The sequence below is a fragment of the Hyla sarda genome, chromosome 2 (assembly GCF_029499605.1).
Source record: "Hyla sarda isolate aHylSar1 chromosome 2, aHylSar1.hap1, whole genome shotgun sequence".
NCBI lineage: Eukaryota > Metazoa > Chordata > Amphibia > Anura > Hylidae > Hyla > Hyla sarda.
Window position 1 is genome coordinate 72,892,137 of NC_079190.1, and position 576,716 is coordinate 73,468,852.

At 43.4% G+C, this 576,716-nt stretch overlaps 4 protein-coding genes and 1 long non-coding RNA gene across 14 annotated transcripts; 1 reads left to right on the top strand and 4 right to left on the bottom strand.

Annotated features, from left to right (window-relative positions):
• Positions 1-501: 501 nt before the first annotated feature.
• Positions 502-33,431, bottom strand: CDADC1 (cytidine and dCMP deaminase domain containing 1). 2 transcript variants are annotated; one of them, XM_056562077.1, is made up of 9 exons: positions 33,142-33,431; positions 28,032-28,126; positions 25,408-25,585; positions 23,023-23,592; positions 19,235-19,284; positions 13,838-14,013; positions 9,660-9,849; positions 2,497-2,557; positions 502-1,747 (listed from the first exon to the last, which is right to left on the bottom strand). In XM_056562077.1, the coding sequence occupies exons 1-9, from the start codon at positions 33,206-33,208 to the stop codon at positions 1,671-1,673; spliced, it is 1,464 nt and encodes a 487-aa protein (XP_056418052.1). In that variant the 5' UTR covers positions 33,209-33,431; the 3' UTR covers positions 502-1,670. The 2 variants fall into 2 exon arrangements, with proteins under 2 accessions (XP_056418052.1, XP_056418051.1); XM_056562076.1 differs by having other exon boundaries at positions 25,408-25,588; positions 33,142-33,430.
• A 21,276-nt stretch (positions 33,432-54,707) lies between these two features.
• Positions 54,708-55,794, bottom strand: LOC130357379 (motilin receptor-like). Its single transcript, XM_056560070.1, has 2 exons — positions 55,008-55,794; positions 54,708-54,772 (listed from the first exon to the last, which is right to left on the bottom strand). Exons 1-2 carry the CDS (start codon positions 55,792-55,794, stop codon positions 54,708-54,710), a joined length of 852 nt encoding a protein of 283 aa, XP_056416045.1.
• Positions 55,795-68,613: 12,819 nt separating this feature from the next.
• On the bottom strand, positions 68,614-84,057 carry MLNR (motilin receptor). Its single transcript, XM_056562078.1, has 2 exons — positions 82,830-84,057; positions 68,614-69,957 (listed from the first exon to the last, which is right to left on the bottom strand). The coding sequence occupies exons 1-2, from the start codon at positions 83,614-83,616 to the stop codon at positions 69,644-69,646; spliced, it is 1,101 nt and encodes a 366-aa protein (XP_056418053.1). The 5' UTR covers positions 83,617-84,057; the 3' UTR covers positions 68,614-69,643.
• A 7,442-nt stretch (positions 84,058-91,499) lies between these two features.
• FNDC3A (fibronectin type III domain containing 3A) lies at positions 91,500-407,587 on the bottom strand. Of its 7 annotated transcripts, none has more exons than XM_056562070.1 (27): positions 407,510-407,587; positions 407,224-407,420; positions 348,811-348,951; positions 233,142-233,217; positions 203,461-203,537; positions 193,836-194,070; positions 187,303-187,569; positions 174,479-174,537; positions 169,884-170,041; positions 165,859-165,918; positions 152,579-152,717; positions 149,635-149,688; positions 148,767-148,891; positions 148,498-148,672; positions 145,206-145,292; positions 126,413-126,551; positions 124,900-124,968; positions 115,274-115,392; positions 113,582-113,687; positions 113,119-113,291; positions 112,134-112,247; positions 109,624-109,773; positions 109,229-109,512; positions 107,656-107,868; positions 106,924-107,090; positions 106,672-106,799; positions 91,500-96,106 (listed from the first exon to the last, which is right to left on the bottom strand). In XM_056562070.1, exons 3-27 carry the CDS (start codon positions 348,931-348,933, stop codon positions 95,792-95,794), a joined length of 3,612 nt encoding a protein of 1,203 aa, XP_056418045.1. In that variant the 5' UTR covers positions 348,934-348,951; positions 407,224-407,420; positions 407,510-407,587; the 3' UTR covers positions 91,500-95,791. The 7 variants fall into 7 exon arrangements, with proteins under 7 accessions (XP_056418045.1, XP_056418046.1, XP_056418047.1 ...); XM_056562071.1 differs by adding an exon at positions 375,159-375,292 and having other exon boundaries at positions 407,224-407,519; XM_056562072.1 differs by lacking the exons at positions 407,224-407,420; positions 407,510-407,587 and adding exons at positions 375,159-375,292; positions 376,102-376,207.
• LOC130358606 (uncharacterized) lies at positions 407,495-429,897 on the top strand. Of its 3 annotated transcripts, none has more exons than XR_008889585.1 (4): positions 407,495-407,625; positions 410,968-411,033; positions 416,133-416,248; positions 429,066-429,893. It is a non-coding gene; the product is annotated as an uncharacterized LOC130358606 (long non-coding RNA). The 3 variants fall into 3 exon arrangements; XR_008889587.1 differs by having other exon boundaries at positions 407,618-407,740; positions 429,066-429,897; XR_008889586.1 differs by lacking the exon at positions 407,495-407,625 and adding an exon at positions 407,627-407,700 and having other exon boundaries at positions 429,066-429,896.
• The last annotated feature ends 146,819 nt before the right edge of the window (positions 429,898-576,716 follow it).

Below are 576,716 nucleotides of genomic sequence, written 5' to 3' on the forward strand. Positions count from 1 at the left end.
CAACCTATGGGGGCAAATGTGCCACAGGATGCCATATGGAACCTGCATGTCTCCATGCTCAACTGTATCCAGACTAGAGGCTCCCAACAGTCTATTAGAGCCTCCTTTAAATTGTACAATTTTCCACAATACATTGTTCCCTCAAGTTACAATATTAACCAGGATGACCATTGTAAGTTGAAACCATTGTATGTTGAGACCAGAACTCTATGGAAACCTGGTAATCGGTTCTAAAGGCACCAACATGTCATCCAAAAAATAGGAAAAAATGAGAATTAAAGAAAAATAAGTAGATAACTAATATAGACAAAGCAAATCCTTACATATAAAAGTAATAAAGATCTGCTGGGAGCTGTAATCACTGTCTAAGTCAGTGTTTCCCAAGCAGGGAGCCTCCAGCTGTTGCAAAACTACAACTCCCAGCATGCCCGGACAGCCAAAGGCTTTCCGGGCATGCTGGGAGTTGTAGTTTTGCAACAGCTGGGAGCACCCTGCCTGGGAAGCACTGGTCTATGTAGAGGACAGGAGCTTCTTCGGGGTCCTGTACAGTACATGTAATGTCCTAAAAAAGTAACATGGTGCCACGCCCACCTGGTGTCCAAAGGAGCAGGTAACCCCGGTACAGGTAACCCAAGTGTACAGAACATGTATACCTCCCTGTACTGTAGGGGGCGCTACCAGACACCAGTCAGTGCATACACTTCAGTAATACAGGTAAAGAGTACAGAACATGTAATACCTCACTGTACTGTAGGGGGCGCTACCAGACACCAGTCAGTGCATACACTTCAGTAAAACAGGTAAAGAGTAGTACAGAACATGTAATACCCCCCCTGTACTGTAGGGGGCGCTACCAGACACCAGTCAGTGCATACACTTCAGTAATACAGGTAAAGAGTACAGAACATGTAATACCTCCCTGTACTGTAGGGGGCGCTACCAGACACCAGTCAGTGCATACACTTCAGTAATACAGGTAAAGAGTAGTACAGAACATGTAATACCTCCCTGTACTGTAGGGGGCACTACCAGACACCAGTCAGGGCATACACTTCAGTAATACAGGTGTTTTACCAGTAAATTGCCCATTCTGATTGGTCAGATCTTCCAGCCATTGACACGTTTCACAGATCTGGACTGTCTGTACATTGTATGTTGAGTCTGGTTTCAGGTTACAATGGTCCTGAAAAGACCATTGTATGTTGAAACTATTGTATGTTGAGGCCATTGTAAGTTGAGGGATCACTGTAAACTTATCCTTTTAGTTGTAATATTGTAATAACTTACATATACCATCATTACATTCATACATATACATTTTCATTAGATTTCAACAACTCCTTGTTAAAATTTTTTTTTTTTTTTTTTTTTGTCAATGAGTGTACATGTATGTGTGATGTGAAGCCAAATTAAAAAGGAATCTGACTGCAATTAAAAATACTATACATTTAACTGACTTGCGCACTGCTGCCATGTCTTATTTCTGGACAGTCACATCCGAGTCCTCCTATACTGTCTATCGATGAGCAGCCATGCACAGAGCACTTTGACTTGGTTAGCAAAAAAATAAATATATATTTGTTTTCCATCTTAAAATAGAATTGTTTCTGCAAATAAATAACATCTCTTCTAAAATAAAACTTAAAAGTGCAAGTAATAAGAGGTCAGGTTCACAAGCTCTCTCCATAGCACATCCTCTTGTTCTGGGAGCCAAAATCACCATGTTCCTTGTTCTCCAAATCCCCATCTATAAAATGAATGAATAAAGAGACATAATTCAGTAATGAGGTACGTTCACACGTATGCAGTTTCCCGCTGCAGATTTTCAACAATGGAATCTTTGCAATCAAAAATCTGCAGCAGATTACATTAATTATTTTCACTGGCGTACCTCTTTAATTATTATTTTTTGATCAACTGGTGTTAGAATATTAAACAGATCTGTAAATTACTTCTATTTAAAAATCTTAATCCTTCCAGTACTTATCAGCTGCTGTATACTACAGAGGAAGTTCTTTTCTTTTTGAATTTATTTTCTGTCTGACCACAGTGCTCTCTGCTGACACCTCTGTCAATGTCAGGAACTGTCAAGAGCAGGAGAGGTTTGCTATGGGGATTTGCTCCTGCTCTGGACAGTTCCTGACATGGACAGAGGTGTCAGCAGAGAGCACTGTGATCAGACAGAATAAAAAAAAAAAAAAAAAAAAAAAAAAAGAAAGAAAAAGAAAAGAACTTCCTGTGGAGAAAACAGCAGCTGATAAGTAGTGGAAATGTTAAGATTTTTAAAAATAAGTAATTTACAAATCTGTATAACTCTCTGGAACTAGTTGATTTAAAAAAATATATATTTTTCACCGGAGTACCCCTTTAACTTCATTGGGGTCTGCTGCATATTTTTTTGATGTGGAAATTCCGCCACAGGGAATCTTCCACCTGTGTGAACGTGCTCATACATATAACAGGGCACATTGAGGAGCCATAGGCTAACATACTCACTTTCTGCAGCCGTGGAAACCGTTGCGTTTTTAGGACTTGTCCAGTGAGGATTTTGTTGCCACTAATGATAAAATATGAAAGATATGGTTTAATATGGAGTCACATCCCCCGACAGTCAGCTAGTGACATCATTACAGATTTATCATTGTTGTCTTTGGAAAGTGAGTTTTGAAGTCATTCTTGTTTTGCTTATGTGCGACACATTTATCAGACCCCCCCCCCCCCCACGGGGGGGGATTGATAAATGTGACGCACATAAGCAAAAGATAATAAATCACTTCAGAACACCACTTTGTAGGATTCCTCCTCTGCACATTTTTCTGCACAGCTGTGACTTTTTGTGCGACTCTATAACAGTGCTCTCTGAAGGCAGTCTTGTAAGTCAGGTCTGACCGGGCTCTGACTTGCGACATTTTGGAAGGTTTGACAGCTTTTTTTTTTTTTAAAGCCTATGTGTGACATTCACACTTCATAAATTCGCGACCACTGCATAGTGAAACTGAAAGTTGCTTAGGTAAGGCTGTTTGCTACTTTATGCAAACACATGTGCGACATTTTGTGCGACCCGTGTAAGCAACTGGTACAGAGAAAGTTAAACAGATTTGTAAATTCTATTTAAAAATCTTAATCCTTCCTGTACTTATAAGTTGCTGTATGCTCCATAGGACGTTCTTTTCTTTTTGAATTTCCTTTCAGTCTGACCACAGTGCTCTCTGCTGACACCTCTGTCCATTTTAGGAACTGTCCAGAGTAGGAGCAAATCCCCATAGCAAACCTCTCCAGCTCTGGACAGTTCCTGACATGGACAGAGGTGTCAGCAGAGAGCACTGTGGTCAGACAGAAAACACTGGAACTTCTGGAAGGATTAACATTTTTAAATAGAAGTCATTTACAAATCTTAAAATTTCTGGCACCAGTTGATTTAAAAAAAACATTTTTTCCACCAAAGTACCCCTTTAAATGCAATGATAAATCTGCTTCGAGTATAGTAAAATGTTATAGGGGGAGATTTATCAAAAACTGTGCGGAGGAAGAGTGGTGCAGTTGCCCATGGCAACCAGATTGGGTCTTTCTTTTTAAAGAGACCTGTGAAAAATGAAAGAAGCGACCTGATTGGTTGCCATGGGCAACTGCTCCCTTCTTCCTCCGCACAGTTTTTGATAAATCTCCCCATAGTCCCACAGACAACCCATACTACTGGAACCCATGTATTGTAAGGAGGGCCTCCCCACCCATAATCATGGGGGATAGATGAATGTGATGAGTGGGATCGACTCCATTCTACTAAATAATAGAAAATGAGAGGCTGAAAATAATTGATCATCCGGAGCACAAAGTGTGGGTGGACAATATATACACTAGGAGGTGTTACATGCAGCATGTATGCAATATGGCCATAAACTAATGTAACAATTATTAAAGATTACCTGTCATCAAACCATATTTTCTAAACTAACTCAGATTATATTCCCTAACTACTCCTAACACCCCTCCTGTCCTAAAAAAAAAATTTCCAAGCTTTAAAGGGTACCTTTCATCAAAAAAACTTTTGATATATTATAGATTAATGTATGCAGAATAACTTTCCAATAGCATGTTATAAAAAAAATATGCTTCTTTCTATTTAATTTTTCACTTTGAAAAATGACCACTAGGGGTCTCCCTACCAGTCCTTTTTTATAGATTTCAGACTCATGCAGGAGTCCTAAATCTCAGACTGCAGCTGGGACACAGACAAACTCAGCACTGCTCACTGCCAGGGAGTTTGTCTGTGTCCCGTCTGCAGTCTGAGATTTAGGACTCCTTCATGAGTCTGAAATCTATAAAAAAAAAAGGACTGGTAGGGAGACCCCTAGTGGTCATTTTTTCCAAGTGGAAAATTAAATAGAAAGAAGCATATTTTTTAATAACATGCTATTGGAAAGTTATTCTGCATACATTAAACTATAATATATCAAAAGATTTTTTGATGAAAGGTACCCTTTAAAAAGCTCTGTTCTCCCAGCAGGAGAAAGTGGGTGTTCCCAGCCGGGACGATGTCACTGAAGCCTGTGAGAGCTGTGCCTCGCCATGCCTCGCAGTTTGGACTTCTACAAGTCCAGGTGGAGACCAAATTAACTGTTCGGGAACATAACAGAGCCACCTAGAGGCAGTTTTGTCGATCACATTAAAAACATATAAACTTTGAGAATTTTAACAGCAAGTTAATAGCAAAGTGTTTTCTAATAACATAAGAAATATTATATTAAAAGTTTAATTTGGTACTTTTTAAATAAGATCTAGGTCATTTATACTATTTTGCAGACGTTAGTGATAAATAATATGAACATGCCATTTATATTACTAGGGTTTTAGCAAGGAAAATTCTAAAATAATTCTAAAATATATTATGGTGAACAGTTTATGCCATATAAGATAGGAGGTAAATAGCATTACAGGACCCTTGTATACGCTATAATGTATGATAGTCAGAAATGGCCTCTTAGACCAGTGGTCTTCAAACTGTGGCCCTCCAGATGTTGCAAAACTACAACTCCCAGCATGCCCGGACAGCCGTTGGCTGTCCGGGCATGCTGGGAGTTGTAGTTTTGCAACATCTGGAGGGCCACAGTTTGAAGACCGCTGTCTTAGACATTCAGACATGGAAACCCTGATTCTGGTGTCCAGAGCAAGGATAGACTTTTTTTTCTGCGGATTTCGCTCTGCTGTGCACTGCACTGAAATGCACTGCTGTGTATGAGACGGTGTATTTCTGAGCGGTCCTAGCGCCGCCGGATTATTAAAATGTGCAGAATGTCCACCCATGTTTTCAGGGCGGACTTTTCACCCATTTTTCGCCGTGTGAACATGGCCTATAAGTGACTTTTTCTGCCATTTGTATTCATGTCCCTCACTGATCCGGTGCACACTGCCATATGTTCGACTACCCAACACCACCCACAGACTATCAAGGCAGGGTAGGGAAGCACAAGGATGACCACAGCAAGGCCAGTCACGTACACTTTACTTTTAAAAGGCCTCTAAGACCGTGTTTTTAAACAGTGTGTCCCCAGCTGTCGCAAAACTACAACTTATGCTGGGAGTTGTAGTTTTCCAACAGCTGGAGACACAGTGCTTGAAAAACATTGCTTTAAGAAATGAAAGCTGGGATTTGATTGGTTGCTTTCGGCAACCACCCTCCTTTTTAAGAAATATATGCTCCAATGTTAAGAAATATACTTAATTTCCTAATTTTGATTTCCGTGGGGTCTTGGAAAGAACATAACTCAATCTACTTAAAAAAAATAATAATTCTGACACATAAAGACTTGTAAAACGTTTTGGGGTCTGGGTGTTCAAGCCTCCACCAATCGCTGGAACGAGAGGGAAGAAGCGCGCAGCTGAGTGCTTCTTCTCCCTGCTCTGTGTGCGTAGCAGTCCCGTAGACTTACTATGAAAGTCCATCTCCGTCATGTGCACAGAGCTGAAAGAGAATGTGCTTAGCGTGCGCTTCTCCTGGCACCTTTTAGCCATTGGGTGTTGGATGCTGAGACCCCCACCAACCGAAATTTTTGACAAGTCTCTAAAATTTGTCAATTTTTTTTTTGAAGTGACAGTGCCCATTTTAAAAAAGAAAAAAAAGGAATCTGGTTGGTTGCTATTGGCAACTCCCCCACTTTTTCTTTTCACCGGTTTTGTGACCCATGCAGGATACTGAATCATTTCCATGCAGTACAACTCATGTCTAATACTATGGATGCTATGTAAAAGCATTCTCACTGTTGTGTTTTCTGCACAGCAGATGTATCATTGATCAGAATGTATTGACAAACGGAATCAATGAACATTCGCTAAATAATTATAAGTCTCAAAAATAGCCGCAGCCGCTGTCACCTTCACTAATGTAGGACAAACACATGACCCCCTGTCTGCACTGAGGATGTCATGCACCCAGCCTCATTACACATGGCCGCCCTACAGCAATATGGCAGCTTTAAATAGAGCAACATGCATTGATCATGTGCTTGTTACTGCGTCGCTGATCATGTTAACATTATTAGGTATTTCTTTGTAAAGTGTGTGTGTATGTATATATATATATATATATATATATATATATATATATATATATATATATATATAAAAAGCAAATACGATGCAGCACTCCACAAGTAGCAAAGAAGGTGGTTTTATTCCATCATGTGCATAGACAACGTTTCACCAGTCTCACACTGGCTTTTTCAAGTGTGAGACTGGTGAAACGTTGTCTATGCACATGATGGAATAAAACCACCTTCTTTGCTACTTGTGGAGTGCTGCATCGTATTTGCTTTATCTGGATTAAGGAACCGGAGGACCCAGGTTCCAGATATGCGGGGCACCCCGAATCTCTTTTTTACTCTGGATTTTGGTTGTGCCGTTTTTATTTGCATTGTGTATATATATATATATATATATATATATATATATATATACATACAGTGATCCCTCAACTTACAATGGCCTCAACATACAACAGTTTCAACATACAATTGTCTTTTCTGGACCATCGTAAGTTGAAACCAGACTCAACATACAATGCTACCTACAGTCCAGATCTGTGAAATGTGTCAATGGCTGGAGGAACCGACCAATCAAAATGGGCATTCACTGGTAAAACCCCTGTATTACTGAAGTGCATGCACTGACTGGAATCTGGTATTACATGTTCTGTACACTTTACCTGTCCCAGGGTTAGATGCACCTTTGGACACCAGTAGAGGGCGACTCCGTTACTTTTTTGGGACACTGTGGCCCAGATTTATCAAACTGTGTGAGAGAAAAAAATGGAGAGATTTTCCCATAACAACCAATCACAACTCAGCTAACGAGCTCTGGTAAAGTGAAAGCTGAGCTGTGATTGGTTGCTGTGGGAAAATCTCTCCATTTTTTCTCTCACACAGTTTGATAAATCTGGGCCAATGTGTTCTGTACAGGACCCCGAAGAAGCTCCTGTCCTCTACATAGACCAGTGTTTCCCAAGCAGGGTGGCCCCAGCTGTTGCAAAACTACAACTCCCAGCATGCCCGGACAGCCTTTGGCTGTCCGGGCATGCTGGGAGTTGTAGTTTTGCAACAGCTGGAAGCTCCCTGCTTGGGAAACACTGACACAGACAGTGATTATAGCTCCCAGCAGATCTTTATTACTTTTATATGTAAGGATTTGCTTTATCTATATTAGTTATCTACTTATTTTTATTTAATTTTAACTTTTTCCTATTTTTGGATGACATTTTGGTGCCTTTAGAACCGATTACCAGGTTTCCATTGAGTTCTGGTCTCAACATACAATGGTTTCAACTTACAATGGTCGTCCCAGAACCAATTAATATTGTAACTTGAGGAACCACTGTATATATATATATATATATATATATATATATATATATATATATATATAATCATGGTAGTTTGAGGGGTTTGAGGGTTATTGCCCCTCATGTATATCAATAGGTTTCTGTGTTTGACTGCTCCTAGTTATGAAAACAAGTCAGAGCTAAATAGATTCTGAATCATTTTATAATCATAAATATGCATGCACAAGAATTCACAAATTCTCTGGAAGCGCAGCCTCGGGGGAGATACAGGTTTTCTTTGCAGAGATCCAGGTGTTGTAAAGAGTCTTATAGGCAGTTCTCTCTAGGGCAGTGTTTCCCAACCAGGGTGCCTCCAGCTGCTGCAAAAATACAACTCCCAGCATACCCGGACAGCCTCCGGCATGCTGGGAGTTGTAGTTTTGCAACAGCTGGAGGCACCCTGGTTGGGAAACACTGCTCTAGGAAATAAAACATCTCACGCAACCCGCCAGTATCCTGCTCTGTACTGACGAGGTGCATGGTATTCTGCAGATGGGTGTCATGTTTAGCTTTAACATTTTAAAACTAGACTGCTTTGAGTTTTTAGCCCCCCTCCGACTGTGCCTGAATGTATTTTATAAGTTATAAAAGAAGGAGGAAAAGGAAAAGGTATGGTTACACTCACATTATGGACATTTGTAACAACATTGTAGTAGTCTGGGGGGCTAAAAACTCATGACAGTTGTGCTTTAATGGGAATCTGTAAAGTCCATAACATGATCAGAGCTCAAGTGTCAAGGAGGCTGTGTAAGCCCCAGCATGTAGGCCTCCTACCTCCCTTTCTTTATTAATTGACCTGCACAGCTCTGTGCTGCAAGACGAGCCCTTCTATCAGTCAAGGTAGGGAGGGGGTGGTGGACAGAGAAGGCATGCATCCTGCGGCTTAGCACAGCCTCCTTGACACTTAAGCTATGAGCATGACCTAGAACTGACAGATTCCCTTTACTGTGTCAGACAATAGCTTACAGGGTAGGTACCTATAGGTGGCACTACAGAGATCGCTTTCTTCCTTCTGGAGGAGTGCAAACCCATAAAAGTGTCCATCATATACAAAGAGACAGGGAAGTTACATGACACTGAACTGGGTAAGGTGATCACCACAGAGGAGGATAACATAATATTACAGAGGGATCTGGGGAAGCTGGAGGCTTGGGCACAGACAAGGCAAATGAAATTTAATGTGGAGAAATGTACGGTTATGCACTTGTCACATCACTTATGTCTACACCATTTACAAAGAGACAGGGAGGGTACATCACCTGTGTCACACTATATATGGAGAGACGTGTAGGTAACAAACAAATGTGGACAGAGTCTTAGGCATTTAAAGGGGTTATCCAGGAAAAAACTTATATATATATATATATATATCAACTGGCTCCAGAAAGTTAAACAGATTTGTAAATTACTTCTATTAAAAAATCTTAATCCTTTCAGTACTTATGAGCTTCTGAAGTTAAGGTTGTTCTGACACGTGTCTCGGGAACCACCCAGTTTAGAAGCAAATCCCCATAGAAAACCTCTTCTAAACTGGACAGTTCCCGAGACACGTGTCATCAGAGAGCACTTGGACAGAAAAGAACAACAATAATAGAAGTAATTTACAAATTTGTTTAACTTTCTGGAGCCAGTTCATATATAAGAAAAAGTTTTTTCCTGGAATACCCCTTTAAGGTACTGCAAAATCGAACACTAGAGGTGGACTGATAGGGCCCAGACGGAAGAGACAGGTTTAGTTTACCACTTTAAAAGCATATTCAAAAAAATGTACATATTCAAGATGACTTACAACATATTTTTCAACTCCCCTGAGCTCAGAGAATTTCATGTAGGATATATCGGCCTTCTTTTTACCACTGTCCATGTCTCCAGTATAGATCTGCTTGATGCCAGCACCTTTAATAAGGGGCACACACTCATCACATGGGCATTTGGTCACAAAGATCATACTTTGTTCATCAGGATTAATTTCCTGGCACCTGCAACAACAAATATATATAAAATGACAACAAATACCAGCCGGACCCCTTCACGTCCGATTTGTTTCCATAACTAGGAATAAAAAAGTCTCATGTTTGACATACATATACCCCTATATTCTGCACCAAAAAGAGCACACCTTTAGAGGGACACTTACAGATGGATCAACCTCACTAACATGAATATACAGGAGGTTAGTGTGGGTGATCCTGAGTAAAGTGATGTATTCCTTACCTCAATCTGTTCAGCCATTATAGAGATACAGTGGTCCCTCAGGTTACAATACAGTAACCCCCGACATGCGATGGCCCCGACATATGATCAAATCGACATACGATGCTTTTATATGTCGGGGCCATCGCATTAACTGCTATCCGACAGCGCAAAATGCTTAAGCTGCTGTCGGATAGCAGTTTAAGCATCCCGGACAGGTTCACTTACCTATCCCCGCTGCTCCAGGTCCACTTCGCGATCCTCCAGTGTCTTCTGCATCTTCTCTGGGGTCCGGGCCTTGCTTCTCCGACCCGGCGCCGCAACGTAATAACATCACCAGAAAGCGAGGCCCGGACACCGGAGAAGATACGGAAAAAGCCGGAGGATCCTGAAGACGACGCCGGAGCAGCGGGACACCATCGGGAGCCCCTGGGACAGCATCGGGAGCGGTGAGGATGCGGTCCGGAGCGGCGGGGACAGGTGAGTACAGCTTCCTATACTTTACATTGCACGGATCCCTCAACATACGATGGATCCGACAAACGATGGGTCGTTTGGAACGAATTACCATCGTATGTTGAGGAACCACTGTATTAATTTGTTCCAGGATGACCATTGTATGTTGAGACCAGAACTCTATGGAAACCTGGTAATTGGTTCTGAAGCCCCGAAATTGTCATCCAAAAATAGGAAAAGGTGAGGATTAAAGATAAATAAGTAGATAACTAATATAGATAAAGCAATTCCTTACATATAAAAGTAAGATCTGCTGGGAGCTGTAATCACTGTCTGTTTCAGTGTTTCCCAACCAGGGTGCCTCCAGCTGTTGCAAAACTACAACTCCCAGCATGCCCGGACAGCCTTCGGCTGTCCGGGCATGCTGGGAGTTGTAGTTTTGCAACAGCTGGGGGCACCCTCTTTGGGAAACAATGGTTTATGTAGAGGACAGAAGCTTCTTCGGGGTCCTGTACAGAACATGCAATGTCCTAAAAAAAAAAAAAATAACATGGAGCCGCCCTCACCTGGTGTCTAAAAGGAGCAGGTAACCCTGGCACAGGTAAAGAGTACAGAACATGTAATACCTCCCTGTACTGTAGGGGGTGCTGCCAGACACCAGTCAGTGCATGCACTTTAGGAATACACAGGTTTTACGATTGGTCGGTTCTTCCAGCCATTGACACGTTTTTCACAGATCTGGACTGTCTGTAGCATTGTATGTTGAGTCTGGTTTCAAGTTACAATGGTCCAGAAAAGACAATTATATGTTGAAACTATTGTATTTTGAGGCCATTGTAAGTTGGGGGATCACTGTATAACGCAATCTTGTAATATGCAAATTAATTCTGAACTGCACTGGAGGTGGGTGTGAGGACTATCTGCACCTCTCATGTTGTCTCCTGGGTCACTTGACCCAGCTCATCAATATTCATATTCTTCTCCCTGATAAGTGAGACAGTGTGAACAGGACCCAGGGACAGACAGTCTTTAAACCCGCCTCCTGTGCAGTTAAGAGTTCATTTGCATATTACAAGTGTGTGCTATATTTTGGGAACGGCTGAACGGATTTGGGTAAAGAATACTACAGCGGAAAATTCTTTTCTTTTTGAAACACAGTGCTCTCTGCTGACATCACAAGCACAGTGCTCTCTGCTGACATAACGAGCACAGTGCTCTCTGCTGACATCACGAGCACAGTGCTCTCTGCTGACATCTCTGTCCTTTTTATGAACTGTCCAGAACAGCATATGTTTGCTATGGGGATTTCCTTTTACCCTGGACAGTTCCTAAAAAGGGACAGAGATGTCAGCAGAGAGCACTGTGCTCGTGATTCAGCAGAGAGCTCTGTGTTTCAAATGGAAAAGAATTTCCACTGTAGTATTCAGCAGCTAATAAGTACAGGAAGGATTAAGATTTTTTAATAGAAGTAATTTACAAATCTGTTTAACTTTCTGGCACCAGTTTATAAAAAAAAAAAAAAATAAATAAAGTTTTTCACCGGAGTACCCTTTTAACCTCCTGTATATTCAGGTTAGTGGGGTTGATCCATCTGTCACTTTCCCTTTAACAAAGTTGGAGGATTTTCAGCCACAGTCTAAACACTGAATTTTGTCACATATATATGGATTTTGATAGAGATTTCCCCTACTCTACTGTGAGACGTGATACGGTAAACAACAGAAGTGGTTAAGTCCATGACAGTTTTTTGTTACGAACCTTGCACCTACTGTAATCTACAGCACAACATTTTATAAAGTATATTGCACAGTTATGTTAGGGTTAGATGGGCCATTATGGTTACATAACCGAGATTTACAGCCTTTAGTTCCTTGATTCTTATGGGTTGTTTTTTTTTTGTTTGTTTGTTTTTTTGTAGCTATTTTCCTCAATTCCAAAGATATGAGAATTTTATTTCTTGGTTGACTATCTGCCAAATTTCCCTGAATAGTCAGGTAGATGTGAATGCAAGTCCCAAAGGGGTGTGAATATGAGTCTGAATAGGGCGTGGATATCAAGACTGGGTGAGGGGTGTTTTACGAGGCTAAAGGGACATTAAAGGGGTACTCCGCTGCTCAGCGTTTGGAACAAACTGTTCCGAACGCTGGAGTCGGGAGCTAGTTACATAATAGCCTCGCCCCCTCATGAGGTCACGCCCTGCCCCCTCAATGCAAGTCTATGGGAGGGGGCGTGATGGCTGTCACGCCCCCTCCCATAGACTTGCATTGAGGGGGAGGGGCATGGCATCATGAGGGGGCGGGGCTATGACATTACGCTCCAACGTTTGGAACAGTGGAGTACCCCTTTAAAGGGGTTATCCAGGAAAAAACTTTTTTTTATATATCAACTGGCTCCAGAAAGTTAAACAGATTTGTAAATTACTTCTATTAAAAAATATTAATCCTTTCGAGACTAATGAGCTTCTGAAGTTAAGGTTGTTCTTTTCTGTCTAAGTGCTCTCTGATGACACCTGTCTCGGGAAACGCCCAGTTTAGAAGAGGTTTGCTATGGGGATTTCCTTCTAAACTGGGCGTTTCCCGAGACAGGTGTCATCAGAGAGGACTTAGGCTGGGTTCACACTACGGTTTGTATTTACGATTCCCGTATACGGCTGGGAGGAGGGGGGCGAGGCTTAATTGCGGCGCCCGCACTCAGCCGTATTCGGGAACCATATTTAATGCATGTCTATGAGCCGACCGGAGTGAACCGCAGCCTCCGGTCGGCTGCGTATCGGCCGTATGCACTTTCCCGACCGTAGGCAAAAACGCGGTCGACAACGTTTTTTGCCTACGGTCGGGAATCCGCATACGGCCGAAAACGTAGCCGACCGGAGGCTGCGGTTCACCCCAGTCGGCTCATAGACATGCATTAAATACGGTTCCCCAATACGGCTGAGTGCGGGTGCCGCAATTAAGCCCCGCCCCCCCTCCTCCCAGCCGTATACGGGAACCGTAGTTACAGTGTGAACCCAGCCTTAGACAGAAAAGAACAACCTTAACTTCAGAAGCTCATAAGTACTTAAAGGATTAAGATTTTTTAATAGAAGTAATTTACAAATCTGTTTAACTTTCTGGAGCCAGTTGATATATAAAAAAAAAGTTTTTCCCTGGATAACCCCTTTAATGTGACTCTTGAGGCTAATGGTGTGCAAATCAGGGTTTTCTCTGGTTGTCCCTAGTAGCCAAACCCTACAATACTTTGGTGTGCCGTTTTGATTAAAGAGCAGACCTGTCCCCATACTGCTGCCCTTAGGTGTCATATGAAGGAAAGAAAAATAACCTGAAAGTTATTGCGTTCTGTTCTGCATGAATAATGTATCGAAATTTCCTTATTTCTCTATCTTTGTGGTTGTCATCCATATGTGGAAAATCAGCATACTCTGAACCCACCGGAAAAGCATTATATCCACAGCCAACGAAGTACATGGCCCCTGTGCCATCACAATCTAATGCGCTCTGAGGACAAGGAGATCAAGAGAGATGCCACATTATATACACATTATCTAATCTTATCTACCCCTATAAACAGTGGGGCAGATTTACTATTGCAAAAGCACCAGAATTCTGGCATAATTTGCATCATAACATTGATTGTCATGGCTTGAGCTACATTTGCTATGAGTTTTAAACACTTTTTAAGGGGACATTGACATCACATATTTTTCTAAGGATTTCTGCTGCAGATTTTATACTACATATTTTCTGCTGCAGATTTTATACTACATATTTTCTGCTGCAGATTTTATACTACATATTTTCTGCTGCAGATTTTGTCATTGACTTACCAGCAGAAAATCCTCAGCACAATAAGCACGTGCGAACGTGTGTTTCTGTAAAAAGGGCGATGGCCTCAACAAATAGTGGAGTGGCCTAAAATGCAACATCATGCGCCAGAAAATGCATCAGATTCTGGCTCAGTTTAAGCCAACTATTAATTGGTCTAACCTTAGATGACTGACCACTATTTACTAACATTGGGGGAAGATTTATCAAAACCTTTGTAGAGGAAAAGTGGTGGTTGCCATAGCAACCAATCAGATCGCTTCTATTATTTTTATCAAGGCCTCTGCAAAATGAAAGAAGCGATCTAATTGGTTGCTATGAGCAACTTTTCCTTTGCACAGATTTTGATAAATCTCCTCCCCCCCAGTCTTCAAATATGTCAGGTTTATCAAAGTGTCTAAGGATGATTGATAAATCAGGTGAATCTGGAGATGGTCTGGTTTAAGCTAACAGCAGCTTTTAGTTGGAAGATTTCAAACCAGAATAATGTGTCAAGATTTTGGCACAATTTAAGTGCATAAAACCACACCCCCTTTTGCCAAGGCCATGCACTCTATGTAAGAACAAGCGTAAAAGGCCTCATCATAATTATATATATATATATTGCCATGTACAACAGTTTTTGGTGCAAATTGCACCAAAATTCTCATGTATTTTCAGCCGTTAAAAAAAAATAATATAAAAATAAAAATCTTTTGGCTGAAAATATCAATTAAAAAAATCTGCTGTTTTTCAAGTGGTAACCGGCCATAAAAAGAAGATGTCAAGTAACACCTGTAAAATTAGTGTGTGTGCACAGGCAGCTATTTCACTACTGAGTTTGGAGGAAAAAACAGGCAAAAATAAATTGTGTGAACATGGCCTATATGTGACTTTGTGTCCTTTGTGGTGTTTTTGTCACGTTCTTTAAAGGAGTACTCCCGCTTAGAACTTTTTTGTGCTATTATCCCTGGGCTGCCAGCCTATGAGACAATAAACTGGACTTACCTGCTGCTGCTCCATTGGTCCCCCGGTATCTTCTTCCTGCTTGCCAGTGGTCAACGAGTGACACTGCTGATCAGCTAATCGCCAACCACAGCAACGTCCCACCTTGGCCGGCGACAGACTGAGTGGGAGTGTGATGAAAAAAAAAGGAGAACTCCAGTGAAAATGAACTTTAACCCATTCCACAGAACAGGGGATAAGTAGCTGATCACGGGGATAAATAGTTGACCCAACCCCCACCACCCACGATGAGCTACTTATCCCCCATCCTGTGGAAAGGGGCCGGGACTGGGTCTCTCAGTGACGACTACCGGTAGACGGCACACGCTCTATTCATTTCTATGGGAGCGCCAATAATGCTCAAGTGCTGTACTCTGTTCTTTTCGGTGCTCCCATAGAAATTAATGGATCCTGTGCCTGCAGCATGCACTCCTGACTAAGCGTCAGGGCCTGTTCAGAAGATCAAGGGTGGGTCCCAGCGGTCGGAAACCCCCTGCGATCAGTTACTTATCCCTTATCCTGCGGATTGGGGATATACGTTTATTTATGCTTGATATCTCCTTTAAGTGCCGGCACTGGTCGGCCTATCACCAGCCGAGGCAGGACATTGCCTCACCAGTGAGGTGTCAACCACTAGCAACCAGGAAGATGGCGGCACCTAAGGATTGGAGCAGCAATAACGCGGCACCAAAAGAGTTCAGCTTGTTGCTTTATATGCTGGCAGCCGAGGTGATGGCACAAAAATGTTCTAAGCTGGAGTACCCCTTTAATAATAATTCTTAAAACACATGATCAAAAAAATGCCATATTGATATAAACTGCAATATGAAATAAAATGCAACTGAAAAAAAACCGCAAAAAAGAAGTGCAGTGTCTTGTGGCATTTTTTCAGGGCAAAAAAACAGTATGCAAAAGCCTGGGTGCCAATATATACAATATAAGAATATACAATAAGTACGGTGTAAAATAGGTATGAAAAAGTAGCAAGTTGTTATTTTAATCTAATAGGTTTAAAAAAAAAGTCTGTAAATAAATCAGGCTTCGGTGCACACATTGCATAAAAAAAACTGCATCAGTCCTAATGTTACCTATTTTACTGCAGTTTTTTTGTTTTTATTTGATACCGTGTGAACCCAGCCTAAACGTTGTTAGATAATACATCACAACGTGAGCTAAATACATTCTACATATCTCCGTACAACCTGTGTATTGTGTTTGTTGTAATAGTTACTGCAGGGAGGGGACCTCATAATAAGGTAATTAATCTCTATGGGAATGGACTTTGTAATCAGTAGTCATTAACCCCTTACGGCAGTGTTTGCCAAACCATTGTGCCTCCAGCGGTTGCAAAACCAACTTTCAGCATGCTCAGACATACGGTGTCCATTTTAGGACATCGTCAGTCATCAGCCGTAACTCCATCCTCCGTCAGGTGAAACGGCATCCCGCCTCCTCCCTCAGGCCAATCTCAGTCAGGCGTCAGCCGCAACTCCCTACTTTGTCATCCTAAAGTCTCTGTTCCGAAACTCCGTCATCCCTCAGATGAAAAACTTTCCTGCCGTGTAGCTATACAGACTCTGTAGCACATGTAGTGTCTGTAGTACACGTTCAAGTTTCACAGTTTCGACTCCTATACATGCTGTGCAGCGTCGGCTCTGCTATGCGGCAGGAAGTTGCGTCTGAGGGAGAATCGTCTGAGGCATGATGGCGTTTTGGACGAGGGAGTTTCGGATGAGAAAGGATGGAGTTGTGGCTGAATGATAATGGCGATTGGTGTGAGGGAGGAGGCCATTTCACCTGACGGAGGACAGAGTTGCGGCTGACGAGGTCTTAAAATGGATGCTGGATGGGCATGCTGGGAGTTGTAGTTTTGCAACAGCTGGAGGCACCATGGTTGGAAAACACTGCCTTAAAGGAGTACTTCTGTCTGACCACAGTGCTCTCTGCTGACACCTCTGTCCATGTCAGGAACTGTGCAGAGAAGGAGAAAATCCCCATAGCAAACATCTCCTGGTCTGGACTGTTTGATACGGACAGAGGTGTCAGCAGAGAGCACTGTGGTCAGACAGAAAAGAAATTCAAAAAGAAAAGAAACTTCCTGTGGAGCATACAGCATCTGATAAGTACTGGAAGGATTAAGATTATTAAATAGAAGTAATTTATAAATCTGTTTAACATTCTGGCACCAATTGTTTTCCACCGAAGTACTCCTTTAAGGACACAGAACAGTTTTAGTCTTTAGTTGAAGTAGTTTTCCCTCTTTGATTCTTGACATTCCAGCACTCAATGTTTTGTATGTTGATGATGCTGTGTGATGCCTTGTTTTTTGAAGGATAAATAGGGAACCTTTCACCTGTTCCATGCTGGCCAAACCACAGGCAGTGTGAAGAGAAAATATTGGCAGCGGGATCATGTGACACTATCATTTACTCTGAAAGCTCGGGCGTTTCAGAGAAATCATAGTTAAAAAGCTGTCAAGCCGGTAAGTAGTCATGGGGGACAGTCCCTGCAGCTGTTCCCCGCTACGGCAGCCTTAAAGGTGACAAGTTTACATGTTACAGCTGCTTTTCTCTGCCTCTTGCTTACTGCTCATTGTCTAGGCTACAGACCACCTTTCCTTACTCTGAAGTATTGGACAGGCTGCTGCTGACATCACACATTATCTCTGCACAGAATAAGGCCGGGTTCACACCACATTTTTGCAGTACAGTTCCCGTATATGTTTTCAATTTGAAAACTGTATGGAACGTATTGAAAACCGTATGCATTGACTCTCCATTGAAAACCTATGCCGAACGATACATGCGGCTGCATCCGTTTTGGGTCTTGTACGTTTTTTCCTGTACCTAAAACCGTAGCCTACCACGATTTTTGGTCGAGGTAAAAAAAACAGTATTGAAACCGTATACTTTTTTTTTTGTTTAACATGGGAGTCAATGGGAACTGTAGAGAACCGTATGTGCGTACGGTTCCATCTGGTTTGCACTATACGGTTTTTGACTTTACAGTTTTTTTTCTTGGAATTTCAATCAAACAAGTGAAACTGTATTCATAATGGAGTGAAAAGTTAAAAAGTATATGTTTTTTTTCTTAAAAAAACGGATGCAATCAGACATAATTTTTCAAACCATATACAGTTTCTAACTGTATACGGGTTAAAATTTGTACACACGTTTAGTTTGGTTTTGAGGAATCCGTTATCTCATCAAAAACCTGATACGGAACTATATTGCAAAAACATGGTGTGAATGCAGCCTAAAAGAGGGACTTAATCTGCCAGGAATCTTAAATTTATATAAACGTAATCCCTGACAAGCTCTGCTGCTTGTGTGCATGCTGTACTGTGTCAGTGAGTCATGCAAAGTGCTAGCAGCTAGCAAAAAAACAAAAAAAAAAAACACAGCAAATCCTCTGTGTCTGAAGTGTCAAATACAGGGCAAGAGCCTTCCCTGCTATGGGCTGAAAAAGCAGATGAAAACATACCATACCTTTCTCACCTGGCATATTTTTGCTGCTGCACATTTTTCCTACCCTTTGACTTCAATGGGAAATAAAATACGCAGCAGCAAATACGCAGCAAAATACACCAGGTGGGAACGTACCCTTAATGTTATTACTGACAAGACATTGTGGTACTTTGTCGTTTTAGTTTATTACACGGAAAGTCTAAAGCACATACTGCACATACTAGACACTGCTCGCACTCACAATGCTAATAGCTGGGGCCAGTGCAAGCGATCTCTATAATGTGCAGGTAGCGCCTGGGCTTGCCATTGTTTCAAGCAGAAAGTCCAGGTGCCATCCGGCAATGATCATTAGACAGTCTAAGTGCTAGACATGACTGGTAGCACTGCACGTAAGAGCACCCCAACAATGGTAATAAGCAATCAGCAGATAGTCAATTACTCACAGATTTCTTCTCTGACCAAATAACGGCACCAACTCCGATTTTGTGATCTTCTAAAAAAGCAAACACAATAAAATTAATTAGTTTACATTCATATCAATTAACATTCAGATGCCAGATGTCTGCCACAGACAACATATTAAAAGCCAACCTACAGGCTTACAATCAGGAATGATAAAGTCATTATCAGTTATAAATGAGGGTGAACTGGATATATTTTTTTTTTATATGCGCCATAGAAGAGCTGTGGTAAATATGATCTCGCCTCTTGGGTTTTTATATTTCCATCAATAGAGTCATATCACTTATTTTTGGCTGTTCAAGTTGTACTTTTTACATGATAAACATTTTTTATATAAAAACTGGCTCCAGAAAGTGAAACCGATTTGTAAATTATTTCTATAAAAAAATCTTAATCCTTTCAATACTTTTTAGCTGCTGAAGTTGAGTTTGTCTGTACCTGTGTGTGACGGTTTTCTCACAATTCTTCTCTGATTTTCACCCCAATATTTATTTTTACCAGCATACAAAATGACTGTTGTTTTAGATTTTTCCCAGGTTGCAATGCGGCCGAGACCTGACTCACTAGTCAGCTGATGACAGGGAGCATGTCTGCTTTAATGGGTAGAGCGATCGCTTGGTGGGAGAGGGATCAATCTGCAACTAATGCAACAGCTGTAGGCACCCTGATTGAAAACCACAGGTCTGCAGCTCATTTATGTTTCAATGGGTGGGGTAGCTGATGTATGGGAGGGAGGAAAATGGAATTGTGGGATTTGTAGTCAAAAAAAGAAAAGTCAAACAGGAAATACAGGTTCATAAAAAGCTAGCCACTGTGTTATGGTAATCTTACAGCATAGCCATTTAGCCCCAAGACAAGTGCAGATCCTTCCCAAGCATGTCCATTACTGTCTGCCAGGTATGTACTAAAATCACCTTATGGTGGATAACCCCTTTAAGATTTTTTAATAGAAGTAATTTACAAATCTTCTTAACTTTCTGGAGCCAGTTGAGATATATATATATATATATATATATATATATTTAAAAAATACCCCTTTAATGTTACCCTATAATTAATTGCGGGATGAAACTGAAAAAAGGCAAAATTTTGTGGAGTGTATTTTACTGTGCAGTTTTTGTTTTGCTACTTAAAAAAAAAAGAAAAAAAAATTATATATGTGTGCGTGTGTGTATAAATATATGTATACACACACACATATAATTTAAAAAAAAAAATTTATGCAGGATTATGAACATTTTTTAAATGTTCCAACATTTCTGCATGTGACAACAACAATATATATATATATATATATATATATATATATACCGTATATACTCGAGTGTAAGCCGACCCGAGTATAAGCCGAGACCCCTAATTTCAACCCAAAATCCCAGGAAAAGTTATTGACTCGAGTATAAGCCTAGGGTGGGAAATACATCATCCCCCCCTGTCATCATCCAGACCCGTCATTAACATCTTCATCATCATCACCGCCTGTCATCATCCAGACCCTCATCATCATCACCTGTCATCATCCCCTTGTCATCATCCCACACATCCCCCCTTCATCATCCCCTTGTCATCATCCCCACCCCCCTTCATCATCCCCTTGTAATCATCCCCACCCCCTTCATCATCCCCTTGTAATCATCCCACACACCCCCCTTCATCATCCTCTTTTCATCATCCCCACCCCCTTCATCATCCCCTTGTCATCATCCCCACCCCCCTTCATCATCCCCACCCCCCTTCATCATCCCACCCCCCCCCTTCATCATCCTCTTATCATCCCACACCCCCCCTTCATCATCCTCTTCTCATCATCCGCCCTCAGTGGTCTTCAACCTGCGGACCTCCAGAGGTTTCAAAACTACAACTCCCAGCAAGCCCGGGCAGCCATCGGCTGTCCGGGCTTGCTGGGAGTTGTAGTTTTGAAACCTCCGGAGGTCCGCAGGTTGAAGACCACTGCGGCCTTCAACATCATCCAGCCCCCTCTCACCCCCCTTTAGTTCTGTACAGTACTCACCTCCGCTCGACGCTGGTCCGGTCCTGCAGGACTGTCCGGTGAGGAGGTGGTCCGGTGGGATAGTGGTTCCGGGCTGCTATCTTCACCGGGGGCGCCTCTTCTCCGCGCTTCCGGCCCGGAATAGAGGCGTTGCCTTGACAATGACGCAGAAGTACGTTGGCAATGAACGTACCTCTGCGTCGTTGTCAAGGCAACGTGACTATTCTGGGGCCGGACCCGAAGCGCTTAGAAGAGGCCTCCCCGGTGAAGATAGCAGCCCGGAACCACTATCCCACCGGACCACCTCCTCTCCGGACAGCCCTGCAGGACCGGACCAGCGCCGAGCGGAGGGGAGTACGGTACAGAACTAAAGGGGGGTGAGAGGGGGCTGGATGATGTCGAAGGCCGCAGTGGTCTTCAACCTGCGGACCTCCGGAGGTTTCAAAACTACAACTCCCAGCAAGCCCGGACAGCCGATGGCTGCCCGGGCTTGCTGGGAGTTGTAGTTTTGAAACCTCTGGAGGTCCGCAGGTTGAAGACCACTGCGGGTGGGGGAGTTCACTCGAGTATAAGCCGAGGGGGGTGTTTTCAGCACGAAAAATCGTGCTGAAAAACTCGGCTTATACTCGAGTATATACGGTATATATATATATATATATATATATATATATATATATATATATATATATATATATATATATATATATTTATATTATATATATATATATATACATATATATATATAACATTCCTAGTTTCAATTATTTTTATTTAAAAATGGGAAAAAAAATCAAATTTTTAGTAGGAAGGTTTTTTTTTTTTTAGATTTCTAAAAACAGTTTAGACTTTAAACACTATTTAAAGCCCTCTTCGGTGTCTTGTAAAAGCAATCCTTTGATCACTTGTACAGTACACTGCAATACTATTGTATCGCAGTGTTATTTTGTATTGCCAATGTGTCTCTATGTACTCCATTAGGATTACGCTGCGGATCCGCCGCTAAAGGACCGCTTTATGCTGCCTTTATAGGTGCCTGCTCGGAGCGGCAATACGAAGCTACAAGCAGACACACTGAACTGGTGTGCGAGTCGCTGCGCATGCACATTGCATTCGGAGACATCGTGGCCACTCCCCCCACCCTATGAGCTAGGCCGAGAGCTGCCACGATGTGCGAGTATATCGTACATGACAGTGTGTTTGCTCGTAGCTACGTATTGCCGCTCCGGGCATGCATCTGTAAAGGCAGCATACAGCGGTCCTTCAGCGGCGGATCCCCAGCTCGTATGAATGTACCCTTAGCATTGGGTCTGCTGTAAGTGGTTCCTATCGGTTTATATGTTTTGTTTTTCACGTAAGCAGAGCGGTATTGTCCAGATACTGTGGATAGGGATACATAGAGGTAGTATTAAAGAGGTACTCCACCGCCCCAGCATCTGAAAATTTAGTTCCGAACACTGGGTGCGGGCTGCGGGGGTCGTGCCGTCACGGCCATGCCCCCTCATGCCGTCACAGCCACGCCCCCTCAATCCAGGTATATGGGAGGGGGCGTGACACCCGCCACGCCCCCTCCCATATACTTGCATTGAGTGGCGTGGCCGTGATGTCACAACCCCCGCAGCCTGCACCCAGCGTTCGGAAATAAAATGTTCCGGACACTTGGGCAGTGGAGTACCCCTTTAAGTTTATGCCCCCTTCCCATATATAGCTTCTATTCATATTATCATTGGTGTGTGTTCAAACAGCAACTATTACAATCACGGAATTGTATGAGCCTCTAACCAGTTCGATACGCCAGCAGTCGTGCTTGTATTATACAGTGCCGGGCAATTTCTTGGGTAAGTCCCTTTTGGTTCTCATCACTTGTCTCACTGAGGTAGAAACCAAAATGAGAGTAGCTAGGAATACTGGCTGCAACAGTAGCAAGAATAAGGACATGATCCTTCATGTTCTGCCTCAGGCAACCGAAATATGGGTCCTCACACAGATTCTCCAGTCCCATCAATCTCAGAATCTCTTTGTGCGTGTCTTTGCTGGAGATTAAAAAAAGAGCTTCATACTCCTTAACCCGTTCCTGGCGATACTCATAAAAAGTGCTTCTCGTAAAATCAGGCTTTATCTTGGTAATCTTCTGTACAAAGTCACATTTCAATGATGTCTCTTCTACAAACTGCACCATGTAGCATGCCAATGGCTGCAAGAGCACACAAACATGGGCACGACTGTTCGATTTCAACCTCTCTACTGCCTTGGCATCCAGCCTTGCATCCTCAATGCTAGTTTGGGAAGAGTTTTCTTGCTGTAGACTCATCTCAGGATCTGAAGGCCAGTATGAGATACGGTTCACACCAGCTGGAAATAGAAAGAAAACATATACATTCAAGGGAATATATCAAATACAACCTATTGCTTAAAGGGGTACTCCGGTGAAAAATAATTTATTTTTAAATCAACTGGTGTCAGAAAGTTAAACATCTGTATATGACTTCTATTTAAAATTCGTAATCCTTCCAGTACTTATCAGATGCTGTATACTACAGAGGAATTTATATTCTTTTTGAATTTTGTTTCTGTCTGACCACAGTGCTCTCTGCTGACACCTCTGTCCATGTCAGAAAATTTCCAGATTAGGAGAAAATCCCTATAGCAAACCTATCCTGCTCTGGACAGTTCCTGACATGGACAGGGGTGTCAGCAGAGAGCACTGTGGTCAGACAGAAAAGAAATTGAAAAAGAAAGGAACTTCCTTTGTAGAATACAGCTGCTGATAAGTACTGGAAGGATTAAGATTTCTAAATAGAAATAATTTACAGATGTTTAACTTTCTGACACCAGTTGATTTAAAGAAAAAAAAATAGATAAAAAAATAAAGCTTAGGCTAGGTTCACACGGTCGTTGTACCCAATCCCAAGTTTTTTCCTGTCAATGTTTCCATACTACTAACAGATGCAAACTGATGCAAAGGGATGCCATTTAGTGGCATCTTTTGGCATCAGTTTTTCCATCTGTTAGTATGAAAAGTCAGCCGCCTACAGACTCCTGCAGCTGGGACTACTACTACTACTCCTATCATGGAACAGACTCGTTTCCATGATGGGTGTAGTAGTTCCCCCGGCCGGCCAGCCAGATGCTCTGTTGTTCAGCAGGGATGCACTGCGGGGGACAGATATATACCTCTGCAGGGACAGATATGTAGATTTGCTGTGGGGGGCCAGACATATAGCTCTATATGTCTGTCCCCCAGCATCGCTTCTATATATCTGTTCCCCCAGCGATATATATCTGTCCCCCCGCAGTGCATCTATATATCTGTCCCTGCTGAACAGCAGAGCATCTACCTGGCCGGCCGGGGAACGCAGCGCAACTCCACCGACAGGCGTAATTGGCCACTCGGAGCCTGCTATTCAAGGCTCCCGGTGAGGGATTAGAAAAAAGTAAAAAAGACACTATATACTGAATGCAACCTCTTTTCTCTGCTAAAAATAACAGAATAGGAACCAAACGAGTGCAAACAGGTGATAAATGGATTGTAAAAAAAAAAATCCTACTGACATCAATGGGATCCATTAACAGCTGTTTGCAAAAGGCTTGAATGGATTTGACAACAGGCATGAATTAACAGGGTCTGACATTAATGTGAACGAGCCCTTATCCATATTGTTTAAGACTAATATTATAATAATCTTAATTATTAATCTCGCAGTTTCCATTTTGGCCTAAAACTGAGCTGAGACTTCCTGCCCTGTATAGATGCCCTTCTACTACGTACAGACAGGAGTATAGTGAAAGCTGACACCAGTAAGATAGACAACACTAGCTCTGCCACCATTCACAGCAACCCCCTCCTTGTAGAATGACTTCTGAAAAGGTCACAAAGCGTGCCCAATAGTGTCTCCATATCATGTGTATGGGACAGGTCTTGTCTATTGTGGTCTATGGTCCATGGGTTCTGCTGTAAAGAATATAGCTAAATGCAAGATGACTACCTTCATAATATGTGCAAAATGTTATATAAATATTGCAATCAGAAAATAGAAAGATTAGAAAAAAAAACATGTTTAAGTTTAAGTATGCCTGTAATCAGGAAAACAAATGAAGATGACACAATCCCTTTATTATACTATACATTTCTGGTATAAAAAATAATGAAAGGATGTGTCCACTCACCGTTAACAATCATTTTCAGGCATGTAGAGCAAGGTTTTCTGGAGAAATAGAGATCACAATCCTTGAGACACGAGCCATGCTTTATCACTGCAATCTGACCGGCATGAAGCTCACTGCTGGAGCAATGGAGTCCGATGATCTTCATGTTTCTTACAACTACAAGCCCCGTCTTCTTTATCTGCTGAAAAAAATATAAAAAAATAATCGTGTAAAGTGAAACCAGAGGGAGACACAGAAAACACCAATAAAATGTTCTGTCCTAATAAAAGTAGTAATAGAACTCAATCAAGAATACATTTCACTGCATATTTATTGTTTTCTATTTATATTTAATGCACAATTCCAGATTCCCGCCAAATCCCCTTGACTTAAAGGGGTACTCCACCCCTAGACATCTTATCCCCTATCCTTTGGATAGGGATAAAATGTCTGATCGTGGGGGTCACGCCGCTGGGGACCCCCACGATCAGACATCTTATCACCTATCATTTGGATAGGGGATAAGTTGTCTAGGGGTGGAGTACCCCTTTAAATAAGGTCCGTCAGTGTCTGGTATTTTACAGGGGTTGAGTAGAGGAAAAATAAATTAAAAAAATAGGACATGCATTCATTTTTTTCTCCGCTCAACTACCATCTTTCCCACGGACTGACTCCCTTTAATGGAGCGCGCCGGCAGTGTGAACAAGCCCTCAGCAGCTCCGTCAACCAGTTGGTGTCTACAACTTCTATGCAGATCTACAGTATGTTTACGAACAGCTATGGGGGTAGATTTATTAAAACCTGTCCAGATGAAAAGTTGTCCATACATTTAGGTGCACTACTGTGGTAGATGTAAACAGTAACATATGACTAACCCTCAAAATGGTGTTAAAATTGAGACATAAGCCAGAATATTCTTATATGAAGGACATACCTGAGCCCGCACACCACGCCAAGGTTTCTCAAGTGGCACGGGACCTAACACTAAACCTACCTGTGCCATATGGGCAATACCAGGGGCCAGTGGGCAATTACAGTGGCAATAGGTCCGAAGTCACAGCCTGTTCCCAGATACCCTCCAGTGTGGCTAAGCACACATACAGTGGGAGGAAGGTTATGAGCCCCACCCAAGAAGGCTGATATGTTGCCGGACCCACAGGTGCACCGAAATGCTGCCTATAATAGTGATTAAGGCGCATTAGATTGGGAGTTTATACAACTCCAAGTACAAGATTTTTTACTAACAAGTAGAGATGAGCGAACTTACAGTAAATTCGATTCGTCACAAACTTCTCGGCTCGGCAGTTGATGACTTATCCTGAATAAATGAGTTCAGCTTTCAGGTGCTCCCGTGGACTGGAAACGGTGGATACAGTCCTAGGAGACTCTCTCCTAGGACTGTATCCACCATTCCAGCCCACCGGAGCACCTGAAAGCTGAACTCATTTATGCAGGATAAGTCATCAACTGCCGAGCCGAGAAGTTCGTGACAAATCGAATTTACTGTAAGTTCGCTCATCTCTACTAACAAGGTTAGTCATATGTTACTGTCTACATCTACCACAGTAGTGCACCAACATTCCTGTATTATTCTAATTGTTACACATCCCCACCGTCTATCTCAGTGGTCTTCAACCTGCAGACCTCCAGATGTTGCAAAACTACAACTTCCAGCATGCCCGGACAGCCAACGGCTGCCCGGGCATGCTGGGAGTTGTAGTTTCGCAACATCTGGAGGTCCGCAGGTTGAAGACCACTGGTCTATCTGGTGTAGGATTCTATTGTGGCACTTGTAGTCCGCTGCAGGCATCCCCCATTGTATGCATTTTTATGCTGGGGATCGCCCCTAGCAACGGACTACAAGGGCAGGATCTGCTCCCCCAGTATAAATGCACAACTGCATATGGGGTTGAGCACCTCCAGCCATTTGAGACCTTGCTGTTCAGAGGAAAAGTTGCCCAGTTGCCCATAGCAACCAATCACCTCGCTTCTTTCATTTTTAACTTAACCTCTGCAAAATGAAAGAAGCAATCTGGTTGCTATGGGCAACTGGGCAACTTTTCCTTTAGCACAGGTTTTGATCTCTCCCTATGGCCCAGATTTATCAAACTGTTTGAGGGTAAAAATGTAGTGATTTTTTCAACAGCAACCAATCACAGCTCAGCTTCCACTTTACCAGAGCTTGTTAGCTGAGCTGTGATTGGTTGCTGTGAGAAAATCCCTCCACTTTTTCTCTCACACAGTTTGATAAATCTGGGCCTAGGGGGGAGATTTATCAAAACCTGTCCAGAGGAAAAGTTGCTGAGTTGCCCATAGCAACCAATCAGATTGCTTCTTTCACTTTTAACAAGGCCTCTGCAAAATGAAAGAAGCGATCTGATTGGTTGCTATGGGCAACTGGGCAACTTTTCCTTTGCGCACATTTTGATAAATCTACCCCTATGTGTTTACAAACCAACCTTGTGAAGAGATACTTACTTTATATGTCCTTTATCTCTTGACAACCTACCGAATGCCCGCTGGCAATGGGTAGGGGCAGGGGGACAGCTATTATTTCAGATTCAATCTACACTGGGTTTTTCTATCAAAATACCTTGACTACTTGTTACATTGCTTTGTAGATGGAAAAAATACTCTTAATTTACCTTTTTGTCCTGAGTATCTTTGGAGGAGGGAAAAACCTCCATCCATAGGCTTAGTAGTGTGAATAAATGGACTTTAGAAAACCGTGGGGCTTGACCTAAAACACCAAAGAGAAAGAAATATAAAGATATGCACTGTACCTGATATTAACTAATATTATTGCTTAAAGGGTACCTCTCATCAAAAAAACTTTTGATATATTATAGATTAATGTATGCAGAATAACTTCACAATTGCATGTTATTAAAAAATATGCTTCTTTCTATTTAATTTTCCACTTTGAAGAAATGACCACTAGGTGTCTCCCTACCAGTCCTGGCAGCAAGCATTTCAGACTCATGCTGGAGTCCTAAACACTACGAGCTGCCAGTTTGCTTTGTTCACAAAGGAGAACACTCGGAGCTGCCAGCCTGCTTTGTTCACAGCCTGTTTGGCTGTGAACAAAGCAGGCTGGCAGCTCTGAGTGTTTAGGACTCCAGCATGAGTCAGAAATGCTTGCTGACAGGACTGATCGGGAAAAATACAATAGAAAGAAGCATATTTTTCATTAACATGCTATTGGAAAGTTATTCAACATTCATTAATCTAAAATATATCAAAAGTTTATTTGATGAGAGGTACCCTTTAAAGAGGTTGTCCGGGTAAATATTTTTTTTATATGGAAAAGAGCTCAGGATGGGGGAACATAAAAGAAAACCACATACTCTCCTGCCACCGATCCTCCCCACTGACGCCATTCGGACAGTAATTTAACAAGAGCCGTTCACACAAGCAGATTTAATTGCAAGTTAGCAGCGTGGTTCTCCACGGCGGATTTTCTTTTTGGGTACATTTTGGTGCAGATTTTCTGCTGCTGATTTTCCTACCCATTGAAGACAATGGGTAGGAAAATCTGCAGCAGAAAATCTGCAGCAAAATATGCTCGTGTGAACGTACCCTTCATATGCGTTCATATGGGTGGATTAGCCAGTGAACTTGCAGCGTGGTTCCCATTGCGAGTTTAAATATATGGGTGAGCTCTCCATGGCAAATTTTTCGGCAGCGGAATTAAACTTCAATGGGGTCTGCAGTGAATTTTTGCCAACAGAAATTCCACTGCTGAAAATCTGCTGCGGACTGCGGAGAGCCCACCCACATTTCTACTCATAGTGGAAAACACGTTGCGAGTTTGTTGGCGAATCTTCCCATGTAAACGAGCCCTAAGGGTCCACATTTACAGGAGCAGATTTTGTGCATATTTTCCGCAGTGTACTTGCTGTGGAAAATCTGAGGCAGATTTTTCTACCATTCACTTCAATAGGTGTGCATAAAATCTGCAATAGTGGCAGATTTATGGATTTTTTTGCAGACCCATTGAAGTCAATGGTAGCAAAATCTGCTGTGGATTTTCCACAGCAAATACGCTGCAGGAAATCTGCATGAAAACTGCTGTGTGAATGGACTCCTAAGGAACATTCGCACGTGTGTATTTTCTGCTGCAGCTTTTCTGCTGTAGATTTTCTGCTATTAAGGGTACCGTGACACTACGGAGACTTTGTCTGCTGCGATTTCTGGACAGCTAGGCTCCATAGACAGGGCAGACTCCATAGAAAGCAGTGAATATCTAAGCGGATTCCTCCAAAAGAATGAAAACAATGGGAGGCTGTGGAATTTCTGCTCGGAAACTACCTAGTGTGAAGGTAGCCTAAAGCATTGATAAAATCTGCAGAAGAGAATCCCCAGCAAAATACCCTTACCAGCAGTGAACTGTCCCTTATTTTGTAGCACAATGATCCACAGTGATTCTCTCCATCTGTTACAAAATTACAACTCCCAGCATGTTAGGGCAGGCTGGGAGCTGTAGTTTTGCACAGCTGGTGAGTGACAGGGCAGGCTGGTGAGTGACAGGGAAGGCTGGTGAGTGACAGGGCAGGCTGGTGAGTGACAGGGCAGGCTGGTGAGTGACAGGGCAGGCTGGTGAGTGACAGGGAAGGCTGGTGAGTGACAGGGAAGGCTGGTGAGTGACAGGGCAGGCTGGTGAGTGACAGGGCAGGCTGGTGAATGACAGGGCAGGCTGGTGAGTGACAGGGCAGGCTGGTGAGTGACAGGGAAGGCTGGTGAGTGACAGGGCAGGCTGGTGAGTGACAGGGCAGGCTGGTGAATGACAGGGCAGGCTGTGAGTGACAGGGCAGGCTGGTGAGTGACAGGGAAGGCTGGTGAGTGACAGGGAAGGCTGGTGAGTGACAGGGAAGGCTGGTGAGTGACAGGGAAGGCTGGTGAGTGACAGGTTGGGGATCAGCACAGTAGCTGAATCAATGTACATGACACTTGGGCTGCTGAAAGCTTAGTTGTCACCAGTCCTTGCTAGAATGAGACATAACAAGATATTATTAAAGGGCTTCCACTAAAAAGCAGTGTCATTCATCCTGTAACAAAGGGCACTGATCACACTCACCCTGCAGACTGTATAGGGCACTGATCACACTCACCCTGCAGATTGTATAGGGCACTGATCACACTCACCCTGCAGACTGTATAGGGCACTGATCACACTCACCCTGCAGATTGTATAGGGCACTGATCACACTCACCCTGCATAGGGCACTGATCACACTCACCTGCAGATTGTATAGGGCACTGATCACACTCACCCTGCAGACTGTATAGGGCACTGATCACACTCACCCTGCAGACTGTATAGGGCACTGATCACACTCACCCTGCAGATTGTAAAGGGCACTGATCACACTCACCCTGCAGACTGTATAGGGTACTGATCACACTCACCCTGTATGCTGTATAGGGCACTGATCACACTCACCCTGCAGATTGTATAGGGCACTGATCACACTCACCCTGCAGATTGTATAGGGCACTGATCACACTCACCCTGCAGATTGTATAGGGCACTGATCACACTCACCCTGCAGATTGTATAGGGCACTGATCACACTCACCCTGCAGATTGTATAGGGCACTGATCACACTCACCCTGCAGATTGTATAGGGCACTGATCACACTCACCCTGCAGATTGTATAGGGCACTGATCACACTCACCCTGCAGATTGTATAGGGCACTGATCACACTCACCCTGCAGATTGTATAGGGCACTGATCACACTCACCCTGCAGATTGTATAGGGCACTGATCACACTCACCCTGCAGATTGTATAGGGCACTGATCACACTCACCCTGCAGATTGTATAGGGCACTGATCACACTCACCCTGCAGATTGTATAGGGCACTGATCACACTCACCCTGCAGACTGTATAGGGCACTGATCACACTCACCCTGCAGATTGTATAGGGCACTGATCACACTCACCCTGCAGATTGTATAGGGCACTGATCACACTCACCCTGCAGATTGTATAGGGCACTGATCACACTCACCCTGCAGATTGTATAGGGCACTGATCACACTCACCCTGCAGATTGTATAGGGCACTGATCACACTCACCCTGCAGATTGTATAGGGCACTGATCACACTCACCCTGCAGACTGTATAGGGCACTGATCACACTCACCCTGCAGACTGTATAGGGCACTGATCACACTCACCCTGCAGATTGTATAGGGCACTGATCACACTCACCCTGCAGACTGTATAGGGCACTGATCACACTCACCCTGCAGATTGTATAGGGCACTGATCACACTCACCCTGCAGACTGTATATGGCACTGATCACACTCACTCTGCAGATTGTATAGGGCACTGATCACACTCACCCTGCAGATTGTATAGGGCACTGATCACACTCACCCTGCAGATTGTATAGGGCACTGATCACACTCACCCTGCAGACTGTATAGGGCACTGATCACACTCACTCTGCAGATTGTATAGGGCACTGATCACACTCACCCTGCAGACTGTATAGGGCACTGATCACACTCACCCTGCAGATTGTATAGGGCACTGATCACACTCACCCTGCAGACTGTATAGGGCACTGATCACACTCACCCTGCAGATTGTATAGGGCACTGATCACACTCACCCTGCAGATTGTATAGGGCACTGATCACACTCACCCTGCAGATTGTATAGGGCACTGATCACACTCACCCTGCAGATTGTATAGGGCACTGATCACACTCACCCTGCAGACTGTATAGGGCACTGATCACACTCACCCTGCAGATTGTATAGGGCACTGATCACACTCACCCTGCAGATTGTATAGGGCACTGATCACACTCACCCTGCAGATTGTATAGGGCACTGATCACACTCACCCTGCAGACTGTATAGGGCACTGATCACACTCACTCTGCAGATTGTATAGGGCACTGATCACACTCACCCTGCAGACTGTATAGGGCACTGATCACACTCACCCTGCAGATTGTATAGGGCACTGATCACACTCACCCTGCAGACTCTATAGGGCACTGATCACACTCACCCTGCAGACTGTATAGGCCACTGATCACACTCACCCTGCAGATTGTATAGGGCACTGATCACACTCACCCTGCAGATTGTATAGGGCACTGATCACACTCACCCTGCAGATTGTATAGGGCACTGATCACACTCACCCTGCAGATTGTATAGGGCACTGATCACACTCACCCTGCAGATTGTATAGGGCACTGATCACACTCACCCTGCAGACTGTATAGGGCACTGATCACACTCACCCTGCAGACTGTATAGGGCACTGATCACACTCACCCTGCAGACTGTATAGGGCACTGATCACACTCACCCTGCAGATTGTATAGGGCACTGATCACACTCACTCTGCAGATTGTATAGGGCACTGATCACACTCACCCTGCAGATTGTATAGGGCACTGATCACACTCACCCTGCAGATTGTATAGGGCACTGATCACACTCACCCTGCAGATTGTATAGGGCACTGATCACACTCACCCTGCAGACTGTATAGGGCACTGATCACACTCACCCTGCAGACTGTATAGGGCACTGATCACACTCACCCTGCAGATTGTATAGGGCACTGATCACACTCACCCTGCAGACTGTATAGGGCACTGATCACACTCACCCTGCAGATTGTATAGGGCACTGATCACACTCACTCTGCAGATTGTATAGGGCACTGATCACACTCACCCTGCAGACTGTATAGGGCACTGATCACACTCACCCTGCATGCTGTCTGTCTGTGTCCCGGTGGAGCAGCAGGTAATAGCGGGCTGCGGGCTGCTGTACATGGGGTGAGCCGGGTGTCCTTCTCCCAGCTATACTTCTGCATTACCAGCAGCCTACAGGAGGATGACAGCCAAGGTATAAGCCATCAGCAGCCTATAGAGTTGACAGGTAAACAGACAACCGTGTAAAGACCTTACAAATGTCACTTGTACTCTCAGGCAATCGGAGGCAGAAGCAGCTAAACGTAGGTCAATGAGAGCCGCCATGTACTCGGAGACCACGTACACTACCAACGCGAGCTCTGTCACTGACAAAATGGCCGCCATGCCTCCCTTTTGTGGCGTCCGTTTCTCTGTGTACAGACGTGCCTCTGCCGATTGGGATGGGGAACATGTTTGTCTTTCGCTTTATAATGTGTTTGTTTGTTGCTTTGCTATTCATGTGTTTCTTTCTGTGGTAAAAGTATGTGAGGTGTGTGGTGGAAAAACTGGAGGAACAGGGACAAGATATACAGATGCAACAATACCAAGGTGACTGAATTATCTGCACGTAAACATAAGGCCAGGATCCTGCAGGCGTACATCCTCAGGCGGGTCCCATTCGTTTTATTGGCAAGAACAGAGTCACCTAGTTTGCAGTTAAGTCTGGTAAAATTAGCACATACCAGTGGACCTAAATAAGTCACTTGGTGATTGAGTTTAGGCCATCGCAATGAATGGCGCTGATGTATGCCACAGTATATGTCAGCATCTGGGGTCGTGACAGTATGTAGCTCGTACATTATTAATGTTAATTAATATTGGGACACCTACACATTATACCTGTGGTTTATTGTTGGTGGGGATTGTGGCATGTAGATAGGTAGGTAATTACATATAGATAGGCAGGTAAATCAGCAGGTAACTAGGTAAATAAAGAGGTAGGTAGCTAGGTAAGTAACTATGAAGGTAGGTAGCTAGGTTATGAGGTAGGAAGCCAAGTAGCTATGTAGGTAGGTAAATAAGTAGGTAGCTATTTAGGTAGGTTGGTAGCCACCTAGCTAGCTATGTAGGTAGGTAGCTATGTAGTTAGATTGGTAACCAGGTAAGTAGCTATGTATCTGTGTATGTAGGCATCTAGTTATGTAGGTAGGTTGGTAGATGGGTAGGCAGCTATGTAGGCAGGTAGCCATGTGGATACGTAGCTAGCCAGGTAGGTTAACATAAGGCCAGGCCAAGGTACCAGAAGGAAAAAAAATAATGAAATTATGCTTACCTCATGTTTCCCGCAGTACAGCCTGGCCTCATCCACAGTGCAGGCGCCGATAAGTGACATCATTGGCACCTACGGGCTTTGGTCGGTTTTTGCCAAAGTGTAGGTATGGCACTGGTTACTGGGTAGGTTTTTTTTTTTTCTGAATTTTTCCTTCATATTGTCCACACTCTAAGGACCTTACCATGAGGACAATACAGAGGGAGGGGATTGGTGACCTGCATAATACAGACCCCAGAATCAGTCCTCAGGATCATCCCCCTGCACAATACAGACCCCAATAACCCACCCTAATGCATAATACAGACCCCAGAATCAGTCCTCAGGATCATCCCCCTGCACAATACAGACCCCAATAACCCACCCTAATGCATATAATACAGTCCCCAGAATCAGTCCTCAGGATCATCCCCCTGCACAATACAGACCCCAATAACCCACCCTAATGCATAATACAGACCCCAGAATCAGTCCCCAGTATCCACCCCAATGCATAATACAGTCCTCAGTAACCCACCCCAATGCATAATACAGACCCCAGAATTACACTCCCCTACATAATACAGACCCCAGAATCAGACCCGAGTATCACCCCCACATCCCAGCATAACGCAGACATAATAGAGTTACATCCAGTCACTCACAGGTGACATCTTCTCTGAGTAAAGCACAGGTGATGTATTTTCCGATCTGACTTGTTCACTTTGCTTTTTCTTCTCCATCTGGTCCAGACCTCCATGAAGAGTTCTTCTGGCCATGACCTGTCTCTACTGAATCTGACAGACAAACATTTTACGCTCCTTTCTCCAGCACCATCCCCTCCTCTATAAAAACTCCCCATCAATATTGCCTCAACAGTAATAGTAGTGACAACGTTGTGCCGCTGTATAGATACAGCCCCATACAACCCCCATATAGATACAGCCACTATATAGCCCCCATATAGATACAGCCACTATATAGCCCCCGTATAGATACAGCCACTATATAGCCCCCGTGTAGATACAGCCACTATATAGCCCCCGTGTAGATACAGCCACTATATAGCCCCCGTATAGATACAGCCACTATATAGCCCGCATATAGATACACCCACTATATAGCCCCCATATAGATACAGCCACTATATAGCCCCCATGTAGATACACCCACTATATAGCCCCATATAGATACAGCCACTATATAGCCCCCATATAGATACAGCCACTATATAGCCCCCATGTAGATACACCCACTATATAGCCCCATATAGATACAGCCACTATATAGCCCCCATGTAGATACAGCCACTATATAGCCCCCATGTAGATACAGCCACTATAAAGCCCCCATGTAGATACAGCCACTATATAACCCCCATATAGATACAGCCACTATATAGCCCCCATGTAGATACAGCCACTATATAGCCCCCATGTAGATACAGCCACTATAAAGCCCCCATATAGATACAGCCACTATATAGCCCCCATGTAGATACAGCCACTATATAACCCCCATGTAGATACAGCCACTATATAGCCCCCATGTAGATACAGCCACTATAAAGCCCCCATGTAGATACAGCCACTATATAACCCCCATATAGATACAGCCACTATATAGCCCCCATGTAGATACAGCCACTATATAGCCCCCATGTAGATACAGCCACTATAAAGCCCCCATATAGATACAGCCACTATATAGCCCCCATGTAGATACAGCCACTATATAGCCCCCATGTAGATACAGCCACTATATAGCCCCCATGTAGATACAGCCACTATATAGCCCCCATGTAGATACAGCCACTATATAGCCCCCATGTAGATACAGCCACTATATAGCCCCCATGTAGATACAGCCACTATATAGCCCCCATGTAGATACAGCCACTATATAGCCCCCATGTAGATACAGCCACTATATAAGTGAATTATTACCACAGGCAGTGTTCTTTTCCGGTCCTGCCAGCTGCTCTGCTCCTCTTTGGTTGACAATGGAGGGACACATCAACAGACGTCACTGGCCGACGTTTTCTAGCAGTGGCTGCTGGTAATTGATGTGCCGTACGCAGCCACATCTGCCTGTAGCTATCCAAATGCAATCCAGGACGAGGAGCAGCAAGGGGTGCTACCAGTGACATCGACAGTGACATCGATGTTAGATGTCTAATAACAGAAAAATATTTTTTTAATCATTTGCTATGGATTAAATATTCATTTTTATACCTTTTTTTTACACTTGTGTGTGTCACTAAAAATTTTTCCTAAGGACTTTGGCACAGTGTGGTTTATCGTGGTATAACCTTGTATGGACAGATATTGGCAGAGTACACATTTACTCAGATTTTTAGCAGTTTAAAATTTTTTACCCTACATTTTTTTTTTACACCTGCTCTGATCTGTAGGGTTTTCCACCACATTTTCTGTGGAAACCTTAGTAATTATGTTGTGTTTTTGTAAAAATTCCAGGACACACCCCTTTTCTGTGACCACGCCCCCTTGGGCATGCCCCTTTTGTGGGTTTTCTCAGTAAAATGGAGAGTTGGTCATTTTTTTTTTTTTTCATTTCTGGCGCAACCAGGGCAGGCGTTAGGGGGGGGGGGACCATTCAAAAGGGGGGCCCTAAAAAGCTTTAGGGCTATACTAAAAATACAGCATTTTGCACAAAATTGCAGTTAAATCGCTGCGTTTTTGTTGCAATTTGCTCAAAATCGTGGCAAAAACGCAGCAATTTTACCGCGATTTTTCGCAAAATGCAGTATTCTTAGTATAGCCCTAAAGCTGTCCGGGCTGCAGGGAGTCCATAGACAGCACTAATAGACTTGCTATGGACCTTCTAGGACTCCTGATGACATCATCGCAGGTCTTGGAAGATCCATAGTAAGTCTGCCCTGTGTATATGCTCTGTGCAATGGATAAAAAAGAAGGTAATAAGGGAAAGTATAGGGGGGAGGTATTAAATATTAATTTACAGCTCATATATTGCGGTAACCAGCGTGGAACCACTGACAGATATTGTGGGGGCTGAATTAACCCCTTAAGGACCGGAGGTTTTTTCCGTTTTTGCATTTTCGTTTTTTGCTCCTTGCCTTTAAAAAATCATAACTCTTTCAAATTTACACCTAAAAATCCATATGATGGCTTATTTTTTGCGCCACCAATTCTACTTTGTAATGACGTCAGTCATTTTGCCCAAAAATCTATGGTGAAGCGGGAAAAAAAATCATTGTGCGACAAAATTGAAAAAAAAACGCTGTTTTGTAACTTTTGGGGGCTTCCGTTTCTACGTAGTACATTTTTCGGTAAAAATGACACCTGATATGTATTCTGTAGGTCCATACGATTAAAATGATACCCTACTTATATAGGTTTGATTTTGTCGGACTTCTGGAAAAAATCATAACTACATGCAGGAAAATTAATACGTTTAAAATTGTCATCTTCTGACCCCTATAACTTTTTTATTTTTCCGTGTATGGGGCGGTATGAGGGCTCATTTTTTGCGCCGTGATCTGAAGTTTTTAACGGTACCATTTTTGCATTGATAGGACTTATTGATCACTTTTTATTCATTTTTAAATGATATAAAAAGTGACCAAAAATGCACTATTTTGGACTTTGGAATTTTTTTGCGCGCACGCCATTGACCGAGCGGTTTAATTAATGATATATTTTTATAATTCGGACATTTCCGCACGCGGTGATACCACATATGTTTATTTTTATTTTTATTTACACTGTGTTTTTTTTTTTATTGGAAAAGGGGGGTGATTCAAACTTTTAATAGGGGAGGAGTTAAATGATCTTTATTCACTTTTTTTTTTCACTTTTTTTTTGCAGTGTTATAGGTCCCATAGGGACCTATAACACTGCACACACTGATCTTCTATGTTGATCACTGGTTTCTCATAAGAAACCAGTGATCAACGATTCTGCCGGATGACTGCTCATGCCTGGATCTCAGGCACTGAGCAGTCATTCGGCGATCGGACAGCGAGGAGGCAGGAAGGGGCCCTCCCGCTGTCCTGTCAGCTGTTCGGGATGCCGCGATTAGCCGCGGCTATCCCGAACAGCTCGACTGAGCTAGCCGGGAACTTTCACTTTTAGCCGCGCGGCTCAGCTTTGAGCGCGCGGCTAAAGGGTTAATAGCGCGCGGCGCCGCGATCGGCGCTGCGCGCTATTAGAGGCGGGTCCCGGCTTCACTATGACGCCGGGCCCGCCATGATATGACGCGGGGTTACTGTGTAACCCCGCGTTATATCGGAAGAGCAGGACCAAGGACGTACCGGTACGTCCTTGGTCCTTAAGGGGTTAAGATTTTAACCCCTTGAGGACACAGCTAAATTGGATTTTTGCCATAACTTTTATATTTTTCCATCCACAACCCCATATGATACTTGTTTTTTTTTTTTGCATCTATTGTTCTTTGTAATAACACCTTTCATTTAACCATAAAATGTACTGTGCAACCCAAAAAAATACAATTTTGTGGGGAAACTGAAAAGAAAACACAATTTAGCAAATTTTGGAGGATTATTTTTCATGCAGTGCACTTTATGGTAAAACTGACAGGTTCCCTTTATTCTGTAGGTCAATATGATTTAAATGATCCCCATATTATATGCTTTTCTATTACTGTGCTGCTTTTAAAAAAAAAATCAAACTTTTTAACAAAATAAGTTTAAAATCACCCTATTCTGACCCTATAATGTTCGCATTTTTCCATATACAGGGCCGTGATCTGTAGTACAGTAAGGAACATGAAGGTGGGCATTATTACACAGTAAGGGGCACAAAAGGGGCATTTGTACAGTGTGGGGCATTAAGAGGAAAACTATTCATGTGTAAAAAATAAAATGAGCGCTTTTACTGGCACAAAATGGGTCTGGTCACCAATGGATCCGCAGCGTGAAATACATTCAACAGGATTCTGCTGCTCTGTGTACACAGCGGAATTTCCGTGCCAGATGTTTCCGGCACAGAAATGTGAACACGTTTATTCTTTGTATGGAGTCCACACAGAATGCATAGCCATCTATGAGACGGCGCATTTATGTGCAGTCCTAGCGCCAGTGACCCCTAGTTTGCGGAATATGGAGATTCTCCGCGTGGACACTCCGTCGTGTGAACATAGCCTTATAGTATATGTGGACGTTATTACTGATAGGCAGCATTGAGAAGATCACTGTTTATCTGACAATAATAGGTTAGGGCTACATGGCAAAAATGGGTCACACAGTCAAAGATCGCCATGTTGTTCTTGAATCGTGCTGAATCTCAGCTAATGTAAGTAAATGTGGTCACATGTAGAGAATTCAGTTCTTGCTCTTTAGGTGGTTTATTAAACCCTTAAAACAGCATCATAAAATGTATGGCTTTCTGTGACCCTGTGCTTTCCTGTGACCATACATTTTATGATGATGTTTTGCGCTGGATTTCTCTACATGCGTCCTTGCTGTTGCTCCACAGCTGTTTGTGTACTTCGTTCTTGCAGAGGGGGGAGCTGAGCTGATCTGCACTAAATGGGGTCACATTGCGACCCCCAAATTACCACAGCCACAAATTCGTCCTGGATGGAATTATTATGTTTGTCATGTTGTAGTCACAGCCATTTGTGGTTTGCAGAGCAATCTCATTTACTCACATTAACCAAGATGCAGCACAATTCAGGGAGCGCAACATAGTGATCTTTGGTCACACAATCTGAGGGCCCCATTTTAAATTTTTGCCCAGGGCCACACTTAGTCTAAAACCGAGAAGCAACGAGACAGAATTCTGGTGCAAAGAGACAGAATCTGGCACACAACCTGCCAGGTTTACAATAGAAAATCAGGGCCAATGTGTGCACCGATGGTGACTTTTCCATAGACTTTAATAGAACACATTATTAGAGTAAAAAAAAAAAGATGCTTTTTATACTTATTTTAGTTTGTGTGATTTAGGCTGATTTGTGTGATTTAGATGTTATTTTAGCTGTGTGAACACAGCCTGAAGGTCATAGTGACCATTACAGGATATCAACAGATGTACTCTAATGACAATGGAAATGCCTTAAAAATCGGTATTGTAGCTGTATCATACTAGTACCATATTTGCAGATTTCTGAGCAAACACATGGACAATACAGAGATACAAATGTATAACACAAGTGCGGTTGCTGGGATCTCTGTCCATGGTGTATGCCAAACTTGATGTGCATATTTCTTTGATAGTATCCAAGAGGTGCCTGGCTTCCAGCGTCACTTTTCAGGACAGTACAATTCCTGTGAATGTAATTTCCGTGTGTTTGGTTACACTATCGCAGAGCCAATTCTGCAAATATTTGTATGGGGACAAACACAAATGAGAAGGCAAACATTTTTAAAAACTAATGGGCTGTTCTTATTATATTACTGATGGTAGACTGATCATTTTCTCAAGGCATGTACAAATATGAAAGGAAAAGTGTATATTTTTATGCATATGTCCCCATACAAATAGTCATCTTATGCTGTGTAGTACGTAGGTGGCATTCTGGTTGTTATGCTGATGCACTTGCATGCAAAACAATAGGCAAACCCTATATAATGTCTAGCATGCTTGGAAATGGCTAGAAAAAGGTTAAATTGTAACTCTCATTAAAACTAATTTTTGCTATTGCACGCCTTATGGTAAGAAGACGTTTTCTATGTTTTATTTGTGTTTAAAAAAGCTGCTACTAGGCAGCTTTTTTACTACCTGTCCAGAGCACATTTCCCCCCATCTCTTGCACAGACTTTGGACTCCTGCTGGCCTGGCAAAAGTCCAAAATCAGGAAATGCTGAGGGGGGGGGGGGGGGTGTATCTGTGCAGCCTTTTCCAATCATAGCTCATCTCACACTGAAAATTTTTTATTCTAAAATAAAAAAAATTACAAAAAAAGTTAAATTGACTGTAGCAAAACTATATAAAACTGAACATAAATACAGACATTCCGTCTCAAAATAAAAAGTGAAACTTTCTTAACCGGCCAGCCCAGGTTATAATAAATAACAAGTAATGACCTACCTATAATATCCTATTACCAAACAGTTCAACACAAACACACACACATTCCTTAACAACATAAATAACTTTCCTCGCTTTTTTTTTCCTTTTTATTTATTTTTTTTTTAAATAACAGCACAAGAATAATCTGGCCAACAGCCGTAACAAAAAAAAATCCAACTTGGAAAATATTTTCTTTTTTACACACATATATATATATATATATATATATATATATATAACAAAAGAGAAAAAAAATATGGCTAACTGCCGTAACTAAAAATGACTCCAACTTGGTAAACTTGGTAAAAAAAAACACAACAACTTATACATAACAACTTACCGTATATACTCGAGTATAAGCCGACCCGAGTATAAGCCGAGACCCCTAATTTCAACCCAAAATCCCAGGAAAAGTTATTGACTCGAGTATAAGCCTAGGGTGGGAAATACCTCATCCCCCCCTGTCATCATCCAGACCCGTCATTAACATCCTCATCATCCCCTTGTCATCATCCCACACATCCCCCCTTCATCATCCCCTTATCATCCCACACATCCCCCCTTCATCATCCCCTTGTCATCATCCCACACATCCCCTTATCCCACACATCCCCCCTTCATCATCCCCTTGTCATCATCCCACACATCCCCTTATCATCCCACACATCCCCCCTTCATCATCCCCTTGTCATCATCCCACACATCCCCTTATCCCACACATCCCCCCTTCATCATCCCCTTGTCATCATCCCACACATCCCCTTATCATCCCACACATCCCCCCTTCATCATCCCCTTGTAATCATCCCACACCCCCCCCCCTTCATCATCCCCACCCCCCTTCATCATCCTCTTCTCATCATTCGCCCTCAGTGGTCTTCAACCTGCGGACCTCCAGAGGTTTCAAAACTACAACTCCCAGCAAGCCCGGGCAGCCATCGGCTGTCCGGGCTTGCTGGGAGTTGTAGTTTTGAAACCTCCGGAGGTCCGCAGGTTGAAGACCACTGCGGCCTTCAACATGCGGACCTCCAGAGGTTTCAAAACTACAACTCCCAGCAAGCCCGGGCAGCCATCGGCTGTCCGGGCTTGCTGGGAGTTGTAGTTTTGAAACCTCCGGAGGTCCGCAGGTTGAAGACCACTGCGGCCTTCAACATGCGGACCTCCAGAGGTTTCAAAACTACAACTCCCAGCAAGCCCGGGCAGCCATCGGCTGTCCGGGCTTGCTGGGAGTTGTAGTTTTGAAACCTCCGGAGGTCCGCAGGTTGAAGACCACTGCGGCCTTCAACATCATCCAGCCCCCTCTCACCCCCTTTAGTTCTGAGTACTCACCTCCGCTCGGCGCTGGTCCGGTCCTGCAGGGCTGTCCGGTGAGGAGGTGGTCCGGTGAGGAGGTGGTCCGGGCTGCTATCTTCACCGGGGGCGCCTCTTCTCCGCGCTTCCGGCCCGGAATAGAGCCGTTGCCTAGACAACGACGCATCTGCGTCATTGTCAAGGCAACGTGACTATTCTGAGGCCGGGCCGGAAGCGCTTAGAAGAGGCCTCCCCGGTGAAGATAGCAGCCCGGACCACCTCCTCACCGGACCACCTCCTTACCGGACAGCCCTGCAGGACCGGACCAGCGCCGAGCGGAGGTGAGTACTCAGAACTAAAGGGGGTGAGAGGGGGCTGGATGATGTTGAAGGCCGCAGTGGTCTTCAACCTGCGGACCTCCGGAGGTTTCAAAACTACAACTCCCAGCAAGCCCGGACAGCCGATGGCTGCCCTGGCTTGCTGGGAGTTGTAGTTTTGAAACCTCTGGAAGTCCGCAGGTTGAAGACCACTGCGGGTGGGGGGAGTTCACTCGAGTATAAGCCGAGGGGGTGTTTTCAGCACGAAAAATCGTGCTGAAAAACTCGGCTTATACTCGAGTATATACGGTATATAGCAGTTTAACTATATAACAAAAATAACAACCTAACAACCTACACTAAACTATACCATCACCCATCACCCCCTCTGGACATGGGTCAAAGTCCATAGATCAGTTTTTCCACTTTTTGTCCATAACTGACCCAGCCCACTCCGGATAGGTAAGGCCTGCAAGTTGACTCCAGCCGATGGAAGCAACCACCCTGTTGTAAACCCCTATATTAAAGGGACAATGAAGCAGGAAGTGGTCCACACTCTTCTCGGGGACATCCCGGGTCATCAGAGTTCCTGTACTTCAGGATGTCCCTTACATATAGCTTCCCCTGAAAGCAGCGCCAGGTCAAGTCTCAAAACTTCTGGGGGATCCTTTTCATGTTTAAAAGGTACAACCCCACCCTCAGATCCCGACCTGGGCAGTCCCTGAGTGCCAGAGACTTCTGGAAGTGGGTCAACAGAACCAGTTTGTCAAGGAATTGCCTTGACTGGGTCCTGATCTCCCACACTCCCAGACCCCACCGACGTAACGCCTTCAGAGTCGGGGTAGCGTAAGCCGGAAGATATCCATGGGCTCTACGGAGGTCCTTCACTCACCCTCCTCTCTCTCATTCCTGGAAGAAAGGCCGAAACCATTCCCTGCAGGAGAGTACCCACGGAGGAGCCCTCTCTTTCCAGAGGTTTGCGATCTTAGCTTTCAAGAAGGTGTTCGTAAAGAACACCACCGGGTTTACCATAGATAGATCCCCTAGTCTCCTCGTGTGGTACGTAACCTCCCTCTTGACTAGGTTCATCCTGTTCCCCCATAACAGTTGGAAAAACAGGCTGTAGATCCTAGTGTAGTAAGCCTCTGGCAAGATACATACACTGCCCAAATAGATAAACAAGGGGAGCAGGTACGATTTGATCAGATGTACCCTTTCCCTGAGGGTCAAAGACACACCCTTCCACTGGTCCACCCTCTGCGTGGCCTCCTGGAGCTTACCATCCCAGTTTTTGGTGGGATAATCATCCTGGCCAAATGTGATGCCTAAGACTTTTGCTGATTCCTTGGGCCCTGGAAGGGTGTCTGGGAGATCAAACGTGGGATCCCCCCCTCCCAGCCAGAGACTCTCATACTTATCTTGGTTAATCTTAGACCTCGATGCCTCCGAGTAGCGGTCCACCTCAGACATTACCACATAGACGAAAATAGTGACATCTTCAGCGTACACTACCACTCTCTGGGTGACAGCCGGCTCCGCCAGACTCATCCCAATTCCCGCCAATAGTCCGCGACTCACCCTCCTAAGGAAGGGATCGATTGCTAACACATATAAGAGCGGGCTCAAAAGATAACCTTGACAGACTCCGGACCCCACCTCAAAAGAGCGGCCAGACCAACCGTTCACCAGAGGGAAACTCTCTGCCCCTGCATACAAGATCTTAAGCCAATTAACAAAAGTACTCGGTAAGCCATATCTCAGGAGGACAGACCAGAGGTACTTGTGGTTCACCCGATCAAATGCTTTGGCCTGATCCAAGAACAGCAAGTACCCCTTCCAGAGACCTGCACTACTCCGCCCCACTGCCTTCCTGACAGCACTTAAGGTGCTTCGGCCTGGAACAGTGCAGTGCTGGGCCCCTGAAAGGAGCCGGGTGCAAACATCACCAACCGATTAAACAGTATCTTAGCCAGAAGCTTCCTATCCATATCGAGAAGAGCTATGGGCCTCCAATTCTCAATACGGCTGGGATCTTTACCCATTGAGAGAAGAATCAGGGCTGACCTCCTCATTGACCTTGGCAGAGTGCCCGAGGAGAGACACTCATTGAATACCTCAGTCAAGAGAGGAGCTAAAGACTCCTTAAAGGTCCTGTACCACTCGGATGTTAACCCATCCGGACCTGGCGACTTCTTAGAGGCAAGCCCCTCAATTGCCAGTCTCCCTTCCTCTTCCCTGATCTCTTCTGCCAAAACACTAAGAGAGAGGTCTACGCCTGGCTCAGGAATGGCTTCAGCCAGGAAACCCGACATCACATCCCGATCCTTCCTTCCCAAGAGGTGTGAGTAGAAGGATCTGACTACCTCCAAGATCCCTGATCTGGACCGATTCAGAGATCCCGTACTATCAATCAGTCCTGAAATTACTACTCACTGACATTTTGCAGTTTCTGTAAGGGTCGGGCAAGCGGTACCTCCCGTAATCCCTCTCAAAAACCAAAGATGCGTGCCTATCATACTGACACCTCATCAGCAAGCCTGTCCAGGGGTCCGCCTGAGTCCAACCACCGCCGCTGCCCCATTGCCTCCCCCATCCCCGGTTTTATAATTACCTTGGCCCGGGGTCCGCAGCGTCCTGCACTGTCACTGTGCGCACTGATGGTGACGTCGCGTTAAGGACGTCACTCGTCATTGCACTGCACAGCGCGCAGGATGCCGCAGGATCCAGGAGTAGCGCGGACCCTGGGCACCGGGAACAGGTAATTATAAAACCTGGGGATGGGGGAGGCAATGGGGCAGCAGCAGGGGTCTCTGGGCGGGGGGGGGGGTGCATCATTGGCATATCGGCAAGGTAATTGCCGATACCGATAATGTGCAAAATCGGTCGATCCCTAGTATCGAGGACAAGGTACCGGTTTGTCAGGTCAATCAGAGGGGGGGCAGTCAGGCTTCCGTTTTGGACCTGGCCCATAGTACAGGGAACAGAGGGCTCAGACCTCTTCTTTCTCCCTTTTCTTTTGCCCTTGTCATTCTTTTTGGGCCTCCCCCACTCTCCTCATCCACACTTTCATAGTGGGAGGAATCGGAAGGGTCGGCCATATTGCCTTCCTATCTGTGAAGCCTCCTGATCTCCTCCTCATCCAGCACGTTCTCCTCCAGGGCTTCAGCTGTTACAGGGCCAGCTTCAGGAGCAGGGGCTGAAGCTACCCCCGCCACCTGTGCACTCTCCAGCTCCCTACTCCTTCTACAATTTTCCTCCCGCCTTAGTTTGGCGGGGCCCTTTTTCCTCCTCACTAGCACTGTTGCGCCCCCATCCCTGCCCGTACCCTCCCCAGCCGAGGCAACTTCACAGCTCTCCTCAGCCGGAGCGGCCACTGCACGGTCGAAGGCACTAGGACAACGGCTGAAAGGGTGTCCGAGGACACCACAAAGGTGGCACCGGATCTGCCTACAGGATGCGGCCAATTGACCCACCCCACCACACAAAGCGCAGACCTGCACAGTACAGGCTGCGTTAAAGTGGGTGGGGCTGCCACACCTGTGACAGACCTTAGGCTGCCCCTGGTAGAAGAAGGAAGGCGGCTGACAGAATGTGGGCAACCGTACTCCCTGAATGCTTCAGTTTGACAGAAAACGTCCAGGCCCCGGACCAGATCTTGTGCTCATCCAAGTTTTTCTTGGGCATGTCTGTCACATCCCCATACCGTCCGAACCAGGTCATGATGTCATAACAAGAAAGAGACTCGTTACGGGTCAAAACGGTCACCCTCTTGACCGAGTTCTGACGGGAAATCGCCCTTACGGCGAAATCCCGCCAGCCGGGCTCGTTTTTTGCCACTTCGTAGTTCGACCAGAAGAGTTCGAGACCCTCTGGCCGAACAAAACTGACATCAAACTCGGACGAACCGTAGGGGTGAATCAGGGCAAAGATGTCACTCGCCCTGAATTCCATCTGAAGGAGGAGCTCAACCACTTTTGCGCGAGGTGGGCACGCATTCTCGTCCCAAATTCTGGGCTGGCTGGGACTTTCTGTGCCGGCTTAGCTGCTGGGGTCAACATTGATGGCTTCTCCTCCAGGGATGATGTAACTTCTGGAGTCTGGGGCTGCCCCTCCGAGCGCACCCCAGCTCCTCCCACACTCTCTTTTCCTGTGCACGGACTCTGTGGCTGATCCAGGCGCCCGGACACTCCCCCCCCCTCACAAAGGAGTCCCCCGCAGCGCCCGCAAAACATACAGTACTCTAAGGACCACCCCCCGAGCACCTGGACCCAATGCTCTCCGCTGGCACCCGGACACCCCCCCCCCCCCCACCATGAACCCATCCTGCCCTTCCTTACCAACAGGATGGGTGGGCTTCACATTTCTAGCGTCCGCAGCCATATTTGACTCCATGCTGTACCCCCATGCTGGCCCCGTTCCACTATAGAAACGGGGTCTGGCAGTCTGGGGGGCCCAGCGATCTGAACCAGCTGTGCAGCTGGCCCTGACTGCTGGAAAGGAACAAACATGTACTGCACTGTCTCCTTGGTCTTCTGCTTCTTAGATTTTCGTTTCACTGTCACGTCATTGCATTGGTCATCTCCAAAGGTGAAATTCTGGAGGTGGGCTGGGGACTCCTGCACAACAATCGCTCTCAGCAATCCCCCAGCCTCACTCTCCACATCATCCTCCTCACTTTCAGTTGAAGGAATTGCCACCTGGCTCTATGTAGCTGTCCTGGGTGGTCTTGGTGGTCTGCATATTACATGGAGTAGCTACAGACTCTTCCTCCACAACCTGTACATTTCCCTTTCCCTCCTCCTCCTGCTTTACACATTCACCGCCATCCTCACTATCTTCACTGCCACTACTCTCCCCATCATCCACCTTCAACTTACCTGGGGATTTCATTGTGGCAAAACCGGTTGTCGTTCTCAAGCTTCTCCTTAAAGTGACCGCTCCCCTCCAAGATCTCTGCTCTCCTCTCCTCCAGCTTCATAATCTCTGCTTTCAATGCAGAGATCCTTTTCTTTAGCTCTGGCCTGTTCTTTTTGGATCCTGTGTTCGCCAGATTTTGTGCCCCACGAAGATCCTCTCTGGCCAACTTCAGCTCCTTGCCGCACTGATCATACTCAGCAAACCGCACGGCAATGCGGGAGCAGTAGGTGGCGCTGGACTCCTTGGGCCCTCTCAGGCCACAACTTCACACTTCTCCTCTTCGCCTTTCTTCCATCACTGGATCTCTGGCTTGCCCCCGTCGCCTGGGAAGCAGAGCCTGCATTGCTGCAGACTCTGCTTGATCTTCTCCCAACCACTACTGTTCACACTAAAACTGCTCTGGGCTGTGTGTAGCAGAGTGAGGGTATAAAATTCTCCCCTGTATGGCTTCAGATGATGTCACGCCTGCTGGGGAACGCCCCTTCCCAGTCTGTGAATCTGACTGAGACTGAGCATAAAATACAGAACAATATCAAGGTACAAAACTAAAAAATAATAAAAAATAAAGGCAGGGGGTGGTTTATCATGATGGTGGCAGTGAACTGGGAGGATTATAACATTTAACAAGATCATGAGAGGTACTCTATAAAACACTAGTGATTGCAAAAAAAAAACAAAAAAAAAAAAAACAGGAGATACCCAACCCAGGCTCTAATCTTTCTACCATGTAAATGGACAGCAGTGGTCTTCAACCTGTGGCTCCAGCTGTTGCAAAATGTTGCACTAAGTCTGGTGGGCAATTATTCTTATATTGGTTATGCAGTTTCCAACAACCCCCACCATTTTCATAGGGTCTCCTCCATTTTTATAGACTACCCAAGTTTTATTGGTCTGGTCTGGTGTCTAAATGTATTGCTGTAGGGCAGTGTTTCCCAACCAGGGTGCCTCCAGCTGTTGCAAAAGGCTGTCTGGGCATGCTGGGAGTTGTAGTTTTGCAACAGCTGGAGGCACCCTAGTTGGGAAACACTGCTGTAGGGGCTGGATATGGTTGTAGAAGAGATGGGACAAAGTTTTCTTAGGAGAAAAGCTTAGAAGCTATCAAGAGAAACCATAATAAATGGTTTGAAGAAAAAGGTAAGAGACCGTCTACAATCAGAAGACATGACCTATGCACATACTGGAGAAAGAGTTTGGTTCAAACTCGAAACACGTTGTGGAGTGCAGATACTTGTAATCCTTATTATCTTACATTTTTATGAATAAAAACTGACTTCGAGCAGATGAAGAGACAGATTTGGATCTTTATTTTATTACACCTCTATTTCCATTTCATTAAATGGATTTTCCGGTGAAATTTTTTTTCCATATTAACTGGCTCCAGAAAGTTAAACAGATTTCAATTAAAAAATCTTAATCCTACCAGTACTTATAAGCTGCTGAAGTTGAGTTGTTCTTTTCTGTCTGACGTCTCAGTAACTGTTCAGAGTAGGAGCAAATCCCAATGGCAAACCTCTCCTGCTCTGGACAGTTCCTGAGACAGACAGAGATGTCAGCAGAGAGCACTGTTGTCAGACAGAAAAGAACAACTCTGCTTCAGCAGCTTATAAGTACTGGTAGGATAAAGAGTTTTAAATTGAAGTAATTTACAAATTTGTTTAACTTTCTGGAGCCAGTTGATATGAAAAAAAAATTTCACCGGAATATTCCTTTAATAATTGACAACTGGGTGCTACCAGTCCCTTTGTCAACAGGATGTATCCCTGTGTGTTCTGATACTGGCGTAAATGTCTGGACAGCCCTTTGGCAATTAGGATAGTAACACCCAGTTGTGAGTTAAAATAATTTCCAGGAGGGATAACAGAGGAATGTAGAGATGCGGAATCTGTAGGCGCTATATAAATAAAATTATTATTATTATTATTATTAATAATTGTTATGTATTCTGTCTGTGACTGTGTCTGATTAGTGCTGTAGTCTCTTGTATGGTTTGGCGAGTGTATGGCGGTATTAGCGGTTATATTGGTGTTTGTTTAATGTTTCCTTGTTCCTTGATAGTGTGGTTTTACATATATTTAAAAGATTGCTAGAAAAAAAAAAATAAAGGAGTGTTAAGGGATGTGACCAAGTAAAACAAGTCACCTATTTTTCTATGGTCTGGGAGGTGTGTTATCGAATGTTGGCTATTGGGGTTGTGCTTGGGGTTTGCTTTTTAGCCCCTTTGGCCCGAAAGTCATCATATATAGCAGGGGTGGACTGACAACTCATGGGGTCCCTGGGCAATTGAGGATCATAGGGCTCCCATGCACGTCGGCGTCAGGCAGCTCAGCATTATCAACCAATGAGATGGCTGATGCTGGGCGATGTCCAGTATGAACCCTTTAGATGCCGCAAGTCACATCTAAAATGGGAAAACCTCATCTAAAATGGATAGCTCAGTGGGTTGATTGGGACCATCGCCACAAAACCGCTGTGTCCCGATCAAGAGAAAGGCAGGAGGACCCTTACCTGCCTCGTCGCAGTCCGATCCGTGCTCCAATAGTGCAGGCAGCAAAAATGCCAGAAGTCTAGAATTGCAGATTTTTTGGTCACTTTATATAGCAGAAATGTAAAAAAACTGATCAAAAAGTTCCATCAAAACGAAAATGGCACTGATAAAAACATAAAATGAGCCCTCATACATCCTCATAAATGGAAAAATGTTTTGTACAAAAAGTTTTATTTAAAAGTAGTAAAACAAAATAAAACCTATATAAATTGGGCACCACTGTAATTGTATGAACCTATAGAATAAAGATAATGCGTCATTTATATTGCAAAGTGCACTGCATAGAAACAGAAGCCTCCAAAATTAGCAAAATGGCATCATATACATATACTTATAACCCCCCCTGCCGTGCGGAGTTAAAGGGGTTAGCCAACGTTTAATGTCCTTATTTAACCCTTGCCCTTATCCACTCCTAAGGCTCCCAATAGGATACTAAAGTAGTGTTTTCCAAACAGTGTGTCTCCAGCTGTTGCAAAACTACAACTCCCAGCATGCTGTCCAGGCATGATAGGAGTTATAGTTTTGCAACAGCTGGAGGCACACTGTTTGGAAAAAACACTGTACTATAGCCTTCCTCTATCCCTCACATGTGTGGTGTATAAATCAGTGTTTTCCAACCAGGGTGCCTCCAACGGTTGCAAAACTACAACTCCCAGTATGCCTGAACAATCTTTGGCTGGGAGTTGTAGTTTTGACTCTATACAAGGCTGTGGGTGTATGTTCGCACACGGGTGTTGAGCAGTGCAGCTGAGTGTCCACACCTCAGTATAACTGCTTTCAGTAGAAATTGCACTCAAACAACCGAATTTGTGTTCCAATTCAAATACTTTTACTTCACATGTTAGTAGAACAACTTTCTTGTACATGGATACAGTATACATGAACACAATTAATATTCACCCAGTGCTTTTAGTCGCTGATTCAGATATGCAGCTGCTGGTTCAGCCCTTCATGCTTGAGAAAGGGAGAGATCCTGAAACGTCGCCAATCAAGCTCACCTGCCGGTGAGCTACCAGACGCTGTTTCGGAGTCAAGCAAGGCTGCAGCTATAATGGACACTCAAAGATAAAGCTCCGGCAGGGGCATGGAAGGCTGAACCAGCAGCTGCATATCTGAATCAGCGACTAAAAGCACTGGGTGAATATTAATTGTGTTCATGTATACTGTATCCATGTACAAGAAAGTTGTTCTTATGAAGACTAACATGTGAAGTAAAAGTATTTGAATTGGAACACAAATTCGGTTGTTTGAGTGCAATTTCTACTGAAAGCAGTTGTAGTTTTGAAACAGCTGGAGACACCCTGGTTGAAAAAACCCTGGTGTGTGTGTATAGACAGGGCTGTGATTAACCACTTACAGGGAGATGGATGTTTTCAGTGCCGGCTGCCTCACTCGCCCTCCAAGGTGGGCCATGCAGACAGACAGGCACAGCAGACTTCCCCAGTGCACAGCGGCATCTGATCAAGAACACTTTTTTTCTTCTTAAAGGGCCAGGAGCAGGAGAGCTTATCTCTATCCATGTCCGAAAGAAACAGTTAAACTCTGCAGCTCCTTCTAGTTTTTGTCTGAGCACATGACTGCAGGCCCGACCTTAAAACTAAACAATAAAATAAATAAATAAATGGTGCCGGCAGTGGCGGGCCCCCCCTCAGACACGGGTCCTCGGGAAGTGCTGAATGCAGATGTGTCAGTCTGCCCCTGATATATAGTTATGTCTGCCATATTCATTGCAATTTAAGCAATTTCTTAGTACAGTGGTCCCTCAAGTTACAATGTTAATTGGTTCCAGGACGACCATTGTATGTTGAGACCATTGTATGTTGAGACCATAACTCTATGGAAACCTGGTAATTGGTTCTGAAGCCACCAAAATGTCATCCAAAAATAGGAAAAAGTGAGAATTAAAGAAAAATAAGTAGATAACTAATATAGATAAACCAAGTCCTTACATATAAAAGTAAGAAAGATCTGCTGGGAGCTGTAAATCACTGTCTATGTAGAGGACAGGAGCTTCATCAGGGTCTTGTACAGTACACGCAGAGTCCCAAAAAAGTAAAATAGAGCTGCCCTCACCTGGTGTCCAAAGGAGCATATAACTGTGGCATAGGTTAAAGGGGTACTCCGGCCCTAAGACATCCAAAGGATAGGGGATAAGATGTCTGACCACAGGGGTCCCGCCGCTGGGGACCCCTGCAATCTTGCATTCGGCACCCACCTCTTTGAGCTGCATGCCGCGCTGCCAGTTCACAAACTGCCGGGTGCTGACCACGGGGCCGGAGTATTGTGATGTCACGACTCCGCTCCCGTATGACGGCTGTCATGCCCCCTCCCATAGACTTGCATAGCGGGGGCGGGGCGTGGTGGCACACAGGGGCGGAGTCGTGACGTCACGATACTCCGGCCCCGTGGTCGGCACTCGGCAGTTTGTGAGCTGGCAGTGCGGCGTGCAGCTCAAAGAGGTTGGTGCCGAATGCAAGATTGCGGGGGTCCCCAGAGGCGGGACCCCCGTGGTCAGACATCTTATCCCCTATGCATTGGATAGGGGATAAGATGTCTTAGGGCCGGAATACCCCTTTAAGAGTAGTACAGAACATGTAATACCTCCCTGTACTGTAGGGGGCGCTATCAGACAGGAATTCAGTGCATAGTCTTCAGTAATACAGGTGTTTTACCAGTGAATGCCCTTTCGATTGACATGTTTCGCAGATCTGGACTGTCTGTACCTTTGTAGGTTGAGTCTGGATTCAAGTTACAATGGTCTTTTCTGGACCATTGTAACTTGAATCCAGAAAAGACCATTGTATGTTGAAGCCATTCAAGTTGAGGGAGCACTGTATTCCTTTTTGGACAAGCCTGACGAATATTAGTATAACTAAAATTATACAAACAATAATACATTATTCAATAAGTACATATGGCCTCTCTATACATAAAGAAAGAAAAAATGACAAGGAGGCACCTGACAAAACAAAAACCCTAAATGTACCTCACATGTAAGAACGTCCCAGAGAATCACAGTCCAAATTATATATATTGGGAATGCAACGGTGATAGGAAAAGAATAGAAAAGCAATCCTGAAATATACTGTAAGAAAGGAAAAATCCTGCAACTCACCGCATGTTCAAGCCACATTACATGGAGACAGACATGGGAAATTGGGAGTAAGACGGGAAGCTCAGAGGCTACCACCGGTAGTTTTGTGCAGGTGCACTTCTTCCAGCCTTTTAAGGCAGGAAGAAGTGCACCTGCACGAAACTAGTCTAGATTTTACAGCATACTGGATACCGACCATAAAGCATACCGGTATCCAGTATAGGAGATTTCTATTGTATATGCAAAACTACAGATAAAGGATGTGTGGACATGCTGGGAGCTGTAGTTTTAAAACAGCTGGAGGCAACACTGCTCTAACACAGTTATTTACAAACATTGCAGCTTCAGTTGTTACTAAACTACAACTCCCAGCATGCTGAAATACTCAAAGCTTTCTCGGACTCCTGAATGACAAAGAAGTTGATCAGACATTTTGGAGTCTGTGAAAGATTAATGACACACATAGTGACAGCTATGCTGATTAGCATCCAGCTTTACTAGGAGAAGATAAAACAGATACAACATGTATTCATAAAAATGCTGTACTTTTATCTAAAATATCCTTGCACTAATTTTATAAAGATCTATTCTTATATTTATACATTTTATCCTGTTATGAATTCACCATAATGTCTTCTGATTACTGCAGGCAAGCTCCAAGTATCTTCCTCTGACACATGACACAGCATAAAGCCAGAGAGGAAAGGGTTACAGAGTAGAGAGTACTGATTGGCTGACTGCACAGGCTTGCTCCTGTGAGGGAGACAGACTGACACGCCCCCTCCAGCCTGCACAATGAAAAAGTAACTCACCAGCAGATAAATGCTTATAACTCTGGATATATAGGTCCGAGACACATAAAAATTATATGCACATGATCAGGATTGGGTCCTGAGTAACATATCACCTTTTTTTATTTTTTTTGCACTATGACAGTACCTGCTTTAAGTATTTGGGAGGTGTACTAAGATGGTATACCTTTTCCCTTTAGCCAGTAGTGTTCAGACATACTGTTCCGTTATGTTAAAAGTTCATATGGTGTATTCTTTTCATCATTTGGTGGTATTATTTAGGTAGTGTATAACTTATTATAACTAGGTTTTTTATGTACTGTATATTGGTATTATACCAATACTCCATGGTAGTATTTTATCACTTTTTATCTGTTATTAAGGTGCTTTTTGTCCAGGACTTTGCAAACTTTGGGCACCATGTTTCTGTACCAAACATATAAAACAAAAACATATGTTGATAAAAATGGTGGAAGACTTTTGACACACTTGTCATTCATGCAGAACACATTGTTTCATTATAAATACTTCAAGGAAGAGGTATTATTTCATTCCCACATGTCCTTAGTTGACTATTCTTGGGTGTTAAGCTGTAAATATAGCTGTAAGGACTTATTACAGATATATTTTAAAATGATAAAATATAATGTTGGGCACTTACCCAGAATTTTCACTGTTTGTCTGTGGCATCTTTCTCGATTTGCTGCATTAGGACCTCGCAGAGTGTTTTTGCTTTTCCACAACTTTTTACCAATAAAGCCATAGAGAACAGTGAGACATAACATAGGAAAGAAAAAATAGACAGTTGTCACCCACATCATGACCTTAAGAAGTCCAGATTCTATGGCATACTGGGTATATTTACACTCCCAGCTGATTTTGGAGAAATCTGTGTAGTTGACAAATTGCACATTGTCAATAAGGTTATAAAGAGGAGCAGCAGACAACAAAGCAATAACCCATAGAAGAACGATGACCATCTTCACCCTTCTCTTGGTAATACAGACTTTGGCTTTGAGAGGGAAACATATGGCAAGATATCTCTCAATGCTCAAAGCGGTGATGTGTAGAATGGTGGCGTATGTACAAGCTTCACTAATGAAACATAAAAATTTACAAAGAAATCCTCCAAAGATCCAAGGTATAGACCTCCATAGACGGTACAAGTCAAAAGGCAAGCAGAGGAGAATGACCATGTCGGACACTGCCATGCTGGATAAGTAGAAGTTTGTGGTTGTGTTCATTTCTTTATATCTTGTGATTATAAGGATAGTAATGGTGTTTCCAATGAGCCCAGCCACCATTATGACAAGACAGATTATGGTCAGTGGGATGAGTATTCGTATGGGGAAAAAGGAGCACACATTTTCTGTGCATGGTGGAAAGTCCAAATCATAGCTGCCATTGACCCCATTGTATACATAGTTGGTTGTAGAATTGTTTTGCATTATCAAAACTAAGAGGAAACTACTCAGTATGAAACAGATCCCCACTTTACAGTGAGCTCCAACTGATAATGACTATGAAGGATAGACCTAAATGAAATCTAAATGGAAACACTTCAAAAAGTTACAAAGCAAGTTCTAAATATTCAAATATGGAGGCCTCATCACTGGACATCCGTGAGTCAGGAGCTTCTTGTTTTATCTGTGAAGAAAGCTTCTCTGCTAGGTTTGGTTCCTGCTTCACTTTCACAGATTCTTCTGCATTGACATTTAACTCTATAATAACTTGGTGATCTAAGGTGTGGTATGAAGGAAATCCTTGTACTTCTGAGAGAAAAGACAAAAAAATAAACACTGATCAAATCAAAGGAAAGGTGCTTTGTTTTTACACTCCCATCATCTAGGTGGCAGAATGCATCAGCTGGTATTCAGCTTTCTGTGGGAAAAAAAAAATCAAAAATTCTTCCAAAGGCAGCCAGCAGGAGAAAGAAGGGTGAAATTTGTTGTGTAAAGTCCTCTGCACATAAACTTCAAACAAAGTTGACTGGTACTTATAAAAGCAAACACAGTCTCCACCCTAAAGCGTTATCACTTTTTGTAGAATACACCTCCCACTTTTTATTCATTGCTACAAAATCTGCAGTCCAGTGTTACATCCTGCTGATCCCTGTGTTTACAGATTAGGAATGCCACAACCCTGAGCATACTCTAACGTGCGGTCTTATTGCAACTGTATTAGGGCAAAATTCGGTGCACAGCGGGAAATATGCTGAGTATGCTACTATGAGCAACTCACTTTCCTGCAGCAGTGGTGTGTGTGTGCAGTGAGAGGCGGGGCCAGTGTGCCCATGTGACTGTGACGCACAGGCCCGCCTCTAATTGCTCATAGAATACACAGCATATTTCCTGCTGCATAGTGGATTTTGCACAGTGTGAAATACGCTGCATATACTCAATGATTGACCCTGCCCTTAAAGGGGTACTCCGGTGGAATTTTTTTTTTTTTTTTAAATCAACGGGTGCCAGGAAAGTTAAACAGATTTGTAAATGACTTCCATTAAAAAAATCTTTTCCCTTCTCTTTTTGAATTTCTTTTTTTTTGCCTTCTCCACAGTGCTCTCTGCTGAAACCTCTGTCTGTGTCCTGAGACGGACAGAGGTGTCAGCAGAGAGCACTGTGGACAAGACAAAAAGAAATTCAAAAAGAAAAGAATTTCCTCTGTAGTGTACAGCTGTGAAAAAGGACTGGAAGGGTAAAGATGTATTAATAGAAGTCATTTACAAATCTGTTTAACTTACTGGCACCAGTTGATAAAAAAAATAAAAATTTCCACCAGAGTACCCCTTTAAAGAGCATCTGTCAGTTGAATCAACCTATACAAACTCTTCCCATATTGTCCCCTTGTTGTGTCTCCTGTCTTTACATAACTTTTTTTATATAGTTTGATGGCCTAAAATGAGATAAAAAGGGTCCTAGAGCTGGGCCTCTCCATGTTGTTGACATGATTTGGCGCAATTTGCGCAATCACTGTTAAAATTTTTTAGAAAAAGATGAAAGACTGCAATATGTAAACACAGCCATAGGCTCAGTCATTTATTGGGGAAATTATGCAAAATTACATAGTTGTGAATTGCAAAAGTATGTGAATCTTTAGGCCATGTTCACACAGTGTATTTTCAGGCATATTTTGTGTTGACTCTTAAGATTAACCTGTTCCCGCAAATAGACATACATTCACGCCCACTGCGGGCTCCCGAGGTATGACGCGCGATTAGCAGGTGAGCACGCATCATACCTGGTGGGTCCTGGTTGCTATCAGTGATCGGGCTGATGATGATGCATTAACCCTTTAGACGCCACGATCAAAGTTGATTGCGGTGTCTAAAAGCGTTTTAATTCTATTGACAATTAGCTCAGTGGGCTGATCGGGACTGCCGCAGCAAAACCGCTGCATCCCGATAAGCTGAGAAGACGGGGGAAGGTCTCTTACCTTCTTCCTTGCCGTCCGATTGTCGCTCTATTGCTCCATGCCTGATATCCAGGCAGCAGCAGTGGAGCTCCGATAACTGATCAATGGTATGCTATGGCATAGCATTGATCAGTGTCTGCAATCAGCAGATTGCATGGTATAGTCCCCTATGGGGGCTATACAAGTGTAAGTGTAAAAAAAAAGTTAATAAATGATATTTAACCCCTTCCCTAATGAAAGCTTGAATCACCCCCCTTTTCCCATAAAAAAAATATGTAAACAAAAATAAACATTCCAAACTCCAAAATTGCGTATTTTTGGTAATTTTGTATACCCTAAAATTTTATATAAAAAGCGATCAATTGTCCCATCAAAACAAAAATGGTACCAATGAAAAGTTCATATCACGGCTCAAAAAATGAGCCCCCAGAATACCCCGTATGCGGAAAAATAAAAAAAGTTATTAGGGGTCAGAATATGACAATTTTAAACACACTAATTTTGGTGCATGTAGTTATATATATTTTTTTGTAGTAAAATAAAATCAAACCTATATAAATTGGGTATCCTTGCGACCATATGGACCTACAGAATAAAAATAAGGTTTCAATCTTACCGAAAAGTGCTCTGCGTAGAAACGGAAGCCACTAAAAATTACAAAATGGCATTTTTTTTCCTCCAATTTTGCCCCACAAATATTTTCCTTTCTTTGTGGTAGATTTTATGGTGAAATGATAAATGGTATTACAAAGTTAAATTATTGGCACAAAGAACAAGCCCTTATATGAGTCTGTCAGTGGAAAATCGGTCAGTGGAAAATCAGCCCCTCCCATAGACTTGCATTGAGGTGGCGGAGTCGTGATGTCACACGGGGGTGGAGTCGTGAAGTCACGATACTCCGGCCCCGTGGTCTTCATGCTACACACTCTGAGCCTCCAGCGCTGCGGAGAGCTCACAAAGGTGGGTGAGCAATGACCGAATGCGGAGGTCCCCAGTGGCGGGACCCCCGCAATCAGATATCCTATCCCCTATCCTTTGGATAGGGGATAAGATGTATTAGGGCCGGAGTACCCCTTTAAGGCATATCAGGAAAGTGGGAGGGTGCCCAAAGGTCTTGAGACCTTTAAAACCCCGTCCCAGTTCCAAGAGAGTCAAACCTTTTATGGAAGCATGGAAAAAAGCGCATCAGTTACATGCAGAAAATGTATTAGGAGCAGAATCAGGAGGAATATTCTAAAGTCACAGTAGAGTTATGTAAGTCTAAAAAAGAACTCCGGACCAGAATGTCTGACCAGCAGGCTAATTCATTTTTTTTCTAACCTCGACAAGAAAATGAAAGGACTACAGGCAGAAGTGAAAGAACGAAAAAGGGATAAAGTCCTTCCTGATAAAAAAAAAGATTACGATACAGACACTGGGCCTCATTTACTAAGAGTGTCGGGTTTTTACTAGTGGGAAAAGTTGTTTCAGACTTGCAGGATTTATCTCTATTTACTATTGGGAAAAGTCGGGAACATTTTCTGACTAGCTTTTTCTAGGTGGATATTTCCAGCCATTTACCCACAGGAGTTTCTGTGAATTCAATAGTAAATCGGTCGGGTTGTGAAACCACGCCCCCTTTGCAACAGACCATGCCCCCTTTCGGCTTTTCACAGTGCAATGTTGGATTTGTTGGATTTTTCAGGTGCACACTGTCGCAAACTGTCGCAGACTGGCGCAGACATGTCTCAGACACTCTGCACCAAAATAGCCAGACAAAAACTGGTCGGTTTCAGCTTAGTAAATGAGGCCCACTGTCTTTACATGGCAAAAAACAAAAATCAAGAGGTAGTGGCCAAAGAGGAAGAAGGAGACGAGTCCAGAGAAAAAAAAGGAGTCCGAATTATTGGACCACCGATTCGGACATTAGTGCATCTGATGAAGCCACAAGGGAAGATGCCAGTGATCAGTCTTTTAGAGCAAAAGAAGAGGATGATCCTTTAGGAGAAAGGTTAGGAGGGGGAAACGTAATGGGAGGAGCGACCAGATTCCCCAAAAAATTAAAAACAGTATTGCGGCGGGAATGATAAATAATGATGATGTTATTAACATCTCGGGAGAGGAATTACCGCCAGAGGTGACGGCTGTTCTCTCCAAAGGATTCAATTTTGGTAAACATGAAGGGTTCGACTTCGCTCAGTTTGAAGTCGACCTCTTCAAAGTGGTGAGAAAAATTAATCTGTATAAAATCTATAAAGATAGAAATGATCCTATTCACACTTGTTACGCCGAGCGTTCCGCATCCCTGCTCCTCCCCGAAGCGCTCGCGGCGTTCTTCTGTGTGCAGCGCCCCGGTTAGACCCGCTGACCGGGAGCGCTGCACTGTTATCGCCGGCAGGGATGCGATCCGCGTAGCGGGACGCGCCCACCCGCGGGTCGCATCCCAATCATCTCACCTTTCCCGTTCCCCTGCTGTCATGTCCCGGTGCGCGCGGCCCCGCTCTCTAGGGCGCGCGCGTGCCGGCTCTCTGAAATTTAAATGGCCAGTGCACTACTAATTGGTGCCTGGCCCAATCAGTGGTAATCACTCCCAAACATATATAAACCCACTTCCCCTTCCTGTCCTTGCCGGATCTTGTTGCCTTGTGCCCTGTGAAAGCGTTATAGTGTGTTCCCAAGCCTGTGTACCCAGACCGTCTGCTGTTGCCCCTGACTACGAACCTCGCTGCCTGCCCTGACCTTCTGCTACGCCTGACCTCGCCTCCATCTAGTCCTTGTGTACCGCGCCTGTCTCAGCTGTCAGTGAGGTTGAGTCGCTATCGGGTGGAACGACCTGGGGGTTACCTGCCGCTGCAAGTCCATCCCGCTTTGCGGCGGGCTCTGGTGAAAACCAGTAACCTCTTAGACTCCGTTCCCCTGGTACGGCCCATGCCATCACCTCACTGACACAGAGGATCCACCACCAGTGTCTTCTCCGCATACCAGTCCGGATCCTGACAGTAGATCCGGCCATGGATCCCGCTGAGGTTCCGCTGCCCAGTGTCGCTGACCTAACCTCCGTGGTCGCCCAGCAATCACAGCTGATTGTGCTACAAGGACAGCAGTTGACTCAGTTGATCGCTATGCTGCAACAGCTTCTGCCGCAACAACAGCAACCATCTCCCCACGCCAGCTCCTGCATCTCCTCCACAGCGAGTGGCGGCTCCCAGCTTCTGCCTGTCTTTACCGGACAAGTTTGATGGGGACTCTAAACAGTGCCGTGGATTCCTGTCCCAGTGTTCCCTACACCTGGAGGTGATGTCAGATCAATTCCCTACAGAACGGTCTAAGGTGGCGTTCATGGTCAGCCTCCTGTCTTGAAATGCCTTGTCATGGGCCACACCGCTTTGGGACCGCAATGATCCTGCCACTGCTACAATCCAGTCCTTCATCTCTGAAGTACGTAGTGTATTTGAGGAGCCAGCCCGGGCTTCCTCAGCCGAGACTGCTTTGCTGAACCTTGTCCAAGGGAGTTCTTCTGTGGGCGAATACGCCATCCAGTTCCGCACCCTCGCCTCAGAGCTATCCTGGAATAATGAGGCCCTCTGCGCGACCTTCAAGAAAGGCTTATCCAGTAACATCAAAGATGTCCTGGCCGCACGAGAAATTCCTGCTAATCTGTCTGAACTCATCCATTTGGCCACCCGCATCGACATGCGTTTCTCGGAAAGACGCCAGGAACTTCGTCAGGAAAAGGATCTTGTTCGCACCAGGCAGTTTTTCTCCCAGGCTCCTCTCTTCCAACGTCCTTTGCAACCTGTTCCTGTGCCTTCCGCCGAGGAGGCTATGCAAGTGGATCGGTCTCGCCTGACCCTACAAGAGAGGACTCGCCGCTGAAACGAGAATTTGTGCCTGTACTGTGCTAGTACCGAACATTTCCTAAAAGACTGTCCTATCTGCCCTCCGCATCAGGAGAAACGCACGCACCTAGTTCACGAGGGTGAAATGAAACTTTGTGTGAACTCTGCCTTTCCACGTCTGACTGTACCTGTGCGGATTTCTCATTCCGCCAACTCCTCCTTCTCAGCAGTGGCCTTCTTGGACTCTGGTTCTGCAGGAAACTTTATCTTGGCCTCTTTCGTTAATAGGTTCAGTATTCCAGTAACCCGTCTCGTCAAGCCGCTCTTCATCTCTTCAGTAAACAGAGAGAAATTGGACTGCACTGTGCGCTACCGCACTGAACCCCTGCCCATGAGCATTGGACTTCACCATGAAAAAATAGAATTTTTCGTTCTGCCTAACTGCACCTCTGAAGTTCTTCTCGGTTTGCTGTGGCTCCAGTGTCATGCTCCTACCCTCGACTGCACCACCGGGGAGATCAAAAGTTGGGGTCCTTCTTGTCACAAGCGATGTCTCACATCTGCTTCCACTAGTCAAACCCCTGAGGCTTCTTCTTTACCGGGCCTTCCCAAGGCTTACCAGGACTATTCAGATGTATTCTGCAAAAAGCAAGCAGAGGTCTTACCTCCACATAGACCTTATGATTGTCCCATTGACCTTCTTCCTGGTACCACTCCGCCCCGTGGCAGGATTTACCCTCTGTCAGCCCCAGAGACTCAAGCCATGACGTGGATGAAGTAACCCGGTACTTCTCCGCTATCTGGAAGGAGACTCAAAAGTCGCTCCTAGTGGCCTCGTCTCGAATGAAGAGACATGCAGATAAAAAGAGAAGAACTCCTCCTGTCTTTCTCCCTGGGAACAAAGTGTGGCTCTCTGCCAAATACATACGCTTTTGTGTCCCTAGCTACAAGTTGGGTCCTCGCTACCTCGGTCCTTTTAAAATCAAGAATCAAATTAATTCTGTCTCTAACAAACTTCATCTTCCTTCTTCTCTTCCCATTCCTAACTCTTTCCATGTGTCTCTTCTCAAACCTCTTGTGCTTAACCGCTTTTCTCCCAAGGTTACTGTTCCCGCTCCTGTTTCTGGCTCCTCTGATGTCTTCGCTGTCAAAGAGATCCTTGCCTCCAAGATCGTCCGAGGTAAAAGATTTTTTGTTAATTGATTGGGAAAATTGTGGCCCTGAAGAGAGGTCCTGGGAACCTGAGGCCAACATTTTTGACAAGGAGCTTGTCCGCAGATTCCTGGGCTCCAAAAAGAGGGGGAGACCTAAGGGGGGGTACTGTAAGGCCAGCGCTCCGGGTCCCTGCTCCTTCCCTGCTCTTCTGTGTGCAGCGCCCCGGTCAGACCCGCTGACCGGGAGCGCTGCACTGTTATCGCCGGCGGGGATGCGATCCGCGTAGTGGGACGCGCCGCGGGTCGCATCCCAATCATCTCACCCGTCCCGATCCCCTGCTGTCATGTCCCGGGGCGCGCGGCCCCGCTTTCTAGGGCGCGCGCGCGCCGGCTCTCTGATATTTAAAGGGCCAGTGCACCACTAATTGGTGCCTGGCCCAATCAGTGGTAATCACTCCCAAACATATAGAAACCCACTTCCCCCTTCCTGTCCTTGCCGGATCTTGTTGCCTTGTGCCCTGTGAAAGCGTTATAGTGTGTTCCCAAGCCTGTGTACCCAGACCGTCTGCTGTTGCCCCTGACTACGAACCTTGCTGCCTGCCCTGACCTTCTGCTACGTCTGACCTCACCTCCGTCTAGTCCTTGTGTACCGCGCCTGTCTCAGCTGTCAGTGAGGTTGAGTCGCTATCGGGTAGAACGGCCTGGGGGTTACCTGCCGCTGCAAGTCCATCCCGCTTTGCGGCAGGATCTGGTGAAAACCAGTAACCTCTTAGACTCCATTCCCCTGGTACGGCCCACGCCATCACCTCACTGACACAGAGGATCCACCACCAGTGTCCTCTCCGCATACCAGTCCGGATCCTGACAACACTGAACGCTGTGAAAGTGAATCCCCTGTACATATAGGCCCTTTAGCATAGTCTCAGGCTTTAATAAAGATGAATCTGATTGTGACCAACATGCTACAAAATTTACAGGTAAAAACAGTCTACATTTAATCCTCCAATATGTCCAGGCACAGCCTCAGACCTCTTTACCACAGCAGTTCTTAATGACAAGCAATGCCTTATGTATCCTGAAAAGAACAGAAATTTGCACGAAAGTGAGAAAAAGGCTCTAGATTGGTAGGGTAACCAATTGCATTTAACTGTGACGAGAGCAGATAAAGGCGGTGGAATAGTTGTCATGCATAGTGAACAATATAATACCAAAGCCAAAAAACAACTCTCAGACATCGAGGAATATGAAAGTCTCCCTGGTGAATGAAGATTCTGAACAAATTGCGCACGTTCCTCCGGAGAAATACCGAAAAAGAAATTCTGGATCGGCAAACTGCCGAACAAATACTCTCTACATGTCCAAGAAGACCTACTTGGTATATACTTCCTAAAGTACATTATCTAAATACCTGGATTGGGCATTGTGCCCTCTCCTAAAGGAGATTCCATCATACCTGAAGGACTCCAAGGATGTGCTAGTCTTCTTCACCGAGTTTCATTGGTATGACACCTACCAACTAACGTCAGTAGATGTAGAGAGCCTGTACACCCGCATCCCTCACGATGCCGGTGTACAGGCAATACGTCTATTCCTTGACCATACAGAGAAATATGCCGAATTTTCAGAGTTTATCTGTGAAGCAACAGAGTTCATATTGTCCCACAATACCTTCCAATATGATCAGGAATGGTTTAGACAAAAGACAGGGACTGCAACGGGTACGCCCATCTCTTGCACATAGGTCAATCTCTTTCTTGCAGTATTCGAGCTTAAATACGTTTTTTCAGTGAGAAATCCCTTTGTCAAATATATTAAAAGGTATAAGAGAGATGTGAACAACATACTAATCGTCTGGGAAGGCACCGAAGATATCTTTGGTCCGTTTGTAAAATACTTGAATGAGGCTAACAATATGAACAGGAGGTTTACTAGTGTCTATGGGGGTATGGAGCTAGAGTTTCTTGACATGCGGATTATAGCCACCCCTGAAGAGATAAAAACTGAAGGCTACAGGAAACCAATTGCAAAGAACTCAATAGTTCCCATCCTGTTCACATCAAGTGTAATATTCCTCTTAGTCAGCTCACCAGACTGAAAAGGATTAACAGCGATCCCCTGGAGTATGAAAAACAAGCTAGTGACCTAAAGCAATGGCTAATAGAGAGGGGCTACCCTTGTTCGGCGATTGATGCAACATATAACACGGTTGAGACCATGGAGAGACAAAGAATGCTACTTACTTCCAAAAGGAACATCTCTAACACTAAGAAGTTCGCCTTCTCTTTCAACAACACACAGTTAAATACACAAATTAACAATACAACTAAACGATACTGGCACATTCTAGAAAGCAATATCGATCTTGGAGACCAGTGCCAGTGATTACACAGAGAAAGAATCATACCATATCAGATCACATAAAAAGAAAGAAGAAAAGAAATGGAAGAACAACTGAAAATTGGCTAAAAAGTATCCCGAATGCGGTGACTGTAACTACTGTTCTTTCAATACATGTTCTAGCTGGTGCAAACTGGGAGGCATTAGCCATAACATAGCACAGCTAATTACCTGCAAAAGTACCTATGTCATTTATTATATCACATGTCCATGTAACAGATTTTATATAGGGAAGACTTACAAAGCATATATATAATTTGAAAGCTGGGCACGGAATTCCCAGACTAGCAGAAAATCTCTCTATGTGTCATGCCAATAATGAATGTGTTAAACTTCAGAGGCATGGAATCTTATAACCTGAACAAGGAGGCAATAGACATACATAGGTGTAGTCCCCTTTTCTGTGCTCCATATAATCTATATGTATTTTCCGTATTTTTTTTTTTTTACAGCATATCTATTATGAAATATTAATATATGTAGAAATATTTATTTATATACTTCTTATTCACTATATGTAGACACTATTTAGCATCTATTTAGTATTTATTCACTTCAATACTCACGCTTATGTTATGGCCGAGCGTCTTGTTTATGCGTTGCCATAGTTACTTCCTAGAGTCACATGATTTAAGCACGTAGCACGATGATGTGAACTTGAGGCCGGAAGAAACACTGAGTACCGTGCGAAACGGCTGCCGTTGCCTCCGAGCGGTTCGGTGAGGTCTATGGATAGCTCCTGGTGATTTCAGCCTCCAGGATCAGAAGACACTTTATATGCGGTGAGTGCACGTAGTCCTTTGTTACTTGCTGAGTTATGTTCATTAATATCTTTGTTCCTATCGCACAGCTCTGCACAATGGAGGTGGGACTAGGCATGTGCACACATATGGATCTAAGGTGGTTGGAGCCCCGGCCCCTGCTGTATCTGTCACTAGGCCAACAAGGCCCAGGCACTTATCACATCGGTGGCCAAACTGCACCCCCATTCACTCTAGGGCTGCTGTGATGGAATTCCATGCACCCGGACAATTTTGTGTCTGCTCCTCCCCTCAGCTCTCCGAACATTTCCAAACCGGCGCTTCGATATGCATTTCTTACCTGTGCCTCCCTGCTACTGGCTACTGCACATGTTTCACACATATATATATAGTGTGAGATTTACTCTGGGATTAGCTCAGGGATCATCCTTCACCGCAGCCAAAAGGACACGTTTTGACCTCAATAAACCAGGTCCACATCAACTTCTCTTCACGTAACTGACTGTCACTCCGGTTTATTTACACAGGTTACAGGACAAAATAAAACATAACACAAAATAAAACTTAGGGTCTGTATTGTGTAGCTAGTGGCTAGACAGCCTGTCTGCCAATTGGTGGGCTAATCTCTGCCAGTTAAAACTTGTAACCTGAAACCTAAGATAAGACTTAGCTTATCTTGTGTTCCTCGCCAGCTCATCTGACAGTCCCTCTCCTGGGGAACGAACACTCCTCTTGTTTTCCACGACAATGTCACCGTTCACACTGGTGCCACTTTGTGTGTCCACCACAGCCACCAGCTGTGTTACTAGGGATGCCACCCAGCCGGTATTTTGATTGTTTTTTGTGGGTGGTGGGGGGAGACACCTTTTTGTATTTGTATGTTGTTTGTTTTACACAAAACTTCAATAAACATTTCTGACTGAAAAAAAAAATACTTTACTCAGGAAGTTGTCAGTCTATTTGCATTATAGTATATTTACAGCAATAACATTCTTCAAAACATTTAGGTAAGTGTATAACAATGTATGATGATATAACTTGGATATACAAGATAATATTAGCCCTCTTAAATGACACATTACATAGAGACACCTCAAAACATTCAACAAATACTATCAAAAGAATTGAAGTATTTAAATTCCTATAAAAGAATAAACACTAATAGCTAGCATACAAACATGTCCTTTACATACATATGAGAATATAATATACACCTTAAAGGGGTACTCCGGCCCTAAGACATCTTATCCCCTATCCAAAGGATAGGGGATAAGATGTCTGATCGTGGGAGTCTCGCCGCTGGGGACCCCCGCAATCTTGCATGCAGCACCCACCCAGCACCCCCTTGCATGTGCTGTATACTCTTGCCCCGTAGTAGTGACCCGTGGTGGGTGCTGTATGTGAGATTGCGGGGGTCCCCAGCGACAGGACCCCCGTGATCAGACATCTTATCCCCTATCCTTTGTATAGGGGATAGGATGTGTTCAGGTCAGAGTACCCCTTTAAAGGGGCATTCCGCACCCCTAGACATCTTATCCCCTATCCAAAGGATAGGGGATAAGATGTCAGATCGCCGGGGTCCCGCTGCTAGGGGCCCCCAGTATCTCGGCTGCTGCACCCACCTATACGGCTTCCACCTCACACCGGCAACGCTGGAGGCTTCGGAGTCCGACCACAATAGCGGACGAGCGTGACACCCCGCCCCCTCAATGCAAGTCAATGGGAGGGGGCGTGACAGACCTCCCATAGACTTGCATTGAGGGGGCGGGGTGTGACCTCACACGGGGCGGAGTTGTGATGTCACGCTCGTCCGCCATTGTGGTCGGGCTCCAAAGCCTCCAGCGTTGCCGGTGTGAGGTGGAAGCCGTACAGGTGGGTGCAGCAGCAGAGATCCCGGGGGCCCCCAGTAGCGGGACCCCGGCGAACTGACATCTTATCCCCCATCATTTGGATAGGGGATAAGATGTCTAGGGGTGCGGAGTACCCCTTTAATAAGTAGGAAAGGAGAGTGGTACAGAAGTTTCACCTTAGGGTTTTCTATGGATACTGCACAGAGTATTACAGAATCATAAAGGAGTACTACAGCCTTAGACAACTTATCCCCTATCCGGGGGGGTCGGACTGCTGGGACCCCCCGCGATCTTCCTACAGGGACCCAGAACTGCTGCGGCTCTGCACGACTAATGCATGTGTTGTTGACCTCCATAAGAGGTCGACAGACATGCCCCCTCCATTCAGCTCTATGGGACAGGCCGGGATGAATGCTGCATCTTTGCCTCTCCTATAGAGATACATGGGCGTGTCGTCCGGGGCCCCGTACAGGAGATCCCTGGGGGTTGGCAATCAGACATTTATCTCCTTTCCTGCAGATAGGGGATACGTTGTCTAAGACTGCAGTACTCCATTAATAAAAGTGAAAAACGATACAATAGTATATAGTTAATATTAGAATAATATTACTGAATATATCAGCATTAGTTTTGACTGCAAATTTCCTTTTAGTTTTAGTCATAGTCATGCAAATAAAACTACTAAGTTTAAGTCATATTTAAGTAATCTGAATTGTTTTGGTCTATGTCATAAGATTTTAGTCAACTAAATAGACTACAATAGAATTAGTCAAATAAAATCTAACAGGTTTAAAGTGTAATGCAAATTCTAGAAAACTGCACAAGGTGTGTGTGTGGGGGGGGGGGGGGGGGGGGGGGTTGAAACCGATTAGTTCTGATGGGATCTCTTTCCTAATCTTCTCTACCTAACATTTTAGTCTAGTTTTAGTTAGTTGACAAAAATTTTGATACATTTTACATATGGTTTTAGTCATAATAACCAATAGTTTTCGTCACCGATAAAGTCTTGTTGACTAAAATGACTAGTCAGCGAAATTAACACTGGATGAAATCATTCAGACAACCTTCTGGTTGATGTAGAGGGATGGCGCACACAAAGCAAGTTCAAGGGCACAGTAATAATTCTTGTAGGTTTTTGTTCCACTTGAGTATCTTATGTGACTATAGGTTCATGCACAGCCATGTGATCATCTATTTGTTGTGGGTTTTTGCTGACCATACCTATGGGACAATTGTTGGCCTAATGCTTGTTTTGGCCAACAACTCTCTTCCAGTTCCCTATACATATAAGTATATGTATTCTCAAAGGTGAGTGGTGAGAAAGCTGCAGCCATTGTGATGGCTTATCTCACCAAGAACTAATGGGTCAAGCATGTTGAAATCCAACAAACTGGACTCATCTTTTCCTGACATATGGTTTTAGTGAGTTGGGAAGCCACCAAATACATAAGGATAAGTAGGGTTGAACCGTCTCTGTAGCACTGAACTATAGACCTGTGATCTTCCTGCCGCTCGTCTGTGATCTGATAGATTTCAGTTAGGTAGGTAGCTGACCTGGACTATAGATGATAAACAAATAGAATATTCACATGAGATATGGTCCTAGGGACAAGTTCTCTCTTATCCACTAGTTACCTATATTGGTGTCATTGTAAGCCCTTATGGTCTTCATATAGAATTATATCTGCAAGTTAAGGAATTCCTTTTATATTCCCTAATGGCCAGGCCTGCGGATTATGTAAAGAAAATACTGCTATTATTGATTCTGTGAATTCTTCAATAAGGACAACATTTTAATTCCTACCTAGCATAGCATTCTTCAGCATTTATTTTTTTCTAAGCTTTATATCGATCTATGAATTAGAAATTTGCCACTAGGGATTGCATGCTTGACTATATGGCATCATATGTGTGTGATATATTCATTCTGGATACATGTAGTCTCCGTGTGACCTCCGGTTTCATCCTTGATGACATTGTAGGCCCTTTCATCTGAAGTGCTAAGTCGGAGGAGCTTGTAGGCTGCAGTCCTATATTTCTTCGATATAAAGTTGTAAAGTATTGGGTTGATGGAAGCGCTCAGGTAAAAGAGTTGCATGGCCACTAGGTTAAAATACTGTGAGAATTTCATTGTCTGAAAATCCATACTGTCCATAAAGATGATTCTTCCCATGTGAAACGGCAGCCAGCAGATTATGAAAGCCGAGACGACCACAGCTACAAAACAAAAAGGGGAGAATATAACTAGGTGTTTATTTACGAATGACAATTCTCCAGCTCCATTAAGACAAATCTTTATTGTATTTTTCTGAATGTAGAACCGACATGTTTTGAAAGTATTGTACATGCTTATTCATGGCCGTATATCAATCTTGGGTTGTGCGCATATGATATACATATGATATCTCACATAAGTGAGCCCACCTCTCAATATTTGTTTAATGTTGTGTCCCCTGAATGGAAAAGTCCAAATTAGGCCCAAATAGACATTTTCCATCCCTGGTGTTATGTTACAAGATCTCAAGTGTGAATGGGGAAAAGGTGTCCTAAATTTGGTTTTATCTCATTTACACTCTCTAATACTGGTCACTGGAAGTTAAACATGGCTCCTCATGGCAAAGGACTCTCTAAAGGTTCTTAAGAAAATAGTTATTTCTCTACATAAAGATGGCTTAGGCTAGTGGTTCCCAACCTTTTCCGGCTCAGGGCACCCCTCTGAATTTTTTTTTCTGTGGAGCATCCCAACCAAATAATTGTCACCAAAAGATAAAAAATAGCTAAAAAGAATCAATGCACAATACCTATATATCTGTTGGCTGTGTAGATCACAGAGCTGCTATATGCAGCAACTCACAGATGATGTCTTCTCTGATCATTCACTTTCCCTTTTCTTCTCCATCTGGCCCAGACCATTATGAAGATTACATCCAGCCACAAGTCTTTAGCGCAGAACCTGAAACACAGACCTATCCACTTTTCTAGCATCCTCCTTCCAGTTTACCCACCTATAGGGTCCCAAACACTAATAATTATGCTGTTATGCACAGTAAAGTGGGTAGGTAAGTGGGTTGGTGGGAAAGGGTAAGTTGGTTGGGGAGGAGTACGTAGGTCCCCCCCATTGGGTAGATAGGTTGCCCCTGTAGGTAGGACCCTCCTGTAGGTAGTTTTCCCCTGTAGCTAGCTTGTCCTCTGTAAGTAGGGCCCTCCTGTAGGTAGTTTTCCCCTGTAGCTAGCTGGTCCCCTGTAAGTAGGGCCCTCCTGTAGGTAGTTTGCCCCCTGTATGTAGGACTCTTTGTAGATAGCTTGCACCCTGTATATGTAGGACCCTCCTGTTGGTAGCTTTCCCCTGTAGGTTGTTTGCCCATGAAGCTAGCTTTCCCCCTGGAAGTAGGGCCCCTCTGTAGGTAAGTTGCCCTCTTTATGTAGGACCCTCCTGTAGGTAGTTTGGCACCTGTAAGTAGCTTACCTGCTGTAAGTAGGACCCTCCTGTAGGTAGCTTGCACTCTGTAGGACCCACCTGTAGATAACTTTCCCCTCTGTATGTAGGACCCTCTGTTGGTAGCTTGCCCGCTAAATGCAGGACCCTACTGTAGGTAGCTTGCTCCATGTATGTAGGACCATCCTGTAGGTAGCTTTCCCCCTGTATGTAGGACCATCCTGTAGGTAGCTTTCCCCCTGTATGTAGGACTCTATGTAGGTAGCTTGCTCCCTCTATGTAGGACCCTCCTGTGGGTAGTTTGGCCCATGTAAGTAGGGTCCTCCTGTGTGTAGTTTGCCCCTGTGTGTAGGACCCTCCTGTAGGTAGCTTGGACCCTGTTGGTAGCTTGCACCCTGTATATGGGACCCTCCTGTAGGTAGCTTTTCCCCTGTAATTAGCTCACCCCATGTATGTAGGACCCTCCTGTAGGTAGTTTTCCCCCTGTAGGACCCTCCTGTAGGTTGTTTGCCCCTGTAGCTAGCTTTCCCCCAGTATGTAGAATGCTCCTGTAGGTAGTTTGCCTCCTGTATGTAGGACCCTCCTGTTGGTAGCTTGACCCCTGTAAGTAGGACCTTCCTGTATGTAATTTGCCCCTTGCATGCAAGACTCTCCTGTAGTGTTGAGCGCGAATATTCGAAATGCAAATTATTTGCAATTTCGCAAATATTTTGAATATAGTTATATATATCTGTAATGACGAATATTTGTTTTTTATGCTAATTTATGCAAATATCGGCACTTCCAGACTGGACACTGATCCCTCCCTTATTTTAGGTGAAAGATATAATTGCGCATGCGCATTATGCGAATTTTCGCATGGAAAAAAAAGAGAACGAACATAGCAAATATGCGAATTTCGCAAACATAGGACAAATATTCGTCCATATATTTGCGAAATATCGCAAATTCTAATATCGCCACTGATGCTCATCACTACTCTCCTGTAGGTAAGCTTGTCCCCTGTATGTAGGACCTTCCTATGGGTAGCTTGCCCCCAAGTGTACAATTGGCCGTAAGAAGCGTCCATGTAGGACATGAAACTAGTTGCCTCTTGTGGTATGCCCCCGCACCTGTGAGCCGAAAGCTGCGCCTCTCACTCCCCGCTCGGGAAAGCATTCCCTGTACTGCTTTTTTATGCTGGAATAAAGAAGTTCATCCACCAAGACTACATACTGGTTGAGTGCAACTTTTTCTTCAGTATTATCTTATAAGTAGTTTGCCCCCCTGTATGTAGAACTCTCCTGTAGGTAGCTTGGTCCCTTTAAGTAGCTTGCCCCTGTATGTAGGACCCTCCTATAGGTAGTTTGCCTTCTGTATGTAGGATCCTTCTTTAGGTAGCTTGCCCCATGTAAGTAGCTTGCCCCTGTAGGTATGACCTTCCTGTAGGTAGCTTGGCCTTTGTAGGTAGGACCCTTCTGTAGGTAGTTTTCCCCTGTAGCTAGCTTGTCCCCTGTAAGTATGGCCCTCCTGTAGGTAGTTTTCCCCTGTAGCTAGCTGGTCCCCTGTAAGTAGGGCCCTCCTGTAGGTAGTTTGCCCCCTGTATGTAGGACTCTTTGTAGATAGCTTGCACCCTGTATATGTAGGACCCTCCTGTTGGTAGCTTTCCCCTGTAGGTTGTTTGCCCATGTAGCTAGCTTTCCCCCTGGAAGTAGGGCCCCTCTGTAGGTAAGTTGCCCTCTTTATGTAGGACCCTCCCGTAGGTAGTTTGGCACCTGTAAGTAGCTTACCTGCTGTAAGTAGGACCCTCCTGTAGGTAGCTTGCACTCTGTAGGACCCACCTGTAGATAACTTTCCCCTCTGTATGTAGGACCCTCTGTTGGTAGCTTGCCCCCTAAATGCAGGACCCTACTGTAGGTAGCTTGCTCCATGTATGTAGGACCATCCTGTAGGTAGCTTTCCCCCTGTATGTAGGACCATCCTGTAGGTAGCTTTCCCCCTGTATGTAGGACTCTATGTAGGTAGCTTGCTCCCTCTATGTAGGACCCTCCTGTGGGTAGTTTGGCCCATGTAAGTAGGGTCCTCCTGTGTGTAGTTTGCCCCTGTGTGTAGGACCCTCCTGTAGGTAGCTTGGACCCTGTTGGTAGCTTGCACCCTGTATATGGGACCCTCCTGTAGGTAGCTTTTCCCCTGTAATTAGCTCACCCCATGTATGTAGGACCCTCCTGTAGGTAGTTTTCCCCCTGTAGGACCCTCCTGTAGGTTGTTTGCCCCTGTAGCTAGCTTTCCCCCAGTATGTAGAATGCTCCTGTAGGTAGTTTGCCTCCTGTATGTAGGACCCTCCTGTTGGTAGCTTGACCCCTGTAAGTAGAACCTTCCTGTATGTAATTTGCCCCTTGCATGGAAGACTCTCCTGTAGTGTTGAGCGCGAATATTCGAAATGCAAATTCTTTGCAATTTCGCTAATATTTTGAATATAGTTATATATATCTGTAATGACGAATATTTGTTTTTTATGCTAATTTATGCAAATAGCGGCACTTCCAGACTGGACACTGATCCCTCCCTTCTTTTAGGTGAAAGATATAATTGCGCATGCGCATTATGCGAATTTTCGCATGGAAAAAAAAGAGAACGAACATAGCAAATATGCGAATTTCGCAAACATAGGACAAATATTCGTCCATATATTTGCGAAATATCGCAAATTCTAATATCGCCCCTGATGCTCATCACTACTCTCCTGTAGGTAAGCTTGTCCCCTGTATGTAGGACCTTCCTATGGGTAGCTTGCCCCCAAGTGTACAATTGGCCGTAAGAAGCGTCCATGTAGGACATGAAACTAGTTGCCTCTTGTGGTATGCCCCCGCACCTGTGAGCCGAAAGCTGCGCCTCTCACTCCCCGCTCGGGAAAGCATTCCCTGTACTGCTTTTTTATGCTGGAATAAAGAAGTTCATCCACCAAGACTACATACTGGTTGAGTGCAACTTTTTCTTCAGTATTATCTTATAAGTAGTTTGCCCCCCTGTATGTAGAACTCTCCTGTAGGTAGCTTGGTCCCTTTAAGTAGCTTGCCCCTGTATGTAGGACCCTCCTATAGGTAGTTTGCCTTCTGTATGTAGGATCCTTCTTTAGGTAGCTTGCCCCTGTAGGTATGACCTTCCTGTAGGTAGCTTGGCCTTTGTAGGTAGGACCCTTCTGTAGGTAGCATCCCCTTGTATGAAGTGTGTTCCAAGTATGTACGTAGGTAGGAGACTCTTGTAGGATTATTTTCCAAGGTAGGTAGGTAGGACCCCCTTGGAAGAAGCTTGTCGTAGGTAGGTATTAAGCTTGGTACATAGCCAGGTAGTAAGTTTGGTAGGTAGGCAGGTAGTACGTTTACTAGGGATGTAGGCAGCTAGGTAGGTAGTACAGGAAGCCGCCACCCCCGGCCATCTGACCTGAACAGTCAGCTGAAAGGAGCTCCTCTCCGATGGGATGCATCCAACGTGGGCGGCACCTGCTCCAGTGATGAAAATGCTCCCAGCTTGATGTCCTATATACACTTGATTCAGAGGTAGGCTTCAGCGTCATGATGCATCAGTCAGCACCATATCGCTTACCGCCGTGAGCTGGCTGGGAAACTTAAAGAAAAATAAATGAAAAAAAACATTTCTGCTGCCATTTTCCCTCTGGATTATCGTGACACCCCTGGCGGAGCTTGAAGGCACCCCAGGAAGATGCTTTACAGCGTTTGGGAATCATTGGCCTAGGCTATAAAAAGACTGCCAAGACCCTGAAACTGAGCTGCAGCATGGTGGGCAGGACCATACAGCGGTTTCACAGGACATGTTCCACTCAGAACAGGCTATGGTCACCCAAAGAAGCGCACACTGCATCAAATTGGTCTGAATGGCTGTCGTCCCAGAAGGAAGCTTCTACTAAAGAAAAAACACAAGAAAGCCTGCATACAGTTTGCTGAAGACAAGCAGACTAAGGACATGGATTACTGAAACCATGTCCGGTGGTTCGATGAGACCAAGATACATTTATTTGGTTCAGATGGTGTCAAGCGTCTGTGCCGACAACTAGGTGAGGAGAACAAGGACAAGTGTGTCTTGTCTACAGTCAAGCATGGCGGTGGGAGTGTCATGGTCTGGGACTCCATGAGAGCTGCTGGCACTGGGAAGCTAGCGTTCTCTATAGGAACCATGCATGCCAAAATGTACTGTGACAAACTGAAGCAGAGCATGACCCCCTCCCTTCAGAGACTGGGCCGTAGGGTAGTATTCACACAAGATAACCATCCATACACCCCTCCAAGACAACCACTGCCTCACTAAAGAAGCTGAGGGTAAAGGTGATGGACTGGTCAAGCATGTCACCAGACCTAAACCCTATTGAGCATCTGTGGGGCATCCTCAAACAGAAGGTGGGGGAGTGTAATGTCTTGTCGTTGTGGAAAAGGACTCCAGTGCTAACCTGTTAAGCTCTGGTGAACTCCATGCCCTAGTGGCTTAAAGGAAAACGGTCACCCATCCACCTGTTCTATAACCCGATACACTGGTTTATAGTGCGGGTGAACAGGAGACCGATGGGGGGTCTCTGACTGCTATACCTACCTGCAGTTCAATACCCCGATCCTCTGAAGGTTCCCCTCATTCAGCGCTGACTTGCGCTCTGGAGGCACGCCCGCTAGATTTAAATATTCATAAGCACCGGTCACGTGAGCGCTCAGTAGTAGTGTTGAGCGGCATAGGCCATATTCGAATTTGCGAATATTCGCGAATATATGGACGAATATTCGTCATATATTCGCGAATATTCGCATATTCGTTATATCCTCGTTTTATTTTCGCGTATGCGAAAATACGCACATGCGAAAATTAGCATATGTGGGAATTCGCATATGCGAAAAATAGCATATGCTACTTTTCGCATATGCGAATTTTCGCACGCCAGTCTCACACAGTAGTATTACAGCCTTCTTTACACCACACAAGCTGGAAGCAGAGAGGGATGATCACTGTGATGTGTACTGTGAAGAAAAAAAATTAATAAATAAAAAAAAAAAAAGAATATTCGTAATTACGAATATATAGCGCTATATTCGCGAAATTCGCGAATTCGCGAATATGCGATATTCGCGAATAATATTCGAATTGCGAATATTCGCGAGCAACACTACTCAGTAGGCACGAGCGCTTATGAATATTTAAATCTAGCCAGCGGGCCCGCCTCAAAGCGCAAGTCAGCGCTGGAAGAGCGGGACCTTTGGGGGATCGGGACTCCGGACTGCAGGTAGGTATAGCAGTCGGAGACCCCGCATCGGTTTCCTGTTCACCCACACTATAACCCGATGTATCAGGTTATAATGCGGGTGAACGGGTGACTGTTTTCCTTTAACCTCTTAAGGACGCAGCCTTTTTTCACCTTAACCCCTTAAGGACCGGGGTTTTTTCCGTTTTTGCATTTTCGTTTTTTTGCTCCTTGCCTTTAAAAAATCATAACTCTTTCAATTTTGCACCTAAAAATCCATATGATGGCTTAGTTTTTGCGCCACCAATTCTACTTTGTAATGACGTCAGTCATTTTGCCCAAAAATCTATGGTGAAATGGAAAAGAAAAATCATTGTGCGACAAAATTGAAAAAAAAAATGCCGTTTTGTAACTTTTGGGGGCTTCCGTTTCTACGTAGTACATTATTTGGTAAAAATGACAACTTATCTTTATTCTGTAGGTCCATACGATTAAAATGATACCCTACTTATACAGGTTTGATTTTGTCGTACTTCTGGAAAAAATCATAACTACATGCAGGAAAATTAATACGTTTAAAATTGTCATCTTCTGACCCCTATAACTTTTTTATTTTTCCGTGTATGGGGCGGTATGAGGGCTCATTTTTTGCGCCGTGATCTGAAGTTTTTAACGGTACCATTTTTGCATTGATAGGACTTATTGATCTTTTTATTCATTTTTAAATGATATAAAAAGTGACCAAAAATGCACTATTTTGGACTATTTTTTTGAATTTTTTTGCGCGCACGCCATTGACCAAGCGGTTTAATTAATGATATATTTTTATAATTCGGACATTTCCGCACGCGGTGATACCATATATGTTTATTTTTATTTACACTGTGTTTTTTTTTTATTGGAAAAGGGGGGTGATTCAAACTTTTAATAGGGGAGGAGTTAATGATCTTTATTCACTTTTTTTTTCACTTTTTTTTTGCAGTGTTATAGCTCCCATAGGGACCTATAACACTGCAAACACTGATCTTCATCATTGATCACTGGTTTCTCATAGGAAACCAGTGATCGACGATTCTGCCGCTTGACTGCTCATGCCTGGATCTCAGGCACTGAGCAGTCATTCGGCGATCGGACAGCGAGGAGGCAGGTAGGGGCCCTCCCGCTGTCCTGTCAGCTGTTCGGGATGCCGCGATTTCCCCGCGGCTATCCTGAACAGCCCGACTGAGCTAGCCGGCAACTTTCGCTTTTAGGGTAAGGGTAGGCTAAAGGGTTAATAGCGCGCGGCGCCGCGATCGGCGCTGCGTGCTATTAGAGGCGGGTCCGGTACGTCCTTGGTCCTTAAGGGGTTAAGGACTGAGCCCTTTTTTGCAATTCTGACCACCGTCGCTTTATGAATTAATAACTCTGGGATGCTTTTACCGAATATTCTGATTCTGAGATAGTTTTTTCGTCACATATTCTAATTTATTTTGGTGGTAAATTTTCGGCGTTACTTGCATCCTTTTTTTTAATGAAAAATCCCAAAATTTCATGTAAATTTAGAAAATTTTGCATTTTTCTAACTTTGAAGCTCTCTACTTGTAAGAAAAATGGATATTCCCCCAAAATTTATTTTTATTCACAAATACAATATGTCCACTTTATGTTGGCATCATAAAATGGACATATTTTTGCTTTTTGAAAAAATTTGAGGGCTTCAAAGTAGAGCAGCAATTTTCAAAAATGTCATGAAAATTGCTAAATCTGAAGGGACAGATGTTACAGAACTACAACTCCCAGCATGCCTGGGCAGTCTAGGAATGCTGAGAGTTGTAGTTTGGCAACATCTGGAGGGCTACCGTTTGGGCACCACTGTAACAGTGGTCACCAAACTGTGACCCTCCAGATGTTGCAAAACTACAACTCCCAGCATGCCCAGACAGCCTTTGGCTGTCTGGGCATGCTGGTAGTTGCAGTTTCCCCTTCCTAATGGTTGCCACAGTAAAGATCACTTTACTTTCACTTTCATTCTCCTTCTTCCCCCCCCCCCCCCCCCCACCGTAGTTTCCCTACCTGAGCCAGTATCTCTGCAGTCTCCAGCGACGATCGGGGGTCCCCAGGCATCTTCTCCTCCAGGTACCGGCCTACATCTTCTCCCCACGTTCCCCTCGACATCCAGGGGTGGGCAGAACAGCAACCCAATGTCCTGCCCTGCCATTGGTCAGAATCAGTTCTGACCAATGGCAGGGGATAGGAGGAGATCGCAGCACTGCAACCTCGCTCCTATCCCTCAGAATGATCAGGGCTGTCACTGACAGCTCCGATCATCCCTATTTTCCGGGTGACCGGGTCACCAGAGACCCGATCAGCATGGAATAGCAGAAAATTGCATGTCTGAATTGACATGCGATTTTCTGCGATCGCCGACATGGGGGGGGTCTCAGGACCCCCCTTGGCAATGTGCCGGGATGCCTGCTGAATGATTTCAGCAGGCATCCCGGTCCGGTCCCCAACCGGCTAGCGGCGGGGACCGGAATTCACACGGGCGTATGCATACGCCCCACGTCCTTAAGGACTCGGGATGCCGAGCATACGCCCGGCATCCTTAAAAGGTTAATGGCCAGGGAACTCCCTTCCCCCCAGATCTCAATCCCATTAAAAACCTGTGTTTAACCCCCAAATGGAGGGTGGATGCTTATAATTATACTTCACTATACTGTAGAAACACTGAAGCAGCAAACTTTGTGAAAACCAAAACTTATGCCAGTCTTGAAACTTGTGGCCAATAGATGGATCTGGCTGCAGCTTATTTCCTTAAAGCAAAAAAAAAAAAAAATTGGAATTGTAGTTTTCCAACAGCTGGAGGCACCCTGGTTGGGAAACACTACACTAAGGCATTGCTAGGCGATGGCATTTTGATCTGGATCCTGTAGTGGTAATGCAGGTATCTGGACTTCTCCTTCTGCACATTACTAAGAAGAACAGTGTTACCTGCACTATCCAAAATGTAGCACAGTAAATAATGCTTAAAAGTACATAAAGAATTGGGAATACACGATCTACAGCCCTCTCTTATTTTTGGTTTCTTGATTTGGTGAAATATCACAGAGTTCATTCCCAAGCTTCATTATCAATAATAAAAGGATACAATTATTTATAATACATCAGAGTTATCTTACTCCAGGACGTATGCATAGAATGGGTTGATATTCGACTACAGAATGCCTTTTGGGAGGTAGTTGTTTCCTTTCTTGCTGGTCTGTTGGGGGAACCTCTTATATGATTCTATGATTTCTTTGGAATATTGGAGATGGAGGAGATGCGGCCCCATTATCAACAGGTATTCTTTCGTGTGCTACTTTTTATGCCTCAGGTGCAGCTTCAGCCTCTGTAAAGGGGGCGCAGATGTGCCTGCCACCATAACGGTAACCCAACCTGTCTACCTCCCCCCACCTACCTACCCCAATAACACCTGCCAGTGCCTGCCACCATATTGGTACCCCCCCCCGGCCTGCCCCCCACCTGCCTACCCCAACACCTGCCAGTACCTGCCACCATATAGGAAACCCCCCCACCGGCCTGCCCCCCACCTGCCTACCCCAATAACACCTGCCAGTGTCAGCCATCATATAGGTAACCCCCCCTCCTGCCTACCCCAATAACACCTGCCAGTGCCTGCCACCATATAGGTATAATAGAAAATCTTCATAGCCCACTATATAAAATCTGAGGAATATATAGCCACAGTACGGACTCTGTTCAGACCATATTACTGGTAAGATTGGTAATCGGACTGTTAGACCTTGTCAATGGACTCCTTGGGGGAGATTTATCAAAACATGTGCAAAGGAAAAGTTGACCATTTGTTCATGGCAACCAATCGGATCGCTTCTTTCATTTTTCAGAGGCATCTTTTATAATTTAAGGCCACAATCCCATTGGTTGCTACGAGCAACTGGTTAACTTTTCCTCGGCACTGGTTTTGATAATTCTCCCCCTTTGACTTTGGAGAACAAGTGCTGTACACTTTGATTCATAGCATGTCTTCATGGTAACCAAACATTGTGTTGAGAACCATGAAAGTAGTTTTTCCTCGCAATCTTTGCAGGGTATTGAGTGGGTTAACCTCCCTTATTAGAGGTGGCAAATGGCAATCATAGACAAAAGCTTTTAGATCGCGAGGAGCTTTGGATTCTAAAACTCTACACTAGATACCCTAGAGCAGTGTTTCCCAAACTTTTTGGGAAAAACCCTCGGAAATTTTTTTTTTGCCGGGAACCCCTACCGAACTTGAGGAGAAAAAAAAAAGGGAAACAAACGCAATGCACAATATCTATTTATCTGTGGGTGTGTAGATTACAGAGCTGCTTTATAGAGCAACTCACAGGTGACGTCTTCTAAAATCAGCATCGTTCCCTTCTCTTCTCCATCTGGTTCTCGCCATCATGATGATTAAACTTGCAAAACAAACCTATTAGGCTCCGCACTTTTCTAGCATCAGCCTCCAGATTCCCCTTTTACAAGTGATGAGGAAAACAGGGGCGTATAGGTGTAAAAGGGAAACAGAGGGGTGCAGAAAGGTGTACATGGGTGACAGGTGTGTAAATGAGTATACATGGGTGACAGGTGTGTAAATGAGTGTACATGGGTAAAAGAGGGGTGCGTAGGGGGGGTGTACATGGGTAACAGAGGGGTGTTGGTGGGTGTAGAGAGGTGTAAATGGGTGACAGGGGTGACAGATGGTTGTAGAAGAGTGTACATAGGTGACAGGGTGAAAGATGGGTGGACAGAAGTAACAAGGTGTTAACAGAGAGGTGGACAGGAGTGACAAGGTGGTAACAGAGTGGACAGGGGTGACAAAGGGACAGAGGGGTGAATAGTGGGGGTTGGACATTGGGGGGTGGTCAGGGGGGTGGTGAACATAGATGACAGGGGTGGATAAGGTGGACATAAATGACAGGAAAGTGGACATAGGGGAGAGGGTGCAGTACCTTAATTAGGTTGAGTCGTTTTTCCTTCTGAGGGGGCCGGGAAGGTGATCCAGGGGGCCGGGAAGCTGATCCAGGGGTCCAGGAAGCTGATCTAGGGGACAGCGCACCATCCCCATTTATCCCCTTCCCAGCCTGCGCACCTGTGAATCACTCAAGGCGCCGCAGGGGGACGCTGAGTGTACAGGTACACGCAATGCTCACGCAGGCTTCCCTTCCCCCCATGTGCCGCCGTGATTCACAGGCGTGCGGGCCCGGAGATTAAAAAAATAAAAATTGCCGGAGCGTTGCGGTACTCCGGGGTTCAAGGGAACCCCGGTTGGGAATCACTGCACTAGAGGTATGAACAAGAGACAAGATGTTAGTTTAAGGATTAAAGGATTTTCTCTTTTATAATATATTAATTCTGGTCATGTCTCTTTTTATACTAGTGCCTCATTTGTTTCTATTCTGTGTTATATTGGCACTGAGCAATCTACCATTGTTGCATCAGTCTCATTATTTATTTCTATTTTATATTATTTTTTCAAATCATATATTATTATGGGTTGTTTATTGATATAGGCATGTTTTTATGTGTATGTTTCCATCTTTTTCTGATATATATATTGAGAACATTTATAAGATTTCTTCCTTTTTTTGTATTTATTGGTTTAGTATATGTCAGAGATATTATGTAGGGGGATGTGCTCTTACACATGTCAGGTGTTCCAGGTTGCGGTTGTGATCCCTCTCCTACATGATGGATCCATTATTAGAGAATGTTCACACATATATTTTGCTTATGATTTTGCTACCCATTGAAATCAGTGAGAAGGAAAATCAGCAGCAGAAAATCTGCATCAAAATACACAAGTGTAAACATACCTTTTGTGTGAAACATGTTATATAACTAAGGTTCATAACTCAGACCGAAACAGGTCACTTCTTTTGTATCTGAATGTCCTGTTGTATCTTTGGAAAACAAACTTTAAGCATATACTCTCAGAAACTCAGCAGGACAATTTTCCTGCTTTCTAAAAAAAAAACAAAAAAAAACTATTTGATTTTTCTGTTGGTTGGGATCTACATGGTCAGACCCCGACCAATCACTAGAGCTCGGAGACGTGAACACTAAGGGGATTCTCCCTCCGGGTTTGTATCATGTGATCAAGACATTCACATAATGCAAGGGAGAAGGGAGAGAACCGCTCAGCACCGTGCTTCTCTCACTTGTTTTAGTGATCAGTCTGGGTTTGAACATTCAGAACCGGACTGATAAAAACTTCAGGCATTTCAAAGTTTTTTTTATGACAGGTACACATTTAACACTGTTACATGACAAAAAGGGGAAAGGCTGTCATCATTTATATATTCTAAATATCTTATAGATTATTGGTTGCATCATAGACATTATGGTGTTTCCTCTTAGTATAACAATCCATTACAGATATCTGTTAAAACAATGAAGTTAAATGTTGCCACTTACCCAGAATTTTCACTGTTTGTCTGTGGCATCTTTCTCGATTTGCTGCATTAGGACCTCGCAGAGTGTTTTTGCTTTTCCACAACTTTTTACCAATGAAGCCATAGAGAACAGTGAGACATAACATAGGAAAGAAAAAATAGACAGTTGTCACCCACATCATGACCTTAAGAAGTCCAGATTCTATGGCATACTGGGTATATTTACACTCCCAGCTGATTTTGGAGAAATCTGTGTAGTTGACAATTTGCACATTGTCAATAAGGTTATAAAGAGGAGCAGCAGACAACAAAGCAATAACCCATAGAAGAACGATGACCATCTTCACCCTTCTCTTGGTAATACAGACTTTGGCTTTTAGAGGGAAACATATGGCAAGATATCTCTCAATGCTCAAAGCGGTGATGTGTAGAATGGTGGCGTATGTACAAGCTTCACTAATGAAACATAAAAATTTACAAAGAAATCCTCCAAAGATCCAAGGTATAGACCTCCATAGACGGTACAAGTCAAAAGGCAAGCAGAGGAGAATGACCATGTCGGACACTGCCATGCTGGATAAGTAGAAGTTTGTGGTTGTGTTCATTTCTTTATATCTTTTGATTATAAGGATAGTAATGGTGTTTCCAATGAGCCCAGCCACCATTATGACAAGACAGATTATAGTCAGTGGGATGAGTATTCGTATGGGGAAAAAGGAGCACACATTTTCTGTGCATGGTGGAAAGTCCAAATCATAGCTGCCATTGACCCCATTGTATACATAGTTGGTTGTAGAATTGTTTTGCATTATCAAAACTAAGAGGAAACTACTCAGTATGAAACAGATCCCCACTTTACAGTGAGCTCCAACTGATAATGACTATGAAGGATAGACCTCATCGAGCTCTACAGTAAATAGAAAATCTCAAGTTCCAAGACGAGTTGTAAATATTCAGATACGGAGACCTCATCACTGGACATCAGCAAGGCAGGAGCTTCTTGTGTTATCTGTGATGATAGGCACTCTGCTAGGTTTGGTCCCTCTTCAGTGTCACAAGGTCTTCTTTATTGATGTTTTATTCCACAAATCTTTGATGATGTAACATGTGGTCTGCATAAAATCCACTATACGTCAGAGAGGAAGGACTTCATAGACATAAAATATACACAAACTAGTTTCTTCTTCTAGCAAATAAGTATTCAACTATGAAAAGAAAATCATCCAAATTGCATGAAGCCGGCAGGAGATGGGTTTAGGATGAAATCTGTTGTATGAAGTCCTCTGCACATCAGCTGCAAGCAACTTAAGGCTGGTGCTTAGAGAAGCAGCAATGTCTCCACCCCAAAGCTTTATCACTTCTTTGTAGAATACGCCTCCTGTCTTAATTCAATGCTACAAAATTTGGAGTCCAGTGTTACTTGCTGTTATTCCCGGCAATAAAAATGTACACTGGCAATACCATAAAACAGTTAGGACTATAACCCTAAGAATACATACATAATATACAGTCCTATTGAAGCTGTCAAAGCCAAGCACTGAGATCTCTGCTGCCCCATGATCGCGAGAACTACATATTACAACAAATGGATATATGATTAATAACTAAGTGCCAGATAGCAGAAGGCTATGGTAGAGCTGTGACAATTTCTGTTTTCTTCTATCCAGGGAATTTTTCCAACAGGATGAACATTAAAAAAGTGTCCCCCTACCAGAAACAATGAAATAATACTAGCTACATTAATAGTTACTTACATAAATGCAAATAAGTGTTCTTTTTACTCCATGAGGGTATTGACTTTAAAGGGGTACTCCACTGGCCGACGTTCTGAACACTGTTTTCGTGATGCAAGGGTCGGCCACACCCCTCGTGACGGCACACACCCTCAGGGAAAGTCTATGGGAGGGGGCGTGATGGCAGATCATGTACGTGTGAACGTATCCTTATGTTGAATCTCAAAATGCAAACAATGCCCACTTTTTCCACTAAGCTGCTGTAGACTCCCGACTGGACCACTACTCATTTAGACCTCCAACTTATAAATTAAAATTAAACAGAAAAAAAAATTAGGCCCAAGACAAGACAGAAAAAAAATATGCACGACCCCACACCATTAATATACCTACTTCTTCACTTGTGGGTGCTGTGAAGACATGCCAGTGGCACAGCATCTTGACCTTGCGTGTGCCAGGCTCAGTATAGCATTACCGCTAGTCAATGTCAAAATGAGGCAGATTCACTATTGCAAATGCAGCAGAAATCTGTCTTACAGGAGTGTAAGCCACTTTTTCACCTTATCAGATAAGGGGTTTGATCTATGGGAAAGGTTGTGTCATATATGAACTGGGAACTTGGACTAAATGTGCCAAAACTTTGGTGCACTTGTCTGGTGGAAAGTAAGGCAACCAATAAATGCCACCAATGTTCTGATGCTGCCTAGCATTGGGAGCTTTAGGATTGTGTGTGTTGGACTGTTCTTTATCTTTGGTTGTGGTTATGTTGGCAAACCAGTGGCCGTTTTTCCTATACGATAGGTCAACTATAGATAAAGAAAATTAGGTATATCTAATCTGTAATAATGAAATGGGGCTCAGGCCCCTTTCACACTACTGACAAGTTCCTGCAAAATCTCCAGTCATGATCTTCTGTTTCAAAGTCCATTAAATGTTGTCAAAGAATCCTATTCACTTCAATGGGATTTTTTGACCATCCTTCATCATCAGCTATAGCCTGTTATGACTAATGTCTGTTATTTTTGACAAGGCAAATAACGGTGCATGCGCTAATTTTTGTTCCTTCAAAAATAATGGTGGAATAACGGACATTAAAATTTTAACATAAAAGTCTATGGGTGACGGATGTTCACAAATGACATCCGTTATTGTCTGTTATTTTTATATTCCGTTATGATGCGTTATTGCTACTGAGCATGCTCAGTACAGCATCACAAAGGAAATAAAATAAAAGACTATAACTGTGCATGATGGATAAAAAAACGGGTGATAACAGATGGCACCTGTCTGTTATTTTGACAGAACATCCGTCAAAATAACGGAAATTGTTCATCCGTTATGTTCTATTATTTCCTCCATGTTTTCATGGCCCGTTATTGCTGAATAATGGATGTCAGAATGCAGGAACATGACGGTAGTGTGAATGAAGCCTCACTTGGACTATAACTTTTAATGGCCTAGCGGTAGTATAGGACATAAGTGTTTAGTGGGAGCCTGACAAGTGTATCCCTTGTCGGTCAGGACATTAAAGGACCGTGGTCCCTTACATTGTTTACAGCAGCTTATCCATACCAGCTATAGTATAAAGGGGATTCAGTGCTTTATCTTTATAATATACATTTTAGGCTCCAGTGTATATAACTTGTGCAATTTTTACAGGATTGTATCATATGCCAAGCATGCACCACACTATGGTGTGTACATAACTCTAAAAAAGTATGTTCCTAAATTAATAATTCTGTCCATATTAGTGAATTTACAGTCTTGCTGACATGATTTTGATCAACAATTTTTATGTAAGAGCAAAGTTTATTTGACTTAGAAAGTAGATGTAAACAAAAGAAGAAACAGCTAGAGTTAAAACTAAAAGGGCTTCCTCGCTATTGCTACTTCCATATGTCCATAAAAACATTGAGGATTGGAATAGAGCAGCCTTGTTTTTTTCTTTTTTACTTCCCAGCCACCTTCTTGAGGTATAGTCCCCTGCAGTGCAGTGCAGGTCGCAAGGCATAGTAATTCTAGAGACTTAAAGGGGTGCTCCAACCCTAGACATCTTATCCCCTATCCAAAGGATAGGGGATAAGATGTCTGATCGCAGGGGTCCCGCCGCTGCGGACCCCTGCATTATTGCATGCGGCACCCACCTGTTTTTTTCACCGGAACTGCTGGAGGGTCTGAGTCACGACTCCGGGAACGGAAGTCAGTGACGTCAGAACTCCGCCCCCGTGTGACGTCACATCCGTCCCCTCAATGCAAGTCTATGGGAGGGGGCATCACGCCCGTCCCCTCAATGCAAGTCTATGGGAGGGGGCGTCACGCCCGTCCCCTCAATGCAAGTCTATGGGAGGGGGCGTCACGCCCGTCCCCTCAATGCAAGTCTATGGGAGGGGGCGTCACGCCCGTCCCCTCAATGCAAGTCTATGGGAGGGGGCGTCACGCCCCCTCCCATAGACTTGCATTGAGGGGATGGGCGTGACGTCACACGGGGGCGGAGTCCTGACGTCACTGACTTCCGTTCCCGGAGTCGCGACTCAGACCCTCCAGCAGTTTCGGTGAAAAAACAGGTTGGTGCCGCATGCAATAATGCGGGGGTCCCCAGCTGTGGGACCCCCCGCGATCAGACATCTTATCCCCTATCCTTTGGATAGGGGATAAGATGTCTAGGGCGGGAGTACCCCTTTAACATTGAGCTTTACTTCTAAAACAACCAACCTATAATATTATGAAATCATAATAAATGAAGCATAACTGACATCTGCTTCTATTTAAATTGATAGATATACACAATTAAATTTAGCCATGGCATCGAGTTCCTGGGAGTCCCAGGGGTGAGTTGATTGTTTAGGAGATGGGAACTTCTTTTATTTCATCATATTTCCTCAGAAATGTTATAGTTAAACTTTGTTTATCACCATTAGAAAGTTTGAGAAATAGTGGTGCATTTATTCAATGTAGTAAACACAAAGCTGTACTAATGGACGGAACTGACTATCTCCACCTTCACAACCAATGTTTGCATTTCTCCAATGTATCTAAAGTGAATCAATAAATGAAAATAAAGAAACACAGAATAAAAACAGCTCTTGTGTATGTATAATGGGATCCTGCAGGTGTAACCCCCCTTCCATTTGTCCCCACCTGCTATGATATAGGTTTAGCAGGTTGTCTGACTGGCTTTTCACTGTTTGGATAAATGTCAGAATGCTGTAGATTTACGGTGCATATCCCAGCATGGGGAGTCTACAGCAGATTACAATACCAGTCATATACAGTAGATGAGATTTATTGAAATGTTATCCCTACAGAGCAGAACTTTTACACCTGGAAATTTTTGTTTCAGATTTTCAGCAAAATCCACTTTTTCATCACATACATGTGCCCCTACCCTAAGGATTTTAATTGAACAAAAGTTTGACTGCTTTTCAGGTTTTCATTTTCTGCCACTATCTGCATTGGGATGATTGTTAGTAACTGATACAACAAAAAATAAATAATAATCATAATAATAATAATAATAATAATAATCAACCATACAGTATTATTAAGCCTCAAGCCCTAATCAGCATCTATCCCAAATATGATTCCCATATAATTACTGTAATTCTGTGTGCCATTAATTTGCTCATGTGTATGTTATAAGGGTAAGGTCACATTTGTCATATTTTGCTGCTGCGTATTTTCCTACTCATTGAAGTCAATGGGTAGTAAAATCAGCTGCGTATTTTGCTACCCATTGACTAGGACTATACGCAGCAGCAAAATACAGCACGAGTGACCTTACCCTAATAGTGAGGTATTGTCCCCTGAAATAAGGTGCCTCTTAAAGGAAAACTGTCAGCTTTCTCCCCCCCGCACTAACCAGCGGTATCGGCTGGTAGTACGGGGGACGCTGATCAGTTTGATCCTTACCGTGCCTGAATCCGCCACGCCGTTCGGCCTTAATCTTCTATTTTCTGTATATTCAAAAAAGGTGCTAACTGGCACTCTGACGTCAGTGCCGGACCGCAGCGCCGCCCAGCTCATCAATATTCCTCCCCACTCTCTTCTTTACAGAGCAGGGAGAAGAGGGAGAGGCATAGGGAGGGTAGAAATATTGATGAGCTGGGCGGCGCTGTGGCCCAGCACTGACGTCAGAGTGCCAGTTAGCACCTCATTTGAATATACAGAAAATAGAAGATTAACCCCTTGGGGAAAGAGCCCATTATAACCCAAAGGACGGGAGCACTTTTTGCAAATCTGACCTCTATCACTTTATGTATTAATAACTCTGGGATGCTTTTACTTATAAATTTGATTCCGAGAATGTTTTTTCGTGACATATTCTACTTTATGTTAGTGGTAAATTTACATCGATACTTGCATCATTTGGTGAAAAATTCTAAAATTTCAGAAAAAAATTGAAAATTTTGCATTTTTCTAACTTTGAAGCGCTCTGCTTGTTAGGAAAATAGACATGCCAAATACATTATATATTGATTCACATATACAATATGTCTACTTTATGTTTGCATCATAAAGTTGACATGTTTTTACTTTTTGAAGACATCAGAGGGCTTCAAAGTATAGCAGCAATTTTCACATTTTTCCCGAAAAGTTCAAAATCTGAATTTTTCAGGGACCAGTTAAGTTTAGAGGTGAATTTGAGGGTCTTTATGTTGGAAATCCCCTATAATGTTATGAAAACTGCACCCCTCAAAGTATTCAAAATGACATTCAATAAGTTTGTTAACCCTTTAGGTGTTTCACAGGAATAGCAGCAAAATGGAGGAGAAAAATCTAAATCTTAATTTTTACACTAAAATGTTATTGTAGCCCCATTTTTTTCATCTTTACAAGGGGTAAAAGGTAAAAAGGCCCCCCAAAACTTGTTATTCATTTTCTCTTGAGTAAGGAAATATCTCATATGTGGATGTAAAGTGCTCTGTGGGTGCACTAGAGGGCTCCGAAGGGAAGGAGCGACATTGGGCTTTTGGAGAGCGAATTTTGCTGAAATAGTTTTTGGGGAGCATGTCGCATTTAGAAAGCCCCCATGATGCCAGAACAGTAAAAAAAAGCAAAAAAAAAAACACATGGCATACTTTTTTGGAAACTACACCTCTCAAGGAATGTAACAAGGGGTACACTGAGCCTTAAAACCCCACAGGTGATTGACGAACTTTAGTTAAATTGGGACATTAAAAAATAAATAAAATGCTGGTGTTACCTAATTTTTTTTTTCACAAGGGGTAATAGGTGAAAGCCCCCAAAAATTTGTAACCCCATTTCTTCTGAGTATGGAAATACCCCATATGTGGATGTAAAGTGCTCTGCGGGCGAACTACAATGCTCAGAAGGGAAGGAGCGACATTGAGCTTTTGGAGAGAGAATTTGGTTGCAATGGAAGTTGGGGGCCATGTGCGTTTACTAAGCCCCCCGTGGTGCCAGAACAGTGGACACATGTGACCTCCTTTTGGAAACTACACCCCTCACAGAATTTAATAAGGGGTGCAGTGAGTATTTTCACCCCACTGGCATTTGACAGATCTTTGGAACAGTGGGCTGTGCAAATGAAAAATAAAATTTTTCATTTTTACGGACGACTGTTCAAAAAAATCTGTTAGACACCTGTGGGGCATAAATGCTCACTGCACCCCTTATTACATTCCAAGAGGGGTGTAGTTTCCAAAATGGGGGTCACATGTGTGTTTGTGTGTGTGTGGGGGGGGGGGACGGTCCACTGTTCTGGCACCATGGGGGCTTTGTAAACGCACATGGCCTTCAATTCCAGCCTAATTCTCTCTTCAAAAGCCCAATGGCGCTCCTTCTCTTCTGAGCATTGTAGTTCACCCGCAGAGCACTTTACATCCACAAATGGGGTATTTCCATACTGAAATTTTTTCACATTTTGGGAGGCTTTTGTCCTATTACCCCTTTTGAAAATGAAAAACTTTGGGGTAACACCAGCATTTCAGGGAAAAAACAAAACATTTTTAATTTTCATGTCCAACTTTAACGAAAATTTGTCAAAGACCTGTGAGTTGTTAAGGCTCACTATACCCCTTGTTACGTTCCGTGAGGGGTGTAGTTTCCAAAATGGGGTCACATGTGGGTGTTTTTTTTTTTTTGTATTTATGTCAGAACTGCTGTAACTATCAGCCACCCCTGTGCAAATCACCAATTTAGGCCTCAAATGTACATGGCACGATCTCACTCCTGAGCCACGTACTTCATCCGCAGAGCATTTTACGTCCACATATGGGGTATTTCCGTACTCTAAGTATAGGGCAACACCAGCATATTAGTGTAAATTTTATTAATTTTTTTTACACTAACATGCTGGTGTCGCCCCCAACTTTACCTTTTCATAAGGGGTAAAAGCCCCCAAAATTTGTAACACAGTTTCTCCTGAGTACAGAAATACCCCATATGTGGCCCTAAACTGTTGACTTGAAATATGACAGGGCTCCAAACAGAGAGAGCATCATGCGCATGTGAGGCCTAAATGAGGAATTTGCTATAGGGGCGAACCTGGATAAAAGGATGCGGCTTGTCTCCACCAAAACCCTACAGCAGTGTTTCCCAAACAGGGTGCCTTCAGCTGTTGCAAGACTCCCAGCCTGCCAGGACAGTCAATGGCTGTCCGGCAATACTGGTAGTTGTTGTTTTGCCAGTACCACTGGTTAGTGCAGGGGGGGGAACTGACAGTTTTCCTTTAAAGGTAACACGTCACAGTCCATTTAATGCCTATGGGTTATAAGCATTTAGACTGAGATTTTTATCTTTGGAATATGATGGATTATGTAAATCTTAATGGACTGGTTGTCTAGTTTCAAACACATATAAATAAACAAAAAAAAAACTTAAACCCACAAACATAATGGTGACTTTTTTTCTTGTATAACACAAAAACCATAGTGAGCAGGAGCAGAATTTTTTTTTAAAGTATCACAAGTAATAAGAACCGATACACAAGAGAAAGAATTATACAACTTTTATTTTCCACAGATTTTATAGAATTTTGCTACATTGTTTATGTATTTCTATGCGATTATACATGTTTTCCTTTTTATGAAGTCCAACATTTTGCAATTTATGGTGATATGTTTGGTAGTGTACCTATAAGATTTTAAAAAGTTTAGCGTTTTTTCTTCTTTTTTTGGAATGTACAGTGTATGAGGTAAAATTAAGTTTAGATTAAAAATTGTTTTCTTTTTTTCTTTTTTTTATATCTGCAGAAATCTGCACTGAGACTCAGTGGCAGATACACTATTAAATGACATTTACTATCAAAAATAGGAATTCATCTTGAATTTTTCTATGAAAAACAAGTCACTATAGATCATCTCTGAGTGACCCTAATTTTAAACATTCAACCATGTGGAAATGTCTGGGCAAATACACACAATCTCATTTATACTGGCCGAACATGGCACATACAGAAGGCTCTAGAAAAAAATATATTCATATATAATTTTCTGTGAGAACATATTAACTGATACATAAAAAGGTGACAAAGGAAGCAAAAATAACAAAAAAAAGGTAAACACGCATCACGAATCATAGGACAAAGCATTGTTACCACTAGAGGACTTAAATTTGTAACAAAAAAATAATAATCTAGAAACACATTATTTGACACAAACAATTACGATACATGCCCATTACTACTGTAGAAACAGCTCTGGAAAAGATCTTAATAGCACGAATTAGCCGCTTATTTATCTGAGAGAAGTGCTTATTGTCATTAAAATGCTAATCAATCCCAAAAAACTAAAACAATAGTGATTCACTACCTCCTGACATAGCGGATAATAAATAAAAAGGTCCAGGATGGGTGAAGGAACAGACGAAGTGTGAGCAGTAAGGTTTAGAATATGGTTTATCATATAAGCTGGCAGTTCATTGTTACCCGCACAAGGGTACCCAACATCATACTTCATTCTGGTCATAGATCATAGAACTTACATACGCAAGCTCACAGAACAGGAGAAAACAGCAAAGTGCTTCTATGCAACACTGACTACATGCAAATAACCATTTGGTACAAATTCAGGACAGACAAAACATTAAACATTAGTTTGTTTATCTCCAAGAAATAAAGCAGCTTAAAAAGGTTTCCGGTGCAAATTACAACATTTTGCCTTTAGATTTTGGTGAGAGAGGTAACAAAAAGGGATAAGAAAACTAAACATGGCTACTCTAGAGATGAAGCACGATGAAAAGGGGCAGCCACGATGGTAGGACAGCGGTAAGACTAGTGGTAGCCCATCAACCTATAAACTGGTTAGCTAAAAGTGCTAAGACATACCTGAATTTTCGAAGAGTAATCTGAATTGTTAACCCTCAAGCCCTCCATGGAGTCCAGAAAACTATGTGCCACAGGTTTCCCAGGCAAAGAGGTCAAAAGAGACAGAAGCAAATGTAGTTGGATATTTCTGCTGATTAGAACAAGGCTGATCTCCCCCATGGTAGGAGGACATTATTTGGGCTCTCTATCTATGGATATGAGAATAGGACACATAATTTGTTACCAGTTCTCACTCTCCATAGAAAATATCAACCATATCAAATAGACAACTAGTCAGGAACTGTATATGATAGGAATGTGGCACCATTTATACCTTCTTTGGGTTTGATAAAGGGTACTTCAATGTATGAAGAATGAAAGACCCTTCCAACTAAAGTTCAGCAGTGGGAAAAACTGCAGGCAAGTTGGGATTGGCAGTTTGCTAAGGCAATCGTAGGACGCTGAAGCATATTTAGACTTTTTTTTGGAACTTCAGTCATTGTAGCAGCTAAATAAAATGAAACATCATAACTATACACATATTAATGGGCAAGGACTCCTTTTACACACCTAGACCGCTACCAGATACGAGCATCAATAGTCGGTTGGCACTCGATAAATGGGCAATTATTGTAAGTGAAAGTCTTCACAAAGAAACCAGCTAAATTTGACTTACATTATGGTGATCAGCACATTCCCTGTTTACATGGGTAAAAGTGCTGCCAACAATTTTTAGGACCGCACAAAAGCTCTGTGATCAGCTGATGTATAAGCACTTTATCAGCTGATCGCAGAGTCATTTACAGTGGCCACTGTGTGATTCAGCATCCTGACAACCTAGCATGCATTGTGGTTTTTCACTCCCAAACTGAAGTAAGGGTGGAAAATCAAGCATAAATACCAATAAAAATACTAAGTCAAAGAAATGCCTAAAACCTGTACCAAACAAAGAATAAAACCTTTAGGCTGGGTTCACACATCGGAATTTCCAAGCAAATTGCTCTCAATAGGATTCTGATGCACAGTGCACACTAAGGAATTTCCGCTGAAATTCTGCCTTCAAAAGAATGATCTTGCTCATTCTTTTAACAGAATACATTGCTGTGTATGTGGATTCAGTTGGCACTGGCCGCCCTCTGAATCTCCAGACGCCATATTTACTTCTGGGGATTCCATAGTATAAACCTAGCCTTAAATACTTACTGGTATGAACTTAAAGATTGAAAAAATGATAGCACTATTATTTTGACTGCTTTCAATTTTGTTTTCTTTGACCTTGTATTTTTTTTTGTACATTTGTATCTATTGCGTGTCAATACCTAAACCCAGATAATTCATCAATGTATTATATGTCATTTGACATACAATGTCCATGATGTACTATTTCATTTTCTTAATCCAAATAACTGATGAAGGTCCAAAAAAAAATACTAAGTCAAAGAAATGCCTAAAACCTGTACCAAACAAAGAATAAAACCTTTAGGCTGGGTTCACACATCGGAATTTCCAAGCAAATTGCTCTCAATAGGATTCTGATGCACAGTGCACACTAAGGAATTTCCGCTGAAATTCTGCCTTCAAAAGAATGATCTTGCTCATTCTTTTAACAGAATACATTGCTGTGTATGTGGATTCAGTTGGCACTGGCCGCCCTCTGAATCTCCAGACGCCATATTTACTTCTGGGGATTCCATAGTATAAACACCTTGGTGAGCCATGTTCCTTTCCTATATAGACTGGACTCTATTCAGTGTGCTGACTAATACATTTCCATTTGAAAAAAAAATGATTGACAATGAAATGGTTCTTTTCATGAATCTTATAAACCGTATTACTAATACTATAATCAGGATGGCTGCATGGGTTGAAGCATTGTATATCCTGCAATGCTTAGATGCTGAGTTAGACTTAGTATTACTAGTGACATCACTCACCAGATCTACTCTGTACATAGTGTGGTTGAGGTTTTAGTTTGGCAGCAGTTAACCATCTTAATGAAGATGACTTCCAAGTTATGAGATGCAGAAAGTGAGCAGGCTGGGGATGTCACAGTGCTGAGCAGATCAGCAAGTTGTAAACTGGATACCTTAGTTTTCAGACAAAAACTGGATCTCCCCCTTTCATCTTTAGCCCTACTACCTAATACAATATATAGCGTACTGTACAACATCTCATTAAGGCATCGGCCTGCCATAAGAGGGCAGTCTTACTCTGATCAGCAGAAATAGTCCTTTCTACACGTTTTGTCTATCCATTTAGATAAAGGGTTAGTGCCTCACACTAAAAGCAAGCAAATGTAAACCTGCTTAGCCTCAAAAAGGACTATTACATCTCTACAAGGCATAAGTCTTCTGATCGAGAAGCATTAGGTACATTAAACCAGTTGTGCCATTTGTAATATCTTCAATAAATACTTTCTTTTTCTTTTGTTTATGGATTACATACTATTCTAGAAATTCCAGTTATATTTCCTGCCTGAGTTGAGATAAATTACTGTATATAGATTAATTAATACCCTGCTACTGCCAGAGAGGGCACCGCAACAGGCAGCAAAAAAGGGTAGATTTAAGACACAGAGGAGGTAGAAGTACAACGAGAAGAACACCCCCACTTTTTCTTTTACAATGTATTTTTTTTGCAGCACTTAAGGTGACCCTTAAATAAATCTCTGTCATCCTTGCACAAGGTCAATCTTTAACCATGAAAGAACTGAGGAGCATTGGAGGTGTGTAAACTTCACACCGGGTGGCATAGGAGTCATGGTCTGTCTGGCTTGTGCCTTCAGTACAGTCAGGACTGTACAAGCTTTGTATCTGACAGAAGTGACAACATGACATGCTACAGTAGTCCTGATGCTGTACTACATGCCACCATGTATTCAATAAAAGGAAAATAATTTGGAAAATAAAATGTATGTTTTTCTTTAGAAGATGTAAAGTAAAAAAATAAAGTATAGGGATCAGGATAAAGCTAAATGGGTTTCCTTCACTTTATGACAAAGTACTGGATGATGAAGGCAATCAGGATGGAGAATGTAGCAAATAGCACAAGGATGACGGCAGCGCACTGCTCGTCACTCAGCGTCCTTGTTGTCCTTATGGGTTCAGTAATGTCTTTGCTGGTGTTGCTTTGTGACTCGTTCCTGTGTGACATAAAGAGGACTGTGGCACTGTAAGGACCAGTCAAATCCTGAGGTCCGGCAGCGTCTTGGCACTGGCGAATGGCACATACGCGGAATCGGTATTCACAGTTCAAGTGGAGGGCAGAGTATCTGTATGATGTATTGGGTCCCTTATATACCTGGAAAAGGAAATATGATTTTTCATTAACCAGTCAAAGATTTGGAGTTTGCATTTGAACAGCAGAATAATGGTGAGGATATCAAGAGCTGTAGCTAAAGCTTTCCCAAAGGCATTTAATATGCATTGGCAGATCCTGATTTATTTCAAAATGGTCTACAAGTCCCACCATAAAACAATGGGATCTGCAAACAAAAACTTTTAAAGGCATCAAACAATATTTAAATAATGTTCTCAAAGATGAACTGGGGTTCATTTAAAACATGCATGTCAATATTTTAGTTATTCAAGCCAATGAATGAAAAATGTATCAAATATTTATCAATTATTGTTTTGTATCAGCAGGCCAAATGCAGACATGTCTCCCTGGTCATAGACTGCAAACAAACCCTGTGTAGTCTGGTCCTGAAATTATTCTTTTATGTCCCTTACCTATTACTAACTTCAATTTGGAAAGTTATAAGTAGGGGACAGTAGGATCGGAAAACACAGGGTATTGTAATTCTTTATAATGGAAACACATATCTCCATAAGAGCTACAGACACAAAATGATATGAAATAGTTAACTGAGATAGTTAATTAGAAAAAAAAACAAAATTAATAGGCAGGTATGTCATTAAGGACATCATTAATTAACAGGTTATTCCGGTATTAGAAAATTGTATTAATATAAATAAAACTACCCCAAGATATATACGGTACCTAATATATAATATAGTTATATCTAATTATATTCGCTTCAGAATCATTTGCATGAAATACCCCTGACAGGAAGTTGTGTAGTTCTTTCCTTTTTAGTTTTGTTTTGCCTCAGTAACTCCTCACCTCCTATTCCTCTCCCAAGATGATGCATCATCCCCTGCTTTCTAAGGAGGCTTGGCTGGATCTTTACTTTAAGCTCAAGCCCCGACCCTGAGTGATGTCACCACCACCACTGACCAACCCCTTGCAGCCTACAACACCATCTCCCTGTCATATACACCTAAACATATATATTTTTATTGGAACCTTAAGAAAATAATTAGGTTTGTTTATTGCATGATACCTGGTGCGGAACAATGCCACAGGCAGCGGAGCAGAAAATAGTGTACAGCCGATGCTGCAGATTCAATAGTCTACAACAGCTCTGTGCAGAGAACTGGCAGGAGTACTGTGAGAGGGGAGTAGGCAGAATGGGAGGGTTTTAAATTGAATAGCTAAGATAGAGCAATGCATTCTGGAAATTGTAGTACTGAGCAGCTGCCCAGCCTGGAAGTAAATGAGAGGACATGATTACATATGCATGAAACAAATGGTAAAAAAAAAACACCTCTCCCTCTACATGACACTTCAAATTTAATTTATGCCTAAATGTAGTTCACATCACAGATGGAGAAAACGTAATATCTAAAACTTAACTTTTAACATATTCCAGATAAAAAAATTACATCAATCTGACCATGGGGATATGAGACAAAGAACCACAAATCCTCTTTCACAAAAAATCAGTGAAAGCAAGATACTATCATACATAGATACATAATGAGTGCCACTAGCACAGCCAAACTGTGAATATGTGTATCTCTTCCTATACCAAAGATCAATGCTGAATAGATACTGTTAATAACTGCACGGGCACTCCTCCCTTGCTTTACAAAAAAACTGAAGCGTTTTCCCCCCCATAAAGTAATTGGGGTTCATCAGGAATGTAAAAAGAAGGGGTACACAATAGAGATAATAAAGAATCTTGCATAAGATATGATAAACACAAAGCATTAGATAATGTTACAATCAGTCCACCCAGGACCACCCACTCAGGTACCAGGTGACACTCCATTCCCTTCTTAGTCATTAAGCTGTAATCGTGCAGTGTCATGTACCCCGAAGCCCAGCACCAGCTGGTACGGATTCCAGTTGTAATAGATCCCTCCTTGCCAACTTATAGTAGCCGGCGTCCTACTGGCCATACATGTCATGGCCCTAAATGTTGGCACCCCTGAAATTTTTCAAGAAAATAAAGTATTTCTCACAGAAAAGGACTGCAGTAACACAGGTTTTGCTATACACATGTTTATTCCCTTTGTGTGTATTGGAACTAAACAAAAAAAGGGAGGAAAAAAAGCTAATTGGACATAATGTCTCACCAAACTCCAAAAATGGACTTGAGAGCCAAGTTTGTGGAAAAATATCAACAATCTCAAGATTACAAGTCCATCTCCAGAGATCTAGATTTGCCTTTGTCCACAATGCGCAACATTATCAAGTTTGCAACCCATGGCACTGTAGCTAATCACCCTGGGTGTGGACGGGAGAGGAAAATTGATGAAAGGTGTCAACGCAGGATAGTCTGGATGGTGGATAAGCAGCCCCAAACAAGTTCCAAAGATATTCAAGCAGTCCTGCAGGCTCAGGGAGCATCAGTGTCAGCGCAAACTATCCGACATTTAATTGAAATGAAACACTATAGCAGGAGACCCAGGAGGACCCCACTGCGGACACAGAGACATAAAAAAGCAAGACTACATTTTGCCAAAATGAACTTGAGAAAGCCAAAATACATCTGGGAAAACATCTTGTGGACAGATGAGACCAAGATAGAGCTTTTTGGTAAAGCACATCATTCTACTATGTACCGAAAACGGAATGAGGCCTACAAACAAAAGAACACAGTACCTATAGTGAAATATGGTGGAGGTTCAATTATGCTTTGTGGTTGCTTTGCTGCCTCTGGCACTGGTGCCTTGAATGTGTGCAAGGCATCATGAAATCTGAGGGTTACCAACGGATTTTGGGTCACACTGTACAGCCCAGTGTCAGAAAGCTGGGTTTGCGTCCGATATCTTGGGTCTTCCAACAGGACAATGACCCCAAACATACGTCAAAAAGCACCAAGAATGTATTGATACAGACCTGAGAGTGATGGGCCCCCTACCAGTTGCTGAGTGCATTTTTGTGTGAGCTGTGTCCCTATCGAATTTGACCTTGATGCATAAGCCTCCATGTTCTTGCAAAATGTTTCTGTTTTCTTAATAAAAAGTTAATGTTTAAAAAAAATAATAAAGCACCCAGGAATGGATGGCAACAAAGCCCTGGAGAGTTCTGAAGTGGCCAGAAATGAGTCCAGATCTAAATCCCATTGAACACCTGTGGGGAGATTTTAAAATTGCTGTTGGGAAAAGGCGCCCTTCCAATAAGAGAGACCTGGAGCAGTTTGCAAAGGAAGAGTGGTCCAACATTCCGGCTGAGAGGTGTAAGAAGCTTATTGATAGTTATAGGAAGCGACTGATTTCAGTTATTTTTTCCAAAGGGTGTGCAACCAAATTTAATATTTGGGTGCCAATATAAGGGTGCCAATAATTTTGTCCAGCCCATTTTTGGAGTTTGGTGTGACATTACGTCCAATTTGCTTTTTTTCCTCCCTTTTTTTGGTTTAGTTCCAATACACACAAAGAGAATAAACATGTGTATAACGAAACATGTGTTACTGCAATCCCTTTCTGTGAGAAATATTTAATTTTCTTGAAAATTTTCAGGGGTGCCATCATTTACAGCCATGACTGTATAAGCTAAGGTTTTTGCCAGCAGAGCAGGCCGACGGGAACTGCTGACATGATCTCAGGCCGGATGCAGCGCTGGCTCATTGATGATTAGTTCCAGTCTTCGCAGGTGCTGCGCATGATCACAGAGCCGGCATCATTCAGACTGGCCACTAACATTGGCCATCCCCTGGGTCTGCGCAGGTACTGAGTCAGTGTTCAATACTATGATAATAGGCAAGTATTCAGATAAGGACTAGCCCACGCTTTGATAATAAATAAAAAGATAAATATACACTAGGCATCTATAATCCTAGGTTACCAGATAAAGGCTCAAAAATACATGTGATACAATATAATACATCCTCATATGTAGATGAAAGATAACATTGGATAATGCAATAATAAAAATATACTAAATATGGACCAAAATGATCGTTAATACTGTCATTTTAATAGATAAAGCTAAATAGGTGGAGAGTCCTACATATAAGGAGTGGACATCATGATCAGAAATGTACAAGACACGCTAAACAAAAGGGAGGAGGGGACAAGGACAACATCGGCAAAAATGGAGAAGACCATACTAGCTAATATGATGAACCAAAATCTGAGGTGATAATATAAACAAATACTGTCCAAATGGACTCCTAAGTAGACAACGGTATACCTTACTAAGCATACAACATCAATATAAGCACTATTAGTGGTGGATAGGTGAGATAAATTATCTCAGTTGATAGTTCCAGAGTAGGGACAAGTGGCAATCGTTTATGTATCTATGTATAATGGTATCTTGCTCTCACTGAATTTTCATGAAAGAGGATTTGAGGTTCTTTGTCTCATATCACCATGGTCTGTTTGATAAAGATTTTTTATCCAGAATATATTAAAAGTTAAGTTTTAGGTAGTACAATTTCTCCATCTGTGATATCATTTTAGCAGTAATACCTATAGCCTCAATACATTATTCCGGAGATAGGTTCTCTTAAATGTAGTTCCTATTATTCTTAGTTGGCACTATGAAATGCTTTAGTTGCCCTATGGTTGCACTGCATGACAACAGAACACTTACTAAGAGGTTCCTCAGCAGATGACCACCCTGCAGCTAATTTTAAATGGGCACTCTCATTAAAACTAATTTTTGCTATTGTACTCCTTATAGTAAATAAAAAATAATTCTAATGTACTTTGTTTAAAGAATGACGTTTTCTAGGTTTTATCTGTGTTTAAAAAATCTGCCACTAGGTTTCTCCCTACTTGTCCAGAGCACATTCCCCCCCCCCCCCCATCTATTGCACAGACTTTGGACTGCTGCTGGCCTGGCAGAAGTCCAAAATCAGGAAATGCAGTCTGGAATGCTGAGGGGGGGGGGGGGGGTGTAGCCTTATACAATCATAGCTCATCTCACACTGAACTGCTCTGGGCTGAGTGTAGCAGAGTGAGGAAGGAAGTTATATCCTGTATGACTTCAGATGATGTCACGCCTGCTGGGGAATGCCCCTTTCCAGTTTGTGAATATGACTGACAAAATACAGAACAATATCAAGGTAGAAAACAAAAAATAAAAATAAAAATAAAGGTAGATCAAGAGAGGTACTTTTTAAGGGACACAGTGGTCAACATCTTTAAAGAGGAGTTGTAGCTGTCCATGTTTAAACAAGAGTGCATTACGTGCACCCATTATATTGACCTATTATACTTGTTTTCATGCTGAGCTAAAGACAGCGTTACCTTTGCCAGTGAGTAGACATAGCAGATACCAGTGTAACACTGGATAGATATTTTGTAGTTTCCTGTTTAGGCCTCTTGACCAACACATTGTATACATGTATTATAACTTAAGAACAAAAGAGAATGTCTTCAAATCCCTTTAAGTTATCTGTATCTGTAGTCTCCATGTCCTCAGTAAACTAGTTAGCCAAGCACGTATTAATAGGATTAGTTGTGCAGGAAGTCTTAATAGTTAATTTAATATAGTTCCGTTTGCTTTGCTAAATTAATATACTTTGCAGTGTTATATTTTTATAAATGTAATTCAATAACTTGAAAAATCTATATTAGCCTTTGACAGCTTTCGTTCTTGCAGTATACATAAATGTTTGGTAATGTATTAAACCTAATTAAAACAGCAAATATATGCACAGTCCACAAAAGGATGAGCCAATTGTAGGTAAAGTAATATGATGTACCATAAAACAAAACCTTGTATTAAGAGCCAAATAAATACATCAGCATTGACCTTCCAAGAGGAAGCCAATACTTGTTTGTATCTTAGTTTAGACATTTATGAGATTTTCAGTACAGCTGTTTCTCTCATGTTAGGTCATGTATAAGCTAATGGCACTGGGCTCGTCCGCGCGAACTGTCTTGAAAATAATCTTGATAAGTGAAGCTTGGAAATCTGTATCTTTATTGATTAGCCAGTAAAGTTAAAAGGCTTACACACACATAATAAAACAGCACACTATTTAAATACAAAAGGGCGCTAAAAAACAGTGATTGGCAGGTAGCAATGAACAATCGTCATCAAAGCGCAAAGAGATGACATGCAGTGTAAACAAACACTAATCCATTCATGCAGTTGTGCGTAAAAGTTTTGGATAAAAAGAGAGAATTGTTATATGTAATAATGAACTTTACTATTGCTGATTAGCCTGTATGTCCCAAGTGGTACCAGAGGGTTATGGATAAAATAAAAACTCTATAGGGCCGGGAATGTTATAGTATCACATGTGCAAGCTAGCGCTGGACAGGAACTTCAAAAGAGAGGAACGTAAGTATTCGCACATGCACGAGTTGTGATTAAATATGGATAGCAGAACTGCTGTGGGGTACCTTATAGGAGAAGTATCGACACTACAATACAATAAAAGTTGAATCTTGCCACTTCGATTCTAATGCAATGTGGGAGAGATGTGGTAGATCCCCCTTTCTCGCACCCTTCTATCCTTTGAACAATTGACCTCTCGCAAGAATCTCCCCCCCATCTGAGGAACTTCACTACCAGCAGCTTTGACATTATCTATCTTCTAGAAGGGATAATTTAGCTGTATGTATCATCTCCCATTTTGAGCGGCTGTGTCGGAATGGGCCTCAGGTGAAGGGACTTCTTAATGATATTTATTCTATTTCACTTTTACCCCCAGGTGGTGAGACTCTGTCCCACCGCTATATGCAGCGCTGGGAGGAAGCCCTTCACACTTCTATTTCTCTACTTCAGTGGCAGGTGATATGGGAATGGGCCTCCAAAGCTTCTATTTGTACAGCCTATAAGGCGACCGTATTCAAAATGCTAATGAGATGGTACCACACTCCGGAACTCTTGAACAAGCTGAACCCAACTATTCCTCCCCAATGCTGGCGTTGTGGGGTGGGACTGAGTACTGTTTTTCATATCTTTTGGTCCTGTCCTGTTGTAGTGGGTTTCTGGGGAGTAGTTCAGAGGCTCTTCTCTGCTGTCTTGGGTGTCACTGTTCCACTAGACCCCCTTGTCTATCTCCTACATCTCTTTTATAGGGCCTTTTGAAGAAGCTATTCAAGCTTTTTATGCTTATAGGGGGAGATTTATCAAAACCAGTGCAGAGAAAAAGCTGACCAGTTGCCCATAGCAATCAATAACATTTCTTCTTTCATTTTTGAAAAGGCTCTGCAAAATGAAAGAAGCGATCTGATTGGTTGCTATGGGCAACTCAGCAACTTTTCCTCTGCACAGGTTTTGATAAATCTCCCCCATAGTCCTTGCTGCTAAAGCGCTTATTGCCAAGTACTAGAAGAATACTACACCACTGTCCGAGGTTGACCTTATTGCTCGTGTACGTGAAATGCGCTCTCGAGTCTCTCACTACTTCCTTGAATGACACTGTGCCGTTATTTCTCTTTGTGTGGGAGCCGTGGGATCGTTTCACAGATTGGAACCCTCCTTGATAATATCTGGTTCTTTCTACCTTTTCTTTCTTCTTTCTCTTTCCTTGCTCTCTATTCTACTCTGGTCTCGTGTGTTCGTGTTTTGTTCTAATGCTGTTACTGTAAAAGTTAGGAAATTGCTATTCTGGTACTCCGTGGTATGGCGTGATACACTGTGTTTCGCAAAGTTATGGGTTATATTGTAACAGTGACTATTCATCCTATTTCTCAGCTGATGGGTAGTCCTGCCTATGTACTGTAGTTTGCAACTGCACACCAGCATATAGATCACAAACTGAGGTGCAATCCATATTATAGCTTATAGGAAATGTTTCTCCTGTGTTATTACTCGTGTACGAGGACACCCCATGATTCATGTTTTCACATAATTTGCATTTGTTGCCACATCTGAAGCAGTCAACAATTCTCCATTTCATGGTACTGTTTGTGCTCCCCAAACTTCCAGGTACACATTCGTTAGTTTTTCAAGACTGCTTGGAACAACAATGCTCTTAATAGTTCGGGTCTTTGCAGAATCACCTTGTTTAGGATTGGATCCATTAAAAGTAGGTCCTAATATTTCTCAATGAATTTCCTGATTTTCATGTGGCCTGCCGTATAATTTGTCAGGAAACTGTATTTGAAATTATTTTCCCTTGTTGCTTTATGGTTCCATCTTCGATGTTCCTCGGTTCTGGTTTATTATTTAATGCTCTCCAGTATGCTGCTTCAATGATGGTCCTGAGATATCCCTTGTCAGTGAGTCTACAATTGTTCCAATATCAACCTGGCACCTTTAATTTCCCTTACATACACCCAATATTCAGTATTGACTAGTAACACTAACTTTATAATGGCCTTTAGAGTTAATAGGTCCGCCTCTGTATTATTCCATCTGTATCACGTAGCCTCAATGGATACATATGCATCAGCTCCATGGCACATTTCTTTCCTTTGTATTTTCTCTCCCACATTGCATTAGAATCTAAGTTGCCAGATTCTTCCTTCATCGTAGTGTTGATACTTCTCCTATAAGGTGCCCTACAGCAGTTCTGCTATCCATGTCCTCTGATTGCTATTTAATCACAACTTGCGCATGCGCAACATTTTATGCTCATCTCTTTTGAAGTTCCTGTCCAGCGCTAGCTTGCACATGTGATACTATAACATACCCGGCCCTATAGAGTTTTTATCCATAACCCTCTGGTACCACTTGAGACATACAGGTCTAATCAGCAATAGTAGGGTTCATTATTATATATAACAATTCTCTCTCTTTTTCCAAAAAAAAAAACTTTTACTTTTTAGCGCCCTTTTATATTAAAATTGTGTGCTGTTTTATTATGTGAATAAGCCTTTTAACATTGAAAAAGAGACTACTATAGTCTCGAAACGTGTCTGTTTACTGGCTAATTAATAAAGATACAGATTTCCACGTATCAAGATTCCTTTCAAGACCGTTCGCGCCAACAAGCCCCGGACTCATTTTTTTTGCTTCCAATGCCATGTCTCATTGATGAGGATTTCTTGAAAACAGACACTCGGATGGCTGCACCGTCATTTCAGACTATAATAGGTGGTTGTGTCTGATACAAAACCACTAAAGGTGAGCGAAACTGCCCCTCTTTTATACCCTACATACTCTAGTAGAGACATCCCATCCCATGAGAAGCTCTGCTGTGTTTTTGTACCTATACAGATTTCCCATGTATAAGCTAATAAAAGACAGCTCCCGATATCTGTACAGCTCAGATTTAATGATGTGTTTCGAATAAAAATCTGCTTCAAATACGAGAGAAAGGTTGATTGTTAGTGATATAAATAACAGGGATTAAGAAAACATTTTAGTCCAGAATTTTTTTTTAACTATGTTATGGAGCTTTAACTAACTTTTCTGGCAGAGCCCCATAATTATAGATTTTGTCTCCCAAGTTTCAGGGCGCACTCCTTTATTTATTTTTGCACCCCCTGAAATGCAGTTTGCAACCTGCTCCTAGTTTCTGATTTATGTGAATGTGAGATTCACTGGGTCTCAACCACCCCCTTGCTGTACTAAAAAATAACATAGTTTACAAGGTTGAAAAAAGACAAACATGCATCAAGTTCAACCTATATACATACTGTATTGATCCAGAGGGAGGCAAAAAAAAAAAAAAAACCCTTATGAGGTGAAAGCCAATTGCCATTTTCCTCACTGAAAATCACTTAATCCACACTCTAGGGCTTCCTTTTACTACCTATGATTCCAACTATACCAAACTTGGATAATTTATGTTTTATGGTTAAAAAACAATAGAAAACTTGAAAAAATAAAATAAAAATCTGTTCACTGCAGTGTTCTGACCCCTATAACACCCTACGGAGCTGCGTTGCGGTTTATTTTTTGTGCCATGGGCTTCAGTTTTTAATGGTAATTAAGTAATAATTAAATAGTTTAGACATTTTTGGGGGCCTATTATAAGCCATATAGATCAATGTAATTCTGTTGTATTACATTGATTTATGTTATCAGCACTCTATTGCTAAAACCTAAAAGGCAGGTTATAACAATTACAGATCCATGGAAGACATGGAAACAAAGTTGAGGCCTTGGGCTTCCCCAGCCTTCATATCTCCATTTTTCTCACTTAGTCATAATTGTTTTCAGACATTATCAATGCTAGTTTGTCAATTTTATTGGTCAGACTTCTAGCATTAGCGTGTGTGATGGATTCTCTGTGATTTGTCTTTCTCCCAGATGTGCTTCCCTCTCCATCTATCTTATTGCCTTGTACATTGAGAGAAGAGAGCCTTCACAGCCAGGAGCATTGTGCTGTTTGTCAGAAGTAGCAGGACAGCAGGCTATGTTAAGGAGTTGCACTCTTCAACAACAAAATTGTAGGAAATTCTTTTACTCTGCTTTGAACCCTTAAAACCTTAAATAGCAGTTGCAACAGGGCATCTGTGCTTAAAGGGCCCAAAGGATCATCTGTCAAAGAATAGATCACTGTTATTATACATAGCACATGTAAATAGGGGCTATGTTGCAAATTTTCCATTGAGGACCAGGATCTTTAAGTCATTGCCTTTGATTTCTGCACTTGCAGGTTTCTTACATATTATACAATCTGGATTTGTTTTAAATAATTACATTTCTTTTCATACCTGTTTAAAATCAGAGTCTTTTCCAACCATAATTTGTAGAATGTAGATGACTGGATCTCCCTTCATTGTAGGGAGGGACTCCCAGATGACTTCACAAGTGTGATCATTGATTTGGTCTATCCGTGGAGCTGGTAAGTAAACAAATGCAGAACAAAGTAGCAATAGTTTTTCAAGAAAAAAATGGATTTCCAATCTATTCTGACATTAAAAAATGCACTTAGATATTAACCATGCATAAACAGCCTCACTTACCTTTCAGCGCAGGAGGGAGGGATTTAGGGGTTGTGAAAACATATTCTGGGGAGAAGGGTCCCTCTCCAGCTTCATTGCAAGCCTGAATGCGAAATTTGTATGAAGTGGACTCTATTAATCTTTGTACCTTATACGTATGACAAGGTCCTCTGTATAAAGATATGAACCTAGGGAGGTGAAGAAAAAAGTAGCAGAATTAGTAGCATGTAAATGTATGTTTCAATATAGCGAAAACCAGAATCAAGTCCAAACATTCAGAACTGATTTATCAAGATCAAGAGCTGCAAGATACGTGATCACTGCGTCCACCAGTGAAATACCAGTCGAGTAATCACTTCTATACATATTTAATGGCATATGCAAGCAGGGGACTTAGTATAATAGGTTTTATGAAATTTATTTAAGATATGTTTGGCTCAAATGCGTATCTGTGTTATTTTATTAAAAGTCAGAAGAGGCAGAACGGTGGCCGCCTTGCACCTTTTATCTCCAGGAGATCAGAATATTATTTAACATTTGGGCAGATTCCTTCTAAAGCCATTGACAGATACATATGGCTAGCTTAAATACTAAAGTATACCTAGATTTTTTAATAAGATAATGATATCAGTCACATTAGAGACGACAAAACGGAATAAGGAATCGCAATAAGCTTGGCTCAGATATTTTCTTTTTTCTAATAAAAGTAAAAAGGTAGTAGCACTCATGAAATCACAACAGGCATCTCCTTACCTTTCACTTTTGTCCTCCATCTGAAGGTGATACTGGATGGAGTCTGTAGGGAGAGCTTTGGACGCACCATCTCCCCATTTCAGCTTAAGGCTCTGGTGACTATACACAGCACATTCCAGACGTGGGGGCTCTGGAGGAAGGGGTTTGGTTTTCAATTTTACAGAGTGGCTGAAAGGACCTGCTCCCAGACTATTTAGGGCTTGAACCCGTATTCTAGTAAAAAGCAAACAAAAACATATACTGCGTGTCAGTATACAATGACAACAATGACAGATATGTGAATATTACACATTACTAAGCAGCAATAACAGTACAATTTATTTAAAATTCTACTATAAAATGCTGCTAACAGGCTTTATATAACAAACTACAGAAAGCTTTCTAGTGATCTTTCTATACTTAGGCCTGTAACCATGACAAGGGGACATCCAAAAGTAAAGAAGGTTTCACCATCATCACAGACGAGGATTCTTTACTTTAGAAGCAAATGCACAGCACAACAAGTGTATTTTTTTCAGTTTTCAGTGTGTCAAACTTATTGCAAACAATTGCAAGGGAGAAAAACCATAAACAAATGTTGTTAACGTCCAAATACGAATTAAGAGTAAACAGCCATAAGTACATAACTGAGATGTTTTGGCCTGTAATAGACCTTTCTGAAGCTCAATCGGCAGTCAATCCCAAGCAGTCTGGAGTCCGTTTAATGAGTGTCTGGACTGTTTATAATACTGCAACCCTTGTAATTGTTACAATACGTTTGATACACTTCTTGCATTTATTGAAAATTTTATTAAAAACTTAAACTTTTTTCATCATACACATGGGCCCTGATTTACTATTGTAAACCCGACATGCTTTGTCGGGTTGTGCGACAGATTCTGTCTCATTGCACCAGAATTCTGAAATGAAAAAACCCTGACTCACTCTCCATTTTACTGAGAAAACCTGAAAAAGGGCGTGGTTGTCAAGAAAAGGGGGCGTGCTCACATAAAAGGGGCATGTTCCTGACATTTTCACAAAAAAACTACATATTTACTAAGGTTTCCACAGAAAATGTGGTGGAAGTCAGCTGATAAAAACCCTACAGATCAGAGCATGTGTACAAAAAGCAAAATGTAGGGGAAAGTGCAAAATGTAGGGAAACCTTAGTAAATACAGTGGAATTTAAACTCACAAAAGAAACCTTCACTCCACTCTCGGTTAATCAGGGCCATGTTTTTTTTTTTGGAGTTGTACAACAATTGGACAGTGGGTTGAAGAACCTGTCCACCTGGGGACCCACAACATAATAAAGTGAGTGCAGAGCCATTATTATATTACTGTAAGAGCAGCAACACCCTGCCACATGATGGTGTGACGGCTGATTCAAAAGGGGCCTGTGTACTACATTTCTTGATTCTGATATTTGGCGTTTGGAAGGATTTTATACCCCTATGGTAAAACAGGCAGTAAAGGTTTTTTTTTCTCTCTCTAGATCAACAAAGAGGGGTCTATTTATGAGACACTTTGAAAAGGTATCCATGAGAACAAGGTATTAGGAAGGAATTATTGTACAAAAATATTGGTTCTATACCTGTATGTGGTGTCTGGCTGTAACATTTCAATAATGTAGCTTGACGTCTTTCCTATGGTGATGGTCTGCTTGTCTCCATAGTCTATACTGTAGCCAGTAATCTCTGAGCCGTGGTCACACGGCTTCTCCCACTGTATAGCAAGGCAGGTGGAGGGAGAATAATGCGGGCTCTCTATTTCCTCTTCCTTCATTCCCCAAAGGTTTGTCACGGCTGCCGGTACAGAAGCAGGAGTCAAACATGCGACTACTTCACTGAAAATGCCTGTGCCAGCAACATTCACAGCCTGCAATCATGAGAATAAATCATAGAAGAATATAAACCATGGTAGCAGTGCCAGGGCAGACCTTGGTAGTGGTCTAGAGATGAAAGACCTGATAAATATACATAAACTTGCCTGAACCCTGCAGTAGTAAACTATTGCTGGTGAAAGGCCCTTTATCTCGTAACTAAAGCCAGGTCCACAATAGCAAATTTGCATGCAGCCTTCCATGCCTCCCCACTCCACCCGGTATTCAGTGATGTCTGCACCATTATTATTTGGGGCCTGTGGGGGAAAAAAAAGATATTAAATTAATCTATGAGAAAAGGAACATCACTTAGGGGGAGATTTATCAAAACCTGTGCAAAGGAAAAGATGCCCAGTTGCCCATAGCAACCAATCAGATCGCTCCTTTCATTTTGCAGACACCATGTTAATAATAAAAGAAGCAAGCTGATTGGTTGCTATGGGCAACTGGGTAACTTTTCCTCTGGACAGGTTTTGATAAATCTCCCTCATAGTATCTTGTGTGTAGTCAACTCCAAATAAGTTATTAAAATACCTTAAAGAATACAGTGACCAGTTTTACAAATTGTACAGAAAAGCAAACACATAAAATTACCCACAAAGGTCCAGGGACATAAACACCCACCTGGTTCCACCACCTCTCTTCCCAGCACTACAAGGCAACAGTATGAAACCTTAAAAGTCTCATGGACAGTTAACATTAGACAGGGAAGGGGCAGTGACACTGACAGAAGGAGAGGTATCATACAGGCTGGCCACTGGTGTATAGTCTTCTCTGGTTAGAGGACAGAGGAGTAAAAAAGGTGGCTGCACTGACAGGAGCAGAGAAGATAAGAACTGTGAGTGTCTTAACTCCTTCCTCTCCATTTGTCAGGATGCTATTTGTGGCTACCACATATGATATCTGCATATGCTGTTCACCAAAAAAGGTTAAAAACAGATAAATGAATATACTTCTTGTACTCGTCAAAGCTATAGCCAGGGCCAGATTAGCATTACAGCTCCAGGAGCTTTCCTAGGGCATTAAGGATTTAGTATTTTTATTTAGTAAACAGCGATGGCTGCAGCCGAGGACCACAAAGGTACATAAGTCTGCAGGGGCCCGTTCTGCCCGAGCTAGATGGATTGGGGTAGATAGGTATTGCCTGACTCTACAGAGCATACATGTGTTTGGAAAGAGAGACATCCAGCAGCAGTTTCACTTTGGCGTTCTGACGGAGACTAAAAATGTTAATAATGCTTGTATGTTAGTAGTCCCTTGTAGAAAAATAGAGCTTTTATTCTGCTGCCCAAAATGACATTGGATGTAAAGAGTCGTGAGGAAGGTGCTTTGCAGGACAGCGGCCGAGGCAACCCGGGGGTTTAGATAAAGACATATGTTCCCTGGTGCAAAAGCTCTGCTTTGGCCCTCCCATCTATTGCCATATACCACCTGAATGGAGGCCAGAAATAACATTTGTCTGGCCTTTGTTGTGACTGGGCAAGAGTCTAATGTTTATGGGGGCATGTTGTATTTGAACAGCCTGGTCTTTTGTTAAAGGAGATGTCCGCTGCTCACTTTTCTTATTGTATCCGTTCCGGGCTGCAAAAAAAAAGAAAATAAGCTTTCTGTTGCCTGCCTACGCTACCCCGGTGCTCCGGTACAGGCGTTCGGTCCCCGGGCTGTATTCTTCTTACTTCCTGTTAGCCCGGAGCTTCAGCCTATCACTGGCTGAGGCGGGACATCGCTGCGGCCGGTGATAGGTTGAAGCTCTGTGTGACGTGCCGGGCTAACAGGAAGTAAGAAGAATACAGCCCGGGGACCGAACACCTGTATCGGAGCACCGGGGGAGCGTAGGCAGGTAAGAGAAAATTTGTTTTCTTTTATTTTTCAGCCCGGAACGGATAAAATAAGAAAAGTGAGCATCGGACATCTCCTTTAAAACGGAGATAAACTGCCTAGGTGTATCCCTGGAGTGCTTCGGCAAACTATAGACTGACATGTATGGCATTATTTTCCTGCTGACTGAAATAGAAACTGCAGCACTTAAAGCTGCACATATAAGAATGTGGTGATATACCCACAGGATACAATGACATATTGTTCTGGTTTATTAAAAAATGTGTTTATTGATGTTTAATAGCTGAAAACAGAGGAAACTATAATCAAGGTATGTTTAAATTGTAAAGATGGTGGGATCAGAAGCACATTCCTTCCTGGGAGTACATACAGGTAAAAAGGCTTCAGGGGCTGCTGTCTTAGGCCAGTGTTTTAGACATGCAGGCTTGGTGATAGCTTGGATGGATCCACAGCTTGCACTTAGTTAAAAATGTGAGAATGGGGAGCTTACAAAAACCACAATATATAGTAAAATAATAATGATAAGCAAAGTCAAAGGGTTCATTGTTTTGTTAGATAGTGATCACTAAGTGTCAGAAATGCATTTAGGTCCCAAGGCCGCTGTTTTACATGCAGATAAACCACAAATCTGGGTTCAAGTATTTTTCTCCTCTTAAATATCCCTAATGGGTCAAGCTCGCACAGTGTAAAGCATTACGGTAATTTTATTGGTTTATTTTAGTGTAAACCAAATGCAATGCTACAATATTTTGACTGCACAAGTAACTTATACTCTTACCTCCCAGTGTATAAGGGCACATGTTGCAGATTTGCAGGTTATATGAGGTGGTTTACACTGATCTGGGGGTCCTGGCGCTGTGATTATTTCACACTTTTCGGATAATGGTCCAAACTAAAGAGTAAATACAAAAAATAGTTTATGAAAAATTATCACAACGCATTAAGAAGTATGTAAACAACAGACATAACAATCTTTAAAGGAAACAATAATAAATCTGAGCCCAGAACCCAGAACCATTTATATATGTCAAGGGAAGGGAAGAGTACACTGACTTTGTCTCCCTATTTTATCACCTCCAATTTCTTATAATCTCATAAAGTAATAGGCTTTTTATGAGATATTACCATGGAAAACTGGGGTCCCATGTCACCCTGCTGTGCCTTTGATCTCTGCAGAACCTGGCTGCAAAGATGAAGTTAGGTACAGAAAGAAGAGTGGGCCAATTGCACAAGTTCTCTGTGTTCTACATTCTATAGATATTTACTGTAGGATAAGGGATTTAAACTAAGTAGTCAGAATAAAAAGATCCTTCAATAGAATGTTACAGTGTCACTGTGATTTAAAATTATCTTTTGACATGGTAAACGTTTTGATTGGTTGGGTTTACAGTGCTAAACCAACACCGATCGATCAGGCAAATGGGTAGGGATAAGCTTGCACCAGCGCGCTTTACTCCCCTGGCTCTCAGCTATCTTTGTCTCGTTGCCCCATGGAATTATAATGGATCAGTGAGGCAAAGTTCGCTGAGAGTAATACCCATATTCCAGCCTGCTCTCCTGATCGGTGGGAGTCACACACCGAAACCCAGACTGATCGAAACTTCTGACATGTCAAAAGTTTCTTTTAAATGTCAGGTACAATCTATACAGAAATCCCAGACTCTACATTACAAGTAATGATCAGGATAATCAACATCACAAATTCTCAGAATCAGATGCAAAATCACAACTAAAGAAGATGGTATAATGCAAAACACACATACCCCAGCTTTGTTTGCTGCACGTATCCTAAAGCTGTAAGCTTTTCCTGGATGAAGACCACAAACTGTGTGCTCTACCTCATTTCCTTGGTATACCTCTCTCTGTTCACATTCACCAGTACACATCTCGAGGCTGTAGCAGGTGACTAGAGATCCACCATCTACTGATGGGGGAGCTGTAGATATAATAGTTAGCCTTGAAGTACTTTACCTGATAGCACATTAATATGTTCATATGGCTTTAGAATTAAGAGAACAAAATAGGATATATTTCCAAGACATTTGACCTATTACTATTAGAAAAGATCGATATTAAAAAGGCATAAACATTAATTATTAAACAACAGTCTCTAAAACAACTTATTTATGTAAGATATATTCCTTCCAAAGAATTCTATACTATATAATATAATATTATAACTTTTGGTTTATAATTAAAGTCAAATTTTTGTGCTGCTAAGATTACCCCATCGTAGTTGGACTTCTCTTGCCCGTGGTCTGCCTTGAAGTCTTGGTGGTTGGCAAGGTCCAGGTATAACAGCTGGGGTTGGAACTGTCAAGATGTCGGAAACCTTGAAAAGTTACAAAACAAAAAACAAAAATACTAGTAAGTAATAGCTTATTACATTACTACAGATCAAACTGACAAAAAAATAAATAAATTATATATATGATACAAAAATCAAAAACCCTGCATAACGTGCAGCTACATAATATATTTGTCAAGTAACAACTCGTCTGGACACATTAAAGGTGTTGTCCAGGAATCGAAAAACAGACCTATTTTCTTTCAAAGACCGTTCCCTGTGTGTCTCCACTTTGGGTGTGGTATTACAACTTGGCTCTATTCACTTCAATGCTGCAACAGCACACACAACCTGGAGACAGACAGGGAGTGGTCTTTGAAAGAAATTATCTGTTTTTCGATTCCTGGGTAGACCCTTTAAAGGGGTTATCCAGTTATCCAGCGGCTGGGGGGATGGGGTTGGGGTGGATTTCAAAAGTATGGTCATTGTGTGGGGTATAAAAAACCTTACCTTACCTCCAGCACCCCAGTGATGCCTCCAGTGTCCTGCTCAGGTCCCCCGCAGTTTTGGACCCCCTACCCCACAGTTGCTGGATAACCCCGTTAAGGCTCCACTGTTGCTTTGGTTTGGATAAATCCAATCCCACGAGAAGTATGTTACAACAGTGAGGTATAAATAGATTAGGGTCAAAGTTTGTCTTGGTCATTCGGCCGGTGGGATTTTATTTGTAAACACAATAAAAACATTTAATGGAAAAGAAGAAAAGTTAAACTTTCTGCTTGCTTACACTTGGGGTTTGCAGCCTTAACTTTTCCCCTAATTAATGAAAAGATTATGTAGTAGCAAATTACTTGTAATATGGCTGACAACAGATTCTAGTACTCTAGACAGGGGCATCTATATAGTAGACATGTGCCTCATCATAGGCATAGCTTAAAGGAACACTCTGTGCTTAACAGATACATGGTGGTATACTTTTTGCAGGTCCAGTGGGGTGTTGAACGATACAGGGATTTTTTATTTGGTGTTCTTTGAATCCCTGGGTATTACATTTTGTGCTTAGACTCTATACATAACACAGTGTACATGTTATGCTCAGGGTGTCGCTTTACTTTCCCTATATCAAGGGATAGTCTTTGGTGGACTGTAGAGAAGGCACTGGTACAGCCCACAGAATCGGGAGCATTTGCAACCAAAACAAGTGAGCAAAGTGCATCCATTTCATTTCTATAAATGAGGGAAGTAAATGGGTTATTCAGCCTAAAAAACATAATTCAGCCTAACACAAATGTTCCGTAGCTCCTGTTTGCCTCCATCTGGTCCCCTGATCCTCTCTCTTCCTGTTTCTGAGACAAGCTCTTAGAGCAGGACCTGCCAGCTCAGCCAATCACTGGACACAATCAGATAGGACACAGTGAGTCGGCGGGTCCTGCTCCAAGTACTAGTTTTGGAAGCAGTATAAAAGAGAGAAGATTGTGGGACCGAATGGAGGTAACGAAGAACTGTGGGGGACCGGGGCTAGGTAAGTATGTTTTTCTCCCCATAACCTCCCCCACCCCAGCACATTATTTGGAAAAACAAAGGGGGGGGGGGGGAATCCATTTTAACGAAGTAAATTCAGGTATTCATACCATGCTTTGTCCACCTTCACTAGCGCAGGAAACACGGATCCTATAGGAGCAGCCAGGGCTCAGGTGGTCACACACATGTTCTCTTGCAGGGCCAGAGTATACAGTGTCCCAATTGTTTCCTGAAAGATTGGTACCAAACATAAGCCAATGTTTTAACATCATCAACGCTTGTTTCCTAGAAACGCTAACGCAAGGATTCTGAGATAAACCAAACCACAACAAAACATCAAAGCTTCCTAGAATCAATACAATAAACTCATAAGCGTAAGCTAATTGATCAGCACTGAAAGAGCAACAGACACATAATGTGTACTGTACACATGAATTAACAAAGACAAATCTGCCACAAATATATGGTTATCAGGTTGGTGGTGGATTGAATAGCTTCAGATGAACAGACTGCACGTCACAACAGACGGAGGGAGAACAGCCATATTGTAATTACAGAATGTAGACGCATAGAGGAAACAAAAGCTGGATGATTATACAAATACGGAACAACATGCTGGAGTACACATAGACAAAAGGAACCATATTAAGTGCAACAAAGTAAAAAGTAAATTGTCAAGGTTTTATCAGTGCTAATACTAACAGTGTGTACACATACAAAGGTTGTGGTAGAAGCTATTGGTACACACCAGCACATGTTGTTAAATAAGCTTCTGTTTGTAAGGGAGCAATAAACATAATACAGTGAACTTGCTCTCTCAATTGAGACCCAAACATATTTTTAAGTGGAATTGTCAGCAGTTAAGCAAGAGTCAAATTTGTCCATGGATAAACAGGGCTTCTCATCAGTATTTCGGTGCATTTTATTATTATTTTTTTTAAAATCTCCATAGTCCTTTCCAGTGCAAAGATATAAAACTTTTTGTAAAATGAGGCTTAAGTGCCCATGAGAAGATCCCCAACTTGGCAAGAGCCCAGGGTTAGCCCTCCCAATTCCTCTTATTCACCACCTATGTGCCTACTTGCATATGCCCACCTTGTTTCATTTCACAGACACAAGATTGTCTTCTCCTATATTCCTCTCCATTGAAATCTTGCACAAACACCTCAAACTCCAGGCAGCACATAAGCAGCAACATAGAGGGGTATTCATCAATTCTGCTCTCCTTTTCATCCTATTTGTTTTTGAATTTTTCATGCCCAATTCATCAAATGTCGCACGCTGCTTGATGAATTTACTAGCTCCTACGCCCATGCTATTAGTATAGACTGCATGCCAGGGCTGATGATACATGGTGTGAGTTTCCGTGTAAACCACGGCACTGCGACTTTTTAGTGACTTTCAGAGAAATGTCGCAGATAATGAATCCTGTCCCACTGCATAAAACTAATCTAAGGCACTGCAAATGGTAGTTCACTTTCAGATATGATCTATAGCAAAAGTCGCACAAAAGTAGCAGGGGACGTGGCTGAGACTTTATGGGGGAGATTTATCATTGCTTTTAGATAATTCTTTTCGTCTATGTTTTGGTGCAGTTCAGGCGTAACCAGCATATTTAGCGACTTTTATGCGACTTTTGATATAGACAGTTTCACTCTTTTTGCCTACCCATAGAACTTTTTCTATTTGACCATGCAGTGGTCACGTATTTATCATTTGCGTCTTTTGTCAAAAGTCACTATTTTGTGCGCAAAGGTACTTTTTTAGGCGCAAAGCTACACCACCTACCAGTAGACGTGAGAATAATTTCTACCTTCCGCAATTCAACCTTTAACCTCTTGTGGACAACAGCGTCCCACTCCCCTTCTATGATATGCGCCCAGGAGCTGAGTGCAGGTCATAGCTGGGTGGTCCTGGTAGCTATCTGCCACCAGGACCCATCTCTAATGCCAGACCTCATCGATCATGGTGATGCCCGGCTTTAACCCCTTAGACACCGCAATCAAATTTGATTGTAGCATCTAAAATGCAAGTAAAAATGACCCGGCAGCTCTCTGAAAGTAAGTAAAAACACCTAACCTTCCAAATTCAGGACCCGGGAAAGTGTTTACTTCCCTCCCTCACAAGTGTCTAGAAAAATTGTATGCGGTAGAGCTTTTCCCACCACAGAAGAGCTGCGCAAAATTCATCATCCTGCTGCACCTTCTTGATAAATAAGATGCATGCTAGTCAAACCCATCACCCAAATAAACGTGGGAAAATAGCTCTACCGTAGACATTCTTTGATAAATCTGGGCCTATGTGCAACAATTTTAGATAATAAAAAAAAACGTTCTAAACAGCTTGAAGAATTCCCCTCATAGTCTTCTTTGAACAAAGAGAAGTAAAATAGAGCACAATCTACTGGCTGTCAATCAAAAAGGGCAGGTGTATGCAAGTGGGTACGGAGGTTCTGCATAATAGGAGATAGAATGGCTAAACCTAGGCTCCCCCCTTGGTACTTAACCCCTTAAGGACCAAGCACGTATGAGTACGTCCCTGCGCCCTGGGTCTTAAGCACCAGGCACGCACTCAAACGTCCGTGGGAATTTCGCATCCCGCCGCGCCCCCCGGGCGGGTTGCGAAACCGGACGCCTGCTTAAATCGTTCAGCAGGCGTCCGAGGCAAACGCCGAGGGGGGTCCCGGGAACCCCACATGTTGGCGATCGCCGCAGATCATCCGCGAAATCGCGCGGGCGATCTGCGGTGATTCCGGTCATTCGGGTCAGCGGTGACCCGATGAACCGGAACTAGATGGTGATCGGCGGTGTACGATACACCGCCAATCACCTGTCGTTGCTGGGGAGAGGTGACAATACTGTCACCTCCCCAGCAACGCTACTATTGGCTGGCGATCGTCCAGACAATAGAAGTGCGGCAGAGGAGGGGTTAACGGTCCCTTCCCGCTGATGCACCCGCTCTCTGTGTTCAGTCAGCGGGAGCAGCAGTGAGGAGAAGACCGTGGATCCCCCTCAGGAGCCTTAGAATAGGGACAGCAGATTGCAGGGACAGGTAGGAGTTCATAAGGAAAAAAAAGTTTAAAAAAAAAGTCCCCCCCCCCCGACCCCCTAATAGGTCCCCCAGGGTCCTATTAGGGTCTGATCCCTTACCCCGGGTCCTATTAGGGGTTCAGGGAGCTGCGTGCACCACCCCTTCTTTTTGGCCGCAGCTTTTTTTTTTCTATTACTGTTATTACACTTTTACACCAAGCACCACACACTACATACTCTCCCACCCCCCCCTGCACACACCCCCTCCCTTCCGCCACTGCCCCCCCTGCGCCACCGTAGAAAAAAGGCGATGGCCCGCCGGGCATTTTCGGCAGCAGAGGCTTACACTTTTTTAGCCTCCGACTCTGAATCAGCCAGTGAGGACAAGGAAGATCCTACATTTTTGTGTTCTTCCTCGCCCTCCTCATCATCTAGTAGTGATGATGAGTCCCCTGTACGGCGGCGGAGACGCCGCCAGGCGAGGCCACGCACCCCCCATGAGAGTGACCCAGCGGCCAACACTAGTACGAGAGGCAATGCTGCTCGTAATAGGAGTCCGGCCCCCCAGACAAGTGCACCGGTGACCCTGTCTGGAGCCCCCCAAGAGGGTTATCAGCCACGGATTCCTGAGTTTGTTGGCGACTCAGGAATCCGGATTGACACGGCTGGCTTCACTGATCTGGACTTTTTAAAGTTTTTTTTCAGTGACAGCCTGGTCAATCACATGGTGGAGCAAACGAACTTGTATGCCCAGCAGTTCACTGCCCACCACCCCGATTCGCTTTTGGCCAGGCACAATGAATGGCGCGCCATTAATGCAGTGGAAATGAGGACATTTTGGGGCCTCTCGCTGCATATGGGCCTGGACAAAAAAACAAGTGCTCGGCATTACTGGAGCGGGGACGTCCTCTATCAGACCACGCTTTACAGTATGGCGATGACACAGAGGCGGTTCAAAGCCATTCGGAAATGCCTGCATTATGCAGATAATGTGGCATGTCCGCCCCGAGGTGATCCCGCCCATGACCGGCTTTACAGAGTGAGGCCGGTCATCGATCACTTTGGGGCCAAATTTTTGGAGGCCTATGTACCGCTCAGGGACCTCTCGGTAGATGAGTCTCTGTCATCAGTTTTAAGGGGAGACTCATCTTCCACCAGTATATTCCATCGAAGCGGGCGCGGTATGGCGTGAAGCTCTATAAACTTTGCGAGAGTACCTCCGGGTACACTTTACACAAGTTTATAGTGTATGAGGGACGATATTCCCGTATTGAACTCCCAGAATGTCCCCCCACTCTGGGTGTTAGCAGGAAACTCGTTTGGGACCTTGTGCACCCATTGCTGGATAAGGGTTTCCACGTATACATGGATAACTTTTATACCAGCATCCCTCTGTTCAAATCCCTTTTCGCCAGATCCACGTCCGCTTGTGGGACCATGCGGAAGAACCAGAGAGGCCTCCCTCTAAATTTGGTCCAGACGCCTATCCCCAAGGGTGAGTCCCGTGCCCTGACCCATGATAACCTGTTGTTGGTGAAGTATAAGGATAAGAGGGATGTCCTCATTCTCACCACTATTCATGGGAACGGCAGCACCCCTGTCCCTGTGCGAGGTACCGTGGGACCGGTCCTCAAGCCCGATTGTATTCTGGACTACAATCGGTATATGGGGGGAGTTGATCTCTCAGATCAAGTCCTTAAGCCATATAACGCCATGCGGAAAAGACGGGCATGGTACAAAAAAGTTGCGGTCTACTTGGTACAGGTTGCCATGTACAACGCTTTTGTACTATCCCAGTACACCATTCCTCCAGTACTAAGAAGAAGTCCTAAGGTTCCTGATCTTTGGCGACCGGGAAAGATCAGGCCGGACTTCCCAAGAGTCTGGAGTTCTAGGCGCCAGGTTCCAGGTGTGATCCCCCACAGTGGAAAGAAGGGACGAACCCAGAAAAGATGCAGAGTGTGTAGCAGGAGGGGGATATGGAAGGACACCACGTATCAGTGCGACACTTGCCCAGATAATCCGGGCCTCTGCATAGGCTGCTTCAGGGAGTATCACACTTCCATGGAGTACTAAATTTTCCCTTTTCAGTTTCATTTTCCATAATTTGGCCAATGTACCAAGTCCAGAGTACATTCCAAATTGTTAACCTCCTAAAACCACTAAATTGCCCCAAAAAAACTGAAAAAAAAAATACCTGATAAGACCTCTGGGGGTGTTTTTTCACAAATGGGTCATAGGTCACTGAATCACTATAATCGGGGACTTTTTTATGTTGCCTCAAATGCGCAGCGCTCTCTCTCCACCTGAGCAGGTGCACATTTGAGGCAGCAGGTTAGGGACGGCCACACACATCACATTCCCAGAATGATGACTCAGAGCATAGGGTTTGGGGTGGGCATGGTTTTTTTTAGTTGTGGCTATGCTCTGGGTCATCATTCTGGGAATATATCCTTTTTTTAATAAAAATTTATAATTTTGTGGCCCACTGTACCCCATATTACGGGCCCCTGTACCCCACCTGTATACCCCAGTTGTCCCCCATAGTGTTCCCCTATTTTAGGGCTCAGTGCTCCCCCCCCCATTAACACTCCCACATCCTCTGCTATGAAAAGCTCAAGGCCCCTGACTGACCTCATGCCTATACCATGACCTGGTGTGCACCAGCGGAGCCAAAATCTTCCAAAAATCAGGTATGTCCTTACTCCAAAGAAATGTATTTACAAATTGTGGGGGGTCTTTTCTGCTATTAACCCTTGTAAAAATGTAAAATTCTGGGGAAAACCCACATTTTAGTGAAATGTTTTTAATTTTTTTTTACATATGCAAAAGTTGTGAAACCCCTGTGGGGTATTAAGGCTTACTTTACCCCTTGTTACGTTCCTCAAGGGGTCTAGTTTCCAAAATGGTATGCCATGTGTTTTTTTTTTATCTGCTGTCCTGGCACCATAGGGGCTTCCTAAATGCGACATGTCCCCCCCATTTCAGCAAAATTTGCAAATGTGAATCCTTCTCTTCTGAGCATTGTAGCGCTCCCGTAGTGCATTTAATGTCCACTTATAGGGTACTTCCATACTCAGAAGAGATGGGGTTCAAAATTTTGGGGGGTATTTTCTGCTATTAACCCTTGCAAAAATGTGAAATTTGGGGGAAACACACATTTTAGTGAAAAAAAAAATTTTTTTTTTTACATATGCAAAAGTCGTGAAACCCCTGTGGGGTATTAAGCCTCACTTTATTCCTTGTTAAGTTCCTCAAGAGGTCTAGTTTCCAAAATAGTATGCCATGTGTTTTTTTTTTGCTGTTCTGGCACCATAGGGGCTTCCTAAATGCGACATGCCCCCCCGAGCAAAATTTGCTCTCAAAAAGACAAATATGACTACTTCTCTTCTGAGCATTGTAGTTCGCCCGTAGTGCACTTCAGGTCAACTTATGGGGTACCTCCATACTCAGAAGAGATGGGGTTACAAATTTTGGGGGGTATTTTCTGCTATTAACCCTTGCAAAAATGTGAAATTTGGGGGGAAACACACATTTTAGTGAAAAAAAAATATATCTTTTTTTACATATGCAAAAGTCGTGAAACCCCTGTGGGGTATTAAGGCTCACTTTATTCCTTGTTACGTTCCTCAAGGGGTCTAGTTTTCAAAATGCTATGCCATGTGGGTTTTTTTTGCTGTTCTGGCACCATAGGAGCTTCCTAAATGCGACATGCCCCCCGAGCAATATTTGCTCTCAAAAAGCCAAATATGACTCCTTCTCTTCTGAGCATTGTAGTTCGCCCGTAGTGCACTTCAGGTCAACTTATGGGGTACCACCATACTCAGAAGAGATGGGGTTACAAATTTTGGGGGGTATTTTCTGCTAGTAACCCTTGCAAAAATGTGAAATTTGGGGGGAAACACATTTTAGTGAAAAATAAATTTTTTTTTACATATACCAAAGTCGTGAAACCCCTGTGGGGTATTAAGGCTCACTTTATCCCTTGTTACGTTCCTCACTTTACATAGACATATGAGGTATGTGCTTACTCGAGAGAAATTGGGCTACAAATACAAGTATACATTTTCTCCTTTTACCCCTTGTAAAAATTCAAAAATTGGGTCTACAAGAACATGCAAGTGTAAAAAATGAAGATTGTGAAATTTCTCCTTCACTTTGCTGCTATTCCTGTGAAACACCTAAAGGGTTAAAACGCTGACTGAATGTCATTTTTAATACTTTGGGGGGTGCAGTTTTTATAATGGGGTCTTTTATGGGGTATTTCTAATATGAAGACCCTTTAAATCCACTTCAAACCTGAACTGGTCCCTGAAAAATAGTGAGTTTGAAAATTTTATGAAAAATTGGAAAATTGCTGCTGAAGTTTGAAGCCCTCTGGTGTCTTCCAAAAGTAAAAACTTGTCAATTTTATGATTCAAACATAAATTAGACATATTGGAAATGTGAATAAAAATTTTTTATTTGGAATATCCATTTTCCTTACAAGCAGAGAGCTTCAAAGTTAGAAACATGCAACATTTTTAATTTTTTCATCAAATTTGGGGATTTTTCACCAAGAAAGGATGCAAGTTACCACCAAAATTTACCACCATGTTAAAGTAGAATATGTCACGAAAAAACAATCTTGGAATCAGAATGATAACTAAAAGCATTCCAGAGTTATTAATGTTTAAAGTGACAGTGGTCAGATGTTCAAAAAACGCTCGGGTCCTAAGGTGTAAAATGGCCTGGTCCTTAAGGGGTTAAAGGTGTTATCCAGTACAAGAAAAATAGAACAGATTCCTTTAACCCCTTAAGGACCAAGGACGTACCGGTACGTCCTTGGTCCTGCTCTTCTGATATAACGCGGGGTTACACAGTAACCCCGCGTCATATCATGGCGGGCCCGGCGTCATAGTGAAGCCGGGACCCGCCTCTAATAGCGCGCAGCGCCGATCGCGGCGCCGCGCGCTATTAACCTTTTAGCCGCGCGCTCAAAGCTGAGCCGCGCGGCTAAAAGTGAAAGTGAAAGTTCCCGGCTAGCTCAGTCGGGCTGTTCGGGATAGCCGCGGCTAATCGCGGCATCCCGAACAGCTGACAGGACAGCGGGAGGGCCCCTACCTGCCTCCTCGCTGTCCGATCGCCGAATGACTGCTCAGTGCCTGAGATCCAGGCATGAGCAGTCATCCGGCAGAATCGTTGATCACTGGTTTCTTATGAGAAACCAGTGATCAACATAGAAGATCAGTGTGTGCAGTGTTATAGGTCCCTATGGGACCTATAACACTGCACAAAAAAAGTGAAAAAAAAAAGTGAGTAAAGATCATTTAACTCCTCCCCTATTAAAAGTTTGAATCACCCCCCTTTTCCAATAAAAAAAAAAACACAGTGTAAATAAAAATTAAAATAAACATATGTGGTATCACCGCGTGCGGAAATGTCCGAATTATAAAAATATATCATTAATTAAACCGCTCGGTCAATGGCGTGCGCGCAAAAAAATTCCAAAGTCCAAAATAGTGCATTTTTGGTCACTTTTTATATCATTTAAAAATGAATAAAAAGTGATCAATAAGTCCTATCAATGCAAAAATGGTACCGTTAAAAACTTCAGATCACGGCGCAAAAAATGAGCCCTCATACCGCCCCATACACGGAAAAATAAAAAAGTTATAGGGGTCAGAAGATGACAATTTTAAACGTATTAATTTTCCTGCATGTAGTTATGATTTTTTCCAGAAGTCCGACAAAATCAAACCTATATAAGTAGGGTATCATTTTAATCGTATGGACCTACAGAATACATATCAGGTGTCATTTTTACCGAAAAATGTACTACGTAGAAACGGAAGCCCCCAAAATTTACAAAACAGCGTTTTTTTTCAATTTTGACGCACAATGATTTTTTTTCCCGCTTCACCATAGATTTTTGGGCAAAATGACTGACGTCATTACAAAGTAGAATTGGTGGCGCAAAAAATAAGCCATCATATGGATTTTTAGGTGTAAATTTAGGTGAAAGAGTTATGATTTTTTAAAGGCAAGGAGCAAAAAACGAAAATGCAAAAACGGAAAAACCTCCGGTCCTTAAGGGGTTAAAAAATTGCACCACATCTGTCTGCAGGGTGGGTGTGGTTTTGCAACCCAGTTCCACTGAACTGAATGGAGCCAAGTTGTAATGCCATACACAACCCGAGGACAGGTGTGGCGCTGTTTTTGGAATAAACAGTTCTGGTTTTCTATTCCTGGATAACACCTTTAAGCCTCATTCTAACAAAAAAGATTTTTATAAACAATGTACGGCACCCATTTGCTTCCTGCTCTGTTTCAGAGTGTACGACAGCCCCAATACTACCTTAAAAAAGCTTGGTGAAGGGGAAGTAAGTCTGTATTCCCTCGTTGCAGTCATCTTGGGGATTTTTTTGCAATGATTTTCACTAAATCTCTACAATATGATCACAATGTGTGAATAGAACCTAAAGCATTCTATAATTTTATTTTCTGACTGAATTTATTCATTGCAGTGGAATGCTTCTTTCATCATGAGATTTAGGTCACACAGGAGATTGTCTTTCTCTGGTATACAGCAATGTTTTTCTATGTGACGTTTAAGTTGAGTGGTTTTCATTATGATCTAGAGTCTTACGCAACAAGATATCTTTTCCATTTACAGCTGTGCAGATACCATAGCAAACTACATTACATAGATATTATGAGATAATTACCGCTTTGCTCTTCAGATATTTCCACTATGTATTTAGTAATTGTTGCTCCTCCATTATCTTTTGGTGGATCTGAACAGAAACAAATATGAAAATAACCAATTAATTTAACTGAAAAAATAAATATAAAATACACTATAAAGAGGATGTTTCAGGTCAACTGTGAAATGTGTTTTACAAGTCTCTTCTAGTGTTACAAAAGAACATTACGGTAATTTTCTCCCAGAGGACAGTATATTTATAAAATGTACCTGTAGTTTAGAGGTGCACAGGATAATATACTGAATTAGTAATCTGCAATATACTACAGTAACTACCATTAGAACATTAACCATCCCTGCTACAAGAGGGAGCATGAAAGATGCAGGGTAAACAAATGCCATGTACATGCACTGTGGACCAACAATTGTTACTAGAAGTAAAGTGATTGGTACAAGTGTGTTTGAAAATTACAAATTCATGTGATTATACATTCTATGAGGGTTATAGAGAATACATTCCAGACTACCAGCATCATGTTATAGAGCAGCAGAACTGACCAGATTGACATATAATTTTGTGATTCAGTATAAGGCTTGGTTCACACCACGTTTTAGGCAATACAGGACCGCATACGGCTGGAGGGGATCTAAAATCGGGCTCTCCCGTATGTGGCCCGTATGTAATTTAATTCAATGAGCCGACCGGAGTGAAACGCTGATTATGGTCGGCGTTTAACTCTGGTCGGCTCATTGAAATACATTACATACGGACCGCATAGGGGAGCGCCCGGTTTTAGCTCCCCCCCAGCCGTATGCGGTCCTGTATTGCCTAAACGAGGTGTGAACCCAGCCAAAGTTGTATCCTATTGGCAGCTAAAAACTCCAAAATGGGGTTGAAGCGCGTTGAAGGTTTTAACTAGATATTGTGCAACCCAAGGTAGTTAGTAATTTAATGTTGGATCTATTTCTGCTGTCAAAACAAAAACAAAAAAGGGATGCCTCTTTTTCTACCCCTATATAATTTATTATTTGAAATCCCTGCAGATTCTGAGTTTAGTAGTCGAGGGGGCAGTCTCAATTATTGACAGCTTTCCCTGTATGAGCATTGAAGTTATACTGAAACTTTTGCCACAAAACTTACTACAAAATCTGCTCAGCTCCTTCTGCTCTATGATATGATGCTGGAGATCATGTTCTTTAATTTTACAGGCTTATACTAAATTTGCTTTAAGGGAACATGTAACCAGTAAAAGTCAGTCAACTAACACTAACAATTTACTAATATATTATACAGAAGCATGAGCTGAGCAGATTAATATGTATAAGCCTGCTCATTCTGAGCCTTACCTGTTAAAGTGTACACACAATGATGAACTGCTCACTGGACTTCTAAGTCAAGAATTATAAGAGGTAAAGGAGTCCAATGGGCGTTCCCACCCAATGAATTTCAGTCACTGAATAGGTCCGCCCACTGGACTACTTAACCCAGAACCAGTAGAGGCTAAAAGAAGCACTAATCAATCAGTAGCACTTACCCCAAACAACACGGAAGTTCTGTGCATGGACCTTTCCTTTGACAGAAGGCTTTGAGGGTGCACCTGGCCTGTCCGGAAGAGTCAAAAATTCCACCACCTCACTTGGACCACTCTTTCCTTCTGAGTTATATGCAATAACCTAAAATTAAGGTTCCAGATTGAAAATTCGGAATACATATAAATGCAAACATCTTGCAACATATAACTACAACATTATGCTACAAGGCAATCATAGATTAAACATAGCTTAAGGTTTTGATCATTTCCCCTTTTTCCCGAAAGGCTATACAGATTAATGGCCTATTGGCACTACATATTTTCTGAGCTGAATTCCTCTCTGAAATTACAGTAATATCCGGATCCCAATGTCTGCTGAAAGAATGAACATGTTCATTCTTTCAGCGGAATCTACTCTGAAATGCATAGTAGTCTATTGGGTCAGCACATTTCCAGGCGGTCCTAGCATCGGCTTGTTTTGTTCTCACTAGAGCTCTATACAGTGGGATCACAATCTCCTTCTTCCTCTAGATTTATAGAGAAGAAAGTCCAGAACTATAGCAGATGAACATTCGACTCCTTTATTAGGACAACAACAGGACATGAGTAAGAGCTACTAAGGGCCTGAAAAAGTGTAAGCTACAGTGTACCCTTACACCCTTCTCTTCTGAAGTCTTCAATAAAACAGAACTACCAATGCCATACTCATCTAGAGGATTCCTTCTCCCCATGTAAATTATTTTACCCTTTATAACAAAGAATTGCAGTCTCCATTGTTTTAACCACTTAACCATGTAGTAAAGCTAAATAATTTTTCATATTACAGACACCTTCTGGATCAACAACCCTATTGCACACTTATGTGTCATTAGCAAAACCTTTCCTACCACATTTTATCCTTACACAAACATTAAAAAAAGAGGAACTACACCAGACCCGTGTGGTCATCACCTGTAACCAGTCTCTGCTTAGAATACACACCATTACCAACTATCCTTTGGCATCTATCATTTAGCCAACTGTAAATCGACTCAACTATCAAGAGACTAAAAAGAGTCTGTCGTCACTTTTATGCTTCACTATATGAGAGCGGTATACCAGTCTTTACAAGGCTTAATTAGTAGCGTGGCCCAGTAAATTAATTGATATCAGCCCCACATCCCCTGTTTAAACAGGGAGAAGTCAGGCAAACGACAAATGATTTCATTGGCCGCTCAAAAGATTCTCTCAGCCGAAGAATAAGCATTTGATCAATAATCGGCCCATAAAAAAGGACGAAACTTAGAAAAATTTTATTTGGCCGAAAGGTGGCAACAGCCTGATGAGACCATAGGGCCTCGCAATTGAAAAGATTAAAGATATTCTTTAACATTTTAAATTGAAGATTTCAAATAGATGAACCTAAAAAGTGGTTTTATTTAATGTGCCTGCAGCATGAGGAGATCATATGGTGGTGCAGTGACACAGCCTGGAGGTGGTGGAAGCATGAGGAAACCATATAGTGGCTGAATGAAATAGCCTGTAGTTGGCGGTAGCATGAGGAGACCATATAGTGGCTGAATGACACAGCCTAGAGTTGGCGGCAGCATGAGGAGACCATATAGTGGCTGAATGAAAGCCTGGAGTCTGCGGCAGCATGAGGAGACCATATAGTGGCTGAATGACACAGCATGGAGTTGGCGGAAGCATGAGGAGACTATATACTGGCTGAATGAAAGCCTGGAGTCTGCGGCAGCATGAGGAGACATATAGTGGCTGAATGACACAGCCTGGAGGTGGCAGCAGCATGAGGAGAACATATGGTGGCAGAATGAGACAGCCTGGGCTGGCATCAGCATGAGGAGAACATATGGTTGCAGTATGCGACAGCCTGGTGGTGACATCAGCAGCATTAAGAGTCCTGAAAGTCACCTGGTGACATAGTGGGGTAGTGGGTGGCAATACCAGTACCTGGTGACAAAGGTCGGTGAAAAAACGAGAACATGGCATCAGGCGGGTGGCAGGATCAGAATAATAGCTTAGGCAGGTAGGCAGAAGAAAACGGTCTCTTTTGTAAAAGTGTTTGTGTGCACAAGTTAGTATTGAGGATATGCATTCCGTAAAACTTTTAATAATATTCTAACGATAAAATATATGTACCCAAATTTTTTTTTAAATCAAACAAAAGGAAAGGTGTGCAAAAAACACCATGTGCCACCTACACCACCAAGTATGGATGTGATGGAAAGACCTCTAAAAGGTGGAAGGGAACAACATATGGTTCATTGTAACCAGTGGGGAAAAACACTTCCCTTGTAAGGCCCCACTCTCTTGCATTATTAATTCCCTTCTTGGCAAGTGTTTGTCAGCACCAGCATGGTTAAAAAGTGCTGACAAGGTGTTGTTTGCTAGGTTGCCGGGTTACGCCCTGCTGCCTGAGTGGCTAGCTACTGATTGACCACATGTGCATCTCCCTATATCACCAGGCATCAGACACTGGTCATTACCTGAGTAGCTAGCATTTCCTTATTCCCTTGTATACCCGGCAACTTGACTTCTGGCTTCCTATCCGACTTCTTTTTTGTTATAGCGATTCTCCACCTCTTCCCACTCCTGGCTAGACTCGGTTTGACTGACATTGACTTTATGTGTGTATGTTTAGTTTATCTTTGTTAGTTGCTTGTTTCCCTGTTGCTCCTGACAACTGACAGGATTGTATTTTATTGTGTTGACATTTGACTCCCCTTACTTATTTAGGAAGGGATTGTCGACCAGTTGCCGGCCTATCATTTAGGATAGGAGGACAAGTAGGCAGGGACAGGGGCGCGGGTGAGTTTAGTAAGCACTCCTTCCCCGCCCATACGTGACAGTGTTACTCGCCCTAAAAAAGGCAGCCCACACAGGAACCTCTCCCTATTTCCACCTGCAAACACTGCCATTTCCCAGGGTTTTTAGGTGGAATAGGGAGAGGTTCCTGTGTGGGCCGTCCTTTTTAAGATGAGTAACACTTTCCTCGAAAAAGGTGGAAGGGAACAATGTATTGTCCACTGTAGCAGGTGTGGTAAAAACTTCCCCTGTAAGGCCCCTCCTCTCGCCCTATTAATTCCCTTCTTGTCAAGTGTTACTCGCCCTAATAAGGGCGGCCCCGCCCTTCCACCTTTTAGAGGTCTTTGCATCACATCAATACTTGGTGGTGTAGGTGGCACATAGTGTTTTTTGCACACCTTTCCTTTTGTTTCATTGAAAAAAAAAATGGGTACATATATTTTATCCTAAGAAAAGTTAAGTTTTAGCTAATGCATATCCTCAATACTTACTTGTGGTCTGATGCTGAGGAATGTCTATAACTGGGGAGCAGCACCTTAAATCTGTTTGACACTATCCATATTTGTGAAGTGTTGGTGTGGCACCATGGTCAATCTACTCTGATGCATCAGGCATTGGTGGATGGAAATCCTTGCCTGATTCATCTTCACAAAGGTCAGTCTCACATTTTTCGTGGACAGACGAGTTCTCCTTGGGATTACTATGCCTGCCGCACCTGCTCTGATGGCACACTACTGGCTGGGCAGGACAGCTTTTCCAAGGAAAACTCTGCTAGTAGCGGCCAGAAATCAAGTTTGGCAGCCCAAAAGTCCAGCAGATCTTCAAGGTGTGTTGGCATGGGCATGTCAAGGTATGCCACCACCTGCTGGTTAAAGTCCTGCTCCAGGTCTACCTGCTGCTGATGAGTTGCTTCACTAAGTGGGTGAAGAAAGCTACTCATCAGCGACTGTAGACTCGGGCTGCTGCTGATGGAGCTGGTACTGCTCCTGCCACCCCACCCCTCCCCTCCTCAGCAGCCATGGCAGTGGAAGGTGAGTGCAGAGGGCCCCCAGAGTCAGACCTGCGAGAGGATGGACGATGGTGCAGATAGACATCGGCCAACTGACTACATAGGATTTCTTTGTCCTCCCTCTCAGTGGGTGTAAAAAAGGCCCCCATTTTGTGCCGTAGCAAGGGTCCAATAAGGTGGGGAGCCAGAAGTCATCCCGCTGCCAAATGGTGACAATTCGGCTGTCACTACGCAAGCGACCTTGCATTGTGCCATTTGTGCAAGTGACTAGGAGGGACTCCCTGCCTCCATCTCTACTGCATACTGCGACGGTGTGTCCTGTCTCGCCTTCCTCATAACCCTCTAGCACCTCTAGCTGCTAAACCGCCCATCTTGCAAAACCTAAACTGTGCACCACTGTACCCCTCCCCATCTCCTCCAGTTCAGCCCCAACAGGGCTCATAAGGCCATGAGATGTAGGCGCCACGTCTCCAGTGACCTGACCAGCCATCGTTTCCAACACATGTTGTAGTAAATGAAGCAGCGGAATGGCGTAGTTCATCCCGTAATCCTGGCGACTGACTAATAATGTGGCTTCCTCAAAGGGCCAGAGCAAACGGCAGCTGTCACGTATGAGCTGCCACTGGTTGACATTGAAGTTACACAGGGGAGTCCCCCTATCCGCTTGGATCAAGAAATTGGTGATGGCTTTTCTCTGTTCGTATAGTCGGTCCAACATATGGAGGATGGAATTCCAACATGTGGAAAGGTCGCAAATCAGACTATGTTGGGGGATACCATTCTGAAGCTGCAACTCAAGGAGGGTGTGCTTTGCGGTGTACGAGTGGCTGAAGTGCATGCAAAGTTTCCTGCCCATTGTTAGGATGTCTTGCAGAACACTTCAGGGACCGCTTGACAACCAGATTGAACACGTGTGCCATGTAGGGCACTTCCTTGTCGCAGTGCAGACAAGATGTTCTTCCTGTTGTCGGTCACCATGGTTCCCATTTCCAGTTTTCATGGAGTAAGCCATTATTCGATTTCTTGATGAGTGAATTTTAGCAGTTTCTCCTGTGTGACTCTATTCGCCAAGGCAAACCATGTGAAGAACAGCGTGACACTGCTGTGCCATGCACACATGGTATGCTGGAGGGGCACTGAGACTTGTCTGTTCACTGGAGGCTGAGGACACGGTGGAGGATGAGAAGGCAGAGTCGCACACTGTCACAGGACCAACGGCCTGAGAGCGTGGAGACGGAAGTGACGTGACTTGTCCAAGTTGCTGTTGTGGCTGTGTAGGAACCACATTTACCCAGTGGGCCGTAAAGGACATGTATTCTCCCTGACCCTAGTTACAGCTCCACACGTCGGCGCTTCCGTGCACTTTGGTACACACAGACAGGCTCAAGGACTGGCCCACCTTCTGTTCCACAAAATTGTGCAGGGCTGGTACTGCCTTCTTCGCAAAGAAATGACGGCTTGGGACTCTCCACCTTGGCTTGGCACAAGCCATCAGTTATCTGAAAGGTGCAGAGTCCACCACCTGAAAAATGAGGGACTGCAACACCAGCAACTTACACAGGAGCACATTCAGCTTCTGCGCCGTTGGATGAGTGGGCGCATACTGTTGTCTCTTGGACATGAGTTTGCCGATGGATTGCTGGCGGAATGAATGACTCGAAGTAGGAGGAGCAGGAGCATCTGGGGCGACAGAAGGTGGGTATGTCACACAGCTCTCTTCGGCTGAGGTGGTGGAGCCTTGGCTGTCTGAAACAGGGAGCGGCGTGCCACTGGATGATGCAGTAGGGTGGACCACCACATCGGAGCCACAGTTCTCCCAGGCCACTTTATGGTGACACTGCATATGTTGACGCAGGGCCATGGTGCCAACATTGGGACACTGGCCATGCTTCACCTTCTGCCGAAACATCTTGCATGTGGCCAGGTTAACATCCTCAGGATGCTTGATGAAAAACTGCCACACCGCAGAGTAGCTGATTTTCCCACCAACAGTCCAGGAGCCCCTGTTTCACTACCTCTCAGGAAGGTAGGCTGCCGTAAAGCAGGTGGGCTACCCCAGGCACATTTGGCTCCAGACTTTCCACTTCTGCCACCCTGCTGACTGCCAACCATGCTACCACCTTGCTGGCTCAGCTGCTGCCTCACGGGCAACCTGGAACCCTCTTCTCCTGATGATGATGAAGCCCCTTCTGCACACGGCTCCCAAATGCGATCGCCTTCATCATCATGAAGTTGTGTCTGTATGTCACTGATGTCCTCCTCAGGTTCCTCAACAGTATCTGCTTCAGGAGCCTAAACGCTCGCAACACCATCTCCCATGCCACTCTCCTAGTCACTACTTGCCCGCCTAGCGGAGGAAGCGGCAGATGTCTCCTCCACTTCTTAGCTGGGCAGTAGCTGTTGACTGTCCTCTAGATAGTCCTCACTAAATAGTGGAGCTGAACCCACAGCATAAGATACTTCTGTAGGGGAGGGAACAGCATAGGACAGAGGCAATGGGAGGACAGGGACTGCTCCCGGGCCATGCCAACTGAGGGTTGTGTCTGAAGAACCCACCGACTGTTGACAGGGGGTGTCAGATGCCATTTGTGATGAAGTGGATGACCGTGTCAACCAATCGATGATGGCAGATGCGTTGCTGGTCGAGACACGACCAATAGCTGATACCGGGAGCTCAGGCCTCTTGCTGCGACTCCTCCTGCCACTCGCCCCTAGTCTGCTGCGACCTCTGCCTGATAAATTTAGGCCTCTGCCACTCCTCTGTGCACGTCCTGGCACTTCTCTGCCTGACATACTTAGGGCGTATATAAGGGGAGTACAATACGCTCCACTACACTTAAAACAGTATTTGTCTACAACACCAGCAGGTGTGTACTTTTGCCTGGCCTTACCACAGTATCTAGGACCTTAAGACTTTAATTGGAACAAAATGGTACATCACTTAGATGTACATATGTGATATGCACTTATGAGGGGAGGAAAATGCACTCCAGTACGCTTAAAACAGTATTTGTCTACAACACCAGCAGGTGTGTACTTTTGGCAGGCCTTTCACAGTATCTAGGCCATTAAGACTTTAATAGGAACAAAATGGTACATCACTTAGATGGACGCACAGGTTACACTTAATAGAGGACAATACGCTTTTAGTGCTCTGCTCACCCTAACTGGCTGGTTACTATTAGCTTTTCAGTTGTTGTACACACCAGTGCTGCAGCACACAGTCACTGAGTACTACACCCAAAATTGCACTCTCTCTCAATATCACTCCCTTCCCTATCAGTATGTGGTGTCCCGGTACCGTATTACATACAGTACCTAGGTATGGGTCCCCAAAGTCAGAGTTCCTAGGAACCGTGGGGTCCTCAGGTTTAGTCTTCCCCTAGTCACCCCTTAGATAACTAATATATTGCACAATTAAATGTAAATAAATGTATATAGAAAGTGCACTTACCTTGCGCTAGCGTCGAAGGACCTGCGGGTCACGTGACGAGGTTTAGTCTCTATGGTTAATGCAAAGGACCTTTGGAGGTTCATAGGCCATGTGATACCCACAATGCTTTGTGAGGCTGATTGACAGATGGCGTGGACCAATCCTAGAATGGCCAGCTCCTGCCAATATTAGGGAGCAGCGGCCATTATTCTCTCTCTTGGGTTGCAGTCACTGAATGAGGTAGGACCTCCGCAACTTACAACAACAATTACTAGACCAAAGCCTTGCGGCCTCGGCTGAATTACACAGTAAGTTCTTTTAAATTCTCCGTAATTACTGGCAAGGACCCTGGACCTAAACTTAACCCCATATCCAGCGGATCTGCGCATACTAAATTCCTGCAAGCTAAAGAACTTACTCAGAGTCCCAACCAACGGTCAATCTCAGCCAAGCTATTCATAGACTCTGTTACAAAGACTGTTTGTATTTTCGCATGTTACAGAAAATCTTCAGTAAAAGTTGATGCAAGTTTTCAGCGACGCTCTGGTTGTGGACAATACTTTATTCTGCAAGCACCTATCGTCCTTGGGAAGGGTGGCGATAGGCCAATACACTCAGCATTTAACCCTTACCCTGGCGTCACGACTGACAAGGGTTAATAGCACCCTTTATAACCTGCACAGCAACATCCTGACCACCACATCCACAAGGCGAACACCACAAGTGCTTCTAGGCTGGATTTGGGCTTGATGTGATCACTGCTGTAAAAAAGCTTTTCTGATCAACACACTGCTCTCTGTCCTTCTCTGCAATAGAACGCTGATGTGACTGGGAGGTGAATCGCTGCTGTAAAAATGCTTTTCTGTGCAACACACACTGCTGTCTATCTCTCTGTAATAGAACGCTGATGTGATTCGCTGCAAGATGGCTGCCGATTATATAGGGCTGTGACATCACAGGGGTGGCTGGCTGCTGATAGGCTGCATGTGATTCAGGGTCATCCCGCCAACCCTTGTTCCAGCCTTCCCAGAATTCCTTGCCCCATGTCCTCACATGTGGATTCAGCATTTTTGATGCCTGTCCCCTGGAGCATGGACCACCCTAAATGGAGTTTAAAGAAGCGATTTGCGTGATCGAATCGCGGCGATATTCACATCTGTTATGAATCAAATTTTCCCTGAAATTCGTAACGAATTAGGATTCTGCAGATTCGATTTGCTCATCCCTAGTAACAGACACTGATATCAGCAGCACGTCTGTTTTCTGTATATACGTAGTAGGTTTTGAGAATTCCCAGCTCAGTGAAGCAGGAGTCTGATATATCCATGACATTCAGGATACACCACTTTCCCATCCCGTCCCAACTTTTTTTTAACCTAAACTCCGTGAGAAAGCTGTCGATCTGAGGTGGCCTGCGTCTCACAAATACAACAGACTTCTGCCTCACAGTGCTACCATCTCACTGCAACTATTAAAAACTTCAAAACTTGTACATGTTAACAGGTAACAGACACACAACCAAAATAAGTGACTATCACTATTTCACACTGCTATATGACAGTGTTTCCCAACCAGAGTGCCTCCAGCTGTTGCAAAACTTCAACTCCCAGCATGCCTGGAAAGCCAAAGGAACTGTATCAAAGGCTTTGCTGAAATTCAGGAAGGTGATCTCCATGTCACCCCGTTCATCCAACAAAAGTAATTCTTGTATAAAAATAAGGGATGCACCAAAAGGGAAATTTTGGGCTGAAAGCGAAAATTTAGACTGTGCTTGTCCGAAAACGAAAATGCATTACATCACCCACATTTTTTTTATATATATATAGTTTTTGTAAAATTGTATTATCAGAATATTTAAGTTAAATAAATTAATGAATTGAAGTAATCTGAAATTTAAAACTCCATGCTATAATAAAATAAATATCACGCCCTGTACACTAAACCCCGGCCCCCTTATAAAGTATGAGCCAATGTGGGAAAAATGCAGCAAGCATTACGTACGGGCCCAGCTTCAGATGTGCCAATCCTGGTGGAGATGTGGTGATCCTGCTGGTACTTGGCGCCAACTGCACTTCTTCCTTTATCCTTCCAGTACTGTTTAGCAGCTGTATGCTACAGAGGAAATTATTTTTTAATTTATTTTTTGTCTTCTCCACAGTGCTCTCTGCTGACACCTGATGCCCTTATCAGGAACTGTCCTGACATGAACAGAGCTGTCAGCAGAGAGCACTGTGGACAAGACAAAAAGAAATTCAAGAAGCAAATCATTTCCTCTGTAGCATACAGCTGCTAATAAGTACTGGAAGGATAAAGATTTTTTAAGAGAAGTAATTTACAAATCTGGAAAAAAAAAAAAGGAAAATGTGTGCAGCTCACAACCAAGTCTCCGAGGCTTAATGCGGTTAAAGGATCGATCCCCACCGATCGAAAATTTTATAAATAATAAATACAAATTAACAGAACCTCAAGGATACTGCCCTACTGGGCACACAATGAAAAATGAGTTGAGACAGTTCGTGTGAAAAAATGAGAAACATTTATTAAAAGAAAAATGTAAATTAAAAATGACCTAAAATGAACATTAGTTATAACATAGTTAGAGCGAAAAATTAAAATTACAATTCTTACGCCATTGTGCCCTAATGGCAAGGAAATGTATAAAATAGTAGATGTAGTACTGCCGTTAATATAAAAGTCTGCAATTCTGTTTGGTGCAAGAAGCCGATAATCCGGAGGAAGCTGATAATCCGGCAATTTGAATGTTATATGCTTTTAAGTCTCTGCAGAGGTTAAAATATGCTGACAATAGTCTTTATATGAATGATTGGATTGCTCACCATATCCAGAGCCGCTGGTCCCGTACTGCGATGGGCCGATGTTGGCAAATCCTGCGGTTGCTGTGAGGTCATTGGCTGTTGTTCGATATGGAGATCCTCAAGAACCTGCGGAGCTCAGGCATGAGACTCCTCTGTGTGCTGTCTGTACTGGCAATATGCCCGTGTTGGCGTGTCCTTTACCTCTGGCCGCACTGTAGTTAGCTCCTCGTCTCTCCCCCAAGCATTAATGGGCGTCCAGGCTTCCCAGAATTCACAGGCATCCTCATCGGCTGATGAGGTGCCTGGCACCCCCCTGCTTTGCCGGGTCCAGTTAGCTTGCCGGTCGCAGGCCGCAGCTTGTCAGGTGCGGCTACTAATACCCCCCTGCAGCCTTCTGCTTCGAGGTCGGTGGACCAAGGTAGTGAGCCCCTATTTGACGATGCGGTGGAGAGTGTGGGGGGAGAGCAAGGTCTGCTGACGCCCCTCTCCCAGCTGCAGTTTTTAACCTCTGCGCTGCCCCTGCAGTTTGCCCCTAGTGCCTTGCCTACTCCACTGCCCCCCTCCCCCTTCCTTGGTTGCCGCTGCACATGTGCCGGCTCCCATAGTCAGCCAGCCACCGCGTGACCGTGATGATTCTGGGTCTGTGCGGAAGTCACATGGGTGTCGTTCTAGATCGTCCTCCAGGGGTTCTGGACGCTCCCGCAGGAACAGAACCGCCGTGTCGCACCATGGGTGTCGGAGACATTGTCGCCGGGAGTCCAGGAGCAGGGCCCGGTCCCACTGGCGCTCGACATCCTTCTCTGGGGAGAGTTCGTGGAGCTCCATCATCCCCGACAGGAGGTCCCACAGGCGGTCAGGCCAGATGCGTAGGTCCAGACCGGCTTGGAGGTCTTCTAATGTGGGTGACCGGACCAGCGCTGTGGCAACACCTGCACCCGTGGAGAGTGTGGACCCAATTCCCGTACCGCAGAGCGGACCTTCATCGACTCCAGCTGTGGTTCCTGCGCAGACTGTTGAGTTCAATTTTGCTGAGGTGTGGGGTAATGCGGGTTCTGAGCTATTGCCTACACTTAAAGCTGTCCTAGCTAAGTTGGAGGGCTCGCAGGTTGGTCCTGTGGCCACGGTCAGGAAGGTTTCCCCGATGCGGGCATGGGTATACAAAGAGTCATTCTTTTGTGGTGTTAGTCCCCTGGGTGCCCATGTCGATAAAAGAGAAAATTTGGGGGAACCAATATGTGGATGTGTGGTCCCTGGTGTCTGTTGACCAACATACCATCGATAAGGAGCGGAGGTCTCAGCCTGAGAAATCTTTTCCTGCTAGGCCTAAGGCCTAAGGTAGCTAAGACGATTGGGAATTGGGTGCATGCTTTTTTCTGTGTTGGGTTGCATCATGGGTGAGAAGCATTCCGAACGTTGTTCGGAGCTTTTTATTTATATGGACTCTGTGTACAATGCGTACAAGTCACATCGGGGAACGGCATGGTGGGGGTATGACGAAGAATTTAGTTGCCGCCTGGCTTTGACACCTGAGGTTGGTTGGGGTGTGAAGGCAACCGATGTATGGTTGCGATTTATAATGGCCCAGAAGGGGTCTTCCTTTCCGTCCGGGGCACTGGTCCAGCTGGGGCCTCGGGGTCAGTGGCCGTGCGGCAACCCGGCGCCTGCTGGCTGTTTAATGAAGGACACTGTAAATTCCTTAATCTGTGCAAATACAAGCACGAATGCTCCGCTTGCGGAGGTGGCCACGCTGCAGTGCGTTGTCCACGAGCCTCGAAGCACCCAGGGCTTCCCGCAGTTGCGGGCGAGGGGAAGGACGCCGGAGAGCATGTCCGCGATGTCCCCGTGATTAGAGCATTACCCCAATAGGCAGTGTGCTCGAGTTTTGAGGGACAGTTTTACGGACGTTTTTTTTTTCTACCTTTTGTTTTGGGTTCTGCTGTTGGGGACTACCCTGATAACTTAAAATCTGCTAGGGAGCATCCTGACGTGTTGAAGGATAAGATTGGAAAAAAGGTGGTGCTGGGGCGCTTCATGGGCCCTTTTAGTTCCCCCCTTCTGCTATGTTTAGGGTCTCTCCGTTGGGGGAAAATTTCGGCTTATACATCACCTGTCTTACCCTAAGGGCACGTCTGTCAATGATGGGATTCCGAATGAGGACTCCTCGGTTTCCTATGTTTCTTTTGATCGGGCAGTGGCCCTGGTGCGCTGCGCGGGGCCTTCGGCCCTAATGGCGAAGTCTGATATTGAATCGGCTTTTTGTTTACTCCGGTGCACCAGGAGTGTTTCCATTTGTTGGGGTGTCGTGTAGATGGTTAATTCTATTATGATGTGTGCCTGGCCATGGGCTGCTCGATTTCGTGCCATTACTTTGAGATGTTTAGTACATTCTTGGAGTGGGTGGTGCGTTTTGAGATGGGCTGCTCCTCTGTGATCCACTATTTGGATGATTTTTTTGTTTGTTGCCCCTGCTGGTTCTTCCAGGTGTAGTTTCTTGTTGGACACTTTTCGTTTTTTGATGCAGCGATTTGGCGTGCCGCTTTGGGCAGAAAAAACTGAGAGGCCGGCTACGGTTATGTCTTTTTTGGGCATCGAGATAGATTCGGTGGCCATGGAGTTTCGATTGCCTTCTGCCAAGATGGAGACAAGTTGTTGCAGTGGGTTGAATGTTTTTGTGAGGCCCGGAAGGTGACGCTTCGGCAGATGCAGGTTCTTTTGGGTCACTTAGTTTTTGCCTGTTGTGTCATGCCTATGGGCAGGGTTTTTTTTCGAGGCGGTTGTCTTTGGCTACAAGGGGGGTTGATCTCCCTGGTCACCGTATCCGTATTTTGCGGTGCTTGAGATATGATCTTTTGGTATGGAGGGAGTTTCTCCGGTGTTACAATAGCCATACTTGTTGGCAAGCGGAGGAGATGTGTAGTGGCGAACTGCAGCTTTTCACAGATGCGGCGGGGGCCGCTGGGTTTGGTGCTTTCTTTGCCAGTGAGTGGTGCGCGGAGGTGTGGCCACCGGACTGGGAGGAGAAGGGTTGGTGTCACAACTTAACGCTGTTGGAATTGTTTCCTATCATCATAGCTGTGGAATTGTGGGGCAGTCGTTTCTGCAATCAGAGGGTTTGTTTCTGGACGGACAACTCTAGTGTGGTTTATTGTATTAACGGTCTGTCTTCTTCCCCCCTTCCTGTGTTGTCGCTTCTACGGCACTTGGTGCTTCGGTGTCTGGAGTACAATATTTGGTTCCGGGCACGGCATGTCCCCGGAGTTGATAACATTATTGCTGACTCTCTGTCTCGTTTCCAGTTCCAGGACTTCTGGAGATTGTGCCCGACTGCAGAGCTGGAGGGTCGGTCATGTCCTCCTTTGGTTTGGGGCCTAGTGACCGGAGATTGATGCCTCTGCTGGAGTCTTTGATGGCGGCCCCCACCTGGTCCAGACACGGTAAGGCTTGGGCCGAGTGGTGTTTGTTGGTGGCTGGGCACAATGTGGCGGAGTGCCCAAATACGAGGCTGGCTGTCACGGCAGACTATTTGCTGTCATTGCTCTCGGCGAATTTATCTGCTTTGGTTGCACTGCGACGGCTAGCGGGGGTCAGTTTTTATTTTCGTCTGCTGGGTTGGGAGGACGTTAAAAAACATTTTTGATTCAGCTGAAGGGCTGGCAGCGGACTCATGTTCGCAAGAATTTGCGGCGCCCGGTTTCCTATACCCTTCTTGTTTTGCTTTTGCAGGCTGCTGGTAGTTGCTGCTCTTTTGTTTTTGAGACTACGCTTTACTCGGCTGCTTTTGTGTTGCTTTTTTCGGGGCTCTGCGGGTTAGGGAGCTGGTTCCATCCTCGAAGCAGGGACCTGGCGGTTTGTTTTTCGAAGTTGTTGTTTGTGCTAATGGTGTTTTACAACTGCGCATTCGTATTGGTTCGGGTTTCGGGAGTTAATTTTTTTTGTCCATGCTGATGGTTCTTCTTTATCTCGCTACCAGTTTCAGGCATTGTTTAAGCGGTGTTTGCAGTGCGTAGGTGCTCCCCCTTCCGAATTTGGAACGCATTCCTTTCGGATCAGGGCGGCGACTGAGGCGTCGCGGGCAGGGTTGTCTGTGGCTGATATTCAGCGTATTGGGCGATGGTGCTCAGCTTGCTATGCTGGTTACGTACATCCCGAATTGCTGCTTAAACCTTGTTTTTCTTTTTAGATCCTCCGGTGGCTACGGTTGTGTTCTTGGGCCATTCCTATTTTGACCGGACGGCACAGAGGGCTGCCTGCCGTCCGGGGGGGGGGGGGAGATCGCTGGGCTTTCATCAGATCGATGCCCAATGGCGGGGAATTCCTGGCATGCGGTGGCCTCAGGTGCTTTTGGAAGCGGTGGAAATTTCCGGTAGGCTTCGATCTGGTGTGGTCTTAGTAGTCCATGCAAGTGGCAATGACCTGTGTTTCACCAGGATCCCCGAATTGATCAACGTCATGAAGGCGGATGTGGAGCGACTCTGTTTTTTTTAGTTAACTCGCGCATGGCGAGGTTTGTCCGGTCCAAGGGTGGAGTGGTGGTCAGACACAGGGAACTCGAAGGGGACAACCGGAGGTTCATGATTAGCGATGGTGTCCACTTCAGTGACATTGGGCTGGACATCTTCCTTTCAGGCCTTCAAGACGGAGTGGAACAGGCCCTGTTTTTTTTTATTGGGGGTCGGAGCTCCATGTAGGAGTACACGGGCTCCTTCTATGGCATGAAGGTAATAATATTATTGGAGTTTTCAAGGTGCCGAAGCCATTCATACACGCTGTGGAGACGGCGGGGCATACTGCTTAGGCTGAAGCAGTGTTTCAGTAAGCTGTTTAGTTCATGGTTACTGTTATGCAGTGTTATAATTGTTTACAGATTTGTTTATACATATATATTTTAATAAAAGAGCTGTGACCACCACCCAGCCCACTTAAAAGGTTATTCAAGTGTCAGTGTCATTATTATTAGAGTGAGCGAATTTATAGAGGTAAACACCAGTAAAAGGTTTGTTCGGGCAGTCTGTAGGCATCACAGTGGCCACAGGACTCAAGGTGTACAGGTACGTCCTTGTGCGCCAAGTCCCAGGTGCCCAAGGCATACCTGTATGCCCCGAGTCCCCTAGGGTTTCCTTTGGGCTCAAGGTTAGAAAGAACAGATGCTACTTAGGACATATATTGGGTGTTCAAACCAGCACACATACCCATTATTGGGTGCTATAGAAGAGAAGTTATGTGGTGCAATACAAAGCATAGCAGTCCATTGTATTTCCATCCTGATGCATTGTCTAGTGTGTAGGTTACCTAGCCGCATAGGCATAGGTAACCCTGACTGCCGGGGACTCAAGAGTTCATTACTGGGTACAACCAGTTAACCCTCCCACTCTAGCAGTTCCATGGGAGGGGTTTGTAGGAACGCCCATAGGGTATATGTTACTGCTTCCCCTGGATATTCTCCCTCTTGTTCTCCAGCATCTCGAGGTCCCGCCCGCCCTCCCTGGTTTTTCTGTCTTTGTAATTTTGTTTTATTTCTACCGAGCGTCCTGTTGTGGGACGTATTGGTTTTTGTTACCCCCTTTTTGAAAAAGAAAAATTCTAAAAAAAGGGCTTTTTGTTAAACTTGGCCACGGGGAGGTTGGATTCCTCACTGGCTGTGGTGCTGTTCTTTATTTTTCTTGTTACTTGAGATTTCGTAAGTCACAGCTGGCGTGAAGGTAATAATATTATTGGAGTTTTCAAGGTGCCGAAGGCATTCATGCACGCTGTGGAGACGGCGGGGCATACTGCTTCGGCTGAAGCAGTGTTTTGGTAAGCTGTTTAGTTCATGGTTACTGCTATGCAGTGTTTTGCTTACAGATTTGTTTATAGAAGAGAACAGATTGCTAGCATGGAATATGCAGATGATCCCTTTATTGAATAATATCAGAAACACAGGAACGGGAAAACAACGCGTTTGAGGCGTGTACCGCCCTTAGTTGTATGAACAAAGTAAGGTAAACTCACCTTATATATCAGAGGAAGTGGTTCAAATCAGGGGGAGGAACCCATCTGCAATGAAACACTTAACCCCTTACACTCAAGACATTTGTGTAACACATGTTTAAAACATCACAATGTGAATATACATGTAATACAAAGAATAAAATACAAGATGAAATGTATCAACAAAGTAGTGGCACCTGATTTCAATACAAAAGTAGAAATATTAATATTCTGCAAGACATAAATCAGACTGCTATGCAGAGGTGCAAACTTTACATGTCACACTAGTAAGTGCAGGCTGTATTTAATATAACACAACACAGCAAGAACCGTGTACAACAATAAGGAAAACTGGACTTTTTACAGTTGCTAAAATAGCAGAGATACTGAAATTACATGTACCACTCATGATGAAGAAGAAATGTAAATGCACAAAAAGAATGCCCCCACCTCCCCCTGCTGTGAACCTCTTCCTCTGACATATAAGGTGAGTTTACCTTACTTTGTTCATACGACGAAGGGCGGTACACGCCTGAAACGCGTTATGTTTTCCGTTTCTGATTTTATTCAATGAAGGGATCATCTGCATATTCCACGCTGGCATTCTGTTCTCTTCTCTGTTGTTTGGTGTAGCCATACACCTGCCGCGCTATGGAAAGGACGCCTATCCGGTGAGCTGATCTACCTGTCTCCTAGATTTGTTTATACATATATATTTTAATAAAAGAGCTGTGACCACCACCCAGCCCACTTAAAAGGTTATTCAAGTGTCAGTGTCGTTATTATTATTAGAGTGGGAGAATTTATAGAGGTAAACACCAGTAAAAGGTTTGTCCGGGCAGTCTGGCTCTTACCTTGGAGAGTTTGTTTGCCTGTTCATAGCCCAAAACTGCAATTTACCTTTTCTTAATATATAATATTTTTTTTTATAACATTTCCTTATTCGTTTCACCCTAAGATAAAGGGAATTACTGGGTACTAAAAGTGATTCAATGTTAGGACCCTGACAAACAACCCCTAAAGTCTCAGCTCCCTGCACCCTTTGGGTTACATGGCGGAAAAGAGAGCTTCAGTCATATCTACATTTTAGAAAATGAAGAAAGGGTCCCGGCACTCCAAGTTTTAACGAATCTTATTGATTTATTTGCAATTTAGCATACTATACAGCCAGTACGCGTTACGGCTCAGCAGCCTTTTTCAACTGCTGAAAAAGGCTGCTGAGCTGTAACGTGTACTGTCTGTATAGTATGCTAAATTGCAAATAAATCGATAAGATTCGATAAAACTTGGAGTGCCGGGACCCTTTCTTCATTTTCTACATTTACACTTGGTCCACGAGCACAATTCAGCAGTGCCGACCTCATCCGGACCTTGCTTAAAGATATCTACATTTTAGGATTGGCATCTTGTACATGACAAAACCTTAAATGATACAAATGTCTGAAGGTAGCGGCTCTTACCCATGAGACCCTCACCTGTTTAGAGAATGGGGGGTACTGGCTAACAGTAGAGGATTTTACCGTTTTTAACTATGTGCGCCACTCTTTTTGCTGGAGTCTATAGGATTAAAGGGTACCTCTCATCAAAAAAACTTTTGATATATTATAGATTAATGTATGCAGAATAACTTTACAATTGCATGTTATTAAAAAATATGCTTCTTTCTATTTAATTTTCCACTTTGAAGAAATGACCACTAGGGGTCTCCCTACCAGTTCTGGCAGCAAGCATTTCAGACTCATGCTGGAGTCCTAAACACTACGAGCTGCCAGTCTGCTTTGTTCACAAAGGAGAACACTCAGAGCTGCCAGCCTGCTTTGTTCACAGCCTGTTTGGCTGTGAACAAAGCAGGCTGGCAGCTCTGAGTGTTTAGGACTCCAGAATGAGTCAGAAATGCTTGCTGACAGGACTGATTGGGAAAAATACAATAGAAAGAAGCATATTTTTCATTAACATGCTATTGGAAAGTTATTCAACATTCATTAATCTAAAATATATCAAAAGTTTATTTGATGAAAGGTACCCTTTAATGGAATAAGCTCAGTGCTATTCACTAACACACATAGACATCAATGGAGAGAGCCGTACAGCTGTAGAAACCTCTTCACTGAACCTGGTGCAACAAGGTGCTGCTTGCAGATCTTTTGCATCATTTAAAAAAAATCCAATATCTTTTTTACCAATTAAAAACAGACACTGACACATATTACTTTAAAATAGAATAAAAAAATAAAAAAATTATTTTTTCTCTTCTGATTATGAGAACAACCACCATGTCCGGCTGCCTTTACAGCGGACCTGTCATGTTGGAAATCTGTGGCCAGCATGCTATAAAGCAGAAACAGCTGAGCAGATTATATATATTTTATATAAATTTACAAGACAACTTACGTAGTGATGTAAACCTCTGCTTATTCTGGGCAAGGTAGCTGAGTGGGCAGATCTACTCAGTGACAGCTCTCTCTCTCGATGCAAATGATTATAGATATCTGTCTACTTTGCCCAGAATGAGCAGAAGTTTATATGAAAAAATTATAAGTTATGTTGGAACTTCTGCATCAAAACCATATATTAATCTGCACCACTCTTTCTGCCCTATAACATGGTGAATGGAAAGATTTATTTCAACACCATGGATACAGAAAATAAATAAACTTGATACACTTTGAATAATGTTCTATAAAACAACACAGTTAAAAAAAATAAAAACATTTTTACAGCATACTAAGACAGTATTTGTGCTTCATATTGGATGTATAGACCTACCCTAAACTTATATTTTGTGCTTCGCCTCAAGTTCATCACTGTGAACGTAAGGTCATCTCCATTGTATTTTGGCTTGAATCCATAGCCCTGTGAAAATTAAAGGACATTGACAAAACGAATGTTAATAAAAAAGCTTTATAGAAATGCAGCATAAAAATATATATATATATTTTTTACACCATGGGTGGCACTTGATGAAAGTCCGTAGAAAGATTTGGCTGAGTTTGGGCAGATTGTAGACTGTGCGTGTGTGAACACATACTTACATATATACATACACACACACACACACAAATACATATATACATACACACACACACATACATATATACATACACACATACATATATACATACACACACACATACATATATACATACACACACACATACATATATACATACACACACATACATATATACATACACACACATACATATATACATACACACACATACACACACATACATACATATATACATACACACACATACATACATACACACACATACTTACATATATACATAAACACACATACATATATACATAAACACACATACATATATACATACACACACACACATACATATATACATACACACACATACATATATACATACACACACATACATACATATGGTTATATATGTGTATGTAGTGGTGGGTTATGTGGGTTATTAATTTATTGCAGAGAATGTTGTATAAGCTCTCTCTAAGTCGCTAAAAACACATTTTTGTAAGACCGCGTTTTTGCATTTGCATTTTGATACATTTAAATAAGCCAATTTAATATATTAAAAAATAAATTAGTATTGTTCATGTTGCTAGGCAAAGTAATGTTCTTTGCACATAATGTTATTATACAACAGTAGCAGAAATGGTGTAAACAGCATGACCATGCCAGCACATTAACAAGTCACTATATTATTGCTATCATTACCAATTTACAATTCTATTATAAAAAAAAAAAAAAAAATTCTTTTAACCTCTTAAGGACCAATGACGTTGTGGAACGTCATGGCACCCTGGGCTTTAAGGACCAATGACGTCCCATAATGTCATGGCGTTTTCCGGTCCCTGTCGCTCGCCAGGCAGAGATCGGAACGGCATGCCTGCTGAAATCGTTCAGCAGGCATGCCGTGCAAATGCTTAGGGGGGTCCCGGGACCCCCGCATGTCGGCGATCGCAGAAAATCGCATGTCAATTCAGACATGCGATTTTCTCCTATTCGGGGCTGATCGGGTCTCTGGTGACCCGATCACCTGGAAAATAGGGATGCTCGGACCTGTCAGTGACACGCCCCAGCATCCTGCAGGGTAGGAGTGAGGTCGCAATGCTGCGATCTCCTCCCATCCCCTGCCATTGGTCAGAACTGATTCTGACCAATGGCAGAGCAGGACGGTGGGTTGCCATGGAAACCCCCCGTTCTTCCCACCCCTGGATGTCAGGCAGAACGGGGGGAGAACATGGAGGCCGGTACCTGGAGGAGAAGACTCGTGGGGCCCGGCAATCATCGCAGATATTCACCGGAGATCCCGGCTCAGGTAGGGAATCGACGGTGGGGGGGAGAAATGAAACTGAAAGTAAAGTGATTTTTACTGTGGCAACCACTAGGAAGGCCGAGTTCTAGTTTTGCAACATCTGGAGGGTCACAGTTTGGGGACCACTGTTACAGTAGTGCCCAAACTGTAGCTCTCCAGATGTTGACAAACTACAACTCTCAGCATGCCTAGACTGCCCAGGCATGCTGGGAGTTGTAGTTCTGTAACATCTGTCCCTTCAGATTTAGCAATTTTCATGACATTTTTGAAAATTGCTGCTCTACTTTGAAGCCCTCTCATTTTTTCAAAAAGTTAAAATATGTCCATTTTATGATGCCAACATAAAGTAGACATATTGTATTTGTGAATAAAAATAACATTTATTTGGAATATCCATTTTCCTTACAAACAGAGTTCGAAAAATGCTAAATTTTCATGAAATTTTGGAATTTTTCACAAAAAAAGGATGCAAATAACGCCGAAAATTTACCACCAAAATAAAGTAGAATATGTCACGAAAAAACAATCTCAGAATCAGAATATTCGGTAAAAGCATCTTAGAGTTATTAATGCTTAAAGTGACGGTGGTCAGATGTGCAAAAAACGCTCTGGTCCTAAGGTGTAAAATCGCCTGGTCCTTAAGGGGTTAAATATCCCTAGCATAAGCCACCAACATCAAATGGGCAGTGGCTTATGGAAAATATTTAGGCTTCTTCATCGTTTATTGACATATACGCATCCTATACGAACCCATTTATTGTAAGGGCAAAAAAGTTAAAGATGTCTGCCTACCTGCCCTGCTGCTCTCACTGTCAAAAATAAGAGTGCAGTGGGGACTGAAGATCGGACAAGGGGAGCAGTGGAAGAGTGGGGTAGGTAAGTATGCGGTCTTCTAATATGTAATAAACAGTGCTGCAATTAACTAAGTTGTATGTATTCCTAAAAAAAACACCTTAAAGGGGTACTCCGCCCCTAGACATCTTATCCCCTATCCAGCTCGGGCACAGCTGGATTTTGCAGCTCGGGCACAGGGGAAATTTAAAAAGTTTCCCCACAGTTCTCCTTTAGAGGGAGCAAATTTGTATGATGGAGGACATATTTTGGCATTATGGAGGATGCAATCTAAGTCATCAGGACATGGTAAAAACACCGATTTTACCCTGTATAACAATGTTGCCAACAGATATATAGGATACAATATGCTGACAGGTATTCTTTAAAAAAAAATTTATGTGAACCAATTAACACATTAGTGCAGTTTTATTGATACCATCCTAAATGTAGACAGCTTGAAACAAGACCACCCAGGCAGTTAATACACAATTATCATAGTGAGTTATAGTGTATGTAATATCTTGTGTTTGATTAGGAACTTTTTGTCAAACATTGCCCTACCCCTTGGTTGGCTTACCTTAGAACAATTTTGCTGCTCCAGAATTTTGGTTCAATGTGCCATGCTTCTTTCCATTAAGTCACACACCATTTTTCTCTATTGTCCTTGCAATTTTATAACATTTATAAATTTGCAAATTATGCATCACTGAGCTTTTTTATAGAAACCCACACACTTAGGATTATGACAAGATAATTTATTCCCAAGTGCACATTAATGGATGACCTGCTGGAAGGTACCATGAAATTTGGCTTGCAAAAAGGCATATAAATGTATCTTAAAGGCTCCTTCATAATAATGACATAAGAATATAAATTTTCATTAATCAGTGAAAATTAGTTTGCTTCTAGACACATACCGAGTTTTCGTCTTCCATTTCCAAAATATAAGAAATCCCTTCGTCGGACGGTGTCCCTGAAGGTTTAGTCCACTGCAGTGACAACCAAGTAATTCCGCCTTTAATGAGTATTGGACTTGCAGGCACTGTCGGAGCACTACCCGAGGTGTAGAACAGGACTTCTTCACTAAAACCACTGCCACGGAAACAGAAAAGGGAAATGTACTACCATGAGCACAATGGGAACCTGGAGGAGCAGCTATATTATACTGTTTGCAGCAGGTCCTTACCTCATGCCCATGTCATTTTTTGCAGCAAGTCTGAAAGTGTATCCCATTGCTGGAGACAGTTTTGTTACTCTAAACTGCTTCTGAAGTCCATAGTAACATTGACAGAATTCTTGGCACCCTTTCCCCTGAAGAAAACATTAATCATTTAAAATTAGTATTAATACAGTAAAAATGATTTTACATGTTAGTGTGTATGTATATTTTTCCTGTAAATCTGTTAAACAAAAATAAAACAAACAAAAAGTAAAATTATTAGCAAAAGTTTATTTTATTTTGAAAACTCAATATTGAAAGAGAATACCCTACAGCCTATCATGCATTGAATATTCAAGTGAATCTGCCATCAGTATCACCCATACTACCCTGGAGGCTTGTAGTGTGGGTGACACAAATGAAAATCATACTTACCGCTTCTTGCTCCTTGCCTCAATGTAAGTCTATGGGAGGGGGCGTGACGGACCCCCCCATAGACTTGCATTGAGGGGGCTGGGCGTGACATCCCACGGGGCGGAGTTGTGACGTCACGCTCTTCATTTTGGTTGGGATCCAAAGCCTCCAGCGTTGCCAGAAGCCGTACAGGTGGGTGCTGCAGCCAAGATCCCAGGGGTCCCCAGCAGCGGAACCCCCCGCGATCTGACATCTTATCCCCTATCCTTTGGATAGGGGATAAGATGTGTAGGGGTGGAGTACCCCTTTAAATGCAGCAAAAAAAAATAGCCTAAATTAAAGATGGTACAAACTGAAACTACACAGTCTAAAGACGGACCAGATGTTTAAACAGCTATTAAAAATCTGGTGCATTTGTAGGTTATCTAGTCTAATGTAAGAATCACACACTTTTATATTCTGCCCACCGTGTTTAACTTACTTCATTCCACTCCAAAAGGTAACTGTGTATCTTTGAGCCATTATCACATGAAGCCTGAAAAAAAAATAAAAAATAAAATATTACACTTGACATACGGTCATAACATTCATTTGGAAACAGCAATAAGGTAAAACATACATAAATGGAATTTCCATGTGTCTGACAGATACAAGTTTGTTTCTGGCATACCCTGTGGATATGGCATTATTGTCTATAAATGTCTACAGTGGAAAAGCCCTGTTTAAAAAGAACCTGTAGCCAACCCAAGAAAAATGAGATCTTCCTACCATTAAATGGCTTAGGATGCCCAGATTATTCTCCTTAGTTACAGTTTCTTGCTATGCCCTCCCATTACTGAAATATGAGGGTTTGTACTTTTGTCTTACAATTCGGGAATCATCAGATGGGCGTGAACTTAATTTTAATAATCGGAGTGAATATCAGGTGATGGGCGGGATTATACAATAAGGGGGTGTGTATTAGGCAGACATGCCTCTCAATGTAAAACTTAACCCCCCTGACTGCATAATTTGGTTATAAAGGCCTGTCAAAAAATAGGGGATGTGCAATTAAAAGGTATCAGTTATGTACAAATCATATGGTCAAGAAACTGAATGATATCTCACATCACCATCACTACACATTTCGATCTGGCGTGTAAGAAAGACGCCAAGGCTAAACAAGGCTTGTGTAATTCAAAGGTGTTTGAAAACATTTTACTTAGAAATGGAATACAACAAAAAAATTACCCAATGAACACAAGTAAATCAACTAGAGAATTGTTAAAGATTAATTTAGTTTTGGAATCCTGACTTTTAATATACAGTGGCATGATCTAAAGAAGGCTGTGTACGTAAGGCATCTAAAAACATACATCCCAATTGTCCCGCAAGGAGCGGAGCATTCACGAATCCTGGGTGCTGCCCCATTGTCCTGGATCAATCACTATATATAGCCCGCTTGTTACTGTGCTTTGCTGGGATGTTTAACACATATATAGGCCCTGATTTATCAATCAGCCCGAAACCCTAAGGGGCAGATTGATCAAAACCTGTTCAGAGGAAAAGTTGCTGAGTTGCCCATAGCAACCAATCAGATAGCCTTTTCAAAAATGAAAGTGATCTGATTGGTTACTATGGGCAACTCAGCAACTTTTCCTGTGAACAGGTTTTGATCAATCTGCCCCATACTGTTCACAGGCTGCACACAAGTGGCACCACTTCCTTTTTGGAAGTGATTAAATGATCTGCCTCCCCTTTAAAGGGGTACTCTGGAAGAAAAACATTTTTTCAAATCAACTGGTCTGTAAATTACTTCTATAAAAATAAATAAAAATCTTAACCCTTCCAGTACTTATCAGTTGCTGTATACTACAAAGGAAGTTGAGTTGTTCTTTTTTGTCTGACCACCGTGCTCTCTGCTGACACCTCTGTCCATGTCAGGAACTGTCCAGAGGAGGAGAGGTTTGTTATTGGGGTTTGCTCCTACTCCGGACAGTTCCTGACAAAGACAGAAGTGTCAGCAGAGAGCACTGTAGTCTGACAGAAAAGAACAACTAAACTTCCTCTGGAGCATACAGCAGCTGATAAGTACAGGAAGGATTAATATTTTTTTTTAAAGAAGTAATTTACAGACCTGTATAACTTTCTGTAGCAAGTTGATATGAACAAAATTATTTTCTACTGGAGTACCCCTTTAACCTCTGCATCAACCAATAACCTCTACAAAAGAAAAAGGGCTTGAGGATATGAGAAAGTCCATATAATTTTCATATAATCAGGTACTTCATCTAGCGGGGAACACAAGGGGTTTTGGTGTTACTCTCGTCTCCATATTGTAATAAAACCAGTCCAGTGCTCAGATACATAATGCAGTAACAGACATCTTGGAAGTATAACATAACAGCATGGCATTCTACTATTAACCCTGATAAGCATTATGTTATGATTTACGGACCCGAAAACAGCCCTTCCACCTCACTACATAAAAACAAAGTCAAAACAATCTAGGTTGTTTGAACATGTTGCCTGGCATCGCCCTTTCATTAAGGAGTAGGTGTGAAAAGAAAAGAATACATTATCTCCATCTCGCTACAAATGTCCTGCCAATGTGATGAGAAAAGCTGCTAGAAAAATGAGCAATTATTATTATATAAAAGTGTTGAATCGAAAAGATAGTGAGTGGTGTGATTTCCCTTCTTCATACAAAATCCATTTCCTCCAGTTATAAAAACACAACAGATGGCATATCTGGGGGATTTCCATAATTGTTACTGCAAATCTGTCATATCTTTTTTTCACATGTCTGACAGCAATGGTCTCGTTTATTTACATCATGCTTCATTAGCAATTATGTAGGAAGCAGCAGTATACATCAGACACATGCTCCATTAACTGCACCCTTCTCTGTAGCACAATGAAAGTCGGGAGGTTTTACAAGACGCAGGCTCAGGATTTCAATAGGCAGCGGGTCTGTGCAGCCGACAGAATCAGGGAGAACTCGGATCTCAACCAATTAATGGTAAATGCTGCAGCCAATAGTGATGGCCCCATCTAAGGAGTTTGACAGAAGGAGGGGGTCCTTTTGTCACCCATTTGGGACCTTCACAAAGGGGTGCCATGGCAGCCAGTGAGTAAAAAAAATCCCCAGAGCCCTATTATTTTTGGCTCTGATATTCTATAATACACATGAAAACTGTGAAACTGTGGAAAGAGACTATATTGGGGGAGATTTATCAAAACCTGTCCAGAGGAAAAGTTAATGAGTTGCCCATGGCAACCAATCAGATTGCTTCTTTCATTTTTCAAAAATGAAAGAAGGAATCTGATTGGTTGCTATGGGCAACTCAGCAACTTTTCGTCTGGACAGGTTTTGATAAATCTCCCTTTATATGTTATAATTGAACATTAGAGATGTACACATACTTTACGCTCAAATAACTCACCTTCCATTGGAGGGAAAGTGAATTTTTGGTGCGGTTTGTAATTCGTGGAGGGTTGGGAGTTTCTGGTTCACAGCTCATTGTGGTAAAGCTTACAGCTTCAGAAGGGTTTCCTTTAACACAGTTTAATTCTGCCTGCACTCTGCAGAGAAAAAGGGAGCAAACGGATGAATGCATACAGAGTACAGGTGCCACTATATATATATATATAAGAATAAAAGTACAACGTACATAACCTGTCAAAGCTCTCTTAGAGTGGGTTCCCCACGGTTTCCGTGTACAGTTTCATATTTGAAACCGCATGCAACCGTATTGGAAACCGTATCCATAGGCAATGCATTGGAAACTGTATGCAACCTGATGCATCCGGTTGCTTGTGGTTTGTTTGTAATACGGTATGTTTGTTTTGTTCCCCGTACTCAAAACTGTGTCCTACCACGATTTTTGGTTCGGGTTAAAAACCGTGTTGTAACAGGATACGGTTGTTGTAACATGGAAGTCATGGAGAACCGTAGTGAACCATATGTGTTTACGGTTCAATCCGGTTTTTCCCTATACGGTTTTCAACTTTGCGATTCAAAAGTCACACCCACCGAACAATTGAAACTTTATTAAATAACCGGATTTGATGTAATTGTTAAAAACCGTATGCAACTGGACAAATATTTTTTAAACCGTATACAGTTAAAAACCATATACGGGTTCTTTTTAGGCAAGCGGTTGCATACAGTTTGGATCGGTTGTGAGGTATACGGTTTTGACTAAAAAACCTGATAGAAAACCGTGGGGACAGACCATGATGTGAACCCACCCTTAGAAATATACAAGATTGTTGGCAGACTACCTGGTCCCTTTTAGTCTTCCCTTATTAATTTCCTATTTTTATCTTAGGATAGATATATGTATATCCCAGGCAGGTTGACATCCCTTTACGGTGGATCTACTTTCCCTATCAATAAAGTATAATTTTCTGCCGTGGCTTCTGATTTTCCTAACCTCAGATTGCGCCCACTTGCTCTTGACTTGTTCTTGTGTTTAGTTCCAATTTTTTTTAAAGAAACTATTGAGTGGGATCATAAATTACCTTTTCCTTCTGGTTATGCCTCTAGTTATGCAGTCATGCATTCTACTTACTTTTCCTAGCTTGGTCACACTGGTGACTTAATCTAAGGCGGTCAGGAATCATTCCTCCTAAATCCTTTTCTTATAAAGTCTTTACTAACCCAGAACTGCCGATACATTACTTGGACAAAGCAATTCTTCTCCCCAAGAGCTTTATTTTACATTTGGAAACATTAAACTACAGGTTTCATTGTTTTGAGCATTTGTTCAGGAAACTTTGGTGCATACAGCAAAACTGTTGGATGGAATAGAGCAGACTTCTACATTATCCCACACAGTACACTTTTTAATATGGGAGACCATGCATGCCAGATATCCCCTGATGTATACCCTCACCGGCCACAACCAAAATGTGGTGTGAAAGGAGCCTAACCGACACCTCATGGAATATCAACTCTACTGCACATTTTCCGTCAATACTAATATAAGACAGAAGACGCAGGCTGACAGGAGGTTTTGCCAATAAGTGTCTCTTGTGTGTTCTTACACACATACAGCTTGTGATCGAAATTAAATTATTTTAATATGAATGCTGAGTGTTAAGTCCTTTTTATTCATTTTACATGTACAATCATCATTGTTGCTCCTTATCTAGTCATGACAGCATTCAGATCAGCACAGTACAATGGGTTATATTAGGACAACATTGCCATGTGTTAGTAAACAGAGTAATATTTGAGTATTCATAGTCACAGTGACTTTGAGCCCTGAAGTGTTGCGAGTAGGTGGCATTAGTCATTGCTTGTGGGATGGTTAAGGATTAGGAATGGAGATGAAAACGCAGAGGAAAGCGAACTGTACTATTCTTAGTGAGAGGGCACACAAGACGAACACATGTTACTAAGTGATTTTTAAAGATGATGGATTTTACCTGAACGGACTGAAATTTCTTATATATGCACATATTATTCTAGTCATAAAGGGCAAGAAAGTACAGAATGCCCAATGTTCCAATCTTATGCCTTTAAAGCAAACCTGTCAGGCGCTTAACAGGGGTTAAAAATAAACCCATGGTTTTAGATGTTGTACATCTTGGTGAAACATTAATCTTTTTAATATACTTCTTAATTTCCTTTTTATAGAATTCATGGCTTTAAAAAAACACCACTGGGGGTCCCCATACCATCCAGAACATAATCCTGTCTGACTACAGCATCATCTTTGTCCAAGCTAAAGCACAGAAAGGGGAAAAGTCCATGAAGTAAGCGTGGGACTAGCACTCATTTTTGTACACTCCTGTCTATCAGACTGCAGCATGAAAACAGAAAGGAGAGGGTTACAGAGCAGCCTGCACTGATTGGATGAAGAGACCCAGCACAGCAAAGCAGACTCAGGGAGGAAGAGGAGTCATGTAGTGTGAGGACACGCCCCCTCCAAAGCACAGAATGATGACCAAGTGAGCAACAGAACAGATAGAAGGTATTTGTGAGAGAAATATATGTGCTATTTACATGATCAGGATAGGGTACTGAGTACATTACAACTTTTAATTTTATTTTTTCTATTTGGGATATGATAAGTACTTCTTAATCTCCATAGTACTTTCCAACACCATGATAAGCCTTTTTTTTTTATTTGAAAATGTGGCTCAAGCACCAAGGGGGAGTTTTGGGTTCAGGATTTGGGCCCTATAACAATGGCTAAATATACACCGTAAATAAGCAATGAACTTTGACACTTTTTTACAAAGCTTATAGTTCCCTTTGTTTTCATTATTTGTCAGCCACATATCCCTTGTTGCACGCGGCCAAAGAACAATGTTTTTTTTATTTTTTTTTAAACCTGTTCTAAGGAAGTGATCAGTTGATTTATTCATCGGCTGATTGCTGGCCCTATTACTTCTATTCTGGCATTGGAAAGGACTATGTAGCAATTTAACTATGACCTTATTTTATCCCTGTCTAGCTGATGACAGCAGATATATAGGAAATAAAAAAAGGAAACAAAGGGGTGCACTAGGTGCCGCTAACCAGAATGGCATTGTGTCCACACAAGAGACAGGTAATGTGTTTACCTGAGGGTGTCGTGCAGAGGGCACAATTCCATATAGCCCCATTAGATCAATGTAAGATCAGAATACAGCTAGGATCAACTATAACCTGGAGACAGGACGATCGGAAGATACAGGAGAAGCGTAAAAGATGCTTCAAAATAGTCACCTGTGTTGTCAGTAAAGAGGATTAAGGCAGTATCTTAAATTATAACAAATGTAATAGTATATACAAGTACTAGAGAATGATGCGTTTTGATAGTGTTGCAACTTTCTTCCTCAGGTCAATTATCTGAGGTAGAAAGCTACTTTTGAAACATGTCATTCTCTAGTACTTGTATATACTATTAAAGGAGTAGTCCAGTGGTGACTCAGTGGTGAGCAACTTATCCCCTATCCTAAGGATAGGGGATAAGTTGCAGATTGCGGGGGGTCCGACCGCTGGGGCCCCCTGCGATCTCCTGTACAGAGCCCCAACAGCCCACGGGAAGGGGGCGTGTCGACCTCCGCACGAGGTGGCGGCCGACACGCCCCCTCAATACAAGTCTATGGCAGAGCCGAAGCGCTGCCTTCGGCAATCTCCGGCTCTGCCATTGAGATGTATTGAGGGGGCGTGTCGGCCGCCGCTTCGTGCGGGGGTCGACACCCGCTATCTGGGCCGAGAGCCGGGGCCCAGTACAGAGAGATCGCAGGGGGCCCCAGCGGTCGGACCCCCCGCGATCTCAAACTTATCCCCTATCCTTAGGATAGGGGATAAGTTTTTCACCACTGGACTACCCCTTTAAATTTGCTATAATTTACAATACTGCCTCCAAAACAATTTCATTTTCTTTTAAAGCACTTTTTCTCTCACGCTGCTGCTAGCAGGAATGGCTTCACAATCCTATTTTGGTTGGTACTTTTAGAAACAAGGAGTGGGTACAAAACACACACACACAAAAAAATATATATATATAAATTTCTATTACAGTTTTTCTCTGTGCCAGTCCCACTTTTGGCTTTGGCTCAAATCCCTTACAGACCCCATTGAAGTTAATGGGATCCTTCCGGACCCGGTGGTGTCAGTTTTGTTCAGACCAGTTTTGGGTCTGTTCAGCGGGAAAAAAAAGAAAATAAAAAAGCTGAATAGACCCAGAATGGGACGGAGCACAATGACCGTGTGCCAACATGATCTTTTGCTATGTTACATCATTGTCTAGTTGACTTTGTTGTTCTTTGTAACTTCACTTTTTTCACTATGTATTTCAGCACAAAACGCGTCAGCATTACCTACCCACCTAAACTTTGTATGGATTAAATAAAGATTATTTTAATCTTCACATATGAGAGCTAGATCATCACAATGAAATGTTCAGGATGGCACTTCTTGCCTATCCACTGGCTGATGCGCGTGCCCTCCAGAAGGCTAGACGCTAATTCGAGACCGGTCTCTTAGGAAACAGCAGAGCTGATCCATACACTTATTTTTATGTAATTGTATGCATACTTATAGAGCTTATACGGATTGCAAGAAGACCTTTAACCCTACCTTGGTTAATAAGAACATTGTGAAACTGTCAAGTGCAAACAGGGACACAGGGAGATTTTGTCCTAATACATTTAACACTAAAAAGCTGAATTTTTTTACACATGAAATGAACAAGGGAAAATAGTTAATACAGAGATTAGGAAGAAGTAAAGCTGATGATATTATTACAAAGAAGGGAATCTAATTTACAGTAAGTGCTTCACCTACAGTGAGCTCATTAATAATTTATAGTACACTAGCGCCATCTATAGTGTAATGGCCAGAATGCAGTAACCTACAAATGCTAAATCATATACCCAATAAGACATATTTTTAAGTCAGTGTTTTCCAAACAGTGTGTCTACAGCTGTTGCAAATCTATTATACTATATAATACTATGTATTACATAGAACAACATTGTGAGGACCTGCAGGTTTTTTTTTTTTCTAAATACATGTTCTCTATAAAGAAAGTGGGAGTGATGGCATAAATCAGCACGGGTATAAACACCCCGTGGCCATGGAGTCAATTCTACTCTAGGTATGCTACTGGCTAACATAAAAATTGGTTGCAATGTAAATGACAACTGCTGCCAACACAATGGACTCTATACTGACAGGGTCTGTTCCCTAAGACTGGTGCACCAATAGTCAAAATGGGGCCAAAAAGGGACTCTGGGAACTATGGGGGAGATTTATCAAAACCGGTCCAGAGGAAAAGTTGCCCAGTTGCCCATAGCAGCCAATCAGATCGCTTCCTTCATTTTGCAGAGGCCTTGTTAAACACGAAAGAAGCGAGCTGATTGGTTGCTATTGGTAACTGGGCAACTTTTCCTCTGGACCGGTTTTGATAAATCTCCCACTATATGCCTGTTAGTTTAACCTACATTGTATGTAAATTGTTTGGGGGTAAGATATGCTATACTGGAGTATGTCCATAAATATAAATGTATGACTTCATATCAGAATGGCTTTATGAGGGATCGGTCCTGTCAAGCTAACCTGATCAGTTTTTATGAGGAGGTGAGCTCCAGACTGGACCAGGGGCAATCGCTGGATGTCGTATACCTGGATTTTTCCAAAGCATTTTATACAGTGCCACATAAAAGATTGGTGCATGAAATGAGAAGGTTAGGGTTGGGGGAGAATGTCTCCAAGTGGGTAAGTAACTGGCTTAGTCATTGGAATCAGAGGGTGGTTATTAATGGTACATACTCTGAATGGGTGACTGTTATTAGTGGGGTACCACAGGGGTACAACAGAGGACAGTGCACAGTTACATATAGATATGTGGAAGTTTCTGGCTGGCAAGTGGCAGATGAGGTTCAATACTGATAAATGTAAGGTTATCCACAAGTGGAATAGAAGGACTTGGAATAAGGGGAATGGAGAAACTACAATACCCAGAAATATTACCATAATTAGGGTTATTTAGTTTAGAAAAAAGACAGGTAAGGGGTGACCTAATAACTATGTATAAATATATGAGGGGCAATACAAAGATCTCTCCCATAATCTATTCATACACAGGACTGTATCTATAACAAGGGGGCATCCTCTACAGCTAGAGGAAAGTAGGTTTCTACACCAGCACAGATGGGGTAACTTTACGGTAAGAGCAGTGAGATTATGGAACTCTCTGCCAGAGAAAGTGGCATGGTGAACTCAATAAAAGTGTTCAAAAGGGGCCTGAATACTTTTCTGGAGAGTAATGACATTACAGGGCACGGATACTAGATTTATAGGGACAGAATGTCGATCCAGGGATTTATTCAGATTGACATATTTGGAGTTGAAAAGGAATTTTTAACCTCAGCCTCATAAGGGTTTTAGCCTTCCTTTGGATCAACACAGTAGGGACACTATAAGGATAAAGGTTGAAGTATTTGTTCAGTATATATATATATATATATATATATATATATATATATACATATACACACACACACACACACAGTGCGGAAAAATAGTATTTAGTCAGCCACCAATTGTGCAAGTTCTCCAACTTAAAGGGGTACTCCGGTGAAAAACTTTTTTTTTTTAATCAACTGGTGCCAGAAAGTTAAACAGATTTGTAAATTACTTCTATTAAAAAATCTTAATCATTCCTGTACTTATTAGCTGCTGAATACTACAGCGGAAATTCTTTTCTTTTTGAAACACAGAACTGTCTGCTGACATCATGAGCACAGTGCTCTCTGCTGACATCTCTGTCCATTTTATAAACTGTCCAGAACAGCATATGTTTCCTATGGGGATTTCCTTTTACCCTGGACAGTTCCTAAAATGGACAGAGATGTCAGCAGAGAGCACTGTGCTCATGATGTCAGCAGACAGCTCTGTGTTTCAAACGGAAAAGAATTTCCACTGTAGTATTCAGCAGCTAATAAGTACAGGAAAGATTAATATTTTTTAATACAAGTAATTTACAAATCTGTTTAACTTTCTGGCACCAGTTGATTGAAATAAAAAAAGTTTTTCATCGGAGTACCCCTTTAAAAAGATGAGAGAGGCCTGTAATTTTCACCATAGAGAAACATAATGAGTAAAAAAAAGTCCATAAAGTCACATTGTCTGATTTTTAAAGAATTTATTTGCAAATTATGGTGGAAAATAAGTATTTGGTCACCTACAAACAAGTAAGATTTCTGGCTCTCACAGACCTGTAACGTCTTCTTTAAGAGTCTCTTCTGTCCTCCACTCGTTACCTGTATTAATGGCACCTGTTTGAACTTGTTATCAGTATAAAAGACACCTGTCCACAGCCTCAAACAGTCACACTCCAAACTCCACTATGGCCAAGACCAAAGAGATGTCAAAGGACACCAGAAATAAATTGTAGACCTGCACCAGTCTGGGAAGACTGAATATGCAATAGGCAAGAAGCTTGGTGTGAAGTAATCAACTGTGGGAGCAATTATTAGAAAGACATACAAGACCACTGATAATCTCCCTCAATCTGGGGCTCCACGCAAGATCTCACCCCGTGGTGTCAAAATCATCACTAGAACAGAGAGCAAAAATCCCAGAACCACATGAGGGGACCTAGTGAATGACCTGCAGAGAGCTGGGACTAAAGTAACAAAGGTCACCATCAGTAACACTCTATGCCGCCAGGGACTCAAATTATGCAGTGCCAGACGTGTCCCCCTGCTTAAGCCAGTACACGTTGTTGCCATCTGAAGTTTGCTAGAGAGCATTTGGATGATCCAGAAGAGGATTGGGAGAATGTCATTTTGTCAGATGAAACCAAAGTAGAACTTTTTGGTTAAAACCCAACTCGTCGTGTTTGGAGGAAAAAGAATGCTGAGTTGCATCCAAAAAACTCCATACCTACTGTGAAGCATGGAGGTGGAAACATCATGCTTTGGGACAGTTTTTCTGCAAAGGGACCAGGACGACTGATCCGTGTAAAGGAAAGAATGAATGGGGCCATGTATAGTGAGATTTTGAGTTAAAACCTCCTTCCATCAGCAAGGGCATTGAAGATGAAACATGGCTGGGTCTTTTAGCATGACAATGATCACAAACACACAACACACACAACAAAACCTTTGGAGGGAGTTGAAAGTCCATGTTGCCAAGCGACAGCCCCAAAACATCACTGCTCTAGAGGAGATTTGCATGGAGGAATGGGCCAAAATACCAGAAACAGTGTGTGAAAACCTTGTAAAGACTTACAGAAAATGTTTGACCTATGTCTTTACCAACAAAGGATGTATAACAAAGTAATGAGATGAACTTTTGTTATTGACCAAATATGTATTTTCCACCATCATTTGCAAATAAATTCTTTAAAAATCAGACAATGTGATTTTATGGATTTGTTTTTTACATTAGGTCTTTCACATTTGAGGTATTCCTATGATGAACATTGCATGCCTCTCATCTTTTTAAGTGGGAGAACTTGCACAATTGGTGGCTGACTAAATACTTATTTGCCCCACTGTGTGTGTGTGTGTGTATATATATATATATATACACACACATACACACACACATATATATATATATATATATATATATATATATATATGTATAAAAGAAAGGCTTGAGAAAGGTCTCATTGTTTAGACTGAAACTTAGCACTGTAACTTGGATGAGTGGATAAAGACACGCTGCTTTCTCACTAATCTGGAGTGCCGCTTCTTTATCTATAGGATATGTTGAACATACCCTCAGTTGCTGAGCACCCATTTGGACCAGAAGTCCTGAACACAGTGCCATTTCTTTCCCCCCAGCTATATGTACACAGATATATACATACACATACAACCCAAGGAATTTATACATACAAAGAAACCAAAACAAATAAGTTCAGAAATTAAGGTGTGTGTAATAATGTGAATTGACACGGGGAAACCAAGACACCTCCTGTAAGGATAAACTAGTCACATGCATTCCCCTGGAAGAATTTTGCCCCATACTTTTACAAAAACAGCCTTCAAATCATGATCTTTAGGTCTTTCCATAGATTTGCAATGGTATTTACGTCAGGTTATTGGCTGGGAATTCTGGCAGCTTTATTTACTTTCTTTGAAACCATTAGGGAGTTTCCTTGGCTGTGTGTTTGAGATCATTGTCGTGTTGAAATGTCCACCTCATTTCATCTTCATCATCCTGGTAGATGGCAAAGATTTTTGTCAAGAATGTCTTAGTTAAGTTGCCCATTCATCTTTTCTTAATTTATGTGAAGTTTGCCAGTACTATTTGCTGAAAAGCCATCCCACACCATGATGTTTCCACCTCCAAACTTCCTTGTTGGTTGTTTTTTTTTTTTAGGGTGATGTGCAGTGCCATTTCTCCTCCAAGCATGGTGTGTATTATAGCATCCACTTTGCTCTCTCCAGACCACACTATATTCTCCCAGCATTTCACTGCCCTTTCCAAATGCTGTGCAGCAAACTTAAAAGCAGCTTCAACATGCTTTTAATCCAGCAAGAGTCTTGGGTGGTGAATGGGCACACAGGCCATGGCGGTGGAGTGCATTACTTACTGCTTTCATTGAGAAAACAGTACCTGCTAATTCTAGGTCTTTTGGAAGCTCTTCACAATTGACCTTGGCTCCTTGACAACTCTTCTGATTATTCTTTTCACTCAGAGATCTTGCAAGGAGCATATGGAAATTTATGGTTAAATAATTGTCTTTTCACTTCCGTATTAAAACCCCAACAGTGCTCACTGGAACATTCAGAAGCTTAGAAAGAAGCGGTTACCAACGCCATTGTTAAGTTTTGAAACAATTGGGTTGTGGAGGTTTTAGTACATTAAAACTATAATGTTAAAGGAGTAGTCCAGTCCTGAAAAACTTATCCCCTATCCTGAGGATAGGTGATAAGTTTCAGATTGTGGGGGGTTCGATTGCTGGGGTCCCCCGCGATCTCCTGAACGGGGCCCCGGCAGCCTGCGGGAGGGGACACGGCCCCTCAATACAGTGCTATGGCAGAGCTGGAGATTGCCAAAGGCAGTGCTTCGGCTCTGCCCCAGCACTGTATTGAGGGGGTGTCTCGGCCGCCACTTCAAGCAGTGGTCAACACGCCCCCTTCCCGCGGGCTGGCGGGGCCGCGTACAGGAGATCGTGGGAGGCCCCAGTGGTCAGAAACTTATCCCCTATCCTTAGGATAGGAGATAAGTTTTTCAGGACTAGACTACTCCTTTAATGATCCTGTAAGGTTAAGGGCGTTAACATAAAACAAAAGTCCAAAATTGCTGCTTTTTGGTCACATCACATCCCCAAAAAAGGAAATAAAAAAAGTGATTAAAAAGTCACATATATGCGCAGAAGGGGTACTGGTAAAAACTAAAGATCATGGCGCAAAAATACAGCCACGTGAAAAATGAAAAAAAATTATAAGGGTAAGAATAGGGCAATTTTTAACACTTATTTTGTTAAAGTTTTTTAAAAGCAGTACGATAATAGAAAAGTAGGTAAACATGGGTATGAGTCTAATCATATTAACCCACAAAATAAAATAAAAACATATCAGTTTTACAGTGTAAAGTGTACAGCTAAAAACAAAACTCTCCAAAAGTTGCGTTTTTCTTTAACATTTCCCCACACAAATATTTTTTTGGTTTGGCAATACATTTTATGGTTAAATTATTACAAAGCACAATCGGTGGCACAAAAAACAAACTCTCATATGGGTCTGTGGATGTAAAAATAAAAAAGTTAAGGCTCTTAGATGGAGAGGAGGAAAAAAAAAAGGAAAAATAAAATGGCCTTTATCCTAAAGGCCAAAATGGGCTGCATCCTTAAGGGGTTAATTTCGGAGCTTTTTTGTTTTGGTTTCTTTGTACGTATGAATCACTTGGGTTGTTACCAACATTTGGTGAAAATTTTATTTGAGATTATTGGACACACTGTGATCAGACAATTTACTTAGGGGTTGGACTAAGAGCAAAAGGATAAATGTAAAGCGCCCTAACCCTCACCGATCCCAAGAACAGGGGGTGAATCTCCTTATTTTGATTATATATTTTGACATAGGGTAATGGGTATGCACTACAGTACCACTTCAAACACTGACCATGGGACTGATAGAGCAAAGTGCCCACTTACGTAAATGCTGCTCCATTCAAACAGGGAACTCTCTTTCTCTTGACCACTGGGGGGTCCCAGCAGTCAAACAGTCAGTAATCATACATCTACAACCTTTACATTTATCATCCTATGGACTGTTTGTGGTCCAACCCCTTGAAGTAAAATGGTACCGTGTGTGTGACTACCATCTATTAGTGGAGAGCTGCTAACAAAGAGCATCTGATGCTCTGACACTCCTGGGCTGTCCATACATTGCATCATGGTTGGCCATTCAGGGATAACATATACTAAGGTAACAATTTGCTGCAAATTTCTGGAGCGGAACCGTTGACCACTGGCTGAAGGCCTATGTTTTAATAACACATCTAACACCAGCTTCTGTATTGTATGTCCACGATTGATCTTTAAATAAAACATTAGTGCAGTGCTCTATTTTTAAAGATATAAACATACATGTTTCCATTTATAAAAGAATACTAACCCTAATATAAGGTATTTTGCATTGGTAATTATTTTATAATTTACTAATCCACCTTTTTTCTTTAAAAGGAAAACTGTCAGAATAGTCACTGACACAAACCAGTGGTACTGCCTGGTAGTGCTGGTGACGCTGAGAAAAACTAAGCTTACAATGCCTGGATCCGTTGCTCCATTAGTCTGATATCTCCTTTCTTTCTGAATATGCAAATCAGCAGTAAGTAGCAAGGGCGGGGTTATGATTCAGCCTTCGGCACTGTGACGTCAGCGCTGTTTCTTCGGCTCTCGGCCCGGCTAATCATTATTCACTGCCTCCCTCTGCCTCTCCCCCTCCTCCCTCCTGGCTACACCCTGAGGCGGCCTCAGGGCGGTTATGAAGCCTGTTATGAAGCCGCTCTGAGGCGGCTTCGGGTGTAGCCAGGAGGCTGCACATGTGCAGTAAACACGATTACAGAGCGCCCATGCCACTTACTGCTAATTTTCATATTCAGAAAGGAGGAGATATAAGCAACGGATCAAGGCATTGTAAGCATGGTTTTTCTCAGTGTCACCTGCACTACCACTGGTTTGTGCATGTGACTATTGTGACAGTTTTCCTTTAAATAACATATTCTAAGGGTGCATTTACATGTGTATTTTTCTGCAGATTTTCTGCTGCTGATTTTCCTACAGCAAAAATAAGTGTGGTGTCCCTGTACCGTATTGCATACCGTACCTAGTGTGGTGGTCCCCAAAGTCAGAGTTACTACATTCAAGTAGTGTCCCCCAGGTGGGATAGCCCCTAGTGTTTATAAGTGTATATATTTAATAATGTGTGTATTTAATATAGTTTGTATTAGTGCTTGCCTTGTTGGCGTCGCAGGACCTTCGGTCATGTGACTGTGTTGATTCCTCTATGGTATGTCAGAGGTCACATGCTACCCATAGCTCTTTGTAATGGTGATTGACAGAAGTATTGGACCAATTATCTCTAGTCCAGCCCCTGCCCATATAAGGGAGCTGTAGCCAATTATCGCTCTCTTGGGTTGCTGCTCTCGTGGATGCCGGACTAGCAGGACGGATCTGCGCAACTTTTTGAAGACATGCTAGGCCAGAAAACCTACCGGCCTCAGCTGACCTAAACCGTGAGTTCTAAACTAATCCCCGCTAAAACTAGCGTGAATACTGGACCGCAACTAAATCCCCTAAATCCAGTGGAACAGCGCATATCATCCTTAATACTCTAAATTGCTTAAGGTCCCAACCTTTGTCAATCTCCAAGAGAATTTGCATGTATAGAGACTGTTCCGGTTCTGAAGCTTGCCTAAAATCTTCAGTAAAGTTCCAATTGTTTTCAGCAAACTCTCCGGTTGTGGACATTCAATTATTCTCTACCTCCCTATAGCTCTCTGGAAGGGTGGCGGTAGGACAAGAATTACAGAGGAGCCCCACCCTGGCATCACGAATAGCAAGGGTTAACCAGACACCCTTTAGTCCCGCACAGCTACACCCCATATACCCTACTCCCCCAGGCTATCACATAAGGGCATGTGAACTGACCCTTAAGGCCCAATATTGTTCATTTTGATACTCTGAAGCATCATTAATAATGCCACAGATGGACAAGATACATTTTAATACAGTATAAAAGCGGTGTCACTGACCTGGCGTGATAATCTGTTGCAGGCCTTAAATCATCTACGGTAACACTGATTTTCTCTCCGCTAAAAAGAAAATGAAATCATATATGTCACTCAGCTGTTCAGTCTCTTGTGCCACTTACTTACTTCTAGGCGTCTTAACAGTGGGGGGCTGTACAAAGGGCAGCAATGCGATGTGATGATAACCAAAAGAAAATATTATGGAGTCACACCAGTGCCACTTACCACCTATATCAAAAGATCTCATAAAAGTGAGCTACAATACAATATTATAATATTTTATTATTGCATGTCAAATATTTTAAACCCCTACAATCACAGAGCAGAAAAAAATCTACATATGTAACTGGAGCCATTGCGTGTGCATAAGGCCTTAATCTAACAGAGCATAAGTATTTGGCCCAGCTGTATATGTAGAACATGCAAGTGCAATGTCTTTAGCCTATAGAATATTATCTGTTTTATCTTGAATGTGAATAGTGCAGTAGAATCTCACTAAAATCAAATGGGACTCCTGTGCGGAATCTCAGTGTGGAATTACAATGCAGAATTTCGCACAGAAATTCCATCGTGTGAACATAGCCTAACTCTGTACGCTAGTTATGGACATACAGTCATGGCCGTAAATTTTCGCACCCCTGAAGTTTTTCAAGAAAATGAAGTCTTTCTCACAGAAAAGGATTGCAGCAACACATGTTTTGCTATACACGTTTATTCCCTTTGTGTGTATTGGAACTGAACCAAAAAAGGGAGGGAAAAAAGCTAATTGGACATAATGTCACACCGAACTCCAAAAATGGTCTGGACAAAATTATTGCCACCCTTAACTTAATATTTGGTTGCACACCCTTTGGAAAAAATTATTGAAATCAGTCGCTTCCTATAACCATCAGTAAGCTTCTTACACCTCTCAGCTGGAATGTTGGACCTCTCTTCCTTTGCAAACTACTCCAGGTCTCTCTTATTGGAAGGAAGCCTTTTCCCAACAGCAATTTTAAGATCTCTCCTCAGGTGTTCAATGGGAATTAGATCTGGACTCATTGGTGGCCACTTCAGAACTTTCCAGCGCTTTGTTGCCATCCATTTCTGGGTGCTTTTTGACATATATTTAGGGTCTTTGTCCTGGTGGAGGACCCACGATCTGGGACGCAAAGCCAGCTTTCTGACACTGGACTGTACAATGCGACCCAAAATCCATTGGTAATCCTCAGATTTCATGATGCCTTGCACACATTCAAGACATCCAGTGCAAGAGGCAGCAAAACAACCCCAAAACACCATTTAACCTCCACCATATTTCACTATAGGTACTGTGTTCTTTTCTTTGTAGGCCTCATTACCTTTTTGGTAAACAGTAGAATGATGTGCTTTACCAAAAAGCTCTATCTTGATCTCAGACGTTTTCCCAGAAGGATTTTGGCTTAATCAAGTTCATTTTGGCAAAATGTATTCTTGCTTTCTTATGTCTGTGTAAGCAGTGGGGTCCTCCTGGGTCTCCTGCCATAGCATTTTATTTCATTTAAATGACGACGGATAGTTCGCGCTGACACTGATGCTCCCTGAGCCTGCAGGACAGCTTGCATATCTTTGGAACTTGTTTGGGGCTGCTTATCCACCATCTGGACAAACCTGCGTTGACACTTTCCATCAATTTTTCTCTTCCGTCCATGCCCAGGGAGATTAGCTACAGTACCATGGGTTGCAAACTTCTTGGTAATGTTGCACACTGTGGACAAAGACAAATCTAGATTTCCGTAGATGGACTTTTAACCTTGAGATTGTTGATATTTTTCCACAATTTTGGTTCTCAAGTCCTCAAACACGTGTCTAGCAAAACATGTGTTACTGCAATCCTTTTCTGTGAGAAATACTTCATTTTCTTAAATTTCAGGAGTGCCAATATTTACGGCCATGACTGTAGTTCACTGCTTCCACTTAAGCATAGTCCAAATAGATCCCAGGTAACATGAGCAATGCTTATACACTAAAAAACATTTATGGTATGTTCACACCAGGCAGACACTGCAGATTTTACACAGCAGAAAATCCGCAAAAGTGATTTAAAGGGCAACCTTAGAAAAGCAGAAATCTCACAATCATTTGCATAAGTTAAAGTGTCCCGAAGTTATCACAACATAAAGTAGAACAGATCAGATTTTAAAAATTGGCCTTGGTCCTTTAGGCCACAACTGGACCCAGTCCTTAAGGGGTTAAAGGGGTACTCCGGGGATTTTTTTTATTTTTTTTTTAAATCAAATGCTGCCAGAAAGATTAACAGATTTGTAAATTACTTCTATTTAAAAATCTTAATCCTTCCAGTACTTATCAGCTGCTGTACACTAAAGAGGAAGTTCTTTTCTTTCTTAATTTCTTTTCAGTCTGATCACAGTCTGTCTCAGGAACTGTCCAGAGCAGGAACAAATCCCAATAGCAAACCTATCCTTCTCTTGACAGTTCCTGAGACAGACAGAGGTGACAGCAGAGAGCACTGTGGTCAGACAGAAAATACATTTAAAAAGAAAATAACTTCCTTTGGAGCATACAGCAGCTGATAAGTACTGGAAGGGTTAAGATTTTTAAATCAAAGTAATTTACAAATCTGTTTAACATTCTGTCACAAGTTGATTTAAAAAAAAGTATGATATTTCACCGGAGTACCCCTCTAAAGATCTGTCCCACTTTTTGTTGTGATAACTGGGAAACGCTTTAAAGGGGTATTCCAGGCCAAAACTTTTTTTATATATCAACTGGCTCAGGAAAGTAAAACAGATTTGTAAATTACTTCTATTAAAAAATCTTAATCCTTCCAATAGTTATTAGCTTCTGAAGTTGAGTTGCTGTTTTCTGTCTAACTGCTTTCTGATGACTCCCGTTCCAGGAGCTGTGCAGCTCCTATGGGGATATTTTCCCATCATGCACAGCTCCTGGGACGTGACATCATCATTATGCAGTTAGACAGAAAACTTCAGAAGCTAATAACTATTGGAAGGATTAAGATTTTTAATAGAAGTAATTTACAAATCTGTTTAACTTTCCGGAGCCAGTTGATCTATATAAAAAAAGTTTTTGCCTGGAATACCCCTTTAACTTATCCAAGTGATTCTGAGATTGTTTTTCCAGAGTTGCGGTTTAATTCATTGTTGCAGATTTTCTGCAGTGGAAAATGTGCTTCGTCTCCGCCCTGTGTGAAAAAAAAAATGTTTTTAGTGTATAAAAAGCAGACAGCTTTTTATACATTTAGTCTCATTTGGCAAATGTTATTATTTATTTTTACAGCTTTCATCGTGGGGGGTAAACAATGTAATAATTTTATTGCTCAGGTTGTTATGGATGCTACAATACCAAATGTGTGTATATTTTGGAGACTTTGTTAGCTAGAAACAATTCATAATGAGGGAAAGGGGGATGGGGGTTGTGTATTTTTTGTATTTTTCTGAGACCCAATTTGATCATAAGCTATTAACCAGGGGAGCGGGCAGCATGCTCCGCTCTCCTGCGATGTATATACTGTCCCGTACTTTCATTTTCAAATCCCCCGCTGGCAAAATCCTGAATGGCTGGCACGGAGTGGCCACTCATGGCTCTAGGCAGGGTTTTTAAAATTCAACATTGAGGAGGAGTGTATATGAGCCCTGGTGTTTGACATTCAGCCGGCCGGGGATCGCGGTGCAATGTTGCATTGCGCCGAGATCCCCAGCCGGCCATCTTTATGTAGTGTTCCCTGGCCGGCCGGTGTAGTGAAGTGAGGAGGAGTGTTTTAGGTTTACTAAAATTTGTATCTGCAAGCAGGCATTAGCTCTTAGCTGATGTAGATTTAATTTGAAGACACATGGGGCAGCCACAGATGTGCCAGATTTATTAAGTACGGTGCACTTTTTAATAACTCTAAAGCCTGTGAAATGGTGATCTTAGTAAATTCCTCCAAACATGTACGGAAGTAACGTGCTAAGCAAGGATCTTGTCAAGTCCATTTTAAAAAGCTTTTACACAGTAAAAAGTGCATGACTGGCAGCAGAATGTACACATACCTATACGCAACCTTGTATTTTCCATCTTTCCCATTGTTGGATAATAGTATTTCATAGGTGTAAACTTCAGGGGTAAGTGTTCCATCATTTTCTTCACTGATCAGACTGGAAGGAGGTGACCAAGTCAGTATTACAGACCTTGCTTGAATGTCAGACACCTGTAGTGAGACATATACATATGTTATTGTGTATATTAGCCATTATAGAACTTTAAAAGATTCATTGTCTGCTGGCTTGGTGGTTTAACGGGTCTGAATTGCTACAACCATTTGTCTAAGCCAGAGATTAGATCATAGCAATTGTCACTCCTGCTGGCCATAGAAAAATTGGGGCCAAACTTCAACAAATTCAACGAACCTTCAACAAATTCTACCCTGTGCCAACTGTTCTACAGTTTTTTTTATATTTAAGTGTAGGGTCACACATGCTGTATTTTGCTACTGCATACTTTCCTACCCATTGGGTAGTAAAATCAACTGCAGAAAGTATGCAGCAAAATACAGCATGTGTGACCCTACCCTTAAAGTACCTTCCAGCCCCTAAAAACATATCCCCTAACCACAGGATAGGGGATAAGATATAAATGCCTGACCACAGGGGTCTGACCTCTTTGACCCCTGTAATCTCAGGTACAGAGACCAAACTCTCCCCACTGAATAAAGTAGTAGTGGGTTGGCATGTGTTTCATTCATTGTCTAAAGAGATACCAGAGTACAGCACTCATCGCTTCCACAGATAATAAATAGAGTGCAAGGTGACCCACCGCTGCTGTAAGTGGGGAAAATTGGATACCTGTTATCTATATTGCGGTGGTTCGTAAAAGTCATCCCATCGACATGCACATATGTTTTTAGGTGCTAGAATACTATTATCACCTAACTTGTGAATAACTGATTCAGTTTTAATTATATGGAAAATCCTATATGGAAAATTTTGGGTACCTGGAGTCGGAGTCGGCAAACAATGCACCAACTCTGACTCCTACTAAATTTAGATTGGAATAAAAAAAAAAAAAAAAAGCAAGTTTAAATGTCCCAATTCACAAAGTTATAATTAACGACTTCTCTACTGTAAGAATAAAGACCAATGCATGCAGTGCCTCATGTAACTGCAAAACGAACACGTTAAGTGACCGTGAAGAAGCATTCTTTTCATGTGCTTCACTATATGGCATGCAACGCACAATTAGGAGCGGCAATACTTATACTTTCCATAGTGTTGTGTTCTGCTGTTACAGGGAACCCATGGGTAACCTAGCCTCTCACTGATTAAGTAAATATGTTTTTTGCAGGACTAGAGACACTTGTATAAGTGAAAGGAATGGAGGGTCAATAGTTCAAGACTGAAGCTGTAAACCACTGGAAAAACTGCTGTCATTCAGCTAAGGCTATAAAAACTTTTAAACTCGGATTGTTAGCTTAAAGGGTTAGTCCAGTGGAAAACTTTTTTTTTTTTTTTTAAATCAGATTTGTAAATTACTTCTATTAAAAAAATCTTAATCCTTCCAGTGCTTATCAGCTGCTGAATACTACAGAGGAAATTATTTTCTTTTTGGAACACAGAGCTCTCTGCTGACAACACGAGCACAGTGCTCTCTGCTGACATCTCTGTCCATTTTACAAACTGTCCAGAGCAGCATGTGTTTGCTATGGGGAATTTCTCCTACTCTGGACAGTTCTTAAAATGGACAGAGATGTCAGCAGAGAGCACTGTGCTCGTGATTCAGAAGAGAACTCTGTGTTGCAAAAAGAAAAGTATTTCCTCTGTAGTATTCAGCAGCTGATAAGCACTGGAAGGATTACGATTTTTTTTAATAGAAGTAATTTACAAATCTGTTTAACTTTCTGGCACCAGTTGATTAAAAAAAATAAAAAAGTTTTCCACCAGAGTACCCCTTTAAACATGACTATGGGATTCTACTAGGGAAATCATGTTTTATAATAAATGCCCCTTCCTGGATCCTCCCACTGCCCTATCTTCAGCAGCAGATCAGCACACAAAAAGGTGGAGGCAGCAGCTTCTGCCCAACTCCCTCTCTCTGCTAGAAAAGCTTAGAAGAACTTGGTGGAGCAGCTTCTTGGATTCAACTGTAAGTGTTTATAAATACATTCGCATATTAATACAGAGAAGTCGGAGAGTCGGAAGTACAAAAAACTGTCGAGTCGGAACATTTATCTACCGACTCCACAGTCCTGTCCGACACCCTGTTGATCGGCAAAGCAACCTCTGTGCAGGGTGATGCTGTATAACACATCGGCTTTTCAAATGTATGAGAGACCACGTAATACATGGACAGGCTGGGTCTGCCAGAAAAAGGCAGTCTTAGTGAAAGCCTTAAGGCTTTAGCTTATCGAAGGTGGTGCTGAATGAGCATAAAGTAAGTCTGTTTTTTTTTTCTTTTTAAACAACTTCTTTAACTTTTTACACCTAAAAAGCATATCCAACCAAAGAAATATATGGAACAGATCCTGCTTCAAGAATGCTTCTGGTCTATTAGAACACCAAGGTTTCCATTATATGGAATATTGTAAGTGTTTTAGCAGCATCCACGTTGCTCTAAAAAGAATCTACAGCAAAAACAATAGTTTTGGTGAGAAAAATAACATTGTGCTTTGTAAGTATTATCCAGGATGCAAGCACTTAGGACATATGTCTTTTGCAGAATTATAAGGTGAAGATAAGCTAGCCTTTCATTTATTTTCACTCAAGTATTACTGATGTTCTAGCAGACTGTCCAGTCTTTTACCAAAGTTAACTAAGAGTGCTTCATAAAAGAGGTTTTCTTAGATCTCACACTCTTGATGTAGGTACCAAAGCATTTGTCAATGACTGGAATGTTTTACTTTTATCTTTTTGTTATCTTTCTTTGTAAAAATGAGCAGAAAGCTATTTGTGATTCCTAGAGCTTTGATCTGTGTCATACCTTAAGCCATGCTATATAACGGTGAAATCCTAGCAACACTCATGTCACAGTGCACATACAGCTCACAGAATGTGAATGCAGCAGTCATTATGAGTATGAAATGCAGTTATCACAATATTGCAGTTACCGAGCATGAAAAACCATATAAGTTGTGCATTATAGGTGAACTTTAGCTTAAGTGTGAGATAGGGACAGGAATGGTCATTGGTATATTTTTTCCCCAAGGTACCTTTCATATGCTATACCAGGTTTCAGGAAGCAAATATCTCATCCAGGGAAAGCTTGGTATGATATAGGGAATCCAGGAAATAGTTAACATCCCTGGTGAGACTTTGGCAAGTTCTGCTATCTAACCTGGATTTTAATGGGATTGTGGCAGGTTTGGTAGTGGGACCTTTCATCCCCTCCCTGGGCCACTACAGATGTTCAGGTTGGCCCCAGGTCAGAACATGTGTTGAGGCCAATTAATACTGGGTTTACAAAAGGTGTAACCAAGTCTGCTGTAAGGAACCTCTGATGAGAGTTGGAGTTCTGAGGTGGGCATTTACCTTGTGCGATTAACACATTTTTGTTAAGTGACTGGTAGTAAGCCAACTGTACAGAGAGAAGATTATGTGAACTTAGCTCTTGACAAGCAGGATTTATTTGGTATATGTCTGTGTCGGATGCAATGAGTTTTGTTACTGAAAACTAAAGGCAGGAGAAGCCCTGTTAATCTTTACTACTGTGTCCCTGTCTATGACTGCTATTCTGACGCTGTTAGACTGATTCTATGGAGCTCATTCTAGTTTCATACTACACAGAATATATCAGTCCATTCATGAAAAGAAGCAAAGGAAACCAACAGCATTTCATGGCAAAGAGTGCAATGCATCCTGCTTGGCAAAGATTGTTATTCCATGCTATTGCTATTACATTGCTATTACATATGCTTTCTATTAAAATGAATTATTTTAAAAAGAAATATGTCACTATTTGGCTTGATCAACAATAGGTATTTATTAAATGATATTATTTACATTTCATAACATTCACAAACCATATATTTTTTTATTTATATTTCTTTTACTTCGGTTGTTCTATAGAGCTGTTGTTCCAAGATGTTTAGTGCACATCTCTGCCAGATCACAGCAGGGAGAGCAAACTCTAAATGGTAGTTCACAAAGTTATGTTGATGTGTACTGCCAATATATTAATGCTCATTCCCTATGTTTTTTACATTAGAAGAACAAACATTTCTATGTCAGCAATATGCATAACTGAGTACTGCAGCGGAGAGATGCAGTACACAGAGGCAGCAATTTATAAAGGGGAGTTTCTGTAGCAGGCACTTATAGAGGAGGGGGTCTGCGACAGGCACCTATGGAAGGGGGCGGGTGCTGCGACTGGCACCTATAGAGGGGGTCCTGCGGAAACACCATTGCTAAAAATCACTGAGGTAGGAAGGGATTAAAAAGATACTCAGTGAATGCAAAAAATAGCATTCTGTATACCGTATGTTTACAAAATAAGCAAACCGCAGCAGTACAGTTTGTGCATAAAGCCTTCAGTAGTATAATAAAGCTGTCATCTGTCACTGTACTCCTCTTGTAAGATAATTTTGTTAATACACACCAGCCTGGAAAGGGCAGGTGAAAATTTATTGAATTAAAATATATAGTGCAGTACTTACCTCTGGCTTTGAAATGTTGGAAAGTTGCGCTTCTAATGCTTTTGTCTCTTCATCTTTTTCTACAATGAGGATAAATATACTTTATAATTTCCTTAGAAGCAATTTGTACTATATTGTAAAACAGTTGATGTATGCAATATACTGCATTCAATCTGATCAGACCATATTAAAACCACTTGTGAAATAGGATCAAAGTAAAGGGAAATAGAAGCCCTTTCCAACCTCCTGACCTGTCCATTTTAGTAAATAGTTGTAGTGCCCATAAAGTAACAATTCTGAACAACTTTTCTTACAACGGAACACAAGCGCAGGATCTGCTCCCCCAGCATAAATGCACAACCAGGCATTTGGGGTTGAGCATTTCCTGCCATTTGAAACCACGTTTTTTTCCTTGTTGTTCAAATCTTGTACTTGGAGTTGTATAAACTCCCAATCTAATGCGCCTTAATCACTATTATAGGCAGCATTTCGGTGCACCTGTGGGGCCGGCAACATATCAGCCTTCTTGGGTGGGGCTCATAACCTTCCTCTGTACTCCCACTGTATGTGTGCTTAGCCACACTGGAGTGAATGGGAATAGGCTGTGAGTCGGACCTAATGCCGCTGTAATTGCCCACTGGCCCCTGGTATTGCCCATACGGCACAGGTAGGTTAGCGTTAGGTCCTGTGCCACTTGAGAAACCTTGGCGTTTGTGTGCGGGCTCAGGTATGTCCTTCATATAAGGATATACTGGTTAATGTCTCAATTTTAACATTTTGAGGGTTAGTCATATGTGTTACACATCCACACCTTTCATCGGGTTTAAGATGCCATTGTGGCACTTGTAGACTGCTGCAGACATCCCCCATTGTATGCATTTTTATGCTGGGGATTGCCCTTAGCAACAGACCACAAGGGGCAGGATCTGCTCCCCCAGCTTTAAATGCACAACTGCATTTGGGGTTGAGCACCTCCAGCCATTTGAAACCACGTTTTTTTTTTACTTGTTGTTCAACTTTTCTTACAATCATGCATTTGTGCTGTTCCTGTTATTCCTCCAGGAAATGCATTTGGTAATTTGAACTGTGTAGCACACCATTTTCCTTGTCAAAGGAGTCTGGTCCTTTACTCTCTGACAGTATGCCGCCAGTGCTGTGTAGAAGACTCACCCTACTGACCTTATGGGGTAAGTGAAAATACGTTGGAAAAAAAATAAAATAAAATAAAGGAAAGGCAACCAAAATGACACCTATATTATCTTAGTTAGCTACGTTACCACCAACAGCAGGTATCTAATAAAAACCAGCAAACCCTCATTGATATTGTAGGGAAAACAAGTTCTTCCAACTAATATCTAATGCCTATGATCAAATTTTACATTGAATTGTAGTAGATGCACCCACTGGATATGATCCTTCTTGTCTTGTAAATTTTAGCTACAGAATTTTGTTAGCAGTACTAAACGTAAAATATGAAGAAGATCAAAGGAAAAAGCAGGCTCACTTTAAACCACTAACAATATAAAGACTGAGACAGACCAGAATTTATCTATACCAAAGGTGATAAAAAAAAAAATATATATATACACATACAATGGTTCCGAGGCCCCAGAACCAATTACCATTTTTAAATAGACATATGTACTCGACATATGATGGTTTCAACATATGATGGTTCTCCTGGAACCAATTAATATCATATGTTGAGGGACCACTATATATATATATATATATATATATATATATATATATATATATATATATATATAAAGGTGCTCTAAACCAGTTAATATATAGGGTTAAAAATTATTTTGTGACACTAATATTACTTAATTTCAGAGTTGTATTTGTACCGACTGAACAATTAAAGAGTTTGAGCAACTGTGTGTATGTGGCCAACAGGGATGTATATAATGATGTTGAGAAAGGATTAACTATTGGCATACCACAGGACCCTTATGATTGCTGCAGAGTGATAAAGATAGACAAGTTATATGCATACACAATAAAATGATTAAAAATAATGGTTAAAGGGGTACTCCGCCCCTAGACATCTTATCCCCGATCCAAAGGATAGGGGATAAGATGTCAGATTGCCGGGTCCCGCTGCTGGGGACCCCCTGGATCTACCATGCAGCACCCACCTGTAGCGGCTTCGGGAACCGCTGGAGGTCCTCAGGCTGAGTCCATCTCGACCACCGGGACGGAAGATCGTGACGTAACGACTCCGCCCCTTTTGACATCACACCCCGCCCCTCAGCTGTCATGCCCCCTCCCATAGAATTGCATTGAGGGGCGGGGTGTGACGTTAAACTGGTGCGGAGTCGTGACATCACGATCTTCCGTCCCGGTGGTCGAGATGGACTCAGCCTGAGGACCTCCAGCGGTTCCGGAAGCCGCTACAGGTGGGTGCTGCATGGTAGATCCAGGGGGTCCCCAGCAGTGGGACCCGGCTATCTGACATCTTATCCCCTATCCTTTGGATAGGTGATAAGATGTCTAGGGGCGGAGTACCCCTTTAAAAAAAAATTCCTATAAGAAAATTACGGTATTCACAAAAATTGTCCTATAGAAGGAAATATCCTGGATTCTAGAGAGCAATAATATAGTTCATATAACATCAGATATGTGGTTAAGCCCGCATGGCTGCGTTTGTGGGAGGAGCGTGGGCCTATATATAATGCACACAATCCCCTTCCTCGGGGGCGTGTCTTGCATGTGTGCTGTTCTCTGTTACCAGAAGCACTGCTACAAGCTCAGAGGAGAGGAGGTCTTGGTGTTTGGTACAAAATTGTCCAGGATACGTGAGTGCCGGTACCCTGCTAATACGGGGTAACGGCTTGGTTTATTTCAGCCTGCCATGGCTTTTGTCTGCCCGTCGTGGCATTACTCTATACTATCATGTTTAAGTGCAGTGATCGGTGGGGTTATTACTGCTTACACGGAAATTCAGCGCTGGCTAGCCACGGCACTGTCAAACTTTACATCATCGTTTATACTTCTGTTATATTTGTTGCCGCATTACTTTCAACTGTGGCACCAGGTCCACCCTCTTTCAGCTCCGCTCCGGTCTGGGTTGCAGCAAGACCGGAGCTGCAGTCGGATTGGAGATGCGTGTTTCACTGCCTCTGCACGTCGGAGTGGGGGAAGGGTTGGGGGGGGGGGTAGGTTTGGCCCACAGTTTGATGTATTCCCTTTCGCTTATGCAGTTTCAGAGTGGAGGGAATTTCAAACAGGTTGTTAGACAGAGCTGGCTGTGTGCAGAGCTTTGCTGGGCACAGCTGAGGTATTCATCCCAGGGGATAGGGCTCAGCAGCACTGGGTAAGCATGCAGGAAACTGAGTAATTGGTGCTAGTTGGGAATCACATGTGTCGGGCGCACATCATTCTCGCATTACTGCTGGGTTTTAGTTTCCCTGTTTGCAATTCTAAGTAACAAGAAAAAGCAAAGTTGGGCCGTTGATGGCGCTGGTCCTGATGGAAAGAAAGCTCTATAGACCCTTCTCAGTGTCTAAAACGTGGTTTATTAGCACAGAAAGCAACACGTTTCTGGTCCGAACTGGACCCTTCGTCTGGCAACGTGCATACAACATAGTGAACAGATGCGGTTAAAATACATTCCATCCGCAACCATAAAGATTACGTTCATTTGGTAATTCAAAAACATGGTTTATGCAAATAGCGTAGGTAAGCAGAACATCTGCAGCTGGAAACCCGATGCCGTACGGGTGCATTACTGCATATGCATTAAATGGCCGGGAAGTCAGCATCCTGCAAGGGACTGTTAAGTAAGTGGCAATATGATACAGGTATGTGCGGGGATCGCCTTACTAGGAAACTATATCGGCCGGAGAGAGATCCCCTTCTTTTTCTCTGCGGCCGAGAGAACAAAGATGATTGGGTGAGCGGAGCTGAAAATGCTCCTGATAGGTCAGGGGGCGGAGACCTGTGTTACATGTGTATCACTTGGACTCCGGAGCTGTCAGATCCCTTAGTGCTGTGGAGCGGTGGCGGAGTTCAAAAGGGGCGGACCTCAAGAGGTAGCTATCACCATACGGGTGAGTCTGCTCTCACATAGCGGGGCAATATGCAGCGGTAGCGGAGTTGAAAAGGGGCGGACCTGGCTTGAAAAAACGAACACGGATATGGGTAAAAGGGTAGTGTGAACGGCTTAGTATGCTGATAATGAAAGATTGGGAGGCACCTTTCTAGATGGACAAAGATGTGAAGAGTGGTCTGATGGAGATTGGCAATATATACATGTATCTGCTGCCTTATGTGTTGATCAGTGGGTAAAAATAACCAGGCTAAATACTTGGAAAGCTGTATGTTAACCCAGGGGGTAAAGTCACAGACAAGTAGCTACACATGAAAATTACTGTATTTGGTATGCAGCAGCCGTACGAAGCCTGTAGTGTGGTAGAGATAGGGACGATTTTTAAAGCCCCTATTGGGAAGAAGTACCCTAAATCCTATTATTGATGGGGATAGGGGGGGTTGGAATAGTTGTGTCCCAGGTATACAGTATGTAGGGCTGTCGGCATTGTTGGCATATTTAGCTGGGCTGTTGATGTGGCATTGTGGTGATGTATGAAAATGGAAATGAAGGAGCAGGCAGTATTTAAAATGTTAGTGTGTAGTATAGAGATTATACAAGAATAGTTTCAGAAACTTCGTAAAGTCCAATAGGCTGGGGAGATCCACACTTGAAGATCCAGAAAACCTCTAGCCTCTTCAATATTTCAAATCTATTCAAACGGGACTTAGGAACATGATCAACAGGCGTAACACTGAAGGGTTTAGCAGTCCCTTTGTGGGCCAAAGCACAGTTTAGCAGTCCCTTTGTGGGCCAAAGCAAAGTCCATGTAAAAGGAATCCTGTCCTTATGTTAAATCTGTGCTTATTGATCCTGCTGCGCAACTACTGGGTAGTCCGCCCAATGTACTGCAGGCCGCAACAGCATTCAATAAGGTAGATGACAAATTCAGACTCACAGGTAAGATGGTATTTCATCTGGAGGATTTCACCCGAGGCTTTTGAGCGGAATTCTTGACGGTTATGCACAATTTCAGCACAGCAAAGACATCTGGTTTTTCCGCAACTGAAACTCCCTGGTTTTCCTTTTTGAGCTGGTCTTTGTTGTAGTTGTCTGAGCTGGCTTGGAGAAAGGAGGTTTTTAAATTGTGGGGGCCCTACGGAACGTGACTCCTGGATGTTCAGGTCGATTTTCACAGAGAAATTTGTCGCTCCCAAGGATGTACCAGTGTTGTTGGAGAATTTTCTTGATCTGATTAGAGGATGAACTGTAGGAGTTAATGAAGTTGAGTTCCCAATTCTTAGTGGTGGTCCTTTGTATCCTCGGTTTTAGACAGTCCTCCTGTGTCAGATTTTTGGTTTTTTTCGTAGGTCAGGGACGGACAGAGGGGTCTGGTGGAGTACAGAGCAGTATGGAACAGAGAGAGGGGTCTGGTGGAATACAGACCGGTCAGGTACGGACAGAGGGGTCTGGTGGAATACAAATGGGTCAGAGATGTAAAGAGGGGTCTGGTGGAGTAAAGAGGGGTCTGGTGGAGTACAGAGGGGTAAGGGACAGACAGAGGGGTCTGGTGGAGTACAGAGGGGTAAGGGCCGGACAGAGGGGTCTGGTGGAGTACAGAGGGGTAAGGGATGGACAGAGGGGTCTGGTGGAGTACAGAGGAGTAAGGGAAGGGCAGAGGGGTCTGGTGGAATACAGAGGGGTCTGGTGGAGTACAGAGGGGTAAGGGGATGGACAGAGGGGTAAGGGGACGGACAGAGGGGTAAGGGGACGGACAGAGGGGTAAGGGGACGGACAGAGGGGTAAGGCGACAGACAGAGGGGTCTGGTGGAGGACAGGGGGGTCTGGTGGAGGACAGGGGGGGGTCAGGGATGGACAGAGGGGTCTGGTGAAGTACAGAGGAATATATGGCTTGGGGAGGTTAACAACATGGTTTAGAATGGACATTCTTCCTGTCATATAATTAATACTGTAAGTTTCTCTACTCTCTGGCTGCCCCTGTTATGCTATGGAAGGGTTAAACCAGCTGAAAAAAACTTTCTAGATAAGAACACAGGGGCAGACAGGGAGATCCGTGTCGTGGGCTGATGGTGAATTTACCTCGCAGCCCCCGGCCAGGAGGGCTCCTCAGCTCCGTGCTCACTGACAAGGGGCTGGCCTCCTCCTTCACTATACAGTGCGGCCACAGCTCTTAAAGTGGCAGTCACAGCTCTAAAAGCAACTCCAGGCGTACGGTAGGACATACTTGTGCCTAGCCAAAAGTACCCAATTCTCCCCTTTGTTTTGTCTTGCTGATCTAGTCGACTTACACGTGACCTACCAGAGACAGACAGGTAAATTCTTGTCCAGTGCCAATTACCCATGTAACTGTCATAAAAGTAACTATCTACTGCCCGAGTGTGTATGAAGTGTGAGTGAGCTTATAAGGTTAAAAATTCAAGAGCCACGATAGGATATCAGAGAATCCATGGTTGATGCTGAGTTATAAATGTAAGTTTGTTCCAAGTAATGCAAAGATGTAATACATAAGGCAGGATATATGGTGACCACACGCAGAATGAAGTTCTACTACAATAAACCACTCGATCTGAGCTGGTGGTTCAGAGAAGTAGAGTTGAAGGTATTCACTGCGATGTGTAAGATATCTAAAGGTATGAAACAATGAGTACGGGTACACTTTAATTACCGCCCACAAGTATGGGCCTATTGAAGTAAAAGTGTTCTGGAATCCTTGAGCAAACCAATCTGTAGTTTGTAATTCAAGTGTTCAAAGTCCAAGAGCGGCCAGAGAAAGTGGCCATCGTAAAGATCAGAGCCACATGAAGGAAACAGCCCCAGAAGCCAAGGGGACTGAATGGTGAAGGAGGCTGCCAAGGCTGCAGTGCTCCTGTTCCCCCACAAAGATGGTACAAAGTGTACAGGTGGATGGGCAATGTGGAAAATTCTGGTTAGGTCTCTTGCAGGAACCAGCTATGCATGCTGAGAGAGACCAATGGAAGAAGAAAGAGGTGGTACAGGGCAAAGACAGCATCTGGAGAGAGTTGGTAAGAAAATGTATGTGCCAGCAGTCTTGTACCCCATGGTAACATATATGACCCCAAACACTATGTGCTATGTGTGTAGTAATGTCAGTACATTGGGTGGCCTCAGGATTCAACAATGTAGAAAGAAGTTTTGTACATACGTCATCATTTACATCTGACATATGACCTAGGTAAAAAAAAACAATAAAGGTATTTGACCAACACGCTCCATAAACATCTTACCTGTTTCAGAGAATATGAGTAGACTTCATCTAAGTTCCTGGGGTAGGAAATAAGTGAGGAAAGAGACGATTACATATGATGATCCCGTATAGATGTATCTCTGATAACTGTTAAATCTATGTCTGTGCATAACCATGGTTGTTCCAAAGGGAAAGATAATCACAATGGATTGTTACGATGTGACATTGTATGAGGAGAAACAGTAGGTGAACATGTACAAATAGCGGGGTGCAACAAGTATTTCAGTGAGTGATAATGTTGTAAAAGGAATACTTGGTGTAAGATTATAGAAAGGATAGACCTAGCTAGCGGGATGAGTAAATGGTAACTATGGTAAAGTATGGGATACTTGGGGATATGAAGCTTAGAGTCAAATTAGAAGGGAATTAAACTGGAGAATGCACATTAGTCAAGACACGTCTGCCCATACACACTTCCATTACCGAACCTACCAAGGAATCCAAACCCCACTTTAAAAATAAACGTGCAAACCCTGCTGAGAGTTTTAATCCCTTTGTATATATTTTGATGTTATAGGAGTCCCAAGGGGGGTCCAAGATGAGTTTAGAGCTATAGGTCAAGTAAAAAGCCAGTGTTGAGTCAATAATATCCCAGATTTCATGAGTAAAATTAATTATATCTATTATAACCAACAAAGATTAATACATTTCTTTGTAAATGCTCTTTAAGGTCAGGCCGAACTACTAAGAGCCACATCCGCTATAACATTCCAAAATGGTACGGCATTAGATATTATGTATGGTGTAAGAGGAAAAAGGGGGTATATAAAATGTTCGGGGAGACTTGTTGCACATATATCTCAACCAGCCAATATAGGGCCGGTAAAATAACTCATAATTCTAATAATCTTGCTTTGTTGTGTGTTGTGTTTTGCCTTGCCTAAAGAAGAAGAAGTGTGAGACGACCGTCGAGAATTCACGCCAGTGATGACAAATGTGGACTTTGAGATTACAGATGAAGCCTATACCCCATTACAGAGCTTCAATGCCATCTATAACACCAGTGATGCATAGGGACAGCATCTGACTCCATAAGTGTAAAGTCTGAGGCTAAGGGGGTCCATGGACAAGCCGACAAGCCATGGGTCGTCTAAAGTACAGTAAAGTGTTCGAGAAAACACATCGGGGCAGATGATGGAAATTAGGGAGAGTTATAATGATCATTTGAGGGGGGATTGTAATAGATGTATACATGTGTACATAGCGTACTATGTTTATATGTAAGAAAATGTTCATTTAGGAGCCCCTCTCAGCCTAATGTATTTCTACTCCTTCCTGTCTGGCCCACACCATCATGTAGAGGAAGCTGAGAGCCACGAGGACAATGATCATCCCCCATTCTAATCTCTGTTATTTGCACACTCCCTATATGCTAGAACATCCCACTAATGAGGGTGGGAACTTATGTTAATGACAAAGGTGATATAAGCTTGAAGGATTTGAAATAAAGCTGAGTGGAGAGCACACAGAATGCAGAAGCATCTGAAACTGACAATGGCTCCATTTGATTTACTTTGCTATACTTCGGTATATAGATTCTGTATACAGATTTGGCCAGGAGCAAGATAGCTACAAGAGCACTGATAAAACCCATATCATAAGCACATATACTAAGCATACGTCACTATAGGAGAGACACAATGCATATGCTTCTCTAGTTGTTATTATGTACATTTTACCATCTACGTACAAGTTGCTGGATCACATGCAGGCGAAGTACACAGTGTCTCCACTAATGTATGTTTATATTTGAATCATGCCATCATACAGGTGCAATGTATGCGTTCCTATCATGTGTATGCTGGGTAGATGTCATTATCATATATTTACTTTATATTGCAGCACAAGGCAGGTGGCACTGATACGTTTCATATGTTTAGGTTGCTAGGTTTTAGGCTGTTGTCATTACTGCGGTTATGCTTCCTCATGTATTCAGTGTTGTGTTTTCTAGTCTGTCAAGATACTAGTAGTGTCACATTTCGTGCACTCTGATCTGCTAGTGTTAGGGTCGGCCATGTTTTTCAGGTTACTACGGTAGTATGTCCACTATTTTTCATGTACTCAGGTTGTGTTTTCAGATTCACATGAAGATCATCACTAGTAAGTTTCACATGATTTAGGTCACGTCACGTCTTTCAAGCTGTCACCATAGTCAGTTCGGTTCACTGCTCATTATCAGGTAATGTCTTTTAGCTGTCACAATAGCGGTTGTATGTTCCAAATACACACGCTTGGCATGTATAGAGTTGTCACTATATGACTGTTGTAAATAGGCAGGTTACTCAATATTTAGGCAACCTATCATGACTATGGGTATGATACTTACAAAGTCCTGTGATGACTACAGGCACAATGGTTAAACATTGTCCTCTCACGACTACAGGCACGATGGTTATGCAATGTCCTGTCACGACTACAAACATGATGGTTACACAAGACCTGTCACGACTACAGGCATGATGGTTATGCAATGTCCTGTCACAACTACAGGCATGATGGTTACGCAATGTCCTGTCACAACTATGGGCAAGAGGGTTATGCTATGTCCTGTCACAACTATGGGGATGATGGTTTCGCAATGTCCTGTCACAACTACAGGCATGATGATTATGCAATGTCCTGTCACAACTACGGGCAAGATGGTTATGCTATGTCCTGTTACGACTAAGGGCATGATGGTTTCACAATTTCCTGTCACGATTACAGGCACGATGATTACGCGATTTCCTGTCACAACTACAGGCAAGATGGTTATGTCACAACAGGCATGATGTTATGTCCTGTCACACAGGCATGATGGTTGCGTAAGACTTGTCCCATCTGTGGGCACAATGGTTTTACAAGTTATGTTGGGTCTACGGCTGCCATTGGTCATGCTAGCATAGTTAAGTATACAGGTATACAGGCTACATGGCTTCACAGGGTTTCAGTAGTGCTACTGTTGAGTATTGTAAGAATTGTTTCCGCAAGGATACACTCAACTGATTCATCCCAGTATATCTGTTTCATTCCGTCACGCATATCAATAAAAGTATGTCAGGACGGCAACGGATTTTCATGGAAGCCTTTATGTTACCTACCTACTCAACTGAATTTTGCCACTTAGATTTCAGGCTATTGAGGTGAAGCAGTCATCTACTTCTAGAGAAGGTATTCGGAGCATCTTGGTTCAACACTATGTCATAAGGAATGTAAGGACCAGGTATTGGTAAGTAAGTAGCTTGTTGTTTATATGGTTACACAAACACCGTCACATCTACAGGCACGATGATTATGCAAAGTCCCGTCATGTCTACAGGTCATTAGATTCCTTCTGTAGTCATGTTGCTACTAGGGACATGCTGCAATCCTCTAAGTTTCGTATTACGATATGTGTTCAGAATGCACGGATGTATTACTTTCGGCATTTTGGTTCATGGAAGCATGTCATAGTTAGATAAGGGTTCATGGTGCAGGTTCTAATCTTTCTTTTTCAATACTTTCCTAATGACCAGTAATTTCGAAAAACATATATGTATCTTAGCTAAAACATTGGGTTATAATCCTATTTCTCTTTCGGGGCTATTCTTTCTTCGATTTGGCGCCGCCTCAGCAGCATCACAGCACAAGGTTCCAGCGCATATCATCAAATAAATGGGTAGATGGAATTCATCTTGTTATGCGAAATACATTCCAAATTCGGCTTAAAATGTTGTAGGTGTTTAAATTTTGGCAATGTAATTGTGGTATATCAATTAGATGTTTTTTATACCTATTTGTCTTGCTCTTTGTCCTCTATAGGCGTGCCCTCGTCGCAGTTATGGCACACTTCAGCCGCTTATTATGTATGTGGTATTTATGTGTTATGGTAAGGTGGTTACAGGTAAGTAGTCACGTTTTAAGCCCTGTGCACAAGTGGTTAAGCCCGTAGGGCTGTGTTTGTGGGAGGAGCGTGAGCCTATATAATGCCCACAATCCCCTTCCTCGGGCGTGTCTTGCATTTGTACACCCACCCATTCCTCCATTTTCTTTTCCATTTCTACTATAGGGTATGCCCTACATAGGCGTGCCCTCGTTCGCGGTTATGGCACACTTCTGCCACTTATTATGTATTTGGTATTTATGTGTTAGGTTAAGGTAATTACAGGTAAGTAGTCATGTTTTAAACCATGAGCACACAAATATATATATATATATATGTATATATATATCAGAATATAGTTCATATATTCATCTGTAATGTGCAGGATAGGGCTTAGCACTGTATCACTCGAGGCAATCTTGCATTATCTATAATGTGTGCCAATGTAAAGATGTTGATAGTCTGATAATAATCAGAACAATCTCCATACAACTAATAATGATGACCTGTGGAAAGATGAAGAAGCCTACAGCTATGGTACTAGACACCACTCACTCTTCCATCTATTCTTGGAGGTAAGCAGACAGCATTGATCACTGTGGCTCACTTAATCTGAGCGTAGACTGTCGGACAAGTTTCAGCTCTAGCAGCGCACAGCCACTGCTGGCTAGCAGGCCGACAGAACACTGCGATCGGGTAAAGAAAGATAGAAGTAAGTGCAAGTACTCTATATTATTCAGTTTAGCTGGATTATATTTTAATCTGTAGAGGTTTGGCTGTCATGTAGGGTTGAGCATTTGTAGAAGAAGGAGTGACTGCTGATGTTCTACAGCTCTCCAGTCAATCTAATGTCCACTGGTCAGTGAGGATGAGAGTGTGGTGTCCTCATGGGGCTGGAGTATGACTGTGTTTAGTCAATACCAGTACAATAAACTCTGAAAATTAGTAATAATTGTGTCACAAAATGATTTTTAACCCTATATCTTAAATGAACTAAAGCACTAGTCTTTGCTTTATAAAACATAAAGAAGCTGTTTATTCTTTCTAATGACAGCTCTCAGCAGAAACATGCTAATGCAAATACTAATGGTTTTGTCTATAATTAACAAAATTTGCTTTCTTCTTTTGCTTATGGTAGTGTGTCTAACTGATGTATGGAGTCTTACAAGCCATGAAATGCTCCAAGGAAAAAGGCATGCAAATTAGCTTTGCTTCAGGAAAAAAAAAATTAAAAAAATAAAGACTTGTTTGACATGCATTCTGCCAATAGGTGGCAATAAAGAGCAAGTGCTTTTTCTTCTGGAGGAGAACTGCTTTGCATACTTCTTTTCTTCAGGAACTGTGCCATCCTAGGCAATGGACAATGTGTACAATATTGCAACATGAATTGTCATGAGCTGCAATGCCAGACACTGCCCATGAACAAGAGTGACTATGTTTCTCTTGAGACAGGACTATTAATAGTTTTCAGAATATTGGGCAGACTAGTTGAGCTAAAAGGTTCTCATCTGCCGACACATTCTATGTTTCTACAGTTCTCTTAAAAAACAAAAATAAACTTTTTTGCAGTTCTGAAAAATCCCTTTAACACTTAAATAATACAGTCCTATATATTTTACCAGAATTATACCTTTTCAGTTCTGGTACATAATTTTGACCACATTTTTAATTATCACAATTACCTTGTACTTCTGTTTCTACCTGGGATGAATTCTTTCCTTTCTGTTTGTTCTTAGATTGTCCTGTAGTTAACCCTGGACTAGTCTGCCCTTTAATAATTCCATTTGATTCATTGACCGGAGACGTGCTTTTCTTGGGTGAATAAGGAGGGCTATTCAGCTTGTCTTTCTGGGCACCATGTCTGTCTTTCAACTTCTTCTGCAACCGTTCGTGGATTTTACTTGATCGTTCATCCCTAAGTCCGGACCTCCCATGACCAGAAAGAGCATCTGCAAGATTAACATGAGAAAACATTCCAGTTCAAACAAACTCTGAATAGAATTTGTTGCTCTTTTAAAAAGGTACACATTTGGTCATGTAGATTTTGTATAAAAAAATAAGAAACTATGTAACTATACAGCCAGTATATTTATATAACAAATTATTTTATTCATATAAAAAGGATATAATAATAAAGACATCAAAGTGTCACAATCCATTCAATTTCTGTTAAAGGAGATATCCAGTGGTGAACCCAGTGGTGAACAACTTATCCTCTATCCTAAGGATAAGGAATAAGTTTGAGATCGCAGGGGGTCTGACCGCAGGGGCCCCCTGCGATCTCCTGTACGGAGCCCCGACAGCCCGCAGGTAGGGGGCGAGTCGACCTCCGCACGAAGCGGCGGCCGACACGCCCCCTCAATACAACTCTATGGCAGAGCCGAAGCGCTGCCTTCGGCAATCTCCGGCTCTGCCATAGAGATGTATTGAGGGGGCGTGTCGGCCACCGCTTCGTGCGGTGGTCGACATCCGCTATCTGGCCAGAGAGCCTGGCCCCCGTACAAAGAGATCGCAGGGGGCCCCAGCGGTTGGACCCCCCGCGATCTCAAACTTCTCCCCTATCCTTAGGATAGGGGATACGTTTTTCACCACTGGACTACCCCCCTTTAACCTTTTGAGGCCTCTTGGCCTAAATGGGTTCTGTAATTTGCAAAAAAAAATTATATAATGTGGATAACAACATTATATGTATATTCTGTAAAAAAATATATATATATACGTTTGGGTGAAAAAAATGCTGCCCCTGCGTGTCATGGCTGGGACAAAAATCAGGTAGTGTGGGCAGTACAAGCAGTGCTATGTGCAGGCTCCTGGCTTGTCAATCATCCTGCTGTGTGAGTTGGGAGCTTGCCACATAGTGTCAGTGCACAGAACCCCGCTTGACCTCAGTGTACAGAGCCCCGCTTGTCCTCAGTGTACAGAGCCCCGCTTGTCCTCAGTGTACAGAGCCCCGCTTGTCCTCAGTGTACAGAGCCCCGCTTGTCCTCAGTGTACAGAGCCCCGCTTGTCCTCAGTGTACAGAGCCCCGCTTGTCCTCAGTGTACAGAGCCCCGCTTGTCCTCAGTGTACAGAGCCCCGCTTGTCCTCAGTGTACAGAGCCCCGCTTGCCCTCAGTGTACAGAGCCCTGCTTGCTTGCTCACACTTGTATTTTGTCTCTGCAACACACAGGCAATAGTTGCAGGGACAAGAAAGCATTTTTACACCCAAAAATTATAATTTTTTTTTACCAATGTAAAACAACACTAAAACCTGGTTGCATAAGTCTACAACAGGAGAAGAGTAAACGAATTTCCTAAGCAGCAAATATACCATGGTACACAGTGAAGATAGTCATCACCATGTAGAGAAAATATGGCACAACAAAGACATTACCAAGAACTGGATGCCCCAGAAAACTGGTCAGGGAGGCTTTCAAAAGGTCTAATGCAAACATTAAAGGAACTGCAGGTATTTCAGGAAAGTAGTGGCTATGTGTACCTTTTAGTCTATAATTCCAAAAAGTATGTTTGGGGCAAAAACAACACTGCACGTCACCCAAGGAACACCATACCAACATAAAGCATTGTGGGGGGGGGGGGGGGGGGGGGCAGCATTATGCTTTGGGGCTGTTTTTCTTTAGCTGGAACCAGGGCCTTAGACAGGATGGAAGGAATCAGGAACAGTTGCAAATACCAGACAATTTTGGCCCAAAACCTTTAGGTGTCCGTTAGAAAGCTGAAGATGACGAGAAAGTTCACCAAAGCACACATCCAAATCCACAAAAACATGGCTTCACAAGAAGATTAACATTTTGGAAAGATCCAACCAGAGCCCAGATCTTAATTGAACATCTTTGGGGTGATCTGAAGAAGGCTGTGCACAGGAGATGTCCTCCCAATCTGACAGACTTGAAGCGCTTCTGCAAGGAAGACTGGGCAAATATTACCACGTCAAGATGTGCCCTGCTAATAGACTCCTAACCAAAAAGACTGATTACTATAATGAAATCAAAAGGTGCTTCACATTAATATTCACATTATATCCATGGTACATATAATGTCATAATCTTTATTATTTAAATTGTTTTTGCAAATCACAGTGCCCATTTAAGGAGATTTTCTTACCAAACTTTCTAGTAATATTAGATCATCCCTGCAGGCCCCTTTATGGAACCCCTTCCGATCAGGTGATTTTGCCAGGTATGTTTTACCTGCCCGCACATGGTCCCTGTGGTGGTTAGTTTAGGTGAAATATATATTACATGGAAATAATTAAAAATATATATGTAATATATAAAAATACATATAAAATCCAGTGAGTTGCAAACTTCTCCAGATCAGTTAACCCCAAACTACAATGAGTCCCCTTTCATACCAACGCACTATGGCAGTCTTGTCATTAACAGTGACATTGCCACATGGAGGAATTAATAGGCAACTCTATACTCCTTTTCATTCCATGGGTTTTCATGTGTTTTCTTTTTCTACATTGTAGAAAATAACTTTCTACATACTGAATGCATAAAACTTATAAATTAACACACACGGAATTAAATAGTAAACAAAAAAAGTGTTAAAATAGAATACGTTTTTTATTTTGTATTCTTCAAAATAGCCCCTTTTTGTTTTAAGAATATCTTTGCCCACCCTTTGCATTCTCTCAAATGGCTTTATGAGGTAGTCATCTGAAATGGTTTTCCAACAGTCTTGAGGGAGCTCTTATAGCTGCGGAGATGCTTTTTTCTAATTCTGCAGTCCAACCCATCTAAAACCATGTCAATTATTAGGTTAGGTGATTGTGTCATCTGACGCAGCACTCCATCACTTTCCTTGTTCAAGTAGCCCTTAGTTGGCCTAGAGATGTGTTTGGGGGGGGGGGGGTCATGACTTTCCTGTTAAAAAAATAAAAATAAAAATAAATTTCGTCCTACTAAGCACAAACCAGATTGGATGGCATATTGCTGCAAGTGAATTATGAATAAATCTTCAATAGTGTCACAAGCAAAGCACCACTACACTATCATACCTCCTGCACAATTCTTCATGGTGGGAACCACACAAGTAGACATCTTCAGCTCACCTTTTCTGTTTTAGGCTGCATTCACATCAAGATTGGGGCATAAAGCAGCCAGAACAGGCGGGATAATTTAAAAACTGGCTGCCGCTGTATTTTCACAATACCCCAATCTTTTCATGAGCCCAACGGAGTCAACTAGTTGACTGTGTCAGGTTCATTGAAATGAATGCAGTACAGAGTGGGTACGGAAGAAGACGGTTTTCAAATTCTGCTGGACCCGATTGCCATATACCCCCATCGTAATATGAATGCAGCCTTACACCAACACATGGTGGTTTGAACTATACATTTAGACTCAACAGACCAAAGTACATATTTACACCAGTCTAATGTACATTTCTTGTGTTACTTGGCCCTAGCAATTCCTCAATTTTCCTTAAAAACAAATCATCTGAATAAAATCTGTATTTGCGGGTTACCGGAAGCGACCCGCACTTAAGATCTACTGCCTACTGTTACTGGCATCTTTAAATGGGTACTCCTGTGGAAACCTTTTTTTTTTATTTATTTATTTTTTATTTAATCAACTGGTGCCAGAAAGTTAAACAGATTTGTAAAACATATGCTGCTCTGGACAGTTCCTTAAATGGACAGCAGAGGTCAGCAGAGAGCACTGTGGTCATGACATCAGAGGAAATGCATTTCTTTTTTGGATTTCTCTTTAGTATACAGCCCCTAAAAAGTCCGAAGCCACAGGACAGCCTTTGGTGCTGAGACACCAGACAACCACTGTGCAAGTTACTGCCCAATATCCCTATTCAACATGGACAACAAATAATTTGTTAAGAGTCTAGAGGACAGTCTTCTACAGAGGCCAAAGACTACACAATTCAGGTTTTAGTTTATGTATAAGGCTACTCTCAACCAAAAGCCTCTTAAGCTCATATGACTTGATGCTGAAAAGGCTTTACCGGGTGGACTGAAGCATCATGGAAGCCTCGTTGTTACAGATTGGCCTGGGTCCACAGATGTTAGGTAGAATGAATGTGCTCTATTAAAATTCTCAGGTGCAAGTCTGAGTTAATGGATCCCTGTCTTTCCCCACCCCTATCTGTAATGGTACCCTTCAGGGTTGTCCCCTTTCCCTCCTGCTTTATGTTCTATGTATGAAGCACTTGCTAAATGCTATTAAATCGGACCCTGATATTCAGGGCTTTAAGATGGGTAATTAGTACCATAAATGTTCTGCTTTCGCAGACTATTGCTCATTTTCCTCTTTTCTCCTCATAGCTCTCTGCCAGCTCTGCTACAGGTCTTACAGGTACACTCCAATTTTAGGAACCATAAAATCAATGGGGGACATTTAGTATTGCCTTTAGAGCCTTTTTGCTTATATTTAGCGCATTTTTTTTAAATATGTTTATCTGTATACAAAAAACTAAAAATGCCATTGCAAAAGTTTCAGTTGTCTTGCTGTGGTAACTGATTTATCAAGTGTAAATGTTGCACAGAAAATCGCAAACCCCTCCAAAACATTGCAAATCTACACCAGCCTAGACCTGGCTTACAAAAAATTATTTGGAGAGGAGAAATCATACACAGTGGTGTTTTTTTTGTTATGTGCGCCAAATTTATCAACCCCCTGCAATAGTAGGATAAATATGCTGCACGTAAGAAAGATCAAAGAGAAAATAAATTACTTTAAAACACTTTAAAAAGACAACAATGATAAATCTCCCCCCACTATGACCTAAAGCATAGCCCTCAATATTATGCTTCCCTCCTTGGTTGTGTCTAGGATTAAGAGAGATTCTCGTGGCACTCATGGTCCATAAAGTATCTGGGGGTGCATATCCTCTGACCCACAAGATCATTTTACACTGAATTTCCTGCCCTTATTCTTGTCCCTTGAAAGGGATCTCATGAGGTGGGATGCTAGTACTTTACCTTGGATGGGTAAAATTAACATTTTGAAAATGAACATATTCCCCCAGCTTCTCTATCTCTGGTATTTATCCGGCAAGGTATACCGACTAATTGAAAACCATTACAAGTAATTACCTCATGAAGCGGATTAAGAAAATGTCAAGAGTATGCATAGATGTCAAAGCAAAATGGGGCTACTTTGAAGAATCTAAAGTATAAAACATATTTTGGTTTACCACACTTTTGTTAACTTAATTCCATAAAGTTTGTATGTCTTTAATATTAACCTATAATACAGAAATCATATATATATATATATATATATATATATATATATATATATATATATATGATAATAACAACCATGGAATAAAAAGATGTGTCCAAACTTTTTACTGGTAGTGTAAACAAAAATGCATCATCATGTGAAGTAGGTGTAAGTGGAGATCCATAGTGCTGGAACACAGTGGTACCACGCAGTATTATAATAAAAGTATATTTTTCAAATGCATATTTTTTCATATTTTTCAAATGCAGTCAATACACAAATATTAGTGATTCACATCCGCAAGTATCAGCCAATAGTGCATATATAATTTACATCCAGATTTGGGAACTGCCTTACGCCTGCAATGTACAGAATTACTCCTACACTGATGCCTTCTAAATAGTTTTAGGCAGGGTGCTGACACGTAGCACCTCTGCCAATCAGTTGTTTGGGTGAGCTGCGGCCCTAGAACATGCATAATGATTGAGCCAGAAGCCATGGGCCGTTCATTGAGTAAAGGTGGCACCCTGGTTACTGAAGCTCAGCTACTATTAACTTCAATATGAGCTAAACAAGAGTTACTGGGTGTAACCCCTGGTAAATGAACAGTTCGTCTTCTGGTTTCCCTCATTGTGTATGTGCTGGAGGATGCAGCTTGCCCAAACTGCTTATCGGGAGTGGTGCCGTATATCAGCACCTTGATGATTAGGCATTGATGACCTATACTGAGGAATCAGCGTAGAATGCCCATAAAACCCTTCAAAATTCTGCATCAGAGAAACTGAGTTTTGTGATTGTTCAGTACTATAGTAAATTAGCACATCTAAAGAAACCCACTATGATGAAAAAAATAAACCAACATAACACAAAGGAAATCAGTTAAAAAATGTCCCTTCAAATAAGTTAACATTTTGGGGCAATAACATTTTTAATGAAATATATTTAACTGGTCAGTTCCACATTAGATCAACACATAAGAATGCACAGACAAGGAATTATGGCATTCACAAAGCTAGAGTACTTACCCAAATCTCCATATACCTGTGAAGGGTGATACTGAGGGGTGTATTGGGCAGTCATATCTCCTGCTCCACTGACTGCTGAATAAATGTGGCGATGAGGTGGAGGCATCATAGCAGAAAGGGGTATAAAACCTGGCAGAGGGGGAGGTGGCCGATGTATGACAGGATGACCACTTGTGTGGAACTCTGGAGGTTGTGGAACCACTACAACTCTCCGCACACCATTGTCTTCAATCACCTGGAAGAAATCAATATGCACAGTGTAAGCCAAAACTTCCTCTGAAAGAGCCAGGAATAAAATTCAATACTGTTGATATGTTAGTGTTACATATTAAAGGTAATGCACAGAATACTCGGTTTACTTTTTGGATGACATACTACAATATGTTATTTTAGGTCACCAGAGGTAGATCAAGAACTTCACTATTGTCATTTAAAAACACATACAGTTGAAGGAAGGGTCACTTTTTATCATACTATCACTGAAAAAAGAACGTACATATCCAATAGCTAGAAATCGAAGAAAATCACTGACCAAGAAAACTAGCCAAAATATACTTTTTATTATTACTTCAGATAAAAAGGAACACTTAGACATGTCAAAATAATATGTTATTATAATTGGTCCAGCCAGGTGAGTATCAACCAAGCAGATGGTTTAGAGGTCACAGATCCCCACTTCCGGGTGTTACAGATAACGAATTTCCAGATGTTTTATTCTCTATTGTGGTATATTAACAATATCTGAATCATCAGGTAATGCTAGTATAGGTACACACACCTAGATGAACTGCAAGGGTGCCCTTGTCTTGGCACACTATATTCACTCAGACCATAAACTGTCATAGGGATATATATATACACACACATATACATACATACATATATATTGCTTTTAGGATCTACAGTGGGGTGAGTTAAAGTGGCTCTTAAAATCCTCAAATATTATCAAAGCTCACACATTGAAATGTGTGACTACGAAGCGAGCTGTATACCCGTATCTAAGTAACTTGCAGTTGTCCTATCAGGGTTTGCTAAGTATATAATGAATAACTTGAGGGTCTTCATTTGGCTCAACTATATCTACAGGGTGGGCCATTTATGTGTATACACCTTAATAAAATGGGAATGGTTGGTGATATTAACTTCCTGTTTGTGGCACATTAGTATTTGTAAGGGGGGAAACTTTTTAAGATGGGTGGTGAGACCATGGCGGCCATTTTGAAGTTGGACATTTTGAATCCAACTTTTGTTTTTTCAATAGGAAGAGGGTCATGTGACACATCAAACTTATTGGGAATTTCACAAGAAAAACAATGATGTGGTTTTAACGTAACTTTATTCTTTCATGAGTTATTTACAAGTTTCTGACCACTTATAAAATGTGTTCAATGTGTTGCCCATTGTGTTGGATTGTCAATGCAACCCTCTTCTCCCACTCTTCACACACTGATAGCATCACCGCAGGAGAAATGCTAGCACAGGCTTCCAGTATTCGTAGTTTCAGGTGCTGCACATCTCCTATCTTCACAGCATAGATAATTGCCTTCAGATGACCCCAAAGATAAAAGTCTAAGGGGGTCAGATCGGGAGACCTTGGGGGCCATTCAACTGGCCCACAAAGACCAATCCACTTTCCAGGAAACTGTTCATCTAGGAATGCTTGGACCTGACACCCATAATGTGGTGGTGCACCATCTTGCTGAAAAAACTCAGGGAACGTGCCAGCTTCAGTTCATAAAGAGGGAAACACATCAAGTGGATTGGTCGTCGTGGGCCAGTTGAATGGCCCCAAGGTCTCCCGATCTGACGCCCTTAGACTTATCTTTGGGGTCATCTGAAGGCAATTGTCTATGCTGTAAAGATACGAGATGTGCAGCACCTGAAACTACGGATACTGGAAGCCTGTGCTAGCATTTCTCCTGCGGTGTTGCTATCAGAGTGTGAAGAGTGGGAGAAGAGGGTTGCATTGACAATCCAACACAATGGGCAACACATTGAACACATTTTATTAGTGGTCAGAAACTTGTAAATAACCCATGAAAGAGTAAAGTTACATTAAAACCAAGCACATAATTGTTTTTCTTGTAAAATTCCCAATAAGTTTGATGTGTCACATGTCACATGACCCTCTTCCTATTGAAAAAACAAAAGTTGGATTCAAAATGTCCGACTTCAAAATGGCCACCATGGTCACCAAACATCTTGAAAAGCCCCCCCCCCCCCCCCCCCCCCCCCACATATACTAATGTGACAAAAACAGGAATATCACCAACCATTCCCATTTTATTAAGGTGTATCCCTATAAATGGCCCACCCTGTACTATAAAAGAAGGTAACATACTTAGGATCATTAAGGTTGTGTTTATTAAAAATGATGGCGTATATCTAATGGCACCCCTGACATTCTTCTTATTTACAGGAATGAATGAATTGGTCAAGAGACACAACTCACTGCATCCTGAGACTACTATACTTCTTGCTGCACCTTCAGATTATGTGATAACTTTATTCCTTACTGCCTCACCACTCCATGCCACCCCATTAGACCCCTGATGAACCATATTTTTCCTGGACTATAATGCTTTAATACAGGGAGACACGTCGGGACATTGTCTATCAGACAAGATATATGCTAAGATATAGTCATATCATAAAAAGTCATATTTGTGATTATGGTATGTCGGTGAGTATAGGGTACCAGAGACAAGGGTGCCCTTGTAGTTAAACTAGTTGTGTGTACCTATACTAGCATTACCCGGGGATTCAGATTTCTTATATATACCACAATAAACAATAAATCAAATCCATTGTCTGTAACATCCAGATGTGGAGGATCTGCGACCTCTTAATCATTATATTTGGTTGAAACTCACCTGACTGGACCAATTATAATTACATATAATTTTAACATATCTATATGTTTTTTTCTATGTGAGATATTAATAAAAAGTCTAAAGTAAAAAAGATACCTAAGAAATTAACTTGTATATAAAAAACGCAAGAACAAAAATAAAAAAGAGCGAAAAAACGGAGAAAAAACATAACAGTAAAAAATGTGGATTCTCTTTTGATTTTAGTCCTCTTTCAGATATGATTGAAAAAAGCCTCTATAACGATTGGCACATCTTGGAAAGAGATCCCATCTTTCAGAACATGGAGTTAGAAAAACTGTTAATCATGTTTCCCAGAAGTGAGAGCTTGAAAAAAATCCTAGTGACTTCACTCTCCCCCCCCCCCCCCCCCCCAAAAAAAAAGGAATATAGTGGTATACAGACCTCTAGGTATATATTAACAGATGAGTAAATATAAAAAATTCTTATATTAAAATTAGGATGTGTGAAATGATGAGGTAGGTGTGTATGTGTAAATATAGTGATAAAGTGAAATTGTGATATTGTGAACAGACTAGCAGTATACGATTAGATTATAGTTTATTATAGTAGTCCTAGCAGGGCCCTTGCTATGGATGTACTAAATAATAAAACAATTTGTGCAATAACAGTTAAAAATAATGGGTGCAAAGAATATAAAAAATATATATATAAAAAAATATATAAAAGAAGCATAGGACAGTCACCAATTGTATAGCTGTAATAGTTCTATGGGGGTAGATCCATTACAACTATACATTTGGTAACTGTCCTATGCTTCTTTTATATATTTTTTATATGTATTTTTAATATTCTTTGCACCCATTATTTTTAACTGTTATTGCACAAATTGTTTTATTATTTAGTAGATCCATAGCAAGGGCCCTGCTAGGACTACTATACTATACTATAATAAACTATTTATACTCTAATCGTATACTGCTAGTCTGTTCACAATATCACAATTTCACTTTCTCACTATATTTACACATACACACCTACCTCATCATTTCACACATCCTAATTTTAATATTAAACTTTTTTATATTTACTCATCCGTTAATATACACCTAGAGGTCTGTATACCACTATATTCCTTTTCTTTTTCTGGCACGTAGGGTTACGTGTAACACAGAAACCTCGGTACATATTAGCACAGTGTGAGCCCTCCAACCTCCTGTTTAAAAAAAAAAATAAAAATAAATAAAGAATATACTAAAACATGGTTAAAAAAAATGACCTGAAAGGCAATTTTAAGTGTGGAAGTTGCATACATTGCCCGCAGTTATTAAAAGGTGCATTTTTCAGACTAGGAAGCACTGAAATTAAAGTAAATGATTTCATCAGTTGCAGATCATACTGGACTATCTATGCGATTTTGTGTCCAATTTTATATTGGATCAATTAAGAGGTGCATGTTCTCGAGGTTTAGGGAACACAAGCGTTCCTTAAAAACGGATTGGGCTCGGCTCATCGAGCATGCGAAAATACAGCACAACAGCGGTACCACTCAATTATCGATCTTTGGAATTGAAAGAGTGACAGGAGCTTTGGGACCGTGAAAAACTTCTGAGGCAAAGAGAAGCCATATGGATTATGCGGACTGATGCACTAGGCATTTTAGGACTAAATGACCGCAACGAGTTGACAGTCTTCTTAGATTAATATTTAGCTATACTCTAGTAGAATCCTAGGATTATTGTACTTTACGTTACTGCCTGTTGTTATTAAGACTTTTTATGATTATTATATTATTATTAGTTCAGGTTAAAGGTAACCGGAAGACAATGGAAATTGGGGCCAGAGGAAGCGGGTGTTTGACCGCGAAACGGTTTCCCTTACGTCTCACCGCTCCGCTTCGGCTGATGCGGTTTCCAGACCTTCGCTACCTGATGTCCACCGATGCGGTTTCAATATAAAATAATAAAGTACAGTGTTTTTATAAGTGAGTGCCATTGACAAATTTTCTATTTTTGCCTTGCATTATGTTTGCTTTTTTCTTGTCATGTGCACCCCCGTATCATTTTTCTTCCTTCTAGATTTCTTTTGGATTGGTATTTTTTGAATATTTTATACGCCTATGTAGTGGTGCCACCCAGCTGTCTTCTTCCTATGCCTGTTAATAAAAAGTATATTTTTTGCAAGTGTTGTTGGTCAGTGATTTTCTTAACTTTTTCCCATGGCTGTATATTCCAAAGCTGTATTCTTACCTATGATTCTTCTGTCACTAAATCATGAATGGATCCCAACAGGAAAATGACAAAAAATGTATTTTTAATACTAGAAAAATGTCCCTTTTTACCTTCCACTGGGATGTAGCACCATTTTGGAAAATAATAATGAATAACAAAGCTTATACCCTTGTTTGATCAATCTCAAATAATGACAAACTGGCAACAAGTACACGACAAAGAGAGGTCCAAATACATTCTTCTGATGTTGATTGTACTTATGGATACATCTGGATGATGCAAATAGCATGTGGCCGAACTCCTGGCAGCAACTTATACTCCGGCATACTAAAATGCAACAGGCCGATCCACTCCCCCCAACAAGTCATCTGGGATGGGTGAAGACATCCACATACATAGACGGCCAGATGATTCCACTGTAATCAGTGGGTTTAGCTAACTTATTACGTCTAATGTGTATGGATACCTTTAAGATTGTCATCTACCTTTTCCAGTCCCTGGAATGATACATCTACATCAGTCATGTCCAAACTGTGGCCCTCCAGATGTTGCAAAACTACAACTCCCAGCATGCCCAGACAGCCGTTGGCTGTCTGGGCATGCTAGGAGTTGTAGTTTTGCAACATCTGGAAGGCTACAGTTTGGACACCACTGATCTACAAAGTTACGCACCGATACTTTGCTTAGCGCTACACTTCCAAAAAGGTGAAAGGGCATTTCCTACATGAACGGAATGTGACAGGAACCAGGAAGAAAAGGACAGCCTCAGGGATAGGGTAAGGGGAAAGACACAGCAGTGGAGGAGGAGGAAGGGGGTGAGGGGTCAGCAGGTGAATATACTTCCCTGCATGGAAAAAAACCCATTTAGGGACATGCCTAGAGCCTTAGAATAACAGATTATAGTTTATGTATATTTAACATGTATCTCAGGTGAAAATGCTGTTAAACTTCAGCAAGGAGCCCTCTTTTGTTCTGTATGCAGGACATTTTCCTGTAGATCCATAGTGACAGCCCTCTTTCTGTATTGTGACAGAGAACTGAAACATTTGGCTTAGACCGAGATGTCAAATGTGCAGGACAGAAAGCAACATAACATACAAATTAATGTTTTATTTGACTTTGCTAAAGGGGCTGTAAAGTTAGTGTAGCGTATAATATAGTGTCTGTACTTGTGTTTCATGGATGGTCTCACAATTCTTATGTGAAAATAAGTGTTGTCTCAGGCCTTTCCCAAGCTGCAACGCAGTTTAAGACCATAGATCACTAGTCAGGTGTTGAAAGGGAGCATGGCAGTGCCTCAATGGGTGGAGCAACCACTGGGTGGGAGGGAGATCATTCTCAAAAGAGCTGCTAATTTCCAGCACAGGACACATGGAAGGGAGCCTAGCTGTACGACAATGAGTAGGGTGGTTGATGTATCGGGGGGTGGGGGGGAGATGAATCACCTCCCACCTAGAAACAAGGGATCCTGGAAACTGTAGTTCGATGGAGGGCACAGAAACAGGAAATAGGAAGTTTACACATACAAGCCAGCAGCGTGATGGGGGACACAGGAATTTACCACCAACACAAGCATAATTCCTTGGTAAGCTGACAGATAATTAGTAAAGTCACCTTATGTTAAATAACCACTTTAACACCCTCATTTGAAACCTTCAAAATGCAGATTCCATAAAAACAAAGAATCTTGACAACACTGCTATTGTGGGCATTTTGCATGACAGAAAAGTCAGTAAACCAGAAACCATAACAACACTGCCCTCATTTGGCTTCAATGAAAGGCTGGGGTTGAATATTTGGATGCATTTACATATACCCTGCATTTAAATCAATCCACTTTAAAACTAGAATATTTGGAATATATAAAAATAATAACCAGAATTTGCAGCTTGTATTCTATGGGTAAGGAATTAAAGGCCATCTATTATTTCCATAGTGTTTCTTAGGTCGGTATCTTCGTATACTTTACAATTAAAATTTAACCACAGTGTCTATCTAGATAGAACAAAGGTTATGACATCAGGCAGCAGTCTGCTAATAGAGGAAAGAGCATGTATCAGTGCTCATAAGAGAATATGACCTCATTCCGCACAAAACGTTAATGTCAAGTATTCAAATCTTGAGGGTAAAGAATACTGCAAGCTACTTATGCAATTTTTGGTAAAGCTGGATTTTACAATGTACACTAAAATCTTTTTTTTTTTTTTTACGTCAGAATTGCGTGCCTCACCATATTTTATAAACGGATGACTGTTCCTTCCTTCTATATTTTTCCATTCTTTTTCACTCTTTTCAGCAGAATCAACCAGTGGAAGCCCATTTGTTTGATTTCAGCTCTTATTTCCACATTCTGAGCAAAATGCATGCTGATTCTGCGCCATTTTCAGCAATGCAGAATCGCTGAGGAATTCTGCAATGGAAATTTTCCTCACATAACATTCTTTGTGTGCAAGGGCCCTAATTCAAAAATCTATTGGGGTCTCTTTAAAATGATTCAACTTACAGATGTACTACTGCAGTGCTTTCCAAACTGTGAGGCGCCCCCTAGTTGTCAGTGAGGCACAGCTGGGGAGGCAGTTTTTACAATAGTGACCATAAGTTGCACAGTCCTTACCTTGGCTGTAACAACCATTGTTTTAGCAACATGATTGACTAATTTTGTACTTCTTTTAATGCTATACAGAGCTTAGAAGACTGAGCAGTCTTGTTTATATTTACATAGGTTTCCAACCACTGATAATGAGACCAGAAGAAAAAGTATGAGAAGGTCTGTTCTATTGGACTGTGTAGATTTCCATGGTATACACTTTCTAGACAAGCCATAATAATTTATACAATATTTCACTGGATAATGTAATCTATTTTATTCTTTCATTTTTCACTTGGGATTTTTTTTGTTTGTTTGTTTTGCGCTGGGCAGTGTAGCAATCTCGGAGTGCTTTAAGGAGACAATAAGCAAGCAGGCCACATGGCTACACTGAGTACTTTGCAGGCATTATGGCACACTTCTGTGAACGAGATGTGGATCTGAATGGTTTACTGGCACTTTTAAGAGTTCCTGTCAGCTCTTATGTCTAGTGAATGCTTCTATACCAGATAACATAATGTTGGAACATCTTAGAATTCCTCTGTTATTCATCCTGGAAATGTATAGAAAAACTGACAACTGGGTTTTACCACTCCACTTGAAAATAGGGTGGTTCCCTACACAGTCCGACGCTACATGGACATTGTCAAGAGTGTTAGCAGAAATGCCTTACTAACAAGAAGAATAGTAATGACTAATTGTCAATTTATGTATACAGTTCCAGGAAGAATCAAGTTGCAGACACATTAGTTTACAGGGGGTTGTCTGGTAAAATTTATTATTTTCTTATTGTCTCCAGGCTGCTTAATAAAATAAATACTTTAACTCCCCTTCCTCCATTCCTTCGTACCTCCTGTATCAGGGCACCCAATCCGCCGGGGACTCTGCTTTCAACAGAACTGCAGAGCGTAGTGTCTAACAATCACTGGTCGAGGCAGGACACAATTGCGGCCAGTGATTGGCTGAGCGGCACTATAGCTCCAGCTGACTTCGGTGAAGCAGACTGGCTGGAGACTGGGTACCCTGATGCCAGAGCAACAAAGGAGGGGAAGAAGTTGCGTTAAAGTGTTTATTGTTTCATTAGACAACCAGGGGACAATAAGAAAATAATCAATTTTACCAGACAACCCCTTTAAAGGAAATAAAAGTATTTACTAAAACAACATACCAGGAGAGTTGACAGATACTATTCTACAACTGCTGAGGCTTTATCCCTAATCTAAGTATTAGGTACTCATACAATAATAAAAGACGTAATAAAGTTATGAGAAATAAGATCCATAAACAACAGCTACAGTCGATGCAGACAACTTTTCTTACCTGGTCCCGTTCCATGCTCCGGTTCTTCAGCTATCTTTCCCTGTTGTTTTCGTTCTGGGGGAGACTTGGAGCATGAGCGGAGCTTTCTGACATTTCCACTGCTGCTTCTCTTCTGGGTCTTGCTGCTAGCAAACAGCAGCGGTGACAGAAGGATCCTCCATCCATGCTCCAGGATGACCATGGAACAAAAACGACAGAGGAAGATAGCGGGAGGAGCATGGAACGGGACCAGGTAAGTATGGTTGTCATCCGTGTCACCTGCACTACCTGTCTGTACCGACAGGTTAGTGCAGATGACACTGATAACAGATTTCCTACTCCCACATCTGACCTGCATTTTAACAACCACTGTATAAAGTGACAAGAGGAAGGGGCAGATTCTACTGGATTTGACTAAATCCTTGCATAAAAATGGATAATTTAAGAAATGGTCGGAAACGATTGCAGTTGAGTCATAAGGTACTATTGTGTGGTCAAGTGAGGTTATTGCTTCACCCTAGGGCACGCTGAAGATTATCTGCTAATAGCCAGCAGAAGTGACTAAAAGGACATGATGTTGATCTGCTAATTTAGTATGTGTTGTACTTGTGAGTGTGAAGATGATTACTGCCCAAACAATACAAAGATTTCAAGATCTCTCCAGTGGATGGAAATACCTGCTGAGCATATCCTGGAGGCACATAGATTGGAGGAACTGAGCCATTCGGAGACATCATGGGGACCTGAGCAGGACCTGTACAGAGAATAACATTCAATGTTTAAATAAGACAAGACAGACATTATAAAACTACAAACTGTAATTCCACAAATATCAGGGCGAGGAAATAAGCAAATGGAAATAACATGAAAAGCGAGATCATGAAGACAATATGACAAACTGTCTACAGAAAATTAGACATATTGGTGTCTAAACAGAAACAGTCAAGGCTGTCAACAAGAAAAATGCAAATCACTTATATAGTTATAATGAATTAAAATTAAAAAAGTAAGCTTATAGGGATTCTAAACCTGACTACATATATTTCCAAAAAATACCTGTCGTCAACAAAAACTTTCTACATAATGTAGATAATACCATTCTATGTATATTTGCATTGGCAATATACATTGGTTAAAAAATATGTATATTTTTGTCCCTGGAGCTATTATCTGTGTGTTTCAGTGAGGAGTCCAAATACAGGAAGTGTGGGTGGACAAGCAGGGCTCTGTACACTGAGGACAAGCAGAGCTCTGTACACTGAGGACAAGCAGGGCTCTGTGCACTGAGGACAAGCAGGTCTCAGTGCACAGAGACCTGCTTGTCCTCAGTGCACAGAGGACCAGCACGGCTCTGTGCACTGAGGACAAGCAGGGCTCTGTGCACTGAGGACAAGCAGGGCTCTGTGCACTGAGGACAAGCAGGGCTCTGTGCACTGAGGACAAGCAGGGCTCTGTACACTGAGGACAAGCAGAACTCTGTACACTGAGGACAAGCAGAGCTCTGTACACTGAGGACAAGCAGGGCCCTGTACACTGAGGACAAGCAGGGCTCTGTACACTGAGGACAAGCAGGGCTCTGTACACTGAGGACAAGCAGGGCTCTGCACACTGAGGACAAGCAGGGCTCTGCACACTGAGGACAAGCAGGGCTCTGCACACTGAGGACAAGCAGGGCTCTGCACACTGAGGACAAGCAGGGCTCTGCACACTGAGGACAAGCAGGGCTCTGTACACTGAGGACAAGCAGAACTCTGTACACTGAGGACAAGCAGGGCTCTGTACACTGAGGACAAGCAGGGCTCTGTACACTGAGGACCAGCAGGGCTCTGTATACTGAGGACAAGCGGGGCTCTGTATACTGAGGACAAGCGGGGCTCTGTGCACTGAGGACAAGCAGGGCTCTGTGCACTGAGGACAAGCAGGGCTCTGTGCACTGAGGACAAGCAGGGCTCTGTGCACTGAGGACAAGCAGGGCTCTGTGCACTGAGGACAAGCAGGGCTCTGTGCACTGAGGACAAGCAGGGCTCTGTACACTGAGGACAAGCAGGCAGGGCTCTGTACACTTAGGACAAGCGGGGCTCTGTACACTGAGGACAAGCGGGGCACTGTACACTGAGGACAAGCGGGGCACTGTACACTGAGGACAAGCGGGGCACTGTACACTGTAACCAATGTATATTACAAATATACATATATTGGTATTATCTACATTATATCAAAAGATTTTGTTGATGATGGGTACACTTTAAGCTATTTTAAAATACTTGAAAAAGATGGCTGCTTTCTTCCAGAAACCGAGCTACTCCTGTCCACAGGTGATTTGTGGTGTGGCAGCTCAACCCTATTTTGTACAATAAAGCAGAGATACAATAACAGACACGACCTGTCCCAATGAGTGGTGCTGTTTTTGGACGAAAGCAGACTTTTTTTTTAGTATACATAAGTACATACAGAGATAATTCCTTCCCCATACATAGGCAGTGCCCAGATCATTCAGTTATACTTATACACAAACAGGGAATATGTATGTTTTAGGTGTGCTGGGGAAGCTAAAGAAACACACAACATTATCATGATAAAAAACATCCATAAAATGACGCCCATTTAGAATGCATGCAAAAGATGCAGACTAGAATGACACAAAGCATTGCAGATCTCTACAATCAGACAAGTGCTCTCTGTAGCAGCTCGTTCAGCCATGACAGCTCTGAAAGGGTTACCCGAGACCTGTCATAATGATGGTATAACAGTTAGCTTGCTGTAGCCAGGGGTGAGACCTGACATTTAGCTGGATTTGTTAACTCTGCGCTGCAGACAAGATGAAAACAATGTCATTTTTTCTATTTAAATGCACTTCAGCAGAGAGCCGAGTGATTCAGCAATCAGATGAGTGAGTCAGAAGGATTCAGTACAAAGCAAGCAGCACTCAGCGGCACGTCCTAACCAATGGTGGCTCCTGATCATTTCCTAACAGCTGGTGTCTGCATTGTCACAAAACGTGACAGATCCCCTCATCTCTTGGTGCAGATAGGATATACTCACACAAGATCTGCACACAAAAGCAACATATGCCAGTCTCTGCCAACATATGGAGGCATATCAGCATGTACAGTCATTGTGCGTGTGTAGTGCTGGTTGATGCATACATATGTGTGTAAACATAGTCTGCAGTCCTTACCACTCATGTCTGCAGCCAGAAAAGATAAAAGAGAAGCCAGGTCCTGGGTATGCAGAACACGCTTTAGCAGGCACTGTAGGATACAGGAAAGCGAGACCACATGACTAGGTCACATGACATTCTGTAAGGGGTGAGCCGTGTGTGCGTGTACAAGAATAACAAGACAAATGACTCTTTGCAAGTCTGAAGTCCAACTGGGTATGCAAAAAAAATTTACATTTTATATCATGCTCTTTCATTTTCAAAATCTATAAGTAAAATAAAAAAAAAATCCAACTAAAAAGGAAAAATAATAATTCCATATTACACCTTAAGTTGTCTTCTATTATGATATAAAAAAAATTCATTCAGTGCTGTTACCCAGCGTTCGTAAACTCCTTAAAGGACGGAGAACTTGTAATAAAAATCCACAATAATAGAAAAAAAGCTAAGTGGCTCAGGACGCACCTGCATATGTTTTACCCCCTGACTTAGAATGAAGAGCAATGAAATGTCCAACAACTGCGAGTGTTGCTGCTTTTTTTCTATTATCGTGAATTTGTGCAATAGACTGTTTTGGATGAGCACCACTAGAAAGTACATTGTAGTATCGGGATCGGAATCCTGCAGGTGCCGCAGGACCCAGTAAAAAACTTATGGGAGCAGGCGGTAAGGAGGTTGTTGGGGGTCCCACAAATCCCACATACTCTTGCACCACAGAGCAGACCCAGCTTTCCAAAGTCCCAGCTGAGCTCACCCAGCATCATGCTTTGTGTGTGAACTGCTTACACGCAGCCTCTTATCCTGTGCTGCTGTGTTCTCCCCCTGCTGTAAATCATCTGGTGGTACTAGTGTGGCACTGAGGTAGTATGCTATGTACTTAGTATGTGCTACGTACAAGGGCCACAGAAGTGAACTTCTGACAGTAGTAGAAGAAGAAGAGCTCAACAGCTGCTACATACATAGTAATACATAAATACAATACAAGTAAACCACATATACTCAGTTTATACAGCCGCCTTAGTGCCCACCTGGCCACACCATATACTGACTGTAGTGACCATATTTGACGTAGCCCTATTTAGGCACTATTTGTGTAAATATAAGTGGGAGTGGGCAGAATTGTACACATGTTGCGGGAGTAGAACACTAATATTGTGGGAGCAGCGGGAACGGTCAGAGATCACTGGGAGCATTATTAAGAAAACAGTCCCGTGTAGAGCTCTACCTTGGTGCACTACAAGTCTTAGACTAAACCAGCACTACCATAGACTTTAGATTGCTTTAGGCAGTGCCTATACTTCTCTATATTGTTGAACTTGTAATTTACTTATCTAAATTCCTGTTCATTATGTTTTAGGTCCAGTGGTCAGTTCTCCTCCATGAATGACAGCCATTCACAAATGAGTTTATATAAAAAGAAAGCCATCAGTTACTGATTAGTAGGGATCGACCGATTATCGCATTGGCCGATATTAGTGGCCGACATTGACGATTTTGTAAGTGATCGGTATCGAATTAAAATGCACGGAATATCGGTATAAGTTATCGGCTATCGGCCTGAAAGTTCACAGGTTATCGATATCGGCTCTAAAAAAATCAATATCGGTTGATCCCTACTGATTAGTATTGCCCATTGGACTTTTAGGCCAGAATGAGCATGGATTTAGCCCAATGATGTCTTATCTTTCACTATGTTACTTTTTTAAATTAATTAATAAAAAAGTGTCGAAAAATAATACAGCATCTGCTGTTTTTCTTAAACTATTTCTAGGATTTTTTTCCAAGGCGCAAAAAACTAAAACAAAATAAAAAAAATAAAAAACAAACAAACAAACACAAACTTCAATGTGTTTATTTTTATTTTTATTGCAAATACAAATGTAACACACTTTACAAACAGTTTGTCAACATTTTTTGCACATTTTATCCAATAGTTTACTGTTGTATCCTCCTAGGGCAGTGGTCGGCAAGCCGCGGCTCGCGGCTTTACACACTTTCATGTGGCTCTTCTGTGCACCGGGCGCCTGCTCCCCTCCCTCCTCTCGGGGCCCAGGCAATTGCAAATGTGAGGGGCACATGACAGGGGGACATTATAAGTGAGGGGCACATAACAGAGGGCATTCAATGTGAGGGGCACATGACAGGGGGGCATTACAGGCCCTCACTTATAATGCTCCCCCCCCTGTCTTGGGCCCCTCACTTATAATGCCCGCCTGTCTTGAGCCGCTAACATATAATGTACTTCAACTTATAATGCCCTGTTATGTGCCCCTTACTTATAATGCATCATGATATGTGCCCCTTACTTAAAATGCCCCCTGAGGGAGCAGGACGGGGGAATTATATGTGAGGGGAACATTGCATGGGCATTATAAGTGAGGGGCACAGCACAGGGGGGAATTATATGGTAGGGGCACGACAGAGGGCATTATTATTATCAGGGGGAACAGGACAGATCATAGTTATATGTGCAGGCACAGGATGGGGCATTATTACTATATATGAGGGGCACAGAGTATAAGGAATTTCTGGGGTAGTACGGTTTTCATAAGCCACAATACATCACGGTATGGTATTCAGAGGGATATTTAGAGCGTACAGTGTGTGGTAGTATTATATTCTGAGGTTACAGAGTGTGTGGCAGTATTAAATTCAGGGGTACAGTGTGTGGCAGTATTATATTCAGAGGTAAAGTGTGTGGTAGTATTACATTCAGGGGTACAGTGTGTGGCAGTATTATATTCAGGGGTACAGTGTGTGGCAGTATTATATTCAGAGGGTACAGTGTGTGGGCAGTATTATATTTAGTGGGTACAGTGTGTGGCAGTGTTATATTCAGTGGGTACAATGTGTGGCAGTATTATTCAGTGGGTACAATGTGTGGCAGTATTATATTCATTGGGTACAGAGTGTTGCAGTATTATATTCAGGGGTACAGTGAGTGGCAGTATTATATTCAAGGGTACAGTGTGTGGGCAGTATTATATTCAGTGGGTACAATGTGTGGCAGTACTATATTCAGTGGGTACAATGTGTGGCAGTATTATTCAGTGGGTACAATGTGTGGCAGTATTATATTCATTGGGTACAGTGTGTGGGCAGTATTATATTTAGTGGGTACAATGTGTGGCAGTATTATATTCATTGGGTACAGTGTGTGGGCAGTATTATATTCAGTGGGTACAGTGTGTGGCAGTATTATATTCAGTGGGTACAATGTGTGGCAGTATTCAGTGGGTACAATGTGTGGCAGTATTATATTCAGTGGGTACAGTGTGTGGCAGTATTATATTCAGAGGGTACAGTGTGAGCCAGTATTATATTCAGAGGGTACAATGTGTGGCATTATTATATTCAGTGGGCACAATGTGTGGCAGTATTCAGCGGGTACAATGTGTGGCAGTATTATATTCAGTGGGTACAGTGTGTGGCAGTATTATATTCAGTGGGTACAGTGTGTGGCAGTATTATATTCAGTGGGTACAGTGTGTGGCAGTATTATATTGAGTGGGTACAATGTGTGGCAGTATTATTCAGTGGGTACAATGTGTGGCAGTATTATATTCAGTGGGTACAGTGTGTGGCAGTATTATATTCAGTGGGTACAATGTGTGGCAGTATTATTCAGTGGGTACAGTGTGTGGCAGTATTATATTCATTGGGTACAGTGTGTGGCAGTATTATATTCAAAGGGTAAAGTGAGTTGTAGTATATTAGGAGGGTACAGTGTGTCAGAATTATATTTAAAGGATAAGATGTTTGGCAGTTTTATAATAATACTTGTTTTCATATAGAGGTTCAGAATCCGCTGACATAGTGAGGAGCCGTCTGGGCATCAAGTTCTTCAGCGAGAACATTTAGCTGGACCCAGTGGTATGTACCATCTGAATTAGATAATGAAAGACTATAGAGAAGACAAATGAAAGGGGTGACTGATGGCCATCATGGAAGGGGGGGGGGGGGATGATTATGAATTATGTACTCATATGATAGATGTGAACTGTGAACAGGGCAAAAAGAAAGGGGTGACTGATGGCCATCATGGGAGGGGGGGTGGTGATTATGAATTAAGTGTGCCTAACTATGGAAATGAGAGATGTGAACAGGGCAGGGTAAAAAGAAAGGCGTGATGGCCATCATGGGGGGGGGGGGGATGTGACATGAGGGGGGAGAAATGTGACATGAGGGGGAGAAATGTGACACGAGGGGGTGAAATGTGACACGAGGGGCAGAAATGTGACACGAGGGGCAGAAATGTGACACGAGGGGGTGAAATGTGAAACGAGGGGGTGAAATGTGACACGAGGGGCAGAAATGTGACACGAGGGGCAGAAATGTGACACGAGGGGCAGAAATGTGACACGAGGGGGTGAAATGTGATACGAGGGGCAGAAATGTGACAAGAGGGGCAGAAATGTGACAAGAGGGGCAGAAATGTGACAAGAGGGGCAGAAATGTGACACGAGGGGCAGAAATGTGACACGAGGGGCAGAAATGTGACACGAGGGGGTGAAATGTGACACGAGGGGCAGAAATGTGACACGAGGGGCAGAAATGTGACACGAGGGGGTGAAATGTGACACGAGGGGCAGAAATGTGACACTAGGGGCAGAAATGTGACACTAGGGGCAGAAATGTCACACGAGGGGCAGAAATGTGACACGAGGGGCAGAAATGTGACACGCAGGGCAGAAATGTGAGATGAGGGGGTCAAATGTGACACGAGGGGCAGAAATGTGACATGGAGGGGCAGAAATGTGACATGAGGGGGTGAAATGTGACATGAGGGGGTGAAATGTGACATGAGGGGGTGAAATGTGACATGAGGGGGTGAAATGTGACATGAGGGGGTGAAATGTGACACGAGGGGCAGAAAAGTGACATGAGGGGCAGAAAAGTGACATGGAGGGGTTTAAATAAAAAGGGTTGATGTGAAAAGGGGGGGTGTGGACATAAAATTGCGGAATATCGTAATCTAGGAGCCAGCAAAATAAGTTAGTGGCCAGGTTCTGAGGTCAATATATAACAGTACCAGTGAGGACTATTTGAGTGTGTTTTCACATACTTTTAAATGTACTTTTTTTGTTGTATCTTGATTTTTATTTCATTTTATGTTGTCATTTTTTGCCTGTTTTATTACTTTTACTTCTTGCCTACTGTTTGGGTGTATCCATCAAGGTGGAGAACCCTGCTTAACCCCTTAAGGACCAAGGAAGTACCGGTATGTCCTTGGTCCTGCTCTCCTGATATAACGCGGGGTTACACAGTAACCCCGCGTCATATCACGGCGGGCCCGGCATCATAGGGAAGCCGGGACCCGCCTCTAATAGCGCGCAGCGCCGATCACGCCTTTAGCCGCGCGCTCAGAGCTGAGCCGCGCTGCTAAAAGTGAAAGTGAAAGTGAAAGTTACCGGCTAGCTCAGTCGGGCTGTTCGGGATAGCCGCGGCTAATCGCAGCATCCTGAACAGCTTACAGGACAGCGGGAGGGCCACTACCTGCCTCCTCGCTGTCCGATCGCCGAATGACTGCTCAGTGCCTGAGATCCAGGCATGAGCAGTCATGCGGCAGAATCGTCGATCACTGGTTTCCTATGAGAAACCAGTGATCAATGATGAAGATCAGTGTGTGCAGTGTTATAGGTCCCTATGGGACCTATAACACTGCAAAAAAAAAGTGGAAAAAAAAGTGAATAAAGATCATTTAACTCCTCCCCTATTAAAAGTTTGAATCACCCCCCTTTTCCAATGAAAAAGTAAATAAAAATAAAAATAAACATATATGGTATCACCGCGTGCGGAAATGTCCGAATTATAAAAATATATAATTAATTAAACCGCTCGGTCAATGGCGTGCGCGCAAAAAAATTCCAAAGTCCAAAATAGTGCATTTTTGGTCACTTTTTATATAATTTAAAAATGAATAAAAAGTGATCAATAAGTCCTATCAATGCAAAAATGATACCGTTAAAAACTTCAGATCATGGCGCAAAAAATGAGCCCTCAAACCGCCCCATACACGGAAAAATAAAAATTTATAGGGGTCAGAAGATGACAATTTTAAAGTATTAATTTTCCTGCATGTAGTTATGATTTTTTCCAGAAGTCCGACAAAATCAAACCTATATAAGTAGGGTATCATTTTAATCGTATGGACCTACAGAACAAAGATAAGGTGTCATTTTTACCGAAAAATGTACTACGTAGAAACGGAAGCCCCCAAAAGTTACAAAACGGCGTTTTTTTTTCAATTTTGTCGCACAATGATTTTTTTTCCCGTTTCACCGTAGATTTATGGGCAAAATGACTGACGTCATTACAAAGTAGAATTGGTGGCGCAAAAAATAAGCCATCATATGGATTTTTAGGTGCAACATTGAAAGAGTTATGATTTTTTAAAGGCAATGAGCAAAAAACGAAAATGGAAAAACGGAAAAAACCCCGGTCCTTAAGGGGTTAAAATATCCATGATGAGCCCCACTAATTTTATAATACTATTTACACACACATAAGATGCCATATATGCGTCATCCACAGATAAATACCAGTGCGTCAGCCACAGATCCCAATTTGTCAGGATGTAATTTTCTCTACATTGTAAGGCAAATTTTACGGAATTTAACGTTATCGATAAATAATATCGTTCTAAAGTTTTTCTTTTATTAATTGTGTTATTTGTATCCTCCCGACCTATGTGGATACTTGCATGCAGAATATTCTCTATAAAAACTTATTGAAACTAAAAACAGTGTGCCATCCAATGTATTTTCGGTTTTAAAAATGTGGCTCTCAAAATAAATTTCAATCGTGGTTTTGGCGAGATTTGGCTCAGTTGAAAAAAATGTTGCCCACCACTGTCCTAGGGGTACTGTATGTCTGAATGTTTAGTGTTGACAGATCAGATGTAAAAAGATCAGATGTAAAAAAAAAAAAAAACACAACAACATATAGCCTGTTGATTCATTATGATCATGGTGTAGTGTCCTAGCACAATTGTGCCAGCTATTACCCACTAGTGAGTTGTCGGGTAGCTGATATTAAAGGTTTGCTTTATGCATAATGGGGGGAATTTATGAAAACCTGTTTAGACGAAGAGTGGTGCAGTTGCCCATAGCAACCAATCAGATAGCTTCTATTTTTTCTTAGAAGCCTTTAAAAAAAATGAAAGAAGCAATCTGATTGGTTGCTATGGGCAACTGGACAACTTTTCCTCTACATGGGTTTTGATAAATCTCCCCCAATGTGTCTATAAAGGTACTGAATGTATTTATCTGCATTGCACTTAATCTAATGAATATACTGAGGTGATAAAAGTGTCAAGGGTTAACATTTTTGTCTTTAATGTAGGCAGTTAAATAGTAATTTGGTCGCATGCATCTCCTAACAAAAATAAAGTTCTTAGTCTATATCTTTCCCTCCTGGGGAAATCTGGGCAGAGAAACATGTTAGTTAGTCTAGCTCTGGGTTTTACAACATAGCTCTGCTCTTGCTGAGAAGACAAGTAAAGTTGTCTTCAAAGAGAGAAGAAGTTGAACAAGTACCTCTCTGCGTTACACTGATATTTTGTGGGCCTACAATTGGGTCAATGCTGCCTATCTGCCAGGTGGAGAAGACTTTCCTAAACGCGTCTTTCCAAGTGCTGTGTCATAGATTGCCACCAAAGAGTGTGTAAAATGAAGTCTACATTTTGCCTCTTGCACCACTGAACAAACCCATAAAGATCCTCATCCAACAGTCTCAGCAATTTTGGAGAATCAGAAAGTACATATAACTGCAGAAAACATGACATGTTCAAATGCTAAAAGCACCCAAGGATTACTAAATTCAGCCAAGCTGCTATATAAGCAACATAACAACTAGACTGACAAATAGGTTGCAGTCACAGAAGAACATTGGGTTAGTACTCCACTCTGCTATATGATTTATTAAGTGGGGACTACTACTCCCAACATGACCCTCATCATCTCCTCTAATGGCTACCACAATGGTTATACATCAGAATAAAATTTCTTTACAAGTGAAGTCAAACAAGACCACTGTTCACCAGTTTATCACCAGTCTTTCTATTGATGATGTGATTAGGATTTTGCTATTCTTCAACTTAAAGGGGTTCTCCCATGGAAAACTTTTTTCTTTTTTTTTTTTTTAATCAACTGTTGCCAGAAAGTTAAACAGATTTGTAAATCATTTCTATTAAAAAATCTTAATCCTTCCAGTACTTTTTAAGGGCTGTATACTAAAGAGAAATCCAAGAAAGAAATGCATTTCCTCTGATGGCATGAGCACAGTGCTCTCTGCTGACCTCTGCTGTCCATTTTCGGAACTGTCCAGAGTAGCATATGTTTGCTATGGGGATTTTCTCCTGCTCTGGACAGTTCCTAAAATGGACAGCAGAGATCAGCAGAGAGCACTGTGGTCATGACATCAGAGGAAATGCATTTCTTTTTTTGATTTCTCTTTAGTATACAGCCCCTAAAAAGTACTGGAAGGATTAAGATTTTTTTAATAGAAGTGATTTACAAATCTGTTTAACTTTTTGGCACCAGTTGATAAAAAAAAAAAAAAATTCCACAGGAGTACCCCTTGCATCTATTTCCAACTACACCATGTAGCCTGTATTAGAACGACAATACCAACACATAGTGCAAGGGTGTTATGTCTGGCAGGAGACCACAAAGTACAGTAAATACCGCCAAGCGAAACAGCAGTTTGCTCATTCTAATAAAATAAGACCTGTAAAAAAAAACACTAAAAACCACCAGGTACGGAATTACATAAATGGTATGTGTTTGTATTTTAGGGCCCAGCCAACATGTATTTTCCTCTCTTTTCTTTATTTAGCTTAGCATTTTGGCACCCTCAGCTTAGCAAGCGGAGATACTAATCCATGCGGATGTGCGGGTCGTGAATGGTTCTATACTTAGCATCAGGCTAATGTGAACAGCGATGAATCACTCGCTGTTATTCCCTGTGAGGCAACAGTGCTGGCTTTTTACAGCAGCACATTAGATGAACTGTCTCTCTCTAGCAGAACACCCACACTTTGACATCACATGGACAATGATATGCATCACTGACGCAGACAGTGACAGGATGAAACACGAAGACCACAGCCCTCTGAAACAATAGGGATGGCTGCTGACACATAACCAATCAACAGCTACAAACTGCACTGGATCAATAGCCAAAATGGCCAGAAATAGTCCCAGTACTTACGGTATCCTTTTTTGTATGGGGTGCTTAATAAAAGATCATGATATTAAGATGCAGACAGTGAAGGATTGGATCAAGATAACAATCACATCCCGTTCTTTCTCATACACGACTTGTCTATACTTCCGAACATAATGATGGGTTACACTGACATCCCATGAAGGGAACTTACAGTATGAGCTCCACTGGGGACAAGAACGATGTGAAATAATACAATGAACCGCATTCACTAGTACTGACATAAAGTGGAGGTGCGGTCCATAGCAATGTATATTAATAGTACTTTCATTTTCGATCCTAGTATGGAAACATGAAAGCTAGCTGTAACCTGGTGGTCTGCTATGGGGAAAAAAGAAATATTTTAATTCATCAAACTTTATAGTAGCAGATTATTTTCGTCTGTTACCTCAATTACATGTTAAGCCTCCTAGTCTTGGCAGAATACACCCGCCAAGTTTCAACTGTGCTCGAAGGGCAATTTTATCCTGCGCCCAAGGTGGGCTCGTCCAATAAGAGTTCAAAAGGATTGTGACGACCACTCAATCACAGTATAGAGACTCTCTGCTTTTTCACCAGTTTTCCAGTGATGCCCCCATCACACAAAAAAATGTTTAAACAAAAGAAAAAAAAATGCTCTACAGTTATTGCAAACCTACAGCTCCCATTATGCACTGACAGCCTTTGGATGTCACAGCTTGGGGAACTGGTACCATACCATACATGATAACATTTTCATCAGTCAATCTCACACAGGGGATGCAGAACATTGCAACATGCAGTAATAAGCTGTCTTGTTCATTATTCCTTTGCAATAATGCCAGTAAGAAGGCAGACCCCTACCATTACATTTCCTCCCCCAAGTTCTCATCATATTGTCTATAATATTCACTTGCAGTCATCCCCCATGTTATCCAATTCAACCTTATCTATTCACCAGTATAAACATGCACCTCTGCCTATAAGTGCCTCCCCCCAGAACCATCTCTTTTCTGTTGCAGAAAAAGCTGCCATCTGAGGTCATGTCATGTGTCTTGTCCTCAAACTGCAGACTCCAATGTTCTTATGCTTCTGTCTCCTTATATACCTAGGATCATTTTTTATCCTGTTGAAATTATATACACACACATATTATATATATATATATATATATATATATATATATATATATATATATATATATAGGGGAATATGCAAAGCAGCTCATTACATCACCTTTTCAGGTAATGTTCCCTGGTATCAGCTTAGCTCCTGTTAAGGAATATAAAAAGCTGATCGGGATTTTATGCCAAGCCAGACTACTCCCCAAAAGGGATGTATGTATATATATATATACACACATATATATATATATATATATATATATATAGATATATATATATACACATATATATATACATACACATATGCACACACACACACAATTTTTTTTTTTATATCTATGTATGGCAGAATTATATTTCCCCCTAATAATTTGCTATATGCATGGACCCTAAAAGCCTATACACACTATAGATTTTCCTCTTAGAAATCCATTTGCACCAGAATCCCACTGATCATGGTGGGATTCTGCTGCTCAGTGCACACAACACAAGTTCCATAGTAGAACTTCCAACGTGGATTTACATTCTGCTGAGAATGAACATGTTTATTCTTTCAGCGGAAAAAACTGCCCCGGAAAAGCTCATTGTCAATGAGACTTTGAATTGCAGGGGTTAAAGGGGTACCCCACTGGAAAACACTTTTCTTTCAATCAATTGATGCCAGAAAGTTAAACAGATCTTTTAATTACTTCTATATAAAAATCTAAATCCTTTAAGTACAGCTGCTGTATACTACAGAGGAAGTTCTTTTCTTTTTATATTTCCTTTCTGTCTGAGCACAGAGCTCTCTGCTGACACCTCTGTCCATGTCAGGAACTGTCCAGAGCAGGAGAGGTTTGCTATGAGGATTTAGTACAGTTCCTAAAATGGAGAGAGGTGTCAGAAGAGAGCACTGTGGTCAGACAAAGGAAATCCACTTCCTGTGGAGCAAATAGCAGCTGATAAAAATCTTAATCCTTCCAGTACTTAAGTCATTTGCAAATCTGTTTAACTTTCTGGCACCAGTTGATTTAAAAAATAAAAATAAATATTTTTCAGCGGAGTACCCCTTTAATTTCCACAGCAACAGTGAGTCTGTTCTGACAGAAACTACTGTGACTGAGAAAGTCTTCCTGTTCCCTTAAAATCTTCACATCACAGGTCTAATCTTGAGCAGACAGGTGGATGAGAAGGGCAGGAGCTCTGCTTTTAGAGGGCGTGACATAATGTCACCACTACAAGCCAGACAGCTCAGCTGATAATGGAAGATCTGTGTAGTATGGCTAATAACATTCTATTCTAAGTCGCTTTATTATAATTTTGTACAACATACACAAGTTGTTTGTCTTAAAAAGAGCTCCACATCTTAAAAACTCCTTCAAAATTGGTTCCTAAATACTTATTTTGGAAAATGCTGTTTTTCCCCAAATAAAAAGTTCATAGCATGCCATAACACTCCAATAGAACAACACCTCTAAACCTGACTGACCAAGGACAGATTATTCTGGGATCTTGGAATACTTATCTGTATAACGGTGTGCTTTGGGGCATTTGGTGGTAATATTGCCTCCTCCATGTTTCCTTTTAACAGGCAGTAGTGCTGGATTACCTAGATTAAGCCCCATAACGCACACTACTAGGGATATCATGTTAAATGAATCTGACAAGCAAGGTGACAGATGGCCCTTTTCCGGTCAATCACAATGTACCATTATATAAGACAAGGTTAATTCAAGTCATTCATACTGGATTGATTTTATAAGCAGATGAGTCAGAACAGAAGCTGTAGACTATTTTTTTTCCAGGGAAAAATACAAAGTATCATTTAAATAAACCATATCATTCAGAATCTCAAAACTCTTAAGTAAACAAGGATCTCTTCTTTTGTCTTAAAGGGTTACTGTCATTAGAAAAAAATGTTGACATGTTGCCCACACATGTCAAAAGTTTGGAAGTCATCGAGTCTCAACCATGGAGACTAGAGATGAGCGAACTTACAGTAAATTCGATTTGTCGCGAACTTCTCGGCTTGGCAGTTGATCACTTTTCCTGCGTAAATTAGTTCAGCCTTCAGGTGCTCTGGTGGGCTGGAAAAGGTGGATAGAGTCCTAGGAAACTCTCTCCCAGGACTGTATCCACCTTTTCCAGACCACCGGAGCACCTGAAAGCTGAACTAATTTATGCAGGCTTAAAGGACAACTGTAGTGCAAGACTTTTATATATTGCTGTGCCCGGGCTGCAAAAATAAACAAAATAAACTTTAACTTCCTACATTCCCCCGTTGGTCCGGTACCGGCCTCACGGTCCAGCGGTGCTAACCTCATTCAACTTCTTGGGTACGGGGATGCTGCAGAGCCGTCAGCGTATCATCGGTCGCTGTGATGTCCCGCCCCGGCCGGTGATGGGCTGAGAGCATTGTCATGTAAGGAGCTCTGGCCAGCTTCTTACATGACAGTGCTCTTAGCGTATCACCAGATGGGGCGGGACATCGCTGCGGCCGGTGATACGCTAACAGCTCTGCGGCATCCCCAGGAAGTTGAATGAGGTTAGCACAGCTGGTACTGGACAAACGGGGGAACGTAGAAAGGGGAGTTAAAGTTTGTTTTGTTTATTTTTGCAGCCCGGGCACAGCAATATATAAATGTCTTGCACTACAGTTGTCCTTTAAGCCTGCATAAATTAGTTCAGCTTTCAGGTGCTCCGGTTGGCTGGAAAAGGAGGATACAGTCCTGGAAGAGAGTCTCCTTGGACTGTATCCACCTTTTCCAGCCCACTGAAGCCCCTGAAACTAATTTATGCAGGCTAAAGTCAGCAACTGCCGAGCCGAGAAATTAATGACGAATCGAATCACTGTAACTTCGCTCATCACTAATGAAAACCTTAAAGGGGTACTCTGCCAATCTCTGCAATCTCCAGACCGGCAGTGGCAACGTCTGGAACACAGAAGCTTGGAGCTTCCGCGTTTAGATGCCACGCCCCCTCCATACATGTATATGGGAGGGGTTGTGACAGCTAGTATGTAGCCTTCACGCCTCCTCCCATAGACCTGAATGGAGGGGCGTGGCAGCTGTAGTCGCCAGTCTTCCGGCACAGAGAAGAGTTCGCTCCGTGCACGGATGACTGGTGTGCCGTGCCGGAGATGGCGGGGGTCCCCAGCGGCGGGACACCCACAATCAGACATCTTATCCCCTATCCTTCGGATAGTGGATAAGATGTTTTTCAAGAGAGTACCCTTTTAAGGGTAGGGTAACACAGAGCGCCTCCACAGTGTATCCGGAGCGCATCCAACGGCAGTCATAGCGGCGGTAGACAGTACCTGCTTGCTGCAGATGCGCAGGGGGAAATCCGCTACTACGAGCAGACACACAGAGCTACCCAGTTTCAGGAGGGAGTTTCTTCTTGTGACTGCCGTCGGAGCATCCACAGCATGAAATACTGTACACTCTCCATGTGACCCTACCCTAAAGGGCCTAAAAATTGACTAGGAATAATCAGCTAAACCAGAGTCTCCCAAAAAAAGATTACCCACCCACAGTCTGGTTTGGCTGATAATCCTTAGTCATGTTTTAAGGCTACTTAAAGGGGTACTCTAGTGGAAACCTTTTTTATTTTTTTTTATTTTTTTTTAAATGAACTGGTGCCAGAAAGTTAAACAGATTTGTAAATTACTTCTATTTAAAAATCTTAATCCTTTCAGTACCTATTAGCAGCTGTATGCTACAGAGGAAATTATTTTATTTTTTAATTAATTTTTTGTCTTGTTCTTTCTGCTGACATCTCTGTCTGTGTTAGGAACTGTCCAGAGCAGTATACGTTTGCTATAGGGATTTTCTCCTGCTCTGGACAGTTCCTGATACAGGCATCAGGTGTCAGCAGAGAGAAATGTAAACAAAATGTAAGACAAAAAAGAAATTCAAGAATTTCAAGAATTTCCTCTGTAGCATACAGCTGCTAATAAGTACTGGAAGGGTAAAGATTTTTTTTATAGAAGTAACTAAAAAATCTGTTTAACTTTCTGGCACCAGTTGATTTAAAAAAAAAAAAAAATAATGTTTTCCACCGGAGTACCCCTTTAAGGGTTCAAAACTTAACTTAGAGGGAGGTTACCTCCAATAGGTGGCAATAGAAAGTCAGCACCATTAGCTTTAGAGGGAAAGCTACTTTGCAAACTGTCTTAATTACAAGTAGAACTCTGTATTAACAAATAAATAGGTATAGAAAACAGGCTTACAATGCAGTAGACCAGTGTTTCCCCAACCAGTGTGCCAAAGGCTGTGCGGGCATGCTGGGCGTTGTAGTTTTTGCAACAGCTGGAGGCACACTGTTGGGGAAATATGCAGTAGACAAAGAAGATAAGATGGGGATAAGATGTCTGATCGCGGGGGTCCTGCCTCTGGGGACCCCCGGGATCTCAGCTGCAGCACCCCGCTGTCTTTACTGCACAGAGCAAACTCGCATTTAGACTTGTATTAAGGGGGCGGGCCGTGACATCACAATGCTCAGGCCCCGGTATCGCCCATCATTACGCACAGAGCGAGTTTGTTCTGGGCAGTAATGACAGGGGGTGCTGACCCCCAGCATCAGACATCTTATCCCCTATCCTTTGGATAGGGGATTAGATGTCTAGGGGCTGAGTACCCCTTTAAGTCAGCATAAAGTATACTGTCCCTATCTAGGATAGTAGTTCATTAGCTCTTACACGAGCTGGGTGGGTGGCAGGACAGCATGCCTATAAAACCGGCCATATCTCAGCTGATATTGACAACCGAGCATATATTGCCCTGTACACGATTTCTAAATGGCTACAATCCCAGATAATGATCCAGCTGTTCGGTCCATGAGTCACCATCTTTATTACCAGTTTTTATTTATTTTACGACTCTAAGCACTAAGAAAGTCTTTCCGAGTTGCATTTGCTTGCACCATTTACATGAGTAAAATATATTTAGTGTTATTTTAGCACTATGTATCAGTTTAATCATCGTATGCTCCATTGTCTTTATAATATAGTGTGGCTCATTATGCATACAATAAGTATAAGTTATTAACACTATAAACAAGTGTAACCACACAGATGATTAGACGGGACCTATTATCACAAGTTACAGTAATTCCACATAGATGTAATGGTGGTAATAGAGCAAATAAGGACATACAAGTGCTACCCTGACTAGTCTTCTGTCTCTAAGTTTAAAGGGGGCTAGCCAGTAAAAAAAACTTTTTTTTTTTTATATCAACTGGCTCCAGAAAGTTAAACAGATTTGTAAATTACTTCTATTAAAAAAATATTAATCCTTCCAGTGGTTATCAGCTGCTGAAGTTCAGTTGTTCCTTTCTGTCTGACACCTCTGCTTGTCTCAGGAACTGTCCAGAGTAGGAGCAAATCCCCATAACAAACATCTAATGCTTCAGACAGTTCCTGAGACAAGCAGAGGTGTCAGCAGAGAGCAATGTTGTCGGACAGAAAATAACTCAACTCCCGCAGCTGATAACTACTGGAAGGATTACGATTTTTTAATAGAAGTAATTAACAAATCTTTTTAGCTTTCTGGAGCAAGTTAATATATATATATATATATATAAAAAAAAAAAATCCCTGGAATACCCCTTTTTAACCAGACGGCTTGAAGCATTTGATAATATGAGGATTTTAATATTCTTGGTTTCTGATCAAAGCAGACCATGTGATATAACGTACAGATAAGTAATAATAGTCCAAAATTGTACACAGTATAATGCCTAGCAGCAACTCTACAGGCTGCAAATTAGAAGGTTACAGATTCTAATTTTAATAATTTCTAAAATACTTACTCAATTTTTTTGGCCCAACAACCATTTTTCTTTTCACTGGGTTCGCCTTTGGCATTTACACTGGGAAATTCTTTTAATGGGTAGGTCTGGGTGCACAGATTTGCTGACACATACATTAATGTACAGACACAGGCTGCACTGACTTTAACCCCTTAAGGACAAAGCCCAATTTCACCTTAAGGGCCAGAGCATTTTTTGCAAATCTGACCACTGTCATTTTAAGCATTAATAACTCTGGGATGCTTTTACCTTTTATTCTGATTCCGAGATAGTTTTTTCGTGACATATTCTACTTTAACATAGTGGTAAATTTTCGGCGTTGAAAATTTTCCATTTTTTTCTACTTTGAAACTCTCTGCATATAAGGAAAATGGATATTCCAAATAAATTATATATTGATTCACATATACAATATGTCTACTTTATGTCTGCATCATAAAGTTGACATGTTTTTACTTTTGGAAGACATCAGAGGGCTTCAAAGTTCACCAGCAATTTTCCAATTTTTCACAAAATTATCAAAATCAGAATTTTTCAGGGACCAGTTCAGTTTTTAAGTGGATTTGTGGGGTCTTCATATTAGATACACACCATAAATTACCCCATTATAAAAACTGCACCCCCAAAGTATTCAAAATGACATTCAGAAAGTGTGTTAACCCTTTAGGTGTTTCACAGGAATAGCAGCAAGGTGAAGGAGAAAATTCAAAATCTTCATTTTTACACTCGCATGTTCTTGTAGACCCAGTTTTTAAAATTTTACAAGGGGTAAAAGGAGAAAAAGCTGAAAAAGATCCTCAAAATTTGAAACCCAATTTCTCTCGAGTAAGGAAATACCTCATATGTGTGCACTACAAGGCTTCAAAAGGGAAGGAGCATCAAAGGGATTTTGGAGAGTGAGTTTTTCTGAAATGGCATGTCATATTTAGGAAGCCCCTATGGTGCCAGAACAGCAAAAAACACTATTTTGGAAACTACACCCCTCAAGGAACTTAACAAGGGTTACAGTGAACCTTAACAGCCCACAGGTGTTTGACGACTTTTTCGTTAATGTCGGATGTGTAAATGAATTTAAATTTTTTTTCACAAAAATGCTGGTTTTCCCCCAAATTTTTCATTTTTACAGGGGGTAAATGCCCCCCAAATTCGTAATTCCATCTCTTCTGAGTATGGAAATACCCCATGTGTGGATGTGAAGTGCTCTGCGGGCGAACTACAATGCTCAGAAGTAAAGAGAAGGAGTGCCATTGAGCTTTTGGAGAGAGAATTTGGTTGGAAAAGAAGTCGGGGGCCATGTGCATTTACAAAGCCCCCCGTGGTGCCAGAACAGTGGATCCCACCCAACATGTGACCCCCATTTTGGAAACTACACCCCTCACAGAATTTAATAAGGGGTGCAGTGAGCATTTACACCCCACTGGCGTTTGACAGATCTTTGGAACAGTGTGCTGTGCAAATGAAAAATTTAATTTTCCATTTTCACGGGTAATAAAAGGTAAAAGGAAAAAGCCCCCCATATGTGGCACTAAACTGTTGCCTTGAAATACGACAGGGCTCCAAAGCAAGAGAGTGCCATGCGCATTTGAGGACTAAATTGGGGATTTGCATCCGCAACAAAAATACCCTACAGCAGTGTTTCCCAAACAGAGTGTCTCCAGCTGTTGCAAAACTACCAGCATGCCTTGACAGTCCGTGGCTATCCGGCAATACTGGGAGTTGTTGTTTTTCAACAGCTGGAGGCTTCGTTTTGGAAACAGTGCCGAACGAGACTTTTATAGTGTAGTGCTTTAGGCTACATTCGCACGGGAGGGGGTTTACAGCGACAACAGGCACACTACCCCCCCCCCCCCCATGTGAATGTACAGGGTACATTCACACGGGCGGGTTTACAACGAGTTTTCTGCTGTAAGTTTGAGATGTAAACCCCCTGTCTCGGACAGCCCCATTCACCCTTTTATTCACGGGTCACCAGAGACCGGATTGACCCGGAATCGCTGCAAATTGCCAGTCAGAATTGACCGGGGTCTCAGGACCCCCAGGGGTTTGCACAGGGTGCCTGCTGAATGATTTCAGCACGCATCCTGGTCCGGTACCCGCTCGGCAGGGACCAAAATTCCCACGGGTGTACAGGTAAGCCATGTGTCCTTAACTACCAGGATGTCAGGGCGTACCTGCATGCCCTATGTCCTTAAGGGGCTAAAGAGTACCTGTCATGATCTTGTTAAATTTTATAATCCTCCCAGTTAACTGTCCCCATCATGATAAAGCACCCTCTGCGTTTATTTTTATTATTTTTTTGTTTTCTACCTTGATATTGCTCTGCATTTTCAGCTCAGTCTCAATCAGATTCACAGACTAGGAAGGAGCGTTACCCAGCAGATGTGACATCATCTAATGCCACACAAGGGAGAACTTCCCCCCCCTCACTCTTCTACACACAGCCCAGAGCAGTTCAGTTCAGTGTGTGAGATGAGCTATGATTGGTTAAGGGCTGCACCCCACCCCCCAGCACTTTAGACTGCATTTCCTAATTTTGGACTTCTGCCAGGCCAGCAGGAGTCCAAAGTCTGGACAAGAAGGGAGACACCTAGTGGCAGCTTTTTTAAACACAAATAAAACTTCATTGTTTTTAAACAAAGTGCATTAGAACTAATTTTAATTTACCATAAGGAGTGTAATAGCAAAAATTAGTTTTAAAGGGGTACTCCGGTGAAAACCTTTTTTCTTTTAAATCAACTGGTGGCAGAACATTAAACATATTTGTAAATTACTTCTATTAAAAAAATCTTAATCCTTCCCGTACTTATTAGCTGCTGAATACTACAGAGGAAATTCTTTTCTTTTTGGAATGCTCTCTGATGACATCACAAGCACAGTTCTCTCTGCTGACGTTATTATAATAATAAATAACACTTTATTTATTGTTGTCCTTAGTGGGATTTGAACCCAAGTCCCCAGCACTGCAAGGCAGCAGTGCTAACCACTGAGCCACCATGCTGTCCTTAGCATACATCTGCTCTGCATGGTTGCTAAAATGGACAGAGATGTCAGCAGAGAGCACTGTGCTCGTGATGTCATCAGTGTTCCAAAAAGAAAGGAATTTCCTCTGTAGCATTCAGCAGCTAATAAGTACAGGAAGGATTAAGATTTTTTAATAGAAGTAATTTACAAATATGTTTAACTTTCTGCCACCAGTTGATTTTAAAGAAAAAAGGTTTTCAGTGGAGTACCCCTTTAATTACAGTGCCCATTTAATGACCTGAACGTAGTTAGCTAGTGACAATGCTCAAGTCAATTACTAAGTATATAAATGTTTTGACAAAAACATGGTTTGCTGCTGACTAGCTGACTCTCTTTGGGTCATTAAAGCAGAGGGGTCAGCAGCAAAACAGGGATGTAGGGCTAGTCATCTGTATTTTAGGTATACACTTTTAATTTTAACAGCCCTTTGCAGTCCCCAGCATGACAAGAGCCCAGGGAAGGTCAGCCGAAGTCCTTTTTATCACCAGCCGATGGCGCCCTTCCCTGTTTGACCGACAGGCACTGAATAAAACTGATAAGGTTTTACAAAACAGATAAAACGCTTATAGCTCAAGAAATCAAGGAACTATGTTCCAAGGGCGCAATTGTCCCGGTCCCTCTTGCCATTCTTTTTGTATTCTAAAAACATCTTCTCTGAAACAATTTGTTGGAAAAACTTACAATTTGTTACATATGTCCAGGGTAACCTCCAGTACCAAGATTGTTAAAGCTGGTTCATTCCCAAAATAAATATGGCCACGACATGCCAATTACATGGATATTATTGCATGGTTCTTTTGAAATGTGTGTAATATGTACACTGTTAATCTAAAAGTTATGCTTCTTCACACATTCTCTTTCTGTACCACAATTCAAGCTGGTCGTGGGGCAACGATAAAGAGTAATTGTGATGGACTAGGGCTGTGCTAGTTCCATGCTGGAGAACGCTACCTTGGCATGTGAGCCTCGTAAAGACGAAAAATAAAAGAAGTACACCCGGAATCCTGATTACTAGCCCTATATGAATAGCCATTGACTTAGTTACATCACTGTTTTATGCTGACAGTGGGCCTGTGCCTATACGTTCACATATACATCCCATTTTGTCAGGATGCTGGTGTATACATGCAAGATATATCTGCAAGTCATGATCTGAACCCAGCCTAACAGGACTCAAATTAACCAAATGTGATTTAACAGTTTTTTTTTTTTGCTGCATACTTTTCACCATCATATGCAAATGTATTGTAACCTACAATGTACTAACCAATGTAGCTGACTATGCTATTTATTGGCAGACAACTCCGGGAATTGGCTGCAGTGTGTTCAGATCATCCAACAGTTATCTAAAATGCATTGCCAGCTTTACACTGTAATGTCTGATTTTATCTGGATGTGTACCCCCCGTATTCTTCAGAACTGAAACAAGGAGACTGTACTTTCTGTGCCCTCACTACACAAAGGAAGACAGTACCACCTAGGCCTACATCATTCCAAGGATGCATTTCCTCTCCCCAAAATCTGAAAACACACATCAGTGTCATACGTCTTCTATTCACCTTAAGTGCTGATGAAATAGTACTGCAAAACGCTCACAATTCCAGTTCACTGGGTAAATATTTAGCGGTTTATCTTTAAAAGAGCATTAGTGTGCAATGTGTGCCAGTAGCTGTTTTTAGCTGTACTGTTATGTAAAATTTACAGTACCTCACACCTACGCAATAAGTAAATCCGCAGGAACAAATCTTATATATATCAGTAACAATCCAGAACAGATAGAGGGTGCCCAGCTCCATTAACTACTTCATGTAATAGCAGGTTCCCTTCCCACCCAGGTAATGTATAAAATGAAATGACTGCAGGAGCGGATTTTATTGAATAGCTGTAGTTTGGATTTGTCGCCACCTCTTCATATAAAGATGCTTTATTACTCCTTCAGGATTTAATTACAAATGACTCATCCTGATTTGCATGCCGTATTTTCCCCCACCCCCCTGGTTCTCTGGATGTGTGGCAATTTCCTCCCAGCCAAACCATCTATAGCATGGTTTTCCTTGTGATGTCAAGCAGCGTTTAATGGCTCTTAGCAGAGGCTTGGGACTGTGCCCTGAATGAGTCATCTCCATTCACGATGTGTGCCGCACACAGATTTTCATGAATGGATTATTCAGCTACAAATGGTGCCCATTCATACGATTCCGACTCCACTCGCTAGCATAGAGGTGATATGTCTATTTTGAGAATGCCACATGAGGAACGGAGAAAACACTTCACATATCTATGACAGTGAACACACATATTAGCCTTGATGTATTTCATGCTACAATTCAGAGCCACTGGCAGCTAGAAAAAGATTTTTTTTCTCAGACTAAGAGGGTTATTTGCACATTATGGAGTTCTGGGTGTTAAGAATGTTAGTAGTGGAGTCATGTAAAATTACACATGTTTTCAGACACGGAATAACAATATTATATAATAGACAAAATCATTAGCACCAAATATGGTATAATTATTTCTTAGAAAGCATTTCACAACAGGTATAACCACTACAGCCTAAACGACTGAAAAAATGGTGGTATATTATTTTAAGTTGAGGTTTAAAGGAGACATTTATAGTGTATTTCTAGACTCTAATAATTTCTTTTATATAGCGCCAAACACTGTGAAAACAGACAAGCTATAGGGAGATGTCTATTCCAACCCCAGTGGTGCAACGTGACAGTGCTAACCACTGAGCCACTGTGTCACCCTCTGTCAGTTACTAGTTCTACAGTACTGGTAAACACCTATGCTAAAAGTAATAAAGGGCATGAGGAGGGGCAACCTGATAATACTTTGCAGGACAACAGTGCCAACCACTGAGCCACAATGCTAGATTTTCGGGTTTGAATCTTACCAGGGGCAACACTTGCAAGGGGTTTGTATGATCTCTCTGTATTGGCAAGAGTTTCCTAGTGGTGTTGCTTTCTCTTCTAAACACTGGAAAACACATATATATATATATATATATATATATATATATATATATATTGCACACATATATATATATATCTATCTATATATATCTATATATATATCTGCAGATCATTAGCAGATCTGGCCAGGGAGTGTTCTTTAATACGTGGCCCAGGCTGCATTGAAAATAACAAAGCTCTCCGCCGCTGAGTGTTTCCCGTCTCCACCAGAGTCCTATTCTTTTTTGGTGAGGTTCTGTGTAGAGGAAGAGTGGTGTAGTTGCCCATGGCAACCAATCCGATTGCTTATTTCATTTTTAAAGAGACCTTTGAAAAATGAAAGAAGCGATCTGATTGGTTGCCCTGGGCAACTGCACCACTCTTCCTCTGCACAGTTTTTGATAAATCTCCCACAGTGTATATATATGTATAGAACCCTTGCAGTAAGGGACGTAATTCATATAGTGCATAGATCAATTTGCAGAACTGAATATACAAAGCCCTTTCCTCACATCTATATCTGCATACCCTACAGGCCTCTGTAAAGCATAAGCTCCTCATTAAAAACAACAATTGAAGCATAATGAAGAACAGCGACATCTGAGCACACTTGCTCCTGCAGTGGTCATACAGAATGCCTTTCCCAGAATGATTAATGCAATGATCTAGTAGTCATGTCTTCTCTGCAGACAGCTATTTATCATACTAGAACCCCTCCAGCTACCATATAGACTTTAACATTGAAATACATAAAACCACTATATAGGCCATAATTGGGATTGGAAATCTCAATAAATAAAGCTTAAAAAGATAAATGTATAAAGATAGCCTATGTGTACTTAGGTGCAAAATGCAAGCAGATAGACTGCAATGTCCGTGGTGCGTAAACAGGAATAGGTAAATACCTACCCAGAGGGAATCAGCAGTAATCCAAAATAAAATATTTAGTATCTAGTCAGGCCCTATATATATATATATATATATATATATATATATATATATATATACACATACATACACACACACATCCCCTTGGGGACAGAGCCCATAATGACCCTAAGGACGGGAGCATTTTTTTCAAATCTGACCTCTATCACTTTATGCATTAATAACTCTGGGATTCTTTTACTTATAAATTTGATTCCGAGATTGTTTTTTCATGACAAATTCTAGTTTATGTTAGTGGTAAATTTTCGTCAATACTTGCATCATTTCTTGGTGAAAATTCCCAAATTTCAGGAAAATTTCGAAAATTTTGCATTTTTTCTAACCTTGAAGCACTTTGCTTGTAAGGAAAGGGACATGTCAAATAAAGTATATATTGATTCACATATACAATATGTTAACTTTATGTTTGCATCATAAAGTTGACATGTTTTTACTTTTTGAAGACATCAGAGGGTTTCAAAGTATAGCAGCAATTTTCAAATTTTTCGCAATAATTTCAAAATCAGACTTTTTCAGGGACCCATTAAGTTTAAAAGTGAATTTTAGGGTCTTTATTTTGGAAATCCCCTATAAAGGACCCCATTATGAAAACTGCACCCCTCAAAGTATTCAAAATGACAGTCAAAAAGTTTGTTAACCCTTTAGGCGTTTCACAGGAATAGCAGCAAAATGGAGGAGAAAAATCTAAATCTCCATTTACACTAACATGTTATTGTAGCCCCATTTTATTCATTTTTACAAGGGGTAAAAGAGAAAAAGGCCCCCCCAAAACTTGTAATTCATTTTCTCTCGAGTAAGGAAATACCTCATATGTGGATGTAAAGTACTCTGTGGGTGCACTAGAGGGCTCCGAAGGGAACGAGCGACAATGCCATTTTGGAGAGCAAATTCAGCTGAAATGGTTTTTGGGGGGCTTGACGCATTTAGGAAGCCCCTATTATGCCAGAACAGTAAAAAAAAAAGGCACACTATTTTGGAAACTACACTCCTCAAGGAATGTGACAAGGGGTAAATTGAGTCTTTATACCCCACAGGTGATTTACAAACTTTCGTTGAAGTGGGACGTGAAAATGAAAAATTTGATTTTTAACACTAAAATGCTGGTGTTACCCCAAACTTTTAATTTTCACAAGAAATAATAGGAGAAAATCCCCCACAAAATTTGTAACCCCATTTCTCTCGAGTAAGGAAATACTCCATATGTGGATGTAAAGTGCTCTGTGGGTGCTCTAGAAGGGAAGAAGCGACATTGGGCTTTTGGAGAGCGAATTTTGCTGAAATGGTTTTTGGGGGACATGTCGCATTTAGGAAGCCTTAACAGCAATGGAATGCCATAACAATAAAAAAAAAACACATGGCACACTATTTTGAAAACTACACCCCTTAAGGAACGTAACAAAAGGTAAAGTGAGCCTTAAAGGGGTAGTCCAGTGGTGAAAAACTTATCCCCTATCCTAAGGATAGGGGATAAGTTTGAGATCGCGGGGGGTCCGACCGCTGGGGCCCCCTGCGATCTCTCTGTACGGGGCCCCGGCTCTCCGCCGAGATAGCGGGTGTCGACCCCCGCACGAGGCGGCGGCCGACACGCCCCCTCAATACATCTCAATGGCAGAGCCGGAGATTGCCGAAGGCAGCGCTTCGGCTCTGCCATAGAGTTGTATTGAGGGGGCGTGTCGGCCGCCGCTTCGTGCGGAGGTCGACACGCCCCCTTCCCGCGGGCTGTCGGGGCTCCGTACAGGAGATCGCGGGGGGCCCCAGGGGTCGGACCCCCCGCGATCTGCAACTTATCCCCTATCCTTAAGATAGGGGATAAGTTGTAAACCACTGAATCACCACTGGACTACTCCTTTAACACCCCACAGGTGATTGACGAACTTTCGTTAAAGTGGGACGTAAAAATAATTAAAAAAAATTTTTGGTGTTACCCCAAATTTTTAATTTTTACAAGGTGTAATAGGATAAAATGCCCCCAAAAATGTGTAACCCCATTTCTTCTGAGCATGGAAGCACCTCATATGAGGATGTAAAGTGCTCTGTGAGCGAACTACAATGCTTAGAAGAGAAGGAGTGCCATTGGGCTTTTGGAGAGAGAATTTGGTTGGAATGGAAGATGGGGGCCACGTGTGTTTACAAAGCCCCCCATGGTGCCAGAACAGTGGACCCCCCCCCCCCCCCCACATGTGATCCCATTTTGGAAACTACAACTCTCACAGAAATGAATAAGAAGTGCAGTGAACATTTACACCCTACTGGCATTTGACAGATCTTTGGAACAGTGGGCTATGCAAATGAAAAATTGTATTTTTCATTTTTACGGGTAATAAGGGGTAATGTCTGTCAGAAACCAGTGGGGTGTAAATGCTCACTTCACCCCTTATTAAATTCTGCGAGTTGTGTAGTTTCCAAAATGGGGTCACATGTGGGGGGGGGGGGTCCACTAATTCTCTCTCCAAAAGCCCAATGGCGCTCCTCCTCTTCTGAGCATTGTAGTGCGCCCGCAGAACACTTTACATCCACATATACTCAGAAGAAATGGGGTTACAAATTTTGGGAGACTTTTTTACTATTACCCCTTGTGAAAATGAAAAATTTGGGGTAACACCAGCCTTTCAGGGAAATTTTTTTTTTTTTCACGTCCAACTTTAATGAAACTTCCTGAAGATCTGTGGGGTGTCCAGGCTCACTGTACCTCAAACCTTCAGCTGTTGCAAAACCAACTCCCAGCATGCACTGACAGACCGTACATGCTGTGAGTTGCAGTTTTGCAACAGCTGTAGGCACACTGGTGGGGAACCACTGAGTTAGAAAACAGACTCTAGCTCAGTGTTTTCCAACCAGTGTGCCTCCAGCTGTTGCAAAACTCCCAGCATGCACCGACAGCCGAAAGGCATGCTAGGAGTTGTAGTTATGCAACAACTGGGGAAGAACAGTTTTTCAGACCGCGAAGCAGTGGTCTCCAAACTGCAGCCCTCCAGATGTTGCAAAACTATAACTCCCAGCATGCCCAGACAGTCAGTGCATGCTAAAAGTTGTAGTTTTGCAACATCTGAAGGACCTCAGTTTGGTGACCACTACACAGTGGTCTCAAAACTGTGGCCCTCCAGATGTTGCAAAACTACAACTCCCAGCATGCCCAGACAGGCTTTGGTTGGCGGACTTCACTGCAGCCTCATCCACTGCCGCACTTTCCGGCCTGTCTCTTCCTGCTGCCTCCGCCGCTCCCATGCCTCCGCCGCTGCTCAGATGCCACCGGTCAGATGCCTCTGGTTAGACGGCCATGTCTCCCCACTCTGCTGGAAATTAACTTTAACCCCCCCGCCCCACACTGCCATTGGTTGGTAAGTCCTGATCGACCAATGGCAGGGGATAGGAGGAGGGGGCACCCATGCCACCTCGCTCCTATCCTTTAGAATGGTTGTAGATGGTCTGATCACTCTTGGGGGGGTTGGTCTCAGAACCACCCAGTGATTCAAACTTTTATTAGTAAATGTGCTTATTAACATTTATTGTGCCGCAATCAACTCTGATCGTCAAAAGGCATAATGCCAGACAATGTCCAAAATGTGGATGTCCGGTATTAGCTGTGGGTCTTGGCTGCTGATATCAGTGGGGATCCATGGGGCATGAAGTGCACTCAGCTCCTGGCAGCGGGCTCGGGGGTAAAAACATTACAAAAATCCACGTAAGTATTATATAGAGATAGGGATAAATGAATGCAAACTGATTGACACTGATCCTTTCTTCTGAGCATGCTCAGTTTGAAAATTCGATGTAACCGGAAAGTAAAAAAACAAATGCCAACTGATACAAACTAATCCTCTTCCTGCATTAATGTTTTTAGTCAGGTCTTTTGCAGGACAAAAAAAAAATGCATGCTACAGTTTTGATCAGGCAAAGAAAAAAAAAACGGACTGCAAATGGAATTGAAGCAAAATGAGATGACCTGGTCGCAAAAAATGTCCAATAGACATGAATGGGATCAGTTACAAATTTGCCTGATGCAGATGTAAAATTAGCCAAAGCTGGGTAAGAAATCGGAGAATTCAGTAGAGTAATAAACCTCTAGCAGACCATAGCAGCTAGGGGTATTAGCAAGTCCTGTTATCGGGCCCCGATATTTATGGGATGAAAGGCAGGTTTATTGGTGAAGAAAAAGTTTTAAGCAGAAATCTGACCTGTAATGCACTGAAACTGTCCATCTTCTCTTCTTATTGTAAATGCTTCCCCTGGGTTGACCTGGACCAAAATAACCTGCAAGAAAGCAAGACAACACATAAAATAAATATTTCAATATAAAAAAATATTGTAAAACATGCTGTACGACACAGAGAAAATGGTTACAGTCTTTTAAGTTTTATCAGTGTCCAGAGAGCTGTGTAGCTAAAACTGAAATTCTACACTGTAAAAAAATCTATAGTAACATACACACTTATGGGCCAACATTTATCGCCTTTTTTGCGCCTTTTGGTTTACACATTTCTGCTGATTTTGAGTTGCAATCCACTGATTTTGTCAATACACATGATATGGAAGAGTTTTATGTACGGCGCCTTTTTGTGAAAAGGCGCAAAAAAAGGCGCAAAGCCACTGAAAAGTCTCTAAACTACACCAGCCCAGACTTAGCTTAGCTTTATGGTGTATGCAAACAGTAACATTTGGGTAAATGTGACCTGCACACAATTTATGAAATACCCTGCGACCACTTAATAAATTTGGTGCTCCTATACATTACCAGCACACAAAAAAAAATTGTAAAAAAATGCTTCACTTAAACCTACAATGATACAGGCCCCCCATAGTATCTCACATAAGTGGGAACATATAAAAATAATAAAAGTAAATGTATATATTTTATAACATCTTTTTATGTGACAACACTGAAGAAAGGACCCTCTGCTACAATGTAAAGTAGTGAGTGCACAGACTGTATAACAGTATTTAATGTTGTGTCCACTTAAAATAACTCAACACACAGCCAGTAATGTCTAAACCTTGGCAACAAAAGGGAGTACACCCCTAAGTGAAAATGTCCAAATTGGGCCAAATTATTTTTCTCTGCTGTGCTATGTTAGTGTTACAAGGTCTCAGGTGTTAGTGGAAAGCAGGTGTCTTAAATTTGGTGCTATTGCTCTCACACTCTCTAATACTGGTCACTGGAAGTTCAACATGGCACCTCTCTAAGGACCTGAAAAAAAAGATTTGTTGCTCTACATAAAGATGACCTAGACTATATGAAGATTGCCAAGACCCTGAAACTGAGCTGCAGCACGGTGGTCAAGACTATAGATGAGCGAACTTTTGAAAAATTTGATTCGGCCGATTCGCCAAATTATAAAAAAAATAAAAAATGTTTTGTTCCGAATTTATTCGCGGCAAATCTATATTAAAAAAGGCTATTTTTGGCCTTCAGAGAGCCTCAATAGGGGTGTAGAACACTTTGCTGTGTTCTAACATGCATATGGAGTGTTCTGGGTTAGTAAAATAATACTGTTATTCAGAATGACATGCAGATTACCGGCATTGCTTTCAGAATCACTGCCGCAGAGTGGCACAATGACAGAGCATGGAGGTGGCATCAGTATGAGGAGACAGTATGCCCCAACACCCCTGAGGAAGTCGCTAGTTGAGACGGAACGCGTGGGATCCTCTGTGGCCCTGTCCTGATTGCACCTTTTTCCACTCTTGGATGTCCTCCAGTCTGGCTCACCTGCCTCATTTATGGTTGTATATTGCTTGCTTTATACATGCTTAGTACCTTTTACATTTTGGCATTTTTTGTGTTTATATATGTATAAGTTATATTTACATTATTGTTTTTGATTTAGGGGCGCTGTGCTGCATACAGACTGGGGTGTAGCTTGTACTGCTTACTGACTTCATCTCAGGACAGGGGCCTTAGAGGAGGGGGTTCATGGCCTCTCCTCTTTGTTGTGCTATGGGTCCTTATGGCCATTTTTAAATGTTTTTATTTAATTGTGTGTCCTTTTTGACACTTCATTGTGTGTCTATAGTGCAATAAAGATAATTGTTGTATTTTCAAATTACATATTTGGTGTGCTGCTATTGTTACAGTGTAGCTTTCTTTCTTTTCCTTTTACAATATAGTGGCTGAATGACACAGTGTGGAGGTGTTGGCAGCATGAGGAGACCATATAGTGGCTGAATGACACAGCCAGGAGTTGGAAGCATGAGCAGACACTAGGCCTTCACAATCCCTAAGATTATAAGATGAATTCTGAAATTTAAACCTAAGATTTTGGGTAGCTAGTGCTACCATAACAAAAGTTTTTATTCCCAGACCCAGCAGCATCAGTAAACCATATATTGCCTGAATGACACAGCCTGGAGTTGGCAAAAGTATGAGGAGACCATTGAAATTTAAGAATTTTAAATAGAAATGTAAGATTTTGAAATTGAAATTGAGGATTTTGAAATTGAACTGTTAACTCTCAAGTTTTACTGTCCCGGGCCCCGGCATGTGGGTACAAAGGACCAAATCTAAAAAGGAGTTACATGTCACATGGCAGCACAATGACAGAGCCTGGAGGTGGCATCAGTATGAGGAGACCATATAGTGGCTGAATGACTGCCTGGAGTTTGTGGCAGCATAGGGAGACCATATAGTGCCTGGATGGCACAGCCTGGAGGTGGCATCAGGAATCCTGAAAGTGACCCGAATGCAAGGAATTTCTGAAACTGGGGACCAGCACCTTAATTATGTTTTGCAGTATCCATGGCAGCACAATGAGAGAGCCTGAAGGTAGTAGCATCAGGAGACCATAGAGAAGCACAATTAGAAAGCCTGGAGGTGGCAGCATCAGCATGAGGAGACCACAGAGCAGCACAATTAGAGAGCCTGGAGATGGCAGCATCAGCATGAGGAGACCATATGGCGGCACAATGAAAGACTAGAGGTGGTAGCATTAGCATGAGGAGACCATAGAGCAGCACAATGACAGAGCCTGGAGGTGGTAGCATTAGCATGAGGAGACCATAGAGCAGCCCAATGACAGAGCCTGGAGGTGGCAGCAGCAGCATGAGGGCCATGCCAACTGAGGGTTGAGTCTGAGGAACCCACCAACTGTTGACTAGGCTTGTCGGATGTCACTTGGGATGAAGTGGATGAATGAGTGAACCTCACTAGGGATGAAGTGGATGAACGAGTGAACTGATCAATCATGGCTGCTGGGTTGCTGGTCGCCACACGACTGCTAGCTGACATTGGGAGCTCAGACCTCTCGCTGCAAATCCGGCTGCCACACACCCCTACTCTGCTGCGACCTCTGCCTGCGTCTGATGAATTTAGGCCTCTGCCACTACTCTGTGCATGTCCTGGCACTATTCTGTCTGACATACTTATTGCGTATGAGGGGAACACAATACGATTCACTACGCTTAAAACAGTATTTGTCTAGAACAGCAGCAGGTGTGTACTTTTGTCTGTCCTTTTACAGTATGTAGGCCCTTGACAGATTAACAGGTACAAAATAGTACACTACTTAGAAGTACGTACGCGATATGCAGTGATGAAGGCAGAAAAATGCGCTACAGTATTCTTAAAAAAAACTTTTTTGTAAAACACCAGCAGTACACCACAGTGCTGCAGCCCCCCAAAAAAAGCTGTGTATTAAACACAAAATTGCACTCTGTCACAGACTATTAGGAATGGACTGCTGGTTATTATACCATCTACAGACTAGCATAACCAGTAGATGATTTTTTGTGGAACAAAGACACTGAATTACGCTAAAAAATTATTCCTGCCTCCCCTGCTAAGGTTTATGAGGTTGAGGCAGCTTGTTGAAATGTATGAGGCAACACACAGCTATCTGTCCCTCTCTGTAATACAATGCTGAAGAAAGTGACTGGGAGGTTAATGGCTGCAGCTGCAGTAAAAATCCTTTTCAGTGAAAAAAACAATGCTCTCCGTCCACGAGAAAGCTGATGTTACTAAGAGGATGTTAAACGCTGCTGGAATGCGCTTTTCTCTGCTGTAACACACATAATGGCTGTCCGTCCTATCTTTCTGCATTATAATGAATTAAGTGGCTGGCCGCAATATGGCTGCCGATTATATAGGGCTGTGACATCACAGGGGTGACTGGTTGTTGATAGGCTGCATCCTGCATGTGATTCAGGGTCATACCGCCTACTTCCCTTCCCGCCTTGCCATGTGGATCCGCCATTTTAGATGCCCTGGAGCTTGGAACGCTGTAAAATGGAGTTAAAAAATGGAGGATAGGGGATAAGATGCATGATCCCGGGGGTCCCGCCACTGGGACCCCCCGTGATCTTTCACGCAGTACCCTGTTACCAGCATGTTCGCTCCGGGTCTGATGACTGCCGATCACGGGGCCGGGGTAATGTGACGTCAAGGCTCCGCCCCCCCGTGAGACATCACGCTCTGCCCCTCAATGCAAGCCTACAGTTAAAACTCACTGTAAACCCCCGCCTGTGTAAATGTACCCTGAAAACACTACACTACACAAATTAAAAGTAAAACACTACATATACACACACCCTTACACAGTCTTGTACGGCACTGTTTCCAAAACGGAGCCTCCAGCTGTTGAAAAACAACAACTCCCAGCATTGCCGGACAGCCATTGACTGTCAAAGCATGCTGGGAGTTTTGCAAACGCTGGGGGCACCCTGTTTGGGAAACACTGCAGTAGGGTATTTTTGTGGTGGATACAAATCCCCAAATGGGGAGATATTGCGTTTCAAATTTTGGGGGGCTTTTTCTCCTTTTACCCCTTATGAAAAGGTAAAGCTGAGGTCTACACCAGTATGTCAATTTAAAAAAAAAAATTTTTTTTACACTAACATGCTGGTGTTGCCCCATACTTTTAATTTTCATAAGCTGTAAAAGGATAAAAAGACTCCCAAAATTTGTTATGCAATTTCTCCTGAGTATGGAACTACCCCATATGTGAGTATAAAGTGATCTGCGGGCACACAACATGGCTCAGAAGTGAGTGCACTATGTACATTTGAGGTCTAAATTGGTGATTTGCACAGGGGTGGTTGATTTTACAGCGGTTCTGACAAACGCAAAACAATAAATACCCACATGCGACCCCATATTGGGAACTACAACCCTCACGGAACATAACAAGGATTATAGTGAGCCTTAACACCCCACAGGTGTTTAACGAATTTTCAAGTTTGATGTGAAAAAAAAAAAGGAAAAAAAAATCACTAAAATGAAGGTGTTACCCTACATTTTTCATTTTCACAAGGGAGAATAGGAAAAAAGCCCCTCAAAATTTGTAGCCCCATTTCTTCTGAGTAAGAACATACTCCATATGTAGGTGTAAAGTGCTCTGTGGGCGAATTACAGTGCTCAGAAGAGAAGGAGCAGCATTGGGCTTTTGGAGAGAAAATATGTACATTTTCATTTGCACAGCCCACTGTTCCAAAGATCTGTCAAACACCAGTGGGGCGTAAATGCTCACTGCACCCCTTATTAAATTCTGTGAGGGGTGTAGTTTCCAAAATGGGGTCACGTGGGGGGGTCCAATGTTCTGGCACCACGGGGGGACTTTGTAAACGCACATGGCCGCCGACTTCCATTCCAACCAAATTCTCTCTCCAAAAGCTCAATGGCGCTCCTTCTCTTCTGAGCATTGTAGTTCGCCCGCAGAGCACTTTACATCCACATATGGGGTATTTCCATACTCAGAAAAAATGGGGTTATAAATTTTGGGAGGCTTTTTCTCCAATTAACCCTTGTGAAAATGAAAAAAACTTTAGGGGAAATTTGTCAAACATCTGTGGGGTGTAAGGCTCACTGTACCCCTTGTTACGTTCCTTGAGTGGTGTAGTTTCCAAAATAGTATGCAATAGCATGCCATACTATGCAATAGTATGGCATGCGAAATGCCCCCCAAAAACCATTTCAGAAAAACTCACTCTCCAAAATCCCATTGTCGCTCCTTCCCTTCTGAGCCCTCTACTGCGCGACCAGAACACTTTACATAAAGATATGAGGTATTTCCTTACTCAAGAGAAATTGTGTTAAAAATTTGGGGGGCTTTTTCTCCTTTTACCCCTTGTAAAATTTAAAAAACTGGGTCTACAAGAACATGCGAGTGTAAAAAATGAAGATTTTGAATTTTCTCCTTCACATTGCTGCTATTCCTGTAAAACACCTTAAGGGTTAACACACTTTCTGAATGTCATTTTGAATACTTTGAGGGATGCAGTTTTTATAATGGGGTCATTTATGGGGTATTTCTAATATGAAGGCCCTTCAAATCCACTTCAAAACTGAACTGGTCCCTGAAACATTGATTTAGAAAATTTTGTGGAAAATTTCTACTGAACTTTGAAGCCCTCTGATGTCTTAAAAAAGTAAAAGCATGACAACTTTATGATGAAAATAAAGTAGTCCTATTGTATATGTGAATCAATATATGATTTATTTGTTATGTCTATTTTCCTTATAAGCAGAGAGTTTCAAAGTAAAAAAAAAATGCATCATTTTCAAATATCTCATCAAATGTTGGAATTTTTCACCAAGAAATTATGCAAGTATCGACAAAAATTTACCACTGACAAAGTAGAATATGTCACGAAAATACAAACAAACAATCTCGGAATTGTTAAAGCATCCCAGAGTGCAAAAAATGGGGGTTTAAGGCAGTGCTGGAAAATAACAGTGGCCCAAAAAATATTAACAGCTTAATTTTGAGTCCACTTTGAATAACTCAACACACACTGTTATAGAGACTGTGCACTCACTACTTTACATTGTAGAAGAGGGTAATTTCTTCAGTTATGTCACTTATAAAGATATAAAGTATTCACAAAAATGTGAGGGGTGGACTCACTTATGTGCACACTATTTTAATTCTCATGTAGGATCCAGTAGTCAAAGCAGGGTCTCTCCTCTCCAGTTCAGTGGTCACTCCAGTGTCCCCCCCTTACCCTCACTGCTATTATTCTCTATTGGTTACCCTGCACTCCTAGTAGTCATAGCAGTTTTTAATCCTCAAAATGTGATTAATCAAGGCAGTGATGTTATAACCCCCCCCCCCCCCCCCCCAATACAGCAGTTCTACAGGTATCGCTCCTTTCTTGGCCAACAGTAACAGCTCTGTTAAGCCTTTCTCTTCTCCCTTCTGTAGTCAAAGTAACATCCTGTGCCTCTGTTTACCAGGAATCACAGTAGTTTTCCTCAGCTTCCAACACAGACAACATAGTCTCCTATTCTCCACCAAGCAGACACAATCAGTTATTCTAAAAAGTCCTTATATTACATGCTTATCCATATATATATGAGCCCATGTAGTCAGGTACTCCATCTAAGTATGCAAAGATCATTTAGCAGCATAATATAGGTTATACTACACCCCCGTCATGCACATTTACAAAAGTGAGAAAAGACAAGTGCATCAAGGGTGGAGGTTTTATTTAACACTCTGAATATCTCAACAACTCATTGAAAAACTGGTCCTGCAGGAAGAACATGGGACTATGTAGGTGGTTTAAGAGGGATGGGACTTCCAAGGAACTTTGAAATTGCATTGTTGAAAAAAAGTAATTAATAAATAAATAATAATACAATATATAATGTTTACAGCTTCCAAATGGACCAGTGTATCTCCATCACAAATGGGCCGATGAAAGTATTCACGACTGTAGCGTCAGACTTAACATATAGCCTGCGTGTAGTCTGCTACCACGAACATACATCAGTCAGAAGTGCTATATAAAACTGCAAAGCTGTATTTTTTTTTCTGATCAAGTATACAGTCATGGCCGTAAATGTTGGCACCCCTGAAATTTTTCAAGAAAATGAAGTCTTTCTCACAGAAAAGGATTGCAGTAACACATGTTTTGCTATACACATGTTTATTCCCTTTGTGTGTATTGGAATTAAACCAAAAAAAAGGGAGGAAAAAAAGCAAAATTGGACATAATGTCACACCAAACTCCAAAAATGGTCTGGACAAAAATATTGGCACTCTTTCACAAATGTGTAAAAATAAGATTGTTTCAAGCATGTGATGCTCCTTTAACCCCTTAAGGAACAGGGTTTTTTCCGTTTTTGCACTTTCGTTTTTTCCTCCTTACATTTAAAAAATCATAACCCTTTCAATTTTCCCCATAAAAATCCATATGATGGCTTATTTTTTGCACCACCAATTCTACTTTGCAATGACATCAGTCATTTTACCCAAAAATCTACGGCGAAATGAAAAAAAAAATCATTGTGAGACAAAATTGAAAGAAAAAAAAACACGCCATTTTGTAAATTTTGGGGGCTTCTGTTTCTATGCAGTATATTTTTCGGTAAAAATTACACACTTTATTCTGTAGGTCCATATTGTCGTACTTCTGAAAAAAATCATAACTACATGCAGGAAAATTTATACGTTTAAAATTGTCATCTTCTGGCCCCTATAACTTTTTTATTTTCCTGCAAATGGGGCAGTATGAGGGCTCATTTTTTGCACCGTGATCTGAAGTTTTTAGCGGTACCATTTATTGATCGGACTTGTTGATCGCTTTTATTCATTTTTTCATGATATAAAAAGTGACCAAAAAGACACTATTTTGGACTTTGGAACTTTTTTGCGCGCACGCCATTGATTGTGCGGTTTAATTAATGATATTTTTTAAATGAGAAAAGGGGGGTGATTAAAACTTTTATTAGGGGAGGTGTTAAATGATCTTTATTCATTATAGGGGGCTATAAAAGGGCACACACTGATCTTTTACATTGATCACTGGTTTCTCATAGGAAACCAGTGATCAATGATGCTGCCGCTTGACTGTTCATGCCTGGATCTCAGGCACTGAGCAGTCATTCGGCGATCGGACAGCATGGAGGCAGGTAGGGATCCTCCTCGTGTCCTACAGCTGTTTGGGAAGCTGCAATTTCACTGCGGAGATCCCGAACAGCCCCCTGGGCTAACCGGCATTGTTTTACATTCACTTTAGACGCGGCGTTCAACTTTGAATGCCGCGTCTAAAGGGTTAAGAGTGTGCGGCACTGCGATCATTGCCGCGCGCTATTAGTCACGGGTCCCGGCCTCTAACAAGGTTTAGAGGCCAGGCCCGGCCCCACGTTATAGAAAGGGAACGGACTCATGACGTACCGGTCCTTAACAGGTTAAGGACAGGCCAATTTTCACTGTAGGACCAGAGCGTTTTTTCATTCTGATTCCGAGAAAGTTTTTTTTCGTGACATATTCTACTTTATGTTAGTGGTAAAATGTTGTCAATACTTGCATAATTTCTTGGTGAAAAATTGAAAATGTAGCATTTTTCTAACTTTGAAGCTCTCGGCTTGTAAGGAAAATAAATATTCCAAATAAATTATGTTTTGATTCACATATACAATATGTCTACTTTATATTTGTATCATAAAGTTGCCATGTTTTTACTTTTGAAAGACATCAGGGGGCTTCAAAGTTCAGGAGCAATTTTTCCAATCTTTCACAAAATTTTCAAAATCTGAATTTTTCAAGGACCAGTTCAGGTTTGAAGTGGATTTGAAGGGCCTTCATATTAGAAATACCCAATAAAAGACCCCATTATAAAAACTGCACCACTCAAAGTATTCAAAATTACATTCAGGAAGTGTGTTAACCCTTTAGGTGTTTCACAGGAATAGCAGCAAAGTGAAGGAGAAAATTCAAAATCTTCATTTTTTTACACTCGCATGTTCTTGTAGACCCAGTTTTTTTTAATTTTTACGAGGGGTAGACTGAGAAAAATCCTCTCAAAATTTGTAACCCAATTTCTCTCGAGTAAGGAAATACATGTGTATGTGAAGTGTTTGGCGGGCACAGTAGAGGGCTCAGAAGGTAAGGAACGACAATGGAATTTTGGAGAGTGAGTTTTTCTGAAATGGTTTTTGGGGGGCATGTCACATTTAGGAAGCCCCTATGGTGCCAGAACAGCAGAAAACCGCCCACATGGCATAACATTTTGGAAACTAAAACCCTCAAGGCAAATAACAAGTGGTCCAGTGAGCCTTAACCCCCCCCCCAGGTGTTTGACGACTTTTCGCTTAAGTTCATTTTTTCACTAAAATGCTGTTTATTCCCCAAATTTTAAATTTTTACAATAGATAATTGGAGAAAATTACCCCCAAAATTTGTAACCCCATTTCTTATGATTATGGAAATACCCCATGTGTGGACGCCAAGTGTGGACACCAAGTGTTCTGCTGGCGCACTACAATGCTCAGCAGAGGAGCGCCATTGAGCTTTAGGAAAGAGAGTTTGTTTGGAATGGAAGTCAGGGGCCTTGTGCGTTTACAAAGCCCCCCGTGGTGCCAGCACAGTGGACCCCCCCACATGTGACCCCATTTTGGAAACTACACCCATCACAGAATTTAATAAGGGGTACAGTGTGCATTTACACCCCACTGGTGTTTGACAGATCTTTGGAACAGTGGTCTGAGGCTGAACAAATGAAACATTTTTCATTTTCACGGACCACTGTTCCAAAAATCTGTCAGACACCTGTGGGGTGTAAATGCTCACTACACCCCTTATTACATTACATGAAAGGGGTAGTTTCCAAAATGGGGTCACATGTGGGAGGGATCGATTGTTCTGGCACTATGGGGGCTTTGTAAACACACGTGGCCTTCAATTCCGGACAAATTTTCTCTTCAAAAGCCCAATGGCGCTCCTTCTCTTCTGAGCATTGTAGTGCACCAGCAGAGCACTTTAGGCTCCTTTCACACTTTGAAAAGGACCCGTTGTATAACACCAGTTATAAAATCGCGGGCGATCGCAGGGTAAAATGGCCATTAGAAAAGCCCTAACTTACGTTAGTAAATCCCATTATAGTCTATGGGATTGCTCTAATACACGTTTTAACCCGTTCTCGCCCCTCATTCATAACGCACGTTACTTTGGGATGAGAGATAGTAGCGGGAGAAATAGTGCATAGCTCCCATCGCAAAATAACATCCGTCATGAATGACAGGCGAGAACGGGTTAAAACGTGTATTGGAACAATACCATAGACTATAACGGGATTTACTAAAATAAGTTAGGGCTTTTCTAATGGCCATTTTACCCGCTCCCCGCCCGGCGTGCGGCGGGGACCGAAATTCCCGCGTACATCCTTGGTCCTTAACTACCAGGTATTTAGGATGTACGCGTACGTCCTTGGACCTTAAGGGGTTAAACTCACCTGGTGCAAGTAACAGGTGTGGGCAATATAAAAATCACACCTGATAGCAGATAAAAAGGAGAGCAGTTCACTTAGTCTTTGCATTGTGTGTCTGTAAGCCTGAACAACAGAAAGAGGAGAAGAAAACTGTCTGAGGACTTGATAACCAAAATTGTGGAAAAATATCAACAATCTCAATGTTACAAGTCCATCTCCAGAGATCCAGATTTGCCTATGTCCACAGTGCACAACATTATCAAGAAGTTTGCAACCCATGGCACTGTAGCTAATCTCACTGGGCGTGGACAGAAGAGAAAAATTGATGAAAGGTGTCAACGCAGGATAGACCGGATGGTGAATAAGCAGCTCCAAATAAGTTCCAAAGATATTCAAGCTGTCCTGCAGGCTCAGGGAGCATCAGTGTCAGCACCAACTATTTGTGGACATTTAAATGAAACACTATGGCAAGAGACCCAGGAGGACCCCACTGCTGACACAGAGACATAAAAAAGCAAGACAACATTTTGCCAAAATTAACTTAAGTAAGCCAAACATCTTGTGGACAGATGAGTAAAGCACATTATTCTATTGTTTATTGAAACACATAATGAGGCCTACAAAGAAAAGAACACAGTACCTACAGGGAAATATGGTGGAGGTTCAATGATGTTTTGGGGTTGTTTTGCTGCCTCTGGCACTTGAATGTATCATGAAATCTGAGGATTACCAATGGATTTTGGGTCACACTGTACAGCCCAGTGTCAGAAAGCTGGGTTTGCGTATGAGATCTTGGGTCTTCCAGCAGGACAATGACCCCAAACATACGTCAAAAAGAACCCAGAAATGGATGGAAACAAAGCGCTGGAGAGTCCTGAAGTGGTCAGCGATGAGTCCAGATCTAAATCCCATTGAACACCTGTGGAGAGATCTTAAAATTGCTGTTGGGAAAAGGCGTCCTTCCAATAAGAGAGACCTGGAGCAGTTTGCAAAGGAAGAATGGTCCAACATTCCGGCTGAGAGGTGTAAGAAGCTTATTGATGGTTACAAATATAAAGTTAAGGGTGCCAATAATTTTGTCCAGACCATTTTTGGAGTTTGGTGTGACATTATGTCCAATTTCCTTTTTTCCTCCCTTTTTTGGTTTAGCTCCAATACACACAAAGGGAATAGACATGTGTATAGAAAAACATGTGTTACTGCAATCCTTTTGTGTTAGAAATACTTCATTTTCTTGAAAAATTTCAGGGGTGCCAACATTTATGGCCATGACTGTATATGGATATTGGGGGGCATGAAGTATGTTACTGCTATTATGCTTGGACCATTTACAGACTAACTTTTAGATATTAGACCCTCTTCCGATACAGACACAAACAGTCAAACTATAAAAAAGGGGAGATCTTGATAACTTAAGGGTGCACTTGCTTAGTTGAACTCATACAATGCGAACATTTGTCTCTGGTTTAAAACTAAATACTGAAAAACATGTTGGAAACCAGCCACCTCAGATACCTGCAATTTTGACTATTAGAACCAAGTCTTTTACTTCTTTTTATTTCCTATTTTATCATGAAGCAAACCATAAAAGGTGCAGATGACAGAATTCCAGCCACAAAGTCAACAGGAAAACTGCAGGAATGTAGTATGCCTTCCAAAAGGTGACAATAGCAGGGGATCAGTAAAGGGAATATGCCTGGCAATAGAACCTCTGGCATATTGCTATGCTGGATCAGCTACATACCTGCAGTTAACACTTACAGACAAATTGTGACCAGAAGCAAGAAGAGTTCCTTCCCTTTAGTAATAAAAGGGCTTTTCATCATACATCTTGTGATATTGTTGTGGTGGCCCAGTACAGAAGTGGTCCTTCTATACAATCTATGGTCCTTTTCAGGTGGACTCAGTCTTAGTCCCCTGGCCCAACACTCCTCAGGACTCTAGTTATCTTATTGTACATACAAATGGTTAATGTATTTGCTTTAGATGTATATGCTTTTAAGTTCTGTTAAGACATGTAACCAGGGAAGGTGTCAGTGTCAAGGTGACTTGTATGGTGATCTATAGAACCCCTTCAAATTGCTCCCATAAATACAAGGGATGAGGTAGCTTAGTCAGTTCTGAGTTCTGAGTCTAGAGTTTGCTGAGTTTCAACACCTGAGAGAGTGTCTGGTGTCCTGAAGAGACCCAAGGCCTAACCACGCAGCCACGCTTCCACCAACCAAGTGCCCCTTCAGGTGAACGTCAAAGCCTGGTAAGCAGTCCCAGGGGTGAAGCCTAGTCAGTCAGTCATAGTCAAGTCAGTCAAGTCTGCTAAAGTCAGCGTGGGTCTGCATAATTGAGCACGCAAGTCTCATAAGTCACTAGTCATCTCCTTGGGCCTAATTGAGCTGTAAAGACGATTCCATTTGTCTGCCTCAGTAAAGCTGCCGTTGTCTCGTAACTCTGCATCAGAGACATTATTTGCCCCGGGCCTAGCCCAGGAACCAGCGGCCATACCTCGGGAGGTGTAGAGGATAACCATGCCCTGGCGTCAAGAACACAAGGGGTTAATGCCATCTGCCCCTAGGGTAATAACATCTACCCTTCATCACACCCTCACCACATTGTAATGTAAGCAAATTAAAGGCTTGGATTATAAATTATGCTACAATATTGTGATAACTACAGTAAAACCTATTTGATAAGACCAACCAGAAGTGCAATGAAAAATAGCCAATATACTTAAAGCACAGTGGACTGAAAATCAGTTACATGACAACTGCCATGGATAAGTGGGTGGTTTTCCCAAAGGGGTAGTATTAGAACAGATTTCGCTTTATTACTTATGTGATTGGAAGGAATGTGAGATGGGGGCCCACAATGAGTGACACTGCAGTAGCCTAGGCTGTGTGGTAGGAGAGATGGGGTGGTGTCAGAGGTTATCTAAGACTGTGGACTTGTGAGATTGGTAGTCATTATCTACCATTTATAGTTCTGCTCAGTGGGTATATGGGCATTAACACTGAGGTATATCAATCTGCATAAGTGCGGGGTTAAAGAACAGTCAGAAAATGACCTGAATGAACAGGTAGCTTGACAGTATTATTCACTCTGCAAAGCTTCAGAAGCTCACTTTGACCGAAGCAGAAAACATTTGGCTTTTCAACAGCTGTACGGTTTGCTTAGGGCTGTCATCCTCAATAACAGCTGTTAAGCCACAGGTTGCCTAGTGCCATTATTAGGGAACATCAAAACTTATTAGCAACACAATGCACGAAAGGAATGTGAAATGTATAATTATACAGTAAAGGTTTAGCGCTGTGAGTTGTGACACCAGAACGGAAGAGACGTATGATTAGCGCAGTGCAATTATTCTTATATCAAGATTCATTTGCTTGCACAGAACAGGAGCCATGAATAACAAGAGATACCATAGAAAGTCTCTGCCACTAAAATTAAGAGAAAAAAATACTAATATCTAAAAAAGAAAAACAAACACTACTTTCTCCAGCACTATATAATCACTGGGCTGCAATTGTCAATTACATTCTATAAACTAAGCAACAGTGGCACAGTCCATGAAGAATCCATCCCCTTCCAGGACACATCCCTTTCTTCCGTGTCAAAACTTGCAGGAAATTATTTTTGCCTGATCTTTTAGTTCATGCATGGTTGTACATGAAGAATAAAATATTTCAACTAACAGTTCCTGTTAATATTGTTTTAACTTGCATCATTGTGAAAGAAATTAAAGGCACTTTAGTTAACCTCTTAAGGATTGCTCTAATACACGTTTTAACCCGTTCTCGCCCGTCATCCATAACGCACGTTACTTTGGGATGAGAGATAGTAGCTGGAGAAATAGTGCATAGCTCCCGTCGCAAAATAACATCCGTCATGAATGACAGGCGAGAACGGGTTAAAACGTGTATTGGAACAATACCATAGACTATAACGGGATTTACTAAAATAAGTTAGGGCTTTTCTAATGGTCATTTTACTTTCTTGATTTTATATAATAGGAGTACCTGACTTGATGCATGACACTGTATACCTATCAAGAAGTATACATCAGAGACTTCCATCATAGATATAATCTGGATTTACAACTCTGATAATGAAAAGTGAATAGAGTCGTAAAATTGTCTAGAAGACAAGAGTTAGCCTATATTTACATATAACAATGTTGCTACATTAACAAAAATGGTGATCACTCTTCATGTTTAGTGGGCAACACATTCACTTTCCTTGAGCCCTACATTTCATAAATAAGCCATGTAGTAACTGGGTAACCAATTTTATATGGGGTCAGCTGGACTGTCCCACCACATTTGATGTTAAACAAGGGTTGGTGAGGTTATGTCAGTATGTCCAATCCTTTGCTGGTCAAAAAATAAACAGCTCCACAGAAACCTAACAACCCCTACCGCAAAAAATATGAACACTTAGTCAACTAGAACCTGAATGCTCATGCAGGAGTTTCATTTCGCTTTCGGCTGAAGGTGCATATGGCATAAATATAGGAGCATTGGTGCAGGTGTATTTACTTTTAGTAGTTTTTAAGTCCACAATTTGTGCATGCTCTTATTTTTTGCATTAGGATTCCCAATGCAGTCATGACTTTTCACTAAAATGGGTATCCATTAAGATGTGTCCTATACACAGTGCTGTATAGTTGTGGTCACATGCACAGTTTATTGATCATACAGTGACGGGTAACTGCGGCGCATTTGTAGTAATATACCGATATCCACACTAGGTCAGCCATCTTAGCCAATGAAGATTGTTGAAGCCATGCCAATGGTGTTTCCCCTGCTGCTGGGCCAACCTGTGTTCCCTCTGGGCTGCCACACTACCATCGAGCTTTCAGTTTTTCATGTCATAAGAGCAAAAAATTACAGTGTGCCAAATCCACTGTATAATGGGCACCAATGGCGTATGATGGACTCCATTGACAAACCCTTAACGACGACTGACATACAGACATGGCCATAAATGTTGGCACCCCTGAAATTTTTCTAGAAAATGAAGTATTTCTCACAGAAAAGGATTGCAGTAACACATGTTTTGCTATACACATGTTTATTCTCTTTGTGTGTATTGGAACTAAACCAAAAAGGGAGGGGAAAAAAGCTAATTGGACATAATGTCACACCGAACTCTGAAAATGGTCTGGACAAAATTATTGGCACCCTCAACTTAATATTTGAATGCCCACCCTTTATAAAAACATAACTGAAATCAGTCGCTTCCTATAACCATCAATAAGCCGGAATCTTGGATCAAGATCTCGGACGCAAAACCAGCTTTCTGACACTGGGCTGTACAGAGCTACTCAAAATCCATTGGTAATCCTCAGATTTCATGATGCCTTGCACACATTCAAGGAACCCAGTGCCAGAGGCAGCAAAACAACCCGAAAACATCATTGAACCTCAACCATATTTCATTGTAGGTACTGTGTTTTTTTCTTTGTAGGCCTCATTCAGTTTTCGGTAAACAGAAGAATGATGTGTTTAACCAAAAAGCTCTATCTCATCTGTCTCATCTGTCCACAAGATGTTTTCCCAGAAGGATTTTAGCTTACTCAAGTTCATTTTGTCAAAATGTAGTCTTGTTTTTTTATGTTTCTGTGTCATCAGTGGGGCCCTCCTGGGTCTCCTGCCATAGCGTTTCATCTCATTTAAATGTCAACAGATAGTTCGTGCTGACACTGATGCTCCCTGAGCCTGCAGGACAGCTTGAATATGTTTGGAAATTGTTTGGGGCTGCTTATCCACCATCCTGACTATCCTGAGTTGACACCTTTCATGAATTTTTCTCTTTCGTCCACTCCCAGGGAGATTAGCTACAGTGCCATGGGTTGCAAACTTCTTGATAATGTTAAGCACTGTGGACAAAGGCAAATCTAGATCTTTGGAGATGGACTTGTAACCTTTAGATTGTTGATATTTTTCTACAATTTTGATTCTCAAGTCCTCAGACAGTTTTCTTCTCCTCTGTCTGTTGTCCATGCTTAGTGTGGCACACACAGACACACAATGCAAATACTAAGTGAACTGCTCTCCTTTTTATCTGTTTTCAGGTGTTATTTTATATTGCCTACACCTGTTACCCCAGGTGAGTTTAAAGGAGCATCACATGCTTATTTTTCCACAATTTTGAAAGGGTGCCAATAATTTTGTCCAGCCCATTTTTGGAGTTTGGTGTGACATTATGTCCAATTTGCTTTTTTCCCCTCCCTTTTTTTGGTTTAGTTCAAATAAACACAAAGGGAATAAACATGTGTATAGCAAAACATGTGTTACTGCAATAATATTCTAAGAAATACATTACTTTCTTGAAAAATTTCAGGGGTGCCAACATTTACAGCCATGACTGTATATTTATGTCCGTGGCTGGCTCCCAATCTGTGAAGCTTTGTATCTGCGGGGTCCCGGTTGCTATCAGCAACCAGGACCCGCGGCTAATACCGGACATCACCGATCGGGCTGATGATGTCCGTTATTAACCATTTAGACGCCACGATCAAAGTTGATTGCGGCGTCTAAAACGAAATCCATACCAACTAGCTCAGCGGAGCTGTTCGGGATCGCAGCGCATCCCGAACAGCTGAGAGGACAGTAGGAGATGCCTTACCTTCTTCCCAGCTGTCCGATCAGTGTTTGATTGACCCAAGCCTGAAATCCAGGCTTGAGCAATCAAGCACAGAAAACACTGATCGATGCATTCCTATGGAAATGCATTGAACAGTGCCTGCAATCAGTGTATGCAATGTTATAGCTATAAAGGGGGCTATAACACTGCATAAAAAAAAAGTTTAAAAAAGTTAATAAATGTGATTTAACCCCTTCCCTAATAAAAATCAGAATCACCCCCTTTTCCAATGTAAAAAAAAAGTGTGTTAATAAAAATAAACTTATGTGATAGCGCCGCATGTGTAAATGTCCGAACTATAAAAATATATCATTAATTAAACCGCACGGTCAATGGCGTACGCACAAAAAATTCCAAAGTCCAAAATAGCGTATTTTTTGTCACTTTTTTATACCATAAAAAAATGTATAAAAAGCGATCAAAAAGTCAGATTAAAACAAAAATGTACAGTTCAGATCATGGCACAAAAAATGAGCCCTCATACCGCCCTGTTCGTGTAAAATAAAAAAAAGTTATAGGGATCAGAAGATGACAATTTTAAACGTATTAATTTTCGTGCACGTAGTTATGATTTTTTCCAGAAGTAGGACAAAATCAAACCTATATAAGTAGGATATAATTTCAATCGTATGGACCTACAGAACGTAAGGTGTCATTTTTACAGAAAATTGCGTTTTTTTCTTCTATTTTGTTGCACAATAATTTTTTTTCCATTTCGCTGTAGATTTTTGGGTAAAATGACTGATGTCATTACAAAGTAGAATTGGTGGTGCAAAAAAATAGCCATCATATGGATTGAAAGGGTTATGATTTTTAAAATGTAAGGATGAAAAAACAAAAGTGCAAAACTAAGAGAAAGGCTTGGTCCTTAAGGGGTTAAAATGCGGTCTGTCCAGTTCTGCTGCATTGTCCGCTGTTTGGACAGGAAGTACAGTGCAAAATGTTGAGAAATTGTTCCAGCTAAATATGACTGAGGCTCACTGGCAGTGTGCATGAATGCATGATGCAGGGCTAAAAGTTTGCAAACCAATTGATAACCATTTACAGAGTCAATAGGGGGTTATGTATATACCTGTAGATAAGTGGAATACAAAGCATCAACCATATAAAGAAACATTTGGAGACAGCTTGTATATTGAAATTTCCTACATTACTGTATTTCTACAGCAATACCATGCAGCAAGGACAGTTATGGTGGGCCGAAACCTCCCCCATATGGAACAGTATGGCATGTAAAGACTTATATGCTGAAGCTAAGGGAAAGCAAGACCTTTTCCTTCTAACAAACAGAAAAATACATCACTTAACTAGTGTCGCTAGTATTCAGTACTGGATTGTTTTCGGCCTCAATAAGATATGCCAATTACCCAAACAGACACAAGCAGCACAAATATTTCAATGGGTTTCGAAAGACAAAAGTCTGGTTATTTATGGTAATCAGGGGGTAACCCCCTTAGAATTTGCATATATTTCCTCAGTTCCTCTCTATAGTTGATTGAGTGTTGGGATAGTTAAGTCAGCCTATTGTGTCTTAAAAAAAAAAAAGTTGTCTACAAAAGAATTTGGGCCCAAGTATCAAAATAGGGTGACAAGCAACAGTGATCTCAAGCCAAGATGCACTTTGCAAAAATAAAGTACAACCTTACACAAAATAAGTCTGTGTTTAGTTGGGTTTTGTAGTACAATATACACTGCTCAAAAAAAAAAAAAAAAAAATAAAAATAAAGGAAACATTTAAACAAAACAATGTAACTCCCAGTCAATCACACTTCTGTGAAATCACACTGTCCATTCAGGAAGCAACATTGATTGACAATCAATTTCACATGCTGTTGTGAAAAATGGAACAGACAACAGGTGGAAATTATAGGCAATTAGAAAGACACCCCAATAAATGAGTTGTTCTGCAGGTGGTGACCACAGACCACCTCTCAGTTCCTATGCTTCCTGGCTGATGTTTTGGTCACTTTTGAATGCTGGCGGTGCTTTCACTCTAGTGGTAGCATGAGACGGAGTCTACAACCCACACAAGTGGTTCAGGTAGTGCAGCTCATCCAGGATGGCACATCAATGCAAGCTGTGGCAAGGTGGTTTGCTGTGTCTCTCAGCGTAGTGTCCAGAGCATAGAAGCACTACCAGGAGACAGGCCAGTACATTAGGAGACATGGAGGAGGGTGTAGGAGGGCAACAACCCAGCAGCAGGACCGCTACCTCCGCCTTTGTGCATGGAGGAGCACTGCCAGAGCCCTGCAAAATGACCTCCAGCAGGCCACAAATGACTCCATGAGGGTGGTATGAGGGCCCGACATCCACAGGTGGGGGTTGTGCTTACAACCAAACACCGTGTAGGACGTTTGGCATTTGCCAGAGAACACCAAGATTGGAAAATTCGCCACTGGCACCCTGTGCTCTTCACAGATAAAAGGAGGCTCACACTCAGCACATGTGACAGACCTGAAAGAGTCTGGAGACGCTGTGGAGAAAGTTCTGCTGCCTGCAACATCCTCCAGCATCACCGGTTTGGCGTTGGGTCAGGAATGGTGTGGGGTGGCATTTCTTTGGGGGGCCGCACAGCCCTCCATGTGCTTGCCAGAGGTAGCCTGACTGCCATTGGGTACCGAGAGTAGATGCTCATGTGAACCTCATGTGGCTGGAGTGTGTCAGCAGTTCCTGCAAGAGGAAGGCATTGATGATATGGACTGGCCCGCCTGTTCCCCAGACCTGAATCCAATTGAGCACATCTGGGACATCCTGTCTCGCTCCATCCACCAAGGCCGCGTTGCACCACAGACTGTCCAGGAGTTGGCAGATGCTTTAGTCCAGGTCTGGGAGGACATCACTCAGGAGACCATCCGCCACCTCATCAGGAGCATGCCCAGATGCTGTAGGGAGGTCATATGGGCACGTGGAGGCCACACACACTACTGAGCCTCATTTTGACTTGTTTTAAGGACATTACATCAAAGTTCGATAAGCCTGTAGTGTGGTTTTCCACTTTGATTTTGAGTGTGACTCCATATCCAGACGTCCATGGGTTGATAAATTTGATTTCCATTGATCATTTTTGTGTGATTTTGTTGTCAGCACATTCAACTATGTAAAGACGAAAGTATTTCATACGATTAGTTCATTCACTCAGATCTGGGATGTGTTCTCTTAGAGTTTCCTCTATTTTTTTTGAGCAGTGTGTTCTGTCATATGAACAGGGATTAATCAAGAAAAGTGACATTAAAAGGGGGAAAAATAACAATTTTGTGGCAATGCACAAATTTCTGTGAGCATCACTCTATCCACCTTACTGAACACACACATTTACTGTACAGTTCTTTATTATTACCTTGTTCTATAGATGCCAATGTGAACTAGGTATCAATAGGCTTTTTATTAACTCTAAAATGTGTTAAGGAAATCTAACTCCACAAAGTATCTATGTGACAAACTAAAGGCCCCATTCGCAGAATACAGATCAAAATATATATACTTAAAGGATTATTGTACCAAAAAAAGAAAAAGCACCATAAGACAGGGTGTGTAAATACCTGTAAATAGAGGTACTCCTTGATAAAATCGTTGGGCAGTTCCCTCACTGCAGCCCGCGGTCCATTTAATTACTTCCTGGTACTGGATGAGTGCGAGTGACGTCATGAATGACGTTACCCATGATTTATAGCTACAGTTTTCCAGCTCTCAAGCCCTCCCTGCCTCTCACTCCCCACCCTTCATATTATAATATACTACGCCCCCCTCTGCCTCCCCTGTGCCAGACCGCCGCCCCTACACAATCTCCTCTCCACTCCTCGGCGCTGCACATGGCTCACGCTGTGCTGTAGTTATGTAAGCATACTGTACTCACATAGCTACAGCACTGGTCCAGGAGCTGCAGTCTGCCAGTTAGGGTCACATGGGGCCAGAGCCGAGATTGCTGAGTGCGGATGCATGCGCAACTCAGCGCCATTGGATCCCTGCATCTTAGGCGTTTGATCAGCCTAGCCAATGCAAGCTGACTGCGCTCTGAATATTTATCATTAGGGAGGACCCGACTTGCGGCAGGGAGGGCTGGCACAGCGCAATGGGGATTATGGAGCCGTGCACAAGATGGCGACGATTGGCTGCATGTGGGGGTCCGACATCACAGATATTGTGTAGGAGCTCAACTTCCGGTCATCGTAGATCTAAGGTACCGCTGCATTTTTGGACATGGGGGTAATTGACTTTATTGTATAATTTTTAATATCATGATCAATGGAATAAAAGATTCTTTTTTTTTGCTGGACTAATCCTTTAACCCCTTAAGGACTCAGCCCATTTTGGCCTTAAGGACTCAGACAATTTAATTTTTACGTTTTCATTTTTTCCTCCTCGCCTTCTAAAAATCATAACTCTTTTATATTTTCATCCACAGACTAGTATGAGGGCTTGTTTTTTGCGCGACCAGTTGTCCTTTGTAATGACATCACTCATTATATCATAAAATGTATGGCGCAACCAAAAAACACTATTTTTGTGGGGAAATTAAAACGAAAAACGCACTTTTGCTAATTTTGGAAGGTTTTGTTTTCACGCCGTACAATTTATGGTAAAAATGACATGTGTTCTTTATTCTGAGGATCAATACGATTAAAATGATACCCATTATTATATACTTTTATATTATTGTTGCGCTAATTTTAACCAAATTAGTACGTTTATAATCCCTTTATTTTGATGACCTCTAACTTTTTTATTTTTCCGTATAAGTGGCGGTATGGGGGCTCATTTTTTGCGCCATGATCTGTACTTTTTTTTGATACCACATTTGCATATAAAAAACTTTTAATACATTTTTTATAATTTTTTTTTTAATAAAATGTATTAAAAAAGTAGGAATTTTGGACTTTTTTTAATTTTTTTTCGTTCACGCCGTTCACCGTACGGGATCATTAACATTTTATTTTAATAGTTCGGACATTTACGCACGCGGCGATACCAAATATGTCTATAAAAAAAATTTTTACGCTTTTTGGGGGTAAAATAGGAAAAAACTGACGTTTTACTTTTTTATTGGGGGAGGGGACTTTTTTTTTACTTTTACATTTTTTTACATTTTTTTTTACACTTGAATAGTCCCCATAGGGGACTATTCATAGCAATACCATGATTGCTAATACTGATCTGTTCTATGTATAGGACATAGAACAGATCAGTATTATCGGTCATCTCCTCCTCTGGTCTGCTCGATCACAGACCAGAGCAGGAGACGCCGGGAGCCGCACGGAGGAAGGAGAGGGGACCTCCGTGCGGCGTTATGAATAATCGGATCCCCGCAGCAGCGCTGCGGGCGATCCGATCGTTCATTTAAATCGCGAACTGCCGCAGATGCCGGGATCTGTATTGATCCCGGCACCTGAGGGGTTAATGGCGGACGCCCGCGAGATCGCGGGCGTCGGCCATTGCCGGCGGGTCCCTGGCTGCGATCAGCAGCCGGGATCAGCCGCGCATGACACGGGCATCGCTCCGATGCCCGCGGTTATGCTTAGGACGTAAATGTACGTCCTGGTGCGTTAAGTACCACCTCACCAGGACGTACATTTACGTCCTGCGTCCTTAAGGGGTTAAATGCTGGCAATATGCTAAATGCCCTAATACCACAATACCAAATATGCCCAAATAACAAAAGTACACTTAGGATAAACCTATCAGACATATGCCATCAGAAATCACTATTGACATACATCATCAGTTCCACCAAAGTCTATGGGGAATATTAATACATATACACACACAAAGCAGGTGAGGTTTGATATGGGGATTTGCTTGCACTCTGGACAGTTCCTGACATGAAAATAGGTGTCAGCAGAGAGCACTGTGATCAGACTGTAAAGAACTCCAGAAAGAAATGCAACTTCCTGTGGAGCATACAGCAGCTGATACATACTGGAAGATTTTTATATAAGTAATTTACAAATCATTCATTTTTTTTTATATAGGATTTTTTTTTTATAGAAATTTTTTTTAAACACAGAATTTTTTTTAACAAACATACAAACAACCACAACCCCCCCACCCCGTCATCACCCACCCCCCAAACAAACAGTACATCTCATCCCCACCTGCCAAAAATACCAGGCAGAACAGAAAAACTGCAATGGATAGCATACAAGGAAAGAGAGCGTGCAGGACACGGTCACCCAGTAGGAGACCTCAATGGAACAGAAAACATATAGAAGCATGCCAGGTAGCACGTCAGAAGACATCCAATACAGAGACCACACAGAAAGCATGCACACAAACCAATCTCATACTACCGTATACACTTTAACCCAGCTTCCACCCGAACAGGGAACACAACGAACAACATCTACATCTCATCTCTAACAGGGTCACATTTACGCACCCAGGGACCCCAAATACAGTCAAACTTCCTTTCTACCTTACGTTTAATATAAATTCCCTTCTCCAGTCTGACTATAAATTTAACTCTGGCAATCAAATCTGACACATCAGGGGGAGTGGGTCTAATCCACTATTGTGCAATCAGCCTGTTAGGAGGCAGATCTCCCCCAAAGAGGTTTCCTGGCCACAACCAATTAGATCGAGAAGACACACCATAGGGATTCTAGATAGAGTTACCCCATACACCTTCCGGATAAGATAAAGCACCTCCTGCCAGTAAGTATCTAAAAGGGGGCAGTCCCACATCAATCGTATTGACCCACAGAATAAAGAACACCTATCATTTTTACCATAAAGTGTACAGTGTGAAAACAAAACCCTCCAAACCCTCCAAATTTCCTCCCTAAAAATGAGAAGTTTCATTACAAAGAAAAGTTGGTCACGTAAAAAACAAGCCCTTATATGGGTCTGTACATGGAAATATAAAGGAGGTATGGATTTTAGAAGGTGAGGAGGAAAAAACGAAAACGCAAAAATAAAATTGGCCTGGTCCTTGAGGTGAAAATGGGCTTGGTCATTAAGGGGTATTCCAGGGAAAAACTTTTTTTCTTATATCAACTGGCTCCAGAAAGTTAAACAGATTTGTAAATTACTTCTATTAAAAAAATCTTAATCCTTTGAATAATTATCAGCTGCTGAAGTTGAGTTGTTGTTTTTTGTCTGGCAACAGTGCTCTCTGCTGACATCTCTGCTTGTCTCGGGAACTAAACAGAGTAGAAGAGGTTTGCTATGGGGATTTGCTTGTAAACTGGGCGGTTCCAGAGACAGGTGTCATCAGAGAGCACTTAGACAGAAAAGAACAACTCAACTTCAGCAGCTCATAAGTACTGAAAAGATCAAGATTTTTTAATAGAAGTAATTTACAAATCGGCTAAACTTTCTGGAGCCGGTTGATATATAAAAAAAAAAAGTTTTTACCTGGATAACCCCTTTAATATATTGTCATTTTTGCCCTTAAACATAAATCTTTTGGAGAGTATTATGTGCAATATATATCTCTGATCGATTTATTTACTTTATAATGTGACCGTCCTGAAACCTATTTATATACACATTTTCAACTTTCATACATTTTCAATTTGCTTTTACGATAATTCTTAGCTGTTTGTCCTTGGTATGCAGTTTCATCTAGGTGTGTGACTTTATATGCGTTTTTAAATATGTTAGTCATTGAATAAAGATTTTTTTCTGATTAGTGGTTAGTTTTTGTGTTGTTACTGTATTATGGAACACTGCCATGATTTGGGGAGATCAAAACGCTACAATACTTTTGCATATATAGCTAGAGTAGCAGTTTCTGCATACCTAAATTGGTTTATAACTGTGTAGCATGCATTTGTTCTTAAAGGAGTAGTCCAGTGGTGAACCCAGTGGTGAACAACTTATCCCCTATCCTAAGGATAGGGGATAAGTTTGAGATCGCGGGGGGTCAAACCGCTGGGGCCCCCTGCGATCTCCTGTACGGAGCCCCGACAGCCCGCGGGAAGGGGGCGTGTCGACCTCCGCACGAAGCGGCGGCCGACACGCCCCCTCAATACAACTCTATGGCAGAGCCGAAGCGCTGCCTTCGGCAATCTCCGGCTCTGCCATAGAGATGTATTGAGGGGGCGTGTCGGCCGCCGCTTCGTGCGGAGGTCGACACCCGCTATATGGCCGGAGAGCCTGGCCCCTGTACAGAGAGATCGCAGGGGGCCCCAGCGGTAGGACTCCCCGCAATCTCAAACTTATCCCCTACCCTTAGGATAGGGGATAAGTTTTTCACCACTGGACTACCCCTTTAATATCAGGTTTCTAACACTGCTGCATTTTTCTCCCAAAAGCAAGCACAGTAATAGTTTCATTATAATAGTTTTAGTAAAACCAATCCGTCCACTGAGAAAACTGCAGCATAGATGTATATTGAGAATAATGAGTCATCGCTTAACCTTGAGTTGCACACAATACAATCCTGTATTCTGAGGATTCATCTGTTGTCATCATATGCATTTGTTCTGTAAGGACTCAAGAATAATGAACCAAGCCCATTTCTAAAATGAATAAGGCAAAATGCTGACGTTTCTAGATAGGTGGGGTTATTATTAGGAAGAAAGAAAAAAAAAGGAAATTATAAATTAACTGCATGTGTTATCTTTACTGGAGATTCCTACAGACTGCAGTAATAGAAGCAGCTAACTTACTTTTTGTTTATTAGTAAACCAAAATGTGTTTTCATTTTTTTTTCCAAAAAATACGGGAAAATTTTATTTAGGAAAGTGGCAATTTCAGACGCGTTGACAAAGTTGTAGAAAGGCGCAAATACAGTGATCCCTCAACTTACAATGGCCTCAACATACAATAGTTTCAACATACAATGTTTATTTCTGGACCATTGTTACTTGAAACCGGACTCAACATACAATGATGGGGACAGTCCAGATTTGTGATACCTGTCACAACTGGAGGAACTGACCAATCAGAATGGGCATTTTACTGGTAAATCACCTGTATTACTGAAGTGTATGCACTGACTGGTGTCTGGTAGCGTCCCCTACAGTACAGGGAGGAACTACAAGTTCTGTACTACTCCTTACCTGTGCCAGGGGGTTAGCTGCTCCTTTGGACACCAAGTAAGGGTGGTTCCATTTGGGACACTGTGTGTACTGTATAGGATCCTGAAGAAGCTCCTGTCCTCTACATAAACCATTGTTTCCCAACCAGGGTGCCTCCAGCTGTTGCAAAACTACAACTCCCAGCCAACGGCTGTCCGGGCATGCTGGGAGTTGTAGTTTTGCAACAGCTGGAGGCACCCTGATTGGGAAACACTGACATAGACAGTGATTTACAGCTCCCAGCAGATCTTTCTTTCTTTTATATGTAAGGATTTGCTTTATCTATATTAGTTATCTACTTATTTTTCTTTAATCCTCACCTTTTCCTATTTTTGGATGACATTTTGGGGCTTCAGAACCAATTACCAGGTTTCCATAGAGTTTTGGTCTCAACATACAATGGTCTCAACATACAATGGTCATCCTGGAACCAATTAATATTGTAACTTGAGGGACCACTGTAGACCTGGAAAGAATGTTTCATTTCTGGCCATGCTGGACAGACTTTCTAGAGTATGGGTTTATTTGCATTGGATTCTCAAGTGGCATTGCGGTATACTCTCCAAGTGGCATTGCGGTATACTCTCCAGGTGGCATGCTTACACATATACTACCCACATGTTCAGTTCACTACTGCTACCACCTACCTAAACATCACATATTTTCAGTTTCTTTATCCGCAGCCTTCTATTTTAGTTGAATAGCATCCTATATACTGACTAAGGGGGAGATTTATCAAAACCTGTGCAGAGGAAAATTTGCCTAGTTGCCAATAGCAACCAATCAGATCGCTTCTATAATTTTGCAGAGGCCTGGTTAAAAATGAAAGAAGCGATCTGACCAAAATATCACATTTAAAGATTGTCTTCTCTTTGAATTAATAAAGAAAATCATAATTTGCATACAAGAGTTTTTCCTTGACAGACTTTCACGAGTACCATTGCCTAGTACCTTATGGACCAGATTTTACACAGATTAAAGCAACTCTGGCATCCAGGAAGGTACCAGGTCAATTCTTTAATTCCTATGCAATGCAGAAATATAACAATACCGCTATATTGTCATCAAATCATTCTGGATTCTTTACTAGGATGTGAAAACTACTGTGACATTTACACATAGAAAGTAGGAGAGAGTGAATTTGCAGCATGGGGAGGTGGAGATGTTTATCTCTCTGTATACAGATTGATATTGCCATTAGAGGTCTGCTGAAAGCGGAGTACTAACACTAAGGGCGCAGTAATTGTTGGAAATAATGGTTGTCTGCTTTAGCAATCTATCATTATACAGACAAAATACAAATGGCTGAACAAATTAAGGTCACTTTTACATGGCAGTATTATGGTCAGAACCTTGCATCAGTATTGCTAACTGCTTTAGTATACCAACAATACAGGGGTGAAAAAAAGCTATTTTTTCCAATTTACATAATCTCTGTAACAAATACTGAATAAAATATTTTGATGTGTTCACATATAGTATTCTGGTCAGTATTTTGAGCCAAAACCAGGAGTGGGGCCAAAAAGATCCATTATAGTTTTTCTTTGTGTTGTTTCCGCTCCTGGTTTTGACTTAAAATACTGATCAAAATACTGTGACCAGAAAGACATCCTACAAGTCGGGGTATGCATTGGATTTCCATTTTCTTCTGTAATTTAGAGAGAAACATTCTTTACTTAAGTAAATAAATCAATGCAAATACATTCTGCCACTTCGCGAACGCATGATGTAAAATGTTCCCTGAGGATTAAATATCCATTCATGAGATTCTCCTTTGGAGGAAATGTTTAAACATAAAGCCCAAACCAGGCATTTCGTGTGGCTTTCACTCCCAGGGAAAGCGATCCCCTCTGCCCCTCCACAACAATGAAAGGAGATAACGCAGACAATGGCCAAACACTGGATTATATCCAGCAGGAACTGGCAAATGCAAAACTAGGAATCACCCTACAGGGTATTTCATTGAAAAGCATCGAAAGCAACACATACACACGTAGCATGGGAAAACCCCACCCCCTTCAGCATATCTGTCATTATGGAGATGTGCCAATGGATGGGACTGTCACCTTTGCCTTTCTGTAACACAATGATGATGGTGAGGGAATACTTTATAATAATGGCTCCCTGGATAGAAGTGTTTACATGTAATACAAGAGGATAAAACAAGAAGTAACAGCTATATGTATGCATTTAGTAACGATGTATGACATAGGCAACATATATATTTACAACCTGTGGCTTTTAAACTCCCTAAAACTTTTGTTGCCATTAGGGAGAACCACACATCAGGTACAAAGCCTAGTTTATGAGAAGAACAGCTTATATTCCCAAAGACATAAGAAATGGGGGAAGGCTTTTATCTCACTAAAGTTCACACAGCTATTTCCATGGCTAATAACAGAAAGAAAACATTTTATTCAATATTTTGATTCTAAAGATTCTAAAGAATGAACTAATTAAATACAGAAAGAATGACAATAAAAAAAATAAAAAAAAATACATAAACAACCAATTGACAGAACATTAAAAACAAGAGAAGTCATGGAAGAGTCTACACCTTGCAGATCATTATATGTTAAAGTAAAAAACAACCATTATCTCTATAGTCTGTATATTGGCTGCCTTTCCGTCACAAAGTGAGAGAGGCACACAAAGTTTCATAAAAGACCTGTGAGCTACAATACTGTAAAAGAAGAAGGCTAAATACCAACAGCATGTCATAAGTATATCAAAGTTATTCAAAAACTCTAGAAACAAACCCTAGTTTATGATAATGCAGAGCTAACTACCATTTAACCCTTCTTCAGCTAGAATGGCCTGTGCCGAGGCAGCTTTAGCTGTTTAATGTGACAGCCCAATGTGGCAGTCCGGTGATTCATTGTGGCACATCACTTTGCCATTTGTCAGACCCCATTGAACGCACTGCAGGGCTGCACGGAGACACAATGGCTTAATGAATCCCACCCAAGAATCGCTGTGAAAACGTGAACACATACTCCGAAGACAAGGGTGTCTTGGGATCATTTAGAAAGCCTTTCCCTTCATGTTCCTTTGTGTTGCACATTAGCTAACACAACCGTTGAGCCTTGTAGTCTGGCGATAGGCACCATCTAACAAAGCATCTGAAAAAAGGGGAAAATAATGGGAAAAGAAAAAAACCTTAACACTTCCACTTACTGTTGCTCGCATCCTTTGATGTTGCTCATTCAAGAGAGGCGTTAGCACGCTGACAAAGGCTGCAGGAAGGCTCGAGAGTCCAATCTGTTTCATTCACTACAGAGTGAGATAAGCAGCACTGACGTCTAGGTCATCGGGCCCTTTTCTGCTGAACAGGGCGAGCTAACCTACCTCCCGGTTTCAGATAGCATCAGATTTTTGTGGCCCCTTATCTCGCAGTCCATGGATAAATGCATGAAGATGCTGAATGTTAAAAAGGTATGACCAATTATCAGTGCAGTCATCAATACCTACCTCAAGACTCGCTTCCTATCAAATCAGCCAATGTGCAGGGAGCTTCCTACTGTAGACGAATGTATCAGGTTTCCATGGAAACTAAATCAACAAATAGCTGCGGCAGCATCTGTTTCTGGATTAGCAAACGTCAGCCGGCAGAAGGTTAGGATTTAAGAGAACTCAAGCATCCAAATGCCCCCTTGTAATGCCACATTTTATATTTAGTCGCGACTCCAAGATAAAAGTCACAGCTTTTTCTGTCTTCCTGAATAAAAGTCAAAGAAGCCAAAAGTAATGGATCCATGGTAACAGGAACTCTGCGCTTCATCATCATCATTATTAACAGTGAAAGGAAGGGACGTCTGTCCAGCTGTTTCATAAATGCTCCTCTACTATTTCATAAGGAAAAAGTCAGACATAATAGATATGCACAGGCTGTCTGGTCCTAAAAGCCTTGGTTAATTCCACTGATAATAATTCCAAGGGTATGTTCACACGTGGCTGATACGCTGCAGATTGGTTGCAAGGGAATCAAAATCAGTAGCAAATCAGCAGTGTACCCACATGTGAACATACCTTAAAACCTGGTGCTTTCATTAAAACCTGGACATCCAGTTTAGAAGGGACACAATTGGGCAGATTTACTGACTGTGATAAAAATCTGGGTCAATTAGCCGTTGGCTATCCGGGCATGATGGGAGTTTTAGTTTTGCAACATCTGGAGGTCCGCAGGTTGAAGACCACTGGATAGGAGGTAATACTCACGTGTACCCGCCGCTCCGGACCCGTCACCGCTGCCCTGGATGTCGCTCCATCGCTGTTGCCGCGTCCCTGTGGTGTCCCCGACGCTCTGGACGTCTTCTTTCCCGGGATCCACTCTCTCCGTCACCGTCATCCCGTCGCCATCATCACATTGCTACGCACGCCGCTCCAGTTGGATGACGGGACGTCGTGCGTGATGACGTCGAAGGAGAGCGCCGCCATGCAGGGGATCTCGGCACGGAGCAGACACCGAGGAGGCAGGTAAGGGCCCTCCTGGTGTCCTGTAAGCTGTTCGGGATGCCGCGATTTCACCGCGGCGGTCCCGAACAGCCCGACTGAGCAGCCGGGTTACTGTGACTTTCGCTTCAGACGCGGCGGTCAGCTTTGATCGCCGCATCTGAAGGGTTAATACAGGGCATCACCGCGATCGGTGATGTCCTGTATTAGCCGCGGGTCCCGGGCGTTGATGGCCGCAGGGACCGAACCGATAGGTGTGTATTCGAGTTTTGGGGAAGAAAAAGCGCATCTTATACGGCGAAAAATACGGTAATAGTTGGTCTAAACTTAGACTAGACCAGAGGTCTCCAAACTGTGGTCCTCCAGATGTTCCAGACTATACAGTTTAACCCCTTAATTACCACGGACGTAAATGTACGTCCTGGTGCGGCGGTTCTTAGCGCACCAGAACGTACATTATCGTCCTGTGTATGATCGCTCGCATCGGAGCGGTGCTCGCATCACAAACGGCAGGTTCCGGGGACTCGCCGGTAATGGCTGACATCCGCGATCGCACAGATGTCCACCATGCACATGTTAAAATAGATGATCGGATTGCCCGCAGCGCTGCCGCGGCGATCCAATCATCTGTAATGGCGGACAGAGGTCCCCTCACCTGCCTCCGTCCATCTCCCGGCGTCTTCTGCTCTGGTCTGAGATCGAGCAGACCAGAGCAGAAGATCGCCGATAATACTGATCAGTGCTATAGCAGTGCTATGCATAGCACTGAACAGTATTAGCAATCAAATGATTGCTATAGATGATGCCCTATGGGGACATAAAAAGTGTCAACAAAATAATAATAAAAGCTGAAAAATGTACAAATAAAAAGTAAAAAAAAATTGAAAAATCCTCTCCCCCAATAAAAATGAAAATTGGCAGTTTTTCCCATTTTAGCCCCAAAAACCGTAATTTTTTAAAATAAACTTATTTGGTATCACCGTGTGCGTAAATGTCCAAACTATTAAAAGATAATGTTAATGATCCCATACTGTGAACAGCGTAAACGTAAAAAAAAAATTTTTAAAAGTCCAAAAATGCTGCATTTTAGTCACATTTTATTCCCAAAAAAATGTATAAAAAATGATCTAAAAGTTTTATATATGCAAATGTATTTTCAATAAAAAGTACAGATGACGGCGCAAAAAATTAGCCCTCATACCGCCCTATGTACGGAAAAATGAAAAAGTTATAGGTGGTCAAAATAGGGCGATTTTAGATTACTGATTTTGTACAAAATGTTTTAGATTTTTTTTAAGCGGTACCAAAATATAAAAGTATCTAGCCATGGGTATCATTTTAATCGTATTGACCCACAGAATAAAAAACACATGTCATTTTTACAGTAAAATGTACAGTGTAAAAACAAAGCCCTCCAAAATGTGGGATTCACCGTATATTTTATGGTAAAATGAGAGGTTTCCTTACAAAGTACAATTGGTCACGCAAAAAACTAGCCCTTATATGGGTCTGTAGATGGAAGTATAAAAAAAGTTATGGATTTTGGAAGGCGAGGAGGAAAAAACGAAAAACGCAAAAATAAAATTGGCCTGGTCCTTAAGGTTAAAATGGGCTTGGTCCTTAAGGGGTTAAGAATGCGCCAGATTTATCACAGTGTATAATGCTGTTGGTAAATGTGGTGCATCTGTGGACCATCTAGTCCAGCAGTCTCCAAACTGTGTACCTTCAAATGTTGCACCACATTTACTACAGCATGATACCATGTGATGAATCTGGCACATCCTTACACTGTCAAGTCAAAGTTTGCACTAAGAATTAAACAGAATCAGTATGTCTGCCCCAATAATGTGTTCCACTTAGGAAGGCAGCCTCCACTCCCTATTTATTAAACTTACTGGACTTCAGAAGGTTGAGGGAATATTGTCTAAAATAAATCTACACAAGAAAGGCAGAAACGCAACAAACTTAGGACAAAGACACTTGGTTTCTGATAGTAGTGGCACATTCTGCTATATAGGTTACACATTATACACAGGCATTTGCCCAGAAACATGTACACTAAATAATCTTTTATGATTTTGTTCTAGCAGGTCATTTTGAAGCTAGCTAAGTGAAATCTCACATAAGGACAATATAATAACCATCCAGAAGGAATGAAATCTGAAATGCAGGCCACATTTAAAAGGATTGCATCAATAATAAATCGGCACTCCAGATGAAGTGTATGCAGAATGTGCTAAAAATTTATTTTCAATTATAACTTATCAGTGCTCATTAAATTAAATAGCAGCTTTTCGGGCAAAGCCCTCCTTATGGTAGGTAAGAAGTTTGACTTTAAATTCCTGTAGGCTCCTTGGTGGCAATGGTGTCTGGAGACTCATAGACACCCAAGATACACCCATGAGGGCAGGTCTTATTGGCGTATCTTGCATATATGTTTCTATGGGCACCATTGCCACTAAGTAAACTACAGGAATCTAACTCCAAACTTCTTACTCAGCCTGAAGAAGGACTTTGCCCGAAATATTGCTATATGACTGAATGAATGTAACATAAAGAGCACGGTTAATACTTTGACAAAATGTTTGAGTTATTTGGAATGCCAATTATTGATGAGTTGTGCTGCCGACCAAAGATTACTGAAACTTAAAGGGGTTACCAACCTTAGAAAAAACGTTATAAGCCTATCCTTCATCAGATCAGCACCATCGCCAATCCACTTTTGACAAGGGCCTGCAGCATTCATGCGATTACTGTACTACAACACTGCCCCTTTCACTTGAATGGTACAAAACTGCAGTACACTGCACCAATGCTACTTACAGTATAGCAATGCGGCTCCAGCTCTCAAGCGAGTGTCATGGCCCCTTCCAACTTGTAGTGACTGTCAGGGGTTGAACCTCTGCCAATATAAAAATTTATGACCTATCCTGAGGATAGCCTAGCAATTTTATAAGGCTAGAAAACCCCTTTACCCTGACACAATGGCTCAGATTTATCAAACCATCTGAGGAATGATTTTCTCACAGCAACCAATTAACTTTAATATCTTAAAGCTCTGGTGAAACGAAAGCTGAGCGGTCATTGTTTGCTAATGGCAAACTTACTAAGTTATTTAAGGATACGTCCATGTGTTGATAACTCGCAGCAGGGTTCCCTGTCATTCACTTCAAAGGGTCTGCAGTTAATCTGCAAATCAGCCACTATTGCAGATTTTTCGAAGATCCATATACAGTGGGGCAAAAAATGGATTTAATCAGCAACCAATTACGCAAGTTCTCCCTCTTATAAAGATGAGAGAGGCTTATACTTTTCATCATAGGTATGCCACAACTATGAGACACATAATGAGAAAAAAAAATCCATAAAATCACATTGTCTGATTTTTAAAGAATTTATTTGCAAATTATGGTGGAAAATAAGTATTTGGTCAATAACAAACGTTCATCTGAATACTTTGTTATATACCTTTTGTTGTCAATGACAGAGGTCAAATGTTTTCTGTAAGTCTTCACAAGGTTTTTACACACTGTTGCAGGTATTTTGGCCCATTCCTCAATGCAGATCTCCTCTAGAGCAGTGATGTTTTGGGGCTGTCGCTGGGCAAAATGGACTTTCAAAAAGACTTTCACGGAATTCCAAAGGTTTTCTATGGGGTTGAGATCTGGAGACTGGCTAGGCCACTCCAGGACCTTGAAATGCTTCTTACGAAGCCACACCTTGCCCGGGCAGTGTGTTTGGGATCATTGTCATGCTGAAAGACCCAGCCACGTTTCATCTTCAATGCCCTTGCTGATGGAAGGAGGTTTTCACACAAAATCTCACGATACATGGCCCCATTCATTCTTTCCTTTACACGGATCAGTCATCCTAGTAAAACAGCCCCAAAGCATGATGTTTCCACCGCCATGTTTCACAGTAGGTATGGTGTTCTTTGGATGCAACTCAGCATTCGTTCTCCTCCAAACATGACGAGTTGAGTCTTTACCAAAAAGTTCTACTTTGGTTTCAACTGACCATATGACATTCTCCCAATACTCTTCCGAGTCATTTAAATGCGCTCTTGCAAGCTTCAGTTGGGCTTGGACATGTAATGGCTTAACCCCTTAAGGACTGAGCCCTTTTGTTGCAATTCTGACCACTGTCAATTTATGCATTAATAACTCTGGGATGCTTTTACCGATTATTCTGATTTCGAGATAGTTTTTTGTGACATATTCTACTTTAACACAGTGGTAAATTTTCCTCGTTACTTGCATCCTTTCTTGGTAAAAAAAAATCCCCAAATTTCATGAAAATTTTGAAAATGTAGCATTTTTCTAACTTTGAAACTCTGCTTGTAAGGAAAATGGATATTCCAAATAAATTCTATATTGATTCACATATACAATATGTCAACTTTATATTTGCATCATAAAGTTTGCATGTTTTTACTTTTGGAAGACATCAGATGGCTTCAAAGTTCAGCAGCAATTTTCCCCAAAATTTTCAAAATTGGAATTTTTCAGGGACCAGTTCTGTTTTGAAGTGGATTGAGGAGTCTTCATATTAGAAATACCCCCTAAATGACCCCATTATAAAAACTGCACCCCCCAAAGTATTCAAAATGACATTCAGAAAGTGTGTTAACCCTTTAGGTGTTTCACAGGAATAGCAACAAGGTGAAGGAGAAAATTCAAAATCTTCATTTTTTACACTCGCATGTTCTTGTAGACCCAGTTTTCGAAATTTTACAAGGGGTAAAAGGAGAAAAAGACCCCCAAAATTTGTAACCCAATTTCTCTTGAGTAACAAAATACCTCAAGTGTGGATGTCAAGTGCTCTATGGGTGCATTACAAAGCTCAGAAGGAAAGGAGCGACAATGGGATTTTGGAGAGTGAGTTTTTCTGAAATGGTTTTTGGGGGGCATGTCAGATTTAGGAAACCCCTATGGTGCCAGAACAGCAAAAAAAAAAAAAAAAAACACAACATGGCACACTATTTTGGAAACTACACCCCTCAAGGAACGTAACAAGGGGTACAGTGAGCCTTAACACTTCACAGGTGCTTGACAAATTTCCGCTTAAGTTGGACGTGAAATATTTTTTTTTTCACTAAAATGCTGGTGTTACCCCAAATTTTTCATTTTCACAAGGGGTAATTGGAGAAAAAGCCTCCCAAAATGTGTAACCCCATTTCTTTTGAGTATGGAAATACCCCATAAGTGGATGTAAAGTGCTCTGCGGGCGAACTACAATGCTCAGATGAGAAGGAGCACCATTGAGCTTTTGGTGAGAGATATTTGGTTGGAATAGAAGTGGGAGGCTATGTGCGTTTACAAAGCCCCCTGTGGTGCCAGAACAGTGGACCCCATTTTGGAAACGACACCCCTCATAGAATTTAGCATTTGCGGCCCACTGGCGTTTGATAGATCTTTGGAACAGTGGGCTGTGCAAATTAAAAATTCAATTTCTCACTGTACCCCTTATTACATTCCATGAGGGGTGTAGTTTCCAAAATGGGGTCACATGTGGGGGGGTCCATTGTTCTGGCACTATGGGGGCTTTGTAAACATACAAAGCCTTTAATTTCGGACACAATCTCTCTCCTAAAGCCCAATGGCGCTCCAACTTTAATGAAAATTCGTCAAACAACTGTGGGGTGTTAAGGCTCACTATACCCCTTGTTAAATTCCATGAGGGGTGTCGATTCCAAAATGGGGTCACATCTGGGTATTTATTGTTTTGTGTTTGTGTCAGAATCGCTGTAAAATCAGCCACCCCTGTGCAAATCACCAATTTAGACCTCAAATGTACAAGGCACACTCACTTCTGAGCCATGTTGTGCGCCCGCAGAGCACTTTACACCCACATATGAGGTAGCTCTTTACTCAGGAGAAATTTCATTACAAAGTTTGGGGGTCTTTTTTTTTCCTTTTACCACTTGTGAAAATTAAAAGTATGGGGCAACACAAGCATGTTAGTGTAAAAAAGATTTTTTTTTTACACTAACATGCTGGTGTAGACCCCAACTTTACCTTTTCATAAGGGGTGAAAGGAGAAAAAGCCCCCCAAAATTTGTAACGCAATTTCTTGTTGTAACGCAATTTTGTACGGAGATACCCCATATGTGGCCCTAAACTGTTTCCTTGAAATACAACAGGGCTCCAAAGCGAGAGGGCGCCATGCGCATTTGAGGCCTGAATTGGGGATTTGAATCCACCACAAAAATACCCTACAGCAGTGTTTCCCAAACGGGGTGTCTCTAGCTGTTGCAAAACTCCCAGCATGCCTGGACAGTCAGTGGCTGTCCGGCAATACTGGGAGCTGTTGTTTTTCAACAGCTGGAGGCTCAGTTTGGAAAACAGTGCCGTACAAGACGTTTTTTTATTTGGGGGGAGGGGTTTAGGGGTATGTGTATATGCAGTGTTTTACTTTAAATTTTGTGTAGTGTAGTATAGTGTTTTTAGGGTACATTCACACGGGCGGGTTTACAGCGAGTTTCTTGCTGGAAGTTTGAGCTGCGGCGGAAAATTTGAGGCATCTCAAACTTGCAGCAGAAAACTCGCTGTAGACCCGTGCGTGTGAATGAGCCCTGTACATTCACGGGGGGGGGGGGGGGGGGGAACACAACAAACCTCCAGCTGTTGCAAAACTACAACTCCCAGCATGCACTGACAGACCATACATTCTGGGAGTTGTAGTTATGCAACAGATGGAGGCACATTGGTTGCGAAATACAGAGTTTGTTACTTAACTCAGAACTCTAAGAACTAGAACTCCCAGCATGTACAGTCTCTCGGTGCATACTGGGAGTTGTATTTTTGCAACAGCTGGAGGCACACTGGTTGCAAAACACGGAGTTAAGTAACATACTCTGTTTCACAACCAATGTGTCTCCAGCTGTTGTAAAACTGCAACAATCAGCATGCATTGACAGTCAAAGGGCATGCTGAGAGTTGTAGTTTTGTAACAGCTGGAGGCACACTGCTACAACTCCCAGCATGCCTTTTGGTAGTCTGTGCATGTTAGGAGTTGTAGTTATGCAACAGCTGGATGCACTCTTTTTCATAGAAAAAAATGTGCCTCCAGCTGTTTCATAACTACAACCCCCAGCATGCACAGACTACCAAAGGGCATGCTGGGAGTTGTAGTTGGAACTCCAGCTGTTGCAAAACTACAACTCCCAGCATGCCCTTTGGGAAAGCAACAGCAGGAGGTGAACAGGCCTCAGCTCCTGCTGTATCCTGCTGCCAGGACCGCCGTCGCTGCTGCCACCGATCTTGCTGCTCCTGTCGCCGCCACCGCACACGTGAGGACCCCCGCCGGACCAGGGAAAGGTAGGACACCCCCACCGGCCCCGATCGCCATCCCGACCACTGCCCAGCAGGGTCGTGATTGGTCACGTGACCGTGAGGCAGCACCCGTGCCACCCCACTCATGCTGGGTAAGGGTGAAAGGGGCTGTCTCGGACAGCCCCATTCATCCGTTTTTTCCCGGTTCAACAGAGACCCGATTGACCCAGAATCGCTGCAAATCACCGGTCAATTCAGACTCTGAACCCCCAGGGGTTTGCATGGGGTGCCTGCTGATAGATACCAGCAGTCACCCCGGTCTGGTCCCCACCCGGCGAGCGGCGGGGACTGGAATTCCCACGGGCGTACCCATACACCATCAGTCCTTAAGGACTTTAAAACGGGGGGTGTATGGATACACCTGGCGTCCTTAAGGGGTTAAGCAGGGAGACACGTCTGGCGCTGCATGATTTGAGTCCCTGGCGGCGTAGTGTGTTACTGATGGTAGCCTTTGTTACTTTGGTCCCAGCTCTCTGCAGGTAATGCACTAGGTACCCCCGTGTGGTTCTGGGATTATTGCTCACCATTCTTGTGATAATTTTGACACCACGGGGTGAGATCTTGCGTAGAGCCCCAGATCTTGCATGGAGATTAATCAGTGGTCTTGTATATCTTCCATTTTCTAATAATTGCTCCCACTGTTGATTTCTTCACACCAAGTTGCTTGCCTATTGCAGATTCAGTCTTCCCAGCCTGGTGCAGGTCTACAATTTAGTTTTTGGTGTCCTTCGACAGCTCTTTCATCTTGGCAATAGTGGAGTTTGGAGTGTGACTGTTTAAGGTTGTGGACAGGGGTCTTTTATACTGATAACAAGTTCAAACAGGTTCCATTAATACGGGTAACAAGTGGAGGACAGAAGAGACTCTTAAAGACGTTACAGGTCTGTGAGAGCCAGAAATCTTGCACGTTTGTAGGTGACCAAATACTTATTTTCCAACATAATTTGCAAATAAATTCTTTAAAAATCAGACAATGTGATTTTATGGATTTTTTTTTCTCATTATGTCTCTCATAGGTGAGGTATGTCTATAATGAAAGTTACAGGCCTCTCTCATCTTTTTAAGTGGGAGAACTTGCAAAATTGGTGGCTGACTAAATACCCCCAACTGTAAGTGAATGGCAGCAAAACTTGCAGTATATATTATGCAGCAGGTTTAGAGTGTCTTTTACATTTGGCACCTTATTAGTCAAACAGGTCATTTGATGCTCCATGTGACCAGTATTTTGTCTGATCGCTGGAATTGCCCAGCGTTAAAAATATCTGATGGTCGGCAAACATCCCCCTGTGTATAGAGGGTGATCTATGACTGACAAAGATTTAAGCGAAGGGGCCACGCAAACCGTTTAGTTATCGCTTGTTCAGCACACAATGAAGCTGTGTGAAAGGCTCATTAAAGGAACGCCAACCTGCTAGATTGGTGCTTGTCTCGGGCATGAGTCTGCCTCTATAAAAAGGATCCCACCATATAAAAGAGATTATGTAATCATAACCACCACTTTGTAGATTAAAGCTGACCTGGCTTCGGAGGCCCCAAACTATCATTTGTTATTGTTGGGGGAAGCAGAGAGATGTACATTTCGCTTGCAGTGGCCAAAATGTTTAGAAATGTAATTCTACTTGCTGACCATACAAATCAATGTCCCATCATGTACTACGTGGACAGGTAAGCTAGAGCTAGAGACTGTGTCATTGTTTGTGGCTCTATTTCTGGTTAACCTGTCTCACAATGATGAGACACATGACAATGGCAGCCCCAGGTTGCACATCAGCCTTTATTAACCATGTACTATTTTCCACAAGGCGTGTAAAGAGGTACCTAACATGTCACATCTGCTTCTTGCTGAAAACCTTATTACAGAAGAACATTACCACAATGATAGCTACATCTGTACAGCAGCTCCAGAGATCACGGCTGCTAATCTAGAGGTGACAATGCGATTAGCCTGCTGGATTCTCCCAATTTATGGACATGTTATTACTGAATAAGGATCACCCCAGGTTACGCTTCATATTGAACAGGCCTTGTAGATCTCAATCATCCAAAAGAAATTTGTTTCCATAATCACATCATAGTAACCTTGAAGAATATGGAGCATCTACTAAACCTGGTAAAATTTTTACTGAAAACTGCCTCTCAACAATTCTGTCAATATTCAGCAACTGTTCAGTTTTGAACAACAATTTATACATCAATATTCCCTTCATAAAAAGTTAAACAGTCACCAACTTATTAGAGAAACTAATTGTGTGTTATTAGAGAAAAATGCCACATTCTCCCTTTTTTATGATCATCTCCTCCATCTTCATAGCTAAACTCATAATTTACTCCTCTCCCTTCCTCATAGCAAAACTCCTCATTAACTCTGAAAAAATTACATAAATCCATCCTGAGAAAGAAGTGTCAACTCACTAAACGATCAAGTTACATGCTGCACCAAGAAGAAGTCTATAGAGACGGTAACATGAGAAAGATGCAAAGCAAGACAATGGCAGAGAGGATACAAAGTAAAGATGCAGCAGTATGTAGTTATAGCTCATCACTGTGCTTAATATGCAGCTTACACTGGTCAGTACTGCTTTATAAATGTCCTCCACATTGTGGCTGTTTATAGGGGTACTAAAGAAATATATGGAAACAGGACCAGTGTGTTGTATATTGGAGACATCATAGCAACTTACAACACCCACTAGTTCAATGATAAATAAAAATAAGAGATTAAGCCTGCAGACGGTAAAACTAGTGATAAATGTCATAAACAAGTAACATAAGTTATATAATGGCCAGATATAGAAAGATGGACACACTCTTCATAGACAGGTCACAAGGTTTCCAACATCATAGAACACTACATTTATTTGTCTTAGCTGCACATGACAAGGGGTGTGCTTGTGCCACGATGATGACACCTGTCCAGATGCTCAAGTAATTCCTCTTGAATTCTCAGCTTCAAATTAATACACATCTCCTCTGCCCATTGACTTTAATGTTCTTTCTGCTGTCCTGTTCACACTGCGGAAATTCCGACACTGAATTCCTTTCCGCTTGAATAAAGAACATGTTCTTTCAAGCAGAATCCGTGAGCAAAATCCAATAGAAGTCAATGGTAAAACAAATTCTGCCCGACATCGTTTTCAAGCAGAATTCGAGCGGAAATCAAGCGGAATTCGAGCGGAATTCAGAAAAGTAGATGAAATAGCCTCCTCCTTCATTCCTCTTCATTTCCACATGGAAATTCCGCTTGAATTCCGCTTAATGGAGAAGGCAACAATTTCCTGACTGAAATTATTCCTTGTGAATTCCTCTTGAATTACTCAGTGTGAACGGACCCTAATGAGAAAAAAAAATCCATAAAATTACATTGTCTGATTTTTAAAGAATTTATTTGGTGGAAAATAAGTATTTGGTCACCTACAAACAAGCAAGATTTCTGGCTCTCACAGACCTGTAACTTCTTCTTTAAGAGTATCCCCAGTCCTCTACTCATTAACTGCATTAGTGGCACCTGTTTGAACTTGTTATCAGTATAAAAGACACCTGTCCATAACATTAAACAGTCACACTCCAAACTCCACTATGGCCAAGACCAAAGAGCAGTCGAAGGAAACAAAATTGTAGACCTGCACCAGGCTGGGAAGACTGAACCTGCAATAGGCAAGCAGCTTGGTGTGAAGAAATCAACAGTGGGAGCAATTATTAGAAAATGGAAGACATACAAGACCACTGATAATCTCCCTCGATCTGGGGCTCCACACAAGATCTCACCACATAGTGTCAAAATGATCACAAGAACAGTGAGCAAAAATCCCAGAACCACACGGGGGAACTAGTAAATGATAAAAAAATTAGCCTAATCACCATTAATGAAATAAAGGTGGGGAGGGCCTAAAATATACCTTTTAATATATCAATTAAAATATTCTTACAAAGACACCCATTGTTAGCGTTTTAAAATCAACGGCGCCGGTTGCAGTATACTCATACCATATAAACACTTGGGTCCGGTGTCCACAGTGTTTACAGAAATTATCAAAATGATGCAAGGTTCAAGACCATAGTGATACAAAATCACAGATAGAAGTAGTCCAATAGTATATAAATTCCCAATGCGTTTCTAGCGCAATCATGCGCCGTCCTCAGGGGAGTAAAGACAAAGACAAAATGTCAGGTATAAATAACAACATGAGTCAGTGTAAGCAAATGGTTCTAATATATGCATCAGTCATATCCAGTTATCCTCAGTAGAGGATCTACTGCAATCCCTTTAAAAGGAGAAGTTAGTAATACTGCTCACTGGATGAGGGACTCAACTGCCGTGGAACTCCAGGTGCGTATACAGTGGTGTATTCAGGTACGGTCCTGGCATTCGGCAAGTGATTCAGACGGAGCACATACCTGCAGTGGTAGGGAGCAGTCACAACTAGGAACTAGTGAATGACCTGCAGAGAGCTAGGACCAAAGTAACAAAGGCTACCATCAGTAAGACTACACCGCCAGGGACTCAAATCAAGCTGTACCGGTTGTGTCTCCTTGCTTAAGCCAATAAATGTCCGGGCCCATCTGAAGTTTGCTAGAGAGCATTTGGATGATCCAGAAGAGTATTGGAAGAATGTCATACGGTCAGATGAAACCAAAGTAGAACTTTTTGGTAAAAACTCAACTTGTCGTGTTGGGAGGAGAAAGAATGTGGAGTTGCATCCAAAGAACACCATACCTACTGTGAAGCATGGGGGTGGAAGCATCATGCTTTGGGGCTGTTTTTCTGCTAAGGGACCAGGATAACTGATCCTTGCAAAGGAAAGAATGAATGGGGCCATGTATTGTGAGATTTTGAGTGAAAACCTCCTTCCATCAGCAAGGGCATTGAAGATGAAACGTGGCTGGGTCTTTCAGCATGACAATGACCTCAAACACACTGCCCGGGCAACGAAGGATTGGCTTTGTAATAAGCATTTCAAGGTCCTGGAGTGGCCTAACCAGTCTCCGGATCTCAACCACATAGAAAACCTTTGGAGGGAGTTGAAAGTCCATGTTGCCCAGCAACAGCCCAAAACATCACTGCTCTAGAGGAGATCTGCATGGAGGAATGGGCCAAAATACCAGCAACAGTGTGTGAAAACCTTGCGAAGACTTACAGAAAATGTAAAACCTCTGTCATTGCCAACAAAGGGTATATAACAAAGTATTAAGATTAACTTTTTTGTTATTGACCAAATACTTATTTTCCACCATAATTAGCAAATAAATTCTTTAAAAATCAGACAATGTGATTTTATGGATTTTTTTCTCATTATGTCTCTCATAGTTGAGATATACCTATGGTGAAAATTACAGGCCTCTCTCCTCTTTTTAAGTGGGAGAACTTGCCCAATTGGTGGCTGACTAAAAACTTTTTTTGCCCCACTGTATATACGTTGATCATATCCCCCTTAAACGTCTCTTCTCAAGACTAAACAAATGTAATTCTTTTAATCTTTCCTCATAGCCAAGATGTTCTATGCCCCATATTATTTAGTTGCGCATTTCTGCACCTTCTCCAGCTCCACAATGTCCCTTTTATGAACTTGTGACCAAAACGAACAGCATATTCTAGGTTAGGCCGTACCAATGCTTTATAAAGGGGTAGTATTATGTCCCTGTCCCTTGAGTTCATGCCTCTTTTAATACAGGACAATATCCTGCTGGCCTTAGAAGTGCCTGACACTGCATGCTATTATGTAGTCTATGATCTACAAGTACACCCAGATTGTTCCCTTCCAGTTACTCTCCCAGTTTAACCCCCTAAGACATATGATGTATGCAGGTTATTAGTACCCAGATGCATAACTTTACATTTGTCCACATTGAACCTCATTTGCCAAGTGGATGCCCAGACACTTAGTCTATCCAAGTAATCTTGGACCTTATGCATATCCTCTAAAGACTGTACCGTGCTACAAAGCTTGGTGTTATCTGCAAAAATAGAAACAGAGCTGTTAATCCCATCCTCTATATCATTAATAAATAAATTAAACAAGCCAGTTGTCAATCTAGTTACAAACTAAAGTTTCCAAACCCAAAGACCTTAACTTACCTAACAGATGTGTATGAGGGACAGTATCAAACACTTTTGCAAAAGCCAAAAACACTATATTCACAGCCAACCCTCTGTCAAGGCTTATACTCACATCTTCATAAAAGAAAATTAGATTGTTTCATAGTGTGATAGTCAGGCAGGGAAAGGGTATATTTCCTTACCTGATCTGGGAGAAACCTTCACCTGGGGCCTGATTAATGAAGCCCAGCAGAAAGGGGAAGTGTGTTATAAGGGAGTCAGACAGTGTAGTCTGGGCTCTCCCCTAGATCGCAGACTGATGCAAAGGGGGAGACAACGAAGTCCCCTTGCCAGATGGGCACACAGCAGGTGGCTGTGGTGGACAAACAAGGACTTACAAGTGACCAAGTAAGCGCTTCCTTAGATCGCAGATTGATGCAAGGGGGGAGATACCGTGTCCCTTTGCCAGACGGGCACACTGCAGGAGGCTGAGGTGGACACACAAAGTGGTACCAGTGTGAACGGTGACATTGTCGTGGAAAACCAGAAGAGTGTTCGTTCCTCAGGAGAGGGACTGTCAGATGAGTTGGCTGAAGAACACAAGATAAGCTAAATGTGAACTGTCTTATAAGGTTGCAGGTTGCATATTTTAACTGGCAGGGATTAGCTCACCAGTTGGCAGACAGGGTCTGTAATGTGTAGCTAGTGGCTAGACAGCCTAGGTTTTATTTTGGGTTTTGATATATTTTGTCCTGAAACCTGTGTGAATAAACCTGACTGAGAGACAGTTGCATGAAGAGAAGTTGATGTGGACCTGGTTTATTGAGGTGAAAACGTGTCCTTTTGGCTGTGGCGAAGCACAATTCCTGATCTAATCTAAGTGTAAATGTCTATAGATATATATTTCTGTCTTTTATGTCAAAGCCTTACTGTACATGAATTCAACAGATTTTCTGTTTTGTTTTTTTACTACACTAACTTTACAGCCCCTGTAGCACAGTCAAGTGAAACAAAATCCTGGAATACCCCTTTAAGTGGATACATCAATACTGATCCATAGAGAATTTGCTCACTTATGCTGCATTGACTCTGGGGTCATTGGTGTAATTTCCATACGAGGATACTCTAAAAGGTGTTATAATAAAATAGATTTTCTGTTCCTTTAATGCACATGCATAACAAGTCAGTTTTAAAAACTTTAGACAATGGTTACAGATCATGCCAATCAGCTCTAATATATTCCAGTAAAATATTATTATGTCAGAAAGATATTCACATTTCCCAAACACAACCTGATGATTCAGCAATTTCATCAGAAACAACCTAATTTAATCTAATTTAAAGTCAGGAAGTTATATGGCCACAATGCTGAGAGGCCAGTCAGGAGAGACACTGCGTGTGCCCTGGTTTGTGTGCTGTCCGGGGTGCTGAATGGAGAGGTTGGCACAGACTGTACACATCCGTTGGTCACTGAGGAGCAGGGCAGTTCATAAAAGAGCAAAATGTTTTTGTTTTTTTACTCAAAAAGATATGTAATGTTAAGGATAAAAGTCCAGAAATACAAGTATTTAGTTTGCCACACACAAAAAAAAAAAAAATATCCAGCAACACACCAAGCATGAACACATTTCTAGGCTCAGGACAAAGATTTTGCTGCCCATTTGTGCCAGTTGACAAGCCATTGTGCCCTAACATTTGTAGGTACTTGTATGTGTGTTTACTTCTAAATAAAATGTATCCATTGCCCTTTTCCCACTGTAGGGGATGTCTGTGTCCACCAAGTATAATTCACACTGACAAGTCTGCAATATAAGGATAATCTGTCTAAACATATTTCCAGCATGGCACTTCACATACTGTAGTGTACTTTGACATGACAGACAATGAAGGTCAAAAAAGCTACATAAATGTAAGCATCACTCACATGTGTGCATGCTGCCTGTCATAGTAAAGAGTAATACTAAACTTCTATTGCAGAATGTGAGCTATTGTCCTCACTTAGCCCTTACCCCGGGCACAGTTACTGCTTACCAGTCAGAAGGTTAAAGAACTTGAGAGAAAATGACTGACAGATCTAGTTAAGTCTTTATATACTAACCCTGCAAAGTTCCGAAACCGGCCTGTGGCATGTGACTTATAACAACATCCGTCTATCAGCTGTTACCAGCAATACATTCTGACAGATGGAAACTTGTTAAAAAAAGAAAAAAAAAAGATTGTGAAGACAATATCTGGTGGATATTAAAATACATATGAATGTACAAAACAGCTGAATAGCTGCGCTCAGATTTGTCTGACACTGTCTGCAGCCACCACTTTTTAATTTCTCCTGCTAGTTTTTTTTTTTTTTTTCCCTTTACAATGATTTGAAATCCACAGGAGACATGGCTTCATAAATCGCCCACTCCAGCAATATGACAGCTGGCATGTACACAGGAGATGTGCCCGTCACCAGCTTTCTGGAGGTACTCCATGAAGACAGGATATTACAAATATTACAAAACTGAAATGTTACAAGTTGCAAAACAGAAGTGTAAAAAGTTTTCACATTCTTATCAGACATTAAAAACTATACAAAAATATCTAAAGTGTGTTCAGCGTGTAATCTGATCCAGCAGCACTACACAACGTGTGAATTCACATGCCAACAATAGCCAAAAATGTAGCAAATGGGTGCTTGGGTTTGGCTGGTGTTTTTTTTTTCTTTACTATGCTCATCTATCAAACAGCAAATAAAAAAAATAAATAAATAAATAAATAAAAAGAAGAACAAATACCCCCATAGAATAGGATTACTAAACACGTGAATCAAGGTCAGACATATGTAGCTGTACAGTGAATCAGCTGTATACAACATACAAGCCGAGCTTATATCCTTGACGTGATGTGAACCAAGCTTTACAAAGACACTATGCTATGAAAGCTGTAAAAAAGGTGTTTTTTTTATATGTGCTTTTGCTTGGATTACCACCACCACTCTCACATACATGGCTCTTGAAAAGCTATAGTGTCAATGATTTCCACATGTACGTTATTTTCTAAGTGATTTTAGAGAAATCACAATTACTAAGTAAGAATAGCAAGAAACTTTCGGTTCCGGTGCTGTCATGCACGGACACTGCTGAAAGAGCTCCAGCTCTTCCCGGCCTCCAACGCTCTTCTCTGATCGGCATCTGCTCTCCCCGACAGCCTCACAGCTTGGATACCTGCTCCCAGTCCCTGCCTGTCTGTATGGAACGCTATTTGCTCAGTAGCTGCCACAAATTGATGGCTCAGCACGGATATAGCCCGGCCTCCTCCCAGCGCTTGGCGGCAGCGCAGCGTGGTCCCGCTACGAAAGTGAAAGTAACCAGCCAGACCTCTTATCCCTCCTCCCGGTCTCCATTGGAATCGCACCCTGACCTACCTGAGGGACTACTTGGGGCACATTCCGTTCCTCCACAGCTGCAGGTGGGCTCTGCATTTACGGGGACTCCCCCCTCCATGGTCCTCACTGAACCTTGTGGTGTTAAGATGGCGGCGGGAGGGTCTCTAGTCCCCTCTCATGTCCAGTCCCTCTGCACTCCTGGGGAACCACATGCTCTCCCTCAGCTTAGTGTGCCACTCAGCCAACCTGTCCCAGAGAGCCACCCTGAGGGAGCACCTCCAGGGAGGACACTGGAAGCGACACTGCAAGCTTCCTTTGACAGACTCCGGTCTGATCTTGCTCACACCACAGCTATAGTAGAGGAGATCCAGAATGATGTTAAAACACTTGAAAGGCGGCACACTGATATGTCTGCTCATGTCTCTGGTCTCAAGGAGGAGAATGCCAGCCTTTGGGCTAAACTGGATTATCTGGAGAACTGCTGACCCAGGCGGAATAACCTGCACAGTGGGGCTCTATGAACAAGTAAAGGCATTTGATCTCCAGCGTATTTGTGAGAGGGAACTTTCTGTTGCCTTGGGCCTCGAACCGGCGCACAGATTTGGCCCGGAGCCTGGGGTCCGTGATCACACCATGAGATCCTCTCAATCATCACAACAAAACCGGCCCCACCAAGTCATCTTTAAACTTTTGGATTATAATGACCGTCAGGCCCTACTGCGGGCTTTCCGGAGATGCACCACCGCTCTAGTGATCCAGGACTGTCAAGTCTTGATATTTGAGGACTTCTAAGCAGCTGTGGTGAAGAGACACAGGGCTTTCAGTAGGGTGTGCTCCGAACTGTTCAGGTGCAAGACTAAATTTCAGCTTCAATACCCTGCTATCTTACGCATCTTCCATGATGATGGTACTTCTTCGGTATTCAACAGTCCGTCTGCTGTGGAGGCTGCACTACACAGTCCTGCCAGATCAGATCGCATGATCCCACGCCGTTCTCAGGAGGACCCTTCTTCCTTCTCTCACCAAAGTTCTAGTTCCCAACCAGAAGTCTACTGATTTCTTGTCAACACCTTGAAGTTTCATGGTGGACTGTGCCTTGTGGGGTGCTTCCTGGGACCCCTGATGATATCTGCCATTTACCCCTAGTAGCTGCCGATATTGTGCCTTTAAATCGGCAGTCCTATCCAGGCGATTGGGCGTGGGTCGGGGGACTTTAATGTTTCCTTGTTCTTCATTGGGATTTTTCTTGTTTAATGCGGGTCGTTCCATTTTGTCCTGTCAGGGACTCTACGCTGAATAGACATTATATTGATGCTCTTAATTGCTGCCCTTCTCAGGGCCCTGGAACACATAGGATTATTTGTTTGGTGGCTTGCTTCCCTATGTACCTTTATTTCACGCAGGGAGTGTTTGAATGGTGCTTTTTGAGGGGGGTTCCATGTTGCCTTTTTCTCCTGCTTTAACTTGGGAGGCTGCATTTTCTGTGCTGGTAGAAAAAAAGAGAAGTCCCTAACACTGTGTAGGCCACTTCTATAGTGTCAATGTGCACAGAGTGTTTACTGTACGGTTTATTATTGCTTTGTGGTCGTGGTCGACTGATCGCTTATATGGCCACAGTGAAAAATAAATCCCTCCACCACTTTCAGGAGACCAACAAGGCCCTACAATCTGCTTATACCTCCTATATAGAATAGCCTTTAGCGGTGGCTTGCCTGGCGTAGAAGGAGGCTAATTCGATCTATGGTCAGACCGTAAATGTTTGGCTGCCTACTCCAGGTTTCGAGTGGAATTGTTTCGCTTAGGTAATAAGACTGTCCGCCTCCTTGCAAGCCTGGCCAAGGGCTGCAGGCCTCCCCAACACTTCTCCTCCTTACGTGATTATTCCGGGATGGTCCACTCCGACCCTAGAATGATTAATTCCTTGTTCCGCTCTTATTATATGTCTTTGTACACCTTAAGGACCGGAGCGTTTTTTGCAATTCTGACCACTGTCACTTTAAACATTAATAACTCTGGAATGCTTTTAGTTATCATTCTGATTCCGAGATTGTTTTTTCGTGACATATTCTACTTTAAATTTAGCATTTGTCTAACTTTGAAGCTCTCTGCTTGTAAGGAAAATGGATATTCAAAATATATTTTTTGGGGGTTCACATATACAATATGTCTACTTTATGTTTGCATCATAAAATTTATGAGTTTTTACTTTTGGAAGACACCAGAGGGCTTCAAAGTTCAGCAGCAATTTTGAAATTTTTCACAAAATTTTCAAACTCACTATTTTTCCGGGACCAGTTCAGTTTTGAAGTGGATTTGAAGGGTCTTCATATTAGAAATACCCCATAAAAGACCCCATTATAAAAACTACACCCCCAAAGTATTCAAAATGACATTCAGTAAGTGTATTAACCCTTTAGGTGTTTCACAGGAATAGCAGCAAAGTGAAGGAGAAAATTCAAAATCTTCATTTTTTACACTCGCATGTTCTTGTTGACCCAATTTTTGAATTTTTGCAAGGGGTAAAAAGGAGAAAATTTTTACTTGTATTTGAAACCCAATTTCTCTCGAGTAAGCACATACCTCATATGTCTATGTTAATTGTTCGGCGGGCGCAGTAGAGGGCTCAGAAGGGAAGGAGCGACAAATGGTTTTTGGGGGGCATGCCGCATTTAGGAAGCCCCTATGGTGCCAGGACAGCAAAAAAACACATGGCATACCATTTTGGAAACTAGACCCCTCAGGGAACGTAACAAGGGGTAAAGTGAACCTTAATACCCTACAGGTGATTCACGACTTTTGCATATGTAAAAAAATATATATATATTTTTTACCTAAAATGCTTGGTTTCCCAAAAATTTTACATTTTTAAAAAGGGTAATAGCGGAAAATACCCCCCAAAATTTGAAGCCCAATTTCTCCCGATTCAGAAAACACCCCATATGGGGGTGAAAAGTGCTCTGCTGGCGCACTACAGGTCTCAGAAAAGAAGGAGTCACATTTGGCTTTTTGAAAGCGAATTTTGCTCTGGGGGCATGCCGCATTTAGGAAGCCCCTATGGTGCCAGGACAGCAATAAAAAACCACATGGCATACCATTTTGGAAACTAGACCCCTCGGGGAACGTAACAAGGGGTAATTTGAACCTTAATACCCTACAGGTGTTTCACGACTTTTGCATATGTAAAAAAATATATATTTTTTTTACCTAAAATGCTTGGTTTCCCAAAAATTTTACATTTTTTAAAAGGGTAATAGCAGAAAATACCCCCCAAAATTTGTTAGGCAATTTCTCCCGAGTACGGCGATACCCCATATGTGACCCTAAACTGTTGCCTTGAAATACGACAGGGCTCCAAAGTGAGAGCGCCATGCGCATTTGAGGCCTAAATTAGGGACTTGCATAGGGGTGGACATAGGGGTATTCTACGCCAGTGATTCCCAAACAGGGTGCCTCCAGCTGTTGTAAAACTCCCAGCATGCCTAGACAGTCAACGGCTATCTGGCAATACTGGGAGTAGTTGTTTTGCAACAGCTGGATGCTCCGTTTTGGAAACAGTGGCGTACCAGACGTTTTTCATTTTTATTGGGGAGGGGAGGGGGGTTGTGTAGGGGTATGTGTATATGTAGTGTTTTTTTACTTTTTATTTTATTTTGTGTTAGTGTAGTGTAGTGTTTTTAGGGTACAGTCGCACGGGCGGGGGTTCACAGTAGTTTCTCGCTGGCAGTTTGAGCTGCGGCAGAAAATTTGACGCAGCTCAAACTTGCAGCCGGATACTTACTGTAATCCTCCGCCCATGTGAGTGTACCCTGTACGTTCACATTGGGGGGGGGGGGAACACTTTTTCATAGAAAGAATGTGCCTCCAGCTGTTGCAAAACTTCAAGTCCCAGCATGCCCATAAGGGAATGCTGGGAGTTGTGGTGGTCTGCCTCCTGCTGTTGCATAACTACAGCTGCCAGCATGCCCTTTTTGCATGCTGGGAGCTGTTGCTAAGCAACAGCAGGAGGCTGTCACTCACCTCCAACGATCCAGCCGCACAGGTCAGTCCCTCGCCGCCGCCCCAGCTGCTCCTGGGGCCCCGATCCCAACAGGGACGCCGGGGATTGGGGTCCCCAGCACCCGGGGTGCACGTCCCGCACCCGCTCACGTCCTCCGGAAGAGGGGTGGAGCGGGTTGCGGGAGTGACACCCGCAGCAGGCGCCCTGATTGGTCGGCCGGTAATACGAATCAGGGCGATCGTGCCACCAGCAGTGCCACCTCACCCCTGCTGGCTATGGCTGTTCGGGACCGTCTCTGACGGCCCCGATCAGCCAATAATTCCGGGTCACCGGGTCACTGGAGACCCGATTGACCCGGAATCCGCCGCAGATCGCTGGACTGAATTGTCCAGCGATCTGCGGCCATCGCCGACATGGGGGGTCATCATGACCCCCCTGGGCGATATGCCCCAATGCCTGCTGAATGATTTCAGCAGGCATCGGGCACCGGCTCCGCTCCAGATGGTTGCGGGGGGCCGGTAAAACACATGACGTTCTCATACGTCATGTGTCCTTAAGGACTCGAAAATGGAGACGTATGACAACGTCATGTGTTCTTAAGGGGTTAAGCTAGTGTCTAAAATTCTTGCTGAATGCCCCAGTGTGCTTCTGCCCTCATCGATAGGTCCTTCCCAAGTGGGCTTTGTCTGTAATCGATCAGCAGTGACTAATATCCGCAAATTACTAACTGTCCTGGATAGGGTGCAGCACTGTCCCAAGCCTGGGGAACAACCACTGTTACTAGCACTTGATGCCGAAAAGGCATTCGATAATGTCAGGTGGGACTGGCTAGGGATGGTATTGGACAAGATTGGCATTATTAGTCATTTTCGTACCTTTTTAGGGGGTCTACATGCCTCACTCCAGGCACAAATTCACACTTCAGGCATTCTGTCTCCCCCCTCCCCTCTTTTTAAAGGGATGCGACAGGGCTACCCCATCCCCTCTCTTATTCAATCCGGACCTAGAACCTTTGGCCCATCATCTGGAAATATCAGATTTGTATCAGGGCATTGCAATCCAGCACAAAACAGTCAAACTGACCCTTTTCGCGGATGATGTTTTGATCTTCCTAGCCAATCCAGGTGCCCATTAAGCCCCCTGAGGTCCATTTTAGCTCATTATGGTACATTCTCTGGGTATAAAATCAATCAACTGAAAAGTGAACTACTCCCACTAGGACCCTTTAGACCTGCCTCTTACTGGAGTACCCTGGGCATACCTGGGGACCTTGTCAAGCCCTATCTTACTTAGGGATAAAAAATGGTAGAGATCCCTCTTCCCTCTACAGCTTGAATTACCCCCCTTTGTTCAAGCAGATCCAGGATTAGCTTCGTCGCTGGCATCATTTACCAATCAGCTTTCCTCGACTCTTGTACCAGTTACAGACCCTGCCTGTTTTATTGAAACATAAATATGTGATTACTCTAAACTCAGCCTTCATATGCTTTATATGGGCGGGTAAGCAACCGCGAATCGCCTTACAAAAATGAATGCTTAGCAGGGCTGAGGGCGGAGTGGGCTTTCCCAAACTCCACGGCTACAACCTCTCATACCTCTTTGGCATGTCATGGACTAGATCCATGAGTCCAGTTTTAATTCCAACAATTCTCTGGAGGCAGACCTCACTTTTCCTTGGAATTTGGTGTCCTGCCTCCATACTCTCATCCCGTGCCTTCCCATCCATATAAAGCATTCGTTAGTAATTAGGGACACTATTTTAACGTAGAAAGCTGTTTGTAAGGCATATGGTCTACCTTTTCTGCTATCTGGGCATCATCCGGAATTTCTCCAGGGCAGAGAGGACAGTTTGTGGCTTGGCAAGGGGATAAGTGTGGCAAAACAGTTGATGAATGCCAAGGAAAGTCGGTGGCTTCACCCACAGGAAATATTAAAGAAATTCCAAGTGTCTCAACTTATCCCTTTTTGCACTTCCCAGCTCAGGAACCCATCCTCCGAATTGTCTCCTTCCTCTTTTGAAGACATGGTGGGTCTGCAACCTAGGAAGGCATCAATCTCTACTTTGTATAGATGATTTAATGACTGTCTTTTAAAGGTTTCCAAACATACACTTTTCAAATTGGAGTCAATTCTTCAGGATCCTGACAAGCGGATATTGGAGGGTTGGTCAAAAGTGAGGGCGAATGTCATCAATGAACACTGGCAGGAAACATTTTTTAAGCTGAGCGAAATGCGATGAAATTCTTCGCGAAGTGGCATACTTTCCTGTCTGCTCACTACACCAAACCCCAAATAGATGCCATAGTGTTACCTTTTCGTCACACTGAATGGTACTCCCTGGAGTCCCTTAGTAATACCCTGGGTCCTCTTCTTCTCTCAGTTGGTCTGAAGTGAGCTTCCTGGGGTTCTGCCTGTGTTTGGAGGTCTTCTTTCTTTTTCTTTATCTTGACCCTCCCCCCCCCCCCTCTTTTTGTGTGTTGTATTGTTTTATTTTGATCTGAATGTTTGTTTGTCAGACAGTCTACTTGTCTTGAGTTGAAGGTGTGATTGGGTGGTTGGAGGTTTTGTCCTATTTATGCCGGTTTTTGATGCTAGTGAAGAGGTCAACATCAAAGTCATTTATTGCCTTGCACTTATGACCAAATTACTGTATATTTTACTTTCTTGACTGTGTGGGTACTGCGCTACTCACGTCTGTTGCACCTTAGCCTTGTAGCTTGACATACTTTTTTGCTGTTCTTATAAAATTTAAAAAAATCTTATAGACAGAGTTTACAAAAATAAATAAAAATAAAAAAAGAATAGCAAGAAACATTATCAGGAGAGCCCCTGCCAGCTTTTCACTGCCCCATTGGGCTTCATTAACAGGTCTACCCCAATTCTATTACAGACAGCAGAAACATGTTTAGTGACCTGTTATACAGTAGCTTTTTACATCAAGATACAAACATATAAGTAATAATAATACTGAGTTTACAGAAGTGCATATTGCAGTGCTCAGCATATGACAGAGGCTGCCGGCCACATCCACCAGCTGCAAGTGCACAAAGTCCCACCGTCAGCATCTATTCACAGCCAGTAATATGATTTATGACCAACATTGATATAAAGTGAGCGCTTTATGCACCTAGAAATAGTTTTTACTTAAATGGGCCATATGTAATGGTTACTGCTGTGACTCCATTTATTTGGAAACACATCAGCTTCTCTGTTCCATCATTACCAGCCTCATTTCAAGTCACAGGAAGTATATAAAAGGCAGGTTAGGCCCCTTTCACACTACAGTTGGTCACCTGTAAAAACTTCAGTCATGAACTCCTGTCTGAAAGTCACTAAAACGGCCATTGAAATATCCCATTCATGTCAATGGGATTTTTTGACCATCCTTCAGCACCAGTTATGTCCTGTTATGACTAACGGCTGTTATTGTTGACGGCACAAAAGACTGTGTATGCACTAATTTTTGTCCCGTCAAAAATAATGGTGGAATAACATCCATTATTGTCCCTTATTTTAACGTCCGTTATGATAATTTTTTTTTGTACTTCTCATGCTCAGAACAGCATCACAACCAGAAAATAAAATAATGGACATAAAATAACGGACGATAACAGTGTATGACGGATGAACTAACGGGTGATAACGGGTGGAACATGTCCATTATTTTGACAGAATGCCCTTTAAAATAATTTTTTTTAGGATCACAATGAGCCTCAAAAATTACAAATGTACACAGCCAAATTACAAATAATGATAAGGGCATTTTACTTCATAAAAGGCTTTAGGAAATTGTGTTGTGACTGCTAGCCACATATGGCGATGATATTGACTTAAACATTTCTAAAGGCTGTGTTGATTCCTGTGTGCAGTGTGTCCAGCTGCTTACCTTGGCCTAGTTGCTTGCTCAGCTCCCCCTCCCCACTGCAGGCTCTGGACTTCCTCTACTGTGCTGACGTGGCGGTGACAAATTCTGGTGCATCCCATAGGGGTCATGCGTGTGCAGGTCGCCTCCAATCCCTGCCAGGCGCTGCCTATATAACACCTCCACCTATTTCCTGATGATTGAGCAAGATTGTAGTTTACTACAACGACTTTTCCCGTCTACATGGTTCCTTTGTTCCTGACCTAACTTTGTTCCTTGACTCTGTCTCTGTTTGATTCTCCTGTATCTTGTGCACATCATATGTATGATCTGGAGTGTCTAACACACCTCTGTATCCTGGGCTAGCTAACACCACCTGGCTGCTTCTGAGCAACTCGGCTCTGCTAAAACATCAATTTAGCTCTCCTATACCAGACTCTGTTTGCTGCGCTATTACCATCTACAGTGTGAGCTCGCCCCTCTTTGCCTGGCCAGTTGCCACTTAACCGGGACCACTTTTGCAGTAGCTACCTGGTAGCTCCCCTGCAGTTGAAAACCAAAGGAAAACTTATATTCTGCTCCCAAGTTTGGCCCAAAGACAAATCATCAAGTAGCGCAGCGTGTCCACACCTATTGGGGCATCACATTTATTAGGTTCCACTACATAGTTTCATACTTATTCTTTAAGGAAAAAAAAACGCAATTAAACTGAAGACAATGGGCAGCAACGGATATACCAGAGAATTCAATACAATTTGCACTAAGGACCTCAGGAGAGATCAAAGCAGTGTTGCATTTATTTGTTTCGATAAAGTGGTTTAGTTCCTTCAATTGTTATATGGGAAAGAGGAGGAAATGAAGATGTACCAATGCAGCACACAATCATCACTAAAGTGGGGGAATACTGTAGAGCACACATTTCGGTTAAACTACCTAGATAAATAGTTTACCATACACTTCTAGTATTCATTTTAGGTGAAGCAAATTTAATTGGGATCTTTAAAAAAAAAAAAAAAATTTTTAACAAGTTAAAGGGGTTTTGAAGGGGTACTCCCTGTAAATAAAACCTATCCACTTATGCACTCTAGGGAGATACAGAGGCTGCGAATCAGACCTGCAGCACAGTTGATAACTTGATAAAAAAGACAAATATAGATTTTTTTTTATTTATTTATTTAATTTATTTTTTACAGACACATTGCCAAATTTAAAGTGTACCTGTCATAGTGCAAAAAAGATAAAAATAATAATAATAAAATATATATGTGTGTGTGTGTGTGTGTGTGTGAGTGTGTCTAGCACCTCTATTTTTTTTTTTTATTACACTTTTATTGTTGCTCACTTTCTTGAATTACGCTCCAAGGGAGGGGGCGTGGCCTCACTTTGCACGCCTCAGCATGACATGAGTCTGCTGGGTGATAACCCCTTCCTCTCTATTTTCATGCTGCACATGTGCCTCCAGCTGTTGCAAAACTTCAACTCCCAGCATGCCGGGACAGGCAAAGGCTTTCCAAGCATGCTGGGAGTTGTAGTTTTGCAACTAGTTTTGCAACTGAATAAAGGGGGACATAATACTCCCCCTTTATTCAGGGACATAATACTCCCCCTTTATAAAGCATTGGTACGGCCTCACCTGGAATATGCTGTTCAGTTTTGGTCGCCTGTTCATAAAAGGGACACTGCAGAGTTGGAAAGGGTGCAGAGACGCGCGACCAAACTAATATGGGGCATGGAACATCTTAGCTATGAGGAGCGATTAAAGGAGTTACAATTGTTTAGTCTTGAGAAGAGACGTTTAAGGGGGGATATGATAAACGTATATAAGTATATTAATGGCCCATACAAAAAATATGGAGAAAAACTGTTCCAGGTTAAACCCCCCCAAAGGACGAGGGGGCACTCCCTCCGTCTGGAGAAGAAAAGGTTTAGTCTAAAGGGGCGGCACGCCTTCTTTACCGTGAGGACTGTGAATTTATGGAACGGTCTACCTCAGGAACTGGTCACAGCAGGAACAATTAACAGCTTTAAAACAGGGTTAGATACATTCCTGGAACAAAATAACATTAAAGCTTATGCAGAATTATAAAACTACATCCCTTTCCCTTATCCCCTTACATCCTTCCCTTCAATCCCCTGGTTGGACTTGATGGACGTATGTCTTTTTTCAACCATACTAACTATGTAACTATGTAACAGCTGCAGGCACCCTGTTGGGAAACACTGCTGCAAGTTCCCTGCTGCAAGTTCCCCTGCTAATGTGGCTCCAATGCTGAGTGGTGCTATACCCCCCCCCCAACCCCCGCACTCCAATAGACACCTGTCACACCAGCTGACCTCTTGATCAGCACATGGGCTGCTGTAAAGACCCTGGTGGCAGTGCTGCTCCCCTGCACTCCATAGGACCAGGCTGAGGGTGAGTGAGTCTGTGGGCAGGCTCTTCTTTGCAGATAGCAGCCGCACTGACTATGTGTGCACACTCCATGCGCTCATTCACAGGCAGAGCATGCCCGTGCATAAGCTGTATGCTTACAGCGAAGATTGCCTATGCTGGATACCCAGTATATGCTTTACGGCCGGTATCTGGTATGCTGCAAAATCAAGATCAGTCTGTCTGGCTAAAGATAGATGACCCCTAGTGGCAGTTATTTTTAGATTTCATTTCTAGGGAAAATTGAATTTTTTTTTTTACACATTCATATTGTAAAAATCCATCATATGATTAGTTCTATAATATATAAAAAAAATTTAATAATGACAGTGCCTCTTTAAGCCTACTTCTACTACATACAGAGATTTATGTGTGTAAGGAGGAGCCTAGTAAAGGTTATCTTTTACACGGAAAAAAAGTAAATTGTTTAATATGTCATAGGACAAATTTACCGTATGCTGTAAAGTACACTTTTTTTTAATTATTAATGGAAACCTATTGACGCTGTACACAACTGAATTGTGCACACATCTTGGTTTTATGTTCAGGCTACAGTATATGTTCACAGAAGTATGCAGCAAAGATATAACATGACGTCAACAGAGCCCTATGAACAGCTCGGCAATGAGATGATAAAAATGAAAAAATAAAATTTACCTGGTCACTGCAGCCAATGGAAAATCTCTAGGTTTATGGGACTTTCAGTGCATTAATATATTATATGTTAAGTGCAGAAATTTTAGCATTAGTTGCAAGAAATACAGATCCAAGTAATAGAGCAGCAATTATAAACCTGGGCTTTGATCATACTGGATATATATATATATATATATATATACACACACACACACACACACATATATATATATATATATATATATATATATATACACACACATACATACATACATACATACACACTGCTCAAAAAATAAAGGGAACACAAACAACACAAAGTAATTCCAAGTCAATAACACTTCTGTGAAATCACACTGTCCACTCAGGAAGCAACACTGATTGACAATCAATGTATCAATTTCACATGCTGTTGTGCAAATGGAACAGACAACAGGTGGAAATTATAGGCAATTAGCAAGGCACCCCCAATAAAGGAGTGGTTCTGCAGGTGGTGACCACAGATCACTTCTCAGTTCCTATGCTTCCTGGCTGATGTTTTGGTCACTTTTGAACGCTGGCAGTGCTTTCACTCTAGTGGTAGCATGAGACGGAGTCTACAACCCACACAAGTGGCTCAGGTAGTGCAGCTCATCCAGGATGGAATGCGAGCTGTGGCAAGAAGGTTTGCTGTCTGTCAGCGTGTCCAGAGCATGGAGGCGCTACCAGGAGACCGGCCAGTACAGCAGGTCATGTGGAGGAGGCCGTAGGAGGGCAACAATCCAGCAGCAGGAATGCCTATGTGCAAGGAGGAGCAGCACTGCCAGAGCCCTGCAAAAGGACCTCCAGCAGGCCACAAATGTGCATGTGTCCACTCAAACGGACTCCATGAGGGTGGTATGAGGGCCCGACGTCCACAGGTGAGGGTTGTGCTTACATCCCAAAACTGTGCAGGACGTATGGCATTTGCCAGAGAACACCAAGATTGGCAAATTTGTCACTGGTTCCTTGTGCTCTTCACAGATGAAAGCAGGTTCACACTGAGCACATGTGAGCCCATATGTGGATGTTAAGTGCTATGCTAGCGCACTACAGGGTTCAGAAGGGAAGGAAAGACTATGGGAATTTGGAGTGTGAAATATGCTGAAATGGTTTTTGTGGGGGAAGGTTGCATTTAGGAAGCCCCCATGGTGCCAGAATAGCAAAACATTTTTTTTAAATTACATGGTCCTGGATGAAGGACTCTCCGAAATGTGCGTTGGAGTGGCGTCAATCCTGCTCTGACATTACATTGCATGTTCTGTGTCTAGGTATGTACTGTCATGCCCATTTGTTTGTTGCGCTTTCAGAGGTTTTAATACCCAAGATATGCACTTTAAAGATTGGGCATGTCATTCACTTTATTCAGTAGTATCACATGGTTTACATGCATGAGTAGGTAGTGTTGCCCCGTTGTTTAGTCTCCCCCAGTGGTAACTTCTCCCCCCTTTTTCTTACATGTTTTTTATTATTGTGCCATATGTATTTTTAATTGAATAAATAAACATTATGTTTTAAACTTTATTTAAAGGACTCCATAGTAATCTTGTGTTCATCTACCAAAAAATAACCTACGAGAGGGTTTCCCAAACAGGGTGCGTCCAGGTGTTGCAAAACTTCCAGCATGCCTGGACAGTCAAAGGCTGTCCAGCAATGCTGGGAGTTTTTGTTTTGCAACAGCTGGAAGCTCCGTTTTGGAAACACTGGTGTACAAAACGGGGGGGGGGGGGGGCTGGGTTGGAAGGGTAACTGTGTAAGGGTGTGTATATGTAGTTTTTTTACTTTTTATGTTGTGTAGTGTAGTGTTTTTAGGGTACATTCGCACTGGCGGGTGTTCACAGCGAGTTTGACGCTGGGAGTTTAAGCTGCGGTGGAAAATTTGCCGCAGCTCAAACTTGCAGCGGGAAACTCGATGTAAACCCCCGACCATGTGAATGTACATTCACATGGGGGGGCCTCCAGCTATTGCAAATCTACAAATGCTGTAAACTGCAGTTTTGCTACAGCTGGAGACACACTGGTGAAGAAACACCGAATTAAGTAACAGACTCCGTGTTTTCTCAACAGTGTGCCTCCAGCTGTAGCAAAACTACAACTCCCAGCATGCTGGGAGTTATAGTTTTGCAACAACTGGAGGCACACGGGTTGGGAAACACTGAGTTAGATAACAGAATCTAACTTGGTGTTTTCCAACCAGAATGCCTCCAGATGTTGCAAAACTATACCTTCCAGCATGTACTGACAGCCGAAGGACATGCTGGAAGTAGTAGTTATGCAACAGCTGGAGGCACACAACTACAAGTCTCAGTGTGCCCAGACAGCCATTTGCTGTCCAGGCATGCTGGGAGTTGTAGTTTTGCATGATCTGGAGGGCCACAGTTTAGGGACCACTGCAAAGTGATCTCCAAACTGTGGCCCTCCAGATCATGCAAAACTACTACTCCCAGCATGCCCAGACAGCAAATGGCTTTCAGGGCATGTTGGGAGTTGTAGTTTTGCAACAACTGGAGGTCCACAGTTTAGAGACCACTGCACAGTGATCTCAAAACTGTGGCCCTCCAGATCATGCAAAACTACTACTCCCAGCATGCCCACACAACAAACTGCTGTCTGGGCATGCTGGGAGTTGTAGTTTTACAAGATCTGAAGGGCCACAGTTTAGAGACCACTGCACAGTGGTCTCCAAACTATGGTCCTCCAGAGGCAAGACCACAGGATCACCCGCCACTCCAGTATCACCGCCACCGCTTGCCTCCTTCTGCTGCCGCCCTCCTATAATCGGTGCAGGCAGGTAAGCTGCCTGATACTGTTCTCTCCCCGCTCTGCCCATGCTTCCATCGGTGGGCAGAGCGGGGGAAATTAACTTTAAACCCCCGACTAGCCCATAGAAAACGTGATCCACCTGTCACAATTGAGCAGGTGAGCGGTGGTGACAGGAAATGCCAAGGGCGTACAGGTACACCATTGGTCCTTAAAGGGTAGCTCCCACCATCATGATTTTTTTTTTTCTGTCCCTGCCTATTGCCCTTCTATCCCTAACACCCTCCCTGCCTTTATTTATTTTTTTTACTATTTTTAAAATGGCATTTAGTCTGCCTGGTAGTGTGCTCACTACCAGGCAGACTTCCCCAGCAGGCACCACGTCACTGATGCCTGCTGGGGGGGGACTTCCGCCCTTAGTTCTCCCAACAGGGTGCCTCCAGCTGTTTCACCACTACAACTCCCAGCATGCCCTGACATCTATTGGCTGTCAGGGCATGCTGGGAGTTGTAGTGGTAAAACAACTGGAGGCACCCAGGACAGGAGTTTCATGGGGGAAGGAGTGAGCCAGGAGCCGATGCGGGAGGGACGGATGCGGGAGAGACTCTTCCTGCCGCTCGGTAAGTAAACCCAAACAACCCCCCCCCCCGTACCTTGGGACCTTGCAGCGCACCCCATCCTCCCCCGTACCTTGCAGCAGCGCCCCCCATCCCGCTCGTACCTTGCAGCAGCGCCCCCCATCCCCCCGCACCTTGCAGCAGCGCCCCCCATCCCCCCGCACCTTGCAGCAGCGCCCCCCATCCCCCCGCACCTTGCAGCAGCGCCCCCCATCCCCCCGTACCTTAGAGCAGCACTCCCCGCACCTTGCTGTAGCAGCCAACCCCCCGCGCCGCCCGCACCTTGCAGCAGGGCCGTCAGCCGATGCGGAGCCCTGTTACTGCGCCTGCGCAAAATTTCGACTGATGCCCTGCCGGAATCAGTCGGAATTTTGCTGTGACGTCACTCTGCACTGCATTCGGCCACTAGGAGGGCGCCCCCTAGTGGCCGAATTTCAAATTGCTTTTAAAATGTTTTAAAAGCATTTTTTTAAATAAAAGTATATTAGAGATATGTTGTAGTACTTGAGTACTACAACATATCAAAAATTATTTTTCATGACAGTGCCCATTTAAGTACCAGGGAGAAAGGGCGTAGCTGTACGCCCTTGGTCCCCAACAGGTTAGAGACTGTGTTGCCTATTTTATTTTTATTAGAGCCCGATACAAAGACATTTTTTCTTTTGTTGTCAATATGTCTCCATTTTCTCATTTCTTTTTTCTATTATTATTATTATGGAGGCTGCCATCTTGCATGAGCTGCTTTAAAAATCATTTAGAGATCTGCTTTAACAGAAGCACCTTGGACATGGGTACAATAGACTGGAGAACTCTATTTACTGCTATCAGAGAGTTTTCAAGACATGCTCTGTGACCAGCGCAGATGTCATTGAGCAGGGATGGGGAGAGGGTGAGGTCTGCTATTTGGAATAATGGATACTGTCTTATATACAGTAAATCAGATAAATGAGTACATGTCTCACATTTTTTTAAAGGCTGCATTCACATCACAATTTGGGGATATGGCAGCCGGATCCGATGATTTGAAAACCAGCTGCTGCCGTATCCTCACCGGACCCGTGCGGCACCCCATTCATTCCAATGAGCCAGCTAGATTTTTGGAACAGCTTGATTTTGGACTGTATCAGTTTTTGTAGCCAGACTGAAAATGCAGCAAACTACGGTTTTCAGTCCAGCAACAAAAACTGATACGGTCCTAAAATATGAGATACTATATCTACTGGTGTCACTTTAACCCTGTCTGTGATCATAAGGAGAAGACAGTGGAAAAGAACAGATCGTGTCAGCTTATCATTAGGCTTAGGCCGCGTCCACACTATGGGACATTCAGCCAGTGGAATTCCACGGGCTTAATGTCTGCTTGCAGTGGGTGCCACGGTAGGGCTGTGAGGACATTGTCTTCTCCATGAGGGCAATGCAGTCCCGGCGGAATTCCGTTCAAAGAATGAACGTGTTCATTCTTTGTACAAATGTACTTTCCATTGGCAGAATTACACTGTGGCAATTCAGCAGTCTGAACAGTGCAGCAAAATCCCAATAAAAACTATGAAAATCTGCTGCAAGCGTAATTCCGCCAGTGGAATGTCCACAGTGTGGACGACACCTTAGTGGCCAGAATGAAAATGGCAAGGTTTCAAAATGTATTTTAAAATATAGATAGCAAAAATGGTAGATTAAAAACTACAGCGAAAAATGGTTAGGCTGGATTCATATATGTCCAGGGACATGCAGCATTTATTTTTAATTTTTTTTGCTTAAGTGAAACCACATCAGAAGGCCACTATGTGAGATGGTCCATAAGTCTAGCACTGTGCCCCATTTCAGCTTTTTTTGGGGGGGGGGGGGGGGGAATAGGATGTCAGATGCAAAATATTCAACTTGTTACCATCTGGGATGATTCCGGATCTTAGGCCAAGTCTCCACTTGGTTTTTTGCACTGCGTTTTTAGGGATTAAAAAAACGCCTGAAAAATCGCCAGTGCAAGTGACGTCATCATGCGTTTTTTCTTGTGTTTTTTCTGGCGTTTGTTCCGGTGTTTTTTTCATTTGTGTGGAAATTGCACCTTGGGGTTTTTTTTTGGTACCCAAAATTTCTTGGATGCAGCAGTGATGGAAAAATTTTTATTAAACGCAATGTATATATTTTATAACCCAATTTTTATTATTTTTTAATAAAGTGTTAGTTTCACTTTTTTTAAATACATTTTTAACATTTTTTATGTAGCACTACTACTCCCAGCATGGAACTCCCATGCTGGGAGTGATAGTACTTGTACTATAGACATATACCGTCCATAATATGGCAGAGAAGCGAGCGGGTCTATACATCGCTCGCCTCTCTGCACTATACTCCAGCCACTGATGTCAACAGAAATTCATATTTCCCACCCAGAGCTGTGATTGGCTGGATGGTTTCAGCCAATCACAGCTCTGAGGAAAAGATGAATGAATGAGTGGCCGGCCCGGAGTATAGTGCAGAGCAGGGATGCGAGCGATGTATAGTGTCGCTCCATCTCTGCTATAGACAGGACGATCACATCGGGTGTCAGTAGTGACATCCACTGTGATGTGTCCTTAAGCAGCACACTCTGCTCCAGGCTGGGAGCTGTAGTACCTGTATTAATAGACAGATCGCAGCGAGTATAACTTCTGACACCAGCTTCAATCTGTCTATTAATGCAGGTACTACAGCTCCCAGCATGAGGCAGAGTGTGCTCCATGTTGGGAGTAGTATTACCTGCAGTTATGGAAAGATCACTGCGGGTATCACTCCTGACACCCGTGGTGATGCTCCTGTATAATGTATAGATGCAGCGGCCGCTCTCCTATGGTCCCCTGCGTGGCCGTATATATACACATATTCCTATTTCTCACAGAGAGCTGTGATTGGCTGGAACCATCTGGCCAATCACAGCTCTGTGGGAAATATGAATAAGTGTAAATATACGTCAGGGCAGGGGACCATAGAAGAGCGGCCGCCGCATCTATATATTATACAGAAAGATCGCAGCGGGCGATCTGTCTATTAGTACAGGTAGTACTACTCCCATCATGGAACAGTGTGTTCCATGCTGGGAGTAGTAGTACTAACTAAAAAAAATTTAAAAAATAAAGCAAAAAAGTGAAACACACACAATACATTTTTATAATTGTCGGCTACATTTTTATTTCCCCGCACACATAAATTGATCCCTGTTTAAAAAGTTTTTTATTTTTTTCAATAATATACATTTCTTTAGATACAATTTTTTCCTTCACTACTGTATATTTTTGAAAAAAAAGTTTTAATGGTACCCTATGAAATTTTATTAAAAACAGCTATCTACATCACTTTTTTGGATCGCTAAAGTCCAAAAAAGATAAAAAACCGCCTGCAAAAACACCTAAGTTAAAATCCGCATAGCGTTTTTCTTGGCGTTCTCTCACTCCCATAGACTTCTATTGGAGCAAAACGCCACGATTTTGACAAAAAACACCGGTTTGAGGGAACTACAGCGTTTTTTTCAAAACGCCAAAGAGCGGAAAAAAACGCAGAAAAAGTGAAAAAATGGCAAAAGGATTAAAAAAAACGCCAAAGTGAAAAAACGTAAAGTGGAATTCGAAACTTGCGATTTCTCATTGACTTACAGCTAACATCTGGCCGCATGCGGCAGAATTGGCGTTTTTCTTTGCGTTTTGCAAAAAAAACAAACAAGTGGAAACTTAGCCTCAAAGGGATACTCCGCCCATAGACATCTTATCCCCTATCAAAAGGATCAGCCGTGACGGCCGCCACGTCCCCTCCCCCCTCCCATAGACTTGCATTAATGCCAGTCATCAGGCACGGAGCGAAGTTCGCTCAGTGCACCAGATGACAGGGGGTGCTGCAGGAGAGATTGCGGGGGTCCTTTGGATAGGGGATAAGATGTCTAGGGGCGGAGTACCACTTTAACCCCTTAAGGACGCAGGATGTAAATGTACGTCCTGGTGAGGTGGTACTTAACGCACCAGGACGTACATTTACGTCCTGTGCATAACCGCGGGTCATGCGTGGCTGATCCCGGCTGCTGATCGCAGCCAGGGACCCGCCGGCAATGGCCGACGCCCGCGATCTCGCGGGCGCCCGCCATTAACCCCTCAGGTGCCGGGATCAATACAGATCCCAGCATCTGCGGCAGTGCGCGATTTGAATGAATGATCGGATCGCCCGCAGTGCTGCTGCGGGGATCCGATCATTCATAACGCCGCACGGAGGTCCCCTCTCCTTCCTCCGTCCGGCTCCCGGCGTCTCCTGCTCTGGTCTGTGATCGAGCAGACCAGAGCAGAAGATGACCGATAACACTGATCTGTTCTATGTCCTATACATAGAACAGATCAGTATTAGCAATCATGGTATTGCTATGAATAGTCCGCTATGGGGACTATTCAAGTGTAAAAAAAAATGTTAAAAAAAGTAAAAGTAAAAAAAAAAGTGAAAAATCCCCTCCCCCAATAAAAAAGTAAAACGTCAGTTTTTTCCTATTTTACCCCCAAAAAGCGTAAAATTTTTTTTTTTTATAGACATATTTGGTATCGCCGCGTGCGTAAATGTCCGAACTATTAAACTAAAATGTTAATGATCCCGTACTGTGAACGGCGTGAACGAAAAAAATAAAAAAGTCCAAAATTCCTACTTTTTTAATACATTTTATTTTAAAAAAATTATAAAAAATTAATTAAAAGTTTTTTATATGCAAATGTGGTATCAAAAAAAAGTACAGATCATGGAGCAAAAAATTAGCCCCCATACCGCCGCTTATACGGAAAAATAAAAAAGTTAGAGGTCATCAAAATAAAGGGATTATAAACGTACTAATTTGGTTAAAAAGTTTGTGATTTTTTTAAGTGCAACAATAATATAAAAGTATGTAATAATGGGTATCATTTTAATCGTATTGACCCTCAGAATAAAGAACACACGTCATTTTTACCATAAATTGTACGGCGTGAAAACGAAAACCTTCCAAATTTAGCAAAATTGCGTTTTTCGTTTTAATTTCCCCACAAAAATAGTGTTTTTTGGTTGCGCCATACATTTTATGATATAATGAGTGATGTCATTACAAAGGACAACTGGTCGCGCAAAAAACAAGCCCTCATACTAGTCTGTGGATGAAAATATAAAAGAGTTCTGATTTTTAGAAGGCGAGGAGGAAAAAATGAAAACGTAAAAATTTAATTGTCTGAGTCCTTAAGGCCAAAATGAGCTGAGTCCTTAAGGGGTTAAGATATATGTTCCGTCAGCATTTCGACCAGTCCTTAAAAACTTACGTTTAACATAAAAACTTGATTTGAAAAATCAACAGTTTTGTAATAACACATTCTCTTTAACTAACAAACCTATATTGTTAAGTAGCGATGTAACTTTAGTTTTTTATATGAGTAATTAAGCCGGGTTGCCTTAAGGTAATCCAGGAAAGCTAACAACAACCCCTGCTGTGTCTAAAAAAAAAAAACTGGTAAATTGTACAGGGGTGTCAAAATTTCTGAGTTTTTATATTTGGCATTTTCTTTTACCTCATGGATTCTTTCTCATGTGACATTTTTATTCTCTGTGAAACAGCTTTGTAAAAATACCTTGAATTGAAATATAAAGAAAGCTTTGAGAAAAATGTGCAGAAAGAAGATAAGATAGTGACTGTTAGATTGCAATGCATGTGAACAACAGCTTGAAAGTAAATGCCTTTAATGTCTGTGGAAGAAGTCGCTTTAAAAGATTGGAATCACAGTCAGTCAACATATCACTCGCAGCAGGAGAGACAACACCAGACTGTGTTTGTTGTTTTCTCAGATGAAGATTCCCGCACTCAAGTTTATAATATATATATATATATATATATATATATATATATATATATATATATATAAAAATTAAAAAAAATAAAAAGTTTTTTTCTCAACAGAATATCTGACACACTAAACAGCCAGCAGTGGTTACCTGGTGTTTACAGAACATCTATTGGTGTTAGTTACTATAGTCTTCCCAGAAGAATCGGGCCAAGGCTACTGGGATTCTAATCCTTAGCCACAAAAGTATAAGTTAACGTACCCATAAATACTTAAATGGCGCCGGTCGTTAAGCAAAACTCTTGACCTGAGCTAGAGACATGTCAAAAGTTTGGATCAATGGGAGCCTGAGAGTTCAGACCTCGAACAACCAGGAAAACAAGCTGGGAGAAGTTCACGCTCGGCTAGTTCTCTCCCTGCTCGGTGTCAAGTGATCGAGACAAACTATCCATGTAAGTCTATGAGAGTTTCTCAATCACGTGACACAGTGACTTTTCTCGACTTGTTCTCCTGATCAGCGGAGGTTAAAACACTCAGATCCCTGTCGATCAAAACTGTTGACTTATCGCTGGGACAGGTTTTGCATAATGACAGATACTCTTTAAGTAGCAACATATTTAAGTAAGCTTTTACCGAATTATGACACAATGGCATAAATCCCTAAATGGGTTGGGTGACAGAGCTCCCTTAAGCTGACCTCACTGGAAGTGTGAAACTAGCCTAAGGGTACATTTAAAGGTGTGTATCTTGCTGCAGATTTTGCTGTATATTTTCTGCAGCTTATTTTGCTACCAATTGACTTCCATGTACATGAAAATCCATTGCAGACAATCTGCAGCAAAATATGCACATGTGAATGTACCATAATGTTGTATTTGTGATCGGCAAAATAAAGACAGAATTTCTGTTTTGCTTAAAAATGAATAGCACAATAACTAAATCCCTCAAAAGTTGCAGAAATGCAGGGATTTTTTAAATTTTTAGTTAAATATTTTTCTGTTACTATTGGGTTTTCTTAGCGAGTGCACATGCCTAACCCTGCAGCAAGGTGCAGACTATGAGAAGAAAATGAAGGAATAAATCTGGCGCCAACATTTACACTAAATGAATTTTGTGACACAAATCAACACTGCAAGTAAACCAATTGTGCATTATAAATAGGCTGAGTCACAAACATGTTATTGAGCTAAGGAACATATGTGGGTGGGCATCTTATTAGCCTGTTGGCAAGGGCAGTACTGTAGGCAATGCAATGAGCTCACTATTTCCTGAAACCTAAATTAAATCGGCTAGCACCCATGCTGGGATCTATGGAGAATCTTGAATTTAGAATTAGTTATATTCTGGTAATTTAGTTTTTGACTTCTAAAATTGATGGTATGATCATGTTATCTCACTTTTGGTCAACAAAAAAATTTAAACCAACTTTAATGCCAAACCCCCAATCACCCCCCCCCCCCCCCCCCCCTCCCACACACAATTCTCAGGACTAAACACGTTTCAGGTTATCACATATCCAAAAAATTGCTACAACCATTATTAAACTGTAAAATATGCTATATCAATGTTTGCTGTTTATGCAAAAGTACACCATAAGCTGGACAGAAGAAGAGATCAGAAATGTTTTATTGTATTGTCATTTCCTTTTACCCACCAAGCTAAAGGCCCATGTACATCTGGCAAATGAGCATGTCAAAGAGCCGGGGATCAGCTGAAAAACAATGATGGCTCCAGACATCGATGCTCTAATATGTAAGGGGGCATAACTTTTAACCCCTTAAGGACACATGACGTTCTCATACGTCTCCATTTCCGAGTCCTTAAGGACACATGACGTATGAGAACGTCATGTGTTTTACCGGCCCCCCGCAACCATCTGGAGCGGAGCCGGTCCCCGATGCCTGCTGAAATCGTTCAGCAGGCATCGGGGCATATCGCCCAGGGGGGTCATTATGACCCCCCATGTCGGCGATGGCCGCAGATCGCTGGACAATTCAGTCCAGCGATCTGCGGCGATTCCGGGTCAATCGGGTCTTCAGTGACCCGGTGACCCGGAATTATTGGCTGATCGGGGCCGTCAGAGACGGTCCCGAAGAGCCATAGCCAGCAGGGGTGAGGTGGCACTGCTGGTGGCACGATCGCCCTGATTCGTATTACCGGCCGACCAATCAGGGCGCCTGCTGCGGGTGTCACTCCCGCAACCCGCTCCGCTCCTCTTCCAGAGGACGTGAGCGGGTGCGGGACGTGCACCCCGGGTGCTGGGGACCCCGATCCCCGGCGCCCCTGTTGGGATCGGGGCCCCAGGAGCAGCGGCGGCGGCGGAGACGACGAGGGACTGACCTGTGCGGCTGGATCGTTGGAGGTGAGTGACAGCCTCCTGCTGTTGCTTAGCAACAGCTCCCAGCATGCAACAAGGGCATGCTGGGAGCTGTAGTTATGCAACAGCAGGAGGCAGACCACCACAACTCCCAGCATGCCCTTATGGGCACGCTGGGACTTGTAGTTTTGCAACAGCTGGAGGCACATTCTTTCTATGGAAAAGTGTACCTTCCGCTGTTATGTAACTACAACTCCCAGCTTGCACAATCAGCTAAAGTGCATGCTGGGAGTTGTAGTGGTGCATCTGCTGGTTGCATAACTACAACTCCCAGCATGCCCGTTGGCTGTCGGTGACTGCTGAGAGTTGTAGTTTTGCAACAGCTGAAGGCACACTGAGTTAAGTAGCAAACCAGTGTGTCTCCAGCTGTTGCATAACTACAATCCCCAGCATCCCCAGCCAAAGTAGTATGCCTCCAGCTGTTGCATAACTACAACACCCAGCATGCCCTTCCGCTGTCCGTACATGCTGGGGGTTGTAGCTTTTGCAACAGCTGAAGGCACACTGGTTGCAAAACACTGAGTTTGTTACCAAACTCGGTGTTTCACAACCAGTGTGCCTCCAGCTGTTGCAAAACTACAACTCCCAGCATGCACTGATAGACCGTACATGCTGGGAGTTGTAGTTTTGCAACAGCTGGATGTCCCCCCCCCCCCAATGTGAACGTACAGGGTACACTCACATGGGCGGAGGATTACAGTAAGTATCCGGCTGCAAGTTTGAGGTGCGGCAAAATTTCTGCCGCAGCTCAAACTGCCAGCGAGAAACTACTGTGAACCCCCCGCCCATGCGACTGTACCCTAAAAACACTACACTACACTAACACACAATAAAATAAAAAGTAAAAAACACTACATATACACATACCCCTACACAGCCCCCCTCCCCTCCCCAATAAAAATGAAAAATGTCTGGTACGCCACTGTTTCCAAAACGGAGCCTCCAGCGGTTGCAAAACTACAACTCCCAGCATGCACTGATAGACCGTACATGCTGGGAGTTGTAGTTTTGCAACAGCTGGATGTTCCCCCCCCCCCCAATGTGAACGTACAGGGTACACTCACATGGGCGGAGGATTACAGTAAGTATCCGGCTGCAAGTTTGAGCTGCGTCAAATTTTCTGCCGTAGCTCAAACTGCCAGCGAGAAACTACTGTGAACCCCCGCCCGTGCAACTGTACCCTAAAAACACTACACTACACTAACACAAAATAAAATAAAAAGTAAAAAAACACTACATATACACATACCCCTACACAGCCCCCCTCCCCAATAAAAATGAAAAACGTCTGGTACGCCACTGTTTCCAAAACGGAGCCTCCAGCTGTTGCAAAACAACTACTCCCAGTATTGCCAGATAGCCACTGACTGTCCAGGCATGCTGGGAGTTTTACAACAGCTGGAGGCACCCTGTTTGGGAATCACTGGCGTAGAATACCCCTATGTCCACCCCTATGCAAGTCCCTAATTTAGGCCTCAAATGCGCATGGCGCTCTCACTTTGGAGCCCTGTCGTATTTCAAGGCAACAGTTTAGGGCCATATATGGGGTATCGCCGTACTCGGGAGAAATTGGGCTTCAAATTTTGGGGGGTATTTTCTGCTATTACCCTTTTAAAAAATGTAAAATTTTTGGGAAAACAAGCATATGCAAAAGTCGTGAAATACCTGTAGGGTATTAAGGTTCAAATTACCCCTTGTTACGTTCCCCGAGGGGTCTAGTTTCCAAAATGGTATGCCATGTGTTTTTTTTTGCTGTCCTGGCACCATAGGGGCTTCCTAAATGTGGCATGCCCCCAGAGCAAAATTCGCTTTCAAAAAGCCAAATGTGACTCCTTCTCTTCTGAGACCTGTAGTGCGCCAGCAGAGCACTTTTCACACCCATATGGGGTGTTTTCTGAATCGGGAGAAATTGGGCTTCAAATTTTGGGGGGTATTTTCTGCTATTACCCTTTTTAAAATTGTAAAAATTTTGGGAAACCAAGCATTTTAGGTAAAAAAAATATATATTTTTTTACATATGCAAAAGTCGTGAAACACCTGTAGGGTATTAAGGTTCACATTACCCCTTGTTACGTTCCCCGAGGGGTCTAGTTTCCAAAATGGTATGCCATGTGTTTTTTTTTTGCTGTTCTGGCACCATAGGGGCTTCCTAAATGCGGCATGCCCCCAGAGCAAAATTTGCTTTCAAAAAGCCAAATGTGACTCCTTCTCTTCTGAGACCTGTAGTGCGCCAGCAGAGCACTTTTCACCCCCATGCGAGGTGTTTTCTGTATCGGGAGAAATTGGGCTTCAAATTTTGGGGGGTATTTTCTGCTATTACCCTTTTTAAAAATGTAAAATTTTTGGGAAACCAAGCATTTTAGGTAAAAAAAATATATATTTTTTTTACATATGCAAAAGTCGTGAATCACCTGTAGGGTATTAAGGTTCACTTTACCCCTTGTTACGTTCCCTGAGGGGTCTAGTTTCCAAAATGGTATGCCATGTGTTTTTTTTTGCTGTCCTGGCACCATAGGGGCTTCCTAAATGCGGCATGCCCCCCAAAAACCATTTGTCGCTCCTTCCCTTCTGAGCCCTCTACTGCGCCCGCCGAACAATTAACATAGACATATGAGGTATGTGCTTACTCGAGAGAAATTGGGTTTCAAATACAAGTAAAAATTTTCTCCTTTTTATCCCTTGCAAAAATTCAAAAATTGGGTCTACAAGAACATGTTAGTGTAAAAAATGAAGATTTTGAATTTTCTCCTTCACTTTGCTGCTATTCCTGTGAAACACCTAAAGGGTTAATACACTTACTGAATGTTTTTTTGAATACTTTAGGGGGTGTAGTTTTTATGGGGTATTTCTAATATGAAGACCCTTCAAATCCACTTCAAAACTGAACTGGTCCCTGAAAAATTGTGAGTTTGAAAATTTTGAGAAAAATTTCAAAATTGCTACTGAACTTTGAAGCCCTCTGGTGTCTTCCAAAAGTAAAAACTCATAAATTTTATGATGCAAACATAAAGTAGACATATTGTATATGTGAACCCAAAAAAAATATATTTTGAATATCCATTTTCCTTACAAGCAGAGAGCTTCAAAGTTAGAAAAATGCAAAATTTTCATTTTTTTCATCAAATTTTGGGATTTTTCACCAAGAAAGGATGCAAGTTACCATAAAATTTTACCACTAAGTTAAAGTAGAATATGTCACGAAAAAACAATCTCGGAATCAGAATGATAACTAAAAGCATTCCAGAGTTATTAATGTTTAAAGTGACAGTGGTCAGAATTGCAAAAAACGCTCCGGTCCTTAAGGTATAAAATGGCCTGGTCCTTAAGGGGTTAAAGGCTATTTGTCTCAAGTTTTAACTAATAGGAGTGACCACTTGATCACTAGAAGGGCTGTACCTACTGCTTTTCATAGCAGTTCTTATATTTGTTGTCTCAAATTTCCAGAAAGCACTAGTTACACTATTCTACATGGAGTACAGCACTTACTATAACTGTATACCTATCACAAAGGCTGTCTTTATAGACATAAGACCAGAACATAAAGACTTCGCTCATGCGCGTTGGACCCAGGGAGACGCCATCTACTTTCTAAGTATTTATCTAATTAATAAAATTACGTTCTGTGCTTAACTACACTATATATAGTGCATTTTGGAAATTTAATACCACCCCTCTTAAGAAAACTGATGTGAAACGCAAGTTGCGGATCCAGCGGTGTCACCCAGCCATAGAGTTTGTACCATATCTATCCATCCATCCATCTAATATATATATATATATATATATATATATATATATATATATATATATATAATACACATATATTATATATATATATATATATATATATATATATATATATATATATATACACACACACACACACAGTCATGGCCGTAAATGTTGGCACCCCTGAAATGTTTTCAAGAAAATGAAGTATTTCTAACAGAAAAGGATTGTAGTAACACAAATTTTGCTATATAAATGTTTATTCCCTTTGTGTGTATTGGAACTAAACAAAAAAGGGAAGAAAAAGAGCAAATTGGACATACTGTCACACCAAACTCCAAAAATGGGCTGGACAAAATTATTGGCACCCGTAACTTAATATTTGGTTGCACACCCTTTGGAAAAAATAACTGAAATAAGTCGCTTCCTATGACCATCAATAAGCTTCTTACACCTCTCAGCCAGAATGTTGGACCATTCTTCCTTTGCAAACTGCTCCAGGTCTCTATTATTGGAAGAGCGCCTTTTCCTAACAGCAATTTTAAGATCTCTCCACAGGTGTTCAATGGGATTTAGATCTGGACTCATTGCTGGCCACTTCAGAACTCTCCAGCGCATTGTTGCCATCCATTTCTGGGTGCTTTTTGACATCTGTTTGGGGTCACTGTCCTGCTGGAAGACCCAAGATCTTGGACGCAAACCCAGCTTTCTGACACTGGGCTGTACAATGCGACCCAAAATCCATTTGTAATCCTCAAATTTCATGATGCCTTGCACATATTCAAGGCACCCAGTGCCAGAGGCAGCAAAACAACCCCGAAACATCATTGAACCTCCACCATATTTCCCTGTAGGTATTGTGTTCTTTTCGTTGTAGGCCTCATTACATTTTTGGTAAACAGTAGAATGATGTGCTTTACCAAAAAGCTCTATGTTGGCCTCATATGTCCACAAGATGTTTTCCCAGAAGGATTTTGGCTTACTCATTTTGGTAAAATATAGTCTTGCTTTTTTAGGTCTCTGTGTCAGCAGTGGGGTCCTCCTGGGTCTCCTGCCATAGCGTTTAATTTCATTTAAATGTTGACAGATAGTTTGCGCTGACACTGATGCTCCATGAGCCTGCAGGATAGCTTGAATATCTTTGGAACTTGTTTGGTGCTGCTTATCCACCATCCAGACTATCCTGCATTGACACCTTTCATCAATTTTTCTCTTCCGTCCACACCCAGGGAGATTAGCTACAGTGCCATGGGTTGCAAACTTCTTGATAATGTTGCACACTGTGGACAAAGGCAAATCTAGATCTCTGGACTTGTAACCTTGAGATTGTTGATATTTTTCCACAATTTTGGTTCTCAAGTCCTCAGACAGTTCTCTTCTCCTCTTTCGGTTGTCCATGCTTAGTGTGGCACACACAGACACAAAATGCAAAGACTAAGTGAACTTTTCTCCTTATCTGATTTTATATTGCCCACACCTGTTACTTGCCCCAGGTGAGTTTAACCCCTTAAGGACTCAGGGTTTTTCCGTTTTTGCACTTTCGTTTTTTCCTCCTTACCTTTTAAAAATCATAACCCTTTCAATTTTCCACCTACAAATTCATATTATGGCTTATTTTTTGCGTCGCCAATCCTACTTTGCAGTGACATTAGTCATTTTACCCAAAAATACACGGCGAAACGGAAAAAAAAATCATTGTGCGACAAAATAAAAAAAAAACACCATTTTGTAACTTTTGGGGGCTTCCGTTTCTACGCAGTGCATATTTCGGTAAAAATTACACCTTATCATTATTCTGTAGGTCCATATGGTTAAAATGATACCCTACTTATATAGGTTTGATTTTGTCGCACTTCTGGAAAAAATCATAACTACATGCAGGAAAATTTATACGTTTAAAAATGTCATCTTCTGACCCCTATAACTTTTTTATTTTTCCATGTACAGGGCGGTATGAGGACTCTTTTTTTGCGCCGTGATCTGAAGTTTTTATCGGTATGATTTTTGTTTTGATCGGACTTTTTGATCACTTTTTATTCATTTTTTTAATGGTATAAAAAGTGACCAAAATACGCTTTTTTGGACTTTGGAATTTTTTTGCGCGTACGCCATTGACCGTGCGGTTTAATTAATGATATATTTTTATAGTTCGGACATTTACGCACGCAGCGATACCACATATGTTTATTTATTTATTTTTTTTACACTGTTTTATTTTTTTTATGGGAAAAGGGGGGTGATTCAAACTTTTATTAGGGAAGGGGTTAAATGACCTTTATTAACACTTTTTTTTAACATTTTTTTTGCAGTGTTATAGGTCCCATAGGGACCTATAACACTGCACACACTGATCTCTCATGCTGATCACTGGCATGTATTAACACGCCTGTGATCAGCATTATCGGCGCTTGACTGCTCCTGCCTGGATCTCAGGCACGGAGCAGTCATTCGTCGATCGGACACCGAGGAGGCATGTAAGGGCCCTCCCGGTGTCCGGTCAGCTGTTAGGGACGTCGCGATTTCACCGCGGCGGTCCCGAACAGCCCAACTGAGCAGCCGGGTCACTTTCAGTTTCACTTTAGAAGCGGCGGTCAGCTTTGACCGCTGCTTCTAAAGGGTTAATACCGCACATCGCCGCGATCGGCGATGTGTGGTATTAGCCGCGGGTCCCGGCCGTTGATGAGCGCCGGGACCGACGTGATATGATGCAGGATCGCGGCGCGATCCCGCTTCATATCGCGGGAGCCGGCGCAGGACGTAAATATACGTCCTGCGTCGTTAAGGGGTTAAAAGAGTATCACATGCTTGAAACAATTTTATTTATCCACAATTGTGAAAGGGTGCCAATAACTTTGTCCAGCCTATTTTTGGAGTTTGGTGTGACATTATGTCCAATTAGCTTTTTTTCCTCCCTTATTTGGTTTAGTTCCAATACACACAAAGAGAATAACATGTGTATAGCAAAATGTGTCACTGCAATCCATTTCTGTGAGAAATACTTAATTTTCTTGAACAATTTCAGGGGTGCCAACATGAAACATGACTGTGTGTGTGTGTGTGTGTGTGTGTGTGTATATGTCTCTTATGTTGGTTATCCATTCCTGTCTCCATATATTGTAAACTGTGTTGTTTCACTGGCATATATGTTAGGAGTGTGGGGGCCATATTGGTTATTTATGTACATTTTGTATAAAACAGTGTTGTCTTGTTACTGTACCCACATTACTTTAGGTCCTTGCAGTTTACTTATTAATTTATTTTAGTTCATTAGAGAGACAATTATGACTTGTTATTATATCCGGCGCCGTAATGTTACATGATAATTTGTGTAAATACCCTGTGCATATCTCCTCTTTGTGCTTGTTTCAACACTGATTTTATTAGTGTTTTATTGGATGAAATTTAGAACAACAAGGATATATTTTGCAATAATGGTATTTGGTATGTTATTTTTTATGTGCAGCACATTTAGAGCAGCCCACCAAGGTTTTCTATGAATAGCTCAAAACATCAGTGGATCCACAGAAGGGGAAACATATAAACCAAGTCCCAAATGTCCATATTATTGGCTTTGGGTGCAATCTCTCTCAGGGTGTGCACCAGCCTTCTCTGGTGAAGAAGGTGCCGATGCACCACTTAACTAAATAGGCCTAGATTCTCTAGGCTTGCCTCAAACCTGTTCATAGGGAGAATGGAGCAGCAGCAGACGGGAAATTCTGATAAAATAAAATCAACAAGTCTATGAAATCAATAGAAGAAGAATAAGTACCCTATTGTTTTAAAACTCCTCACTATCGTGTGTAGCAGGGCATTACCGTAAAATGCAATTTGCCAAACCAGATTTTATTATCTGGCACAGGCAGAGCTTATCATTTATACAGCAGAGCTTATCATTTATACAGAAAACTGTTGTAGAAGACACATCTAAACCCTGTGCAGAGAGCAGGAAAAGACAAAGCACACCTAAGTAGAACTACTGGGCGGTTACGCTGATATCTCCCTGTTACCATAGCAACAAAAGTTAAGAAATAATATTTGTACCACTAGGTAAAAAAACACACACACACACACACACACACACACATATTGCTTTACAAAAGGGAATGAGGAAAACATAGTTAAGATAAAACTGGAAAATAAAATGTGTATAATACACAGAAATACACTACTCAAACCAGATTTCGTTTTCACAATAATGTTTCATATTCCAGAATAGTTTATTTTCTTCTCTGTGGTGCTTATATTACCTACAGCCCTATGCAAATCCTGTGATAACACACATACAATTATGATGAGAGCCACATGACAAAACTGGAAACGCTGTGGTCTCTGAACTGTGGGTAAACATGCCATAGCATGGAGAACAACCTGAAAGACACAATATACAATATCTCACATAAGTGAGTCCATCCCTCAGATTTTTGTAAATATTCTATCTTTTCATGTGACAACACTGAAGAAATGACCCTCTGCTATAATGTAAAGTAGTGAATGCACAGCCTGTATAACAGTGTTTAATATTGCGTCCCCTTAAAGGGCAACTGTCATGAAATCTGGGTGCAATAACCTGCACACAGCCTTTGTACTGTGTGCAGGTGGTGTGTATAGCAATGTTTTTACTTAATATTTGCAGCGCTGACCCCAAAAAATGCTTTTGATCAAAGCCACTGACTGTTGGATAAGCGTGTCACGAGGTAAGCGATGCCCTGCCGCCACGTCCACCCCCTGTATGTCAGCGCTGGACCGCTGTGTGCTCAATTTCAGGATCTTGGCAATCTTCTTATAGCATAGGCAGGGCAGGTTCTGCCTATAGGCAAAATAGGTAGCCACCTAGAGTGCCCCTTTGATGGGGATGCCACTCTGCCTGCTGCAAGAAAGTTAGTAGCCAGCCAGCATCCAAAGCACCCACCGTTCATCCGAAGCACCCGTCCAGCCAGCACCCCCTAACCGAATCCCCCCACCCCGGTACCATATTAATCTGCATTCTTCAGTCTGCTGGAGGAGCGCTTTGCCAGCTCTGAGAGACAGGTCGGGTCCGTCCAGTTTCCGGACATCGCGCGCCTCCATACATCTGCCCAACCCCCTTGCCTCTCCTGAGCAATCATGTCTGTCCACCTCGAAGGAGTACTGCTTTCAGTAGCAACATGCTCCCCAAAGGCAGGCAGGCGGGCATGATCGCTGATGTCCTCTGCCTCATGACATCACAAATCTGTCTCCATCCCTCCGCCACCACTTGGGCTTTAGAGGTCAATGATGGCCCTACTGACAGTCGATGGGGGCTTGTGTTCACATTCTTACAGCATGTGTAAGTGGATGATTATGTATGTTTGTTACAGTATGTCACCCCAGTAATAAGGAGATTTCAGGAGGAGGAGGCTTGTTACAGTTGTCACTCTAGTAGTAAGGAGATTACATGGGGAGGGAGATTGTGACAGTGTGTCACCTCAGCAGTAAAGTAATTACAAATGGAGGAGGTTTGTTACAGTAGTAAGGAGATTACATGAGGGGGGGTTGTTATAGTGTGTCACCCCAGTAGTAGGGTAATTACATGAAGAGGAGAGCTGTTACAGTGTGTCACCCAGTAGTACGGCGGTTACATGAGGAGGAGGTTAGTTACAGTGGAAATATACTGAAATAAATAGACATTAGATATTAACAGTATGCTAGATCTCATACAACTGAGCAGGAGCAGGCAAGCTAAGCAGCAATTAATAAGCATTTAACTGCAGCTGCATCTATGTCACAGGAAATTTATGGAACACTGACAAGAATGGCACAATAGGAAGACATCTCCATGCTCTATATTAGAGTGTGATGTAGATTCATAAATGTATGCGTCATGTCATTAAAGCTGGACACAAACCGGACCTGGTGACTACACATAGGGCCAGGCTATTTAAATTACAAACATGTTTTAAAAAAAAAATATTACATCCATGCAGAACAGATACTGTTACGTTCTAAAATATACAAACATATTAATAAAAAGTAAAATTATGTGCCCTAAATAGGTAGTCCAGCGATAAAAAACAACAACTGTATTCACCTGTTTGAATCCCCGTTTCCATTTTTACCGTGCCTGGTTTCTGCACCTCGGATGAGCAGCCACTTTCTCGTGCCGAGACGAGGACCAGAAAGTGGTAAGCAGTGTGAACCAGGAAAGGTACATACGGAGGACAACGGTAAAGGGTACAGATTCAATTTTTCCTATTGAGTCTGGCTTAGCCAGAGGACAACCCCTTTAAAGAGAACCTGTCACCTCTATTGAGCTGATGCATGGAGCAGCCCTACTGTCAGCTAACAGTTAAAGTCAAGTCCAAGAGGAGTGAGGGTTCCCCAACAGTCCGTGTTTATTTAATATTCTAGTTAAACACCACAAAACATATCCAAACTTTTAAAACATTCCAGGGGAAACAGGATAGCTGTACACACTCTCTGCTACAGTGCCTTGGACATTTAACCCATTTTGCTACCGTTAGAAACCAGAATTCAAAGAGACTTATCATTTGAGCACCACAACATGCATAGTACTTTGCTGTCACTGAACAAACACAATTGGCTAACAGGCAATTGCGTAAACTGGATCCTATCATAGCCTAACTACACCAAAAAAAGAAGATACCAGTATACTGATTTGGATACAAAAATAGTGAATAAACTTTATTCAAGTGCATTACAAAATCATACATAAAATACAAGGTACTATACAGATGAAAGCTACAGAAAGAGGTAGTGATACTGAATCCACAATGGTAGACAGTACGGACGGCAGGGATACAGTCCACAGATGTCAAATTGCAACATGCCCATAAATAGTAGAAATAAATAATAAAACATACATATAGTGAGTGTATAAGGCTGGTATATGTCCTCAAAGGGGCTATGAGTAAAGTGCAAGTAACTAATTGTATAGCACCTAGCCCTGTTCAGAGGTCAGTCAGCAGCATTATATAACAACAAAGAGGAGAGCATGAAAGACAGCATAAAGTAACAAATACCTGCCATACACCAATAGGGGAGATCACTACCTGTACCCCAACGTGCGTTTCGCGTATGGGCTTCGTCAGGGGGCGTCCTGACGAAGCCCATACGCGAAACGCGCGTTGGGGTACAGGTAGTGATCTCCCCTATTGGTGTATGGCAGGTATTTGTTACTTTATGCTGTCTTTCATGCTCTCCTCTTTGTTGTTATATAATGCTGCTGACTGACCTCTGAACAGGGCTAATAGCTATACAATTAGTTACTTGCACTTTACTCATAGCCCCTTTGAGGACATATACCAGCCTTATACACTCACTATATGTATGTTTTATTATTTATTTCTACTATTTATGGGCATGTTGCAATTTGACATCTGTGGACTGTATCCCTGCCGTCCGTACTGTCTACCATTGTGGATTCAGTATCACTACCTCTTTCTGTAGCTTTCATCTGTATAGTACCTTGTATTTTATGTATGATTTTATAATGCACTTGAATAAAGTTTATTCACTATTTTTGTATCCAAATCAGTATACTGGTATCTTCTTTTTTTGGTGTAGTTATGCATAGTACTTTGAAAGAACAAAATACATTGTATTGTGACAAACAATAAATGAAAACATCTGTTGAATGCATAAGTATTCATTCCCCGATGCAAAAAGCTGCAAGTCTTTGGGCTTCATCTCTACCAGCTTTGCACATCTAGCTGGTTTAGCTTTGGCTGTATGCTTAGGGTCATTGGGGGACATTTATCATTGGTTGTACACCTTATTTCTTGTTTATTTTTTGTTGCAGTTGACGTGGCTGCGTTTTTTTGTGTGTTCTTTTTGGTGGAGCATTTCCTAATCAAGTGTACCGTTTGGGGCACCGTGTAGCACTTTACCGAGTGGACATAAAGTTATTATGCGTGTTTTGTTTTATTTGCTTACTTTTTTTGTGCAAACCTACACCACATAATAGGACATGTACAAATGTGTCAGATGCCAGAACACAAAGCTTAAAATTAGCTCTGCAGATCACTGGTTTCTATAATTGAGCAAAATGTATCAATCCCACGCACCATTTTATCCAATTTTGAGCAATTGTGCAAAAAATAGACCAAGCAAACGAGTGAAATCTATACTACCTCTCACCAACATCGATAAATGTAACCCATTAACCTGAAATATGAAACCTCCGATCCAGTCTTAAGCATTTTGCAAACTGTGTAAGATTGTCTTCAAAGATTGCCCTGTATTTGGCTCCATCCATCTTTCCATGAATTCTGACCTGTTTCCCTGACCAGTACCTGATGAAGAGACACATCCCCACAGGATGATGCTACCACCACCACCACTATGTTTCACTGTGTGGTAGGTGTGCTTAAGGTGATGGGCAGTGCTGAGATTCCCCCATTTTGCACCTTTTTCCACATGGCTTGTGCAAACTCCAAACAGGATTTCTTGTGGCTCACTATCAACAACAGCTTTCTTCTAGCCTCTTTTCCATAAAAGATTAGATTTGTGAAGTTCACAACTAATCGTTGTCTTGTGGACAGTTTCTCCCACCTTAGCTGTAGATCTTTGCAGCTCCTCCAGTCACCAAGGGCCTTTCATTTGCTTCTTTGATACATTTTCTCCTTGCATTGTTTGGTTGGACGGCCTTGTTCTGGTAGGTTTTTTGGATGCGCCATTATCTTTCCATTTTCTGATGATGAATGTTATGATGCTGAATGAGATGTTATAAGCTTGGGATATAAATGTATTTATTTATTTTACATACATTAGCTCTGCTGTGTACAACTCCACAACTTTATCTCTGACATGTTTGGTGAGCTCCTTGATCTTCATGCCGGTGTTTGTTTAGTGAGGCCTTTACAGAAGAGGTACTGTATGTTTATACTGAAATTAAACCCTACCTACTAATTATGTGACTTGCAAATGTGATTTGTCAAAAGGTAATTGGTCGCATTAGATCTTTGTTAGAGGGGTCACAATAAACAGGGTGAATACATATGCAAATAATTTTGAAATCCATGTAATATTTCCCACAACTTCAAAAAGAAACAGTTTTGTGCTGGTCCATAACATAAAATTGCAATAAAATACATTTGAGACTGTGGTTATACCATGACAAAATGTAGAAAAGTGAATGCTTATGCATAGTACTGTATGAGTAGGTGTTTTTTTTCCCCCCCAAGAAATGGTTTTATATTTTCGATATGATGTTTTATTTTGATAAAACAGATATTCAGTAATAAACAGCAGAGTGTGCTGGCTTCATGAAACATCCTTTAAACACATGAAAGGAAATTGTTTTAATTAATGTTCTAATAGTACTATAGGATGAGTAGAGTGATGAGCTCAGAATGGTTTGGAATTGGCTCTGTGAGAGCTGGCTCTGTTCATTCTGGGGTTGTGATACTCATATTAAAACATCCACAATGTTTTAATACTCTAGTATTAAAAAAAATGGTCAAACATAATGCACAACCATACAACCCCCAAAGACACTTCTTCAGCACTCTTACTTTACTGTAGGGGTATGTTCATATTGAGGAATCTCCGCTCGTGGAATTCCTATCAAGAATTTAGCTTGGAGATTTCATCTGGTGGCCACTTCCGCCAAAATACTGACCTGTGACAATACCATTGAGTGCAAAGCAGTGCGCGCATAATTCAGCCAAAAAAAATTAAACAGGTTTTTTCTGTTGGCGGATCAATTTCAGCAGTGGAATTCTCCTCCGCTGAAATTCCATAGTGTGAAGGTTCACACATCAGAATTCCCGAGCGCAATTCTGCGTGCAAAAATTCCAAAATGTGAACATATTCTAATGTAGAATGCCCCCTCAATTTAATGTCAAGACAATTTGTTATTGTTCCCAGGGTGGTGTTAAGCTTTACACAAAGTTGGCAATGCTACTGCCTAAACATTTGGCTTCCAGAAATAGGATAGATTAGTGATAAAATTAAAATAAACAAGGAAAAGGAGCTACTCAGATATTGGTGAATAAAAAATATGAATCTTTATTTCACATACATTTAAAAGTATTTTAACGATTAAAAAGGAGGAAAACGACACAGACAGGCGGCAAACCTGGGACAAATATATATCAGGGCAAACATGCAAAATATACTGACTGGCACTGAGAAGATGGCTTGGTCTATAAAGCCAGAGACAGAGAAATTGCAAGTGCAACGTAATAGTGACTTTAGGTAAAATCATATGGCAGTGAATCATAAGTGCTGACTAGAGGTACTAGAAGTCCCAGGATGCCACCACCCCTACACGTGTTTCGGTCCGCTGACCTTCGCCTGGGGGTGATGGCATCCAAAATAAGATATATGCACTACATGCACATTATACAGTGATTTTACCTAAAGTCACTATTACCGTACATTGCACTTGCTCTATGTCTCTGGCTTTATAGACAGCAGCCTGAGCTTGTAGCAGCCTTATGATCGAGCAGTTTGTTGAAACACCATCTTCTCAGAGCCAGTATATATTTCATGTTTGCCCTGATATATATTTGTCCCAGGTATGCCACCTGTCTGTCGTTTTCCTCCTTTTTAATCATAAAAATACTTTTAAATGCATGTGACATAAAAATTTATATTTTTTATTCACCAATATCTGAGTAGCTCCTTTTCCTTGTTTATTCTATTAAGTTTGGAGTCTATTTATTAGGCTTATTCAACACACATAGGGGTACTGCAATATAACTATTATATATAACTACTAGTGCAGGGCACTTCACCATGATATTATAAATATCTAACCCATGATTTGCACCCCATAAAGTAGAGTGTTTTTGCTTGCATTTTTTGCATATTTAGTGATAAAAATCAGTATAAAATCTCATGGATATGGTCATCTTTAAGAGCTTTATTTGCACGTGTATCAGTAAGTGAAGCTTCTCTCTGTTTTCCAAATTGTGCTTTCGTAAAAGTGTAAAACCTTTTACAACTATAGGACAGAACATCCTGAACTTAGATATAGGAACAGAATTATAACAGATCCTAATATTGTTCTAAAATACTTGGTAATGTAGTATACCACTCTTTACTTCAGAGCTAGAATCTTCAGATAAAAAATTCTGACCTATTGAGAAAAAAAATTCCATTACCAAGTTTAACAGCGTATTAAGCTGTCCTGTTACAAGCACCTCTCACTGTAGAGGAACATAAATTAGATGGTTTCCAATTGAGACAGCTTAAGAATTTATGGGGAGGATTTCCACCCTTTACTACAGGAGATATTTGATTATCGATTTCATATGCGGATTCCATGTGTTTTAGAAATGCCCTAAGCACTTTCATAACTAGAATAAAATAATCCAGATTATTTAAAAAGTATTTGGAATTATACTGTGCATTAGTGTACAGCAATTATTGACAACAATGATGAATATAGGGTTTATGTAAACTCCACTCAAAAGTGGGTGTTTTGTGGGAATCACTGGGTGGTCTCAAGCAGGAAATTGTTACTATTTTGGACTCTAAAATATTGGCAACTATCTTTAAGCTATGTGGAAAGGGTCCAATGAGTTATGTATTGACTTGTTTAACCTCTTCAGGACATAGGGCTGCATCCCGAGTCCTTAAGGACCGAGGACGTATCCATACGCCCGTGGGAATTCCGGCCCCCACCGCTAGCCGGTTGGGGACCGGAGCCGGATGCCTGCTGAAATCGTTCAGCAGGCATCCCGGCATATCGCCCAGGGGGGTCATTATGCCCCCCCATGTCGGCGATCGCCGCACATCGCTGGACAATTCAGTCCAGCGATCTGCGGCGATTCCGGGTCAATCGGGTCTCCAGTGACCCGATGACCCGGAATTACTGGCTGTTCGGGGCCGTCTCTGACGGCCCCGAACAGCCAGAGCCTGCAGGGGTGAGGTGGCACTGGTGCCACCTCACGATCGCCCTGATTCGTCGGCCGGATTACCGGCCGACCAATCAGGGCGCCTGCTGCGGGTGTCACTCCCGCACCTGCTCCGCCCCTCTTCTGGAGGACGTGAGCGGGTGCGGGACGTGCACCCCGGGTGCTGGGGACCCCGATCCCCGGCGCCCCTGTTGGGATCGGGGCCCCAGGAGCAGCTGCGGCCGCGGGACTGACCTGCAGCGTCTGGATCGTTGGAGGTGAGTGACAGCCTCCTGCTGTTGCTTAGCAACAGCTCCCAGCATGCAAAAAGGGCATGCTGGGAGCTGTAGTTATGCAACAGCAGGAGGCAGACCACCACAACTCCCAGCATTCCCTTATGGGCATGCTGGGACTTATGGTTTTGCAACAGCTGGAGGCACATTCTTTCTATGGAAAAGTGTACCTTCAGCTGTTGTATAACTACAACTCCCAGCTTGCACAAACAGCTAAAGTGCATGCTGGGAGTTGTAGTGGTGCATCTGCTGGTTGCATAACTACAACTCCCAGCATGCCCGTTGGCTGTCGGTGACTTCTGAGAGTTGTAGTTTTGCAACAGCTGAAGGCACACTGGTTGTGAAACTCAGTTTTTTTTTACCTAACTCAGTGTTTCACGACCGGTGTGCCTCCAGCTGTTGCAAACTACAACTCTCAGCAGTCACCGTACACCATGCACCGTACATGCTGGGAGTTGTAGTTTTGCAACAGCTGGAGGCACACTGGTTGTGAAACACTGAGTTAGGTCACAAACTCAGTGATACATAACCAGTGTGCCTACAGTTGTTGCAAAACTGCAACTCTCAGCAGTCACCGACAGCCAACGGGCATGCTGGGAGTTGTAGTTATGCAACAGCTGGATGTCCCCCCCAATGTGAACGTACAGGGTACACTCACATGGGCGGAGGATTACAGTAAGTATCTGGCTGCAAATTTGAGCTGCCGCAAACTTTCTGCTGCAGCTCAAATTGCCAGCGAGAAACTACTGTGAACCCCCTGCCCGTGCGACTGTACCCTAAAAACACTACACTACACTACCACAAAAAAATAAAAAGTAAAAAACACTACGTATACACATACCCCTATACAGCCCCCCTCCCCTCCCCAATAAAAATGAAAAACGTCTGGTACGCCACTGTTTCCAGAACGGAGCCTCCAGCTGTTGCAAAACAACTCAATCCCCTGGTTGGACTTGATGGACGTATGTCTTTTTTCAACTATACTAACTATGTAACTATGTAACTCCCGGTATTGTCGGACAGCCGTTGACTGTCTAGGCATGCTGGGAGTTTTGCAACAGCTGGAGGCACCCTGTTTGGGAATCACTGGCGTAGAATACCCCTATGTCCACCCCTATGCAATCCCTAATTTAGGCCTCAAATGCGCATGGCGCTCTCACTTTGGAGCCCTGTCGTATTTCAAGGCAACAGTTTAGGGTCACATATGGGGTATCGCCGTACTCGGGAGAAATTGTGTTACAAATTTTGGGGGGTATTTTCTGCTTTTACCCTTTTTAAAAATGTAACATTTTTGGGAAAACAAGCATTTTAGGTAAAAAAAAATTTTTTTTTTACATATGCAAAAGTCGTGAAACACCTGTGGGGTATAAAGGTTCACTTAACCCCTTGTTACGTTCCCCGAGGGGTCTAGTTTCCAAAATGGTATGCCATGTGGGTTTTTTTTTTGCTGTCCTGGCACCACAGGGGCTTCCTAAATGCGGCATGCCCCCAGAGAAAAATTTGCGTTCAAAAAGCCAAATGTGACTTCTTCTCTTCCGAGACCTGTAGTGCGCCAGCAGAGCACTTTTCACCCCCATATGGGGTGTTTTCTGAATCGGGAGAAATTGGGCTTCAAATTTTTAGGGGTATTTTCTGCTATTACCCTTTTTAAAAATAAAATTTTTTTGGGAAAACAAGCATTTTAGGTAAAAATTTTTTTTTTTTTTACATTTGCAAAAGTCGTGAAACACCTGTGGGGTATTAAGGTTCACTTTATCCCATGTTACATTCCCCGAGGGGTCTAGTTTCCAAAATGGTATGCCATGTGGTTTTTTTTTTGCTGTTCTGGCACCATAAGGGCTTCCTAAAGGTAACATGCCCCCCAAAAACCATTTCAGAAAAACGTACTCTCCAAAATCCCCTTGTCGCTCCTTCCCTTCTGAGCCCTCTACTGCGCCCGCCGAACACTTTACATAGACATATGAGGTATGTCCTTACTCGAGAGAAATTGGGCTACAAATACAAGTAAAAATTTTGTCCTTTTACCCCTTGTAAAAATTCAAAAATTGGGTCTACAAGAACATGTGAGTGTAAAAAATGAAGATTGTGAATTTTCTCCTTCACTTTTCTGCTATTCGTGTGAAACACCTAAAGGGTTAAAACGCTGACTGAATGTCATTTTGAATACTTTGGGGGGTGTAGTTTTTATAATGGGGTCATTTATGGGGTATTTCTAATATGAAGACCCTTCAAATCCACTTCAAACCTGAACTGGTCCCTGAAAAATACTGAGTTTGAAAATTTTGTGAAAAATCGGAAAATTGCTGCTGACCGTTGAAGCCCTCTGGTGTCTTCCAAAAGTAAAAACACGTCAATTTTATGATGCAAACATAAAGTAGACATATTGTATATGTGAACAAAAAAAAATGTATTCGTAATATCCATTTTCCTTACAAGCAGAGAGCTTCAAAGTTAGAAAAATGCTAAATTTTCAAATTTTTCATCAAATTTACGGATTTTTCACCAAGAAAGGATGCAAGTATCGACAAAAATTTACCACTATGTTAAAGTAGAATATGTCACGAAAAAACAATCTCGGAATCAGAATGATAACTAAAAGCATTCCAGAGTTATTAATGTTTAAAGTGACAGTGGTCAGATGTGCAAAAAACGCTCCGGTCCTTAAGGCCAAAATGGGCTCCGTCCTGAAGGGGTTAAAAGCAAACAAAACAAAAAAAAAGAAAAACAAAAAAAAAAGAAAACAAATACATACATAAATATATATATATATATATATATATATATATATATATATATATATATAGGAATAGAAAAAATGTCTGCAGCACTCAGGAGTTCAGTGAGAAACCGTGGGTAGCTTTATTCTATTTTTTAATGAACATGGAATAAAGCTACCCACGGTTTCTCACTGAACTCCTGGGTGCTGCAGCCATTTTTTCTATTCCTGTCTGGCTCATGGACCTGTGACCAAGGTTGGCAGGCTGCTTACACCAAGATTACTATAGCGGTTGTGCTGCTACTTGCTACTCCATTTTTCTTTTTTATATATATATATATATATATATATATATATTATATATATATATATACACACACAAACAAATCAAAAAATGTTGCAGTATCTTGTAATACTTTTTTATTGGACTAACAGCATTTTGTAGAGAAGCTTTCGGGATTCCTCCCTTTATCAAGTCCAAAGCAAATCTAAGCTCAGAAGCAGAAGACACAGGTTACATCTCACAAATATGCAGTGGTTAATGTCACGATCACACCCTATCTGTCCAGCTAAGACGCTAGAGAGAGTGTGATGGTGCAAGGGTTAAAGCCGCCAGACCTCTGGGTATCCACTACTAGTCCCAGCAAGTCACCAAATTAACCCTTAGATAAACGTGTTTTACCAGAGCCTCGTTCAGAAAGGTGAGCTCCTATATTTAGAGATCAAAGACCAGAGCTGATTAATTTAACATTTAATCTGATAACAGGTATCACAGTGCTGACTATATAAAAATACAGAAACAAATGACATACAGGTACAAAAATATATAAAAGAGTTTTGCAAGACAAGTTCAGAAAACATAAGATGAAGTTCTTACAGCATGATGGTATAGCAGTCCTTCAGTGAGAGTGCTGTTCTTAGTATTGTCTTGTCAGCTTGTTGCACAGCACTGAACACCCTGAGTCTAGCATTGTTAAATATTATATATCTGCCTTTTTGGAAGGGAGACTCCATCCCCCCCCCCCCCCCCTCTGATCCCACCAGGGGGTCTTCTCTCCCCTGTTTTTGGAATAAAAAAAAATATCATTTTAGCTTCAAATGTCTTTCTCTCTTATGGGTTTTTGAAATTCCCTCTCAGTATCTTGATTGTAAGGTCATGTATGGAGGGGCCTGTTTCGGTAAAATGGTGTCCAACTGGGGTGCAATAGTCATCTTCTTTATGGCGGTTGATGTATTGCCTGTGTAGATTCATCCTTTTGTTGAGTTTCTGTCTGGTTTCATCAATGTAGCATCCCATGTCACACTTGGTGCACTGTATCATGTAGACCACATTTGGGGATGTGCAGGAGTATAGTCCCCTAATGTTATATGTCTTGTTGTTGTGGGTGGCTTCTATCTTGGTGCAGATATGTTGGCAGAGTTTACAGTGAAGTTTTCTGCAGGGTTTGGTCCCATTGTCTGTGCCTGTTCTTTCTGTAGGTAATTTTCTGCTGACCAGCTTTTGTTTTAAATTGTGTTGTTGTTTGAAGGCCAAGATGGGAGGTTCAGGGAAGATTTATTTTAGCATCTCATCTTCCACCAATATCAGCTGCAGGTCCTTGATAATTTTGCGTATTTCTTCAAGGGCCTCATACCCACAAATCCCATAACAGGGACATTCTACATGCTTCCAAAAATCCACAAAACTGGGAACCCAGGCAGACCAATAATAACAGGTATGGACACATTAACAGAACAGATCTCTGGCTTAGCAGAAAACCTATTTACCCTTTGTCAAAAACACCAGCAGCTTTATACAGGACACTAGGCTGTGAGAAGCTGGGCAGGAACAACTGCTTTACTGGAAGAGGATGAACCAAAAAATCATATGATGTGCAAGGTTAAGCAGTGCAGGGATGTGCAGGTAAATGACCACCTGGGGGTGCAGATCAAAATCCAAATAAAGGACAAATGCAGTACTCCAATAGAAAAAAGCAAGATCTCACTCACCCAGTGGAAATTAAAAGGTCCTCTTTATTAGGGTAACTTCTTAAAACATTTCAGAGTTCCGGTAGAGAGATGCGGTCAGCGTCCGCTGACTGACCGGCTGAGGTGAGGCAACGCTCCTTTCGCGGCTCAGCCCGCTTTCTCAAGCCTCTTCATAAAGGACACTACTGACTTTCTTAAACTCAATCAGATCACAAACTTGCCTGCCAACTCCATATAAGTAACAATGGATGTAGAATCCCTGAATAGCAACATTCCACACAGAGATGGAATTGATGCCTGCTCCCTGTTCCTCTCATCCCAAACCCACAACCGTAAATACCGCCCTGGAGTCATCACTAAACTCATAGAATTCATCCTAACACACAACTACTTCAGCTTCAACAGTGACATATGTACAAATGATGGGCACTGCAATGGGGACCAGGATGGAAACACAATATGCCAACCTATTCATGGCTGACCTTGAATAATGATTTCTAGACACACAACTTCACAAACCTTACAGATACTACCGTTACATTGATGATATTTTCATCATTTGGACAGAAGGAAAAGAAAAACTCAGAAAGTTTCATGATGCCTTTAACACATTCAATCCATCTATCAAACTCAAAATGGACTTCTCTACAGAAAGTGGGAACTTCCAGGTACCATCGCATCGGCTCCAACTCTGATGACAGAGACATGCATCTACAAACACTATCTGAGAAATTCAAACAAAACCAAGGAAAATCAATAGGAAAATACACTCCGCCCTTCAAACACCATGGGAACACCTGCTATAATACAGAGAGATACAACCATCACCATGTGTACCACTGGTAGCCACATAGAATCCGTCCCTTGAAGAAATACGCAAAATTATCAAGGACCTGCAGCCGATATTGGCGGAAGATGAGATGCTAAAAGAAATCTTCCCTGAACCTCCGATCTTGGCCTTCAGACAACCACATAATGTAAAACAAAAGCTGGTCAGCCGAAAATTACCTAAAGAAAGAACAGACACAGAAAATGGGACCAAACCCTGCACCAACATTAGGGGACTATACTCCTGCACATCCCCAAATGTGGTCTATATGATACAATGCACCAAGTGTGACATGGGATGCTACATTGGTGAAACTAGACAGAAACTCAACAAAAGGATGATTCTACACAGACATTCCCTAATCTGCCATAAAGAAGATGACTACTGCACCCCAGTTGGATACCATTTTACCAAAACAGGCCCCTCCATACAAGACCTTACAATCAAGATACTGAGAGGGAACTTCAAAAACACACAAGAGAGAAAGACATTTGAAGCAAAAATTATACTGTTTTTTGATACCAAAAACAGGGGACTCAATGTGGATTTGAGCTTTTTATCTCATTATCAAAATTTCTTATAACCTGCAGCTGTACTGGATTCTCTTTTGCATCTCACTTTATCCTGCTTAATTACCAGTCTCCCCCTTTTTCTCATCCTTATCTATTTAGTCTATGTTCCTAAAGCAGGACAATTTATGGCCCATCTTAGTGTGAATTCTCCACATCTATTGTCTTAACCCCTGCATATTTGTGAGATGTAACCTGTGTCTTCTGCTTGTGAGCTTAGATTTGCTTTAGACAATGTGTGTGTGTGTGTGTGTGTGTGAATAGGGAATAATTAGATCCAAGATCACTAAGTCCAAGTGCTTTGTTCTCCAAATTAAATTGAAAAGCAGCACGCACCTGCAGGATTAGTGGGGGTTCCACCAGTTGATCCACTAGTTATCCCCTATTCTGTAGATAGGGGATAACTTTTGATAACAAGAACACCCTTTAACCAAAGTCCCATTGTTATAGGGTTGGATTAATATTACAAAGTTATCTGCAAGATCAGAAGTATAATATATAGAGATCAATGAACTGAAGCAAAAATAGCAAGAGCAGTGTGGGTATTAAAGTATGTTTAACCCCTTACGGACATTGGACATAAATTTACAGCCTGATGCTCTGGTACTTCGCGCACCTGGAAGTACATTTATGTTCTGTACATGAGGCGAGCACCAGAGCGGTGCTCTCTTCATGCATGGCAGGTCTCGGCTGCTATCAGTAATGGCCAATATCAGTGATCATGCTGATACCCACCATTAACCCTTCAGATGCTGTGAACAATATTGTTCACAGCATTTAAAGCATTGGGGGGCTTTGTATGGCTCATCTAATCACCTGCGGCTCTACTGCGGGGATCTGATGAGCCAAGATGGAGGTCCCCCACCTGCCTCCTGCTGCTCTCAGGGGATAGTCTTCTCTGGTCTGCCTTCTGGCCTATGCATAGCACCGAACAGTATTCGCAACCTAATGACTGCTACAAATTGTCCCCAGTGGGGACATAAAAAATGTAAAAGAAAAATAAACACATATATTAGGTATTTAAAGCAGTAAAATTATACATATATCAGGGGTGTGGAAATTTTATAAAAAACTACTTGTTCACAGGACTAAAATGGAGCAAAATTCACTTGTCCAGGCCAATTTTCGCCCTATAATAGCCATAAATACCTACTATAATGATACCTTTTTATTTTTTCAATAACATTCTTTGATCCAAAATATATATTAGTTGAAGCTGTGATTGACAGTCAGGTCCCGCCGCCAACCTCCTGCACTGCCCGTGACAGTGCAGGAGATCACTAGGACGTATGCATACGTCCCAGCGCGTGAACATGTCTGGGTGCTGAGACGTATGCATACGTCCTATAGCGGGAAGGGGTTAAGGTGGGGTCAACAAAATCTGTAAGCTATACCTTTATTACTGTATTTTTTATTAATAAAAAAGGAAGAAAATGGACAAAACATCATAAGCAACAAACTCAAAAGAAGAGAAGACAGTGCACAGATAGTATTATCATCAATAAAAGTTCCAGCAGGCACAAATAAATCTCAGTAGGCTGAGTGTGTGGCAGGACAATTAAAGACGGACACAGTCTACCTGCATCAAACAAAATAAAAGTAAAGCAATTACACTTTCATATCCGACAGAGTTCACCACATGAAAACATATCCATTATTATTTGCTGATGGCAAATGCATTATTTATTAGAATCTCAGAAGGGCTGGAGTCACAGAAAATTACTTCTAGCTAATTTTTTTTCTATAGAAAGTTTTATAATACAGCTGGCAGAATTCACATAAGAGACCCCCTGCCTCAATCACAATGGCCCACATTTATCATTGCAGTGCAAGTGAAGCTTTTTTTACACTTTTTTTTTGTGTGCCGATAATGTGTAGGAGCACCAAATTTATTAAAAGGTAAAAGAGCTTAGATAAATTTTGTGCAGGTCACCTTTTCTGAAATTTCTGTCTACACATCATCTACACCAAAAAGCTACACCATGTCTGAGCTGGTATAGTTTTATAGACTTTTCAGTGGCTTTGCGCCTTTTTTTGCTCCTTTTTACAAAAAGGGGCAATGATAAATCCCTTCTATATCATGTCTATTGCCAAAATCAGTGGATTGCAACTCAAAATTAGCAGAAATGTGTAAACAAAAAGGGGCAAAAAAAGGCGCAAAAAACCCTGCTTGCACCTTTTTTGCCCCTTTTTTAGACACAAAAAACAGTCTAAAGACAATGATAAATGTGAGCCAATATATCTTTCCTAACTGCCTCAGAATAACAAAGGGTAACAGATCTGTCATTGTCTTATCAGACAGGAGTACATTTGTAGGTAATGATAGGTGTGTGTGATACAGTCACTTCAGGCTAATGTCTAGTGCCACTTGACATCTTGGCCCTACTTTAACCTGTGATTAAGCCTATTTGATGTTTTTATGTCCTCACAACCCTTTATGTAGCAGCCATGATGGTCATCTTCAGAGAACGACAACCCAACAGTCCCACCACTTGTTTTTTTCTACTGAACAATCATTTCTGACCTCTAGGGACCCCAACCTTAGCATTTATATACCAATTTTCAGCAGCCAACTAGTCCAGCTTTATTGAGAAATGCTGTGCAAGCATAGTTAATTCTGGCTGATATCAAGGAGCCCTCATTTCTGGTTAGCATGAAGGGTTTTCCATGTCACACACCATTTATTTCACTTACAGAAAAATACTATCTTTTTTTTTGCCTATGTAACGAATTACAGTGCAGCTTTACATTTTTCCAAAGCAGCCTAAGAAAGCTAAACCCTGAGTAGTTGTTGTGGTCAACAAGGTCGGTTTTTTATTAAACTTCTGATAAACAGGCCCTGTATTATAAGATTTTATACATTCCTGAATTGTAAAGTTATCTTGACATCAGTACTCCGGGGTACTCCGGTGAAAACCTTTTCTTTTTTAAGTGTTTTAAGTCAGATCCAACAAAAAACCTTTTTTTTAATACATAACTTAGTACCTAATCCTGACCATGTACATCAATTTTTGATGTGTCTAGCACCTTTATTTATTACACTTTTAATTTAGATCACTAGTCTGAATTCCTCTCAAAGGGAGGGGCGTGGCCTCACTGTGCAGGTCTCCGCCCCCTACCTCAGTATGCTGTCTGCTCACATCTCCCCAAGCATTAGCAAAACTACAACTCCCAGCTTGTCCTCACTGACAGCAGCGGGACACAAGATGACAGTGGGAGGATTTTTCCTCCAGCTATGAGCCCTGCACTCACAGCTGTCAATCAAGGAAGTGTGTCCATGACATAGGTGATGACGCATGGACACAGCAGGACTAGTAGGTGTCCAAGCAGGCAGGAGGGGCAGTTGTTTGACTGGCTTTTTCAGTATGAAATACTGAAAATTTTCTAATGAAAGCAATTGCAAAACCCGTTGGTTTTGCATGCTTTACAACATATCAAAAGTTTTTGTATCTGACAGTGTCCAATTAAATCAACGGGTGCCAGAAAGTTAAACAGGTTTGTAAATTACTTCTATTAAAAAAATCTAGCTGATACTACAGAGGAAATGATTTTCTTTTTAGAACACAGAGGTGTCTGCTGAATCATGAGCACAGTGCTCTCTGCTGACATCTCTGCCCATTTTAGGAACTGTCCAGAGCAGCATATGTTTGCTATGGGGATTTTCACCTACTCTGGACAGTTCTTAAAATGGACAGAAATGTCAGCAGAGAGCACTGTACTCGTGATGTCAGAAGAGAGCTCTGTGTTCCAAAAAGAAAAGAATTTCCTTTGTAGTATTCGGCAGCTAATAAGTACTAGGAGGGTTAATATCTTTAAATTGAAGTAATTTACAAATCTGTTTAACTTTCTGGCATCATTCTGCACAATTACAGAAACCAGTGAGCTGCAGAGATTGATTTAAAGGGGTACTCCGGCACTAAACATCTTATCCCCTATGAAATGGATAGGGGATAAGATGTTAAATTGCGGAGATGTCCCGCGATCTCTCCTGCAGCTCCCCCATTTTTCAGCTGCACAGAGCCTGACGAAGCGCCTAGGGGCGTGATACGGTCCGTGGCCATCTGTTGCCTCCTTGCTCAAGTCCGAAGGGAACGAACACATTGGTATGGATCTTGTCGTATTCTGGGTGAGTGCTCCGTATCTTCTGTTATCGTATACTATTTGGACGGTCCATTTTTTTTCACGTGAGCACCACCGGTCACATCCAGAATTCCATTGTTTCCTCCTCCAATCCTCAGATTGTTAGATCCACACATCACAGGCGGCAGCTTTTTTGCTTTCTTGTTTCTCATTATTGCTTATCTATATATTGTCTGACTAAAGATGGTGTTGGCTTGATTTTATTCCTAGCTTAAGTTAAAGGGGTATTCCAGCTTTAGACATTTTATCCCCTATCCAAAGGATAATATGTCTGATCGCGGGGGGCCATCAGTTCCCCTTACATAAACATGAAAGGAGGGGGAATGACATGACATCACAAGGGGGGAGTGTCATTATGTCACGTCTCCAGTCCTGGAAACTTCTGGTTTCCGAGCCTGGAAATGCAGATCCGCACATAATGCGGGTGCTGCAGGGAGATCGCGGGAGTCCCAGCGGCGGGAACCCCGATATCAGATATCTTATCCCCTATCCAAAGGTCTAAAGCCAGAATACCCCTTTAACTTTCATCTTAGTTCTGGCCAGCGTCCAGTGATACATAAAGAATAGAATTGTGGAATAATGAGATGGACCTACTTTTATTAGTTTTAAGTTTCTATTTTCTCAATGCCTAGTGACACACCCTATTAAAATTGAAACTAGCTAGTGGCCTTGAAGCCTAAACGTACTGGTTTGCTGAGCAGACAATAAAGTTCTTGACCAATGAGCTGACAGCATTTCCCACTTATCAGTTTTGATGTAACTGCTTACTTGCTAAAAGCTGTTGAATACCTTAGCTCGGGGGATTCTTTACTTGGCTTTCTCTATGTAAGGATCACCCATACATCGATGTATGTAATAAACGTATTACCTTGACTATATCGGGAGTTGACAGATCTCTGGAGAAGAGTTTTTCTGATAGCAGAGTTTTTGTCCTGTAAAGTACCGTAATTCACCCCCTTACTTGCGCTCTGCAGGCATGTCCCCCACCGGCAGTCAAACTTTGGGTCCCAGAGGAAGGTGCCTAAGCCCACCCCCCTTATTCGCATATGCATTTTTCTTCAACTCCACGTCCTAGTGACGTGGAATCACACGCCCCCTGAGCACTGCTCTGTATGCAGTGCATGCCCTTAAGATTTTACGCAGCTCTCCCGTTCTGATCACATGAGAGCTGTGCGTCCCTGGAGATCGCTCTGCGCAGTGTAAATGCGCATGCGCCGTGCCCTTGCCACTCCCGACATCTGTAGAGAAGGCCCGGCGCATGCGCAGTTACACTGCGCAGAGCGCTCTCCGGGAATGCACAGCTCTCACGTGATTAGGACGTGAAAGCTGCGTAACTCCAGGTCACTAGGACGTGGAGTTAAAGAAAATGCATATGCGAATAAGGGGGGCAGGCTTAGGCACCTTCCGCAAGGACCCAAAGTATGACTACCAGCAGGGAAAACGCCTGCAGAACGCAACTAAAGGGGCGAATTACGAGACGTCACAGGATGAAAACTCAGCTGCAACCCAACAAAAAAATTACCCCTTTATGGACTCCGGTTCACCCACACTATAACCCAGTGTATTGGGTTTAGTGTGGGTGAACTTGCTGACAGCTTTCCTTTAATATATTTTAATATATAAAATAATGTAAGTTTGTCAGTGCTAGCTATATTACAATTCAATATAGTACAATATAGTACACTGCGCCTTGCTGCAAGGTGGATGAGGCAAACAGCTGGTATGGCTGGCTCTGCTTGTTAAATCTCAGTGATAGAAATTGGAAATAGCAGACATACACCACCAGATCTATTTATGTTTTAATACAGCATAAGGCTCGAATCGGAATAAGGAAAACCGAATTGCATTCCCTCGTGCGCAGTATGTGACCCTCTGTACGTCACTCGTCTTAGTAAACAAATTAGATTGTGGAACATGAAGCAGAGTATACTCTATCAGCAGAATCAAGTGAGTGAAGAAATGTTTCCTCTCTACAAGGACAGAACCTTGCCGTCTTCTGGCAGTCAGCCACCAAGTCATCCTTCATGTGAACACTGAAGCGATGGATAACATTTTTGCAGTTTGCAGATCACCAATACTGCACTGAGATCATCTGTAAATGGATGGAATTAAAGGGGTACTCCGGTGGAAAAAACTTTTCTTTTTTTAAATCAACTGGTGCCAGAAAGTTAAACAGATTTGTAAATTACTCCTATTAAAAAATCTTAATCCTTCCAGTATTTTTTAGCTGCTGAATACTACAAAGGAAATTATTTTCTTTTTGGAACACAGTGCTCTCTGCTGACATCTCTGTCCATTTGAGGAACTGTCCAGAGAAGCATATGTTTGTTATGGGGATTTTCTCCTACTCTGGACAGTTCCTAAAATGGACAGAGATGTCAGCAGAGAGCACTGTGTTCCAAAAAGAAATTAATTTCCTCTGTAGTATTCAGCAGCTAATAAGTACTGGAAGGATTAAGATTAATAGAAGTAATTTAAAAATTTGATTAACTTTCTGGCACCAGTTGATTTATAAAAAAAAAAAAAAAAAATACATACATGGCGATCGGGGGTGTAGGATACACCCCCTATCACCCACTGTATCTATGGGGAGGTGACGATTTAGTCACCCCCCCCCAGGATCGCTGCTATTGGCCAATAGCATCCGGCAGGGGAGGGGTTAACGGCATCCTCCTGCAGCTCCCACCGCTGGCTGGGTTCAGTCAGCGGTCAAAGCTGCTGGAGAAAGCCAGGGACCCCCCTCTGCAAGATCGGAGCCTCCTCAGGATCCAAAGATCCCCTTAGAGCAGGGACAGATTAACCCCAGGAACAGGTAGGTGTTAAAAATTAATAAAAGTTGTTTTTTTTTAAATTCCCCCCCCCCCCGACCCCCCAGGGGTCCTCTGCAGTTTTTCAGTGTGACCCAGGCCCTATTAGGGGTTCAGGGCGCTGCATTTGGCCCCCCCACTTTTTTTTTTTTTTTGGCCGCAGCGCTTTTTCCCCCCCATATAACGGTGTGTGATTTCTAATCACACACCGTTATATAATAGTTACACTAAGCACACAACACTACATACTCACTCCCCCCACGCCACCGTACAAAAAAAGCGATGGCTCGCCAGGCATTTTCGGCAGCGGAGGTATACGCTTTTCTTGCCTCCGAATCTGTCAGTGAGGACGATGAAGATCCTACATTCCTGTGTTCTTCTTCATCGTCCTCCTCATCATCTAGTACTGATGATGAGTCCCCTGTACGGCGGCGGACACGCCGCCAGGCGAGGCCACGCACACCCCCATGATAGTGGCCCAGTGGCCGGCACTAGTGCGAGTGGTGATGCCGCTCGTACTAGGAGTCCGACCCCCCAGACAAGTTTACCAGAGCCCCCTTCCGGTGAACCTGTCTGGAGACCCCCAGAGGCTTATCAGCCACGGATTCCGGAATTTGTTGGCGACTACAGAATCCGGATTGACAATTCTGGATTCACTGAAATTGACTATTTCAGTTATTTTTTCAGTGACAGTTTTGTCAATCTGATGGTGGAACAGACAAATCTGTACACCCAGCAGTTCATCGCCCACCACCCTGATTCCGTTTTGGCCAGGCCCAATGAATGGTACGCCATTGATGCAGCAGAATTGAGGACATTTTGGGGTCTCTTGCTGCATATGGGCCTAGTCAAAAAAAAACTGTGTCAGACAGTACTGGAGCGGGGACGTCCCACTTTACAGTATGGTCATGACACAGAGGCGGTTCGAGGCCATTCGGAAATGCCTGCATTATGCAGATAATGCAGCATGTCCCCCCCCCCCCCCCCCGCCCCCAGAAGTGATCCCACCTATGACCGCCTTTACAAACTGAGGCCGCTCATCGATCACTTTGGGGCCAAATTTTTGGAGGCCTACGTACCCCTCAGGGAGCTCTCGATCGATGAGTCTCTGTCATAAATTTTAAGGGGAGACTCATCTTCCGCCAGTATATTCCCTCGAAGTGGGCGCGGTATGGCGTGAAGCTCTATAAACTTTGTGAGAGTACCTCCGGGTACACTCTCAAGTTTAGGGTGTATGAGGGACGAGATTCCCGTATTGAACCCCCAGATTGTTCCCCCACTCTGGGTGTTAGCGGGAAAATCATTTGGGAGCTTGTGCACCCATTGCTGGATAAAGGTTACCACGTGTACGTGGACAACTTTTATACCAGCATCCCTCTCTTCACATCCCTTGCCGCCAGATCCACGTCCGCTTGTGGGGCCATGAGGAAAAACCAGAGAGGCCTCCCTCTAAATTTGATCCAGACACCTATGCCCAAGGGTGAGTCCCGTGCCCTTACCCATGAAAACCTGTTGCTGGTCAGGTATAAGGATAAGAGGAATGTCCTTATGCTGACCACTATTCATGGTAACGGCATCTCACCTGTCCCTGTGCGAGGTACCACAACACCGGTCCTCAAGCCCGATTGTATTCTGGACTACAATCGGTATATGGGGGGAGTTTATCTTTCTGATCAAGTCCTCAAGCATACATGGCCATGCGGAAAACACGGGTATGGTACAAGTAAGTTGCGGTCTACATGGTACAGGTTGCCATGTACAACTCTTTTGTACTGTCCCAGTACGCTGGCAACACAGGGACATTCCTCCCGTTCCAAGAAGAAGTCCTAAAGGTCCTGATCTTTGGCGACCAGGAAAGAGGAGGCCGGACTTCCCAAGGAACTGAAGTAATAGGTGCCAGGATCGTCCCAGGCCAACACTTTCCAGGTGAAGTCCCCCACACTGGAAAGAAGGGACGATCCCAGAAAAAATGCATAGTGTGTAACAGGAGGGGGATTCGGAAGAACACAAACTATCAATGTGACACTTGCCCCGATCATCCGGGCCTCTGCATTAAAAACTGCTTCAGGGAGTACCACACTTCCATGCAGTACTACATTTTCCCTTTTCATTTTAATTTTCCATAATTTGACCCCAATGTACCAAGTCCAGACCAGAGTACATTGCAAATTTTAAACCATAGGTGCTTCCTAAATGCGACATGCCCCCCCCCCCCCATTTCAGCAACATTTGCAATTGTGACTCCTTCTCTTCTGAGCATTGTAGTGCAATGGGGGCATTTTCTACCATTAGCCCTTGTAAAAATGTAAAATTTTGGGAAAAACCAGCATTTCAGTAAAAAAAAAAAAAAAAAATTCATATACATATCCAAAGTCGTCAAACACCTGTAGGGTGTTAAGGCTCAGCGGACCCCTTGTTACGCTCCTTGAGGGGTGTAGTTTCCAAAATAGTAGGCCATGTGTTTTTTTTTTTGCTGTTCTGGCACCATAAGGGCTTCCTAAATGGGACATGCCCACAAAAAACCATTTCAGCAAAATGTGCTTTCCAAAAGCCAAACGTGACTCCTCTTCTGAGCATTGTAGTGCGCCCGCAGTGCACTTGACGCCCACACATGGGGTATTTTCATACTCAGAAGAGATGGGGTTACAAATTTTTGGGGGGGGGGGGGATTTTCTCCTATTATCCCTTGTAAAAATGTAAAATTTGGGGGAAAACCAGAATTTTTGTGAAAAATTTTTTTTTCTTCATTTACACATCCAACTTTAACGAAAAGTCATCAAACACCTGTGGGGTGTTAAGGCTCAGCGGACCCCTTGTTACGTTCCTTGAGGGGTGTAGTTTCCAAAATAGTATGTGTTTTTTTTTTTTTTTTTTGCTGTCCTGGCACCATAGGGACTTCCTAAATGGGACATGCCCCCCAAAAAACATTTCAGAAAAACTCACTCTCCAAAATCCCACTGTCACTTCTTCCCTTCTGAGCCCTCTACTGCGCCCGCCGAACACTTGACATACACATATGAGGTATTTCCTTACTCGAGAGAAATTGGGTTACAAATTTTAGGAAGATTTCTCTCCTTTTACCCCTTAAGATTTTTAATTTTCTCCTTCACTTTGCTGCTATTCCTGTGAAACACCTAAAGGGTTAACACACTTACTGAATGTCATTATGAATACTTTGGGAGGTGCAGTTTTTATATTGGGGTCATTTGTGGGGTATTTCTAATAAGAAGGCCCTTAAAATCCGCTTCAAAACTGAACTGGTCCCTGAAAAATTCAGCTTTTGAAAATTTTGTGAAAAATTGCTGCTATACTTTGAAGCCCTCTGATGTCTTCCAAAAGTAAAAACATGTCAACTTTATGATGCAAATATAAAGTACACATATTGTATATGTGAATAAAGATATTATTTATTTGGAATATTCATTTTCCTTACAAGCAGAGAGCTTCAAAGTTAGAAAAATGCTAAATTTTCAATTTTTTCATCAAATTTTGGAATTTTTCACCATGAAATGATGCAAGTATCGACAAAAATTTACCACTAGCATAAAGTAGAATATATCACGAAAAAACAATCTCGGAATCAGAATGAAAGGTAAAAGCATCCCAGAGTTATTAATGCTTAAAGTGAAAGTGGTCAGATGTGCAAAAAACGCTCTGGTCCTACAGTGGAAATTGGCCTGGTCCTTAATGGGTTAAATAAAAAATATGGGTTTGTGTATAAATAACGTATCACCAGGTTTTGACGTATGTTTAAAAGCAAATCCACTGAGGTTGTACTGTGGATTTCTGCCACAAACCACAGCTAATTTGCAATAAAATAAGCACATAAAACGCACACTGCAAAGGGTGAAAACAACAGAATGGATTGACATGCTGTGGATTTAAAGCGTAACTCCAATGATGGTCCAGCGTCAGGATAGATGATCCTAAAGGATAGGAGTGCGGAGGACGGGGTGCCACCTCCTCCTATCCCGCGCGATTGGCCGGTCAGGAATGACCGGCGAATCGCAGGGCAGGGGCGGGGGAGGATGGGCGGCGGTGGTTACCGGTGGCAGACAGTGGGGGGGACAGTGGCAGACAGTGGGGGACCAACCCCAGCAGAATGCAGGCAGCGTTGGCGGAGACAGAGGAAGCAGTGAAGATTTGGTAAGTGATCTTCACTGCTGCCTTGTAGCTTCACAACTACAGCTCCCAGCATGCCAAGATAGCCAAAAGCTGCCTGGGCATGCTGGAAGTTGTCATTTCTCAACATCTGGAGGGCTACAGTTTGGAGACCACCGAGACCAACTCCCAGCATGCCAAGGCTGTCCAGGCATGCTGAGCGTTGTAGTTTGGGAACAACTCAAAGCATGAACTTCGGCTCTTCAGTCATGCTGAGAGTTGTAGTTTTGCAATAAAGTAGTTTAGTCTGTTACCTAACTCTGTGTTTTCCAACCAGTGTGCCTCCAGCTGTTGCATAACTACAACTCCCAGCATGCACAGTCTGTCAGTGCATGCTGGGAGTTGTAGTTCTCCAACAGTTGAAGGTTAGCCCCCGCCCAATGTACAGGGTGCATTCACATGAGCGGGGGTTTACAGCGAGTTTCCTGCTTTAAGTTTGAGCTGCAGCAAATTTTCTGCCACAGCTCAAACTCCCAGCGGGAAACTCGCTGTGAACCCCCGCCCGTGTGAATGTACCCTGTACATTTACATAGGCGGGGGCTAACCTTCAACTGTTGCAAAACTACAACTCCCAGCATGCACTGACAGACCTGGAATTGAAGGCCATGCATGTTTACAAATCCCCCATGCTGCCAGAACAGTGGACCCCCCCCCACCCCCTACGTGACCCCATTTTGGAAACTACACCCCTCACGGAATGTAATAAGGGGTGCAGTGAGCGTTTACATCCCACAGATTTTTTGAACAGTGGTCCGTGAAAATTAAAAATGTATTTTAATTTAAATAAGTAAATGCTCACTGCACCCCTTATTAAATTCTGTGAGGGGTGTTGTTTCAAAAATGGGGTCACATGGGGGGGGTCCACTGTTCTGGTAGCATGGGGGCTTTGTAAACGCACATGGCCTCCAACTTCTATTCCAACCAAATTCTCTCTACAAAAGCCCAATGGCGCTTCTTCTCTTCCGAGCATTGTAGTTCACACGCAGAGCACTTTACATCCACATGGGGTATTTCCACTCTCAGAAGAAATTGTGTTACACATTTTGGGGGGCTTTTTCTCTTATTACCCCTTGTAAAAATGAAAAATTTGGGGTAACACCAGCATTTTAGTGAAAACAATAAAAATTTTCAAATCCAACTTTAGTGAAAATTCTTTAAACACCTGTGGTGTGTTAAAAGAGTTCTTCAAGCTAAAGCTTTTAACCCCCGCTGTGCCCGGGCTGTAAAACTATACATAATAAACTTTCACTTACCTGCCTACAATCCCCCGTATCGCCGTCCCGTTCTCCAGTCCCGGTCTCTTCCTGCGGGGTGGTGACTTCACTCTGCGCTCAGCCTATCGCGGCCCCTGATAGGCTGAGCTCAGAGTGAAGTCACCGACCCGCAGGAAGAGGAAGCCGGCAGGGACCGGAGCGCAGGCGGCGATATCAGAACAACGGGGGATCGTAGGCAGGTAAGTGAAAGTTTATTATGTATAGTTTTACAGCCCGGGCACAGCGGGGGATAAAAGATTTCAGTTGGAGAACTCTTCTAAGGCTCAATATACCCCTTGTTATGTTCCTTGAGGGGTGTAGTTTCCCCAAATAGTGTGCCATGTGTTTTATTTTTTTATATTTTTTTTGCTGTTCTGGCACCATGGAGGCTTCAAAAAACATTTCAGCAAAATTCGCTCTCCAAAATCCAATGGTCACTCCTTCCCTTCTGAGCCCTCTACTGCGCTTTCAGAACACAGCCTAATTCTCTCTTCTGAGCCCCATAGTTTGCCCGCCGAACACTTTACATCCACATATGAGGTATTTCCTTACTCGAGAGAAATAGGGTTACAAATTTTGGTGGACATTTTTACCTATTACCCCTTATAAAAATGAAAAAAAAAATGGGTCTACAAGAACATGTTAGTGTAAAAAAATAAAGATTTTGAGTTTTCTACTCCACTTTGCTGCTATTCCTGTGAAACACCTAAAGGTTTAAACTTTCTGAATGTCATTTTGTATACTTTAAGGGGTACAGTTTTCATAATACCCATTATAGTGTATTTCTAACATAAAGACCCTCACATTCACTTAGAATCTGAACTGGTCCCTGAAAAATTCCAATTTAGAAATTTCATGAAAAATTTGAAAATTGCTGCTAAATTAAAAAGCCCTCTAATGTCTTCAAAAAGTAAAAACATGTCAACTTTATGATGCCAACACAAACTAGACATATTGCATATGTGAATCAACATATAATTTATTTAGAATGTCCACTTTCCTTACAAGCAGAGAGCTTCAAAGTTCGAAAAATGCTAAATTTTTTTAATTTTAACCTCTTAACCCCTTAAGGATAATGGACGTACTCCTACGCCCCCGTTTCCGAGTCCTTAAGGACCGAGGACGTAGGAGTACGTCCTGTCCTTTCCCGGCCCCCCGCCGCTAGCCGGAGGGGAGCCGGTGCCCGATGCCTGCTGTAATCGTTCAGCAGGCATCGCGGCATATCGCCCAGGGGTTCATTATGCCCCCCCATGTCGGCGATGGCCGCAGATCGCTGGACAATTCAGTCCAGCGATCTGCGGCGATTCCGGGTCAATCGGGTCTCCAGTGACCCGGTGACCCGGAATTACTGGCTGATCGGGGCCGTCAGAGACGGCCCCGAACAGCCAGAGCCTGCAGGAGTGAGGTGGCACTGGTGCCACCTCACGATCGCCCTGATTCGTCGTCCGGATTACCGGCAGACCAATCAGGGTGCCTGCTGCGGGTGTCACTCCCGCACCCGCTCCGCCCCTCTTCCGGAGGACGTGAGCGGGTGCGGGAAGACGACCCCCGGTGCTGGGGACCCCGATCCCCGGCGTCAATGTTGGGATCGGGGGGCCCCAGGAGCGACGACGGCGGCGGCGGCGGGACTGACCTGTGCGGCGATCAAGCAGCAGCAGGAGGTGAGTGACAGCCTCCTGCTGTTGCTTAGCAACAGCTCCTAGCATGCAAAAAGGGCATGCTGGGAGCTGTAGTTATGCAACAGGAGGAGGAAGACCACCACAACTCCCAGCATGCACTTATGGGCATGCTGGGACTTATGGTTTTGCAACAGCTGGAGGCACATTCTTTCTATGGAAAAGTGTACCTTCAGCTGTTGTGTAACTGCAACTCCCAGCTTGCACAAACAGCTTAAGTGCATGCTGGGAGTTGTAGTGGTGCATCTGCTGGTTGCATAACTACAACTCCCAGCATGCCCGTTGGCTGTCGGTGACTGCTGAGAGTTGTAGTTTTGCAACAGCTGAAGGCACACTGAGTTAAGTAGCAAACCAGTGTGTCTCCAGCTGTTGCATAACTACAATCCCCAGCATCCCCAGCCAAAGTAGTATGCCTCCCGCTGTTGCATAACTACAACACCCAGCATGCCCTTCCGCTGTCCGTACATGCTGGGGGTTGTAGCTTTTGCAACAGCTGAAGGCACACTGGTTGCAAAACACTGAGTTTGTTGCCAAACTCTGTGTTTCACAACCTGTGTGTCTCCAGCTGTTGCAAAACTACAACTCCCAGCATGCACTGATAGACCGTACATGCTGGGAGTTGTAGTTTTGCAACAGCTGGATGTTTTCCCCCCCCCCCCCCCCCCAATGTGAATGTACAGGGTACACTCACATGGGCGGAGGATTACAGTAAGTATCCGGCAGCAAGCTTGAGCTGCAGCAAATTTTCTGCTGCAGCTCAAGCTGCCAGCGAGAAACTACTGTGAACCCCCCGCCCATGTGACTGTACCCTAAAAACACTACACTACACTACCACAAAAAATAAAATAAAAAGTAAAAAAAACACTTCATATACACATACCCCTACAATAAAAATGAAAAACGTCTGGTACGCCACCGTTTCCAAAACGGAGCCTCCAGCTGTTGCAAAACTACAACTCCCAGCATGCACTTATAGACCCTACATGCTGGGAGTTGTAGTTTTGCAACAGCTGGATGTCCCCCCCCCCCCCCCCCCCCAATGTGAACGTACAGGGTACACTCACATGGGCGGAGGATTACAGTAAGTATCCGGCTGCAAGTTTGAGCTGAGGCAAATTTTCTGTCGCTGCTCAAACTGCCAGCGAGAAACTACTGTGAACCCCCCGCCCGTGCGACTGTACCCTAAAAACACTACACTACACTAACACAAAATAAAATAAAAAGTAAAAAACACTACATATACACATACCCCTACACAGCCCCCCTCCCCAATAAAAATGAAAAACGTCTGGTACGCCACTGTTTCCAAAACGGAGCCTCCAGCTGTTGCAAAACAACTACTCCCAGTATTACCAGACAGCCACTGACTGTCCAGGCATGCTGGGACTTTTACAACAGCTGGAGGCACCCTATTTGGGAATCACTGGCGTAGAATACCCCTATGTCCACCCCTATGCAATCCCTAATTCAGGTCTCAAATGTGCATGGCGATCTCACTTTGGAGCCCTGTCGTATTTCAAGGCAACAGTTTAGGGTCACATATGGGGTATCGCCGTACTCGGGAGAAATTGTGTTACAAATTATGGGGGGTATTTTCTGCTATTACCCTTTTTAAAAATCTAAAATTTTTGGGAAACCAAGCATTTTAGGTAAAAAAAAAATGTTATTTTTTTACATATGCAAAAGTCGTGAAACACCTGTGGGGTATTAAGGTTCACATTACCCCTTGTTACGTTCCACGAGGGGTCTAGTTTCCAAAATGGTATGCCATGTGTTTTTTTTTTTGCTGTTCTGGCACCATAGGGGCTTCCTAAATGCGGCATGCCCCCAGAGCAAAATTTGCTTTCAAAAAGCCAAATGTGACTCCTTCTCTTCTGAGACCTGTAGTGCGCCAGCAGAGCACTTCTCACCCCCATATGGGGTGTTTTCTGAATCGGGAGAAATTGGGCTTCAAATTTTGGGGGGTATTTTCTGCTATTATCCTTTTTAAAAATGTAACATTTTTGGGAAACCAAGCATTTTAGGTAAAACATTTTTATTTTTTTTTTACATATGCAAATATCGTGAATCACCTGTGGGGTATTAAGGTACACTTTACCCCTTGTTACGTTCCCTGAGGGGTCTAGTTTCCAAAATGGTATGCCATGTGGTTTTTTTTGCTGTCCTGGCACCATAGGGGCTTCCTAAAGGTGACATGCCCCCCAAAAACCATTTGACGCTCCTTCCCTTCTGAGCCCTCTACTGCGCCCGCCGAACAATTAACATAGACATATGAGGTATGTGCTTACTCGAGAGAAATTGGGTTTCAAATACAAGTAAAAATTTTCTCCTTTTTACCCCTTGCAAAAATTCAAAAATTGGGTCTACAAGAACATGCGAGTGTAAAAAATGAAGATTGTGAATTTTCTCCTTCACTTTTCTGCTATTCCTGTGAAACACCTAAAGGGTTAATACACTTATTGAATGTCATTTTGAATACTTTGGGGGGGTGTAGTTTTTATAATGGGGTCATTTATGGGGTATTTCTAATATGAAGACCCTTCAAATCCACTTCAAACCTGAACTGGTCCATGAAAAATAGCGAGTTTGAAAATTTTGTGAAAAATTTCCAAATTGCTGCTGAACTTTGAAGCCCTCTGGTGTCTTCCAAAAGTAAAAACTCATAAATTTTATGATGCAAATATAAAGTAGACATATTGTATATGTGAACCCAAAAATGTTTTATTTTGAATATCCATTTTCCTTACAAGCAGAGAGCTTCAAAGTTAGAAAAATGCAAAATTTTCATTTTTTTTCCATCAAATTTGGGGATTTTTCACCAAGAAAGGATGCAAGTTACCATAAAATTTTACCACTAAGTTAAAGTAGAATATGTCACGAAAAAACATTCTCGGAATCAGAATGATAACTAATAGCATTCCAGAGTTATTAATGTTTAAAGTGACAGTGGTCAGAATTGCAAAAAACGCTCTGGTCCTTAAGGTGTAAAATGGCCTGGTCCTTAAGGGGTTAAGGATGTAGGGCGTACCTGTACGCACCAACGCCCGGTCCCCGTGTTTAAAACGGGGTCACGCCGTGACCCCGCATCACACCGGGTCGGTCCCGGCTGCTAATCATAGCCGGTACCCTGGGCTAACAGCGCGCAGCATCGATCGTTGTGCCGTGCGCTGTTAACCCTTCAGACGTGGCGATCAAAGTTGACCGCCGCGTCTGAAAACGAAAGTAAACGCTTCCCAGCAGCTCAGTCGGGCTGATCGGGACATCGCGATAAAATTGTGATGTTCCGATCAGCTGGGACGCAGGCGGAGGGCCCTTACCTGTCTCCGTGGCGTCCGATCGTCGATTGATTGCTCCAAGCCTGAGCTACAGGCTTGAGCAATCAAGCCCCTATCTCACTGATCCGTGCAAAGCTATGGCTTTGGAGGGATCAGCTTAGGAGATAAGTGTGTGCAGTGTTATAGGTCCCTATGGGAGCTTTAACACTGCAAAAAAAAAAGTGAAAAAAATAAAGTTAAAGGTCATTTAACCCCTTCCCTAATAAAAGTTTGAATCACCCCCCCCCCCCCCTTTCCCATAAAAAACAAAAAAACTGTGTACAGTGACCCCCTGACCTATGATGGCCCCGACATATGATGAAATCGACATACGATGGCCTCTCAGAGGCCATCGCATGTCGATGTCAGCATCGACATACGATGCTTTTTTATGTCGGGGCCATCGCATTAAGTGCTATCCGGCAGCGCCAAATGCTTAAGCTGCTGCCGGATAGCAGCTTAATGTTCCCCGTGTGGTGCGGTAAGTATTACTTACCCCTCCACGATGCTCCGGGGTGCCCTCCGGGTCCAGTGCTGGTCTTTCGGTGTCTTCTCGGCCCTCTCCGATGACGTCAATACGAAGCTGCGCACGTCATCCAATAGGAATGGCGTACGCAGCGGCGTAATGACGTCGCTACGCAGGCCCAGTAAGGCCTTGCGGAAGAAAGCAGAGGACCGGAGAAGACAGCAGAGGACCGGAGAAGACAGCAGAGGACCGGAGAAGACAGCGGAGAGCCGAGCGGAGGCCCGGGGACACCATCTCGAGCGGCGGGGACAGGTGAGTACAGCTTCCTATACTTTACATTGCACGAATCCCTCAACATACGATGGATTCGACAAACGATGGCTCGTTTGGAACGAATTACCATCGTATGTTGAGGGACCACTGTATATCAAAATAAACATATGTGGTATCACCGCGTGCGGTAATGTCCGAACTATAAAAATATATCAATAATTAAATCACACGGTCAATGGCGTGCGTGCAAAAAAAATCCAAAGTCCAAAATAGTGTCTTTTTGGTCCCTCTTTATATAATGACAAAATGAATAAAAAGTTCTGAAAAAGTCCAATCAATACAAAAATAAATGGTACCGATAAAAACTTCAGAACACGGCGCAAAAAATGAGCCCTCATACCGGTAGGGTACGAAGTACGACAAAATCAAACCTATATAAGTAGGGTATCATTTTAACCGTATGGACCTACAGAATAAAGATAAGGTGTTATTTTTACCGAAAAATGAACTGCGTATAAACGGAAGCCCCCAAAAGTTACATAATGACATTTTTTCTTAAATTTTGTCGCACAATGAATTTTTTTTCCGTTTCGCCATGGATTTTTGGGTGAAATGACTAATGTCACTGCAAAGTAGAATTGGTGGTGCAAGAAATAAACCATCATATGGAATTTTATGTGGAAAATTCAAAGCGTTATGATTTTTAGAAGGTGATGAGGAAAAAATGAAAATGCAAAAACGCCTTAAGGGGTTAATGAAATTTTGGATTTTTTCACCAAGAAATGATGCAAGTATCAATGAAAATTTACCACTAACAAAGTAGAATATGTCACCAAAAAACATTCTCAGAATCAAATTCATAAGTTAAAGTATCCCAGAGTTATTAATGCTTAAAGTGACAGTGGTCAGATTTGCAAAAATCGCGGTCGACCACGTTTTTGCCTGCGGTCGGGAAACCGCATACGGCCGAAAACGAAGCCGACCGGAGGCTGCGGTTCACTTCAGTGTGCTCATAGACATGCATTAAATACGATTCCCGGTTAAGCCCCGCCCCCCCTCCTCCCAGCCGTATACGGGAACCGTATTTAACAAAACGTGGTGTGAACCCAGCCTTATATGTTTTGCCAGCATGTATGTGTTTTTCTTACCTGTTTGTTGGGCAGGAAGTTCTGTAGTTCAGAGGGTTTTCTTTTACTGTTGTCCACAGTTCTGAGTCTGTTTTTTTTTTCCTCTGTCTGCATGAGAAAAATAAGCCACGCCCCCTCATCTCATCCAGCTGAGTACACAGCTCCTCACCTCCCCTCCCCCCTGCTCTGTATTCTAAGAGGACGCAGGTCTGCACAGGACAAGAAACACAGAGAAGATAAGTGTTATCTGAAGGGGAGGAGGAGATGGTGCACAGGCTGGGGATGTATGGACTGCAGGGGAATAAATCTCATACTGGGAATGATCTCTATATGTGAAGGGGGAGGGGGGGACTCCTGAATGACACATGCTGGGAGTTGTAGTTCCTGTTATGGTGGATAACCCCTTTAACCCCTTAAGGACCCAGCCAATTTTCACTGTAGGACCCGGCCATTTTTTGAACATCTGACCACTGTCACTTTAAACATTAATAACTCTGGGATGTTTACACCTTTCATTCTGATTCCGAGAAAGTTTTTTTTGTGACATATTCTACTTTATGTTAGTGGTAAAATTTTGTCGATACTTGCATTGTTTCTTGGTGAAAAATTCCCCCTCAAAGTATTCAAAATGACATTCAAAAGGTTTATTCACCCTTTAGGTGTTTCACAGGAATAGCAGCAAATTGATAGAGAAAATTCAAAATCTTCATTTTTTACACTGGCATGTTATTATAGACCCAGTTTTTGAATTTTTACTAGGGGTAAAAGGAGAGAAATCTTCCTAAAATGTGTAACCCATTTTCTTTCGAGTAAGGAAATACCTCATATGTGTATGTCAAGTGTTCGGCGGGCGCAGTAGAGGGCTCAGAAGGGAAGGAGCGTGGGATTTTGGAGAATGAGTTTTTCTGAAATTGTTTTTGTGGGCATGTCACATTTAGAAAGCCCCTATGGTGCCAGAACAGCAAAAAAAATAAAAATAAAAAATAAAAAACACATGGCATACTATTTTGGAAACTACACCCCTCAAGGCACGTAACAAGGGGTCCAGTGAACCTTAACACCCCACAGGTGTTTGACGACTTTTTGGACGTGTAAATGATTTCTTTTTTTTCACTAAAATGCTAGTTTTCCCCCAAATTTTTAATTTTTACAAGGGATAATAGGACAAAATGCCCCCCAAAATTTGTAACCCCATCTCTTCTGAGTATGGAAATACCCCATGTGTGGACGTCAAGTGCTCTGCTGGCGCACTACAATGCTCAGAAGAGAAGGAGTCACATTTGGCTTTTGAAAAGCGAATTTTGCTAAAATGGTTTTTGCAGGGCATGTCGCATTTACGAAGCCCCTATGGTGCCAGGACAGCAAAAAAAAAAACACATGGCATACCATTTTGGAAACTACACCCCTCAAGGAACGCAACAAGGGGTACAGTGAGCCTTAACACCTCACAGGTGTTTGACGACTTTTTGTTAAAGTCGGATGTGTAAATGAAAAAATATATTTTTTTTTCACTAAAATGCTGGTTTTCCCCCAAATTTTACATTTTTACAAGGGGTAATGAGAGAAATGACCCCCAAAATTTGTAACCCCGTCTCTTCTGAGTATGGAAATACCCAATGTGTGGACGTCAAGTGCTCTGCTGGCGCACTAAAATGCTCAGAAGAGTAGGAGCGCCATTGAGCTTTTGGAGACAGAATTTGTTTGAAATAGAAGTCGGGGGCCATGTGTGTTTACAAAGCCCTCCGTGGTGCCAGAGCAGTGGAACCCCCCCTCCCCACCACATGTGACCCCATTTTGGAAACTACACCCCTCACAGAATTTAATAAGGGGTGCAGTGAGTATTTACACCCCACTGGCATTTGACAGATCTTTGGAACAGTGGGCTACATTTTTCATTTTCACGGACCACTGTTCCAAAAATCTGTCAGACACCTGTGGGGTGTAAATGCTCACTGTACCCCTTCTATTACATGAGGGGTGTAGTTTCCAAAATGGGGTCACATGTGGGGGGGGGTCCATTGTTCTGGCTCTATGGGGGCTTTGTAAACACACATTTCCTTTAATTCTGGACAAATTTTCTCTTCAAAATCCCAATGGCGCTCCTCTTCTGAGCATTGTAGTGCAAAAATAAAAATGTATGGGGCAACACCAGCATGTTAGTGTAAATTTTTTTATTTTTTTACACTAACAAGCTTGTGTAGCCCCCAACTTTTCCTTTTCATAAGGGGTAAAAGGAGAAAAAGCCCCCCAAAATTTGTAGTGCAATTTCTCCCGAGTACGGAAATACCCCATATGTGGCCCTAAACTGTTTCCTTGAAATACGACAGGGCTCCGAAGTAAGAAAGCCCCATGCGCATTTGAGGACTAAATTAGGGATTGCATAGGGGTGGACATAGGGGTATTCTACACCAGTGATTGCCAAACAGAGTGCCTCCAGCTGTTGCTAAATTCCCAGCATGCCTGGACAGTCAGTGGCTGTCCGGAAATGCTGGGAGTTGTTGTTTTGCAACAGCTGGAGGTTCCATTTTGGAAACACTGCCATACAATACGTTTTTAATTTTTATTGGGGGGGGGGGGGGGGGGGGACAGTGTAAGGGGGTGTATATGTTGTATTTTACCCTTTATTATGTGTTAGTGTAGTGTAGTGTAGTGTTTTTAGGGTACATTCACACTGGCGTGTTATGGTGAGTTTCCCGCTAGGAGTTTGCGCTGCAGCGAAACTTACTGTAAACCTGCCTGTGTGAATGTACCCTGTACGTTCACATGGGGGGGCAAACCTCCAGCTGTTTCAAAACTACAACTCCCAGCATGTACTGACAGACCGTGCATGCTGGGAGTTGTAGTTTTGCAACAGCTGGAGGCACACTGGTTGGAAAACCTTCAGTTAGGTTCTGTTACCTAACTCAGTATTTTCCAACCAGTGTGCCTCTAGCTGTTGCAAAACTACAACTCCCAGTATTTACTGATCGCTGAAGGGCATGCTGGGAGATGCAGTTATGCAACAGCTAGAGGTACGCAACTACAACTCCCAGCATGGTGAGACAGCTGTTTGGGCATGCTGGGATTTGCAGTTTTGCAACATCTGGAGGGCCACAGTGATCTCCAAACTGTGGTCCTCCAGCTGTTGCAAAACTACAAATCCCAGCATGCCCAGACAGCAAACAGCTGTTTGGGCATGCTAGGAGTTGTAGTTTTGCAAGATCTTGAGGGCTACAGTTTAGGGACCACTATATAGTGGTCTCTAACTGTAGCCCTCCAGCTGTTGCAAAACTACACATTCCAGCATGCCCAAACAGCTGTCTGGGCATGCTGGGAGTTGTAGTTTTGCAACATCTGGAGGGCTACAGTTAGAGACCACTATATAGTGGTCTCAAACTGTACCCTCCAGATGTTGCTAGGCAACTCACCGGCTTCCGTCGGATCCAGCTGCACGACATCGCTGCCCGCCGATCTCCGTCGCCCGCAGCCTCCGACGCCCGCCCGGATGGGTAAGTGGACTCCGGCGCCGATCCCCGTCGTTTCCCCGTCCTGCCCCGCCTATTGTGGGTGGGCAGGACGGGGAAAACGAAAGTTAACCCCCCCCACCCCTGACCTGCTATTGGTGGTCGAATCTAGACCACCAATAGCAGGGATAGGAGGGGTGGCACCCCTGCCACCTCACTCCTATCCCTTCAGGGGGATCGTGGGTGTCTTAGACAACCGCGATGCCCCTTATATTCCGGGTCACCATAGACCCGTAATGACCCGGAATTGCGCAAATCACAAGTGTGAATTCGACGACATGGGGGGGTCTGAAGACCCCCCTGGGCGTTTGCACGGAATGCCTGCTAAATGATTTCAGCAGGCATCCCGGTCCGAACCCCGCCCGGCGGGGGCCGGAATTCTCCATGACGTACGCGTACGTCATGGGTCCTTAAGTACCAGGGTGTCATGACGTACGCGTACGTCAAGGGTCCTTAAGGGGTTAAGATATAAAGAAATATAAGGTGACAGGTTTATTGACCATCTACTCAGGACAAAAAGAGATCAAGAACGACATGATAGCCCATCAGTTTCCCTCAGTAATAATAACTAATTGAAGGGGGTTTTACCAAGGGGCTGTTCTAATGTGACATTGCTTTGTTTTTAAGCAGATCATGAAGAAAAATATTTGTAATAGAGCTATTTTTTAGAATAAGTTCAAAGGGATAAAATAAAGTATTTATAATAGCTTACCTGTTGGCTGCCTTCTCCATTGACAATAGGTGTGGGCAGAAGTGGAATATCAGTTAGTAGTGGGGTGGTGTCCAGCGGTGGAGGAGGATGATTATGATTTTCCATTGTTGATAACACATACATTTAAAATGGCTTCAGTCTCTGTACAAAGGGGAAAAAAACATGAAAACATGATTTAAAGTATACATAGCACGCAAGAAAGAGTTTTCATACAATAAGCATCATAAATAGCAAAGTCATTAAACCCCTCCCTGAACTATAGCTCTCCGAAGGTTTATCCTTGCATTTGATCCACAATTGTCTGCACAGTGGAGCCCTTCTGCTTAGCATAGCCTGTTAGAGGGTCTGGACGATGCAGCACCCAGCATTAGGGATACTTAAAGGCACCATTTTAAGCTGCATTTTACAGACAGTCTAACATTTCTTAAAGGGAAGAATTAGATTTTACCATATAACACGTCCACGGGGGACGTTTTTGCCCCAGGGATGGAGAGAATATAAGTTGCCCAGGCCGCCCCAGAAGTAATTCCCCTGGGGGGTGATCTATACTTGCCTAGTCCTGCTGCTCCAGCTGTAGTGATGCCCCTACGGCACTATGGCTGGAGCGATGGGACTTGGAAAGTATAACTCCCTGTCCAGGGGACTACTTACGGGATGGTGGGGGTAACTTACAAACTTCAAATTCTCACTATCCCTGGGGGGCAAAAACTTCCTCTGTGGATGGTGAGGATAAAGATCATCTTCGGACTTAGTTAATTTTACACTGTCTAAGAATGATGGTTTTTATGCATCTGCTACTACATCAAACCGAAAGCTAACAAAAACGGAGATGTATCCTTTCAAATTTGTATATAGACATTGGATATAAGGGTGAATAATAGAACATTATTCCTTTAATGAATGCACCACATGAGTAATGCTTTTTAGCCTAAGCTATCTATATAAATTTTTTTTTATAATTATAATAATAATAAAACCTAGTGCAAACACTTCAGAAACTGACCCTGCCATGTCAAGTGGTTATCATCTTCAAAGAATACATGTATATTTAATAATTCAGTAAGTATATTTGAGCACCTCATGAACCTGCAGGTACAGAAAGTTTCTGAACAGCGAAATCAATTAAGCCGTAGATAACAATGTTGGCATTTTTGTTTGTAAATCCACAAATACGATATCTCAAATACTATTCATAGAAAAAGTAAACTGTAGATAATTTAATTTTCCATTATTTACAGATAAACACAGTTCATTACTGTGGAACATTGTGTAGACAATCTGATTTCAGGGAGATTAGGGACATTTGTGCTCCTTTGTTACATTTTGCTGTAATTTGAAGCATGGAAATACGCTTGTGTTGGCTTCAGCATAATCAAAAAATTTTGTCCAAATAGAAAATATTGATTTCACACTTAGTGCTCACAGAAAACAACTTCTATTTCTTCCACAATTTTAATGGTTATATTTAATTTTTCCAAACTAAGATTATTAAATAATATGTTGTAAAGGAAACAAAATGTCTCAAGCTAGGCCCCACATCGGAAGATAAGCAGATACTATAAAGCACAATAAAGTAGCATGTTTACTAAGCTTCCAGATTTTATTAAACATTTCATAGAATTACTTGTTTAGTATAGAACTAATACAGGTAGTACTAATCACAGACATATAGCAGGTCTACAGAATATTTGGCACAAAGTGGCATTCCCATCTAAAGTTCCAGGATTTTCCATCACTGTAAGATAGGTCTATTGGCCCTAAGAGAGTCCCTTGATAAACCCTTTTTCATGGGAGAAACAACCTGAGACATTGTTCCTGATTTACTAAGAGTGGAGTGTAGTTTAGTTTTCTTTGTGAGTTTTTTTTCCCCCCCCCAACAGATATTTTTTTTCACAGTATTTACTAATGGTCCCCTACATTTTGCAACTGTGGGGTTTTCCTCAGTTCAAATCCCTCAATGTGGAAACCTACGTAAATATGTTGTGATTTTTTTTAAATGACATGGACACGCCCCTTTTAGTGACCACGCCACCTTTCCCCACCGGTCACACCCTTTTTAGGTCTTTTTTCAGTAAAACGGAGAGTTGGACAGGTTTTTTTTTTTTTATTTTGTTTTTTTTATTCTAGTGCAAATTCTGGCACAGACAGAATTTCTGGCGCAATGCACCAGAATCTGGCTCACAACGGGACAAAACATGTCGGGTTTACAATAGTAAATCAGGGCCATTTTCTCACAATTTCTGCCTTATCACTAACCCTATGGTAAATAGTAGGGATCGACCGATATCGTTTTTTTTAGGGCCGATATCGATAATCAGTGGAGGTTAGGGCCGATAGCCGATAACTTATACCGATATTCCGGTATAAGTTATCGGCTATTTATCCCCCCGCGACACCGCTGCAGATCATTGATTTAAAGCGGGCGCTTTAAATCAATGCAATGCAGTGGCTTTTGCGGTGCCATAGACCGCCGCCGCCACCTGCTACTCTCCACCTGCTACCCCCACACCTCTCCCCCCACCGCCGCACCGCTCTGTGCCCCCTACCGCCACGCCGCACCCCCCACCGCCCCGGCCCCATTGCCTCCCCCATCCCCGGTTTTATAATTACCTGTGCCCGGGGTCCACTCTACATCTGGCTCCGGTGGCGTCCTCCTGAGCTGTCACTGTGCGCACTGACTGTGACTCACGTCGCGCACGTCACATCACTCGTCATTGCGCACAGCGTAACGCAGGACGCAGCAGGAGCCCTGGGAACAGGAAATAATAAAACCGGGGATGGTGGAGGCAATGGGGCTGGGGCGGTGCGTCGGGCCGGTGGGGGCGGTGCGGGGGTTGGGGCATTATTGGCTTATGGGCAAGGTATTTGCCGATACCGATAATGCCCAAAATCGTGATTACCGGCCGATAATATCGGCCAAACCGATAATCGGTCGATCCCTAGTAAATAGTTAGGGGTAAGGCAAACTGTTCTGGATTAAATAACTGTGGTTAATGAGTGGATGATTACATCACAGGTACCTGCGGATGAAGTGTCTCCTCGCAGTAATCTGTATGACATAGCAAGCTATCATCCCACACTAGGCACCACACACCATTTATGTAAACACAAGATTGTCTGACACATTTGGTACAAGGAATCTTTGTTGTTGCATCCCTCTCTCTTTGTTTCCTATACAGTGGAACCTGGCCACCTGTTAAGCACAGCCCTGCAGCACTGCTCAGACCTCCGCTGACTACTTGAGATGTCATCACTTTATAAAACTATCCTTATAGGCATTTTTATTACTTTCTGTAGTAGCTGTAGTTTTGAAACAGCTGGAGGTTTGCCCCCCCCCATGTGAATGTACAGGGTACATTCACACGGGCAAGTTTACAGTTCGTTTTCTGCTTCAAGTTTGGGTTGCGGCAAATTTTTCGCCGCAGTGCAAACTCCTAGCGGGAAACTCACCGTAAACGCCCGCCAGTGTGAATGTACCCTAAAAACACTACACTAACACAAAATAAAGGGTAAAACACTACATATACACCCCCTTACACTGTCCCCCCCCAATAAAAATGGAAAGCGTATCGTACGCCAGTGTTTCCAAAACAGAGCCTCCAGCTGTTGCAAAATAACTCCCAGCATTTCCAGACAGCTACCGACTGTCCAGGCTTGCTGGGAGTTTAGCAACAGCTGGAGGCACCCTGTTAGGGGTATTCTACGCCAGTGATTCCCAATGTCCACCCCTATGCAATCCCTATGTAGTCTTCAAATGCGTATCACTTCGGAGCCCTGTCGTATTTCAAGGAAACAGTTTAGGGCCACATAAGGGGTATTTCCGTACTCGAGAGAAATTGCACTACAAATTTTGGGGGGCTTTTTTCCTTTTACCCCTTATGAAAAGGAAAAGTTGGGAGCTATACCAGCCTGTTAGTGTAAAAATGTTTTTATTTTTTACACTAACATGCTGGTGTTTCCCCATACTTTTTATTTTCACAAGCGGTAAAGGCAAAAAAGACCCCCAAAATTTGTAACACAATTCGGAGTGAGAGTGCACTATGTACATTTGAGGCCTAAATTGGTGATTTGCACAGGGGTGGCTAATTTTACAGCGGTTCTGACAAACGCAAAAAAATACCCACCCACATGTGACCCCATTTTAGAAACGACACCCCTCACAGAACGTAACAAGGGGTATAGTAAGCCTTAACACCTCACAGGTGTTTGACGAATTTTCATTAAAGTTTGATGAGAAAATGAAAAACAAATAATTTTTTTTCACTAAAATGCTGGTGTTACCCTAAATTTTTTTATTTTCACAAGGGAAAATAGGAAAAAAAGCCCCCCAAAATTTGTAACCCCATTTCTTCTGAGTAAGAACATACCCCATATGTGGATGTAAATAGCTCTACGGGCGAACTACAATGCTCAGCAGAGAAGCGCCATTGGAATTTTGAAGAGAAAATTTGTCCGGAATTGAAGGCCACGTGTGTTTACAAAGGCCCCATAGTGCCAGAACAATGGACCCCCCCCCCCCCACATGTGACCCCATTTTGGAAATTACACCCCTCAAGTAATGTAATAAGAGGTACAGTGAGCATTTACGCCTCACAGGGGTCTGACAGATTTTTGGAACAGTGATCCGTGAAAATGAAAAAATTTAATTTTTCATTTGCACAGCCCACTGTTCCAAAGATCTGTCAAATGCCAGTGGGGTGTAAATACTCACTGCACCCCTTAATAAATTCTGTGAGGGGTGTAGTTTCCAAAATGGGGTCACATGTGGGGGGGTCCACTGTTCTGGCACCACGGGGGCTTTGTAAACGCACATGGCCCCCGACTTCCAATCCAAACAAATTCTCTTTCAAAAAGCTCAATGGCGCTCCTTCTCTTCTGAGAATTGTAGTGCACCAGCAGAGCCCTTGACGTCAATCCATACTAAGAAGAAATGGGGTTACAAATTTCTCATTTTCTCCTGGGGTGTTAAGGCTCACAGTAACCCCTGGTTATGTTCCTTGAGGGGTGTAGTTTCCAAAATAGTATGCCATGTGGGTTTTTTTGTTTGTTGCTGTTCTGGCACCATAGGGGCTTCCTAAATGCGACATGCCCCCCAAAAACCATTTCAGCAAAGTTTGCTTTCCAAAAGCCAAATGTGACTCCTTCTCTTCTGAGCATTGTAGTCGCCTGCAGAGCATTTTACGTCCTAACTTAGGGTATTTACATGCTCAGAAGAGATGGGGTTACAAATTTTGGGGGGCATTTTCTCCCATTACCCTTTGTAAAAGTGGTAAATTTGGGGAAAAAACTGCACTTTAGTGAAATTTTTTTTTTTCATTTACACATCCGACTTTAAAGAAAAGTCCTCAAACACCTGTGGGGTGTTAAAGCTCACTGGACCCCTTGTTACGTGCCTTGAGGGGTTTTGTTTTCAAAATGGTATGCCATGTGGGGGTCTTCTGCTGTTCTGGCACCGTAGGGGCTTCCTAAATGTGACATGCCCCCCAAAAACCATTTCAGCAAAATTCACTCTCCAAAATCCCATTGTCGCTCCTTCCCTTCTGAGCCCTCTACTCCGCCGAACACTTGACATACAGATATGAGGTATTTCCTTACTCGAGAGAGATTGGGTTACAAATTTTGGGGGACCTTTTCTCCTATTACCCCTTGTAAAAATTCAAAAACTGGGTCTACAAGAACATGCAAGTGTAAAAAAATGAAGGTTTTTGTATTTTCTCCTTCACTTTGCTGCTATTCCTGTGAAACACCTAAAGGGTTAACAAACTTTCTGAATGTCATTTTGAATACTTTGAGGGGTGAAGTTTTTATAATGGGGTCATTTGTGGGGTATTTTTTTTTTTATAAGAAAGCCCTTCAAATCCACTTCAAAACTGAACTGGTCCCTGAAAAATTCTGATTTTGAAAATGTTGTGAAAAATTGGAAAATTGCTGCTGAACTTTGAAGCCCTCTGATGTCTACCAAAAGTAAAAACATGTCAACTTTATGATGAAAATATAAAGCAGACATATTGTATATGTGAATCAAAATATATTTTATTTGGAATGTCTGTTTTCCTTACAAGCAGAGAGCTTCAAAGTTAGAAAAATGCTAAATTTAAAATGTTTTCATCAAATTTTTCATCAAGTATCGGCCAAAATTTACCACTAACATAACGTAGAATATGTCACACAAAAAAATCTCGGAATCAGAATGAAAAGTAAAAGCATTCCAGAATAAAAAAAGTGACAGAGTAATCTGACAGTGGTCAGATGTGCAAAAAAATGGCTGGGTCCTTAAGGGGTTATCCACCATAAGGTTATTTTAGTATTTACCTGGCAGACAGTAATGGACATGGTTTAGGAAGGATCTGCACTTGTCTTGGAGCTAAATGGCTATGTTGTGAGATTACCATAATATTGTGGCTAGCTTTTTTGTGAACTGGTATTTCCTGTTTGACTTTTCTTTTATTGACTACAAATCCCACTATTCCATTTTCCTCCCTCTCACACATCAGCCCACCATTAAACATAAGTGAGCTGCATCCATTCAAAAGACCTGTGGTTTTCAATCAGGGTGCCTGTAGCTGTTGCATTAGTTGCAGATTGATCTCTCTCCCACCAAGTGATCCCTCCCCCCATTGAAGCAGCCAGGCTCCCTGTCATCAGCTTACTAGTGAGTCAGGTCTCGGCTGCATTGCAACCTGGAAAAAAAAATCTGAGACAACAGTCATTTTGCATACTGTTAAAAATAAATATTGGGGTGAAAATCACAGAAGAATTGTAAGAAAACCGTCACACACAGGTACAGACACTATATTATGAACTACACTAACTTTACAGCCCCTGTAGCATAGTCAAATAAAAAAAATTCCTGGAATACCCCTTTAAGCCATATTGTAACCAGTTTGACAATATGCTTTGGGTCATTGTCCATGTGGAAGACCCATTTCTGACCAACCTTTAACTTCCTGGCTGATGTCTTGAGATGTTGCTTTAGTATTGCACCAAAATCTTTTTTTCTTATGATGCCATCTATTTTGTGAAGTGCAGCAGTCCTTCCTGCAGCAATACAACCCCACAACATGATGCTGGCACCCCTGTGTTTCATAGTTGAGATGGTGTTTTTAAGCCTTACAAGCTTGTCCCTTTTTCCTCCAAACGTAATGATGGTCATTAAGGCCAAACATTTCAGTTTTAGTTTCGTCAGACCACAGGACATGTCTCCAAAAATGTATGTCTTTTTAATATGTGCATTTGCAAACATTAAAAGGGATACTCCGGGGAAAACATTTTTTTTAAATCCTAGAAATTTTAACTGATTGGTAACATTACTTCTGTTTAAAAATCTTAATCCTTCCAGTACTTATCAGCTTCTGTATGCTCAACAGGAAGTGCTTTTCTTTTTACATTTATTTTCTGTCTGACCACAGTGCTTTCTGCTGACACCTTTGACCGTGTCAGGGACTGTCCAGAGCAGGAAAAATTTGCTATGGGATTTGTTCCTCTTCTGGATAGTTCCTGACATGGACAGAGGGGTCAGCAGAGAGCACTGTGGTCAGAAAGAAAATAAATTAAAAAAGAAAATAACTTCCGGTGGAGCATACAGCATCTGATTAGTAAATTACTTCTATTTAAAAATAGTTCTTATCTGTTTAACTTTGTAGCACCAGTTGATTTAAAAATAAAAATAAATAGCTTTCCACTGGAGTACCCCTTTAATCTGGCTTTTATATGTTTCTTTTGGAGTAATGGCTTCTTCCTGGCAGAGTGGCCTTTCAGCCCATGTTGATACAGTACTCATTTCACTATGGATAATGACACAATCTTACCAGTTTCAGCCAGCATCTTCACAAGGTCTTTTGCTTTTGTTCTTGGGTTAATATGCACATGTCGGACCAAAGACCATTCATCTCTGAGACACAGAACCCGTCTCCTTCCTGAGTGATATGATGGCTGGACATTCCCATCTGGTTTGTACTTGTGTATAATTGTTTGTATAGATGAACGAGGAACCCGCAGGTATCTGGAAATTGCACTCAAGGATGCATTAAAATACATCCTCAAGTGTGTCTCTAACTCTGTTATCCTATCAGAAGCTTCCAAAGACATGACATCATCATATCGGCTTCCCCATATTGTTTAAAGGCATAGTAATCCTAGTAATCCTAATATAGTCCCTTGGGCAGGGATTTATACTTACTGGCACCTGACGCTTCGGCCATGGCCCTGCCCCAATCGGCTTGATTAACGGCTCGCATCACCGCTCTGCTCTGTCTGCTTAGGAAGGAGAGCGATGATGTAAGCCATCAATCAAGCCGCGTGGGGCCACGGCCAGAGGGACGTGTTCTGGAAAGTATAAGTCCTCGCCCAGTATACTACTTGCAGGATGGTCGGGGGGTGTGTGTGTGGGAGGGGGTGTTGTTGGACTTTATGACTTCATATTTTCACCATCTCTGGGGGAAAAAAAATGTCCCCCGGGATGGTGAGGATACAGATTTTACCATATATAACGCGTTGCCATGTTATATCTGATGATTAGTTTCCTTTAAGTACAATAAAATTAAATATTGTCACAGATAGGATCTGCCAGCAAGTAAAAAGTAGAGAGACAATATTTACATTAACGTTGACAAACGTGTTCTTGATAAATGGAAAACTGTTTCAGCAGCTGGCTAATTTTTACTATACAAAAATAAAATTTACTTGAATGCTACACTCCATTTGAAACACCTAAACACGGACTTCAGCCAAATGAAATTACCTTTATATAGCTGCACATGTAAAGTGTAATCTTCGCTGAGTCCATACCCTGTTTATCTCAGCCTTTCCTCCAGGCAGGATGTCCAGTAGTTTTTAATCACACACAATGAATGTCGTTGCCCAGTTTTCTGGGCCCGACAGGTCACTTTGCAACATCACAATCCATTCTCCCCAGCTCAGACAGCCACGCTTTAGTCTGCAATGTGTGACTGTCCCCGATTGGCTGAGGCACACACACCTCCCTCCTATATATTCACTGCTTCTCTAACCATGTAACCTGTTCAGACACCAGAAACAAGCACAGGGGCTCATTGTTTGTGTAGTGTTTTTGCAGCTCTCAGATGGATTTTCAAAGGCTGCTTATGGGGGCTATGATGGTCCTATTTAAGTTTTTATTTTTACCACTTTTGGCAAAAAAAAAAAAAAACTTGTTTAAAAAGATATGCTGGTCTCACAGGGTGTCTGACTGTACAGAGCCGCAATGATCAGCTGCAATGAAAGGCATGCCTGGAAGCTCTACCAGGCGTTTGTTTTACCTTAAATTCTTTGACTAGAAGTTTCAGCTTAAATGCTCATTGAAATAGATGCCATCTTCAGCGGTCTTTTAATAGGAGTTTGTAACTTTTGTATTACTGTTTTACATGCCCTTTGGCTTATTGCAATATTGCAACATTCTGCACTTTATTCACCGTGACACTAGCCATATAATTGTTGCAGCTCATGTCGCATTGGTTTACACATGACAACATTCATAATATAGGATGAAGGCCACCCTTTTTGTGTTGTGGGACTAATTTTAAACCAGTGTGTTAATTTTAATAAAGCCATAGGCCCAGATTTATTAATCTGAATCCAACACTGTCTGCCTATAGCAACTAATCAAAGCTCAGCTTTCACTTTACCAAAGGTTGTTATGGGCAAAAAAAAAAAACTAATGAAAGGGGAGATGGCTCTCTGACCAAAAAATGCAATTGACTAGAGTGGGCTAGCCAGTATTCACCCATACCTTAGGTGTCGAAAAAATGCAAAAACAGTACCTGGCGCTCAAGATCTACAATATAAGGCACAACAATTAATTTACAATTTAATCAAGTTACAATTAAAAATTACAATAAACATTTAAATAAAAAATGTAAAGATGAAAATACTGTCAACACCAAAAGGGCCCTTGTTAGTGTGGCAACAATAATCCTAAAATAAAATATTACCATAAATTTTTTTTTTAATATATGGGAAATTAAAAATAAAAATGCCTATAGATAAAATTATACCAAATTCAGAATTGTTGTCAAGAAAATCTCATAGTTCAAAAGGAGAGACAGCTTGTTTGTACTGTATTTGATAAATGTTCCCAGTCTATTGTGGAGTATACTCTACTGCAAGTAATAGAAACAAACATGTGGTACAATGTACCGCTCACCCGAGTCAAGCATGCAGGTCTCCTGGTTCTTGCACCTTGTGCACATACGGTGCTATCACTCAGTGCAGACCTAGTTAGCGGAGATGTTAGCTAGAGATGATTCAGGTATAAAGCTCCTGCCAAGAAATGAAGCTCGTAATCGCTGCTCACGCTTGATGATCGTGCAGACCTCCTGGTTCTTGCACACAACGTACTGCTGGTAACGATAAAGTCTGCAGACCTTGAAGCTATGGGAGATGGATGGCTGCTATGGCTGCTGATGGATGGAGAGATCCTGCCTGCTTGGGGTATCGCAGAAGTCGTAGTATTCCGGAACTGGTAAAAATTTCACTGGCGTCCTTAGCAGAGCAGAGCGTGCCAAGATAAAACTTCCAATATGTACAGATTATTAATTTGGTACAAACTGTTTATGGTACTGCTGGTGCTGTTACATTAGATGTGTTTTGGTTCTACCATAGGAACCTTCTTCAGTAATGTCAGCATTTAGAAGACATTGTACCAAATTAATCATCTGTACACATTGGAAGTTCTATCTTGGCACGCTCCACTATCACAAGGACGCCAGTGAAATTTTTTTACGGTTCTGGAATACTCCGACTGCAGCAATACCCCAAGCGGGCAGGATCTCTCCATCCATCAGCAGTTATATCCCACAGCTTCGAGGTCTGCACACTCTATTGTTACCAGCAGTATATTGTGTGCAAGAACCAGGAGGTCTTCACGATTATCTTGGCGGTAGCTTTCTGCCCGGATCATCGCTAGCTACTAACGAGGTCTGCACCGAGTGATGGCACAGGATGTGCGCTAGGTGCAAGAACCGGGAGACCTGCATGTTCCACTCGGGTAAACGGTACATTGTACCACAGGTTTGTTTCCATTGATAATTTGTGTGTGATTTTGTGGTCAGCTCAACTATGTAAAGACAAAAGTACACTTGGTTGTGGGGGAGGGGGGGGGGTTGACTGCCTGTAAAGCTCAGAGGTAGGATTGTGTGGAGGCACAGATCTGGAGAAGCTAAGACTGAGACTAAGACTGGAGCTAAGTACATAGACATTTTCAATTAAAACCTGATCTAGAGTGCTTTGGACCATAGAGTGGCCAGAAGGTTCCCCTTCACACAAGACAAGGAGAAAGATTTATCAAAACCTGTCCAGAGGAAAAGTTGCCGAGTTGCCCAAAGCAACCAATCAGATCTCATCTTTCATTTTTGAAAAGGCCTCTGAAAAATTAAAAAAGCGATCTGTTTGGTTGCTATGGGCAACTCAGCAAATTTTCCTCTGGACAGGTTTTGATAAATCTCTCTCAATGACCCTTAGCTTACAGCCAGAACAAAGTAACTCTGTAAATGACCTTGAGTGACCCAGCCAGAGTCCTGACTTAAAGCCAATTAGACATTTCTGGAGAGACTTGAAAATGGCTTCCACTGACCGTCCCCATTCAACCTGACAAATCTTGAGAGGATCTGCAGATAAGAATGGCAGAAAATTCTCCAATCCAGGTGTGTAAACCTTGTGGTATCATCTTCAAGAAGACTGAAGGCTGCAATAACTACTAAAGATGCTTTAACTGAGTAAAGGGTCTAAATAGATTTTAGTTTTTCCTTTTAAATTAGTAAATATTTCTAACATTTTGTTTTCACTTTGTCATTGACACCGACATGTTTACTTGTTATGGTCGCCATCTAGAGAATATATTCTTCTTTCAGTTGTTTTGCATGATTCCACTGTTTAAATATTGACTCTCATATGTGACGTAAGTGTTAAATCATCAGCATAAATGAATCTACAAAGAGGGTGGTATAGCATTTGTTTAGTGTGTGCAGCAGGAGGGACAATACCACAGCCATTTATCATAGTCCTTTTATTTATACGCATCCAAACGAGCCTACGTTTCAATAGTGCAGTCTACAGTTACCATAAATACCAAACATAGTAAGAGAACATGTTAAAAAATATAACTATATTTATTATGATAACTATATATTAAAAGGAAATACTTTTACTCTACAAAATGAGCAGTGCTGGAGCATAATAAAAATATATTATTATTGTTGTTGCTATTATTATGCCAACAAATTATGCAGCACTGTACAATTTTGAGGATAAAAGACAATTATCAGACAATATACACTAAATATTCAAACAATTTTACATTGGGCCTTTTCTAATAACAATGATCTTTACTTATTTTTCCTCTGTTACTCCTCCTGGAAATGTATGAATAAATTGCCAATTGGTTTTTACACAGTGTGACACCATTAGTCTGAATCGGAACACATCTTATGAACGGAAATGGTCAATTTATTCATGCTTCTACAAGCCTGCTCGCAGCCAGGCCAAGTGAAGAAGCAACAGTGTGACGTCAGCATGCTCCGAGAGTGTTGCCTGTGCACCAAGCCTGTTGCCCGAATAAGGTGGATAACGGCGCCCAATCCAGGAATAGGCAAGTATCATTTCAATCAGTGTCACCCATCCTACCAGCCTGTACCAACAGGTTAGTGAAGGTGACACTAATGACAGATTGTCTTTAAGGACATGCACCATAAATGTACATCACTGTAGAAAACTTCTTTGCATGCTGCATCATACATTTATAACATGTCTATGAAGTGAGCACAGGAGTTGTGCCTGTTTCATAGCAAATGAGTTCAGTAGCCAGAGACTCACCACTAACTTCCGTTACGCTCCATCCCATAGACATGAATGAAGGGGGCGTGGCATGATGTCACGAGGGGGAATGGCGTGACGTCACGTATCCAGTCCCCGAAACAGAGGTTTCCGAGACGGGAGACGCAGCCCCACATAGAATGCTGGTGCTGCACGGAGATCGCGGGGAGGGGAGGGGGGGGGGTGTCCCAGCGGCGCGCCCCTCCGCGAGCAGACATCTTATCCCCTAATATAAGATGTATTTGGCAAGAATAGCTTTTTCATTTTTCAGCCTTTATACTTGCATTACGGTTTACACACAGCTGACTAGGAACAACCAACATCTTTACCACACATTCCCATCTTGAAAGAGTTTTATAATTCTCTAAAAGCTCTCTTATTGTGGTAATGTTTCTTTTCTATCGCCTGCCGAGGGATAAGATGTTTTCCGGCAGAGTAACCCTTTAAGGACTGCTTTCACTATATGTAGTGGAAACAGCTGGTGTTTATATGTAGTCAAAAATTTATATCTCGTTCTGCTGCTAAATCAAAATGCAAATAAAAGCAAGAGACAAAACTACAGTTGCTGATTTTACTAGTATATACCGTTTTTCTAATACTTAATACGTTTTTCTAAGACGACCTAAAGTATGTAAACTAATGTAACTAATAATAGTAAAATATTTTTGTTTACATTGTGTTAACATATTCCACTGTACTTTACAATTAAGATGATTAAACAAAATCAGACATTAAAGAAGGTGTCAGCCATAGCTAGGAGTAGGTCCAAAACACAGAAGAGGTGCAAATCTTGGTTTACAAATAATGATGCAAAAAATAATGGCAGAACCCCCAAAAGACCCTAAAAAATTCAATTATGTTGGTTAGAATTCACCGCCACAGCTGTCATAGCTTCATCAAAGTCACTAGATCACTTCATCAGGTCACTAGATTAAGACAAATAAAAAAAAAAGAGAAGTGGAGTGGTCAATTGGGGTTTTGGAAACAGCTAAGTGTGCATATCAGTTTCCAAAACTTGTATACTGTACAAGTAAATGGAGAGAGCTGAAAACATGTGTAGCTACCTCTTTATTCATTCTTGACCTTGATGTGGCAACCACATCAGGCAGGCCTACACCAAGGAAGGCTTGCACAGGTCCAGATAATTAAAACGTAAACCATAGATACTCCCTACTGTCTCATTGAGAGGTTAATACAACTGTTAATTACTCCCCTTTACCTTATACTATTTATTATGGCTCAGGAAAGAAAACAAAAAACAGGCTGAGGCCCAGTTATTGACTTGTCTCTCAATAATGGCCTCATAAATTATATCATTCAACAATCCCCAAACCTCCTGATAAACCTGTGAAGGAAAATTAAACAAGATAAGGCCGAGTTCACATAAAGCAGCCTAAGGGAAAATTCATGTGGTTTACTGCAAAAGTACCGTATCTGTTTTACCATGGATTCTAAGATTGCGCAAATAAATAGGTTCACACACACAATAGTTAAGTAGACAGATACAGTTTATTTAAAGGGGTACTCAGGCGTTAAGACATCTCATCCCCTATCCAAAGGATATGGGATAAGATGCCTGATCGCGGGGGTCCCGGCGCAGGGGACCCCCCAAGATCTTGCATGCAGCACCCCGTTATAATCAGTCGCAGAGCATGTTCGCTCCGGGTCTGATTACTGGCGATCACGGGGACCGGAGCATTGTGACGTCACGGTCCCGTCCCCATGTGACATCACGCTCTGCCCACTCAATGCAAGCCTATGGGAGGGGGCATGATAGCTGGGGGCCTGCCCCTATTAGCCAGCATGCGGCGATCGCCGCAGCTGCCTATTAACCCTTTAGATCTTAGGGTCTAAAGGGACATGTGAATGCTCCCTGGTGGGGTGGATCGAACAACATCCCCCCCCCCCCGCAGCACAATCGCGAGGGGGCGATCCCCTATAGAGGTAGCCAGAGGGCTTACCTCTGTTCTTTGCTGTCCCGTGGCTCTATCTTGGATAGAGCCTGGCTGAACTAGGCTCTATCAATGTATCACAGAGCACACAGATCAATGGAGTTCAATAGAACTCTATTGATCTGTATGAGGAATCTAATGAATCCCCCTAAAAAGTCTAATAAAGTGTAAAAAAAAAAAAAAGTTTTTATAAAAGTAAAAAAAAAATACAAATTAACCCCTTCCATGTTAAAAGTTCAAATCACCCCCTTTTCCTATATAAAACATGTAAACATAAAAATAAACCTAGTAGTGTATTAACTATTAAAATATAACATTATGTATCCCATACGGTAAATGACATAAATGTAAAAAAAAATTAAAAAAAAAAATACCAAACCACAGAATTGCAATTTTTATAATATCCCAGAAAAAAAAAAAAATTAAAAAGCGATTTTAAAAGTCAGATCAATACCAAAATGGTATCGATTCAAAAAACAGATTATGATGCAAAAAATTAGCCCTCATACAGCCTGGTATGCGAAAAAAAAAGTTATTTTTTAAAAGCTACAGGGGTCAAAAAATGACAATTAAAAAAATTCTAAAAAGTTCAGATTTTTTTTATAATTAGTAAAACATGATGGAAACTATACAAATCTGGTGTTGCTGTAATCAGGCCGGCCTAAAGTATCAAAACAACATGTTGGCGTAGAAAAGAAAACCACCAAATTTGTTAAATTATCTTTTACTATTTAAATTTCATCTCTCTCTCTCTCTCTCTCTCTCTCTCTCTCTCTCTCTCTCTCTCTCTCTCTCTCTCTCTCTCTCTCTCTCTATATATATATAGAAATTTGTTTTGGAGAATATGTTAATGAAAAATAAAAAAGGTATCCTTATAGTACATAGTTACGGCTATTATAGGGTAGTTTTTTTAATTAAATTTCCACACCCCTGTAGCACCCGTGAAATGAAAATAAAATGAAGTATTTCTCACAGAAAAGGATTGCAGTAACATGTTTTGCTATACACGTTTATTCCCTTTGAGTGTATTGGAACTAAACCAAAAAAAGGGAGGGAAAAAAAAACAAACAAATTGGACATAATGTCACACCAAACTCAAAGATGGTCACCCTTTCAAAAAATTGTGGATAAATAAGATTGTTTCAAGCATGTGATGCTCCTTTAAACTCACCTGGGGCAAGTAACAAGTGTGGGCAATATACAAATCACACCTGTAAGCAGATAAAAAGGAGAGAAGTTCACTTAGTCTTTGCCTTGTGTGTCTGTGTGTGCCACACTAAGCATGGATAACAGAAAGGAGAAGAGAACTGTCTGAGGACTTGTAACCTTGAGATTGTTGATATTTTTCCACAATTTTGGTTCTCAAGTCTAGAGATGAGCGAGCGAACTTACAGTAAATTCGATTTGTCACGAACTTCTCGGCTCGGCAGTTGATGACTTTTCCTGCATAAATTAGTTCAGCTTTCAGGTGCTCCCGTGGGCTGGAAAAGGTGGATACAGTCCTAGGAGAATCTTTCCTAGAAATGTATCCACCTTTTCAAGCCCGCCGGAGCACCTGAAGGCTGAACTAATTTATGCAGGATAAGTCATCAACTGCCGAGCCAAGAAGTTCGTGACGGATCGAATTTACTGTAAGTTCGCTCATCTCTACTCAAGTCCATCTCCAGAGATCTAGATTTGCCTTTGTCCACAGTGCACAACATTATCAAGAAGTTTGCAACCCATGTCACTGTAGCTCATCTCCCTGGGCATGGACGGAAGAGAAAAATTGATGAAAAGGTGTCAACGCAGGATGGTCCGGATGGTGGATAAGCAGCCCCAAACAAGTTCCAAAGATATTCAAGCTGTCCTGCAGGTTCAGGGAGCATCAGTGTAAGCACAAACTATCAGTCAACATTTAAATGAAATGGACCCCACTGCTGACACAGAGACATAAAAAAACAAGACTACAATTTACCAAAATGAACTTGAGTAAGCCAAAATCCTTCTGGTAAAATGTCTTGTGGACAGATGAAACCAAGATAGAGCTTTTTGGTAAAGCACATCATTCTACTGTTTACTAAAAACAGAATGAGGCCTAAAAAGAATGAATATGGTGGAGGTTCAATTATGTTTTGGGGTTGTTTTGCTGCCTCTGGCACTGGGTGCCTTGAATGTGTGCAAGGCATCATGAAATCTGAGGATTACCAACGGACTTTGGGTCACTCTGTACAGCCCAGTGTCAGAAAACTGGGTTTGCGTCCGAGATCTTGGGTCTTCCAGCAGGATAATGACCCCAAACATAAATGAAAGCGCACTCAGAAATGGATGGTAACAAAGCGCTGGAGAGTTCTGAAGTGACCAGCAATGAGTCCAGATTTAAAACCCATTGAACATGTGTGGAGAGATCCTAAAATTGCTGTTGGGAAAAGGCGCCCTTCCAATAAGAGAGACCTGGAGCTGAGAGGCTGAGAGGTGTAAGAAGCTTATTGATGGTTATAGGAAGCAACTGATTTCAGTTATTTTTTCCAAAGGGTGGGCATCCAAATATTAAGTTAAAGGGGTATTCCAGGCCAAAACTTTTTTTTATACATCAACTGTCTCCAGAAAATTAAACAGATTTGTAAATTACTTCTATTAAAAAAATCTTAATCCTTCCAATAGTTATTAGTTTCTGAAGTTGAGTTGCTGTTTTCTGTCTAACTGCTTTCTGATGACTCACATCCCAGGAGTTGTGTAGCTCCTATGGGGATATTTTCCCATCATGCACAGCTCCCGGGACGTGACATCATCATTGAGCAGTTAGACAGAAAACTTCAGAAGCTAATAACTATTGGAAGGATTAAGATTTTTTTAATAGAAGTAATTTACAAATCTGTTTAACTTTCCGGAGCCAGTTGATAAATAAAAAAAAGTTTTTGCCTGGAATACCCCTTTAAGGGTAGGGCTGGGCGGTATACCAGTTCATAGCGAATACCGAAATTTTTGTTCTGCACTATATGAATTTTTCCCCATACCGCAATACCGGTTTGGCCCCTCCCCCTCGGGAATGAATTATCAGCTCAGCTGATAATGAGGGAGTTCCATGAGGGAACTAATCAAATGTGACCCGTGAGCACTGTTCTGCTCCCCCCAAATTAATTATTAGCCCAGCGCTGCGCTGCGCTGTCCCCACCGGGGTAAATACTCACATATCACCCTCAAACGCTGCCCTCCTGTTTGTTGCGGCCGCCGGTGCTGACACTCTATACCAGTGGTCTTCAACCTGTGAACCTCCAGATGTTGCAAAACTACAACTCCCAGCATGCCTGGACAGTCGTTGGCTGTCCGGGCATGCTGGGGGCTGTAGTTTTGCTACATCTTGAGGTCCGCAGGTTGAAGACCACTGTTCTATACTGTGCGGTATCCCTATCCCCGGGCTGAAAAAGGTAAACAAAATAAACTTTAACCCACCTTGCCTGTCGGTCCAGACAAGCTTCCTAGGGGATAGAACGTCAGACAGCCGTCAGCCTATCACCGGCCGCAGCAATGTTCCGCCTCGGCTGGTGATAGGTTGAGCGTACTGTCATGTAAGAAGGCGGCTTCTTACATGACAGTGGGCTCAGCCTATCACCGACCGAGGCGGAACATCGCTGCAGCTGGTGATAGGCTGATGGCTTTCCGACGTTCCCGACCCTAGGAAGAGCGTAAGGCCAACGTAGGAACATGCGTTAAAGTTTATTTTGTTTACCTTTTGCAGCCCGAGCATAGGGATACTGCACAGTATAGTGTCAGCGCCAGGATGTCAGATATAATGAACCCAACACCAACAATATAGGGTGGGAGTTACGGTGGTGCTGTCATGAAGGATTAATGGAAACCAAATTAACGGTAGGAAATAATTCCACTGCACCCCCCTTCATGACAGCACCAAATATGGAGCCATACCAGATAAGTAGCTCTAGGGAGGGACCATGGCCTGAAGAACCTTGCATCCTTGTTGGCCAGTACGTCTACTCTAGTGTGATGGCTCGACCACATAGCTGCCCTGCAGATCCGATCAGGAGATGCCTCCAATTTCTAAGCCCATGATGAAGAGACTGCTCTTGTAGTGTGTTTCAATAACAGAGGATAATCTTTCCCCTCTGATTTGTAAGCTTCCTTGATAGCTGATTTAATCCACCTACCGCTGGGTCTATTGAGGCCTTTTTGCACCATACTGAACAGACAGATTCTCATCTGACCTCTACTCTACCGTAGCTTCCAGGTACCTGAAAATAATTCCCCTAATATCAAGAGTGTGGAAGATCTGTTCTCGCTGATCCTTGGGGTTCTGAAAGAAAAAAAAAGGGGTAAAGTAATTTCTTGACATCAGTAGACATATGTAGCAAGAAGAAAAGAATATTATCCGCACTCACCACCAGATTCAGTAATAGCTGCTCCTAAATGGATAACATAGCCGGACAAGGACTGCAGACTCGTTCAGTGCGCTCAGAAGCTACAACCGGTTATTTTGCGCATTTGCGCTTCATCTGGCCGGATGAAGCGCAAATGCGCAAAATAACCGGTTGTAGCCTCTGAGCGCACTGAACGAGTCTGCAGTCCTGGTCTGGCTATGTTATCCATTTAGGAGCAGCTATTACTGAATCTGGTGGTGAGTGCGGATAATATTCTTTTCTTCTTGCTGCATACGTCTACTGAAGTCGTATTCTATATTTTTTTGTTCCAGCACCCCCACCCAGCTTTTCTGTTGGTCTCGCTTTTTTACCTGCTAATATTATCAACCTCTGTGAAGCTTCATTCATTTGGTGCCTTCCTCACCCCTTCATCCACACCTAATTTCTTGACTTCTATGAAAGTAAGAAGACACCTTAGGAAGAAAATCTGGACTGTGCCTGAGATTTATCTTCTCACCTGTAACCCTTAGGGGTCTAGATCGGGGTAGCTGATGCTGACCCCCTAAAAAACTAGCCTGTCCTCAGCTAGGGACACCCCTAGGAAGCTCAACAGAGTTGTCCCCTGCACTTTTATAGTGCTACAACTTAGGCCCTTCTGCAGACCCTCCTGCTAAAAATTCAAGGCTAAAGGTACGCTAGGATAAACTATTTCAAATGCTTTATCCTGCAGACGGATATTAAACCCTCACCAAGGGCTTCCTCCCTGAATGGATAATCCCCGTTTTAGGATCCACCATGCAGTATCTGTGCTGTGAGGTGGAGTCTCCCTACCTCAGGGAACCATAGGGGCTTTGATGGAGCAGATTTAGTTTGACTGGGAACATAAGAGGGGAAGCAAATGTTAGGGTCTCTAACAGTGGGAACCAGTTCCCCATAGACCAACCAGAGCTACCAGAATCACTATCCCTCTCTTCATCTTCCTAAGGACCGTTGGGGGAAGAGGGAAGAGGGGAAAGGCAAAAAGACCGGCTTCAATGCAAGTCCTGACCTAGGGCATCCAGACCTGCAGGGAAATCCCTTTTGTTTAATGAAAGGAACAATGAGACCATTCTGATTTCCCAGAAAGCTAACAGGTCTTTCTGCTGGAGATCCTAGCTCTGAACTATCATGTTAAAAGCAGCTTTGTGGAGTTCCCCCTCCCCTGGGTTTGCTCTCCTATTTAAGAAGTCTGCTTGGATAAGGTGTATAACTATGATGGACTATCCTATATGCCCAGGAAAGCGGGATGATGGTGACTTGTACCCTTTTGGTGTCTTATGAACGAAGCTGCTGTTGTATTGCCTGAGTAAACTCTTAAATGCTTCCCGACTAACTGGCCTTTAAGGGACTAAATGCTTCCGAGGCTGCCCTTAATTTCCTGTAGTTTGAGAACTTCAGGCTTACAGGACCAGAAGATTCCTACTGAGAGATTCCTCTTGTCCCAATGATCTTTTGGTGACTGAAGAAAACCAGAATATTTCTGTTTAGGGCCGATTGACTCCTGTCGCAGTGGGAGATAAATGATTCGCCTGACACTGCCTGGAGTGGGCCAGATTTCAGGCTACTTGTATACAAGAGGTCATGAGGCCCAGGATCCTTTGTTGACTACATCGTCTTTTAGAATCTGGGAGAAAGGACATCTGGGATTCTAAATCCAACATTGTTCCCAGAAAAAAACCTTGCAGGTGAAGGGATCTAAGCTTGATTTTTTCTCAATTTACTTCTTACCCTAGGAACTAAAAGAAATCCAGAGACTATGACAAGTGTGACTGAATTTCCTCCCTGGACCTTGCCACAAACAGGAAGTTGTCCAGATAGGGGAATATCTGGCCATCCTGTTGTCTCAGGCTATCACCATCTCCACCACAAATTTTGAGAAAATTCTGGGAGAAGAGGAGAGGAGATTCCCAACAGGAGGCAATTTGAACTGGAAATGTTGTATTTCCCTGTTCAAAGACACAGTGAACTGAAGGGAACGCTGGAACCAAGGGTGGATATACAATAGTATACATCCTTTATCTCTTTGAACAGGTATGATGGCGACCAGAGACAACATATCCAAGACCCCCACCTCTAATTGAGCTGACTATTACATTGAGGAGAGGATTGTGTGTGTGTGTGTGTGTGTGTTGGCGGCCTGTAAATTCCTTTACCTTATCTGTGGCATCCAAGAATCTTGTCCAACTTTTTATTTTTTATTTTTATAAAAGATAGTTTCCAGACTAGCCTAAAGCCAGAGTACACGGCGGACCCAGTTGGACAAGAGAGAGGATCTGGTGGCAAACCTCACTAAATTCTGCAGAGGAATCTGCTAGAGATACCGAGGATTCGAATACCTGATCCCTTGGGGTACCCTTATAAGTCACGCGGTTGGAGCAAATAAAAATTGCTCTTGCTACAGATGTGGCCTCAATATTAGCTCGATGGAAATAGCTGCTTAAGCCTTGAGAGCCCCGCCACCTGCAGAGTCCCCCGAGCAGCCGTACTGGTTTGGGGACATTTTAACTCAGGACAGGGGACTCTCTACAGGGGAGAGTACCGGCCTGGGGGGGTAAGTTGCATGGAGGAAGGAGAAGTTAAGCATGCCCAGATCGACCGATCCCCAAGAGATCTTCAGTGCATCCATGCACCTCTCTGCCCTATCCCTGTAGGGACAGGAAAAACACTGGGGTGTGTAAGAGGATGGGCCCTTTTAAACCTGTTTCCTGTCCCTACAGTGATGGGAGAAGCAACTTCCATATTTGGTGCCGTCCTGAAGGGGGATACAGAGGAAAGTAAGTTAAGGTTTAGTTGCGGCAGCCTGTGCATAATGGCAAAATAAAAATTTTGTTGGAGTTCTACTTTAAATGCATAGGGGGAGATTTATCAAAACCTGTCTAGAGGAAAACCTGCTGAGTTTCCCATTGCAACCAATCAGATTGCAGCTTTAATTTTTCAGAGGCCTTTAAAAAAAAACAAAACAAAAAAAAACCTGATTGTTGCTATGGGCAGCTCAGCAACATTTTGTCTGGACAAGTTTTAAAAAATCTCCCCCATAGAGTGTAGTGGGACACTGTCAAATTACAGTGGACAGACAGTGATATTGGGGGAGACCAATCACAGAATGTTTGAAAAAGATGTTCCTGTAGGGAACATTTAAAACTGTGTTTGTTGGGTATAAGTTTGATGGTTCATAACTTTTATCAGCTGTGCACTTTGTCACTTAATCGGGGTAAACACAATAGATTTATGAGCCACCCTCTAACAAAAAAACACATGGGTGAGATACCAAATTTAAGGGGTATTCCAGGCAAAAACTTTTTTATATATATCAACTGGCTCCGGAAAGTTAAACAGATTTGTAAATTACTTCTATTAAAAAAGTCTTAATCCTTTCAATAATTATTAGCTTTTGAAGTTTTCTGTCTAACTGCTCAATGATGATGTCACGTCCCGGGAGCTGTGCAGTTCCTATGGGGATATTCTCCCATCATGCAGGGACTTGAGTCATCAGAAAGCAGTTAGACAGAAAAAAACTACTCAACTTCAGAAGCTAATAACTATTGCAAGGATTAAGATTTTTTAATCGAAGTAATTTACAAATCTGCTTAACTTTACGGAGCCAGTTGATATATAAAAAAAAGTTTTGGCCTGGAATACCCCTTTAATATAAAAGAAGCCCAGCACTCCTAAGAATGCACATATGTTTACAACTAAGTACATTTACTTGATTAAGCTAAAACCTTAAAGCATAGCTGTAGTTGACAAAAACGTCTTATATAATGCTGATAAGATTGTATGTATGTTTCTAATATACATTTGTTAAAGAATTGTATGTTTTGAGTAAAACATGTCCTGCAGCTATTGCCTCTGTGTCTCTGCACCGAAACAAAATACAGTGTGGGCAGGACAATCAGCGCACTGTGCAGGTTCCAGGCTTGTCAATTAGCCTGCTGTATGGGAGAGTCACAGATCCTCAGTGTACAGAGCCCTGCTTGTCCTCCGTGCACAGAGCCCTGCTTGTCCTCCGTGCACAGAGCCCTGCTTGTCCTCCGTGCACAGAGCCCTGCTTGTCCTCCGTGCACAGAGCCCTGCTTGTCCTCCGTGCACAGAGCCCTGCTTGTACTCCGTGCACAGAGCCCTGCTTGTCCTCCGTGCACAGAGCCCTGCTTGTCCTCCGTGCACAGAGCCCTGCTTGCCCTCAGAGCCCTGCTTGTCCTCAGTGTACAGAGCCCTACAGAGTCTTACACATGCACGTCTTGATAAAGAGCTCTGTCCGAGCTAGAAACGCGTTAAAAGTGCTTTTTAATTTTTTATATCTACCATGATGGAATAAAGAAAACCTTTTATTGGGAGAAGCGCCTGTTTTGGGAGAAATTCTTTCTTTTTTTTGCTACCAAGTTCTATCTCTGTCTGCCGACTCTCCTGGAGGATCGGGTGCTCCAAGGCTGCTGACCCGCTATCTGATGAGCTGTTACAGATGTTATACTCTAAGCATAACACAATCCGGTGAGCATAATATTATTGCCAACATTGCCTGCATTTTTAATGGCATTTCACTAGGATCCTCCTGTCTTTTTGTCTCTATAGTACATTTTATCTGTCCACATGACATTTTCCCAGAAGGATTTTGGCTTACTCAAGTTCATTCTGGGAAAATGTAGTCTTTCTTTTTTATGTCTCTGTGTCAGCAGTGGGGTCCTCCTGGGTCTCCTGCCATAGCGATTAATTTCATTTAAATGTTGACGGATAGTTTGCGCTGACACTGATGCTCCCTGAGCCTGCAGGACAGCTTGAATATCTTTGGAACTTGTTTGGGGCTGCTTATCCACCATCCGGAATATCCTGCGTTGACACCTTTCATCAATTTTTCTCTTCCGTCCACGCCCATGGAGATTAGCTACAGTGCCATGGGTTGCAAACTTCTTGATAATATTGCGCACTGTGGACAAAGGCAAATCTAGATCTCTGATGGACTTGTAACCTTGAGATTGTTGATATTTTTCCACAATTTTGGTTCTCAAGTCCTCAGACAGTTCTCTTCTCCTCTTTCTGTTGCCCATGCTTAGTGTGGCACACACAGACACACAAGGCAAAGACTAAGTGAACTTTCCTCCTTTTTATCTGCTTTCAGGTGTGATTTTTATATTGCCCACACCTGTTACTTGCCCCAGGTGAATTTAAAGGAGCATCACTTGCTTGAAACAATCTTATTTTTACACAATTTTGAAAGGGTGCCAATGATTTTCTCCAGCCCGTTTTTGGAGTTTGGTGTGACACTATGTCAAATTTGCTTTTTTCCTCCCTTTTTTGGTTTAGTTCCAATACACACAAAGGGAATAAACATGTGTATAGCAAAACATGTGTTACTGCAATCCTTTTCTGTGAGAAATAATTCATTTTCAAATTTCAGGGGTGCAAACATTTACGGCCATGAATGTATCTCCGATTCCCATCTTTTACCTGCTGAGTCAACAGTTCTCATGACACGATTTCTAACATGTACAGGAAGTCACATTGTACTAGGGAGGAGGGATTATAAACTTGAATATCCTTATTTTTTGTGGGTTAAATAAAGACACTTACATCAGAATGTACCATAGCATTCCCTAACATTGTGCTATAACAAGTTTGCAACTACAGCTGTCGCAGAAAGGTGACCCTGCAGTTACCTCCATTTTCTGTATTACTTCCTGCAGTCACTCATTGGGCTCTAGTGGCTTGCAGCTTGAGGCAGGAGAAATCAAAGCCCAGGGTGCATGCCAAGCCACAGACATCGTGTTGCCATCTTCCCCATCTGTAAGCCACGGCACCCCTGGTAAGTTCTCATAGCACCCCAGTGTCCCGGAGAACAATGGTGCTGAAAAGACTCAGTGTATTTTATTAATTATCATAGCATTCAGGGCAGTGTTTCCCAACCAGGGTGCATCCAGTTGTTGCAAAACTACAACTCACAGCATGCCCGGACAGCCAGAGGCTGGAGGCACCCTGGTTGGGAAACCCTGCTCTAAGCAACAACAACAAAAGTACCAGATGATCAGGGGACCCTCAGGCGTCTTCTTACTATTTGGAATGGATGTCTGCAAGTAGAACACAGCTGGAATTGATGGACCATAAAGAAATATATTGGAGGGTTCAGATGGATTACCAGACTCTCCAGTGCAACCATAAAAGCAATCTTCTACAAACTAAAACCACAAATCTTTTTCCTATCCTGGAATCCAGGCTGGTCATTTTTTATCAGCACCAAAACATTGTGGAAAACTGCAAAAGAACAACTAGTCTTTAAATATACCGTATGTATATGTTTTCACACACTGGAGACAGGCCAAAGAATGAAAACAAAGTATCTTACAATGTTACCTAACCCTTTACCACACTATTATTACTTAAGACTAGGAATGCTCTTTAAAAGAATTACTGTGGTACATGACAACTTTGCTGAGACCCCCCCCCCCCCCCAATCTCCTGCGCTGCACCCCAGGAAGGGAGCATGTTGCCCAAGAAGAAGCATCCGAAACAACCTTTGGGTAGGGGATAAGTTGGTATGCACCACAGTTACCTCCTTTAAGTATCAGGACATTAAACACTGCTCAGCCATAACATTATACCTAATACCATAGATTAATCTTGTGACTATGGCTTCTGTAAAGGAGTGGGATGTATAGGGACAGCAATTGAACAGTCAGGGGGAGATTTATCAAAACCTGTCCAGAGGATAAGTTGCTGAGTTGCCCATAGCAACCAATCAGATGACTTCTTTCATTTTTCAGAGGCCTTTTAGAAAATAAAAGAAGCGATCTGATTGGTTGCTATGGGCAACTCAGCAACTTTTCCTCTGGACAGGTTTTGACAAATCTTCCCCTCAGTTCTTAAAAGTTGATATGGAAGGAGTATCAGCAGAATACAAAAGTGGTGGTGCAGATGGTTACATCAAAGCCAAAAATTCTGTATAAAAAACAAAAAATAAAAATAAAATGGCGGGCGTAAGGTTCTTACAGACTTTGACAAGGATCAGATTGTGATCGCTACACGACTGGGTCAGAGTGTCTAAAAAACAGCATGTCGTTATTTCCAGTACCCGACTGGTATCCATACCTCACTTAGCCCTAGAATTAGCTTCCACAATCTCCTGCCCAACCTTTCCCCTTAAAACCTGCACATACAGAAGTTTAGTACAGAAAAGTGACCCCCAAACCTGAAAAGTGTTCCAGCCATGTGCTTCAGGTAGAAGAAGAGATCCATATGGTAGAGGTAACACCAGAGCTTGTGTGTCGCTTTATCTCAATGTTCAGTATAAAGCACTCAGCTGGTGTTTGTCTTTCTGACAGGCTGCCAGGCAGGAAGAGAAGGGGAAACGGAGATCAGTTCAGCTCCACATTTCATAACACCCATTCTACGGCTAACTGCATGTGATCGTCCGTGAATTAAAAGGACAATACTGCCAAAGAAGCACAGCATATAGCATATTATTCAGGATTTCTATAGGATATTTCAATTTAAAACATGTCACCTTTGCAGAAAATTATTAAGTCAAAAAGTCCAAAAATAGCAGAATTCGCTGATGATTTGCAGTGCACATACCACCCCACAATTCCACAACAAAATTATAGTACAAAAAAAAAATTTACACAATTAAAAGGGGTACTCAGGTGAAAAATGTTTTTCTTTTTTTAAATCAACTGGTGCCAGAACGTTAAACAGATTTGTAAATTAGAATAAAAGAAAAAGGTATGGAACAGCTCACAACTTAGTTACACCTCAGGTGTAAATTAATTTTGTAGAAAAAAGAAGAAAGAGTTAACCATAACCTCAAGGCTACGATCAAATAAATTGATACATGATGAAAGATAAACCGTACTTCAATTGTATGATGAATTCTTAAAAAAATTATTAAACAAATATTTATCATTTAAAAGTGATATTCCTCCTTTCACAGGGCCTTTGTGAGGAGGTGTTCATAAAACAGATTATATAATCACTCCACTGTGAGAAAATGCCAAAATAGGGGACTTTCAATAGTCCAGCATTTAATAGTTCAGAACGGTATTAATTTAACACAGTCCATGCATTAGGTAAGATGAATTGGCATGTCCAAGTCCATATAATAGATATATATTTGCAAGTAGATGTATATTTACCAGCCAGGTGGAATTTATGCATATGGATCAGCTTCCAAAGAAACTGGTGCCGACAAGCACCCATCCAACCCGGGGTTTGCGTGCGCTGAATGCAGGCGCTGGCGTGCGCTTCTGCGGCTGGTCTGTCTGCCACAGACCCGATGTGTACCGCTGTGGTAATGAAGAGAGCAGCTAGCAGATTCCCGGTGGCTGGACCTTGTGGGGTTTCTTGGCGTCTGACGTCAATGGTAGAAATGATGGGCTGGATAATTGGAGACTGCAGCAGTTGAATGGTACAGCTGTGAAGGTTGTAGATACCGGACTTTCAGTTTGCACAGATGGATTTTTCAGGAAATTTTGCTGCATTTAAATCCATTTTTTGTGTCATGCAAGACAGGTCTTCCAGAGACAGAATCATCACGATCATCCTGATTTGTCAGCTGTTACCGACCGACGAATAAGGACTCCTAATGTGGGGGTGTCCCTAACGGCACCTGCTCCGCCCCTATTCCGGAGAGCGAGAGCGGGTGTTGGGAGTCTGTATCTGGTGTGGGGGCCCCAATCCCAGCCATCAGCGGCGGGATCGGGGCCCCAGGAACGAGTCGGCGGCAGCAGGCAGGACAGGTCAGAGCGCAGCAGCAGGAGGTAAGGCTGGGCTCCTGCTGTTGCTCAGCAACAACACCCAGCATGCACAAAAGAGTTGTTGTTATGCAACAGCAGAAGGCACAACTACAACTCCCAGCATGCACTTTGGTAGTTTGTGCATGCTGGGGGTTGTAGACATGCAACAGCTGGAGGCACATATTTTCTATGAAAAAGTGTGCCTCCAGATGTTGCTTAACAGCAGCTCCCAGCATGCACGGACAGCCAAAGGGCATGCTGAGAGTTGTAGTAGTGTGCCTCTAGATGTTGCATAACTACAGCTCCCAGCATGCCCTTTGGTTGTCAATGCATGCTGAGACTTGCAGTTTTGCAACAGCTGTAGGCACACTGGGTGCGAAACAGAGTTTGTTACATAACTCAGTGTTTCGCAACCAGTGTGCCTCCAGCTGTTGCAAACTATAACTCCCAGCATGCACTGATAGACCGTACATGCTGGGGAGTTGTAGTTTTGCAACAGCTGGAGGCACACTGGTTGCGAAACCGAATTACGTAACAAACTGTGCTTTGCAACCAGTGTGCCTCCAGCTGCTGCATAACTACAACCCCCAGCAAGCACGCACAGCCAAAGGGCATGCTGGTAGTTGTAGTTTTGCAACAGCTGAAGGTTTGCCCCCCCTTCCCCCATGTGAATGCACAGGGTACATTCACTTGGGCAGGGGTTTAAAATGAGTTTCTTGCTGAAAGCTTGCGATGCAGCAAATTTTCCTTTGACGCTCAAACTCCCAGCGGGAAACTCGCTGTAAATCCCTGGCCGTGTGAATGTACCCTAAAAACAATACACTACACAATATAAAGGGTAAAACACTACATATACACATACCCCTACACAATTACACACACACACCCCAAATAAAAATGAAAAACATCTGGTATGGCACTGTTTCCAAAACGGAGCCTCCAGTTGTTGCAAAACAACAACTCCCAGTATTGCCAGACAGCCATTGACTGTCCAGGCATGCTGGGAGTTTTGCAAAAGATGGAGGCACCCGGTTTGGGAAACACTGCCATAGGGTAATTTTGGTATCGGAGGCAAGTGTAATTCTTGCATCTGGGTCTGTCCCTATGCAAATCCCTAAGCCTCAAATGCGCATGGCGCTCTCTCACTTCGGAGCCCTGTCGTATTTCAAGGCAAAGTTTAGTGTCACATATGGGGTATTTCCATACTCAGGAGAAATTGCCTAATACATTTTGGTGGGCTTTTTCTCCTTTTACCCCTTATGAAAAGGTAAAGTTGGGTTCTACACCAGCATGTTATTGTAAAAAATTTAAATTTTTTACACTAACATGCTGGTGTTGCCCCATACTTTTCATTTTCACAAGAGATTAAATACCCCCAAAATTTGTAATGCAATTTCTCCTGAGTACAAAAATACCCATTATGTGCTGGTAAAAGGCTCTGTGGGTGCACAAAAGGGTTCAGGAGTGAGGGCGCCATGCACTTATGAGGCCTAAATTTGTGATTTGCACAGGGGTGGTAAATTTTACAGCGGTTTTGACAAACGCAAAAAAATAAATACCCATATGTGACCCCATTTTGGAAACTACACCCCTCACAGAACGTAACAAGGGGTATAGCGAGCCTTAACACCCCACAGGTGTTTGACAAATTTTCATTAAAGTTGGATGTGAAAATGAAAAAAAATAATTTTTTTCTCACTAAAATGCTGGTGTTACCCTGCATTTTTCATTTTCACAAAGGAAAATTGGAATCCCCCCCCCCCCCCCAAACTTTGTAACCCCATTTTTTTTTGAGTACGGAAATATCCTATACGTGGATGTGCTCTGTGGGCACACTACAATGCTCAGAAGAGAAGGAGCTCCATTGGGCTTTTGGAGAGAGAATGTGTCTGGAATTGAAGGCCATGTGTGTTTACAAAGCTTCCATGGGGCCAGAACCGTGGACCCCCCCCACATGTGACCCCCTTTTGGAAAGTATACCCCTCGCTGAATGTAATAAGGGGCGCAGTGAGCATTTACACCCCACAGGTGTCTGAAAGATTTTTGGAACAGTGGTCCGTGAAAATGAAAAATAAAACTTTCATTTGCACAGCCCACTGTTCCAAAAAGCTGTCTAACATCAGTTAGTGTCTAACACCAGTAAGTAAATGCTCACTGCACCCCTAATTAAAATCTGTGAGGGGTGTAATTTCCAAAATGGGGTCACAAGTGGGGGGGGGGCACTGTTCTGGCACCATGGGGGCTTTGTAAACACACATGGCCTTCAATTCCAGACACATTCTCTCTCCAAAAGCCCAATGGAGCTCCTTCTCTTCTGAGCATTGTAGTGCGCCCGCAGAGCACTTTACATCCACATATGAGGTATTTCCATACTCAAAAGATATGGTATTACAAATTTTGGGAGCCTTTTTCTCCTATTAACCCTTCAGAAAATGAAAAATCTGGGGTAACACCAGCATCTAATTTTTCATTTTCATGTACAACTTTAGTGGAAATTTGTCAAACACCTGTTCTGGCACCATAGGGGCTTCCTAAATGCAACATGCCCCCTAAAATCAATATCAGCAAAATTTGCTTTCAAAAAGCCATGTGTGGCTCCTTCACTTCTGAGCATTGTATTGCGCCACAGAGCACTTTATTTCCACACATGGGGTATTTTCATACTCAGAAGAAATGGGGTTACAACTTTTGGGGGGCATTTTCTTCTATTACCTCTTGTAAAAATTGTAAATTTGGGGGGGGACAGCATTATAGTGAAAAAAAAAAATTTCATTTACATTAGTCAAACACATATGCGGTGTTAAGGCTCACTGTACCCCTTGTTACATTCCTTGAGGCATGTAGTATCCTAAATAGTGTGCCATGTATTTTTTTTTTTTTTTTTTTTGCTGTTATGGCACAATAGGGGCTTCCTAAATGCAACATGCCCCCCAAAAACCATTTCAGCAAAATTGACTCTCCAAAATCCCATTGTCGCTCCTTCCCTTCTGAGCCCTGTAGTACACCCACAGAGCACTTTACATCCACATAGGAGGTATTTCCTTACTCGAAAGAAATTAGGAAACACATTTTGGGGGGGGGGGGGCTTTTTCTTCTTTTACCCCTTGTAAAAATTCAAAAACTGATCCTAGAAGAACATGAGAGTGTAAAAGATTAAGATTTTGAATTTTCTCCTTCACTTTGCTGCTATTCCTATGAAACACCTAAAGGGGTAACTAACTTTCTGAATGTCATTTTGACTACTTTGAGGGGTGCAGTTTTTATAATGGGGTAATATTTGGGGTATTTTTAATATAAAGGACCCTCAAATCCACTTTAAAACTGAACTGGTCACGGAAAAATTCAGATTTTGAAAATTTTGTGAGAAATTGGAAAATTGATGCTGAACTTTGAAGCCCTCTGATGTCTTTCAAAAGTAAAAACATGTCAACTTTATGATGCAAACATAATGTAGACATATTGTATATATAAATCAATATATAATTTATTTGCAATGTCTATTTTCCTTACAAGCAGAGAGCTTTAAAGTTAGAAAAATGCAAAATTTTCAAATTTTTCATGAAATTTCGGAATTTTTCACCAAAGAAATGATGAGAGTATCGACGAAAATTTACCACTATGTTAAAGAAGAATATATGTCACGAAAAGACAGTCTGGGAATTAAATTCATAAGTAAAAGCATCCCAGAGTTATTAATGCTTAAAGTGACAGTGGTCAGATGTGCAAAAAAAGCTCTGGTCCTTAAAGAGGCACTGTCATTGTTAAAAACTTTTCATATATTGCAGGACTCATTATAATATGACATTTCCCAATATACAACTGTTAAAAAAAAAAAAAAAAATTCACCTGAAATTCAAGCTCAAAATAGCCACCAATTGGGGTCGCCTGTCTTTTAGCCAAACAGACTAGTCTAGATTTTACAGCATACTGGATACCGGCCGTAAAGCATACTGGTATCCAGTATAGGAGATTTCTATTGTGTATGCAAAACTACAGATAAAGGATGTGTGGACATACTGGGAGCTGTAGTTTTAAAACAGCTGGAGGCAACACTGCTCTCACATAGTTATTTACAAACATTGCAGCTTCAGTTGTTACTAAACTACAACTCCCAGCATGCTGAAATAGTCAAAGCTTTCTCGGACTCCTGAATGACAAACAAGTTGATCAGACATTCAGGAGTCTATGAAAGATGAATGACACACATAGTGACAGCTATGCTGATTAGCATCAAGCTTTACTAGGAGAAGATAAAACAGATATTACATGTATTCATAAAAATGCTGTACTTTTATCTAAAAAATCCTTGCACTAATTTTATAAAGCTCTATTCTTATATTTATACATTTTATCCTCTTATGAATTCACCATAATGTCTTCTGATTACTGCAGGCAAGCTCCAAGTATCTTCCTCTGACACATGACACAGCATAAAGCCAGAGAGGAAAGGGTTACAGAGTAGAGAGTACTGATTGGCTGACTGTACAGGCTTGCTCCTGTGAGGGAGACAGACTGACACGCCCCCTCCAGCCTGCACAATGAAAAAGTAACTCACCAGCAGATAAATGCTTATAACTCTGGATATATAGGTCCGAGACACATATAAATTATATGCACATGATCAGGATTGGGTCCTGAGTAACATAACACTTTTTTTTATTTTTTTTGCACTATGACAGGTACGCTTTAAGGTCATAATGAGCTTGGGTTAAGAAATGACCATTTAGTTTTAATGCTCTTCTTTCACTATTCACAGAGCACTGCTGTGACTGTACAACACGATATTTATATAACATACAACCATACTGACTTTTTTTTTTTTTGGACAGGCACAACTTAAGAATGCAGATGTTTTCTGTTCAAAGTAGCCAACCAAACTGTAAGAAGTAAAATGTCAAAGTGCTAGTGAGTATATACTACACATGCAATTAAAGGTTTGGACAGTCAATACTGAGCTGCCACTACAACCACCGTCATAAGCAATAGAGGCCCTGTAAACTCTGTGAGATGGTTTTACTGGTGTGGGATCAAGGAACACAGCAAAGAATACTGTCAACTTCTCATTACACAGTTGTGATATTGTCATCATGACAGGGATGTGGATGGTCTTTTACTTACTTCCTGATAGAGCAGCAGGTCTTTTATTGCTGGTCATCAAAATAGGCAGGATAGAAGGCAAATAGAAAAGAGAGAGAAAGGGAGAGAATCTGACATTTAAAGAGGAAAGTTCAATGATTAAATCCTGGAGAAACAGGATGTAAGATGTTTGTCTTGGCTGGAGCGACTCTATACAGATAGAACATAAAGCTCCACTGCTTTCCTCTGTCAGTCACTTAAGTCATTGATGATTTTTGCTATTTTAGGGTAGGGATACACAAAGCGCATCTGCAGCGTATTTGATGCTGTGTATTTCTGAATTAAAGTATTCTGAAAATGTCAGTGCCAGCAAAATCTATGGCACTTAATATCCACAGAGTATTTTATTGTAGTTATCAATCGCTGCGAGAGTGACTACCTTTGTTAAAACAAAGCACACATGAACAGCGGATGAGGTGCAAAGAGAAATACGCTGCTGAACAAAAAAGAAGGTGTGTATTTTATATACCAAAACTCGCTGGAAGGCAGACGCAACCTTATCCCGTATTTGCGTGCATTAAATATGTTGCGGATGTACTACATGTGACCCAATCCTTCAAAGGATAGAGAACATATACCGTACACCCCAAAATGGGTTCTCTCTTTCGGATCTTATCTCACCTTTACATTTCCATGAGGCTAGGTTTCCACTTGTTTTTTTCTGGCAGTTTTTGGAAAACTGCCACTGCAGTTTTTGAGCCAAAGTCAGAAGTGGATCCGTAAGGGAGGAGAAGTGTAAGTCCTTCCTTTATATGTCCTATTTCTTTTGAATACACTTCTGGCTTTGGCTCAAAAACTGCAATGGCAGTTTTCCAAAAACTGCCAGAAAAAAAAAACAAGTGGAAACTTAGCCTGACTGTGATTACAATAATTAAAAAAAATTATAATAATATTTTCAAACAGGTACTTTCTAAACAGCGGTGGCCTGTCCCAGCTTCAGGACTGCATCATCATACCAACAGGTGGATCTTGAAACAGTGGTGAAATATTTTTGTCAAAATGTTAGCGTATTTTACTTACCCTTATGATTCATAAAGCAAAAGATATCTTGAATGGGATGTGAAAGGGCCTTATAATGGCAAGTGTCAGCTAAGTGTTGTATGACCACACTTTCACATTTCCACTCCGGGCACAGGGATCTCGGGCGCTGCTTTCAGTACAATCTCCGCTCCACATTTCACAGTGCTGCTTGCTGCTGACAGGCTGCTTTCATTTCAGTCTCCGCTCTGGGTACATTTCTTCCCCGCTGAGTAGCAGGGATCTCAGGCACATTTTCCAGCGCTGCGGGGATCTCAGAGTGGAGACTGAAATGAAAGCAGTCTGTCAGCAGCAAGCAGCACTGTGAAATGTGGAGCGGAGAATGTACTGAAAGCAGCGCCCGAGATCCCTGTGCCCAGAGTAGACATGTGGAAATGTGTCCCTCCCCGCAGTGTGTGTATCCCTGCCTGGGATTTATGCGAGTTGTCCCCCCCTCAGCGCAATGTATCCCCGCTGGGGGCTTCTGCCTGTTGTCCCCCACAGCGTGATGTATCCCTGCTGGGGATTCATGTAACTTGGTCCCCACAGCACTGTAACTTGGTCCCCACAGCGTGCACTCACAGCGGGGTAAGAGTGTGCTTCCTCCCGCTGTGAGCAATGCAGCATCATGCACACTCTTTGGAAAAAAAAAACTGTCAAAAAGGATTGAGCGGACACACGCAGCCCCCCCCCAACCACCCAACAACCAATAGCAGGGGGGGGGGGGTGCGCGTCTGAGCCAATCACTGACCGTCCAGTGACTTAGCACTTTTGTCAGCTGTGCGGTCACTTTTGACGGGCAGACACAGTTTTCTTCACTACACCAGTACAGAAATTCTGATTTCCATGTCCGCAGAAAGAATTAACATGTTCATTCTTTCTTTGGACACCGCATGGAATGCTGGCGCCCACAGACTCTGGAATGTCCGCGTGGATATTTTCGGTGCTGACACTGTGCTGTGTGATGTGAACATAGCCATAGAGGCTTGGAGGGAGGGTGGGACCAACAGAGACTTTAAAGGAGTACTTTAAAGGAGTTCTGCTACTTTACTCCATATCCCCTATCCAACCGCTGGGACCCCCACAATCTCCTGCACAGTGCCCTGGCTTTCCTTATGCATGGAGTGGGTTGCTAAACACAATTATCACCAACTCTCCCATAGAAATAAATGGAGAGGGCATGTTGAGCACTGCTTCATTCACAAGAGAGCAAGGGTATGTGCAGGAGATTGCGAGTTCCCATTTCGAGATTGTGAGTTAGAGTGTAAATAGAGGACAAAAAGTAAAGTAGCAGAAGACCCCTTTAAGTATACGGTTATAGAGATTGCGTATAATATTGTATGAATGCACCTGGGATCACAGGGATTTCAGCATCGGGGGATCTGAAGTTTTTTGTCATCATTTGGACTGTTGCTGTGATATTCACCTTAGCACCTGGACGCAGCTGCCTATCACTGTGTGTGGGGACAAAACTGACCGGGTGCATTTTACAGTTGTTTCTGTCTTTAGAGTTGGCCATTTTTTATTTAGCCAGGCTCCATATTGTTAGTTGTTTTTTTTCCCTGAAAATGTAAGATTTTTTTTTTTTTTTTAAACATATATGCAACTTTTGAAAAAGTTTATGATACATCGAAGGGTGTACAATCTACTTTAATCTCGACTGTATATTTTTTCTAAACAAACTAAAACAAGTACACAATAAGGGAACTGCATGCACAGGAATTCCTTGGTATATGAAGTTTGTCAGATTTATCTCTTGGGTTCTATGTGTGAATGTTGTTACTTTTAAGGGCACGATCCCACTTGGCGTATACGCAGCGTATTTCACACTGCGTAAAATCTGCAGCAGCAGGAAATACACTGCGTATCCCTCGCTCACCATACACACAAGGCTTTCTGGCGGCAGCCTTATGTGTGCAGTCAGTTTTGGAGGCAGAGCCGCGCAGTCACAGTCACGCCGGCACACGGCCTCGCCTCAAAAACTCACTGAACACATAAGGCTGCTGATGGAAAGCCTTGTGTGTATGGTGAGCGAGGGATACGTAGTGTATTTTCTGCTGCTGCAGATTTTGCGCAGTGTGAAATACGCTGTATATACGCCAGGTGGGAACGTGCCCTAAAAGGGACAATTCCGATAAATCAGGATATATAAGAATTACTCTACATTCAATTCCCTTTTGTAAGCGAGACCCAAAAAGGAGACAGTCTCTCTCTCCAACTATCAGACAATTACACATACAGGGGGTATTTATCAAAGGATTTATGTGTTTTTTTTTCACGTAACTTTGGCGCAATACTTTGGCACAGTGTCTTTTTGCGCCAAATTTTGGCGCATCTTCTCCACTGCCATTTTTACAACTTTTTCAAACTCACACAGTCCTGTGTGAGATTTTAACTTTAGTCAGTAATTCATCATTTGCGCCCATCGATCTTTGGCGCAATTTTGGTGCAAATACCGTTTTTTGGGGCGCAAATCCCCGCCAAGAAATTTTGCACATGGAAAACACACTTAGCAATGTCAGAAAATGTAAAGGCGTCAAAATACATAAAAAAAAAATTGGTGAAAGCAGCGACGCCTCCAGGGCTGCTCAATACTATCCTGCAACATAGTTGTCTCTGAGGAACCTTCACCCTCCGTTGAGCCGGCATTGGACATGGCCACACAGGGTCAGTAAAGGTAAGCAATAAAGCAGTGGTCTCCAACCTGCGGACCTCCAGATGTTGCAAAACTACAACTACCAGTATGCTCGGACAGCCAATGGCTGTCCAGCCATGCTGGGAGTTGTAGTTTTGCAACATCTGGAGGTCCGCAAGTTGAAGACCACTGCACTAAAGTAACAAAAACAAAAAAAAAAACTACCCAAGTTGAAAATAAAATCCATTTCACATGGTGGCTATAAACCCCACAAAAGAAAATAACTCATGTCGCTTTCTGATATACTGCAGGAGGGACTCCGAAATGGCTGCTCTACAGGGTAAAATACACGTCCTCTGTGGCGGTAAATTCTGTGTATAAGGCGCTGTGAACGGCTGATTTCAACATTTGAGCCAAAATTACTAACAACTTGCACCAAATGATAAATTTGGTGCATGTCCACGAAAACCAAAGTGAAAAAAAAAAAGGGTAAAAAGAAACTGTCAACAGGCAAAATTGATAAATACCCCCCACAGTGTCTGACTCTCTTTCCTCTATGTATATTATTCTCTCTTTTTCTGTTAGAGAGCCTCTGTCTTTCAGAAATACTGGGTGTGCGGTCTTCTCTATTGTCCTCTATATTCCCTCTGACTCCTAGGTCTCACCATTTTCCCCAAAAGCTTGAAGGATCCAGTGTTTGGATGAAGGGAGACAGGTGGCTGCAGTTGGGTGGCCTGGTGGGTATATAAAAGAGATTGAAGACATTGGGATGTTACAAATGAAGCAGCAAATGCTTAAAGGGGTACTCCGGTAAAAACCTTTTTTCTTTTAAATCAACTGGTGGCAGAAAGTTAAACATATTTGTAAATTACTTCTATTAAAAAATCTTAATCCTTCCTGTGCTTATTAGCTGCTGAATACTACAGAGGAAATTCTTTTCTTTTTGGAATGCTCTCTGATGACATCACGAGCAAAGTTCTCTCTGCTGACATTATTATAATAATAATAATGCTGCTTTATTTATTGTTGTCCTTATTGGGATTTGAACCCAAGTCCCCAGCATTGCAAGGCAGCAGTGCTAACCACTGAGCCACCATGCTGCCCTTAGCATACATCTGCTATGCATCTGCTATGCATGGTTACTAAAATGGACAGAGATGTCAGCAGAGAACACTGTGCTCGTGATGTCATCAGTGTTCAAAAAAAAAACAAAAAAAAAAAACTATACATATATATTTATATCAATACACCTTAATAAAACGGGAATGGTTGGTGATATTAACTTCCTGTTTGTGGCACATTAGTATATGTGAGGGGGGAAACTTTTCAAGATGGGTGGTGACCATGGCGGCCATTCTGAAGTCAGACATTTTTAATCCAACTTTTATTTTTTCAATAGGAAGAGGGTCATGTGACACATGAAACTTATTGGGAATTTCACAAGAAAAACAACGATGTGCTTGGTTTTCGTAACTTTATTCTTTCATGAGTTATTTACAAGTTTCTGACGACTTATAAAATGTGTTCAATGTGCTGCCCATTGTGTTGGATTGTCAATGCAACCCTCTTCTCCCACTCTTCACACACTGATAGCAACACCGCAGGAGAAATGCTAGCACAGGCTTCCAGTATCCGTATACACTGCTATATACTACTATATACACCGCAGGAGAAATGCTAGCACAGGCTTCCAGTATCCGTAGTTTCAGGTGCTGCCCATCTCGTACCTTCACAGCATAGACAAAGTTTACGCAGAAGATTTTATTCAGTGATGAGGCAAACTTTTATGTGAATGGTGAAGTTAACAAACAAAACCACCGCTATTGGTCTGACACTAACCCACATTGGATAGATCCCTCCAAGACTGTTGGAACACAAAAATTGATGGTATGGGGTGGTATATGGGGTACAAAGATAGTGGGGCCATTATTCATCAATGGAAACCTCAAGGCCACTGGATATGCGAAATTGCTACATGATGATGTGTTTCCCTCTTTATGCACTGAAGCCGGCACATTCCCTGAGTTTCTCCAGAAAGATGGTGCACCCCCACATTATAGGTGTCAGGTCCGAGCATTCCTAGATGAACAGTTTCCTGGAGAGTGGATTGGTCGTCGTGGGCCAGTTGAATGGTCCCCAAGATCTCCCGATCTGACCCCCTTAGACTTTTATCTTTGGGGTCATCTGAAGACAATTGTCTATACTGTGAAGATACGAGATGTGCAGCACCTGAAACTATGGATACTGGAAGCCTGTGCTAGCATTTCTCCTACTGTGTTGCTATCAGTGTGTGAAGAGTGGGAGAAGAGGGTTGCATTGACAATCCAACACAATGGGCAGCACATTGAACACATTTTATAAGTGGTCTGAAACTTGTAAATAACTCATGAAAGAATAAAGTTACGTTAAAACTAAACACGTCATTGTTTTTCTTGTGAAATTCCCAATAAGTTTGATGTGTCACATGATCCTCTTCCTATTGAAAAAAACTTAAGTTGGATTCAAAATGGCCGACTTCAAAATGGCCGCCATGGTCACCACCCATCTTGAAAAAAAAGTTTCCCCCCTCTCATATACTAATGTGCCACAAACAGGAAGTTAATATAACCAACCATTCCCATTTTATTAAGGTGTATCCATATAAATGGCCCACCCTGTACAATCAACTGAGGAATGAGTTGGCTTGTTAAATATGAAGTTTATTACAGTGGGACCAGAGATGTAATTTGTTTCATGATTCTGACAGAAATCAGAATCACGTTTCTTGGATACCAGTCACTAGTAGGGGGTTGAAGAAATTTTCCAGGGGAGCTTACCTGCCCTGATCCACCACTACTTAGTTTAACCCCACCCAGTCACTGCTGCTCACCGCTTCCTCCGATGTGACAACAGCGAGAAAGGCCCTGTGATTGGCTGAGGAGGCACTTTAAGCAGTGTGGACACATCAGTGGAGGTCGCGAGCAGCAAGGACAGGGAGCAATAGGAGCAGTGGTCTCAGGGGATGAGGGCAGGAGAGTATGCCAGTTTGTCAAATCCCTGGTATTCCATAAAGCTATGAACAGCAGACTATATTAGGCTATATTCACACAGCAGAATTTCCACATGCGGAATTCCACACGGATTCCGCATCAAATTAAAGTCCAATAGACTTCAATGGGATTCCCTACTCCCATTCACACTCAGCACACATTCAGAATTTCAGCATGCGGATTCTGCACCGATTTCGTGCAAAATCCACACAAGCCAGAAACCACTCAAATGAATGCGGACTTGGAATTGGTGCGGAAATTCTGCGGTGTGCATATACCCAAACACTGCTAGTTAGTGGCTCTCCAGTGCTAGACAGGTAGCCACTGTCTATATGACCTAGCTAAGAAAGAATCTACAAGTTGCCTTCTTTTTATTTAGTGCCTATTAGTAGTCAAACAAAACTACTTAGAAACATCACATGATTTACTGCCATACTTGTTGCATTTGAAAAATGCAGGTCAGTGATGAAGCTGTAAACAACATGAGCGCCAAGTCTCTCCACGGGCAAATACAGTTCTGCTAGTAAGAGCAGAAAAAAGAAATAAGACATTCCTGCAACACCCAAAAGACGTCAAGGAAACTGGAACATTATGCAGAACCTCCCTCAGGACACAAGGTGCACAGTTACCTTACTGTATGTGTGTGGTATGCTGTCATTTACACTACTGAGACTTGTATGCAATTTTTTCCAAACATTTTTGTTGCAGTTTCCTGTGCCACCACTATTTGCTAGTAAGATACTCTTACAAAAGAAGGTTCAGGTATAGGGAGCCCTGTGCTGCTTTCCCTTTGATAAAGGAGACCAGGCCCAGTGTCCTCTATCTACATATATATTTATTGAAAGATCCTGAGGCCAAATGGCAGACCATGTTATCATTGGGGAAACAGATCACACAGGCTGGATTTATATACGTGCAATCTTATTGTGTCCCATCCCTAATGTACTAGAAGTTTCCAGAGGTCCAGGAAAATGTGCCGCTTGCCCATTTAAAGTGCTTCACTTCTATGTTGTGTTGGCTGTGGAGAGGTTCCAGATCTTGGTGGATACTCGGCACAAACCTGGGATGACTGCAGATCTACAAAACTCCACAGAGTGAATAAGGACATATAGGGGAAAGCACAGTACACAATGCCAGATCAAACTTTTCTATATTTTTTCTTGAAAAATTAGAAGTTTGTTGCACATTGATGCAGGTATGAATTTCGAGGTTTTGGGCTAGCCACACTGTTCCTGTTGTGTACGCCCCAGTGGTATAAAAGAGTGCTGGACATTTCTGGACTTTTAGCTACCTATAAAAGGTAGAATCCAGGGAGATAGTCTGTACATGATAATGCAGCCAATAAAATCTATGAGCTCATCCTGGCGCTTGCTAATATATATGTCAGTATCCCAGTTTGACAGAATGCCCACGTATTGCCCCCCAGTTGTAAGTCCACCTTAAAGCTAGGGCTACACACACACTTTGCAGCACAACAGCAACTCTGCCAAGATGTCAAGACTAAAAATACAACATGTGTGGGTTTTTTTTTTTTGTCATATTCAGATTAATGGATTATTTATTTATTTATTTTTTTGTGGTTTTACGTGTAGGATAAAACATCCAATGATGGCTGGGACTTCAGTTTCCCGCAGATCTGTAGCTCCAAACAGGGAGGAAAACACTTTTATTTACTCTATGTAACCTACATAGCTGTGCTAGCTGTATTTTATTATGCCAGATTGCTATAACCACCTAGGTAGGTCCGGCCTGTCACAAGGCTATGTTTATAGCACAGTTCTGTTGATGTGGGCACTACGATTCCCGACATGTCATTTTCTTTGGCTGGATAATAAACCATGCCAAGCAGCCTCTGTACTCTCAAAGTGCCTGCTGTTAAATGAAAGGCTTATAATAAAACAAATGGGAGGAAGACAGATGTGGAAATTATAGCAGGACAGGACACAAAGTCTTACACCCATGTACTCCTCAGCCTAGATATTTGACAGAAGTGCAAACCAAAAAAAAAAAAAAAAAAAAAAAAACATAATAGATATACCTTAAAAAATGTGGCAATATCCTCTAAATATTTCTACAGGAATATATGCTTTCTTGCCCACGATCGCCTGTCTGTAAAATGGTTTGGCTATTAGGGTTAATGCACACTAGACAGATTTGCTGGAGATTTTCTCTGGTGTAATATACACATTAAATCTACACCAAATTATAGTACCAGGAAAGTATTGTGCCTCATATACCCCTGATGACGTGACTGCTGTCACGAAACATGTAGGGGAGGCATTGTTTGTTTGGTTTTAAGATACAGCGGAGTGTCCACAATATAGATCCTGTAGCACTGCAGGCACAGGAGATACATGATTTGGAATACCAAATAGCAATATAATTATATCAGTTGGACAAGATCAGCTGGGTTTTTAAAACTGTTCTGTTTACCCCAAATACATTTTAATATGCATTTGAAATAAAAGTGGCCTGTGGAAAATGAAAGAAGCAATCTGATTGGTTGCTGTGGGCAACTGCATCACTCTTCCTCTGCACAGGTTTTGATAAATCTCCCCCTAAGAGATGGCATACTCTAGTCACATACTATCACTTTATAAAGGTAGGAATAACATTAACAGAGCTGTTGCAGATTTCCTTTACGCTATTAAAGACACTGGCCCTCATTTACTTAGAAAATCGGGTTGTAAGTCTATCTTGCTTTCTTACCCGACTGCTTTTTTCCCCTGGTATTTATTATTATGTCGCATCCTGTTTGTCGCACGTGGGTTTTGTTGGTTTTGGTTTCCAACTCCTCTGAGTTGTCGGGAAAAAATCCACAACAATTCAACAAATTCGGGTTGGAAACCTTTATAAATACGTGGGAAAGCTCAGAAATGTCGGGTTACGCCCCTTTTTCGGGTTTGGGAGAATCCACATCGGGTCCGTCGGGAAAAAATGTTGCATCCTGTTGCACAATGTCTGCGATATGTTGCAGACAAGGATGCGCTAAAAAAACCTGACAAAACAAGTCGGGTTTAGAATAGTAAATGAGGGCCAATGTGGCCTTTCAGATGCTGCTGGTGCCCATTATATGACAGATCCACCACTGTTGTCATTTTTGGAGAAAAAGATCTAACAGAAAAATCATACCTGTAAGAACACCAGATACCCAAGCATATCGGCCGGAGCACAGACGTAAATGCTGGACGGCACACCGATGCAAGTAGAAAAGAAGGAATCCAGATCCAGCTTGAAAAGCGTCATCTGTCTACCTGTCCATGTGTACTGGTCTGAAATAAAGCCAAGTTCTTAAAGGGGTATTCCGCCCCTAGACATTTTATCTCCTATCCAAAGGATAGGGGATAAGATGTCAGATCGCCGCGGTCCCGCTGCTGGGGACCCCTGGGATCCCCGCTGCGGCACCGCGCTATCATTACAGCACAGAGCGAGTTTGCTCTGCACGTAATGATGGGCGGTACAGGGGCCGGAGCATCGTTATGTCACGGCTCCGCCCCTCGTGATGTCACGGCCCGCCCCTTTCAATACAAGTCTATGGGAGGGGGCGTGGCGGTCATCACGCCCCCTCCCATAGACTTGCATTACGGGGACGGGCCGTGATGTCACGAGGGGCGGCGCCGTCCCCTGTATCGCAGCTCCGTCCCCTGTATCGCCCGTCATTACGCACAGAGCGAACTCGCTCTGTGCTGTAATGATAGCGCGGTGCCGCAGCGGGGATCCCAGGGGCTCCCCAGCAGCGGGACCGCGGCCTACTGACATCTTATCCCCTATCCTTTGGATAGGGGATAAAATGTCTAGGGGCGGAGTACCCCTTTAAGCATCTTCAGAGCTGGATTCCTTCCTTTCTACTATAAGAACACCAGAGCCTCATCAAAAAGCTTATCGGCAATGGTGCACGGTTGTCAGAAAAATTCTAGAGTACTTGTGTCCTCTCCTGAAAAGTTTTTTTTTTTTTATTTATTTTTGTTTTTTTTTAGCAAATACTTTTATTTACTATAAAATGAAACTCTGAATTGAGCTGTTCCTCTGGAAATTCTGATTGTCAGTTTTAAAGATAGCACTTGCAATTGTAAATTCTTCATTTTCATCAAGAGGAATAACAAAGTAATATCACAATGCAGAATACCAAGAAAAGATGCAACCAAATAGTTTTCTTAATACAGTCTCTGATCCCAAAACTTTGGCTTTAACATTTCATTGCATGATGCATTTCCTAGAAGTCAAGCTGCAGTAACGCTTTGGCTTCCATATATCTGGTTGCTGTCAGATGTACATGTGCAGGTGCATAGGTGAGATCTTGTGTGACAATTACAAGGTTACATCTACACTGACCACTTGTGAAGCCATGAGTGGGCGAAGTGGGGAACGGAAAAGCAAACACCAAATGTTCTAAGCTGAGCAAACATGGAGCTGTTTGTCTGGCTACATGGAGCACTCCAACAGGAAGCCGGCCAATAGGTGACTGACTACCAAGGTCAAACCAAAAATAATTTTTCCATTTAAGATTTTAATCCTGAATGACAAGAAACTGCATAAAAGTAATGAATACGAGCCTATAAAACAGTACAGCGCACTTACTGATGTCCAGGAAAGCAACAGCTATACACACCTAGCACCATGGTGCTGATTGGATATCACATGTCAAACAGACAATTGTGATTTTACTTAGAGCTCAATGTTGTAGTTTTGTCCATTGCAGGGTGAAAAGCTGCAGCAAAATATAATTTTTCTGATTTTATATTTTTTATTTTATGATTTATATTTTCAAATTATTCTATTTATTTACATTAAACATATACAAAAACAAAGTAAAAAAAAAAAAAAACTGTTGAAATATGTCATAACCGTATAGTGGCCAATGTATTTTCAATGTAGAATAGGGTCACACAGAGTATGAGTAGTGTATTTCATGCTGCGCGAAATCCACTGCATCCAAGCCCGTCTCCAAATCTCACTGCACACACATGGCTGCTGCGGGGAAGCCATGTGTGTCTGATATAATTTGCAGTGTATTCCCAGTTGATTTTGCACAGCATCAAACATGCTGCGTATACACCAAGTGTGACCCTACCCTAAGGCCGTGTTCACGTGGCGGAAATTCAGCATAAATTTTCTGCACCGAAATCCACCTAAACAATATGTTTCACTTTCCAAAAGTTCATTCACACAGCAGAATTTCTGCTGCAGAATGTTTGATGCGGAAATCCTGCTTTCCACGCTCCGGAAAAATATAAAAAAAGTCTTGTTTTATATTTTTCCCCAACTTCAGCTGTTGAATCCTATTGTCAATGGGGCTTTAAATTCTGCGGAATTGGTGCAGAATTTATTCAGAAAGTGTTCAGATTCTGCATGAAATGTAACTGTTAAATAAAGCATATCTTTCTAGCGTACTTTACATGTGCCTGCTCGGAGCATCAATTTGCCGCACGCATCGCGGCCGCTCCCCCTGCTCTATGAGCTAGGCTGAGAGCTGCCACAATGTGCGATTATACTTCAGCAGCGGATCCGCAGCGTAAAATATGCTGGGGATCCGCTCGTGTGAACGTACTCTGAAGGGTGAATTTACACTACAGTATTCTGAGCATATTTTATGTGCAGGATTTGAAGCCGTGTCCAGTCAATTAGTTTACATTGAAATCTTGTGCATAAGATCTGTAGCTTCAAATCTTGTGCATCAGAAATGCACAAGATACTGTACATGTTAAAACGCTCTTATTGTCCCTGGGCCAGATGCAAATATAAGTGGCTCCCACTATCTTACACTTGTTCTACATATGCATTACATGGTCAGCCATTCATTATAATGGCCACCATGTCATACTACTACTCCCAAAGCAGAACAAATCTCTCCCACCTGTAAAATTAGTGGAGGTGCCAGACTAAACATAGACAACCCCTTTAGTTTCACATTGAGAACCCCTTTAGTAACGTAGCTAGAGATGAGCGAACTTACAGTAAATTCGATCCGTCACGAACTTCTCGGCTCGGCAGTTGACTTTTGCTGCATAAATTAGTTCAGCTTTCAGGTGATCCGGTGGGCTGGAAAAGGTGGATACAGTCCTAGGAGACTCTTTCCTAAGAATGTATCCACCTTTTCCAGCCCACCGGAGCACCTGAAAGCTGAACTAATTTATGCAGGAAAAGTCAACTGTCGAGCCGAGAAGTTCGTGACGAATCGAATTTACTGTAAGTTCGCTCATCTCTAAACGTAGCAGACAGACATATAAAGATGTGCTGAATATGTTTGGAGGCCTGCACCTCTTAATAAATTTGGGGCATCTTACTACAATGTATTTTTAGTTAAGGCCAGCATGTAAAATACAGGCCTGTAATAAGTTCCTAGGACAAGGCTGAACCAGAGTACGAAGTATTACCGCAGAAATATCTGGCCTGAGATGCTACTGTAATGGGGCTCTTATGTAGAAATTTTGGCAGTTCTTCTTTAAAAATAAAATGTCCTCATCCATATGATAAAGACCAACTGCAGAGTTTATCTCCACAGACAGTTAAGTGATAATCTACAGGAAGCGGAACATTGCAGCCTCACATTTCTCTATTACATTCCTTTTAGGTTTTGTTACATAAAAACATTTATAAACTGTAAAAGAAATTGATCAATTAGCTACAAACCTGTGTCATACATACTCAACTCTTTGTCATTACAGTAATAGGAAGCTGTGGCAAAAGCACCAAGCCGCAAAGATCACCAGTTACAAACAATAAAAACACAAAAGGTTTATACATTTTTTTTTCCCTCGCATTCGATAGTCACGGGGGTTTTACAAAAACATTTTCTTCTTTATTGGAGCAACAAACAACAAAAATATTTTTACTTTGCCAAGAAAGGTTTCCATGAAGTTACAACATATTGATAGATATATATATATCTCAGGAAAAACAGCGGCACACCGGTGGCTATGGTGAAAAAGATGTGGCTTTTATTCACCAAACAATGGCGACTTTTCGGCTGCCTCTCGCAGCCATTGTCGAGCCATAGGCTCGACAATGGCTGCGAGAGGCAGCCGAAACGTCGCCATTGTTTGGTGAATAAAAGCCACATCTTTTTCACCATAGCCACCGGTGTGCCGCTGTTTTTCTGCTATTTATTTCATCTGGGACTTTTGGGACCAAGTCCATCTATAGCGAGCACCAACTTGAACCATTGTTTTTATGCAGTGCTGCCCGTATATTTTCCTTTTGAGATATATATATATATATATATATATATATATATATATATATATATAAAAAAAGTTTTGCATTTGGTTATCTCTATGGAAGCCACAGACAGGCCCTACGACAAGTAAAAAAAAAAAAATCATCATCACTACAACATTTATGACCGTGTGTAAAACAGGGATTCCTATCTTGGCCTTTTATAACACACCATTCACTCGGACCCTTATCTATTGAGATAAAATAATTTTTGTGACCAAAGCCGATAGTAGCTCTTCCTGATATGGATAATTCCCCCCAACCGTTCCGGAGTTAGTAACGCTCATACAGTGTCTGACTGTCAGTGTGGCAGCAGGGTAGCCTGCAATGTGCAGCTTGAGGCCAGATGCTTATCTCACCTCATGGCAGATATGACCCTGGGTAGAGGTGCCCCTTATTAGGCATAGTTGTCTTGCCAATAGGTCCTGCCAATAAAAAGGAAATATCATCTAGAAATCAGTAATAATCCACCTGTAAAATTACAACAAATGTAAAGAGCCCAAAGGCCAAGGATACTTATTGTAAATGTTCTGCTGTAAATTCCGGAAGGAAAATCCCTCGCCTGGAAAACCCCAAGTCTCCGGTATTATCATTTATAGAACTCAAGACTGTTCAATCTATTCTTCTACAAAACTGTGCTTAGAGGGTCCACACTGTAATGTATAATAGTCACTGAGTTAATGTCAATTTCATAGAAGAGCTATACGATATACGTCAATGGAACATTTCTATTCATGTGCATGTAGATTACATTTGTGTAATTGCATATTCTGATGTCAGAACAGGCTGATTCTAATGAACGGGGTCAGGATCTGTTCACATTCTGATTTAGCTTTACATACAGAACATGAGCTGGAAAATCTCCCAAGGTATGCACAGAACAGCCCTGAACTACACAACAGCTGTATGTCATTCACAAGACACCATTGTAGCAGAAGCAAACTGTATAAGAAAGTGCAACAAGCAACCCTTTTACAATACATTAAAGGATGTATCAAACAAATGTATCATAATATACACCTGTTGGGCCGATGCCAAAAGGACACAAGTGTCATCTATTCTGCCATTGGGAGTCTATAAATCCATCTATTGTGTCTTTTAGGGTCTATGGACCCATTTAATTTGAAGGAGATCTGTAGTACACATTTTTAATAATCCCCTGTGCCCGAGCTGCAAAAAGCAACAAAACAAACTTCAACTAACATTATGATGTTGCGCCATTATCGGTATCTCAGTCCCCCGGGGCTGGTCTTCTTCCTGCAGACAGTGACTCATACTGCGCTCAGTGTATCGCCGGCCGCAGCGACGTCCCACCTCAGGCGGTGATAGGTTGAGTGCACTGTCACGTAAGGGGCCCGGGCAGCAGGGAGAAGGTGGGGTCCAGGCTTCTTACATGACAGTGCACTCAGCCTATCACTGGCCGAGGCGGGACATAGCTGCGGCCGGTGATACGCTGAACGCAGTATGACTCACCGTCCCCAGGAAAAAGCCGGCAGCACCAGAGGATCGAGACAGCAATAACGGCACAACGAGGGACCGTCGGAAGGTGAGTTAAAGTTTGTTTTGTTATTTTTGCAGCCTGGGCACAGGATATTATTAAAAATGTGTACTTGAGATCTCCTTTAAGCACTGTAGGCACTTAGGTACTCACAACATACAAGCTGAACACGGTTGGAAGGGAGCCTCAGGCTAAGTTTCTACTTTTTTTTTATTGGGGGGGGGGGGACGCCAAGAAAAACGCCAATTCTGCCGCATTGACGTTTTTTGTCCAAAAAACGCTGCGGCCAGATGTTAGTTGTAAATCAATGAGAAATCGCTAAATTCTTTTTCCACTTGGCATTTTTCAGTTTGGCGTTTTTTTTTTATCCTTTTGGCGTTATTTCACTTTTTTGGGCGTTTTTCAGCTCCTTGACGGTTTTTCAAAATCGCAGCATGTTGAGCTACTGGAGTTTTTTTTCCCATGAAATTGTGGCTTTTTCTCCCTTAGAAGTCTATGGGAGTAAAAAAATGCTAAGAAAAAATGCCATGTGGGTTTTAACTTTGGCGTTTTTTTCAGGCGGCTTTTATTCACTTTTTTAGTGATCCAAAAAAGTGATGGAGATGCGTTTTTTAATAAAATTTCGTAGGGTACTATAAAAAATGTTTTTTTTAAAATACAGTAGTGATGGAAAAAATTGTATTTAACGAAATTTATCTTTTTTATAACAACATTTTTTATAAATTTTTAAACAGGGATCAATTTATCTGGGCGGGCAGGGCACTAAAAATGTAGCCGACAATAATAAAAATGTAGTGTGTGTGTGTTTTTCACTTTTAATTCTTTATTTTTTAGGTGGTACTACTACTCCCAGCATGGAACACACACTGTTCCATGATGGAGTAGTAGTACCTGTACTAATTGACAGATTGCCCTGGGTTCCATTGCGATCCTCCTGTATAATGTATAGATGCGGGCGGCCTGGTCCCCTGCACTGCCGTATATATACACATATTCATATTTCCCGCAAAGAGCTGTGATTGGCCAGATGGTTCCAACCAATCACAAATCTCTGTGGGAAATATGAATAGATATATACACACACACACACACACGTCAGTGCAGGAGACCATAGAAGAGAGGCCGGCCGCATCTATACATTATACAGGAGGATCACAGCAGGTGTCAGGAGTGACATTCGCTGTGATCTTTCCTTAACTGCAGGTACTACAGTTCCCAACATGGAACAGAGCGTGCTCCATGATGGGAGTAGTAGTACCAGCAGTTAAGGACAGATCACAACAGGTGTCACTTCTGACATCCGCTGTGATCGTCCTTTCTATTGCAGAGATGTGGAGCGGCTCTATACAACGATCCCATCTCTGCACTATACTCCGGCTGTGATTGGCTGCAACCATCCGGCCAATCCAGACTCTGGGTGGAAAATATGAATGAGTGATGTTCTATTCACATCACTGGCCGGAGTAAAGAGCAGAGATGTGAGCGCTGTATAGAGCCGCTTCACATCTATACTATATAATGGACAATCACATCGGGCATCAGGACTGAAACCCGGGGCGATATGTCTATTATTACAGGTTCTACTACTCCCATCATGAAACAGTGTTTCATGCTGGGAGTAGTAGTACTACCAAAAAAATTTTAAAAAAATAGAGGGGGAAAAAAAGTGAAAACACACACTTAATAAAAATGTTGTTATAAAAAAATATAAATTTTGTTAAATACCTTTTTTATTTTTGACATCACTACTGCATCTTTTATTTATTTTTTTTGTTGGTACCCAACAAATTTTGGGTACCCCCCCAAAAAAAAAAAAATAATAAAATAAAAGCCAAAGGGGCCAAAAATGCTATTTCCACACAAATGAAAAACGCCAGAAAAAACGCCAGATGCAGGAAATTGCACTACCGCTTTTTCTTGCGTTTTTTTTTTTCCCCAAACCAAAAAACACAGGACAAAAAACCAAGTAGAAACTTAGCCTAAGAGTAAGGCTAAGTTCACACTACGTAATTTCCAAGTAGAAATCTACTTTGAAATTCTATTTGGAAATTCTGATGAAGCAAAATCGCATAACTGGCAATGGGATTCCGCTGCACAGTGCACACTATGGAATTTGAGTGGTGAAGGTTCCGCCACTGAAAAGATTAGCGGAGAAAGAGAGCATTACCTCTAAGTGGCTGCTTATAGGTAACTTAAATAGGTATAAAGATAGTGTGGAGAAAGCATTTTGTTTTTTATTAGGGGACAGTTTTTACTAAGAGGGGATTTGCATGTAGAAAATCTGCAGCATATTCATATTACAGTGGCAGCCATGTGGATTGTTTCTGTGGAAATCTTATCCATACACTGGGTAACATGACCTGCAGTGCAAATTTTCAATCTGTCACAAGTCAATCCTCGTGTCAGAAATGCAAAAGATTTTTGATTTTTTTTTCCCCATTAACTTCAATGGGTAAAGCATGATACATAAATGCAGATTTAGGTCATGTTTCCACACAGTATTTTCTTTTTTTTTTTGTTAACCGTGAAACTAATTTTTTTATTCCGTACTTAAACGGACCTTTGCTCAAACACACATTCCTTTTTACAGCTGTAAAATGGAGTGTTGGCCCTGAACATAGCCATGTATAGTCCAAAATAACAGCAAAAACTGAAAAAAAGATGGGTCAAAAAACTGCTGAGAAAAGAGCATTCTTATTAGCTGTAAACTTATGGCCCTGTGCACATAGCCTTATTGTGGATTTCTAGTGGAAATGCTGCATATTTAGAGATTTTAAACACTTTGGCCCAGATTTATAAATGTGCCTGAAACCAAAACTGTCTGGTTTTGCCCATAACAACCAATCGAACTTAAAAAAAAAAAAAAAAATAAAAAAAAAAAATAGGTTGGGCCATTAAGAATTTTCACCCTACAACATGAAAATAATCCATAACAAAATTTAAAGAGGCAGATCTGCAACAAAATGCCCACAATTTGGTGCTGCACATATAGTTGGACTTTTTCTGGAGACATGTCTTTTTTTTCTATATTTGTACACACTTTAATTTTTCTAGCTTTAATTTTTTTGTCTGCTCACTTTACTCAGAAAGATAAATGATAAGAATACAGACTACATGGCTCCAATATGAGTGAAACAGCTGCTAAATGAGGGGGGAAAAATTATCATATGCAAGGAATATTTTATAAGCACGTAAATACAATAAAACAAGTTAATTCCCATGTCTGACAGCCTTCTATAGAAACGACTCCTTGGTAATCGTGTGAAGGATCCTGCCCTCCCAGGCTCAAGAACATGAGAAAACAAACAACATCGCAATTTGAGAGTCAAGAGGCAAATAAAACACAGCAAGGGGCGCAATACTAACACTAAACATCTGTAAACAAATAAACACTGGTCCTCAGCATAATACAATGTATTAACTGGTAAAAAGTATTATCCCTTCAATAATCATAAAAATATCTAAACATAAAAAGGGAGAGATTTATTAAAACCTGTGCAGAGGAAAAGTTGACCAGTTGCCCATAACAACCAACCAGATCGCTTATTACCTCTTTAAAGGGGTTCTCCCTTGTTTATACAGTTTTTTGTTATTATGTTTGTGTGTTATGTGTGTATAAGTACCGTATGTATTTTTTTATGTGTGTTGTGATTATGTATATATGTATTTTCTTACCTTTTGTGAAGATCCGGAAGCTGGCCCCTTTTTCTTCCAGTAGCTTGCTGTGTAACCTCGGCCTCCGCCATGTTGTGTTCGGTAAGTGGGATGTCGGGGGGTGTTCTTGCTTCTGTCCTTCCTATCTTCTGACGTCCGAGGCGAATCTTTTCTTCCTGTTTCTTCCGTGGCTCAGCGACGAATCTGCGGACTCTTCTGGCGCATGCGCAGGTAGTTTTTTTTTTTTTTTTTACCAATAAAGTTTTTTTCTCTAATTGACAAACTGTCTGCGCATGCGTGAGTATGCAAGTGCTACGCTAACAGCGTAGCGTACGTTAGGTCTACGCTAATAGCGTAGCTTCGTGCAAGCGCAGTTTGTCAATTAGAGAAAAAAAACTTTATTGGTAAAAAAAAAAAAAAACTACCTGCGCATGCGGCGGAAGAGTCCGCAGATTCGTCGCTGAGCCACGGAAGAAACAGGAAGAAAAGATTTGCCTCGGACGTCAGAAGATAGGAAGGACAGAAGCAAGAACACCCCCCCCCCCCCCCGACATCCCACTTACTGAACACAACATGGCGGAGGCCGAGGTTACACAGCAAGCCGCTGGAAGAAAAAGGGGCCAGCTTCCGGATCTTCACAAAAGGTAAGAAAACACATATATACATAATCACAACACACATAAAAAAATACATACGGTACTTATACACACATAACACACAAACATAATAACAAAAAACAGTATAAACAAGGGAGAACCCCTTTAAGGGTGTGTTTATGTCCACAGTTTTTTTTTTTATCCCCTTTTTGGTTCCGTTCTTGCTGTAAACGGATTAAAAACGTTTAAAAAAAAATCCCATTCAATGTCAATGGAATTTTTTCACCATCCGTTTACATCCATTTGTACCCATCTGCACTCACTTTCATTTTTTTGATGGCAGAAAAAAAACGGCACATGCAGTGTTTTTTCTTCCATCAAAAAAACGGAAGAAAAAATGGATACAGTAAATTTAACATTTAAGTCTATGGAAAACGGATCAGCTTTTAATGTCATCCGTTTGCATCCGTTTTTTGATCTGTTCTTTACTTCTGAGCATGCTCAGAACAAAAAAAAAAAATTTTTTTTGGGTTTATTAACTGAACAATAACGTCTCCAAACAGATACAAACGGATATTTGTTTGCATCCGTTATTGTCCGTTTTTGTTAAAGTTCGTTTTTACTTTTGACGGGAGAAAAACGGGATGGGTCTATACGCAGTGTGAACGCAGCCTGAGGGTACGTTCACACGCTATTTGTTTTTGCGGGTTTTCCGCTGTGTATTTGAAAGGGGCAGGCTCTTCTCAGCTGTTCATAGCAGATTTTCCACAGCGGAATTTACGCTGCGTAAAATCCACCCCATCCCCTACTGACTTCAATAGGGCTTGCGGCAGATTTTCGGCAGCGTAAATTCCTCCGTGGAAAATCTGCTGCGGACAGCCGAGGAGAGCCCGCCTCTTTCAAATACGCAGCGGAAAACCCGCAAAAACCAAGAATATGTGAACGCACCCTAAAAATGCCTCTGAAAAATAAGAGGCATTCTGATTGGTTGCTATGGGCAACTGGTCAACCTTTCCTCTGTACAAGTTTTCATAAATCTACCCAAAGCTCCCAATTCCCTTTCATACTATATTAAAGGGGTATTCTAGGAAAACAACTTTAGCAAATCCCCTTAGCAAACCTCTAATGCTTCAGACAGTTCCTGAGACAAGCAGAGGTGTCAGCAGAGAGCACTGTTGTCAGACAGAAAAGAACAACCCAACTTCAGCAGCTGATAACTACTGGAAGGATTAAGATTTTTATATAGAAGTAATTTACAAATCTGTTTAACTTTCTGAAGCCAGTTCATATATAAATAAATAAAAAAAGTTTTTTTCCTGGAATACCCCTTTAACCCCTTAACGACGCAGGACGTATATTTACGTCCTGCGCCGGCTCCCGCGATATGAAGCGGGATCGCGCCGCGATCCCGCATCATATCGCGTGGGTCCCGGCGCTCATCAACGGCCGGGACCCGCGGCTAATACCACACATCGCCGATCGCGGCGATGTGCGGTATTAACCCTTTAGAAGCGGCGGTCAAAGCTGACCGCCGCTTCTAAAGTGAAACTGAAAGTATCCCGGCTGCTCAGTTGGGCTGTTCGGGACCGCCGCGGTGAAATCGCGGCGTCCCGAACAGCTGATCGGACACCGGGAGGGCTCTTACCTGCCTCCTCGGTGTCCGATCGACGAATGACTGCTCCGTGCCTGAGATCCAGGCAGGAGCAGTCAAGCGTCGATAATGCTGATCACAGGCGTGTTAATACACGCCTGTGATCAGGATGAGAGATCAGTGTGTGCAGTGTTATAGGTTCCTATGGGACCTATAACACTGCAAAGACAATGTAAAAAAAAAGTGTTAATAAAGGTCATTTAACCCCTTCCCTAATAAAAGTTTGAATCACCCCCCTTTTCCCATAAGAAAAATAAAACAGTGTAAAAAAAAAAATAAAATAAACATATGTGGTATCGCCGCGTGCATAAATGTCCGAACTATAAAAATATATCATTAATTAAGCCATACGGTCAATGGCGTGCGCGCAAAAAAATTCCAAAGTCCAAAAAAGCGTATTTTGGTAACTTTTTATAACATTAAAAAATGAATAAAAAGTGATCAAAAAGTCAGATCAAAACAAAAATCATACCAATAAAAACTTCAGATCACGGCGCAAAAAATGAGTCCTCATACCGCCCCGTACGTGGAAAAATAAAAAAGTTATAGGGGTCAGAAGATGACATTTTTAAACGTATAAATTTTCCTGCATGTAGTTATGATTTTTTCCAGAAGTGCGACAAAATCAAACCTATATAAGTAGGGTATCATTTTAACCGTATGGACCTACAGAATAATGATAAGGTGTCATTTTTACCGAAATATGCACTGCGTAGAAACGGAAGCCCCCAAAAGTTACAAAATGGCGTTTTTTTTTCGATTTTGTCGCACAATGATTTTTTTTTCCGTTTCGCCGTGCATTTTTGGGTAAAATGACTAATGTCACTGCAAAGTAGAATTGGCGTCGCAAAAAATAAGCCATAATATGGATTTTTAGGTGGAAAATTGAAAGGGTTATGATTTTTTAAAGGTAAGGAGGAAAAAACGAAAGTGCAAAAACGGAAAAACCCTGAGTCCTTAAGGGGTTAAGCTGCTGCCAGAAGCCAGCGTTGGCAGCCATGACCACACAAGCAGTCACCCACTTTCAGCAAGGCCTGAACGACATCACTTTGTATTGTTATACACAGATTGCTGAATTGCTCCCCATTTCCTACTGATCCTACTTTGGGTCAGTCTTCACTGCAACTTGAAGTTCTATTCAGGAAACATTTTTATTTCAGTTCAGACAATAACACACACAGCTACAGAGGTGTAGATGTTTTCTGTATTTATTCTCATACACATAGTGGTGGTCAGATGGATCCATTGGTAGTTATTAACATTCCCGAACCATCGAGAAGTCTTATTTTATTTTCAGCATTTTTCTATTCCATTGCTGCTTTCATTTTCTTGCAAAAGCAACAACGGGATCGATGTAACTCCAGTTGTCACATTTACAACCCTGTCAGTGACAGACAACAAGCAGTCACTCTCTCCGCACCTACAGTCAGGAATCAGATTGTTGTTCTATGACAGTGTTTCTCAACCAGGGTGCCTCCAGCTGTTGCAAAACTACAACTCCCAGCATTCCCGGACAGCCAACGGCTGTCCGGGCATGCTGGGAGTTGAAGTTTTGCAACAGCTGGAGGCACCCTGGTTGAGAAACACTGTTCTATGATGAGGCAGGGGATTACGGCTGAAAAAATGGCAGCAGTAGCGCAAAGTACAAATTTCAATATTGCTGAAAAAAACCCATAAACTATTGTTTTCTATCATTTGAGGCATAGTTAATGCTCTTTACTTGTGTATCTCTTCATTGCTTCCTTATTGTACAGCAAGAGGTTGTAATAAGTAATAACTCGCAGTGTTGTTCTTCACACACAAATGACAATGAACTTCACTCCAAGCTATTGACAGATCAAACACAGGAACCGGCAGCGCTGACTTCAATGTAGAGTAAAAGAATAACAATGTGCACAACTATACAACACACTGTACACCGCCAAACTAACTGATACACCAGTACAATAACACTATATACCGCCACACCGGTACAACAACAATACTGTATACCGCCACACCGGTACAATAACAACACTGTATACCGCTACACCGGTACAATAACAACACTGTATACCGCCACACCGGTACAACAACAATACTGTATACCGCCACACCGGTACAACAACAACACTGTATACCGTCACACTGGTACAATAATACTGTATACTGCCACACCGGTACAATAACAACACTGTATACCACCACACCAGTACAATAATAACACTATATACCGTCACACCAGTACAATAACAACACTATATACCGCTACACCAGTACAACAACAACACTGTATACCACCACACCAGTACAATAACAACAGTGTATACCACCACACCGGTACAATAATAACACTATATACCGCCACACCGGTATAATAATAACACTGTATACCGCCACACCAGTACAATAACAACACTGTATACCACCACACCGGTACAATAACAACACTGTATACCGCCACACCAGTACAATAACAACACTGTATACCGCCACACCGGTACAATAATAACATTGTGTACCGCTACAATAATACCACACCAGTACAATAATACACAGTGTGCCACCACACCAGTACACCATATATTAAAACGCCGACACAGTTTAACATTATATCAATAATTACACGGTATACTGCTACACCGGTACAATAAAAAACTGTGTATTTCTGCACCGGTGAGTCAGTATACAGCGTTATTTTTGCACTGGTGCAGCAGTATACAGCGTTATTATTGTACCGGTGCGGCAGTGTACAGTGTTATTATTGTACCGGTGCGGCAGTGTACAGTGTTATTATTGTACCGGTGCGGCAGTGTACAGTGTTATTATTGTACCGGTGCGACAGTGTACAGTGTTATTATTGTACCGGTGCGGCAGTGTACAGTGTTATTATTGTACCGGTGCGGCAGTGTACAGTGTTATTATTGTACCGGTGCGGCAGTGTACAGTGTTATTATTGTACCGATGCGGCAGTGTACAGTGTTATTATTGTACCGGTGCGGCAGTGTACAGTGTTATTATTGTACCGGTGCGGCAGTGTACAGTGTTATTATTGTACCGGTGCGGCAGTGTACAGTGTTATTATTGTACCGGTGCGGCAGTGTACAGTGTTACTGTATGTGTATATAGTGTTATTATTGCACTGGTGTGGCAGAATACAGTGTTATTATTGTATCGGTGTAGCAGAATACATTGTTATTCTACCAGTGTGACAGTATACATTGTATTTAAGTACCAGTGTGGCAGTATGCAGTGTTATAATTGTATCCATGTGACAGTATACAGTGTTATTATTGCACTGGTGTGGCAGTGTACAGTGTTATTGTAAATGTATACAGTGTTATTGTATAAGTATACAGTGTTATTATTGTATCCATGTGAAAGTATAGTGTTATTATTGCACTGATGTGGCAGTATACAGTGTTATTACCATATCCGTGTGGCAGTATACAGTGTTATTGTATGTGTATACAGTGTTATTGTATGTGTATACAGTGTTATTGTATGTGCATACAGTGTTATTATTGTACTGGTGTGGCAGTATACAGTGTTATTGTATGTGTATACAGTGTTATTGTATGTGTATACAGTGTTATTGTATGTGTATACAGTGTTATTGTATGTGTATACAGTGTTATTGTATGTGTGTACAGTGTTATTGTATGTGTATACAGTGTTATTGTATGTGTATACAGTGTTATTGTATGTGTGTACAGTGTTATTGTATGTGTATACAGTGTTATTATTGTACTGGTGTGGCAGTATACAGTGTTATTGTATGTGTATACAGTGTTATTGTATGTGTATACAGTGTTATTGTATGTGTATACAGTGTTATTGTATGTGTATACAGTGTTATTGTATGTGTATACAGTGTTATTGTATGTGTATACAGTGTTATTGTATGTGTATACAGTGTTATTGTATGTGTATACAGTGTTATTGTATGTGTATACAGTGTTATTGTATGTGTGTACAGTGTTATTGTATGTGTATACAGTGTTATTGTATGTGTATACAGTATTATTGTATGTGTTTACAGACACAGTGAGGAGGGAAGGTGTAACAAGCTGTCAGTACTGAGATACAAGAAAGCAACAAGTGTCACTCACCGAGCTGTAGTCACCTGCGCACTGCCGCCACCTCCTCTACTCACAGCTCTCCAGCAGCTCCATCACTATCCCCCGTGAAGGCTTCAGGAGTGAACAGGCAGCCGAGCTCCGTCACCGAGTACTGCGCCGCTCACATCCACTGCGGGTCATGAGGAGCCGGGCAGGAGGAGGAGGAGACGCTGCTTCTCCCCACAGACCTAGGGACAACACAGAACACTCCTCAGCTTCTAGGAGATCCCGTGACGTCACTGCGCAAGACGCAGAGGTTCCCCCTGACGCTACGTACTGGCTCAGCCCTGCACAATATAGACTGGGCGTGGCTTGGCGTTGCCCCGTCCTCTTTTCTGCCTGATGACCTTTTGACAGGAGTGTCGGTTGCTAGGAGACCAGAGCGCAGGGCTTGTGAGTGTGCTGAGTGCTCGGAGGTGCAGCCTCCTTATACGTGTGACACTACATCCACAGGGCACTCGCCTACTAGTAATTCTTCTTATTGCAAAACAATGGATAGCTGATAAATGTTTGTAACTGGAATATTTCACCAAATTGCCTAATTTTTGCCTATTTCTGTCTTCAAAAATGTCTGCAAAAAAACAAAACAAAACATACAGTATTGTCATTAAGAGAAATCACTAAATCACTGTTTCCCAATCTGGGTGCCTCCAGCTGTTGCAAAACTAAAACTCCTAGCATGCCCGGACAGCCTGCGGCTGTTCGGGTATGCTGGGAGTTGTAGTTTTGCAACAACTGGAAACGTCCCGGATGGGAAACGCTACCCTAAACGCTATGGTGATAGATAAAATACACCTTCTACACCAATAGTTCCAAATCAGGGTGGTGCGGCACATTGGGGTGCTGTGAGAACCCACCCACAGGGGGACAACTACATATAGGAGGGGCAAGCTACTTACAGGGGGTCCTACTTACAGGGGAAGAAACTACTTATCAGAGGGGCAAGCTACTTACAGGGGAGGGGGTGGGGGGGACTACTTATCAGAGGGGCAAGCTACTTACAGGGGAGGGGGTGGGGGGGACTACTTATCAGAGGGCCAAGCTACTTACAGGGGGGGGGGGGGACTACTTATCAGAGGGGCAAGCTACTTACAGGGGGGGGGGGACTACTTATCAGAGGGCCAAGCTACTTACAGGGGGGGGGGGACTACTTATCAGAGGGGCAAGCTACTTACAGGGGGGGGGGGGACTACTTATCAGAGGGGCAAGCTACTTACAGAGGGGAAAACTACAGTACATATAGGAGGGACAAGCTACTTACAAGGGGTCCTACTTACAGGTGAGGAAACTACATATAAAAGGGGCAAGCTACCTTCATGGGGACCTACCTATAGGGGGGAAACTACATTCTGGGGGTCCTACCTATGGGTGGGGCAAACTACATTCAGGGGGTCCTCCTACAGGGGCAGGGGGGCTACTTTCAAGGGGCCCTATCTACACAGAGCAAACTTCCAGGGGACAATCTACATACATGATGGAGGCAAATTACCTACAGGGGGCGGTCCTGCCTACAGGGGGCAAACCACATACAGGAGGCAAACAACATACAGGAGGCAAAGCACCTACTGGAGGAAACTGCTGGCTGCGTTCACGCGGCCATCTAGACCTGTCCCGTTCTCCCGGCATAATTAAAAACGGACTTAAAAAAAAACGGACAATAACGGATGCAAACGGATGTTTTTTTTTGTTCTGAGCATGCTCAAAAGTAAAAATGGATCAAAAAACGGATTGAAAACGGATGCAAACAGATGACATTAAAGGCTCATCCGTTTTCCATGGACTTCAATGTTAAATTTACTTTATCCGTTTTTTTCTTCCGTTTTTGGGACTGAAGAAAAAATACTGCATGTGCCGTTTTTTCTGCCGTCAAAAAATGGAAATGAGGGCAGACGGGTTCAAATGGATTGTAAAAAAAAATCCCAATGACATGAATGGGATTTTTTTTTAAATCGTATTGAATCCGTTTACAGCCTGCAAAAAAGGAAACAAAATGGGGATAAAAAAAAATGGGGACAGACTGCCGTGTGAACGGGCACAGCAGCATACTGGGGGAAACTACCTACTGGGTAGCCCTATCTATATGGAGATAACTTCCTACAGGGGGCAATCTACATACAGGGGCTGCCTTCAAGGGGTCCTATATACACGGAGCAAACTTCCTACAAGGGACAATATACATACATGATGGGGTAAACTACCTACAAGGGGGGTGGCCCTACCTACAGGGGGCAAACTACATAAAAAGAGGGGGTCCTACCCAAGACACTTACTGTAGGAAACTACTTAAAGGGGAAAGCAGCATACTGAGGGAAACTCCTACTGGGGTTCCAGCTTACTAAGGGAAACGACATACTGGGAGCACCTACATACAGGGGCATCTACCTAATGTGGAAAACTTCCTACTGGAGCAACCTAACTACCTAATGGAGATTTACCTTCTCTTCCTCAACCAACCTTTCCCCCCAAAAAAACACACGTACCTATCCACTTTACTGTATGTGACACCAAACATCTGAATTATTACTGTTTGGGACCCTATAGGTGGAAAAAAAGGGAAGGAGATACTGAAAAAATATGAAGCCCGAGAGAATTGTCTGGCAAGTTCTGGAGATTCTGGTTATTGTATAAGTGTCATTTGGACAATGTGATGATGTGTGAGCAGATGGATCGATCTTCTTGCTCATTGATCTGGCTTTCTACATATTATGCAATAGTGTATGTCTTTCTTTAGGGGTCTGATCTTATCAGTTACTTAAAGGGGTACTCTCCCTGAAAACATCTTATCCCCTACCCAAAGGACCCCGCGATCTCCGCTGTGGCACCCCAGTCGGACTCTGCTCCGTGCTGGAGGACTGGCAATTACCTCCGTCACGCCCCCTCCATTCATGTCTATGGGAGGAGGCGTGACAACAACGTACTCGCCATCACGCCCCCTCCCATAGGCATGGGCACGATGTCACAAACATGGAAGCTTCAAGCCTCCGTGTTCCGGACACCACTGCTGCCAGCCTGCAGATTATGGTGGGTCCTAGGTAGGACCACTAAACCTAGAATGTAGCTTATTTATGCTAGGGGTAGCCTTAGGCGGTGTGTAGTGCGGGTGACACTGATGATAACCATACTTTCCTAGCCTGTTGGCCCATTACCTTTTTCGATTGGAAAGCACTCTGACATTACCGCTGCTGCCTCTTCGTTTGGTCCCACTGTGAGCAGGCTCAGGAGGGCACCAGCCATGATGTCAGGATTCTCCTGAAGCTCTGCCTGTGCACCAAGCCTGCTGTCCGAACGAGGAAGATAACAGGGCCAATGGGACTATAGATCGGGGACAGGTAAGTATGGTTATCATCAGTGTCACACATACTACACACCTGTACCTACAGGTTAGTGCAGTTGAAACTGATGAAAGTTTCCCTTTAGGGGAAAGCATCTGGTTGCTGTCTTGGAAATTTGCCCAACTTGTGCATCAAAAACCATGTGGTTAATGGCTCTGTGAACATGTCCTTGGGATATATTTTCAGGGAAGGTGAGTGTCAGTGGTGTCTAGTGACATAGTGAGTGCTTAGAAATAGATTTAGGGAAAGATTTGGGGATAGTCAGCTTTTGTTTGGTTATATTCATTAATTGTATACTTTAATTCCTGACTTTTATCTTCATAATTCTCTTCCATCGTCCATTCCCATCATCATTATTATGACTGATCTGTTCTTGTGCTGCAAAATTCATCTCTACTCCAAGTCCTGTGTGTACCTGAATACTGTATTGGGAGCCACTATAAGGACCCGAGAAAGGCAACTACTACAGGTGAAGTCCAGTCCTGTTGTATATGTTTTAAGTATATTTCTTTTACTGGACTTTGCAGGATGTAGTAAAAGTATATTTTTGTAAACTGAGGCAAAAAAAAAAAACGCTAATTTGGCTTTCATCAAGCTAATGGACCCATACGTTTAGGGTTGGGCCACACACAGCAGAAATATTGCAGATTTTCCACAGAGGAAAACCTTCCATATTTCTGCATTAAAATCCACATTACAAGTCAATTTCCACACAGCCCAAGTCTAAGGGCCTATTCACACTACAGAATTTCCGAGCAGAGAAATTCCTCTTCACAAGTTTTTATAAATCTTCCACATTGTCTTTAAAGGGATATTTTTCACTTTGCACACTCTAAAATGTCTGCATCTAAATATTCCACTGTGGAAATTCAAATTCCTGACTCCACCGAAAGAGGGAACATGTTCATTCTTTCAGCGAAAAAGACTGTGAACTGTATTGCTGTCCATGGTGATGACGCATGTACTAGCACCAATGGATTTCACAGGCACTCACCAATCTTTGCAGATGTTCCATAGCATGAATGGGCCCTAAGAGTGTATATCAGTAGTTTTCTTGGTGTAGTGACGAAACACACATCAGAAGCCCAGCCTTAACCAGCCTTTAACCTTTGCATTCCAGTACTTAAGGACCAAGGGCGTAACTGTACAACCTTGGTATTTCCGATCACCGCCGCTCGCAGGGCGGTGATCAGAACGGGATGACTGCTGATATATATCAGCAGGCATCCCATGGCAATGCCTAGGGGGGTCCTGAGACCCACCATTGTTGGTGATCGCCGTGATTCGTCGGTCAATTCTACCGGCGAATCACGACATTTCCGTGCCAATCGGATCACTGCTGACACGGTGACTTGCAAAATAAGGGTGATCAGTGTTGTCCAAGACAGCACGGATTACCCTGAAGGATAGGAGTGGGGTGGCAGGGGTGCCATCCCACTCCTATCCCTGCCATTGGTTGGTCGGGAGTGACCAACCAATGGCAGATATGGGCGGGGGGTTCAGAATTCAGTTCCCCCGTTCTGCCCGCCCCTCCAAGTCTGGGGAAAGCGTAAGAACGATCGGTGGCGGCGGTGGGACAATCGTTGGTGGCAGCATTGGCGGCGATTGGCGCCAATCGGTGGCGGTGCAGGTCAGGCAATGGCGGCAGTGATTGGTGAGTCTGGTAGCAGTGGCAGCGATCAGGTGGATCACAGTTTGGAAATCACTATACTATGATCTCCAAACTGTGTCCCTCCAGATGGCTCTTTGCTGTCTGGGCATTCTGGGATTTATAGTTTTGAAAGATCTGGAGTGCCACAGTTTGGAGATCACTGTGCACTGTGGTCCTCCAGATCTTGCATAACTACAACTCCCAGCATGCACGGACAGCCAAAGAGCATGCTGGGAGTTGTAGTTGTGTGCCTCCAGCTGTTGCATAACTACAACTCCTGGTATGCCCTTACGCTGTCAGTGCATGTTGGGAGTTATAGTTTTGCAACAGCTGGAGGCACACTGGTTGAGAAACACAGAGTTAGGGTCTGTTACCTAACTAAGTGTTTCCCAACCCATGTCCTCCAGCGGTTGCAAAATTAGAATTCCCAGCATTCACTGACAGACCGTGCATGCTGGGAGTTGTAGTTTTGCCACAGCTTGAGGCACACTGGTGGGGAACACTGAGTTAGGGTCTGTTACCCCACCAGTGTGCCTACAGTAGTTGTGTGCCTCCAGCTGTTGCATAACCACAACTCCCAGCACGCACATCACAGATCAGTCACTTAACGCAATTTCTCTCAAGTACGGAAATACCCCATATGTGGACGCAAAGTGATCTGTGGGCGCACAATATGGCTCAGGAGTGAGAGCGCACCTGTCACGGTTCGGCTGGCTGGAGGTGGATCCTCTGTGCCAGAGAGGGATTGGCGTGGACCGTGTTGGTGGACCGGTTCTAAGTTGCTACTGGTATTCACCAGAGCCCGCCGCAAAGCGGGATGGTCTTGCAGCGGCGGTAGCAACCAGGTCGTATCCACCAGCAACGGCTCAACCTCTCTGACTGCTGAAGATAAGCGCGGTACAAGGGAGTAGACAAGAGCAAGGTCGGACGTAGCAGAAGGTCAGGGCAGGCAGCAAGGATCGTAGTCAGGGGCAACGGCAGGAGGTCTGGAACACAGGCTAGGAACATACAAGGAAACGCTTTCACTGGCATAATGGCAACAAGATCCGGCAAGGGAGTGCAGGGGAAGTGATGAGATATAGCCAGGGAGCAGGTGGAAGCTAATCAGGCTAATTGGGCCAGGCACCAATCATTGGTGCACTGGCCCTTTAAATCTCAGAGAGCTGGCGCGCGCGCGCCCTAGAGATCGGAGCCGCGCGCGCCAGCACATGACAGCCGGGGACCGGGACGGGTAAGTGACTTGGGATGCGATTCGCGAGCGGGCGCGTCCCGCTATGCGAATCGCATCCCCGCCGGCAATGTCAGTGCAGCGCTCCCGGTCAGCGGGTCTGACCGGGGCGCTGCAGGGAGAGAAACGCCGTGAGCGCTCCGGGGAGGAGCGGGGACCCGGAGCGCTCGGCGTAACAGCACCATGTACATTTCAGGCCTAAATTGGTGATTTGCATTGGAATGGCTGATAGTTACAGCAGTTATGACATAAACGCAAAAAAAATAAAAAAATAAAATACACCCTCATGTGACCCCATTTTGGAAACTACACCCTTCAAGGAATGTAATAAGGGGTGCAGTGAGCATTTACACCCCAAAAGTGTCTAAAAGACTTTTGGAACAGTGGTCCGTGAAAATGAAAATGAAAATTTTGATATGCACAGCCCATTGTTCCAAAAATCTGTCAAGCGCCAGTGGGGTTTAAATGCTTACTGCACCCCTTGTTACATTCTGTGAAGGGGGGGGGGGGCACTGTTCTGGCACCATGGGGGCTTTGTAAATGCACATGCCCTCTGACTTTAATTCCAGTCAATTCTCTCTCCAAAAGCCGAATTTTGCTCTTTCTCCTCTGAGCATTGTAATGCGCCTGCAGAGCATTTTACATCCACATATGGGGTATTTCCATACTGAGAAGAAATGTGGTTACACATTTTGTGGGGCATATTCTCCTATTACCACTTATGAAAATGAAAAATTTGGGGAAAAACCAGCATTTTAGTGAGAAAAAATCTAAATGTTCATTTTCACATCAGCTGCACAGAAAGTGAAAGCTCCAAAGATTCTCACAGAAAGTCGCACAGACTGACAGCTGCAGGAGAGCCTCACTGAAATCTGCACAGACTGAAACATGCACAGAGCTTGAGGTCTTCTATTCATCAAAATGCTGCAACAATGTGAGGGCAGAAGTTGTCCCCCAGCAGTCTTCAGTGATGTCATGCCTGCTGGGAAACGCCCACTTTCTTCTGCTGGGAAATTACACTATGTAAGCAAGAAGAAAGGTATGATACACAGCTTTTTAAAGCTCTGTAATTGTTTTTAAGGGCAGGGAAGGAAGGGTGTTAGGAGTAGTTAGGGAACATAGCCTAAGGTAGTTGAGAACAGTTTATTTGGGGACAGGTACTTTATAAGGCTTATTTTACCCCTTGTTACGTTTTTTAGGGGTGTAGTTTCCAAAATAGTGTGCCAAGTTTGTTTTTTGTTTTTTTTTTTTTTTGCTGTTCTGGCACCATGGGGGCTTCCTAAATGTGACATGCCTCCAAAACCCAATTCAGCAAAATTTGCTCTACAAAATCCCATTGTCACTCTTTCCCTTCTGAGCCCTCTAGTGCATCATCCACAGAGCACTTACATCCACATATGAGGTATTTCCTTACTCGAGAGAAATTTGGTTACAAATTTTGGGGGGCTTTTTCTCCTTTTATCCCATGTAAAATAAAAAAATAAAAAGTGGGTCTCCAAGAAGAAAAAATGAAGATTTTGAATTTTCTCCTCCACTTTGTTGCTATTCCTGTGAAACACCTAAAGGGTCAACAAACTTTCTGAATGTCATTTTGAATACTTGGAGGGGTGCAGTTTTAATAATGGGGTCCATTATAGGGTATTTCAAACATAAAGACCCTCAAATTCACTTCAAAACTGTCCCTGAAATATTCAGATTTTGATAAAAAAAAATTATTAGAAAATTGCTGCTAAACTTTGAAGCCCTCTAATGTCTTCAAAAAGTAAAAACATGTCAACTGTATGATGCAGAGACAAAGTAGACATATTGTATATGTGAATCAATACAAATATTTGGCATGTCCATTTCCCTTACAAGCAGAGAGTTTAAAAGTTCGAAAAATGCAAAATGTAAAAAATTGTCATGAAATTTTGGAATTTTTCACAAATAAACGATGCAAGTATTGACAAAAATGTACCACTATCTTAAAGTACTGTATAATATGTCATGAAAAAACTGTCTCGGAATCAAATTCATAAGTAAAAGTATTTCAGAGTTATTAATGCATAAAATTACACCGGTCAGATTTGCAAAAAAATGGCCTGGTCCTTAAGGTCAAAATGGGCTTGGTCCCCAAATGTAAAATTATGTTTAGGAAGAAAATGTGTATAAATGTTGCGAAATATTGTCCACCAGTAACCAATATACACCAGAAGCTTGTGTCCCTACAGGCAGACAGCTACTGTACTTGTGAAGACAAAGGCCCAGAGACAGTTTTAAGTTAGACAACTACATGGCAATTAGATTTTATGTGCTAGGTTATTAAGATAATATACCATGTAATTACACGGAAATCTTAGGGACAAGTCATTGTGCTCTTAAGAGATCTTTTGACTGAAATAAGAAGTTGGCTTTGTGTCTTTGTTAATGTACAGTAACTTTGAAGCCTATAAAATGTTATGAATCACATACATTATATGAGTATACATGTACTGACTACAAGACAGCCATAAACATCATTGCAACTACCGCATGAAGGTCATGAGCCAACACGGTGAAATCTTTCTAATGATCGATGTCACTTTTTGGAGAAATGTTTATGAGATTGTCTTGCTAATGCAAGAATAATTAATGGAAATGACATAATCCAAATGGATTTATTTTTATTCTGTAATAAAATGTCAAATAAAACAATGTTCTTGGGTTGTAGGCTCATCTACCTAAGGATATGTTCCAAAATGCAAACAGCAGTTTCCTGCTATGGGACTGGACAAATCCCAGGCGCCAGTACACCTAGACATCCACTGAGGATATCTACATTTTTGGGTAATTCTTTGTTGTCGTCTGTCAAAGCTTTTCATAACCTGGCTATTAGAAATAAACTAACAGGAAACATTTACAAAAAAAAAACTATGTTTTTAACACATTTACAAAAAATTCAGCAAACAGTAAATTACTCGGTACAGGGTTGACAACCATCCGTATATTCCCATACAGACCTTAAATGAGTTTTTTCATCAGGGCAAGCCGTGTCCACAAGCTGTGTCTATCTATTGGCCAGAGAACATCTACTATTCTGGCAGATCGATCCTGTACTTGCATTAATTATTTGGTCAGCTGACAGGTACTGGAGCCCAAACCACCTACTAACCACATTGAAAAAGGGTACAATGTTACAGTGAAAAACATACTAAGGGTACGTTCCCACACAGCGTATTTTGCTGCGTATTTGCTGCGTATTTGGTGCTGCGTATTTTCCTACCCATTGACTTCAACAGAGAAAATAAAATACGCAGCAGCAAATACGCAGCAAATACGCCGTGTGGGAATGTACCCTAAGGCCACATTCACACGGCGGAATGTCCGCACGGAAAATCTCTGTGCAGACATTCCGTACAGTGCTGGGTGACAGCAGAATCTGCCGACTCTAGGACCGCACAGAATGCTCTGTCTCATAGACGGTTATGCATTCTGTGCAGAATCCGCACAAAGAATGAACGCATTCATTCTTTGTGCGGACACGGAAAAAGGAATTTCCGTGCTGGAAACATCTGGCTCGGAAATTCTGCCATGTGCAAAGAGCAGCAGAATCCCGTTGAACTCAATGGGACTCCGCTGCAGCGGAAATTCCGCGCAAACATTCAAAGTGGAAGTCTGCATGGAATTTCCACCATGTGAGCGTGGCCTAAGGGTGTGTTTAAATGTGGGTATTTTCTGTTGCAGATCTGCTGCAAATTTGCTCTAGCAGATTTTGCTCCCTATTGAAGGTAATGGCCAGTAAAACCTGCAGCAGCAAATCTGAAGTAAAAATATTCACGTGTGAACGTACTCTGAAACTACATGGGTATAATTTTAACCTCTTTATGCCCCAAAGGCTGCTCTATACATGGCGGGTGCCAGCTGTTCACTGCACCTGCTGGCAGCGATCACATGTTTGAGATCCATGGGTAGGGCTAAAAATGTATTTGAAAGATATCTGCCATCAGTGTCACCTGCACTAACCTGTCTGTACCACTGCTGTTCTCTGCTGGGTCCCGCTGCTAGCAAATAGCAGCCGTGATGTCACTGTGATCTGCCCATGCTCCAAGTCGGGCCCGGAGCTGAAGATACTAGAGAATTGCCGTAGAACCACAGCTGGGAACCAGACAATGTAAGAACCGTTGTCATCAGTGTCACCTGAACTACTTGTCTGTACCAACAGGTTAATGCAGGTGACACTTATGACTAGAGATGAGCGCTTCGTGGTAACGAATTGCTTAATTTACTACATTTTGTGCAGGCCGGGGAGCTAAAATGGCGGCTACACGTGTAAGGACATGGGACAAGGAACTCTGGGAAGGCAGGTAGGCGGGATCACCCTGAATCACATGGAGACATGCAGCCTATCAGCAGACAGCCAGCCCTGGGATGTCACAGCTCTATATATTCGGCAGCCATTACAGAAGACGTGCATTTTGCTGAGAGAGCAGAGACTGTTTCTGACTGACAATAAAGATCTGTTTAGCAGCGAATCCATTCACCTCAAGCCTGCATTCGTTTTGGCTAGAGATAGAGCAGGCACTGTGTGGTCTCTAATCAGTGTTACTGTCACTGACAATACAGAGAGATCAGCACATGGGAAATCCATTGTCCTCAAGCCTGCATCACTGCAGGCAGGCAGAGAGAGTTCAGAATTAATTTCATAATCTGCCAATTGAGATCATCAGTGATCACAGGAAGCACTGTGACTCCCCATTCAAAGACTGCAAGCAACCATAGTGCAGGCAGGCAGAGTTCAGAGAGAGTACGCTTTTTTCTGTTGCAACCATACTGGGGTGTATTGCTCTAAAAAAGTGAAAAATATGCGCACTCTGCAGTTCTATGTTTTGTCTGGTTAAAGCTAATAGTGGGCAGTAAGTGTAAAAGCACCAGATTGCTATGCTTATTTCTGGTGAAACCGTACTGTTATTTCTGGTGAACCCCCTGGGAAATGGCAGTGTTTGTAGGTGGAAATAGGGAGGGGTTCCTGTGTGGGGCCGACCTTTTTAGGGCGAGTAACACTTGGCAAGAAGGGAATTAATAATGCGAGAGTAGGGCCTTACAGGGGAAGTTTTTACCCCCACTGGTTACAATGAACCATACGTTGTTCCCTTCCACCTTTTAGAGGTCTTTGCATCACATCAATACTTGGTGATGTAGGTGGCACATAGTGTTTTTTGTACACCTTTCCTTTTCTTAGATATAAAAAAAATTGGGGTCCATATATTTTATCCTAAGAAAAGTTAAGTTTTAGCTAATGTATATCCTCAATACTTACTTGTGGTCTGATGCAGAGGAATTTCTGTAACTGGGGAGCAGCACCTTAAATGTTTTGCACTATCCATATTTGTGAAGTGTTGGTGTGGCACCATGGTCAATCTACTCTGATGCATCAGGCATTGGTGGGTGAAATCCTGGCTGATCCATCCCTGATTCATCTTCACGAAGGTCAGTCTCTCCACATTTTTCATGGACAGACGCTTTGTCCTTGGGGTTACTATGGCCCCGCCACACTAAACACCCACTCTGATGGCACACTACTGGCCGGGCAGGACAGCTTTTCCAGGGCAAACTCTCCTAGCTGCGGCCACAAATCAATGTTGGCTGCCCCCAGGAGTCCAGCGGATCTTCATGGTATGTTGGCAGGGTCATGTCAAGGTATGCCACCACCTGCTGGTTCAGGTCCTGCTCCAGGTCTACCTGCTGCTGATGAGTTGCTTCACTATGCGGGTGAAGAAAGCTACTCATCAGCAACTGTAGACTCAGGCTGCTGCTGATGGAGTTGGTACTGCTCCCCAGCAGCCATGGCAGTGGAAGGTGAGCGCAAGGCCCCCCGAGCCAGACCTGCGAGAGGATGGACGATGGCGCAGATAGGCATCGGCCAACTGACTACTAAGGATGTCTCTGCAGTAGGTCAGTTTGTCCTCCATCTCAGTGGATGTAAAAAAGGACCCATTTTGTGTCGGTAGTGAGGGTCCAATAGGGTGGAGAGTCAGAAGTCATCCCGCTGCCGAATGGTGAAAATTCGTCAGTCACTACGCAAGCAAGTGAGCATTCATCGTGCCATTTGTGCAAGTGACTCAGAGGGACTTCCTGCCTCCATCTCTACTGCATACTGACACAGTGTGTCTGGGTCCTCTGTCTCGTCTTCCTCATCACCCTCTAGCTCCTCCTGCTCCTACTCTCCTGTCAGATGACTATAAAAACTGCCCTTTTCGCAAAACCTAAACTGTGCTCCACTGTGCCCCTCCCTCTCTTCCTCCTCTTCCGCTTCCAGTTTAGCCCACACAGGGCTCATGTGGCCATGAGATGTAGGCGCCACGTCTCCAGTGCCCTGACCAGCCATTGTTTATAACACATGTTGTAAGAAATGAAGCAGTAGAATGACATTGTTCATCCCGTAATCCTGGTGATTGACTAATAATTAGTTAGGATGTCTCGCAGATGGGGGGAACACTTCAGGAACCACTGGACAACCAAATTAAACACGTGTGCCATGAAGGGCGCATGGCTCAGGCTTCCTTGTCGCAGCGCAGACAAGATGTTCTTCCCGTTGTCAGTCACCATGGCTTCCATTTCCAGTCTTTGTGGAATAAGCCATGATTCAATTTCTTGAAGAATGACTTTTAGCAGTTCCAACCCTGTGTGACTCCATTTGCCAAGGCAAACCATGTGAAGAACAGCGTGACACCGCAGTGCCCTGCACACATGGTATGCTGGAGGGGCAATGAGACTTGTCCGTGCAGTGGAGGCTGAGGACACGGTGGAGGATGAGGAGGTGGAGTCGCACACTGTCACAGGACCAGCTTCCTGAAAGCGTGGAGGCGGAAGCGGCGTGACCTGTCCAAGTTGCTGTTGTGACCACATTTACCCAGTGGGCCGTAAAGGACATGTATTGTCCCTGACCATAGTTACAGCTCCACATGTCGGCGCTGCCGTGCACTTTGGTACACACCGACAGGCTCAAGGACTGGCCCACCTTCTGTTCCACAAAATTGTGCAGGGCTGGTTTTGCCTCTTTCGCAAAGAAATGATGGCTTGGGACTCTCCACCTCGGCTTAGCACAAGCCATCAGTTCTTTGAAAGGTGCAGATTCCACAACTTGAAAAGGGAGGGACTGCAGCACCAGCAACTTGGACAGGAGCACATTCAGCTTCTGTGCCGTTGAATGAGTGGGTGCATACTGTTGTCTCTTGGACACGGCTTCGCCGATGGATTGCTGGTGGAATGAATGACTCGAAGTGGGAGGAGCAGGAGCATCTGGAGCAACAGAAGATGGGTATGACAGACAGCTCCCTTCGGCTGAGGTGGTGGAGCCTTGGCTGGCTTAAACAGGGAGCAGCTGGCCACTCTGTGATGAAGCAGGCTGGACCACCACATCGGAGCCACGGTTCTCCTAGGCCGCTTAATGGTGATGCTGCATATGTTGACGCAGGGCCGTGTTGGAACCCTTGCCACGCTTTACCTTCTGCCGACACATCTTGCATGTGGCCAGGTTAACATCCTCTGGATGCTTGATGAAAAACTGCCACAATGCCGAGTAGCTGATTTTCCCACCAACAGTCCGCACTGATTGACTGCTACTGCCGCCGACTACAGGAACCCCTGTTCCACTACCTCCTGGGAAGGTAGGCTGCCACGAAGCAGGTGGTTTACCCTGTGCATGTTTGGCTCCAGACTTTCCACTTCTGCCACCATGCTGACTGCCAACCATGCTACCACATTGCTGGCTCAGCATGCGGCCTCACAGGCAGTCTGCAACCCTCTTCTCCGGATGATGATGAAGCCCCTTCTGCACCCGGCTCCCAAGTGCGATCGGCTTCATCATCGAGTTGTGTCTGCATGTCACTGATGTCTTCAGGTTCCTCAACAGTGTCTGCTTCAGAAGCCTGAACACTCGCAACACCACCTCCACGCCACTCTCCTCATCACTACTTGCCCGTCTAGCTGAGATAGCGGAGCATTTCTCCTCCACTTCTTGGCTGGGTAGTAGCTGCTGACTGTCCTCTAGTAGATCATCCTGACTGAAAAGTGGAGCTAAACCCACAACATACGATACTTCTGTGGGGGAGGGAACAGCATATGGGAGGACAATGTGAGGCAATGGGAGGACAGGGACTGCTCCCCGGCCATGGCAACTGAGGGTTGTATCTGAGGAACCCACCGACTATTGACTGGGGGTCAGATGTCACTTGTGATGACGGCAGATGGGTTGCTGGTGGAGACACGACCACTAGTTGATACCGGGAGCTCAGGCCTCTCGCTGCCACTTGCCCCAGTTTGCTGCGACCTCTGCCGGCGCCTGATGAATTTAGGTCTCTGTCACTCCTCTGTGCACATCCTTGCACTTTTTTGCCTGGCATACTTAGTGCGTATATGAGGGGAGGACAATACGCTCCACTACGCTTAAAACAGCATTTGTCTACAACAACAGCATGTGTGTACTTTTGGCTTGCCTTTCACAGTAACTAGGCCCTTAGGACTATAACAGGAACAAAATTGTAACACTCACGTTTAAGAAGACAGGAACACCGGTGGATGTGAATCTGCTGGACCTGTGTGGCAGATGACTCGGACCGTACCAGGGAGCGGAGTCTAAGGTGGTTTTCACCAGAGCCCACCACAAAGCGGGATGGACTTGCTGCGGCAAGCGGCACCCAGGTCGCTATCCCTGGCACGGCTCGACCACACAGGCGGCTATGGAGATGCGAGGCACAGGAGGGATAAGGCAGCTCGTAGTCTGGGTAGCAGAAGGTCAGGGCAGGCGGCACAGTAGCGTAGTCAAGATGTAGCAGGAGTTCAGTAGGCAGACGGCAGAGGAGCAAGGTCTAAGTCACAAAGCAAGGGATCAGATACACGGCAAGGCAATACTGAGAAACACTTTCTCTAAGGCACAAGGCAACAAGGATCCAGCAGGGGAGTGTGAAGGAATTTATAAATGAGCCATAGGTGAATTACACTAATGAGCGTACTGGCCCTTTAAATCTTATAGCTCTGGCGCACACGCGCCCTAGGGGATGGGGTAACACACACCGGAGCATAGAGGCAGAGGTGGGGCAGAAGAGCCCCAGTCCAGTGATGGACTGGGGCTCGCATGTGGGCACGTCCAGTGATGCGAGTCCCAGCCTCTTCGGCAGCAGCAGGTAAGGGGACCATGCACTCATGGCCAGCATGTGCGGCCGGAGCATATAATGTAACACTTATGAGGGGAGTACAATACGCTCCACTACGCTTAAAACTATATTTGTCTAGATCAGCAGCAGGTGTGTACTTTTGGCTTGCCTTTCACAGTAACTAGGCCCTTAGGACTATAAAAGGAACAAAATGGTACACCAATGGCACACCCAAGAGTTCTTAGAGAGGTAAGTTCAGTAATATCTGTACCCTTGTTCATGATATTTAGAGATTCTCTGGTGTCTGGTATCGTGCCAAGGGACTGGCGCAAGGCGAATGTGGTACCAATCTTCAAGAAGGGCTCTAGGTCTTCACCAGGCAATTATAGACCGGTAAGTTTAACGTGCATTGTGGGTAAATTGTTTGAAGGACTTATACGGGATTACATACTGTTACGCCGAGCGCTCCGGGTCCCCGCTCCTCCCCGGAGCGCTCGCAGCGTTCTCTCATTCGCAGCGCCCCGGTCAGACCTGCTGACCGGGTGCGCTGCGATATTACTCCCAGCCGGGATGCGATTCGCGATGCGGGACGCGCCCGCTCGCGATGCGCATCTCGGCTCCCGTACCTGACCCGTTCCCCGTCTGTGTTGTCCCGGCACGCGCGGCCCTGCTCCTTAGGGCGCGCGCGCGCCGGGTCTCTGCGATTTAAAGGGCCGCTGCGCCACTGATTGGCGCTGCAGGCCTAATCAGTATTCTCACCTGTGCACTCCCTACTTATACCTCACTTCCCCTGCACTCCCTCGCCGGATCTTGTTGCCATTGTGCCAGTGAAAGCGTTCCCTTGAGTGTTCCTAGCCTGTGTTCCAGACCTCCTGCCGTTGCCCCTGACTACGATCCTTGCTGCCTGCCCTGACCTTCTGCTACGTCCAACCTTGCTCTTGTCTACTCCCTTATACCACGCTTATCTTCAGCAATCAGAGAGGTTGAGCCGTTGCTGGTGGATACGACCTGGTTGCTACCGCCGCTGCAAGACCATCCCGCTTTGCGGCGGGCTCTGGTGAATACCAGTAGCAACTTAGAACCGGTCCACCAACACGGTCCACGCCAATCCCTCTCTGGCACAGAGGATCCACCTCCAGCCAGCCGAATCGTGACACACACAGGAATACATAGGGGATAATTGTATTATAAGTGATAGCCAGCATGGGTTTACTAAGGATAGAAGTTGTCAAACCAATCTAATTTGCTTTTATGAAGAGGTGAGTAGAAGCCTTGACAGAGGAATGGCTGTGAATATAGTGTTTCTGGATTTTGCAAAAGCGTTTGATACTGTCCCTCATAGACGTCTGACAGGTAAGTTAAGGTCTTTGGGCTTGGAAACTTTAGTTTGTAACTGGATTGAACACTGGCTCATGGATCGTACCCAGAGAGTGGTGGTCAATGATTCGTACTCTGATTTGTCCCCGGTTATTAGTGGTGTACCCCAAGGTTCAGTACTGGGTCCACTGTTGTTTAATTTATTTATCAATGATATAGAAGATGGTATTAACAGCTCTGTTTCTATCTTTGCAGATGACACCAAGCTTTGTAGCACAGTACAGTCTATAGAGGATGTGCATAAGTTACAAGATGACTTGGATAGTCTAAGTGACTGGGCATCCACTTGGCAAATGAGGTTCAATGTGGGTAAATGTAAAGTTATGCATCTGGGTACTAATAACATGCATGCATCGTATGTCTTAGGGGGGATTAAACTGGCAGAGTCACTGGTAGAGAAGGATCTGGGTGTACTTGTAGATCACAGACTACAGAATAGCATGCAATGTCAGGCTGCTGCTTCCAAAGCCAGCAGGATATTGTCATGTATAAAAAGAGGCATGGACTCAAGGGACAGGGACAAAATACTCCCCCTTTATAAAGCATTGGTACGGCCTCACCTGGAATATCCTGTTCAGTTTTGGTTGCTTGTTCATAAAAGGGACACTGTGGAGCTGGAGAGGGTGCAGAGACGTGCTACTAAACTAATATGGGGCATGGAACATATTAGCTATGAGGAGCGATTAAAGGAGTTACAATTGTTTAGTCTTGAGAAGAGACGTTTAAGGGGGGATATGATAAACGTATATAAGTATATAAATGGCCCATACAAAAAATATGGAGAAAAACTGTTCCAGGTTAAACCCCCCCCAAAGGACGAGGGGGCACTCCCTCCGTCTGGAGAAGAAAAGGTTTAGTCTAAAGGGGTGACACGCCTTCTTTACCGTGAGGACTGTGAATTTATGGAACGGTCTACCTCAGGAACTGGTCACAACAGGAACAATTAACAGCTTTAAAACAGGGTTAGATACATTCCTGGAAAAAAATAACATTAATGCTTATGCAGAATTATAAAACTACAACCCTTCCCCTTATCCCCTTACACCCTTCCCCTCAATGCCCTGGTTGGACTTGATGGACGTATGTCTTTTTTCAACCATACTATCTATGTAACTATGTAGATGTACGTACGTGGTATGCACTTATGAGGGGAGTAAAATACGCTCAACTACGCTTAAAACAGTATTTGTCTACAAAACCAGCAGGTGTGCACTTATGGCTGGCCTTTCACAGTAACTAGGCCCTTAGAACTATAACAGGAACAAAATAGTATACCATCTAGGTGTACGTACGTGGTATGCACTTATAAGGGGAGTACAATACGCTCCACTACACTTAAAACAGTATTTGTCTAAAACAGCAGCAGGTTTGTACTTTTGGCTTGCCTTCGCAGTAACTTGTGACTTTAACAGTGATTTTAACAGGAACAAAATTGTATACCACCTATGTATGCACAGGTTACACTTAATAGCAGACAATACGCTCCACTACCCAACTTGTATTAGGCACTAATAGCAGGTGATCATAGCTTTTAGTGCTCTGCTCACTCTAACTGGCTGGCTACTATTAGCTTTTCAGTTGTTGTACACACCATGTTACGCCGAGCGCTCCGGGTCCCCGTTCCTCCCCGGAGCGCTCGCCTCATCCTCGTTGCTGCAGCGCCCCGGTCAGATCCACTGACCGGGTGCGCTGCGGTACCGCCTCCAGCCGGGATGCGATTCGCGATGCGGGTGGCGCCCGCTCGCGATGCGCACCCCGGTCCCCGTACCTGACTCGCTCTCCGTCGGTCCTGTCCCGGCGCGCGCGGCCCCGCTCCCTAGGGCGCGCGCGCGCCGGGTCTCTGCAATTTAAAGGGCCAGTGCACCAATGTTGGTGCCTGGCCCAATCTTCCCTATTACCAATTAGTGTGATCACCTGTGTACTTCCCTATATTACCTCACTTCCCCTGCACTCCCTGGCCGGATCTTGTTGCCTTAGTGCCTAGTGAAAGCGTTCCCTTGTCTGTTCCTAGCCCGTGTTCCTGACCTCCTGCCGTTGCCCCTGACTACGATCCTTGCTGCCTGCCTCGACCTTCTGCTACGTCCGACCTTGCTTCTGCCTACTCCCTTGTACCTCGCCTATCTTCAGTATCTTCAGCAGTCAGAGAGGTGAGCCGTTGCTAGTGGATACGACCTGGTCACTACCGCCGCAGCAAGACCATCCCGCTTTGCGGCGGGCTCTGGTGAAAACCTGTAGTGGCTTAGAACCGGTCCACTAGCGCGGTCCTCGCCAATCCCTCTCTGGCACAGAGGATCCACCTCCTGCCAGCCGGCATCGTGACAGTCCACCTCCTGCCAGCCGGCATCGTGACAGTAGATCCGGCCATGGATCCCGCTGAAGATCCTACACTGGTCGCCCAGCTAGCCCTAAAGATCGCCCAACGAGATCAACAGCTGGCATACTTGACCTCCGAGGCACTGCGTATTCAGTCACAGATACAGCAGCTGCAGATACAGCAACAGCTACAGCTGCAACTACCATCTCCTCCGCCGGCTCCTGCAACTCCTCCGCAGCAACCGGCCGTTCCTAACCCCTGCTTGTCCCTGCCGGACAAATTTGGCGTAAAGATCGCCCAACGAGATCAACAGCTGGCATACTTGATCTCCGAGACACAGCGTCTTCAGTCACAGTTACAGCAGCTGCTGCCGCAGATACAGCAACTTCAGTCACAGCAGCTGCTGCCGCAGATACAGCAACTTCAGTCACAGCTACAGCTGCAACAACCATCTCCTCCGCCGGCTCCTGCAACTCCTCCGCAGCAACCGGCCGTTCTTAACCCCTGCTTGTCCCTGCCGGACAAGTTTGATGGGGACCGCAATGATTCTGCCACAGCCACAGTCCAGTCCTTCTTCGCTGAGGTCCGTGGTGTCTTCGAGGAGCCTGCCCGAGCTTCTTCTGCCGAGATTGCCCTGCTGAACCTGGAACAGGGTGTTTCTTCCATTGGCGAGTACGCCATTCAGTTCCGTGCTCTTGCTTACGAGTTGTCCTGGAATAGTGAGGTTCTCTGCGCGACCTTTAAAAAAGGCCTATCCAGCAACATTAAAGATGTTCTGGCCGCACGAGAGACTCCTGCTGACCTACATGAACTCATTCATCTTGCCACTCGCATTGACATGCGTTCTTCCGGATGGCGTCTGGAGCTCCGCCTGGATATGGACTTTGTTCGCACGAAGCGTTTTTTCTCCCCGGCTCCTCTCTCCTCTGGTCCTCTGCAATCCGTTCCTGTGCTTCCCGCCGCGGAGGCTATGCAAGTTGACCGGTCTCGCTTGACACCTCAAGAGAGGACACGACGCCGCATGGAGAATCTTTGCCTGTACTATGCCGGTACCGAACACTTCCTGAAGGATTGTCCTATCCGTCCTCCCCGCCTGGAAAGACGTACGCTGACTCCGCACAAAGGTGACACAGTTCTTGATGTCAACTCTGCTTCTCCACGCCTTACTGTGCCTGTGCGGATATCTGCCTCTACCTTCTCCTTCTCTACTATGGTCTCCTTGGATTCCGGATCTGCAGGAAAATTTTTTTTGGCCTCTCTTATCAACAGGTTCTACGTCCCTGTGACCAGTCTCGCCAGACCCCTCTACATCTATTGTATTAACAATAAAAGATTGGACTGTCTCATGCGTTTCCGCACAGAACCCCTCCTAATGTGCATCGGACCTCATCTCGGAAAAATTGACTTTTTTTTCCTCAGGTTCTTTGGCCCCAAGAAGAGGGGGAGACCCAAGGGGGGGGGTACTGTTACGCCGAGCGCTCCGGGTCCCCGTTCCTCCCCGGAGCGCTCGCCTCATCCTCGTTGCTGCAGCGCCCCGGTCAGATCCACTGACCGGGTGCGCTGCGGTACCGCCTCCAGCCGGGATGCGATTCGCGATGCGGGTGGCGCCCGCTCGCGATGCGCACCCCGGTCCCCGTACCTGACTCGCTCTCCGTCGGTCCTGTCCCGGCGCGCGCGGCCCCGCTCCCTAGGGCGCGCGCGCGCCGGGTCTCTGCAATTTAAAGGGCCAGTGCACCAATGTTGGTGCCTGGCCCAATCTTCCCTATTACCAATTAGTGTGATCACCTGTGTACTTCCCTATATTACCTCACTTCCCCTGCACTCCCTGGCCGGATCTTGTTGCCTTAGTGCCTAGTGAAAGCGTTCCCTTGTCTGTTCCTAGCCCGTGTTCCTGACCTCCTGCCGTTGCCCCTGACTACGATCCTTGCTGCCTGCCTCGACCTTCTGCTACGTCCGACCTTGCTTCTGCCTACTCCCTTGTACCTCGCCTATCTTCAGTATCTTCAGCAGTCAGAGAGGTGAGCCGTTGCTAGTGGATACGACCTGGTCACTACCGCCGCAGCAAGACCATCCCGCTTTGCGGCGGGCTCTGGTGAAAACCTGTAGTGGCTTAGAACCGGTCCACTAGCGCGGTCCTCGCCAATCCCTCTCTGGCACAGAGGATCCACCTCCTGCCAGCCGGCATCGTGACACACCAGTGCTGCAGTACACAGTCGCTATGTACTACACCCAAAATTGCACTCTCTCTCAATCTCTCTCCATTCCCTATAAGTGCTTTTAGGCTGGATTTGGGCTTGAGGTCAATTGCTGCACTAAAAATGCTTGTCTGTGCAACACACTGCTCTCTGTCCCTCTCTTTCTGCAATACAACGCTGATGTGACTGGCCACAAGATGGCTGCCGATTATATAGGGGTGTGACATCACACGGGTGATTGGCTGATGATAGGCTGCATGCTACATGTGATTCAGGGTCATCCAGCCTACCCGTCTTCCTGCCTTCCCAGAGCTCCTTGCCCCATTTCCTGATATTTGGAGTCGCTATCTTAGATCCCCTTGAGCCTGAACCGCACTAAACGGAGTTTAATGAAGCGATTTGTGTAATCAAATTGTGGCTATATTCGGATTCATTGCAAAGTGAATTTTTTCTGAACTTCGTAACAAATTCGGATTTGCTAGATTCGATTCGCTCACCCCTAATCATTATATATTTTCTTCTTTTTTATATATATTTTTATGTAATCAATAATATTTATTTATTCATCTATATCCTTATTTTTATTTTCATTTCAGTCAATGTTCTCTTTTTTTGTTTTATTTTAGGTCAGTGTTCAATTCTATTTTTCATTCCCAATCTTCATTATCATTTTTTACTGATATCCTCAGAGATCTATTAGATTTAGCTGGTAATGTTTTATAATATTCTATTCTATAACATGATTGTATTGTACCTTGTATTTGTGTTTTTTCAATTGCATTCTATCATATTAAGTATACAACTCCTAATCCTAACGAACAGGATCCATGACATGTATTTTAACCACCAACAATAGTGTGCCAATTAAAATGGCAGAATATTAAAGACCACCATGACAGTCATATTAAGCCATTGATAAAGGGGAACGGAATGCGTCTGGCCATACTGGCATATTATTTTTACTGCCACATATTTCCACCTTATTGGCTCTGCATAACTATATGCTTATCTTCTCACAAACGTTGCAACCTCTGCAACTGAGGACCACTGCAACATACGTTACGTGCCTGAAACTATAACTGCCGCACAAGGACGCCGAACAGAAAGTTTGAACACGCTACTCCCACTGCCCGGTCTCCGTGACATCGAGCCGGATGCAGATCCGTGCCACCTTGCAGCGAGGTTAGTCGGCATCTCCTCGCAGACTGCAAAGTTAGCATACTCCAGCGATACCTACTCACAACTACGAGCTGCGCTATTTATCTGGGCAACAGGTAATATTTACCCAGAGGCCGGGTGCAGCCCCTGCCAACCTGTGGGGAAGACCTACTACCAAGGTGCATGTTCTACTAACTGGATTTTATTAAATGGATTCAATGGGATTTTGAACTATTAGATACCAGTCTTTTATTTAAAATAAAAACACACACTTTTTAGATAAACCTGCTTCTCTGTTTCTCTAGTTTTGAACCTACTATTTTATATTTTGATAATTTATTTATACATCTACAATTATTCATCTGTTTACATTTTGAGGTCTGATCCATTATTTTTATTTAAAAAATTATTATTGGCACTTCGGGTATAGTGCAACTCAGTACCTCGGTTTAGACATAGATATTTTTTATTAGTGTGTAGCCACTTAAATTCCTAATTTTTACATCGTATCAATCTTTGTCTTGCTGCTCCATAGACTTATAATGGAGCAGTGAGATAAATATCGCTACAAGAATTTAGTTTTTTTATTCAAATTTCCTTCTTAAATTGATGGTGCATGTTACATGCTGATAAATATGGTATCATTCCTACTACCTGTATTACTTACATGCATGTTCAATAAAAAAAATGGTATTGTGCTATAGCTGTCCATTGGTCTGGATGAAGCAGTAATGCATAAAGAAGGTATGACAGGTATGAATATGAAAAAGATGTGGTCTGAAATTTTGGTGTTTTAAAAAAAATTGCTCACCCAGGGTTTACATAACTATTGGCTCCTACATCCATCAGTTATTCCATTAGGCCATTTTTCACATACACAGTTTACATGTTTTGTAGCAAGATGTCATGCAAGCAATGCACCCTAAGCAGTACACTCATGTGAATTTGCTCTATTGTGGAAGAGTGGGTGTGACGGATCCATCTGCTGGTTAACCTCTTGGCCACAATTAGAACGTTGTGGTTAACCGCAGAAACCTCTCCATTCCATTCGTACGGGTCGTCGTTGTTCGCCGAACACGAGGCGGTGGCCGTTTTTGGGAACCCGAGGAAAAATCATCAGTGTTCGGTACAAATCCTATGCAACTAAAAACGGACCCTTTATCTACCAAACACCGCTGGAAGCTGCCGCCCACCTTCTATTTCGTAATTTATATGTTTCAATGTGTTTTCTTGTTGTGTTCTGGGATGGCGATTGTCTCTGTCCTGGGAGATAATTGGATTTCTTCCCAGTTGTCTGGGGGATAGAGAGGAGGGAGGTATGGGTAAAGTGGGAAGGGCTTATGTTGAAGCCACTGCGATTGGCTACAGTCCACTATGTTTTACAGTCTTCCATCAGGTCCCCTAGGGGAGTGTCCACCTGGTGGAGACCGGCATAAATACCGGGCAGGTAGCCCCATTAAAGTCATTCCTGTTTGACCCTCAAGACGGAGCTGGTCTTGTTTGTGGGGGGAATTACTATTGGGACAGCGCTTTCGTTCTTTCTAGCTATGGAAGGAGTTCGACTGATTTGCTGATTGGGAGCGGCCGCGTTCGTATCCTCCGGTCGGGAGTTGGACAGTCGGCTGGAGCCAACCTGCGTTCCTAGAGAAGGGGATCATTCCTCTACCTGTCGGGGAATGTCGTAACAGTGGGGTTCTGTAGAACACATTTATTTGCTTTATATACAGGAGGCTGGTAATCTTACCATAATCCATAGTACATCACTATCACAACCATAGGGGTGTATTCTTTCATGTAATAGCAATAATATTATTGAGTTTGATATATAAAGACCACTTAAGTGTCAAAGTAAGTACCAATACTAAGACAAGTGGAAGCCCATCAGGCTTAATTTGTGGGAGGAGCTGGGAGTCCCTACATATACCCTCCCCTTACCTGCAACAGGTGCGTATGTAGCGTTCAACAGTGTTTCTTCATAGTACACTGCCACTAGCTCTTACGTTCCCGGCGTTCTTTGTTGTTCCCGGTGCTCGGTTTTCGTACATTGCCGTTTCGTTGCTGTATCAGGTAAGTGCCGCTCGTCGGCATGGCTTTCTTAACCGGCTGCCGCGCCGGGTGTTGTAGGGGAGAGGGTTCGGTGCTTTGTGTTTTGCTTGTTCGCCGCAGCAGCAGCCGCGCTTCTAGGGGCGGCTGCGGCATAACCCCGCTCCTGCTGTGAGTCTGTCCGGCGGGGAGAGTGGCAGGTGTGCGCCTTCGGGTCGGGGACGGCGGCGGGCGCTCGGGATGCACTACTCCTTTACTGAGGTGGTGCGGCTGTAGCGCTCCTCTCCTTTCCCGGCTTGGGGGGACGGCACGCGGTCCTCACGCCGCCGGCAGTGGTCAGCCTCAGCGTACGCTCCCCTCGGGCTCTCTGTACGGGCAGCCGCAGGGGTCATGTTACTCACGAGTACGGTGGGGGTTTTTCAGGTTGCCACGTGACCTGCAGCCTGCTGTTTGCTTATACCTTCTCCCCCTCTTGTCTTCTTCTTTTTACAGTGTTGTCTTTAGTTTAGTGTGTCAGGTGCGTTGCCTCCCCAATCATTTTAACTCTTGGGGTTTTTGTTTATGTTAGTTTAGGCCTGGTTGCTACGGGTTACGGAAAAAAAATTAAAATAAAAATTAAAAATGTAAAAAAATAAAAAATAGGGAAAAAATAATTATTTATAAAAAAAAATAATAATAATAAGGGGGAGACTGTGGAGGGTTGTGCGCGGGTATGGGTAGTGGGGGGGGGGATAAAAAAGGGGGGCCTCTACACGTTACATATACTCAGACATAGGTACACACCAGTACATATTTTCAATACACATGAGGTCATTCCTGACTCGGTTAGGTAGGGCTATTAGTTACCTCAGTAGCTGCCTCTGACTCTTCCTCAGAGTGGGTACACTTCTGGCATCATATATTGTTACTGACACGTCATCAGAGCAATCTCACGCTTTGCTGTCCCCGGACTCGGTTGTCACGGCAGCAACACAGCATACCCTGTCATTGTTACTGACTCGTCCTCAGAGCGATGGCACTATCATTACTGTCTCCTGACTCGTCTTCAGAGCAGTAGTTATTCCCTACATACATCTTATTAATTGTTACTGACACGTCATCAGAGCAATCTTACGCTTTGCTGTCCCCGGACTCGGTTGTCACCGCAGCAACACAGCCTACCCTGTCATTGTTACTGACTCGTCCTCAGAGCGATGGCACTATTATTACTGTCTCCTGACTCGTCTTCAGAGCAGTAGTTATTCCCTACATACATCCTATTAATTGTTACTGACACGTCTTCAGAGCAATTAAGTAGTCGAACTGTCTGCTGACTCGTCTTCAGAGCAGTTTAAGTTGATACCCATTCGGGGAATTGTTGCTGACTCATCTTCAGAGCAATTTTCGTTCATGCTGACTCCTGACTCATCTTCAGAGCAGCAATCCGTACGTACACAATTATTTGTTACTGACACGTCTTCAGTGCAATTTCGTAGTTGAAACTGTCTCCTGACTCCACTCAGTACAGTTAATCTAACATTTCATACTGGGGTATTTGTTACTGTCTCTTTCAGTACAATCACGTTATCACTGCCTCCTGACTCGTCTTCAGCGCAGTCATACGGTTATACACGTCCAGGGGTAGGGGAACACACTACAATACGCATGAGTGAGTATGTACCACAAGGGTAACAAAAAAAAAATATATATATAATAATAATAATAATATATATATAGTTAATAACAAGGTTAGTGGCTTGTCATCAGGTGTGTATTCTCGCTCCAATGAGCCACGTACATTTGGTGTTACGGTGTTCTTACGATTGTTTTCTTATTGCGTACCCGTTTGGCCTGGTTAGGTGGGAGTGGATATGTCACACGGCTCGGACATCGAAGTGACGATGTTTCTACCGGCTACCCCGCTGGGAAGTTCTCAGAGGGACAGCGGGTTGCAGTACCGCTTGTGGACCATCCCCAGGCTGATGGACGAGCTCCGCAGGAGAGGCATTGCATACCCTGCGTGTGCCCGGAAAGTGGAACTCTATAGGTTACTGGCTGCCGAGTCAGGTGCTGGCTCTGGCCAGGACCCGGAGCCGGTGGCTCCAGAGCCCGCTTCTGGGAGTCAGATGCAGGACATGATGTCGTCTGTCATGAATACCATGGCGGTCTTTCAGGCTAGGCTCGACACCATGGACAGAAGCAACGCCCAGGCCGCACAAGCTGCCAGCACTCCTGTCATGGAGCCGGCTGGTCAGCCTCTCCCGGGGCCTAGTGCTGCTTTGATGCCAGTTGCATCCTCATTTCTGACACCCGCTGCAGGTACGCAGAAGGAACCTCCCAGGGTAGCTCCTTACCATTTCATCACGGCCAGCATCCGCAAGGATATTCTGGAGGGCAGGGATGTCAATCTGGCATCTCTCCTCATATCCACCCATGATATCACGGAGGCTAAAACGGTGTCTTGTAGGGAGCTGGCGGTAACCTTCAGGAGTAAGGATGCCAGGCTGAACCGGAAGTTGTCCATACCTGAGTTTGTGATTGCCTTTAGCCTTTTCCGTGATGTTATCTGTTCCGCCAGACCGGACAGGAGGGAGGAGTTAGATATGTACCTCCTTGACGTGACGGATCTAGGTTACAGATATGCCGGATCATCTTTCTATGACTACCACAAGTCATTTGCAGCTAAGGCTGCGGCCGCTTTTGCCCAGTACGGATACGTCACTGATTGGTCCAGGTTTGATACTGACCTCTTCTGTAGGCATTTCGCGGGCTTGAGGGCTCCTGCCTGTACCCTGTGTCAGTCCATCTCTCATACGGCTGCGTGGTGTTCCCTGGCGCAAGAGGACAGCCAGGTGGGCAGAGGTTCTGGCGCATTGGCTGGCGGGGGTCAGAAAGGCACGGCCAATGTCAACAAGTTGGGGAGACCGGTCAGGTATCTGGGGCGCAACCAGATTTGTAATAATTTTAATATATCAACATGCAACTACAATCAATGTAGGCTTCTTCACATTTGCTTTAATTGTTTTCGGGCTCATCCTCGGTCTGTATGCCCTGTCAAAGCTTCTCAGGCATGACTAGGCGGGGTTGAGGTGATGGCACTGGACAGGGTCTTGCGAGATCACCTTGACCGAGGATGGGTTAATTGGCTGCTCACCGGGTTCCGGCAAGGTTTCCATACCGGCTTGGTGGCATTGCCTCAATCCACACATGAGTGTGATAACCTCAGGTCCGCCATGGCGGATCCTCTGGCAGTGACGGAACTGTTACAGGCGGAGGTGCTAAGGGTTTTGGCCCCTTTTGTGTTCCACCATTTATCTCCTGGAGGGTCAGCCCGATTGGAGTAGTGGTGGGTAAGTTTAATGATAAAAAACGTATGATTTATGACTTGTCCGCACCTCATTCATCCTTAATCCCCAGTTTGAATTCCCTAATTCCTTCAGAGGAATTCGGCATGAAATATGCATCCATCGATCAAGCCATTCAAATGATCTTGCAGCTAGGCCCAGGGGCGTTTTTGTCTAAAATGCTTTTAAATGGTTGCCCGTCAGGCAGGACCTCTGGCAGTGGTACGGCATTAAATGGCAGCAGCTGTACTACTTTGCGGTTAAGCTAACGTTTGGCTCAAAGAGCAGCCCCTGGCTGTTCGATCAGTTGGCCATTGCCTTACATTGGGCCATGCAGAACGTTGTTGGGTGCAGGAATGTACTCCATTATTTGGATGACTTCCTCATCATTGAGCCTTCAGGGGTAATTCCTTTCCAGTTACAGGAGTGTCTAGCACTCTGTGAGCATTTGGGGGTGCCCGTGTCCCCAAAAAAGGTGGAAGGTCCGGTGAGCACGCTGACCTTTTTGGGGGTCGTATTGGATGCAGTAAAGATGGAGGCTAGGCTACCTTCAGACAAACTGGACAGGATCCGTTCCGTGATTGGTAGGTTCACGAGGTCCCAGGTAGCCACCAGAGTAGAGCTCCAGAGCTTGCTTGGTATGTTAGCTTTCGCTATGAGGATCATACCACAGGGTCGCTCCTTTGTGTCAGGTCTCTTGGAACTATTGCCGCTAGCCCCTAGTCAGGAGGTTGCGGTCCATCTGGGTCATGAGGCGGTAGCTGATGTGCTCATGTTGCAGGAGTTCTTAAAGAACTGGAATGGGATGTCCTTTCTTGTGCCCAGTGTCTCATTAGACTCTCCCAGGGTTTTTTCCGACGCCTCTTCATCTATAGGTTTCGCAGCAATTTTTGACAGCCATTGGGTGGCCGACACGTGGCCGGAGCAGGTTAGAGGTATTCAAGGTTTTTCAACGTGTTCTGCACTTTTTGAGATCTTCCCTGTAGTAGTAGCAGCCCAGCTGTGGGGTAGGTCTGGTCCAGGAAAGTGGTCACCTTTGTCTGCGATAACGCAGATCAAAGTCCTCTCAAATCATGCGCTTTCTCAGGAGGCTTGTGTATTTATCATTATTGCATAATTTCCAATTCACCGCACAGTTCATAGAAGGGGTTAACAATGTTGCTGCAGACTCCCTGTCTAGAGCTAAATTTCATCTCTTCTTTCAGACAATGCCCGAGGCAGACGCAGCGGGCTCTCCGGTCCCCCCTTTTCAGTCCCTGATAATGGGTTGAGCTCCTACAAACACATTGCAAACGGCCTCATCATCGGTTCACTGTCAGCCAACACCAGGAGGGCCTATCGGGTGGCATGGGAGGCTTATCAGAATTTTCTAGCCACTAACCCTCAAGACACGGAGGACTATATCTCTTCCCTACTTTGTTTTGTGGCTTTTTGCCATTGTACTTTGCATCTGTGACATAGCACCATCAAAAACTACTTGGCAGGTATCCAGCACCACATGGCCCTCAGACATCCTAGTAGGCCGTCCTTGTTTGCCGCCCATCCAATCAGAGCTATTTAAAGGGGTATTCTCAAGTTATCAGTACGCAAGGCCCCTAGTCGAGTCCCCATTTCCGGTGTACTGTTCCGAGGTGTGTCTGATGCTCTGGACACCCTTCCCTTTGGGTTTTTGGACAGTTTAGTCATCAAGGCGGCCATTTACTTAGGGTTCTATGGTTTTCTACGACCAGGTGAGTTTACTGTTTCCTCCACTAAGTGTTTGGGGCTGTCGAGGGGCCAGTTAGTTTTCCAGGACCCATATTTTACCCTCACCCTGAAACATACTAAAACTTCCCTCACACCAGTACAGGTCAGGTTCTTCCCCTCTGGGCATAAATGGTGCCCGGTTCTGGTGTTGCGGCAGTTGCTGGCGGCACTATCAGCTCAGGTCCTTACATTTCCATTACTCCCGCACAATAACCTACCAATCACCACCTCTTGGTTCGTTAAACACGTTCGCACACTAGTAGCCGCCTTGGGCCACGATCCCAACTCCATATCTGGGCACTCATTCAGTATGCGGGCAGTGTCTGCTGCTTCACGTCACAAAGTGCCCGCTCATTTGATTAAAAGCTTGGGCAGGTGGGATTCTGGTTGTTTTGAACGTTATATCCCTAACCCCCATGCTGAGTTAGCCGAGGTATTTACCTTTTTGGCTTTGTAATGTTGTTTCTGAAAATAAACCTTTTTAAACCCTATCTGTGTGTTTTTGCCCTCTATAGGCGTGCCCTCACGTACGGTTTTGGCACACCTCAGACCGTTAGGTAAGGTTGCTAGAACAATGTTCGTTAAGTACGTTGTCCGGTAAGCATTGACCACAAACATGACTACTCTGATATGAAGACAGATGACACTGATCTCTTAGTTAGCCTTTTTTGTATCCTGAGAATTTTTTAAAATGAAATAATCACTTTTGGACATTAATAAAACAACGGGCACAAATTACATAAACACATCCACTTTATTTTAGCTGTTTATCCCGTATGTATGAAGTAAAAACAGAGAAACATTCATTACTTGATGGCAGTTAATGCCTCCAGGTCTGGATTCTTGACGTCATCCCACAGTCAGCTGCATAACTTCCATCTGCATAGAAATTATAGACAAACACCTGCTTGCACTTTGGATGTGCCTATAGTAACATAGAATGTGTCGCCAGACAAGAAATATTCAGCCCATCCAGTCTGCCCAATATTCTGAATAATGTGACTAGTCCCTGGCCCTATTTTATATGAAGGATAGCCTTCTGCCTATCCCTATCTTATATGAAGGATAGCCTTATGCCTATGCCATGCATGCTTTAAGGGGTAACAGTGGGAAACTATTTTTTTTCATATCAACTGGCTCCAGAAAGTTAAACAGATTTTAAATTACTTCTATTAAAAAAATCCTTCCAATACTTATCAGCTGCTGTATGCTGCAGAGGAAGTTGAGTTGTTATTTTCTGTCTGACCACAGTGCTCTCTGCTGACACCTCTGTTCGTATCAGGAACTGTCCAGAGTAGGAGTAAATCCCCATAGAAAACCTCTCCTGCTCCTGACATGGACAGAGGTGTCAGCAGAGAGCACTGTGGTCAGACAGAAAAGAACTATATAATTTCCTCTATAGTATACAGTAGCTTATAGGTACTGGAAGGGTTAAGATTTTTTTTAAAGAAGTAATTTACAAATCTGTTTAACTTTCTGGCACCATTTGATTTGAAAAAAATAAATTCACCAGAGTACCCCTTTACAAAAAGACATTATGTTACATGGGGCACATTGACATCCATTATTAGAGTTAAACCTTATCATCATCTTGTTCTATAAGAAATGTCTTGGCATTTGCACTTTTCTACAACATTTCATTATGTATCAGAGTACCCCTTTAAACCCCGTCACTGTATTTGCAGCTACCACTTCTGCAGGAAGGCTTTTCCATGCATCTCATACTGTCTCAGTGAAGTAATACGTCCTCTTGTGGTAATTTTTCTTATAATTATCCTCTCCTTTACAGTGTTGATTCCCTTTATGTATATAAAATTTCTATCATGTATACTCTGTCTCATCTTTTTTCCAAGCTATACATGTTAAGGTCCTTTAACCTTTTCTGGTAAGTTTTATCCTGCAGTCCATGTACCATGTCCATGTTTAGTAGCTCTTCTCTGAACTCTCTATGTATCTATATCCTTCTGAAGATATGGCATGAGCACTTCCCTCTCTACTGCTAATACCTCTCCCTATACACCCAAGAATTCTGCTAGAATTTCCTGCTTCTTTATGACATTGTCTGCCTACCTTTAAAGGGGTACTCCACTGCTAGACATGTTATCCCCTATCCAAAGGATAGGGGATAACATGTGTAATTGCGGAGGCCCGGCTACTGGGAACCCCCGTGACCCCAGTCATCCAGTGCACAGAGTGAACTCTGTGCAGTGCCAGATGACTCGCAAACAAAGATGCCCCCTCCATTCATGTCTATGGGAGGAGGCGTGATGACTGTGTACTAGCCGTCACGCCCTCTCCCATAGACTTGAATGGAGGAGGCGTGGTGTGACGTCACGATCACGGAAGCCCCAGCCCCCTTTGGATTGGGCATAACATGTATAGGGGTGGAGTACCCCTTTAAGTCTTTTGAATTAATGACCCCTAAATTCATTTCCTCAGATACCGAGGATAGGACTGTATCACAAATTCCATACTCCTTTGGGTTTTTACAACCAGAACTTATTAACCAGTTCCTTAAAATCTATAAAAGACTAAATAATTTGTAATCATGTAAGTGTATTTCCTTCATTACTACAGGTTATACCAGTGGTCTCCAAACTGTGGACCTTCAGCTGTTGCAAAACTACAACTCCCAGTAAACCAGTAAAGGGTATGCTCCCAGTAAAGGGTATGCTGGGAGTTGTAGTTTTGTAACATCTGGAGGTTTACAGTTTGGAGACCAATGGATTATACAATATTTTATCCTAGGAGATGTTGTCTCTTTTATTCTTTGCTTTCCTATCATCTGAGCAAATATTTGGGACTGGTTGGTTGTTAGTTTCCAAAGTCATGCACCATAGGTATGATAAACTCGGTAAAGTGAAAGCATATTTGAGTGATTTGAGTAAAATTAAGGGGGTTATGTGTTTAGGCTTCAAAATAAACAACATTGACTACAGTAAATTTATCCTGCCTAGATGAGCCCCTGAGGAATCATTTATAACTTCAAAATATTAAATATATCTGGCAACTCAGAGGGACTGCAGATGTTGCAGCAAGGGTAAAAAAAAAGCCTCTAGGTTGGTTGTGACTTGTAGTCCCACACCTGTCGCGGTTATTGTCATACTCGTCTCACTGCCATGAGCACTTTCAGCTCAGTTCATGAGGTAGTACAGTTTCTGTAGTACAGGTTGAAGCGTACCTGTCAGATCCCCCCCAAAAAAATATATATATGATGTTCCTTAGTACCTATTCCTGACCATGTACACCTAATTTTTAATCTAATTTTTAAGCCTCTGACACCTATATTTATTATAAAAATACCTCTTTTCATTAGCTCACAGAGTTAGAAAGGTGGAAGGTGATTGGTGTGTCTGCTCATGCAGCCTTGTCTATTAGTCATCTCTTCTCCATGACTCATGGACAAACCTAATGCTGCTGCAGGACTGGTTAGTGCCCCATTGGTATGGGGACCCCTAGTGGTGGGATTTTCTGGAGACGTGTTCTCTATTAAATGGGTACTCTAAGTTTTTTTTAAATCAACTGGTGCCAAAAATTTATACAGATTTGTATTATATTTGTATTACTTCTATTGAAAAATTACTTCTCCTGCTCTGGACAGTTCCTGACACAGACAGGGGTGTCAGCAGAGAGCACTGTGGTCAGACAGAAAATAACTTTACAACTTCCTCTGTAGTATACAGTAGCTGCTAAGTACTGGAAGGATTAAGATTTTAAATAGAAGAAATTTACAAATGTGTTTAACTTTCTGGCACCTGTTGATTAGAAAAACATGTTTTCCTCTGGAATACCCCTTTCAATATTAGATTTTTTTTTAAACAACCATATTACAAAATTTTATTTTCATCAGTAACAACATTTAAAAAGTTTTTGGATCTGACATTGCCCATTTTATACTCAGGAGAAGCAGTATTTGGTCACTAGTCACTGTCCCATTGGGTCCTAGTGCTGACTGAATCAGTTGACACTAGGACCGCCCAAAGACGGCAATGTCTGCAGAGCGGATTCTGCCTGAAGAATGAACAAGCTCAGTTTGTTGGTGGCAGAACATCCGCCGCTGAAATTCTACAATGTGTAACGGAATTCCGGTCAAAAATTCTGTAGTGTGAAACTAGCCTTAAGGCTTTGCGCTGTTTGCAGACTTTCTTCTACCAGATATTGTGTTGAGTGTTTTTGCACTTGGACTCTTGTGAAAGTCTCTTATGATTTATGTAGCTTCTCTAAAGTGCTCGCACCATATTGTCTTTGGTGGTAGAGTACAGGCAATCTCATATATAATCAATCTCAATAATAATTGTGTGTGTACAACATAAATCCAGAGAGGAAAGGGTTACAGAGCAGGGCTGCCAGACTCCTCCAAGAACAGTAAGTCAGCAGAGTGAGGGAGGGGGAGGAGTCATCACAGTGCAAGCAAGAGAAGGACACGCCCCCTCCCTTTGACAAGCTGGAAAAGAGATTGAGCAGCTGTAATATGCTAATTTCTTTGTGAAATATGGGTGATAGAGACATAAAAATTACATGTACATGAGCAGGATTATGTACTGAGCAACATATGACAGTTTTGTTTGTATGTGGCATCTGACAGGTATGCTTTCAAACTTACCTCCACTTAATTCCTATGGATAATGCTTCCCCCGCCCCCCCCCCCCAAAAAAAAAAGGATGAATAAATTAAAGAGTACCTCTCATCAAATTTAAAAAATATATTTTATAGCTTATTCTATGTAGATCAATTTTCTAATAGCATTGTATTTTTAAAAATGATTCCTTTTATGTCTATTTTCATTTTGAAATTGTGGCCACTAGGGGTGTGAGTCCGAAATCGCAGACTCAGCGCAGCTCCTTGCCTGTCAATCAGACAGACGGAAGCGTGCACTGTGCTCGTATCCCTGCTGGGTGCGCTCCTGACTCTGCCGGCCAACTGCGTCTTCAGGCTCTGCCCCCTGACAAGGAGAGCTGGCGCGTGCTGACCCAGAGTCAGTGGAGCGCTGCTCTTCTATTTGGAAACATCGGTGCATATATACCCTAATAGAGGTCTTCCAATGTCTGATCGAGGTCTTGAAAAATAATTTCATTATAAATGTAAGTTTAAAAGAAAGGAGGGAACACTTTCCCCAAATCTGGTCTCTCATAAGCTCATGAATGAGAGGATATAATGGTGGTTGTGTGGAATGTTCACAGTCGAATATACAAAATTGTAGGATACAGTACTGTATAGATAAAAGAAGGTATATTTATTGATATATATAATGTATATGGCATCTGCCTACAGGGCCCTTGCAGCAGTGCCAATAGATAAATGATAAAAAAATGAAATCCAATAAAATATAAATAGATATATAAAATATAAAACTTATATAGAAGTTTGTATTGTGCAATCTGTGAAGCCTTTATGAGGAAACTGTGTTCAGATGATGTGCACGCACTGTATATAGTCCAATGTAGTCCGTGATTATGCAGTTTCTGTTGCTCAGAGAAGCTTAAGGGGTACTCCGGCCCCAAGACATCTTATCCCCTATCCAAAGGATAGGGGATAAGATGTCCGCCGCTGGGGACCCCCGCAATCTAGCATGCAGCACCACCTGTAAGTACTGCCGGAAGAGCTGAAGGTTCTCAGTCTTTTGCCTCCCAACCACGGGGACGGATTATCGTGACGTCACAATTCCGTCCCCGTTTGACATCACACCCCGCTACTTCAATGCAAGTCTATAATCCGTCCCCGTGGTTGGGAGGCAAAAGACTGAGAACCTTCATTCAGTAACTGTGGAAATGTACATAGAGTAATGGTTGCAGGACAGTGCGGCTCACCCGTCCTGACGTGATCCCACGGAGCTCTCGCTACTTACCCGCTGCGGCTTTCGAACCGAACGCCTGGTTGCTTCCTGGAGTGGCGATTCGTCAGCGCCAGTGAGCCAGGGGAGGGAGAGGTCTGTGAACTGGCGTGGCGGTAGATAGCTTCATGCGCAATGAGCACCAAGAAAAGGTTGGTGTGTCTTGTGGACTGATTTGTGCGCTATGTGCACCCCTATGCCATTGATCGCTATGGTTTGTTCATCTATTCCCGTAAATGTCAAGCTGATTGTTCAGTAAAAGCTGATTGTTCAGTTAAATATCCTTCTGGGCAACGGTATTTAACAGTTGAGAGCAGGGGTTGTTTCCCCTGGTGTCACTGTATCAAAGGGGTACTCCAGTGGAAATTTTTTTTTTTTTAAATCAACTGGTGCCAGAAAGTTAAACAGATTTGTAAATTACTTCTATTAAAAAAATCGCAATCATTCCAGTACTTATTAACTGCTGAATATTACAGAGGAAATTATTTTCTTTTTGGAACACAGTGCTCTCTGCTGACATCACGAGCACAGTACTCAGCTGTCCATTTTAGGAATTGTCCAGATCAGCATATGTTTACTACTTGGGATTTGGGTGTCAGCAGAGAGCACTGTGCTCGTGATGTCAGCAGAGAGCTCTGTGTTCCAAAAAGAAAAGAATTTCCTCTGTAGTATTCAGTAGCTAATAAGTACTGGAATGATTACGATTTTTTAATAGAAGTAATTTACAAATCTGTGTAACTTTCTGGCACCAGTTGATTTAAAAAAAATAATAATTCCACTGGAGTACCCCTTTAACTGTTCTAAAATGCTAAAAGGTTTTTCCTTTATACATCCACGTACAGGTAAAGTCTACAATATTAGACATTATCAGACATGTACCTCAAGTTTCGTAGTTTATATTTTAATCTGCCCATGCAATCTATTATATGTTGGTGAGACTACCCGTGAGTTCTGTGTGCGGTTTAACCTACACCGCTACATGATACACAAAGGTAGACTCGACCTCCCAGTCCCTAAATACTTTGGTGATTGTGGTCACACAGAACAGGATCTGAAATTTGTGATTATAGATCATATTCCACCACTAAAAAGAGGGGGTGACCGCACCGCAGCTCTTCATCACTGTGAATTGCGGTGAATCTTCGATCTCCAGACACTTAGGCCTCATGGTCTGAATGCAGACTTTCCTACTGCAAATATTTCTTAATATTATTATATCCCCCCGCACCAGAAGTCCTGTAAATTGTCCACTTCTGTTTTGCTAGATTTATACCGTGTATTATGTGATATACAAAGTGGGCCATTTATATGGATACACCTTAATAAAATGGGAATGGTTGATGATATTAACTTCCTGTTTGTGGCACATTAGTATATTTGAGGGGGGAAACTTTTCAGGAAGGGTGGTGACCATGGCGGCCATTTTGAATCACACTTTTGTTTTTTCAATAGGAAGAGGGCCATGTGACACATCAAACTTATTGGGAATTTCACAAGAAAAACAACGATGTGCTTGGTTTTAACGTAACTTTATTCTTTCATGAGTTATTTACAAGTTTCTGACCACTTATAAAATGTGTTCAATGTGCTGCCCATTGTGTTGGATTGTCAATGCAACCCTCTTCTCCCACTCTTCACACACTGATAGCAACACCGCAGGAGAAATGCACTCCCTGAGGAAGCCTTCATGGCGAAACGGCATTGGGGTCTGGCGTGCTGCATAGGGATATGTGTGTACCATGGGTCTGATCCGTCACTCTGCTGTGGTGGGCTTTGCTCCTTTGTCTTTCCCACCAACATCTTAGGTGTTCTTCTTGCCCAGCTCAGTAACGGATCAGATAAGTGCAGGCTTTTCTATTGTTCTGCCCCCTTTCACTGTGTCACTTTATGTTATGTGCAATATTATTTGGCTGTGGCCATAATATTTACTGTTTACATATTGAAGTGTTTACATTGTCTATATCTACTTTATGCTGCACATTGGCAGCCTTATAGATTGCATAAGTCACTTTAATATAGTATTTCATTTTTGTATTTTTGCACACCAATTCTTTTGCCCATTGCTGATCAGGGCCGGCCTTAGGTGTTCAGGCGCCCTGTGCAAGCTAACCATGTGGTGGCGCCCCCCCCCCCCATAAACGTACACAAAGAGGAAAAAAATATTTGTGACAAATATTTTTATATCTAATAAGTCCCCTGCCCCCTTAATGAGTCCCATGTACCCCTTCACCAGTCCCCTGCTCCCCTTAATCAGATACAGTATAGTTCCTCCACATTAGGTGCAGTGTAGTTCCCCACATCAGATGCAGTATAGTTCCCCTACAATAGGTGCAGTATAGTTCCCCACATTAGGTGCAGTATAGTTCCCCCACATTAGGTGCAGTATAGTTCCCCTACATTAGATGCAGTATAGTTCTCCCACATTAGGTGCAGTATAGTTCCTCCACATTAGGTGCAGTGTAGTTCCCCACATCAGATGCAGTATAGTTCCCCCACAATAGGTGCAGTATAGTTCCCCACATTAGGTGCAATATAGTTCCCACACATTAGGTGCAGTATAGTTCTCCACATTAGGTTGGCAGTATAGTTCCCCACATTAGGTGCAGTATAGTTCCTGCGCCCGGACTGCACTTCGGGCAATACAAATTACATATACCTGGTGTGAGCTGTGTCGGCCGCCCGGAGCCCCTGTTGCTATGGCGCCCTGTGCGGCCGCACAGCTCGCACACCCCTAAGGCCTGCCCTGTTGCTAATTACCCACCTATGTAGCAGCCATGATTTGTCTGTCTTGTTGTTGTCCCTTGTTCTAATGTTTTTAATCATGTATGTCTAATAAAGATTAACATTTATTCGTACTCATTGTTCTGGTGTGTTTATGGGAGTTTATCTATTGTAGCAACACATCAGTTGTTGACTTATAGTTGCATAGCCCAATTTTTTTGGTATCAAACGAATGGTGTAATTGATGAAGTCACTGGCCCTTATTTACTAAGAGTGTTGTGTAGGTTTCTTTGTGGGTTTTAATTCCCTACAATTTATTTTCCACGGTATTTACTAAGGTTTCCCTACGTCAGGGGTCTCAAACTCCCGGCCCGCGGAACGAAAGTTTGTGGCCCGTGCCAGGTATGTAGTGAAGAAAACTGTGTCTTGAAGCAGTTCTGTGTCCTGAGCAGAGCAGAGACTGCACACACACCCCCATCAACCAATCACAGTGTCTCAGCACTCAGCACAGTGTCTCAGCACTCAACACAGTGACTCAGCAGTGTCTCAGCACAGTGACTCAGCACTCAGCACAGTGTCTCAGCACTCAGCACAGTGTCTTAGCACTCATCACAGTGACTCAGCACTCAGCACAGTGTCTCAGCACTCAGCACAGTGTCTCAGCACTTTCCTCAGCTATTCTGGACACAGAACACTTCAAGACACAGTTTTCTTCACTACTCCGGAGAGGAAAAGCACAGTGCAGGACAGGTAAGGTTGTCTGTGTGTGTGTCTGTCTGTCTGAGTGTGTGCATGTGTGTGTGTGTCTGTCTGTCTATGTGTGTGTGCATGTGTGGGTGTCTGTCTGTCTGCTTGTGTGTGTCTGTCTGTCTATGTGTGTGTGCATGTGTGTGTCTGTCTGTCTATGTGTGTGTGCATCTGTGTGTCTGTCTATGTGTGTGTGTGTGTCTGTCTATGTGTGTGTGCATGTGTATGTGTCTGTCTGTCTATGTGTGTGTGCATGTGTATGTGTCTGTCTATGTGTGTGTGCATGTGTGTGTGTCTGTCTTTCTATGTGTGTGCATGTGTGTGTCTGTCTATGTGTGTGTGCATGTGTCTGTCTGTCTATGTGTGTGTGCATGTGTGTGTGTGTGTGTGTGTGTCTGTCTGTCTGTGTGTGTGTCTGTCTGTGTGTGTGTGCATGTGTATGTGTCTGTCGGTCTATGTGTGTGTGCATGTATGTGTGTGTCTGTCTGTCTATGTGTGTGCATGTGTGTGTGCCTGTCTGTCTATGTGTGTGCCTGTCTGTCTATGTGTGTGTGCATGTGTGTGTGTCTGTCTGTCTATGTGTGTGTGCATGTGTGTGTCTGTCTGTCCATGTGTGTGTGAATGTCTGTCTGTGTGTGTCTGTTTGTGTGTCTGTGTGTGTGTGTGTGTGAGCCAGGGGGGAGGGGGTAATCGAAAATCCTACCTAGTGTGGGGAACCTGCTACTACCTAATGTGGGGAACCTGCTACTACCTAATGTGGGGAACCTGCTACTACCTAACGTGGGGAACCTGCTTCTACCTTATGTGGGGAACCTGCTACTACCTAATGTGGGGAACCTGCTACTACCTAATGTGGGAAACCTACTTCTACCTAATGTGGGGAACCTACTTCTACCTAATGTGGGGAACCTGCTGCTACCTAATGTGGGGAACCTGCTGCTACCTAATGTGGGGAACCTGCTGCCTACCTAATGTGGGGAACCTGCTGCCTACCTAATGTGGAGAACCTGCTTCTACCTAATGTGGGGAACCTGCTACTACCTAATGTGGGGAACCTGCTGCCTACCTAATGTGGGGAACCCCCAGAAGTAGCACCCCCATCATCCGTCAGCTCATGCTATTACCACACAGGGTAGGGGGAATGGAGGGGGGGGGGGGTTGCTGGTGGATGATGGGGGTGCTACTGCTGGTGGAGGGTGTTGCTGGTGGATGATGAGGGGCGTATGATGAGGTCTTTATATGTAATGGGCGCATGCGGCCCAGCCTCACCCAGCTGCTACCTCCAGTGGCCCCCAGATAATTTGCATTTGAGACCCCTGCCCTACATTTTCCACTTTCCCTACACCCTTTGATTTTTTTACACATGCTCTGATCTGTAGGGTTTTCCTCAGCTCAAATCCACCCCAATTTATGTGGAAACCTTAGTAAATATGTTGTTTTTTTGTGAAAATGTCGGGAACACGCCCCTTTTCAGAGATCACGCCCCCTTTCCCAATGACCACGCCCCTTTTCGGGTTTTCTCAGCAATTTGGAGAGTTAGTTGGGTTTTTTCAATTTTGGTGCAAAGTCTGGCGCACAATCTGGCGCAGACAGAATTTCTGCCGCAATGCGACAGAATCTGGCGCACAACCCGACAAAACATGTCGGGTTTGCAATAGTAAATGTGGGCCACTGTGTCCACCATATTTTTACCTCCTCATGTGCACTGTGTAAATTGCTTGAAAAAGGCTGCACGTTAGCAGCTGAAACGTTGCTGTATTTTGATGGAATATACGCTTCTCACGATTTTTCCACACGTCTTGGAGTGCTGCAGTGTTCTTTTTGCACATATGAAGTTTGGAGTCCTGTGACCTGCAAGCTATGCACGCCCAATATTATGTAATGATCCAGCATGGTGTGCACGCTCAATATCAGGTATTGAGCAAGCATGCTATACACGCTCATTTTCATGTATTGAGCCTGCATGGTATGCACGCTCAATATCAGGTATTGAGCAAGCATGCTATGCACACTCAGTATCATGTAATGAGCCAGCATGGTATGCACGCACAATATCAGGTATGGAGCAAGCATGCTATGCACACTCAGTATCATGTAATGAGCCAGCATGGTATGCACGCTCAATATCAGCTATTGAGCCAGCATGCTATGCACGCTCAATATCAGGTATTGAGCCAGCAAGCCATGCACGCTCAATATTAGGTATTGAGCAAGCATGCTATGCACGCTCAATATCAGGTATTGAGCAAGGATGCTGTGCACACTCAATATCAGGTATTGAGCAAGCATGCTATAGATGCTCAATATCAGGTATTGAGCAAGCATGCTATGCACGCTCATTTTCATGATATTGAGAGTGAATAGCATGCTGGCTCAATACATAAAAATGAGCTTGCATAGCATGCTGGCTCAATAGCTGATAGTGAGCATGCATAACATGCTGGCTCATTGCATGATATTGAGCGTGCATACAATGCTGGCTCATTACATGATATTGAGCGTGCATACAATGCTGGCTCATTACATGATATTGAGCATGAATAGCATGCTGGCTCAGTACCTGATGTTGAACGTGCATACCTTGCAGGCTCAATACATGAAAATAAGCGTGCATACCATGCTGGCTCATTACATGTTATTGAGCGTGAATAGCACGCTCAATATCATCTATTGAGCCAGCATGCTATGCAGGCTCAATATCTGGTACTGAGTGTGCATGGTTTGTGCGGTAAATTTCAGATTTTTGGCTGGGAAAAGTAAATAAACTCTATATCAGGTACGTGTAAGACGTATAATTTATTGTTTTTTGTTACATAGTTACATAGTTAGTACGGTCGAAAAAAGACATATGTCCATCAAGTTCAACCAGGGAATTAAGGGGTAGGGGTGTGGCGCGATATTGGGGAAGGGATGAGATTTTATATTTCTTCATAAGCATTAATCTTATTTTGTTCCAGGAATGTATCTAATCCTGTTTTAAAGCTGTTAATTGTTCCTGCTGTGACCAGTTCCTGAGGTAGACCGTTCCATAAATTCACAGTCCTCACGGTAAAGAAGGCGTGTCGCCCCTTGAGACTAAACTTTTTTTTCTCCAGACGGAGGGAGTGCCCCCTCGTCCTTTGGGGGGGTTTAACCTGGAACAGTTTTTCTCCATATTTTTTGTATGGGCCATTAATATACTTATATACGTTTATCATATCCCCCCTTAAACGTCTCTTCTCAAGACTAAACAATTGTAACTCCTTTAATCGCTCCTCATAGCTAAGATGTTCCATGCCCCATATTAGTTTAGTCGCACGTCTCTGCACCCTTTCCAGCTCCACAGTGTCCCTTTTATGGACAGGTGACCAAAACTGAACAGCATATTCCAGGTGAGGCCGTACCAATGCTTTATAAAGGGGGAGTATTATGTCCCTGTCCCTTGAGTCCATGCCTCTTTTGATACATGACAATATCCTGCCGGCTTTGGAAGCAGCAGCCTGACATTGCATGCTATTCTGTAGTCTGTGATCTACAAGTACACCCAGATCCTTCTCTACCAGTGACTCTGCCAGTTTAATCCCCCCTAAGACATACGATGCATGCAGGTTATTAGTACCCAGATGCATAACTTTACATTTATCCACATTGAATCTCATTTGCCAAGTGGATGCCCAGACACTTAGTCTATCTAAGTCATCTTGTAACTTATGCACATCCTCTATAGACTGTACCGTGCTACAAAGCTTGGTGTCATCTGCAAAGATAGAAACAGAGCTGTTAATACCATCCTCTATATCATTGATAAATAAATTAAACAGCAGCGGGCCCAGTACTGAACCTTGGGGTACACCACTAATAACCGGGGACCAATCAGAGTACCACCTATAGTGTAGTGCTGCGGTTTTACCTTTTACATGAATGGGATAATGCAGTAAGACTATATTGAGTGTAAAACCGGATCACTCCAGTATAGATGGTGATAAAAAAAAAAATTGGAAATTTATTCCATTGGGGGAGGGGATGGTGTTATGTTTACCACTTTGTTTAGAAATAAATAGATTAAAATATAGATAGTAAAAGCTCAGCAATCCAGTATAGATGGTGATGAAAAATGTGAATTTATCCCTTCAAGAAATATGCATATTTTTGCATGGAATAAATTCACTTTTTTCATCACCGTGCATAGTGTAATGCTGCGGTTTTACCTTCTCAATGAATAAAGTAAAGCAGTAAGGCTATATTGAGTTTCAGACCAGATCACTCCAGTATGGACAGTGATGAAAAATGTGATTTTATTCCATAAAAAATAGGCATATTTTTTTGTGAAGTAAATTCAATTTTTTTCAACACCATCTAGACTGGAATGATCCAGTCTGAAACTCAATATAGCTTTACTACTTTACTTTATTTATTGAGAAGGTAAAACCGCAGCATTACACTATGCATGGTGATGAAAAAAGGGAATTTATTCCATACAAAAATATGCATATTTCTTGATGGAATAAATTCTCTTTTTTCATCACCATATATACTTGATTGCTGCGGTTTTACCTATTACAAGAAAAGATGCAAGAAGTAAGCTCATGTAGGAGGTAAAACTGCAGCATTAGATGGTGATGACAATAGTGAATTTATCCCATCAGAAAATATGCATATTTTCTGATGGGATAAATTCACTATTATCATCACCATCTATACTGTAATGGTGCAGTTTTACCTTCTTCATGGGCTTACTTCTTGCATATTTTCTTGTAATAGGTGAAACCGCAGCAATCAAGTATATATGGTGATGAAAAAAGAGAATTTATTCCATCCCAAAATTATGCATATTTTTGGTTGGGATAAATTCACTATTATCATCAACATTTATACTGTAGTGCTGCATCCAATCATTTTCTACTTTCTACATTGCTATATATATATATATATATATATATATATATATATATATATATATATATCATTATGCTTTTTTATGAACCCACCATTTTGATGAATATATTCCCTGCAGGGCATGGCAGCTCTGTACTCCAACGTTCTTCCTCTCTGTATAGCACGAGTAAGGCCAAACAGAGAGGAGGAGACTCAGAAGCTGCCGTCCCTGCAGTGTGCTGAACCTGTATGAACGCTCCCGAGAGGAGCATACAGGAAGAAGGGCGGAAGCCGACCCTTGCAGGCATCAGATGATGTCGTGCCTGCCAGGCCACGCCCACTTCCTCCCCTCGCTCACAGCTCCAAAATGAGCTACCGAAGACAGAAGAAAATAGGTATTTACAGGGGGTTTTGAATTAAAAAATGGACAGGGATAGAGATAGTTGCAGTCAGGGACAGATGGAGCTGGGGATTAGGGCAAGTGTAGTTGATGATAGGTACTCTTTAACATGAACAAACAGCCATTTTATCATTTAGCTCAGTACAACTCAATAGTAAAAAAAAAAAAAATAAAGGCCTTTTTTGCATGTTTTGTAAAATGATTGTTCTACTGTGTAAACATAGCGTGAAGCACCATTTGTGTTATGCCGAGCGCTCCGGGTCCCTGTTCCTCCCCAGAGCGCTCGCGGCGTTCTCCTCTCTGCAGCGCCCCGGTCAGACCCGCTGACCGGGAGCGCTGCACTGACACTGCCGACGGGGATGCGATTCGCATAGCGGGACGCGCCCACTCGCGGATCGCATCCCAATCCACTTACCTGTCCCGGTCCCCGGCTGTCACGTCCTGGCGCGCGCGGCTCCGATCTCTAGGGTGCGCGCGCGCCAGCTCTCTAAGATTTAAAGGGCCAGTGCACCACTAATTGGTGCCTGGCCCAATCAGTGCAATTGGCTCCCACCTGCTCCACGCCTTTATAACCTCACTTCCCCTTCCCAGCATTGCCGGATCTTGTTGCCCTTGTGCCTAGTGAAAGTGTTTCCTGTGATTGCCATACCAGTGTTTCCAGACCTTCTGCCGTTGCCCCTGACTACGATCCTTGCTGCCTGCCCTGACCTTCTGCTACATCTGACCTCGCCTCTGTCTAGTCCTTCTGTCTCACGCCTTCTCAGCAGTCAGCGAGGTTGAGCCGTTACCGGTGGATACGACCTGGTTGCTACCGCCGCAGCAAGACCATCCCGCTTTGCGGTGGGCTCTGGTGAATACCAGTAGCAGCTTAGAACCGGTCCACCGGTGCGGTCCACGCCAATCCCTCGCTGACACAGAGGATCCACATCCAGCCTGCCGAATCCTAACAATTTGCTCCAGTGTAATGCACTTTTTTGGCATATAAGGTCAGAAGTGCTTTTTACTTCCAGTCCAGCCTTCAACAGGATCAACTTTAGACATAGCGTTAGCAAAATCCCACTCTGCCTTTCAAATACGCCCATCTGCATATGATGGATACTCACATGAGACACTTCCCCTGGGATTAAATTTGGGGCATACCCTCCTAGGACTAGTGTTTATTGCAAAAGCTTTTGCTGAAGAGGAAGCTGCATTATTTATGAGTATCACAGGTGTGGTGATCTATTTTTATGTACGGTCAAAAGACAATAGCTATCAGATCTAAATTACCCTTCAGTACTAGAGACCATATTCAGGGTTAAATCTGTTATACAATAGTCATGGTTTCATCAACAGGAGGGTCCTTACTGCGAAGAGTGTATTCCTCTTTGTTGTGTATAAGCCTCTTCGGTGAACAACAAAACAATTATAGGAGTGGACTCAACTCTCAGATGTTAAGAGAAAAAACATGATAATAACAACCCTTCTTTGCTCTAAAAATACTCTTCTTTCAAATATAAAGTGGACAGAGTTTAAGTGTTCAGTTTCATAAGTTGTGTCTGATGTCACAGAACAAAAGTATGTCTTTATTAAATGTCACGTACATGCATCTTGAACTTTCTCTATTTTTCTTTTATGCCTATATTGTGCTATTTTTGTATGTTTGTTGGTGTTGGTGTTGTTTGTTTTATTGTTTGATTTAAACTGACAATGGGAGTGGATTCTAAAATTACAAGAGGCATAATTTGTATTTAGGAAAGAGAGAAAGACAGCCTCGGCACCGCACGGAAGAGACCACAGTAACTTTTATTTGGTGATCTAAAGTGGTACTCTGGGATGCAAATCTTGTCCCCTATCCTAAGGATAGGGCATAAGTGTCAGATTACGGGTGGTCCCACCACTGGGCCCTCCCACAATCTCTTGTACAGGGCCCTGGCTCCCTTTCTAAATGGCGTGTGCCGACCACCGCATTAAGCGGTGGCTGACACGCCCCCTCAATGCAACTCTATGGGACAGCTGGAGATTGCCGAGGGCAGCACTCCTGCCCTCCCATAGAGCTGCATTGAGGGGGCGTGTTGGCCGCTGCTTTGTGTGGAGGAGGAGAGCCGGGCCCTGTACGGGAGATTGTGGGGGGCCCAGTGGTCGGACCTACGCGATATGACAATTATCCACCATCCTTAGGATAGGGGATACGTTTTTGTATTGCTTTGTACTCCTTTAAGAGAGATGGATTAGTGTCTTGGGGGTGCTCTTACTTGGAACAAACAATGAAGTTATACATATGCAAAGAAAGTGATACATTGGCAAAGAATGTGTAGCACTCTCCCTGGTATTGGTGCAATGGATAATGATTTATTTTGTACTTCAACGATGGTGCACATAGCAGGGAAGGGAGAAAAGGGACAGGAGTTCCGTGGAGCTTGTGGGTATGATGGTCCCATTTTGTGGTTAATATGCTAAGTCACACCTCCAAGGGCATTGGAGCATCGACCGAATGGCAAGGAGGCAGGTAAGGGCCCTCCTGCCACTTCTCAGCTGATCAGAACCCCACAATTTTATTGCAGTGGACCCAATCAGCCCATTGAACATTGATTGTGGCATCTAAAGGGCTTATGCAGCACATCAGCCTGATTGGCGAAGCCTGGAGTTAGCCGTGGGTTACGGTTGTTGACAGCAACTGGGACCCGCCATGTATGAAGCGGGAGTGGACACAGGGCGTAAATTTACATCCTAGGGTCAAGCAAAAACCAGGTCAGAGACAAAAACCAAGAGGGCAGAAACAGTACAGAACGTAAGGCAAGAGATAATCAGGTCACAGACAAAAGGTCAGATACACAGAAGTCATTAGTATACACAATAGGAACGCAAGTGCATGGAAAGAATCATCTGACATGGGCAAAGACTGAACATGTAGAGAATTTTAAAAGCCCCCCTTTTGGAGGCCAGGCTGCCAGGGCCACAGCTGATTGGACCACTGTCTGTGCCTTCTCATTGGCCAGACCAGTCACCTCACTCAGTGACGAACGGCCCTGCAAAATGCAGGGCTACTGTCATGGTAATGAGCGATGCAGAGACTGGAATGCTGAAGGAAAGGAGCTGTGTGCTGGATCTCGCAACAGGTATGTATGTTAGAACAGGTTTTGGTAAAAATAATACATAATAATAGTGTAACCAGCCATAAAGCTGCAAACTTAAGCCACCGGCCCACACTTTGGTGACAGTATCTGTGCATTACAAGCAAGTTGGCATGAATATATATATATATATATATATATATATATATATATATTATACATTCATATATACAATACATTCTGAAAGTCCTCAGATCCTTTTACTTTTTTAACATTTTCTTATGTCAGGGCCTTGTGCCAAAATAATAATAAAAAATAATAATTTCCCCCATCGTCCTGCAAGTTAATTTGGGTGGAAAGCTTCTGAAGGCTGAACCAGCACCTCCAGTGTCACTTGTATAATCCGCAGATTAGGCAGAACTACAGAATTACACATCGGCATTGTTTTATTTACCCAATATTCACCCAATAAAGTCTTATTCCATTTTTTGATTTTTAGACATATACAGTACACCTGACGTAGTGACAAAATACCATGTGACCTCTGCCATCAAAAGTGTAAATAATAATATATATAATTAACGAACCTGTTGCGAAAGGCTTAATGTTGTGTAAAGTTAATTAGAAATATTCAGCTTTGGGATATTGATTGATTAAGCAGCATTTACATTGCCCTTTCTTGTATATTGTTGTGTCACACTCTGAATTTTAACTAATTTCCATTAGATTTACCTAGGAGCAATACAGGCTTTTAATTTCTTCAGCTATCATCCTGATTAATGGTTCCCTCCATGTTGTATACACAGTATGATTTTTAGTATCAATATGTAATTACTGTTGGGAAGGATATTTTTGGCATAGCAATATAAAATAAAGTACTAGTGGGGACAGATCTCTTTTAATATAAATTGTCAATGTGAAAAGCTAATATACACTGCTCAAAAAATATTAACCCATTAATGACCAAGCCCATTTTCACCTCAAGGACCAGGCCAATTTTATTTTTGCGTTTTCGTTTTTTCCTCCTCGTCTTCTAAAATCCATAACTCCTTTATATTTCCATGTACAGACCCATATAAGGGCTTGTTTTTTGCGTGACCAATTTTACTTTGTAATGAAACCTCTCATTTTACCATAAAATGTACGGCAAACACCCCCAAAAATTTTTTTTAGGGAAGAAATTTTAATGAAAAACTAAATTTTGCACATTTTGGAGGGTTTTGTTTTCACACTGTACACTTTACGGTAAAAATGACATGTGTTCTTTATTTTGTGGGTCAATACGATTAAAATGATACCCATGGCTAGATACTTTTATATTTTTGTACCGCTTAAAAAAAAAATCTAAAACTTTTTGTACAAAATCAGTAATCTAAAATCGCCCTATTTTGACCACCTATAACTTTTTCATTTTTCCGTATATAGGGCGGTATGAGGGCTCATTTTTTGCGCTGTCATCTGTTCTTTTTTTTTAGATACTCCATTTGCATATATAAAACTTTTAGATCAATTTTTTATTCTTTTTTTTTTTTTTTTTATAAAATGTGACAAAAAAGCAGCATTTGTGGACTTTTTAAATTTTTTACGTTTACGCCATTCACCGTACGGGATCATTAATATTATATTTTGATGGTTCGGAAATTTACGCACGCGGCGATACCAAATATGTTTATTAAAAAAAATATATGTTTTTTGGGGTTAAAATGGGGAAAACGGACAATTTTCATTTTTATTGGGGGAGGGGATTTTTCACTTTTTTTTATTTTTATTTTTACATTTTTCAACTTTTTTTTTTACACTTTTTATGTCCCCATAGGGGACTATCTATAGCAATCCTTTGATTGCTAATACTGTGCAGTGCTATGCAAAGGACACAGCACTGCTCAGTATTATCGGTGATCTTCTGCTCTGGTCTGCTTGATCGCAGACCAGAGCAGAAGACCCCGGGAGACAACCGGAGCTAGGTAAGGGGACCTCCGGCTGTCATGCTGGATGATCGGATCCCCACGGCGGCGCTGCGGGCGATCCGATCATCCAATCAAAGTGCCGCAATGCCGCAGATGCCATGATCTGTATTGATCACGGCATCGGAGGGGTTAATGGCGGACATCCGCGCGATCGCGGATGTCGGCCATTACGGGCGGGAGCCGGAACCTGCCGTGTATGACGCGAGCACCCTTCCGATGCTCGCGGTCATACACAGGACGTAAATGTCCTGGTCGTTAAGGGGTTAAGGGAACACTTAGAACACACACATCGGATCTTCAAGAATGATTGATTCAAATTGAAAATCTCTACTGATATAAGTTGTACAGTTTTCTTGAGAACAAAATGAGCGTTCAACAGTCAATGGAAACTAAATTTATCAACCAATCGAGTACTCGATTTAAAATCATCCCAGAAAACTGAAATGACATCTGAAATTTATCATGGCATCTCTTAATGTGACTCAGCAGTGTGTATGGCCCTGAAACATAATGTCCCTGGGGAACATAAGGGTCAGTCATTGACTTAAAGGTGAACTCCGGTGGAAAAAATATTTTTTCAAATCAACTGGTGCCAGAAAATTAAACAGATTTGTAAATTACTTCTATTCAAAAATATTAACCCTTCTAGTACTTATCAGCTGCTGTATACTACAGATATACTACAGAGAAATTTGTGACGTTCTTTTCAGCCTGACAACAGTGCTCTTTGCTGACACCTCTGTCCATGTCCCTAAAGGGGTATTCCAGGAATTTTTTTTTTATATCAACTGGCTCCAGAAAGTTAAACAGATTTGTAAATTGCTTCTATTAAAAAATCTTAATCCTTTCAATAATTATCAGCTGCTGAAGTTGAGTTGTTGTTTTCTGTCTGGCAACAGTGCTCTCTGCTGACATCTCTGCTTGTCTCAGGAACTGCACAGAGTAGAAGAGGTTTGCTATGGGGATTTGCTTCTAAACTGGGCGGTTCCTGAGACAGGTGTCATCAGAGAGCACTTAGACAGAAAAGAACAACTCAACTTCAGCAGCTCATAAGTACTGAAAGGATTAAAAAAATTAATAGAAGTAATTTACAAACAATGAACATGTGTCTGCACTCTTCCCCACCCCCTCAGCCCAACCCTATATAAGTAGTAGTTAGCTACACAAGGGCCATTTCTTTCCTAGCAGCCTCCCAGTCTGACTGGGAGAGCTTGGTAAGTGTGCGGTTACACCTTGTTCACACTGGTGTGGTGCTGTGCGGTGTCCGTTGCTGCCGTGGCGCCGTGTCTGTGGGGAGGTGCGACCCATAGACTGGTTTGAGTGGCATTGGGGCCGCTCTGCCAGTGGGTCGCTCCCCCCGTGGGCACTGTTGTCGCAGCGGTGGTGGTCGCCGCCCAGTGCTACACCATTTTATGCTAGGGACATTAGGGACCCACTCTAAATAGGTGGCCTTGACGTGGCGAGTGGGCTTGTACTTCTTGATCAAAAATGTATACTAACAACCTGTTAGTTTTTGATATTATGCTGAGAAGCAATCAGATCATTATACAAGATTGTAGATGTGCGACCATGCCTTCTAGCCTTCTAGTTTCTTCTAGCCTAATTTACAAATCTGTTTAACTTTCTGGAGCCAGTTGATATATATAAAAAAAAGTTTTTTCCTGGATAGCCCCTTTAACTGTCCAGAGCAGGAGAGGTGTTCTATGGGGATTTGCTTCCAATCTGGACAGTCCTGACACGGACAGAGGTGTCAGCAGAGAGTGCTTCCTGTGGAACACAGTAGCCAGGAGCAGTTGTGTGTGAAGCAGCTTTGGGTGTGTCCCTTTTTGTGTTCCTCCAGAGTTCCAGAGGCAGAGCAGGTGATTCACCAACCTTTCCCAGGGGTGTGGCAGGCTCCTTGGGAGAGTTTCCCTGCATGGAACCCCTGGCCACCACTCCCCGTTCTTCCAGCCTGGCGGGGGGTGGAGAGAAAACAGCGACAGCCATTTTTCCGGCCGGAGGAAGAAGATCTGGCAGAGTCTGCAGCAATGCAGGCTCGGCTCCTCCGGCAATGGGTGCTAGCCAGAGATCCAGTAGAAGGAAGGCGAGGAGGCAAAGTATTGAGTTGTGGGCTGAGAGAGGGCCCGAAGAGTCCAGCGAGACCTACTGCTCCCGCATGACCGCACGGTTTGCGGAATACGACCACTGCGGTAGGGAGCTTAGGTTGATGAGAGAGGACCTGGGTGGAGCCCAGAATCTGGCATGCTCTGGGTCCAAAAGGAATAAGCTGGAACTGAAAAAGAGGATTGCAGCCCTGAAGAAAGACATTGCAAAGATGGAGGAGAGGAGAGCAGAGATCCTGGAGGGGAGAGGTCTCTTCAGGGAGAAGATGGAGAACCAGGATCGGTTTGCCGCCATGAAATCCCCAGGTAAGGTGGAGGTGGATGATGGGGAGAGTAGTGGCGGTGAAGAAAGAGAGGATGGTGGTGTTGGTGTAAAGGAGGAGGAGGTGGAGGAGAAGAAGTTGGAGGAAAGTGTACAGGTTGTGGAGGATGATGCATTGCCTGACCCTACTCCCTGTGACACCCAGACCACTAAGACTCAGGACAGCTACATAGAGCCGGCTCAGGTGGCACTACCGCTAAGCGATAGTGAGGATGATGATGTGGAGAGTGAGGCTGGGGGATTGCTGAGGGCTATAGTGATGCAGGAGTCCCCAGCCCACCTCCAGAATTTTACATTTGGTGATGACCAGTGTGATGACACATTAGTAAAGAGAAAAGCAAAAAAACAGAAGACCCAGGAAACTGTGCATTATGTGTTCCGTCCTTTCCAGCAGTCTGGGCCAACTGCAAAGCTGGTTCAGGCTGCTGGGTCCTCTAAACTGCCAGACTCCGTTTCTGTGGTGGAACGGAGCCAGCATGGGGGATACAGCATGGCGTCAGTAAAAGCTGCAGACGCAATAGATGTGAAGCCCACCCATCCTGCCGGTAGGGTAGGTGGGCAGCGCGAGTTATGCCCCTGGGTGCTCGGGGGGCGGTTCCCCGAGTACTGTGGGCATTATCGGCACTGCAGGGCACTCCTCTGTGAGGGGGGGGGAGTGTCCGGGCGCCGGGATTATCCACAGAGCCTGTGAAGTCGGGTGAAGCAGGTGCTGGCGCTGTGGGAGGAGCTGGGGTGCGCCCGGTGGGGCAGTCCCAGAATCAGGATGTGATAGCAGCCATGAAGGAGAAGCCATCGGCGTCGACCCCAGCAGCGGCTAAGCCAGCACAAAGGACTTTACTAAAGCCAGCCATACTACAAGTCCCAGCCAGCCCAGAATTTGTTAGTCAGGACAAGAATGTAGGATGTGATATGGATGGGTGTAGTAGTGTTGTGGGTGAGAGTAGTGTATGTGGCAGTGTCAGTGGAGTGAATGTTGATGGGAGTGGTAATAGTATGGCTGGAAATAAAGAGGTTGAGAGTTGTGGTGTGAATGGTGTTGTAAGTGGTTCTGGCTCTGGGTCTGGTCCGGCTGCCCCCCCATCAGTGACTGCTCCCAGGAGCTATGCTAATGTCGCTGCCGGGGGTTCAGGGGGATCCCCGTCTCCGTCCGGCCCTGGGGGCCATTTGCAACAGCGCCTCCTGGAGGCTCTACACAGGGGTGACAGGTCGATCCAGGTAGAGGGAAGGGGTGAGGTCGACCTGTCTTTCTGGATAGAGAGGCACGGTTTGGGGGCTTTCCGAGAGCAGAATGGGGAGGTGGTCTGGTCCCTCCCGACAACCGGGCAGGACAATAACCGTAGGAATGTGGTCCGTCTGATTTGGAGGGGCGAGGATGCGTGCCCACCTCGCGCTAAAGTGGTTGAGCTCCTCCTTCAGATGGAATTCAGGGCGAGTGACATCTTTGCCCTGATTCACCCCTATGGTTCGTCTGAGTTTGATGTCAGTTTCGTTCGGCCAGAGGGTCTCGAACTCTTCTGGTCGAATTACGAAGTGGCAAAAAACGAGCCCGGCTGGCGGGATTTCGCCGTAAAGGCGATTTCCCGTCAGAATGCTGTCAAGAAGGTGACCGTTTTGACCCGTAACGAGTCACTTTCTTGTTATGACATAATGACCTGGCTCGGACGGTATGGGGATGTGACGGACATGCCCAAGAAAAACTTGGATGAGCACTAGTGTTGCTCGCGAATATTCGCAATTCGAATATTATTCGCGAATATCGCATATTCGCGAATTCGCGAATTTCGCGAATATAGCGCTATATATTCGTAATTACGAATTTTCATTTTTTTTTTTATTTTTTTTTTTTTTTCTTCACAGTACACATCACAGTGATCACCCCTCTCTGCTTCCAGCTTGTGTGGTGTAAAGAAGGCTCTAATACTACTGTGTGAGACTGGCGCGCGAAAATTCGCATATACGAAAATTAGTGTATGCGAATTTTCGCATATGCGAATTTTTGAGTATGAGAATTTCCTATATGCTAATTTTCACATATGTTAATTTTCGCATGCGCAAAATTTCGCATATGCGGAAATAAAACGAGAATATAACGAATATGCGAATATTTGCGAATATATGACGAATATTCGTCCATATATTCGCGAATATTCGCGAATTCGAATATGGCCTATGCCGCTCAACACTAATGAGCACGGGATCTGGTCCGGGGCCTGGACGTTTTCCGTCAAACTCAAGCGTTCAGGCAGTACGGTTGCCCACATTCCGTCAGCCGCCTTCCTTGGACGTGATAGAATCCAGGTCTTTTACCAGGGGCAGCCTAAGGTCTGTCACAGGTGTGGCAGCACCACCTACTTTAGCGCAGCCTGTACTGTACAGGTCTGCGCTTTGTGTGGTGGGGTGGGACATCTGGCCGCATCCTGTAGGCAGATCCGGTGCCACCTGTGTGGTGTCCTCGGGCACCCATTTAGCCGTTGTCCTAGCGCCTTCGCCTGTGCAGCGGCCGCTCCGGCTGAGGAGAGCTGTGAAGTTGCCTCGGCCGGGGAGGGTATGGGCAGGGATGGGGGTGCAACAGGGCTCGTGAGGAGGAAAAAGGGCCCCGCCAAACTAAGGCGGGAGGAAAATCGTACAAGGAGTAGGGAGCTGGAGAGTGCCCAGGTGATGGGGGTAGCTCCGGCCCCTGCTCCTGAAGCTGGCCCTGTAACCGCTGAAGCCCTGGAGGAGGATGTGCTGGATGGGGAGATCAGGAGGCTTCACAGAGAGGAAGGCAATATGGCTGACCCTTCCGATTCCTCCCACTATGAAAGTGTGGATGAGGAGAGTGGGGAGAAGCCTAAAAAGAAAGACAAGGGCAAAAGGAAAGGGAGAAAGAAGAGGTCAGAGCCCTCTGTTCCTTGTACTAGGGGCCAGGTCCAAAACGGAAGCCTGACTGCCCCCCCTCTGGTTGACCTGTCAAACCGGTACCTCCTTGGCTGGGGAGGGTGAGGGCGAGGTGCCTAGGGAGAAAGAGCCTCTGGGAGGAACTGGGCCCTGTCCTGTTGAGGCACCTTCCTCAGAGGGCAGGACTAGACCTGGGTCGGACGGAGACGGGGATAATATGGATCTATCTGAATCAAAAAAAAGATCCAAGAGTGGTCCTGCCCTCTCATCATCTTCGGGGGATGAGGGGGCAAAAAAGAAGGGAAAACAAAAGTAAAGGGTGTGGCCTTCTAATTTAATCACCCTGTATGGCGGCACTCACCCCATTGACGCTGGCATCTATTAATTGTGCCAGTATAAAGTCGGATACGGCTAGATTCGCAGCCTTTGATTTTCTCGGCCACGTTGAAGCAGACATTTTCTTTTTACAGGAGACCAGGTTGTCAGATCTTGCCTCTCTGGTAAAAGCCAGAAGAGAGTGGAGGCGTGGTCCCTCCCACTGGTCTCTTGCGGCTGAGCGGTATAGTGGGGTGGCGGTCCTTTTTACCGCTCCTGTTGAATGCCGACGGGTTATTGAATTAGAAATGGGGAGGTGCCTGATCTTAGATGTCTTCATGAAGGGACAAGAGCTCCGGCTCATTAACATCTACGCCCTGCAAACTAAGCGGGGCCGTAAAGATCTCTTTATGAGGATTAAGCCCTTTCTTTTTACAAGTCAGCAAGTGATCTTTGGAGGGGACTTCAATAATGTCACGAGAACCCAAGATAGGAGAGGCTCCAATAGTCCGCTGACTTGCGATAGTGTGGCGCTGATGAGCATAGCTAGATAAGCTCGCCTAGAGGATGCCCACATCAGGAGCCCCTCGGGCCACGTGGGTTTCACCTATCATCAAGGTAGTCGCAGGTCTAGGATAGATAGGTTTTATTTAAAGGAGGAAGCCGTCTCTTCCGCAGTGTCCGTGATTGAGGTGGAATTCTCTGATCACTGTATGATTTTGTTTTCCCTGAATGTTTCAGAAACCCCCCGGATGGGAAAAGGTTATTGGAAGCTGAATTCGTCCCTCCTTGAGGAAGCGGAGATAAGACAGTCCTTTGAGGATTTTCTTCAGAGTCAGGTACCTTTACTGGGCCTATGTAGTAGTAAGTCAGAGTGGTGGGAGATATTCAAGAAGCGGGTTGCGGGGTTCTTCCGCCAACTCTCGAGCCTCAGGTCCCTGAACAGGTATCGCTTGTATCAGGGTCTGAGGAGGAAACTCGAGCTTCTCGTCTCGACTGGAGGTAGCCGAGAGGATATCTCCAGAGTGAAATCCTTGCTGATGAGGTGTCAGTACGATAGGCACGCATCTTTGGTTTTTGAGAGGGATTACAGGAGGTACCGCTCGCCCGACCCTTACAGAAGCTGTAAGATGTCAGTGAGTAGTAAAGTCATTTCAGGACTGATTGATAGTACGGGATCTCTGAATCGGTCCAGATCAGGGATCTTGGAGATCGTCAGATCCTTCTACTCTCACCTCTTGGGAAGGAAGGATCTGGATCGGGATGTGATGTCGGGTTTCCTGGCTGAAACCATTCCTGAGCGAGGGGTAGACCCCTCTCTTGGCATTTTGGCAGAAGAGATCAGGGAAGAGGAAGTGAGACTGGCGATCGAGGGGCTAGCCCCCAAGAAGTCGCCAGGTCCGGATGGCTTAACATCTGAGTGGTACAGGACCTTTAAGGAGTCTTTAGCTCCCCTCTTGACTGAGGTATTCAATGAGTGTCTCTCCTCGGGCACTCTGCCGAAGTCAATGAGGAGTTCAGCCCTGATTCTTCTCTCAAAGGGTAAAGATCCCAGCCGTATTGAGAATTGGAGACCCATAGCTCTTCTCAATACGGACAGGAAGCTTTTGGCCAAGATACTGTTTAATCGGCTGGTGAAGTTTGCACCCCGGCTCCTTTCGGAGGCCCAGCACTGCACTGTTCCAGGCCGAAGCACCTTAAGTGCTGTCCTCAGTGTCAGGGAGGCAGTGGAGCGGAGTAGTGCGGGTTTCTGGAAGGGGTACTTGCTGTCCTTGGATCAGGCCAAAGCATTTGATCGGGTGAATCACGAGTACCTCTGGTCCGTCCTCCTGAGATATGGCTTACCGAGTACTTTTGTTAATTGGCTTAAGATCTTGTATGCAGGGGCAGAGAGTTTCCCACTGGTGAACGGGTGGTCTGGCCACTCTTTTGGAGTGGGGTCCGGAGTCCGTCAGGGTTGTCCTTTGAGCCCGCTGTTATATGTGTTCGCGATCGATCCCTTCCTTAGGAGGGTGAGTCGTGGACCGTTGGCGGGAGTCGGGATGAGTCTGGCGGAGCCGGAGGCCATCCAGAGGGTAGTGGCGTACGCTGACGATGTCACTATTTTTGTCTCCTCGAGAGAGGGGGTTGATGTGGTGATGTCGGAGGTGGAACGCTATTCGGAGGCATCTGGGTCTAAGATCAACCGGGATAAGTATGAGAGTCTCTGGCTGGGAGGGGGGGATCCCACGTTTGATCTCCCGGACACCCTTCCATGGCCCCAAGAATCAGCAAAAGTCTTAGGCATCACATTCGGCCAGGATGATTATCCCACCAAAAACTGGGATGGTAAGCTCCAGGATGCCACTCAGAAGGTGGACCAGTGGAAGGGTTGGTCTTTGACCCTCAGGGAAAGGGTACACCTGATCAAATCGTACCTGCTCCCCTTGTTTATCTATCTGGGCAGTGTATGTATCTTGCCAGAGGCCTACCACACTAGGATCTACAGCCTGTTTTTCCAACTGTTATGGGGGAACAGGATGAACCTAGTCAAGAGGGAGGTTACGTACCGCACGAGGAGACTAGGGGGTTTATCTATGGTAAACCCTGTGGTGTTCTTAACAAACACCTTTTTAAAAGCTAACATCTCTAACCTCTGGTCAGAGAGGGCTCCTCCGTGGGTATTCTCCTGCAGGGAATGGTTTCGGCCTTTCTTCCAGGAATGGGAGACAGGAGGGCAAGTGAAGGACCTCCGTACGCCCCATGGATATCTTCCGGCTTACGCTACCCCGACTCTGAAGGCGATACGTCGGTGGGGTCTGGGAGTGTGGGAGATCAGGACCCAGTCAAGGCAATTCCTTGACAAACGGGTTCTGTTGACCCACTTCCAGAGGCCTCTGGCGCTCAGGGACTGCCCAGGTCGGGATCTGAGGGTGGGGTTGTACCTTTTAAACATGAAAAGGATCCCCCAGAAGTTTTGGGACTTGGCCCTGACGCTGCTTTCAGGGGTAGCTATATGTGAGGGACAACCTGAAGTGCAGGAACTCTGATGACCGGGGATGTCCCCGAGAAGAGTGTGGGGACACCCTGGAAAGCATGGACCACTTCCTGCTTCATTGTCCCTTTAATATAGGGGTTTACAACCGGGTGGGTGCTTCCATCGGCTGGAGTCAGCTTGCCGGCCTTACCTACCCGGAGTGGGCTTATGGGGCATTTAGGAACTTGGGTGGCCGAGACCGGGGCACTTTATTCTTAGTTAGTTTAGTGGTTAGGTACTACACGTGGAACGCACGGTGTTTAGTGTCGACCCAACAGAAAATCCTCTTCGAGGTGGAGGTCTGTAGGAATATCACCGGTGACCTCGGGAAGATCAGGTCTTTGGAGTATGGCAGTCTTGGTACCAGTAGGGCTTCTCTCCTGTGGAGAGGGTTTTCTTTTGATGTGCCCTAGGTACTAGATCTTTTGGGTAGAGTACCTTTATTTTGGATAGGGGAAGTGTTATAGGGATAGAGATAGGGTGAGAGTAGGGTTAGTTTTAATGGAGGGATAGAATTAGGGACAATTGTAGGGGGAGTTAGGAAAAGAGTTAAAAATTATTTTGATGTATCAAGTCTGCCATCCTTCTCCCTGGTGGTGGGCTAATGCATGTGCACGCTAGCTTTTTTGTTTTGTTTTAAGCTGATATGGCATGAAGGGCTTACAGGCGACCAAACTTGGGCCTAAAGTGGGTTGTGGTTCAGTGTTTGTTAGTTAGTATGTGTAAGTTTGTGTATAAGTTGGTTGGGTGGAGTGCTAGGTGGGGAGGGTGTGTTTGTGGGTGGTGGTGTGTTTTCGTGTTTTTGGGGGACCTGACATGGGTCAGTGAAGGACAGAACTTTGTAAACTGTAGAGGAACAGTATGGACTCTGACCCATGTGCAGGAGGGGTGGTGTGGGTGAGGGCACAGTTCTATTGTAGGGATTTCCTTAAATTTTTTTTTTTTTTTTTTTTTTGTAGGTTTCTGTAAATAGGGTGCATGTATTTACGTTTATATACTATATTTTAGTTATTTATGTTAATGTGATTTTGTATCTATTTGGTTTTGTATCTACATTGTTTTATATTGTCTCATATTATAGTTATGGCAGTCGGACCAGTTGTTGTGTTATGTGTTTTTGTTTATTTATTTATATTTTTAATTTTTAATTTATTTATTTTCCACTTTTGTTTTGTTTCCCGAGTATGGATGGTTTTGAGTCACAGTCGGGTAGTGCTAATTTTATGTTTTGATAAGCCAAGTTGTGCTGTTTATTTTTATTTATTTATTTTTATTTATTTATTTATTATTATTTTTCTTTTTTTTCCCCCCGAGTATGGATGGTTTGAGTTACAGCCAGGTAGTGCTAATTTTATGTTTATGTTTAAACCAAGTTGTGCTGTTTTTATGTTCATTTTTGGTATTTGTGTCAGTGTGTTTTTGTATGTTTTCTTTTTGCTTTGTAAAGCTGGGCTGGCCGGTTAGGCAGGGTTTTGTTTTTTATTTATATTATAGCTGGTTAAGCTTGTTTTTTTTTTGTTTTGTTTTGTTGTATTGGATAAGTTTTGTATTTTTATAATAAAAAAGAGTGTCAGCAGAGAGCACTGTGGTCAGACTGGAAAGAAATTCACAAATGTCTCTGTTTTATATAGCAGCTAATAACTACTGGAAGGATTAAGATTTTTTAATAGAAGTAATTTACAAATCTGATTCACTATCCAAAGAGCGCACCCGGCACTGCCCGGCTCAAGCACCTGTATGATTAAATGCTCACCTTCTAGCAGATCCAAAATAAAGTTTGAATGGTTGTGCTCACTCCACAAGTAAAAACACTTCATACAAAACGAAACAGAAATGCAGGGCACTCACCATAAATGCTTAAAGTTCTTTATTCAGACGATCTTTTCATGACAGTGCGGTCAGACGCTCGACAGGGGTGTGATTCAGGGCTACGGTCCATTTCTTGCGATAGTTGCGCTTCAACAGGCCCACGTCATCACGTTTGCTAACACCTCTTAATAACATCCCTCCCGATGTTGCCATGGGAACTCAAACAACAACCGGTGCAAAAGTAAGTGATTTAAAACATACTAAAAACAAACTTGGAACAAGGGGAAATTCTTACAATAATGCATTTAGTTCGTTCTTATCATTAAGACCTACACAGCCCAAAGCCTCCAGACGGAGAATCCATCTGGTTTCCTTTCTTATCAGCAGATCGTCTTTGTTCCACCCTTCATCCGCATGTTCCACCCTTTTAAGACTGGTGAATCTGAACGGCTCTACTTCATTATTATGTGCCTCATTGATGTGTTCAATGAAGCGCAGAGCTCCCAATCCAGTCTTCAAAGAGCGGACATGTTCGCGGATATAATGAAACAAGGGTCTTATTGTCTTCCCGATATAAAATCGGTTACATTTGCAAGTTAATGCGTACACAATGAACGGAGATCTACAAGTTATCAATTGTTTGACTTGCACATTATAACCATTTAGATTTATACTTTTTGCTCTAGAATTAAGGTTACAAAATGAACAGGAGCCGCAGGGAAAATTTCCCTTTGGCCTCTGTTCAGACAGCCAGTCTCTGTTTTTCACAATTTTCTTGTTTTTGTTTTCTCAACAACCCTCCAATAGTTTGATTTTTATTATATGTCACTAGTGGTCTTTCTTTAGTAATTTTGCTAAATCCTCATCAGTTTGTAATAAGGGCCAGTTATTAAGAATAGTGCTTTTTATCAAGTTGTTTAGGGGTGAATTCTCAAAGGAAAAAAACATTCTTTCATTCTCTAATTTTTTCTTCTTTTGTTTATTTTTCAATAAATCTTGCCTTGGGATCTTATTAGCTTTTTCTCTCGCTCTAATAAGTACATTTTTTGGATACCCCCTTTGTACTAACCATTTTTCTAAATCATCAGCCTGTGTAACATAATTATCAAAACTGCTGTTTACTCTTCTAAGCCTCAAAAATTGGCTAAACGGGATATTCTGTTTTACATGGGGGGGATGGGAGGACTTGTAATGGAGCAATGAATCCCTTGAAATACTTTTTCTATATCCAGATGTTATGATTTTATCTTCATGGATATCTATTTGTACATCCAAAAATTCCAGATGTTTATTACTATACTGGGAGGTGAAGCGCATATTCATATCATTCTTATTATTAATAAATTCTCCAAATTCATTAAATTCTGCTTCTGTTCCCTCCCAGATGATAAATAAATCATTGTCAAATCTTAGATACAGTTTTAATTTTCCTATAAAGGGGTTTTGGGATGAGAAGATATATTTTCTTTCCAGTATGGCGAGGAAAATATTTGCATAAGCACATGAGGTCGGTGACCCCATGGCCGTTCCAAGTATCTGCCTATACCAATCGTCGCCATACTGGAAAGAATTGTTAGTCAAGATGAATACACGCTTAGCCGTTTTTTCAGATATTATACCCTTCTCTACGTATCTACGTAGAAAAGTCCTCAGCCTATCAAGAATCTTTTTGGTGAAATCTGCCTTTAATTTTTCGTACACTATTATATTACCTAATTGATTAAGAGCTTCTGCATCATGATCTTTTTTTGGCCAAAGAACTATTGCTTCGCCTTTGTCGGCTTTTGTAACGATTATATATCTTCCCGACTCTTTAATCTATCCAATGCTTTCCTCTCACCAATAGATAGGTTAAAGTCTGGCTGAGGATAGATCAAAGCTTTAATGTCTTTTAACACAGTTTTACTGAAAACATCTAGTACACTCCCGGGCGCTATACAGGCAGATCCCACCAAAAAGATTCTTGATAGGCTGAGGACTTTTCTATGTAAATACGTAGAGAAAGGTATAATATCTGAAAAAACGGCTGAGCATTTATTCCCAAAAAAGCCGAGAAAACCACATTGGTACATATTGCCTAAGATTCATAAGGCAGAGAGCCAGCCCCAGGGACGCCCCATTGTTTCGGGAGTTGGCTCTCCTACTCAATTTTTATCAAGTTATATTGATTGGTTAATCTCTCCGTTATTAAGTAGTATCCCTTCTTTTTTGAAAGAGACTGGGGATTTAATTAAGGTCCTCAGTGACTTTCATTGGCATCCCACTTACAGTCTGGCGTCGTATCCCATATGATACGGGTATAGAGGCAATCCATCCATTTTTATCTCAAACTGAAAAATCAGTGGAGTTTATTGATTTTGTATCAGAAGCCATCCTCTTCATCTTGACTAACAATTCTTTCCAGTATGGTGACGATTGGTATAGAAAAACAAAACAACGTAGTCTCAAGGTGATAACAGGTGCTCAACCCCAAGTGCAATTGTGCACACATACAATGGGGTAGAGGACCCGCACCTATGGACAAAAGTGGGGTTTTAATCCTGTGGTAAATATATACAATGATATTAGCTAATCCTCAAAACTGATGTAAAAATGAGACATTAGCCAGTATATCCTTATGTGAAGGACATACCAACGATTGGTATAGGCAGATACTTGGTATGGCCATGGGGTCACCGACCTCATGTGCTTATGCAAATATTTTCCTTGCCATACTGGAAAGAAAATATATCTTCTCATCCCAAAACCCCTTTATAGGAAAATTAAAACTGTATCTAAGATTCGTCGATGATTTATTTATCATCTGGGAGGGAACAGAAGCAGAATTTAATGAATTTGTAGAATTTATTAATATTAAGAATGATATGAATATGCGCTTCACCTCCCAGTATAGTAATAAACATCTGGAATTTTTGGATGCACAAATAGATATTCATGAAGATAAAATCATAACATCTGGATATAGAAAAAGTATTTCAAGGAATTCATTGCTCCATTACTGTAACGCCGAGAGGTCCGGGTCCCGCTGCTTCCCCGGAGCACTCGCGGCGTCCTCCCTCTAACAGCTCTCCGGTCACTGCTCCTGACCGTGAGTGCTGTTTCACTGTCAGCGGCGGGGATGCGATCCGCGTGGCGGGACGTCCCCGGTCACGGATCGCATCCCAAGTCACTCACCGTCCTCCCGCTGCTGCTTCCTCCCGGCGCGCGCGGCCCAGCTCCTTAGGGCGCGCGTGCGCCAACTTGCTTAGATTTAAAGGGCCAGTGCACCATTAACCCCTTAAGGACGCAGGATGTACTCAAACGGCCCCTTTTCCGAGTCCTTAAGGACTCAGGACGTTTGAGTACATCCTGTCAAATCCCGGCCCCCCGCCGCTAGCCGGAGGGGAGCGGGTGCCCGATGCCTGCTGAAATCGTTCAGCAGGCATCGCGGCATATCGCCCAGGGGGGTCATGATGACCCCCCATGTCGGCGATGGCCGCAGATCGCTGGACAATTCAGTCCAGAGATCTGCGGCAGATTCCGGGTCAATCAGGTCTCCAGTGACCTGGTGAACCGGAATTACAGGCTGTTCGGGGCCGTCTCTTACGGCCCGAACAGCCATAGCCAACAGGGGTGAGGTGGCACTGGTGCCACCTCAAGATCGCCCTGATTCGTCGGCCGGTTTACCGACCGACCAATCAGGGCACCTGCTGCGGGTGTCACTCCCGCAACCCGCTCCGCCCCTCTTCCGGAGCACGTGACCAGGTGCGGGACGTGGACCCCGGGAGCTGGGGACCCCGATCCCCGGCGCCAATGTTGGGATCGGGGCCCCAGGAGCGGTGACGGCGGGACTGACCTGTGCCCGGAGCAGCAGCAGGAGGTGAGTGACAGCCTCCTGCTGTTGCTTAGCAACAGCTCCCAGCATGCAAAAAGGGCATGCTGGGAGCTGTAGTTATGCAACAGCTGGAGGCACATTTTTTCTATGGAAAAGTGTACCTTCAGCTGTTGTATAACTACAACTTGCACAATCAGCTAAAGTGCATGCTGGGAGTTGTAGTAGTGCATCTGCTGGTTGCATAACTACAACTCCCAGCATGCCCGTTGGCTGTTGGTGACTGCTGAGAGTTGTAGTTCTGCAACAGCTGAAGGCACACTGAGTTAAGTAGCAAATCAGTGTGTCTCCAGCTGTTGCATAACTACAATCCCCAGCATCCCCAGCCAAAGTAGTATGCCTCCAGCTGTTGCATAACTACAAGACCCAGCATGCCCTTCCGCTGTCCGTACATGCTGGGGGTTGTAGCTTTTGCAACAGCTGAAGGCACACTGGTGGCAAAACACCGAGTTTGTTACCAAACTCGGTGTTTCACAGCCAGTGTGCCTCCAGCTGTTGCAAAACTACAACTCCCAGCATGCACTGATAGTCCGTACATGCTGGGAGTTGTAGTTTTGCAACAGCTGGATGTTTCTCCCCCCCCCCCCAATGTGAATGTACAGGGTACACTCACATGGACGGAGGTTTACAGTAAGTATCCGGCTGCAAGTTTGAGCTGCGGCAAATTTTCTGCCGCAGCTCAAACTACCAGCGAGAAACTACTGTGAACCCCCCCCCCGTACGACTGTACCCTAAAAACACTACATTAACACAAAATAAAAAACAAACCCTCTCCCCTCCCCAATAAAAATGAAAAACGTCTGGTACGCCATGGTTTCCAAAACGGAGCCTCCAGCTGTTGCAAAACAACTACTCCCAGTATTACCAGACAGCCACTGACTGTCCAGGCATGCTGGGAGTTATACAACAGCTGGAGGCACCCTGTTTTGGAATCACTGGCGTAGAATACCCCTATGTTCACCCCTATGCAATCCCCCCAATTTAGGCCTCAAATGCGCATGGCGCTCTCACTTTGGAGCCCTGTCGTATTTCAAGGCAACAGTTTAGGGTCACATATGGGATATCGCCGTACTTGCGAGAAATTGTGTTACAAATTTTGGGGGGTATTTTCTGCTTTTACCCTTTTTAAAAATGTAACATTTTTGGGAAAAGAAGCATTTTAGGTAAAAAATAAAAAAATTTTTTTACATATGCAAAAGTCGTGAAACCCCTGTGGGGTATTAAGGTTCACTTAACCCCTTGTTACGCTCCCCGAAGGGTCTAGTTTCCAAAATAGTATGCCATGTGTTTTTTTTTTTTTTGCTGTCGAGGCACCATAGGGGCTTCCTAAATGCGGCATGCCCCCAGAGCAAAATTTGCTTTCAAAAAGCCAAATGTGACTCCTTCTCTTCTGAGACCTGTAGTGCGCCTTAGAGCACTTTTCACCCCCATATGGGGTGTTTTCTGAATCGGGAGAAATTGGGCTTCAAATTTTGGGGGGTATTTTCTGCTATTACCCTTTTTAAAAATGTAAAACTTTTGGGAAACCAAGCATTTTAGGAAAAAAAACATTTTTTTTTTACATATGCAAAAGTCGTGAATCACTTGTGGGGTATTAAGGTTCACTTTACCCCTTGTTATGTTCCCCGAGGGGTCTAGTTTCCAAAATGGTATGAAATGTGTTTTTTTTTTTTGCTGTTCTGGCACCATAGGGGCTTCCTAAAGGTGACATGCCCCCCAAAAACCATTTGTCGCTCCTTCCCTTCTAGCCCTCTAATGCGCCCGCCGAACAATTACCATAGACATATGAGGTATGTGCTTACTCAAGAAAAATTGGGTTTCAAATACAAGTAAATATTTTCTCCTTTTTACCCCTTGAAAAAATTCAAAAATTGGGTCTACAAGAACATGCGAGTGTAAAAAATGAAGATTGTAAATTATCTCCTTCACTTTGCTGCTATTCCTGTGAAACACCTAAAGGGTTAAAACGCTGACTGAATGTCATTTTGAATACTTTGGGGGGTGCAGTTTTTATAATGGGGTAATTTGTGGGGTATTTCTAATATGAAGACCCTTCAAATCCACTTCAAACCTGAACTGGTCCCTGAAAAAAAGCGAGTTTAAAAATTTTGTGAAAAATTGGAAAATTTCTGCTGAACTTTGAAGCCCTCTGGTGTCTTCCAAAAGTAAAAACACGTCAATTTTATGATGCAAACATAAAGTAGACATATTGGAAATGTGAATAAAAAAAAAATGATTAGGAATATCCATTTTCTTTACAAGTAGAGAGCTTCAAAGTTAGAAAAATGCTAAATGTTCAAATTTTTCATAACATTTTGGGATTTTTCACCAAGAAAGGATGCAAGTTACCACAAAATTTTACCACTATGTTAAAGTAGAATATGTCACGAAAAAACAATCTCGGAATCAGAATGATAACTAAAAGCATTCCAGAGTCATTAATGTTTAAAGTGACAGTGGTTAGAATTGCGAAAAATGTCCGAGTCCTTAAGGTGAAAAAGGGCTCAGTCCTTAAGGGGTTAATTGGTGCCTGGCCCAATTAGTCCAAAACATATAAAAACCCACTTCCCCTTACTGTCCTTGGCGTATCTTGTTGCCCTAGTGCCCTGAGAAAGCGTTTTTTGTGTATCCCTAGCCTGTGTATCCAGACCCTTTGCCGCTGCCCATGACTACGAACCATTGCCGCCTTCCTTGACCTCTTGCTACGTCCGACCTAGCCTTCGCCTTGTCCTTGTGTACCATGCCTATCTCAGCTGTCAGTGAGGTTGAGTCACTATCAGGGGATACGACCTGGGAGTTACCGCCTCAGCTAGTCCATCCCGCCTTGCGGCGGGCTCTGGTGAAAACCAGTAACTTCTTAGAACCGGTCTCCTGGTACAGCCCACGTTATCGCCTCACTGACACAGAGGATCCACTAACCATATCCTACCCGCATACCAGTCCGGTTCCTGACAGTAGATCCGGCCATGGATCCCGCTGAGGTGCCGCAGCCAAGTCTCGCTGACCTCAATACCGTGGTTGCCCAGCAGTCTCAGCAGATCGCCCAACAAGGACAACAGCTGTTGCAGTTGGGCGCCATGCTCCAGCAGCTTCTGCCTCCACAGCGTCTACCATCTCCTCCGCCAGCTCCAGCATCTCCTCCACTCCGAGCTGCCGCTACTTCCTCCAGAATCCGTTTGTCTCTTCCTGAGAAATTAGATGGGGACTCTAAGATGTGCCGGGGATTCCTGTCCCAATGTTCCCTGCACCTTGAGATGATGTCGGACCAGTTCCCCACAGAACGGTCTAAGGTGGCTTTCGTGGTCAGTTTACTATCTGGAAAGGCCTTGTCCTGGGCCACACCGCTTTGTGACCGCGACGATCCTGCCACTGCTTCCATCCAGTCCTTCTCCGAAGTACGCAGTGTCTTCGAGGAGCCAGCCCGGGCCTCCTCTGCCGAGACGGCTCTTCTGAATCTCGTCCAAGGGAGCTCTTCAGTGGGCGAATACGCCATCCAGTTCCGCACCCTCGCCTCTGAGCTAGCTTGGAACAATGAGGCCCTCTGCGCGACCTTCAAGAAAGGTTTATCCAGCCACATCAAAGATGTTCTGGCCACACGAGAAATTCCCGCTACTTTGCCTGAACTTATCCAGTTGGCCACCCGCATAGATATGCGTTTCTCAGAAAGACAACAGGAGCTCCGGCAAGAAAAGGATCTTGTTCGCACCGCTTGGCACCTCTCTTCCCGAGTCCTTTGCAACCTACTCCTGTGCCTCCCGCCGAGGAGGCTATGCAAGTGGATCGGTCTCGCCTGACCCAAGAAGAGAGGACTCGCCGCAGAAATGGAAATTTGTGTCTGTACTGCACTAGTACTGAACATTTCCTTAAGGACTGTCCTATTCGCCCTCAGGGAAACGCACGCACCTAGTTAACGTGGGAGAGGCGTTGCTAGGTGTGAATTCATCCTCTCCACGCCTGACTATTTCAGTGCGGATTTCTCCATCTGCTAGTTCCTCCTTCTCTGCGGTGGCCTTCCTGGACTCAGGTTCTGCAGGAAACTTTATTGAAGCCTCTTTTATCAACAGATTGAACATTCCTGTTACCCATCTTATCAAACCCTTCTTCATTCTTCTGTAAACGGAGAAAATCTGGACTGCACCTTGCGTTACCGCACTGAACCTTTGCTCATGACCGTTGGTGTTCTCCATCAAGAAAAAATTGAATTTTTTGTTTTGCCTAACTGTACCTCTGACATCCTTCTTGGCCTGCCCTGGCTCCAGCGTCACACTCCTACCCTCGACTGGACCACTGGGGACATTAAATCCTGCCACAAACGTTGCCTCAAGTCTGTACCAACCAGCCAAGTCCCCATCGCTACTCCATTGCCTGGCCTTCCAAAGGTCTATCAGGACTTTTCTGACATCTTCTGTAAAAAGCAGGCGGAGGTCTTACCACCACATAGACCCTACGACTGCCCTATTGACTTGCTCCCTGGTACCACACCGCCCCATGGCAGAATTTAACCTCTCTCTGCTCCAGAAATGACTAAGGCCATGACTGAATACATACAGGAGAATCTAAAGAGAGGTTTCATCAAGAAGTCTTCTTCTCCAGCCGGAGCGGGGTTCTTCTTCGTTGCCAAGAAGGACAGTTCGCTACGCCCCTGCATAGACTATCGTGGCCTCAATAAAATCACAGTAAAAAAACGCTACACTCTGCCTCTCATCTCGGAACTCTTTGACCGTCTGCGTGGAGCAAAAATTTTCACTAAACTTGACCTCAGGGGCGCTTATAACCTCATCAGAATCCAAGAAGGAGATGAGTGATGAGTGGAAAACCGCTTTTAACACCAGAGATGGCCACTTCGAGTATCTCGTCATGCCATTTGGACTTTGCTACGCCCCTGCAGTATTTCAAGATTTTGTTGTAACGCCGAGTGCTCCGGGTCCCGCTGCTTCCCCGGAGCGCTTGCGGCGTCCTCCCTCTAACAGCGCTCTGGTCACTGCTCCTGACCGTGAGCGCTGTTCCCCTGTCAGCGGTGGGGATGCGATCCGCGTGGCGGGACGTCCCCGCTCACCGATCGCATCCCAAGTCACTCACCGTCCTCCCGCTGTTGCTTCCTCCCGGCACACGCGGCCCCGCTCCTTAGGGCGCGCGCGCGCCAACTTGCTTAGATTTAACCCCTTAAGGACTCAGGGTTTTTCAGTTCTTGCACTTTCATTTTTTCCTCCTTACCTTTTAAAAATCATAACCCTTTCAATTTTCCACCTAAAAATCCATATTATGGCTTGTTTTTTGCGTCACCAATTCTACTTTGCAGTGACAGTCCTTTTACCCAAAAATTCACAGCGAAACGAAAAAAAAATCATTGTGCGACAAATTGAAGAAAAAATGCCATTTTGAAAATTTTGGGGGCTTCCGTTTCTACGCAGTGCATATTTCGGTAAAAATTACACCTTATCATTATTCTGTAGTTCCATACAGTTAAAATGATACCCTACTTATATAGGTTTGATTTTGTCGTACTTCTGGAAAAAATCAAAACTACATGCAGGAAAATTAATACGTTTAAAAATGTCATTTTCTGACCCCTATAACTTTTTTTTATTTTTCCACATACAGGGCGGTATTAGAACTCATTTTTTGCGCCGTGATCTGAAGTTTTTATCGGTACCATTTTTGTTTCAATCAGACTTTTTGATCACTTTTTATTCATTTTTAATGGTATAAAAAGTGACCAAAATACGCTTTTTTGGACTTTGGAATTTTTTTGTGCGTACGCCATTGACCATGCAGTTTAATTAATGATATATTTTTATAGTTTGGACATTTACGCACACGGCGATACCACATATGTTTATATTTTTTTTTTATATCCAACAAATAAGAGGCGAAAATGATAGCCGGCACTCGCCAGTCTTCTTAAATATCTTCTTTTATTATACTCACATAAAAAACGGGTAGGGGACAGACGCAGGGGGGTTACATGGGCTACAAAGCTCCGTTTCGTGCAGCAGGTGCACTTCGTCCGGCCATCTCTTCTAGACTGACATAACATTACTATATACTAGGTAAGCCTTCCTGTTCTCCAATCACCTTTTCTTACACCTGTGCACGTGAATATGACGTATAGACTCGGGGAAGAAAGGGGAGTGTCTGTGATTTAAAAACAAGCTGATAGTTCCGTCCTATCATTAAGGCCGAGTGCACCTGTCGCATGTGTTTTTAATATCCATTCTGTTTCTATTTTTAATAATTTTTTATCTAGTCTTTCTCCTTTCTCGGTAGTGACTCTTTCCAGTCCTGCAAACTTCAATATTTCTGGATTATTATTATGAACTTCTCTTACGTGGGACATGAGTCTGGCAGCATCTGTTGAGTCTGGTCGCATAAAGATGTTCTCTTATTCGCACTCAGAGCTGTCTGCTCGTTTGTCCCACGTAATAAAAGCCGCATGGGCACATCAGGGCATATACGACTTGATCTGTCTAACAGGTGATTAAATCTTGGATAGTATATGAATATGCTCCTAAACGTATATGTTTTGCTTCCATATTATATTTGCAAAAATGGCACTCGGCCTTAATGATAGGACGGAACTATCAGCTTGTTTTTAAATCACAGACACTCCCCTTTCTTCCCCAAGTCTATGCGTCATAATCACGTGCACAGGTGTAAGAAAAGGTGATTGGAGAACAGGAAGGCTTACCTAGTATATAGTAATGTTATGTCAGTCTAGAAGAGATGGCCGGACGAAGTGCACCTGCTGCACGAAACGGAGCTTTGTAGCCCATGTAACCCCCCCTGCGTCTGTCCCCTACCCGTTTTTTATGTGAGTATAATAAAAGAAGATATTTAAGAAGACTGGTGAGTGCCGGCTATCATTTTCGCCTCTTATTTGTTGGATATACATGAACGTCTATTACTAGCCAGAGCACCAAGCGTTGCCCAGAGAGACTGCACTTAACCCCCGTTCAACACAGTGCCGTATGCACACTTATTATTATTATTATTATTATTATATGAACTTAATTTTTTTTTTATTTACACTGTTTTATTTTTTTTTATGGGAAAAGGGGGGTGATTCAAACTTTTATTAGGGAAGGGGTTACATGACCTTTATTAACACTTTTTTTTAAACTTTTTTTTGCAGTGTTATAGGTCCCATAGGGACCTATAACACTGCACACACTGATCTCTAATGCTGATCACTGGCGTGTATTAACACGCCTGTGATCAGTGTTATCGGCACTTGACTGCTCCTGCCTGGATCTCAGGCACGGAGCAGTCATTCGCCGATCGGACACCGAGGAGGCAGGTAAGGGCCCTCCCCGTGTCCTGTAAGCTGTTCGGGATGCCGCGATTTCACCGCGGCGGCCCCGAACAGCCCGATTGACTAGCCGGGATACTTTCACTTTAGAAGCGGCGGTCAGCTTTGACCGCTGCTTCTAAAGGGTTAATACCGCACATTGCCGCGATCGGCACCGGGATCGACGCGATGTGATGCTTCATATCGCGGGAGCCGGCGCAGGACGTAAATATACGTCCTACGTCATTAAGGGGTTAAAGGGCCAGTGCACCATTAATTGGTGCCTGGCCCAATTAGTCCAAAACATAAAAAAAAAAACACTTCCCCTTCCTGTCCTTGCCGGATCTTGTTGCCCTAGTGCCCTGAGAAAGCGTTTTTTGTGTATCCCTAGCCTGTGTATCCAGACCCTTTGCCATTGCCGCCTGCCTTGACCTCTTGCTACGTCCGACCTTGCCTTCGCCTTGTCCTTGTGTACCATGCCTATCTCAGCTGTCAGTGAGGTCGAGTCGCTATCAGGGGATACGACCTGGGAGTTACCGCCGCAGCAAGTCCATCCCGCCTTGCGGCGGGCTCTGGTGAAAACCAGTATCTTCTTAGAACCGGTCCCCTGGTATGGCCCACGTCATCGCCTCACTGACACAGAGGATCCACTACCCATATCCTACCCGCATAACAGTCCGGTTCCTGACAATTACAAGTCCTCCCATCCCCCCATGTAAAACAGAGTATCCTGTTTAGCCAATTTTTGAGGCTTAGAAGAGTAAACAGCAGTTTGGATAATTATGTTACACAGGCTGATGATTTAGAAAACCAGTTAGTACAAAGGGGGTATCCAAAAAATGTACTTATTAGAGCGAGAGAAAAAGCTAATAAGATCCCAAGGCAAGATTTATTGAAAAATAAACAAAAGAAGAAAAAATTAGAGAATGAAAGAATGTTTTTTTCCTTTGAGAATTCAGCCCTAAACAACTTGATAAAAAGCACTATTCTTAATAACTGGCCCTTATTACAAACTGATGAGCATTTAACAAAAATTACTAAAGAAAGACCACTAGTGACATATAAGAAAAATCAAACTATTGGAGGGTTGTTGAGAAAGCAAAAACAGAAGAAAATTGTGAAAAACAGAGACTGGCTGTCTGAACAGAGGCCAAAGGGAAATTTTCCCTGCGGCTCCTGTTCATTTTGTAACCTTAATTCTAGAGCAAAAAGTATAAATCTAAATGGTTATAATGTGCAAGTCAAACAATTGATAACTTGTAGATCTCCGTTCATTGTGTACGCATTAACTTGCAAATGTAACCGATTTTATATCGGGAAGACAAAAAGACCCTTGTTTCATCATATCCGTGAACATGTCCGCTCTTTGAAGACTGGATTGGGAGCTCTGCGCTTCATTGAACACATCAATAAGGCACATAATAAAGAAGTAGAGCCGTTCAGATTCACCGGTCTTGAAAGGGTGGAACATGCGGATGAAGGGTGGAACAAAGACGATCTGCTGATAAGAAAGGAAACCATATGGATTCTCCGTCTGGAGGCTTTGGGCTGTGTAGGTCTTAATGATAAGAACGAACTAAATGCATTATTGTAAGAATTTCCCCTTGTTCCAAGTTTGTTTTTAGTATGTTTTAAATCACTCACTTTTGCACCGGTTGTTGTTTGAGTTCCCATGGCAACATCGGGAGGGATTATTTAAGACGTGTTAGCAAACGTGATGACGTGGGCCTGTTGAAGCGCAACCATCGCGAGAAACGGACCGTAGCCTTGAATCACACCCCGGTCGAGCATCTGACCGCACTGTCATGAAAAGATCGTCTGAATAAAGAACTTTAAGCATTTATGGTGGGTGCCCTGCATTTCTGTTTCGTTTTGGATGACGTAATTTACAAATCTGTTTAATTTTCTGGCACCAGTTGATTTGAAAACATTTGTTTTCTACTTGTTTCCACCAGAGTTCCCCTTTAAATGCCTTCATGATCCTGGAAATGCCTTCATGATCCTGGAAAGGCCATCACGCTCTGTCAGTATGAGGCTTGACATTGTCCTGCAGCAGGGCCAGCTGCAGAAGTGTAGGCTTTGATAATTCCACAGACCAGTCAGGGTACCACTGGCTGTCATGTCGAAGTTTTCCAGCCCTCCAAGGATATCCCTCTCTAGACCATTAATGACCCACCTCCAAACTGGTCATGCAGCATGATGTTGCAGACAGCATAACGTTCACTATGGTGTCTCCAGATTCCAGATGTCAGCCACATGTGCTCATTGTGATTCTGCTGTCGTCTGTGTCAGTGGTGGCACACTTGCTGCTGTCTGCTGTCAGTGTCTGCTGTCAGTGGTGGCACACTTGCCAGTTCTGTTGTTCTCTGGGAATGTCAATCAAGCTGCACAGTGCTGGCTTAAAGGGGAACTCCGGTGAAAAATAAAGGTTTTCAAATCAACTGGTGCAAGAAAGTTAAACAAATTTGTGAATTTCTTTTCTGCCTGACAACAGTGCTCTCTCCTGACACCTCTTTCCGTGTCAGGAACTGTCCAGAGAGGTTCCAGGAGAGGTTTTCTCTGCGGATATGATTCCAATCTGGACAGTTCCTGACACGGAGAGAGGTGTCAGCAGAGAGCACTGTTGTCAGACAGAAAAGAAATTCACAGATTTCTCTGTTTTATACAGCAGCTAACAAGTACTGGAAGGATTTTTTAAAAGAAGTAATTTACAAATCTGTTTAACTTTCAGGCACCAGTTACTTTGAAAAAAAAAAATTTCTACTTGTTTCCACCGGAGTTCCCCTTTAAGCACTGATCCCAGTAGAGGATATCGAGCCCTCATGTCACCCTTATGAAATATCTACACAGGGAGCCCGCTGGAGATAACTTTGTAGGGCTCTGGCAGTGCTTCTCCTGTTCCTCCTCATATAAAGGAATAGATAGCAATTCTGCTATTGGATTGATGCCCTTTTTCATCCCGGTCCAGCTCTCCTTGTGAAGTGGCCCATGCATTTGTATCTGCTCCATTCTATTGAGAGATGTAGCAAAGATTCTTGTAGTGGCAAATAGTGCACTGCTCAAAAAAATCAAGGGAACACTTAAACAACACAATGTAACTCCAAGTCAATCACCCTTCTGTGAATTCACACTGTCCAGACCACTTCTCAGTTCCTATGCTTCCTGGCTGATGTTTTGGTCACTTTTGAATGCTGGTGGTGCTTTCACTCTAGTGGTACCATGAGATGGAGTCTACCATCCTCACAAGTGACTCAAGTAGTGCAGCTCATCCAGGATGGCACATCAGTTCGAGCTGTGGCAAGAAGGTTTGCTGTGTCTGTCAGCGTAGTGTCCAGAGCTTGGAAGCGCTACCAGGAGACAGACCAGTACATCAGGAAATTTGGAGGGGGCCGTAGGAGGGCAACAACCCAGCAGCAGGACCGCTACCTCCACCTTTGTGCAAGGAGGAGCACTGCCAGAGCCCTGGAAAATTACCTCCAGCAGGCTACAAACATGCATGTGTCCACTCAAATTGTCAGAAACAGACTCCATGAGGGTGGTATGAGGGCCCGACGTCCACAGCCCAACACCGCGCAGGACGTTTGGCATTTGCCAGAAAACCCCAAGATTGGCAAATTCGCCACTGGTGCCCTGTGCTCTTCACATATGAAAGCAGGTTCACACTGAGCACGTGACATCCGTGACAGAGTCTGGAGACGCCGTGGGGAACGTTCTGCTGCCTGCAATATCCTCCAGCATGACCGGTTTGTCAGTGGGTCAGTAATGGTGTGGGGTGGCATTTCTTTGGGCCGGACTGCCATTAGGTACCGAGATGAGATCCTCAGACCCCTTGTGAGACCATATACTGGTGTGGTTGGCCTTGGTTCCTCCTAGCATACAAGACAATGCTAGACCTCATGTGGCTGGAGTGTGTCAGCAGTTCCTGCAAGAGGAAGGCATTGATGCTATGGACTGGCTGCCCATTCCCCAGAACTAAATCCGATTGAGCACATGTGGGAAATCATGTCTCGCTCCATCCACCAACGCCACATTGCACCACAGACTATCCAGGAGTTGGAAGATGCATTAGTGCAGGTCTGGGAGGACATCCCTCAGGAGACCATCCGCTACCTCATCAGGAGAATGCCCAGGTGTTGTAGGGAGGTCATATGGGCACGTGGAGGCCACACACACTACTGAGCCTCATTTTGACTTGTTTTAAGGACATTACATCAAAGTTGGATCAGCCTGAAATGTGGTTTTCCACATTGATTTTGAGTGTAACTTCATATCCAGACCTCCATGGGTTGATAAATTTGATTTGCATTGATAATTTTTGTGTGATTTTGTTGTCAGCTCGTTCAACTATGTAAAGACGAAAGTATTTCATACAATTAGTTCATTCATTCAGATCTAGTGTCACGCCGAGCGCTCTGGGTCCCACTGCTTCCCCGGAGCGCTCGCGGCGTGCTTCTGGATGCAGCGCTCCGGTCAGCACAGCTGACCCTGAGCGCTGCTTCCATGTTCCCGGAGGGGACGCGATCCGAGGTGCGGGACGTGCCCGCTCTCGGATCGAGCCCTGTGTCTCTCACCCACCATGTCCTCCTTCACTGACCTCCCGGCGAGCGCGGCCCCACTCTCTAGGGCGCACGCGAGCCGGCTCTATGAAATTTAAAGGGCCAGTGCACCACTTCCCCTTCCTGTCCTTGCCGGACCTTGTTGCCCTAGTGCCCTGAGAAAGCGTTTTTGTGTCTCCCAAGCCTGTGTATCCAGACCCTTGCCGTTGCCCCTGACTACGAACCATTGCTGCCTGCCCAGACCTTCTGCTACGTCCGACCTTGCTTGTCCTTGTGTACCGCGCCTGACTCAGCTGTCAGTGAGGTTGAGTCGCTATCGGGTGGAACGACCTGGGGGTTACCTGCCGCTGCAAGTCCATCCCACTTTGCGGCGGGCTCTGGTGAAAACCAGTAACCCCTTAGATTCCGTTCCCCTGGTACGGCCCACTCCATCACCTCACTGACACAGAGGATCCACCTCCAGTGTCCTCTCTGCATACCAGTCTGGATCCTGACAGCAGATCCGGCCATGGATCCCGCTGAGGTCCCGCTGCCCAGTGTCGCTGACCTTACCTCCGTGGTCGCCCAGCAATCACAGCAGATCGCGCTACAGGGACAGCAGTTGACTCAGTTGACCGCTATGCTGCAACAGCTTCTGCCGCAACAACAGCAACCATCTCCTCCGCCAACTCCTGCCTCTCTTCCGCAGTGAGTGGCGCCTCCCAGCTTCCGCCTGTCTCTACCAGAAAAGTTTGATGGGGACTCTAAACAGTGCCGTGGATTCCTGTCCCAGTGTTCCCTGCACCTGGAGATGATGTCAGACCAATTCCCTACAGAATGGTCTAAGGTGGCGTTTGTGGTCAGCCTGCAGTCTGGAAAGGCCTTGTCATGGGCCACACCGCTTTGGGACCGCAACAATCTTGCCACTGCTACAATCCAGTCCTTCTTCTCTGAAGTACGTAGTGTATTTGAGGAGCCAGCCCGGGCTTCCTCAGCCAAGACTGCTTTGCTGAATCTTGTCCAAGGGAGTTCTTCTGTGGGTGAATACGCCATCCAGTTCTGCACCCTCACCTCTGAGCTATCCTGGAATAATGAGGCCCTCTGCGCGACCTTGAAGAAAGGCTTATCCAGTCACATCAAAGATGTCCTGGCCGCACGAGAAATTCCTGCTAATCTGTCTGAACTCATCCATTTGGCCACCCGCATCGACATGCGTTTCTCGGAAAGACGCCAGGAGCTTCATCAGGAAAAGGATCTTGTTCGCACCAGGCGGTTTCCCTCCCAGGCTCCTCTCTTCGAACGTCCTTTGCAATCTGTTCCTGTGCCTCCTGCCGAGGAGGCTATGCAAGTGGATCGGTCTCGCCTGACCCAACAAGAGAGGACTCGCCGTAGGGATGAAAACCTGTGCCTATACTGTGCAAGCACCGAACATTTCCTAAAAGACTGTCCTATTCGTCCTCCGCGTCTGAGAAACGCACCCACTTACCTAGTCAACGTAGGAGAGTCGTTGCTAGGAGTGAATTCTACCACGAATTCTCCACGATTGACTTTACCTGTGCGGATTGCTATACCGGCTAATGCTACTTCCTTCTCCGCTGTGGCCTTCTTGGACTCGGGTTCAGCAGGAAGTTTCATTGAAGCCTCCCTAGTAAACAGATTCAACATTACCCGTCTCGTCAAGCCTCTCTTCATTTCATCCGTCAATGGAGAGAGACTGGTCTGTACCGTGCGTTACCGCACTCAACCGCTACTCATGACTGTAGGCGTTCACCATCATGAACATATTGAATTTTTTGTGCTACCCAACTGCACTTCTGAAATTCTTCTGGGCTTGCCCTGGCTCCAACATCATTCGCCTAGCCTCGACTGGGTCACCGGGGACATTAAGAGCTGGGGATCTTCTTGCCACAAGCGATGTCTTCACCCAGTTTCTTCCTGACAAGTCTCCATGGCTACTCCTTTGCTAGGTCTTCCTAAGGCCTATCAGGACTTTTTGGACGTCTTTTGTAAAAAGCAGGCAGAGGTCTTACCACCACATAGACCCTATGACTGTCCTATCGACCTGCTCCCTGGTACCACACCGCCCCGTGGTAGGATTTACCCACTTTCTGCCCCGGAAACTCAAGCTATGTCACATACAAGAAAACCTCAAAAGAGGTTTTATCCAGAAATCTTCTTCCCCGGTTGGAGCTGGATTTTTCTTTGTCGCTAAAAAAGATGGATCTCTCCGCCCTTGTATTGATTACCGCGGTCTCAATAAAATTACCGTAAAAAATCGCAATCCTCTGCCTCTCATCTCCGAACTCTTCGATCGACTGCGAGGTGCTAAGATTTTCACCAAACTAGATCTAAGGGGCGCATATAACCTCATCCGTATTCGAGCAGGTGATGAATGGAAGACCGCCTTCAATACCAGAGATGGTCACTTTGAATACCTTGTTATGCCATTTGGTCTATGCAACGCCCCAGCAGTCTTTCAGGACTTTGTTAATGACATTTTTCGGGATATGCTGTACTCTTGTGTGGTAGTCTATCTTGACGACATCCTCATTTTTTCCCTCCAACTTAGAGGAACATCACCTTCATGTTCGTCAAGTGCTCCAGCGACTAAGCCAAAATCAACTTTACGCAAAAATCAAGAAGTGTCTTTTCGAACACAGCAGTCTTCCCTTCTTGGGTTACATTGTGTCCGGACAAGGTCTTCAAATGGACCGTGTTAAACTTTCTGCGGTAATGGATTGGCCTCGTCCCACTGGGCTGCGAGCAATCCATAGATTTCTCGGATTTGCAAATTACTACCGCCAATTCATTCCCCACTTCTCCACCATTGTTGCACCTATTGTTGCACTGACTAAGAAAAATGCTAATCCGAAAGCCTGGCTGCCACAGGCGGAGGAAGCCTTTAACCACCTCAAAGCCGCCTTCTCCTCTGCTCCAGTCTTGTCCAGACCTGATCCTCAGAAGCCCTTCTTCCTCGAGGTTGACGCCTCCTCTGTTGGAGCCAGAGCTGTCCTCCTACAAAAATCCGCTAAAGGAAAAAATGTCACTTGCGGATTTTCCTCCAAAACCTTTTCACCTCCAGAAAAAAATGATTCCATCGGAGACCGTGAACTGTTGGGGATTAAGTTGGCCCTTGAGAAATGGAGACATCTTTTGGAAGGATCCCTTCACCCCATCACCATTTTTACAGATCACAAAAATTTGTCTTATCTCCAATCCGCCCAGCGGCTAAATCCTCGCCAGGCTAGGTGGTCGTTGTTTTTTGCCCATTTCAACTTTCAGATCAATTTTCGTCCCACTGACAAGAATGTCAGAGTTGATGCTCTATCTCGTACTACCGATGCCTCTGAAGCCGAGACCCTTCCTCAGCACATCATTCCCCCTGAGTGCCTGATCTCTTCTGCTCCTGCTTCTCTGGTACCTGTCCCTCCAGGAAAGACTTATATTCCTCCCCGTCTTCGCCTCTGGATCCTCAAATGGGGCCATTCCTCCCTTCTGGCTGGTCACGCTGGAATAAAAAAGACTTTACAGTTTATTGCCAGATACTATTGGTGGCCCTCCTTGGAAAAGGATGTGACCGATTTCGTACGAGCCTTTACAATATGTGCACGTGACAAGACCCCTCGTCAGAAACCTTCAGGCTCCCTGAACAGCCTTGGTCCCACATAGCCATGGACTTCATCACTGATCTTCCTGTATCCCATGGCAACACTGTCATCTGGGTGGTCGTTGATGGTTTTTCCAAAATGGCTCACTTTATTCCGCTTCCAGGCCTTCCTTCTGCGCCACAGTTGGCGAAGCAATTTTTAATGCAGATTTTTCGTCTTCACGGGCTTCCCACGCATATTGTTTCGGATAGAGGCGTTCAATTTGTGTCCAAATTTTGGAGAGCTCTCTGTAATCAATTAAAGATCAAATAAAATTTCTCGTCCTCTCACCACCCACAGTCCAATGGACAAGTGGAGAGAGTGAACCAGATCCTTGGTGACTACCTGCGACATTTTGTCTCCTCCCGCCAAGATGATTGGGTTGACCTGTTACCCTGGGCTGAATTCTTGTACAATTTAAAAAACTCTGAGTCATCCGCCAAGTCTCCGTTCTTTGTGGTGTACGGCCGTCACCCACTTCCTCCCCTCCCCATCCCCACTTCTTCTGGAGTTCCTGCCGTAGACGAATTGACCCTGGACTTCTCCTCTACCTGGAAGGAGACTCAAAAGTCGCTCTCACTGGCCTCTTCTCGCATGAAGAAACATGCGGATAAGAAGAGAAGAACTCCTCCTGTCTTTGCCCCTGGTGACAAAGTGTGGCTCTCTGCCAAATATCCTCGTTACCTCGGGCCATTCAGAGTCAAAAGTCAAATTAACCCCGTCTCCTACAAGCTCCATCTTCCTCCTTCTCTTTGTATTCCTAATTCCTTTCATGTATCCCTTCTCAAACCTCTCATTCTTAACCGCTTTTCCCCCAAGGTCACCGTTCCTGCTCCTGTCACTGGGTCCTCTGACGTCTTCTCGGTAAAAGAAATCCTTGCCTCCAAGGTCGTCAGAGATAAAAAAAAAAAAATTCTTGTTGACTGGGAGAATTGTGGCCCCGAAGAGAGGTCTTGGGAGCCCGAGGACAATATCCTTGACAAAGAACTCATCCATAGGTTCCTGGGCTCCAAAAAGAGGGGGAGACCCAAGGGGGGGGGGAGGGTACTGTCAGCGCTCCGTGTCCCGCTGCTTCCCCGGAGCGCTCGTGGCGTGCTTCTGAATGCAGCGCTCCGGTCGGCAACGCTGACCGCGAGCGCTGCTTCCATGCTCCCGGAGGGGACGCTATCCGAGGTGTGGGACGTGCCAGCTCTCGGATCGCGCCCCGTGTCTCTCACCCACCACGTCCTCCTTCACTGCCCTCCCGGCGTGCGCGGCCCCGCTCTCTAGGGCGCGCGCGCGAGCCGGTTCTATGAAATTTAAAGGGCCAGTGCACCACTAATTGGTGCCGGGCCCAATCAGTTCAATACATATTTAAACCCACTTCCCCTTCCTGTCCTTGCCGGATCTTGTTGCCCTAGTGCCCTGAGAAAGCGTTTTGTGTATCCCAAGCCTGTGTATCCAGACCCTTGCTGTTGCCCCTGACTACGAACCATTGCTGCCTGCCCAGACCTTCTGCTATGTCCGACCTTGCTTTTGCCTTGTCCTTGTGTACAGCGCCTGTCTCAGCTGTTAGTGAGGTTGAGTCGCTATCGGGTGGAACGACCTGGGGGTTACCTGCCGCTGCAAGTCCATTCCGCTTTTCGGCGGGCTCTGGTGAAAACCAGTAACCCCTTAGATTCCGTTCCCCTGGTACGGCCCACGCCATCACCTCACTGACACAGAGGATCCACCTTCAGTGTCCTCTCTGCATACCAGTCCGGATCCTGACATCTAGGATGTGTTATCTTAGTGTTCCCTTTATTTTTTTGAGCACAAATGAGTCTACCCCTCACATTTTTGTAAATATTTTATTCTATCTTTTTATGTGACAACACTGAGGAAATGACCCTCTGCTATAATGTAAACTAGTGAGTGCACAGCCTGTATAACAGTATTTAAAGACGTATTCCGGGCAAAAACATCTTATTCCCTATCGAAAGGATAGCGGATAAGATGTCTGATCGCGGGGGGCCCGCCGCTGGGACCCCCCGCGATCTCCCTGCAGCAGCCCGCATTCTATGCCTAGCTGCGTCTGCATGTTCGGAAATTGCCGGGCTTCCAAGATGGGGATGTGACGTCACACCACGCCCCCTCCATTCATGTCTATGGAAGGGGGTGTTGTGGGCATTACGCCCCCTCCCATAGAAATTAATGGAGGGGGTGTGGCGTGATGCCACGTCCCCGTCTTGGAAGCCCGGCGGTTTCCGAAACTGCAGACACAGCTACGCATAGAATGGTGTATGGAGAGAAGCAGAAGGATGATGAGCACCACATAGATCCTGGTACAAATCCCGGAACCCACAACACTGGGCACTTCAAACTAGACCGTAATCCTCTTAATGTCCCATGCAGTGGTGCCCGCAGAGAAGCAGGCTATAAACAATGAAGAAAGAACGTAGCTGCGGCACTCACTGTATTGTGCAGGGTTTCTTTATTTGAGGAAGCAAAACAGGACAGCCGGAGCTGGAGCGATCCACGAGAATAGAGCGACACGATGTTTCCCGGAGGCTTTTTCCGGTTCTGTGCCGTGGCGGCGGCGCTCCTGATATACGCAAGCATGTGTGTGTCATCGGCGCTCGTCACCACGGCAACGGCTCACAACATACACTGAGAACATACGCATGCGCATTGCGCTCCAAACGCCTGCAGATTGGCGGAGCGCTGATGCTCAGGTAAAGCCCGAACCGGGTTAACAAAGTAAGTGCATGTGGAACGCAACAGCAAGGGAGGGAAATGTATCTAAAAAATACAAAGTGCAACAACACTAAGAAATTAAGAAGAAAGGCACGAAACATAAAGCACACTATAGAAAATGAGTAATGAGAACTGATTACAAAAAAATACTCATATCTGTTTTATCATTTAAACCAGGTATCCCCATGGCGTCGGTTCGCAGAATCCAAGTGGCTTCCTTTTTAAGTAATAATTTATGGTGATCACTGCCATCCTTAGGTATAGGAACCACTTCCAGACCTGTGAAACGTAAAATTGTATGGTCACCGCCATGGCTATTTCTCACATGGTCTATAAGCCTAGGGCAGCCCAGTTCTTATAGAACGAAAATGTTCCTGAATGCGAATGAACATACATCTAATCGTTTTGCCAATAAAGTACAGGCCACAAGATGTTTTTGCCCGGAATATCCCTTGTTGTTTCCCCTCAAAATTACTCAACACACAGCCATTAATATCTAAACCTTGGCAACAAAAGTGATTACACTCCTAAGTGAAATTGTCCAAATGTGTCCAAAATGTCAATATTTTGTGTGGCCACTAGGGATGAGCAAATTGAATCTGACGAATCCAAATTTGTTCCGAATTTCAGGAAAAATTCGATTTGCAACAAATGCAAATATCACCGCGATTCGATCGAGCAAATCGCTTAATTAAACTCCATTTAGTGCAGTCCAGGCTCCAGGGCATCTAAAATGGCAGATCCACATGTGAGGACATGGGGCAAGGAATCCTGGGAAGGTGGGAAGGCGGGTGGGGGGAAGACCCTTAATCACATGCAGCATGCAGCCTATCAGCAGCCAGCCACCCCTATGATGTCACAGCCCTATATAATCGGCAGCCATCTTGCAGCCAGTCACTTAAGCGTTTATTGCAGAGAGAGTGGGACAGACAGCAGTGTGTGTTGCACAGAAAAGCATTTTTACAGCAGTAATTCACCTCCCAGTCACATCAGCATTCTGTTGCAGAGAGAAAGGGACTCTCAGAGAGCAGTGTGTGTTGCACAGAAAAGCTTTTTACAGCAGCGATTCACCTTAAGCCCAAATCCAGCCTAGAAGCACTGAGATTGAGAGAAAAAGTGCAATTATGGGTGTAGTACACAGCGACTGTGTGCTGCAGCACTGGTGTGTACAAAAACTGAAAAGATAATAGTAGCCAGCCAGTTAGGGTGAGCAGAGCACTAAAAGCATATTGTCCTCTATTAAGTGTAACCTGTGCGTACATCTAAATGGTGTACCATTTTGTTCCTGTTAAAGTCTTAAGGGCCTAGATACTGTGAAAGGCCAGCCAAAAGTACACATCTGCTGGTGTTGTAGACAAATACCGTTTTAAGCGTAATGGAGCGTATTTTACTCCCCTTATATACACACTAAGTATGTCAGGCAGAGAAGTGCCAGGATGTTCACAGAGGATTGGTAGAGGCCTAAATTCATCAGGCAGAGGTCGCAGCAGGCTAGGAGCGAGTGGCAGCAAGAGTCGCAGCAAGAGGCCTGAGCTCCCGATATCATCTAGCGGTCGTGCTTTGACCAGCAAGTCAAGCAGTCCCTGTCCTCCCATTGCCTCTGTCCTATGCTGTTCCCTCCCCCACATAAGTATCTTATGCTGTGGGTTCAGCTCCACTATTTAGTGAGGACGATCTAGAGGACACTCAGCAGCTACTGCATAGCCAAGAAGTGGAGGAGACATCCACCGCTTCCTCCGCTAGGCGGGCAAGTAGTGATGAGGAGAGTGTCGTAGGAGGTGGTGTTGTGAGCATTCAGGCTCCTGAAGCAGACACTTTTGAGGAACCTGAGGAGGACATCAGTGATGTGCAGACACAACTTGATGATGAGGAAGCCGATTGCACTTGGGAGCCGAGGGCAGAGGGGGCTTCATCATCATCATCATCATCAGGAGAAGAGGGTTACAGGTTGCCCATGACGAAGCAGCTGAGCCAGCAAGGTGGTAGCATGGTTGGCAGTCAGCATGGTGGCAGAAGTGGAAAGTCTGGAGCCAAATGTGCCCGGGGTAGACCACCTGCTTCGCGGCAGCCTACCTTCCCCGGAGATAGTGGAACAGGGGTTCCTGGAGTCGGCGGCAGTAGCAGTCAATCAGTGCGGACTGTTGGTGGGAAAATCAGCTATTTGGCAATGTGGCAGTTTTTCATCAAGCATCCGTAGGTTGTTAACCTGGCCACATGCAAGATGTGTCGGCAGAAGGTGAAGCGTGGCCAGAGTGTACCAATGTTGGCACCACGGCCCTGCTTCAACATATGCAGCATCACCATAAAGCGGCCTGGAAGAACTGTGGCTCTGATGTGGTGGTCCAGCCTGCTGCATCACCCAGTGGCACGCCGCTCCCTTTTTCAGCCAGCCAAGGCTCCACCACCTCAGCTGAAGGGAGCTGTGTGTCATACTCATCTTCTGCCGCTCCAGATACTCCTGCTCCTCCTACTTCAAATCAGTCATTCCGCCAGCAATCCATCGGCGAAGCCATGTCCAAGAGACAACAGTATGCGCCCACTCATCCAATGGCGCAGAAGCTGAATGTGCTCCTGTCCAAACAACAAAACAACGTGGTCTCAAATGGCTGGAGGTGCTCAACCCCAAATGTGGTTGTGCATTTATACTGGGGGAGCAGATCCTGCCCTTGTAGTCCGTTGCTAGGGGCGATCCCCAGCATAAAAATGCATACAATGGAGGATGCCTGCAGCGGACTACAAGTGCCACAATAGAATCCTACACCAGATAGATGGTGGATGTGCTCCTGTCCAAGTTGCTGGTGCTGCAGTCTCTCCATTTTCAAGTGGTGGACTTTGCACCTTTCAGAGAACTGATGGCTTGTGCCGAGCCGAGGTGGAGAGTCCTTGAGCCTGTCGGTGTGTCAAAGCGCTTGGCAGCACCGACGTGTGGAGCTGCAGTCAGGGACAATACATGTCTTTTACAGCCCACTGGGTAAATGTGGTTCCTGCACAGCCACAACAGCAAATTGGAAAGGTCACGCCGCTTCTGCTTCCATGCTCTCAGGCCGCTGGTCCTGTGACAGTGTGCTCCTCCGCATCCTCACCTGTGCCCTCAGCCTTCACTGCACGGACAAGTCTCAGTGGCCCTCTAGCAAGGCATGGCGGTGTCATGCTGTTCTTCACATGGTTTGCCTTGGCGAATTGAGTCACACAGGGGAGGAACTGCTAAAAGTCATTCATCAAGAAATCGAATCATGGCCTACTCCATGAAAACTGGAAATGGGAACCATGATGACCGACAAAGGGAAGAACATCTTGTCTGCGCTGTGACAAGGAAGCCTTAGACATGCGCCCTACATGGCACACGTGTTCAATCTGGTTGACAATCGGTTCCTGAAGTGTTCCTGCAAGACATCCTAACAATGGGAAGGAAACTTTGCATGCACTTCAGCCTCTCTGCATGCACTTCAGTACACTGCAAAGGACACCCTCCTTGAGCTGCAGAGTCAGAACGGCATCCCCCAACATAGTCTGATTTGTGACATTTCCACACGTTGGAATTCCTCCATATGTTGGACCGACTATATGAACAGAGAAAAGCCATCACCGATTTCTTGATGATCCAAGTGGATAGGGGGACTCCCCTGTGTAACTTCAATGTCAACCATTGGCAGCTCATACGTGACACCTGCCGTTATGCTCAGGCCCTTTGAGGAAGCCACATTATTGGTCTGTCGCCAGGATTACGGGATGAACTACGTCATTCCACTGCTTCATCTGCTACAACTCGTGTTGGAAACAATGGCTGGTCAGGGCACTGGAAACATGACACCTACATCTCACGGCCACGTGAGCTCTGTGGGGGCTGAACTGGAGGAGGAGGGGGAGAGGCACAGTGGAGCATAGTGTAGGTTTTGCGAGATGGGCAGTTTTTCTAGTCATCTGACAGGAAAGGAGAAGCAGGAGCAGCTAGAGGAGCTAGAGGGTTATGAGGAAGGCGAGACAGAGGACTCAGACACACCATTGCAGTATGCAGTGGAGATGGAGGCAGGGAGTCCCTCCGAGGCACGATGCATGCTCACTTACTTGCGTAGTGACCACCGAATTGTCACCATTCAGCAGCAGGATGACTTCTGGCTCTCCACCTTATTGGCCCCTCGCTACCGGCGTAAAATGGGGGCCTTTTTTACAACCACTGAGAGGGAGGACAAACTGACCTACTACAGAGACATCCTACATAGTTAGTTGGCCGATTCCTATCTGCGCCACCGTCCATCTTCTCGCAGGTCTGACTCGGGGGGCCCTCTTCGCTCACCTTCCACTGCCATGGCTGCTGGGGAGTAGTGGGGTAGGCAGCTCCATCAGCAGCAGCCTGAGTCTACAGTCGCTGATGAGTAGCTTTCTTCACCCACATAGTGAAGCAACTCAGCAGCAGGTAGACCTGGAGCAGGTCCAGAACCAGCAAGTGGTGGCATACCTTGACATGACCATGCCAACACACCTTGAAGATCCGCTGGACTTCTGGGGAGCCAAACTTGATTTGTGGCCGCAACTAGCAGAGTTTGCTCAGGAAAAGCTGTCCTGCCTGGCCAGTAGTGTGCCATCAGAGCGAGTAACCCCAAGGAAAACTCGTCTGTCCACGAAAAATGGGGAGAGACTGACCTTTGTAAAGATGAATCAGGCATGGATCAGCAAGGATTTCCACCCACCAATGCCTGATGCTTTAGAGTAGATTGACCATGGTGCCACACCAACACTTTGCAAATATGGATTGTGCTAAACATATTTAAGGCGCTGCTCCCCAGTTACAGACATTCCTCCGCATCAGACCACAAGTAAGTATTGAGGATATACATTACGTAAAACTTAACCTTTAATAATATTCTTAGGATAAAATATATGTACCCACATTTTTTTAATCAACCAAAAGGAAAGGTGTGCAAGAAACACCATGTGCCACCTACACCACCAAGTATTTTTGTGATACAAAGCCCTCTAAAAGGTGGAAGGGAACAGGATATGGTCCATTGTAACCGTGGGCGTAAAAATTTCTCCTGTAAGGCCCTACTCTTGCATTATTAATTCCCTTCTTGGCAAGTGTTACTCGTCTTAAAAATGGCGGCCCACACAGGAACAAATCCCTATTTCCATTTAAACACCCTGGGAAGTGGCAGTGTTTGTAGGTGGAAATAGGGAGAGGTTCCTGTGTGGGGCCGCCCTTTTTAACACTTGCCAAGAAGGGAATTAATAGGACAAGAGTAGGGCCTTTAGAGGTCTTTGCATCACATCAATACGTGGTCGTGTAGGTGGCACATGGTGTTTTTTGCACACCTTTTTTTTTGTTTGATTTTCAAAACATTTTGGGTCCATATATTTTATCCTAAGCATATTTTGAAAAGTTAAGTTTTACGTAATGCATATCCTCAATACTTACTTGTGCACACTAACACTTTTACAAAAGAGAATGTTTTCTTCTGCCTACCTGCCTCAGCTACTATTCTAATCCTGCCACCTACCTGATGCCTCTCATCTGATGCCAAGTTTTCCTTTTTCACCCACCTTCGTCACTGGGTACTGGTATTGCCACCAACCGCACCACTCTGTCACCGGGTCATTTTCAGAACTCCTGATGCTGCTGCTGCCACCTTCAGGCTGTCTCATTCTGCCACCATATGTTTTCCTTGTGCTGATGCCACCTCCAGGCTGTCTCATTCTGCCACCATATGTTCTTCTCATGCTGATGCCAGGTCCAAGTTATCTCATACTGCCACCATATGTTCTCCTCATGCTGATGCCACCTCCAGGCTGTCTCATACTGTCACCATATGTTCTCCTCATGATGCTGCCACCTCCAGGCTGTGTCATTCGGCCACTATTTGTTCTCCTCATGCTGCCGCGACCTCCAGGCTGTGTCCTTCAGCCACTATGTGGTCTTCTCATGCTGCCACCAACTCAAGGCTGTGTCATTCAGCCACTATATGGTCTCCTCATTCTGCTGCCACCTCCATGCTGTGTCATTAAGGCACTATATGGTCTCCCCATGCTGCCGCCACCTCCACGCTGTGTCATTCAGCCACTATATGGTCTCCTCATGCTGCCAACACCTCCACGCTGTGTCATTCAGCCACTATATGGTCTCCTCATGCTGCCGCCACCTCCATGCTGTGTCATTCAGCCACTATATGGTCTCCTCATACTGATGCCACCTCCAAGCTCTGTCATTGTGCCGCTCTGCGACAGTGATTCTAATAGCGACGCCTCTCATCTGCATGTCATACTGAATAACAGTATTATTTCACTAACCCAGCACACACGCTATGCGTGTTACAGTCGGCAAAGTGTTCTAAACCCCTATTGAGGCTCTCTGCAGGCCAGAAATAGCCGGTTTTAATAGTGATTCACCGCGCATACATTCGCTCATCTCTAGTGGCCACCATTATTTTCCAGCACTGTTTTAAGCATCTTGGTCATGGAGTTCACCAGTGATTCACAGTTTACCACTGGAGTCCTCTTCCACTCCTCCCTGACAACATAATGGAGCTGAGGGATGTTAGAGACCTTGCGCTCTCCAACCTTCCGTTTAGCAGGTGCTTGGCAGGTCCATAACTTTTACCCTCAACTTCTTTGGCAAGGCAGTGGTCATCTTGGAGGTGTTTGGGGTTGTTATATTGGAATACTGCCCTGCGGCCCAGCCTCCAAACGGAAGGGATTATGCTCTGCTTCAGTATGTCACAGTATATGTTAGCATTCATGGTTTCCATGATGAACTGTTGTTCCCTCAATGAGCTTCCCAGTGCCAGCAGCACTCATGCAGTCCCAAACCATGATACTCCCACCACCATGCTTGACTGTAGGCCCACACTTGTCTTTGTACTTCTCACCTGGTTGCCGCCATTTACACTTGACACCAACTGAACCAAATAATATTGTCTTGGTCTCACCGAATTCTGTATCTCCGGCTCCGCCAAATAGGTAGATGGAGGGGGCGTGTCAGCCACCACTTTGTGCAGGGGTTGATACTCCATGTTCCCGGGCAGAGCCGGCATCCCCACAATCTAAAACTTATTCCCTATCCTTTGGATGTTGAACAAAAAATGTTGTGCATGTTAGTTCCTTTAAGTGTAGCCGTATTTTCTAAAAACTGATCCTAACATGGGATTTGACATTTATAGGACTTCAAGTCACTGTATTTTTAAATATCACACTTTACTTTGATCTCACAGCTGGAATCAGTGAAGTGATGCTGAAAAACATCAATTGTCATATTCTCACAATACAACATGATGGGCAGAATCTTGAAGAATGCATTTGCATACAGCAAAAGATGAATATGATAAAGGTCCAAGTGCTAGGATTTTAATGCTTATCTACTCTAGTGCAAAAATAAACAAACTGGCAAAAGAAAAATGTAAATGTTCCTTGCTGCTGCTTTTACTTACACACAGGCTGAGACAGAGATCCTGTCATATGATTCCCTCTCCTCTTCCTCTATTCCCATACTATAGTGTTGGGTGTTATTACAGGCAGCATATTTGCAGCATATATGTAAAACAGATACTTTTTTGAAAATACAGTGGTCCCTCAACATATGATGGTAATTTGTTCCAAATGAACCATTGTTACTTGAATTTATTGTATGTTGAGGGATCCGTGCAATAATAATATACAAAGTCATACTCACGTATCCCCGCCGCTCCGGACCGTCACCGCTGCCCTGGATTGACACTCTCCATAGTCGTCATCACGTCGCTGCTACAGTGGTCCCTCAACATATGATGGTAATTTGTTCCAAATGAACCATTGTTACTTGAATTTATTGTATGTTGAGGGATCCGTGCAATAATAATATACAAAGTTATACTCACGTATCCCCGCCGCTCCGGACTGTCACCGCTGCCCTGGATTGACGCTCTCCATAGTCGTCATCACGTCGCTCCTACTCGATGACGGGACCGCATGCGCGGCGGCGTGATGACAATGAAGGATAGCGACGGCCATGCAGCCTAGCATGATGAGAACGGTCCAGAGCATCGGGGACAGGAGAGTGATACTCACCAGAGCACACAGGGCACATTAAACGGCTATCTGGTGGCAGCTGAAGCAGTCTGCGCTGTCGGATAGCTGTTTTTGCGATGGCTCCGACATACAAAAGCATTATATGCCATCATAACAATTTGGATTTTGATCAATGGTTATGATTAAAATTGATAAAACAGAAATCATTTCTTTACAAATGATACATACTTTTTTTTTTTTTTTTACATGAAATTACATCCTTATGTTTGCAGGACATATTAAAATCTTATGTGTGTTTTTGTGGCAGAAAGTCAAGGCTGGACGAGCATGTATGTATTTGGGGAAGAAAGATACTGATAGGTTCTTCTGGCAGCAGCTTATTTCCCTTAGGGTATGTTCACACGGCAGAATGTCAGCGGAATTCCACATGAATATTGCACACAAACATTCCGCAGCAGCAGAGTCCCATTCATTTCAATGGGATTCTGTTGCTCTGTTCAGCAACATCTGCCGTGGAAATTCTAATTCTGATGTCTGCAAAAACATTAAACTTGTTCAATTTTTTTGCGGAATCCACTCAGAAATAGCCGTTTATGAGACCGCGCATTTCCGAGCAGTCCTCCGCTGTCTGTGTCGGACGACACGCCCCCTCCCATAGACATGAATGGAGGGGGCTTGGTGTGATGTCACGAGGGGCATGGCCGTGATGTCACGACCACTGCCACAGGAACCCAGAGTTTGTTTAGAATGCGGGAGATCGTAGGGGGCCCCAGCAGCGGGACCTCACCATCAAACATCTTATCCCCTATCCCTTGGATAGGGGATAAGATGTCTAGCAGCGGAGTACCCCTTTAAATTAGATAAATGTTTCAGCCCAGAATTTGCTTACTGTAATGTTCTAGATGGATTTTTGGATTCTATACTATAAAGACTTCAATGCAAGTTTAAATATGAAGTCCTTGATTTAGTTGATTATTACAAAGAAGGGAAAAGATGAGTGGTATGACGTATCTAACCAGGGACCTTACTATGGAGCCAAAAGTGGTCTCTCCCTAAACACTTGCATGTATGTGTTCTGAATTGAGGGGAAGAATAGAGGGGAGGAAGGCATTGCCATTGTATCTCAATTGAGAACAAAAGAATGGGACATCTGGTGATAACTACCATTGCGAGAGAGTCCGGAAGTTCCCATAGACACATCATGATTGGCCAGTCCCACTAAACTTGGCTAGTTTGGCTAACATTAATCTAATGTGCAGGGCCAACTTCAGCAATAAGGTAGTTGTCTATATTTCCACTGCTGAACACTATAATTTAGGCCACAGAACAACTGTTGTATGTTACTAGGCAGAAAAAGGTTGCTCAAGTTACACTGAGATTACATGACCAACCAAAAACCCATTTACACATTGGGGGGAAATGTGTTGTGGAATGAGTGGTAAAGAATGGGCTTAAAGCAATTTCATGTTCATGTTTTATATGACTTAATGGGGTATTCCGGTGGAAAAAAATGGTGCCATAAAGTTTAACAGATTCATAAATTGGTACCATTAAAAAATCTTAATCCTTCCAGTATTTATAAGCTGCTGTATGCTGACACCTCTGTTCATGTCAGGAATTGTCAAGAGCAGGAGAGGTTTGCTATGGGGATTGGCTCCTACTCTGGACAGTTCCTGACACAGACAGAGGTGTCGACAGAGAGCACTGTGGTCAGACCAAAAAGAACTTCACAACTTTCTCTGTAGTATACAGCAACTGATAAATACTGAAAGGATTAAGATTTTTTAATAGAAGCAATTTACAAATATTGATAATAAGATATTTGTAATATTTGTGTCTTTTGACCCAGAGGGCCCTTGTGGGTCAGCAGAAATACAATGATATATTAAATAGTCTATACATAAAATATTCAATGCATAAAATATGGCAAATATTATTTAAAACTAATAAAATAGATAAAATGAAAAAACTTAAAATTATTCGCTAAGTGTCCACACAGTCTGTAGAAATAATGCAGGTAGATAATGTGAATAAATATCTCAGTTGCAGCAATAAATCCAGATGATTTAACTTCAATTATGGTGTCTGTAGATATTGTCTCTAACGGATACAGCAATTTATACAATAGTAACTGAGCAACAGATGAAACAATTTGTAACCTTATATGAGGTTGTGATTCTAGAGACTTGGAGGTCTCAAAAATGTGCAGTGGCGGTAATTATTTTTGGTTTGTACTGTTTACAGTATTTGAAACGCAATATGGTAAAAGTTGGTACCTTGTTATATGTTGATTTCGTCGCCGGACGGGTCCCAGTTTCCCAAGCAGTAACAGCGCTGCTAGAGACACGGCTGTCTCACAGGTATGCAGCGGAGATGGTGTATAGTGGAAGCGCTTCTCACATGATAAATAATTTTTAGTTGGTACCTCTATTGTGTTGTCCTGATCGTCAGGCTGTTAGGGACTTGGCCGTCTCAGTTCATACAGCGGCAGAGGTGGGCTCGATCTGAGGGTACTGCAGCAGTTCACTTGCAGGCAAGAAAAATGGAAAGCCAGAGATGTTCTCGTGGTGTGGATGGCACTGTGATGATTAGCAGTTGCCGTGGGTCTTTGTGTATCGCTGTATCCTTGTGGGATTTTGGTGGATGACATAAGTTAGCTAAAACTTATATTTTTGGTGATAAAAAACAGTATAGAGCGAAACTTTTGAAATATAAATAGACTAACATATACTGTGAAATTTAAATAGACTAGTATATACTATAAAATTTGATGAACACAGATGAACTGGAATTATGCTGAATATGCATTAAAATACAAAAAAAATAATAAAAATGAAAATGAGGTGTTTAAACAGGGGCTTAAATATAGGAATTGCTGGATTGTGTGTAGCTATACATATATAAAAATATTTGTCAGTGTCTATATTTAATGATGTATATAATGTATATGGTGGTATATCAAAAATGTCAAAAATGCCACAGATTTAGTTAAGATAGGTTGCAAACATATAAAATATATTTATAAATATAAAAATATTTCCAAAAATACTCTCAAAAAATTTCCAAAATTTATTTTTCAAAAGTATTTTTTTTAAATATCCCCCCCCCCCCAAAAAAATAATAATATATATATGTGTAAAATTTCATGAATATCCTGCGAAACTAGGGACGCATAGTGGGGAAATTCTGACTCCTGAATCTTAAAATGTTGGGGAAGGGCAGGGGGTCCCGATCAAGGACACATCGGAGTGCTGATTTACAGCCTGACGCCGATGGGTCATCGAAAGGGACCTCCGCTTAGTCGAGGAACCCGAAGACTTCTATTTCGCTATTGAGTCCCTTCGGTGCTAGAGAGTCAAATTTGAATATCTTTCTAGATTCCGATCTAGACATTTTGCCTATATAGTTACCTCCTCGCCAGTCCTGCTCAACTAATTGGATATTTGAGTTTGTGTGGGTTTCCTTGGTGAAATTGTTTGAAGTGTGCTGAAAGTGGATGTTTTTCATTTAGTTTTTTTATATTATATCTATGTTCCAATATACTCGTTTTTAGAGCTCGTGACGTTCGGCCTATATATGGCATGTTACAGAGGCATTCTGTTATGTAAATCACGCCCTTACTGTTACAACTAAGGATATCGATGGTTTAGATAGGAGGAATTCATTAAGCGTTTTGTCTTCACATAGTAATGGCCAGTATTTTTTAATAATTTTCTCTATTTTATGGTGTTGGGTATTGAAAGGGATGATGAGTTTGGGGAGTTCCATATCTTTTGATGTGGTAGTGGTAGATATTTTGGGAGTAAAAAATATGGACCTATCTAAGCTACGTACTTTTGCCAGTGATTGTTCCAGGCCTGCCAGTGGATACTGTTTGGCAATAACTTGTTTGGTGAGAATTACTGCTTCTTTTTCAAATTGTTCGTTGTAGGTGCAGTTGCGTTTTAATCTACGAAATTGGCTGGTGGGGTCATTCACTAACCAATGGGGCAAGTGACAGCTGGTATGAAGTATGAGGCCATTTTTGGCCACGGGTTTGTGATATGTGCTGCATGTTAATTTATCACTGTTTATCACTAAGTCTAAAAATTCTACGGATGTAGAGCTAATATTGGGAGTAAATTTTAGGTTAAAATCATTGTTATTAATCGATGATATAAAATTATCTAAATCAATGGAAAACCCCATTGAATGCCAATACATGACAACATCTATGTACAAACACACATCCCTAAAAAACAAATCACATTTTTTTCCAAGACAAGAAATTAGCCCAGACATGACAGCATTCCAAAAAGCGGTCGAATATGATCTTTGAAAAATGTATATTCCGAAACACACATGGGGCAATTTGACACCAGGGGAAATGTCATCTATTAAAAAACTCCAACAGGATCTGTCCATCACCATTAGACCAGCCGACAAGGGAGGAGGGATAGTGGTGATGGACACATCCAACTACACATCAGAATGTATTTCTCAACTTAATGACACTGCCATTTATGTTAAATTAAAAGGAGACCCTACTTCCCAATTTTCTGATGAGCTACTATCTCTACGTACCAATCCAAAGGAGACAGGCATACTTTCTAAACAAGAATTTGATTTTATCACTGGCTCTCATAAACCTATACCAGTATTTTACACTATTCCAAAGATTCGCAAGGACCCTAAACAACCCCCAGGATGTCCAATTGTGTCGGGCATTGGCTCAATTACTGCCAACCTCTCACAGTATATTGATCAACTATTACAGCCCTATGTCAAAACTACAACATCATACTTGAGAGACACTACACAAATCATCCAAATTATTGAATCAACCAACTGGGACCCAATTTGGTATATGGGAACGTTAGACGTCAGTTTTCTGTACACTATCATTAACCACCACCAAGGCCTGACAGCAATCCGTAACACATTAGAAAATCATGCAGATCTGCCGGCTGAGCAAATTGATTTTATACTTGATGGCATCAATTTTATCCTCACACATAATTATTTTAAATTTGAAGCAGATTTTTACTTACAGACAAACGAAACTGCCATGGGCACCAGATTCGCCCCCAGCTACGCCAATTTATTTATGGCCAATTGGGAAATCACCACTATCAACCCACAGCTAGGAGGCGATCTGGTGTCATGGCACCGTTATATCGATGATATCTTTTTTGTATGGAGAGGTACAAAAATTGATTTATATAATTTTATATCATCGATTAATAACAATATTAGCTCTACATCCGTAAAATTTTTTGACTTATTAATATCAGCCGACATTAATGGTGCACTGGCCCTTTAAATCCCAGAGAGCCGGCGCGCGCGCGCCCTAGAGAGCGGGTCCATGCGCGCCGGGATATGACAGCCGGGGAACAGGACAGGTGAGGGGATTGGGATGCGACCCGCCGGGCGCGTCCCGCTATGCAGATCGCATCCCCGCCGGCAGTGACAGTGCAGCGCTCCTGGTCAGCGGGTCTGACCGGGGCGCTGCAGAGAAGAGAATGCCGCGAGCGCTCCGGGGAGGAGCAGGGACCCGGAGCGCTCGGCATAACATCTATACTGGAACTAACTATAACCTAGGTGGTTATTATGTAACAATTAAGGATTTCATGTGCTGCCGGACAATCTATGTAGTATATGAACTAGTATGCCCTTTATGTGGGTAGCACCACTTGCCCTATGCATACCCGGTTCCAAGAGCTCATATACTCCTTAAAATCTAAAAAGGTTCCCCCCGTGTTATACAACACATTAATGAAGTACATGGAGGAAACCCATTATTTTTGAAATATTTTTGACTAGAAAAAATTCTTATGAAAGAAAGTACAGATAGAAAGAATATTTTGCTGCAAGCAGAAACAGTTTGGATACTGCGAACTATGGCCCAAGGCAACTTAGGACTTAACGATAAGATAGACTTCGGCATCTTCTTATAGGTTTTCTGTATCTATTGTACCTATTATGCATCGCTTGTGTTTTGTTTTAAATATCATGGTTTTAGGTCACATGATGTGTTTGGAAACACCTGACCAGTGACGTGGCTACTAAAAGGTATTTACCTGTACTCATGTCACTGGCAGGTGTGGTCTGACAAAGCCCGCATGTGCGGGTGAAACGGCTGTAACCCCTCAGCGTCTGCAGCGTCCTCCACTCCCCGTCCTCCAATTATGCTGCTATTGTCTGTTTGGATTAACCAAAAATAAAGTAAAGTTTATACCTGTTGACACAGTGGTGAGTGCATCCTTCATCTTCTCTTATCGTGGTATTACTTAGCATTTTGTGCCATATTTGGGAGAACACCTCCCCTTGCATGGTTATTCACACTGTTCTCTCAGTGCAGTCCAGAGCTACAAGGTAGTGGCAAGTGGGAAGACTAAGATGGGATTGTCTTGTAGCAGTGCCGATCATACCTGTCTCTATTATGTCAGATTTTTTTTAAATGTTGGGGACACGCCAACTCTTTTTGTGACCACACCACTTTTCTGGCAACCAGGCCCCTTTCTAAGGTTTTCTGAGTAAAACGGAGAGTTGGTCAGGTTTTTAAATTTTTTTTGTGCAAACTCTGGCACAAATTTTGGAGTAGACACAATTTGTGGCGCAATGTGCCAAATTCTGGCGCACAACCCGACAAAACAGGTCGGTTTTACAATAGTAAATCAGGGCCAATGAATCCAGTGCTGAATTCAGATCTTAGAGCTGCAAAATTTAACCCGTCCAGGAGGCAGGGCATATGGGTGTGCCCTTTCATTACGGTACTTAAGGACGCATGGTGTACCTGTACACCCTGGTCCCATTACTGGTGTTTGACGTGTGCTCACGAGCTAAGCATGCTTCAAACCCTGTGGTTCCCGACTGCTTTCAGTAGCCAGGACCCAGGGTTAATGCCGGGCATCGGCCTGATTGGCAAAAGTTGATTGCGGCGTCTAAAATGCTGGGTTAATGTGCCGGTTAGCTCAGCAGAGCTGATAAGGACCATCGCGATAAAACCGCGATGTCCTGATCAGCTGAGAGGATGGCGGGAGGGCTCTTACCTGCCTTCCCGCCATCCTATCGGTGGTCTGATGCTCCCAGTCAGCCTGGCAGGCTGGAGCGGCTGGAGCAGCAGAGCACCTTTAACAATGACCAATGCTATGATATGGCATAGCATTGAACAGTGTATGCAATCGAAGGATTGCAGGGTATAGCCCCCTATGGGGACTAAAAAAAAAAGTTAAAAGTGTAAAAATGTGAATAAGCCCCTCCCCTAATAAAAGTTAGAATCACCCCCATTTCCAATTTTTAAATAAAAAAATGCATTCAAAAATAAACATCAACACGTGTTTTCGCCGTGTGTGTAAATGTCTGAACTATCAAAATATAAGGTTAGTTAAACCACATGGCGTACACGTGACAAAAATACCAAAGTCCAAATTTTGGCATTTGTACAGATGGTGACACAAAAAACAAGCCCTTTATATGGGTCTTTAGGTGCAAAATTTAAAGCGTTATGATTTTTAAAAGGGGAGGAGGAAAAATGAAAGTGCAAAAACTAAATTTGGCCGGGTCCTTAACCCATTCAGAATGCAGGGTCCACAGGTACGCCCTTGCGTCCTGGTACTTAAGAACGCAGGGTGTACCTGTACGCCATGGGCCCATTACCGTGGTTTAAAGCGTGCTCACAAGCTGAGCACGCTTCAAACTTGGTTGGTCCCGACTGCTATCAGCCGCCAGGACCCAGGGTTAATGCCAAGCACCGCCGATCAGGCCGATGTCCGGCATTTAACCTTTTAGACGCCGCAATAAAATCAAAGTAAAAGCAGAGCTGATCGGGTCCATTGTGTTAAACCGATCAGCTGAGAGGACGATGGGAGGGACCTTACCTGCCTCCTCGTCGTGCAATTGGTGGTCTGATGCTCTCAGCCTGCTATGCAGGCTGGAGCATCAGAGCACCAATGACAATGGTCAATGCTTTGCTATGGCATAGCATTGAACAGTATATGCAAAAGATTGCATTGTTTAGCCACCTATGGAGGCTAACAAATTATAATAAAGTGTTGAAAAAAAGTTTATACCTTGTTCCAAATTGTTATGCAAATTCTATTTAAGTGTCACAAAGATTAAATATTCTGTTTTTCAGTTTAACTCATGGATGACATTGTGTCTCAGGGCTCTTTTTAGACACCTGTGATAATTAGATTGGCAGGTGAGCCCAATTTAAGGAAAAACTACTAAAGGTGGGTGTTCCACATTATTAAGCAGAGCACAATTTTCAAGTAATATGGAGAATAAAAAGGATCTCTCTGCTGCCAAAAAGAGTAAAATAGTTCAATGCATTGGAGGAGGTATGAAATCATTAGATATTTCACGAAAACTTAAATGTGATCATCGCACTATTAAGAGATTTGTGGCTTATTCAGAGCACAGACAGGTTTGTGCAGATAAAGGCACATTGAGGAAGATTTCAGCCAGATCTATGCATTGGATCAAGAGAGCAGCTGCTAAAATACCATTATATAGCAGCAAACAGATATTTGAAGCTGCTGGTACCTCTGGAGTCCCATGGACATCAAGGTGCAGAGTCCTCCAGAGTCTTGCAACTGTGCATAAACCTTCTGTTCAGCCACCACTAACCAATGCTCACAATCAGAAACGGCTAAATTGGGCAGAAAAATACATGAAGACTAATTTTCAAACAGTCCTGTTTACTGATGAGTGCCGTGCAACCCTGGATGGTCCAGATGGATGGAGTAGTGGATGGTTGGTGGACGGCCACCCTGTTCAAACAAGGCTGCAACATCAGCAAGGCTGTGGTGGAGTCATGTTTTGGGCCGGAATCATGGGAAGAGAGCTGGTCAGCGCCTTTAGGGTCCCCAAAGGTGTAAAGATGATCGCTGCAAAGTATGTGGAGTTTCTGATTGACTACTTTCTTTCGTGATACAGAAGGAAGAACTATGTTTTCCGTAATAAAATCATCTTTATGCATGACAGTGCACCATGTTACGCCGAGCGCTCCGGGTCCCCGCTTCTCCCCGGAGCGCTCGCAGCGTTTTCCTGTTCGCAGCGCCCCGGTCATCCGCAAGTCTTCCTCCCCTGCCGGAGCGGGGTTCTTCTTTGTCTCCAAAAAAGACGGTTCCTTACGGCCATGCATCGATTACCGCGGTCTTAATAAGATCACTATAAAAAAACGCTATCCCCTGCCTCTTATCTCGGAACTCTTTGACCGCCTACGTGGCGCTAACATCTTCACCAAATTGGATTTAAGAGGTGCATATAATCTCATCCGCATCAGGGAAGGGGATGAGTGTAGACCGCATTTAATACCAGAGACGAACACTTTGAATATCTGGTTATGCCCTTTGGACTCTGCAAAGCCCCTGCTGTCTTCCAGGACTTTGTGAATGAAATTTTTCGAGATCTCTTATATACCTGTGTTGTGGTTTACTTGAACGACATTTAGATTTTTTCTTCTAACCTCGAAGAACACCGCCGTCATGTCCGTCTTGTGCTCCAGAGACTCCGTGACAATCAATTATATGCCAAGATGGAGAAATGTCTCTTTGAATGCCAATCTCTTCCCTTTCTAGGATATTAAGTCTCTGGCCAGGGACTTCAAATGGACCCAGACAAACTGTCAGCCGTGTTAGATTGGCCACGCCCCTCCGGACTCCGAGCTATCCAACGCTTCTTGGGGTTTGCCAATTACTACCGACAATTTATTCCGCATTTTTCCACCATTGTGGCTCCAATTGTGGCCCTAACCAAGAAAAACGCCAACCCTAAGTCCTGGCCTCCCCAAGCGGACGAGGCATTCAACCGTCTCAAAACTGCCTTTTCTTCTGCTCCTGTACTCTCCAGACCTGATCCATCTAAACCCTTCTTGCTGGAGGTAGACGCCTCCTCGGTGGGAGCCGGAGCTGTACTCCTATAAAAAAACTCTTCTGGACATAACATTACTTGTGGTTTCTTTTCTAAGACCTTCTCTCCGGAGGAGAAAAATTACTCCATTGGTGATCGAGAACTGCTGACCATAAAACTAGCCCTCGAGGAATGGAGGCACCTGCTGGAGGTTTCCAAATACCCAATTACCATCTACACGGATCACAAGAATCTCTCTTATCTTCAGTCTGCCCAATGGCTGAACCCACGCCAGGCTAGGTGGTCGTTGTTTTTTGCCCGTTTTAACTTTGAAATTCATTTTCGCCCTGCTGACAAAAACATCAGGGCTGATGCCCTCTCTCGTTCCTCTGATGCCTCCGAAACGGAAGCCCCCCTGCAACACATTGTTCCTCCTGAGTGTTTAATCTCCTCTTCCCCAGCTTCCATCAGACAAACACCTCCTGGAAAGACTTTCGTCCCCCCCATGCCAGCGCCTCAAGATCCTCAGGTGGGGACATTCCTCGCACCTCGTCGGCCATGCTGGCGTCAAGAAGTCCATCCAACTCATCTCTCGATTTTATTGGTGGCCTACCCTGGAAGCAGATGTTGCTGATTTCGTTCGGGCTTGTACAATCTGTGCCCGGGACAAGACTCCTCACCAGAAGCCTGCCGGCCTCCTTCATCCTCTGCCGGTCCCTGAGCTACCATGGTCTCAGATTGCCTTGGACTTTATAATGGACCTACCTTTATCACATGGCAACACAGTCATTTGGGTGGTCGTTGATCGTTTCTCCAAGATGGCACATTTTATTCCACTTCCAGGCCTTCCTTCTGCGCCACAGTTGGCAAAAAAAAATTTGTGCACATTTTTCGCCTTCACGGGCTTCCCACGCATATCGTCTCGGATAGAGGCGTTCAATTTGTGTCGATATTCTGGAGCACTCTCTGTAATCAACTAAAAATCAAAATACATTTCTCGTCTTCCTATCATCCCCAATCCAATGGGCAAGTAGAGAGAGTTAACCAAGTTCTTGGTGACTATTTGCGACATTTTGTTTCCTCCCGCCAGGATGATTGGGCCGATCTTCTACCCTGGGCTGAATTCTCGTACAATTTCAAAGACTCTGAATCCTCCGCTAAATCCCCGTTCTTTGTGGTGTACGGCCGTCACCCTCTTCCCCCCTCCCCCCTCCCACACCTTCTGGTTTGCCCGCTGTTGACGAAGTTCCCCGGGACTTCTCCACCATCTGGAAGGAGACTCAAAAATCCCTCCTATAGGCCTCATCCCGGATGAAGAAGCATGCTGACAAAAAGAGAAGAACTCCTCCTGTCTTTGCTCCTGGAGACAAAGTGTGGCTCTCCGCCAAGTATATCTGCTTCCGTGTCCCAAGTTATAAACTGGGACCACGTTATCTTGGACCCTTAAATCAAGTGCCAAATCAATCCTGTCTCCTACAAACTCCTTCTACCCCCTTCACTCCGTATTCCTAACGCTTTTCATGTTTCTCTCCTTAAACCGCTTATCCTTAACCGCTTCTCTCCCAAGGTTGTCGCTCCTACTCCTGTCTCCGGGTCCTCAGATGTCTTCTCGGTTAAAGAAATTCTCGCTTCTAAGACGGTCAGAGGTAAAAAAAAAATTCTCGTAGATTGGGAGAATTGCGGTCCTGAGGAGAGGTCGTGGGAACCCGAGGATAACATCCTCGACAAGGACCTCATTCACAAATTTTCGGGTTCCAAAAAGAGGGGGAGACCCAAGAAGGGGGGGGGTACTGTTACGCCGATCGCTCCGGGTCCCCGCTCCTCCCCGGAGCGCTCGCAGTGTTTTCCTGTTCGCAGCGCCCCATTCAGACCCGCTGACCGGAAGCGCTGCGATAATGTCCCTAGCAGGGATGCAATCCGCGATGCGGGACGCGCCCGCTCGCGGTTCGCATCCCAGCCCGCTTACCAGACTTGTTCCCCGTCTGTACAGTCCCGGCGCACGCGGCCCCGCTCCCTAGGGCGCGTGCGTGCCGGCTCTCTGCGATTTAAAGGGCCAGTGCGCCGCTGATTGGTGCCTGGTTCTAATTAGTGTAATCACCTGTGCACTTCCCTATATAACCTCACTTCCCCTTCCCTTCCTTGCCGGATCTTGTTGCCATTGTGCCAGTGAAAACGTTCTTTGTATGTCCCAAGCCAGTGTTCCAGACCTCCTGCCGTTGCCCCTGACTATGATCCTTGCTGCCTGCCCTGACCTTCTGCTACGTCCGACCTTGCTCTTGCCTAATCCCTTGTACCGCGCCTATCTCAGCAGTCAGAGAGGTTGAGCCGTTACCGGTGGATACGACCTGGTTGCTACCGCCGCTGCAAGACCATCCCGCTTTGCGGCGGGCTCTGGTGAATACCAGTAGCAACTTAGAACCGGTCCACCGGTACGGTCCACGCCAATCCCTCTCTGACATAGAGGATCCACCTCCAGCCTGCCGAATCCTGACACACCATCTCATGCTGCAAAGAATACTTCTGCTATTGGGATAAAAGGAGAGAAAGTCAAGGTGTGGCCTCCATCCTCCCCTGACCTCAATCGTATTGAGAACCTTTGGAGCATCCTCAAGCAAAAGATCTATGAGGGTGGGAGACAGTTTACATTCAAACGCTGTCTCTATTCAGACATCTATTCTGACATCTTGTAAACAAATTCAAGCATAAACTGTCCAAAAAATCACTGTTCAATGGATGCAAGACTCGTGAAGCTGCTATCAAATAAGGAGTCCTATGTTAAAATGTAACGGGACCTGTTAAAATGTTCAAAAAGTTTGATTGAAATAGCTTTTGATTTCAGTAAATATGCTGCTAACACAACAAATGACAATTTTCAGATCTTTACAACCTATAAAGTGTTTTGAAACTTACTGTGCGTAATAATTTGGAACAGTGCATTTTTATGTTTAAAAAAATACTGTTATTATTGGGAAGTTTGTTCAATAAAATTTGAATTGTACTCTTAATACAACATGAGAATTATGCTGACTGTTATTTACATCAATTATCAATATCATTTGCATAATAATTTGGAACAGGGTGTAAAAGTGAATTAACCCCTTCCATAATAAAAGTTTGAATCACCCCCCTTTTCCCATAAAAAAAAAAAATAATGTAATAAAAAATATAAGTTTAGCTATATTAAATATACTAAATATAAGGTTAGCTAAACCGCACGGTTGATGACGTACATGTAAAAAAATACCAAAGTCCATAAATGTGCATTTTTGGTCACTTCATATACCATGAAAAAATGTATAAAAATGTATCATATAGTCCCATCAAAACAAAAATGGTACTAATAAAAACTACAGACCACAGTGCAAAAAAATAGCCCTCATTTAGCCCCTTATGCAGAAAAATAAAAAGTTATAGGGGTCAGAATATTACAATTTTAAACAAACTAATTTTGGTGCATGTAGTTTTAATTTTTTTAGTAGAATAAAACAAAACCTACATAAAAGGGATATCCTTGTAACGGTATGGACCTACAGAATAAAGATAAGGTGTCATTTTTTACCAAAAATTGCACTGCATAGAAATAGAAGCCCTAAAAAGATACAAAATGGTGCTTTTTTTATTTCACCCCACAAAAATTTTTGTTTTGTTTTGCCGCATTTTACGTTATAAAATAAGTGATGTCATTGCAAAGGACAATTGGTGACGCAAAAACAAGCCCTTATATGGGTCTGTAGGTGCAAAATTGAAAGTGTTAGGATAGGATAGGGGATGAGGCCTGTACATAGAGGGGGCGTGTCGGCCGCCGCGTCATGCGGGGACGGAACGCCCCCTTTCCTGTACATTGCCGCAGCCCCATCCAGGAGATCCCGGGGACCCCAGCGCTCGGACCCCCCGCGATCTATAACTTATCCCCGATCCTTTGGATAGGGGATAAGTTATATTGCACTATAGATGTCCTTTAAGGGGTTAAAGGGAATCTCTCATCAGTATCACCTGCACTAACCTGTTGGTGCAGGGTTATAGTGCGGGTTACATGATGAAAACCATACTTAGTGCTCTTCTGTCAGTGATTCATGTCACGATTCGGCTGGCTGGAGGTGGATCCTCTGTGCCAGAGAGGGATTGGCGTGGACCGTGTCGATGGACCGGTTCTAAGTTGCTACTGGTATTCACCAGAGCCCGCCGCAAAGCGGGATGGTCTTGCAGCGGCGGTAGCAACCAGGTCGTATCCACCAGCAACGGCTCAACCTCTCTGACTGCTGAGATAAGCGCGGTACAAGGGAGTAGACAAGAGCAAGGTCGGACGTAGCAGAAGGTCAGGGCAGGCAGCAAGGATCGTAGTCAGGGGCAACGGCAGGAGGTCTGGAACACAGGCTAGGAACACACAAGGAAACGCTTTCACTGGCACAATGGCAACAAGATCCGGCAAGGGAGTGCAGGGGAAGTGAGGTTTAAGTAGGGAAGTGCACAGGTGAAGGTACTGATTAAAACCTCATGCGCCAATCAGTGGCGCACCCGCCCTTTAAATCACAAAGACCCGGCGCGCACGCGCCCTAAGGAGCGGGGCCGCGCGCGCCGGGACAGCACAGACGGGGAACGGGTCTGGTAAGCGAGTCGGGATGCGCATCGCGAGCAGGCGCGTCCCGCATCGCGAATTGCATCCCGGCTGGGGACATTATCGCAGTGCACCCGGTTAGCAGGTCTGACCGGGGCGCTGTGAATAGGAGAACGCTGTGAGCACTCCGGGGAGGAGCGGGGACCCGGAGCGCTCGGCGTAACAATTCAGTTCTTCTGTAATCCCTGGTCTTCTGGATATGGTCATCTGGAGCTTGGGCCAGGAAGGGCATTCCCAAGCCCCCCATGTACGGGGATGTCCGGTGTTCTAAAGATATGTACGGCTGGCTTCTTCATTGTTACCCCTCCTCCCGTGCTAGAACCCTGGATTTTCATATGGATGCTATTTTGGATGATGAAAGGCACACAGAGCACATCCAAGTCAGCTATAAATCTTGCCATAAAATTTGGTGTGCTCGCTGCTGCCTCTAGAGGAAGCTCACTGACTTTGGATTTGTGAGAAAGGAAGTTTATTTAGATCAAAAGTATAAGTGGCAGAGAGATAGTCAGGTACTGACACTTATACTTCCAACCTAAAGAAACATCTTTAGCGGATTAGGGGATTATCCAGGAATAGAAAAACACAGCTAATTTCTTTTAAAAAATGCTCCCCGACTGTCTACAGGTTGGGTGTGTTTTTGCAACTTGGCTCCATTCACTTCAATAGAACTGAGTTGCAGAACCACACCCAACCTGGAGACAGACGGGGAGCTGTTTTTAAAAGAAATTAGCTGTGTTTTTCTATTGCTGGATAACCTCTTAATAAGCTAAAGGTGTTTCTTTAGGTTGGAAGTGTAAGTGGCAGAACCCGACTACCTCTTTGCCACTTATACTTTTGATCTAAATACATTTCCTTTCTCATAAATCCAGTCAGTGAGCTTCCTCTAGAGGAAGCAGCGAGCACACCAAATTTTATGTCAAGGTTTAGAGCTGACTTGGATGTGCTCTGTGGGCCTTTTCCTCATCCAAAATAGCATCCATATGAAAATACAGGGTTATAGCACGGGAGGACGTGTGACAATGAAGAAGCCAGCTGTACATATCTTTATAACACCGGACATCCCCGTACATGGGGGAAGAGGGGGAGGGGGCTTGGGAATAACCCTTCCTGCCCCAAGCTTTTTGAAAGAAAGTAGCCCTTTTTTTCTATTCCTGGATAACCCCTTTAATTCTTTCACACCTTTGATTTATTTGCTTGCATTTATGTTCATTGCAAGTTTGGGGGTGTTACTTACATCCCTCATTTGTTTTACTGCCATATACGCCTTGATGTATTGTAGGCATTGTACACTCTTTATTTTTCATTGGCAGTGAGTTCTTAATGATTTTAAATGTATGTTTTTGTATTCATGTTTCAACAAAATGTATACTTCTGATCTGAAGAAATGTTTTTTCTCTTTATGTGTTTCATTGACCAACATGCGTTAGATCCTTGACCCTTGTGGTTTTTTTTATGGTTCAAACAGTGAAGCTTTATTATAAGCCAAACAGGTAAGCAATACAAACAATGAAAACACAGATAACTAAAACATGGGTATGATAAACAAGGTAAATCAAATAACAGTGTACAGTACAAGAAAAATAAAAGTGCACCGATTGCAAGAATTCACTAGAAAGTTATAGAATGGCGAACATTTGGAAAGTATGAAGAAGTCCAAGGATTCCATACTCGCTCAAAGTGCTTAACAGTGTCTTCCCGTATAGCATGATGGTGTTGATCCGGTCGAGGACAGCAGAAAATGAAAGGGCAGGCTTCCACCAATGAGAAGCAAGGTGGCTGTGAGCCGCCAATATAAAATGTTAAGCGAGCCTAAAGGTACACTAAGGCACTGTAGATGGCTCACAGGGAAATTTTTATTGAGGGATCTAGTAGTCCAAGAAGACACCACAAATCCACCATGTGCGATACATAGAACCAAAGTACAAACCGCTCTCAGAACATAGAGGAGAATCAGAAAAGTATATGGCCTGGGGTCATGTTGGAACAAAGTGGGTCTTATGGAGAACTTTCAGAGAGGTCACCACTAAAGAGACTTGCCAACTACCCCTGCTAATAACCATACAACAATCCTGTTATTGTGATAGAAATAGAGTAAAATAAAAGTTGACCTTTTAGGCAATCATAAAAGGCACCTTAAAGGGGTGCTCCTCCCCTAGACATCCTATCCCCTATCCAAGGATAGAGGATAAGATGTCTGATCGCAGGGGTCCCGCTGCTAGGGACCCCCGCCCTCTCCCTGTTGCACCCGGTGTTTGTTTAGAGCATTGGGTGCAGCACCGGAGACTCGTGACGTCACGCTCACACCCAGCTCGTGATGTCACGACCACACCCCCTCAATGCAAGTCTATGGCAGGGGGCGTGCCACGCCCCCTCCCATAGACTTGCAATGAGGGGGCGTGACTCGTGAGGTCATGAGGGGGTGTTACCATGACGTCACGAACCTAAGCCCCACATCGCCAGTCATCCTGCACGGAACAAAGTTCGCTCTGTGCACTGGATGTCTGGGGTGCCACAGCCGAGATCGCGGGGGTCCCCAGCATAGGGGATAAGATGTCTAAGGGTTGAGTACCCCTTTAATACCCATCAGATGCGAGTTAAGCTGACCATAAGAAGAGAACTCCCTTCTCCCCAGGAGAGTATTGTGCCATAGCTATAAAAATGTTTCAGAAATATCCTCCTGATTTTAGATTAATCCTGTTACTTCTGAGCGCAATAAAACAAGGTATGCAGTGAGCCCCCACCTCTTATAGTGACAACAGAAATGTGTTTAAATTCTAACCATTATTTTTTCCTGAACTTTTCAGAAAGGTCTGAGATACTAAGAAACTCACCTAATTTCGACATTGCACTGAGATGGTGTGCTGTTTGTGTGCAGTACCACAAGTACCAAGGCTATATATATGGGGGGAATTCCTCAAGAGTGGCGTAGGTGAACATCTTTTTACTCCATTAATTCATGTGGTGGAAACTGTGTACATGCACCAGATTCATTACATGGTGCAAAGCAAGTGATAAATCTGGTGCAGATCACATATCTTACTCCAGAACACCACTTTGTATGGTGATTCCTCTGCGACTTTTTGTGCGACTTTTTATTCTGTGCGACAAAATGTGCAACTAAAATGCTGTAAGTCAAGTCAGGGCTGGTGTAGATTTGCGCCTAAGTTAGCACAGTTGCGACAAAAGATGCGACTAACTGAAAAGTCGCACATCATAACTTCCTTTAGACTGCATGATATCAACTGAAATCATGTTCCTTTTGAAAAACCTTCTAAAGCAAAAGTCTCAATGAAAAGTCTCAAAACAACATCTGAGACAAACTGTGAGACAAATGTACACCACAAAACCAGGGTAAAAGTAATGATAAATTCCCCCCATATGTTCATATAAAAAGCATAGAAAACAATGCTATTGCGGTTTGTGTGGAAGTTCTGCAGCTTATGATATAGAAGACAAAAATAGTGGAAGTTTTACTTAATGTGCATATTATAAAATGTGCAAAGTGAAGGCGCTCATTGGATTTTTTATATTTCGTTTAGAAAGCCAAAACTCTAATTGAATGCGTCAGTTTCTTGGATTCAGCTCAGTAGCCTTGGAGATTAACAGCTGACATAGGAACAAAGGTAGACTCAAGTGTACTGAAATCACCTCGGGTTGTGATGACATTCTAAAAACTCCTTGACATTTGTCTTATTTGCTTATGCTGCAACAAAGCAAAATGAATAAGATTGTCTGGGCAAAGCAATGATGGCATGAAATGAACATACATTGTTAACCAGTGACTCAGGAGCCCCAGGTGCACTACAATGGCCTCTAGTGTTGTCCTTTGCAATGGTTCATTGCTGTTCTTTGACTATTAATATTATTGTACTTTTGTACAATGTACTTTTTCATAGTTCAAAGCAAAAATTGGATAGAACATTGGTAAAGCAGCTATTACAAATGTAGGCTCTCCAAGAACACCTTTATCCAGTTCTTTTGCACAGTGCAATAAAATAGACAGAAAAGTATTGTGTCAAGGACAAAGGTGTAATCTATAAATATAAACTCAATGGCCCTCATTTACTAAAGTCCAACCGACTCTTTTTCTCGGTTATTGTGCCTAAATTTTAGTCGCAACGTCTGTGCAACTATTTATGCGACTAAAGTTTAGTCGCACAACCGACACTTTAGAAAACACTCGGAGTGTTCTTTTTTCACTCTGAAATGGGCGTGTTTTATGCAAAAATGGCCGTTTTACCGACAAAAAACAAAAAAATACTCAGAGTACTTCCAAAATCACTCTAGAAAAATTGTGAGTTTGCCTCACACAATAACCGACAGCCAAGAGACCGAGTGAGATTCCAAAAATTGAGTGATTGTTTGCCAGTGTTTTTTTTGTGAAAGTAGCTTGTTTTATAACCTGAATACATTTTCTACAGTTTAACACTTTTATGAATAGAATATTGAATGCTTTTGTGATAGCTAATGTTTATTTATTTTTTTCTTTTTAACACATTTGCAATGTTAGGTTTAAATCAATTTAACACCCAAGCTGAGAAACAAGGATAATTGTTGTAATGTTTGAAAAATTATAACACATGAATACTTTTGATTAATGGAAACATTTTTAAACAAACAAGTCTAAACCATTTTTACTCACACAACTAATTTCTTTAGCTCGGAGTTTGTGCGACACAATTGACTAGTGTGACACAAAAAACTGTGCGACAGAAAAATAACCGACATGTGCAACAGAATAGTAAACAAGCCTGAAAAAAAAGACGAGTGATATTGAAATCACTCCAGAATAAACACTCCACTCTTAGTAAATCAGGGCCAATGTGTATGTGTGTGTGTGTGTATGTTCCAGCATCACGTCCAAACAGCTAAAGATATTAACCTCTTGGGGACGCAGGGTGTATGCATACGCCCTGCATCCCCGATCCTTAAGGACTCAGGGCGTAGCTGTACGCCATGAGCATTTCCGGTCCTCGGCGCTCACCAGACGGGGACCGGACTGGGATGCCTGCTGAAATCATTCAGCAGGCATCCTGTGCAAATGCCTGGGGGGGTCCTGAGACCCCCCCCCCCCATGTCGGCGATCAATTCAGATCGGCGATTTGTCTCTGATGACCCAATCGCTCGGAAAATAGGGATGATCAGAGCTGTCAGTGACAGCCTCGATCATCCTAAGGGATAGGAGGAGATGGCAGTGATGCCAGCCTCTCCTATCCCCTGCCATTAGTCAGTAATGACTGACCAATGGCAGTTGAAGGCAGGGGTTACCATGGAAACCCCCCGCTCTGCCCGCCCCTGGATGTCGGGCAGAGCGGGGGGAGAAGATGGTGGCTGGTACCTGGGGACTTGCGGCGGGGACCGGCGATTATCGGTGGCATCAGCGGAGATCAGCGGCGGAGGTAGGGAGGCGCGGAGCAGCAATGAAGGTAGCAGTAAAGCGATCTTTACTGCTGCCTTCTAGGGGGTTGCCAAACTGCAACTCCCAGCATGCCCAGACAGCCAAAGGCTGTCTGGGCATGCTGGGAGTTGTAGTTTTGCAACATCTGCAGGGTCACAGTTTGGAGACCACTATACAGTGGTGCCCAAACGGTAGCGCTCCAGATGTTGCAAAACTACAACTCCAAGCATGCCCAGACTGCCCAGGCATGCTGGGAGTGGTAGTTCTGTAACATCTTTCCCTTCAGATGTTGCAGTACTACAACTCTCAGCATCACTGGACAGTCTCAGCATGCTGGGAGTTGTACTTTTGCAACATCTGGAAGAGCACAGTTTGGAGACCACTATACAGTGGTCTCTAAGCTATAGACCTCCAGATGTTGCAAAACTACAACTCCCAGCATGCTGAAATTGTCCAGGCATGCTGGGAGATGTAGTACTGCAACATCTGAAGGGACAGATGTTACAGAACTACAACTCCCAGCATGCCGGGCAGTCTGGGCAAGCTTGGAGTTGTAGTTTTGCAACATCTGGTCTTCAAACTGTGCTCTTCCAGATGCTGCAAAACTACAACTCCCAGCATGCCCGTCGGCAGTCTGGGCCTGCTGGGAGCTGTAGTTTTGAACAACTGGAGGCACACTGGTTGGGAAACACTGTATGTTTCTTAACTCAGTGTTTCCCAACCAGTGTGCCTCCAGCTGTTGCAAAACTATAACTCCCAGCATGCACTGACAGATGATGCATGCTGGAAGTTATAGTTTAGCAACAGCTGGAGGAACAGACAATGTTTCCCAACCTAACTCGGTGTTTTGCAACCAGGTTGCCTCCAGCTGTTGCATAACCACAACCCTCAGCATGCACGGACAGCCAAAGGGCATGCTGGGAGCTGCAGTTTTTCAACAGCCCAAGGTTTGCCCCCCCCCCCCCCATGTGAATATACAGGGTACATTCACACGGGCGAGGTTTACAGTTAGTCTCTCGCTGCAAGTTAGAGATGCAGGACATTTTCCGCTGCAGCTCAAACTCCCAGCGGGAAACTCGCTGTAATTCCCCGGCAGTCTGAATGTACCCTAAAAACACTACACTACACTATACTTACACAAAATAAAGGGTAAAACACTACATATACACATACTTCTACACAGTTCCCCCCCAATATAAATGAGAAACCTCTGGTATGGCACGGTTTCTAAAACGGAGCCTCCAGCTGTTGCAAAACAACCACTCCCAGTATTGCCAGGCATGCTGGGAGTTTTGCAACAGCTGGAGGCACCCTGTTTGGGAAACATGCCGTAGGGTAATTTTGGTATTGGAGGCAAGTCTAATTCTTGCATCCAGCTCTGTCCCTATTCAAATATCAAATTTAGGCCTCAAATGCGCATGGCGCTCTCTCACTTCGGAGCCCTGTTGTGTTAAAAATCTAATTTTCAATTTTCACGTCCAAATTCAAAGCAAAGTCGTCAAACACCTGTGAGGTGTTAAAGGAGTAGTCCAGTGGTGAACAACTTATCCCCTATCCTAAGGATAGGGGATAAGTTGCAGATCGCAGGGGGTCCGACCGCTGGGGCCCCCCGCGATCTCCTGTACGGGGCCCCGACAGCCCGCGGGAAGGGGGTTTGTCGACCTCCGCACGAAGCGGGGCGGCCGACACGCCCCCTCAATACAACTCTATGGCAGAGCCGGAGCCCTGCCTTCGGCAATCTCCGGCTCTGCCATAGCGATGTATTGAGGGGGCGGTGGTCGACACCCGCTATCTGGCCTGAGAGCCTGGTCCCTGTACAGAGAGATCGCAGGGGGCCCCAGCGGTCGGACATCCCGCGATCTCAAACTTATCCCTTATCCTTAGGATAGGGGATACGTTTTTCACCACTGGACTACCCCTTTAAGGTTCACTTAACCCCTTGTTACGTTCCTTGTAGTTTCCAAAATAGTATGCCATGTGTTTTTTTTTTGTTTTTTTTTGCTGTTCCGGCACCCTGGGGACTTTCTAAATGCAACATGCCCCCCAAAAATCATTTCAGCAAAATTCTCTTTCAAAAAGCCAAATTGTGCTCCTTCTCTTCTAAGCATTGTAGTGCGCTGGCAGAGCACGTAACGTCCACATATGGGGCGTTTTCTTAATCAGGAGAAATTGGGCTTCAAATTTTGGGGTCCATTTTCTCCTATTATCCCTTGTAAATAAGAAAAATTTGAGGTAACACCATAATTTTAGTGTTAAAAATCTCATTTTCAATTTTCACGTCCAAATTCAACGCAAAGTCGTCAAACACCTGTGAGGTGTTAAGGTTCACTATACCCCTTGTTACGTTCCTTGAGGGGTGTAGATTCCAAAATAGTATGCCATGTGGGGTGATTTTTGCTGTTCTGGCACCCTGGGGACTTTCTAAATGCAACATGCCCCCCAAAAAACATTTAAGCAAAATTCAATTTCAAAAAGCCAAATTTTGCTTCGTCTCTTCTAGGCACTGTAGTACCGCCAGTAAAAAAATGCAGATTTAGATTTTTCTCCTCAACTTTGCTGCAATTCTTGTGAAACTGAATAGAATAGAAAGGGCCGAAACCTGACCCTTAAGGGAACTGAGAGACAACCCCAGTTTGAATCCCGACTGCAAGAAGGAGAGAAGACGGGGGACAGAAAAAGTAACAGGAGACAAGACCTGAGCTTCACACCAACGAAAATAAGATCGCCAGGTATGGTGGTAAATTTTTGAATGTCATTTTGAAAACTTTGAAGGGTGTAGTTTCTATAATGGGGTAATTTATGGGATATTTCTCACAGAAAGGCCCCTCAAATTTTTTAATCCTTACCGTAAAATCTCTTTCTCGAAGGATCCATTGGGGGACACAGACCATGGGTGTATGCTGCTGTCTCTAGGAGGTATGACACTATGGCAACAAAATATAGGCTCCTCCCAGCAGGATATACCCGCCTCCAGGCCCTGAGCTAATCAGTTTTAGTACCAGAGCAATAGGAGAGGACCGACAGGTCAAGGAAAAAACACGAACTGTCCGAGAACCAGAAGAAAAAGTATAACTGAACACACCCTCGGACAGAGAACCAAAGAGAAACCCAAAAGGGCGGGAGCTGTGTCCCCCAATGGATCCTTCGAGAAAGAGATTTTACGGTAAGGATTAAAAAAATCTCCTTTTCTCTATCGGCTCCATTGGGGGACACAGACCATGGGACGTACCAAAGCCATCCCTTGAGTGGGCAGATAATCAGTCAGGCAGACAGCTGACGGCTGCCGCCTGTAGCACTTTACGGCCCAGACAAGCATCAGCCGATGCGAAGGTATGAACCCGGTAGAACCTTGACAAAGTGTGCAAAGACGACCAAGTAGCCACCTTGCAAATCTGCGAGGCTGAGGCTTTGTTCTGGAGAGCCCAGGATGCCCCAACAGAACGGGTAGAATGAGCCACAACCCTGAAGGGAGGAATCTTCCCTCTACAGCAATAGGCTTCCGAAATGGCAGACCGGATCCACCGAGAAATGGTGGCCTTGGAGGCAGGTTGTCCCTTACGACGACCTTCCGCAAGGACGAAAAAGGAATCACACTGACGAAACGAAGAAGTGATAGAGAGGTAGGACCTAACAGCCCGAACCACATCCAGCTTGTGGAGTAAATGCTCCTTAGGATGAGAAGGAGCGGGACAAAAGGATTGAAGAACAATGTCCTCATTGAGATGAAAGGCCGAAACAACCTTAGGCAAAAAGGAAGGATCTGGCTGGAAGACAACCTTGTCCTGGTGAATCACCAGAAAGGGAGAATGGCAGGAGAGAGCTGCCAATTCAGACACTATCCGAATGGAGGTGATAGCAACAAGAAACGCCACTTTCCAAGAAAGGAGGTGCAGGGACACCTCCCTAAGGGGTTCAAAGGGTTCCCCTTGGAGGACACCCAAAACCAGATTCAAGTCCCAAAGTGGAGAAGGTGACCGATAAGGAGGGGCAGCATGCACCACTCCTTGAATGAAGGTCCGGACATGAGAACTAGAAGCCAGAGGACGCTGGAAAAGAATAGAAAGGGCCGAAACCTGACCCTTAAGGGAACTGAGAGACAACCCCAGTTTGAATCCCGACTGCAAGAAGCAGAGAAGATGGGGGACAGAAAAAGTAACAGGAGACAAGACCTGAGCTTCACACCAACGAAAATAAGACCGACCAGGTATGGTGGTAAATTTTCGCCGAGGAGGGCTTACGAGCCCTGAGCATGGTGTGAATGACTTGGGAAGAGAAACCGCGGGTTCTCAAAACCGCGGTCTCAACCGCCACGCCGTCAAATGCAGCGACTGTAAATTGGGGTGGCAAAGAGGACCCTGAGATAGCAGGTCCGGATGAAGTGGAAGGCGCAGCGGAGCGTCGTCCAGGAGCCTGACCACTAGGAGCTACCAGTATGGCAGGAACGTCCTCCGCTTTGAGCTTCCTCAGAACCCTGGGTAGGAGCGTAAGGGGAGGGAACCGATAGAGCAGGGCAAACCCCGCCAAAGGAATCACTAGGGAGTCCACGGCTAGAGCCAGGGGGTCCCGGGACTTTGGCCGAACCGCGAAGAAGTCCACGTCTGGAATGCCCCAGAGGTCGCAGATCTGCGCGAAGACCTCTGGATGTAGGGACCACTTGCCGCGGTCGGCTGAGGACCAGCTGAGGACCAGCTGAGGAAGTCCGCTTCCCAGCTGAGCACACACGGAATGTGAATCGCCGAAATGGCCTGAACCTTGTTTTCCGCCCAGCTGAGAATCTTTGTCACCTCGGCCATGGCTGCCGAGCTGCGAGTGCCGTCTTGCCGATTTATGTACGCTACAGCCGTGGTGTTGTCCGACTGAACGTGGACAGGGCGGGACCGAAGCAGGGACTCCCAATGAAGAAGAGAAAGAAGTATCGCCCTCAGTTCCAAGATGTTTATCGGAAGAAGGGCTTCCCGGGGAATCCAGAGGCCTTGAACCGTCCAGTCCCTGAACACACCGCCCCAGCCCGACAGACTGGCATCTGTTGTAACTACCTGCCAGTGGAGGGGAAGAAAAGATCGTCCCTGAAGAAGAAGGGGGGAGCGGAGCCACCAGAGCAGAGTCTGACGGATCCGACGAGGGAGAGCAATCTTGCGATCGAGAGACAGAAGAGATCTGTCCCATCGAGAGAGAATCGCCAGTTGAAGGGGGTGGTAATGAAAGGGTACGGCCTCCATGGCCGCTACCATCCGACCCAAGACTTCCATGCAAATGCGGATGGAAACTGGGACCTGGGCCCGAAGGGAGCAGACTCCTGACAGGAGAGTCAGACGCTTGTCCGGCGGAAGGCAAATCCGGGCAGAGGCCGTGTTGAATTGAAGTCCCAAGAAGATCAGAGACTGGGTGGGAGAGAGGACAGACTTGTCCCGGTTGACCATCCACCCAAAGCGATCCAGGGTCTGGAGAGTGAGATCCACATTCTTCAGAGTCTGGACTCTGGTGGGAGCCTTGATGAGAAGGTCGTCCAGGTAAGGGATCACTGAGACTCCTCTCGACCGCAACACGGCTATCATTGGCGCAAGGATCTTGGTAAACGAGTGGAGGCAGCCCTGAAGGGGGGGCGACCCTGACCGGGTACGCGGCTCTGGCGAGTCAGAGCAGCGACCCCGGGAACGTCCTCTGGAGGAACGACGTTTGTGACCAGACGACACGAGGGGGCGGGACCCACGAGGGAAGCACCCACGTCTACCAGAGGACTCAATGGAAGAGTCAGAAGAGGCACCCCTAGTACGCTTGTGGAGAAGAGGAGCGGGCCCTTTAGAGGGCCGGCGCTGGGCAGACCTCTTCAAGGCAGATACCACGTCACGGGAGGCCTTAGCCACCGAACGGGAGACTTGAGTCAAGTCAGCCATATACTGGGACAGGGAAGAAACCCAGGCCGAATCCACTGGAACTGAAAGAGCATCCAGGGGTACCAGGGGGTCTGGGGCAGCAGTGGAGCAGGCAGAGCAAGTGGGTTCAGCAGAACCAGGCATTTTGGAATTACATTTCTTACGGACAAAATAGGAAACTAACCCTCCAGTTGTCTGTTTAGAGGGAGGAACAGTTCTCGGTACAGACATAATGAAAAAAGAACTCTCTCACCCGAGTCTGTGTCCCCTGTGGCAGCTGCTGTGAGGAGAACTCCACTCTATGTAGATAGAGAGGGAGAAACAGCAGAGCCAATAGCCAGAGTGGGGCATGCCTGGAGCAGGGGCACTGTCTAATTGGCCCCTGTGACCTAAAATCGTGCGCACGGCGCTGATTGGAGGACGATTCGTGCCTTCAGTAAGTTCCGGCAGCCCTGTGGGCGGAGCTATAGCACCCCGGCCGCCGAAATGCCGATGAAGAAAAATAGTAATGGCGCCCGCTCCTTGCCCCGAGCGCACATGTCATCCGCATATGCGCCCGTGGGGAAGTGAGCGGACAAGACACATATTCGCCGGCAGCAGTCTGCTACCGAAAGCGAAAGTAAGTTGGCGCTTCATGCGCCCGAACAGTATAAGTGCCGCGGCTGTCAGCCGCATAGTAAGCGCCACGGCTGTCAGCCGCATAGTAAAACACACACACACACATGAGTGCATAAGAATAAACTGAGCCATTCATTCCAAATATGCCACTGCTCGCCCCAGAAATAAAGATAAAGCCCCTAGCACAGGCCAGCCCCTTAGACCCTGAAAGGTGGGCCAAAAACTGAGGGTCTCCAGACGTTGCAAGTCAGCACCTAAGGGAGAAAGGATATATACTCACTTCAGTCAGAAGAACGTACCTAATTGAGTCTTCTGTGAAGTCTTCAGTCAGCTTTCTGTCACCTGCATCACGCCGAGCTATCATGCGCAAACGAGGCGAGCAGGGAATAGGGGGACCCGGACCCATGAGGTACAACCCCAGGCGCTGACCGTTGGCGAGAGGGGGTGAACAGCGCATATACGCAATGTCTGTGCCTCCTCAATCGCAATGGGGAAACAGTTCCTGAGTCCCCGCCTGAAAACATGAAATAAAAAACTAACACATCCCTAACTAGGAAAATAATAAAACATAAGACCTGGTTTTGAGTACACCTCCTACAGACACTAAGCTAAAACAGATTAGCTCGGGGCCTGAAGGCGGGTATACCCTGCTGGGAGGAGCCGACTTTTTTGTTGCCATAGTGTCATACCTCCTAGAGACAGCAGCATACACCCATGGTCTGTGTCCCCAAATGAAGCCGATAGAGAAATTAAGATTTTAAAATTTTCATGAACATTTTTAAAATTGCTGCTATACTTTGAAGCCCTGTAATGTCTTCAAAAAGCTAAAATAGGTCAATTTTATGATGCCAACATAAAGTAGACATATTGTATTTGTGAAGCAATATAACATTTATTTGGGATATCCATTTTCCTAACCAGCAGAGAGTTGCAAAGTTAGAAAAATGCTAAATTTTCATGACATTTTTTGATTTTTCACCAAGAAAGGATGCAAGTAACGATAAAAATTTATGGTAAAGTAGAATATGAAATGAAAAAACAATCTCGGAATCAGAACAATCGGTAAAAGCATCCCAGAGTTATTAATGCATAAAGTGATAGTGGTCAGAATTGCAAAAGAGGGCTCAGTCGTTAACCCCTTAACGACGCAGGACGTAAATGTACGCCCTGGTGAGCTGGTACTTAACGCACCAGGACGTACATTTACGTCCTAAGAATAGTTACATAGTTACATAGTTACATAGTTAGTATGGTTGAAAAAAGACATACGTCCATCAAGTCCAACCAGGGGATTGAAGGGAAGGATGTAAGGGGATAAGGGGAAGGGATGTAGTTTTATAATTGTGCATAAGCATTAATGTTATTTTGTTCCAGGAATGTATCTAACCCTGCTTTAAAGCTGTTAATTGTTCCTGCTGTGACCAGTTCCTGAGGTAGACCGTTCCATAAAACGCATAACCGCGACCATCGGAGCGATGCCCGGATCATGCGCGGCAGGTGACCGATAACACTGATCAGTGCTATGTCCTATACATAGCACTGAACAGTATTAGCAATCGAATGCTTGCCATAAATAGTCCCCTATGGAGACTATTAAAGTGTAAAAATAAAAGTATAAAAAGTAAAAAAATTTGAAAACCCCCTCCCCCAATAAAAACGTAAATTGTCCAATTTTCCCAATTTCACCCCCAAAAAGTGTTAAAAACATTTTTTATAGACATATTTGATAACTCCGCGTGCGTAAATATCTGCACTATTAAAATAAAATGTTAATGATACCGTATGGAGAACGGCGTGAACGTAAAAATAAAAAAAGTCCAAAATAGCTGCTTTTTTATAACATTTTATTCCCAAAAATTTTTATAAAAAATGGATTAAAAGTTTAATATAAGCAAATATGGTATCAATAAAAAGTACAGATCACTGCGCAAAAAATGAGCCTTCATACCACCGCTTATACGGAAAAATGAAAAAGTTATAGGTCTTCAAAATAGGGGGATTTTAAACGTACTAATTTGGTTAAAAAGTTTGCGATTTTTTTTTAAGCACAGCAGTAAAAGAAAAGCATGTTATGTGTATAATTTTAAAGAATAAAGAACACGTCATTTTTACTGTAAATTGTACGGCGTGAAAACGAAACCTTCCATAATTAGCAAAATTGTGGTTTTCTTTTTAATTTCCCCACACAAATAGTATATTTTTTGGTTGCGCCATACATTTTATGGTAAAGTGAGTGATGGCATTACAACGGACAACTGGTCGCGCAAAAAACAAGCCCTCATACTAGTCTGTGGTTGAAAATATAAAAGAGTTATGATTTTTTGAAGGCAAGGAGGAAAAAACGAAAACGGAAAAATGAAATTGTCTGAGTCCTTAAGGGGTTAAGGTGAAAAAGGGCTCAGTCCTTAAGTGGTTAACATGAAACTTGGCACACATGTTACTTATATGTCAACAACAAACATAGGATAGGTAATTTAACCCTTACTCACCCCCATTTGCCAGGGTTGAGGTTTTTGTTTAAAGTCCCATACAAGTCAATGGGAAATATATGTTACTGCTTAACTTCCAAACAACTGGAGATATTTCGATAATACTTAGTCACATGTTACTTATATGCCCACTTAAAATATAGGATAGTTAATTTAACCCTTAACTACCCCCATTTGTGAGGGTCTGGGTTTTTGTTTAAAGTCCCATGAAAATCAATGGGAATAGGGGATAGGAGGACGGGAAATGAGGACAGGATATGAGGTTGGTATATGAGGAGGGGATTTGGGGTCGGGATATGAGGAGGGGATATAGGGTCAGGATTTAGGGACAGGATATGAGGACAAAAGCTTCCTCCTTTGTTGCTTTTTCTTCCCCACAAGGATAAGGTAGGAAAAACCGGGCAGAGCCGGGTACTCAGCTTTTCCCATATAGAATTACTAGATCAGTGATTGAAATGGGTCATTTCCTTTTGTTTTTGTTAGCAGATCCCATTGTTTTTGTTGGGGTTTGTAAATACATCTGGAAACATTAAGGGCTGCATTACACGACCAGACCCCTGCCCGATATGAGCACAAATCTTCTACGGCACATGACTATATTTTAAATGGAGCCATAAGGGGGCATGAGCCTCCTACTGTACTCTGTGTGCCTTCCTTTTCATATGGAGATTTTTTCTGTTTGCTATGAATCTGACATAAATGTTTTGTTGACTAAAAGATTGGGTGGGATAGAGAAAAACTGTGTAATTCATACAGTGTGAGGGAGATGTATCAAAACCTGTGATTGGCTGCAACTACTACTTCCATCATGGAGCAGTGTGTTCCATGCTGTGAGTAGTAGTACTACCTAAAAAATGTAAAAAAATAATTTGAGGGAAAAAAATAAGTGAAACACACACTTTATTAAAAATGAATTAAAATTTCGTTATAAAAAATATAAATTTCGTTAAATGCATTTTTTTCCCATCACTACTGCATCCTTTTTTTTTTTTGGTACCCAACAAATTTTAGGCACCAAAAAAGCCACCAAAGGGGCCAAAAATGCAATTTCTACTCAAATCCAAAAAACGCAAGAAAAAAACGCCAAACACAGGAAAATGCTGTGGCATTTATGTCTGGCATTTTTTTGGGCCACAAGTAGAAACTTCCTCCATTCTCCACCTCGTGGGGGGCACGTTACTCTTTCTATGGGGACTACGCAAAGGAAGTATTACTTTACTGAGAGAGTAGTGGATGCATGGAAAGATGCACACACGGGCAATACTAACACACTTTGCGTTGTCCCCATAGAAAGAGTAACATGCCTCCAACGAGGTGGAGAATGGAGGAAGAAACTCCTAGCGCGTGAAGCCTACTGGATTATTAAATTGGGCACGTGATTTCCTGCAAGTCTAAACAATAGATCAGATATCATGCTACACTATTAGGTGAATTAAATATGTCTTTCTATTCACTCTTGTCTGATCCTGAATTTATTATAATGCACATTGAACATTAAATACATTGGGGATATACAATTAATATTCCATTTTGTGTATTCTCTATACATATATTCTCTACATATGTAGTGTATGGATAATATATAACCATTATGTTTTCAATACTACTATTGTGGTTTATATTTTATGCCTGATGTCCACATCTCTATTACATTTTTGTATTTTCTTGGATCTTTGAATCCCTGTATTTATACTTGGTTTATGATACCATGTCCAACTAAGGGTTAATTTTTCCTTTTTGCTCAGAGGTTTCAGTAAAGCCGCTGCTTAATTCTCACTAATGGGAAAGGGGGAGTTTTTTCTTACATTCCATGTCTATGTATTCCGGGTTTCATAACTGTTTGTATGCCTTGACAAAGGGTTCTTCCCAAAATGCGTTGGTGCCTCTATTATTTTATTCCTTTTCTCCCCCTTTTTTGTGATGTTTTTAACAAGATAAAAAAATAAAGCTTGCAATGTTTACTATATCCTTGAATCTGAAGTGCTGGTTTCCTCCCTTCTTGGAGCTACTTCTTGCACTTATGTATGATACTGTATATATAATGTGAGGGGTGGACTCACTTATGGGAGATACTGTATATAATGTGAGGGATGGTGTTACGTTATGCGCTCCGGCCGCACACGCTGGCCGTGAGCCCATTGTCCTGTTATCTGCTGCTGCCGGCGGGGCTGGGACTCACATCGTGGGACGCGCCCGCATGCAAGCCCCAGTCCGTCACTCACCTGGTGCTTCACCTGCCCCATCCTTTGCCTCGTGCGCTCATTAGTGTGATTCACCTGTGGCTCATTTATATATTCCTCCATCCTCCTCACTCCTCTGCCAGAGCTTTGTTGCCTTGAGCCTGAAAGAAAGCATTCCTGTTTCTGCCTTGCCTTCCTGATCTTCTCTTCCGACTTAGAGAAGCAAGATGGCTCTATTCATTCCTCTACCAGGTCTTCCTTCTGCCCCGCAGCTGGCGAAGTACTTCTTGTTGCATGTCTTTCGTTTACATGGTCTTCCTCAGCATATTGTTTCAGACCGAGGTGTACAGTTTGTCTCTAAGTACTGGTGAGCCCTTTGTAACCGTCTGGACATCAATCTGGACTTCTCCTCGGCCTACCGCCCTCAGTCCAACGGACAGGTGGAGAGGGTTAATCAAATCCTAGAGACTTTTCTTCGGCATTTTGTTTCAGCTCGCCAAGACGATTGGGTCGACCTTCTTCCCTCATATAATCATAAGGATTCCGAGTCCACAAGGTCGTCTCCCTTTTTTGTTGTCTACGGACTCCATCCCAATCCTCCTCTTCCTCTCCCAGTCTCCTCTGGTGTGCCTGCTGTTGATGAGCTGGTCTGTGACTTCTCTACCATCTGGCAACAGACCCGACAGTCGTTATCTCAGGCTTCTTCATGCATGAAGGCACAAGCGGATAAAAGTAGAAGACCTCTTCTGTCCTTCTCTCCTGGTGACATGGTGTGGCTTTCATCCAAGTACATCCGCTTCAAGATCCCCTGTTACAAGCTCGGTCCTCGCTACCTTGGTCCCTTCCAGATTCTACAAAAAATCAATCTTGTCTCCTACAAACTCCATCTACCTGCTATGTTATGTATTCCTAAGTCCTTCCACATCTCTCTCATCAAGCCTCTTGTCATAAACCGGTTTTCTTAGAAGAATCTTGTCCCCACACCTGTCTCTGGCACTTCTGACATATTCAAGGTTAAAGAGATTCTTGCTACAAAGACTGTGAGAGGTAAACAATATTTTTGGGTTGAAAGGGGGGGGGTACTGTTACGTTATGTGCTCCGGCCACACATGCTGGCCATGGTCCCGTTACCTGCTGCTGCCGGTGGGGCTGGGACTCGCATCGCGGGATGCGCCCGCATGCGAGCCCCAGTCCATCACTCACCTGGTGCTTCTCCCGCACCAGCCTCTTCCTTACTGCTCCGGCGCATGTGTCCCCGTCCCCTAGGGCGCACGCGCACCAGAGCTTTAAGATTTAAAGGGCCAGTGCGCTCATTAATGATTCACCTGTGGCTCATTTATATATTCCTCCGCCCTCCTCACTCCCCTGCCAGATCTTTGTTGCCTTGAGCCTGAGAGAAAGCATTCCTGTTTCTGCCTTGCTGTGTATCTGATCCTTCGTTTTGTGACCCGACCTTGCTTTGCTGCAGCCTGCCTATTGACCTCCTGCTACGTCCTGACTACGCAACTGTGCCGCCTGCCCTTCTGCTATCCAGACTACAAGTTGCCTTATCCCTCCTGTGCCTCGCATCTCCTCATCCGCCTGTGTGGTCGAGTCGTGCCAGGGGTAGCAACCTGGGTGTCGCCTGCAGCAGCAAGTCCATCCTGCTTTGCGGTGGGCTCTGGTGAAAACCAGAGGCACCTTAGACTCCGCTCCCTGGTACGGTCCGAGTCATCTGCCACACAGGACCAGCGGATCCACATCCACCAGGGTTCCTCCATCACCAGCAGTGGGAACATCTGCTACACTAGCAGTAGGGGTCCTGCCGGTCCCGCTTGCAGTCCATGTGTGACGTCACGCTCTGCCCCCTCAATGCAAGCCTATGGGAGGGGGCGTCACAGCTGTTACGCCCCCTCCATAGGCTTGCATTGAGGGGGCGGAGTGTGACGTCACACGGAGCGGAGCCGTGTCGTCACTATGCTCCGTCCCCGTGATTGCCAGTAATCAGACCCGGAGCGAGCACAATCCAGGGGCTGATTCTAACGGGGTGCAGCATGGTAGATCACGGGGGGTCCCCAGCAGTGACATGAAGGACACAGATGTAATTCAGGAAAGTCAGAGTCCCTAGGCGGCGCCCCTTGTCCTGGTCAAAAAGAAGGATGGAACCATCCGTTTCTGTGTCGACTATAGGAAACTGAATGACATCACCCATAAGGACGCTTATCCTCTTCCAAGAATCGAGGAATCACTCACCGCCCTTGGGTCGGCAGCATACTTCTCCACCTTGGACTTAAACAGTGGGTATTGTCAAGTGCCTAAGGGTGTGGAAGACCAAGAGAAGACAGCCTTCATGACCCCCATGGGACTGTTTAAGTTCAAGAGTATGCCATTCAGGTTGTGCAATGCCCATGCTACTTTCCAGCGGCTCATGGAGCGATGCTTGGGCCATTTAAACTTCCAGAGTGTTCTGCTGTACCTCGATGATGTCATTGTATACTCTAAGTCCTACCAAGAGCAAGGTTCATCTGTCAGACGTCTTCCAAGTGTTGATCAAACATGGATTGAAGATCAACTTGTCCAAGTGCCATCTGCTTAAACCTCAGGTACATTACCTAGTTCATGTTGTCAGCACTGAGGGAGTCCAGCCTAATCCCGGCAAGGTAAAAATAGTTAAGAATTAGCCTCCCCGCGCACAGTGAAAGACATCCGGAGCTTCCTGGAATTTGCAGGCTACTACCACCGCTTCATTCCTCACTTTGCCCAGATTGCAGAACCCCTCACAGCCCTCTTGCGGGGTACAGCGAATGAGAACTACAGTGGCTAGCTACCTGTGGCCTGGACCAAAGAGCACGAAACAACCTTCCAAGCCCTGAAACACCTATTGAAAGAGCCACCCATCCTGGCGTATCCAGACTACACTCAGACATTCTGGCTTTACACCGGTGCCAGCTTCAAAGGTTTGGGGGGTGGTCCTATCCAAAGTCCAGGAAGGACAAGAGCGAGTGATAGCCGATGCCAGTCGTAATTGAACATTGAGCAGCGGTAGGCTTCAAGGTTGGCCAATTATGACTTCCCCATCAAGGACAGAAATGGCAAGTCCAATGTCAACGCTGATGTACTATTTCGAATGTCCCCCGGCGAAGAACCACCTGTCGAAGACGAGTGGGAAGACGTGGAGATGCCCCAACTCTACCAGAGATTCGTGAGTCAGAATACTGCGACCACCCTCGAAGAGGGCGAATCTAGGTCCAGGAAAGTCCAGGAAGATTTATACACCTGGAGGACTCTGCAAGATGAAAGTCGAGTCATGGGGGATCTGTTGGACTACCTTCTAATGAAAAAGGTACCAACCCATCCACTTCGGGCTTAGACCGGCTACGAGTTGAAGCATCTGTGGCGACAAAGGAAGCGACTGCTCGTGCACAAGGGACTGTTGTACAGAAACTCTTTGGATCTGGTTTCAGGTGAACAACTTAATCAGATCCTGGTTTCCCGAAGGGATGCGGCAATGGTCCTCAATGCCTACCATGACCAGTCGGGACACTTTGGAGTCCACAAGACAGAAGCCACTGTCAGGCGACGGTTTTACTGGATTGGGATGGGGAGCGACATTGAGAAATGGTGCAGTGAGTGTGCCATTTGCAACGTCACCAAGAACGGGCGCAAGAATGCCAGAGCACCACTCCATTCCATCCAGAGTGAAAGGCCTAACCAGATGGTCGGGCTGGACCATGTCAAGTTGTCTCCTACCCGATCTGGGTACTCTTATGCTCTCACCATGGTGGATCATAATCCAAGTGGGTTGTAGTCATACCAGTCAAAGATATAACAGCCAAAAAAAACAGCCCAGATGTCCTACTCCCATTGGGTACAAATCCTTGTATATCCAGAGTCTGTCCACACTGACCGAGGCCCAACTCTTCCAAGAGCTGTGTCAATTTCATGCCTGCAAGAAACTCAGGACAACTGCTTATCACCCTCAAGGGAACAGGCTCTGTGAGAGAATCAATCAAGTCCTCAAGCGTCTGTATCCAGACACGAAGAGTGGCCCCGGTTGTTACCCGAACTATTGGAGATTTATAACAACACAGTGCACTGTTCCACTGGATACACCCCATTCTATTTGATGTTGGGCCAACATGGTCAGCTACCAAAAGATCGCACACTTGGACTCCAAGCTCCATTCAATAACTCTCCACAAGAATCTATGGAATGGGTATTTGACCACCAAAGGAGGATCCAGGAAGCAAAATAGTCAACAGAAAGATGGGTGAGGCTCAACAGAGGCAGCAGCAAGACTACATCTGTCATGCCTCCGCCAAACCTCTCCAAATAGGTGGCAAGGTCTGGCTGCAGAAGTACCCGAGAACCCACAAGTTGGACTCTATCTGGGAAACAGACCCCTACACGGTGACCGGAATATCCTATCCCGACTCAGATGTGTATGCAATCCAGAAGTCAGGGTATGAACCGCAATTTGTACATCGCAATCGAATCAAGTTGTTTCAGAAGGAGGATTTGCCTGTGCTCCCGATTCCTCCCTCACCACCAGTCAAACTTGCGAGGGAGTATGTGCCCGGAGAAGGAATTCAGCCGTCCATGGATGTTCCCTCCTGGCCGAGCTGCAATCCTCGGTTTCCTGCCAACCTGTGGGCCTGTGCAACCAACTTTAGTCACCACACTGGCTCAAGTTCTGTCACCGTTGGTGCAAGAATATACTCCAGTCTCCAGACCACCTGCCTGATCCATGTCCGAACCCCCAAGTCCACGTCCAAGTCCTGCTATTCCAGAGTTACAACCTACTTCAGCTTCTGAAAGGGGGGAACCTGTCACAAGTCCAGCTGAGTCAAGAGCTCCTGAAGAGGTTGCTGTTCCTGAGTCCCAAGAGATGGTGCTGCGTAGGTCCCAATGGTCAACGCAAGGGCAGATACCAGCCAGATATAAAGACTAATGTACACATAAAAGGTACAAAGTACACATAGGTAATTTACACCACAAGTCACATTCAGTAGTACTGTAGCACTCAAAATTTCACAGTCTACTTGATATCATATGTCAAATGTCTCTAATGTCATACAGTGGTCCCTCAACATACGATGGTAATTTGTTCCAAATGAACCATCGTTTGTTGAAACCATCGTATGTTGAGGGATCCGTGCAATGTTAAATATAGGAAGGTATACTCACCTGTCCCCGCCGCTCCGGACCGTCACCGCTGCCCTGGATGTCGCCGCATCCCCATGGTGTCCCCGCCGCTCCAGAGCGTCTCCACTGCCTGGGATCGTCGTCCCTTATCGCCGTCATCACGTCGCAAGCACGCCGCTCCTATTGGATGACGGGACAGCGTGCGTGGTGACGTGATGATGACGATGGAGAGCGACGGCGATGCAGGGGATCCCAAAGAGGATGGTCAGGAGTGCCGGGGACAGGTAAAAGACCATCACCGGAGCACACAGGGCGCCGTAAACAGCTATCAGGTGGCAGCTGAAGCAGTCTGTGCTGCCGGGTAGCCGTTTATGCGATAGCCCCGACATACAAAAGCATCGTATGTTGATGCTGCCTTTTACATGCGATGGCCTCTGAGAGGCCATCGTATGTTGAAATTATGATATGTCGGGGCCATCGTAGGTCGGGGGGTCACTGTATATCGTTATGTTCATGCGCAGGATACTTTCCTGGCCAGAAAGTACTCCTGATACTAAACTAATGCACATAGTCAATATAAGGTAACAGAAATGTCAAAATGTTATTTGTATCAAATGTCTAGCATAAAGTGTCTAGCATAAACTAAATATAGAGTTCTGGGGAGATGTGTTTTAAATGCCAAGGGACCCCAGTAGCCAAGGCATTGGGCAGGGAGCCTCAGGCAACCCAATCCGCAAATGTCTAGTGTAAAGTATTGAGTCTAGTCATATATTAAATGTCTAATATATAGTTTTAAGTCTAGTCATGAGTATTATGTTACATGCATTGTCAAAATGTCATGTGTTTAATCCACTGTTTTGCATAGTCAAGTCATAAAATGCATAGTCTAAGGTCCTTAAAGGAGTAGTCCAGTGGTGAACCCAGTGGTGAACAACTTATCTCCTATCCTAAGGATAAGGCATAAGTTTGAGATCACGGGGGGTAAGACCGCTGGGGCCCCCTGCGATCTCCTGTATGGGGCCCCGACAGCCCGTGTGCAGGGGGCGTGTCGACCTCCGCACGAAGCGGCGGCCGACACGCCCCCTCAATACAACTCTATGGCAGAGCTGAAGCGCTGCCTTCGGCAATCTCCGGCTCTGCCATAGAGATGTATTGAGGGGGCATGTCGGCCGCCGCTTTGTGCAGAGGTCAACACCCGCTATCTGGCCAGAGAGCCTGACCCCCATACAGAGAGATCGCAGGAGGCCCCAGCGGTCGGACCCCCCACGATCTCAAACTTATCCCCTATCCTTAGGATAGGGGATACGTTTTTCACCACTGGACTACCCCTTTAAAGTAAAGTTATATGTATTGGTCCTAGTCATTATTAATCCTGTTCTCGGTTGAACACCTCAAATCAGAGCATGTATGGACAATATTACAGAGACTCTTCTGTTCTTAGTCTTTACCAAAGGAAATTTACCAGCCTGGAATGGACGTTTGTTTGCAGAACATGCCTCTGGAAGGACTACATCCGGCCCCAGGGCCACCTCGACCCTCAACTCTAACAGAACCTGCGTTGAGGGTGACTAGTGTTAAGTAGGTGGGTTGGTAATGTCCCAGTACAGAACATGGTTCTGTACTACCCTTAGGTCCTGTCAGGTTGAGTCCCTCAGTAACCTGGTGGCTCTCCTGCATTGTCTCCCCTGCTGTTACTGTACTGTTATTTATTTTATTTTATGGATAGTCAGTGTCCTAATGTATATTTAGTCTAAAGGACCTGTGAGAGGTCATCTAAAGGACCTGTGAGATGTCACATGTTATGTTTAGGTTGTCACATGTTACCCAGAGGGCACCAGCTTAACCTATGACCCGCAGCTTGACCAATGGGCTTTGGCTCAGCACCCCTTTATATAAGGGGGTGGCAAACACAATTCTCACTCTTCTCTCTTATGCTCCCTGCTGAGGAACAGCAAACACCAGAGATCTCAGTGCTAGTGTCCAGCACATGGAAGGCCTCAAATCTACAGCCATCCCAGTTAGTCAAAAGTCTATGTCTGCTGTCACTACCCATAGTCAAGTCCAGTCTAAAGTCAAGCCTCAAGACAATTATCTAAGTCTAATTGGTCCCAGCAAACTGTGAGGTCCTTCTGTGTTCCTGGCCACCTCTTTGGGAATTTGGCCTAGCTGTGAAGATAATACCATCAATCTGAACTCAGTAAAGCTTCTGTTAAACCATAACTGGTTGTGGACTCTCCTTTCACTACCTAGCCATTGGAATAGCGGAGATACAGTTCGTGTTATTCCCAAAAACCACTCTGTTGTCATGAACATTAGGGGTTAACAACACCTTGCCCTGGGGATCATACCTTCTTGCCCCTCCACCTACACCGCTACACCCCGTGGTCACGCCATATAGTATATATAATGATAGGGAGTATGTGTTCTCAGTCTATTACCACAGAATTGCTCAGATCCGGTAAATTCAATAATTAAATATACTTTATTGATAGATAAATAAATATGATGCTGAACCATAGGGCCCTTATGGTCCAAACACAATGACAGAAAGATAAAACAGTTAAATGAGAAGATATTAAATCATACCAACAAAAATGCAAAAAACAGTGCTTCACTCTCAGATGTCTATTACCACTCCCATCATCACGGTGGGCACAGAACAGTGTTCCTCCAGTTGAAACTGCAGCTGATCTAGGTCAGTACAGGGTGGCAAGCAGAACAAAGTCCCAGTGTGATTACTACATATAGCAGTATGGTAAGTTCATTCAATGTAATGTTTATGGGATGCTGATGTCTTTAGTCTTAGGGGGAAAGCTGTCACCTGACAGTGTGATCGCGGCTATGCTGCTGTAATAGTTTGTTGTTTGATAATAGTAATGGATACTATGTACCACTCACTAGTGCTGGGAAAGGGGTTGCCGGGGTCTCCATTGATGGTGCGCTCCAGCTATATGTTTGGTACTTGCCTCCCGCGAAGCTGGCTGAAGACAGCGAGCGTCAAAACATAGAGGCAAAACATTAAAAAAAATAAAAAATATAAATAAAAAAAATAAAATTAATCTACCATAAAACATACTTTTACGGATCAGTGCTGTATGGACTGGTAATTTGTCCCATGTCTGCTGGGCTTTATAATGTACCTTGTGTTTTTCTTAGTCTGGGGCTCTTTGATATGTGAGCTTCATAATACATGAGCGAAGAAGCCTGATCACTACAGATGCTGCTCTTCCTGACTGCAAAGGACAATTTAATATAAAGATGCCACCTCCCGCATATTTTCATGTCATGGCTTTGATGCAATTTGCATAGAAACAGAAAAAAAAACACAAATGTATAAAAAAATTTCAGATGATATTTTATGAAATTGTGACTAGTTGAAGGCCATGCTAAAGTTATTTGATATCCTTTTTTGGTTGCTTATGTAGCTCCTCAATTACACCACAAGATGGCAGCAATATATGTTTTTGCCCTAAATGTGTAAAAGGAATCAGGAAGGATGCTATTCATGTATTTAAAAAAATAATAATAATAATAAAATAATAATAATAATATATATATATATATATATATATATATATATATATCTATAGCAAATTTGAGTAGCCGTATTAGTCCAGTGATGCAGATGCAAATAAAAAAATGTTGCAGTATCTTGTAATACCTTTTTTATTGTACTAACAGAATTTTGTAGAGACAAGCTTTCGGGATTCCTCCCTTTATCAAGTTCAAAGAAAATCTACCTAGTTGCACAAGGGAAAACTCACAACCAATATGCGAGAGCAGGAAATAAACAGAGTAAACTACTACACTGGTGTTAAATGAATGAGTGAAGTGAGGAAACTACACCAAAGGGAGAAAATGTCCAGCACTCCAGGGCTTGTGGAATAAAAGTGTTCATGCACTTGAAGATTTCTATTCCACAGGCCCTGGAATGCTGGAAGATTTCTCCCTTTGGTGTAGTTTCCTCTCTTCACTCATTTATTTAACACCAGTGTCTACTGTTTGGATTTATAAACAAGTTTGAGGGTATTCTTTAAGTTTAAAGGGGTTATCCAGGAAAAAAACTTTTTTTTTATATATCAACTGGCTCCAGAAAGTTAAACAGATTTGTAAATTACTTCTATTAAAAAATCTTAATCCTTTCAGTACTTATGAGCTTCTGAAGTTAAGGTTGTTCTTTTCTGTCTAAGTGCTCTCTGATTACACGTGTCTCGGGAAACGCCCAGTTTAGAAGCAAATCCCCATAGCAAACCTCTTCTAAACTGGGCGTTTCCCGAGACACGTGTCATCAGAGAGCACTTAGACAGAAAAGAACAACCTTAACTTCAGAAGCTCATAAGTGCTGAAAGGATTAAGATTTTTTAATAGAAGTAATTTACAAATCTGGAAAAACCAATAGTAAAAAATTGCCCGGACCTTCTAAGTGAGTATGTGTAATTATAGGTATTTGAATAAAGGTATTTAAATAAATAATTCTCTGGATCATGCTTCAATAATAATAATATAAACAATTTATTAAAATAAGTTAAATAGACTATGATTAGTTACTTCTCACAGGGCCCATGTGAGAAGAACATATATACAATAAAAACAACCTTTAAATAATATTGTGCATAAAATGTGAATGACAAGAATTAAGACAATATTACTGGCATTATAACAACATCACTGGCATAGATTTAGTTTCTAATGTGCAGCTGGTGTTCGTCCGCTGGTATGCAGGCACCGACTGTACAAAACATGCAAAATGTAGCTGAAGGTGCCTGAATGATCGTTTCCCTCTTTAAATGTTCAGAATATAATGTATCCTTATAATACTTAAACAATCTGCAACAGTTTCAAATGAATGTTACCGATCCTTATAATGGCAACCTGGGTAAGAGGCGTTGTTACCGCAGTGTCTAGATGGTGTCGGTACACTGGGTCCTCTGTGCAACGTTCCAGATGGTAACGGTGTAATCCAGCAAGGTCCTGGTAGAAGCGGTGGCGATTACTTCTGGCTGATGGCGCTGGCAGGCACCGATGGTCACAGATCGCCGGAAGGACGCTGGCGCTGGCAGGCGCTGGAGATGGTAAGTCCTCGCTGCTGGCTAGATGGAGACGAGGACCGTACACTGGATACGAGGAGCTCACCTCGTGTTGCCGGCGTGTGACATCAGCTGCTGCTGGAGCCGGGTTCGTTGCACTAGAACTATTTTGCAATATCTGGACCGGACGGATACCGGACTGGATGCCCTGGTGGTTTTAGCAGTTCATAAGCGGTAAACCAGCCGTGGTGGATGGGCACAATAAATAAAATATTGTATGTATGCCAGTGGTCATGCACAAAAGACTAGACGCGTTTCAGGGTTATTTAATGTAACCCTTTCCTCAGTAGTCAAGATATATATGTTGTAGAAAAGCATTGTAAAAAATGCTCAATACAGCCACCCGCAAGTAGTTCAATATATTGATATTGTATCCGTGGTATTTAGTAGCAAAGTGATAGCTTGTAATAAGAGGCTGGTGCTATGCACCACTCACCGCACCGCTTCAAATGATCTCCGGGATGGGAACTTCGCTTGTCAGGACTGGCACGGCTGTGTGGCCTGCTCGGGGATGGTGTCCATGCGCTGGTCTGGCTTGGTATCTGGAGTGGCACAGGTTGGCGTCTGGACGGTATTTTGCGGTGGAATGAGGGCAACAGTCCGGCGGTGAGTGTGAGCAGACAGCGTCCTCATATGTGTCCAGCGCTGCAGAGTGCTTGTCTGAGCAGTGGGCGGCAAATTGGGGGGTTCCAGCAGTTGAAAGTGCTGGAAATGCTGTAGATGGTTGTTTCTTCAGGGTGGTCTGTATTGACAAGGTGGGTAAGTCAGCTAGACGCGTTTTGGGGAGACCCCTTTCTCAATAGCCATGTATAGCTCCTGTATTATGACCAGAAGTCCCACACTGCCAGAGGTTCAAGTAAATGAAACTTCACTTTTTGGTTTATTGGTGGTCTCAGCTGTTTTTGGCTTCCCAACCACATCCAGCAGTTGCACGCAGGCCAGAGGGGACAGGGAGCACTCTTACCCCTTTAATGATGATTATGATAGAGATGTATCAGAACACACGGTGCATTGCAGATGAGGTTCCGCTGTCATGTGTGTCATGCTATGTGTGTGGCACCAACAATGCACTATGGCAGTGTTTCCCAAGCAGGGTGCCTCCAGCTGTTGCAAAACTACAACTCCCAGCATGCCCGGACAGCCTTTGGCTGTCCGAGCATGCTGGGAGTTGTAGTTTTGCAACAGATGGAGGCACCCTGGTTGGGAAACACTGCCATAGTGCATTGTTGGTGCCACAACAATGCTGGGAGTTGTAGTTTTGCAACAGCTGGAGGCTCGTTAGGAAACATTGCACTATGGGAAGAAGACAGGCAGATAGAGGCTGATGATGCCCTGGGGAATGTATTTGGGTCCTGGCGGTCATATCAATGTTATTTACACATATCACCTACTTAAACGTTGTTTCAGACAATGCAACAAAGTATTCCTCTTCATGGCAGCAGTATTTATGAATGGCCCTGACCTCTTTTACCAGGATAATGTGCTCTGAAACACTGAACAAAATTGCTCAGGAATGGTTGAAGAACATGACAAAGAGTTTTTAGGTATTCACTTGGCCTCCAACTTCCCCAGATCTCAATTTGATCAAACATCTCATACATCTTCAATAGCTGTGTGCCCGTACTTTAAGTAGTGACAAAGATGGTGTCTTTTATAGTTAGGGCCCCCCACTGTGATCTGGGCCACATCATGGAGCATCACTGGCTCCTGGCATCAAATGAGCAAGATCTGTGAGTGACCACGTCTAACTACATCTGCGGGACTAATGGGGGGCAGCATTACTAATAGGAAAGCACTGAAAGGACCATCATTATCAAGTGTGGGCACTAAGGGGGGCACCAATACTGAGTATGGAGGCATTAAGTAACACTAAGTGCTGCACATTTTGTACTGAGAGAACTAAAAGGCATTATTAGTGAGTGAGAGCCAATGGGTTATGCACATGTACTGAGTGTGAATATTAAAGAGGTTATCCAGGTTTTATGCATTTATTATTTTTCAGGCTCCAAGTGCATAAAAATACCAAACTAACAGTTACTTACCTCTCTGATCCTGCACTGATCCCTTGTTCAGTCTCCTGTTGGCACCCCAGTCTTGTTATTGGGGTAGAGGTCATGTGGCTGCGACAGCCAATCAGCAGCTTTAGTGGTCTTGTGCCGCACTCTGCACATCATGCCTTCCATTAAAGGGGTACTCCGCCCCTGGCATCTTATCCCCTATCCAAAGGATAGGGGATAAGATGTCAGATCGCCACGGTCCCACTGCTGGGGACCCCCGGGATCGCCGCTGCAGCACCCCACTATCATTACTGCGCAGAGCGAGTTCGCTCTGTGCGTAATGACGGGCGATACAGGGGCCGGAGCAGCGTGACGTCATGGCTCCGCCCCTCATGACATCACGGTCCGTCCCCTTAATGCAAGTCTATGGCAGGGGGCGTGACGACTGCCAAGCCCCCTCCCATAGACTTGTATTGACAGGGCGGGCCGTGATGTCACGAGGGGCGGAGCCGTGACGTAACGATGCTCCGGCCCCTGTATTGTCCGTCATTATGTGCAGAGCGATCTCGCTCTGCGCAGTAATGATAGCGGGGTGCTGTAGCAAGGATCCCCGGGGTCCCCAGCAGCAGGACCCCGGCGATCTGACATCTTATCCCCTATCCTTTGGATAGGGGATAAGATGTCTAGGGGCGGAGTACCCCTTTAATGAGCAGTGATGCCTGTACTCAAACACTGAAGCTGGCTGAGGCAGTCATGTGACGTCTGCTTTTAAAAGAAGACTGGGGTGCCAATGGCAGCCTGATCATGGGATCGGTGCAGGATCAGAGAGGCAAGTGACTGACTGTTTATTATTTTAAAGGGGTGCTCCCTTGGAAAACTTTTTTTTAAATCAACTGGTGCCAGAAAGTTAAACAGATTTGTAAATTACTTTTATTAAAAAAATCTTAATCCTTCCAGTACTTTTTAGGGGCTGTATACTACAGAGAAAATGCTTAACTTTTTAGATTTCTCTGATGTCATGAACACAGTGCTCTCTGCTGACCTCTGCTGTCCATTTTAGGAACTGTCCAGAGCAGCATATGTTTGCTATGGGGATTTTCTCCTGCTCTGGACAGTTCCTAAAATGGACAGCAGAGAGCACTCTGGTCATGACATCAGAGAAATCTAAAAAGTAAAGAATTTCCTCTGTAGTATACAGCCCCTAAAAAGTACTGGAAGGATTAAGATTTTTTAATAGAAGTAATTTACAAGCCAAAAAAAACCCAAAAAACTGGTTGATCTTTTTAGGGGGTACATTTTTATAGAGTGAAGATGCTAAAGGAGACACCGTTACTGAGTGGGGGCACTAAGAAGCAGTTCACATATAGAAAAATGACGCATTCACAGGGATTGCGTTTATATGTCCATTTTATCCAAAACGTGTTCACTTTGTACAAAAGTATAATATGCAGGACATGGAACAATATATTCACCCGATGCTGCAATATCGCAGATACCATACACAGCACAGCGTCTTTAGAACATGTTCATCCCCTCCCGGGCAGTCCGTTCCTAGCCATTGTGAGCCGCTTACCTTAGGGCAAAAATGAAGCGCTCGCTGGCATGCGAGGCACAGTCGGGACGATTCAGGAGTTACCTCCCTTTCTGAACCTAACTTCCATGCACCCGCCACCAAAATACATACAGGTATACTCTTGCGAGACCTTCCTGTCTGAAACTTAAAAATTGTATAAAAACATACTTACTTATTAATTTCTTAACAATTTTTTGGAGGAAGGAATCAACATACACTGATAGTTTGTAAAGGACTGAGTCAACCCCCGAGACTATAGGACGTCCCGGGGGTCGACTCATGTCATTTTCGACAAAAGGTATAATACAGGAACACATGGATTTGTATTGGTAAGCATTTCTTTCACCTCCTTAGAAATGAACCCACTGCTAAATGCATCCTCTAATACACTATCTACTTCATTTTTTACCTCAATCGTGGGGTCCTTTTTCAATCTCATATAAACACTCATCTCACTCAATTGACTATGGGCCTCTGACAAATACAGTTCTTTATCTAGAACTACCGTCACCCCCACTTTATCTGCTTTCTTTATAATCACTGTATTATCCTCCTGCAGTTCCTTAAGCGTGCTCCTTTCTTCTTTAGATAAATTAGGTCTCATTTTATATTTATCTTTCTCCCATTCTTCAGTAACTTCGCTTATCACTACTTTTTTTAAACTTTCCAATAGACCACTGTTTACATTTGGGTCAAATGTACTTCTTTTTTTAGTTTACCCTTTAACCTCTTCAGGACGCAGGGCGTATGGATACTCCCTGCATTCCGAGTCCTTAAGGACGCAGGGCGTATCCATACGCCCGAGGGAATTCCGGCCCCCACCGCTAGCCGGTTGGGGACCGGAGCTGGATGCCTGCTGAAATCGTTCAGCAGGCATCCCGGCATATCGCCCAGGGGGGTCATTATGCCCCCCCATGTCGGCGATGGCCGCAGATCGCTGGACAATTCAGTCCAGCGATCTGCGGCGATTCCGGGTCAATCGGGTCTCCGGTGACCCAGTGACCCGGAATTACTGGCTGATCGGGGCCGTCTCTGATGGCCCCGAACAGCCACAGCCTGCAGGGGTGAGGTGGCACTGGTGCCACCTCACGATCGCCCTGATTTGTTGGACAGATTACCGGCCGACCAATCGGGGCACCTGCTGTGGGTGTCACTCCCGCACCCGCTCCGCCCCTCTTCCGGAGGACGTAAGCGGGTGCGGGAAGAAGACCCCGGGTGCTGGGGACCCCGATCCCCGGCGTCGCTGTTGGGATCAGGGCCCCAGGAGCGACGGCCGCGGTGAGGGACTGACCTGTGTGCCGGCAGCAGCAGGAGGTGAGTCACAGCCTCCTGCTGTTGCTTAGCAACAGCTCCCAGCATGCAAAAAGGGCATGCTGGGAGCTGTAGTTATGCAACAGCAGGAGGCAGACCACCACAGCTCCCAGCATTCCCTTATGGGCATGTTGGGACTTGTGGTTTTGCAACAGCTGGAGGCACATTATTTCTATGGAAAAGTGTACCTTCAGCTGTTGTATAACTACAACTCCCAGCTTGCACAAACAGCTAAAGTGCATGCTGGGAGTTGTAGTGGTGCATCTGCTGGTTGCATAACTACAACTCCCAGCATGCACATTGGCTGTTGGTGACTGCTGAGAGTTGTAGTTTTGCAACAGCGGAAGGCACACTGATTGTGAAACTCAGAGTTTTTTTTACCTAACTCAGTGTTTCACGACCGGTGTGCCTCCAGCTGTTGCAAACTACAACTCCCAGCAGTCACCTTACACCATGCACCGTACATGCTGGGAGTTGTAGTTTTGCAACAGCTGGAGGCACACTGGTTTTGAAACACTGAGTAAGGTCACAAACTCAGTGATACATAACCAGTGTGCCTACAGCTGTTGCAAAACTAAAACTCTCAGCATGTACAGTCTGTTAGCGCATGCTGGGAGTTGTAGTTTTGCAAAAGCTGGATGTCCCCCCCCCCCCCCCCCCAATGTGAATGTACAGGGTACACTCACACGGGCGGAGGTTTACAGTAAGTATCCGGCTGCAAGTTTGAGCTGCGGCAAATTTTCTGCCGCAGCTCAAACTGCCAGCGAGAAACTACTGTGAACCCCCGCCCGTGCGACTGTACCCTAAAAACACTACACTAACACAAAATAAAATAAAAAGTAAAAAACACTACATATACACATACCCCTACACAGCCCCCCTCCCCTCCCCAATAAAAATGAAAAACGTCTGGTACGCCACGGTTTCCAAAACGGAGCCTCCAGCTGTTGCAAAACAACTACTCCCAGTATTACCAGACAGCCACTGACTGTGCAGGCATGCTGGGAGTTTTACAACAGCTGGAGGCACCCTGTTTGGGAATCACTGGTGTAGAATACCCCTATGTCCACCCCTATGCAATCCCTAATTTAGGCCTCAAATGCGCATGGCGCTCTCACTTTGGAGCCCTGTCGTATTTCAAGGCAACAGTTTAGGGTCACATATGGGGTATCGCCGTACTCGGGAGAAATTGTGTTACAAATTTTGGGGGGTATTTTCTGCTTTTACCCTTTTTAAAAATGTTAAATTTTGGGGAAAAGAAGCATTTTAGGTAAAAAAAAAATTTTTTTTTTTACATATGCAAAAGTCGTGAAACGCCTGTGGGGTATTAAGGTTCACTTAATCCCTTGTTACATTCCCCGAGGGGTCTAGTTTCCAAAATGATATGCCATGTGTTTTTTTTTTTTGCTATCCTGGCACCATAGGGGCTTCCTAAATGCGGCATGCCCCCAGAGCAAAATTTCCTTCAAAAAAGCCAAATGGGATTCCTTCTCTTCTGAGACCTGTAGTGCGCCAGCAGAGCACTTTTCACCCCCATATGGGGTGTTTTCTGAATCGGGAGAAATTGGGCTTCAAATTTTAGGGGGTATTTTCTGCTATTACCCTTTTTAAAAATGTAAAACTTTTGGGAAACCAAGCATTTTAGATAAAAAAATGTTTTTGTTTTTTTTACATATGCAAAAGTCGTGAATCACCTGTGGGGTATTAAGGTTTACTTTACCCCTTGTTATGTTCCCCGAGGGGTCTAGTTTCCAAAATGGTATGCCATGTGTTTTTTTTTTGCTGTTCTGGCACCATAGGGGCTTCCTAAATGTGACATGCCCCCCAAAAACCATTTGTCGCTCCTTACCTTCTGAGCCCTCTACTGCGCCCGCCGAACAATTAACATAGACATATGACGTATGTGCTTACTCGAGAAAAATTGGGTTTCAAATACAAGTAAAATTTTTTTCCTTTTTACCCCTAGCAAAAATTCAAAAATTGGGTCTACAAGAACATGCGAGTGTAAAAAATGAAGATTTTGAATTTTCTCCTTCACTTTGCTGCTATTCCTGTGAAACCCCTAAAGGGTTAAAACGCTTACTTAATGTCATTTTGAATACTTTGAGGGGTGCAGTTTTTATAATGGGGTAATTTATGGGGTATTTCTAATATGAAGACCCTTCAAATCCACTTCAAACCTGAACTGGTCCCGGAAAAAAAGCGAGTTTCAAAATTTTTAGAAAAATTGGAAAATTGATGCTGAATTTTGAAGCCCTCTGGTGTCTTCCAAAAGTAAAAACACGTCAATTTTATGATGCAAACATAAAGTAGACATATTGTATATGTGAATAAAAAAAATTTCTATTTGGAATATCCATTTTCCTTACAAGCAGAGAGCTTCAAAGTTAGAAAAATGCAAAATCTTCAAATTTTTCATCAAATTTTGGGATTTTTCACCAAGAAAGGATGCAAGTTACCACAAAATTTTACCCTATGTTAATGTAGAATATGTCACGAAAAAACAATTTCGGAATCAGAATGATAACTAAAAGCATTCCAGAGTTATTAATGTTTAAAGTGACAGTGGTCAGATGTGCAAAAAATGGCCAAGTCCTTAAGGTGAAAAAGGGCTCAGTCCTTAAGGGGTTAAATCACAGCCATTATTATCTTTTTCACCTTTTTCATTTTTATTCTTATCAAAGAAGTACATTTTGAGCCGAATGGATCTGCAGAATTTATAGAAATCAATCAAGAAATCAAAATTTGTCACATTTTTCACCAGAACAAAACCAAGTCCCTTATTGATAACATTTTGTTGGGCTACAGTCAATTGGGCAGATGATATATTAACTAAGAGTTCACCATTATTTGAGTCTGTCTCTTGTTTCGGGATCTGGTGTAAACCCCTTCCGAGCTCCAGATATCTCCTTTTCCTTTTCTTTTTGTCTTTGGGCATTCTCCTAAAAAATCTTTCTTTGGTTCAGATGTGCTTTCCCCGTCATTTCTCTCACTGTCGGTGGATCCATAATCAAATGTATCAAATTCTCCTTTTTGTTCTGTATTCTTCGTGTCTTCCTTCTTTCCTCCGCACATGTATACACTCTATCCATCATATAATCTCTTGTATCCCTTTCAAATTTTGCCAAGTTGACCTGCAGTATAGATGTTTTCAATTTGTCCACATTATTTTTAATATCTTGATGCGTTTTCTCAATTACTTCTTGCATTTCGTGTTTTTTTATATTCCTCATTCACATTTATAATCTCCTTCTGAATTTCCTTCATGGCCTAGTGTAGATGTCAAATACATCAAGCCCAATGAGTGTTGGTTACATAACACAAACCATTTTTGTTGGTAAACACAGTCATCCTGCAGTAATACTCCGGAGTCCACGAGGAATCCTCTGTACTTTTAGGTATTCCGTTAATGTTGAGGCGTGTAGGGTCAGACTGGCTTCTTTTTTAGTTAACTGGCATAGTTGATCTTTATGTTAGCACTTGCTTCTTTTAAATTTAGACCAGCAACATCAGCCGCTTTTAAAATACTATCTTGGTCCCCATTGGAAAAGGCAAAGGTTTCTGCAATCTTGTTTGGCGATTTAGCAATCGTTTCAAAAGACATATTTCAATTCCAAATGTCCAATTGTTACAGTTGTGCTCCGGTCGGACTCCCCGGCCGTGAGCGCTTTCTGTCCACGCTGTCTGCGGGGCTGAGATTCGCAGTGCGGGACGCGCCAGCATGTGAGTCTCAGCCGGTCGCTCACCATCCTGTGTTCTTGCTCCCTTATGTCCCCGCAGCTCCAGCGTGTGTGCCTCTGGCCGCTTGGGCATCAGCGCGCCGGAGCTCTGTTTCTTAAAGGGCCAGTACCCTATTAGTTTAAGTGTCTGCATCTGTCTTCTGGTCCATAAGTGTTACGCCGAGCGCTCCGGGTCCCCGCTCCTCCCCGGAGCGCTCGCTACACTCCTCTCACTGCAGCGCTCCGGTCGGTTCCACGGACCCGGGGCGCTGCGATACCGCCTCTGGCCGGGATGCGATTCGCGATGCGGGTAGCGCCCGCTCGCGATGCGCACCCCGGCTCCCGTACCTGACTCGCTCTCCGTCAGTTCTGTCCCGGCGCGCGCGGCCCCGCTCCCTAGGGCGCGCGCGCGCCGGGTCTTTGCGATTTAAAGGGCCACTGCGCCGCTGATTGGCGCAGTGGTTCCAATTAGTGTTTACACCTGTGCACTTCCCTATATCACCTCACTTCCCCTTCACTCCCTCGCCGGATCTTGTTGCCTTAGTGCCAGTGAAAGCGTTTCCTTGTGTGTTCCTAGCCTGTGTTCCAGACCTCCTGCCGTTGCCCCTGACTACGATCCTTGCTGCCTGCCCCGACCTTCTGCTACGTCCGACCTTGCTTCTGTCTACTCCCTTGTACCGCGCCTATCTTCAGCAGCCAGAGAGGTTGAGCCGTTGCTAGGGGATACGACCTGGTCACTACCGCCGCAGCAAGACCATCCCGCTTTGCGGCGGGCTCTGGTGAAAACCAGTAGTGACTTAGAACCGATCCTCTAGCACGGTCCACGCCAATCCCTCTCTGGCACAGAGGATCCACTACCTGCCAGCCGGCATCGTGACAGTAGATCCGGCCATGGATCCCGCTGAAGTTCCTCTGCCAGTTGTCGCTGACCTCACCACGGTGGTCGCCCAGCAGTCACAACAGATTGCGCAACAAGGCCAACAGCTGTCTCAACTGACTGTTATGCTACAACAGTTACTACCACAGCTCCAGCAACCATCTCCTCCGCCAGCTCCTGTACCTCCTCCGCAGCGAGTGGCCGCTTCTGGACTACGACTATCCTTGCCGGATAAATTTGATGGGGACTCTAAGTTTTGCCGTGGCTTCCTTTCCCAATGTTCATTACACTTGGAGATGATGTCGGACCAGTTCCCCACTGAAAGGTCTAAGGTGGCTTTCGTAGTCAGCCTGCTGTCTGGAAAAGCCCTGGCTTGGGCCACACCGCTCTGGGACCGCAATGACCCCGTCACTGCCTCTGTACACTCCTTCTTCTCGGAAATTCGAAGTGTCTTTGAGGAACCTGCCCGAGCCTCTTCTGCTGAGACTGCCCTGTTGAACCTGGTCCAGGGTAATTCTTCCGTTGGCGAGTATGCCGTACAATTCCGTACTCTTGCTTCAGAATTATCCTGGAACAATGAGGCCCTCTGCGCGACCTTTAAAAAAGGCCTATCCAGCAACATTAAAGATGTTCTGGCCGCACGAGAAATGCCTGCTAATCTTCATGAACTTATTCACCTAGCCACTCGCATTGATATGCGTTTTTCCGAAAGGCGTCAGGAGCTCCGCCAAGATATGGACTCTGTTCGCACGAGGCGTTTCTTCTCCTCGGCTCCTCTCTCCTCTGGTTCCCTGCAATCTGTTCCTGTGCCTCCCGCCGTGGAGGCTATGCAGGTCGACCGGTCTCGCCTGACATCTCAAGAGAGGACACGACGCCGCATGGAGAACCTCTGCCTGTACTGTGCTAGTACCGAACACTTCCTGAGGGATTGTCCTATCCGCCCTCCCCGCCTGGAAAGACGTACCCTGACTCCGCACAAAGGTGAGACAATCCTTGATGTCCACTCTGCTTCTCCACGTCTTACTGTGCCTGTGCGGATGTCTGCCTCTGCCTTCTCCTTCTCTTCTGTGGCCTTCTTGGACTCTGGATCTGCAGGAAATTTTATTTTGGCCTCTCTCGTCAACAGGTTCAACATCCCAGTGACCAGTCTCACCAGACCCCTTTACATCAATTGTATAAACAATGAAAGATTGGACTGTTCCATACGTTTCCGCACGGAGCCCCTTCTAATGAGCATCGGATCTCATCACGAGAGGATTGAACTTTTGGTCCTCCCCAATTGCACCTCGGAGATTCTCCTTGGACTTCCCTGGCTTCAACTTCATTCCCCAACCCTGGATTGGTCCACTGGGGAGATCAAGAGTTGGGGGCCCTCTTGTTCCAAGGACTGTCTAAAACCGGTTCCCAGTAACCCTTGCCGTAACTCTGTGCTTCCTCCAGTAACCGGTCTCCCTAAGGCCTATATGGACTTCGCGGATGTTTTCTGCAAAAAACAAGCGGAGACTCTACCTCCTCACAGGCCTTATGATTGTCCTATCGACCTCCTCCCGGGCACTACTCCACCCCGGGGCAGAATTTATCCTCTCTCTGCCCCAGAGACTCTTGCCATGTCTGAATACGTCCAGGAGAATCTAAAAAAGGGCTTTATCCGTAAATCCTCCTCTCCTGCCGGAGCCGGATTTTTCTTTGTGTCCAAAAAAGATGGCTCTCTACGTCCTTGCATTGACTACCGCGGACTTAATAAAATCACGGTTAAGAACCGCTACCCCTTACCCCTCATCTCTGAACTCTTTGATCGCCTCCAAGGTGCCCACATCTTTACTAAATTGGACTTAAGAGGCGCCTATAACCTCATCCGCATCAGAGAGGGGGATGAGTGGAAAACAGCATTTAACACCAGAGATGGACACTTTGAGTATCTGGTCATGCCCTTTGGCCTGTGCAACGCCCCTGCTGTCTTCCAAGACTTTGTTAATGAAATTTTTCGTGATCTGTTATACTCCTGTGTTGTTGTATATCTTGATGATATCCTAATTTTTTCGGCCAATCTAGAAGAACACCGCCAGCATGTCCGTATGGTTCTTCAGAGACTTCGTGACAATCAACTCTATGCTAAAATTGAGAAATGTCTGTTTGAATGCCAATCTCTTCCTTTTCTAGGATACTTGGTCTCTGGCCAGGGACTACAAATGGATCCAGATAAACTCTCTGCCGTCTTAGATTGGCCACGCCCCTCCGGACTCCGTGCCATCCAACGCTTTTTGGGGTTCGCCAATTATTACAGGCAATTTATTCCACATTTTTCTACCATTGTGGCTCCTATTGTGGCTTTAACCAAAAAAAATGCCGATCCCAAGTCTTGGCCTCCTCAAGCGGAAGACGCCTTTAAACGACTCAAGTCTGCCTTCTCTTCGGCTCCCGTGCTCTCCAGACCTGACCCATCTAAACCCTTCCTATTGGAGGTTGATGCCTCCTCAGTGGGAGCTGGAGCTGTCCTTCTACAAAAAAACTCTTCCGGGCATGCTGTTACTTGTGGGTTTTTTTCTAGGACCTTCTCTCCGGCGGAGAGGAACTACTCCATCGGGGATCGAGAGCTTCTAGCCATTAAATTAGCACTTGAGGAATGGAGGCATCTGCTGGAGGGATCAAGATTTCCAGTTATTATTTACACCGATCACAAGAACCTCTCATACCTCGAGTCTGCCCAACGGCTGAATCCTCGTCAGGCCAGGTGGTCTCTGTTCTTTGCCCGATTTAATTTTGAAATTCACTTTCGGCCTGCTGATAAGAACATTAGGGCCGATGCTCTCTCTCGTTCCTCAGATGCTTCTGAAATTGAACTCTCTCCTCAACACATCATTCCTCCTGACTGCCTGATTTCCACTTCTCCAGCCTCCATCAGGCAAACTCCTCCAGGAAAGACCTTTGTTTCTCCACGCCAACGCCTCGGAATCCTCAAATGGGGTCACTCCTCCCATCTCGCAGGTCATGCGGGCATCAAGAAATCTGTGCAACTCATCTCTCGCTTCTATTGGTGGCCGACTCTAGAGACTGATGTGGTGGACTTTGTGCGAGCCTGCACTATCTGTGCCCGGGATAAGACTCCTCGCCAGAAGCCCGCTGGTTTTCTTCTTCCTCTGCCTGTTCCCGAACAACCTTGGTCTCTGATTGGTATGGATTTTATTACTGACTTACCCCCATCCCATGGCAACACTGTTATTTGGGTGGTCGTTGATCGATTCTCCAAAATGGCACATTTCATCCCTCTTCCTGGTCTTCCTTCAGCGCCTCAGTTGGCTAAACAATTTTTTTTACACATTTTTCGTCTTCACGGGTTGCCTACGCAGATCGTCTCGGATAGAGGCGTCCAATTTGTGTCTAAATTCTGGAGGGCTCTCTGTAAACAACTCAAGATTAAATTAAATTTTTCTTCTGCATACCATCCTCAATCCAATGGACAAGTAGAAAGAATTAACCAGATCTTGGGTGACTATTTACGACATTTTGTTTCCTCCCGCCAGGATGACTGGGCAGATCTTCTACCTTGGGCCGAATTCTCGTATAATTTCAGAATCTCTGAATCTTCCTCCAAATCCCCGTTTTTCGTGGTGTACGGCCGTCACCCTCTTCCCCCCCTCCCTACCCCCTTGCCCTCTGGTCTGCCCGCTGTGGATGAAATTTCTCGTGATCTTTCCATCATATGGAGAGAGACCCAAAATTCTCTCTTACAGGCTTCTTCACGCATGAAGAGATTCGCGGATAAGAAAAGAAGAGCTCCTCCCATCTTTTCCCCTGGAGACAAGGTATGGCTCTCCGCCAAATATGTCCGCTTCCGTGTCCCTAGCTATAAGTTGGGACCACGCTATCTTGGTCCTTTCAAGATTTTGCGCCAGATTAATCCTGTCTCTTACAAACTTCTTCTTCCTCCTTCTCTTCGTATTCCTAATGCCTTTCATGTTTCTCTTCTTAAACCACTTATCATTAACCGTTTCTCTCCCAAATCTGTTCCCCCCACTCCTGTCTCCGGCTCCTCGGACATCTTCTCCGTCAAAGAAATTTTAGCATCTAAAAAGGTCAGAGGGAAAACCTTCTTTTTAGTGGATTGGGAGGGTTGTGGTCCAGAAGAGAGGTCCTGGGAACCTGAGGACAATATCCTGGACAAAAGTCTGGTCCTCAGGTTCTCAGGCTCCAAGAAGAGGGGGAGACCCAAGGGGGGGGGTACTGTTACGCCGAGCGCTCCGGGTCCCCGCTCCTCCCCGGAGCGCTCGCTACACTCCTCTCACTGCAGCGCTCCGGTCGGTTCCACGGACCCGGGGCGCTGCGATACCGCCTCTGGCCGGGATGCGATTCGCGATGCGGGTAGCGCCCGCTCGCGATGCGCACCCCGGCTCCCGTACCTGACTCGCTCTCCGTCAGTTCTGTCCCGGCGCGCGCGGCCCCGCTCCCTAGGGCGCGCGCGCGCCGGGTCTTTGCGATTTAAAGGGCCACTGCGCCGCTGATTGGCGCAGTGGTTCCAATTAGTGTTTACACCTGTGCACTTCCCTATATCACCTCACTTCCCCTTCACTCCCTCGCCGGATCTTGTTGCCTTAGTGCCAGTGAAAGCGTTTCCTTGTGTGTTCCTAGCCTGTGTTCCAGACCTCCTGCCGTTGCCCCTGACTACGATCCTTGCTGCCTGCCCCGACCTTCTGCTACGTCCGACCTTGCTTCTGTCTACTCCCTTGTACCGCGCCTATCTTCAGCAGCCAGAGAGGTTGAGCCGTTGCTAGGGGATACGACCTGGTCACTACCGCCGCAGCAAGACCATCCCGCTTTGCGGCGGGCTCTGGTGAAAACCAGTAGTGACTTAGAACCGATCCTCTAGCACGGTCCACGCCAATCCCTCTCTGGCACAGAGGATCCACTACCTGCCAGCCGGCATCGTGACAATAAGTATCTGCTCTTCCCTGCTCCCTGGGCCGGATCTTGGTTGTCTGTGATAGTCCGATGCCTGAGTCTAGTCCTGTTCCGGAGTCAAGTCCTGTTTCATCACCTGCCGTACACCTGCCATGATTCCTAACACCAATCTTAACACCCTATGCTTGTCCTCAGTGCTAACAACAAGTTCACATACAATCACGTTCAGACGGACAGCAGGTGTAAAGAACATATGGGTGGCTCCCTTGTGTCTAGCTAGATAAGGGCAAAAAGAATTTGCAGTACAGAAGAAGAATACAAAAAATAAAGAGAAAATTATAGATAAATTTGTCCAATGAAGTTATGAGACGGAAAGGTAGTGGATCAGAAACCCAGAGATCAGCTAAGAGAAAAGAAGGGTGCTAAAAAACAAAGCAGATGAAAAATATGGTAACTCATTTAAACAGAGACCTAGGTTTATGTACAGTAAAAATAAATCTATAGTGAACTATTTGGTTCGTTCGGACATTGCTGAGAAAAAGGAATCTAAACAGAGTTTTTTTTAAACTAGAAAAAAAGGTAGATTTCCCTGTAGAGCCTGATAGAATTGCAATGGAATAATAAGAGGGGATGCGGTAACGCATCCTATGAAAGGGAATTAGTTTCCAATAAAAGTTTATTATACATGTGAGTCTAAACCGGTCATTTACATGCTAAAATGTTCCTGTGGGATGGCATACATTGGCCAGACATCCAGACCCATACGTGTTAGATTAAATGAGCACAGGACCTTCAAAAAGAAGTTAGAAGAAGGTAAAAGTGAAGAACAGAATGATAAATATGGGGAAACAAGCTTAGCGAGACATTTTATAGACAAAAGACATCAGATATGTGAACTGAGGTGGCTGGTTTTGGAAGAAGTGGAAGGAAATGGTAAAGAACAGGTTAAAAAGAAGCTAAATCAGAGAGAGGTGTACAGGATTCAACGGCTAGGAACGCTTGCACCGAATGGTATTAATGAGAGCTTCAATTTTAATGTTTTTCTGTAGAACGTATATACTATCTTGGTCAATGTACTGTACTTTATACATATTTACTAATTTAAGTATGTTTTTATACAATTTTAACATTTCAGTCAGGAAGATTTTCTGAGGGTATACCTGTATGTATTTTGGTGGTGGGTGCATGGAAGTTAGGTTCAGAAAGGGAGGTAACTTCTGAAACGTCCCGACTGTGGCTCGCATGCCAGCAAGCGCTTCATTTTTGCCCTAAGCAAAGCGGCTCACAATTGCTAGGAATGGACTGCCCAGGAGGGGATGAACATGTTCTAAAGACGCCGTGCTGTGTATGGTATCTGCGATATTGCGGCACCGGGTGAATATATTGTTCCATGTCCTGCATATTATACTTTTGTACAAAGTGAACAAGTTTTGGATAAAATGGACATATAAACGCAATCCCTGTGAATGTGTCGTTTTTCTATATGTGAACTGGTCTATACACCTTGGGAGGACGGAGCCTCTAGCTAGACACAAGGGAGTCACTCATAGGTGCTTTACACTTGCTGCCCATCTGAACGTGATTGTATGGGCACTAAGAAGCAACCATTACTGAGGGTGTGGCTGAATTACTTTTTGGTGGGCGCTACTGTATGTCAGCAGTAATACTAGGGTTTTATGCAGGTAGTTCTTATGTTATGGTCAATCAGTGAATAGTCTGAGGTGCTGTTATTGAGTGTTGCCTGTAGAGGTCACTGTTCAGCCTCTTTTCTCTAGTGTCCTGTTTCTTGACCCCAGTTCTTGACACAATCGGTAATAAACAATAACCAATGTACTCAGAAGTTCATGTGAACCTTATCCTTGTCAGAGAGGAGAGAGGATCATGCGGAAACTGATTAACTCTTGGTGTAAGATCATGTGAGCTGTGGCTCTTCTGATGGAGAATATGCAGAGATTTCTGTACTGTTCATAATGTGTGAGGGTCACATAGCATTCATTCTGCCACACGTCATGTGAGAGGTCATATGTAAAGGATTGTTATGTCTGCACTGCGCACAAACTCATACATCATCCTGTGTTTTTTTCTATCATATTTTGTGACTAATGTTCATGTATTGACCTAAGGGTCATATTCTTACTAATCCTACCCTGCAGCTGTCACTTATATAATGATAGATAATACACTGACTGTTTACCTGTATTCATAGAGAGCAGCCGAGGGATCATTTACCCTATAGGTAGTAATTTGCCAGAGGCAAAACTTTTCGAGGAGCGGCAATGAAACAATTCCATATTATTTCAAAAGTTAAAAAAGTTAACAACAACAAACAAATAAATACATTGTAGTAAGGATGAATGGAGGAGAGCACACTGGATAGATATCTATACAGCTATAAAAGGATATCTGGATGGAGGGATATGCAGGTCCAACGAGATAAGTGACACCTGTGGGGTGCATGCGATATAGAGGCAGTAACTAATACAGGCAACAAAAGAACAGTAGCATGCACTCACCGCAGACATGTGTCTTTCCGTCCGGAGGTCCGGGCTTCCAGGGTGGCAGTCAGCGGGTACCGAAGCGCTCAGAGGCCTCTGAGCGCTTCGGTACCCGCTGACTGCCACCCTGGAAGCCCGGACCTCTGGACGGAAAGACACCTCTCTGCGGTGAGTGCATGCTACTGTTCTTTTGTTGCCTGTAAACAAATAAGTACAGTGACCCCCTGACCTACGATGGCCCCGACATACGATCATTTCAACATACGATGGCCTCTCAGAAGTCATCCGGCAGCGCAGACTGCGCTATCCGGCAGCGCAGACTGCTTCAGCTGCCACCGGATAACCGATTACAGTGCCCCGTGTGGTCCGCTGACGATCACTTACCTGTCCTCGGGGCTCCGGCACGTCCTCTTTGGGCTCCCCTGCATCATCGGCGCTCTCTATTGTCGTCATCACGTCGCTGCACACACCGTCCCGTCATCCAATAGGAGCGGCGTGCGTAGCGACGTGATGGCGGTGATGGAGAGCGAGGATGCCGGGGAAGCAGAGGCCTTGCCGGAGCGTCGGGGACACCCCGGGGACGCGGCGACAGCGATGGAAGGCGACATCCAGGGCAGCGGTGATGGTCTGGAGCGGCGGGGACACATGAGTATAACCTCCAATATCAGTGGTCTTCAACCTGCAGACCTCCAGATGTTGCAAAACTACAACTCCCAGCATGCCCGGACAGCCGTTGGCTGTCCGGGCATGCTGGGTGTTGCAGTTTTGCAACATCTGGAGGTCTGCAGGTTGTAGACCACTGTCCTATAGTTTACATTGCACGGATCCCTCAACATACGATGGTTTCAACAAATGATGGTCCATTTGGAACGGATTACTATCATATGTTGAGGGATCACTGTAAATAAATCAATAAATACCAGCAACAGTAAGACTAGGCCGAATCACATCTAAGTTGTACTACTGAAATATTTGGGTTATTTTCCTGTGATTGTTGTTGTACGACATTATTATGTTTGCAATTTGGCTGCATAAAAATTGGCCAAATAACAGTAAAGTCACAAGCAGGTCGAAGTCGCCCACAACTTATACTGAGGTAAATGCTGGCTTGTGTGTCTTGTGTGACCTGTGACAAAAAAAAAAACCATCCATTTGGATTTAAGGCATCTGTGGCGTCTAGGTTGCAGCATGTTGCATGTCATAATGTGACTACATTAGCAATTATTTGATGCGATGTTCATGTTGCACACCCAATGCCAGGCTACATCCATGTCTTAAAGGGGTTATCCACCATAAGGTGATTTTAGTACGTACCTGGCAGACAGTAATGGACATGCTTAGGAAGGATCTGCACTTGTCTTGGGGCTAAATCTCATGAGATTACCATAACACTGTGGCTAGCTTTTTGTGAACTTGTATTTCCTGTTTGACTTATGTTTTTTTTACTACAAATCCCACAATGCCATTTTCCTCCCTCTCACACGTCAGCCACCCCACCCATTGAAACAAAAGATCTGTGGTTTTCAATCAGGGTGCCTACAGCTGTTGCATTAGTGGCAGATTGATCTCTCTCCCACCAAGTGATCCCTCCACCCATTGAAGCAGCCAGGCTCCCTGTCATCAGCTTACTAGTGAGTCAGGTCTCGGCCGCATTGCAAGCTGGGAAACATCTGAGACAGCAGTCATTTTTTATGCTGGGAAAAAAAAATTGTGAGGTGAAAATCACAGAAGAATTGTGAGAAAACCATCACACACAGGTACAGACACTATATTATGAACTACACTAACTTTACAGCCCCTGTAGCATAGTCAAATAAAAAAAAATCCTGGAATACCCCTTTAATTTATTGTTTTCTATAATGCTAATGTGGTGGCTATAGGAAGAGGGTTATGATAATAAGGGAAGTATTCCCTGATGTATATGTCACATGGCAAAGTGGCTTTAACCCAATGTCCCTCTGTAAACTATACCAGCAAAATCTAATGTTACGTTCAAATGTGCAAATTTGATGCTTATTTTCTGCAGCTAATTTTGCTACCCATTGAAGTCAAAAAGTAGCAAAATCAGCTGCAATAAATATGCAGAAAAATATTAATGTGTGAACGTACCCTTAGGGTTGTGTCACATGCTGCACATCCACAGCAGAGTAAGATCTGCAAACGGTTCATGATGCAAACGGTTCATTGACGTCAATGGGTTCCACTTGCTGATTTTCCAATGCAGGAAAATCCGCAGTCGGAATTTCAGCTGCAGGTAACCCGCTGTGTATGCAGATGACCCCATTCTAAAGAAGAATGTCAGGACATGTTTCAGTGAGCTTAAGGGGTATTCCAGGGATTTTTTTTTTATTTGACTAAGCTAAAGGGGCTGTAAAGTTAGTGTAGTTCATAATATAGTGTCTGTACCTGTGTGTGATAGTTTTTTCACAATTCTTTTGAGATTTTCACCCCAATATTTATTTTTAACAGCATACAAAATGACTGTTGTCTCAGATTTTTCCCAGGTTGCACTGCGGCTGAGACCTGACCTCACTAGTCAGCTGATGACAGGGAGCCTGTCTGCTTCAATGGGTGGAGGGATCAAACTGCAACTAATGCAACAGCTGTAGGCACCTTGATTGAAAAACCACAGGTCTTTTGAATGGATGCAGCTCATTTATGTTTCAATGGTTGGGGTGGCTGATGTGTGGGAGGGAGGAAAATGGAATTATGGGATTTGTAGGCAAAGAAGAAAACTCAAAAAGGAAATACCAGTTCACAAAAAGCTAGCCACAGTATTATGGTAATCTCACAACATAGACATTTAGCCCCAAGACAAGCGCAGATCCTTCCTAAGCATGTCCATTACTGTCTGCCAGGTATGTACTAAAATCACCTTATGGTGGATAACCCCTTTAATCTCAAGTGAACATGGGTAATGCAGCAAGACAACAAACCTGAGCACACAAGTCATTTTACCAAAGAATGGTTGCAGAAGAATAAAGATTTGGAATGGCCAAGTCAAAGTCCAGATGTTAAAGGGGTATTCCATTATTTTTTCTTCTTTAGCCCTTGAGCCCATGATGCCAAGTTAGGCTGGGTTCACACTACGTTTTCTCCCATACGGGAGCGCATACGGCAGGGGGGAGCTAAAACCTCGCGCTCCCGTATGTCACCGTATGCGCTCCCGTATGTCATTCATTTCAATGAGCCGGCCGGAGTGAAATGTTCGGTCTGGTCGGCTCATTTTTGCGCCGTATGCGCTTTTACAACCGGACCTAAAACTGTGGTCAACCACGGTTTTAGGTCCGGTTGCCGTATGCGCTCCCGTATGGGAGAAAACGTAGTGTGAACCCACCCTTATTATACTGTGTAATATGTTCCTATTACCTCCATGCGGCGCCGCTTTGTCCCATATTCATGCGCAGGTCCCAAACATGGAAGTGCTGTAGTGAAAGTTGTTTTAACTTACTGTTGTTGCTGACCTTTCCCAGCATTCCATGCAGCCAGAAGCAATATGTCATGAGTCACATGGTCTCCAGGGGGTGTGGTTATGCTGCAGTTAGTGTGTGGATAACAGGATGGAAAGAATATACAGTACTACAGTCATGGTACCATTCACACATTACAGCATTTCCATGCCCCCTGGAGACCATGTGACTTATGACATATTGTTCACTTATTGTTCATATTGTACACTTTTGCCACACACAGATATGTGATTTTGGACCATTTTCTCAATGAATAAATGGAAAGTGGGATATTTTTGACTTTTTTGTATGATTTGGTTTTCTTTATCTACTCGTGTGGAAATCTAATGTTACAGCACTGTTTTATGTATACATGGACAGCAGCCTAATTGTATTAAAATGTCAATGCATCTGTTTGGTGACAACAGACTCTATTTCATTGCCAAATGGCGATGGCTGCTACATTAGTCAAAGGGCATTGGAGAGGATGAACCTATATAATAGAGATGTTTACAGGAACTGCACAATAGCCAACTTCAAAGAAGCATTAGTAAGAGTTCTAGAATAAAAGGTCAATGGTCGGACTCTGGATTGTTTTCTGTCCCTGGCAACTCTAAACTTATTGAGTAAACACTTTAAAATATTGGGGGGCCTAGTGCAAAGTCTCATTGAATGCCCTGCCACCACAATGTTTCCTTTTAGAAAAATACATGTAAAAATGCCACCGTGGAATGGAAATTCCACCGTGTGCACAGCGCAGCAGAATCCCGTTGAATTCAACAGGACTCTGCAGCAGCGGGAATCTCCGTGCAGGATTCCAATGCGGAATCCGGCACAGAATTTCTGACGTAAACATGGCCTTAGGCTCCTCACTTTTTCAGCACCCTGCCCACCTCTATACAATCTCCCCGTTCTATCTGAAATGGTAATAATGCCCTCCTTGATGCCCTCACAAAGAGCAAACATAGTGAACCCTTCTGTGCTTGTGACATTGAAGTGATATTCCCTTTGTGTTCCCAACGTGCAACCACAAACAAAAGAAAACAGATTCACTGGTATACAAATATAAAAATATACATTTTTATTGCGAATAATAGAATTCATAAATTACATTAAAGTGATAGGTTGAGTGCACTGTCATGTAAGGGGCCCGGGCAGCAGGGAGAAGGCGGGACCCAGGCTCCTTACATGACAGTGTGCTCAGCCTATCACTGGCCGAGGCGGGACATCGCTGCAGCCGGCGACACGCTGAGCGCAGTATGAGTCACCGAACCCAGAAACCAGGAAGAAGACCAGCACTGGAGGACCAAAATGCCGATATCTGCGCAACGGGGACTGTAAGAAGGAGAGTTAGGGATGTGTATCATTATAGGCAGCCATGTATGGATGAATGAGCCGTTTAGCTGCATACAAGAACAGGGACGGCGCTGTATCACTAAAGATAACTGGGTTGCAGGGGAAGCTGGGCATATGATTAAGCTACTTATTATACTTAGGAGAATGAGTTATTAAAAATCTGTAGAAAGGTGGCCAACCCCTTTAAAGTGGCCCTGGGTGACATGGATATGTAATGACTACAAAGGACTCACATGCACGCTTCTGGATTATGGAAAATAAGAAACATGCACAGTTTTCCCCATAACTATATGACATTTTGACTTATCCAACAAAACAACAGCTTCACTCCACAGGCTGTGCCCTATGAATAAATCATGTGAGATACATACATCCAACCTGTCTATTATGCATTGTTGCATACTGCATTTATCAGATTAAAATAGTCACTACTTGTTTAGTACAGGTTGTTCCACATGCTGGAGGCCCAGAAAAACTGTCTAACTCCAGACCATTGAACACATTTTAATGAACTCTGGACAAATCATTTTATTTTTATAACCCCATCATAATATGTTTATTGTATACTCTTTAACCCAGCTGCCGCCATCCACATCAGGGCGACAATCCCTGGCAAGGGAGACGAAATGACTAGTCTAAGCAGCTAGATTGAGCATTATTATAGATGTCACAAATGAGGGGAGGTGACGTGTACCATGAACAACCAATATAATGTATTTTTTTAATTATATATATATATATATATATATATATATATATATATATATATATATATATGTCGATTATATGTATACTTTATATTTTGTATGTAACATATTTATAAACATTATGGTCACTATGGTTACTGTGTTGATAATTAGTTTTCCCTCAATGGTAATGGAGGGGATGTCATGTGTATAAATTTGTAGTTTTGGACCCTTATGCAGAACCCAAAGAATGTGAACCTTTGTATATAATATATAGATGTATTTCATGCAAGGCTAAACGTCTAGCCGAAACGTTGCATATGGGGAACCAATAAACTACGGCTCTTTTCACAAGATACAGAGTCTTCCATTACTGGTGCTATGGCCTTGGATTTCTTTGTGTTTGGATACTGAAGTGGCCCTCCTGATGATCACGGGCACAGTGGATTGGTCTAGTGCTGTCTTCTGCTTTTTTGTTAGTTTAAAGCTACATTCATACTGCTGTTGTCAAGAAAGGACGTCAAACTCTCTCTCTTTTTTTCTTTTTTTTGAGTTTGATGGCCGTCATTTTGACGGGGCGCAATGGGCAACAGCGGGCTCGATAGACCCCATTATAGTCAATGGAATCCGTCAGGCGCTGCTGTTTTTCAGCGGGAGTAAAGGGAGAAAAAGAAGGCGCAAGCAGTATTTTTTCTCCCGCTATTCTCCCTGGCGGCTATGTTGCATATAGAAAGAGCAATACATAAGGAAACATATATCACAATTCCAGTAATGTGAACACATGCCTATACCAAAGCAAAAAAAAACAAAACAAAAAAACATCAGTAGTGTAAACACATACCTATATTTAACCCAACCAGGACCAAGGGCATGCAGGTACTCCCTCGCGTTCTGGGATTTAAGGACCAAGGGCGTACCTGTACGCCCTCAACGTTACCAGCGGTGAATGGAACGGGATGCCTGCAGAAATCCTGAGACCCCCCCCCCCCCATGTCAGCGATCGCCGCAAATTGCCGATCAATTCAGACTGGCCATTTGCGGCGGCAATTCTGGGTCATAGGGGTCTCCAGTGACCCGGAATAAAAGGGGGATTGGGGTTTTCAGAGACCAATCACCCTGATTCGTCGGCCGGCACCCGACCCGACTAATGGCACCCGCTCCGCCTCTAGACTGGAGGGCGAGAACCGGTGCCTGCAGTCTCCACTGGCAGGGGTGGCCCCAAATTTTGGGGGGCTTTTTCTCCTATTACCCCTTGTGAAAGTGAAAATGGGTAACACCAGCATTTTAGTGAAACATTTTTTTTTTCATTTTCAAGTACAACTTTAGCAAAAAAAATTTTTTGCTGTTCTTGCACCATGGGGGCTTCCTAAATGCGACATGTCCCCCAAAAACCATTTCAGCAACATATGCTTTCCAAAAACTCATTGTCGCTCCTTCCCTTCTGAGCCCTCTACTGCACAGTAGAGCACTTTACATCCACATATGAGGTATTCACTTACTTAAAAGAAATTGGGTTACAAATTTTGGGGGGCTTTTTCTCCTTTTACCCCTTGTAAAAATGAAAAAAATGGGACTACAAGAACATGTAGTCCAGTACAGTACTTAGGCCCTGTCAGGTTGAGTCCCACTGTGCCCTAGGGGCTCTCTTGCAGCGTCTCCCCCATAGTGTTATATGTATTATGTATAAAGGACGTTCGAGGACCTTTGAGTTAGTCACATGATACTGTTGTCACATGTTCAATTCACATATTTGTTACCCAGAGAGCACCAGCTAACCAGGTGACCTGCAGCTTGACCTATGGGCTCCTTGCTCAGCCCCCTTTATAAGAGGGGGAGCCATTACAATCTCTCTCTTCCACTACATTGTCTGCTGAGGTCAAGTTCAGTCCAGATGTCTCTAAACCAGTGTCCAGCACAGTTGGAGGCCTCAAGCCTAACCTACAGCCACATGCCAGTAAGTCAAGTCATCTCTGTCTGCTGTCACTACCTACAGTCAAGTCAAGTCTACAGTGAAGTCTATTATAGTCAGCGTGGCTGTCCTAAAGTCTGTCAAAGTCCCTGCAAGTCCCACCAAGCTGCAAGGTCCCCTGTGTTACTGGCCACCTCTCTGGGATCCTGGCCTAGCTGTATAGACTATTACCATCTGTCTACCTCAGTAAAGCTACCGTTAACCCTAACCTGGTCTTGGACTATTATTACCCTGCCTAACCTAGGGATAGCGGAGCTACCTTTGGGTGGTTACTTAGGAAAACCACGCCCTGGTGTCACGAACATTTAGGGGTTAATAACATCTGCCCCATACACCTCACTGCACCCCCGTGGCTCACCACAGGGTACTCCACTGGAAAAAAAAATGTTTAAATCAACTGGTGGCCGAAAGTTAAACCGATTTGTAAATTACTTCTATTAAAAAATCATAATCCTTCTTGTACTTATAAGCTTCTGTATGCTCCACAGGAAGTTCTTTTGTTTTTGAATTTCCTTTCTGTCTGACCACAGTGCTCTCTGCTGACACCTCTGTCCATGTCAGGAACTGTCCAGAGCAGGATAGGTTTGCTATAGGGATTTTCTCCTGCTCTGGACAGTTCCTAAAATGGACAGAGATGTCAGGAGAAAGCACTGTGGTCAGACAGGAGGGAAATTCAAAAAGAAAAGAAGTTCCTGCGGAGCATACAGAGCCTTATAAGTACTAGAAGGATTAAGATTATTTAATAGAAGTAATTAACAAATCTGTTTAACTTTCTGGCACCAGTTCCATTGGAGTACCCCTTTAACAAACTTTATGAAAGTCATTTTGAATACTTTGAGGGGTGCGGTTTTCATAATGGGGTCCATTATGGGGGATTTCTAACTTAAAGACCCTCAAATTCACTTCAAAACTGAACCTTGAAAAATTTGGATTGGTCCTTGAAAAATTTGTATTTTAAAATTTTTGTGAAAAATTGGAAAATTGCTGCTAAACTTTGAAGCCCTCTAATGTCTTTAAAAAAGTAAAAACATGTCAACTTTATGATGCAAATATAAAGTAGACATATTGTATATGTGAATCAATATATCGTTTATTTGGGATGTCCATTTTCCTAACAAGTAAAGAGTTTCAAAGTTAGAAAAATGCAAAATGTTCAAATTTTTCATGAAATTTGGGATATTTTCACCAAGAAATTATGCAAGTATCGACGAAAATTTACCACTAACATAAAGTAGAATATTTCACAAAAATTTTTCTCGGAATCAAATTCCTAAGTAATAGCATCCCAGAGTTATTAATGCATAAAGTGACAGTGGACATACAAAAGATGCTTGGTCCTTAAAGTGGTACTCTGCCCCTAGACATCTTATCCCCTATCCAAAGGATAAGGGATAAGATGTCTGATTGTGGGGGTCATGTCACGGCCCCGCCCCAACTTGCCTTCATGCCCCGCCCCCTTAATGCAAGTCTATGGGAGGGGGCATGGCGGCCGTCACATCCCCTCCCATAGACTTGCATTGAGGGGGTGTGACATCATGAGGGGGCAGGGCCATGATGTCACAATCCTCCGGCCCCTGCATCACCACTCATCAGGCACAGAGCAAAGCTCGCTCCGTGCACCAGACGACAGAGGGTTCTGCAGGAGAGATGGCGGGGGTTCTCATCGGCGTGACCCCCGCAATCAGACATCTTATCCCCTATTTTTTGGATAGGGGATAAGATGTCTAGGGGCAGACTACCCCTAAAAACAAAAAAAATAAACAATATCAGTAGTGTGAACACATACCTATATTTAAACAGAAAAAAAACAAAAACAAAGGAAAAAAATGCAGTATCAGTAGTGTGAACACCTACATACATTAAAACTAAAAAAGTAAAAGTATTTGCTAACCAAAAACAAATAATAAATAAGGGTAAGGAAACTTATCGTGTAACTAAGTGTGTGGCACAATACCCCTTTAAAATGTAACTTTTATCATGTTCCTTTAATATAATAAATGACCAATGAAACCACCAGAAAAAGTCTGGTTCATCAGGGCACAGCAATTTGTCATATCGGCAAACCAAAACCAAAAGTATCTACATATTTTGGTTAGCCGATATGATAAATTGCTGTGCCCTGATGCACACTCAGCAGACTTTTTCTGGTGGTTTCATTGGTCATTTATTATATTAAAGGAACATAATAAAAGTTACATTTTATAGGGGTATTGTGCCACACACTTAGTTAAAAAAGTAAAAGAACAAAAAAAAATAATGCAATATCAGTAGTGTGAACACATACCTATATAAAAAAAGGGAAAAAAAAGAAGGCAATATCAGTATTGTGAACACATACCTATAAGTTTTAATACATTGCGATGAGATCTAACCTCTGATTTAATCCTTGCGGACAAATGGTCCTTTACACAAACATCCAATGTGTTTCCCTGTTCATTAGGCGTCTTGTAAGGTCATCTCCCCGCACATCCCTAGAGCAGACTCATATCCTCCTTTCCACCAGGTCAAAGCGCTAACACACCGGTTCCAGATGCCATACATTTCAGGATATAATGCATGCTACAGCACAATATGTCCTGACATAGATGGACCCAACCCAGTGTGGCAGTACCTGGTCCTGAAAGAAAAGAAGAGGGTGACTACTACAGTTAGCTAGTGGATGGATACAATTGATAATAGGAAGAATAAAAACAGAGAGGCAGTGGCCAATGTTGCCTCTAAACCTTTGTAGCTAGTAACAAGCGCAGTTAAAGGGGTACTCTGCCCCTAGACATCTTATCCCCTATATAAAGGATAGGGGATAAGATGCCTGATCGCGGGGGGCCCGCCGCTGGGGACCCCCGTGATCTCGGCTGCGGCACCCTGCTGTCATCACTGCACAGAGCAAACTCGCTCTGTGCGTAATGACGGGTGATACAGGGGCCGGAGCATTGTAATGTCATGGCTCTGCCCCCTTGTGACATCACGGCCCGCCCCCTTAATGCAAGTCTATGAGAGGGGTGTGACGGCTGCCACTCCCCCTCCCATTGAATTGTATTGAGGGGGTGGAACGTGATGTCACGAGAGGGCAGAGCCGTTATGTCACGAGGGGGCGGAGCTGTGACATCACAATGCTCCGGCCCCTGTATCGCCCGTCATTATGCACAGAGTGAGTTTGCCTCAGCAAGGCGCCTCAGCCGAGATCATGGGGGTCCCCAGCAGTGGGAAGACAGAGATCAGACATCTTATCCCCTATCCTTGGGATAGGGGATAAGATTTCTAGGGGCGGAGTACTCCTTTAAGGACCTGGGCACTGTTCTCTCTTCAATGCAAATACTGTAAGTGAATACAAAGAATGCGGCACTCACTGTAAAGATAGTGTTTCTTTTTATTTTTTATTTTTACGACATCAGGTGGTACAACCCCAAGAAAAAGGGTAAAGCATGTGTAGGGGGTATCTGATAGACATTGATCATTTAGAGCAGCTTAGGGCATGAAAGGATCATCATCTATTGGTCGTCGAGCAGTAGGGAGCACTGTGTCGGCTTGGAAAGAATGGCATAACTTCCTCCAGGACATACCGCAGCTGATAAATACTGGAAGCCTTTTTTTTTTTTTTTTTTTTTTTTATAGAAGTAATTTACAAATCTGTATAACTTTCCATCACCAGTTTATTTTCTGTGATGATCTTTAGGGTAAATATATACAAAAAATAACTGCAGTAATTTCAACATTGGAATCAACATTTTTTAATACAATGTGTGTATTACAATGTGTCTGATGGCCCCTTTTTCATTGATTTTAAGAGAACATATAATTGGATTATAAAAAATGCTGCTTTTTTAACCTATTATACTGCCATTTTTTCTTTCCTTGTTTCAATGCGTGAATTAAGCCTTGAAGGGGTATTCTACCGTGGACATCTTATTCCACCATTCGGACGCTCGGACCCCAGCGATCTCCGGGCCGGCACCGCGGTGTTCTAAACATGGAAGCTTGGAGCTTCCGTGTTCGTGATGTCACACCATGCCCCTAAATTCATGTCCATGGGAGGGGAGGGGTCGTTACGGCTAGTAAATAACCACCACACCTCCCCCATAGACATGAATGGAGGGGGCGTGACAGCTGTGGTCACCCGTCATCTGGCACAGAGCGTCGTTCACCGGATGACTGGGGTGCTGCTCTGGAGATCGTGGGGATCCCAGTGGCCTTTGGATAGTGGATAGGATGTCTAGGGGAGGAGTACCCCTTTAAAGGGAACAGTGGCAGATTAAATATGTGATAGCCTGGGGGTGTAGGGTATATGGGGTGTAGCTGTGCGGTAATTAAAGGGTGTCTGCTTAACCCTTTCTATTCGTGACACCAGGGTGAGGGCTCCTCTGCAATGCTTGTCCTACCGCCACCCATCCCAAGAGCGATAGGGAGTTATGGAATAATTGAATGTACACAACTTGAGAGTTTGCTGAAAACAGTCAGAACTTTTACTGAAGATTTTATGCAAGCTTCATAACCGGAACAGTCTCTATACAGGCAAAGTCTCTCAGAGATTGACAGTGGTTGGGACCTTAAGCGTTTTAGAGTCCGTAGACTGATATGCGCTGTTCCGCTGGATTTAGGGGATTTAGTTGAGGTCCAGCAGTCACGCTAGCTTTAGCAGGGATTTTGTTTAGGACTCAAGGTTTAATTGCGGCTGAGGCCAGCAGGTTTCAGGCCTAGCTTGTCTTTAAAAGTTGCGCAGATCCGTCCTAATAGTCTGGCATCCACGAGAGCAGCAACCCAAGAGAGCGATCATTGGCTACAGCTCCCTTATATGGGCAGGGGCTAGACTAGATCTGATTGGTCCAGTACTTCTGTCAATCATCTCTCCAAAGGGTTATGGGTAAACATGTGACCCTAGGACCTCCAAAGGTCCTCCAACATACCATAGAGGAATTAACATAGTCACATGACCGAAGTTCCTGCGACGCTACTAAGGTAAGTATACTAATATGCATTATATTAAATATATACATTATTAAATATGTACACATAAACATTCTAAAATTAGAGAAGGAGGAGGCGACTAGGGGCTGTCCCAACTGGGGACCCTACCTGAACGCAGTATCTCTGACTTTGGTGGACCACCATACAAGGTACGGTATGCAATACGGTACCGGGACACTACAAATAACTATATTAAACTGTGTACAGAGGATTCTCCTTTAGAAACTGTTTTCTTCTTAGGGATTATCTTTGTGCACATGGTGTAAGAATGGTTGAATGGTTGATTTGTTTATTACCTATCTAAACTTACTGTGGTGGCCCAGTACAGGAGTTGCATCCTTGTACCTTTTCTGCCCTGTCAGGCAGCCTCCATACAGTGACCTCTGGGCCCCCCCTGCACCTGTACTCTATGTATATTCCGAACTGCCTGTGTTGTATAGTGTATTGCATGTAAAATGTGTTATGCCTTTAAGACCTGTTGTCATGTGATTGTAACCAGGCAAGGTACCAGTGGCATGTGACCTACAGGGTGACCTATGGGACCCCTCAGAGTCTCCCCCATTTAAGCCCTGGGTGGAGCCTCTGCTGTCTCTCTCTTTCTGCTTAGCTGAGTAGCAGTGAGGTCAAGTCCTGTCAGAGTGTGTCTGGAGTCCAGAAGAGGCCTAAAGTCTATCACGCAGCCACGGATCCACAAGTCCCCTACCCCCCAGGTCCAAGTCAAAACCTGGTAATCTACAAACGGGGTATAGTCAGTCACAGTCAAGTCAGTCCAAGTCAATCTGTCTTCAGTCAGCGTGGCTCTGCAGCAAATTGTCCCAGTCCACCTTCAGGGATGTGGGAATCCTATCGCCCGACACCCGGGACAAATATTTTTGGGGGCCGGGCAGGTGAATTTTTCATAGATCTAGCCCTGTATCGGGCTAGCAGGGCCGGACCGACTTCGGAAATCTCACCTCACACCCGAGCTCAGGGTGTATGGAGGGGGTGGTGGCCCCCAGCTGATTTCAGTAGCTGGGGGCCGCTGCTCAGAGAACCCACCCCGTGCCCCAGTCTGTCCTCCTTCACACAGAAATCCTCCCTGTGCAGTGCAGTCTATCCTCCTCACACACAGAAATCCTCCCCGTGCAGTGCAGTCTGTCCTCCTTCACACAGAAATCCTCAGCCCCGTGCAGTGCAGTCTGTCCTCCTCACACATCATTATGGAGGTGAAGGAGCTGTGCACGTACGTCCTCTCTCCCCTCCCCCCCTGCTCTGTGTTTTCCCCATGCAAACTTGCAGCCTCCCCGTGGTAGATGAGGTCCTGGGGAGACAGAGCAGGGGGAGGGGGATGGAGCTGTGTGAGGGGGAGGGGAGGAGCTGTGTACGGAGCTGTGTTCGTCCTCGCTCTCCCACTGCTTCTTGTGTAATGTAGAAGCAAGTGAGTGTGAAGCTCAGGTGAGGAGGCCGAGCATGCAGGCGGCGGGAAGGGTGGTTATATATGTATGCAATGTATAATTAGGGGGGGGGGGGGTATCAGCAGCGGGTGTATGTATGATGTGTGCATATGTATGGTGTATATGTATGGTGTATGTGTATGGTGTATGTGTATGGTTTCAGTGTATATGTGATGTGTGTATGATGTCTGTGTGCATGTGTATGATGTCTGTGTTTGTATGATGTGTGTATGATGTCCGTGTATGTGTGTATGTAATGTATGATGGGGAAGCAGCGGCGGGTGTATGTATGATGTGTCTGTATGTATGATGTATGTATGTAATGTATAATATAGAGGGCAGTGGCCTGTGTATGTATATGTATGATGTGTCTATGTATGATGTGTGTGTGTTATATATAATATAGGGGCAGTGGCCGGTGTATGTATGTATGTATGATGTGTCTATGTATGATGTATGTATATACTGTATAATATAGGGGGCAGTGGCCGGTGTATGTATGTATGATGTGTCTATGTATGATGTATGTATATACTGTATAATATAGGGGGCAGTGGCCGGTGTATGTATGTATGATGTATCTATGTATGATGTATGTATATACTGTATAATATAGGGGGCAGTGGCCGGTGTATGTATGTATTATGTGTCTATGTATGATGTATGTATATACTGTATAATATAGGGGGCAGTGGCCGGTATATGTGTATGTATGTATGATGTGTCTATGTATGATGTATGTATATACTGTATAATATAGGGGGCAGTGTCCCGTGTATGTATGTATGATGTGTCTATGTATGATGTATGTATATACTGTATAATATAGGGGGCAGTGTCCGGTGTATGTATGTATGATGTGTCTATGTATGATGTATGTATATACTGTATAATATAGGGGGCAGTGGCCGGTGTATGTATGTATGATGTATCTATGTATGATGTATGTATATACTGTATAATATAGGGGGCAGTGGCCGGTATATGTGTATGTATGTATGATGTGTCTATGTATGATGTATGTATATACTGTATAATATAGGGGGCAGTGGCCTGTGTATGTATATGTATGATGTGTCTATGTATGATGTGTGTGTTATATATAATATAGGGGCAGTGGCCGGTGTATGTATGTATGTATGATGTGTCTATGTATGATGTATGTATATACTGTATAATATAGGGGGCAGTGTCCGGTGTATGTATGTATGATGTGTCTATGTATGTATATACTGTATAATATAGGGGGCAGTGGCCGGTGTATGTATGTATGATGTGTCTATGTATGATGTATGTATATACTGTATAATATAGGGGGCAGTGGCCGGTGTATGTATGTATGATGTGTCTATGTATGATGTATGTACATACTGTATAATATAGGGGGCAGTGGCCGGTATATGTGTATGTATGTATGATATGTCTATGTATGATGTATGTATATACTGTATAATATAGGGGGCAGTGTCCGGTGTATGTATGTATGATGTATCTATGTATGATGTATGTATATACTGTATAATATAAGGGGCAGTGTCCGGTGTATGTATGTATGATGTGTCTATGTATGTATATACTGTATAATATAGGGGGCAGTGGCCGGTGTATGTATGTATGATGTGTCTATGTATGATGTATGTATATACTGTATAATATAGGGGGCAGTGGCCGGTATATGTGTATGTATGTATGATATGTCTATGTATGATGTATGTATATACTGTATAATATAGGGGGAAGTGTCTGGTGTATGTATATGTGTATGTATGATATGTGTATGCATGTATGTTTTGTACAGGGGCGGACTGACAAGTGCTGCTGCCAGTTGTGCTAATTTTTTTAATTTATTTTTAGTGGTTTCTGGCCACCCGCACTAAATTGCACCGCCAGAATCCCCCCCCCCCCCCCCCTTCATACTCACCCTCCGACCAAGAGCCCCACGGATGCACGCAAACACGCCTGAACCAAAACTACAACTCTCAGCATGTTGCACCGTAACCTAAACTGTAGAACTATAAAGTGTAACATGCTGGGAGTTGTAGTTTTGGTTCAGGTCAGCTGCAGAGCCATAGGCTGCATCAGGGCATGCTGGGTGTTGTAGTTACTAACTGTAATTCCCAGTATTCCTTGACACAGACTATGGCTCTGCAGCTGACACAAACCAAAACTACAACTCCCAGCATGTTCCACAATAACCTTAACTGTAATACTATGCAGTGCAACATGCTGCAACACCCACACAACCATAGGCTGTATCAGGGCATGCTGGGTGTTGTAGTTATCTACTAACTAAATGCAACTTCCAGCATTTTCTGACACATAAATTAGAGTAAATAAAATGCACCACACAAACTGGAGAAGCAGAACACCCCCACCCCACCGCCCCGTAACACAGCGGCGTTCACTGTTATCCAATCAAAAGACTCCGTGTATAAGTCCTTATGAAGACTTAAAAATAGTGATTAAAATATTTTAAAAAGTGCGTATATATGTGAATAAGCCCCTTTCCTAATAAAAGTTCTGATAAATGGTTCCGATAAAAACTACAGATCCCGGCACATAAGATTACCCTCATACATCCCTGTATATGGAGAAATTGGAGTTATAGGGGTCAGATTGGGGAGGGGGCTAGCTACAGCTCTCCCGCTGCTAATAGCCCGGCATGCTGCGATCACCATGGCCGCTATTAAACCATTAGATAACCACTGTCTAAGTTGACAGCAGTGTCTAAAGGGATCTTATAACCATCCCTGGTGGTCTAGTGGGGGGGGGGGGATCGTACTATTTTAGTTGAAATTTTTTCATCTACCAGGACAAGTGGATTTTCTTGAGGGACAAGTAGATTGTGTTCTGCTTTAGTCCCTTGGACAAGTAGTTTTTTTTTTCAAATTTCCACACCCCTGACCTTAAAGGAGTAGTCCAGTGGTGATTCAGTGGTGAGCAACTTATCCCCTATCCTAAGGATAGGGGATAAGTTGCAGATCGCGGGGGGTCCGACCCCTGGGGCCCCCCGCGATCTCCTGTACGGAGCCCCGACAGCCCGCTGGAAGGGGGCGTGTCGACCTCCGCACGAGGCGGCGGCCGACACGCCCCCTCAATACAACTCTATGGCAGAGCCGAAGCGCTGCCTTCGGCAATCTCCGGCTCTGCCATAGAGATGTATTGAGGGGGCGTGTCGGCCGCCGCCTCGTGCGGGGGTCGACACCCGCTATCTCGGCGGAGAGCCGGGGCCCCGTACAGAGAGATCGCAGGGGGCCCCAGCGGTCGGACCCCCCGCGATCTCAAACTTATGCCCTATCCTTAGGATAGGGGATACGTTTTTCACCACTGGACTACCCCTTTAAGTCCCAGCAAGCCCTGTGGTCTATGAAGTCACTGGTCACCTCTGTGGGCCTAGCCAAGCTGTATAGACTGTTACATCTGTCTGACTCAGTAAAGCTGCTGTTGTTCCGTAACTTGGCGTTGGAGTAATTGTTTGCCCCCGTGCCTAACCCAGGATCCAGCGACCTACCTTGGGTGGTGAAGCGGTTAAACCATGCCCTAGCGTCATGAACACAAGGGGTTAATGCCATCTTCCCCTAGGCTAAATCCATCTGCCTTAAATCACACCCTCACCACAATACCAACATTTAAAAAGCCAAATTCTGAGCATTTAAGCCCTGCCCCAACAATGCCCCTGGAGCTCCCAGGAATACCTCCATAATCATCACTATTAAATGGGGTTTGCATAAATATTGCCACATCAAGGTTTATTGGACTATACTGCCAAAATCAGGAATGCCTGTCAAATTTAAAGGGTCCCTGTCCTTTCAAAAAAAAAAAAATTGACATTTTACAAAGACGTGTCAAAAGCTTTGATTAGTCTGGGACGGAGATCGTTGTGACCCGCACTCCTGTGCACTTCTCACGGCTTTCTAATGATCAATCACTCAGACTCAGACCTGTCCGATCGAAACCTTTGGCATCTCTCTGTGACATGTCAAAAGTTTTTTTTTAAATGACATGGACACTTTAAAGTATCTATTCTATGTACTAAAAAAAAACATTAAAATGTGGCAGGCATTGCCCCATTAACCTCTTAAGGACCAAGGATATATGACTACGTCCTTGGTCCCGCGATATAACGCGGGGTCCCACGGTGACCCCGCATCATATCACGGTGGGCCCGGCGTCATAGTGAAGCCGGGCCCCGCCGCTAATAGCGCGTGGCACTGATCACGGTGCCGTGCGCTATTAACCCTTTAGCCGCGCGCTCAAAGCTGAGCCACGCGGCTAAAAGTGAAAGTACAAAGTGCCGGTTAGCTCAGTGGGCTGTTCGGGATCGCCGCGGGGAAATCGTGCCTCCTACCTGCCTCCTCGCTGTCCGATCGCCGAATGACTGCTCAGTGCCTGAGATCCAGGCATGAGCAGTCAAGCGGCAGAATCATCGATCACTGGTTTCCTATGAGAAACCAGTGATCAATGTAATAGATCAGTGTGTGCAGTGTTATAGGTCCCTATGGGAGCTATAACACTGCAAAAAAAAAGTGAAAAAAAAAGTGAATAAAGATCATTTAACCACTCCCCTATTAAAAGTTTGAATCACCCCCCTTTTCCCATAAAAAAAAAAAAACACAGTGTAAATTAAAAAAATAAGTAAACATATATGGTATCGCCGCGTGCGGAAATGTCCGAATTATAAAAATATATCGTTAATTAAACCGCATGGTCAATGGCGTACGCGCAAAAAAATTCCAAAGTCCAAAATAGTGATCAATAAGTCCTATCAATGCAAAAATGGTACCGTTAAAAACTTCAGATCACGGCGCAAAAAATTAGCCCTCATACCGCCCCAGACGCGGAAAAATAAAAAGTTTTAGGGTTCAGAAGATGCCAATTTTAAATGTATTAATTTTTCTGCATGAAGTTATGATTTTTTCCAGAAGTCCGACAAAATCAAACCTATGTAAGTAGGATATCATTTTAATCGTATGAACCTACAGAATAAAGATAAGGTGTCATTTTTACCGAAAAATGTACTACGTAGAAACGGAAGCCCCCAAAATTTACAAAACAGCGTGTTTTTTAAAAAAAATTTTGTCTCACAATGATTTTTTTCCCGTTTCACCGTAGATTTTTGGGCAAAATGACTGACGTCATTACAAAATAGAATTGGTGGCGCAAAAAATAAGCAATCATATGGATTTTTAGGTGCAAAATTGAGTTATGATTTTTTAAAGGCAAGGAGCAAAAAAAGAAAGTGCAAAAACGGAAAAACCCCCGGTCCTTAAGGGGTTAAGATACCCAGCTGTCTTATTCTGTGTGATAGTGTCCCTGAATAAATAAGAGACATTTATATGCTGGAAAAAAGCTGAGTAAAAAGGGAAAAAGGGAATATTGTTCACTGTTAATGTAAATTAGCTAAATTGTCCAAGCACCAGATCATCCCCATGTAAAGTAAATTCAGGCCACAGTAGAACCATGTGTCCTGAAAAGAGAACATTGTGAGCTAGTGAGGTCTGAACAAGTCAGTCTATTATTCCATGTGGTCAAAGCCTGTAAACAAATCTGAGAGTAAGCACAAGCAGTCACATCACACAAGTAATGGTTGTGTAGACTATTTAAGGGGAATAATCACTCTCTGCTGACACCTCTGTCCATGTCAGGAACTGTCCAGAGTAGGAGCAAAACCCCATAGCAAACCTATCCTGCTCTAGGCAGTTTATGACATGGATAGAGGTGTCAGCAGAGAGCACTGTTGTCAAACAGAAAAGAAATTAAAAAAAGAAAAGAAAACTTCCTCTGGAGCATACAGCAGCTGATAAGTACTGAAAGGATTACGATTTTTAAACAGAAATAATTTACAAATCTGTATAACTTTCTGGCAACAGTTTATTTAAAAAAAAAAAATTCAACTGGAGTACCGCTTTACAGGGGTTATCCAGGAATAGAAAAACAGAGCTCATTTCTTTCAAAAACTGCTCCACATCTGTCCCCAGGTTTTGTGTAGTATTACAGCTTGGCTCTATTCATTTTATTGGAACTGAGCTGCAGAACCACACCCAACCTGGGGACAGACGGGGAGCGGTTTTTGAAAGAAATTATCTCTGTTTTTTTTATTCCTGGATAACCCTTTTAAAGGATATGTATCATGCTGAAAAACATATCCCCTATAAAGGATATGGGATAAGTTTTAGATCGCAGGGAGTCAGATCGCTGGGACCCCCCTTGGTCTCCTGCATGGGGCCTGCAGGAAGCTGCGGTCGACATGCCTCCACCATGTATCTCTATAGGAGAACTGGATATTGCCAAACGGCTCTCCGCAATCTAGCCTTTGGATAGGGGATATGTTTTTTGGCATGATATATGATATATCTCCTTTAAAACCAGCTCAGGCAAGATGGCTACCCCTATAATTATGTACAAAAAATTAAAATCAGAAAAAAAAAATGTAGGAAATACATTCCCTTGAACATCCCAGTTATGCTTGTTAGATTGGTAGATTGCTTCCAACATTGAAGCGTACCTGTCATAGTGCAAAAAAATAAAAATAGTGATATGTTACTCAGTACCTAATCCTGATCATGTACATATCATTTTAATGTGTCTAGGACCTATATATCCCTAACAAATAGCATGTTATATCATGCACACTTGCTTTTTCTTCTTGCCTTGTGGAGGGGGGGTGTCCGTCTCTCTCCCTCACTGTGGATGACTCATCTGCTCTAAGTCTGGGAGCAGCCTGGCAGTCTGCAAATCACTGCACAGCAGTTTTTATGCATACATTTTCTATATGTTCCTAGTAGAGCTGGATGCTAATCAACATAGCTGTCCCTATGTGTGTCATTCAGCTTTCACAGACTCCTGAATGTCTGATCAGCTTCTTTGTAATTCAGGAGTCAGAGAAAGCTTTGGCTGTTCAAGCATGCTGGGAGTTGTAGTCTTGCATTGCAATAGCTGGAGCTGCAGTGTTTGTAAAGCATACCCACATATCCTTTGCCTGTAGTTTTGCAAGAGCTGGAGGCACACAGCTGAAGAACACACAGCTTCAAAACAGCGTTTTACAAAGATTGTACCCCCAGCTGTTGCAAAACTACAACTCCCATCATGGGAGTTTTAGTTTAGGAACAGCTGAAGGCTGTAGTGGTGCTGTTGTGATCTCCTATACTGGATACCAACACACTTTACGGCCGGTATCCAGTATGCTGCAAAATACAGAGTAGATTGTCTGCATAGAGACAGATGACCCCTATTAAATTCTGTGAGGGGTGCAGTTTTCAAAATGGGGTCACATGTGGGGGGGTGCACTGTTCTGGCACCATGGGGGCTCTGTAAACGCACATGGCCCCCAACTTCCATTACAAATAAATTCGCTCTCCAAAGGCTCAATGGTTCTCCTTCTGTTCTGAGCATTGTAGCTCGCCCGCAGAGCACTTTACATCCACAAATGGAGTATTTCCATGCTTAGAAGAAATGGTGTTACAAATTTTGGGGGGCTTTTTCTCCTATTACCCCTTGTAAAAATGTAAAATTTGGGGAAAACCCAGCATTTTAGTGAAAAAAACTGTTTTTCATTTACACATCCGACTTTAACGAAAAGTAGTCAAACACTTGGGTGTACCCCTTGTTACGTTCATTGAAAGGTGTAGTTTCCAAAATAGTATGCCATGTAGGGTTTTGTATTGCTGTTCATGCACCATAGGGGCTTCCTAAATGTGACATGCCACACAAAAAACATCAGCAAATTGGAAATTTGCTTTCCAAAAGCCAAATGTGACTCCTTCTCTTCTGAGCATTGTAGTTCGCCCGCAGAGCATTTTATGTCCACACATGGGGTATTTCCATACTCTGAAGAAATGGGGTACAAATTTTTGGGGGCATTTTCTCCCATTACCCTTTGTAAAAATTGTAAATTTGAGGGAAAAAAACTGTGCTTTAGCGAGAAAAAAAAGTTTCATTTACACATCAGACTTTAGCGAAAAGTCGTCAAACACCTGTGGGGTGTTAAGGCTCACTGGACCCC

Bases quoted from the DNA above. Each gene is read 5' to 3' on its own strand.
- MLNR (XM_056562078.1), bottom strand. From the start codon at position 83,616: ATGCAAAACAATTCTACAACCAACTATGTATACAATGGGGTCAATGGC. The intron at 69,958-82,829 runs GTAAGTGGCAAC...TTTGTTTTGTAG, and splicing joins ACAAACAGTGAAAATTCTGG to CTGTGGTCGTCTCGGCTTTC.
- LOC130357379 (XM_056560070.1), bottom strand. From the start codon at position 55,794: ATGCAAAACAATTCTACAACCAACTATGTATACAATGGGGTCAATGGC. The intron at 54,773-55,007 runs GTAAGTGCCCAA...TGTTTGGTACAG, and splicing joins ACAAACAGTGAAAATTCTGG to AAACATGGTGCCCAAAGTTT.
- CDADC1 (XM_056562076.1), bottom strand. From the start codon at position 33,208: ATGTACAGCAGCCCGCAGCCCGCTATTACCTGCTGCTCCACCGGGACA. The intron at 2,558-9,659 runs GTAAGTCATCTT...TTTTATCATTAG, and splicing joins GGGGAGTTGAAAAATATGTT to TGGCAACAAAATCCTCACTG. The intron at 1,748-2,496 runs GTGAGTATGTTA...TTCATTTTATAG, and splicing joins GGTTTCCACGGCTGCAGAAA to ATGGGGATTTGGAGAACAAG.
- FNDC3A (XM_056562070.1), bottom strand. From the start codon at position 348,933: ATGTATGTGTTATCAACAATGGAAAATCATAATCATCCTCCTCCACCG. The intron at 203,538-233,141 runs GTCAGATTTCTG...TTCTCTGTACAG, and splicing joins ACAGTTTCAGTGCATTACAG to GTCCTGCTCAGGTCCCCATG. The intron at 96,107-106,671 runs GTATGAAAAGAA...TTCCTTTTCCAG, and splicing joins AAGACTCTGATTTTAAACAG to GTATATAAGGGACCCAATAC.